Source organism: Microcebus murinus, chromosome 6 (genome assembly GCF_040939455.1).
Source record: "Microcebus murinus isolate Inina chromosome 6, M.murinus_Inina_mat1.0, whole genome shotgun sequence".
Taxonomy (NCBI): domain Eukaryota; kingdom Metazoa; phylum Chordata; class Mammalia; order Primates; family Cheirogaleidae; genus Microcebus; species Microcebus murinus.
Window position 1 is genome coordinate 62,612,827 of NC_134109.1, and position 518,048 is coordinate 63,130,874.

The 518,048-nt window shown below is 37.4% G+C and overlaps 5 protein-coding genes and 1 non-coding gene across 36 annotated transcripts; 4 read left to right on the forward strand and 2 right to left on the reverse strand.

The window, feature by feature from the left end:
- Positions 1 to 13,528: 13,528 nt before the first annotated feature.
- HEATR5A (HEAT repeat containing 5A) lies at positions 13,529 to 131,051 on the forward strand. Of its 10 annotated transcripts, none has more exons than XM_076004128.1 (38): positions 13,666 to 13,990; positions 27,498 to 27,600; positions 30,377 to 30,578; positions 32,637 to 32,848; positions 34,728 to 34,836; positions 38,968 to 39,117; positions 40,067 to 40,241; positions 48,945 to 49,105; positions 50,178 to 50,433; positions 50,945 to 51,100; positions 53,568 to 53,818; positions 57,594 to 57,705; positions 63,321 to 63,473; positions 64,974 to 65,073; positions 67,304 to 67,413; positions 72,509 to 72,672; positions 72,754 to 72,929; positions 78,851 to 78,956; positions 80,290 to 80,480; positions 82,995 to 83,154; positions 87,092 to 87,281; positions 87,908 to 88,077; positions 90,520 to 90,546; positions 92,724 to 92,862; positions 100,022 to 100,201; positions 101,668 to 101,907; positions 104,537 to 104,718; positions 106,028 to 106,096; positions 107,518 to 107,697; positions 109,740 to 109,962; positions 113,286 to 113,534; positions 115,253 to 115,380; positions 118,587 to 118,734; positions 119,585 to 119,857; positions 122,267 to 122,491; positions 127,449 to 127,618; positions 129,058 to 129,271; positions 129,564 to 131,051. In XM_076004128.1, the coding sequence occupies exons 3-38, from the start codon at positions 30,453 to 30,455 to the stop codon at positions 129,869 to 129,871; spliced, it is 6,183 nt and encodes a 2,060-aa protein (XP_075860243.1). In that variant the 5' UTR covers positions 13,666 to 13,990; positions 27,498 to 27,600; positions 30,377 to 30,452; the 3' UTR covers positions 129,872 to 131,051. The 10 variants fall into 10 exon arrangements, with proteins under 10 accessions (XP_012628899.2, XP_075860243.1, XP_012628903.2 ...); XM_012773448.2 differs by lacking the exon at positions 13,666 to 13,990 and adding an exon at positions 27,016 to 27,362; XM_012773445.2 differs by lacking the exons at positions 13,666 to 13,990; positions 27,498 to 27,600 and adding an exon at positions 13,529 to 13,658.
- Positions 131,052 to 171,688: 40,637 nt separating this feature from the next.
- LOC142871624 (U6 spliceosomal RNA) lies at positions 171,689 to 171,795 on the forward strand. Its single transcript, XR_012919858.1, has one exon. It is a non-coding gene; the product is annotated as a U6 spliceosomal RNA (small nuclear RNA).
- Positions 171,796 to 177,820: 6,025 nt separating this feature from the next.
- HECTD1 (HECT domain E3 ubiquitin protein ligase 1) lies at positions 177,821 to 276,327 on the forward strand. 15 transcript variants are annotated; one of them, XM_076004116.1, is made up of 43 exons: positions 177,821 to 178,611; positions 179,645 to 179,805; positions 198,494 to 198,728; positions 202,198 to 202,425; positions 203,823 to 204,104; positions 204,213 to 204,483; positions 205,982 to 206,058; positions 206,143 to 206,241; positions 207,785 to 207,899; positions 208,512 to 208,686; positions 216,750 to 216,888; positions 217,080 to 217,250; positions 219,306 to 219,528; positions 220,016 to 220,279; positions 220,381 to 220,457; positions 231,385 to 231,519; positions 232,056 to 232,202; positions 233,475 to 233,569; positions 236,444 to 236,549; positions 242,309 to 242,443; positions 243,721 to 243,860; positions 244,128 to 244,451; positions 245,464 to 245,630; positions 245,722 to 245,898; positions 250,451 to 251,287; positions 251,964 to 252,185; positions 254,970 to 255,103; positions 256,596 to 256,718; positions 258,198 to 258,354; positions 260,531 to 260,753; positions 262,446 to 262,500; positions 262,748 to 262,930; positions 263,329 to 263,536; positions 263,624 to 263,709; positions 263,946 to 264,073; positions 265,799 to 266,000; positions 267,382 to 267,519; positions 268,311 to 268,918; positions 270,818 to 270,896; positions 271,026 to 271,119; positions 272,376 to 272,526; positions 273,686 to 273,830; positions 273,942 to 276,327. In XM_076004116.1, the coding sequence occupies exons 2-43, from the start codon at positions 179,666 to 179,668 to the stop codon at positions 274,077 to 274,079; spliced, it is 7,833 nt and encodes a 2,610-aa protein (XP_075860231.1). In that variant the 5' UTR covers positions 177,821 to 178,611; positions 179,645 to 179,665; the 3' UTR covers positions 274,080 to 276,327. The 15 variants fall into 15 exon arrangements, with proteins under 15 accessions (XP_075860231.1, XP_075860232.1, XP_075860234.1 ...); XM_076004117.1 differs by having other exon boundaries at positions 254,970 to 255,097; XM_012773439.3 differs by having other exon boundaries at positions 178,073 to 178,212.
- Positions 276,328 to 278,548: 2,221 nt separating this feature from the next.
- AP4S1 (adaptor related protein complex 4 subunit sigma 1) lies at positions 278,549 to 328,057 on the reverse strand. 4 transcript variants are annotated; one of them, XM_076004135.1, is made up of 6 exons: positions 327,748 to 328,057; positions 300,542 to 300,749; positions 298,026 to 298,112; positions 296,729 to 296,797; positions 289,793 to 289,804; positions 278,549 to 279,047 (listed from the first exon to the last, which is right to left on the reverse strand). In XM_076004135.1, the coding sequence occupies exons 2-6, from the start codon at positions 300,677 to 300,679 to the stop codon at positions 278,919 to 278,921; spliced, it is 435 nt and encodes a 144-aa protein (XP_075860250.1). In that variant the 5' UTR covers positions 300,680 to 300,749; positions 327,748 to 328,057; the 3' UTR covers positions 278,549 to 278,918. The 4 variants fall into 4 exon arrangements, with proteins under 4 accessions (XP_075860250.1, XP_075860253.1, XP_075860252.1 ...); XM_076004138.1 differs by lacking the exon at positions 327,748 to 328,057 and adding an exon at positions 327,634 to 327,709; XM_076004137.1 differs by lacking the exon at positions 327,748 to 328,057 and adding an exon at positions 327,544 to 327,638.
- STRN3 (striatin 3) lies at positions 327,111 to 435,872 on the forward strand. Of its 5 annotated transcripts, none has more exons than XM_012773456.2 (18): positions 327,113 to 327,629; positions 376,286 to 376,389; positions 376,816 to 376,889; positions 381,907 to 381,988; positions 385,347 to 385,520; positions 394,477 to 394,606; positions 396,062 to 396,203; positions 401,457 to 401,567; positions 411,665 to 411,805; positions 416,132 to 416,265; positions 417,593 to 417,768; positions 417,946 to 417,993; positions 418,294 to 418,415; positions 421,974 to 422,141; positions 423,479 to 423,619; positions 428,765 to 428,872; positions 434,060 to 434,146; positions 434,228 to 435,872. In XM_012773456.2, the coding sequence occupies exons 1-18, from the start codon at positions 327,348 to 327,350 to the stop codon at positions 434,395 to 434,397; spliced, it is 2,394 nt and encodes a 797-aa protein (XP_012628910.1). In that variant the 5' UTR covers positions 327,113 to 327,347; the 3' UTR covers positions 434,398 to 435,872. The 5 variants fall into 5 exon arrangements, with proteins under 5 accessions (XP_012628912.1, XP_012628910.1, XP_012628911.1 ...); XM_076004134.1 differs by lacking the exon at positions 327,113 to 327,629 and adding an exon at positions 352,226 to 352,347; XM_012773458.2 differs by lacking the exons at positions 434,060 to 434,146; positions 434,228 to 435,872 and adding an exon at positions 429,692 to 434,044 and having other exon boundaries at positions 327,111 to 327,629.
- Positions 434,862 to 451,574, reverse strand: COCH (cochlin). Its single transcript, XM_012773468.3, has 12 exons — positions 451,509 to 451,574; positions 451,087 to 451,143; positions 450,950 to 450,997; positions 448,512 to 448,668; positions 447,587 to 447,720; positions 447,025 to 447,087; positions 446,282 to 446,326; positions 446,047 to 446,194; positions 442,956 to 443,059; positions 442,033 to 442,259; positions 441,345 to 441,861; positions 434,862 to 439,104 (listed from the first exon to the last, which is right to left on the reverse strand). Exons 2-12 carry the CDS (start codon positions 451,118 to 451,120, stop codon positions 438,929 to 438,931), a joined length of 1,653 nt encoding a protein of 550 aa, XP_012628922.1. The 5' UTR covers positions 451,121 to 451,143; positions 451,509 to 451,574; the 3' UTR covers positions 434,862 to 438,928.
- Between the last annotated feature and the right edge of the window lie 66,474 nt (positions 451,575 to 518,048).

Below are 518,048 nucleotides of genomic sequence, written 5' to 3' on the forward strand. Positions count from 1 at the left end.
AGCATCTTCACTAGGAGTAAATTCCATCTCAAGAAACCATTTTCTTTGCTCACTCATAGAAGCAGTTCCTCATCCATTTGTTTTATCATGAGATTGCAGCAATTCAGTCACATCTTTCAGGCTCCACTTCTAATTCTAGTTCTGTTGCTATTACTACCACATGTGCAGTTACTTCCTTCACTGAAGTCTTAAATCCCTGAGGGTGATCTCTAAGGGTTGGGATCAAATTCTTCCAAACTCCTATTAATGTTGATATTTTGACACCCTCCCATGAATCACAACTGTTCTTAATGTCATCTAGAATGTTGAGTCTTTTCCAGATTTTCAATTTACTTTGCCCACATCCATCAGAGGAATCACTATCTATGACAGCTATAGTCTTAGGAAACATATGTCTTAAATAATAAGATTTGAAAGTTGAAATTACTCCTTGACCCATGGGCTGCAGAATGGATACTGTGTTAGCAGGCATGAAAACAACATTAATCTTGTACATCTCCATCAGAGCTCTTGGGTAACCAGGTGCATTGTCATGGATCAGTAATATTTTGAAATGAATCTTTCTTTCTGAGCAGTAGGTCTCAAGAGTGGGCTTAAAATATTCAGTAAGCCATGCTGTATACAGATGTGATGTCACCCAGGCTTTGTTGTTTCATTTATGGAGCACATACAGAATAGAGTTAACACAATGCTTAAGGGCTCTGGGATTATCAAAATGGTACATGAACACTATCTTCGACTTAAAGTCACCAGCTGCATTAGCCACTAACAAAAGAATTGGTTTGTCCTTTGAAGCTTTGAAGCAGAGCATTGACTTTTCCTCTCTAGCTATGAAAGATCTAGACATCATCTTCTTCCAATAGAAGGCTATTTTGTCTACATTGAACATCTGTTGTTTAGTGTAGCCACCTATATCAATGATTTTAGCTAGATCTTCTGGATAATTTGCTGTAGCTTCTACATCAGCACTTGCTGCCTCACCTTGCACTTTATGTTATGGAGGTGGCTTCTTTCCTTAAACCTCATGAATCAACCTCTGTTAGCTTCCAATTTTTCTTCTGCAGCTTCCTCACCTCTCCCAGCCTTCACAGAATGGAAGAGAGTTAGGGCCTTTCTTTGGATTAGGCTTTGGCCTAAGGGGATGTTGTGGCTGGTTTGATCTTCTATCCAGACCACTTAAACTTTCTCCATATGAGTAACATATTGTTTTGCTTTTTTATTAATTGTGTCTTCATCAGAGTAGAACTTTTCTTTGCATTAACAAGTTGGCTGTTTGACCCAAGAGACTTAGCTTTCAGGCTATCTTGGCTTTTTTTTTTTTTTTTTTTTAGTCAGAGTCTCGCTCTGTTGCCCAGGCTAGAGTGACATGGCATCAACCTAGCTCACAGCAACCTCAAACTCCTGGGCTACTCCTGGGCTCAAGCAATCCTACTGCCTCAGCCACCCAAGAAGCTGCGACTACAGGCATGCGCCACCATGCCCGGCTAATTTTTTCTATATATATTAGTTGGCCAATTAATTTCTTTCTATTTTTATAGTAGAGACGGGGTCTCGCTCTTGCTCAGGCTGGTTTTGAACTCCTGACCTCGAGCAATCCGCTCGCCTCAGCCTCCCAGAGTGCTAGGATTACAGGCGTAAGCCACCGCGCCCGGCCCTCATTAAGTTTAATCATTTGTAATTTTTGAATTTAAAATGAGAGATGTGTGACTCTTCCTTTCACTTGAACACTTAGAGGCCATTGTAGGATTATTAATTGGCATAATTTCAATATTGTTGAGTATCAGGGAATAGGGAGGCCTGAGAAGAGGGACAGAGACTGAGGAATGAGCTGTTCAATAGAGCAGTCAGAACACACACAACATTTATCAATTAAGTTTGTTGTCTTATATGGGCACAGTGTGTGGCACTTCAAAACAATTACAATAGTAACATCGAGATCACTGAAAACAGATGACCATAACAGATGAAAAAGTTGCCACAATCCTTCAATTTGTTAAAAAAAATGCAATGTCTGGGAAGGACAATAAAATGAAGTGCCACTTCTAGAAGTGGAATTTTGGGGTCATATGGTAACTCTGTGTTTAACTTTTTTTTATGTGTGTGTGTTTAACTTTTGTTTTTTAATTTTTTAATTTTGCATATTACAGGGGTACAAATGTTTAGGTTACGTATATTGCCTTTGCCCCACCCGAGTCAGAGCTTCTAGCATGTCCATCCCCCAGAATATGTTTAACTTTTTGAGAAACTGCCAAACTGTTTTCCAAAACAGCTGCATCATTTTACATTTTTGCCAGCAGTGCATGAGAGTTCCAATTTCTCTACTTCCTCATCAAAACCTGTTGTTTTCCATTTTTTAAAATTATAGTCATCCTAGTGGGTGTGAAGTGGTATTTTATTGCGGTTTTACTTTACATATCCTTAATGACTAACAATGTTGAATGTATTTTCATGTGCTTATTGCCCATTTGTGTATATTCTTTGGAGAAATGTTCATTCAAATTGTTTGCCTGTTTTTAAAGTGCATTTATCATTGATCGTAAGAGTTCTTTCTTTATTCTAGATACTAAACTCTTATCAGATAAATGATGTGCAAATATTTTCCTCTATTTTATGGGTTATCTACTCATTTTTTTGATAATGTCCTTTGAATCACAAGTTTTTAATTTGGATGAAGTCCAATTTATCTATTTTTTTTCCTTTAGTTGCTTTTGCTTTAGGTGTCATATCTAAGAACTCAACATATTTATTAATAACTTTCCTTTTCACTCTCAAAAGTATCCCAGTAGACAATCAGTTATATCCCTCCTAATAAACCTCTAATTCCAGCTCAAGGAAGCAGGGATAGGCAATTAGAGGCCCCTGGGCAGGTGGATGAGTACATACTGACTTATTTTATCCATATCTCATCCCAGCCAATGCCATCATTTGGCTTCACCCTAAAGGAAATTGCCAGTAATTTTAGTTGCCATTTTGTACACGTACTCAACAAGTTTGTGTCGAGCATATACTATGTGTAAAGTACCTTTCCAAAGGGGAAAAAATTGTACCAGGAAATTACAAAGAGAAAACTTTTAAAAATGCTTCCCCCTTTTCTTTTTGTAAAAGCTGTATAACAATTTTAAGTATTGAAAAGATAAAAAAGCTCATAATCTCATTGTTCAAATACAATGACTTCATTTTTTTTGTTCCTTTATAATCTTTGATCTTTTTTTTTTTTTTTTTGAGACAGAGTCTCACTCTGTTGCCTGGGCTAGAGTGCTGTGGTGTCAGCCTAGCTCACAGCAACCTCAAACTCCTGGGCTCAGGCGATCCTCCTGCCTCAGCCTCCCAAGTAGCTGGGACTACCAGCATGCGCCACTACGCCCAGCTAATTTTTTCTATATATTTTTAGTTGGTCAATTAATTTCTTTCTATTTTAAGTAGAGATGGGGTCTTGCTCTTGCTCAGGCTGGTTTCTAACTCCTGACCTTGAGCGATCCACCTGCCTCGGCCTCCCAGAGTGTTAGGATTACAGGCGTGAGCCATCATGCCCGGCCTATAATCTTTGATTTTAACACACATTTTAACATAGTTCAATTAGCATAAAGAAATTTATATTTTGCTTTTTAAAAATTTAACATTTTATTATATGTATTTAAGAAAATGTCTTTCTTGATTTTGGTTTCATAGAGTATAAAGGAGACGAAGCAGACAAAAGGAGGAAAGTGTAAGTCAATAAAATATTATTAAGATAAGCAAATATGGTCTATAAGTAGATTTGGGCTCTGGTCTGTGAATGCCTGTAGGTTGGCAAATTGAATTCGAGAGTATATAATTCTATTCCATATTATTAACATTTTTCTTTTTCTTCCTGACTCAGGCTTCAATGATTACCTTAACCATATTACAAGGGTAATTTAATTTGTAGCTATTGTTCATACTGGTCAGTTAAATTTATTTGCATCTGGATAAGGTTCTCTCCTTTAAGTTTATAGCTAAACAAGAAGTTTGACATTTGAAGTAATTTTTATTAGGATTTGCTTCAAGAATAATGAGTCCCAAAGCAGTTAATAGTAGATCTATATTTCTAAACACAGTAACTGATAAGAATTCCCACAGGTACTTTTTATAATTGTATAGTTTCCCCTCACACATGATAATTCAGCAAGAATACTCAATTATGTAGAGTTTTTCCCTTTTGCTGGGTAAGTTCAATTTCTTGAGCTAAACAAATAATCTCAAATTATGAATTTTATTACAAATTATGTGGGTCTCCATGTTGTCATGTGATGATCATTCTAAAATATTTGATTTTTAAGTGGATGATCATCCATTGTCAGTTTTCACATTCAAATATATCTCCAATTGGTGAATAAGATTTCTGTGGGATGCCTTGTATGCTACTTTTTTAAAGAATAAAACAGCCCTAAATGAAATCACTAACTTATTTTCTTAAGTTATTTGTCTACATGTAAACAGTTGCCTTGCCTAAAGAGCGTGCTACAGCAGAAGTGAGGGTTTATGTAATATTTAGTTAACATAGCCCTCCTCCCCATTTCTAGCTCTGGCTTGACCTATCCCATTCTTTGGGTCTTGGTTCATGTTTAGAACTAGGCTGGTAATGTCATTAACTTTTGCTCCTTCACCTTGATAGATTAACTTTGTGATTAATTTGGCTTATGATGGTATTTCCTGTGGTTCCCATCAGGGACTTTTTGGCAAGGAAAAATTGACAAGCAGACCAAACACTCTCTTCTAATTCTTTCAGCCCCACTTGTATTGATTCCCCACAGATACCTCCTTCCCACTACTTAGTGTCTGCCCTGGATCCCATTATCCCTGGCTGTCTCTGGCCACCGCAGGTGTGTTGCTGTCTCATCTTTCCCTTCTCCCTGGAACCTTTCTGTCCTGCTGTTCACTCTTTCAGGGTCACATCTTCCCTGCCTTTCAAGGTGAAAACTGTATTCAAGAAACAAGCCAGAGGCAATCTCCAGGGTCTTCTCTCCCACCTCAGGTTATAATATCTTAACATTGACTTCCTGAAATTTCTGTTCCTGTCTTTTTAAATGAAAACCAGAGGAATGATTCTAACCAGGAGATTTTAAAGCCAGATATGGGGGGAAAGGGTAATCATAACAGGCTACAGAATCATTTTAAGTACTTTTCAACCCTTGCCAAGTACACTTACCTACCATAGGAGATAATAGGTTTTTCCCCCAGTGATGATGATCATAGTAACTTTCCCTTCCCCTTAGACCCATATGATTGGGCGCTAGCAACATTATACACAGAAACTGATGTTTATGTGGCCAATGATGATGAAATTACTATGAATACAAATTTGATATGCCACATGCATGTAATGTTGCATAGACAGGTGAATAACAGTTCAAAGAAAACCAAATAAATGAAAATAATTGTCATGTGTAAGTAGTAGGATTATGTTTTAGTTTCCTTGAGTTTAAAAAAAATGTATTTTCAAGTTGATGTTAATATTTTAAAATAACAAGGGTGTTATTAGTTTAACACATTGTAATAGAGTTTTGAATATATATACTATGATCATATGAAAAAAATATCTGACAAGATTTAGAAGGCCTGGTGTTAAAATCTCACTTCTAAAATCTTGTTCCAAACACGAACAAACTAGTTAGTTATTCTGGGCCCTGGTTTATATTTCTTAAAAATAATAGCTGCTCTATTTACTTTGAAGAGAGTTATAAGGGTAACAATAGAATATTGGAATTTTAAAACTGGAGATCTTAGAGAGCCCTAACACAACACATTAATTTTCCATAAGAGGAAAATGCAGTCCAAAGAGGTTGCTTATAAAATGGCTTATTTATAAAATATGACAACTATGGAACAAACGATAAAGTTTAGGCACATGTAAAGCACTGTATTTCTTCATCTGATCAGAGAATGAGGATTTGGAAGGGACCTCAAGTGTCCTAGTCAGGTATGAACATAATTGCAGTCATTTCTTGTGTAAAGCAGTATCAAATACATAGTTACAGATTGATCTACCTTTGCTCAGTATTCCTGCTTAGAAGCCCCAGCCTGAGTTTAACCGCTTCCTTCAGGTTAAATGGCCTGCTGTTATTTACTTGCCATCAGAGGTCAAGATCTTGCTGCTATGTTTTAAGCACTTCTTGACTGAATATTTACAGTGGTAGTTTGTCTACTAAGGGAAATCCTACCCATGGTCAAAAGGTCTCATTAGAAATTTAGTGCTACAAAGTGTCACAGATTACAGCAAGCTCAGCAGTATATTGACAATAATGCTTGACAGACCAAAAAGTGGAAAGCTGTATCACAATGGGCCAGTGGATCTTTTGTTAGAGTGGGGTATCAGTGTCATTTCAGGCTTTCGATCACATGGAAATCAACAGACTGGAAGCTGTGCCCAACCTATGAATTTTGTGACATGAGTGTGCCATATGTACACTCCAGTCTCCTCAATGGTTCTGTTAACATTAAGCAACCTGGCACAACTAGAGTGGGTTACTAGTAACAAACTTCCAGAGGTGCATTTTCTAAAGTCTGCTCCGGGAATATTAGTTCTAAAAGCTGTTAGTTTGCATTCCTTTAAAAAGAAAAAAAGATATATTTCATTGGCAAATAGTTTGGGAAACAGTGCATTAATGCAGCCAACTAATATGCATAACATCTCTAAGAAATGGCTATATTAATCTATAGTGTTTCCCAACTTTGTTTAAGTATAGCTTTTAAAAGAACTTCTATTAACCTCTTGAGGGGTATAATCCAGAAGAAGCCCTAGAGTTCCATGGGTACACTAGAATTGCATTGTTTGAGCAATATTGTTCTACCATCATTGAATTTTGTAATCACAGGGGTAGAAGTAATCTTAAAGGTAATCTATTATTTTCAGTTTCCCAAATGTATGCTGGTTGGAACATAAAATCATTGCATCAGATATGTTTGAACAATAAATTAAAACAAGATATCACATAGTATGTTAAATGGCTGACTTTCTGATTTTTAAATACACCATTAAATACCACCAGTTCTACTTCTGAGAATGTTTCATTTATTGATGGGAAAATTATTCTGTTATAGAAAGCCAAGAAAATGCAGTATAATGCTTTATAGGAATGAGTATAAAATAAAGTATATCAAATTCTTCATTCCTTCAACAAATATCCGGCAGAAAACCTGCCCAATGAGCCTGCAGGACCAGCCGGCCCGCGCCCCGCCCTGTCACATGCCTTGTCACATGCCCCGTCACGTGCCTGGCCGCTGCCAGCCCTGTAAGAGCAGAAGCGCGCCCAGTGGAGCAGTCTGCTCTCAGGGCTCCCGCGCTGGTCGCTCCTTCCTGCCTTCCGGGTTTCCTGTTCCTCCATGTTTCCTTGGGCCTCTCTTCTAGAAGGATCCAGAAGCAACTTCTGTGTTCAGACGCCCAGAGCCAGCTGCAGAGGGCTCCACCGCGGCAGGATCACATTCCTCATGGAGGGACAAAAGCCTTACAAGCTGCTGCTGCAACCCATGGCCTCCAATGAAGACGGGCACCTGGAGGAACCAGGGTGCTCTGCTGCAGACCGTGAAGACCCCGTGGCCACCGCGGATGACCCCACGGAGCCATGCCACCTCTCGAAGCCCATCGCCTACGTGAAGCCATGAGAATGTAGACCCCGTCTTACAGAGAGGCGGCCCGGGCCACCGCAGGGAGAGGCCGCCAGGGGGCTGGGGGAGGCAGGGAGCCCACCGGCAGAGCGAGGCCGCGGCAGTGGGGGAGGGTCAGGCCGCCGCAGGGACCTCGGCTTCCTCCACGAGGGTCCAGCACCCTCGCTGGAACCAAGTCTGCACGCTCAGCGAGACCGCCACGAGGAGCCGGACACGGGGCAGACCCCGTCAGCCTTTTCTCTTGCAGAAGCAGGTACGCTGGCCAGAATGGTGCTGCCGGGCACCCCCAGCGCCCCCCGAACCTGGCCCAAGGTGGCGCAGTTTCAGGAGCCACCCCACGCCCACACCCACGAATACGGAGCAGTCCACCTGCAGCCTGGGTCGGCTGTGTGTCCCTGCATGAATTTCAGACCCGGGGCCGGCTCAGCTTTGCGCTTCATACAAGCCTCCTTTGGCACCTTACGTGTCAGGGTCCCCCGTGTTCTTCACCCACATTGCACACTGACCTCTGTCACCAGCTGCCAGCACTCCCCACCTTTCTTTCTCCGATCTAGGCATTTAATAAATACTGCTTTCCCCAGCCCCAAGCTCTAGCCTCATTTCTTCCCTTGCTCCTCCCATGCACCCCAGCCAGAGCCTCTACCTTGAACTGTCAACACCCCCTCTCGGGATCCTGGTAAGAGTCTCCCATGTCTGCCCCTCTAGTTTTTTTTTTACATGCTTTGTATGTTTTATCAAAGATAACGCGCCTGTTTAGTTGGGTTGGGGCTTTTAAAAATAAGCCAGCAGTTTCTCCTGGGCCTTCCCTGGGCTCATGTGTTTTCACTCCCTAGATGTAACTGGTTCAGGTTGTTGTCACAGACACCAAACATTTTAGAAAAGAGGGAACAATAACTTTCGAAAAAAGAAAAAGTTTGACGCACCCAAGGAGATGAAACTAATAGCACGTTCAGGAAGACTTCAAGAGTAGGTTTAATATCCTCAGAGAGATACGGGATGATGTCATATCCCTGAAATGACAGCATGTGCTGACCTACAATGCCAGTTAGAGGTACTTGATGAGAAACAGAGCTGCTGGAATATGAGATTACGTTGATGGCTTGAATCCCAAAACAGGACTGAGGAACCAATCCGTGAACTAGACGTTTGGGCAGAGTGAGCCCCAGGACACGGCAAGAGAGAGATGGATGGTGACAGTCAGCCACACTGAAGGATCTGGAAGCCGGGCTGTCCAACACAGGGGCTCTCCCCAGAAGAACAGAAGATTCGGACAAGAGCAATATATGCAAAGAAATAATGACTATAATGATTTCCCACGACGGAAGAAAGACACCAATCCTGACCTTAGCCAGAATACAAGAACATAACACACATCTGGAAGTATGAATTACGGCGGCGAACAGAAAGTTCCAGAAGCTGCCCGAGAGGTGAATTAGGTGGACATCAGACTTTGTCTGCCTGGCGGCATCAGTGACCAAGAGACACAATGGTACATGTCTTCAAAGCTTTGAGGGGAATTAATTTGCAATCTATCGAAGCCATGTTCCCCGGGAGAACAAGGCCACGCAAAGGGAGGCGGGGAAGGGCCTGGAGAAGAAGAACCGGATCCCAATCAAACTGGACCTGAAAGTGAGCTTACCCTGAACTTGGAGTACAGGAAGCTACAATGCACAGAGTTGTTAACCCCTTCCTGGCCAAGGCAGCCAGAGTACAGCCTCTGCCTGCAGGGACAGCTCGGATGTTTCCAAGCCAGGAGAAAACAAGCAAAACCTGGGAGGAAAACGTGGAATGTAAGAAGAACCAGTAAGCAAGGAAGTTCAGAAGCTATATTATTAGTTAAGTCTAAATAACGCATTTTCTGGAAGGAAGGTGTGTAACTTGGGGTTGAAAATTCCAGAAGACTGACATAGGCATTTACGGGGTCAGGGGAGTTCAGAAGGAGCTAGACAGGACTAAAGTTCTTGTCTGGTTCCTGGAGATGACACAGATGTTGAATATGGGAGAACAATGAGGCCCTAGAAAAGATTTTTGAAGCTGAAATGTGGGTGCCCATTGGGAACCACGAAATACATTGAAATAGAATATAGAATTTGGAACAGATCTAGGAAAAAGTGGATCAAAGAAAATTGGATGAGTCCAACAAAAGGCATAACGGAGGGTTAATAGAAACAAACAGAAAGCGTGACATTTAAGGTGCTAAATAAGGAATCAGTAATTTGATAGCAGCCTGGACTTCCCTGTGGCTTCAATGGGAAATATTTTAAATGATCTGCCGTTAGGGTGTTTGTGTGCTATCGGTTTCTCAGAGATGTTTGGTCAAGTCAAGGCAGTTCCCAGCTTTTCAGTTTGGTAAAAGGTGTATTATGAATTGCATTTTGTATTTTATTAAATAGGCTTTGGCCCCACTGATTTTTGACTCATTTGTAAGAGAAAATGTCTAAGAAAAATGAAAAGAATGTTTCCCATGTAAGATTTCCTTTTTTTGTTGTGTATTCAACTATCTTCTTAAATAAACCCTTCCCTTTGGCAAAACAAACAAACAAAATATCTAAAGTGCCTTCCTTATGCCAGACAGTGACACCAGCTTAGTTGTCAAGCTGGAGTAAGTTGAGGGTGGGGGTTAAGATGAATGTGTAACAATTCTAGCTATCATTTGGCAATGAGCAATATGCTAGTTATTTATATTGTATCTCAAATCTTCAGAACACCCCAGGGAAAGAGATACTATTCTCATTTTATGAGTGAGGGAACTGAGCTTCAGAGATATGAAGTGGTTTTCCCTAAGTCAAAGCCTACTAACTGGTGTAATTAGAATTTGAACACAAGTCATCTATTCCAAAGCTATGCTCTTTCTACTAATTATAATACAGCTGCCTCTTTACTGTTACTCAAAATTTCAATTTGAGATTAAACAATGTATAATCGAAGTATAATAGTAGTTGAAAAGTAGGATACATTTCCATTTAATTAAGGTAATGAAACTGGTGTTTTTCAGAGTTCTGTCCTTGTTTTCACTCTTTAATCTGCATCTCTAGTTCTGACCCCTCTCCTAAACTGTAGTCCCACATTTCCCCTGAGAAGCCTTAACTGTCACCTCCAATGTGAAATGTTTAAAATTAAACTCATTATTTTCCCCTCCATACTGACTCCATCTTCTAATTTCACTCTTAGTCACTTAGCTCAAAGTTTGGAGGCATCTTTGAATCTTCTGTAAAACTAGTGGTTGGACTCAATGATACATATTATCCCTTCCAGCTCTAAAATTCTAGTGTTGTTATTTTTGTACAACATACTCAATCAAAATGAATTACTTTCTCTGCTTTGGGCCCACTGAAACTAATTTCCAGAGTTTCTCACTATCTAATAGATCATATCCTACTCATCTATTCTTTTTTTTTTTTTTTTTTTCTTTTTTTTTTTTTTTTTTTTTTTTTTTCAGTCTACAACTACAATGCTTATCATCTATTCTTATGTAGCCTTCAAAGCCCATTTTAAATATCATCTCTTTCTTTAAACCCTTCATGAGCTGCTCAACTAAACTTCATAGTAATTGCCCTCTCCTTCAGGATCCTATAATACTTTTGTACATTTTAGGGTACTTTGCAATCCCCTATATACATACATATAATATGTATCCTATATATTATATTCAAATATATCATATATTAGGTATATATATTTCTCTTTACAGTACCCTATACATACATACACTGTATATATACATTATATAGTGCATGTGTATTATTTACAAAACCCCATGCATACTATATATATGTTAGTACTATATATATGTTATATATGACATATATAACATATATAGTATGTATAGGGTTTTGTAAAGAATTATAACTAATATATATGTATTGTATATGTCTACATATATTAAGTGGGGTAAGGAGAATGCCAAGAGGGATGCTTGGCAAGGGATGTTGGGGTCTGAGCACAGTGAGAAGAGCTTATGGGCTGGACATGAACACGGTATGGGACCAGGGGTAAGGAAATGGATGTGGGGGGGTTGAGGTGGCTAATTTGGGGATTTCAGAACCTTAGTGGGGTAAGGGCAACATCTTCCAAAGGAACAGATGGCAGCTAAGGGTGATTGCTTACATAGAGTAGGGTTGTTCAAATAAGCAAATATCTCAAGGATAATGGGAGCCAGGTTTCTCTCAGAAGGAGAAAGTAGTTACAAATGTGGAAGGGCAGAAACTAGAGTGAACTGTGTGATGATGGATTGAAGGTATTACTGTGAACATATGATTTTTCAGTATATATTGTTAAAGAAATATAGCTATAAATGTGTGTAAGTATACATATATAGATAAATATTCCCTAGCTGCATCCACTGAGACAGCCTGGGCTGTGATACCTCAGTAGCAGTGAGCACACTTAGTGCTTCTAAATACCATTCTTACCATTATAAGGAATCAGGTTTGTCGATAAAAGGCTACATCCAAGGCTGGGACAAGATGACCCTGGAACATTGTATTGTTCCAGAAAGTAAGGAAGTGCTCAAAGAATGATGGGGATGTGTCAAAAGGGCACAGAATAATAAGAGGTTAATGTAGAATCTGGATGATGCATATATGGTATATAAAACTCTTTTAATTCTGTACTTTTAAAATATTTAAAGAATTTAAAACGCACACACAAAAACACAGAAGTTAGAATTAATGAGGCTTTTACTGACCAAACTTGGGACAATTTGAGTATCAAAATAAATAATGCTAGAAACAGATTATAACCCAATTACAAAACAGGAAACTCTGGATCAGTACTAATATAAATACAGTAATTGAAAGTTTAATGAGAAATAAGAAATTTACAAATATCTTGAAGCAAGACAGTTTAAAAGACTCTCTACCATAAAATAGTAATATTTTCCCCCCAAGATAAGGGGGAAAAGAAAGTTTACAGTGGAGAGAAGCCTGGCAGACACCACCTTATTAAAGTAAACATCAGTTTGCTGATGTTTACAAAATTAAAATCGTGCCACCTGATAAGATGCAATGAGAAGTAGACAGCATGACATCTGTGAGAGTCCTGTCAAAGGACTCTGTCCTGTCATACCTAGTCTGAATTATGAATAAATATCAGATATAAAGTGAAGGCCATTCTACAAAAATAACTGGCTAGGAATCTCCAAAAGTGTCAAAGATATGAAAGTCAAGGGAAGACTGAGGAAGTGTTCCAGATTAGAGGCAACTAAGATATGTGACAAGTAAATAACAATACTTCATTCTGAACTGAATCTTTTTACCGTAAAGAATATTATTGGGACAATTGGCAAAACGTTTTGATATTTATATTGTGATTATGTAAAAGATACATAGGGACAATATGGCGTGGTGTCAGCAACTTAAAAGTTCGGGGGGAAAAAGTTCTTTGTATTATACTTGCAAATTTTTGTAAGTTTGAGATTGAATTATTACATTCAAAACGCTGATTACAGTGGGAAAACGCACACGACTCAAGCCAAGAAGCTGTTAGTCTCAGTTCTGCCATCGACTCTGTGTGACCTTGAGCAAGTCACTTTACCTCAGGCTCCACAGTCGAGGCTCCTAAGGGTCCCTTCCACGTGTAGCATTCCACCATCTACACCCACAGCACTGGCCCTGTCTGAATCTCTTCAGGCTCCATCTGTGTCTTTGCCTTCAGATGCCCCAATACTGCAGCCCCGGATTCTGGCCTGCAAGAAAAATAAACAAAAATAGTTGTGGCCTCCTCTAGGGCTGTGGTCTCCTCCATCGCTCCTTCGGCGGTGGAGCAGTCATGCCTGCCAGAGTGGGCGCTCGATGGCTCGGCAGCCGACTGGCGGGGCCTCAGAACCGGCGGCGCGGCGCAGGGCGCGCTCCCAATCGCTAGCTCCCGCGGCGCTCGCTGCTGCTAGCTTTCCGGCCCCGCCCCGCGCGCGCCGCTCCCGCCCCACTCCCTCGCAGTCGCAGTCCCCGGCAAATCCAGTCGCTGCCTTGCTTTGCGGAGCAGCCGCTAACGTGGCAGGACTCTGACGAGCGCTGAGCTGAGGGGCACCCCCGGAGGCAAGCAGTCGGGAATCCCGGGAGAGGGGGTGGCTCCAGGCGCAAGGGGGCGTTGTCCAGGCTGCTTGCCGGCTGGCTGGGACAACTCACCCGGGCCAGCACAGCCAGTTGAGCGGCGGGGGGATTCCCCGGGGTGGTCGCGCCAGCGATGTGGTCGCGAAGGAAGCCAGGACCCTGGGAGCGGGAACGGGTCGAGGGCCTAGGTGTGGTGGCGCAAGGGGCCGGAGCCCGCTGAGGAGGGGCTGACTAAGGCGCGGCGTCGGCTGGTGGTTAGTGCTATCGGCCTTTCCTCCGGTGCTCCGGGAAAGTGTGGCTTCCCCCGAGTACAACAGGTAGGCGTGGACTCTGCCCGCCAGCGGGAGCCCCGGACGCCGGGCGCGCGGGGAAGGTCAGGAGGTTGGCGCCCTCCTAGTCCGCCGGCCGCTCCCCGGACCCGCCCTGCGGCTCCTGCGGCGCCGGGAGTGGTCAGCCGGGAGCGGGGCCCCAACCCCGCCGTCGGGCTAGGCTCCTCGGAGCCCCGGGCGTTTTCTGAGCGCAACCCTCGAGACGAGTTTCCAGAAGGGAGCAGTGGAGAGAGAGAGTAGATACTGCCTTCCCTGTGGAGAACTATTGCCGGTCCTTCTCTCAAGGAAAGGCAGACTTTTCTGGGGTAGCCTTTGCTTAATATGAGTAAACATCTCTTCTCACCCTACTCTCAGCCAGCACGACGTCATTTCAAGTGATTATAAAGTCTTTAGAAACTTTGTAAAAGCTTTTTTGTGGTACTTATGTTATCACAATAACGTATACACCTGGTAAGGTAATTTTCTTGACTGTCAAGTTAGATAATGGTAGTCAAATAGCTTGGGCTTCTTCATTAAAGGTCATGTTTAACATACTGTTTTTACGTGCATTCATTTTTTCTACAAATATTCACCTTTTGTGAGCAGGGTAGAGGAGACGTTAAAAGTCTAAGGAGGTTAAAAAGGGTTGCCACAAGTATAGTTAAGAACTTTGAGAAAAATATTCTCAATGGAATTATTTAAGGTGTAGGGAAAGCAGAAGTGTCATTACAGCTGGACATTAGACGGATGATGGGTAGAGAATTGTGTTGTTTCATTTTCTAAACGTTTTATGTGGTATGCCTTTGAGAAAGTGATTTTAGACAAGCATTGAAGCTGAGATTTGTGTAACATTTTAATGCTACTGATGTTTTTCTTTAATAAAATGGGTAAGCTGGTAGAGTTTATAACATAATGACCACAGTTGGAGAATACTGGAGGTTGGATTTGTTGTGCCTTGGAATGCAGTTATTTTACATAGATAGCTATGGAATAAAAAAAGAATCCCGACCTGAAAATTAGGAGACCTGAATTCTAGCTAAGCTCCTCCACTATTTATGGATCTTAGATTAGGCCACTTTTATTTTCCATTTTCTTTATTTATGATTATATTAATATCTGACTTTTTAAGAGATGGAAGTCAGTTTGTTGCCTAGAATGGAGTGTAGTGGTGTGATCATAGCTGACTGCAGCCTCAAATTCCTGGGCTCAAGCAATCCCACCTTAGCCTCCCGAAGGACTGGGTTTAGAGGCAGGAGCCACTGCATAGCCTGTATCTGACTGTAGTGACAAAAATATATAACTCCAAAATACCTTTTTAATTCTTAAATTATTAATTAAAATTAACTGTATTAGTTTAACAAATACATTCTCTACAGAAAAAAGTTACTTTTTTACTTGTCTTTAACCAATGCATGGTATCTTCCTTCTAGCTTTATTTCAAAGAAATTGAGGCAGTTTATAATAATCTTTATGAGCCTTTCTTAATTGTGAATAAAATAAGGGTTAAATTCTGGATTTTTTTTTAATTACAAAATTATTTTATTCTAAATCCTGGTTAACCAGTTTAATGACATTGCCTTTTTAAAAAGTTTTATTGATGGCCGGGCTAGGTGGCTCACGCCTGTAATCCTAGCACTCTGGGAGGCCAAGGTGGGTGGATTGCTCGAGGTCAGGAGTTCGAAACCAGCCTGAGCAAGAGTGAGACCCTGTCTCTACTATAAATAGAAAGAAAGCAATTGGCCAACTAATTTATATAGAAAAAAAAATTAACCGGGCATGGTGGTGCATGCCTGTAGTCCCAGCTACTCAGGAGGCTGAGGCAGCAGGATAGCTTGAGCCCAGGAGTTTGAGGTTGCTGTGAGCTAGGCTGCCGCCATGGCACTCACTCTAGCCTGGGCAACAAAGCGAGACTCTGTCTCAAAAAAATAAAAAAAATTAAAAAAAAAAAGTTTTATTGACTCTTTTGTGGTTCATGAATTATCCCATAGTATAATTGAAGAATTTGAATAATCGTTTAATATGACCATAGTCCTCTTATATAAAAAGCACTTCTGCTTTTTAAGGAGACAGGGAGAAACTGTTATTAAATCTCATTTAAGAAATCAATTAACTGGGGCCCAAGGAATTAGTACAGACTTGCCTATTTCATTTAATTGAATCCCTTGTCTGAATTTTTTGGATTAGAATAGTGGTTGGTAACCTACAGTTTGTGGGTCACATCTCTCCTGCTGGTAATTTTTATAAGGTATTATTGGAACACAACCATGCTTATTTGCTTACGGCTGTTGAGGTGTTGTTTATGAGTAGTTGAGATAGGGACTGTATGGCCCACAAAGCCTGAAGGTATTTACTGACTGTTATTCTAAAGAAAAATTTGTGGGTCCCTATATTAGAACTCTGAATGTTTAATCATTAAATGTTTTGTAGGGAGAAATAGGTTAAGTTCAGTTTTAATTCTTAATCTTGTTTTTTCATTATTATATAAGGTAAATGCTTGGGCTTTTTTTTTTAAAATAATAATAACAACTTAAAAGATACTTATTCTAGGCTGGGCACAGTGGCTCATGCCTAGTAATCCTAGTATTCTGGGAGGCCAAGACAAGAGGATTGCTTGAGGTCAGGAGTTCGAGACCAGCCTGAGCAAGAGCAAGACGTCATCTCTACTATAAATAGAAAGAAATTAGCCAAACAAGTAAAAATAGAAAAAAAAAATTAGCTGAGCACAGTGGCGTGTGCCTATAGTCCCAGCTACCCTGGAGGCTGAGGCAGGAGGATCGCTTGAACCCAGGAGTTTGAGGTTGCTGTGAGCTAGGCTAACGCACTCTAGCCCGGGCAACAGAGTGAGACTCTGTCTCAAAAAAAAAAAAAAAAAAAAAAAGTACTTATTCTAGAAAAGAAGCATGATATAGCCATATTAAAGCATTATGTTAGTTATCTGCCTAAGAAATTGGAGCTAGATCTGTGACACAAAAGAAGGAAAACTTGGAGGTGATAATTCTAAATATTTAAAGCTGTGCATATACTTCTGCTAATCTTAAAACCATAGTATAGTGCTAATTTTATTAAATAAAATGTTTTATGGATGTATTTTTTCGGTAACTTAGTTGTCCTTATTGCCCAAGTAATGTCTATTTATGGGTACATAGACAACAACATTGATATCCTTTTCTGTTGCATTTGTGGGTTTCTATATGTTAATATATACATATTTTTGTGTCTGTACACAAAATAACACCTCACTTAATACAGGTAATACATTTTTATGTAAGTAAAGTTACTCGAAAATAAAAACTAACATATAGGTATAAAATCCCTTAGTCTTTTTTTTTTTTTTTTTTTGAGACAGAGTCTTACTTTGTTGCCCAGGCTAGAGTGAGTGCTGTGGCATCAGCCTAGCTCACAGCAACCTCAAACTCCTGGGCTCAAGCAATCCTCCTGCCTCAGCCTTCCGAGTAGCTGGGACTACAGGTATGCGCCACCATGCCCAGCTACATTTTTTTTCTATATATATTAGTTGGCTAATTAATTTCTTTCTATTTATAGTAGAGACAGGGTCTCGCTTTTGCTCAGGCTGGTTTCGAACTCCTGACCTTGAGCGATCCTCCTACCTTGGCCTCCCAGAGTGCTAGGATTACAGGTGTGAGCCACCACGCCAGGCCTAAAATCTCTTAGTCTTAATTCCAGAGTCCAAAAGCCTCTGAAAAGTTTTTTTCTTGACTCGTTTGGCAGCAAAACAAGGCCTCAACTGATGCAAAAATATTTGTAGTCATTATTTATCCCTTCTTGGGTGACTATGCCTATCTTTAGCTACAGAAATATCAGTTAGTTTAATTTATGGAGTGATGCCCCAGACCAGCTTAGGGGTTTGATGTAACAAATGGTATGTTTACTATATTACGTGGGTAGGCCATGAAAGTGGCAGCCAGAAGGCAGAGTTATATGGAATTATTCCAGGGAGCTCTACTTGGAAAGAGCCTAGCTGGACATCTGGCAGGAAGTGAGAAAGTGTCTGTCAAGGAAAGTCCTCAAGTGGGGCTCTAATAGGTCAGAAATGTAGCTGAATTCTAGGCTAGGTATTCTGTGAGGTATGTTGTGAATTAAAAGTGGGAACCATGAGTGGATTAAGGGTGATTTTGTGAATTCTAACCAGGATGTAAGAGCTATGGGTAGTTAGTGGAGGGGAAAAGGAAGATTCTAAAGCAAGTAGGGTCTAATGGCTAAACTAGGAAGCACTAAGTGGCAGATTGCATGAGCTATTTTGAAAATTGACCAAGAGTTCCTGACCTCTCTTGTAAACCCTGCTGTGCTGGGGGAATATTGGCATCTCATATACTTTGCTGTTACACTAAGTAGCCCCATATTGCTCTGCTTTTTAAAATATCTATATTAAATAGTAGTTCATTGTGTTCTATTACTGTTAACTGCCTGCTCTGAATTCTTCCTGCTCTCAGTGGGTTAGTTCCTTTACTGTGTTTCTCTAGCTGGAACCCAGATAACTGGATTATTGGTCATGTCTAAACTAAGAACGAATAGGCTTTTATATCCATAAAATCCATGAGTTCTGAAACAATTACTATATAGACTTTTGTTTGTTTTTTGCTTCCTGATACTGGATTCTTGGCTAGGTACTGAGTACTTGTTTTCAGATGAGTATGGTGAAAGATGCAAAAAGAGTAAAATTTAATCTTAAAATCTGCTTCTGGCATTCCTAAGTGTCCAGAATGAAATCTCCCTTTCCAGGGGTAGATGGGAGAGGTGGTATGTGGAATGAAGAGTGATAAAAATAGTCAAGAATAGCCAAAGACTAATACTTTTAGTGGCTTACTGATTCACTGTCCAGATGGAAAGTGCTCTCTGGAAGCTGATGTCTCTAGAAGACATAACACTTTAACAAAAAGCCTCAAAGTACTGGAGACATAAGAGAGTAAAGTGATGAAAAAGAACAACAAATTATAAGGATTTGGTGCTTTAGCAGCTATGGCAATAACTGTGTCAGTAATAGCAGCTATTATTGTAGAGACTGTAGAAAGTAGTTAAAGGAACATTGGTGTTGAAATAGACAGACGTGAATGTTACCTACTTTCTTCCACTGAAATAGCAATTTAGCCTTGGGACAGATTTCTTAACTCATTATCTTCATCTGTAAAATGAGAATAATAATACTAAGTTTCAGTGTTATAAGTATTAAATGATAGCGAATGAAAAGGTTTTAGTGAGTATATCTTCAAAAAATATTCCTTTTCCTATCATTGCTTTATTAAAGTTGGTTCCTACTGCCTGGTCTTCCCGCCAGAACACTTCCTTTTATACTTCAGGGGTTTTCTCTTTTGCAATCTGGAAGAACTGCCCAGAAACAGTTATACTCCATCTGGGGCTTCCATTGGCAATCTCCTTCATTGAATCCAGTTTATGCCACTTTTCTCATCCCTCTTAGGGATGCAGTACTTTGGAAAAACAAAAGAGGAAGGCCAAGTAAATTTCATCCCACCTCTGGTCCTTTCTCACCTCAACTTATAAATTCCTTGTCCTGGTAACTCCTTTTTCTTTCCTTTTCCTCCCTAAATTTTATACCCTATATGATGTGTTCCCCGTCAGTTTTTGGAGCTGTATTTGCTGTTCTTATTGCTTTGTATCATGCAGTGGTGGGAAGCAACATTCTTCTCATTCCTACCAAGTTTGCAGGAAATATTCTTGGAATCTTGGTATACTGGATGTATTTTCATTCTATATTAAAATAAGATCTTAGTTAGTGCTGTGCCTGGTACATGTTATAGTTAAGCTTCTGTGGTATGACTTGGGAGACATGATTTATTTGATTTTACAGGAATTTATATTCAGAATTCCAAAAATCAAAATTTAAAATTTAATGGTGCAACAAGCAATTTTTACTTTGGAAAGGGTGTGTATATGAAACATACTTGAAAGTGTGAATAGGCTAAGTGTGGTGACTCATGCCTGTAATCCTAGCACTTTGGGATGCTGAGGTGCGAGGATCACTTGAGGCCACCTTAGGCAATAGCAAAACCTTGTCTCTACAAAAAATAAGTTAGCCAGGCATGGTGGCATGTACCTATAGTTGCAGCTACTTGGGAGGCTGAGGCAGGAAGATCTCTTGAGTCCAGGAGTTTGAGGTTTGCAGTAAGCTATGGTGACATCACTGCACTGCAGTCTGGGCATTAGTGAGAGACCCTATCTCAAAAAAATGGCTCATGCCTGTAATCCTAGCAGTTTGGAAGGTTGAAGTGGGAGGATTGCTTGAGGCCAGGAGTCCAAGACCAGCCTGAGCAACATAGTGAGACCCCATCTCTACAAAAAATAAGAAAAATTAGCTGAGCATGGTGGCAAGCGCCTGTAGTCGCAGCAATAACAGAGGCTGAGGTAAGAGGATGGCCTGAGTGTAAGAGGTGGGGGCTGCAGTGAGCTATGTGAAAGTGTGAATAACACAAATTTTTATGTGAACTGATAAATCTTGAATATGCTAAGTTAATTAAAACTGTCTTTTCTTATTATATTCATATTCCAGGAGTAGCTAAGAGAAGATTCTGTTTGTATTTAGAATTCCGAATGTTAAATGTTTGATCCAAAATATTAATCAAAAATGGCCTCTTGGGCGGATTGCTTGAGGTCAGGAGTTCGAAACCAACCTGAGCGAGACCCCATCTCTACCAAAAATAGAAAGAAATTAATCGACCAACTAAAAATATATATACAAAAAATTAGCCGGGTGTGGTGGCGCATGCCTGTAGTCCCAGCTACTAGGGAGGCTGAGGCAGAAGGATTGCTTGAGCCCAGGAGATTGAGGTTGCTGTGAGCTAGGCTGATGCCACAGCACTCACTCTAGCCTGGGCAACAAAGTGAGACTCTGTCTCAAAAAAAAAAAAAAAGGCCTCTTATAAGTAGAAGGCCATCTATATCCTTGTTACATATCCTAATAAAAAAAATTCTATCATAGTATTAACAAAAGGAATCTTTAAGTTTTTTGACGTATGGTAGTTTTTAATGATTAGTATTTCGAAGATTATCTTCTATAGAACACCAGTTCCATGAGCTTCTTGCCAGGGAGAGGTCTATAGTTAAAATATGTTGAGAAACGTTAAATGCATGTTGAAAACACCCTTTTGTCATACACAGTGTGCACATTACTATATTACATGTATGGAGAAACTCTGGTAAAGAAAACTGTGAGTTTGGCATTTCCCAAAAGTCTTTTGATTTGAATGCTCCCCCTCAACCCCCTCCCAACAGAGCACTTGTTCTGGGGGGGGTTGGCACTATTCTACAGAACACTCTTTGGTAAATACTGCTTTATTTTTAGGTCTCTCTCTTAACATGTAAAACTTTTACTCTGTAGTTTTCATAATTTTTAATGAGAGCCTAATATTTTTTGTGTCAAACTAACCATTTCTCCAGTGTTGGGCTTATAAGTTATTTCCTGTTTTTACTTTTATAGTGCTATAATTAACACTTTATTCTTATATTTTTCTTTTTCTTTCATTATCAATTTTCAGAAACTGGATGTTTTTGTCAAATGATTTTAATGTTTTTGTGACATCTGATATATTTTTGTTTTCCAAAAAGAGTTGGACCATGTACTGTCCTGTCACTATTTATACACAACTACCAGCTTTTCTAAAATCTCAGTATTGGCTATAAAAGTTTTTGCATTTATAATATTAGATTTAACATACATGTAATTTTGAGCCATTTAGCTAAATCAAATTATTTCCTATTGAGTTTAAATCATTGTATAGTAAACATTTTAAAGTATTAGCTAATGATGACCAGTATATATTTAGGGTTGTTATAGAGAATTAGAAAGACTAAGTTCATACGGATTAATGACATAGGTTTGAATTTCATTGCCAGAGATTTTCCTGCTCTTTTCTGAAGCAAGTGATTTTTTTTAGCCAAATTTTAAAATAAAATTTTTTTTAGCCAGATTTCAGATTACTGTGGAAAGAAAGAAGCAGGGTATTTCAGACTCAAAGATGGAATCACAGTACAGACAAGATTTAAAAATCATCAAGCTGTAACTGTGTTAAAGAACTCTAAAATTATAAATGACTTATAAATCACTTGCTTCAGTAACTATTTTACCCTGAATCTGTTGAAGCATAATGGTTAAGTGTGTCAGCAAACCAACTGTAGGATCCTTCGTATATAGCAAAAGGAGATTTAACAAAAGGACCTCATTTTCTTTCTGCCAGGGGCAGCCTTTCTTAGGCAACATCTCAAGCATGACCTAATGCTCTGTGTAACTTGTGAGTTCCTATTTTGTAACATATAATTTTGAAAAGCCGGAATCACAGATCAAAATCTAAGATCAGAGTAGAATGATGATCCAGCTTATTTCTAGATTAAAGCTAATTACTATATTTTTGAGAAAGGTTTGAATTTTAAGACTTACCCTTGTTTCCTGAAGTATGGCAGTCCCTTGAGAGTTGGGTGTTTTTTGTTTACCCTTTGTAAGAGTGGGGGCAGGGGTGTCTTGTTGTATTGTCCAGGCTGTCCTCCAACTCCTCAGACTTACTAGTAGCTGGCACTACGAGCACATGCCACATCACTTGGCTTGCTTTATGCTTTTTTAATAAGACTGAGAAACTAAAGACTGAAGGCTGAGTTGAGGCCATTGTCATGTCTTTTAGAGAAGGGAGAGTCAAAGAAAGTAATTGAAATTTAAGTTTGAGACATATCTCAAAACTTTAGACACTTGATACTTTCTGGAATTAGTTTCATTTACTACTTAATGACCTTTTCATTTTGGAAATTGTTCTTTGTATGCTCTGGAAGGAAAAAAAACTAACCAAACAGTCCAATACACCTATCTTATTTAGTGTGTGATGTCCTCCTTGATTATTTGTGATTTTCCTCTTTTCTCTCTTGAAAATGATATGATCATGTTAAGAAATTAAAATGACCAAAAAGATTAGGAATACATTTTTTCCTCAACGAATTTCAACATAATGTTTCCAACTCTACCAAAATAGATCTATAAACCTTAGAGAAAATTATGTTAGCACTTTGTACAAGGATTGGCATAATCAGCAGCTTGTATGTTTGTTTGAAACCATTGCCTACATAAATTTGAAGTTGATTCATTTTCAGATGAGTTAAAACTATTGTTGGTAATACAGTTGTTAACTGCTCTTGGAGGCGGCTTTGGAGTAACTTTAGAATAGAAAATCTTGGCCTTGGAAAATTGGCCCCCTTGTGGTTCCTTTTTCTATTAGTAGTCAGTAATATTCACATACATGTTACTCTAGGCTAAGAAAGTCACTGGGTGAAAGGAAAGAATTCTATGCAAAGTACAGAAATTAGCCTCTTATATCCTATGTCTGATCTTTGAAGACTGAGCATGGTACTTAATTTGAATCATGAATTGCTAATATTCAGCCATTTTTTAACCTACAAAAATGGTGATTTCATGTAGTTTAACTTCTTAGTAGCTTAGTAGTTCTTAAGCTTTTCTATAAACCAGTATTCTTACCAGCAGAGGGGAGTGATTTTGTTAAAGGAAATCCAGAAAGGCATTGTAATGCTCAGAATTTCTTTGAAGTGTCATGTTTTATTTTGAAATGTTTTATTAATTTTGCCTAATATTGCATATTAAATGTGTATTTTAATATAAAATAATGTTTAAAATTAATATTCAGGAGAAAATCTTTAAGTAAAATTTGATCCTCTAGTATTAATAATATGCTTCATGTTTATTCTATTGGCACACTGCTGGAGTCATCCCAGTTTGAAAAGCATAATTTAGACAGTACGTTAGTACATTAGGTCTGGTTCCCGGTGCCTGCTTTTCTCAACATTGAAGACCTCAGGGATGAACATTGTGATGGAATAACTAGGAGTATCTATCATATACAAAGTACGGCAGTTATTATTAAAAAAGTAAATAAGGCCGGGCGCTGTGGCTCACGCCTGTAATCCTAGCTCTTGGGAGGATTGCTCAAGGTCAGGAGTTCAAAACCAGCCTGAGCAAGAGCGAGACCCCGTCTCTACTATAAATAGAAAGAAATTAATTGGCCAACTGATATATATATAAAAAAATTAGCCGGGCATGGTGGCGCATGCCTGTAGTCCCAGCTACTCGGGAGGCTGAGGCAGAAGGATCACTCAAGCCCAGGAGTTTGAGGTTGCTGTGAGCTAGGCTGACGCCACGGCACTCACTCTAGCCTGGACAATAAAGTGAGACTCTGTCTCAAAAAAAAAAAAAAAAGTAAATAGTGCCCAGAGAAACTGGTAGTGTAAAAAGCATGTAAAGGCCTTTATAACTTAGTTCAGTTATTGGTTCTAGGGTAAGCACATATAATATTTGGCTGTAAAGTAATAGAATTAATATTCTTGTATACCTTTTAAAAATATAGGATAAATGATCATGACAGGTACATGTTAATGTTTCTTCTTGGAGCACCATGCTTAAGTCTAGAAGTTCCTTAGGTGCTAGTAACATTTTGATTAATTATTACTTTCATGGAGAGTCATAATACACATTAATTTTATTAAATACCCCAAGAAATCTTTTAGATAAAAATCCCTAACTTTGTTTTAATGAGAGATTCCCAAACTATTAAAGGAAGAAACCCGATATTCTGTATTTGGAAAACAGCGTAGTAATACATATTAATAGTTTCATACTATCTACAAATTATTTATGAATTCTAAGCTTTTTAAAAATGTCTGGCTTCTGGGATTTTTGAGAGGTTTGATTGGATAAAAAGGTGGCAGCTTAGTATATTGTGGTTAGAGCAAATATATCTAGAGTCAGATTGCCTAATTGTACAACCTAGGTTCAGTGTGACCTTAGCAAAGTTACTTAGCTTCTCTGTGCCTCAATTTCCTTATCTGTAAAATAGTGCTAATAAAAATAAGTGCCTTGGCCAGGTGCGGTGGCTTACACCTGTGATCCTAGCACTCTTGGGAGGCCGAAGCAGGAGGATCACTCAAGGTTAGGAGTTTGAAACCACCTGAGCAAGAGCGAGACCCCGTCTCTACTAAAAAAAATAGAAAGAAATTAATTGGCCAACTAAAAATATATACAAAAAATTAGCCGAGCATGGTGGCACATGCCTGTAGTCCCAGCTACTTGGGAGGCTGAGGTACAAGGATTGCTTGAGCCCAGGAGTTTGAGGTTGCTGTGAGCTAGGCTGACGCCATGGCACTCTAGTCTAGGCAACAGAGTGAGACTCAAAAAAAAAAAAAAAAAAAATTGCCTTATAGACAGTTTTGCACATCAGTCAAGAAAATAAATGTAAAGCACTTAGAGTACTGTCTAGACTATAGTAAATATTGAATAAATATTAGCTATTCTTAAAAATGGCTAGCATTGCATTTGGAGCAACAGTTATTTTATTCTTTTTTTAATTAATATTTTTAGAGATAGTCTTGCTCTGTTGCTCAGGCTGAATTACAGTGGCACAATCATAGCACACTGCAGCCGTGATCTCCTGGATTCAAGTGATCCTTCTGCTTCATCCTCCTGAGTAGCTAGGACTACAGCCATGTGCCACCATGCCTGGCTAAGTTTTCTTTTCTCTTTCCTTTCCTTTCCTTTTCCTTTTCCTTTTCCTTTTCCTTTTCCTATTCCTTTTCCTTTTCCCTTTTCCTTGTTACTGGGTCTCACTGTGTTGCCCAGGCAGGTCTCAAACCTCCTGGCTTCAAGCATTCCTGCCGCAAACCTCTCAAAAGTACAGGGATTACAGGCATAAGCTGCCACACCCAACCTAGCAGTTGTTTCATGAAATCCTTTTTTCAAGTAGCAACTAACCATACTTTGAAAAATATATCTAAATATATATGGATATTAAATCTATGTTCACTTTATAATTACTTTATATTCTCAACAGAAACATAAGAATGGAAAATAAGGGAAAAATAGGAAAATATACTTTCATCAGTTGTAGTTATGATAAAACATACAGCAGGTTACATAAACTAAATTTGTACACATCTTTCTAAAGTGAGACTTCAGATAAGAGCAGCAGGAGCTATTTGCGAAATGTGTTTGCTTATCACATTGACAGGGCATGTGTGGAGCTCTCAGGTGCATTTTAGACTTGGGCGTTTAGATGTGAGATTAACAATATGAATTGTTTACTTCCTTTAGGAGTAATTTTTATGAGGAATGTATTGAGAGTGTTAGAGATAACTTTGTCTTGCTTATGATGTCAAGCTTTTTACTGAATTATTTATTATCACATTGTGTTAGCTTTTTTCCTTTTTGATAGATCGTTTTACACCACAATATTGTTGCTGCCTAAGGAAAAAATGTCTCTTCAGCAGTCCTAATGACTTCTAGAAAGGGTAATTTGACTCTTAAGATAGGAATTTGACTTGCCCTGGTAATTATAAGAAATTTTCTCTTTGATACTGAGGTTATTTTTCCCCCTCAGTCATAGGTATTAAGTACGAACTTGCTTTTCACCTTCTACATATAGTGAGTAGATTTCTTCCAGAAATTATTTTTCTAGCATTTATTAACTTTATCCTTAATTGTGAATATTTTGGCCAATTTACTTTGATCATTTAAAAAAGGAAAAGAGGGTTTTTGTTTTAAGAGACAGGGTCACACTCTGTCACCCAGGCTGGAGTACAGTGGTGCAATCATAGCTCATCACAACCTTGAACTCTCCTACCTCAGCCCCCAGGGTAGGTAGGACTACAGATGTGTACCACTACACCTGGCTAATTTTTTTATTAATATCTTTGTGAGGAGACAGGGTCTCTGCCACCCAGGCTGGTGTGCAGTGGAACAATCATTGCTCACTGCAGCCTTTAACTCCTGGGCTCAAGCCATGCTTCCAACTCAGCCTCCCGAACTGCTGGGACTGTGGGCACGTGCCACTCTGCCCAGCTAATTTTTTTTGTTTTTTAAATTTTAAGTAGAGGTAGGGTCTCACTATGTTGCCCAGGATGGTCTTGAACTCCTGGCCTCAAGCAATCCTCCCACCCCGGCCTCCTAAAGTGCTAGGATTATACGTGCAAACCATTGTACCTCTCAGAAAAGAGGGTTTTTTTCTTTTTCTTTTTTTTTAAAATTTTTTTGAGACAATCTCACTCTGTTGCCTGGGCCTAGAGTGCTGTGGCATTAGCCTAGTTCACAGCAACCTCAAACTCTTGGGCTCAAGCAATCCTTCTGCCTCAGCCTCCCGAGTAGCTGGGACTACAGGCATGTGCCACCATACCTGGCTAATTTTTTGTATATATTTTTAGTTGGCCAATTAATTTCTTTCTATTTTTTTTAGTAGAGACGGGGTCTCTTTCTTGCTCATACCATTTTCAAACTCCTGAGCACAAGCGATCCTCCTGCCTCGGCCTCCCAGAGTGCTAGGATTACAGGCGTGAGCCACCTCGCCCAGCCAAGGAGGATTTTTTTAAAGTAAGCATCCAGAATTCATGTTGTCTCTGTAAAAATGAATTTCTTAGCATTGTTAGCATTTTTATTTGTTCCTTAAAAGTTACATTTCTGAAAATAACCTAAGTTGGTTTTTTTGTTTTTTTTTAACACTGTCAGTGCCCTGTCATGCATGGATGGTAATAGGCAGGTGGTAGTACTGATTGAGAGGGGACAACCCAGATGGCTAAAGCAGCACATGGACTTGAGAAGACAACGTTAGGTGGGTGAAAGCTGTCCTTTGACTTCTGAGATAGTGTCATAGAATCTAGAATATTGGCCCAAGCCAGAGGACACAAGTATGGTAAAAGAGTAGGAGTTGAAAACTTAAATAGAAAATCCAAAGAAGTTTAAAAAAATTTAAATAAAAACCCATAGAGGCTAGGCACAATGGCTCACACCCATAATCTTAGCATTGTGGGAGACTGAGGCAGGAGAATTGCTCGAGCTCAGGAGTTTGAGCCCAGTCTGGCCAAGAGAGACCCCATCTCTACTAAAAATAGAAAAAAATAGCCAGGCATAGTGGTGCATGCCTATAGACCTAGCTATTCAAGAGGCTGAGGCAGGAAGATTGCTTGAGCCCAGGAGTTTCAGGTTGCAGTGAGCTGTGATGATGCCATGGCACTCTAGCTGGGGTGACAGAGTGAGACTCTGTCTTAAAAAAAATAAATAAATAAAAAGTTATAGAAGTTGGCAAATAATGTAAGTGAATAAAGCAGGCTAGGTGACAACTGTGGCCTGCTGGAGACTCCTGCTCATTTTAGATTAAGCCATTTATGGCCGTATGGGAATATACACCCAGATTTTTATGTGTAATCTTCTCATGTTTAAATGTTAGCAACTAATTTTTTTCCCCAGTGCCTCGCATGCCAGATTTGGGCGACAGGGAACCAGTTTGTGACTACTGTTTTTTAAAGAGGATCTTTTCAGTTATGTAATAATTATGATGATCTGATACTTTTTTTTTTTTTTTTTTTTGAGACAGAGTCTCACTTTGTTGCCCAGGCTAGAGTGAGTGCCGTGGCGTCAGCCTGGCTCACAGCAACCTCAATCTCCGGGACTCAGCGATCCTACTGCCTCAGCCTCCCGAGTAGCTGGGACTACAGGCATGCACCACCATGCCTGGCTAATTTTTTTTTTTTTTGTATATATATTTTTAGTTGGTCAATTAATTTATTTCTATTTTTGGTAGAGACGGGGTCTCGCTCAGGCTGGTTTCGAACTCCTGACCTTGAGCAATCCACCCGCCTCGGCCTCCCAAAGTGCTAGGATTACAGCGTGAGCCTCGGCCTCCCAAAGTGCTAGGATTACAGGCGTGAGCCACCACGCCCGGCCGATGATCTGATACTTTAAGTAATTTTGTACTGAAACTCTCTGGGAGGAAAAAAAATGAAAGAAAATAAATGTCTCTCATTCGCTATGTCTCATCTATAATAATTTTCCAATAATTCTATACTTACTGGCTTCTCTGTAAAATATTGAGATTTGTTTAGGGGAACATGAAGCATGCATTTTAAATACTTTAAGTACCCATAGCATTCTATTTATAGTTCTGTGAAATTCCAGTTACTGGTTTCTGTTTAGTTTGGAATTCTACTCAGATTTCTTTTTGATGCATTAGTGAATAGGAATACCCATTTTTTGTGTATGTATGGTGCTTTCTCTGTTGTTTAATGTTCCTGATAATGGCTGCTATTCCTCCTGCAAGTAGTAGTAATTTTTTGTAATATTTTTGTAATACTTACATAATTTTTTCTACTTTTTTTACTGCAATCTTTTAAAAAATATAGAAAATGAAGAAGAGTAAAATGATTACTCACACAGCCACTACTTATATTCAGCTGTTAAAATTTTGCCATATTTTATGGTTGAGTGATTGATTTACTTAAGTGTTTGAAAGTGAGTTCCAGTAAAGCATGTGCTTCCTAAAAATAAAAAATTTTGTTCATCATCACAATGCCATCTTGTAAATTTGTGTGTGAATGTGTGTGTATGTGTATATATATATATGTATATGTATATATATATGTGTGTGTATACATACATACACACACACACACACATATTTAAATGTTGTGTTTGTTCTGTAATGGCATCTGTATGTATCCAGGAGATGCTGTGAATAAAACAAACCAAATAAACCTCCTGTGTCTGATGTTGATTATTTACTACAACAAAATTAAGGTTACATTGGATCTGGGTCAGTGCAGACGTGATCTTTATTGCTGTAATTCCTGGACAACATCCATTCAAATGCCTTCAGGAGAAAAAAAAGTTTGCTTTCACAAGGGTCTCAGAGATAAGGAGACTATCTACTAGTTGGGATGGGACTCCTTCCTAAAGGGGAGCAGATGCTAATGGGCTTAAGTCCCTCTCCTCATGGTTTGGATCTCCAGGTAAATGATAGGGCTTGCACCTAAGGCAAAAGGCTCAGGGAATTTTAGTAAGAGGTCTGGATATTTGGTCATTAGTTAATATGAACCTATGACCCATTTTAATAAAAGGTATTTAGACTACAAGGAAAACTGAAAACCTAACCTAACCTTAGAGTATTCTAAACTTAAAATTTCCGGAATTTTAGTGAAATGTCTCTTTTATTTAGCATGTTTTTGCATATCAGTGCCAGTAATGCTACTCTCTTTTGGCTTCTGCTCCCTTAAAAAGGAGTACAGGCTAGGCACTGAGAGGCCAAGGCAGATGATTGCTTGAGCCCAGGAGTTCAAGGTTGCAGCAAACTGTGATGAGGCCACTGCACTCTAGCCTTGATAACAGAGCAAGATCCTGCCTCAAGAAAAAAAAAAAGGAGTACAGAATACAAAGGTGGATTTTTGTGTCAATATTAACAGAACTTATCAGGATTTTTCTCAGATTCACCCTAGAGCAGTTATAAAAAATGTATACATTTAATTATGTTTTCACTTTTCTGTGAAAGATTTATAGTATTATGGTTGTCTTCCTTTTTACCTTCCTTTAAATTTTGTTATTTTCCTCTATTGCAGATTTCTGTTCTTAGGTATACTGACTTAACGATTAATGAGAAGAATTGTGACCAGCTAGGAGAATTTGCTGCAAGGAATGGAATTAGCTCATAGCTTATTGCTGAATGAAGAAGCATACAGTCAACTAGGTGAAGTTCAGAAGGCAGAGTTTATTTTTGAGTGGTTGAGATATTTGGAAAAGCTCTTGCTAGCAACCAGCAGGGTGGGTAAAAATGTTAAAAGCTGTTCTTTTGTTTTTTAAGTGTTTTTTAATGTTAGTTCCTTTGGTTTGCTTTTCTAGTTTTGTCCAGAATAACCTAAATTACCTTTAAAATGCTAGACATTGTTAAGACTTAATGAAATGATAGTCAAATTTTTGCCCCCCATTGACATTTTTACCATTATAAGAGCTTTGCTTTATTCAAAAAAGCAGAAAGCAATTAGCTAATATTTTTGGTATTATTTTAAAATATATGAAACATTAACTACAACCACATTGTATTATGTACTTCACTTTCATTTTCTTCTGCATCTTGTGTTCTTCCATGGGACACTATAGTGCTAAGTAATGTAATGAGAGTTTCACTTAAAAAAAAAGTGTGAAGACTTTAAGGGGACTGTGAATTGAAGAGCCTTAGGATAAACATATTCTCTCTTAAAAGCTCATGACATGGGTACCAAAAAAGAGAACTGATTACTCATGACCTTCACCTATATTGAGCAGTTATTAACACTTCTCCAGGTTTGCTTCATTGATTTACTAAGTGGTTGAGGTAGGATTTTACTTCTAATTACTCTAGCATACATATCTCCTAAAAATATGGTCATTTCTCTTATAGCACCATGGGTAATACAAAAGTGTTACAAAAACGCTAATCATGGAGACATTTAGAATTTAACAAAAGACAAATTTTGTTAATTGAAAAAAACAACCCAACATTCCAAAACATACCCTTGTCTGAGACAACAAGAAATGATGACTCTGGTTATCATGATATAAAACATTTGATAAGTTTGCCGATCTTCAAGAGAAAGACAAAAGCACCTTCTAGATTGAAAAAAACTTTTTTATTTTTTTTTTTTATTTTTTTTTTTTTTTACTTTCCATTTTGCAGATGAATGAAAAAAACTTTTTTAAAAAGACAAACTGTTATACACTAAATTAACAAATACTTCATTGTAGAATTTTAGGCCTGAGTGAGCACCTGAATACTATTAGCATTGTAATGATATTCTGTACTCTTTTTTTTAGATAGTGGACAGGGAAAAGGGAATAATATTAGCATTTATATGCATAAGCTTGCAAAAAGAAAATTGCACTAAATTTAGAAATAAGTCTGAATAAAATAGGTAACCATTATAAGGTTGGGTTTGGTTATAGGTTAATGCTTTATTTTTATTTATTTATTTTTTTATTGAGACAGAGTCTTGCTTTGTTGCCCGGGATAGAGTGAGTGCTGTGGCGGCAGCCTAGCTCTAGCTCACAGCAACCTCAAACTCCTAGGCTCAAGCTGATCCTCCTGCCTCAGCCTCCCGAGCAGCTGGGACTACAGGCATATGCCACCATGCCCATACATGCCCAGCTAATTTTTTCTATATATTTTTAGTTGGCCAATTAATTTCTTTCTATTTATAGTAGAGACGGAGCCTCGCTCTTGCTCAGCTGGTTTCAAACTCCTGACCTTGAGCGATCCTCCCTCCTTGGCCTCCCAGAATGCTAGGATTACAGGCTTGAGCCACTGTGCCCAGCAGGTTAATGCTTTATTTATGCAGATATATATGGGGGAGATAGGCATAATAACTAAGAATCTTTAAAGGACAAATTTGGTCATGGTGGCATGTGCCTGTAGTTCCAGCTCCTCTGGAGGCTGAGGTAGGAGGTTTGCTTGAGCCCAGGAGTTCAAGGCTGTAGTGCACCATAATCATGCCTGTGAGTAGCTCTGCACCAGCCTGGACAACATGGGAGACTCTGTCTCTGTTAAAAAACAAATTTGTTGTATCTTAAACAAAAGAAGATTTAGAATAAATAGAGCTCTAATCTTTGAACAGATACTAAAGTATAGTCTGGTTCAGAATTGTTTTTTTGTTTTTGAAATATTAGCAGGGCAACAAACTACATGTTAGGGTGGCATGATGACCGTGCCACCAACTTATCTGTAACTTTTAATCAAAATAATTTTGTATTTTTCTAGAGCCTTATTTGTTCTTAAGTGTATGAAATAAAAATTAGGATTGCATATAATTGTGTTGACTTTAAATTGTCTTTTTGTTACCTTTCTAGAGTGATGTAAGGGAGAAACAGAAGACTCTTGTTGAGCAGCTCCTGTCTTTGTTGAACAGCTCCCCAGGGCCTCCTACCCGTAAACTCCTTGCTAAGAATCTTGCTATACTTTATAGTATTGGTGACACATTCTCTGTTTACGAGACAATCGATAAATGTAATGATCTTATTCGTAGCAAAGATGATTCTCCAAGTTATCTTCCCACTAAACTGTAAGTTAAACATTAAAACAGAACAGAAAACAAAATTTTGCTTCTTTGTTGTATCATTTTTATAAAGTACCCAAACTACTTGACTGTTAACTATGAAACTGAATAAAAATTGAGTTTTACTCATTTTTAAATCTAACTTTTTTTTTTTTACTGTGGTAAGCAGATAAGTATTCATTTAAAAATAATGACACAATATTTTCCAAAAATTAAGTTGACATAGATTTTTTAAGTGAAACAACCAATGTTGAAGGTTGGGAAACTGACTGGAAGAATAAACAGATACAGTCTTTCCAGAGAGAAATATAGGTATATTGAATCAGTAACCGTAAAAAGCGTGATACCCTTGAATTCCATGTCTATGGAATTCCAGGTGTATGTTACCCTAAGGCAAACATGATGCTCAGAGGTATTGGCATATGGAAAGATACATAGATTAATGAAACAGAATACAGAATAAATCTAACTTTTTAAAAAATAACTAACTTTTCCATTGATTGAGAAGCAGTTCTTTGAAAAAATTTTTAGACATTATGAAGTCTAGCTTTGAGCTTTAAAACATTTTCATAAAATTTTAGCAGTTCAGTGTTTAAGAAAAAGATATTTTAAATTCTTCATATTTTAGATTTTTTTAGTTTATTAGATCTTAGTAGTAAAAATTGATAATAAATATCATGTAGAAAAGTAGTCTTCTAAGATCCTAAAAAGAATAACTTAGTTTCTCATGGGATTTAGTTCATTTCATCACCTATTACTTTAGAAAAAGCAGTGAGCCATGTATGGTTCCACTAGAGTAATTCTATAGAAATTTTTAGTTTGTAACAGAATGTAATCTCCCATGAAGTGTTCAGATTTCAAATTTGATGAGAACATTATTTCTTATTTTTACTTTTTTTTTTTTTTTTTGAGACAGAGTCTTACTCTGTTGCCCAGGCTAGAGTGCCATGGCATCAGCCTAGCTCACAGCAAACTCAAACTCCTGGGCTATCCAGCCTCAGCCTTCCGAGTAGCTGGGACTACAGGTACATGCCACCATGCCTGGCTAATTTTTTCTCTATATATTTTTAGTTGGCCGCCAATTAATTTCTTTCTATTTATATTAGAGATGGCATCTCGCTCTTGCTCAGGCTGATTTCGAACTCCTGAGCTCAAATGATCCACCTGCCTGGGCTTCCCAGAATACTAGGGTTACAGGCGTGAGCCACTGCATCCGGCCGTTTTTACTTATCTTTTAAGTTGATCTTTGATTATTTAGTATATGAAGCCAGGTTCTATTGAAATATTTTCTAGAATTTTGTTTTGTAACAAATTTGATAGGGCGGAATCCTCGGGCTGAGGTTTAGTTTAATTGAAGATTGATACAGCCTTATGAAAGTCTTGTTATTGAAAATACAATAATTGCGCATTCACCTAAATGTCGTGCCTTAGGATTAAACCGCAGAGTTGATTCTGGGAAATTTTATCCTTTCAAAATGAAATTAAATAGTTAATTTTTTCAACAAATGATGCCAAGACAACTGAATAGCCATATGCAAAAGAATGAAGTTGGACCCTTCTATCACACCATATTAAAAAATTCTACTCAAAATGGATAATAGATCTAAATGTAACAGCCAGAACTATAAAACTCTTAGGAAAAAATGTAGGAGTAAATCTTCATGACCTTGGATTGGGCAGTGGTTTCTTACATGTAACACAAAATAAAATAGAGATAAATTTTTATCACAGTGAAAAACATTTGTGTTTCAAAAAATAATACCACGAAAGTAAAAAGAAAACAGAATGCGGAAAAAATTTTAAATGGTCACCTTTACATATTCTAAGATTTTTTTATTCCCATTTTTTCAGCCATGACTAATTTCTAATTTAAATGTTTTTTCAGTGCTGCTGTGGTATGCTTGGGTTCCTTGTATAAGAAGTTGGGTAGAATACTGGGGAACACCTTTACTGATACAGTGGGGAATATTCTTAAAGCTATGAAGAGTGCAGAGGTAAGTAACTACAAGTTCAGCCAAAGAATAAAAAGATTGCATTTTATAGGTTTATACTTTCTTGGGCCAATAAAGGAACTTTACAAATAATAGGCATAGCTAGATGTGTATATAAATACATCTGTTAATTATTTCTAGATGATGTACAATATGTACTCTAGATACCAAATCCCTGTTGGAAAAGTAATAATCCAAGAGAATTGTGTACTCATATAAATCCAAATGGTCAAAAACTAAGATATTCTACTGGCCGGCCCATCCCTGCTCCCTCCTGTCACTCTACCGTTTCCATTTGATACTATTTACTGGTGCCAGAGCAATTGCTTGTCACTACATAGTTGGTAATAACTGTTATATACCTGATGGATGGATTACTTACTGTACAAGCATCAGAAGGGAGTAAAGAATATAATTGGAGGAAAAGAGTGTGGAGGATAGAAGTGTGATCAGGGTGACCTTTTAATTGCCAGGGGAATATGTTTTCAACCTTATCCTCCTTATTGATATGTTTGCATCATTTACTACTGTGGAATACACTTTGTTTTTGAGACTCTCTTTTTTTTTTTTACTGTCAAGAAATCTGTAGACTTTATTCAAATTTCATCAATTGTCCTACTAACATGCTTTTTTCTTTTTATTTTTTTATTTCGGTATATTATGGGGGTTCAAATTTTAAGGTTTCAAAATAAATGCCCTTTCCCCTCCATCCCCCAACAAGTCTGAGTTTCCAGCATGACCATTCCCCAGATGGTGCACATCTCACTCATTATGTATGTATATACCCGCCCCCCTCCCCCCTGCCCAATACCCTATTACTGTAGTAGAGACTCTCTCTTTTTTTTTTTTGAGACAGAGTCTCACTTTGTTGCCCAGGGTAGAGTGAGTGCCCTGGCGTCAGCCTGGCTCACAGCAACCTCAGTCTCTCCGGGGCTCAAGCAATCCTACTGCCTCAGCCTCCCGAGTAGCTGGGACTACAGGCATGCGTCACCATGCCCGGCTAATTTTTTGTATATATATTTTTAATTGGTCAATTAATTTATTTCTATTTTTGGTAGAGACGGGGTCTCGCTCAGGCTGATTTCGAACTTCTGACCTTGAGCAATCTGCCCGCCTCGGCCTCCCAAAGTGCTAGGATTACAGGCATGAGCCACCATGCCCGGCCTGAGACTCTCTCTTTATTTGACTTCCAAGATATGATAATCTTTTGCCAAAAAGCATTTGTATGTTTGTATATCAAAAGTTTTCAATCTATGGTCCCTAATATGTATGGATAACGTAGCACCTTTAAATATAAAAATAATGCATCAGTTACTCATCTTATCTTAGAAAAATATTCTAGAAGTCATTGTGAAATAATTTAAAGAAATGCTCAATGGTCATACACACATTTTAAAAAATTAACAAGAGAAAACATGGGAAAATTCAAATATGAGGGCCGGGCGTGGTGGCTCACGCCTATAATCCTAGCACTCTGGGAGGCCGAGGTGGGCGGATTGCTCGAGGTCAGGAGTTCGAAACCAGCTTGATCAAGAGCGAGACCCGTCTCTACTATAAATAGAAATAAATTAATTGGCCAACTAATATATATAGATAAAAATGAGCCAGGCAAGGTGGCGCATGCCTGTAGTCCCAGCTACTAGAGAGGCTGAGGCAGAAGGATTGCTTGAGCCCAGGAGTTTGAGGTTGCTGGGAGCTAGGCTGATGCCATGGCACTCACTCTATCCCGTGCAACAAAGTAAGACTGTGTCTCAAAAAAAAAAAAAAGAAAAATCAAATATGAAATATGTTAAATTTCAAGGAGGATATCACTGATTTAAGAACTTTTTAGAAAAAGCAAAGTCTATAACTTAAAACTGGTGAGAGAGTCTGCTCAGCAGATTACTGCTCAGCAGTACTTTCCTAAAAGATTGAAGATCAAGGCCGCCAGGCTCGGTGGCTCACGCCTGTAATCCTAGCACTCTGGGAGGCCGAGGCGGGCGGATTGCTCGAGGTCAGGAGTTGGAAACCAGCCTGAGCAAGAGCGAGACCCCATCTCTACTATAAATAGAAAGAAATTAATTGGCCAACTAATATATATATATATAAAATTAGCCGGGCATGATGGCGCATGCCTGTAGTCCCAGCTACTCGGGAGGCTGAGGCAGAAGGATTGCTTGAGCCCAGGAGTTTGAGGTTGCTGTGAGGTTGCTGTGTCTCAAAAAAAAAAAAAAAAAGATTGAAGATCATTCAGGAGAAGAGATTTTCTAATACCTATAAATCTGGTTTGGTTTGGTTTTGTTTTTGAGGCAGAGTCTCACTTATGTTGCCCAGGCTAGAGTGAGTGCCTTGGCGTCAGCCTAGCTCACAGCAACCTCAAACTCCTGGGCTTAAGCAATCCCTCTGCCTTAGCCTCCCAAGTAGCTGAGACTATAGGCATGTGCCACCATGCCCAGCTAATTTTTTCTATATATATTAGTTGGCCAATTAATTTATTTCTATTTATAGTAGAGACAGGGTCTCGCTCTTGGTCAGGCTGGTTTCGAACTCCTGACCTCAAGCAACCCGCAGGCCTTGGCCTCGGCCTCCCAGAGTGCTAGGATTACAGGTGTGAGCCACTGCGGCCAGCCTATAAATCTGGTTTTATTTAAAAGCAGATGTCTGTAAGAACTTTAATGTACTGAAATATAGTTATTTTTAAACTTTTTTTTCTTAACACCATTAGTTAAGCTATAATACTTTCTAGGCCCATTGGTTAACAGAAGAAATCTCTATAAGTATCAAACATTTTAATGCTATTGGTGAATATTTTATTGCTTCCCTATTTTTTGTCTTTATGATTTAGTTGGTCAGGTACCACATTTCAGAGACATCTAAAGGGATTCCTAGCTTTGATTTGTACCCATCAGTGATAAACATTTGAAACTGGACTAAAAGAAAGTTCAGAAATTTCCCATTAGCACCCATTTTACTATGTATATCTATGACTCTTGTGCTCTTTTAAACAAAGATAAATTAATAATATTATTATGAAAGCGATCCTTGATGCTGTTGTCTTCTTCCAACTTTACCTATCTTCAATGGTCTTAACTTCTTGGGATATAGAGATCATTTGGGGCATTTAGTAAAACAATAATGCTGCCCCCTCCAGGGCAGCAGCTGAAAGTTGTGTTGAAATGTAGTACTGTGTTTCCCTGAAAATAAGACAGGGTCTTATATTTGTTTTTCCTCAAGAAGACACCCTAGGGTTTATTTTCAGGGGATGTATTATTTTTTTAAGTATGGTACAATAATCTGCATTTATTCAAAATAGTTAAGTCATCTTCTTCTGGAACATCATCATAACACTCCAAACCCTGAATTCCATCCTGAATTTCTTGTGACTCTATTTCCTTTAGAACCATTGGCCCCAATCTCTCATGTTGAGCAATAGATAGAGCTCTCATGGCACAGATGAGAAGGGCTGCTCATTTTCTTTACTGCTCTAAGACAAAATGCATAGGTTGTGCAAATACGCTGCGTAGCCATGCCCATCACGGGGGTCTTATTTTCTGGGTAGGGCTTATATTGTGCAAATGCTTAGAAATCCTGCTATGGCTTATTTTCGGGGAAACCCGGTATATACAAGTAATGCTTTTATATAGTAAATACTTTTTCTTTTATTTTTTAATTTTTATTTATTCATTTGAGATAAGAGTCTTGCTCTGCCACCTGGGCTAGATTGCAGTGACATCATCGTAGCTCACTTGCAACATCAAACTCTAGGCTGAAGTGATCCTTCTGCCTCATCCTCCCCAGTAGCTGGGGGTATAAGTGTACACCACCACACCCAGCTAATTTTTTTCTGTTTTTGCTAGAGATGTGGTCTTGCCTTTGCTTAGGCTGGTCTAGAACTCCTGGCCTCAAGCAGTCCTCCTGCCTCAGCCTCCAAGAGTGCTAAGATTAAAGAAGTGAGCCACTGACCCTGGCCTCAAATAATAAATATTTTATGAAATAGTAACTGTTAATGTTTCTCGATGTCAGAATGGGTTTACTATGCACAAAAATCAGGATATTTCTCTAATATGTGAGATAAATATCAATGCTTAATGCTGTTCTTCACTGTGGAATTATTTTTCCCATTTAGTCTTTAAACATTTTTTTTGTTATTGTTAGTCTCAAGGTCGCTATGAGATTATGCTGAGTCTACAAAATATATTGAATGGACTAGGAGCTGCCGCTACACCTTGCCACAGGGATGTTTATAAAGCTGCTAGATCCTGCTTGACAGATAGATCCATGGCTGTTCGTTGTGCTGCTGCAAAGGTAAAATGATCTAATAAGCAGACTTTCTAAAAATTAATATCAGGAAAATTAATCAGATTGTTTCTGTAAAAGTGTTAGGAACAGATACATGATTTCAGAGCTACAATCTTGGTAAAATCAGCTGGAACTAACTGTCTCATTTTAACATGTGAGGAAACTGAGGCCTAGAGTTATATGAATTTCCCAAGGTTCAAATAGTCACATTGTCATAGGGTAGGAAATTCAATTCCAGACTCTTAAGCATTCATTCTGCTCTACCATGCTTCCTTTTCATAATTGTGTAAATTAAAATTTATATGTAAGGTTCATGTTGTTTCAAAGTGATTTTCTTTGCTCTCTTTTTTTTGAGTCAAAATCTTGATCTGTTACCCTGGCTAGAATGCAGTGACATCATCATAGCTAACTGCAACCTCAAACTCCAGGCTCAAGTAATCTTCCTGCCTTAGCTTCCCAAGTAGCTGGGACTACAGGCATGTGCCACCACACCCAGCTAATTTTTTGTATTTTTGGTAGAGACATGATCTTGCTTTTGCTCAGGCTGGTCTTGAACTCCTGAGCTCAAGCAATCTTCTGCCTTGGCCTCCCAGAGTGCTAGGATTACAGGTGTGAGCCACCTTGCCTGGCATTAGTTAGGCAGTACAGTAACACTTTTTAATGTTGGAATTATTCTCCTGGTTGCTTATAGCCAACAGATTGATTCTAAAGGCATTTTTCATAGTCCACTGAGTTAGAAATGGGTCCTCCCACCCTTTCTAGTTACATTGCCTTATATATTGTAGTGTTTATGACTTTTAATGAGTATTTGTTGTTCCTGCAATCATTATATAAAGATTTTGGATTTATGTAGTATTTTATTAGACCCTGATAGTTTCTGCAACTTATTATATATAGATCTGAACCTGGCATTTATATTTTGTTTTTCTTTAATTTCTGTTTGTCCCATGAATAGTGTCTCCTTGAACTTCAGAACGAGGCCATATTTATGTGGAGTACAGACCTGGACAGTGTGGCCACACTATGTTTTAAGTCCTTTGAAGGTTCTAATTATGATGTGCGGATTTCAGTTTCAAAGCTACTGGGCACGATATTGGCTAAGGCTCTAATTTCAAAGCATCCAGGAACAGGTAAATATATGTAATTATTTTTACAATGTCTTTTGTAATTTTTCTCAGTTGATTTAAACAAATATATGTACATTACATCCATTATTACTTTTGAAAAGAAGCAGAATACAAATGAATTTTAGTTCATAAACATTGCTCTAGGCCCTAAGATTTCATTCTCAGAAAATTTTAAGAAAAAAATACAAGAACTCTTCCAGTGTAGTATGCTTTGTTCAGTCATCTGCCTTTACATTATGATTTTTTTTCTAATAAACTGTAAAGTTTTAAGAGATACGATCTAAATCTTGAATTATTTTCATTTTACTAGCATACATCTGAATACATACATTTGGCTTGCCATTTTCTACATTGGTACAAGGGAGCAAATGATATATATTTGAAATTTACTCTGTTTGGGCAGTTTTCCTGACCAAGTGATCCTCCTGCTTCAGCCTCCCAGAGTGCTAAGGATTGCAGGCATGAGCCACCATACCCAGCTCAGCTAATTTTTCTTATTTTTTTCGAGATGGGAATCTCCTGCCTCAACCTTCGAAGTCTCAAGCTGTAATCCTAGGTACTGCACCAGGTACTAGGAGCTTTTAAGAAATGTAGAAACTCAGTCTCCACCCAACTTACTAAATTAAAGTTTCATTTTAACAAGATCCCTAGACAGCCTTGCTCTAGAAATTGTTTATTGTTAATGTAAGGGAGGATTTTAGTTTTTTCTAAAGCAGTGTTTCTTAACCAGAGTTGAGAGAAGATGGACTGCAACATATCAGAATCACCTTGGAAACTCAACAAACTATACAACCTGCTCATTCTCTAGTTAAGACCTATAAGTTTAAGATTTATAAGAAATTTTTATTTTTACTGTGATTATTCTAATCTTATAACTCACTAAGACTTTATTTATCGTGGGGGTGTAGGAGGATGGAGGGAGGAAACCACAAGAAAACTCAAACCAGAAAAAAAGAATTGTTTAAGGCATTTAAGAGGTTAAATTTTAAACCACCTAAAAAATTGAAATGAAGAGACATGTTTAATCAAACTCTCTTGAAAATATGAATCGCTCATTTCTGTAAATGTATCATTAGTACTCGCACACAGTTGCAGTAAAAACAAGCAAAATGTAGACTTATATAATAAATGTGAATAATACTTAAATCTCTACCCTCCCATAATAGCACTAAACTAATTCCTGTATTTTTGTAATCAGACTAAGCTAAGTGAAGAATCAGCTTCACCCATACTAAAAAACTTTGGCCTAATCTTTTGTTATGAATTCTTTCATCTTGCATCTGTAAGTTCTATTATGTGTTATAACTGAGTTATTTTTATACAATTAAAAAATGATCTAGATGTCACAATAGAATTTTTTAAAAAGTAGATGACTGAAAATTAGCAAGATAGTGCTTATCATTTGGAAAGCGAACACAGCGGTTGTTTGAACAACTCAAACACAATATGCAAAAATTATGAGGTAGAACTGGAATAATTTTCCTAATAAAACTAACAGGCTTCAAGTAGATTGCATCTCATACCAAGGCACTTAAAAATTAGGGAATGAGTATGGACATTTTCCTGACATTGGGATAAGTTGCCAGGGAATTTTGTAATCTTTTAAAATTTCTTCCTGACCATGAACATCACGTAGTTCTTTAAGGGTGACTGGTAGTCATGCTATATTTACCCTAGTTCATTTGTTCTCCCATTTTCCTAATAGACTATTTTATACCTTCTTCTAGCTTTAAGACTTCTTCCATCTTAGTTTTATTTGATGGTCTGTCTTCCATATGTTCTCCTACCACCTCTGCCTGCCTGCTGCCATCTGTACCTGTATACTCTGTCTCACTATTACTAAAGATGATTTATCCCATTTCCTATTAGAGCTCATCCTCTTACCTATGTAAAGACACTGCTGTAAGAAGATTCCATTCTCTCTTCTGCATCTATTTTTGGCTCTCTATTGGATTGATTTTTACAAAAACATACTTTTGTTTCTCTCATCAAACGAACAAAAAACCTTCTTGTACCTCTACTTCCCCAATCAGCAAGGGCCCCATTTTTCCTCTTCCCTTTGCAGCAGACTTCCTTGAAAGAGTTCTCAATACTCACTGTCCTTATTTTCTCTACTCTCATATCTTTCAAACTCACTTCAAATAGGATTTTCTCCCAGTCACTCTACCAACACTGTTCTTGTTAAGTTCACCAGTGAACTCTGTATCCATTCATTCATCCAACAACAATTTTTTAATTGTGTTACAAACACTTAACATGATGAGATCTACCCTCTAAACAAATTTTTAATTTTATAATGCAGTATTATTGACTGTAGGTACAATGTGGTACAGAAGATCTCTAGAACGTATTCATCTTGCTTAACTTAAACTTTATGCCTGTTACCTAGTAAGTCCCTATTTCCTCCTCTTCTCAGCCCCTGGCAGCCACCATTCTACTCTTTGATTCTATGAATTTGACTAATTTGGATACTTCATGTAAGTGGAATCATGGAATATTTGCCTTCCTGTGACTTATTTCACTTAGCAAAATGTCCTAAGGTTCATCCATGTTGTCATGTATCGCAAAATTTCCTTCTATTTTTAAGGCTTAATAGTATTACATTGTATGTGTGTATATCACATTTTCTTTATCCATTCATCTGTTGATGGATGTGTAGGTTGTTTCCACATCTGGGCTATTATGAATAGTGCTGCAGTAAATGTGGGAGTGGTAATATCTTTTTGAAATCCTTATTTCAGTTCTTCTGGGTAAATACTGAGAAGTAGGATTGCTAGTCCATATGGTAGTTCTATTTTTAATTATTTGAGGAACTTCCATACTATATTCCATATCAACTGTGCCATTTTGTATTCCTACCAACAGTGTGCAAGGGTTCCAGTTTCTCCACATCCTTGTCAACACTTGTCTTTGTTTTTGGATGATAGCCATCCTGACAGGTGTGGTTTTAATTCGCATTTCCCTGATGATTAGTGGTGGTAAACATTTTTTCATAAACCTGTTGGCCATTTGTATGTCTTCTTTTCATTCAACAAGTATTTATTAGCACTTAAACAGAGCCAGGACCTGTTCTGAGCATGTGGTATATGTTATTGAACAAAGCAAATGAACACCCTTGCCCAGGTGGAGCTCATGTTCTTATATTTAGCCTTGGTAAAGCCAACAGGCAGTTTTCAGCCATTTTATTTGACCTTTCAACAAGAGTTAGCTCAATTGATTCTCCTCTATACCTTTTTTTCTCTTTCCTTTTAGGACCCCATGCTCATCTGGCTTTCCTTGCTCCTATGAGAAATCCCCATTCAGTTCTTTGATGGTTCCTTGTCTTCTCCTAGAGAAGGCTCGTGACCTGTAATTGGTCTTCTACTCTTTTATATGTATTCTCACTCTCTTATGATCTTATCTAATTTCATGGCTGAAATGTTATCTCTAAATCAGTGATTCCTGAATTTATATCTTTAGCCCAGTCTTCTTTCCTTAACACTAGACTCATATGCAGCTGCCTATTTGACATCTCTTCATTTGGATGTCTATTTAATGTTTCAAATTATCTTGTCTTAAAGTGAATGCTTCATCTTCCTTCCCCCACACATATCTGCTCTGCTTTCATATTGGGTCATATAAATTGTTTTGTTTTGTTTTGTTTTTTTTGAGACAGTCTCACTCTGTTGCCCAGGCTAGAGTGAGTGCCGTGGCGTCAGCCTAGCTCACAGCAACCTCAAACTCCTGGGCTCAAGCGATCCTGCTGCCTCAACCTCCCGAGTAGCTGGGACTACAGGCATGCACCACCATGCCCGGCTAATTTTTTCTATATATATTAGTTGGCCAATTAATTTCTTTCTATTTATAGTAGAGACGAGGTCTTGCTCTTGCTCAGGCTGCTTTCGAACTCCTGACCTCGAGCAATCCGCCTGCCTCGGCCTCCCAGAGTGCTAGGATTACAGGCGTGAGCCACCGCGACCAGCCTGGGTCATATAAATTGATGACATGTGTTCAACCCAAAATTCATGAAGTCACTCTTGGTGACTCTTGATCTCACACTGAGCATCTATTCTACTTGACTATCTTAAAACATATCTAGAATCAAGAGTCCATAGAGAAATGGCTAATTCTGGGATTGGGGCAGAGGAAATCTAAGATGATTCTAGAACATCTTAATGCCAAAAAGGAAAGAGCTTCCACTAACTAGCTTTCTGAGGAGACCTCCACTGGTCAAACCCAGAAGAGTATTAGAATCATAATGAATGACAGAAATGGATTATAATCTGTTAAAAAAGGAATTTATGAGTATATACTGAATATAAATAAATAAAGAAGGAGAAGGGAAAGCTCTTTTTTTTTATAGCAGAATGCTAACTAATAACTTAGAAGGGATGGTTGTTAGAAATAACCTTTTTCATAATTATTATAGTAATTTTTGCAGGTACAAATCCTCAGTGGATTCTTGTATGAAAGTTTGATGGGTTATGTAGCAATCCCCAACCTTTTTGGCACCAGGGACCAGTTTCATAGAAGACAATTTTTCTATAGACTGGGGGTTGGGGCTGGGATGTCATGGTGCAGGGGGTGAGGGTGTGGGAGGTGTGGAGCTCAGGCAGTGATGTGTGGCCATTCATAGACCAGTATGGGTCTATAGCCTGGGGATTGGGGACCACAGGGTTATAGGATATTTATGCCATCTTAAAATACTGCCACACAGGTTGCACAGTAATTACAGATGATAATTCTACAGTGGACAGATCTGGCAAGCTCACCTTACTCAAATGTTCAAAGCTAATATCACCAGTGAAGGGACAGACTGACACCATGCCTGACAGTGCTTTTTGATATTATGCATTGAGGAGATTACTGCATTACTTACATAGTTCTCTGCCAAAAACTCAGAGAAAATACCAGACAAATTCAAATTGAGGGCCATTGTGTAAAACAACTGGCCATGAATGTATTTTTCAGAAGTGAAAAAGTGGTGAGGAAAATATAATGAGTCTAGGTAGAAGGTACAGACACATGTCACTAAACAACAGGGATATGTTCTAAGAAATGCTTTCTTTGGTGATTTTGTCATTGTGCGAACATAGAGTGTACTTATACAAACCTAGGTGATAATAGCCTACTACACACCTAGGCTATGTAGTATAGCCTATTGCTTCTAGGCTACAAACCTGTACAGCATGTTACTGTTACTGTATTGACTACTATAGGCAATTATAACACAATAGTAAGTATTTGTATATCTAAACATATCTAAATATAGAAAAGGTACAGTAAACATACAGTATAAAAGATAAAAAATGGTGTAACTGTGTAGGACACTCACTATGAATGGACCTTGCAGGACTGGAAGTTGCTCTGGATGAGTCAGTGAGTGAGTAGTAAGTGGTGAGTGAATATGAAGGTCTAGGTCATTACTGTACACTAGTATAGATTTTTATAAACACTGTACACTGGGCTACCCTACATTTATTTAAAAAATAGTTTTCTTTAGTAATATATTAACCTTAGCTTACTATAACTTTTTTTGACTTTATAAACTTTTAAATTTTTTAACTTGTTGACTCTTGTAATAACATATAGCTTAAAACACAAACATACTGTACAGCTGTACAAAAATATTTTATTTCTTTATTCTACAGGCTTTTTCCTTTTTTTTTTTTTTTTTTTTAAGGTAAAAACTAAGATACAACAAATACATCGGCCTAGGACCACCTGACCTATGTGACCAACACATAGGTCAGGACCATCAATTTCACTGTCTTCCACCTCCCCATCTTGTCCTGCTGGAAGGTCTTCAGGGGTAGTGACACACATGGAGCTGTCACCTCCTGTGATAATAATGCTGCCTTCTGGAATACCTCCTGAAGAACCTTCCTGGGGCTGTTGTACAGTTAACTTTTTATAAGAAGAAGGAGTACACTGTAAAATAACAATAAAAAGTATAGTGTAGTAAATACATAAGCCAGTAACTTAGTCATTTATTATCATTATGAAGTATTATGTACTGTACATAATTGTATGTACCATTCTTTTATATGACTAGCAGCAAAGTAGATTTGTTTACACCAACATAACAAAGAGTAATGATTAAGTTTCAACATCACTGGCTAATAGGAATTTTTTTAGCTCCGTTATATGTATGGGACCACCATTGTATATGTGGTCTGTCTTTGAATGAAAAGTCATTATGCAGCACATGACTGTATATGGGAGTTTATTGAGCTATTCTTACAGCTTTTTGTAATTTTGAGTTTTTTCTAATAAAAAGTTTTTAAATGGCCAGGTGAGGTGGCTCATGTCTGTAATCCTCACTTTGGAAGGCCAAGGTGAAAGGATCTCTTGAGACCAGAAGTTTGAGACGATCTTGGACAACATAACAAGACTCTGTCTCTACACAAAAAGTTTTAAAAATTAGCCGGGTATGGTGTCACATAGCTTTTAGTCCCAGTTACTCGGGAGGCTGAGGTGAGAGGATCACTTAAGCCCAGGAGTTTGAGGTTGCAGTGAGCTATGATTGTGCCACTGCACTCCAACCTGGGTGACAAAGTAGAAACCTGTCTCTAAAAAATAAATACAAATATAAATATATCTCCAAACTCCATGTACCCAACTTCACTGCAGCTACCTTGATCCAAGTCACCATCATATCTTGCTTGAATTAATAAATCACTCCTAATGGGTCTCCATCTACCTTTGTCCCCCTTTATAGTCTACTCTCAACACACCAGCAACATGATGCATCGTATCTCTCTTCTACTCAAGGTCTTCCGCTGGTACCTCATTTCAGTCACATCATTATTATAATGATCTACAGGGTCCTATGTCTTCTACCATCTCCCCATCCTTATGCTCTGACCTGTCTCCTATAGACCCCTCCACTGCTTAACTTGAATTCACCTGAGTATCATATCGAGGCCTTTTTGCCACACCTGTTTCCTCCGCTTAGAACACTTTTTCTCCAGATATCTTCATGCTTTTTTTCTTCACTACGCTCAAACTCTGTTCAAACGTCACCCTTTCAATGAATGCTACCCCTGTAACCCTATTTAAAATCACAGCACTTTCCCCTACCGCTGTATTCCTGACCTTATTTACTCTATTTCTGCATGGTTTTAAATCGATGTTTAAAGTACTGTATCTGTACTTAGTAATTTATTATGTTTATTGTTGTCTGTTCTTCCTAGAATTATCCACAAGGGCATGGATTTTGTACTGTTCAATGATGTTTGTTTTCCAAATGCCACGATAGATTTTTATTTGTTTCAGATGGTTTTCTTTTCTTTAGGCTACGGAGTAGTAATTTTAACAAAAGTTTATTTCTGTACCACTGTATGATTTCAGTCCATAACAAGGGTCAGAGCTTATGACCATTAATTTTCAGAAGAAAAATGAAAGGGAGAAATTAGTCCTTTTTTTCAAAGGAGATATTATTCAGTAGGTAGTCACAGGGAAAAACCCAATCTGTGTCAAATTGAAGGCAACCTTAAACATTCTTGCCCTACCTAATCTCTTAATTATTGTAGCCTAAGGGCCAACTGAGTAGTTTTTTTGTTGTAGTCTCCCTTTGTTGCCCAGGCTACAGTGAGTGCCATGGCATCAGCCTAGCTCACAGCAACCTCAAACTCCTGGGCTTAAGCGATCCTACTGCCTCAGCCTCCCGTGTAGCTGGGACTACAGGCATGCGCCACCATGCCCGGCTACTTTTTTCTATATATATTAGTTGGCCAATTGCTCCAATAGTTGGAGCAATCTGCCTGCCTTGGCCTCCCAGAGTACTAGGATTACAGGCGTGAGCCACCGTGCCCAGTCTGAGTAGTTTTATTGATACAGTATTTAGCTTTAATTTCTTCAGAAACTGAGAGAATAGCAAAAGTTGTATTGCCAGTAGACAATTTTAAAAAGTAGGACATGGTGGTTATTTTATATAAATTTCATTAGGAGTTACAGAGCATTGAATAAAATAAAACTATGATTTTTGACATTTTTAGTATTTCCAAAGAATTTTCAAAGCATTGTGTAGCATTTTCATTTAGGGAGAGCTAGGGTAGTCTTATTTATGTTTTCTCTTATTTCAGAAGACTGCTAGCCTTTTAACTTCTTTGAAGAAAGGGAACAATAGAGCATGATCTTCATACAGTATAGAATTTAAGATGTCCTTGGCCGGGTGCAGTGGCTTACGACTGTAATCCTAGCACTCTGGGAGGCCGAGGCGGGCGGATTGCTTGAGGTCAGGAGTTCAAAACCAGCCTGAGCAAGAGCGAGACCCCGCCTCTACTATAAATAGAAAGAAATTAATTGGCCAACTAATATATATAGAAAAAATTAGCCGGGCATGGTGGCACATGCCTGTAGTCCCAGCTACCTGGGAGGCTGAGGCAGCAGGATCGCTTGAGCCCAGGAGTTTGAGGTTGCTGTGAGCTAGGCTGATGCCACAGCACTCACTCTAACCTGGGCAACAAAGCGAGACTCTTGTCTCAAAAAGAAAAAAAAAAAGATGTCCTTGACATGGTACTTTAGAGTTCATTGTGATTTGAGCTCTGAGTCTTTGTGTGACTTTTTTGTTTGTAAATGTGTAGAATGTCCTGTAAAGTTTGCATTTTGTTTGAATATTTATTTTATTTCTATTAACATACTGGCTTTTTGCAAATCAAAATCATGCATTAAAATTTAGTATACGAAATACAAATCACAGTTTTGTTTTGTTCTTTGTCATAGCAGCCTCACGTCAAAACATTCGCAGAGTATCTCTGGAGGAAGTTCTGGAATTACTAGGAACAGGGTTTCTACGTGGGAGTTCAGGATTTCTTCGGGCCAGTGGAGATATGCTGAAAGGAACCAGTTCAGTCAGTAGGGATGTTCGAGTTGGAGTTACTCAGGTTGGAATCACAAATCAGTATCTAAATGTAATTCACACTGGCCTATAATGAAAGTTTTAGTATCTGACTCCACAGAAGTGACACTATGCAAGGTCATCACTTACACTGTCGTATTTATAAATAGATATAAATGGCCAAAACTTTTTTAAAACTAGGCTAAAAGAAAGGCCAAGACTTTTTTAAAAACTAGGCTAAAAGTAAGAAAACCTTATTACCCATGATATGTTTTAAGTTCCTAATAATGTAAGATTTTTATTTCATTTGAAACAAACATTTTTTGTTTCTAGCCCTTGTGCTTTATGCGTCTTTTGGTTTAATATGTTTTCCACTGTGTTTATGTGTGCTCATACAGTTCAGATTTAAGCTGTTAGTTAGTACAGAGGTCTCTGCATTCTTTCCTTGAATTATCTTTTTTTCTAAATGCTATTATGGTTCAAAGCAAACTTGTATTTTTAAAATTCACATATATCCTCATTGTTTTATACTAGTCTTAATGAAAATATAAGCTTCCCAGTATAATTGTAATTAAACTGTATGTTTCTAAGAAACAGATTACTTAAGAAATCTACTGGTCTTCATACCTCTGGAGTGAGACACACCATTAACATTGATGATAATAAAGATCAGTAATTCATCACTGTAAACTTTCCTGTCAGGTTTCTGAACTAAATTGCCTTATAGTGTATTGAGCATAGTTAATTCTTATAATGTGTTTATTTGTTTGAATCGGGTTTTCTTCAGAATTTTAAAGCTCTAGAAACCTTTGTTCAGAGAAGCTACAGACACATTTTACATATTAGCTGGCTATGCTGACTATTGAAACTTCTGACCAAAATATAACAGGTATCATAAATGAAGTCTCAGTTGAAAGACACTTCAGTTTGGCTTTAAACAAATAAACAAACAAAAAAGTAGTGCTACATTTATATAGTTTCAAGTGGCTGTAAATAAGGAAAGAATATAATTTATAGGAAATAAAAAAGAAATGCGTAATTTCTATGTATTTTGTAGAAAAGAAAATAACAAAATTGAAAACGATTTAATTTTGGAAATAAACTCCTTTCTTTTTTAGGCTTATGTGGTATTTGTCTCAACATTAGGAGGAGCTTGGCTAGAGAAAAATTTTGCTGCCTTTCTTTCTCATATCCTAAGCCTTGTGTCACAGTCACACCCTAAAGCCACCCAAACTCAGATTGATGCTGTCTGCTGTCGACGTTGTGTTTCATTTATTCTTCGAGCTACTATAGGAGGCCTTCTTGGAGAAAAGGCTCAAATTGCTGCTGTAAAGGATATTTGTCAGGCCATCTGGAAGCTAAAGAAAATTGTGGGTATGGATTTACTAAGACAGTTTGTTTTAACAGTGCTAAAGGAATTGTCCCTTTGGAAAAGCTAGGCTAATACATTACTATATTAATACAAAAACCATGAAAGCTGATTATAGTAGTTCCTCAGAATTCATGTGGCACTTCTGTAGAAGCTAGGATAAATTATTTTTGTAACAATTAGTCTTCCTCAGTTCTTCTACTGTCTTAAGTCTACTCGGCTTATCTTAATCAGTAATATTGGAATATTTTTTAGTTTCCCATCAGTTCTCCCTTTCAGTGCCACTTGCTAAAAGAGTAATAAGAGGTCTCTGATTGGGTTGCCTGAACTAAATTTGTTTTATTAGTTCAGTTCTTTCTGTATTGATATAAGTCTCCATTTGAGCCTCAAGTGTTTCATATAAATCAAATGTATGTATTCATTTTTGCCTTTATATCTTTTTGCTCCTAACACCCACCACCTACACTATATTTTAATAAAATAGTGATACGTAATTAATTCTTTTGTTTCCATCAGATGCTGTAATGAGTGATAGTAATTTGGAAACCCGGCTTGGATCCACAGATGTAGCAGCTAGCCAGCATATGCTGGTGTGTGCATTACAAGAACTTGGAAATCTCATATACAATCTTGGCACTACAGCTGCACCCTTGCTACAGGATTCAAGTACAGGTATATCTGTGTTTGTGACTCATCTGGATACTTTATTTTTACTTGTACTGTAGGTAAATTTTTTTTCCAAGGAAGAAAATCTTCATATATAGGACACTTACTATAAATTCCATAGTAGATTTATTAGAGTTGTTTTATGAAAAATCTATAATCAAAATTATTAAAAATATGTATGTGTTTCAGGGTTATTTTGCTTGTGTAATTAAAAATTATTCTCTAAATCTCCACCCCCAGCCCCCTTTCTGGAGATATATAAGATAATGTGGAAAAACTTTACCAAAGAAGTAAACCTGAACTCATCTCTCTCATAGACAACGAAAACATTAGTATCTATATGGTACATATAATTCAGTTCCTCAAAGGTCTTTCCAAAGAGTTTTTATTTTCTTTCTGTCTTTGAAAATTATTTAATCACTTTATAACAGCTTTATTAAGGTATAATTCTTTTTTTTTTTCTAGTTTTTCTCTTGGTTTTACTCTTTGCATTTTTAATCCTTTTTTTTTTTTTTTTTTTTTTGAGACAGAGTCTCGCTTTCTTGCCTAGGCTAGAGTGAGTGCCGTGGCGTCAGCCTAGCTCACAGCAACCTCAAACTCCTGGGCTCAAGCGATCCTGCTGCCTCAGCCTCCTGAGTAGCTGGGACTACAGGCACGAGCCACCATGCCCGGCTGATTTTTATATTATATATATTAGTTGGCCAATTAATTTCTTTCTATTTTTATGGTAGAGACGGGGTCTCGCTCAGGCTGGTTTTGAACTCCTGACCTTGAGCAATCCGCCCGCCTCGGCCTCCCAGAGTGCTAGGATTACAGGCGTGAGCCACCGCGCCCGGCCTTTAATCCTTTTATTTAAACATGATAAACGGCTTCTTTGTGTGATCTTTCTGATGTTTTAAGTTCTTGGTACTTGTTGGCTCCCATGGTGCCTTGTTTTCTTATGTATTTTGTAAATTTGGTTTTTATTTTGTTTTCCTTTTCTTTTTGGAGACAGAGTCTTGCTCTGTCACCTAGGCTGGAGTGCAGTAGCATGATCATAGCTCACTAAATCCTCAATCTCGGGGCTTAAGTGATCCTCCTGCTTCTCAGCCTCCTAAATAGATGGGACTACAGGCACACAGCACCACTCTCAGCTGATTTTTTAAAAATTTTTGTAGAGAGTCTCACTATGTTGCTCAGGCTGATCTCAAATTCCTGGCCTCAAGCAATCCTGTTACCTTGTCCTCCCAAAGTGTTAGGATTACAGGCGTGAGACACTGTGCCTGGCCATATTTTGTAAATTTGACTCTAAGCTCATGTCTCAAGGTCTTGGTAGAATTGGTTTCTAAGATATAATTCACATACCATAAAATTCACCCTTTTAAATTGTACAATTCAGTGGTTTTGGTATGTTCACAGAGCTGTATAACCAATACCACTGTTTGTTTCCAGAGTGTTTTCATCTCCCCAAGAAGCCTGTTAGTTGTCATTCTTATTTCCCTCTCCCTCAGCCCCTGACAACCACTAGTCTACCTTCTCGCTCCATACATTTGCCTGTTACGGATATTTCATATACATTGAATCATACAAAATATAATCTTTAGTAACTAGCTTTTTTTAAATCACTTTTAGAAATCATTTTTATGGCTTTTATCCTTTGTGATACACATTTTCTGCTGACTGAGACACTTTACATTTGTATTTGTTTGTAAGCTACTTAAATCTGGGATATTTAATTAAGTAGCAGTTGACATGAAACTTACATGTTTTGATGAAGGTATGTTGAATCACCAAAGATGTACATCAAAAATAATGACTACAATGGATTGAAACACACTAAATATATAATACTTCATGAGTTCATAATTATGTTAAAAAATGTCCCCCTTGCAAATTGTATTGCTACTGAAAAATGTCATTTTCTGGGTAAATTTGTGCTTTTGGATGTAGCAGTGATAAATGTAGACTTTTTTCTTGTTGGGGGTGGTACTCACTGTCTTCACCATTAGTAGCCCACTGAGGATCCAGCAAAGCCTTGATTTTAACATTTTGTTCTCAGATAATAACAATGTGGTAGATAGGAAGTATACTAATTACGTAAATAAATGTGCTAGAAGGGATTAAAAAATTAAACGGATATGTGGCATTTCTTTTCAAGGTGTTTTTGTTATTGATGATTTTTAGTTTCTAGTACCAAATTAGTAATGATCTCAAGATAAAGTTGGCAGAACACTGGCTTATTTAGGGAAAAAAACATTCTTTTGTATACTGACTTAATTTAAGCTAATTTTCATGATATGTATTAGGTAATTCCTAGGTTTAAAAAGTTTTCTGTAATTATGTATCATTTAATTTTTTCAATTCAGATTTGACTTTTGATAAAATAATGTATTTTATATCGATATGGCTATTTATTCTTTTGACTGTTTTATTGCCAAGTGAGTTTTATTTATTTGTGTGCCTAAGTCATCATTTGTTTATTCTGTCCTTCCAGGCCTCCTTGACAGTGTCATTTCAGTTGTTCTTCATCCTAGCATGTCTGTTCGACTAGCAGCAGCTTGGTGTTTACACTGCATTGCTGTGGCATTACCTTCCCACCTAACACCTCTCTTAGATCGTTGCCTTGAACGTCTTACTGTACTTAAGTCTTCGCCTGAAGCCATAACTGGCTTTAGTTTTGCTGTGGCAGCTTTGTTGGGAGCAGTGAAACATTGTCCTTTAGGAATTCCTCATGGAAAGGGCAAGGTAATTATTTCATTCTCTATATATGATAATAATGTTTCGGGTTTTTCCTAAAAACATAGTCTTTCTGTATATCACCCAAAACTGTGTAGGACAAATTTGTGAGCAACCAGCTATACTACTCTTTAATTATTAGATATTACCAACATAATTGCTATGAAAAATGAAGGGATGGTTTAAAAATATTTTACGCACATTTTAATAAAGGAATGCTTTCTGTGCTTTTTGATAGTGGTATATCCATGTAATAACAGAATTTGTTCCTGAAGGCTTTATTTTGCTATGTAGCTAGCCATGCCATATAAGTACATTTAAAATTCCGTTGTAAAGGATAAATAGAGCTGCAAAAGAAATCTTAAATTTCATTTAATAATTTTAGTGATTTTAATTGTTTGTATTACTTCAAAATTAGTTTACATATAGTAAGGTAAAGTAGATAATTGTGTTATGTTCTTAGGAACCAAGATTTTCCATTTCAGAAAAAAAAGCTACAGCTATAGGACCAAGAAAATTTGGTAAAAGCCCCATATGTTAAACTTGAATTGAAATTATCAGTATTAACTTATAATTTTATTTTTTTAAAACACTTATGTCTTTATTCTGTCCAGTAAAGAGGCCTAAAAGCAGTGATAACCCAGTAGCAGGGAATATTCCTAGTGCCCAGAATGTGGCTCCAAATACCATTTCCAACCAAAAGAGAATCAAGCATCCATGCAGTAGTGGCTGGTTTCAGGTCTGGGGCAGAAAATGTACAATATAAGTTTGGGATATCTTATCATGCCAGAAATTAAGAAAGTCATCAAAAAATATTATGTTCATCTTAAAAGGAAGTAACTTAGGGGGTTCCCACTGACCCAAGATGGGGTCATTCATACATCCAAAATAATGGCTACAATGGATTGAAATGCACTAAATATATAGTATTTCATGAATTCATAATTATGTTAAAAAATATATCCTCTCTGCAAATTGCATTGCTACTGAAAAATGTCATTTTTTGGGTAAATTTAGTGCTTTTATTTGTAGCACTTCCAAACAGGTAAATAATACAAAACCTAGTGAATAAATAACCTAGTTTTAATGTACAAAGAATGTTGAAGAGAGCTAAAGAAAAAAATTTTTTTTTTTTTTTTTTTTTTTTTTTTAAAGACAGAGTCTCACTTTGTTGTCCAGGCTAGAGTGAGTGCCGTGGCGTCAGCCTAGCTCACAGCAACCTCAAACTCCTGGGCTCAAGCGATCCTCCTGCCTCAGCCTCCCGAGTAGCTGGGACTACAGGCATGCGCCACCATGCCCGGCTAATTTTTTATATATATATCAGTTGGCCAATTAATTTCTATTTATAGTAGAGACGGGGTCTCGCTCTTGCTCAGGATGGTTTTGAACTCCTGACCTTGAGCAATCCGCCCGCCTCGGCCTCCCAAGAGCTAGGATTACAGGCGTGAGCCACAGCGCCCGGCCAAGAAAAAAATTTTTAATGAAACACTGAATATACAATATAGACAAAGCTTAGTGTTGGAATTTTGTTTGTTTTTTAATAGCTAGGAATGATAAGTTGTTAGAGAATACTGTTTGACAATGTCCTTGTAATCCATACATCACACGCAATATATTTGAAAAAATAAATCACAATAATTCTTTTCTTTCTCATTGTCACTCCTCTGCCATTATTGAGTTTTATAGTGTATCCTCCACAGTTTAGGCTCTGCAATAGACCATTCCAATAGACATCACCAATTCCAAAAATATTTCAGGTATTGCCACTGCCATTGGAAAAAGGTAGTTGACAACTTTGGGAGGTGTTGTTATTCATTTAAATTCATTATTTTAGTTATATTCTGTACTGAACTAACACATCACATCTTGCTAAGCAAAGAATTGTCATTGCATATATTTAATTAAACTTAATATCCTCAGATATCATTAGTTCAAAGTTCACATCCTCATATTTGAAATTTCTTTCTGAGAAAATATCTACTTGTCATGATTTGACTAGAGTGGTTTGTTTTGTCCTTTTTTTGAGTGCTATCTATTGACTGTATAGGGAGCAGGTAGTCCTAATTTAGTAGTAAGTTGGATTTTTAAAAAATTCGCTAGCCTGGCTGGGCACAGTGGCTCACGCCTGTAATCCTAGCACTTTGGGAGTCCGAGGCGGGAAGATCACTTTAGGTCAGGAGTTTAAGACCAGCCTGAGCAAGAGTGACCCCTGGTCTCTAGAAAAAAAATAATAATTAATTAGTTAAAAAAAAATACACTAGCCTTCTTTAGAAAATTTATATACCAGCTTATAATACTTGCTGCTTTTCAGAGGTGATTGGTAACAGATGTTTTCCCTGACATATTAGATACTTGTTGGCCTATGTGCTATATAAGCATACATTATCCATAAAATTGAAATATCTAGTTTTTCTTCTCTGTTGTTTTATAACCCTGCTCAGTTCATAGACTTTTTTTTTTTTTTTTTTTTTTTTGAGACAGAGTCTCACTTTGTTGCCTGGGCTAGAGTGCTGTGGCATCAGCCTAGCTCATAGCAACCTCAAACTCCTGGGCTCATGTGATCCTCCTGCCTCAACCTCCCGAGTAGCTGAGACTACAGGCATGCACCACCATGCCTGGCTAATTTTTCCTATATATTTTTAGTTGGCCAATTAATTTCTTTCTATTTTTAGTAGAGACGGGGTCTCGCTCTTGCTCAGGCTGGTCTCAAACTCCTGACCTTGAGCAATCCGCCTGCCTCGGCCTCCCAGAGTACTAGGATTACAGGCGTGAGCCACAGCACCCAGCCTAGACTTTCTTAATATAACATTTTAATGATCCTGCTTTTCATGGTGACACAATTTTGACTACTTTTAGCCACTATAGTATACCACCTCTGGGAAGACTGTGATTAGCCACTAAGGTATCAAAGTGGTATGTAGAATTTTAGAAAGAGAGACTGCTATAATGAAACTTTTGGTAATTACTAGTGTAAAGGGATAGTTACTTAAAACTAAAAGTAAATTCAAATTCTATACAGCTATACTTAAACAATCTTACAATGTTTTCACATAAGCTGTACAGAGAACTATAGAGTTGTTGTGTACTACCTAATATACCAGTATTTAATCTTGTAAACCTAATTTTTTATAGTTTCCTATATGACATTGTCCTATTATGTAATCTACATCTACGATCCCCAAACCCTAAGCCCCTGACTGGTACTGGTCCAAGTGGCCTGTTAGGAACAGGGCCACCCAGCAGGAGGTGAGCAGCAGGCAGGCCAGCAAGGGAGGCTTCATCTGTATTTACAGCCACTCCCCATCGCTCACATCACCACCTGAGCTCCACCTCCTTTCAGATCAGTGGGGGCATTAGATTCTCACAGGAGCGCAAACTCTACTGTAAACTGCGCATGCAAGTTATCTAGGTTGCATGCTCCTTATAAGAAATGCCTGATGATCTGAGGTGGAGCCGAGGTGGTGATGCTATTGCTGGGGGTTGGCTGGAAATACAGATTATCATTAGCAGAGAGGTTTGACGGCAAAATAAATGTAATGCGCTTGAATCATCTCGAAACTATATCCCCGACCCCCATCCATGGAAGAATTGTCTTCCATGAAACTGGTCCCTGGTGCCTAAGAGGTTGGGGACCACCAGTCTATATAAATGACAGTTCTTCATCACATTTATTTTACGTAAGAGTTAATTTTTCAAGAGATTATTATTGGTTGCTATCATTTGTTTAGTAACTTATGAACTGATATGCTTTTTTTTTTTACATTGTTCTTTTATACATAAATAGATTATTATGACATTAGCAGAGGATTTACTGTGTTCTGCTGCTCAAAACAGTCGTCTTTCAGCTCAACGCACGCAGGCTGGATGGTTGCTGATTGCTGCTCTGATGACATTAGGTAACAGTCTTGTGGAAGGTTTACATAATTTGAAATACTTTGTTTTCTGAGTGAAAGGATGCTTATATATGATTTGATGAGACTAACTCTTAATATGTGCCAGAATTTAAATAGCCATACAAACGAGTTTCTTCTAGTAGTCAGTCACCTTAAGAAGCCATTTACTTTCTCTATTTCTTAAAACATTTTCATATCTCTCTTTTGAATTTCTCTTCCAGACCAGTTTATAAGCCTCAAGTAGGATAAGGCAATTTAATCATCTTTCAGGCTTAACCCTCAGTGACTCTGGCTTTTCCAAAAATATTCACATCTCTCTTCAGGAAAAAAGTCTTTCCACAATATAAGGATAGGCATGAGAACATACCATAGTTTGTGAATCCAATTCTGTAATTGTTTTCAGGGTTGGTAATAGCCAGTAAGGTTGCTATATTGAAGGGCTTGGGGCTCATTTAAATTGTGTTTATTGAAAATCAGTAATCAGGCTGGGTGGCTCACATCTGTAATCCTAGCACTCTGGGAGTCCGAGGAGGGAAGATTGCTTGAGCTCAGGAGTTCAAGACCAGCCTAAGCAAGAGTGAGACTACGTCTCTACTAAAAATAGAAAAATTAGCCAGGCGTCATGGTGCATGCTTATAATCCCAGCTATTTGGGAAGCTGAGGTAGGAGAATCGCATGAGCCCAGGAGTTTGAGGATGCAGTAAGCTCTTGTGATGCCACTGCACTCTTCCCAGGGCAACAGTGCAAGACTCATCAGTAATTATTTTATGGTTATGACTATTTACATCCTGTAACTTTGAAACTTAATTTTATTACTTTATCATAGCTATATTTTTTTAAGTCTCTATTATCATGTAAGTTATTGCTAGGATATAGAACTGACTGGATTTGACCAAAAAATCATTTTGACTCCTATGAGTGATATAAACTGAAAGGAGCTTAAATTAAAATAAACAATTGTAAATGAAGAACTACTTTAAGTAATGTTCTTAAGATGATTAAAGAGATTTTGGGGACTAGATCAGGTTCAGCCCCGCCGAGGGCCAAATCTGGCTTGTCACCTGTATTGGTATAGCCTGTGAGCTAAGAATGGTTTTTACAGTTTTTAATGGATGAGGGGGGAAAAGGATATTTTCTGCTATGTGATAATTAAATAAAAATCAAATTTCAGTGTCTGTAGTTTTATATGAATACAAGCACACTCATTTGTTCATGTATTGTCTGTGGCCTTTGGTGCTACAGTGGCCGAGTTGAGTAATTGCAACAGAGAATGTATGGTTCTTAAAGCCTGAAATGTTTACTATCTTCCCCTTTACAGAAGATGTTTGTTAGCCCCCTAGTATAGACCATCATTTCACAATGTGCTAGGAATAATGTAGTAAGACTTTTATTTGGTTTTGCTGGGTCCTTCATGTCTGCCATATTGATGTTCTTGGTGAATTAAAGGGGAAATAAACTACCTAATAAATGCAATATTTTGACAGTAGCTTTTAAAACAAGGTAATTCCATTGGGGACAACAAGAGGAAGACAACAAGAGGTCCTTTCACCTTTAAAAAAGAGATTAGTACAACATGTTTTATTGTATATTCATAATCAACATACAAAAAAGATTAAAATTTTAATAATGTTTTTGTTTAATTACTATGTATTTTCTTGGGTTCTTTCCATTTTTCTTCTGTATTCTTTCCCCTTTTTATGAATTTTTAGAATGTGTTAATCTAGCAACTTTCAAAGGGGATCATCAGTGATGTTTTTGTTTTTAGGTGTCATTATGAACTTATAGAATTTTATGTATTTATGTGTTTCAATCCATTGCAGTCATCATTCCTTTCAGTGGTCAAATGGTCTCATCATTAGTCAGTGGGAGCCTTTTCTTTCTTTCTTTCTTTCTTTTTTTTTTTATTAAATTTTATATATTTTTTTTATTCCTTAATTTTTTTCTTTCTTTTTTTTTCATAGACAATCTCAGACACCAGAAAGTAGGAGCCTTTTCTAATTGGCTCGTGTGTCCTTTTAACATGAACCTCGTATTGTTTGATAATGTGTTTGTTTATTCTTTGATAATGTGTCCAGGTTTTATGTTGTGTATTTCCTTCCCTCAGCTTACCATCAGCCATTTCTCCGAGGAGCCTTGATTCTTTTTGTGGGAAATGGTTTTAACCTTTTTTGCTATACTTACCAGTTTATATGATGTCATATAAAACAACTTTAATTCACCTATAGATAACTCTACATCTTGTATATCTGTGGGTGGCTCATAAGGTATATTTGTATGTTGTTTTTTGTTTTGTTTTTTTTTTGAGACAGAGTCTCGCTTTGTTGTCCAGGCTAGAGTGAGTGCCGTGGCGTCAGCCTAGCTCACAACAACCTCAAACTCCTAGGCTCGAGCGATCCTTCTGCCTCAGCCTCCCGAGTAGCTGGGACTACAGGCATGCGCCACTATGCCCGGCTAATTTTTTATATATATATCAGTTGGCCAATTAATTTCTTTCTATTTATAGTAGAGACGGGGTCTCGCTCAGGCTTGTTTCGAACTCCTGACCTTGAGCAATCCTCCCGCCTCGGCCTCCCAGAGAGCTAGGATTACAGGTGTGAGCCACCGCGCTCGGCCTGTATATTGTTTTTGTTACAGTATTATTCATAAGTGTGAAAAACTTTTTTTTTTTTTTTTTGAGACAGAGTCTTACTTTGTTGCCCAGGCTAGAGTGAGTGCTGTGGCATTAGCCTAGCTCACACCAACCTCAATCTCCTGGGCTTGAGCAATCCTACTGCCTCAGCCTCCTGAGTAGCTGGGACTACGGCCATGCACCACCATGCCCAGCTAATATTTTGTATATATGTTTTTAGTTGGTCAGTTAATTTCTTTCTATTTTTAGTAGAGACGGGGTCTCGCTCAGGCTTGTTTCGAACTCCTGACCTCGAGCAATCCTCCCGCCTCGGCCTCCCAGAGTACTAAGATTATAGGCGTGAGCCACCATGCCTGACCAAAAAACTTTTGTTGATGTTTTAACTTTGCAATTACTATAAACTCATTTTTAATAACTTAGTTTGTATATGTTTCTGAAATCTTAATATCTCTCTAGGAAAGAGATGCTATACTGTCCACTATTGAGATAGAGAAGTGTCATAAGGGTACAATAGAATATGTTTGTGAAGTTTTTCTCTATTACATATATTCTCAGTGATTACACACTTCTTTTTTCATATCTGACTAAATTTTGCTGTCAGAATTTTCTGTATTCCCATAACCCATTATGTATGAATGTGAATGTGTGCACTCATGTACTTATACACACATAAACCTCTTACAATCATTTCTAGTTTTAGAAGTTGTACTTCATCAAGAAAAGTAGGGCCGGGCGCGGTGGCTCACGCCTGTAATCCTAGCACTCTGGGAGGCCGAGGTGGGCGGATTGCTCGAGGTCAGGAGTTCAAAACCAGCCTGAGCAAGAGCAAGACCCCGTCTCTACTATAAATAGAAAAAATTAATTGGCCAACTAATATATATATATAGAAAAAATTAGCCGGGCATGGTGGCGCATGCCTGTAGTCCCAGCTACTTGGGAGGCTGAGGCAGGAGGATTGCTTGAACCCAGGAGTTTGAGGTTGCTGTGAGCTAGGCTGATGCCACGGCACTCACTCTAGCCTGGGCAACAAAGTGAGACTCTGTCTCAAAAAAAAAAAAAAAAGAAAAGTAGCGAGCAACAAGTATTGAATTCATTTTGCTGTAGGCATTAGCATAGTATCTCTTCCTAAAAAGTCAAGTCAGAAAAAAATGGAGAAACTAATTATTTTTAATCTACTAACTTGCATGCATTAAAAAGAGATGGGCTTGTAATTGCTCTTTCATTTTGTTATTAGTCTCACCTCTTTCTGTGCAAATAAGGCAAATTTTTGAGTGATAATTACATGTCAAACATTATGTAAATGCTTACCATGAGCCAAGCACAATTCTATATATAAACTCATATATGCCTCAGAAACTGTCCTAGAGATAATTACTATTATCCCCATTTATAGATGAGGAAATCGAGGCACAAAAGCTTAAGTAACTCTTCCAGGCTTACATACTAATAAGTGGGTAGAATAAGGATATTAAACTAGGTGTAGGCAGTCTCCCTCCAAAGCCGATGCAGTTCTAAGCTGTGATGCCATACCACAAAAGAAAGATACAGTCAACAGAATGTGGGAATAAGAAATAGGGAGTGTTTATAAGAGAAGTTTAAGGTAACCCTGTAATTTGAAAGAAATTTACTTGGGGAGAAAAGCTATGAGTTTTGGTTTTTATACTTTTTAATTTTTTCTTTTTTTTTTTTAAATTGGTAATCATCAATTATATTGTCTTTTATTACTGGGTTTGTGTATTCATGACTCCTCAATTTATATATGTTGTTCTGAAATCTATTTTTTTATTTTTTTGAGACAGAGTCTCACTTTGTTGCCCAGGCTAGAGTAAGTGCCGTGATGTCAGCCTAGCTCACAGCAACCTCAAACTCCTGGGCCCAAGCAATCCTCCTGCCTCAGCCTCCTTAGTAGCTGGGACTATAGGCATGCGCCACCATGCCTGGCTAATTTTTTCTACATATATTAGTTGGCCAATTAATTTCTTTCTATTTTTAGTAGAGACGGGTCTCACTCTTGCTCAGGCTGGTTTCGAACTCCCGACCTCGAGCAATCCACCCACCTCGGCCTCCCAGAGTGCTAGGATTACAGGTGTGAGCCACCACGCCTGGCCAGGAATCTTTTTTTTTTTTTAAGTATTCTCTTCAGATATTTCACATCTGATTTTTTATTTGGAATAAGTTGCTATCTGAAATTAGCATTAGCCTGGGCATGGTGGCTCATGCCTGTAATCCTAGCACTCTGGGAGGCCGAGGCGGGCGGATTGCTCGAAGTCGAGAGTTGGAAACCAGCCTGAGCAAGAGTGAGACCCTGTCTCTACTAAAAATAGAAAGAAATTAATTGACCAACTAAAAATATATATATAAAAAAAAAATTAGCCAGGCATGGTGGCGCATGCCTGTAATCCCAGCTACTTGGTAGACTAAGGCAGTAGGATTGCTTGAGCCCAGGAGATTGAGGTTGCCGTGAGCTAGGCTTATGCCACGGCACTCACTGTAGCCTGAGCAACAAAGGTGAGACTCTGTCTCAAAAAAAAAAAAAGAAATTAGCCTTATTCTGAGGATTAGGAATTTAATGTTATTTGTTACTATAATGATTATACCTTACATTTATGTAGTACATTAGGGTTTTTCAAAGTACATTCTATCATTTGGATCTGACAAACTCTTAGAGATAAGCAGCATAGGTGGTACTAGCTTCATTGTATATATAGAAGAAGCTGAGACTCAGAGAAGACAATAGTAGTGGAAGAGCTGACACTAGGGCCTAGGCTTTACAATTAGTTCCTTGATTTTCCTCTCTATACTCCAGCACCTTCAGATAATAATTCATTCAGTAGTAGATTCATTTGGAACCAGAAGGTAAGAAAAGGGACAAAATATTGCAGTAGTGAATTAAAATGTTTATTCTAAGAGAGACATTCCTGCTGAATAATAAGAGTTTTAAAGAGTAACCACTTCGGGTTCTCTTACAAATGACAAGTTGACATTACAGGTCCTGCAGTTGTCAGTCATCATCTTGCTCGAGTTCTGCTATTGTGGAAGTGTGTCTTTCCAGCATCTCCTAAAGATCTAGAAACAGAAAAGAGCCGAGGAGATTCATTCACATGGCAGGTAACCCTGGAAGGACGAGCTGGTGCACTCTGTGGTAGGTTTAGCCTTTTTTTTCCCTTTCTTTTGGCTTTATCCCCATCCTTTGTCTTTACATGTACTGGTATGTTTTATTTAGTGCCATGGGAGAAAAAAATCTGTCTTCAGTGGTTTTTGTAACTTAACTAAAAATATGTAATTGATTAGTTGATGATGATAACTGAAGTATGATCATAATAAACCAAATTTGAAAGTTCTGATCTTTGACATAATGTGTTTTATTAAATGCAGTCCAGCTGCAATTAATGTTAAGATTAAACTTAAAAACTGTTAAGATTGCTTTGTTTTAGGTAGGCATTCATTCCTCTTTTCAGAAATACTAGAGTTTGGTTTAATTAGCATTGCATAAGCATGGTTTCCATTTAGTCTATATAGTTGACCCTTGAACAATGTGGGGATTATGGGTGCCCTCCGCCTGTGAAGTGGAAAATCCACATAAAACTTTGATTCCCCAAAAACTTAACTACGAATAGCCTACTGTTGACCAGAAGCCTTACCAATAAAATGAATAGTTGGTTACCAAAAATTCTATATGTTATATATATTATATGCTGTATTCTGACAATAAAGCTGGAGAAAAGAAAATGTTAAGAAAATCATGCAGGAAAAATATCTTTACTACTCATTAAGTGGAACTGAATCATCATAAAGGTCTTCATCTTCATCATCTTCATGTTGAAAAGGCTGAAGAGGAGGAGAAAGAGAAGGAATTGGTCTTGCTGTCTCAGGGGTGGCAGAGGTGAAAGCAGTGGAGCAAGAGGCAGTGGGGGCAGGCACACTGCGTATGTAACTTTTATTGAAAAGAGTCTGCATATAGATGGACCCACACAGTTCAAACCCATGTTATTCAAGGGTCACTTGTGTATGAAAGGGTCACTTGTACCCTTTTACAAATATAGACTGTTAAAAATATTAACAGTATTTCATCATGAAAATTTGAACTAAGGAAGGGTGGGATCCCTAGAAACACATGGCAGCATTGATTTTGGTTTTGTTTATTTGTTTATGGCAATTTTATACTCTCTTAACCCATTTTAAAATCGATCTTGAAACTCAGTGTAACTTTAAAATACTCATTTTATTCTACATATAAAGTAACTCCTTATAGAAAGTTCTTTGTGTGAGCTAACATTTGTAAAAACCTAATATGCTGACTCAAAAATCAGCATGGTTCCACAGAACTAGTTGTAGAATTGGCAAATTTGAGAATCTAAGCTAATTTTTTTTTTTTTTAACTTCTGTGCTCAAAGGCTGAGTAAAACCCCAGGACAGCAACATTTTATTAATTTGCGTATTGGTCTCTTTTAATAACCCTAGAAAAGTTTTTTTATAATAGTATGATGAAGAGTTGGAAGGCGCTAGCTTCCTTTTTATACTAGAGTTTCAAGAATTTTTTTGTTTTTAGTACATTTCTTTATTCCTCTAATAAAAATGCTGATACTGTACCATAATCAAATGCTTTACACTATGCTGAGTAAAAGTCTCTTCTCTTTTTCAGCTATCAAGACCTTTGTTTCCTACTGTGGTGATCTCCTTACTGAGGAAGTAATTCAGCGTCTTCTTCCACCACTTCCTTGTGCTGTGGATTTGCTAACTCAGTAAGGATCAGCTAATTAGATTTGATCAAATTTTCTAAGAGCAACTAGTTATCCTCTGATTATATAATATTCCTTAAGTACAACAATAAGACAAGCTTCTGTGGTTGGTGAATGATTTTCCTTTTGCAGAGGAAGGCAATCATTTAGTTATGTGATTTTTTTTTTTTTTTTAGGCTAGGATCTTGAAAAAAAAAATACATACTAAAAGGGAAGGAAATTACTGGGTGAATAATGTACCTTCCATACAGGCAGACTTAACAAGAAATTAAATATTAACCCTGTTAACATTTTCAGGTATGCATTTTATTGGTTTATTAGCATATTCTGTGTTCAAAAGAACCAGATGCTTGTTAACAGTTTCAGTTTTTTGAAATTTTTTCTAACTTTGAGTTATACATATATGATTAGAAACAGAAAAACCAATATATATCATGAGCACTTATAATTTGCAAATAATAAAATACATAGAGAAAGTCTTTCCAAAAAGTATTTAATGATTAACAGTATATATATATATATCTACATATATATACACACATTTAAGATATGGCTTGGAAAGTATAATAATAAAATGTTCACTGTGAATCAAATAGAAGTAGAGCAGAGGTTGGCAAACTTTCCTGTAAAGGACCAGATAGTAAATATTTTGGGCTGTGTGGGTCATGAGTTCTATGTTGAAACTACTCAACTCTCATTGTAGCCCAGAAGTAGTCATAGGGAATATGTGAATGAATGAACGAATGTGACTATGTTCCAGTAAAACTTTTTTTTTTTTTTTTTTGAGACACAGTCTTGCTTTGTCACTCTGGGTGGAGTGTAGTGGCATCATAATAGCTCACTGTAACCTCAAACTCCTGGGCTCAAGTGATCCTTAGCCTCTTAAGTAGCTGAGAATACAGGTGCATGCCATGACGCCTGGCTAATTTTTCCATTTTTAATAGAGACGGGTCTCACTCTTTCTCTGGCTGTTCTCAAACTCCTGAGCTCAAGAAATCCTCCTGCCTTGGTCTCCCAGAGTGCTAGGATTATAGGTGTGAGCCAACACACCTGGCCCCAGTAAAACTTTATTTACAGAAACAGGCAATAGGTCTCTTTGGCTACCACTGAATTATTACAGCATTAACAATACTGTTGAAGCTATCTGTGTGCCTGTCTCCAATACCATTCTTTCTGCCTTCCTTTAGAAGTAACCACAAACCTGAATTTTATAGTTGTCATTTCTTTACATTTTAAAAAGTGTATTACCTATTTTTGTTTCAGTAAGTAGTATATTTATGTTTGCTTGGTTTTGATCAGGCAAATGTTATATTATTTCTGGGACTTGTTTTTTTTACTCAGCGTTATGTTTTTAATCTTTGGCTATGTGTCAGTTCATTCATTTTGGTTGCTATATAGTATTTAATTGTGTGAATATACAATAGCATGTTGATTCTTTTGTCAATGGACTTCTGGATTGTTTCCAGTGTTCTGCTTTTAAAACTAATACTAATATGAACATTTTCATTCAGGTCTTTAAGTCGCTAGGATATGTACCTAGCAGTGAAATTGCAGTGCTAAAAGGTGTTTTGTTTTGTTTTGTTTTGTTTTGTTTTGTTTTGTTTTGTTTTTTGAGACAGAGTCTCACTCTATTGCCCGGGCTAGAGAGCACTCTGTTGTACCGTGACATCAGCCTAGCTCATAGCATCCTCAAACTCCTGGGCTGAAGCAATCCTTCTGCCTCAGCCTCCTGAGTAGCTGAGATTATAGGCATGTGCCACCATGCCTGGGTGTTTCTACTTTTTGTAAAACCGTGGTCTTGCTCTTGCTCAGGCTGGTCTTGAACTCTTGGCCTCAAACAATCCTCCTCCCTCAACCTCCTAGAGTCCTAGAATTACATGCATGAGCCACCTTGCCCGGCCTATAATAGACTTTTGTTTTTTTACGAATGCCAAGTTGTAAATTCTGGAATTCAGTAAGGTTTCAGGTTCTAGACATAATACTGTGGCCTTAGAAATCTAAGCTAACTATATTGTTTTTTTATGAAGTGTGATAGAAAAGTCAGCAAAATGATTTCCACATGTGACACTTATAATCCCTCTAATACCTTTTAATCAATGATACCTTATTAAAAATGTGAAGTAGCACTAATGCTCATTAAAATATGTATAGCTAATTTACATGTTAAGCTGTTCGTTGTTTGTACATTGTTATATGACTTACCCACTTAAGATATACTTTTTTTTATTTTAAGGCTTTCTTCAATACTAAAAACCTATGGAAGTCCTTTGAAAACACCATCAGTAGTTTATAGACAAAGACTTTATGAACTATTGATTTTATTACCTCCTGAAACCTATGAAGGTATGTGCCTTAGATCAGAATGTTTTGTGTTTGTTGCCAGTACAGTGCCTGGAAATTGTCACTCATTAAATACTTGAATGAATGGATTACAGTGGCAGTTATTTAGTGCCTTGTTTCTAGAAGATTTAGGGAATTTAATCCTAATCCATGTGTTCACCATTTTATAATAAATAAAATACATTTTTTAAAAAACCTTCTTCATATCTTGCTTTCTTCTGAGAAAATACTCAACTGCTTCCTAGTTCTGCTGTGTGTGGGAGGGAGAATGAGTAACAAAGACTGATACTGATTCTACTCTAGGGTTTTATACAGAATATATAATGTAAATCTATTACAAATATAGCCATTCCTAGTTTCCTTCTAGAATGATTATCTATAGTACACATTCCTTTCTTTCATTCTGTTCTTAACTCTTCTCAGATAAAAATTTAATAGTGAACTACCAAGGTGTAATTGATTTTATAAAGTTTATAGTGTAGTTTTTGCTCTTATTAGGCTCAAAAATGACTTTGGATTACTGGAATGCTGCAGTTGGTAAAATAAACTTGTCCCTACTTTAAAATTAGTCCTAAAATCTTTCTTATAAATCCAAAATATAGTTTTAAGAAAATATTGTATTTGTTATAGCAACAGAAAACAGACTATAAGAAAAAAGAAAAAAAATATATATATATATATTGCTGTTACAACTGAATAATTCAAGATGCTTATTCCAAGAAGTGAAAGTTGAAAATTATCTCTTATGAGATTTCTAATATTGTTTTAGTTTTGACCATTTTCAGTCAACCATATTAAGTAGAATGTTACTTCAAATATATTTCTTGTAAAAGTACTACATTTATTTGCTTATATCCTTGCCAGTAAATGCTCAAAATATTAATTTATAACTTCTATCTTGGCCTTTATTATTATGTGAGTGATACTGTTCCCATTCACTTTCTTTCTGGTTCTCAGATATACCTAGCAAAATGTTTGCTATAAAGTAAACATTTACTATATACTTTTAAAGAACTGAAAAAAATTAATACATTGCCATTTCTCAGAAACTATCAAAAGAACCATTTCTGTATTCTAGGCATTGTGCTAGAAATTGTATATATCCTATCTCATTTATCCTAAGATAATATAATGAGCTAGTTATATTTTCCTTATTTGACATATAAAGTCTTAGGTTACAGAACCAACTCAAGAACACATACCCAGGCCAGGTATGATGGCTCATACCTGTAATCCTAACACTCCGGGAGGCCAAGGTGGGTGGATTGTTTAAGCTCAGAAGTTCCAGACCAGCCTGAGCAAGAGTGAGACCCCATCTCTACTAAAAATAGAAATTAATTGGCCAACTAAAAATATATACAGAAACAATTAGCTGGGCATAGTGGCACATGCCTGTAGTCCCAGCTACTCAGGAGGCTGAGGCAGAAGGATTGCTTGAGCCCAGGAGTTTGAGGTTGCTGTGGGCTAGGCTGACGCCACGCTGCTCTAGCACAGGAACAGAGTGAGACTCTGTCTAAAAAAAAAAAAATTATTTTCTATATAATTTAACAGATTTATATAATGTATCTGGAGCATAACAGTCATACCTTTACCATTAAAATATCAGTTGACACTTTAAATAACATAGCTTATAGTACAATAGTAACCTGCAGTAAGTTCTAAATGTTTAATTTAAAAGGAAATAGTAGTCTTTAAATTTATTCCTCTAATTTGAAAAATGTGACTAAGAAACAAATCAAGTTTAAAATTCTGATCATATCAGATGCTCCAGTGTATTGTCAAAAAATCAGTCTATAAGAGAAAGAAATTACTTTCGTAACACAGAATTGTTTAAGAATTGAAATAACTTTTCTTCATGGCTGTCCGGATGTAGACTTTTGTCTTGAGTGACTTAGTTTTCCAAAGGTTGTGAAATAAAAATTTTCTTAGTTGTTATTTGCTATCTTAGTTTTTGCATGGATTTCTTTTCAAATATTTTGATATTCTTTATACTAAAAATAATTCCTAATTACCATCACAAAGTCAATGATGAATTTCTATAACAAAAACCTATTTTCATTTCAGAATCTAATTATCTTTGAGTACGTTTTCCAGGGACAATTGGACGAGTAGTCACTTTAAATGAGAAACAGAGATTTTCTACTGTTTTCACACTTAGCTATAGGACCAAACATGCCTTGCATATTGCACTACCAACAAAGTTATTTTACTAAGTATCATATGCTGATAAATTTCCTTTGAGCAACTTTCCTTTGCTTCTTTTTCTTTCTTTTTTTTTTTTTTCTTGAGACAGAGTTTTGCCCTGTTGCCCCAGCTAGAGTGCAGTGGCATCATCATAGCTCACTGCAACCTCAAACTCATGGGTTCAAGAGATCCTCCTGCCTCAGCCTCCCATGTAGCTGGGACTATAGGTACGTGCCACCACACCTGGGTAGTTTTTTATGTTTTTAGTAGAGACAGGATCTTGTTTTTGTTCAGGCTGGTCTCCAACTCCTGATCTCAATCTATCCTCCAACCTTGGCCTCCCAGAGTGCTAGGAATATAGGCGTGAGCCACCACACCTGGCCATTTGCTTCATTAAGACTTCACTGATCCCTGTTTACTCTCCCAAGTTCCAGTATGTAATCTCTCCTTTCCCTAAACATAATAGTACTTTTGTTTTTATCTTTTATGAAACATAGTACTTCCTACCTTCATATTATATGTGTATATTTGAAACTCATGTTTTATAGCTTCTGGAAAGATTAAATATAACAAAATTTTTTCTCTGTAGCATCTAAAACACAATTTTGAATAAATGAATAATTAAATATAGTGGTTAAAAGCTCAAATTCTGGAGCCTGATGCCTAGGATTCATTCTGACTCTGCTGTGTAATTGCTGTGTGATCTCTGCCAAATAACAAACTCTCTGTTCCTGTTTCCTCACCTGTAAAATGACAGTACTAAAACCTAACCTCAGAGGTTATTATGAGGGTTATATGTAAAGTTTTTGGACATTTTCTGACACACATTGAATCTTCAATAACTATTTGGTGTTACTACTGTTATTGCTACTAATGATACATTAATAGAAAATGATGGCAGATGACCCTTTCCTAACTCATCTTACTAATGCTAATAGGTAGAAATCACCCTAGTCCTCATTTCATCCTGATACTATTGATCAAAGAAACATTTGCAAAAGTGAACATTTCTTGAAGGTGATTTTTACTCATTCTTGCAATAGTTAAGTTACAAGGTGGCAAAAACCATTTAAGCTCCATATGGATAATTTTTTTTTATAATCCATCAGCAATTAGGCTAACATGTCTGTGATATGATAATTTTGGTCAATGTGATAAATGAACCAATTTTTCCAAATGTATATATTAGAGAGACAGCCATATGTTGTCTTCTGTCTTATGTAAGAACACAATACCACCTATAAACTAGCCTGCCCCCCACCAAAATAAAATACAGACAAAAATGAACCCTCTCTAGATCCAGTTGCCAATTTACAAAAAAAAATACAGATGATAGAGAAAAAAATCAAACTACACCAGCAGGCTATAATCATAAAAATCCAGACTGTAGAAAGTTCAACGAAACAAATAACCTTGTCTCTTCAAATAAATTACCAGAGGATTGTGGGGAAGGTAATGGGAGACTATTAGATTTAAAGAGACTGAAGGCTAGGTGCTGTGGTTCACGCTTGTAATCCTAGCACTCTGGGAGGCCAAGGCTGGCAGATTGTTTGAGCTCAGGAGTTCCAGACCAGCCTCACTGAGAGAATAGAAAAAGATTAGCTGGAGGCCGGGCGCTGTGGCTCACGCCTGTAATCCTAGCTCTTGGGAGGCCGAGGCGGGCGGATTGCTCAAGGTCAGGAGTTCAAAACCAGCCTGAGCAAGAGCGAGACCCCGTCTCTACTATAAATAGAAAGAAATTAATTGGCCAACTGATATATATATAAAAAATTAGCCGGGCATGGTGGCGCATGCCTGTAGTCCCAGCTACCCGGGAGGCTGAGGCAGAAGGATCACTCGAGCCACTCGAGCCCAGGAGTTTGAGGTTGCTGTGAGCTAGGACGCCACGGCACTCACTCTAGCCTGGGCAACAAAGCGAGACTCTGTCTCAAAAAAAAAAAAAAAAAAAAAGAGATTAGCTGGAGAACTAAAAATATATAGAAAAAATTAGCTGGGCATGGTGGCGCATGCCTGTAGTCCCAGCTACATGGGAGGCTGAGGCAGGAGGATTGCCGGAGCCCAGGAATATTAGGTTGCTTTTAGCTAGGCTGACGCCACAAGACTCTAGCCCAGGCAACAAAGTGAGAGTCTGTCTCAAAAATAAATAAATATAGTGAAGATGTAACAACTAGCCGCAATTTGTAGACCTTACTTAAAAAAACAGGCATTTATGAGACAATTGGAAATTTAAATACTGAATGGGTATTTGATGTTTAGTGGTTTTTTAAAACATGAGATTATGATAGTGGTATTATGTATAAAATGTCCTTTGGTGATACACAATGGAATATTTATGGATGAAATGATATGTCATCTGGGATTTGCTTCAAAATAATATGGGAGATGGTAGGATAGTGAATGGGGATATATGGTGAACAAGATTGTTCCACTGGAGATGAACAGTGAGCATATGCTGAGTGGAGGGGGTTTGGGATCATAATACTGTTATGTAATACTTTTGTGTATGTTTGAAAATTTTCATAATAAAATGTCTAATTATAAATTTTTTCAGCCTAGTTCTTATAAATTTTTTAGGTTATGCTTTTTTAAAAACAAATATAATTATCTGTGTATATTTATCTTTTTAAATATCTGTTTTTGTCTATCATGTCATTTTATATCATAAGGTGAGTATATACACATGTGTATTTTGAAAGATGTCCTTTTAGTATTCATTAGTAGTCTTGTGACTAGCAACAGTAGTTGAGACATTTGTTGATAGGGTACTTTTCAAGGATGAGAAATATGGTCTTTGGCTATGATATATTAAAGTTTGCCAGGGTTGTGGATTAAAGCTCAGCCTGAACTTTTTTAACCCAGTACTCTAACCAGTTAACTGCTAGTACTAATTGCAGATTGCTCTTTGACTCACCAGGAAACCTCTGTGCTGTCCTCAGAGAACTGGTTGCTGACTTGACTGCCCCTGATATCCAGGTGGCAGCATCTACATTTTTACTTCCTCCCCTCTGTCATCAGGACGATCTTTTGATATTAAGTCCTTTGCTGCAAGAGACTGACCATAGATTTATTGAAGAACAGGTATGGCCATTTTTAATCATACTTGGGTAGAGTTAGTCTGTGAGTAGTGATTTTAAAACCTTACATTTTTTTTTTCCTTAGCTCCTGCTTGGTAATGGTGTTGCATGTGGAAGTCTCGAATATGATCCTTATTCTATTTATGAGAAAGATATAGAGGGAGATTCAGTACCTAAACCCCTACCTCCAACACTGTCAGTTATTAGCTCTGCAGCCAAGCTCTTCGGGGTTGTATGTGCTCATGTGGAAGAAGCTCAAAGGTAAACATCTTTAGTAGTTCACTTACCCTAAAATATAGTATGTAATTGGTTCAGTAAATGCATAATAGAGAATGGATGGGTAAGAAAATTGTTATCAGAAGATCTTATTAATATAAAAGATTTCTTATAAATGATAGATGAAGATGAGATAAAGGTTCTTGTTTAATTATTCACAAGTAACTATGGGAGGTGATGAGTATGTTAATTAACTTGATTGTGGTAATCATTTCACAAGGTATAAATATAGCAAAACATGTTGTATACCTTAAACATATTCTACTTTTATTTGGCAGTTACACCTCAATAAAACTAGGGGGGAAAGTATGAGTAAGAGCATTAACACATAGTTTGTAGGGATTTCCATTTTATGCTGTTGTGTGAGAAAAAGGTAAATATAAGATGCCTCCACCCAAAAATGAACTTTGTTTTTGAAAAACCACAGTCTGATAATGATTCCTCATTGAGAATGATAGTTTGTCTTAATTAATAACTGAGCATATACCTTTTCCTGAGATCAAAATCTACTATCCTAGAAATTCTCTTATTATCTGAGAAACTAAATGGGAAGGAATTCTCTCCTGTGGGCTAGTCTGGTTAATAGTTTCCAAATTATTCCTATCCATATTTGTTCATTCATTCATGGATTCTTTCTCTCACACTCTCATTCTCATGCTAGACTAACAACAATGCATTTAACTAGATCATAGCTTTTATTATTACATCATTTTATCCAGTTATTTCTTCCAGAGGATACTGATTCGAGAATTTACCTTGATATCTTTGGTGAAGACTTATAAAAATACTTTAGCCTTGTCAGCAATACCTTTCTGAAACCGGTCTTGGGATAGTTTATTTTCAGTGCATAGAAAAGTGAATGAAATGTATGTTGATGTTTATTAGTTTCAATTTCAAAAGATAATGTTTTTCCCAAATTTTTATTTGTAACCTATACCTCCCTGTGTGTAGTATAACTATAGTTATGGTTATAAGATATTTTAGGCAATATATGTCTAAATTATTAATGAATAAAAGAGGCTGGGCGCGGTGGCTCACGCCTATAATCCTAGCTCTCTGGGAGGCCGAGGCCAGTGGATGGGTTTGAGCTCAGGAGTTCGAGACCAGCCTGAGCAAGAGCGAGACCCCCGTCTCTACTAAAAATAGAAAGAAAATTACTTGGACAGCTAAAAATATATAGAAAAAATTAACCGGGCACAGTGGCACATGCCTGTAGTCCCAGCTACTCGGGAGGCTGAGGCAGAAGGATTGCTTGAGCCCAGGAGTTTGAGGTTGCTGTGAGCTAGGCTGACACCATGGCACTCTAGCCAGGGTAACAGAGTGAAACTGTCTCAAAAAAAAAAAAAAAATGTATAAAAGATTAGAGGAAAATCATAGTGGTCTAACATTCAAAGGATTCATGGAGAGGATAAGATTTGAACTAGTCTCTAACTGCTATTTTATAGAGCATATGATTAACTTAAATGAATTTGGGTTGGGCGTGGTGGCTCACATCTGTAATCCTAGCACTCTGGGAGGCCGAGGTGGGTGGATCACTCAAGGTCAGGAGTTGGAAACCAGCCTGAGCAAGAGCAAGACCCCATCTCTACTAAAAATAGAAAGAAATTAATTGGCCAACTAAAAATATATATATATATATATAAAATTAGCCGGGCATGGTGGCGCATGCCTATAGTTCCCAGCTACTTGGGAGGCTGAGACAGAAGGATCGCCTGAGCCCAGGAGTTTGAGGTTGCTGTGAGCTAGGCTGACACCATGGCACTCTAGCCTGGGCAACAGAGTGAACTCTGTCTCAATCAATCAATCAATCAATCAATTTGAATTGATATAGCTATAACTACTATGAATAAAACAGGGATGGCCTTTCGGGTAAAGGATTTAAATTAAGCATGTTCTTAAATGGCTTCACTATTTTTAATAGGTCTAAGGTAAAAAGGCAAAAAAGAAAAGAATCCATTTCTTACAACCTTTCCTTTTAAAAAATAGTGATTTTATTATTATCCTAGAGAAGTTTTTCTTCTCATATTTACTGCCCAATTTTAGTTTCAAGGAGATGCTTTCTTATTTATATTGTTTAAGTCTAATGATTTTTAAAATATACTGATAGTATCCCCCACACACCTGGATTATAATAATATAAGTGAATATTCAAGGAAGGGGAAGTTTTGTTTGTTTTAATAAAAACATAGAGAACAGATAAAAGTAAAACCTATCATTCTGTTCAGATTCTAACTGAATAAAAATAGTAGGAAGTAATTTAGAGAGTTTTTAAAGTGATCTAGCAGGATCCCAGATAAAGAAAGTGGGTCATAGGCAACTATCAGCAGTCTCCAGTGGGTGTCGTTAGAGAACCAGAGGAAAGAAACTTCATGGATAAGAAAGTTAAGTTTCTAATTTCCTGTTGTTCTACATATGATGGTTGTATAAAGTGGCAAGCCATTTTCCTTTTGGCCTTGTATTTGCATTTCCAGAAAAGAAAGGTCTTAAATAATCCGTATTTAATAACTGAATATTTCAAAGCATTTTGTTGTTATTGTGGTTAGCCTCATGTTTAAACAGTTTAAAATTAAATCTTTATAACATGAGATTGCTTTAAGATTGGAAATAGGTTTTTTATGAATTTTATTTATGAGTTTAGAAATTAAATTATCTTTTAAATTAGTTGGTTCTCTATTCTGATTATAGTATTCTAAAAATAAAACTTTGCATTGTTAATATTAAAGCACTAAAATGTTTAAAGGTTAGAATGTCAAAAATATTTTATATAGAAGTATTATTGATCTTGTTCATGTCATTTGTGGTTACTTTTAAATATATTTTGCACCTAATTTTAACAAATGAATTACTTCACCTAAGGATTCTTCTACCCTTGACTTACACATTGGAATCATTCAGACAACTTTTAAAAATACTAAAGATTCTGATTTATTAGTATGATGTGTATACTATGATGGGCACTGGACTTTTTTAAAACCCCTTAAGTGATTCTGATAAATGTACTGCTTCAACAACTGATGTCACTTGTAAGTTGATGGACAGAGAGGAAAAGCTTATACAGTTGTAGCTCTCAGTACTAAAAATTTGTCTCTGTCAGGATTGGGGGCAAAGGATGGAGAAAAAGATTTTGGGCTCTGGCATACCATTTTATAGTTTTTGGCTCTGGCTCATGGGTGTGGACAAGAAAATGATACAGGTCAAATTATAGAATGACATAACAAAGTTCTCAAGCTCTAACCTTATGTATTTTTAGTATTTTCAAGATGATACAATTTCATTATAATACATGTAGGATATGATCTAAAAATGATGTTTAAGGTTTTGAAACTTGTTAGCTAGATTATACAGTTATCCTTAATTCTCCTTTGATGTCACATATAACCTCCACAATCTTATGGGAATAAATATGTTTGTAAAACAAAATGCCTTAAATATGGTCTTGAACAACAGGCAGAGAAAATTTTATATGTAGGATATTTATCATGTTATTTATGATAATAAAAATCAGAAATAGCCTCAGTGTCCCAGACTAGGAAATTGGTTAAATAGATTATTATATCTCCAAACTATATAATACTAATGTCTATTTAAAATTGTTTTACTATAGTAGCTAATAAGATAGGAAAATCCCTGAAAATGTTGTGTAGGGGGGAAAAAACAAGTTATTAACAAAGTATATACAATGTGATCCCAGTTTTCTGAAAATTATGCCATATGCCTAGGAGGAAAAAAACAAAAACAAAGATGTCAGAATGTTAATGGTGACTCTTTCTACGGGGTGGTATTATGGGTGAATTTTATTTTTCTCTAATGTGCTTTTCTGAGTTTTTCAGATTTCTTATGACGAACAGAATTCATTTCAAATAAGGAAGTATTTTTGTAAATATTCTTAGAGTACTGTGGTTTTCACAATTCTTAGTGATCCACTATTTTTATTATATTTTATAAATTTATACAAACTGCTTTTCCCAATGCATATAATACACACATATGATTTACACACCTTTTTTCCTAACTTCTTGTACAGTTGGATTTCTTAAAGGCACAGTCCTCAATAACAAATTACCGTTTGGAGGATAGCTTGCTTTGTAGCCTCCACAGAATGATAGAGATCTAGCTAAAGATATTATTGAAAGTACATTAGGGTCAGGTAAAAGCATATCCATATGCCATGTTCAGCCTAGGTCATGCCCTCTTTTTACCTACTCTATGTAGTTGTCTTTTATGATTGTTCAACAGACATATTTGACTACCCTACTACATGCTAAACACAAGACACTAGAGAAATGAAGATAAATTATAAGCCTCTATTCCTGCCATCAAGATAATTCACAGCTAAACAAATTAACTTCAACGTGGTTTCAGCTTTCTTGATTTAAAGGGAAAAAGATTTGGAGGAAGGAACTGTGGCGCTAAAAAACAATGTTTTAAAAGGAGAAATTGATGGAAAGATTGGTGGCTTATTTCATGGTTACATATTTTTAATCTTGACATAAGGAATTAAAACCTCTGTGTTGTAAGGACATGAAAAACAATTGACAAAAGATACTGAAATAGCTAATATACATATTCAACCCCAGACAAAAAATGTTGTGTATATTCATCATAATTAGAATTGTGAAATCTGGAAAAAGTTTTCTTAAAAGTAGGAGAATCATTGAATAGATGATAATACATGTGTATAATGAAATTTGGGTTCATGAAGGTTATCAAAGAATAAAAATGTTTTGAAAAGTGTCAAAGAGGTAATGTTAAATGAGAAAAGCAAAAGTTATAATTGTTATATATAGTGTGATCCCAAGTATATTTTTAAAGTATTATTGGGGGTTCAAAGGGCTGTGCTGCTTATCCTTAACTATAGAAGACATAAATTGGTGCTAACTTTAAGATGAATTAATGTATTTGAATCCAGGGAGTCCTGAGATTAAGAACAAAAATGTTAAGTTAGTACTGAAACATCTATGGAAATGCTTAGGCAAAAGACTTCCGAGTTCCCCATGTTTCTGATGTTGAATCTGCTGAAACTTGATGAGAATTTGATAATTGTGGGTTAATGCTTTCTTTTTTCCTGGGTGGGCCTTGAGGTTTTTCTTCCTCCTCTCTCTAAGAAGAGGAATCATCAGTCTTAAGTACCTACTAAAAATTTGCATGAAAAGGTCTGTTGGTTCTAATCCTTCATACTGGTTAGGAAAGAAAAGCAAAGAGTAACTTTGTTTATATGTAAGCTGCCTATAAGAAGGCCAAATTCTGTGATATTAAAGGCTATGTGTTACATATAAATTTTTATGTAGTTATATTAGTATTGAATGAATTTATTATTATTCCCTCAAATTTAGTTTTCCCGTTATTGGAATGTGCATTCTCACATTTACAAATACTGCAGTATTTAACGTTTAAAAAATCTGAAGTATGAGATTTTAAAGATATTGAGAACTGCCTTGCTTTTAGGCAACTGCCTTGTTTTCCTAAAACATGTATTCATGTTTTAGGAAAAATAAAGGTACCAGAGTAGGGGGAAGAGACCAAAAAAGCTGATACAAGTAGCTTGTAGATATGTTTTGTTTAGAAATAGTTAACCAAAATGGCACAATTTGCTCAGGTAAAATCTTTATTACTTGCCAGAGATGCAGGTTAAAAAACAATCTTTATTAAGTAATGCGTTTGTAATTTTTTTCACAAAATAATGCTTTTCCCTTACTATCAGAATAACCCATAATTAAGCTACCTTTCTGTTATAATATATTTCTTTTCCTGAAATACATCAAGATATTCAAGGGTAGTTTATCTCCTTTTAACAAAATTATCAACAAAACAAATTAGCAGCGGATACTCAGTACTGCCCTTTGGTTTATTTTGTTCTTTATTAGCAAGTTTTATCTACTTTTAAATCTTATTGCTTCTGATTTTAGGATTCTTATGTTGGACCAGCTTTTGGACAGTATAAAGCACACAAAAGGAATTCGTCAGCAAGTAGTTCAGTTACATGTTGTTTCTTCAGTTTCTAGTTTCCTGAAGGTAATTCTTTTTTAAAAAATTTTGAAATATTTGCTTTTTTTTAAATGACAGAAACAAAAACATCTAAAACCGCAGCTTCTGGAAGAACAACTTGTTCTTGCTGATCTTGTACCTCTCTTCAAACTTAACTTTGGCTTCCTATCAGGCCTTGTGCTTAAGAGCTGGGTCTCTGGCAGGGCATGGTGGCTCATGCTAATCCTAGCACTCTGGGAGGCCAAGGCGGGAAGATCACTTGAGCTCAGGAGTTCAAAACCAGCCTCAGCAAGAGCAAGACCCCCATCTCCACTAAAAATATAATAGGAAAAATTAGCCTGGCGTGATGGTGCATTCCTATAATACCAGCTACTCAGGAGGCTGAGGCAGGAGGGTCACTTGAGCCCTGGACTTTAAGGTTGCAGTGACCCATGGTGATGCCACTATAGTCTAACCTGGGCGACCGAGCAAGACTTTGTCTCCAAAAAAACAGCAGGGTCTCAAAATATACCCTTATTGACAACAGTTTTGTCCAAGGGCATTTCCACATGTACCTGTGGGCATGAGGTGAGATCGTAATTACAAACTTTCACAAAAGACTTGGTCTTCGGCCAGTTGGCGATCTTCTTGCCCGTGGCAGCTGTAAGTTTGTGGGAATAGTGATTAATTCTAGCCACCAGTGCATGGTTGTTGGGGTGGTCTGAGGTGCCATCATCCGTGTTCTTCATGATTATGGCTTTGCATCAGAGTAGGTCTGGTCAGGACTAGCACCACTTTCCCAGCTTTCATGAACTTGCCCATTTTGAAAGCAACCCTCTAGGCCTGCAGCAGAAAGCGAGGATGATGTTCTTAAAGGGGTTTCTCTCTTTCAATTTTATTAATCTCTTGATGAAAATGTTTCAGGATTTTGAATTCTCCTTTTACATTTTCTCCACATAAAACTTACTAGTCAGAAATTAAACATATAGTCTTAGCTGAGAGCCATGCATTGGGGATTGATGGCCTGTGGCCTAAATCCAACTCATTGTTACATTTATGACTTACTGTTTCTAAGTACAGTAAAATATAATAGGCTTCATTGATTGTTCATTTTATGAATAGCTCTATTAATGTTCGGAATACATTTATACCTCAGTGATAATAGATTGCCATATTGTTGCCTACAGGTTTAAAATTCTAGAGTGCTTTGTGGGAAAAAAAATCAAATTGTGTTTGTACCATCAGCGTGGATTTTTGTGTTCTGATTTTTTAAAGTTGTAATTTAAGTATGAACATATTTGGTTAACTAGAATATACATTCCAAACTGGATAAAAGAATTTACTACAATTGTAAGTTTGGGTTGTTCTTTACATATTTCAGTATGTGGCTGGCTCCAAAGGAAGTTTAGGTCCAGAAGAAATGAGAAGACTTGCCCTAACATTAGTTATGGGAGGCCTAGAAAGTCTCAACCCCCTGTTGAGATGTGCAGCTGCAGAAGCGTGGGCCAGATTAGCCCAAGTGGTTGATGATGGAGCTTTTACAGCTGGATTAGCTCAAATAAGCTTTGACAAGTAAGTGATTATTTTATTTAATACTCAAGGGCTATGTGTCAAAACTGAGTATAGCTTGCTGGTTTGTTGGAACTAGTAACAACTTCATTCTGAGCTTTAAGAAAAGAAAAATTGATAAATATGGGTACTTTAAAATAAAAAAGAATCCTTTGGCCTGTTGGTCTTGTAATATAAAACTATTATCATTTTAGCTTTAGTTTTTATATAATAAGAGAAAGATCACTATAATATGAGTGATATAATTGACCATCAATGGAATAGACTGTAGGATAATGAGATACTTATGGACTTTTATCTGTCATATATATATATATGTATATCAGATAAAAGATATAAAAGATATATATATATGAATGAAATAGGTAGTAAGAACAATCTACAGAAAAAGGCTGTAGGCTGCTTATCAGTAAACAAACTACTTTCATTTCTATCAGCTCTGGAACTTTGAGGTTACTGAATCCTCTCAGCCACTTATCCTGTATTCCAAACAAGAGGTTATTTAATACTGCCTTACCTATTTAAGAATGTTAAAGTAAATGAAGTAATAAATATGAAAGTAAATGAAGACACAAAGCAAACTACAAGTAAAAGTTCATGGACCAGGTGTAGTAAATCCCACCTATAATCACAGCTACTCAGGAGGCTAAGATGAAGGCTCAGTTGAGGCCAGAAGTTCAAAACCAACCTAAGCAACATAGCAAGACCTGTCTCTAAAAAAATGGAAACAAAATTAGCATGGTGTGGTGGTGCACACCTGTAGTCCCAGCTACTCCAGAGGCTGAGTTAGGAGGGTGGCTTGAACGCGGGAGTTCGAGGCTATAGTAAGCTATGACTGTGTCACTGTACTCTAGCCTGGGCAACAGGGCATAACCTCATCTCTAAAAAAAATTTTTTTATTAAAGAAAAATTCATGGTTATATTAGTTATAAATATATAATAAATTAGTCATCATGGTAGTAGTACAGACAGCCTTTTGAACTTTTGGTCTACTGGACATTTGTGTTTGGTTTGGTTGAGTTTGAATTCTGGAATCAGATTACTAACTCAACTCAAATCCCAATTCTGTCATTTAATAGTTAGTTATTTTGTGAGAATTGCTTTAGCTATCATTTTGGTTGTCTTGTCTGTAAAAAGGAAGTGGTAAAGGCCAGGCGTGGTGGCTATGCCAATGATCCGAGCACTCTGGAAGGCTGAGGCAGGAGGATCACTTGAGCTCAGGAGTTTTAGACCAGCCTGAACAAGAGCGAGACCCTGTCTCTACGAAAAAATAGAAAGAATTAGCTGGGCATGGCGGCACATGTCTGTGGTCCCACTTGGGAGGCTGAGGGGGGAGTATCACTTGAGCCCAGAGGTTTGAGGTTGGAGATGACACCATTGCACTCCCGCTGGGGTGACAAGAGTGAGACTCTCTCTCGAAAAAAAGGAACTGGTAATATAGTATGAACCACAAAATTGTTGGGAAGATTATAAAGAACAATTGAATGTAAAGCATTTAAGTTAGCAACACAGTACATGAAAAATTCCTAATAAGTATTAACTTGTTATTAATATATTTAATTTTAAAATCAAAGTTCTTGAGTTAAAACTCTTTCTATGAAATTAAAGTATCTCAGCATGAGTTTTTAAAATGTAACTTAATGATAAAGTAACAATACCTATCTTATAAACTTTGTGTGTGTGCACGTGTGTGTGTCTGAAAGACATTAAAACTGTCTATACTAAAATAATCATTAATAGTGTGAAGACATTTTTATTTAAAATGTTTTCCTTTACAACTCTGGTCCCCAGCGCCTGGTACCAGTCAGTGTCCTGTTAGGAACTGGGCCTCACATCACCACCTGAGCTCTGCCTGTCTTCTCCCTTCCCACCCCCGCCGCCATCCATGGAAAAGCCCCCCCCCCCCATCATTCACATCACCCCCTGAGCTCCACCCAACCCCCATCCATGGAAAAATTGTCTTCCATGAAACTGGTCCTCGGTGCCAAAAAGGTTGGGACTGCTGCTTTATAATATACCTTTTGGGCTATTTCAGAATTTTTATCAGTTAACAGTAAATATATTTCTGAATTTTAACTGTTCATATAAAAAGTTTTGCTTAGGCTGGGCCTGGTGGCTCACGCCTGTAATCTTAGCTCTCTGGGAGGCCGAGGCGGGTGGATCGCTCAAGGTCAGGAGTTTGAAACCAGCCTGAGCAAGAGTGAGACCCCATCTCTACTAAAATAGAAATTAATTGGCCAACTAAAAATATATAGAAAAAATTAGCTAGGCATGATGGCGCATGCCTATGATCCCAGCTACTAGGGAGGCTGAGGCAGAAGAATTGCTTAGCCCAGAAGTTTGAGATTACTGTGAGCTAGGCTGATGCCATGGCACTCTAGCCCGGGCAACAAAGTGAGACTCTGTCTAAAAATAAATAAATAAATAAAATTTAAAAGTCTTGCTTAAGTGACAATGTACATGAATTAGTTTTTTTACTCCAGTGATTACCATTTATTTTTATTTTCATAATTACAGATTGAAATCAGCAAGGGATGTGGTTACCAGAACAGGGCACTCATTGGCTTTGGGATCCCTACACAGGTATTTAGGAGGAGTAAGTTCTTCTCAACACTTGAATTCTTGTATTGGAATCCTTTATGCTTTGTCTCAGGATAATACTTCTCCTGATGTGCAGGTGAGTAACTCATGTGTTACTTTCTTTCTTTGAAATTCATGATTTTAGATAATGCAGATTATGTTTTTGTTGACCATTAATAATTTGTGAATATTTCTCCCCATAGTAAATGTCAAAGCCATTGTTAACCTTGATGGATTTTTAGAATTCAAGTCTATCTTCACCTCAAACTTAGAGTGTCTAAAGTCAAGTTCAGTATCTTTTTCTGAAAATGGATTTCCCTTCCATCTTAGTAATAATATATACTACTTTAAAGAGCTTAATAGGTGCCATTTTTTATATTACATTCTTCTAAATTATAGTATCATATTTAATACTCACAGTAATTTAGGGTGTGTATTTCCATTGTGGGGAAATAAAACTAAGGCTTTGGAAGCTAAGTAAAGCTAAGTAATTTGCTCACAGCTGAAAAACTAATGAATCATGGAATCAGTTCAAGAACACAAGTCATGGACTCATGTTCTCAACCACTTTATTGTTGTACATATCTTACCCGTTTCTGCCAATAAACGCATCATTCTCCTGATATCAAATATGGAATGATTTTTATTCCTCCTGTTGTTTTACTCCCTTTATCTCATCTTTTATCTGTCCACCTTGTTAGTATGTGTCTCGTAACTATAGTAGCCTGCTAACTAGTCATGTTATTTTTAGGTTCTTTTCTGTCCAACTCCCTCTAGCTTTAAGGCCAAATTTATTTTCTCAAAAGGTTTGCATCTTGACTGAGCACTGGGGCTCTTGCCTGTAATCCTACCACTTTGGGAGGCCAAGGCAGGAGGATCACTTGAAGCCAGAAGATCCTGTCTCAAAACAAAAAAAGAAGGGCGGGCGCAGTGGCTCACGCCTGTAATCCTAGCTCTCTGGGAGGCCGAGGCGGGCAGATTGCTCGAGGTCAGGAGTGCGAAACCAGCCTGAGCAAGAGCGAGACCCTGTCTCTACTATAAATAGAAAGAAATTAATTGGCCAACTAATATACATAGAAAAATGAGCCGGGCATGGTGGCGCATGCCTGTAGTCCCAGCTACTTGGGAGGCTGAGGCAGAAGGATTGCTTGAGCCCAGGAGTTTGAGGTTGCTGTGAGCTAGGCTAACGCCACGGCACTCACTCTAGCCTAGGCAACAAAGCGAGACTCTGTCTCAAAAAAAACAAACAAACAAACAAACAAAAAAAAAGATTTAGCCTGGAGTGCCATGGCACAATTGTAGCTCAGTATAGCCTCAAACTCCTAGGCTCAAGCAATCTTCCTGCCTCAGCCTCCTGAGTAGCTGGGACTACAGTCGTGCATCACCACCCCCAGCTAATTTTTAAAAATTTTTTTATACAGATGGGATCTCTCTGTGTTGCCTAGGCTGGGCTTGAACTTCTGGGCTCAAACAATCCTCACACCTAGGCTTCCCAAAGTGCTGGGATTCCAGGGGTGATCTATTGTACCCAGCTTCTTATTGTCCCTTTATGTGTGTATGTATGTATGTATGTAGTGACAGGATCTCACTCTGTCTCCAGAGTAGAGTGCAGTAGCATCATCATAGCTCACTACAACCTCAAACTCCTGGGCTCAGGTGATACTCCTGCCTCAGCCGCTTGAGTAGCTGAGACTACAGGTGCATGCCAGGCTAACTTTTCTGTTTTTTGTAGAGACATGGTATCCCTCTTGCTCAGGCTGGTCTCAAACTTCTGGCCTCAAGATATCCTTCCACCTGGGCCTCCCAAAGTGCTAGAATTATAATCGTGATCCACGATTATAACTATGCCCAGACTAGTTACTGCTTCTTTAATCAACTCATTCCATCCCATCAGCCGACCCATGAACCTTCTCAATTATTACCCCAAAGTATTGGTGGCTTCTACCTACAAATGATCTACCTACTTTCCTTCTGCACATGTCATTCTCATATCTGCATTTACATTTTTTCTTTTGCTCTTTTCACCTCACACTCCTATGTGATAATCCAAATTTTTTAATATTTTAAAATCCAGTTTGATTTTTTTTTTATTTATTTACTTTTTTTTCTTTTAAGAGATAGGTGCTCACTGTGTTGCCCAGGCTAGTCTCAAACTCCTGGCCTCTAGTGATCCTCCCGCTACCACGCCTGGCCTAAGATCCAGTTTAACCACCATCTCATCAAACTTCAATAATTCTAATCCACAGTTAGCTTTCCTTCTCTGAATTACCGTATTACTAATCATCTCTTTCACATTATCTAATACTTGATTGAATTGACTTATAAGGTTTTCCATTTTTCACCTGTCTTTAAATACAGTACTTTTTGCTTTCATCTGTTACATTCATCTTCTCTCTCTTCAAGAAGTCGGTTCTGAATGAATGTACTTTTATATTGAATACCTTTCTGTTGATTAATTTAAACCATGGCTTCCCGTGTAATCAGTTACAAGTCTTCTTGATTGCTGTCTCTCACCTAACAAATAGGAGCTCATTTTTATAGCATTTAAAGTACTATAAGCTTTCTTATACATCCATTGATAAAAGGGATAAAACTTTTTCAGTTCATTTCCTAAAGGGAGAACTTTTTATTTACTTCCTGTTATGGAACATTCAAACATATACAAAAGTAGAATGTATACTGTGATGAATGTGGTAAGCCCATCATCTGCCTTCAGTGGTTATCAGTATATGGCCAGTCTTGTTTCATTTAAACCAGAGTATATATTTATATATTAACATATAAATAAAAGGGTACCTGTCATAAGTATACGTATCTACAAACTGAATAAACTATGTAACTGGCACCTGAATTAAGAAATAGTACATTATCTATTTATCTAATGTACAATAGGACATTACCCCAGACACTCTACTCATGCTGTCTTCTAGTTAACTACCTGCCCCACCAAGGATAAACGCTATCATAATTTGTAGCAGGACAAATTAGTTTTGCCTGCTTTTATACTTTTTATAAGTGGAATCATATAGTATGTACTCATTTTCTATTTGGCTTTCTTCACTCAAAATTATGTCAAAGAGATTTGTCCATATTATTGCATGTAGTTGTGGATTTTGTTGAATCTTTTTAAAAATTTGAATTTTCATTCTTTCTGTATATTTTTTTTTTTTTTTTTTTTTTTGAGACAGAGTCTCGCTTTGTTGCCCAGGCTAGAGTGAGTGCCGTGGCGTCAGCCTAGCTCACAGCAACCTCAATCTCCTGGGCTTGAGCGATCCTTCTGCCTCAGCCTCCCGAGTAGCTGGGACTACAGGCATGCGCCACCATGCCCGGCTAATTTTTATATATATATATCAGTTGGCCAATTAATTTCTTTCTATTTATAGTAGAGACGGGGTCTCGCTCTTGCTCAGGCTGGTTTTGAACTCCTGACCTTGAGCAATCCGCCCGCCTCGGCCTCCCAAGAGCTAGGATTACAGGCGTGAGCCACAGCGCCCGGCCATTCTTTCTGTATATTAAACAGTCCACAATTTTCAACAAACTAGATTTGATTCAAGCTGTTAAAGTACCAGGTGTTATGTTGGAATTCTTAGTGCTGAGCTATATCTAAATATACCATTGTAAATTTATTGATTGCCTATGAGTTGGTTTTATGAGTTGAATATTTAAAAAGAAGGGTTTTCTTTTATTTATTTACTTTTGGAGACAGAGTCTCACTCTGTCTCTCCGCTCCAGGTAGAGTGCCATGGCGTCATCGTAGCTCACAGCAACCTCAAACTCCTGGGCTCAAGCAATCCTCCTGCCTTAACCTCCCAGAGTGCTAGGATTTCACATGTGAGCCGCCACACCCAACCAAGAAGAATTTTCTTAAACTATTTAAGTTATCTTTCTCTTTCCAAATTAGTAGTAGTGTACACATACTTTATTTTGCCCTTACTTTATCACTTGCTTCAAAGAAAGAAGAATTTAAGGTATTTTAGGTGTCTTAAGTTTAATGCTACTATAATATTTTTAATTGTTTTTCTCTGTCTTTACAGACCTGGGCATTACATTCTCTATCATTGATAATTGATTCTGCTGGCCCACTCTATTATGTGCATGTGGAACCTACCCTTTCTCTTATTATAATGTTGTTGTTAAATGTGCCTCCTACTCATGCTGAAGTTCACCAAAGTCTTGGTCGCTGCTTGAATGCACTTATTACCACATTAGGTCCAGAGCTACAAGGTATGCACACATTAAAGATATACATATAAAAATGAATTCAGTTCCTAGTTCTTTGCTGGGCATGTGGTAGGTTCTCAGTGTGTTTTGTTAAATGAATGTGTAAATTCCTTTAAGTCTGATTTCTCTTTGCCTTAAAAAGACAAAGAGTACCACATTTAGAAAGATTAGATATGTCCTAAAGACACTTGTCCTTAACAATTAAAATGACAGACATGAAATAGAATAAAGAGCTCACATCTCTATTTAAGAAATAAATGACAAAGTCAGAAATCTCAAATATTCTTATTTGTTCAAATTACTTAGTATACGATTATATTAATAATGCACAAAAGTAACTCTTAACTGATACAAGCAGGGCTAAGTTTATTGACAATTTCTAATTCCACTTTTCATGAAAATGTTATAATCTACAGATAGTCTTAGATTCTTCTTTGTCTAATGATTTGTGTTGTAATAAACCTTTCAGATATCTGTCACCTAGATTATCCCTGCTTTTTTAGCAGAAATCATTCTTTATAGATCTATAAGTTTAAAACTGAAAGTAAATTTAAAAACCCAATAATATATGTTTAAAAAGTAACGATTCTGTAGGCCAATTATTAAAAGCTTTCTGCTTTTTAATTTAGGTAATAGTAGTTCAGTTTCTACCTTAAGAACTTCCTGTCTGTTGGGTTGTGCAGTGATGCAAGATAACCCAAACTGCCTTGTTCAAGCACAGGCCATCTCTTGTCTTCAGCAGCTTCATATGTTTGCTCCACGACATGTCAACTTGTCTAGCCTGGTTAGCTGCCTCTGTGTGAGTATAGCATTATAAATGAGTCTTTAGTTTCTTTTATTTGAAACTTAAATTTATTCTAATACACATTTTAGTTATTCTCTAGACTATACAAAATTATATGTATGTTACATACATTGCTCAGTTCTGATTTTTGGGCCGGGGGCATTAATGTTGAACTTAATATTTGGAATATTGATTCATTAATCAATAAACACATACTGAATGTTTATAATGTCCCAGGTACTATATACATACTATAGGACATGCAGAAATTTATGTGATCATCTGTCTATTTTTTTTTCCTTCTTCCTCCTCTATTTTTTTTTCTTCTTCCTCCTCTATTTTAAATGATTATAAAATTCTTTCCGTCCTATATGGGGAAATAACACCTTTCCTTAATACTCTAGCAACATGTGCATCAACATATGGGTTCTAATAATGCATCTAATGAATTTAGAAGGCTGAAGGCAATCAGCCAGAAGTTCTGATGAAATGGTTTGTAATCGTCATTGATTTTAAGATTTACCTTGAGGGTCAAGGATATCTATCCTAGACTTGCCTCAAAAACTGAATTGCATTTGGAATTATAACTTGAAGCCATTGCTTTTCAACTTTTTCTGCCCCTGCAATGTTCACAGCACACTCCTGTTAGTAACATGGCAATTGAGAATTATTACTTTTGACCTTCCATTTTCAAGCTTGAAGCAAAATATGCAGTATTTCAAAGCTTGAAAGAACCTAAAAATATGTCACATAGATTATCCCTAGTTTTGTAGAATGATGTTTGCATCATTAAAACCAATCTTCTCACTAAAAAGATAAACTGAAGACCAAAAAGTCAAATACTTTGCCCAAGGTAACACATCTAGGTAGTGGTAGCTACCAGATTTCTGGGCTCTTCTTTCAGTCCTCAAGTCATTATTCGATGCTGCCTTTGTAGATTTTATGGATAGATCTTATCTCAGGTCTGCCGAGGACCTAGCTGTGTGTCCTTAAGGAAGTCCCATAACCTCTTCCAGCTTCAGCTACCTGGTCTGTAAAACAGGAGGATTATACAAAGTGCTGCATGTAAAAGCACGTGTCTTAGGCACTAAATTAGCACTTAATAATGGTAGTTGCTTTTATTGTGTTGACATATGCCTTAAACATACATTGTATCAACCATTGTATTATTGATAACTGATAGTCATATAAAACTTTAAAAATAGGATTCTGACTTTTCTGACAAACTTTTATTCCTGTATTTTTTAGATCCTGGCCAGTTATGTATTAGGGAAAATAGCAGTTACGGGAAAAAGCTTTTACCTATACCATTCAAGGAATTTTTCCCAGGAATATTACTCTTTATATTGGAAGAACCCTTGCCACAATCAATTATTGAAACAATTTTCACTCCTTTGCAAGTTGGTCTAACTTTTACTCTCCATTTAAATATAGTGATACTGCCATTTTTTCTACCTGAATTATAGTAGAAAATTTCTGTTAATAGCCTTTTAAAATTTTTCCTTGAACTAATACATGAATTCATTTATTAATCAAAGTTTATTGAGAAATGAAGAACAAAACTAACCAGTAAGTCATAGTGAATAGGATCTGTCAAACTTGTTAATTTTTTTTCTTCCCCAGATCAAAAAAGGTATAAAGAAGAATGTATCAGATTTTTCCTTTAGGTGCAGTCAGAGCAATTGAGAAAATCAGAAATAACAGTTACAAATCTTATTCATGTAATGGATAATATTTAAGCTATAAAATGATTTTTATTATAAAAATACATTCAAAAATTACTGTCGCTATAGTGTGTTAATTATGTGTCTTAATATTTTGGCTAGTAATTTATTCTAAATTTATTAGATTGAATTTATTATATTTTAGAGTATTCCCTGACGCAAGGAAATTGCATTTCATCATTAGGCAAGAATCTTAGTGGAAAGGATTTTTTTCTAACTGCATGCTGTTTAATTTTCATTCTGAACTTGCCCTCAGCTATACTAGCAATTCTGAGTGCTGTTAGCTTTAAAACTTGGCTTCAAAGAGTAAAAAAAAAAAAAAATCTATAATTAACTGCTGATGAGGTAAACTGTTAACTTTGTCTCTTGCCGGGCACCTGTTTATATGAATACAATCCAGATTGCTCCCCTCATATTCATGCATACCTAATCTGGTTTGATACTGAGGCTTAATCATAGATTCCAAAGGAAAACCTAGTTATTTAAATATACATTTTAAAATTATAATATATTTTATATCTTGGAGTTCATGAGTATTTTCAAGATCCTAGCTCAGCTCATATTTTGTTAAGTTGTAAAGTATTTGTGGCATATTTTTTAAGCTGAAGCTAAGCCAATTTGAATGATAGTTATCAACATTTATATTTTAATGCTTAGCTAACTGTTGTCAAAGTCATCCTAGTATTTATCTTTTGGTTTTGTCATGACCGGTCTGTCATTTGTTTTTGTGCAGGAGATCTTGTTGGATAATTCTGTGTTGGTAGGTCCCTGACCCTTGATTCCTAACCCTTTTTTGAGTTTTGCAGTGCTGTTTCTTTGTGCCATTTTTGGTTGTAGATATTTGTTTTCCTCTGCATCTCTTCGTTTAAGCTAACCATTAATGCAAAGTACAGTATGTGTAGCATGTTACATGGTGTTTATTTAATACCAATGTAAACAAATCCTTCCTAACCTTCTCCAGCTGGTGCACTCACTCCTTGCACTGAATTTTGCATCATTTTAATTTAATATATTCATTTTAGAAAGGGATTATAATTACAGTTTAATTTCTATATTTTGCCTGCATCGTTTGCTTTAAACCAGTCTATTCTCTTCCCAACATAAATGCTGGAGAATGACATGGAGATAGTAAGCCTCCCATTTTGCTTTGTGTGATAGCTTTCAGTCTTTTTCTACCAAACTAGTAAAGAGTACTTTTAAGCATGCTTTTTCTGAAAGATTGTTTGACTAGCCTGAATAAATGCTGCACCTGCCTTGTATTATATGCTTGTAAAACTCCACTTAAAATAACTAGTAATTTTATTAACTTTTCTTTAAAATTGTCTTGTAGAGTGTTTTTGTGTTTTTTTATTTGTTTGTTTTTTTGTCATTGTTGTCAAATACAGCAGTAATCTTGGGCATGAGTAAACTTAATCTTTTTATATTTTAACTTCTCTGTTAATGCTATAAACTAGTTTCTAACAGGAACGACAGAGTTCCTAAACATGACAGGAATGGCATTACCTTGAGACTTTTCTATGAATTACATTCCTCTCTGTCCACATTTGTGAGTTCATGATATAGCTTAAGGGTATAATAGAACATACTTATGAAGCCCTTCCCATCCATATGTTTCACTGATGATATGTTCACAAACCTTTTTTTCTTTGGCTTCTGATAAAATATAAAATTTAGTTCCCTTACATGCGTTTCTTCTTATAATTTGAAAACTAGCTCCTACCACCTACTCTTTTTTTCCTGTCCAAATTTAGCCTCTGCTCTTTACAACAAACATATCTACTTTAGTCCTGTTTTTCTCACATATGCCAAATCTCATGCTACTATGTTTCAAATTTTGCTTGGAAAATCACTATTATAACATGCATATTTATTGTTGTAGACCACACCAAATGATCTTTACTTTCATAGTTAGAACAAAATAAATTTAAAATCTCTAGACTTTTATTTGTGAAATCATGGAGTAAGAATTTTTATGCAGAAATCTTTGACTTGTAATTGATTATTTGAATTATGTCACAAATCTTATTTGCCATAAGTAGACAAAACCTATTGAGATTTATATTGTATTTCTCAGATATGTACATATATGTATGTTTATCAGTATATAAATATCTGTGTGTGTGTGTATATAAAATTTGCTGTCCTATGTTTGTCTCTACAGAGCATTCTTGGTGAATGTGTTTTCTGAGTAAAACTCTTTCTGTCCTTATTTGAAAATGAATTTACTTACTCTATATGTCACCTGAATAAAATACTATTGTTAGAGACTACATTAACAATAACTAACATTTATTGAGAATTTACTATTTGCTAGGTACTATGGTAAGCACTCTGCATGTTACTTTGTGTTAACATCATAACAGCCTTGTGGGATAGGTAGTGTTACAAAGAAGGAAACTAAGGCACAGAGAGGTCTAAATAATTTGCCCAAAGTCATATAGATAGTAAGTGGTGGATGTAGGACTCAAACTGAGACAGTTTAATTCTAGAGCCTGCATTTAAACCAATATGGTATATTGCCTTTATGGATTTGTATAAATTTCTACTTAGAGAATTATAAAACATTATAATATAGTTGTATGAGCACAAATTTATAAACTGCAAATACATCCTTTCAATTGCATTTCTTTTGTCTCTTAAAACTACTTTTACTTATATAAATTCTGTCTTCTAACACTCAAAAGGCTTTTGCTTGGATTTGTTTACGAATTGTGTATAATCTAGTACACATATTACTCCCTAAGCTGTTTCTAAGTTATGTAATCACAAATACAAGAATACTAGAATAGTTTCAAGAAGTTTCTATGTATTTAATAAATTGTATCCAGCCCATTCTGAGCTGGACAAAATCAGGAGGGGATCCAGTGAATATCTGTTAGACTTACTGAGTGCCACCAAGAATTTTAGCTCTTTCATTCCTCCAATGGTATTTTTCAGGTGAATCTTTGTAGCCCCTACTTGTTACTGAGAAGGTCAGTACTGGCTTGCTTACGTCAGCTTGTACAAAGAGAAGCAGCTGAAGTTTCAGAACATGCTGTTATGCTTGCTAAGGATAGCAGAGAGGAGTTGACCCCAGGTAATTCTTTTTATCAGGATTATGTCTGAATCAAATTATTGTTTTAATCTTATATTTTCCATATATACGTGAGTTTTTAAAACAAAATTTAAAAGCGAACATATACTATGTCTTAAACTTGCTATGAGAAATAATTGCTAATAGTTGTTTCAACTGCTGATGTTACTGGTTTAGACCAGTGGTTCTTAAACTGAAGTTTCCAAGCCAGCAACATCCACCTTACCTGAGGACTTGTTAGAAATGCAAATTATTGGGCCCCATCCCAGACGTAGTGAACCAGAACTGGGAGTAGAGCCCAGCAATATGTGTTTTAGCAATCTGTGTTTTTGCAATCCGCATGTTAGTGTAGTTATACACCACATAATAGTGTTTTGATGATGTAAATGATGGACAGCATATATGGTGACAGTCACATAAGATTATAATACTATATTTTTATGGTACCTTTTCTATGTTTATTTTTTTTTTATTTTTATTTTATTTTTTTTTTTTTTGAGACAGAGTCTCACTTTGTTGTCCAGGCTAGAGTGAGTGCCGTGGCGTCAGCCTAGCTCACAGCAACCTCAAACTCCTGGGCTCAAGCGATCCTCCTGCCTCAGCCTCCCGAGTAGCTGGGACTACAGGCACAAGCCACCATGCCCGGCTAATTTTATATATATATCAGTTGGCCAATTAATTTCTTTCTATTTATAGTAGAGACGGGGTCTCGCTCTTGCTCAGGCTGGTTTTGAACTCCTGACCTTGAGCAATCCGCCCGCCTCGGCCTCCCAAGAGCTAGGATTACAGGCGTGAGCCACAGCGCCCGGCCCTTTTCTATGTTTAGATACACAACTACTTACCATTGTGTTACAATAGCCTACAGTGTTTGGTATAGTAATGTATTATACAGGTTTGTAGCCTAGGAACAATAGGCTGTAACATCTAGGTTTGTTGAAGTATGCTGTATGATGTTGCACAATGACAAAATCACTTAAGTGTGCATGTCTCAGAACATATCGCAGTCGTTAAGAGATGCGTGACTGCTAAAGTTTGAGAGCCATTGGTTTAGAGCAAGTTTTTTCATAACAGTCAATTGAAATTGGATTTAGCCCTTACGTAATTTATCATACATGCCTCTCTTCCCCAGAAATCTCATTTTAATAAAATTTATTATAAAGGGTTGTTAACGCTCCTTTTATATTTTAGAGCTGAATTAAAGGATTTTGTAGCCAGTAAAATTTGTTTTAAATGTATGTCCCTTCATTTTAAAACTGTGATGTGAATAACCCAAATTTGCATGTAAAATCAAAGAAACTATTAGCCTACAAAGATACTAATAATAATATCTTACACTTGTATGTGTATAAAAGTACTGTCATACTTTTAGAGAGTCACAGACTTTAATATCCAATGTGTTAAAGCTTTCATATCCACAATGTGTTTTACTGTAAATACTCTGTGTTCTTTAAATAACACTTTTATTCTTACATTAAAACTTTTGCTTCAACTGGCTCAATCAGCATGGATGGACTGCTATACAGACATACCTAGGAGATATTGTAGTTTCAGTTCCAAACCACCTTAATAAAGCGAGTCACGAGTTTTTTTTATTTTCTAGTGCATATAAAATTTATGTTTATACTATAATGCTAGCATTATGGCTAAAAAAACAATGCACATACCTTAATTTAAAAATACCATATACAGCCCGGTGCAGTGGCTCACGCCTGTAATCCTAGCACTCTGGGAGGCCGAGGCGGGCAGATTGCTCGAGGTCAGGAGTCCGAAACCAGCCTGAGCAAGAGCAAGACCCCGTCTCTACTATAAATAGAAAGAAATTAATTGGCCAACTAATACATTTAGAAAAAATTAGCCGGGCATGGTGGCGCATGCCTGTAGTCCCAGCTACTCGGGAGCCTGAGGCAGGAGGATTGCTTGAGCTCAGGAGTTTGAGGTTGCTGTGAGCTAGGCTGACGCCACGGCACACACTCTAGCCTGGGCAACAAAGCAAGACTCTGTCTCAAAAAAAAAATAAACAAACATATATGCCAGGTGCAGTGCCTCACGCCTGTATTTCTAACACTTTGGGAGTACGAGGTGGGAGGATTGTTTGAGACCAGCCTGAGCAAGAGGAAGACCCATATCTACAAAAAAAATAGAAAAATTAGCCAGTTGTGGTGGTGCAGGCCTATAGTCCCAGCTGCTTGGGAGACTGAGGCAAGAGGATCGCTTGAGCTCAGGAGCTTGAGGTTGCAGTGAGCTATGATGGCGCCACTGTAGTCTAGCTGGGGCAACAGAGTGAGACCCTGTTTCAAATTTAAAAAACAACAGTCATACTGGAAACTCAGACTTGTGGGGGGAAGGGAGGAAAGGGCATTTATTGAAACCTTAAAATCTGTACCACCGGCCCGGTGCGGTGGCTCACGCCTGTAATCCTAGCTCTCTGGGAGGCCGAGGCGGGCGGATTGCTCAAGGTCAGGAGTTCGAAACCAGTCTGAGCAAGAGTGAGACCCCGTCTCTACTATAAATAGAAAGAAATTAATTGGCCAACTAATATATATAGAAAAAATTAGCCGGGCATGGTGGTGCATGCCTGTAGTCCCAGCTACTCGGGAGGCTGAGGCAGCAGAATCGCTTGAGCCCAGGAGTTTGAGGTTGCTGTAAGCTAGGCTGACGCCACGGCACTCACTCTAGCCTGGGCAACAACAACAAAAAAAAATCTGTACCACCATAATATGCCGAAATAAAAAAAAAGAAGTGCAATAAATAAATAAATGACAACAACAAAAAACCCTTATTGCTAGATAACACTAATAACTCCTTCAGGGAGTCGTAATCTTTTTGCTGGTAGAGAGTCTTTACTCCATGTTGAAGGCTGCTGACTCACTCAGGCTGGTGGTTGGGGTGACTGTGGCAATTTCTTAAAATAAGACAACATTGATGTTTGCCATATTGATTGACTATTCCTTTCATGAAAGATTTCTTTGTAGTATGCAATGCTATTGATAGCATTTTACTTACAGTAGAACTTCTTTCAAAATTGGAGTTAATCCTCTCAAACCCTGCTGCTACTTTATCAACTCAGTTTATATAGTATTCTAAGTCCTTTGTTGTCATTTCAACAATGTTCACATATCTTATTAGGAGTAGATTCCATCTCAAGAAACCACGTTCTTTGCTCATCCACAAGAAGCACTTCCTTATCTATTTGTTTCATCATGAGATTGCAGCAATTCAATAACACCTAAGGCTCCACTTCTAATTTTAGTTCTCTTATTGTTTCCACCACATCAGCAGTTACTTGCTCCACTAAAGTCTTAAACCCCTGAGAGTCATCCATGAGTGTTGGAGTCAACTTCTTATAAATTCCTGTTAGTGTTGATATTTTGACATTCTCCCATGAATCGCAACTGTTCTTTTTTTTTTTTGAGACAGAGTCTCATTCTTTTGCCCTGGCTAGAGTGCCATGGCATTAGCCTAGCTCACAGCAAAACCTCAAACTCCTGGGCTCAAGCGATCCTCCTGCCTCAGCCTCCTGAGTAGCTGGGACTACAGGCATGTGCCACCATGCCCAGCTAAATTTTTCTATATATTTTTAGTTGGCCAATTAATTTCTTTCTATTTTTAGTAGACACGGGGTCTAGATCTTGCTCAGCCTGGTTTCGAACTGCTGACCTTGAGCTATTACAGGCGTGAGCCAATGGGCCCGGCCCCAACTGTTCTTAATGGCATCTAGAATTGTGAATCCTTTCCAGAAAATTTTCCATTGACTTTGCCTGGATCCATCAGAGGACTCACTAACTATGGCAGCTATATAGCCTTTTGAAATTTCTTTCTTTCTTTTTTTTTTTTTAATCACATTTACAGGGGGGAGGAGGGCATGGGCAGTATATGTAACCTTAACACTTGAACCCCCATAGTACGCTAAAATAAGAAAAAAATCACATTTACAATGAATTTATTTCTTAAATAAGACAAGCTTAAAAGTCAAAATTACTTCTTCGAAAGCTACAGAATGGATGTTATTGTTAGCCGGCATGAAAACAACATTCACCTTCTTATACATCTCCATCAGAGCTCTTGGATGACCAGGTGCACTGTCACAGAGCAGTAATGTTTTGAAAGGAATCATTTCTAAGCTGTAGTTCTCAAAAGTGAGCTGAGAATATTCAGTAAACTATGCTATAAACAGATGTGCTGTTATCAGCCTAGCTCACAGCAACCTCAAACTCCTGGGTTCAAGCAATCCTTCTGCCTCAGCCTCCCGAGTAGCTGGGACTACAGGCATATGCCACCATGCCCGGCTAATTTTTTCTATATGTATTAGTTGGCCAATTAATTTCTTTCTATTTATAGTAGAGACGGAGTCTCGCTCTTGGTCAGGCTGGTTTTGAACTCCTGACCTCTAACAATCTGCCCACCTCGGCCTCCCAGAGTTCTAGGATTACAGGCGTGAGCCAACAGGCCTGGCCAATTTTGCTATCTTAGGTAGGCAAGGTTCATGATGCCCCAAAACAATTATAATAGTAACATCAAAGATCACTGATCATAAGTCACTGTAACAGATATAATAATACTGGAAAAATTTGAATAGCAAAATACACAGACATAAATGATACACAGACATAAAATGAGCACCTGCTATTGGGAGAATGGTGCCTGCCAGTAGTCTTGCTCGATCCAGCGTTGCCACAAACCTTCAATTTGTTCAAACAAACAAAAAATCATATTTTTTTTTTTTTTTTTTTTTTTTTTGAGACAGAGTCTCACTTTGCTGTCCAGGCTAGAGTGAGTGCCATGGCGTCAGCCTAGCTCATAGCAACCTCAAACTCCTGGGCTCGAGCGATCCTTCTGCCTCAGCCTCCCGAGTAGCTGGGACTACAGGCATGCACCACCATGCCCGGCTAATTTTTTTTTATATATATATATATATCAGTTGGCCAATTAATTTGTTTCTATTTATAGTAGAGACGGGGTCTCGCTCTTGCTCAGGCTGGTTTTGAACTCCTGACCTTGAGCAATCCGCCCGCCTGGGCCTCCCAGAGAGCTAGGATTACAGGCGTGAGCCACCGAGCCCGGCCAAAAAATCATATTTTTAAAGTCCAGTAAAGCTAAGTGCAATAAAACGAGGTATGCCTGTAATAATCATCAAGCAGGTTGCAGAAATCATTTGAAAACTATTTGGTGATTACCCAGATGTGACCTTTAGTTTATATTCACCATTGAAATTATCTGTATCTGTTGCTTTAGGCTTTGATTGTATAATCATGCTGGTATATTTTCCCTATGTTAGTAAAATTATAATAAAGAACTCAGTATATAATTCCATTTTTTAATTTTCGTCATTTTTTAAACTCATCAAAAAGGTGAAAAAACCATGCTGTGTGAACACACATATTTACCTACTTAATATCTTTTATATGTCTGTCTTTATACACACACACAAACCTTGTGCCAAATCATCTTAAAGCAGACTCCAGACATCATGACAGTTCATCCCTGTATACTTCAGTTTGCATTTCCCAAAAAGGCCATTTTCCTACATGACCATATACCATTTTCACACCCAAGAAAATCAACACTGATTTAATAACATGATAGAATTTATAGTTCTCACACAGATTTCTCTAGTTATGCAAAAAAATGTTCTTTATGACTCCTTCCTAACCCCCTAAATGCCACCTAAATCCAGGATCTGGTCATGACTCACACATTGCATTAGCTGTTGCATCTTTTTAGGCACCTAATCTGAAATATTCTTACAGTCTCTTTCTGATCCTTACAAGATAATTCTTCATTAAATTAGTCTAATAGGCCGGGCGCTGTGGCTCACGCCTGTAATCCTAGCACTCTGGGAGGCCGAGGCGGGCGGATTGCTCAAGGTCAGGAGTTCGAAACCACCCTCAGCAAGAGTGAGACCCCGTCTCTACTATAAATAGAAACAAATTAATTGGCCAACTAATATATATAGAAAAAATTAGCTAGGCATGGTGGCGCATGCCTGTAGTCCCAGCTACTCGGGAGGCTGAGGCAGGAGGATTGCTTGAGCCCAAGAGTTTGAGGTTGCTGTAAGCTAGGCTGACGCCATGGCACTCACTCTAGCCTGGGCAACAAAGCGAAACTCTGTCTCAAAAAAAAAAAAAAAATTTAGTCTAATAGTAGCATAATCTTTTGAATCTATGTGCTTTCATAAATGCTAGATGAGTTAAATCTTTAAGAGAAAAATCATTTGTTCTTTTGGCATTTTCAGAGTAAAGGAAATAGATGATAGATCAAAGCTTCTATTTCTCCTTTGAGATGCTTTTTTACTTTGTAGTGAGGATATTGTGTAGTGATTTATGTTCATTCAGTAGTCTATAATAGCTTAGTTGTAGTAATTAAACACTATAATTATTCCCCATACAATGATTGTTTTCTGTTTGGACTTTACTCTCATGTTATTAAGTTTAAAGACTTTATACCAGAATGAGGAAGTATTTATTTATTTAAAATTTGAAAATAGGCCGGGCGCTGTGGTTCATGCCTGTAATTCTAGCACTCTGGGAGGCCGAGGCAGGAGGATTGCTGGAGGTCAGGAGTTCGAAACCAGCCTGAGCAAGAGCAAGACCCCATCTCTACTATAAATAGAAAGAAATTAATTGGCCAACTAATATATATAGAAAAAATTAGCCAGGCATGGTGGCGCATGCCTGTAGTCCCAGCTACTCAAGAGCCTGAGGCAGGAGGATTGCTTGAGCCCAGGAGTTTGAGGTTGCTGTGAGCTAGGCTGACGCCACGGCACTCACTCTAGCCTGGGCAACAAAGTGAGACTCTGTCTGAAAGGAAAAAAAATTTTTTTGAAAATAAAATGATTATACCAAGAAATATTGGATAAAATTTGTAAGTATCAAACATTAATCAAGTAAAAAAATTTTACCTAATTAAGAAGATATATTAGTAACTCTTTATTAAAGACTTACCTTTTAATGACATTACATAAAACATAGCTATACAGGATCATAAATAAGCCCAAACTTCTATTTTGAACTAAAATGGACCTCAGTAGATGAAGGCACAATATTTGGGCTAGTTCTTTAAAATCTATTTGTATCTACTATTTTCTAACAGCTGAATGTGTGTGCTTCTCATATGGCAGTTTTGTTTTCTGTATTACTTAGATCCTCGATTTTCTTCTTGTCAGATGCTAACATCAGAAAATTCGGACTTGAAGGGGCATTATTGACCTTACTAGACAAGGAGACAGATCAGCGATTATGCCATGATATCAAAGAGACTTTAAATCATATGCTAACATCAATGGCGGTGGAAAAACTCTCCCTTTGGTTAAAGCTTTGTAAAGATGTACTTGCTGCATCAGCTGGTAAGTACTGGTGGTTATCAATTAAAATAATAAAATTAAAAGTAAAAACTATATAAAATTGTGTGCCACTGAGAAGCCATCAGACCTGTCTGAATATTTGGATTGTGATTGGTTGTTGCTTTATTTAAATAAAGATTCTGGTTCTGGCATTTTAGATTTCTCTTTAATTTGACAATATAATTCCAACACTTAAGCCCTCTTTATTTCTTTTGATTGTCTCAGATTACTTTCCTGTATAAAACAAAGAAGTAGAGCTGTTATTTATAAAAGGTATGACCTAATTGGCCCCATCATTTTTTTTCATACACATAATCAAATATATATTTGAGGGATTGCCTCAAATCAATGTAACAAAACTCACCAAAGTTATGACATTTTGAGCAAGCCACTTTCTCCACACTTAATTTCAAATAGTATTAGAAAATAGTGTTATTACCCTGTTTTTGCTAATATAATTGTTATTGAGAAAATGTATTCATATCTTTAAAGTTTGTAACCTTAGAGTAAGAGTGGAAATAAATGATAGAAAGAGAGAAAATAGAAACCAGTTCTGTTTTAAGAACTGTACGTAAATTATCTGATTTAATCCTTTAACCTGTTCTGTGAATTGGCATTATTATTCCATTTTATAGAAGAGAAAACATGCTTAGAGAGGTAAGTAACTTACCCAAAGACATACACAGATAAATTCAATCCTAAGCCTGCATGACTTTAAAATCCACGAGCTTTCCACTATATTTCAGTAGTTCTCAACTCAGTTACCCAAGCCTTACAGTTTAATGTAGCTCTTATCTCTGAATTATGTGAAAGAAAAAAAAGGAACCAGAAAGTTCCTGGAATTTTCTGTATTCTCCTCTGTATACCTTGATTCTTATTGGTCCTCAGATTGGTTTGTTTTATAGTGTTAGTTCCATTTTAAGTAGAGTTAAACAGTTTGTAAGTTTAACAGTAATAAGTGAACGGATAATAAGGGGAAATAATCCATTAACCAGTGACTCCAACAATGAGCACAACTTTGAGGCTATTAAAACAGTGGGTCTATCCTAAGAAAAATATTTTCATACAGTTGCAGCGAGTTCAGGAACCTCCTTAAAAATCCATTCAAGCTCCCAGTGTTCAAAGAGCATCACCATTGCACTCCACCCACATTCCCTACTAGAGAATTTTGAGGTTCCTCTGTGTAGATGGAGGGGATTGATGATTATTCCAGTATCTAGTATTGTGTTTGGTTTTTACTTTGAATATAATTTAACAACTTTGTGATTTTGACCTGGCACAGCTGTTATAGTATTTCCTTTAGACAATACTGTTATCTGTAGTTATTATACCTAATTAATTGATGTTATCAAAAAGATGTATGATTGATCAGTAGTAATTCTAGTCTGAATTTGAAGTCAATTTTGTGTTCTTTTATAAATATATCTTCCAATTGATTATAATTACATATGTTCTTCCTTGATAAAAAGATTTTTCAACTGTAATCTGTGTGGATACAATGCAAGAGGAGGAAGGAGATAAAGGGGATGATGCCTCAGTCCTGACCACCAGAAATGATGAAAAATCCCATCCTTTTACCAATCCCCGATGGGCTACTAGAGTCTTCGCTGCTGAATGTGTCTGTAGGATAATTAACCAGTGTGAGAATGCGAACATTGCACATTTTGACATTGCTTTAGCACAAGAAATGAAAAAAAGGGATTCAAGAAGTAAGTGGCATAGTAATAAAAAGACCAAATGATATATGTAGAAATGCTGTGTGCTTATATTTTTATTATTAATTTTTAAAATGAAGCTAAAAATTGTTTTTATTCTTCTAAATCAGTTATGATTATATTTGTATAAACTATAATGCTAGTACACTTTTAATGTTTAAATACATTTTTAATGGCTAAATTTCTTAAGTTGGCATTCACTTTTTTTTTTTTTTTTTTTTTTTTTTTTGAGACAGAGTCTCACTTTGTTGCCCAGGCTAGAGTGAGTGCCGTGGCGTCAGCCTAGCTCACAGCAACCTCAAACTCCTGGGCTCAAGCAATCCTCCTGCCTCAGCCTCCCAAGTAGCTGGGACTACAGGCATTCGCCACCATGCCCGTCTAATTTTTTGTATATATTAGGTGGCCAATTAATTTCTTTCTATTTACAGTAGAGACGGGGTCTCGCTCTTGCTCAGGCTGGTTTCGAACTCCTGACCTTGAGCAATCCGCCCGCCTCGGCCTCCCAGAGAGCTAGGATTACAGGCGTGAGCCACCACGCCGGGCCTGGCATTCACTTTTGTTTAATGGGTATGTGCAATGAGCTTAAGTTTAAAGAGAACAGCCAGGCCGGGCGCGGTGGCTCACGCCTGTAATCCTAGCTCTCTGGGAGGCCGAGGCGGGCGGATTGCTCAAGGTCAGGAGTTCAAAACCAGCCTGAGCAAGAGCGAGACCCCATCTCTACTATAAATAGAAAGAAATTAATTGGCCAACTAATATATATACAAAAAATTAGCCGGGCATGGTGGCGCATGCCTGTAGTCCCAGCTACTTGGGAGGCTGAGGCAGGAGGATTGCTTGAGCCAGGAGTTTGAGGTTGCTGTGAGCTAGGCTGACGCCATGGCACTCACTCTAGCCTGGGCAACAAAGTGAGACTCTGTCTCAAAAAAAAAAAAAAAAAAAAAAAAAAAAGAAAAAATAAAGAGAACAGCCAGTTGTTGGGAAATAGTATATATATTAGCCAGTTTTCAAAAATTAATTTCTGGGCCGGGCGCGGTGGCTCACGCCTGTAATCCTAGCACTTTGGGAGGCCGAGGCGGGCGGATTGCTCAAGGTCAGGAGTTCGAAACCAGCCTGAGCGAGACCCCGTCTCTACCAAAAATAGAAAGAAATTAATTGACCAACTAAAAATATATATACAAAAAATTAGCCGGGCATGGTGGCGCATGCCTGTAGTCCCAGCTACTCGGGAGGCTGAGGCAGTAGGATCGCTGAGCCCAGGAGATTGAGGTTGCTGTGAGCCAGGCTGACGCCACGGCACTCACTCTAGCCTGGGCAACAAAGTGAGACTCTGTCTCAAAAAAAAAAAAAAAAAAAAAAAAAATTAATTTCTGGCTTATTAACTTATGCCAGTTTTTGCTTATAGATTGTTTTGATGTAATGGTTATTACCTAGATAACATTTGAGCCCATCTAAATATAAAGCAGACCTGATTGTAAGACCATTTTGCCTATTACTTTTCAGTTTTATTATTTTTACTATTTATGTTTGTGTTTATGATCTAATTTCTCATTTTTTAAATTCACTTAAACACATATGTTCAAAGACACAATGGATATTTCTAAATGCCTTAGAAATATTCTTTACAAGGCATTAAAAAAAAAATGCCAATCTTACTAGGCATTAAAAAAAAAAAAAGAAATATTCTTTACCATACAAAAGAAATACAGTAGCAAAATTGCTATTGCCAGTCTGAGTATGAATTAGGTATCTCTGATTTAATTATTTTTATGCAAGCATTTAGGTCTCTTATTTGTGATGAACCCTGTGCTAAATACTTATAGGTATAAAATTAGTTTGCCTTAGATACTTAATGATTTCTGTGCTCCCAATTAAAATTGTAATTGGTACTTACTAAGATATGTTGGTTTTGTTAGTGGGAGCTGTAACTGTTCTTTGATTTATTCTCATACATTCTAGGTAAAAGTTAGTTGTACCCTGTTAAATGATTTTCTTATGTCTCTCCCTAGGAGAATTATTATACCAAAGAATGTGTTGTAGGAATGAAAGGAATTCTCATTTATCATTTCTGTATCTAGAAATGTTATATACCTCCATCATTTCTATGTTTGGCAAGACATACAAAAATAAGATAATCTAGTTCATATAAAGAGCTACATGGAACTTTTTAAAAAAGAATACTAAGTTTCTTGGCTTCAATTTGACATAAAGAGAATAAAGTACTGCCTAATTCATCAAACCCCAAAATCTCCTAAGTACCAACTAATCTATTTTTATCAGAAAGTCTGAACAAAATTTTTATTGAAAATACTATCAGCACTCTTAAATGATGTTAATTCTGCCTTTGGTGTTTGAATACCTGTATATAATTATTTGCTTGGGGTGGTTTTTCATGTGTATTTGCAGTGTGCATTAAATCCAGCTTTAACGTCTCTGTTTAACAAATAGCAAAGGAAAAAAAAAGCAGTTAATGAAATCAGAGACACTTAAAAGAAATTCTGGATGAAGTTAAAGGAGGAGAAATTATCACTTAACATAAATCTTAGTTCCAGCATATTGTCTTTCTTGGCAAGATATTTTTTAATCTTTTTTTCCTCCCCTTCCAATATATTTTTTAATCTTATAGATGACTTTTTGGTGCTACATCTTGCTGACTTAATTCGCATGGCTTTTATGGCTGCCACAGATCACAGTGACCAGCTCCGTCTTTCTGGCCTTGAAACACTATTAGTTGTTATTCGGCGATTTGCAGCTATTCCAGAACCAGAGTTTCCAGGTCATGTGATTCTGGAACAGTATCAAGCCAATGTAAGCACTTTCTGTTAGAGAATTTTATTATTAAACATACGGATAAAAAGTCTGTGAAACTAATTGGCATGTCACCTCTTAATTCATAAACAAGTATATATCTGTGCTAACATATCACAGTATAATCTATATATAGAAAATGTGTGTTTGAAGAATAAATCTGATAGCTAATGTTTTATAAAGCTTCAAGTAAAAGTGGTACATAAAACAGGTCTTTTATAACTTTAAAGGTTAATTTTTTATAATTAAAGCCTTCTTGCTAATTTGAGGGAACAGAGGACTTTAGTAGTGAAATCCTTTACAAAATCTCTAAATAAACAAGGTAACACTAAATCATTACTAAATATTCTATTTAGGCTATATGACTGTTTTATCTTCAAATCATTACTCCTGGAATAGGATAGTATATATAACCACCTTCATTTTTTTTTTTTTGCTAGATTTAGGAAATGATTTAGGTTTCTTTTACTGGTTCTATAATATTTTTAACTGATTATTTGACTGGTGCATTGAGCAAGGAAGACAACAAAATCACCTGTCTTGTAATCCTCTAGTAGCATTCAACCAAGGATATCTCTCATTATGGTTCAGAAGCAACTTCTAGTGGATAGCAGTTAGACCAGAGCAGTTCACCAGTTGGTTAGCAGTTTCAATCACTTATTCCTAGTAGGTAATACCAATGTATGCTTAGGCAGAAGCAAAAGGAAGAAATTGAAGTTACATACAATTATCATATTAGAATAAAATATTAAAATTCAACTTATTTAAAGGGAACTTTGTTATATTTTTAGCCATCTTACAATCTCAAATGCTAGAAATATAATTATAACTCACTTAAGCAGAAAATGAAAATTATTGTTAAGAATCTCTTAGTTGGCTCCGCTTTCTTCTACACTGACTTTTTTCTTGCTCTCTCCAAGTGATATATAGCACCCAGTGCCTTATAAATAGACAGTTCTTTCATATTATTCCCGGTAAAAGTCTTGAGAGCTTTCATTGTCCCAGTGTGGGTCCCTGGAGCATATTGTCCCTCTTGATAAGATATTTTGTAATCTTTTTTTTTTTTTAATCTCTTTCTCTTCCAATGTCTTTGGAAGTGCTGTTAGCTCCAAAGCAACAATGTGGACTAAGAGTTGAAGACAGAGATGGTTCCCCAAAGGAAAAACAAAATTGGGATGCTATTAACTAAAAACAGAAAGGTATTATGGGCAGGCAAAAATAACAGGTGTCCATAACACCTATCATAAACAGATAACTTTAAAATAACCTATCTTATTGATGTTTGATATGTCATACAATTTCTTGCCAGGTAGGAGCAGCACTTAGACCAGCCTTCACTTCAGAAACACCACCTGATGTCACTGCCAAAGCATGTCAGGTAAATGATTTTAAAAAAGAAGCTTAAGAAATAATCTTAGGGAGCAATCCTTCAGTTCGTATTTGTTACTAAAGTTCTTCTTTATTGTTGTTTTACTATCACTCTCAGCACACCATTTTCCTTTTCTTTTTAAATTTAGAGAACTTCCTCTTCCTTTTTTTTACAACTCCATGGTAATCCACTATATGAATATGTTCTAATTTATTTAACCAGTTTTATATTGATGGACATGTGGATTTTTCATCTTTTGCAATTCCAAATAATGCTGCACTGAATGACCTTGTACATAGATCATTTCACTGGTACAAGCATATCTGTGAGCTAAATTCCCCAAAACTGAATTGATGGATTAAAGAGTATATTATAGATATTAACCATTTAAACTCCCATAAGCAATGTATAAAGTACTTATTTTCTCATAGTCTAAGCAATATCATGAGCTGTCAAACTTTTAGATTTTTATCTATGTAATAGAGTAAAAAGGGTATCACAGAATAGTTTAGATTTGTAATTCAAGTGAGGTTGAACATTTTTTCATATACCTAAGAGCCATATAATATACAATTTTAAATAGTTGCTTTTCTTGGAATAGGTTGTCAAACACTCAGTATGTAGCCTTGAATAACCTGAAATAATTAAAAGCTGGACTGGCGTGAATAAACTATAAACATAATGAGGAAAACCAGTTTTAATTCTTTCAACTTTCTTTTATTCAAGTGTATGTAAGAAATATTTGAGTGCCTCCAATGTTCAAAGAACTGTGTTAAATGTTGTACTGCATCTCTAATTTATCATCACTTTATTACATGTGTTCTTGCTGTAAGCCACTTGAAATCTTTTGTGAAATGAGACAAGAACTAAATAAATACACAGAAGAGGAAAAATAAATCTTCTCTAAGAGAAGTATCATGCATCTGGAAGAACTATAGACACCCTCTGATAATTGTGTAAATAATGATGTTTTGTTTTTAAAGTGAAAAATATACTGTCTTCGAAAGACTCAAAATCTTCAGGGTGTTAAATGCTTTATCTTTTAACTAAGTTATATTAGTTAACCACATAATCTCTGATTTTAAAATAATGAGATGAAATAATCAAGATTAGAGATTTAATTGAAATGTTAATCTAAATATTTATGATTATCATTTTATGGCCTCATTTCTCTATATTAATACATCTAAAATCTTCTATTTATATACTTAGTAGCACTGGTTTCCTTGCTTTATCCTTAGACTTCATTCCCTTTTGAAATGCTGGCTTTTGACTATCATTATTAGCCTCATTGCATTGGATTTCTTGATAGCAACATGGTTTCAGTGGCTAGGTTCTTTAGATGTGGGTGAGCTCTGCTGAACTCATAAAGGAGATGTTTATAAATATATATGTTTTTAAATATAACTTTTGATTTTCTTAAAAACTAGGTTTGCAGTGCCTGGATAACAAGTGGAGTTGTAAGTGACCTTAATGATCTCCGAAGAGTTCATCAGTTGCTTGTTTCATCATTAACAAAAATACAAGCTGGAAAAGAAGCTGCAAGTCACTTATATAATGAAAGTGCTTCTACCATGGAGATCTTAGCTGTGCTAAAAGCCTGGGCAGAGGTTGGTACTTCTTAATTTATAACTGGAATTTTGGAAGTTGTTAATAAGTAACCTTAGGTCATAAACTGAAATTAACTATTTAAAATTAACTACAAACAAGCCCGTTTTAAGGTAAACAAGAGACTTCTAACATGAGATTAATTTTTATGTTAACTGACATGTTGGCCAAGTGTTGTAAAGAGCCCTCCGTAGTTTGTTATCTACTGCTTTAAGCAAGACCAGTTATGAGCCAGAGATACTTTATAATAGCCAATGGAGACTGGGCATGGTGGCAGGCGCCTATAGTCCCATTTACTCAGGAGGCTGAGGTAGGAGGATTGATTGAGCCCAGGAGCACTAGCAAGACCTTGTATCTTTAAAAAAAGAAAAAAAACCTAGCCAATGGAAATCAACTTTTATTATGTCAAAATCTGAATTCTTGGAAATGTGGGTCTGCTTGTGTGCTCTTTCAACTCTATAACACCTACTTTACTGTTTTTTACTGCTCTTTCATAAAATGACTTTTGAATATTAAATAGCAGTCATTTTATTTTCTAAGAATAAAGAACTCTTATAATAAAATATTTAACTTTATTTACTTTTCTAATCAGGAGGAAAGCTATATCATTTTTTAATTTACTACAGAAATTTATAAGCATGTACAAAGGGAGATAGAATGGTATATATAATGCATCCACATATACTCATCACTCAACTTCATCATTTAAGCCAATTTTGGTTCATATATTACTTTAATGAAAGGCATATAGTCTCAGATTGCAATTGAGAGAATTAACTAACATGTACAGAAGGCTTTCCTCCAGAGGAGTTATTTTAAACCTGAATATTGTAAAATCTCTATTTTTGTTATTATTTAGAGTTGACAAACCTTTATCAGGAAGTAGTTCTGCCTAGATTTAATAATCTGGATCTAATTATGTTTAATAGTCAAGTCTTTGTGCTTTTTTTTTTTTTTTTTTTTGAGATGGGGTCTTGCTATGTTGCCCAGACTGGTCTCAGAACTCGGGCTCAAATGATCCTCCCATTTTGGCCTCCCAAGTAGCTGGGATTACAGGTGTGCTTTCCTACACCTGGCTCTTTATGCTTTTAAAACATGCTTTTACTAGAGTAAACAGAAAATCTGTAACCTATTTTACAGATAATTCTGCTCATATGATGTTATTTATAATAATTTAAATCTCTGTGCCCTTATTTAAGCCCATTACCTCCTGTTCTTTTTTCAGTAAAGATAAATAATAACTGACCAACATATTCTGTGTAATTGAAGTCCATAATCCCTTTTCTGAAATCCTTGAAGCGGGATATATTTGGAATTTAGAATTTGGGGAATTTTAGAAAAGTAATACAGTACATATTTCATGTATTCATCTAGGAAGTCTGGGGCAATACCATAGAATCTATAATCCAACACATTAATGTGTCTGTAGTAAAATGTTTGAATATTCATACTGTGTTGTGTATGAAGACTATAAATAACTTCACATGAGTTCAGTCATTTTTGCCACCAGATTAGTTTGCCACTATACATTATTTCAGAGCTTTTTGGATTTTAGAGTTGTAGATAAAGGGATAGTACATGTTATGTACTATGTTGAGTACTTTAATATTATTATATAGTTCTTGTTAAATCTATTTGTGTACACTTTTTGTAGTTATTTAGTGGTAAGTTTGAATGAAAATATTTTCAGTATTTTAGTTCACAGGTGGCTTCCATCTGTTGGGATTATGAGGCCCTAACTGGGCTTCATGAGAAAGAGTGCCAGGATCAATTGTTTATAGATGCTGTGGTTGCAGATGTGCAAAGTGGCAGCATATTTACCAGCTGTTTGTTATTAATGCGTCTCATTGAAGATAATATTTTTGGTTCTTTCTACCCCAGTTCTGTGTGTGTGGTTTCATATATGTGCCTTCTTGATATCACTATGCATTTCAAGTCCAGTATACTCAAAGGTAAATCTGCCTCTTCAGGAAGATAAAAAAAATATTACAGCACCTTCTTAGCAGATAAAAGATTTTTCTATTTTTAAATTAACATTTAACAGGTCTACATAATTGCTGTACAAAGATATAAAAACCACAAACAACCTTTGAAGACTGTCACCTATTTGGAAGAAAGTGTCAGAAATGGATCATATTCATCAGATGGACTGCTTGAGTTAGTCTACACAGATCTTGGCACACTAAGCAGACTCTGGCTTGCTGCACTTCAGGATTTTGCTCTCTTAACTTTGCCTTCAGAATTTGCCTCCCAACTTCCTGCTGAGGGTAAGGAGGTAAAATATTTAGATAATTCCTTGAGTGACAGTAACTTACTTTTTCAAAATTTCTTCTTTAGCAGGTAACATTTATCTGAAACATTTTCCCAAGAATAATTTTCACTCACAGAATAAGCATGCAAGAGTTGCTTTAGGGTAGTTGATTCACGAGATCATAAGACATGCAAATCTTACCTCACAGGATACTGCCAAATTGTTCTCTAAAGAGGTTATAACAATTTATACACCCAACTGTAATATGTTTCAGTTTTTGCATACCTTCCCAACATGATATATTATCATACTTAATGATTTTTGATAACCTGATGGGTATAAAATAATATTTTATTGTTTTATTTTGTTATTTCCTTGATTGAAAATCTTTAAGTTGCTTTTTTTTTGAGACAGGGTCTCACTCTGTTGCCGAGGCTAGTGTGCAGTGGCATGATCATAGCTTGTTGTAGCCTCAAACTCCTGGGCTGGGCTTAAGCGATCCTGCTGTCTCAGCCTCATAAGTAGGTGGGACTACAGGTGTGTACTACTACACCCAGCTGATTTTTCTATTTTTTTGTAGAGATAGGGGTCTTACTATGTTGTTCAGGCTGGTCTCTAACTCTTAGCCTCAAGCGATTTTTCCCTCCTTGGCTTCCCAAAGCAATGGGATTATAAGTGTGAGTCACTGCGCCCAGTGGCTACCAAATAACCAACCCATAAAATGCAGTATTAGTAACTATAAAAATTAGATCCTGGCCGGGCATGGTGGCTCACGCCTGTAATCCTAGCACTCTGGGAGGCCAGGAGGATCGTTTGAGCTCTGGAGTTTGAGACCAGCCTGAGCAAGAGGGAGACACCATCTCTACTGAAAAATAGAAAAACAAAAGAGCTAGGCTGATGCCACGGCACTCTAGCACGGGCAACAGAGTGAGACTCTGTCTCAAAAAAAAATTAGATCCCTATCTCTACTCCATAAATACAAAGTAAATTCCAGTTCTACTAAAGGTTAAAATGCCAAAGGCAAAACTGTAAAGCTGATAGACCTGTATGATGTTTTTTTTTTTTTTTTGAGCCAATGCACCCAGCCAATCTTTATGATCTTAAGTAAAAAAATGTATCAGGTAATACACACAAACACAAACCATAAATGATTGATTACATTAGTTTTAAAAAGGTGAAAGGAAGGACAGGCTATAGACTAGGAGAGAATATCTGTAAGGCATGTAACCACAAAGGAATAGTATTAAATTATATATACATAAAGGATTGATGAATCAGTAAGAAAATGAAAAACACCAAATAGCAAATGGGCAAAGATTATGATTAGGTTATTTATGGAAGAAGCAGCTTCTATATTGTACTTTTTTTTTCCCCAGAAGCCATGGCATATATTATACTTTTCAAAAGCATAAAAACTGAAACAAAACGGAAATAAACTGATTTATTTATTTAATTTTATTTATTTATTTATTTTTTGAGACAGAGTCTCCCTTTGTTGCCCAGGCTAGAGTGCCGTGGCATCATCTTAGCTCACAGCAACCTCAGACTCCTTAGCTCAAGCGATCCTGCCTCAGCCTCCCTAGTAGCTAGAACTACAGGCATGCACCACAATGTCCAGCTAATTTTTTCTATATATTTTTAGTTGGCCAATTAATTTCTTTCTGTTTTTAGTAGAGACGGGCGTCTCGCTCTTGCTCAGGTTCTTTTTCGAACACCTGACCTTGAACGATCCGCTTCCCAGAGTGCTAGGATTACAGGCGTGAGCCACCGACACTGCACCCAACCTAAACTGATTTATTGACATCAACAGCAAAAATGAACGACAGACATATATCAATACAAGCAAATCTCAAAGGCATAACGTAAGGTAAAAAAACAAGTTCAAAAAGAATGCATATGATGCCTTTCAATTAAAGTTTTAAACACTAAAATACAGCTTATTAACAATATGGACATTATTGTAAAAGTATTAAAATCATCATTGATGATTCACACTGGCTTAAAGAAAGTGATTATGAAAGGAGGGGCAAGGATTCAGTGTTCTAACAAAGTTTTAGGTTTTCTGAGGAAAAAAGTAAAGGAGATTTAAGAAAATAACGCCAGCGTGGTGGCATGAGTCTGTAGTCCCAGCACTTTGGGAGGCCAAGCCAGGAAGATTGTTTAAGGCCAGGAGTTTGAGACCAGCCTGGGCAACATAGTGAGATCCTGTCTCTACAAAAAGTAAAAAAAAAATTAGCAAGGCATGGTGGTGTGCACCTTAGTCCCAGGTTACTCAGGAGGCTGAGGCAGAAGGATCATGTAAGCCCAAGAGGTCAAGACTGCTGTGAGCTATGATTGAACTGCTGTACTCCAGCCTGGGCAACAAAGCAAGACCCTATCTCTAAAAAAAGAAAGAAAGAAAAAAAAAGGAGGCAGAATGTTAATGTCTGTCCTGGAAGTGGATAAATGGCTATTGGTATTTGTTTTAAACACACGTGTGTGTGTGTGTGTGTGTGTGTGTGTGTGTGTGTGGTTTTAAAATATTTTATTATTAAATTATAAAAGCAGGCCTTTCTCCACACCTGTTCCACTCTCTCTGGAATGTATAATTAATTAATATACTAATATCATATTAATTATACTAATTATATATTGATTATAAAAGCTTAAGAATTAGCCTACAAGGGTTGGGCACGGTGGCTCATGCCTATAATCCTAGCACTATGGAAGGCTGAGGCGGGAGGATTGCTTGAGTTCAGGAGTTCAAAACCATCCTGAGCAAGAGTGAGACCCTGTCACTACTAAAAATAGAAAAAAGATTAGCTGGGCGCAGTGGCAGACGCCTGTAGTTCCAGCTACTTGGGAGGCTGAGGATCACTCAAGCCCAGGAGTTTGAGGTTGCTGTGAGCTAGGATGATGCCATTATACTCTAGGACAACAGAGCGAGATTCTGTCTTCAAAAAAAAAAATTAGCCTGCAAATTTCTTACAAGTTAAAGGTAAATCAGCCTTATGACCCAACACTTGTATTCCTAGGAGAAATAAAAACATTGATAACAAAATATTGGTAACATAGCAGCATGAATGAATGTCTAAAAACATTTTTAGGCCAATAAAAGTCACAAATATATACTGTATATATGATTCCATTTATATGAAATCCAAGAACAGGCAAAACTAACGTATGCTGATAAAAATCAGGAGGTAGTTGCCTTGGGGTATAGAGGACTTACTGAAAAACAATACAAGGAACTTTTGGAGTGATAGAAATGGTCTATAGCTGTGACAGAGAAAATATACTAGAAGCTAATCTCTTCTTTTATTCCTCCTGAAACTGTTTGCTTCCCTTTTTTTTTGGTAGGTGGTGCTTTCTACACAGCAGAGACTAGCGAAAATGCAAAGTGGCATTATTACAACTCCTGGGCACTTATCCTCCATGCTACAGCATTGTGGCTTACAAGCACAGGCTTTGTTGTTGCTGACCCAGATGAAGGAGCATCTGACCTCTCGAGGCCTGTAACACCAACTTCCATGTGTCAGGGTTCATCATCTGGGGCTACAGTAAAGTCTCCTGAGGACGTCTACACCGATCGATTCCATCTTATTTTAGGTCAGTAAAAGAACTTAAAAGCTTACACCTTACAGGGGTTATTCTTAAATTTTGCCTCGTTCCTCTTGGTGGCTGTCATTTTTTCTGTGTTAGGTGTTAGTGATTGCCTTGATAAGTATACTGGGTAAACTTGTATATGTTTTGTAAAATGACAAGTTTTATTATTTTTAAGTCTAGAACCCTATTACAAGTTGACTTTTGTATCAAGTCTAATCAATTATAGAAATTGTAGTAGAAGCCTAGCTCTTTACACGTGATTTTTCTTTTTCTTTTTTGTTTTGAGAAGAGTCTCACTCTGTTGCCCAGGCTAGAGTGCCGTGGCATCAGCCCAGCTCAGAGCAACCTCAAACTCCTGGGCTCAAGCAATCCTTCTGCTTCAGCCATCCGAGTAGCTGGGACTATAGGCATGTGCCACCATGCCCAGCTTATTTTTTTTCTTCTATTTTTTAGCTGGCCAATCAATTGCTTTCTATTTTTAGTAGAGACAGGGTCCTGCTCTTGCTCAGGCTGGTTTTGAACTCCTGACCTTGAGCAATCCGCCTGCCTTGGCCTCCCAGAGTGCTAGGATTACAAGCGTGAGCTACCTCGCCCGCCTCCACATGATTTTTAAAAGATCCATGTGGTATCTCCAAATGTTCTGAATTTCTCAGTATACATATTAAAAAATACCAGTATACTGAAGAGTTTTCCCCCTTGTTCTCAAGGATTGCCAAGGTTCTAGAAAGTAAGTTTAATAAAAGATCAAAGATTACTAAGATTTTTAGATTTATGAAATTAAACCCATTTTTAGCCTTCCTGAAACTTCATTTTTTGAAGTGAAATGTCTTCATAAGATAACACAGTGAGCTTCTACAATAAATGGAATAAATGGTTTTTCATATTTAACCTAGTTTTGAGGAAACAAACTATAAGATCATTACCTATAAAGAAGTTATTGGTTAAATGAAATATGAGTGTTATAAAGGCAAAAGATTAAATTAAGATTTATGATTCATAGAACTTCCATTACTGTTCATTCCTGGGCTAGACATGACCAGATTCCTATATCATTGAGTATATTAAAAATTTTCCAGTTGCCTTAGGATGACAGCTTTTTAAAAATAAATTTATAGAATGAAGGATTGTAGAGTTATTATGAACATAAGGTATGCAGTTCAACTACCTGGCTTCAAATTCTTGATGTGCACCATTGTGACTGACATTGAACAAATAAAATTACTCAAGCTCACTATTATTATTTGTTGATTAAAAATAAATTTTTAAATAAATTACTTGAGCTCTGTGTACTCATTTCTCTATCTGAAATTGAGTAGTAATCATACTGCCTACTTCATCAGTTATTATGAGTATTTAATAGAATGATACATGTAGAGCACAGTGCCTGATACATGATAATCACTTGATAGATTTAGACAATATAAAGTTATGAAACTGTATGTTAAGTTCTCTGGTACAACTTTATTGTAATTTTTGCATCTTTGAACTATTTCACAGCAACTAAGCAACTAGTGTACAAGCCCAGTTGAGATTATTCTTTGTGTATGTGTAAATGAAAACAGTTAAGGAACTTGCCTTATCACTTGTTTAATCTTAAATTCATTGCGATTTATTTTCATTACCTTTTTGCTAAGCTTATTTGTGTGTCTTGTCAAAATAGAAGATTAATTATTTAACTGAGATTCTCAAAGAAGCCTCCTTCTCTTTTTTACTTTCCACAGGAATCAGTGTGGAATTTCTGTGTTCCTTACGCTCAGATGCAACCATGGAAAGCCTTACTGCTTGTTTACATGCATTACAGGCACTTCTAGATGTTCCTTGGCCCAGGTCTAAAATTGGCAGTGATCAGGTGATTTCTTGGGTTTTTTTGTAATGCTTCTGTAGACTTGAAGGAACAGAAACATATTCAGGTTACTAACAAACAGAAGGTGAACATGGAGAAATAAAAAAAAAACTAAACAGCTGTACAGCTAGGCCTTCCAACCAGAATGCCATCAGCATATGTGGTGACCCAGGAGCAAGCATATGTGCCTCTCACTATGCCACAGTCTTTCTCTGCTTCTTTCTGCAATGATGGGAAAGTTCTATACCATATTGTCCAGAACAGTAGCCACTAGTTATATATGGCATTAATCCTTTGTCTCTTCCTGCTTCTGTGCAACCTGCTCTTTGTATATGTCTGTATCTTATATTGCATTTCCCCAAGAGAATCTAATTGGTTCATGTAATTACTGTTCATTGCAAAGTATTCTTGTTGGCTGAGTTCTCCCTCCAGGTCTTGTTAAGAGATGGCTGCCTAGTCTATAGGTAGACTCAGGCACTAAGATCTGACCCAGTTGTGGCCATGGTTAAAAGGATTGCTATACAAAATGTGGCACTTCCTTTGACTGCTTTTCTTAAGGACAAGTATGCATTTGAGCAGATACTTTTAGCATCATGTTTTATCCAGTATATTACTTTTGTTATCATTGACTCTTAGGCATTAAGATAAATAGGTAGTGGAAAACAAGCACCACATATACTCACCAGCAAATTGGTATTAACTGAACAGACCTAAGTGGTCACATAGGTACTACAGTAATAGGGTATTGGGCAGGGAGGAGGGGGGCGGATATATACATATATAATGAGTGAGATGTGTACCATCTGAGGGATGGTCATGCTGGAGACTCAGACTTGTGGGAGGAGGGGGGAAAATGGGCATTTATTGAAACCTTAAAATCTGTACCCCCATAATATGCCGAAATAAAAAAAAAAAGATAGGCTGGGCGCTGTGGCTCACGCCTGTAATCCTAGCTCTTGGGAGGCCGAGGCGGGCGGATTGCTCAAGGTCAGGAGTTCAAAACCAGCCTGAGCAAGAGCGAGACCCCGTCTCTACTATAAATAGAAAGAAATTAATTGGCCAACTGATATATATATATAAAAAAAAAAATTTAGCTGGGCATGGTGGCGCATGCCTGTAGTCCCAGCTACCCGGGAGGCTGAGGCAGAAGGATCACTCGAGCCCAGGAGTTTGAGGTTGCTGTGAGCTAGGCTGACGCCACGGCACTCACTCTAGCCTGGGCAACAAAGCGAGACTCTGTCTCAAAAAAAAAAAAAAAAAAAAAAAAAAGATAAATAGGTAGTATGATTTTCTCTACATAGACTGGCTATTATTTAAGTGTTTAACACTAACATTTATTAGGTTTAAAGCATCAGGTTCCTACCTGACTTGGATTGGACTTGAACAAATCTTAAACTCTTTGTATTTACTTTCTCTGTATGTTTAAAACAAGTATTATAATGACAGTCTTACTCTGTTATTTTCAAAGAAGAAAGCAAGCATCCAGGGCCGGGTGTGGTGGCTCACACCTGTAATCCTAGCACTCTGGGAGGCCGAGGTGGGAGGATAGCTAGCTTGAGGTCAGGAGTTCAAATCCAGCCTGAGCAAGAGCGAGACCCCATCTCTACTAAAAATAGAAAGAAATTATCTGGATAACTAAAAATATATAGAAAAAATTAGCCAGGCATGGTGGCGCATGCCTATAGTCCCAGCTACTCGGGAGGCTAAGGCGGAAGGATTGCTTAAGCCCGGGAGTTTGAGGTTGCTATGAGCTAGGCTGATGCCACGGCACTCTAGCCCGGGCAACAGAGTGAGACTCTGTCTTAAAATAAATAAATAAATAAAATGAATGCTATATAAAAAAAAAAAAGAAAGAAAGAAAGCATCCAATATAATCAATAAAAAAAGAAAAGAGAAAATGGAATGGCATTTCTCCAGTGTATTTTATTCTTTAGAAAGCTACCCATTCCATCTTATTATTTTACAATCCACTTTTAATGCTATAGTTCTCTTTCAGTTTTTATTATTAGTAGAAAACCTTAATATAAATTTAGGAATCACAGCTTTAAGAAACAATGGTGATATAGCACCTCTTGTATTTTCCTGGATAGAGCTGGAACCCATTCTACTAAGTGAAGTATCTCAAGAATGGAAAAACAGGTCCTTGCCTGTGAGAGTGACCACTGCGTTGGTGCTCTGGGGCTTGGACCCTGGCTAGCCAGAAAAAATAAAAAAATAAAATAAAATAAAATAAAAAAAAGAATGGAAAAACAAGCACCACGTGTACTCACCAGCAAATTGGTATTAACGGATCAACACCTCAGTGGACATATAGGAATAACATTTATTGGGTGTCAGGGAGGGGGGAGATGTGCAATATTTGGGGGATGGTCACGCTTGAGGCTCTGACTCAAGGGGGTAAGGGGAGCATGGGCAATATATATAACCTTAACACTTGTACCCCCATAATATGCTAAAATAAAATTTAAAAAATAATAATAAATCTAGGAATTATCTGCAGTTAGTCTGATGGGTAAAAAAAAAAAAAGAAAGAAAAAAAAATAATAAATCAATCCAGCAATCAGCCAGGTGCTATGGCTCACATCTGTATTCCAGCACTTTGGGAGGCCAAGGCAGGAGGATTGCTTGAGCCCAAGAGTTGGAGACCAGCCTAAGCAACATAGCAAGACCCCATCCCTACAAAAAATTTTAAAAATTACCCAAACTTGGTAGTGAATGCCTGTACTCCTAGCTACTTGGGAGGCTGAGGTGGGAACGTTGCTTGAGCTCCAGATTTCAAGGTTGCAGTGAGCAGTTTGAATCACAGCTCATGCCACTACACTCCAGCCTGGTCAACAGAGCAAGACCTTATCTCCTAAAAAAAAAAAAAAAAAAAAATCTGGGAATCTACAAGTCAGCCCTTGTATTATTCTAGCCAAATTTCAGATGCTGTTTTGGAAATTTCCTTTTCTATTTTCCCAGTTTAGTACCTGTGTGAAAATGATCTTTTATCATGGTGCCATCTCCCACAAGATTTGGCAGTAAACAATCTGGAGTTTATAGTGGAGCAAGTGTTACATAACTTCATTGCACTAACATCTTTATTTTTTATTAGTAATTTATTATATTCTATTTTTCTGAATTTAGTCATGGCATTTAACATTGGTATTTTTTACGAAAAAAAAAAAAGCATAATTTTCAAAACAGGGTACCTTACATATTTTCTGTGATAGGACTTGGGTATCGAGTTGCTGAATGTGCTACATAGAGTAATTTTGACCAGAGAATCACCTTCCATTCAATTGGCTTCACTTGAAGTGGTAAGGCAGATTATCTGTGCAGCTCAAGAACATGTGAAGGAGAAAAGAAGAAGTGCAGAAGGTAAATGTTAACCCTTAGTGCCAAATAACATCATTATTTTTCAAAATACTATTTAATATATCTTTGTAGTTTTGATAATCTATTTTGTATAGTAAAAATGAAATGTGTCCAGGAATGCCTTTAAATCCTATCATTTTCATTTACCTCTACATGTTAGCTTGGATATTGTCAGTAGTTAAACTACTATTCTTTAGGAAAATAAGAATTTTAGCAAAACCTGGGAGAAAAAAATTCCTTATTCTACTAGACTAATTGCTTTACCTATGTTTAGCAATGTACTTAGAAAGAACTACTGACAGTTTTCGATGACTTATTTTTGTGAATTGCTCATTTACAAGTCTAATATGGTATTGGTGAGTTTATCATTTCAGATTACATTTGACTACATATAATAGAAAACAGTGGATTTAAACCACAAAGATTTATTTTCTCATCTCAAAGGAAGTCCAGAATGAGGCAATCTGGGGCTGGTCCAGCACCTTCTTAAAGATATTGGGAACCTAGGTTTCTATATTTCTTCCCAGCCACTATGAAAACCTATGGTCACATTGTCACTGCTGGAACTCCAGCTGTCAGGATTACATTCTTAACAGTAAGGAGATAACCAGAGAATATTTTAAGGATTACAAAGATCTCTTTTGATCCATTCCAATATGAAGTCATAATAAACATGACTACTTTTTACCTCCATAACTGCTTCCTCAATCAATCTGTAATACCCACAACTTTAGTCGTTAATGTGTTACCTATACCAGAAATTAAGTTGCCATCTACCAGAAATAAAGCAAGCACGAAGTATTTTTTTTTTTTTTCGAAGTATTTATTAAACACTATTCTTTCTGTCTTTTAGTTGATGATGGAGCTGCTGAAAAGGAAACCCTGCCAGAGTTTGGAGAGGGAAAGGACACTGGAGGACTTGTGCCTGGGAAGTCTTTGGTCTTTGCAACACTGGAATTGTGTGTATGCATTCTAGTTAGACAGCTCCCAGAACTAAATCCTAAATTGACAGGTAGCCCAGGAGTAAAAGCTACAAAGCCACAGAGGCTGTCAGAAGATGGAAGTAGATTGGTTTCAGCTGCATTGGTTATTCTCTCTGAACTTCCTGCAGTATGCTCTCCTGAAGGTATGCTGTGGTATGTGATTGCTTGACTTAACGTGGAAGAAGAGAAATGGTATTAATAGATAATGGAGCCTAGTTGCTAATCTTCGTCTCATTAAATGAATACTACCCAAACATTTGGGTATTGTCTTTTATCCTGTAATATTAGGATTATGTGCTGTATTGTAATTTGTTTTACTAAAAGGGTGAAAATATAGAGACAGCAAATACTATGCTGGATACAGTAAATACAGATGGATATCCTCTTCTATTATTGACAATGTTTTAAACCAGTCAGTGGCAATTATTAGCTCTTGGACATTCTTTGGTATACCATATCTAATGGACTTTTCCTGACTCAGTGATGACACAAGTTTGTCTTCATATCTAGTTCTGTTTGGAATTTAGTCCATACTCTTTAACATAGTATTTATGGTTCTCCATACAGCTCTGCTGAGTCATTGCCTTTTCCTGATTCCTTCTGTATACAAATCCTAAACCCAGGAGGCTTCATGTTCATCCTTGTTCTGGGCTGTTGTCCATATTGTCACTTTGAAATGACCTTTCTCTGCCTCTTAAAATTTTTCTTCCTTCAGAATCTACCTCATCTGTACAGGCTTCCCTAAAAACTCTAACTCATATGAGTTTTGTCTTTCTATGTATATACATAGGTTATTTCTATGTGTAGATCTGTAGCTTTTATCTGGCATATAGCAGCATTATATGTTGTTAGGTTTGTTCCAGGTGGGAACGTGAAAAGTATGTATAGGATGGAATGCGGTTAATGGAAAACTTAGGCTTGTCAAACAATGGCCACAGGAGTCTGGAGAGTCCCCAGACATTGTAAATCTAACAGACAGCTGCAGCCAGCATTCCTGTCCCGCTGGATAAGGATGAAGCTACCCCCCTCCCTTATCTCTACAGGATGAGACTGATGCAGGGGTCTCAGAAATTGGTTGTTTAAAAAAATTTATTGCAGTGTCTATTCTGACCCAGGTACTCATTCCCCCCTGAGAAACCCTCTATAAAACCCAAGGCTTTCCCCTCCCTCAGTGTGGACGTTCTTTGGCCTCCACCCAGATGCTCAAAATAAACAGCATTTTGCTACACATGAGGCTTCATGTGTGTTTCTTTTAGCTCCAGACCTAACATATGTAATTGATTATTATATAGAGAAGATAAAAATACATATAGATGTATGTATCTGTTTCCAACTAAATTTTGTATACTCTGAAATCTAGCACATAATAGGGATTTAGTATTGAATAATACTTCTTATAGGTAAGCATATTTCTCCTTAAATGTGTCCTGACCAATTTATATGTGACTTATTTTCAGCTTCATGACTTTAAGCTTCAATTTGAATTAAAACCTATACTCCTTGTTTTCAAACTGTCTTACAGAGGAAGTGGCAGGAAAAGTGACTACTAGCAGAGAATTAGGGGTAAAAATAAACCATATGAGTTTTACTGAGTAGCCTCTAAGAAAATTAAATTGACCATTTTAGCTATAGTTTCCTTGCTTATATTTTAAACTTATAACTGACTTTTCAACTCCTTAGTGGGCATGAAAACTTAATGTTTTATACTGAGTGGATCTCCCCAAATTTATTGAAAAAAAGTTTAATATAAAATATATTCAAATGGATAGTGGTGATAGTTACACAACAATTGTGAATGTACTTAATGCCATTGTATTGTGCATTTAAAAGTGGTTAAAATAGTAAATTTTATGTTATATATATTTTACCACAGTAAAAAATAAAAAAAATTCATTTGTCAACTGCCAAGTAAAACGGCAACAAAAGCATAATGATACTAAGTGATTCAGTTTACATAACATCTTTAATTATAACCATCAAAATTTAAACTTAAAGGGCTGGTGCAGTGGCTGATCACGCCTGTAATCCTAGGACTCTGGGAGGCTGAGGCAGGTAGATCATTTGATTTCAGGAGTTTGAAACCAGCCTGAGCAAGAGCGAGACCCCGTTGCAACTAAAACTAGAAAGAAATTAATTGGCCAACTAAAAATATATAGAAAAAAAATTAGCCGGGCCTGGTGGCACATGCCTGTAGTCCCAGCTACTCGGGAGGCTGAGGCAGAAGGATTGCTTGAGTATAGGAGTTTGAGGTTGATGTGAGCAAAGCTGATGCCATGGCACTGTAGCCCAGGCAACAAAGTGAGACTCTGTCTCAAAAAAAAAATTTTTTTTTGAACTTAAAATCTTGATAAAATTACTTAAATTATCTTAGCAGTTATACTCCTTTATGAAAAATAATCTTGGAGTGGGGGGAAAAATAATCTTAAAAGCTATAGAAATCTCTGACATTGTCTTACTCATTGATAATTTCTTTTTAGGAACTCTCTCTCTACATATATATATATATATATATATGTTGAAATCCAGAGTTTTTTTTAAAATGTATCTTACAGGAAGCATCTCAATTCTCCCTACTATATTGTACCTCACAATTGGAGTCCTCAGAGAAACTGCTGTGAAGTTACCTGGAGGCCAGTTATCTTCAACAGTTGCAGCTTCCCTGCAGGCTCTAAAAGGAATATTATCTTCTCCTATGGCCCGAGCAGAAAAGAGCCAAACTGCTTGGACTGAGCTTCTCCGAAGTGCTCTAACAACAGTTCTTGACTGTTGGGATCCAGGTAATTAAGGCTGTTTAGAAGCAGTTGTTGAGTTTGTTTTAAAAAGGAGAGGAACAGTTTTATGAGGATAAGCTATTTACTTGATCATGTTTGGCCATCTCACCTAGAGATGGTGAAGACGGTGAATATTGATGACTAACTGAGTGTTTAGAGGCTATATATAAGGCGATACATAGAAAACACCAATGTTCTCATTTTAGTATCTTTAACCTTTAATGCAATTAAATGACAGGCAGCCTATACATTAAGTTGACAGTGGAAGACTTTCAGATGTATGTTTGTTTAAAAATGTAATATGATCCATGTCTAGCTAACAGAACTTTCAACAGTATGTTATAGTGATTGTAAAAAGTCTTTAGATATATTATACATTACCCCTGCTTTCCTTCTTCTGTTTATGTCACAATTCACCGTATTTGATTTCATATGTTAAAAGTTTTCAATTTAATTCAGCATTTATTGACCACCCACTTCACCCAAAGTTGGGAGTCTAATGGAGTCTGGTTCCTGTGATTTGCTGTAGGGTGTGATTAATACCATAGGGAGCTCTTGAAGGCAAGAATAATGTCTTATCACAGTATTTCTAGTACAATAAAAAGGATACTAACTGGCCAAAAAAATGCGAGTAATAAGCACTGTTTGAGTAAATCAGGCAGTGTCACAAGTAGGGTTCTCTGAAAGCACACTCCAATATGGAGTCTGGGGAGCAAGAAGTTTATTAAGGAACAACATCTGTGAAGAAAAGAGAAGGCAATATTGGGCAAAAGAAGTCAAATTGTAATGCACTTCCTCAGCACATCTCAGCAAACCTCTCAAGAGAGCCCTGGAGTGAGATTGCCCATCAGAGTGTCTTACATATGACAGAAATGTCCTGGCCTTCATATTCTACCTCAGATGTGGGCTGCCCCAGGAAGGATTTGATCTCAGATGAGGCAGCTCTCTGTAGCTGACGCTGACCCTGAAGGAGCTGATAGCTGATCACGCTCCCCACAGCTGAGCAGCACATTCTCTCTTAAAGGGATCTCAGTGGTGCATCTCCATATCTACCACAAGAGCCTTCTCAGAAGAGTCAATTTCTTAAAGGATTAAAAAGCTTTCTCCACGTGGACGACATAGAAATGATGATCAAAAACCTGGACACCTAAATATTATGGTACATTTAGGGACAGTGAGTATAGCAGTGAGAAAATGTGGATTTAGGGGGAAGAGTAGGAGGGTGGTGAATTAGAGGGGAAAGAAATGAAGTTGGATGGTTTATAGAGCCAGATTATGGAGGATTAGGCATGATTTGTAATTTGGGTTGCCTTTAATTGGCATGTGGAATCATTAAAGGCTTTTTAAGAAGGAGATTAATGTGATAGGAGTTGCATTTCTAAAGGATTACTCTTGGCAGCAGTATAAAGAAAGCCAAACTCTTGGAGATAAGAGCAGAATGGATAAAGAGTAGTAGAATGATGAAAATAAAATATTAAGAAATTTTCAACAGAATTTATTGATAGTTTGATTTAGAAATTGAAAGGGTAGGGTAACTTGAGCACCCCTGGTGCCATTAACAGAGATAACCAAGTAGGGGTTTTCAGGGGAAGATAGTGAGTTGAGTTTGAAATGCCTATCAGATAAGTGAGTGGGGCAGATGCATATGATCTGGAGTTGAAGAAAGTGATCTGGGCTAGAGATAATTTTGTAGTACATGTATTTGAGAGTTGTCAGCACAAGCTATAGGATAATGAAATCATCTGACTTGAGTTTATGGAGCAAGAAGGGGACTAAAATCAAAGTGAGAGGAGATTCAGAAAATAATGTATTCATAGAAGTTAAAGAAAAGATAGTTTTAATAGAGAAGGAGTGGTCAGGATTATAAAAATATTATAGAGAAGTCAAACAATATGGGGGATAGAGTTCACAGTGTTGAGGTAACAAATGAAAGGTAAGGAAGGAAAAAGATCAAGTATAGGCTCTTCTTGACAAGAAGAAAACTAGCTAAAGGGAAGGTGTGGGGTTAAGGAATACTTTTTTTTTTTAAAGGAGAGACTCTAGCATGATTTCAATAGAGGAAACAAGAGGTAGAGATAGGATTGAAGTAAGAAGTATTAGGAAAGCAGCATCCCTGTCTAGGCAGAAGGAGTAAAATTCATAACACATTCAGGATTAACCTCTGCCAGTATGAGGAAAGAATAGGAGGTGAGAATGGAAAACAATACATATAAGTGTTCATGTTGAGTGTTATGATGAGCTTGTCTCTTTAATCACACACCAAAAATGGGTTTTTTGGTTGTGTATCAGTGAAGGATGCTAGAATAGGATTTAGTCTAGCTACTGAGAGAAGTTAGAGAAGGAGCTGATCATGACAGCTGTGTAACACATTGCCCCAAAACTCAGTAGCTTAAAACAGCAAGCGTTTGTTATCTGATATTTTCTGTGGGTCAGAGTTTCAGAAGCAGTTTAGCTAGCTGGTTCTGGCTCATGGTCTCTCATGAGGTTACTACTGTTAAGATGTTGGCCAGGGGCCAGGCGGGGTGGCTCACACCTGTAATCCTAGCACTCTGGGAGGCTGAGGTGGGTGGATTGCTCGAGGTCAGGAGTTCGAAACCAGCCTGAGCAAGAGCGAGACCCCGTCTCTACTATAAATAGAAAGAAATTAATTGGCCAACTATTATATATAGAAAAAATCAGCTGGGTATGGTGGTACATGCCTGTAGTCCCAGCAACTCGGGAGGCTGAGGCAGGAGGATTGCTTGAGCCCAGGAGTTTGAGGTTGCTGTGAGCTAGGCTGATGCCATGGCACTCACTCTAGCCTGGACAACAAAGCGAGACTCTGTCTCAAAAAAAAAAGATGTTGGCCAGGGTCAGGTCAACATCTTAACCCAGAACCCATCTATCCAGCTTCTTTATCTTGCCAGTTGGTTTCAAATGATCCAATATTGTTGGAATAGTAATGTCACACCTTGCTGCTAATTCACGTGTAGGTTGAGATGGATTCACTTCCTCTACAGCTTTCAGGTTATCATTATCCAGCTTGGTCTCAGGTTGCCCACGTGGCTTATTTTCAAGATGAAAATCACCAGAATGGAACTTTTCAAACCCCATCCATGTACTGTGTGTTCAATTAGCAATATCCTTCCTAAACACATTGTTGATATTTCGAGCTATCTGTGCTACACTGGTTCCACAATGGAACTCATAATCGAAAATAACATGAATTTTTGACTTATCTATGGTTTCACAAGAATTGCTCCAAAAATTTTTTTGAAGGATAATCACAAGCCAAAATATGCATTTGAAATACTGAGGATGTGCCTTTACAATAAAAATAAAACAAGAAGTGTCAAAGTGAAATGTCAGAGATATCAACTGTCAAACTTAGTACCTAAGGAGATCGGACATTTCATACTTAATAACCTAATAGCTCTCTTTTTTTTTTTTTTTGAGACAGAGTCTCACTTTGTTGCCCAGGCTAGAGTGAGTGGCATGGCATCAGCCTAGCTCACAGCAACCTCAAACTCCTGGGCTCAGGCAATCCTCCTGCCTCAGCCTCCTGAGTAGCTGGGACTACAGGCATGTGCCACCATGCCCAGCTAATTTTTCGTATATATTTTTAGTTGTCCAGTTAATTTCTTTCTATTTTTAGTAGAGACAGGGTCTTGCTCAGGCTGGTTTCGAACTCCTGACCTCGAGCAATCTGCCCGCCTCGGCCTCCCAGAGTGCTAGGATTACAGGCGTGAGCCACCGCGCCCAGCCAATAACCTAATATCTCTTATCTGTAAGTTGTATTCTCAGTGCCTGAAAGGGGGTTGGCACATAGTTTTTCTTAAGTATTTATTGAAAGAATGTGACCCAAGCTACTATATACATATATCATTTCTTCATAAGTAACAAGCCATTCTTAAACAATTTAGTAAGTTCAATTTGCCACACCTTTCTTTTTCAAATAACATTGATTTTTTTCACACCAGGTTCATTAAAATTATTTAATAGGAGTATGGCTTTGGAAAATGAAGGTAGATTACTTCTAACAGAAAATTCCTTCAAGGCTGGGCACGGTGGCTCACGCCTGTAATCCTAGCACTCTGGGAGGCCGAGGCGGGTGGATTGCTCAAGGTCAGGAGTTCAAAACCAGCCTGAGTGAGACCCCGTCTCTACTATAAATAGAAATTAATTGGCCAACTAATATATATAGAAAAAATTAGCCGGGCATGGTGGCGCATGCCTGTAGTCCCAGCTACTTGGGAGGCTGAGGCAGCAGGATTGCTTGAGCCCAGGAGTTGGAGGTTGTGTGAGCTAGGCTGATGCCACGGCACTCACTCTAGCTTGGGCAACAAAGCGAGACTCTGTCTCAAAAAAAAAAAAAAAAGAAATTTCCTTCAAATGATTATGGCCTACACAGCTGTTTTCAGGTTTTTTCTCTGCTGTGAAATGGCATGTATAGAAAAAGTGCTAAGGTATTTTCACTTGCTACATGTATTATCAAAATACTTTAAACTTAACAAAGAATAAAATAATTGTCCAAGCATTTCTGCATTGCTGTGTAGTAAAAATAATAACATAATAGCTAATATATGTTGAGCACTGTATATAGTATGCTATTATAAATGCTTTGCATGGATTAAGTCATTTACTTCTCATAACCCTGTCAATATGAGTACTCTTGTTATTTCCATTTTCCAGATGAAAAAACTGAAAATAGTTAGACATCCAAGTTCACACACTAGTAAATATATATTCCTGGTAAATGTGTATATATATTTACTGATGTCTTTACCTTTGAAGATTATATAACTACTTTGGTAATTCTTATCTCTGGAATTGCTTATAATGCATATCTTAATATGTACATTCGCCATTGTTCTTACAGTCAGTGTTTATTGTCTGTCGTATATACAAAAGAAATTGTTACTACCAAACTAAAGACAGCTTCACACAGATATATAAAGTAGTAAATATGATCTGTTTCTAATAGATCATTTCTCTTTAGTCGATGGAACGCACCAAGAACTTGATGAAGTCAGTCTGCTTACTGCTATCACAGTATTTATTTTGTCTACCAGTCCAGAAGTAACTACCATCCCATGCCTTCAGAAGCGTTGTATTGAGAAATTTAAGATTACTCTTGAGATAAAAGATCCTATGGTAAGTGTCTTTTAGCAAGGAGATGTTTGTAATAGGAATATATTTAGGCTTTTGCAAAACTTTTCTTTCTGATTTTATTGGCTCCAACAAGAAGTATCAGACTACAATTTTTTTATTTTTAGATTTTGGATTATTCTATTCCTGGGGTGACAAAGCCAAATAATTATGGTCTTGTTCTTTGGCCCTAAGGGTAGAGATGATAGAGAAAGAGAGGAAATATTAAAAACTAAATTTGAAATGGGAGAATCTTAAAATTGATATAGCTCTAGAACTTTATAAGAGACTTTTATAAGATACTTTGTAGCTTGTTATAGTGGATTTCCTTGGGGGAAAAAAAAAGGAAAGGAAAGGAAGACTCCAACACATGCCTTCAATTGTGAGATAATGGAACTCATTCCAAAAACTATTCAAGGAAATTGATCCCATTCTTTTATGACTCCTTTATTTGCTAGATTAACTTCCTGTTCTTTTACATGCTGCAAAATAAGCTGGTCACAAATATATCTACTCCTAAAGATATAGAAACAAGATTTTCTCTCAGAAACAATTAATTATTAAAATACCATTATATGTGGTGGCTCACGCCTATAACCCTAGCACCGTGGAAGGCTTAGGTGGGAGAATCCCTTGAGGCCAGGAATTCAAGACCAGCCTAGACAACATAGCAAGACCCCATCTCTACAAAAAATAAAATAAATTATCTGGTCATGGTGCCATGTGCCTATAGTCCCAGCTCTTTGGCAGGTTAAGCCAGAAAGATTGTTTAAGCCTAGGAGTTTGAAGTTGCAGTGAGCTGTGATCGTGCCCCTGTACTCTAGCCCCAGTCAACAGAGTAAGACTCTGTCTCAAAAATAAATAAATAAATAAATAACATCACAATTGACTTAAAATAATTTATGTATTTGATGTATAGTCATTTCCTTTTATCTTTCTGTTCCATGGGTTGCCTGCTGCCTACAGGAGTTTTGTGTAGCAGTCTCTAAGTGGTGGCTCTGAGGTGTGATGATACACCATTACTATGGTCCAGACATGGTTCCTTGAAACCTTCAGGCATTTGAACATCAAATATATGTAATTTTTGTCTAAATATATTTGAATATCATCAGAATATTTTTCAAGTTTGTGTGTGTTTTGTTTTTGGTTTTGGCGGTTTTTCACATTATAGAGAAGGACATGAAGGGGGACATGGGAACTAAAAAAAAACAATAAAAATTAATCATTCATAGTTATCCTTCCCTATTTTACCCATATCTTACTCCAAACTGTCACAACCACTGTTAGCATTAAAGTTTCAATACCTGTTGGCACTTGAACTTTCAAAATTAAAGGTAAATTAGAAATAAATTTGAATACCTTTGCTGCTTTAACTGCAAAGAGTCCTTGGGGACTTTGTTTTTTAAATTTACAGTTTATGCTATTCTTGTCTCCTACCTGATTAGGTACAAATCAAGACCTATCAGCTCCTACATTCCATTTTTCAGTATCCGAATCCAGCTGTTTCCTACCCATACATTTACTCTTTAGCATCCTCTATTGTGGAAAAACTGCAGGAAATAGATAAGACAAAACCTGAAAACACTACTGAGCTCCAGATCTTTCAAGAAGGCATAAAGGTTTTGGAAGCACTGGTTACTGTTGCTGAAGAACAACATCGTAAGTCTCAGCACTAAATGCATGCAAACTCAGAATCTCAACAAAATCAAAATTTCAGTGTTTAACTTGTAAAACATTCAGTTAGTCACATTATATGTGTATTTCATATTCATTGAAAGGTGTTATGTTAATCCCAAATATTGATATTATTTAGTATTAATTTAAGAGGAGAAATTGGAAGAATTGTTTTCTTCTTTAGTGAGGGGAAAAATGTGTACAGATCGAGTGCTTTTGCAGCCTTATATAATGAACATTTATGTCCCTGAACTTACATCATTTGTTTATTTTCTAGGCTCTCAGCTGGTGGCCTGTCTTTTACCCATCCTCATTTCCTTCCTTTTGGATGAGAATGCTCTGGGATCTGCAACTTCCATAATGAGAAATTTACATGATTTTGCGTTGCAAAATCTCATGCAGATTGGGCCTCAGTATTCATCAGTTTTTAAACGTTTAATGGCTTCTTCTCCGGCCCTGAAAGCCCGACTTGAGGCTGCTATAAAGGGCAATCAGGAAAGTGTCAAAGTCAAGATACCAACATCAAAACATACTAAGAACCCTGGAAAAAATTCAAGCATCCAATTAAAGACCAATTTCCTCTGATGTTATATTTTTTGGAATAGTAAGCACCTTAATATAATACTTGATCATTTCCTTCTCTTTGGGGACAAAAGTGACATTTTAGACACAAGTGCACTTGGAGGTCTAGTTGATTGTTGTACCTTAAATAGGGGTGACTTTGCAGAATAACGGCATACTTAACATGTTTTGTGGGCTTTTTTTCCATTTAATAAGACAACTGAGACTATAAGAATTCTTGCCAGGAATTTTAAGAAAGTGCTAAAGAACTAAACTTACTAAATCCACAGCTTTAAAGATTAAATGGATTTCTTCTAACAGTCCATACACACATGATATATGTAATACTGTGACAGATATAGATTTGACTATAGCATAAATTGTCTGCACTTATATTGTATCCCAATTGCTAATTTAAACTTCTGCCTTATTCAGTAATTGTATTAAACTTTCTTGGATTTCTCAAACAAGATAAATGATTGGGAAACTATTTAGGAAACTTGGCCTACAATCATCCAATATATAATAGTACAAATTAATTACAGCCTTACAGTGTGACTTAAGATTTGGTGTCTATAAATACCATGACTTTTCACCATCTTTTGGTTAGTTGATGTTGAGTTCAGAAAATGGAAGTTGTACTTGTTTTAAATAGAGCAGCTCCACTTCACTGTATTTCAGATGGATTTTCTGTTACCTGTATTCCTAACAATTTTGTTTGTGACAAACATTTATATCAATAAGTTTAATATAGGTTCATATCAATATTATATTTAAATCAACTGTGGGTTTATATAAATGCCAAATTTAGTACAACAAATTTAGATCATCAGTGAATACAAGTATTTTTTTTAACTAAAACATATTTTAATATCGAAAAAATCTAATGATAAAGTCATAATTGGTTGAAAAATATTTTTAACTCTGTTCATAATCAGTGACTCTCCTTCTACTTCAGAGTTATATTATGTGAATCACTATGTCAAGACAAATCATCTCCCTGTTAAAAATTACAAACCGAAGTGATAGAGGCATGTTCAGAATTGAGAAAACACTTTGACTTAAGCAAGAGCAATGTGATGTACTCTATTTTATTATGTTTGTATATAAATACTCTTGTAAATTGTTCAGAATGAAAACATTTGAGAAGCTCTAACACTACAATCAATTTTTCTAAATTAAATAAAGCTAATTTTCTTTATCATACTTGTATTTTAAATTATTTTACCCACAAAAGACAGCTTGGATGGTTAGTCTCACAGACTCTGGAAAATCAGTTCAATGGAGTAAATAATTAGCTCTCTTTGTAACTTGGCCTTTTTTCTCAGAAGAGCCCTTTCTTCAGAGCATTTTTTGCAATTATTTAGATTCTCTGTCTTCCTAATTGTCTGTAGGAATTGAGTATATATTTCTTATTGTTCCTTTCACCTAAAATGTCCTTTTTTCTCTCTTGTTATGTCTGGCAGACTCCGACATGTTTTAGGCCTAGTTTAAATATCACCTTCCCTGAGTAACTCTCCTTAACACTTCTTACCCTCCTCTTACACCAAACAAATTTAACTGCTTCCTTATCTGTGTTCCCATAGCTAAATACACTCCTTTGTGAATGAACCGTGCCACTGCATTTGAGTATCATCTTACCTCCCTTTTAGACTATGCCTCCTCAAAGGAAGAAATTTTGTCTTCTATAACTTTGCCTCCTGTAGCATCAACAAGTGCTTAATTGCTGTTGAATTGCACCAGTATGGGATGGGTTTGGCCTCAGAAATTTACTCCTTTCCCAAGGCAAACACTGGAATATTCACTTGGGAGTTTTTAAATTGTTTTATCTGTTTCAATTTAGTTTGCTCTTAAACATTAAGATTTCTACTTATCTTCTACACTATGCTGCTAAAAAAGAAAAATGAAAAAAATAAAAAATTTCTATGTATCATTTAGTGGCATAGTGTCCTGAATTGTTTATATCAAGGGTGCTATATGAATAGCAATAGTTAGGGAAAAAATTATGTTCAGTTTCATGGAATTAGGAACTATCATGTAGCCTTTTTAAATGTATTATCTTATTCAATCCAATACTGAATTATTCAATATATCCTTACTGATAAGGAAATTAAAGCTTAACAGCTAGGTTTGGACTCATCTTTCTGATCCCAGCACCCATGCTGGAGACAGAAAAAGTGCTCTGGGAGTCATTCTATCAAGGTATAGCTTTTCTTTCAGCACTGTAGGCTCCCTCAAGAGCCTTCCTCATTCCTTGCTGAAGATGTTTTCAGTGACATTTCTCCAAATTATACTCAAAAGGTTTCTGGCTAATGTAGTAGGAAATAGTAAAAAAAAAAAAAAAAAAAAAAGATTCTCTACAGTTTCTATGGGACTAGATTATATGCTTAGATATGTAAGTTCTGATTTTTTTTTTTATTGCCAAGTAATGCTTTATTTATTGTATGGATAAACCATATTCGATGTAAGTTCTGATTTTTTAAAAAGTGAATAGTTAAGGCCGGGCGCGGTGGCTCACGCCTATAATCCTAGCACTGGGAGCCCAAGGCGGGTGGATTGCTCGAGGTCAGGAGTTCGAAACCAGCCTGAGCAAGAGCGAGACCCCATCTCTACTATAAATAGAAAGAAATTAATTGGCCAACTAATATATATAGAAAAAAAAACTAGCCCGGCATGGTGGCACATGCCTGTAGTCCCAGCTACTTGGGAGGCTGAGGCAGGAGGATTGCTTGAGCCCAGGAGTTGGGGGTTGCTGTGAGTTAGGCTGATGCCACGGCACTCACTCTAGCTTGGGCAACAAAGTGAGACTCTGTCTCAAAAAAAAAAAAAAGTGAATAGTTAAAACTGAAAAATACATCAAAAGTTTTTTATATATTTTCATTTTAATAAGTGTCTAGTTGTGATAAAACGGTTGCACATTAATTAGGTTGGTAACTTTTACAAATTAAATATGTTGATTAGCAAGTTGGATGAAACAATCAAAATGGTATTTGTCTTGAGCTTTATTTTTTTGCTAAGGGAAGAAATAGAGATAGGTCAGTCTCATTCTACTTAACCCATTGCTTCAATGCTTATGGAAAAACTTAACATTGGATAGAACAGATTTCTATTAATAGAATATTAAATCTAAATTTTACTTCTATAAAACAAACTTTACCATCAATTTAAAGGGAACATTAAAGCACCTAAAAAGATACAGATAAGTGGTATAAAAGATGTACAAATACAGTACTATGGGAGAGAAGAAAATGGGCTTCCAAGATCAACTTCATGGAAAGAGTATCATGATACAGGCTTAGAGAATAGCATTGGATGGAATAGTAGATGATAACCCAAGAATCTTTTGTAACATTAATTTTGAAGAGAAGAATTTCTTTTTTGCCATATCCTGAAGAGTTCCCTTTATCCTTTTTTTTTATAATACAAGATTTGTGGCCGGCGGTGGCTCACGCCTGTAATCCTAGCTCTCTGGGAGGCCGAGGTGGGCGGATTGCTCAAGGTCAGGAGTTCAAAACCAGCCTGAGCAAGAGCGAGACCCCGTCTCTACTATAAATAGAAAGAAATTAATTGGCCAACTGATATGTATATAAAAAATTAGCCGGGCATGGTGGCGAATGCCTGTAGTCCCAGCTACTCGGGAGGCTGAGGCAGAAGGATCGCTGGAGCCCAGGAGTGTGAGGTTGCTGTGAGCTAGGCTGACGCCACGGCACTCACTCTAGCCTGGACAACAAAGCGAGACTCTGTCTCAAAAAAAAAAAAAAAAAAAGATTTGTAATACAAGGGAAGAAATTCAACTTTCAAACTACTAAACTATCATAATGTAAATTCAACTTTCAAACTGTGGAACTATGATAATGCTAATTCAAAACTGACAATATATGAAATATCTATATAAAAAAACTATGTAGTTAAAATGTTATGTCTTAATGGTTTCATGATTGTGTTACCTTGCATTAGGCTACAGTCCTAATGCTTCAAGTCTGTCCACATGTATCTCACCATAGCCCATTAACATTCATAACTCTATAGTCAAGGTAATGACATATATTGCATCTTCTCCATCAGTTGAACATACTTTCCTGTTTAGAAATAACTTGTTAACCCTTGCAAGACCTCAATTTATCAGTATAAATTTATCTCCATGTTTGCTAGAAATATAGTTACCCAACTGCTGGCTGGCTGAGAATAATCAATTAATGAATTATGCTCAACTTGACTTCTCTGTTTACCAGCCTGTTTAACTGGTGTCTGTACTTTTTAACTTTGAGGACATGGTAAGTTTCGTGTTGTGATATAGAGCTGGAATATATCCAGTACAGACCATAAATACAATCCCAAATTGTGTAAATTCAAAAATGCTAGCTTCCTTTAATTGCATTTCTCTTTGGTTAGGACTCCTGCACTATTCTGTTTGGGGCATTATAAAATGATGATTCCACAGGCTACTTGAGGAAAATTCTTATGTCCATATAACACTCTTTAATAATAGATGTATTTCAAAGTAATAACTTTTTTTTTTTTTTTTTTAAGACATGGACTTGCTCTTTCAGCTAGGAGTACAAGTGCTATGGTCATACCTCACTGCAGCCTTGAACTCTTGGGCTCAAGTGATCCTCCTGCCTCAGCCTCCCCAGTAGCTGGGACTACAGGCACATGCCACCACACCCAGCTAATTTCTTTCTTTCTTTCTTTTTTTTAAACTTTGAGACAGAGTCTCACTCTGTTGCTGCCCCGGCTAGAGTGCCATGGCATCAGCCTAGCTCACAGCAACCCCAAACTCCTGGGCTCAAGCAATCCTCCTGCCTCAGCCTCCTGAGTAGCTGGTCTATAGGCATGTCCCACCATGCCCAGCTAATTTTTTCTATATACTTTTAGTTGGCCAATTAATTTCTTTCTATTTTTAGTAGAGACGAGGTCTTGCTCTTGTTCAGGTTGGTTTCAAACTTCGGACCTTGAGCGATCCTCCTGCCTCGGCCTCCCAGAGTGCTAGGATTATAGGCGTAAGCCACCGCGCCCTTTATTTTTTATACAGACTGGGTCTTGCCATTTTTCCCAGACTGGCCTTGAACTCCTGGCCTCAAGCAGTCCTCTCATGTTAGCCTCTCAAAATGCTGGGATTACAGGTGTGAGCCACTGTGCCCGGGTAAACTTATTTTTTTAAGGGATTCTAATTATTCCAAGCATTCTATATTTTTTAGGAAAATAAGAGGTCATTTCTGTCAATGAAAAACTGGTGTTGAAAATATTTTGCTTAATTGGACCAAAATTGAATCTTTTTTTCTGGAAAAATATCTATAGGCAAAAAAACTTTATAAGCAGAAATATTTTATATATATATAGACAGACCCATAAATACTCAAACACATATCAGAAATAGCAGATTGCTTTATAAAATATTCCAAGACAGAACAAAACAAGTGAGATATTTTTAAAAGCAATTTAAATATGCCAGTGACACAGCAAGAGCAGTTTTGTTAGTGCTGTTACTGGAGGAAGTACAAGTAGCCTCAGAAAAAAATGCACACATGCAGTCAAAACTGAGGCTCTCTACTGAACAATGAGGCCTATATAAACCCCAATATTTCTCTGTTGATTACTAGTTTCTGATCTAGATTAAGAAGGCTTAGGGCCTTCTTTTTTATAATCAAATGCTGGAGGAATGCCCACTACTCCTTGAACTGCATGAGCAAACTGGGCTTCCCCCTTTTTTCCTCCCTAGTAATGTCAAGTACTAGAAACACATTATCTGGGCCTTTGTTTAAACACAAAAGCTTCTTAAAAATAGATTTGTGTAATTATGGAAATGCTGTTATTTCAGTGGTCAACAGACCAGTTGTGAGTCATCACCACATGAGAAGTGGTTAGACCATCTACCTCCTATTCCCCAGTCAACTGTAGTTACTGTCATTTGCTGCAGTGTTCATTGCAAATGCTTTCTCTTTTCATTGATAATGATGTGGCCATTCTGATTTTTCAGTGTTGTATAAAGACATTTGTAGAATTTCCTACAAGATGAATGTGTTTCTTGTTTGATTTATATTCTTTTTTTTTTTTTTTTTTTTTGAGACAGAGTCTCACTTTGTTGCACAGGCTACAGTGAGTGCCGTGGCGTCAGCCTAGCTCACAGCAACCTCAAACTCCTGGGCTCAAGCAATCCTTCTGCCTCAGCCTCCCGAGTAGCTGGGACTACAGGCATGCGCCACCATGCCCGGCTAATTTTATATATATATATATTAGTTGGCCAATTAATTTCTTTTGTATTTATAGTAGAGACGGGGTCTTGCTCTTGCTCAGGCTGGTTTCGAACTCCTGACCTCGAGCAATCCGCCCGCCTCGGCCTCCCAGAGTGCTAGGATTACAGGCTTGAGCCACCGCGCCCGGCCTGATTTATATTCTTAACATAGTACTGGAACTTCCAGAAATCACTCCAGAACCTGTCTCTAGGCAGACACATTTAGAACAATTCATTCTATTTTAAAAGATTAGGAATTTCCATTGTTTTTCCTTGATAACCTGTCTAGCATATCTCATTATATGAGTGTCATAATCATCTTTCCTCTAATCATTTAAAAGTGCCTATATTTCCTAGGACTACTGTAACAAACTACCACAAATTTGGTGACTTGAAATAATTAAAATTTTATTTTCTCACAGTTCTGGAGGCCACAAGTCTGAAATCAAGAGCTCTACTCCCTCCAAAGGCTCTAGGGAAGAATGCTTCCTTGCTTCTTTTAGCTTCTGATGTTTCCGGCATTCCTTGGCTTGTAGCTGCATAACCCTAATTTCTGCCTTCATCTTCAAGTGGCCTTCTCCATATCTTTTCTGTATGTCTCTTACAAGGACACTTTTCACTGGATTTAGGGCCCACCCAGATAATCCATGATGAGCTAATATTGAGACCCTTAATTATATTTGCAAAGGACTTTTTTCCAAATAAAATCATATTCATAGGTTTTGGAACATGGACATAGCTCTTTGGGGATCATCATTTAACTCACTACAGTGTCCTAATTCCTGAATTCCAAACTCAGTATTGCAGTTAACATTGCAGTCTCTCTTCTTCATCAAATACATGATTTATTGTTATTTGCTCAAGCAGATTTCAACTGAGATATTTATCAAGAAGTCAGTTACATGGTGGGACAACTGGGTAGCAGCACCATGCAAAAAAATGAAGTTGGACCTTACTTCACACCATATACAAAAGTTAACTGAAAATGGATAAAAAACCTAAATGTAAGCTGAAACTATAAAACTCTTAGAAGAAAACATAGATGTAAATCTTTGTGAACTTGGATTTGGCAGTGGTAACTTAGATACGACACATAAAGCACAAGTGATAAAAGAAAAAGTGGATGAACTGGAATTCAAAATTAAAAACTTTCATGCTTCAAAGAACACCATCAAGAAAGTGAAAAGACAACCTACAGAAGTGGAGGGAGAATTGTGCAGATCATTTATCCAATAAGAGTCTAGTATCCAGAATATATCAAGAACTCTTGGCCAGGCACGGTGGCCCTTGCCTGTAATCCTAACACTCTGGGAGGCTGAGGCAGGTGGATCACTCAAGGTCAGGAGTTCAAAACCAGCCTGAGCAAGAGCGATACTCCGTCTCTACTAGAAATAGAAATTAATTGGCTAACTAAAAATATACAGAAAAAATTAGCTGGGCATGGTGGCGCATGCCTGTAGTCCCAGCTACTCAGGAGGCTGAGGCAGGAGGATCGTTTGAGCCCAGAAGTCTGAGGTTCCTGTGAGCTAGGCTGACACCACAGCACTCTAGCCTGGGTGACAGAGTGAGACTGTCTCAAAAAAAAAAGAATGAAGTACTGATACATGCTCCAATATAGATGAACCTTAAGAACAATACACTAAATGAAAGAAGTCAGACATAAAAGGCTTCTTATTCTATGATTACATTTATATGAAATACCTATGAATAAAGAAATTCATGCAGACAGAAATTAGATTAGTAGTTGCCAGGGGTTGGGGAGGGAGGAATGGGAGGTGACTGCTAATGGATAAGGGTTTCTTTTTGGAATGAAGAAAATGTCCAGGATTAGATTGTGGTGATGGTTGCCCAGCCTTGTGAACATAATGAAAACACTGAATAGTACACTTTAAAAGGATGAATTTTATAGCATGTTAATTTGTTATGGGTTGAATTGTCCCCCAATATCTCAGAATGAGATCTTATTTGAAAAAAGGATCATTGCAGATGTAAACACTAATAGTTAAGACGAAGACATACTGGGGTAGAGCAGGCCCTTAATCCAGTCTGACTCAAGTTCTTGTAAAAAGAGGAAAACTCCATGTGAAGACACAAACTCGCAGACACGGAGAGAAAACAGTCATGTGAAGATGAAGCAGAGATTGCAGTTATGTTGCCACAATCCAAGGAATGCCTGGAGCTATCATAAGCCAGAAGAAGTAAGAAAGGATCCTCCCCTAAAGGTTTTGGAAGAAGCATGGCCCTACCAACACCTTGATTTTTGGACTTTGAGCTCTCAGCACTGTGAGAAAATAAGTTTCTGTTGTTAAAGTGAGTTGTCTTGTGGTATTTTGTTATGGTACCTGTAGAAAATGCATACAGATTTAAATCTCAATTTTTTAAAAAGGAGTCTGTTTCCACAAATAATTTAAGAGATCAGGCCATATGTGGCACATAGTAGTTGTTCAAAAAATAAAGTGAGCATGGCTACACTCTGATGGAAGGAAAGGTACTAGGAACAGTGGCTTGCTTGTGGAGATCAGTTTTTAGATTATAAATCTTTATTGCTCAAATGTCAGTCTTATCACCAGACTAATACCCTACCCTTTTAGTTATCTTACTTAATAAGGCTATTTCTTTCTTTCTTTCTTTCTTTCTTTTTTTTTTTTTTTGAGACAGACTCTCACTCTGTCACCCGGGCTAGAGTGCTGTGGCATCAGCCTAGCTCACAGCAACCTCAAACTCTTGGGCTCAAGCGATCCTCCTGCCTCAGCCTCCTGGGTAGCTGGGGCTACAGGCATGCACCACCCATGCCCATCTAATTTATGTGTGTATATATATATATATATATATTTTTTAAGTTGTCCAGCTAATTTCTTTCTATTTTTTTAGTAGAGACAGGGTCTCACTCTTGTCAAGCTGGTCTTGAACTCCTGAGCTCAAACGATCTGTCCACCTCAGCCTCCCAGAATGCTAGGATTACAGGTGTGAGCCACCATGCCCGTCCTAATAAGGCTATTTCAAATCTCCAAACACAAGAGATTGTGTGTTGCTTTTCTTCTCTATTGACCATGGTATAGTGGCTCATCCAACTGTGTGATTTTAGGAAAGCCACTCTACTATCTGGGTTTCCCTCTCCTCATCTACAAAATGTTCTTCCCACTTCATGTTTTAATAATGAGGATTAAATGAGATAGTACATTTGAAAACACTTGGAACCCCACCTATGAAGACTTATTCTTCCAGGCTGGGCGCGGTGGCTCACGCCTGTAATCCTAGCTCTCTGGGAGGCTGAGGTGGGCGGATTGCTCAAGGTCAGGAGTTCAAAACCAGCCTGAGCAAGAGCGAGACCCCATCTCTACTATAAATAGAAAGAAATTTATCGGCCAACTAATATATATAGAAAAAATTAGCCAGGCATGGTGGCACATGCCTGTAGTCCCACCTACTTGGGAGGCTGAGGCAGTAGGATCGCTTGAGCCCAGGAGTTGGAGGTTGCTGTGAGCTAGGCTGTCACCATGGCACTCACTCTAGCCTGAGCAACAAAGCGAAACTCAGTCTCAAAAGAAAAAAAAGACTCATTCTTCCAATATTATGGATTATAGTTATCTATCTAAATTAAGCCTTACTCAGAAGTCATAATTAAGATTACCTTAAGGCTCTGTTTACCAATCTTACCAGATTATAAGAATCATCTGGAGATACTTATTATAAAATCCAGATCTTTGGGGATCACCTCACTCCATAACTACTAAATGAATCTTCAGAGAAGAAGCATGAGATAAGAGCCCCATGTGACTCTTACGATCTCAAAGATAGGAAATTCTTTCCTGTCAATACCTGTTTAAGTGTAGGGTGCCTGGGAAACATCAGAAAAGCTTGTTTTTAAAAAAGAAAGTTCCAGGAAATAAAAAACAAGTGCCTGAAAGAAAAAATTAAATGCCAGAAAGTAAAGAATGTTAAAAACAAACAAACTATGGGGATATATCAACTGAACAGACACCAGGGCCAAGTCAAAGAGCTACCAATTCGCAACTGTATTAATTCCCCTTAGAGGCAAAAAAAAGAAAAAAATTATAAAGGAAAAATTAAAAAAATTTAAAAAAAAGGAGCTACCAATGGCCAAAGCTGCAACAATTTTAGTACTGGATTATAACCCAGAGTATAAAATAAATGTCTATAAGTGTATACTGATATAAATAAATGATTGAATAAATGAAGGAAAATGGATACATCTCCCATGCAGAAGAATTTCAAATAATTTATGTAAATATTCTGTTATCAAGGAGGCAAAACTTAACTCCCCAACCCTTAAGTGTAGGTTGCACATAGTGATTTCCTTCCAAAGAAAACATGGAAAGTGGAGGAAAAAAGAATACAGTGGGGGAAATGACAAACACTACCCTAGCCAGGCAATCGAGACTAACAGCAGTGATAAATCATATTGATAGTGTATACTCTTGTTATGTGACAAGAATGGCACATGACCTTTGTGGTCTTCTTCCCAAAAGCCCATAAGCCCAGTCTAATCATGAGAAAAACATCAGGCAAATACAAGTTGAAGAGCATTCTATAAAATACCTGACCTGGTACTCTTCAAAACTGTCAAGGTCATCAAAAACAAAAAGTCTGAAGAACTGTCACAACCAAGAGAAGGCTACAGAGACATGATGATTGAATGAAACATGGTATCCTGGATGTATTCCTGGAACAGAAAAATAAAATTAGGTAAAAACGAAGAAAATATGAATACAGTATGAATTTTTTTTATTGCTCACTTTTTGTTAACGATAAAGTATCAATACTAGTTTAATAGTTGTGACAAATATACCATACTATTGTAAGATGTTAATAATAGAATAGGGCTGGGCGCTGTGGCTCACGCCTGTAATCCTAGCTCTTGGGAGGCCGAGGCGGGCGGATTGCTCGAGGTCAGGAGTTCAAAACCAGCCTGAGCAAGAGCGAGACCCTGTTTCTACTATAAATAGAAAGAAATTAATTGGCCAACTGATATATATATATAAAATTAGCCGGGCATGGTGGCGCATGCCTGTAGTCCCAGCTACTAGGGAGGCTGAGGCAGAAGGATCACTCAAGCCCAGGAGTTTGAGGTTGCTGTGAGCTAGGCTGACGCCACGGCACTCACTCTAGCCTGGGCAACAAAGTGAGACTCTGTCTCAAAAAAAAAAAAAAAATAAGAAATTGAGGCCAGGCACAGTTGGTCATGCCTGTAATCCTAGCACTCTGGGAGGCCGAGGTGGATGGATCATTTGACCTCAAGAGTTTGAGACCAGCCTGAGCAAGAGGGAGATCCCCATCTCTACTAAAAATATTTTTTAAAAAATTAGCCAGGCATGGTGGCACATGCTTGTAGTCCCTGCTACTCGGGAGACTGAGGTAGAAGGATCGCTTGAGCCCAGGAGTTTGAGGTAGCTATGAACTAGGCTGATGCCACAGCATTCTAGCCCAGCAACAGAGTGAGACTCTGTCTCACAAAAAAAAAAAAAAGAAAAAAAGAAAAAAAGAAATTGAGTGTGTGGTATATGGGAACTATGTACTCTCTTCACAGTTTTTCTGTAAATTTAAAACTATTCTAAATTTTAAAGTTTATTAAAAACAAAAAAAAGAATGTTGACTCATTGGGGTAAGGTCCAATAATTTGCTTTTTTTGTTTTTTTAAGATCAGAGTCCAGCTATGTTGCTCAGGCTAGGGTACAGTGTTTATTCATAGGCACTATCATGGCCCACTACAGCCTTAAACTCCTGGGCTCAAGAAATACCCCTGCCTCAGCCTCCTGGATAGCTGGAACTACAGGTGCACGCCACCACACACCACACCCAGCTAATAATTTACATGTTTCTGATAGGTGGCCACAAGCCCATTTTAAGTACCATCCTAAAATCAGCTTCCAATCTGGCCTTCAGCCTAAAACAGAACAGCTGTGAGGCCACATTACAACTAAGTTTGCTGATTAGCACTGTAACAGGTATTTGCAAAGTAGGTCAACTCAGCTTCTGTTTACTTGTGTTTTTAGGGATTAGTCAGAAGAACAGGCAACCATGTCTCAGGTCACCAGCAGGAAAAGGTGTGGTGGGATAGAAAAGTAGGCACCTACCTTCCATTTTGGTAGTGACACTCATCCTAAGTGTCAAAACACCTTAGTCACCTCCATTTTATTTATGCTGCTCCCTGTCCAGGACTTCCTTGGGCTCCATCCCAGATAAAAGGAATCAAGTGCCAAATGAAGTACCAAATCAAGTATTATTCCACACATGAGTTGCTGAAGATGGCCACAATAAATAAGGTTGTTTCTGGACCTTTGTTTCCAATAGTCTCCAGTCTTTTTTAAATATATATATATATATATATATATATATATATATATATATATATATATATATTTGTTTGTTTGTTTTTGAGACACAGTCTCACTCTGTCACCTGGGTTAGAGTGCCTTGGCATCAGCCTAGCTCACAGCAACCTCAAACTCCTGGACTCAAGCGATCCTCCTGCCTCAGCTTCCTGAGTAGCTGGGACTACAGGCATGTATCACCATGCCCGGCTAATTTTTTTAAAAATGTGTTTAGTAGAGTTGGGGGTCTTACTCTTGTTCAGGCTGGTCTCAAACTTCTGAGCTCAAGGGATCCTCCCATCTCGACCTCCCGGAGTGCTAGGATTACAGGCGTGAGCCACCGCATTCAACCATCTCCTGTCTTTTTTTTTCTTTTCTTTGGCTGGCACCTTCATCTTGGAGAGTCTCCAGTCTTAATCCTCAGCCAGTCACATTCCTAATGTTTTGTCTGTTCCCTCATACATATAGCATCAGTGCCTTTTGTAGGTGAGAAGATTGCAGTATTGAAAAAATACAGCAGTGTTTAGTTAAGTAATCATAAAAATCTATGCATAACAGACTAATGATCCCTAGTAATTTGTACTACTTTATGAAAAACTCAGTATCTATGGGAGAAAACTGGCAAGGAAAACAAGACAGATCTCAGATCTAGGAGGATGAAAAATACTGCTAGGAGTTAGGTTCTTTTGAAGACCCTGAAAAACAACTACACAACCACGAATGTCAGGTGATATCATTTTTCATCACATGGTCATTACCACATGGGAGGGTGTGTCTCCACAGTTACCATTCTTCCCTGTCAGAAGTATAAAGCTTTTCTTTCTACCATGCCCCTTCTCTGAAGACAGGAAAAAAAATACTTCCTTCTCTTTGGTATTTACACCCATATCATATTTCTTTGTGTTCCCTGCTGCTGTGTTGCTCAGTCAAACTGTATACATAAGTCTCTTCATCTTTGCACAATCCTTCTGTTTGCTTAACCACTTCTGTTGTTGCTCATGAAACTTCCCTCCCCTTTGTTCACACTGTTCAGTTCAGAGTCTGGAAGTAACGACCTGATTTCACCATGGATTCATGATGACCTTGAGTGAGATCCCTTGCTAATAAAGAATGATCCTATCTGTGAGAAGCACATCTCTTGAACTCAAAAACGACAACAGAAACGGAAGCACCCATTGTGTGCAAAGCACTGTGGAAATACAAGAAAGTTCAGGCACAGAAAGGGCACTAAAAGCTAGCACCATTAGATTCTAATCCTAAATCTGGCACTGACGAAATTTTGTTAGCTTGGGCAAGTGAGCCTCCTGGGTCTCAGTTTCTTCTATACAGAATAGTTAGGCACCGTGCCACCAACTGCTTCGGTTTGCCTGGGATCCCCAGTTCTAGCACTGAAAGTTCTAAACTTCTCAGTACTAGGTGATCCAGATGGCTAGTTCCTCTACTGGACAGGCTATCTGGGATCCTTTCTGCTTCTGATACTTTTGAGTCTAAGCCTCAGGTGCTTCTCAAGGCATGCTGTATATGCCCTTGGAGAGTGTGGACTGAGTCACAGGGAGGGAATGTGGTGGCTGTATGCGAAGAACTTGGAAGGCATCCTGCCTCCTGACCTCTGACTCATGTGGGATGATGCAGGGCATCATTCCTGACATCTCACAGGAAGAGAGGTCAGCTGAGAATGGTACACTCAGGCAAGAGACATTCTTGGGTTTCCCAGTGCGGAAAAAAAAATGTAAAAACAATTGACTAATGAGAGGAATTCGCAGCAAATGTCGAGGCTGCCAGCATTCTTGCAAGTGAGCCAGTGACCTTTTAAGCTACATCTACAATTGACTAGCTTCTTGGCCGTCATCCCAATGAAGGCTCCTTTCTCCAGTTCAGACTGTATTCAAAACTGGCTTGGCAGTAAGACATTTAGCATCCTCAGATACCGATTTATTCCAGATGAGATCACGTGAACTCAACTTTCTAATAAAGGACTTAACAACCAAAAAAGACAAACAGAGCAAGTGACTGCCACAGCTGGTGTTGACAACTGAATCTGATGTCTTATATTCATGGATTTCAAAAAAAGGATCCTTGGATGACTTGAATCAAGGGTTAAGACTGCTAAACTCAAGGTCTTGAGCAAATCTATCACACTACAAGATACTATAGAGGCTGCCAGCTGGCCCTTAGCTGACTCTGAAAGAGATGCAGCTTGCTGCAGATTTATATTTAATTTAGCAGCAAACTTCATCATCACCTTGTATATTTTCAGTGTGCCTGATTTCATTTTGGCTGTATGCTTAAGTCAACTCTTATTTCAGTCTCACCTCCTAGAATAAATTTGGCCCAATTGGCTTCTTCTCAGTCATTTCTTCATAAGCAGCTGGATCCAAAACACAGCCCCAAATAATTATCAGGTGGTGATAGAATGTTCATGGAGAAAATCAAAAGAGCTAGATTAACAAAAGCTATTTAAGGAACTAAGCAACAAATCAAGGAACTTCTCTAACTCAGCAAATTAAGACAGCAGTAATTTAAAGCCTTTTATCCAGCCCTTGACAAATCAAAACAATAGTAAAAATCAAGTTCAACTGGTTCAAATATATAGTAAAATCAAGTAAGACTGGTTTAAGAAGTATGTGTCAAATAGTAATATTTCCCCTAACCGAATTTAATCGTATTCCCTTTATGTAAGCTCAATTTTAGTACAATCTAAGGCTATTAACAAAGGAACCTTGGCCACAAGTTCATGAGTTAATTATCTGGAGACTAATTATGACTCAAATGAAAATTTCTGTTTACACACAATCAAGATCTAGTCCCATGAATATCTACAGAAGATATTTTTGGTGATGCATGGCAACGTAGGAGAGACGGGCTAAATAAGAAGGCCCTAGGCATGTGACTTTAAATTCTTTCAGTAGAGTGGTATTATATGTTACCTAATGGACTGTGAATAAATTAAAAAATACGTGTTCATTTGCTTTGTACACCTAGGCAGGCGGCCAAGATCCTCATAATTGGCAAGATTGGGCCACCTGCCCTGTCCCCTGGCCTTTGAATTTCTTACCTCCTCATTTGTTGAGCTGGCGGAGGTGTGGGAGAGATTTGTAACTTCTTTAAATTCTACCTGAGCCAGAGTTTCTGACAAAAAGTCAGATGACAACAAAGAGGTCCCACCAAAGCCTGATTCGGCCATGTGTGCATCAGAATCACCAAACCTTTGGCCGGGCTTGTCCTGTGCTAGTCCCGCCCTTCTCAAGAGCCGTCCTCTGGGCACCCACTGTGTGCCAGGGACCTTTAGCTCCGAGGGTGGACAAACCCCTCCCCACCTCTTTTTCCTATAAGATAAAGAGTTTGTAGATGCGGTGAGTTCATGAAAAAGGCTTGTTGGCCGGGCGTGGTGGCTCGCACCTGTAATCCTAGCACTCCGGGAGGCCGGGGCGGGCGGATTGCTTTAGGTCGGGAGGTCGAAACTAGCCTGAGTGAGACCCCATTTCTACTAAAAATAGAAAGAAATTAATTGGCCAACTAAAAATATATATACAAAAAATTAGCCGGGCATAGTGGCACATGCCTGTAGTCCCAGCCACTTGGGAGGCTGAGGCAGGAGGATCGCTTGAGCCCAGGAGTTTGAGGTTACTGTGAGCTAGGCTGATGCCACGGCACTCACTCTAGCCTGGGCAGCAAAGTGAGACTCTGTCTCAAAAAAAAAAAAAAAGGCTTGTTTTTGTTGGGGGATAGTCCTGTGTTTTTAACAGTAAAATTACGTATTCATATATTAAACTGATCTTTGAAACTTGGTCCTCAGGGGTTCTGTTTGCCACTTCATCCTGATCCTTTGAAAGCAAGAGTTTTTGGGGGTTTTTGTTTATTATTATTATTTTTTTTAATTTAGCGTATTATGGGGGTACAAGTGTTAAGTTATCACAAGAGTTATTGTTTCCTTGTCATTCATCTTGATATTAATTTGCACTGCCAGTTCCCTTCCAAATCTAATGCAAACCTAAGGACCCATTTTGTAGAGAGCAAAAATAGCTAGAATCAAGGCCACACTGATAGCAGACAAGGAGGTAGGGGTCTATCCAGATTAGGAAAATGGCATTTGCATTGAGTGTTCTGGGCCCAAATGCTCTAGGACATGACATATGGTATTCCAGCCGCAACCAAAATCCTCAAAGCTCCAGGTTCTAGTACCAAAGAAAATGCAAGGGATTGGATCTATCAGTGGCTTCACAAGTGGAAACACATTCTTCAGCATGTTTCCAAATTTTCCAGGGAAAAATAGACATTTTCATATGCTAGAAAAAATAGCATAGACATTTTGTGCCCTTTTTGTAGGTCAGCAATTTAGCCTATTTGTTCTGAAAGTCCTGTTGTAAAGTCCTACTTCCTCTGGCTGACTAAAATATCTCCAACTGCCTCTGGACATGACAGCAATTGATTGATACAAAGGTGATGCTTAGCAACTAAGTAGAAATTATTTATTAGAGAATTGATCATTCATACACATTGATCATTATGCCCTTCCCATTTTGAGGGATAAATAAATTAAGAGCATAAATAAGACTTTAAAAATATTATTATTCATTAATATCATGAATAAGACAGGATTTCTCCTTCCCAAATACCTCATCCTTACCAAGAACTTGAGGTTTTTTAAGTGGAGGCTCCCTGGGAATAGCCTTGTATGGAGAACGAGCAAAGAACTGGATCCTCTGTCAGCCGTTCCTTCTGGCCCTAAGATTCAAACTATCTGAATATTTATTATAAAGGAGTTGATTCAATAATTCCCTTGGCTTAAAGTGCTTATTTTCATTTATCTATTTTTCAAACCCTTATAATTATAAGCCTACAAATTTTATGAATTCTGTTGCATTATTTTCATTTATTTATACCATAAAGATACTGTAGTCCCTTCTAGAACTAACATTTTTCAATCACAGCATATCCCAATGACGTGTCCTATTTACACACTATTTGTCCTATTTACACGTGTCCTATTTGCACTCTGTTTTTGTAGATTATATGTTGGTAGATCTTGTTTCCAAGTTAGATGATGAGGAAATTTTTCACTCAATGGTAAGGGAATGGGTCATGTCTCAATGACCACTGTGGCCATATATTTACTTGGTGCTCAATGAATTATTTTGATGATTATAATGACCAGTGCCTTTCCTCTCTTCTCTGTACCTACACATTTCTGCATTTATTGACCACAAATTTAAAATTAGGACTCTTACCTTTGGGTATAATAATTCTATTCTTGAGAATTTATCCTAAGAAAATATTAAAAGTAACTAAGAAAAGGATACAAAATGATTTTTTTTTTTAGACAGAGTCTCACTCTGTTGCCTAGGCTAGAGTGCCATGGCATCAACCTAGCTCACAGCAACCTCAAACTCCTGGGCTCAAATGATCCTACTGCCTCAGCCTCCAGAGTAGCTGGGACTACAGGCATGCGCCACCATGCCCGGCTAATTTTTTCTAAATATTTTTAGTTGGCCAATTAATTTCTTTCTATTTATAGTAGAGACGGGGTCTCACTCTTGCTCAGGCTGGTTTCGAACTCCTGACCTTGAGCAATCCTCCTGCCTAGGCCTCCCAGAGAGCTAGGATTACAGGCGTGAGCCACCACGCCTGGCCCACAATGATTTATTTGAAGGATTATTTATAATAATCTAAATATTTTGTAACAAATTTAAACATCCAATATAGTCATGGGTAAGGAAATTATGGTACATAATACTGTGCAATAATTATGTAGACTTAAATTTTTATTTGCATACGTTTAAATAATGTAGTTATGCATGTCAAGTGAGATAAACAAGTATAAGAATGCATAGAGCTTGATCTTGATTATATGAAATAATGCAAAGCAAAAATATGGAAACAAGTAGAATAAAATATTAATGAGATTGCTTCAAGGTGGTAGAAACAAGCATTTATAAGTCAAGGTTCTTGTTGTATACAACGCAAAACTATCTTAAGTTTTTTTAAAATGAAAAGAAGAATGGAAATTTACTGAAGGCATTCATGGGTTCAGTGAGTCAATGGGAAAGGAAGACCACACTCAGAAGACATGCAGGAGCCAGGCAGCTCAGGAAGACCAAGAAGTAGGAAGCTGCAGGACACTGCCACATCGAATACTGCCACAGCTAGTGAAATGGAATCATCACGTCCCATCTGACTGGAGTAGAGGCCTCGGCAGATCATCCCATTGGTGAGGCCAAGATCATATTCTCTCCCTCTGGATGCAGAAGGGCTACAGTTCAAGAAGAGGAAAGATGTCCCCACCTAAGCTTCCATCATGGCAAGCAGAGCATTGCATCTCCCCTATGTGGTAAACAACGACGAATTTCTCCCATATAGGGAGAGAAGTTGGAAATTAGACAACCAATAAAATGACAAGAGCCCATAATAATTTTTTCCCTTTTAATGTCTTTTAACTTTACAAATCATCTTCAAAGAATGTATATGTCTTAGTCCATTTGTGTTTCTATAAAGGAATACCTGAGGCTGGGAAATTTATAGAGAAACAAAGTTTATTAGGCTCACTGTTATGCAGGCTGTACAAGAAGCATGGTGCCAGCATCCGCTTCTGGTGAGGGGCTACTTCCACTCACAGTGGAAGAGAAGGGGAGCTGGCATGTAAAGAGATTATGTGGCCAGAGAGGAAGTAAGAGAGAAGGTGGGGAAGAGAGGTTCCAGGCTCTTTTTGATAACCAGCTCTCACAAAACTAACAGAATGAAAACTCACTTACCACTGGGAGGTTCACACCAAGCCTCCATGACCCAAACATTTTTCACTAAGCCCCAACTCCAACACTAGGGATCAAATTTCAACATGAGTTTTGGAGGGTCAAATATCCAAACTATAGCATTATATTTCATATGGATCTGATAACTGTACCTATTTCCTTCATTATAACACTGTTAAATTACAGTGATATGCTTCCAAACAATTACCAAGAAAAAAAAAGAACTTTATGTATTTAAGAGGCTATATTATCTATCATTCCAGTTGGGAAACATAATTAGTCTTCCAATGTCAAAAACCAAGAATCCCAGAGTTGGATCTATGTTTAATGAAACTTTGCCTTATGATGGCAGCTTTTGATTAAGCTACTGGACCACCAACAAGAAGCATTAGTGCAGTAAGCCCTTTTGCTAGCTTCTGTATTTAAGTAAATCAGTGTAATTTTCTTGTCTGAAAGTTAGAATGTGTCCACGGTGTTGTTATAAACCACTATATAGACCAGGCGAGGTGGCTCACCCCTGTAATCCTAGCACTCTGGGAGGCCAAGGCAGGCAGATCTTTTGAACTCAGGAGTTTAAGACCAGCCTGAGCAAGAGCAAGATGCCATCTTAATAAAAAAATAAAATAAAATAAACCACATATACATACCTTAGTACCACACTCTTTAGATGTATTCAAGGTACTTCCCTTGGGGTAATCAAGTGAGAAGATCCTTCTGGATTTCTGTTTCTTAGAGGAAGGCAGGCAGTTCAGTCCCAAGGTGACTCGAGCATTTTCTAATTACCCCAGCTGCCTTTCCAGCTGGCCACTGAGAGACAGAATCAGAAGGGGACTGGGAGCTACGGGGGAACTTTTTCCATTTTCTTGAGTCCTTTTAAATATATCTTCTCATTTCTAAGGCATCATTGTCTTCTGTCCCAGAATGATGTTTCTATCATTGCTTATTTATATAGTAACAATTATTTACATTATGTAAGTGTGCTCCCTGGTCTCTGGGAACCCTGTGGATTTAAGTGTTAACATCAGGGGATGAGGCTCACACTGTGTCCCCCAGCTGCCAATGAAGACAAGCTCAGAGCCAGGCTCATGTGTGAGAGGAGTAGGGACTGGCACCCAGAGAGCCAGGGAACACGACTCACAGCTCATGGCAGGGCAGTTTGTGTGAGGGAACAAAACTCAGTGGAAGCAGCGGTCTCTGCCCCCACCTCAGATCCCGGAGGCTGTTGGGCAAAGCCACATAATAGGGTGTGACAAACTCACCCACTTGTCCATGCAGTCACTGAGCCAACGTGCTGAGCCAGGCCCGTGCTCCAGGCTCAAAGCTGGTACTGGGCCACTGTCCACCCATTCGACTGGCTTTTTTGGATCTATCTTTTGAAGATACCAGAGAATCTCAGCTTTTTTTTTTTTTTTTATGAGACAAGATCTCCCTGTGTTGCCCAGGCTAGAGTGAAGGTACGTCATCATAGCTCACTACAGGCTCAAACTCCTGGGCTCAAGAGATCCACCAACTTCAGCCTCCTGAGCAGTTGGGGCTATAGGCATGACAAGCACATCTGGCCTGGATCTTGTTTTTGAACAGAGTTGTTAATTTCAGTAACAGGAAAAGTAATTGGGACCCTCATCTGGAGGTCTCACATTGCTGCCCAAAGCATTTCAGGAAAATTCATGTGTTGAGGAGAGGTGCCAGCTTTAGAATTAGAATTAGAATTAGAATTAGAATTAGAATTAGAATTAGAATTAGAATTAGAATTAGGGAGATCTTTGACGAAATTTAGGGCTTTGTGTATCCCAAGACCTCTGCCATTCTCCGTGATTCAAATGTTATCTGGCTTTGACCACTGTTTTTCAAAAGGGTCTAAGCATAGGAGTGTGTGTGTGTGTGTGTGTGTGTGTGTGTGTGTTATGTGGAGTCTGACATGGAATAAAATTTCTGTCAGATGAAAAAGCCATGTATTGCATTATCTTTTGCTTCCTCTCTCTAGAAACCCTTAATCTACTAAAACAGCCTCTAATTTTAATATAGATCAGGATCTGCTTAGAAGGCAGATTTCCTTGTGAGCCAGAGCAAAAGATTAGGAAATAATTTGAATGTTGCCCTCTTCATAAAGAAGGTTAACTCACTGTTCTTAAATTTACATTTTTTTGCTTAAGATTTTTAAAGTTGGCTAGGCGCTGTGGCTCACGCCTGTAATCCTAGCTCTCTGGGAGGCCGAGGTGGGCGGATTGCTCAAGGTCAGGAGTTCGAAACCAGCCTGAGCAAGAGCGAAACCTCGTCTCTACTATAAATAGAAAGAAATTAATTGGCTGACTAACATATACATAGAAAAAATTAGCCGGGCATGGTGGTGCATGCCTGTAGTCCCAGCTACTCGGGAGGCTGAGGCAGCAGGATTGCTTGAGCCCAAGAGTTTGAGGTTGCTGTGAGCTAGGCTGATGCCACGGCACTCACTCTAGCCTGGGCAACAAAGTGAGACTCTGTCTCAAAAAAAAAAATTTAAAAAAAAAGATTTTTAAAGTTATATGTGTTTATTGTAGGAAATTTAGGAAAGCATAAAATAAAATAAAAATAACCCATAATTTCACCACTTGGAGAAAACAACCATTAACATTTTAGTGTATATTCTTCCCTTTTGTTTCCTACAAATATATATATATACTTTTCAAAATTGGAATTTATCTACTATTTTTTTTTGAGACAGAGTCTTTTTCTGTTGCCTGGGATAGAGTGCCATGGCATTGAGCTGGGACTACAGGTGTGAGCCACTATGCCCAGCTAATTTTTTTTTTCTATTGTTAGTTGCTTGAATAGTTTCTGTTTATATTTTTAGCAGGGTGGGGTGTGTCTCACTCTTGCTCAGGCTAGTCTCAAACTCCCGACCTCAAGCTATCTTCCCACCTCAGCCTCACAACGTGTTAGGATTACAGGTGGGAGCCACTGCTCCTGGCCAAGAAGTGTTACATTTTTAAGTAAAACTCTGAGTTGTTTTTTTTAACTTTATGAAGTTGGAGTCTATTAAAAAAAATAAATACAATAAATTTTATGAAGTCAAAGCTATTATTTTCATTTTTCATTCATTTGCTTTTATTTATATATTGACTAGGAAAATTCCACCTGTTATCAGAATCATATTCATCTATAATTTCTTCTAAATATACATATGATTTCTGTTTCTGAACAGTGTCTATAATTTCTGTTTCAAGATTAATAAAGTGGGAAACCTTACTTTATTGCAATCTTAATTGTTATTTCATAAACTAGCATGGTGTTGGTTATTGGTCTGAAATTTCTTAACTCCTAAATTATTATTTACCTTATCATATCTTTATAGTTTCTCTCCTTAAATATTACTAACATCAATCTAATATTTTTCTGTATTCTAGAGACAGAACTTAACCCAAAGCACGGATCACTGACAACTCAAACATAAATTTAAAGAGATAATCTGGGGCCTGACATGGTGGCTGACACCTATAATCCCAGCACTTTGGGAGGCTCAGTTGGGAGAATTGCTTGAGGCTGGGAGTTCAATGTTGAGTGAGCTGTGGTCATGCCACTGCACTCCAGCCTGGGCTACAGAGAGAGACTTTATCTTTAAAAAACAAAAACAAAAGGTACCTTGAATATGCAATTTGATTTTTTGTTTGTTTGTTTTGCTTTGTTTTTTGAGACAAAGTCTCACTCTGTCACCCAGGCTGGAGTACAGTGGCCTCATCATAGCTCACTACAACAACCTCAAACTCCTGGGCTCAAGTGATACTCCTGTCTCAGCCTCCCCAGTAGCTGGGACTACAGGCATACACCACAGCACCCGGCTAATTTTTTTCTACATTGTATAGAGACTGGGTCTCACTATTGCACAGGCTGTTCTTGAACTCCTGGCCTCAAGCAATCCTCCTGTCTTGGCCTCCCAAAGTGCTAGGATTATGGGCGTGAGCAGCTTTGAAATGTTATTTTCATAGCCTCCATAAAATGCAAGGTATACACATAGTTTGTTATTTGGTTCTTTCCTCTTTTTTTTTTGAGACAGAGTCTTACTCTGTTGCCCAGGGTAGAGTGAGTGCCGTGGCATCAGCCTAGCTCACAGCAAACTCAAACTCCTGGGCTCAAGCAATCCGCCTGCCCCAGCCTCCCGGGTAGCTGGGACTACAGGCATGCACCACCATGCCTGGCTATGGTTCTTTCCCTTTACTCACATTGTTACTATTAATTTTATTACTATGATTGAACATTCTTAGTATATTTGCAACATGTTTGACATTTCGCCAATCAACTCGTCTCCACTTCATTTTCTCTGGATTAAATATTATGTTCAAATTTTAAGAGAGTGTAAATACATTAATTATTGAAATGTGTGATATTCCTAATTATCATGGCTGGATTCTTAAACATGGCAAATTTCTGACAGCCTGGGTAGAAAAATGAGATGAAAGAAGCCAGAGAAACTCTATCAAACACCATGTAGTTTCAGCAATATTATTTAGTAATGCTCATTTTCACAGAGCAGTTGATTTTCAGGTACAGGGAATTCCTTCACTGGTCCAGGTAGCAGGAGAGCATTAACTAGCATTAACTAGGATGTCAGGTTCATTTTCAGAAGGGTTCCTTTGCTTATCAATCTCTGAAGCTACATTAATTAAGGGTGAATTTGAATAAGGGCAGTGTCTCCCAGACTACCTGTGATATTTCTTTTCTGACTCCACTTGGCTTTCTATTTCCACCTTTGTATATTTTTTCCAATCTTTGTCTTTTAGCTTTTCTTTTCAAGTAATCATTTCCCTCCACTTCTTTCTCTGTAAGTGCCTCTAGACTTGGTGAGATTCCTGCTCCAAAGATAATTATTGTAGAGCCAGTGAGCCAGTGCTATGCAGGCCAATGGTTGCATGCAAAACAATCTCAACTATCAAGGTCATAGACAAGGGCACTACTCAAAACTGAGAAGAAAAAGACTGGGCTTGGCACAAACTGAACCCAGTCTTTGCATCAGGCAAAAGGCCTTCACTGCCATCCATCCTGTAGCTAATGTTTGCTCTTAGCCAATAGTCAATGAAAATCTACTCTACTAATTTAATATAGATAATTAAAGTAGTTCCTAGACCCCAGTTGAAGTATGACTTCTTCCTTAGGTATTTAACATTTAAGAGCAGTCGTGGGGTAAAGAACTGATTCTTTCCATTGTCATCCAGCAAAACACATCACAATAAGTTCCACACAGAGGATTCCTAAGTGGGTGCCCACATCAGGCCTCAAAGCTAAACAAATACAAACACACTAGAGAATAGGAATATTTGTTCTATCACTTCTCTTGGGTCGCTGTCCCTGGTTTAGGGTAGTGCTTCTTAAGTTTAGGATACTGAAGAGTTATCTGGGGTGCTTATTAAACTGTAGATTCCTAGGCCCCACACCAAGAGAACTTAATTCAGTAGGTCTCAAGTGGGGTCCAGAAATCTCCGAGTCTCTGAGTTTACTACATATCTCAGGTGATTCTGATGCAGGTGGTCAGAACAGTAGTTTGGGGGTTTTACTAGTGACCTGAAGACCAACCACCCTATGGGTTCAGTTATTGGCCAATTATTTTTATTTTATTTATTTAATTTTTCAGTCCCATCTCTACTTGTGCATGGCCAATTATTTTTAAATTGTTCCAGTTTCTATATTTTCAAACCAAGAAGATAAATCTGACCAATCCGATTCCTTGGAGTTAGTTAGGTAAAGATGAAAACAGTTATGTTGGCATTTATCCCAGAAGGTAGACACCCATTTGCTCATCAAAGAGGACTGCACATTTTTAAATGAATGAGTGATTAAAACAACAACATACAAACAACAAACCAAAACCCAAATAACTGGGGAGTGGAGGGAGAACTGGGAGGAAGAAGGGTAATCCTCGCATAGGTAAACCAGAATCAACCCTGTCTACAGTAGAGTCTCAGGTCTGACCAGAAAGCTGTCACAGAATCACTCCTCACTAAGCAAAGGTTTCTCTGTTCTGAGGGCCTGCCCTGCCTGTTTGGGTGTGTCAAGCCTGATCATTTCTGGAGTAGAAATATAAGCCAATGCTTTCCACCAACATCAGACATTAGCTTTGATAAATATACAACCGACTTTCGTTAATTATTAAATTCTCCTAGAAAGAAACTATTCTAAGGGGAAAAAAATCTAAAACATGGAAAAACTATATAATAAACAAAACATTTAGGTTAGTGGTTATTCCTGTGGGGGAAGAAGGAAGCAGGCTGGAACCAGAGAGAAGCACACAGGGGGCTCCTAAGTTCTAGTTAATATTTTATTTCTTAAGTCAGCTCAGCTGTTCATTTTATTTTTATTCTTTAAGCTGTTCACATATGCTTTATGCAAGTTTTATGCTTGATATAAACCATCTTAAATTTTAAAATATTTTATTTTTTAAAAAGCTGTATTTCAAGTTATGTTCATTTCAGTGTTATCTATAATAACAACATAAAATGGGAATAGCCTATGTGTTGGAATGGTTAAAGTGAACATTAATTGAACCATACACTGAATGAAATATTTATTCATTTATTTAAAATATGGTTAGGTAGCACTTTGAGGGAAAAAACCTACAATAAGTTATCAAAAAATCATGTGACACAAAATCATACAACCGTGTAAAACAGTTCAAAGAATAAGAATGTATCTACTATGATATAGTTAGTTTTTAGCAAAATGGATTATCAGTGTTTTTCTCTTGCTTTGTTTTTCTAATTTTCTATACTATGGATTTATTAGTATTATTATTATTGAAACAGAGTCTGGCTCTGTTGCTGGGGCTAGAGTGCTGTGGTGTCAGCCTGGCTCACAGCAGCCTCCAACTCCTGGGCTCAAGTGATCCTTCTGCCTCAGCCTCCCGAGTAGCTGAGACTACAGGCATGCGCCACCACGCCTGGCTAATGTTTTCTATAAATATATTTTTAGTTGTCTAGATTATTTCTTTCTATTTTTAGTAGAGATGGGGTCTTGTTCTTGCTCAGGCTGGTCTCAAACTCCTGACCTTGAGCAATCCACCCGCCTCAGCCTCCCAGAGTGCTAGGATTACAGGCCAGACACCTTGCCCGGCCTATTATTTTTGTTTGTTTGTTTGTTTGTTTTTGGTTTTTTGAGACAGAGTCTCACTTTGTTGCCCAGGCTAGAGTGCCGTGGCGTCAGCCTAGCTCACAGCAACCTCAAACTCCTGGGCTCAGGCGATCCTCCTGCCTCAGCCTCCGGAGTAGCTGGGACTACAAGCATGTGCCACCATGCCCGGCTAATTTTTTGTATATATATTTTTAGTTGTCCAATTAATTTCTTTCTATTTTTAGTAAAGACGGGGTCTTGCTCAGGCTGGTTTTGAACGCCTGACCTCAAGAAATCCACCCACCTCGGCCTCCCAGAGTGCTAGGATTACAGGCGTGAGCCACCGCACCCGGCCGATTATTTTTAATAATTAAAATTTTTACTACAAAAAGAAAAAGAGATCTCCCCAGAAACATTTTGGTTTCACTATCAATTGTCATGGCCAGAAACTACACTGGCTTTTAAGGTTTTATACAAGCGAAAGTTCTCAAGAAAAACAACAAAAAGTCAGAAAAAGACTTTCCTTCAGATATATATAGCCTCTCTGCCTCTGCATCTCAGAGAACAAATACCTTGTGCTAAGTTTCATGTGTTGCCAATAATTCAGTTTCCCCTCCTTTTGGTTCTTGTCATTGGCCAGCCTGCCTTTCCATCACCAGCAACCTCCAGTATCTTGATCACACACATCTCACAACAAGGAGATGACTAATCTCAATGCTGGGGCAGCTTGTTGGGCAACCTTTCACACGGTGCCCATTGCACAATATATTTGACTAGGAATGATAAACGCCATGGTTTACATTTGACTCCAGTCACTTTGTCAGTGCCAGCAGCTTAAGCGTGTAAATATCACCCACTGCCTTTTTAGAAAGACTTGACATTATGTTCCAGGCTCCCTGATGTTGTGTAACATGAGAAGGGCAGAGGGGAGAGGAGAACCTACCAGGAAGAATCAGAAGCAGATGAGAATATAAACTCGTAATCACTTTCTGCTTTATTTATGCAAGAAATAAAAAGCTGGACACTTACGGGTTGTAACTTCAAATAAACCTATTCTTAAGACTTAGAATTTTACTAGAATGAACAAATTAATCAATATTCTCAATATGTTCTCATCAATAACAAATGAGTAGATCTCTGAGGCAGGCAGATTTTTTCAGTGACTAAACTAGGTCACATGGAGAAAAGTGATTGTCCTACTATTAATTCTGTTGTAATTTCATCAATGTTACAATATAGAATGTATGATATAAGAAACCACTATGGGCCGGGCGCTGTGGCTCACGCCTGTAATCCTAGCTCTTGGGAGGCCGAGGCGGGCGGATTGCTCAAGGTCAGGAGTTCAAAACCAGCCTGAGCAAGAGCGAGACCCCGTCTCTACTATAAATAGAAAGAAATTAATTGGCCAACTGATATATATATAAAAAATTAGCCGGGCATGGTGGCGCATGCCTGTAGTCCCAGCTACTCGGGAGGCTGAGGCAGGAGGATCGCTTGAGCCCAGGAGTTTGAGGTTGCTGTGAGCTAGGCTGACGCCACGGCACTCACTCTAGCCTGGACAACAAAGTGAGACTCTGTCTCAAAAAAAAAAAAAAAAAAAAAAGAAACCACTATGAAAAGCTTCAATGCTTTGTTTCTTGAGACTGCAAGCTGCCTCTTTAAAACAAACAAACAAAAAAACCCTGCTGCTATGTCCAGGTTAGAGGGAAAGAGAGGGCAAAAAACCTAAATGGGAGGAGAATAAGGATTTCAATTATCATTTGTTCCAGGAATAAGTGTTATCTTACTCAGAGCTTTAAGTCTGTGAAAATATTCAGCACATATAGTTCAGTTCCTTTACTGAGGCTACACTAGTTATTTTTAGAGTCTTCCAACTCACCTATGGTACACAGTGTGGTAGTAATAATAATATAAAAGCTACCTGCAAATTTTGTTGGCTAAAAAGATTCCAGACCACTAATGAAAGGATATACATTGCCTTAGCTAAAAGAAAAAAACAAGTAAGAATATCCATCTAAAGCTTCTTTTGAATGTGAAAAAAGAACAAAATAGCGTTCATTTTTATTTGGTTAAAATACTGTGTTTTTAAATAGCTGGAATAAAGTGAGGCAAAAGCTGGCTACTCATTGATAAAGTAGGATCATATGGAAAACTAGGCAATGCTTAGAGAGATTACAGTGCACTCAATCTAGTTAACTTCCTCAAGCCTGAGAATGATAAAGTAAGTTCTTAAGAATGAATATCTTTGTATAGCAAGGTTGAATCATACCAGTACAATTAACCAGGTCATCTACTATTTGACTTGCTTATTAATATTCAGAAATTACCATGGTCAGAACCTCATCAACCAACAAAACCTGAGTGTGTAGGGTGTTTCCAACTTGGACAGGAGCAAAAGGCCAAAACTCACCTTCTGTATTATGAATCACCAACCACTAGCTTATTGTTCTGGATATAATCAGTGTCACTGCTAAAATTCAATCCTTAAATTAAATGTCTATGATGGGGAATTTCACCATTGGTCCCTAGGTATATAGGAATTATTTTCAACCTCGTTTTACCAGGTGTTTTGGGTTGTTTTTTTTTTTTTTTTTAAATGGGACCAGGGACAATAGCTAAAATATATTTTATGGGTCATTGGGTTACACACTCTAAATCATGGTGGTCTTGTATCAAGTATCTGACTCGTTCCAAGATGAAAGTGATTATTTTCTTTCTTAAGAAAAAAACTTTTCTTCCACTGGTCATTGACAAAGAAAAAAAAAAAAGAAAGAAAGAAAAAAAACTGATGGGAAGAGTAGTCCTCAGACTTGGAGAACAGGAGACTAAGCATACTAAATATACTCTGGAGCAGGGGACCTCAAACTTTTTAAACAGGGGGCCAGATCACTGTCCCTCAGACTGTTGAAGGGCTAGACTATAGTTTTAAAAAAACTATGACCAAATTCCTATGTACACTGCACATATTTTGTTTTGGAGTAAAAAAACAAACGGGCAAAAACACCTAAATGTGGCCCGTGGGCCGTAGTTTGAGGATGCCTGCTCTGGGGACTTAGGTATTTCTGATGCCTATGCTGATGAGCTATGGCTAGATTTTTTACATGGATGTGGCCTGAAGAATGGGTATTGGTATTTATGATGTTGTTGAAAGCAAATATGAGAGGATTCTTTTAGTTATATTTTCTTCATAGAAATGTACCTAGAAAGCAATTTACACGATGTATTTTTTATTATAACATATTAAGAGATCATCTAGAGTAGTTTTCATAATTTCTTATTTATTCTCTTTGTTGTTGGAGTACTAGTCTATAATATTATAAAGCTTTTTGATCTTCTTTCTGCATATCAGCTAGTAGATTAGAATTGCAAAAGAACTTCTCTAATCTGTGGTAGGACCTATACTTAGGGAAGTGGCATATTTGAAATCAGTAGTCATACACTGCCAGATACTATTCCCTCAACTTTTGAGTTAAGGAAATTGAAGCCCGGATAGTACATGGCTTAATCCAGATTACAAAATCAGTCAATGGACTGAAAGCCATTAGTATAGATGGTAGGACTTTTGGCTCAAAACCCATTAGTCTTTCCACTAAGCTACATTGCTTTAGATAATTACAATATAAAAAAAACAATTGAAAGAGAAAAATATCTGAAGAAAATAGCAGACATAAGCTAGATATTTTAAAAATGTTAACAGTAGCTTAAAATAAACAATATATGACATACAGAGCACTAGTAAAGGTAAATACAGAGGTAAATATAAAAGATAGTATAAACGCATTTTTATTTGTGACTCTTTTATTCTCCTATCTAATTTAAGTAACAACTACATAAAGCAATAATTATTATATAAAACTGAGTTGATGGATATATAACATATAAAGATGTAATCTTTATGTCAGTAATAGGATAAAGGAATGGGGAAAAAGCAACCATATTAAGAAAAAATGTTTTTATATTACTGAAATTAAGTTGGTATTCATCTGAACCATATTTTTTTAAAATTAAGATGTTAATTGTAATTCCTAGGACAATCACAAGAAAATAATTCGATACACATAAACAACAAAGTAAGCAAGTATACAAGAAAATAACTATTTAACACAAAAGAAAGCAGTAATGGAGAAACAGAGGAATGAAATAGACATAAGACACACAGAAATCAAACAGCAAAATGGCAGATATAAATCCCATGTTATCAGTAATTACATTCAATGTAAATAGACTAAGTACTCCAATCAAAAGGCAGAAAGTGGCAGAATGGATTTTAAAGTGATTCAACTGTATGATGTCTATAAGAGACATACTTTAGACTCAAAAAGACAAATAGGTTGAAAAGAATTTAAAAAGCTATATCATATTAATACAAAGAGTACCCAAAATAGAGCTGAAGTAGCTATACTAATACACACAAAATAGACTTTAAGATAAAAATCATTACTAGAGCCACCGGGTGCGGTGGCTCGCGCCTGTAATCCTAGCACTCTGGGAGGCCGAGGCTGGCAGATTGCTCGAGCTCAGGAGTTCAAAACCAGCCTGAGAGAGACCCCGTCTCTACCATAAAAAAAAAAAATAGAAAGAAATTAATTGGCCAACTAATATATATATATATATATATATATATATATATATATATATATATATATACATACATCAGCCAAGCATGGTGGCTCGTGCCTGTAGTCCCAGCTACTTGGGAGGCTGAGGCAGGAGGATCACTTGAGCCCAGGAGTTTGAGGTTGCTGTGAGCTAGGCTGACGCCACAGCACTCACTCTAGCCTAGGCAAGAAAGCGAGACTCTGTCTCAAAAAAAAAAAAAAAAATCATTACTAGAGCCAAAAAAGGACACATTATAAAGATAAAAGGATCATTATGTAAGGATGATATAACAACTATAAATATATATACACTTAGTAACAAAGCCCCAAAACACATGAAGTAAAAACTAACAGAACTGAAGGAAGAAATAGAGAATTTAACAATAACGCTTAAAGACTTGAATACTCCACTTTCAATAATGCCTAGAACAACTAGGCAAATAATCAACAAGGAAACAGAAGACTTGAACAATACTATTAACCAACTCGACCTAACAAACACCCCCTCAACAAGAGCAGAATGCATATTCTTCTCAAATACAATTGGAAGAGTCTCCAGGACTTAACAAAAAAAGCACAAGATTTGTACACTGAAAATTACAAAATATAATTGAGAGATTAAAGAAGAATCAAGTAAATGGAAATATATTCCATGTTCATGAATTAAAAGACTTAATATTATTAAAATGCTAACACTTTCTAAATTGATCTACAGATTCAATACAATCCCTATTTAAATCACAACTGTCTTTTTTTTTTATAATTGACATGTGATCTTAAAATTCACATAGAAATGCAAGGAACCCAGAAGAGCCAAAATAATCTTAAAAAGGAAGAACAAAGTTGGAGGATTCATACTCCTTGATTTCAAAACACACTACAAAGCTACAGTAATCAAACCAGTGTGGTATTAGCACAAGGATGGAAATACAGGTTAATGAAACAGAAATGACGGTCCAGATACACCTGTATATTTATAAATGACTTATTTTCAGCAAGGGTGCTAAGGCAATTCATGGAGAAAGAACAGTCTTTTCAACAAATGGTGCTGAGATGACTGGATATCCATTTATTCTTTTTTTAAGTAAAAAAGAATAAAACTGCAGTCCTACCTCACAACATATGCAAAAATTAACTCAAAATGAATCCTAAACCCAAATGTATAATCTAAAGCTATAAAATTCTTAGAAGAAGGCCGGGCGTGGTGGCTCACGCCTGTAATCCTAGCATTTTGGGAGGCCGAGGCGGGCGGATTGCTCAAGGTCAGGAGTTCGAAACCAGCCTGAGCAAGACCCCGTCTCTACCAAAAATAGAAAGAAATTAATTGACCAACTAAAAATATATATAGAAAAAATTAGCCGGGCATGGTGGCGCATGCCTGTAGTCCCAGCTACTCGGGAGGCTGAGGCCGTAGGATCGCTGAGCCCCGGAGTTTGAGGTTGCTGTGAGCCAGGCTGACGCCAGGACACTGACTCTAGCCTGGGCAACAAAGTGAGACTCTGTCTCAAAAAAAAAAAAAAAAATTCTTAGAAGAAAACATAAATGTAAATATCCATGATCTTGGATGAGTCAGTGGTTTCTTAGATACCAAAAGCATATGTGACAAAATAAAAAATAGACAAATTGGACTTTATAAAAATCAAAAACATTTGTGCTGGCCGGGTGCAGTGGCTCACACCTGTAATACTAGCCCTCTGGGAGGCCAAGGCGGTTGGATCACTCAAGGTCAGGAGTTGGAAACCAGCCTGAGCAAGAATGAGACCCCATCTCTACTAAAAATAGAAAGAAATTAATTGGCCAACTAAAAATATACAGAAAAAATTAGCTGGGCATAGTGGTGCATGCCTGTAGTCCCAGCTACTTGGGAGGCTGAGGCAGGATGATCGCTTGAGCCCAGGAGTTTGAGGTTGCTGTGAGCTAGGCTGACGCCACAGCACTCACTGGAGCCTGGGCAACAAAGTGAGACTCTGGCTCAAAAAAGAAAAAAAAAAAAAGATAAACACATAGTTACTATATGTTTCAGTAATTCCACTCCTAGGCATATGCCAGAAAGGATTGAAAACATAAATATCTACCCAAAAACTTGTATATAAATGTATATAGCAGCTTTATTCATAATATCAAATAAATAGAAACAACCCAAATTCTATTTATAAATAAATAAAATGTAATATATCCATGCAATGGAATATTATTCAGCTGTAAGAAGGAATGAAGCTATGATACAAGCTACAATATGGATGAACCTTGAACATATATGCTAAATAAAAGAAGCCAGATATAAAAGGCCACAGATTGTATGATCCCATTTATATTAAGTATCCTGACTTGGCAAATCCATAGAGACAGAAAATAAATTAGTGGTTTCCAGGGAGTAGGGTTTGGAGAATGTGGTATAACTGCTAATGGGTATGGATTTGGTTCTTTTTTTTTTAGGGTGATGAAAATGTTGTGGAATTAGTAGTGACTGATGCACAACTTTGTTGATAAACTAAAAACTACTGAACTGTACACTTCAAAAGGATAAACTTCATAGTATGTGAATTATATTTCAATAAAGCTAATATTAAAAGTATACACATCTATATATATTATGTACATATCAGAAAATTGAATATAAGCCTAAAGAAATTGAATAACAACTTCTGGAAATTCATATAGTGATGATGATTTTCAAAGAAAAACTAGTGTAGATAACAGTTCCTTGAAAGTTTGGTGGTTAATGTCCTTGGCCAAGTAGCACCCTGATTTAACCTCTAGAATACCTCAGGATATCCACATTCCCACATTAATAATACACACATATTGTCTTCAGGTGTTATCAAGCCATTTAAATCATTGGGCTCCAAGTTTATATTGAATTCTGATTTACCTACCTAGGTCTTATAGACAAGTATTCAGATAATTTATGGCAAATGACCTCCAGGTAAGTAAAAGATAATTTGGGTTTTGAATGACCTAGATGGATTTTTCTCCTAAGCAGCTTTGCTGCTCACCACTTTAACTAACTCTCCTATGGCAGGCACACTGATCTCTGAGTAGATGTGTAATCCTCATGGCAGAAGTAAAAAGCAGCTATTTTTCCTGGCTCAGCTAAAAAAGCCTGGCCCTTAGGCTTCTTTAGTTAGCTGATAAAAGGGATAAAAGCCACTCCTTGAATAGCAGATAACTCTGGATGGTATGGGTAGATGAATTTTGGACTTTGGTGATAAAAAAAGTCCAAGAATGGGGAGGAAAAAGGTGGGGAGGGCAGATTAAAAAAAAAGAAAGGTAAAAAAAAGTAAGAAAGTCCAAGAAAAAGATTTAACATTTGTTTAACTTCATATTAACTTCATATTGTTTAACAATATGATCACTGTTATATATTCCGATATAGATATGATTTTATATATGTTTATATTTATGGCTAAAAAAAGGCCATAGAAATGTTATCAAATGTTAATAAATAATAATCTCAAGATGGAAGGTGATTATTTATTTTTTTTTTTGAGACAGAGTCTCGCTTTGTTGCCTGGGCTAGAGTGAGAGTGCCATGGCGTCAGTCTAGCTCACAGCAACCTCAAACTCCTGGGCTCAAGCAATCCTCCTGCCTCAGCCTCCCGAGTAGCTGGGACTACAGGCATGCGCCACCATGCCCGGCTAAGTTTTTCTATATATATTAGTTGGCCAATTAATTTCTTTCTATTTATAGTAGAGACGGGGTCTCGCTCTTGCTCAGGGTGGTTTCGAACTCCTGACCTTGAGCAATCCGCCCGCCTCGGCCTCCCAGAGTGCTAGGATTACAGGCGTGAGCCACCGCGCCCGGCCGGAAGGTGATTATTGATTTTTAAAATATTTATTCTATCTGAATTTTCCTGTTTTTCCACTGTCTGTATGCATTACAGTAAATTAAAAATTTTTCCCCCTAAATTTTTTTTTAAACAAGGTCTTGCTATGTTTCCCAGGCTGGTCTCAAACTCCTGGGCTCAAATGACCCTCCCACTTCAGCCTCCTGAGTAGCTGGGACTACAGGCACCTGCTACTGTGCCTGGTTCCATTCAATTTTTTTCAATTGCAAAAATGACTGAAATAAATTCAAACACTAATGAGCTTATAAAATAAAAAATCGAGGTCTTCTCCATTGTTAACTTTGTTCCAACATTCCTTTCAGAGAAAATCACTTAACAGTTTTGATGTAAGTTTTTTTAAAACTGCTCCCTTTATGTTTATTTTTATTTAAACTACACATAGAGTTTTAAAATGGGATCTTAATGTGTTTATGATTCTGCAACTTTCTATTCTAATTTAAAATATTTTTTGTGGCCGGGCGCGGTGGCTCACGCCTGTAATCCTAGCACTCTGGGAGGCCGAGGCGGGCAGATTGCTCGAGGTCAGGAGTTCGAAACCAGCCTGAGCAAGAGCGAGACCCTGTCTCTACTATAAATAGAAAGAAGTTAATTGGCCAACTAATATATATAGAAAAAATTAGCCGGGCATGGTGGCACATGCCTGTAGTCCCAGTTACTCGGGAGGCTGAGGCAGAAGGATTGCTTGAGCCCAGGAGTTTGAGGTTGCTGTGAGCTAGGCTGACGCCACGGCACTCACTCTAGCCTAGGCAACAAAATGAGACTCTGTCTCAAAAAAAAAAAAAAAGAAAAGAAAAGGTCCCTGACACATAGTAAGCTCTGTATAAGTGTTTTAAGTTAATTTTAAAATAGTCATTTATTTTGTTTTTCCCTACAATAATGTTACCTCTTTGTTATATAACAAAGTAAATATAGGAACACTCTTACTTAAACTATTTTCAAGAAAGCTTAAGTACATAACTATAGCTCTCTCTCTTTCCACAGATACTATGTTAGGTTAAATAAAGTATTATTAAATTAAGAAATATCTCTATCAAATTATCTCAAAATACTGTATGTCAGTATTGTACCCTTTATCTCCTAGTCTGCCCATATGTAAAAAATTATTACAAAATTTTCAATTACACAGACAAAAATATAGACACTAGCATAATACACTATAAGGTACCCATTTCCTTGATTCAATAGATATACTCAGGCCAGTCACAGTGGCTCACGCCTGTAATCCTAGCACTTTAGGAGGCTGAGGTGGGAGGATAACTTGAGGCCAGGAGTTTGCAACCAGCCTTGGCAACACAGTGAGATCCCATCTCTACAAAAAATAATAATAAAAAAATTAGCCGGGCATGGTGGTGTGTGCCTGTAGTCCCAGCTACTCAGGAAGCTGAAGCAGGAGGATCACTTGAGTCCAGGAGTTCAAAGCAGCAGTGAGCTATGATCATGCACTGTACTCCACCCTGGGCCCTGGTCAACAGAGTGAGACCCTGTCTCTTAAAAAAAAAAAAAGATATACTCAATATAGGGCCAATTGTGTTCATCCCTACTCTATCCACTATCCTCTTAAATGATCATGAAACAAATCCTATCATACCATTTACCTGTAAATATTATATTTATTTTTTTAGAGACATGGTCTCACTGTCAGACAAGCTGGAGTGCAGTGGTGTCATCATAGCTCACTGCAGCCTCAAACTCTTGGGCTCAAGAGATCCTCCTATCTGGACCTCCCAAAGTGCTGGAACTACAGGTGAGCACCAGCACAACCAGGCAATCAGCCAATCTGTAAAATTTTAGTATGCACTTCTAATGAATTAGGATTTTTTTCCCCCAAGACTGAGTCTGGCTCTGTTGCCCAAGCCAGAGTGCAGTGGTGTCATCATAGTTCACTGCAACCTCAAACCTCTGGGCTCCAGTGATCCTCCTGCCTCAGCTTCCCCAGTAGCTGGGACCACAGGCACATGCCACCAAGTCTGGCTAATTTTTTTTTTTTTTTTTGAGACAGAGTCTCACTCTGTTGCCCAGGCTAGAGTAAGTGCCCTGTCATCAACCTAGCTCACAGCAACCTCAAACTCCTGGGCTCAAGCGATCCTGCTGCCTCAGCTTCCTCAGTGGCTGGGACTACAGGCATGCGCCACCACGTCCAGCTAATTTTTTGTATATATATATTTAAGTTGGTCAATTAACTTCTTTCTATTTTTAGTAGAGACGGGGTCTCGCTCAGGCTGGTTTCGAACTCCTGACCTTGAGCAATCCGCCCGCCTCGGCCTCCCAGAGTGCTAGGATTACAGGTGTGAGCCAGCGCGCCCGGCCAAGTCTGGCTAATTTTTAAAAATTTCTTTGGAGAGATGGGGTCTCACTATGTTGCCCAGGCTGCTCTCGAACTCCTGGCCTCAAGATATGTTCCCACCTCAGCCTCCCAAAGTGCTGAGATTACAGGCGTGAACCACTGTACCTGGCCTAGAATTTATTTTTAAATACATCATTTTTTTTTTTTTTTTTTTTTTTTTGAGACAGAGTCTCACTTTGTTGCCCAGGCTAGAGTGAGTGCCGTGGCGTCAGCCTAGCTCACAGCAACCTCAAACTCCTGGGCTCGAGTGATCCTTCTGCCTCAGCCTCCCGGGTAGCTGGGACTACAGGCATGCGCCACCATGCCCAGCTAATTTTTTATATATATATCAGTTGGCCAATTAATTTCTTTCTATTTATAGTAGAGACGGGGTCTCGCTCTTGCTCAGGCTGGTTTTGAACTCCTGACCTTGAGCAATCCGCCCGCCTCGGCCTCCCAAGAGCTAGGATTACAGGCGTGAGCCACAGCGCCCGGCCTATCATTTTTTTTAAATCTTTAGGAAAGAAGCAGTTATTCCTAGAAGACAGCATTACTAAGAATTAGTCATCTCAAGTTAAACTTACTGTTCTGTTCACTTTTTATTCTGAAATAAGTGCAGGCTTATTAAAGTTACAAAAATAATAAAAAATTTTCCTACATACCCTCTACCCAACTTTCCCAAATGTTATTAGGATGATACAGTTGATGTAAGTGGATTTCAAGATGGCATTTGGCATGATTTCCTTTAGAATCTTAAAAATGAATATGTACATTTTGTATAAATTGGATACTAGCTTCATTTTGTTAATGTTGTCACCTTTTATTTTATTTTTTTTTTTCTTTCTTTTTTTTTTTTTTTTTATTTTTTTTTGGTGCTAGGTCTTCAGCAACATGTCACCTTTTAAATTAAAGTATATTAAAATTCTCATTGCCAAGAAGAGGAGAAGTGGATCAGATGATAATTCTGTTAGGTAAAATCATAGCTACCTGAATAAATATACCCAAAGAATGTTACTTAAGGATGGGTAACCACCTGATGTAAGGTTTGTGATGTGCCAGAGCTTTTGTTTTGGCCATGCTCTGCCCAACACCTTTACCTAACTGACTACTAATAAAGCATTTGGAGAGATGGCTGATATATTGTACTACCCAATCAGGATTAGAAATCCCACAGGATGAAGCACTCAGATAGAATTTATAAGATGAAATTTAATAGGTTTAAATACTAAGGACAAAAGTATCAACTGCTAAATTAAAGGACTGAAGGAAGCCGGGCGCGGTGGCTCACGCTTGTAATCCTAGCACTCTGGGAGGCCGAGGCGGGCGGATTGCTCAAGGTCAGGAGTTCAAAACCAGCCTGAGCGAGACACCGTCTCTACTATAAAAATAGGAAGAAATTAATTGGCCAACTAATATATATATATATATATAAATTAGCCGGGCATGGAGGCACGTGCCTGTAGTCCCAGCTACTCGGGAGGCTGAGGCAGGAGGATCGCTTGAGCCCAGGAGTTTGAGGTTGCTGTGAGCTAGGCTGATACCACGGCACTCACTCTAGTCTAGGCAAGAAAGCGAGACTCTGTCTCAAATTAAAAAATAAATAAATAAATAAAAATAAAAAAAATAAAGGACTGAAGGAATCCTGGTTTGGCAGTTCAGGGAACAAGAAGTGAAGGCTTTCATTTGCTGCAAACTCTGTGTGAGCCAAAGAGTGATATGACCACCACCCTCCTATCCCAGTGCAACAGAAGACTGCACCCCTCTGTCCTGGTCCTGGTCTGGCCATATTTTAAACACTGTTTTAGGCTCAGGAATCAGTTAATGAACATGCCTAGGGAGGATAAAGCAATTTAACAGACTGGATTTGTTTCACGAGGATAAAAAAGGGATATGGGACTATGATCGCTATCTTCAATTGTTTTGTGACCTGTCCCATCGATGAGAGAGTGGACCTAGTATGTCACAGTAGAAGGCAGACCTAATAATGAAATATTAATAGCAAGCACTTTGGAGTGTTTGGTATATGGTAGGCATTCTATATGCGTTTGACCTTATTTAATGTAATTATCCTATGAAGGCTTAGTTATAATACTATTATCATGCCTATCTTACATATGAGGAAAGCAAAGCTCAGAGAGGCCAAGGTCACACAGTAGGGTGAAGCAGCTAATATCCATAACTAATGCATACTTATAAAATACTTAGAAGAGTGTTAGGACATAATGCATACTCAATAAAATTTACCTGTAGTAGCACTCTGGGAGGCTGAGGCGGGCGGATTGCTCGAGGTCAGGAGTTCGAAACCAGCCTGAGCAAGAGTGAGACCCCGTCTCTACTATAAATAGAAAGAAATTAATTGGCCAACTAACATATATAGAAAAAATTAGCCAGGCATGGTGGCGCATGCCTGTAGTCCCAGCTACTCGGGAGGCTGAGGTAGCAGGATTGCTTGAGCCCAGCAGTTTGAGGTTGCTGTGAGCTAGCCTGACGCTATGGCACTCTCACTCTAGCCTGGGCAACAAAGTGAGACTCTGTCTCAAAAAAAAAAAAAAAATTTACCTGTAGTAATAATAAGCATTATTATTATTATTGTTGTTGTTGTTGTTATTATATTGACCTAGGCAAGTGGTTCTCAGCTTTGGCTACATATTAGTCACCTAGAGCTCTTTAAAAAATACTGATGCCTTGTGTTTACAGACTAGCTATGGCCAATAAGTCCAAGACAGTGGGCACGATGTCAAGAGATGAGCTTAGAAGAGTGGAAAGACAGCAGCAGATTGTAAAGTGCATTGAGTGTAATGTTGAGGTATTTAGACTTCATTCTTGAAGTGGAATAGCCATCATAGGTATGGGAAGAGATGCTCAAGCACAGAAATAACATTATTCAATTATTAGAAGTTTTATAAATATAATTAAAATTATATGGAAGATATATCAAATGTAGAAAGTCTAATATTTTCAATGCCAAAACTCATTAAAAGATTACTTAAAGAAAATAACATAATGATGCCTTATCTTCAGAGATTCTGACTGAAGTGGTCTGAGGTATGGCCTGGACATTTGGAGTTTTAAGAGTAACCAAGGTAGAGAAAATATTTGCAAAAGACAAGTCTGATAAAGAACTATTATCAAAATATACAAAAAACTCCTATAAACTTACAATAAGAAAATAAATCCAATCACAATGAGAGATAGAAAAAAAAAAAAAGAAAATAAAAATGACACAATTAAAAAATTGGTAAACAACCTGAACAGACACTTCATCAAAGACAGACAGATGGCATATAAGCATATGAAAAGATGCTTAACATCATATGTCATTAAATTATAAATTAGGCTGGGCGCGGTGGCTCACGCCTGTAATCCTAGCACTCTGGGAGGCCGAGGTGGGCGGATTGCTCAAGGTCAGGAGTTCAAAACCAGCCTGAGCAAGAGTGAGACCCCATCTCTACTAAAAAAAAAAAAAAAAAATTATAAATTAAAGCGAGATATCACTAAATAGCCATTAGAATGGCAAAAATCCCAAACTCTGACACCACCCAATACTGGTAAGGGTATAGGGAAACAGTAACTCGTTTTGTGCTGGTGAGAATGTAAAATGAGAGCACCAGTTTGGAAGATAGTTGGTGGTTTCTTTTTTTTTTTGTTTTTTTTTTTTTTTTACTTTTTTAGGCCCATTCATGTACTTGTAAGTTGGTGGTTTCTTATAAAACTTAACATACTCTTTCCATATGATCCAACAATCATGCTTCTTGTTGAAAACTTTTGTGTACACAAAAACCTGCACACGGATGTTTATAGCTGCTTTATTTATTTATTTATGAATGACAGAGTCTCACTCTGTTGCCCAGACTAGAGTGCTGTGGCATCAACCTAGCTCACAGCAACCTCCAACTCCCCGGCTCAAGCAATCCTCCTGCCTCAGCCTCCCAAGTAGCTGGGACTTACAGGCATGAACCACCATGCCCCGCTAATTTTTTCTATTTTTGGTAGAGACAGGGTCTCACTCTTGTTCAGGTTGGTCTCGAACTCCTGAGCTCAAATCATCCTCCTGCCTTGGCCTCCTAGAGTGCTAGGATTACAGGCGTGAGCCACCACGCCCAGCCACGCTGCTTTATTTATAATTGCCAAAACTTGGAAGCAACCAAGATGTCCTTCAGTAGGTGAATAGATAAACTGTGGTACATCGAGATGACAGAATATTATTCAGCACTAAAAAGAGATAAATTTATCAAGCCATAAAAAGACATGGAGGAAAATTAAATGTATCTTACTAAGTGAAAGAAGCCAGTCTGAAACGGTTACACACCATATGACATTCTGGAAACGGTAAAACTATAGAGACAGAAAAAAGATGAGTGGTTGATATGGGTTGGGGGATGAATAGGTGGAACACAGAGGATTTCAGCAGTGAAACTATTCTGTATGATACTATAAAGGTGGATACATACAATTATACATTTATCCCAATCCATAGAATGTACAACACCAACAGTGAATGTAAACTGTTTACTAAACATTCACTAATGTAAACTATGGACTTTGGATGATAATGAGATGTCAATGTAGGTTCATCAGTTGTGACAAATGTACAGTGGGATAGACTGTGCATGTGTTGGGGAGGGAGGCATATGGGAACTCTTTGTACTTTCTGCTCAATTTGCCATGAATGCTAAAAAGTTAAGTCTGTGCTCACTTCGGCAGCACACATACTAAAATTGGAATGATACAGAGAAGATTAGCATGGCCCCTGCACAAGGATGACACGCAAATTCATGAAGCATTCCATGTTAAAAAAAAAATGTCTATTTAAGCCAGGTGCAATGGTGTTTGCCTGTGGTCTCAGGTACTCAGGAGGCTGAGATAGGATGATCACTTGAGTCCAGCAGCCTGGGCAAATTAGGGAGACCTTGTTTCTAAAAATAAATATATAAATAAAGTCAATTAAAAAAAATTCCCAAAGTGAATGTGATGCGCAGCTAAGGTTGAGAACTACTGGCCTGGGTTCTTTGTACACATAATCTCCTTCAATTCTTATAATACCCATCATATTAGGTGGCTATTGTTATCTCATTTGATATATGAGGAAACAAACTTGAAGGGGTTAATAACTTTCCCAAGTTCACCCAGCTAGTAAAATGGGCAACTGGGTTTCAAACACTGGTCTGATGACTCCTATGTGTATAGTCTTTCTATCATACCGCCTTGTAATGATTGTAGTTAGTAGATCAAAGTAAAATGCACTGCCTCACTTTATGCTTTATAGAAAGAAAGAAAGAAAGAGGGGGGGAGAGGGAAAGAGAGAGAAAGAAAGAAAGAATTGCTTCATGAAGTAGTAATTTCTTAACACTGGAAATACTATAGAAGAGGCTGGATAATAAGTCAGGGAGGGCACAGGGTATTACCTTGGATTTTTCAGCACGACAGACGGTAGGCTATCTTTAATGTTTCTTCATATATAAAAACATAATGCTGGCCGGGCATGGTGTCTCATGCCTGTAATCCTAGCTCTCTGGGAGGCTGAGGCGGGAGGATCACTCAAGGTCAGGAGTTCCAGACCAGCCTGAGCAAGAGCGAGACCCCATCTCTACTAAAAATAGAAAGAAATTGGCCAACTAAAAATATATAGAAAACATTAGCTGGGCATGGTGGCACATGCCTGTAGTTCCAGCTACTCAGGAGGCTGAGGCAGAAGGATTGCTTGAGCCCAGGAGTTTGAGGTTGCTGTGAGCTAGGCTGACGCCACGGCACTCACTTTAGCCCGGGCAACAGAGTGAGACTATGTCTCAAAAACAAACAAAAAAACATAATGCTATGTAATTGTGCTATTTATAAGATAACTGTAGGAGTTTACCCTTTTTTTTTCTTTTCAGACAGGGTCTTGCTTTGTCTCTCAACCTAAAGTGTAGTGGCATCATCATAGCTCGCTGCTACATCAAACCTCAGGGCTCAAGTGATCCTCCCATTCAGCCTCCTGAGTAGCTAGGAATATACATGTGCACACCACCATGCCCAGCTAATTTTGAAAAGTTTTTTGTAGAGACAGGGTCTTGCTGTATTGCCCAGGCTGGTCTCAAACTCCTGGCCTCAAGTGATCCTTGCACCTTGGCCTCCCACAGCACTGGGATTACAGGCATAAGCCACTGTACCCAGCCAAGATTTACTTTAAAAAATTAATTTATAGTACCTGCCATTTAATAAAATAAAAGGTTAGATTTTTATGAGAGTATCTTCTGTTTGGGTCCTGTGAACTGATTCCAGTGACTGTGTACATATTAGAAATCTTTCATCAAAGTGGAGCCTAAGCCTAAAGGTGGCCTGGTCCTTTTCTTCCCCTAAGACGGGACCTCTTCACACCTCTATTCCTGTCCATATTATCTTCCTAATATCTGGCTAACTCTGACTCAACATCTAAGACCCAATTTACACATCATTTTGGAAGCCTTCCAAGATGCCGTCACCTCCTTGATGTTTCCACAGTGTGCCTGACAATATTATGTAATAAGCACTACGATAAAGGAGAAGGGGAGTGTTTACATCTCTCTTCCCCTATCCTTTTTTTTTTTTTTTTTTTGAGATAGAGTCTCACTTTGTTGCCTGGGTTAGAGTACCATGGTGTCAGTCTAGCTCACAGCAACCTCAAATTCCTGGGCTCAAGCAATCCTCCTGCCTCAGCCTCCTGAATAGCTGGAACTACAGGCATGTGCCACCATGCCCGGCGAATTTTTTCTATATATTTTAGCTGTCCAATTAACTTCTTTCTATTTTTTGGTAGAGACGGGGTCTCCCTCTTGCTCAGGGTGGTCTCGAATTCCTGAGCTCAAAGGATCCACCCACCTCGGCCTCCCAGAGTGCTAGGATTACAGGCATGAGCCACTGCGCCCGGCCTTCCCCTAGACTTTTACAGTGTATTGAGGATCAGGTCTGTACTTACTCACTGGGGCTTATACTGTGCCTGGCATAGAGCAATGCTTAATGGTCCATGACACATAGATTTTGGCATCAAGGTGAAATATCATGTAAACACTCCCTGGTTTCTTGGGATGTGTACTTGAGTATGGCCAGTTGCCTTTATCTAGATTTTTTGTTTTCCTCAGGACTTTACTCTTTACCTTTAATGCTCTTGTTCTGGGATCTCGTTTGTTTGTTTGTTTGTTTTTTGAGACACAGTCTTACTCTGTTGCCTGGACTAGAGTGCCATGGCATCAACCTAGCTCACAGCAACCTCAAACTCCTGGGCTCAAGCAATCCTTCTGCCTTAGCCTACTGAGTAGCTGGGACTACATGCATGCGCCACCATGCCCAGCTATTTTTTTCTATGTAATTTTAGTTGGCCAATTAATTTGTTTCTATTTTTTTTTCTTTTTTATATATAAAACTGAACTGTAATGTTTGTATTTTTAGTAGAAACAGAATCTCGCTTTTGCTCAGGCTGGTTTCTTTTTTTTTTTTTTTTTTTTCGAGACAGACCCTCACTTTGTTGCCCAGGCTAGAGTTCTGTGGCATTAGCCTAGTTCATAGCAAAGTCAAACTCCTGGGCTCAAGCGATCCTCCTGCCTCAGCCTCCCGAGTAGCTGGGACTACAGGCATGCGCCACCATGCCCGGCTAATTTTTTCTATATATTTTTAGTTGGCCAATTATTTTATTTCTACTTTTAGTAGAGAAGGGGTCTCGCTCTTGCTCAGGCTGGTTTCAAACTCCTGACCTTGAGCAATCCGCCTGCCTTGGCCTCCCAGAGAGCTAGGATTACAGGCGTGAGCCACCGCGCCCTGCCTTGGGATCTCATGTTTGAATTTTTTTTTTATGTTTGAGTTTAAAATAATAACATGATAACAATAATCGTTAAAAACACGAAAGTGTCACAGCATTCTCTTTTTTTTTTTTTTTTTAGACAGAGTTTCACTCTGTTGCCCAGGCTAGAGTGCCATGGTGTCGGCCTACCTCACAGTAACCTCAAACTCCTGGACTCAAGTGATCCTCTTGCCTCAGCCTCCCGAGTAGCTGGGACTACAGGCATGCCCCAGCATGCCCGGCTAATTTTACATATATATATATATTTTAGTTGTTCAGCTAATTACTTTCTATTTTTCTTTTTTTAGTAGAGACGGGGTTCTCACTCTTGCTCAGGCTGGTCTGGAACTCCTGAGCTCAAAGGATCCTCCCACCTTGGCCTGCTAGAGTGCTAGGATTACTGGTGTGAGCCACGACAACCAGCCCACAGTATTCTTTTGATAGGGTTTCTTTAAAGTGTACTATAGTCATTAATCTTGGAGGAAGCAAGTGGGTGGCAAAGGTAAGAATGGTGCTGGAATAAAGGAAAATACACCTTAAAATCTTGGTAAAGGTCCCTATTTCTAATTTTTCTATTTTCTGTTAATAGCATAATCATTTTCCTAGCCTCCAAGTTCTCTCCGTGGGTAAGGATTTAAAAAAATTGAAGTTAATCATTTAAATTCTGATATATCTTCCCTCAAAATAGTTTTTAGATTTCTTTCTTTTCCATTCTTTTTTTTTTTTTTTTTTTTTTTTGAGACAGAGTCTCGCTTTGTTGCCCAGGCTAGAGTGAGTGCCATGGCGTCAGCCTAGATCACAGCAACCTCAAACTCCTGGCTCAAGCAGTCCTCCTGCCTCAGCCTCCCAAGTAGCTGGGACTACAGGCATGCACCACCATGCCCAGCTAATTTTTTGTATATATTAGTTGGCCAATTAATTTCTTTCTATTTATAGTGGAGACAGGGTCTTGCTCTTGCTCAGGCTGGTTTCGAACTCCTGACCTCGAGCAATCCGCCCGCCTCGGCCTCCCAGAGAGCTAGGATTACAGGCATGAGCCACCGCGCCTGGCCTTCTTTTCCATTCTTATTGCCAGTAACTAGGCCTTTCTTTCCTTCACTGTTAAAGCATTTCAGCAACCTCCAACTAATCTCTTTGTCTAGAGAGGTCCTTTTAGCTATTCTGGACACTCTTTCCATATTAATCTTCCTGGAAATCTAATTTTTCCAGATAGTCCAGACCTTGTTACTTAGCTCAGCCTAATTTCTTCACCTGCCATTCAAGGCCCTCCATACCTTAGCCACAACTTTATCTCTCCCTCCTGTTGCTTAATGCTGGTTCTTTGCTGGAGGCTCACCAATCACATGTCCTCTGTGAACATACCAGGCTTTGCTTGTATTTTTCTTGCTCCTTTTCAGTGTCAACATTGTTCCCATTTTTCAAGGTCCAGAGGAAAGACACTTCCTCCTTGAAGACTTTCCTGGCAGCTGTAACTCACACTCATAGATTCTAAATAATTATTCTCATGTGTTGTAATTGTGACAAGATAGTTGAATCCTCTATCATTTTCTCTTGATTCAATTTGTTAATAGGGGGTCAGGGGCGGTGGCTCACACCTGTAATCCTAGCACTCTGGGAGCCGAGACAGGAGGATTGCTCGAGGTCAGGAGTTTGAAACCAGCCTGAGCAAGAGCGAGACTCCGTCTCTACTATAAATAGAAAAAAATTAATTGGCCGACTAATATATATGGAAAAAATTAGCCGGGCATGGTGGCACATGCCTGTAGTCCCAGCTACTCGGGAGGCTGAGGCAGCAGGATTGCTTGAACCCGGCAGTTTGAGGTTGGTGTGAGCTAGGCTGACGCCACGGCACTCACTCTAGCCTGGGCAACAAAGTGAGACTCTATCTCAAAAAAAAAAAAAAATTGTTAATAGGGGGCCTAGAAGACCATTACCTGTGACAGTGGGGTATGTGCTGATAGTTATATGAAGTGCAAATTTGTAATTTCCAAAATCCTGGTTCTTTAAGCATACCATAGCTTCTCTGATTGCTTAAGAGAACATGACTTATACTATGTCATATTCATTTTTTGCTTAAAAGATGAAAAAATGAGAGTACAGTAGGAGTCTCTGGGGCATGGGTTTAACTTATTTTATAAACAAAGGGAATTAATGTTTTTTAGAGATGGAACTTAGCTCTGTTGCCCAGGCTGGAGTGCAGTGGCATGGTCATAGCTCACTGTAACCTCCTGGGCTCAAGCAGGGAACTAATTTCTTAACTGAAAAAAAAAAAGGCTGTATTCACATTTCCAGTTAACCACATCCTAAATATTTTCAAGTATGTCCTATATAAGCAGGCATATTTTATTTTCAATGCATGTGAAATAAAATGTTTGAAGGAAATAACTATGGACATACTTGCGACCACAAGCCACAGGAAAAGTAGTCGAAAGTCCAGTCTCAGTGCTGCTGCTTACTGGGGACGCCATTAGGCCCGAATTTACGCTTTCCCGGAGCCTCAGTTCTCACATGTGTACAACGGAGATAATACTCGTAATACTACTTCTTCAGCGTCGCTGTGAAAGGTTTCTTTCTGGTGGACTGCGGGGCGGTTTGCCTCTCAGGACCGAAGGGGGCGCTTTTCCTCTCGCGACGCACTTCCGCGCCGCGGGGAAGGAAGCTCGCAGCGGAGAGGGGGGCGGCCTGGGCGCGAGGCCCGGCCGGGGCAGGTTGGGCCGCCGCTGTGCTGCGTAGCGCGGGGGCCTTCCGCAGGATCACGCGAAGTGTTAGACACGGTGCCAACCAGGCTGAGCGTGCGGGCGCTGGGAGCGCGCTCGGATTGACAGCAAAGCTGGAAGAGCGCCAGGGCGTGCGCTAGAAAGGCCACAGCTGAAAGGCCCGAGGGAGTCCGAGGCGGCGGGGCTAGAGCGCCTGGGCAGGGGCGGCGACGCGGCGCCCCCGGTTGGCGCCCATGCGCCGCGGGTCGGCAGTCTCCGCAGCGCCCCAGGTGGCCGCCGGCGGGGTCGCGGCACGGGGAGCATATTCGCTCCGCCTCCGCCGGGCTCGGCTGCCCTCGGCAGCTTCCCCGCCCGGCTCTCGCTCGATCGTCCTCCCCTCCCCCTCCAGGATCGCGATGGACGCGGCCTCCCCCCGTCGCCGCCCGCAGCACCGCGCGGGCCTCTGAGCTGCAGGGCTAGAGGAGCCTCGTGCTGGGGACTGGACCTGCGCTGGCTGCCGTCGCTCGGGGGAACCTCTCGCTTCCCTGTCACCAGGTCCCCGCGGAGGAAGGGGAGGGACGAGGCGCGGCTTTTCCTGTGCCGCCTGCCCGGTTCGACCTGCGCGGCCTGCGGCTTCTTGGGAACTCGAGGGCCGCGGCCGGGCCTGGCTCTGCCCGCGGCCTGCTTGGAGCTGGACCGGAGTGGTTTGGGACTACAAGGCGGAGTAAGAGCCCGCGGGAAGGGGAGGCGGGGGCGCCTCAGGCCGTCGGTAGGGCCAAACGTGAGGGCCGGGATCCCGGACGCCCGGCAGCGGGCAGGGAGCGAGACCCCGGCACCGGGTGAGGTCGGCCTGGCTGCTGCCGGCTTCCCCGATAGCCCCTTTGTTTCCCTCCTCCGGCCCTGCCGGCGGCGGGACCCGGCTTGCCGGCGCCGGAACCCCAGGCGGGCCGCCCTTGCCCTTGAGAAGGATTCGCCGCCTGGCCGGGTCCAGGGACGTCCCGCCGGGCCTTTGAGTTCCGGGCGCCGCTCTCGGGAGACCCGCCGCCCGGCCCGGCCCGACCCGGCCGCCTCCTCTTGGAAGGCTTGCTGCTTCCCCAGAACTTCCCCCTTCTCCTAGACACAGGTAGCTAACTTATGCCGGTTCGGTGCCGGGAAACCATGGCACCGGGGCCAGCGCCTCTCAGCTCTGGACTCGGCCAGGCCCTGGTGTTGTTGGGTCAGCCCGCTGGTCACCGCCGTTGGATGCCCACAGCGACCCGCCGCTTGATTCCCACACATGCAGCTGGGTTGCGTGGGATCCAAAGCTGTCCTCCCGTCAGGGCGCATACGGGAGCTTTTGTAATGACTTGCCTATCGGGGCTGCTTCTCGGTTTTGTTTTTTGGTGTTTTTTTTTTTTTGAACTAACTGCCCCATCCCTACAGGGCCATAGATTGGCCTATATTCTAATCACTAACTTGTTAGTTCATTGCATTTACTTTTAGCATTTCTTTTTAAAAGTTTTTAGAACAGTTGCCAAGACTGCAAAAATTTCTAACCAGTTTTTTATTCATAGATAGATCTTGTATGTAACTATACTTTGTATCTGGTCATCTTTAAAATAGAAGTAAATTGAGAAGTCAGCAGAATTTGTGAAATTGGAGGTGATTTTAAAGGAGAAATTCAGTTTGGAGGGGTATTGGATCACAGTGCTAAGAGCCTCCTCAAAATACTGACTCTACTCCTTATCTGAAGATCAGTTTGGAGTGGAGAAGAGGGGAAGTTTGCTAGAAAAAAAAAAAAAAAGAACCTTTAATAGGTGTTCTTTGCTTTTTGGCACAGACCGAAGTGATAGCAGTAGTGGATCTTAAGCTTGTTTGACTGTCTTTGACAAAGACAGCTCTGGTTTCTAGTTAAGCAGCAACCTAATCAGCTTATGCTCTTGTGCAAAACTGGTTTTATTTAGTGTGATATCTGAATGTTAAACCTGAGGAATAAGGAAAGTTGAAAAACTGCATTAAGCACTCTATCCAAACAAACGTACTTATGAGTCCTTTTTAATTCCTAGGAGGACACCACAAAAATTTGGTTCTAGCAAATGTAAAAGAAAAATTTTAAACCCAAGTGATCAGTCCTGGACATTTAAAGGACTTATCCCCCTTTACTTTTTTAATTTAAGCAAAGAGGCTTTTGAAAAACCATGGCAGATGTGGATCCGGATACATTGCTGGAATGGCTACAGATGGGCCAGGGAGATGAAAGGGACATGCAACTAATAGCCCTTGAACAGCTATGCATGCTGCTTTTGATGTCTGACAACGTGGATCGCTGTTTTGAAACGTAAGTAGACTCTGTCGTCATCTTTTGGGGTTACTGTAGTGACACATCTGTTTTCAACCATTTGTTGACTTTAGTTTGTGTAAAAATTTCTCTAGGAAATTTTAAATTAAAAATTTTTTATCTTTTAAAAAATTTCTGCAGAGATTTGAATTTACACATTTCTGAGAAAAATTGGTGGGTGAAGTTACTTTAGTAATGATAATTGATGACACAAATACATATTTGTTGAAAGAATAGGTATTAGTAGGAATACTAATTTTAACCCGTAGGTTGGTTGATTCATTTTTAAAATATGTCATAAATTGGGGAAAATACATATATTTATCTTCTTTAAAGGTAGCTAATTTTGTATCATGAAGTTGACTTATAGAATAAGAGAGATAATAATGAGCATATGTTTTGAACTGCCCATTAATCTTCATTGCTGTTGTCATGCACTTTTGTTAAAGCAAACCATTGGTTTGTAAAGTTCAGTTTGGGAAAATATAAATTGGATGTTAACCATATAGCATGCTTTTTTGAATAGTAGAAACATTTTGAAGTGTGGAAAGTTTGAACAATTTTATTCAGAGGTTATAATATAGAATTTGGGCAAAAATGTAAAAGGAAAATTCATTAAAGCCATATTTTCCTCTTATGCAAGTGATAACTTGACCAGATTACTCATTCTTCTGAGTGCTGAACATGTGTTTGGTTTTTTATTGTTTATTTACATTTACAGTTTTGAATTCCAATAATAAGTAATTGAAAATTCCAATGTTTCTGTATTGGTTTTGATGCCATGTTAAGGTAATTAGTAGAAAATGTTTGAGATGCTGACCTGAAATTTGGTGTAATCATCTTAATGTCTTTTAGGTGGGAATAAATGTTGTTACTCACTAATTTGACCAAATATTTTAAATTGACTTCAGTTTTGGTTGTTTAATAATTCTTAGTTGTAAATTCTATTAAAAGTTGTTAAAACAGTATTATGATAAAAATCCTTGTTAACAAAGTTTCCGAATCACAATCAGTTAGTGATGCATATATTTCAACTAGTTTTTGTTATTGGTACACTTGAATACAAAAGAATAATTTAGCCCCTCTGTTATACTTTTAGCAGGATTTTTAGAAAAGTGAGGTAGATTTTTAAGTATTCATAGTTTCATTAGAGGGCCTTCATTAGCCTGAAAGTTATGTTTGGTATTTTAGAAGCTCATACTTGCCAGTCAAATCAATTATCATTTTGTATCTTCTAGTATATTTTATTTAGTACTAATATATAGTAGAGGTATTTGTAATGGCATTACAAAAAGGTGTTACCATATTAAAACAAATTAAAGGAAATTTTAAAAATGTAAGATTCATGTCTATGTAAAATCCTACTATCCTAATATAACACATGAGTTAGTTTTTTAAATTTTTCCTTCCAGGCTTTATTTATATTTAATATAATTGTAATTTTTTTTTAAAGAGATAGGAATCTTGCTATTTTGCTCAGGGTGGCTTCAAACTCCTGAGCTGAAGCAATCCTCCTGCCTTAGACTCCAGAGTAGGGGGAACTATAGGCCATATCACTGTGCTAAGCTTTATACATGTAATTTTAAGTAAGATGAAGTTACTGTTGAGTCAGATGTGATTTTTATGTGAAGGTATAAGGGTATCTCAAATTGAAATAGTTAGCCATGCTTCATTCATATAGCATATCAGTAATGCCCCCCAAAATAGACATTCGATTAAACTTTGTGACAATTTTGTTATTAAACCTTAACTTAGTTTGCTTTCTTCATTCTACAGTCAGATTTTCTTGTCACAGGGGAAAATTGTCTTGGTTCCTTCTTGAAACCAGTGAGATGGAAAGAGTAGGCTGTGGCGTCAGAGCAGAGACCTGGATTCAGATTCTTGGTCTCCTGTGTTATTTAGCCTCTGAGAGCCTTACTTTCTTCCTCTGTAAAGTGGCAGTAATCTTGTTTCAGTGCACTGCTTGTGAGGATTAAAGGAGACAATGTATGTGAAGTGTTTTGTTGAGTAAAGGGGATTACCTGTTCATATCATTATTATTAATAAATATCTAAATTTGAATTTCATTTTGGCACTTTATTCCATGAAACAGTGGTTGATTTGAGAGGGTCTTTTAAAATTCTTTTAAACAGTAACATGTAATAAGGTGAAAAAAGCAAGATGATGTGCATATTTTGGATATTGGTGAAAATCTTTCCAACTTGATTTTATAAAATAGTAGCGAATAGGTCTTATGTGTGATAAAACAAAAGTTGCTCATACATTCTGATATAATTTTGCCTAGTTAGCTTGTATTAATAATAGTTACATGTCTGTTTAGTTGGGAAAGGCACAGGTGGTGTGGTAGAAACAATGGCCTTTGCAATGGGATAGGCGTGGGCTCAGATAGACCTACCTTTTCTGCTCAAAAGTTGTATGATAGGCCGGGCGTGGTGGCTCACGCCTGTAATCCTAGTACTCTGGGAGGCGGGTGGATTGCTCGAGGTTAGGAGTTCGAAACCAGCCTGAGCGAGACTCCGCCTCTAGTAAAAATAGAAAGAAATTAATTGGCAAACTAAAAATATATATACAAAAAATCAGCGGGGCATGGTGGCTCATGCCTGTAGTGCCAGCTACTCGGGAGGCTGAGGCAGGAGGATCACTTGAGCCCAGGAGTTTGAGGTTGCTGTGAGCTAGGCTGACACCACAGGCACTCACTCTAGCCTGGGCAACAAAGTGAGACTCTGTCTCAAAAAAAAAAAAAGTTGTATGATAGCCTTTGAAGTCTATTTCCTCATCCTTGCAGGATTTTTGTGAAAATTAAATGGGATAATATGTGTGAGAGATGCCTAGCACAGTGTTTTTCACATAAGTATTTAAGTGTTTCTTTTACTTTAGTGTTGTACCTGTCAGTCATGTATAACATGAGAGTACTTTTGCGTTCATATCAAAATAGGTGGCCATGATAGGTATTAATGTTCTAAATAGGTACATCCTAGGCATTTGTAGATCTTGCTACTAAATTTTACTATAATTTAAAAGTCACGTCTTCTGGGAATTGAAGATAACCTCAGAAGATCTAGGAAATGGAATATTAGGGATAGTGCTTTAGGCTTAGAAGGTTCTATATAAAAAATAATTTTACTTAATTAAAAATATACAGTAAAAAGTCAATCTTTTTCCTTAATGTCTCCTGGTTACTCTAGTCTCCTCACCAGAGGAAATCACCATTAATCATTCCCTAGTATATTCTTTGAGAGATACTTCAAGGAAGACTGTCTCGAGTCTGGATTCCAAAGCTTTTTAACACAGTGGTAAAAATCTCCTGTTGTATGTTTATGCCAAACTATAAAAATAGCCATAATAGAGACAAGTTTTTTTACCTTTTAAATTGTCTTCCTAGTTTATGTCACATGTTAGAGAGAACAGTGATAACCAAAGTAAATACAGGCTATGCCCTTGTGGTGCCTAATAGTCAAATAGGAAGGACAGATATTAAATAATTGTAGAAATAAAATTGTGGTTACTAACTGTAGTAAGTGCCATCAATGAAAAGTTCAGGGTACTGTGCAGCAGGGATAAGACCTGGAGGGGTGGGGATCTTTGAGGAAGTAGTTTTTCCCTAGAGATAGGAAGAATGGTTGAAGGACTTGGAGAAAGCCACTGTGACTGGGACAAGGAAAGGTTGCTGGAGAGCTGCTCTAAAAGAGTAGGGGTAAGATGAAGTGAGTCTTTTGTATATTCTAAGAAAAGCTTTTGGTTTTATCTTAAGAGCAGTGGGAAAGCATTCAAATGCTGTAAATTAGTGAATGATGTGATTAAACTTGTCTTTTAAAAACATTATTTTACCTGCTCTATGGAGAATGGAGTGAGGGCACTGGAGGTGGGGACAAAAAGAACAAATCCTTGTAGACTTGTTAGGAGGCTGGGATCTAGAGAGGGTTCTGATAAAAGCAGAAAGAAATAGATTTAAGAAAGATTTGTAAAGCAAAATAGGACTTGTTGAATGATTGGATATAAGAATAAGAAAGAATGTATAGTAGATGACTCAGGTTACAGTGTATGATGAGAGAGAACAGAAGGACCCCCATGTTTTGAGGGGCTGAGAATCATGAGTTTGGATTTGGACGTGTTGAGTATTTGGTGCCTTTGAGGCATCTCAGTGGAGATATTGAGTAAGCAGTTGTATAAATGAGTCTGGAAATTGGGTAAGTCCTGGGTTAGAGAAAAATTTTAGTGTCAAAGACTACAGAGGTTAATTGTGGTCATGAGATGTGATTGAGGTCTAGGGCAGCGATTCTTTTTTTTTGCTGTTGTTTTTTGAGACAGAGTCTCACTTTGTTGCCCAGGCTAGAGTGAGTGCCATGGCGTCAGCCCAGCTCACAGCAACCTCAATCTCCAGGGCTCAAGCGATCCTCCTGCCCCAGCCTCCCGAGTAGCTGGGACTATAGGCATGCGCCACCATGCCCGGCCAAGTTTTTCTATATATATTAGTTGGCCAATTAATTTCTTTCTATTTATAGTAGAGACAGAGTCTCGCTCTTGCTCAGGCTGGTTTTGAACTCCTGACCTCGAGCAATCCGCCCGCCTCGGCCTCCCAGAGTGCTAGGATTACAGGCGTGAGCCACCGCCCCCAGCCCAGCCTAGGGCAGCGATTCTTAAACATTTTGCTCTCAGGACTTCTTTATGCTCCTAAAAATTATTGTGGAACCTGAAGAACTTTTTGTTTATGTTGATAATGCCTGCTGGTATTTACCATATGCAAATTGAAACTGGGAAATTTAAAAAATATATTCATTGATTTATTAAATAATAACCCCCTTAAACATGTTAACATAAACATAATTTGTGAAAAAATTGCTTTTTCCAAATAAAATATTTGGAAGAAAATTGGCATTGATTTACATCTTTGCAAATCTCTTTAAAAATCTGCCTTAAGGAAGGATAGCTGGATTATCATATCTGCTTCTGCATTCTAGTCTGTTGCATTATGTTTGTTTTGTTGAAATATATGAAAAAAAAATTATGCACAGATGTAGGTGGAAAAGAAAGGAATATTATATTTTTTATATAATAACAGGTATACTTTGATACCGTACCAAAATTCAACAAGTGTTAATGTCTTAAGGTTTAGTTATGTGCATTCTGATATATCAGTGAACTTTTCATAGTCTATTTCATTAAAGTCTGTTGGTTTGACTTGTACTTTGCGTAAATATTTTACCCATATTTAATTTTGTGAAATCATGCATTGATCATGTGGAAAATGAGTATATAGAGATTCCGAATGTTGATACATGTGATTGTACAGTATGGAAAACTAACATTTGTTAATATGACTATTGATCTCATCAGAAAAGTATTGGGAAGCTGTCAAGCTCATGGTGGCAAATACAAGTTTTCCAAAATCCTAATTTTTGCTTGGAAAATTGAATATTATCATTGGCATCAAATACGATTCGTTGTTTTCCTTGAAGTAAAAAGCAAACTTCATTACTTTTTGAGAAAATATTTGCCAGGTATCAAGTCTGAATAATCACTGTTTGTATGATGTTCTTTCAAGTAAAAATTGTGTTGCAAGAAAAAAGCAGCCAGTTCAGCTTTTATTTATACAAGTACTTTTCCTTGACATTGCTATTCATTCTTTGGTATGCAGAAGTGTTTTATGCTTACTTCTCATTTCCTTAAAGTAGAATATTCTCCTATATTAAAGGGTTAAGATTTATGTGCTTGCTTTGGCAGCACATATACTAAAATTGGAATGATACAGAGAATTTAAAAAATTAAAGATAGAAGAATAAAAAAGATTCAGTAAAATTAATAATTTTGTGCTTCATCAGGTTATTCTGTGGTGAAACTGGCTTTTCCCACCCCCATACCAGTGCCTGGCAGTGAATACAATAAACTAGTAGTACCACTTAGTGCTGCTGCTTGATTCATGCTAAAGCACCAGCAGTTTTATCTGCAATTGCTTTTGTATCATTAGTGCACATGTCAACACAGGAAAGAAAGTGATTCAAGAAGAGAAAGGGCAATTATGTTGAGTACTAGTGAGAGGTCAAGTAGGGTGAAGACTAAAAGGTGTCTTTTGGAATTAACAACATTCTCAAGGTCATTGATCTTAATGAGAGCTTAATGGCAGTGGGGGGAGATTAGAATGGCTTGAGAAGTAAGAGGAAGGTGAAGAAATGGAGGACTTGTGGAAACTTTTTTGAGAAGTTGGATTGGAAAAGAATGTGGGGCTTTTTCTTTCAAAGGTCAAAGAGGAGAGAGTGAATAACCGGTAGCATAAAGATTCTGAAAAACTGGGAGAGAATTGGCTTTTGTATAGAGCTGTGCTGATTAAACTTTAATGTGCATAATAAGAATCACCTGGGGGATTCTATTAAGATGCATATTCTGATTCAAGTGGTCTGGTATGGAGCCTGATATTCTGCATTCCTAATGTGCTTCCAGATAATGTGGAAGCTGTTGATCAGAAAATCCTACTTTGGGTAGCAAAACTCTGATTCACTGGTAGAGAGATTGGTTTTTGGTAGAAAGAGGTATACTATGTTTGTTGTAACAAATGGAATGTGGAGAGGTTAGATGCAGTTGTTTTAGGTTTGATGATAAAAAGTTGAAGGGATTTCAGTCTTATAAATTCCATTTTCTCCCTGAAGTAGGAGATTAAAAAGAATGGTAATATCTAGGATTGGTATGTGGAAATAAATGTTTGTATAGTTCTAGTAGCTTCATAACAGATATCTCTTTCTCTAAGTTAACTATAACCAGGGTTATATTATTAAAATATTGATTTGACCGTACTACTCCATTTTACAGAATCTTTTGGGTCCTTTACTTAGTGGGTCAAATTTAAATGCCTTCAAAGACCCATCCTACATTCTCACATGTACCCACTACTACACAGACTTTGCCATATTTTGAGTCCTCCACTGGTCTGTGAACTCATCTTTTGTTTCCCCATTGCTAAGCATAGTACCACCTTGCACACAAATAGCTAATATCCAGATACTGAGTGAATTGAAGAAATTCTTTTTCTCTTTCTTTTCTTTTCTTTTTTTTTTTTTGAGACAGAATCTGGCTCTGTTGCCCAGGCTGGAGTGCCATGGCATCAGCTTAGCTCACAGCAACCTCAGACTCCTGGGCTCAAGCCATCCTTCTGCCTCAGCCTCCCAAGTAGCTGGGACTACAGGCATGCACCACCATGCCTGGCTAATTTTTTTCTATATATTTTTAATTGACCAGTTAATTTTTTTCTATTTTTAGTAGAGACAGAGTCTTGATCTTGCTCAGGCTGGTTTTGAACTCCTGACCTTGAGCTATCTGCCCTCCTCAGCCTCCCAGAATGCTAGTATTACAGTGTATATTGATTTTCATTCAGTGCATAGTATTTAAAACTTTTCCTTGAAACTTTCATTTTTACCCTTCGATTTTTTAAAGTATATGGCTTAATTTCCAAGTATTTGGAAAATTTCCCAATATTGTTCTATTACTGATTGCTAGTGTAGTTCTGTTATGGTCAGAAAGCATATATTACATTATTTTAGTTATTCAGAATTTGTTAAGGTTTGTTTTATGGCCCAGGATATGGTCTGTTTTTGGTGAATGGTCCAAAGAATGTATATTCTGCTATTGTTAGGTGTAATTTTCTACAAGTTTTAAATTAGGTTGGATTGATAATGCTGTTCAAGTCTATATCCTTGTTGATTTTTTATCTATTTTTCTGTGGGTTACTGAGAGAGGAGTTGTTGATATCTCTAAGTATAACTGGATGTCTGTTTCTCCTTTATGTTCTCTCAATTTTTGCTTCATGTATTTTGAAACCCTGCTAGGTGCATTTAGGAATAAGTCTTCTTGATGAAGTGACCCTTTTATGATTATGTACTGTCCCTTTTTTTTTTCCTTTTTGAGACCGAGTCTCACTTTGTTGCTCAGGCTAGAGTGAGTGCCGTGGAGTCAGCCTAGCTTACAGCAACCTCAGTCTCCTGGGCTCAAGCGATCCTACTGCCTCAGCCTCCCAAGTAGCTGGGACTACAGGCATGAGCCACCATGCCCGGCTAATTTTTTGTATATATATTTTTAGTTGGCCAATTAATTTCTTTCTATTTGATAGAGACAGGGTCTCGCTCAGGCTAGTTTTGAACTCCTGACTTTGAGCAATCCGCCTGCCTTGGCCTCCCAGAGTGCTAGGATTTACTGTTTCTTTTTATTCCTGGTAAATTTTTTCCCCTAAAGTCTACTTTGTCTAATATAAATATAGCCACTCCAGCTTTTTTTTGATAGTGTTTGCATGGTATATCTTTTTCCATCCTTTTAGTTGTAACCAATCTGTATGTATCATTATATCTAAAATGTATGTTCCTTTTAGACAGCATATTGTTGGGTTGTAGGTTTTGTTTGTATGTTTTAAAAATACAGGGTCTTTGTTGCCCAGGCTGGAGTTTAGTGGCTATTTATTTGTAGGTGTGATCGTAGCACCCTATAGCTTGGAACTTCTGAGGTCAAGCCATTTTCCCGCCTCATCCTCCTGAGTAGCTGGGACCTCAGGTGCATGCCACTGCTCTCAGTGGGTTGTATTTTTTTAAACCCACCTGACAATCTCTGTTTTTTATTTGTTTAGACCATTTATATGTAATGTAATTTTCGGTATGTGCCAATATATGTCTAGTATTGTATGTATTTTTTGTTCCTTCTCCCAAATTTTATGATTAAAAGTTACCAAGTATTTCTCAATTTTACAAAAGTTTATAGATAGTAGCATTCTATGTGGCCTAGGAGTGGGAAAATATTCTAATATGGTTCTAGTGGGATTATACGTTCTTTAGAAGTCAGTTTATTACCAAACAAAAAATGTGTTAAACAGAAACACTTCTGAGAATCCTTCCTTCATAAATACTGATAAAGATGAGCAAAGATGGGCTGGGCGTGGTGGCTCACACCTATAATCCTAGCACTCTGGGAGGCCAAGGCGGGCAGATCGTTCTAGGTCAGGAGTTCAAAACCAGCCTGAGCAAGAGCGAGACTCTGTCTCTACTAAAAATAGAAAGAAATTAATTGGCCAACTAAAAATATCTAGAAAAAATTAGCCAACCATGGTGGCACATGCCTGTAGCCCCAGCTACTCAGGAGGCTGAGTCAGAAGGATTGCTTGAGTCCAGGAGTTTGAGGCTGCTGTGAGCTAGGCTGATGCCATGGCACTCTAGTCTGGGCAACAGAGTGAGACTCTGTCTCAAAGAAAAAAAAAAAGATTAGCAAAACTGTACTTATAAGAGTTGTTCTTTGTAGCCCTGTTTCAAATGGTAAAAAACAGGCCAGGCGCGGTGGCTCACACCTGTAATCCTAGCTCTCTGGGAGGCCGAGGCGGGCGGATTGCTCGAGGTCAGGAGTTCGAAACCAGTCTGAGCAAGAGGGAGACCCCATCTCTACTATAAATAGAAAGAAATTAATTGGCCAACTAATACATATAGAAAAAATTAGCCGGGCATGGTGGCGCATGCTTGTAGTCCCAGCTACTTGGGAGGCTGAGGCAGCAGGATTGCTTGAGCCCAGGAGATTGAGGTTGCTGTGAGCTAGACAGACGCCATGGCACTCACTCTAGCCTGGGCGACAAAGTGAGACTCTGTCTCAAAAAAAAAAAAAAAACAAATGGTAAAAAACTGAAAATCATCTACATGGTTAATAATGTATGGGGCCAGGTGTGGAAGCTCATGCTTATAATCCCAGCTACTTGAGAGGCCAAGGTAGGAAGATCACTTGAGACCAGGAGTTATGATTGTACCACTGCAACTTTGATGGCAAAGCCAAAAAAAAAAAAAAAGTATGGGTATTCAATATATTGGATATTATGTAGACATTAGAAAAATTGAGCTTCATCTATATATATTAATGTGGAAAGATGGTCACAATATGTCAATTAAGGAAATAAGCTATGGGACAGTATTTATGATTAGGATTTGTGAGTAACAAAAACATGAAATGTTTATATTAATAGAAAAATGGGAATAATATTCATCAGTCTTTAGATACATTTTCTCTGGTTAGAATTGGGGGGATTTTTCACTTCGTACATCTGATATTTCTATAATGTTTTCGTTTTATTGTTTTGTACTCAGAAGAATGCTAAGACAGAGTCCACACTCATTAGTGGATTCGTTCTGTTTGGAAGACTGATCTTTTGCACCGTGGCTCTGATTTCCAGCTACACCATGATACTTGCAGATTATTTATATAAGTTACTTTTTGCTGTGTGACCACCCCGAAGTTAGTAGTGTACAACAACAGTGATTATGATAACAGGGATTTTCTGGATTTTGAAAATGGAAAAAGTGGAGATGGCTTATTTCTGTTCCATAATTTCTGTGGCCTCAGCTAGGAAGTCTCAAAGACTGGAAGTGATTTGACACTTAGGTACTAGAATCACCAGATGACTTGTTCTGTTACGTGTTATTTAGACGGCTTCTAGTTGAGACCATGCCTGGATTTGTTAGTGAACACTCATATGTGACCTTCTGACAGGATGATAACTGGGTTCTAAGAGCCAGAATCCCAAAAGAATTCAGCAGAAGCTTTATCATTATTTATTAACTTTTTTTTTTTTTTTTTTTGAGACAGAGTCTCACTTTGTTGCCCAGGCTAGAGTGAGTGCCGTGGCGTCAGCCTGGCTCACAGCAACCTCAATCTCCAGGGCTCAGCGATCCTACTGCCTCAGCCTCCCGAGTAGCTGGGACTACAGGCATGCGCCACCATGCCCGGCTAATTTTTTGTATTTATATTTTTAGTTGGTCAATTAATTTATTTCTATTTTTGGTAGAGACGGGGTCTCTCAGGCTGGTTTTGAACTCCTGACCTTGAGCAATCCGCCTGCCTCGGCCTCCCAAAGTGCTAGGATTACAGGCGTGAGCCACCATGCCCGGCCTATTTATTAACTTTTGAAGTCACATAGTGGTCACTTTTCACTGTAATTGTAAACCTGCCCAGATTCAAGGGGAAGGAATAAAGGCCCTCTCAGTGGGAAGAATATCAAAGTCACATTGTAAAGAAAGAATATGTTGAATGGGAGATAATGTTGGGGACATGATTGGGAAATAATAGCTCTCTCATCATCGTAATTCCTCAGGCCTCTATCCTTTGCACATGCTAGTCACCTTACCTAGAATACTTTGTTCTTGCTTTTATGCTTGGCCAACATCAGTCATATGGTTGGTTGAGCATTTTTTATGGGCTGAGCATTGTATCATATATTTTATGTACATTATCTCAAATCCTTACAATAACTGTTCAAGGTAGAGAATACCTTGATTTAACTCAAACTTCAGCCTTTTTTTTTTTTTTTTTTTTTTTTGTGAGGTCTTCTTTTTCCCAAATCCCCTGAGTTGAGCTTTTCCTCTTAGAACTTTTCATGAACCTACCTATTTTAGGTTTTATTATAGCACTCATTATATTTACTTTTACTTAATTGCATTATCTTTCTCCCCATTAAACTGAATTTCGTGAGGCAGGTGTTATTTTCCTATATCCATTTGTCAAATATTTGAATAGATGACAAGTACTTGGCTTGGTAGTAAGAAAATAGAGATAAAGTACAGACTGTGCCCTCAAGTACCTTATGTTTTTATGGATGAGACAGATAAGTAAATGGGCAGATATATAGTTTGACAGATGCTTTTGATAAATAGGAATTACAGAACACTCTGAAGCAACCCCGGAGAGACATAAGTTAGAATTGATACTGAAGTTGGTGTTAGGAAGGCTTCCTGGAGGAAGTGCTTTCTGGCCTGAGACTTACTAAAATTTTTTAAACTTAATTTAAAAAATTACCTTGAAAAAGGCATAGGAATGACAAAGAGAAGAAGGGGATAAAACAGCATATGCAAGGGCATGAGGATCTGAAAATTTAGAGGGGGGTGAGAATTATAAGTAGTAGTTATATTTGGTAAAACAGGAATGGATTGTTTGTGGTCAATTGGTGAATAGGGACAGTGGATGAGACTGGTCTCGGGCCAGATCATGGAGGGCCTTGTAAGTAATCGTACCAAACTTGGATTTTATCCTTGGAATAGTGTGGAGCTAATGAAGGATTAAGCCAGGATGTGATGGTACCACATTTATGTTTTAGAAAAATAACATTGGTTATTATAGAGTGGTGAATGGACTGGAGAGTCTAGTGAGAGAGTCTAGTTAGAAAACTGTTAATGGTAATACAGAAAGGAAATGATAAGGGACAGATACTAAATGATACGGGACAGATACTAAACGGGACAGATACTAAATGGATTTAGGAGGTAGAACCAACAAGAGTAAGTATTTGGTTTTGTATTTTGGAAACATGAGTTCCAGAAGAGTTTATGATTTTTATTTGAATGACTGACTCGGTGGATGGTAGGTTAGAGAATATGAGTAATATGGCTTTTTTTTTTTTTTTTTTGAGACAGAGTCTCGCTTTGTTGTCCAGGCTAGAGTGAGTGCCGTGGCGTCAGCCTAGCTCACAGCAACCTCAAACTCCTGGGCTCGAGCTATCCTTCTGCCTCAGCCTCCCGAGTAGCTGGGACTACAGGCATGCGCCACCATGCCCGGCTAATTTTTTTTTTTATATATATATATATATCAGTTGGCCAATTAATTTCTATTTATAGTAGAGATGGGGTCTCACTCTTGCTCAGGCTGGTTTCGAACACCTGACCTTGAGCAATCTGCCCACCTCAGCCTCCCAGAATGCTAGGATTACAGGCGTGAGCCACCATGCCCGGCCCTAATTTTTTTCTTGATATCATTCATTCAACATGTAAAACTCTCAACACGTGTATGTTTCCTCTGTGTACGGAACCCTGCTAGGTACTGTATGAAATAAATCCTCACCACTGAGGAGTTTGTATGTTTTTAGGAGAGAGTTACAATGGATAACAAGAAGAATTAATAAAATATAAATATAAATTATAAAGTAAGTTAAAACAAAAAAAAATCCTATTTTGGGTAGGGAAGGTAAGTCTAAAAGTCTGAGGTGTATACTATGGTTTTTCTTCAGATCGTATAAATCTTTTGCCTTTTAAAAGTCTGAGGTGACACTTAGGCTGAGACAAGAGAAGGATGACAAAGAGCCAGCTGTGGGAAGAGTTGAGGGAAAAGAATTTTAGGCAGAGGGAACAACACACACATTAGCATCTATATTTATTTTTCTACCTATCTCTATATTTTGAAAACCATGAGTTCATACCAATACCTCTAGTTATAATCTAACACCACAGGTTGCATGGTAGTTTTCTCTCTTTCTATATATAACTCCGTTTTCCTACATTGAGAAACCTGGCTCTCATTATCCTTAATTAATTAATTAATTAATTTGATCCATTCTCCTGTATGTATCAATTGCCCATCACTGGGACATTCCCCTGCATAGATGCCCTCTTTACCTTGCTCATGCTCTCACATCCTATTCCAGAATAACCCCCTTTCTTCCCTCTAGATACCTTGCTAGCCATATCTCCTCTGTAAATGGTGAAGGGGTTATTTCAGTAGTCTAAACAAGACTTTGATGTTGGTTTTAGGTCAGGGTTATAGAAGAGGATGTGGAGAGAAGTAGATAGATTTAGGATCTATTTTGGAGAGCTTAATTGGTAGGATTTGTGGTTTTTGTTTTTTGTTTTTTTTTTAGCGTATTATGGGGGTACAAGTGTTAAGGTTACTTATATTGCCCATGCTGCCCCCCTCCTCCCTAATTGGTAGGATTTAAGTGGTGGCTTGGATGTGTAATGTGGGGAAAAGGGGGACAAATCAAGGGTGATTACCAGGTTTCTGGCTTTCTGGATGGCTGACATTTACTATGATGGAGATTTGAGAGTGGAAATACAGATTAGGAATTTTGTTTTGAATATACTCATTTTAAGATGCCAGTGATAGTTGTTTTGGAATGGAGAAAATACTTTGAGTGTTTTCATGGTATGTGTATGAGATTTATATCCATGTTTTATGAACTAAGGGAATGGGTGAGAAAGAAAGTAATGCTAAGAAACTCCCTAACCAGCAGCAGAGTCATTTATAAAGTCTCATGTGTGTATTACAATGGCTATATTAAAGCAGGACATCTAGCAAAGTATCTACTAGTAAATAACACTTGTAATTTGTTTTAGTTGCAATATGAACATTTAAGTAATATAATTATAGTTCTCTCAACTATTCTGTATTTTTTAGAATTTGTTAATTAGCATTTTCTTTACTACCTCTTTGCTCAATTTATGGTTAGTGTGTATTGTTGAGATTTTATAATTGGCTTTTTTTTTTTTTTTTGAGACAGAGTCTCACTATGTTGCCCAGGCTAGAATGAGTGCCATGGCGTCAGCCTAGCTCACAGCAACCTCAATTTCCTGGGCTCAAACAATCCTTCTGCCTCAGCCTCCCAAGTAGCTGGGACTACAGGCATGCGCCACCATGCCCGGCTAATTTTTTTTTTATATATATATGTTAGTTGGCCAATTAATTTCTTTCTATTTATAGTAGAGACGGGTCTCACTCAGGCTGGTTTCAAACTCATGACCTTGAGCAATCTGCCCGCCTTGGCCTCCCAGAGTGCTAGGATTACAGACGTGAGCCACCGTGCCTGGCCTATAATTGGCTTTTTAGTTCTGAACAAATACAGTTAACCTATATTTTAATTGAGGACTATGGGTAATCCTAAATAGTGTGTTTTAAAGTTTTTTTTTTTTTTTTTTTTTTAAGAAAAAGTTTCTTAGAATTGTGTATAAAGATGATTACATCTATTTTCACTAGAATAGTGTGTCTTTATAACCACTTAAAGTTTTATCATTTCTACCAGACTTTACCACTATATGACATATGTAACACAATTTAACTTGTACTCCCTAGATCTATTAAAACAAACAAAAAAAGTTTTATCGTTTCAAGAATTCTAATGAGTTCCCCCCATGAATTTCAAGTTGACTAGTGATGATATAAAATTATTGGAGTATTTCTTGAATTATATGGCACTCCTATGACTTAATGAGATTTTCTCTTTTCTGAAGACTGAATTACCTGTATTTGAGTTACATTGTTCACCTCAGATAATTTTGACCTATCTTGAGTTCCATATACCGTAATTTCGTGTATTAGAAATTTATTTGCTATGCTAGTTCATCATAATAAAAATTAATAAAGAGGAAATAATATATACTTGAATCCATTAATAAAAAATTGTTTTTTATTTAAAAACTTGATTTATAAACAACTGAATTTATAGAAGAATAAATGGAGCAGATTAACTCCATTATGTAAGTATTGTTAAAGTAAGACATATCTAAGTACATTGTGAGTTACCTTTTAAAGATTTATAATTTATGTAAACCTTCCTTTTTGCTAATATATGTCACAAAATATGGTAAAATTATGTTCATGTTATATTACATTTAAACAAAATATAATAAATTATATATGTAAAATTTATTTTTTTAACATGTTTTTAAACTTATCCTGGTTGCTAGAAGGTTGATGAGCTTTATATAGAATTTCTTGCTTTATTTTTAGAGATCTGATTTGGTTTTTTACCTTTATGTATGTAAAATAAATTTTAGCTATATTTCTATATTAAAGAGAAATAATTTTCAAGAATTCAGCTATAAAGTATTTGCCTTAAATCAGTGGCTCTATTATAGTGACAAGTCATAAATGAAAAGGGGTCTGTCTAAATTATCTCCCCACTCCTGATTGCCTCTTGGATTGGCAGTTAATGTATTCATAATAGGAGCTTATAGTAATGTAAGTTTTTATTAGCAAAACTAACAGAAAGAGAACATCATCCATTACTAGTTTAATAGGAATATAAGAAGACATTTCTTTATTCTCTTTGAAACCTTAACACAAAAATTAGTGATTTTACATATATATGAATATGCCTTAAATATCTTCTCAGAGTCGAAAATAACTCCAGAGCTAGAAAAACAATTTTTTGTCCCGTAGCCAAAAGTACAGCAGATGCTTCTTAGGGATAAAATTGATCACAGTTAAACTCTGAGACCTTATGAGGTTAGAACTTTCTGGATTTTGTTTGTTTTAAACTGGCTCTTTAACTATACTTGTTGAGGAAATTCTTCACATTTTGGAGAACACAGCAGGTCATTATTATTATTTTGTTCATTATTCCTCAGATTAACAAATGTTGTATTCCCCCATGAAGTGTAGAAAGCTTATACTAAACATTTCTCTTTAATTTATTTTTTATGTACATTTTTTACACTGGATAGATGAATTTTATTTTTAATGTAAAGCATGTGGCAAATATATTCTTGTCATTTGATATGAGGACTATTAGCTTCACCATTTTATTTTTTATTTACAAGCTACTGTTTTTTGTTTTTGTTGTGCAGGCTAAAGTGAGTGCCATGGCGTCAGCCTAGCTCACAGCAACCTCAAACTCGTGGGCTCAAGCAATTCTACTGCCTCAGCCTCCTGAGTAGCTGGGACTACAGACATGCGCCACTATGCCCGGCTAATTTTTTCTCTATATATTTTTAGTTGGTCAATTAATTTCTTTCTGTTTTTAGTAGGGGGGGAGGGTCTCGCTCAGGGTGGTTTCAAACTCTTGACCTTGAGTGATCCTCCTGCCTCAGCCTCCCAGAGTGCTAGGATTATAGGCATGAGCCACCAGGCCCTGGCCAAGCTACTGCTTTCTAAAGAAAAAAAACCCCACTACTTTTTTAGACTGTATTGTTTCCCTATAGTATAAACACTTTCACAATCTCTTCCATTTACTGCATATGCATATGTAGAGAGCAACAGTACTTAAGATTATGATGTGTTAGGCAGTCTTCTTTTTTGAGACAAGAGTCTCTGTTGCCGGGGCTAGAGTGCTGTGGCGTCAGCCTACCTCACAGCAACCTCAAACTCTTGGGCTCAAGCACTCCTTCTGCCTCAGCCTCCCAAGTAGCTGGAACTACAGGCATGTAGACATTAGCCATGTCCTGCTAATTTTTTCTATATTTTTAGTTGGCCAATTAATTTCTTTTCTATTTATAGTAGAGACGGGGTCTCACTCTTGCTCAGGCTGGTTTCAACTCCTGACCTTGAGTGATCCTCCCACCTCAGCCTCCCAGAGTGCTAGGATTATAGGCATGAGTCACCCGCGCTTGGCCAATATAAGTATCTTTTTAAACCTACTGAAGGTATGGGAGGTACTCACTTGCACACATTAAAAATTGTAAGATAAATAATTCCACTAAAATGTCGATAGTATTGCTTTTTTTTTTTTTTTGAGACAGAATCTCACTTTGTTGCTCAGGCTAGATTGAGTGCCATGGAGTCAGCTTAGCTCACAGCAACCTCAAACTCCTGGGCTCAAGCGATCCTACTGCCTCAGCCTCCTGAGTAGCTGGGACTACAAGCATGCACCACCATGCCCGGCTAATTTTTTCTATATATATTAGTTGGCCAATTAATTTCTTTCTATTTATAGTAGAGACGGGTCTCCCTCTTTCTTGCTCAGGCTGGTTTCGAACTCCTGACCTTGAGCTATCCTCCCGCCTCGGCCTCCCAGAGTGCTAGGATTACAGGCATGAGCCACTGCACCGGCTGATAGTATTGGTTTTTATGTCATCTGAGGCTATAGTGTAGTGTTCTGTGAAGAGAAGTTAGAAAATTTACTTAATGTCACATGGCTGAGATTCTTACTAAATGTAAATTATGGTCTTTCATATTTTAAGTGTTGATAAAACTTAGGGAATATAAAAACAGTATCACAAATTCTGTTTTTGATGACATTGTCTTTTGTAAGTTTATGTAATAGGCATTAAACTATTTAGGGTAGAGAATGGGAACTAAAGTTAGTTTATTATAGTACCAGGTCTCTCAGGCTGGAGTGCAATGGCTCTATCACAGCCTACTGAAATCTCAAACTCCTGGACTCAAGTGATTCTCCTGCCTCAGCTTTCTAGGTAGTTGGGACTACAGGCATGTGCCACCACACTCAGCTAATTTCTAAATTTTTTTTTTTTTAGTGACAGCATCTCACTATGTTGCCCAGGCTGGTCTTGAACTCCTGGTCTCAAGCAGTTCTCCCACTTCGGCCTCCCAAAGTGTTGGCATTACAGGCATGAGCCACTGTGGCCGGCCTGAGCTAAGTTTTTAATGTATATTACTTCATTTAATCTTCATAACTATAAAGTAGATATTGTTTAGATATTGTGTTTGCTTCACAAATTAGGAAGTAGACTTTTAAAAAGGTCACACAGCTGCTGTTCTGTTTTACCCTGGTCTTTTAAACTCCAAATTAGCGCTTTTCCCTGTAAAACATGAATTGAACAATGTTCCTGACCTTTAGGGACTCTTCTGTAAATAAGGAAATAATGTGATGTATTAAACAGTGTATATACTGCTTTTATGAGGTTTTAGGAATATGAAAGTACCACTTAACTGGGGGGTTAGGAAGGGTTTTACACCGTAGTTGGTGTTTGGGTAAGTATTGGATAAGAATTTTTTTTAACATGTTTTCATGCTGCTACTTTAAATGGTTTCCAACTTGGTATTTTCAGCAGTGAAGAAATCAGCATGTGAGTATTTTTATGGAAACAAAAATAATGTGAGAAATATAACCTAATAAACATTTAGACACACTATATTGAGCATAATGGGTTATGTTATAGCTTTTTAGTACCTATTATTTTATTAATATTTTGATGTTAAGAATTTAACAATCCTAAGTGTAATATGATTTCTTTCACTGCAGATGTCCTCCTCGCACTTTCTTACCAGCCCTCTGCAAAATTTTTCTTGATGAAAGTGCTCCAGACAATGTGTTAGAAGTGACAGCCCGTGCTATAACATACTACCTGGATGTATCTGCAGAGTGTACCCGAAGGATTGTTGGGGTAGATGGAGCTATAAAAGCACTTTGTAATCGTTTGGTTGTAGTTGAACTTAACAACAGAACTAGCAGAGACTTAGCTGAACAATGTGTAAAGGTAAGTATTATTTATTGGCCCATTTACATATCACTTAGAGAATAAAAAATTTATTTTACTAAAAAAATAAAATTCTTTCTTATTATCAGTCTTACTTTATTGAGAGTGGTTGAGAACAGTGGAAATCAGAGCCCTTGCGGCATCAGTGGAGATCCTGTGGGGTTTGGGAAAAGAAATTTTGTCTCTGAAGGAAAAGTGTAGGTCATTGATACACTCTTCTGTGCTGCCTCAGTGTGCTTCACTTTCTGGTAGCCACTAACATTTTGAGATAGGTTATCCCTATTCTTACCCAAAATGGTTGTGTGTGAAAATAGTAATAACTACCACCATCACCACAACTAACACTAACCACCATGCCAGGCATTATTCTAAGCACTTTAAGTGTATTGACTCAATTAATCTTCATGACAACTCCATATGAGTTAGGTGCCATTAATATCATGATGTCATTAATATCATGATTTCTGTTTTATGATGAACAAAATTCAGGTATACTGAGGTTAAGTAACATGCTTGGGAGTAGTGAGTGGCAGAGCCAAGATTTGAAGTTTAGGAATTTGAAGGTTTAGGAAGTCTGATCCTATGGCTTATGGATTTAACTATTTTGCTATACACCCTTTAGAGTAAACTATTGTCTTTTATTCTTTCTGGGCCTAGTTATAAATTTTATGCAACTCTAAAGGCATTACTTCTATGACAGTAATTTATTGGAACTATCGGTGAACACATTTAGAATTTTACATGATTCTCTTTTTTATAATTCCTGCCTTATTCTTTATATAATTCTTGCTGCTCTAGGTTAACAGTTTTCAAAATTTTTTGTCTCAGGATCCTTTTGCAAGTTTAAAATGATTGAGGATCCTCAAAGATCCTGTGTTTATGTAGGCTATATGTATTTATATTTATCATGTTAAATATTAGAACTGAGAAATTTAAAATATTTATTTATCTTAAAATAATAAACTCAGGCTGAGTGCGATGGCTTACACCTGTAATCCTAGCACGCTAAGCACTTTAAGTGCATCAACTCAATCTTCAGGACAATTCTATATGAGGTAGGTGCCGTTAATATCATCATTTCTAGCCAGGGTGGGAAGGAAGATTGCTTGAACTTAGTTTGACACCAGCCTGAGCAAGAGCGAGACCCTGTGTCTACTAAAACCAGAAAAATTAGCTGGGCATGGTGGTATGTGCCTGTAGTCCCAGCTATTTGGGAGGCTGAGGCAGGAGGATTACTTGAGCCCAGGAGTTTGAGGTTGAAGTGAGCTGTGACAATGCTGCTGTACCTCAGCCAGGGTGACAGATCAGACTCTGTCTCACAAACAGACAAACAAAAAAATCTTGGTTTAATAGCAGACTTCTGGATCCTCCCATCTGCTTCTGCATTTAGTCTAGTGCAATATCACACTTCATGTAGTTCCTGGAAAACACTACCCTATATTCATGAGAGAATGAGACTGAAGAAGACAAATAGTATTATACTATTATTGTGAAACAAACTTAAATTCAGAGCTTCTTGAAAATGTCTTAGGAACTTGGGGTGCCTAGACCACACTTTGAGAACTTTGTACCTCTGTGTCTATAGATTTATTTCTGTTATGTCTGTAGCCTCAGAGGGAAGCGGTATCCATTTTCATGTTCAAGGCTTTCCCCCTCCACCCCTTACTTTTTTGATCACATCACTTCCATGTTTCTTCCAGGTATGGGATTTACTCTATTGCTTATTCACTGACTATATTTTTAAATTCTTTCTTATCTGGCTCCTTATTCTCAGCCTATAAACATGCTGAAGTCTTGCTCTTTTTTTGTGGTGTTTTTTTTTTTTTTTTTTGAGACAGAATCTCACTCTGCTGCCCAGGCTAGAGTGCCATGGTGTCAGCCTAGCTCATAGCAACCTGTAACTCCTGGGCTTAAGCAATCCTCCTGCCTCAGCCTCCTGAGTAGCTGGGACAATAGGCATGCACCACCATGCCCGGCTAATTTATTTTATATATATACTTTTTAGTTGTCTAGCTAATTTCTATTTTTGTAGTAGAGAAGGGGTCTTGCTCTTATTCAGGATGGTCTCAAACTCCTGAGCTCAAACGATCCTCCCGCCTCTGCCTCCCAGAGTGCTAAGATTATAGGCGTGAGCTACCATGCTCGGCCTATCCAGCTTTTTATAATTTTCAAACCTGTGATTGAAAGAATGGTACATTTAACGCCTTATATCCACCTAGATTTGCCACTTGTTAACATTTTGCCACTTTGTTTTATTTTCTCTTTCTCTCTCCACCCCCTTCAATTCTTTTCACGCTCCTTTCTTTCTTCCATCCCTCTTTTTTTTTTGGCACTGAACCTTTGAAAATAAGTTCCAGTCATCAGGACACTTTATCCCTAAATATTTTAGAAGGTTATCTCCTAAAAACAAGGACATTCTGCCAAAGCATAATACCATTATTTCACTTATGAAAATTAGCATTGATTTAGTAAGAGGACAATACATAGTTTACAGGTCCAGTGGTCCCCCACATGTCTTTTATGGCTTAAAAAAAAATCAGGATCCAAAATTTGTACATTGTATTTGGTTTTTATTCTTCTTTAATGTCTCTTTTTTTTCCATGACACCTTTTTTGTAGAGTCCAGGGCAGTTACCTTATAAAATGTCCCACATTCTAGATTTGTTTGATTGATTGCGATTAATTTTAGTTTGAAAACTTTATTTGTAAGGTGCTACATAAGAGATGTTGCATAGTTCTTACTGCATCACATCAGAAGGGATATTATGTCCAATTGTTTTACCTGAATATCTTAAACATCAACATAATTTAGAAAATAAAAGTTAATTTTTAATGTTTTGATATTCATAGATTGAATATGAGGGTAGTGATTTATCCACCTTTTTTTTAAGGTCTAGGAGCTTATAAGCGTTTGCTAAATTTCTTATAGTTCCTTAGCTTGCCGTGATCTAAACCTACACTGTCTTTAGTCAGGCATGGTGGCATGCTCCTGTGGTCTCAGTTACTTAGGAGGCTTGAGGTGGGAAGATCACTTGAGCCCAGGAGTTGGAGACTGTAGAGAGCTATATTACTAAGCCACTGCCCTCCAGCCTGGGTGACAGAGCAAGACCCTGTCTCTTAAAATTAAGTAAATAAATAAATGCACTGTCTAATATGGTAGCCATATCTGCTGAGCACTTCAAATGTGGCTACTCCAAATTGAGATGTCTTTTAAGTATACAATATACTTATGATTTTTAGGATAATACATGAAAGAATGTAAAATATATCAGCAATTTTTTATATTGATTACATGTTGAAATGATATCTTGGACATATTGGGTTAAATAAAATATATTATTAAAACTAATTTTATTTGTTTTAGTTTACTGTTTTTAATGTGTCTACTAATAAATTTGGAAAGTGCCATTATGTTTTCGATGAGTCTAGAAAACTAACATTCTTTTGTTAATTTTGTTTTACTATTGTAGGTATTGGAACTGATATGTACTCGTGAGTCAGGAGCAGTCTTTGAGGCTGGTGGTTTGAATTGTGTGCTTACCTTCATTCGTGACAGTGGACACCTGGTTCATAAAGATACTTTGCACTCTGCCATGGCTGTGGTATCAAGACTTTGTGGCAAAATGGAACCTCAAGATTCTTCTTTAGAAATTTGTGTAGAATCTCTGTCTAGTTTATTAAAACATGAAGATCATCAGGTAAATAAATTGCTATTTTATACTTTCAGTTTCTAAAATGTAATTTTTTAAAATAGTAATCCCCTATTTATAATTATGATATACTGTAATTTGAACTTTCCATTTGATGAAGTAGAGGTAATCCCATTTTCTTTTTCTCTTATTTTATCCTTCTAAATTATAATCATTTATAACAAAACTTTTTAAATTATAAAAGTGATATGTATGGCTGGGCCCACTGGCTCACGCCTGTAATCCTAGCACTCTGGGAGGCCGAGGCGGGAGGATTGCTCGAGGTCAGGAGTTCGAAACCAGCCTGGGCAAGAGCGAGACCCCGTCTCTACTAAAAAATTGAAAGAATTTAATTGACCAACTAAAAATATATAGAAAAAATTAGACAGGCATGGTGGCACATGCCTGTAGTCCCAGCTACTTGGGAGGCTGAGACAGAAGGATCACTTGAGCCCAGGAATTTGAGGTTGCTGTGAGCTAGGCTGATGCCAGGGCACTCTAGTTCAGGCAACAGAGTGAGACTCTGTCTAAAAAAAAAAAAGTGATATGTATTCTTTTTTTTTTTTGAGACAGAGTCTCCCTTTGTTGCCCAGGCTAGAGTGAGTGCCATGGCTTCAGCCTAGCTCACAGCAACCTCAAACTCCTGGGCTCAAGCAATCCTGCTACCTCAGCCTCCTAAGTAGCTGGGACTACAGGCATGTGCCACCATGCCCAGCTAATTTTTTCTATATATATTAGTTGGACAATTAATTTGTTTCTATTTATAGTAGAGATGGGGGTCTCGCTCTTGCCCAGGCTGGTTTCGAACTCCTGACCTCTAACAATCCACCCTCCTCGGCCGACTGCGCCCGGCCAATATGTATTCTTAATTTAAAATGTTATAGAAATATGTAGTCATTTTTACAGCTACACTTGTACTTGGTGTAATTTTGCTGACTTAAGCTAGATCTCATTAAAATAAAATAACACAGTTTTTATACTCTTATGTGTAACCTTTTGTTGAGTTAGCATACTTTGGAAAATAAAACTTGACTTTTAATGCCTTTCTACTATTCAGATATTTTCAGTTGATATTCACAAAGTATCTTGGCAAAATTATATATAATAATAGTTTTTTTTTGAGCTTTTACGATTCTTTATATGTATTGTCTGATTTAAGCTTACATAATGAGATATAGGTACCATTATTCTCCTTTTATAAAGGAGAAAACTTAGGCTGTAAGCCATTAGATAACTTCCTTTTGTTATATAGTTAGCAGAATATGGAGCTATGAGTTAGATCTCAGCAGATGATATGCTTCATCTCTTTGCTACAGCTGCCTTTCTTATAGTGCCAGTATTGAAGTGATCAGTACTAGCCCTTTTTAGGTGAATCTTATTTATGTGTATATTCTTTATATCATTAGGTTTCAGATGGAGCTCTGCGATGCTTTGCGTCTCTAGCTGACCGATTTACCCGTCGTGGTGTTGACCCAGCTCCGTTAGCCAAGCATGGATTAACTGAGGAGCTGTTATCTCGAATGGCTGCTGCTGGTGGTACTGTATCAGGACCATCATCAGCATGTAAACCAGGTCGCAGCACCACAGGAGCTCCTTCTACAACTGCAGATTCCAAATTGAGTAATCAGGTGTCGACAATTGTAAGTCTGCTGTCAACACTTTGCAGAGGTTCTCCAGTAGTGACACACGTAAGAATGTTTTTGAATTTTTGCTTTTTAATCTTTCAGAAAAAGTGTTGTTGTTTTTTTTTAAATGATGCCAATATATTAACTTTTTTCTTCCCATTCTCTTTCTAGGATCTCCTGAGGTCAGAGCTTCCAGACTCAATTGAAAGTGCATTGCAGGGTGATGAAAGATGTGTACTTGATACCATGCGTTTGGTTGACCTTCTCTTGGTGCTATTATTTGAAGGACGAAAAGCTTTGCCAAAGTCTAGTGCTGGATCTACAGGCAGAATCCCAGGACTCCGGAGATTGGATAGTTCTGGGGAGCGCTCACATCGGCAGCTTATAGACTGTATTCGAAGTAAAGATACTGATGCACTTATAGATGCAATTGACACAGGAGGTCAGAAAATATTTTTAAAGTATAAAAAGAAAATGGAGATAAAGAATTATATAGGCAATTTTTGGTTTCTAGATTTTGGATAATTTTCTTAGCAATTAATTGTGTCAGATAACAGAATGTCCACCCCCATCAATATTCTCCCCTTTTCGTATGTATAATTGCATAATTATCAGTCTGGTGCATGGTAAGATCTGAATAAATACTTGTTGAATGAGTAAAACTTCTATAAAGTTTAAAATTTTCCTGTTTTGTCATTGAAGGAGATCCTTTCGATCCTAAAGTGAATTGCAGATTGAATTTAGGGCTTTTATTTTCTTAAGATTGGTGGAAACTGCCATGAGTGAATTATAATAATAGTTGATTATCTTAGACTGCCACATGAGGTGATGAGCAAGTACAAATTCCTGAAAGATGGTTGTGGGTCATCAAATTTTTTCTTTTGTGTTCTTCGAGTTATACATGTGGATTAACTTGTTTTCCACAATTATGTTATGATGCAACTAGTACCTTGTTGTATTATGTACTATGTTTTGTTTTTGTTGTTTCTTATTTCATGTTTATTTTTAAAACTTTAATACTAATGAATCCTCAGTGATTTAAAATGTTAGTATTTTCCTTAGCTGACCTTAGGTTTGCTGATTATTTACTATTTTATAGTTGACCTGAATACTTAAGACAATCTCTTGGCTCTGTATTTAGTTGATTATTAATAACAATATTTTTATTTTATTTTATTTTTTTTTTGAGACAGAGTCTCACTTTGTTGCCCAGGCTAGAGTGAGTGCCGTGGCGTCAGCCTAGCTCACAGCAACCTCAAACTCCTGGGGTTGAGTGATCCTTCTGCCTCAGCCTCCCGAGTAGCTGGGACTACAGGCATGCGCCACCATGCCTGGCTAATTTTTTATGTATATATCAGTTGGCCAATTAATTTCTTTCTATTTATAGTAGAGACGGGGTCTCGCTCTTGCTCAGGCTGGTTTTGAACTCCTGACCTTGAGCAATCCGCCCGCCTCGGCCTCCCAAGAGCTAGGATTACAGGCGTGAGCCACAGCGCCCGGCCAACAATATTTTTAAATTGTCCAGTTCAGTATAGGCCAGGTGCGGTGGCTCACGCCTGTAATCCTAACACTCTGGGGGGAGGCCGAGTCGGGCGGATTGCTCCAGGTCAGGAGTTCGAAACCAGCCTGAGCAAGAGCGAGACCTCGTCTCTACTATAAATAGAAACAAATTAATTGGCCAACTAACATATATATAGAAAAAATTAGCCGGGCTTGGTGGCACATGCCTGTAGTCCCAGCTACTTGGGAGGCTGTGGCAGCAGGATTGCTTGAGCCCAGGAGTTTGAGGTTGCTATGAGCTAGGCTGACGCCATGGCACTCACTCTAGCCTGGACAACAAAGTGAGACTCTGTCTCAAAAAAAAAAAGAAAAGTTCAGTATTATTTTATTGACTGTAAGTAAAAAAAAGTAAGTTTTTTTTTTTTCCTTCAAACTTTCAGCCTTTGAAGTAAATTTTATGGATGATGTAGGCCAGACTCTGTTAAACTGGGCCTCTGCTTTTGGAACTCAGGAAATGGTAAGCTAACATATAAAAATTCATATTTAAAGCAAAAATAGAAATATTATTAAAGCAACTTTATGATTTTTTATCATTTTATAGGTAGAATTTCTTTGTGAGAGAGGTGCTGATGTTAATAGAGGTCAAAGGTCATCATCATTACATTATGCTGCATGTTTTGGAAGACCTCAAGTAGCAAAGGTAAAATCCAGGTTTTTAAATTATTAACATTTAACTTTTACACAATTCAAAAATTAAAATGATGTAAAAACTTTTATTTTGATAAGTCATGCTTCCATGCCATGTCCATCCACATCATTCTGCTGTGCCCACCATAAGTGTTCTTAAATAGTTTTTTTATCTTTTCAGTGTTTCTTAATACAGATTCATGTAAAAACAAATATGTATATGTATTCTATTCTTTTCTTATGCAAAATATAACATATATATTGACCTCAGTACTTTGATGTTTTTCACTTAATAATATGTATTAAGGGAAATCTCCCCCTATTGAGTATATAGAGAACTTTTTAGGTATGCATATTTACCCTGTGTGGACGTACTATAAGTTTATTCAGCCAGTCACCTATCGTTGAACACATGATTGTTTGCAATTTCTTACTCTTGGTGACGAATACATTTGCATATATTTATGTTTGTTTCTGTTAATCAGTAAAGAAGATACTCTGTTTGTAGAAGAGTCAGTAAGTAGAGTCTTAGAGTAGGAAAGGACTTTGGAGAGTTCTTTTTACAATTAGAGAAACTGATGTCCAAAGAGGTCAAATGAAAAGGGTCACATCAAATCTTTGATGAAGGTTTCTAGAATATGCCTATGGTACAGTAGGTTGGCATAGTGCAAGGTTAGTTCACTCTGAAGTCAGGCATACCTGGATTCAAGTCTTAGATCATGCACAAAAGGCTATGTTACCTTGGGCTAGTGTCTTAAGTTTGACTTGCAGTTTATCTGTAAAATTGGCATTCCTAGCAAGACCATTGTGAGAATTAGAAAAAATACATGTAAAACACTGTAGTAGTCACCTCATAGGTGCTCAAATGATAGCTGCTGTTGTCACTTTTATACTACAATAAAATTTTCAGTAACAACTTAGTAGCTTTCTAACCTGAGAAAGGTGATCTTTTTTTATCTGTTCGAATTGGTTAGATTTTAAAGAGAATGATGCTTCTAGGGGTTATTAAGTAATACCAAGGAAGTAAAACAGGTTTTAGAGTTTTTATTTCAGGTATTTTTAAAGTCAGCCAGTTAATAATAAAAAAGTTCTTATTGCACCATCGTGATTAAAGTAAGTAGTCTGAGCATGAGATTATAAAAAGTTTAGGGTAATATCAGTGGGTATAGACATAAAAGACACAGATACTGATGACTTTGGTCAAAGAATTTACTTAACTTGATAATTGGCAATATATAGGAAATGATGAAAGTTGATAGCCAAGTCACAAACTGAGTAGTACCTATGTTAAAAGTCAAAGAATTGGAAGGAGGAGTTTGATGGAGAAGTTGACAGGTTCATATGGAACATAATTTGAGGTGATAATAAATAGCCAAGTGAAATTAATCTATAATTTTTTCAAGATATTAATAGGCTGCTTTTAAGGTGATGAGTGCTATGACAGAGATTTGCATTGGTACTTGCTTTAGTAATTCTGGGAAGTCTTTAGATTATAGAGTTGAATGTTGAAGAAATAATGGATTGTCATATTCAAATTAAATGCTTTTCTTCTCTAGACTCTGTTACGCCATGGTGCAAATCCAGATCTGAGAGATGAAGATGGGAAAACTCCGTTAGATAAAGCTCGAGAAAGGGGTCATAGTGAAGTAGTAGCTATTCTTCAGTCTCCAGGTAAGTGGTAAATTCTTTCCTTTTAAGCCATGTACTATTATTCTTCAGCTTTACTTCTATAGAAGTAGCTTTTTGTGTACACATTAACATTATATAAATGAACTATTCTTAGGAGATCAAATAATTATATATGTATAGCCTTATATTTGATAAGCCTTTAACAGCCTGCTCTTATGTGTTCTTTGAGACTGCCTGATTCCAGAATGAGCAAAACATAAAGTTAAAGGGATGTGGAAATGTCAGATAAAGAATAACTGGGGGGTGGGGGGCGGGAAAAAAAAAAAAAAAAGAATAACTGGGTATTGTGTAGATAAAGTAGTTTGACCAGATTTTTAAGTTTTCACAGAGTTAATGAATGCAGAACCTCTGTGAGATAATTTTTGGAATCAAGTAGAGTATCCGAAATTATCCCTTAATTTGTTATTGAGCTCATTAAAGGTATAATGTTCTTTAGTATTCTTACAGACACCATTGCTACAGTGTCCTAATTTCAATTTATTTATTGTTAATTAGAGATAATTATAGTTTGAAGTTGGATATATCTTAAAGGTTTTTTTTCTTGAAAGAAAAAGTTTCCAAAAAAGTATTTCTTTGAATAATACTTTTCTGCAGGTGATTGGATGTGTCCTGTTAATAAAGGAGATGATAAGAAAAAGAAAGATACAAATAAAGATGAAGAAGAATGTAATGAGCCCAAAGGAGATCCAGAAATGGCACCTATATACTTGAAAAGGTTATTGCCAGTGTTTGCACAAACATTTCAGCAAACTATGTTGCCTTCAATAAGGTAGTTGTTCATACTATTTGTGTGTGTTAGTTTAAATTATAACAATTATATGGTTTTATTTATATCCCTTTCCAGAAAGAGTAAAGGTTTATTTTAACACTAAAAAGATATGGCAAGGGCTGGGCATGGTGACTCATGCCTGTAATCCTAGCACTCTGGGAGGCCGAAGCTGAGGCTGGAGGATCGTTTGAGCTCAGGAGTTCGAGACCAGCAAGAGCGAGACCCTGTCTCTACCAAAAATAGAAAAAATTTGCTGAGCATGGTGGCACATGCCTGTAGTCCCAGCTACTCAGGAGGCTGAGGCAGAAGGATTGCTTGAGCTCAGGAGTCTGAGGTTGCTGTGAGTAGGCTGACGCCATGGCACTCTAGCTGGGGTAACAGAGTGAGACTCTGTCTAAAAAAAAAAAGATACGGTAAGAATAAAAATTAGATTGGAAGTGGAAAAGTCATATTTTTTCTTCTGATGGAAGAGAAGGGGTTTAGAAAATTAAGAGAACTAGATTTTTAACACATTTTTGTAGTTCTCTGAATACTAACTCTCTAGAGAAATTTTGATAAGAATTGCAAATATTTATTGGGCTTTATGGAGGCTTGTTTGTAGGATAAGTGTGAGATGGCCACTGGAGGAATGAAATAGACAAATGATTTGATTATATGTGATCATTTATATTTATGTGTATATAAATAATATATATGCATACATATTTTAGAGATGGAGGCTTGCTGGGTTGCCCAGGCTGGTCTTGAACTCCTGGGCTCAAGTGGTCCTCCCACCTCAACTTCCCAGTGCCCAAGAATTATATTTTTAAATCATATCACCATCCAGTTTGAACCCTCCATAGCTTCTAACTGGCCTTAATGCAAACTCAGTAACCCTCAGGCTTGCAAGGTCTTACATAATTCTCACCCAGCTCTTTGACCTCACTGAGTACTATTTAACACCTGGCCCATTACACTTACATTATGCTAGCCTTTTTTGTATTTTTTGAACACTCCAACTATATCCCTACCTTAGAGGTTTTCTATCTGCTTGAAACTTTCTGTCTCCAGATCTTGTGAATGGGTGGTTGCTTTACATCATTCTACTGAAATTTGTCCACCTAGTTTAAATTTACCCCTAATATACCTTTTACATCAATAATGTTTTACTGCCTTCAAAGAATTTATACTATCTGAAAAATTGTGGGGTTTTCTGTTTATTTTCTGTCTCTGTAAAGTGTGTGCCATGAGAGCTGGCCTTGTAAACTGCTATATTTCTACAAAGACAAGGAAGTATAGAATATGGCCTGATACTTAGGTTCTCAGTAGATATTTACTGAATGAATGAGTCTTTTGTTAGCAATTGCAAGTATTTTCATATTAATGGAGCACAGAATGTATTTGGAAAATTCATTGAATAATGTTCAAAAGGTAGACAGGAGGTTTTTATGACCTATAAGGTCTTTGTGGGCTGAGTGTGGACTTTACCCCACAGTTAAAAAAGGATTATTAAAGACCCATGAGGAAATTTGACACAGATTTCTGATATATAAAGATCACTTTATACAACAGACGTTTCTGGTATAAAAAAAAAATATATATATAAAAAAAAAAAAAGATCACTTTGGCAGCCTGGTGAAGGAGGACTGGAGACAGGGAAGAATGGAACCAGATTACTTAAGGGTTCATTGCAGTGGGAACTTCACACAATAGCAGAGAGATTGGATTGGTGGGAACAAATTCAAGAGGTTGGGAGATGGGTCGTGTAGGGATTGGTGGCCAATTACATACGAGGGTTGAGGAAGGATGGGATGAAGGATGACTACCAGATTTTTGGCTGAGTGACTGGGAATTTGGTCATTTTAAGTTTAGGAGGTCTGTAGAACATGTAATTTTGAAGATTCAAGTGTCTCAAATACCAGTATTATGAGCTAATATTAAAATACAAGCAGTTTGCTTTAAATAGGAGAGACAGCAAAATAATTCACTGTGAGCATTTAATAGCTTGGTTTTTAATTCCTGCCCAAATAGCTACAGAAGTATAGGTGTTAGTGGGGCCACTTTTTTTCTGTTTTGACAAAAGACTTGAATTGTCTTAAGAAATGAACCATTTTGAACGAGATAATTTGGTTTGAAAATTTTAGAGGACTAGCTGTCTTGCTGATAAAAGAATCTTAAGAAGCATTTGGAGTAGAACTGCTTTGTGATAGGCCATCAGAAAATTATAAAGTATGCCTTATTGGGTGGTTATTTTCTATCATACTTTTAAATGTTTGGAGATTTCAGCTTTAGGGCTTTTGATGCTAAATTATCCCAGGTAATAATTAGCAGACGCATTTAATTGTGGCTAGGAAGACAATATATATCTTAGTTAAGAACTCAGGCTCTAGAATCAGTTCAAAGTGAGTCCAAGCCAGACGCAGTGGCTCACACCTGTAATCATAGCACTCTGGGGTGCCGAGGTGGGAGGATCCCTTGAACTCAGGAGTTTGAGACCACCCTGAGCAAGAGTGAGTCTCTACTAAAAATAGAAAAATTAGTGGGCGTGGTGGCATGTGTCTGTAGTCCCAGCTGCTCCAGAATCTGAGGCAAGAGGATTGCTTGAGAGCCTAGGAGTTTGAGGTTGCAGTGAGCTATGATGATGCCACTACACTCCACCTAGGGCAACAATGAGAGAGACTGTCTCAAAACAAAAAACCAAAGTGAGTCCAAAAGCTATCGTTGCCACTTCCTAGAAGAGTGGGCCATGGGCAAGGTACATACTTCTTGATCTCAATTGTTTCATCTCAAAGATGAGGATAATTATACTTTAAGTGTGAGAATAAAAGTTAAATATGGCTTGAGTGCGGTGGCTCATGCCTGTTATCTCAGCACTTTGGGAGGCCAAGGCAGGAGGATTGTTTGAGTGACCAGCCTGGGCAACATAGCAAGATCCCATCTCTACAAAAAATTAAGAAATTAACTGTGTGTGGTGGCATGCACCTGTAGTTCTCAGGAGGCTGAGGCGAGAGGTTCACTTGAGCCAGGAGTTTGAGTCTGCAGTGAGCCTTGATCATGCCAGCACACTTCAGCATGAGTGACAGAGTGAGATCCTGTCTCTAAAGTTTTTTAGGCTGGGTGCAGTGGCTTATGCCTGTAATTCTGGCACTCTAGGAGGCCTAGGCAGGAGGATTGCCTGAGCTCAGGAGTTTGAGACCAGCTCGGAGGAAGAGCGAGACCCTGTCTCTGCTAAAAAGATAGAAAAAATTAGCCTAGTTTTGTGGCACATGCCTGTAATCCCAGCTACTTGGGAGGCTGAGGCAGGAGGATCGCTTGAGCCCAGGACTTTGAGGTTGCACTGTCTTAAAAATAAATAAATAAGTATAAAGTATTTAGCATAGTGTCTAATATATTAGGGGAATTTGAAAAATGATAGTTCATTTTTTTGAATTATTTACCTATATTAAAAACAGAGGAATAGGTTGCAACCTAATTTTTTTCATATTTCAGTTTAAAATTTTGTCAGAAGAGTAAACATAACTCTGATTCAAACAGTTAAAAGAGTATCTATACATATTGACATTAGATATTATTATCTACAGAGTGTCCCAACAGTCTCTATACAAAGAAAAATTTTGTAATGAATATGTTGTAAATAAAGGTTCCTGTAGCTACAGTTTCCCATTTTCCCTGTGTATGCCGACTTTTGAGACACCCCATATATTGGCCTATGTACTGTCTGTTTAGAAAATAAAGGCAGACAATAGAATAATTCAAGGCTTCAAAATAGGATAGCAGTATCAATGGTGAAGTAGTTTGTAAAAACCTGATTATTCTCTCTGTAAGATATTAGACTGAGGACTTTTCCACTTGGTTTTAGAAGAAAGCTACATAGAATTTTGAAAAAGTGTGGTAAGTAAACATCTTAGGAGTTCGTGTAAATAACTGGGCAAAGATTGACTCTACTTTTTAGTAAACCAGAGATCCTAGAGAATCCTTATTCTTTTTATTTATTTTTTTTATTTTTATTTTATTCATTTATTTATTTTTTTGATCATTGACATGTAATGTGATATTCTTTCTTTTTAAAAAAAAAAACAATTTGGCTGGGCACAGTGGCCCACACCTGTAATCCTAGCACTCTGGGAGGCCGAGGCAGGAGGATTGCTCAAGGTGTTAGGAGTTTGAAACCAGCCTGAGGAAGAAAGAGGGAGACCCTGCCTCTACTAAAAATAGAAAGAAATTAATTGGCTAACTAAAAATATATAGCAAAAATTAGCAGGGTACAGTGGTGCATGCCTGTAGTCCCAGCTACTCTGGAGCCTAAGGCAGGAGGATTGCTTGAGCCCAGGAGCTTGAGATTGCTGTGAGCTAGGCTGATGCCACAGCACTCTAGCCTGGGCAACAGAGTGAGACTCTGTCTCAAAACAAACAAACAAACAAACAAACAAACAAAAAAACAATTTGAGGGAGAAAAGTAGACTTGGTTGGATAAAGGGGGAAATTATTCTTTGATAAGAATGAAAATAGTCTAAAGATATAAATTCTTCCACAGTTAATTTATAGGTTATACAGTTGTAAAGAAAATAACTACAGAATTTGTTTTAGAACTTGTCAGATCCCAAAGTCCATCTGGAAGAATAAATAGGTGAGATTATTAAAAAAAATATGAAAAACTAGTGTCAACCTTTAGTAATGAAACCTTTATGAGCACTAGCAGAATAGTGTGTAAATTGATGGAATAGAATAGTTCCTCGTATGGAGCCAATTATATATAGGAATTGAATGTGTTATAATGGAGGTTTCTAAGATCAGAGGAGAGTTATTTATTAAATGGTACTAGAATATGTGCTTTATAGTTGGATTTAAAAAATCCTCTTAGTCCTTTATATTCTAAATCTAAACAAATTCTAGAGGATTTAACATAACTTTTTTTGAAAAGCTTAAGAAAACAAAACATATATACTTGAATGTTAATCAGGCCTTAATAGGAAGAATGGCTTTCAAAACTTCTGTTAGTCAAATCTGTCAAATTTTAAATTTATATTATTTAAAAAACATAAAACTACTACATATCAATAACAGTATTACCTACAGCCACAAAAGCCCCAGAATACAAACTCTTAATCTAAATAAATATTCCATGAGATTGATATTTGTTAGCAAATACGACCAAGAATACTATCTTTGTTATACAAAGAACATGTATAAATTGATGGTCAGAATTTCAGAGCGCATTTAAATAAGTTAGCCAGTGACATTAAGGTGTAGTGTTCAAGATGAAAAACACCAAAAAACTAGCATGGAAAATGTATTTCCTTACTAGTAAAAAACAAAACATTTTTAAAATAAATAAAATTTGATATCATTTTCACCCATTAGACATTTAAGAAGCTTAGGCCGGGCGTGGTGGCTCACACCTGTAATCCTAGCTCTCTGGGAGGCCGAGGCGGGCGGATTGCTCAAGGTCAGGAGTTCAAAACCAGCCTGATCAAGAGCGAGACCCCGTCTCTACTATAAATAGAAAGAAATTAATTGGCCAACTGATATGTATATAAAAAATTAGCCAGGCATGGTGGCGCATGCCTGTAGTCCCAGCTACTCGGGAGGCTGAGGCAGAAGGATAGCTCGAGCCCAGGAGTTTGAAGTTGCTGTGAGCTAGCCTGACGCCACGGCACTCACTCTAGCCTGGACAACAAAGTGAGACTCTGTCTCAAAAAAAAAAAAAAAAGAAGCTTAAAAAAGAGAATCATAAAATGTAAAAAATAAAAAAGGGGAATGTATTGTAGATATCCATATCTAGTGATTATTTAAGCTGCCAATATCCTTGTTTGATGAATCAGTTTGCTGGCATGGATATCGATACATCTGAAAGTGTTTAGACTCTTAGATGCAAGCACCTTTCTGTACTGAAGATAGATGAAAAAAGTTTCCACAAAGATAGTGCTATTTTAATAGAACAGACTGTAAGCTAAATGTTCACAATTTATATAATAGTGTTAGGAAAATTTTATGTATTCACTACATATCAGGTACTGATTAAGAGATGAGTTTGAGTTCAGGCTCTGTAAGTTACTAGCTCTGTGACCTTAGTAGATCAATTTAACTTTTTTTTGTCTCAGTATGTTCAGCTGTAAATCTGAGATAATAAAACCCACCTCATAGGATTTGTTGTGTGGATTAAATGAGTTGTAATATTTTTAAAGTACATAAAAGGGATCTTGGCTCATAATGGCTCAGTATGTGATAGTGATAGATAACATGTAAACATTCTTATATAGTTGTTAATTGAAATAAATCATGATATAAAATTATACATAAATACTGATTTTTATAATTGAATATAAATTCTCATTAACAAAAACTGGAAGGAACCAATCCTGTTAGGGCAGTTTGCCCTTTGTCCTCTACTATTTTCTATCATGTACTTGAATTTGTAATAAAATATAATACTTTCCTGGGTGCTGTGGCTCACGCCTGAGTTCCAGTACTCTGTCTGGGAGGCCAAGGCGGGAGGATTACTTGAACTCTGGAGTTGGAGACCAGCCTCAGCAAGAGCAAGACCCTATCTTTGGCCTGGCGTGGTGGCTCACGCCTGTAATCCTAGCACTCTGGGAGGCCGGAGGATCGCTCAAGGTCAGGAGTTCGAAACCGGCCTGAGCAAGAGTGAGACGCCATCTCTACTAAAAACTAGAAAGAAATTAATTGGCCAACTAAAAATATATAGAAAAAAATTAGCCAGGCATGGTGGCACATGCCTGTAGTCCCAGCTACTCGAGAGGCTAAGGTTGTAGGATTGCTTGAGCCTGGGAATTTGAGGTTGGAATGAACTTTGATCACGCCACTTCACTCTAGCTGAGCAACAAAGTGAGGCTCTGTCTCACAAAAAAACCCTCACAAATTTAATTAAAGAAAATAAAATATAAATAAACTTTATTTTTTTCATTGCATTTAGCTAGAGAGAGTTAGGAAATACCTAGAAACCCTATGCTGTAAAAATACAGCTGTGTCAGGTGCCTCTCTAGGACACCAATTGCAATTTTTTTTTTCCGGCATATTATGGGGGTATAGATTTTAAGGTTTCAATAAATGCCCTTTCCCCCTTCCCCCCACAAGTCTGAGTTTCCAGCATGACCATCTGCCAGATGGTACACATCTCACTCATTATGTATGTATATACCTGCCCCCCTCCCCCCTGTCCAATACCCTATTACTATAGTACCTATGTGTCCACTTAGCAATTGCAATTTTTGTCTCTTCATTCTTCTGTCCAGTCACCTCAAGGGTAATATCTACAGCTACAGCTTGATGCCTAGAATATTGTTAGATGCTTAGAAAATATTTGTTAAATTAATTGCTTATTGGTTCTTATATATTAATAGTAGATCAGTCTGGTCTTATTCGGTTATAATTTAAATGTCTGTGCATATGTTTTTTATTTTAAAAGATTGGGTTACTTGTTATAAAATTGAGGTTAGTTTGTGTGACTTTATCAAGTGTGTTCTTTGTTCTAAGCAAAGCAATGGATAAACAGAAGGGAAAGGAGGCATGCTAGCTTAACACTGGGAATACTTTGGGTCATGGATTATTAGGATCTCTTATTTTCATTTATATGAGAATATAAATTATAGTGAACATAATTTTAAATTTTATAAAGGACTAAAATACTTTAATTAAATTTATTTTTCATGTAAACTAGGTACTTTAAGTTCTTTGTATTTTGGGTTATAGGAAATTTTAATTTATTTACAATTTATTCAATTTTCCTTAGTAATTACATTATTTTTTACTTGATTTTCTAAAATTATCATGGTATATTAACATTCATATTGGTTAATGTAAATGAAAATTACACACATTTAAGGAAATTATAAGAAGTCAGTTTTGATGAGCTCAATAAATTAAAAATAAATGAAATTATCACAAAAATGAACATAAACTATAGTGTTAGTATTGAGTATTGATTTTTTATATTCTTTGAGTGTATTTTTTAGCAGAATGTGTAAAACTTAGTGTTGGATACTTTAGTTTTTAGTAATTCATACATTTTGGTTTATTGTAACTTCTTAATTTGGTCTTATAAAATTCTTTTTTGACTTTTCAAGGAAAGCAAGTCTTGCTCTAATTCGAAAAATGATTCATTTTTGCTCTGAAGCACTGTTAAAAGAAGTTTGTGATTCTGATGTTGGTCACAATTTGCCTACAGTACTAGTGGAGATCACTGCAACTGTCCTTGATCAAGAGGTCAGTTTCTTTTCTTTTTGAAACTCTTATAGCATTAATTCCTTTTAGATAGTAAATAAAAATTTTTGTTCTAGTTTCAGTAGATTATTTTGTCTGTGTAAATTACTGCATTTGTCTGCTCCAGGCAACTAAACTTTATTTTTTTCATTTTTCCTTTCCTGCAATTATGTACTTCCTTTTTTTTTTTCCAGGATGATGATGATGGCCACTTGCTGGCTTTGCAGATCATAAGGGATTTAGTAGATAAAGGTGGTGATATTTTTTTGGATCAGCTAGCCAGACTTGGTGTAATTAGCAAAGTGTCAACTTTGGCAGGTCCTTCCTCTGATGATGAGAATGAAGAGGAATCAAAACCAGAAAAGGTGAGTGGTCTTAATTGTAGTGGTATTAAGAATAGGGTTTCTTTTAAGGACATCTAGTTTCAGTTTATGATAGTTTTTGTCAAAATAATAGCAATAGGAAATAGTGCTATATATATATATATTTCTTTTTTTTTTTTTTTTTTTTTTTTGAGCCAGAGTCTCACTCTGTTGCCTGGGCTAGAGTGCTGTGGTGTCAACCCAGCTCACAGCAGTCTCAAACTCCTGGGCTCAAAGGACCCTCCTGCCTCAGCCTCCCTAGTAGCTGGGACTGCAGGCATGTGCCACCATGCCTGGCTAATCTTTTTTATTTTTAGTTGTTTGGTTAACTGTCTTGCTTTTGCTCAGGCTGGTCTCGAACTCCTGACCTCGAGCAATCCGCCTGCCTTGGCCTCCCAGAGTGCTAGGATTATAGGCGTTAGCCACTGCGCCTGGCCTGAAACTGTTTTTTTTTTTTTACACTCTTTTCTGTTTTGCTTCATGCCAGATTGATTCTGCTGCTGTTTTCAAGTGTACTGATTTTTTTCTTCTCTGATCTGATCCAGTGAAATTTTCATTTTATATATTGTATTTCATATACAATATATGAGATCTGAGATCTCATTGAATTTCTCTGAGATCTTCATTGAATACCCTGGGTTATCCATGCTGATTTTCTACTCTGGCTCTTTCTAACATGAATCTCTGACTGCCTTGTGTGATCTCTGGGAATTAATTAGTTTCCAAATTTCCAATTGTTTTTTGCCCAGACTTAAGGAATAATAGCACCCTATAGATGAGTGGTCTAGTACTCAGTAGAAACCATTGTGCAGATTTCTGGAGGTCTTTTTCTGCTTAGTTCCCTAATACTGAACTCAGAGTTCACATATTCCAGTTGCTTTAGCTTCCTCACACTCTGATCTCCATTTTCTCAGCTCATACTGCTGTGTTCCCTCCCTGCATTGACCTCTGCATTGCCAGACAATTGTCTCTGGTTCTAAGAGAGTTGTTTGCTTTCATTTTCTTGGAGATCACAGTCCTGAGTTGACTGAGTTTAGTATTTGAATAAACTTTTTTCATATATCTCATCTATATTTTAGTTGTTTACAATGGATATATTTAAAGAAATTCATAATTCTCATTTTTATATGCATAGTCTCAATCTTTATCAAAAAAAGTTTTAGAATCCTAGGCTAAGCTACAAAATGTTTATAGGTTTTTTTTTTTTTTAACATTCTCTAAAATATCTGTATGATCATAGCAATTATCTAGTATATTTGATTCACTTGGTTAAGGTTTGGGCCTTGGAATTTATTTTAAAAAATGTTTTCTGGTGAATTTGCTGCACCACTAGGTTTAGATACCATTGATCCCATGTAAATCTACAAATAAATAATCAATTAGGCCTAGAGATGTAGTGCTTTTACCAAAGTCTTAGATTATTAGCTAGTTGCGTATAGTGCTCTAATCCATTGGTCTTTACTATTACTCCTGGACATGATATTACTTAGGTCATTATTTATATGAATTAATTTCCTTCCTTCCTTCCCTTCCTTTCCTTCCTTTCTTTCCTTCTTTCCTTTCTTTCCTTTCCTTTCTTGTCTCACTTTATCAACCTGGCTGGAGTGCAGTGATATCATCATGGCTTACTGTAACCTCAAAGTCCTGGGCTCAAGCTTAAAGTCCTCCTGTCTCAGCCTCCCAAATAGCTGGGACTACAGGCATGTGCTTCCATGTCTGACTAATTTTTCTATTAGTAGAAACAGGGTCTTGCTCTTGCTCAGGCTGGTCTCAAACTCCTACCCTCAAGCAATCCTCTTGCCTTGGCCTCCTAGAGTGCTAGAATTATAGGCATGAGTCACTGTGCCCAGCCTATATGAATTTCTTAACATTTTTAGGACATATTTGTAAGATTTAGTTATAAGTATTTTATCTGAATACATATTAAACCACAGGCAACTGAATAATATGTTCAGAATGTTTAAATTCTAAATTTGATTCATGATCATGTTTTTGAAGAATGAATATGTAAAATAGAAATTATTTTCACTCTTTTGTTAAATAATTCTACACATTTAGGAAGATGAACCACAGGAAGATGCTAAAGAATTGCAGCAAGGTAAACCATATCATTGGAGAGACTGGTCAATCATTAGGGGAAGGGACTGCTTATATATTTGGAGTGATGCTGCAGCCTTGGAGTTATCTAATGGCAGTAATGGATGGTTCAGATTTATCTTGGATGGAAAACTTGCCACCATGTATTCAAGTGGTAGTCCTGAAGGTGGATCGGATAGTTCAGGTAATATTTTGTTTCAATTAAAATATTTTCCTAGTTTCTATAATTTGTTTTCCTGTTCGTATTTTTGCTACCATTGTCATGGAAATAGCACATCCTTAATGATCATGTGGCCAAATTTTTTAATAGCAGTAGAGAAAAATTATACCATGAAAACATTTCATAGATGCCTGTTTTATGAGATAAGGAACAGCACTAAAGGTACTTTTAATCCGTCCAGTCTTTTGTTATGAAATGATAAATTACATGGGTATATTGCTGTCTCAGGTTATATCTTCTCCCAGAAGCCTCATGTTTTAAAAAGCCTATAGGATTGCTTTTATGCCTGAACCTAAGTAGATCAAACCAGTAGGAGGATACCAAAGAACAAAACTTTATAATTTAGTTTTATTTTATAAAATTAATATTTTATTAATTACTTAAGTAGTTTTTTTTAAATGGAATATTTGAAAGGAGTAAGACTTTTAAAACAAGCATTCTGTCTTTGTAGAAAGCAGAAGTGAATTCTTAGAGAAGTTACAAAGAGCCCGAGGCCAGGTAAAGCCATCTACTTCAAGTCAACCTATACTCTCTGCACCAGGACCTACTAAACTTACTGTAGGGAATTGGTCACTAACATGTTTGAAAGAAGGAGAAATTGCTATTCATAACTCAGATGGTCAGCAAGCTACAATATTGAAAGAAGATTTACCTGGTTTTGTATTTGAATCTAATAGAGGAACCAAACATTCGTTTACTGCAGAGACTTCTCTGGGTAAGTATGTAGATATATAAGTTTAGTAGGTAAGAATAAATGAATATGTTAAATTGCAATAAAGTATGTTATGTGAAATGTTCTTTTTTTTCTCCCCCAAGGTTCAGAATTTGTGACTGGTTGGACTGGCAAAAGAGGCAGAAAACTGAAATCAAAGTTAGAAAAAACAAAGCAAAAGGTATTTGTGGGATGTGCTTTTTCACTGTCTTTTGTATCGACTTGCTAAAGTTTCAGTGATAGATTGATTATAAGCATTGAAAAAATTGAGCCATATAACTTAAACTACCCTAATATAACATTTTTAATTTTTCTTTTTTCTGTATTCATTATTTTTCACAGTGTTTCTGTATTATTTTTATACATACACTAAATAACAATATTAAAGCAGAAGCAAAATGGAAGTTAATATGAGATAAAGAATACACTGAAATTATTTTGCTTATTAATGTCACAAAAACTTTAAACTCATATTGAAATTATTAGTAATATTTTTAGTGATATAGTGAGATTAAAAATGATCATTATATTTTACAATCCAGATTTCATATGTTATGAGATAGCAACTTAACTGCCTAATTCTGAATTCAGATTATTTTGATGCTTAGTTTAATTACTATCTTAGATAAAATCACTACTTCAAAAAGATACAGGAGCAAATGCATTATTGGCTCCACCTTCAAAATCGTAATACTAATTTTCCAATTCTATTCCATCAGATATGCTTTGCTCTTTTAAAATATAGCCAGTATATTCTGGGAGGCCTACGTGGGCGGATCGCTCAAGGTCAGGATTTCAAAACCAGCCTGAGCAAGAGCGAGACCCTGTCTCTACTAAAAATAGAAAGAAATTAATTGGCCAACTAAAAATATATAGAAAAAATTAGCTGGGCACAGTGGTGCATGCCTGTAGTCCCAGCTACTCAGGAGGCTGAGGCAGAAGGATTGTTTGAGGTTGCTGTGAGCTAGGCTGACGCCACAGCACTCTACCCTGAGCAATACAGTGAGATTCTTTCTCAAAAAAAAAAATGTGTATATATAGTCAGTATATTTCCATCTTTATCAATTGTTTTTGCATTTTTTATTTTTAGAAAAGAATTATTTATTATTTTTTCTTTTTAATTTTTTTTTTTTTCAGAGACAGGATCTCTGTGTTTTGCCCAGCCTGAAGTGCAGTGGTATGATCATAGCTCACTGCAACTTGGAACTCCTGGGCTCAAGTGATCCTTCCTTCTGAGCCTCCTGAGGATCTAGGAATTCAGGCGTGTGCCACCACACTCAAAAAATTTTTTAATTTTTTTGTAGAGATGAGAGTCTTACTATGTTGTCCACGATGGTCTTGAACTTCTGGCCTCAAGCAATTATCCTACCTGCCTTGGCCTCTAAAGTGCTGGGATTATAAGCATGAGCTGTTATTGGTCTTAAAAAAGAATTTAAAGAATTAAATTAAAATCTCAGTTAGATTCAACATTTTCTGGTGACTAATATATTTATTTTTCCTCTAGTGGTAATATAAAATTATTTTTAAATACAGTATGCAAAGAATGCTTATAGATGGCTGGCATTAGGGGAGAGTACTTGTGTTTTTATGACTTTGATCATAGGAATTTTAATAATGGTTTTTGTATGGAACAGTTTTTTTTATATAAAGATGTTCATGTTTTCATTTCCATTTGTGAATGTTCTGAGTTATGTCCAAGGTATTTCCAGATGCCAGACTTTAGAAAGAACATAACTTTGATTTTTTTTTAATAGATACATATTAATCTATATAACCATATAATATTTTGATTGCTTCTGTGTTTTTCAAAAAAGAATGTGGAGCTGTAGATTTCTTTTTTTTTTTTTTTTAATTAATTTATTTTTTTATTTCGGCATATTATGGGGATACAGATTTTAAGGTTTCAATAAATGCCCATCCCCCCCCCCAAAAGTCTGAGTCTCCATCATGACCATCCCCCATATGGTGCACATCTCACTCATTATGTATGTATATACCCGCCCCCCCTCCCCCCTGCCCAATCAATACCCTATTACTGTAGTACCTATGTGTCCACTTAGGTGCTACTCAGTTAATACCAGTTTGCTGGAGAATATATCTGGTGCTTGTTTTTCCATTCTTGGGATACTTCACTTAGTAGTATGGGTTCCAGCTCTAACCAGGAAAATATAAGATGTGCTATATCACCGTTGTTTCTTAGAGCTGAATAGTACTCCATGGTATACATATACCACATTTTATTAATCCATTCTTGGATTGATGGGCACTTGGGCTGTTTCCACAGCCTTGCAATTATGAATTGTGCTGCTATAAACATTCGAGTGCAGGTGTCTTTTTTGTAGAGTGTCATTGGATCATTTGGGTAGATGCCCAGCAATGGGATTGCTGGATCAAATGGTAGATTCACTTGTATCGCTTTAAGGTATCTCCATATTGCTTTCCACAGAGGTTGAACTAGTTTGCGGTCCCACCAGCAGTGTAGGAGTGTTCCCCTCTCTCCGCATCCACGCCAGCATTTATTGTTTGGAGATTTTTTGATAAAGGCCATTCTCACTGGAGTTAAGTGATACTTCATGGTGGATTTGATTTGCATTTCCCTGATGATTAGACATGTTGAGCATTTTTTCATATGTTTGTTGGCCATTCTTCTGTCTTCTTTAGAAAAGTTTCTGTTCAAGTCCTTTGCCCACTTTTTAATGGTGTTATTTGATTTTTTCTTCCTGATTTTCGTGAGTTCTAAGTATATTCTAGTTATCAGTCCCTTATCGGATGCATAGGATGCAAAAATTTTCTCCCATTCTGTAGGTTGTCTGTTAACTTTCATGACTATTTCTTTGGCTGTGCAGAAGCTTTGTAGTTTGATCATGTCCCATTTATTTATTTTTGTTGCTGCTGTGATTGCCTTTCGGGACTTCTTCATAAACTATTTGCCCAGGCCGATGTCTAGGAGAATGTTTCCAACTTTTTCCTCTAGAGTTCTAATAGTTTCATACCTTAGGTTTAAGTCTGTTATCCAGCGTGAGTTGGTTTTTGTGAGAGGTGAAAGGTGTGGGTCCTGTTTTAGCCTTCTACAGGTGGCTATCCAGTTTTCCCAGCACCATTTATTGAAAAGGGATTCTTTTCCCCAGCGTATGTTTTTGTCTGCTTTGTCAAAGATGAGATGGCTATATGAGGATGGTTTTATATCAGGATTCTCACATCTGTTCCACTGGTCAATATTCCTATTTTTGTGCCAGTGCCATATTGATTTAATTACTACAGCTTTGTAGTATAGTTTGATATCTGGCCTATTAATGCCTCGCATTTTGTTTTTGTTGCCTAGAATTGCTCTTGATATTCGGGGTCTTCTTTGGTTCCATACGAAGCATAAAATTATTTTTTCTATATCTGTGAAGAATGCTGATGGGATTTTAATAGGTATTGCATTGAATCTGTAGATCAGTTTGGGTAGTATAGACATTTTGATGATATTGAGTCTGCCGATCCACGAGCATGGTATGGATTTCCATCTGTTTACATCCTCTGCTATTTCCTTCCTCAGTGTTTCATAGTTCTCCCTGTAGAGGTCTTTTACGTCCTTGGTTAAGTATATTCCTAGGTACTTTAATTTCTTTGTTGCTGTTGTGAAGGGAATTGAGTCTTTGATTTGGTTCTCAATTAGATTGTTGTTGGCGTATATGAATGCCTCTGATTTCTGTGTATTGATTTTGTATCCTGAGACTTTACTAAATTCATTGATCAGTTTCAGGAGTTTCTTGGTTGAATCTTTGGGGTTTTCTAGATACAATATCATATCATCAGCAAACAGTGAAAGTTTGATCTCTTCTGCCCCTATTTGGATACCTTTGATTCCATTTTCCTGTCTGATTGCTGTAGCCAAGACTTCCAGCACTATGTTGAACAGAAGTGGAGATAGTGGGCAGCCTTGTCTGGTTCCAGTTCTAAGTGGGAATGATTTCAATCTTTCCCCATTCAGTATGATGTTGGCTATGGGTCTGTCATATATGGCTTGTATCATTTTTAGGTATGTCCCTTCTATGCCTATTTTCTTAAGTGTTCGTATCATGAAAGGGTGTTGAATTTTGTCAAAAGCCTTTTCTGCATCTATTGAAAGAATCATGTGGTCTTTGTTTTTGCTTCTGTTTATGTGGTGAATTGCATTGATAGATTTACATATGTTGAACCATCCCTGCATCCCTGGGATGAAGCCCACTTGGTCGTGGTGGATTATTTTTTTTTTTTTTGAGACAGAGTCTCACTTTGTTGTCCAGGCTAGAGTGAGTGCCGTGGCGTCAGCCTAGCTCACAGCAACCTCAAACTCCTGGGCTTGAGTGATCCTTCTGCCTCAGCCTCCCGAGTAGCTGGGACTACAGGCATGCGCCACCATGCCCGGCTAATTTTCTATATATATATCAGTTGGCCAATTAATTTCTTTCTATTTATAGTAGAGACGGGGTCTCGCTCTTGCTCAGGCTGGTTTTGAACTCCTGACCTTGAGCAATCCGCCCGCCTCGGCCTCCCAAGAGCTAGGATTACAGGCGTGAGCCACAGCGCCCGGCCTGGATTATTTTTTTGATAAGCGTCTGGATTCGGTCAGCTAAGATTTTGTTGAAAATTTTTGCATGTATATTCATTAGGGATATTGGTCTGTAGTTTTCTTTTTTTGTTGCATCCTTTCCTGGTTTTGGTATCAGAGTAATATTCGCTTCATAAAAGGTGTCGGGGAAGTTTCTGTTCTTCTCGATGTTGTGGAATAGTTTCTGCAAGATAGGTACTAGTTCTTCTTTGTAAGTGTGGTAAAATTCAGGTTTGAAGCCATCTGGACCGGGACTTTTCTTTTTAGGGAGATTTTTAATTGCTGTTTCTATTTCAGCTGTTGAGATTGGTCTGTTCAGGGAATCTATTTCTTCCTGGTTGAGCCTAGGGAGGCTGTGTGTTTCTAGAAATTTGTCCATTTCCTCCACATTTTCCAATTTGTGTGCATAAAGATTTTTGTAGTATTCATAAATTGTATCTTGTATCTCTTTGGGATCAGTTGTGATATCTCCTTTTTTGTTTCTGATGGAGCTTATTAGAGATTTCTCTTTTCTGCTTTTCGTTAGCTTAGCCAATGGTGTGTCAATTTTGTTTATTTTTTCAAAGAACCAACTTTTTGTTTTATTAATCTCCTGAATAGCTTCCCTGTTTTCAATTTCGTTTAGTTCTGATTTTATCTTCTTGATTTCACTTCTTCTGCTGGGTTTGGGGTTGGTCTGCTCTTCTTTTTCCAGCTCTTTGAGTCATTTCATTAGATTGTCTATTTGAGATCTTCTTGTCTTTTGGTTATAGGCATTTATGGAGATAAACTTTCCTCTCAGAACTGCTTTAGCTGTGTCCCAGAGGAGTTGATAACTTGTCTCTCCATTGTCATTTTCTTCATAGAATTTTTTTATTTCCGTCTTGATTTCTTCATTTATGAAGTAATCATTTAGTAGGAGGTTGTTTAATTTCCACGTTTTTGTGTAGAAATGTGAGTTTCTGTTAGGGTTGATTTCTAGTTTTATTCCACTGTGATATGAGAAGGTACATGGTATGATTTCTATTTCTTTAAATTTCTTGAGATTTTCTTTGTGTCCTAGGATATGGTCAATCTTAGAGAATGTCCCATGAGCTGATGAGAAGAACGTATATTCAGTGGATTTTGGGTAGAATGTTCTGTAAATGTCAGTCAGACCCAATTGTTCTAGAGTTTTGTTTAAGTCTATTATTTCTTCATTAATTTTCTGTTTGGAGGATCTGTCTCGTGCCGTCAGTGGGGTGTTGAAATCTCCGGCGATTATGGAGTTGCTATTAATCCATTTGCTTAGCTCCAGTAAGGTTTGCTTTATGAATCTGGGTGCACCTAAGTTGGGTGCATATATATTTAAAATTGTTATCTCTTCTTGTTGAACTGTGCCCTTCACCATTATATAATGACCCTCTTTGTCTTTCACTACTTTTGTTGGTTTAAAAACTAAATCGTCTGAAATTAGAACTGCCACACCAGCCTTCTTTTGGCTTCTATTTGCTTGGAATATTGATCTCCACCCTTTTATTTTTAGTCTATATGCATCCTTGCAGGTTAGATGTGTTTCCTGAAGACAGCATATACTTGGCCTGTATTTTCTTATCCATTCAGCCAGCCTATGTCTCTTGAGTGGAGAGTTTAAGCCATTCACATTTATTGAGAGAACTGATAGGTAAGGTAGATTACTGATCATTCTGTTGGGGTGGATGTTGTTGCTATGATTTCTGTCTTGAGCCATTGTAATATCTGGCCTTTAATATCTTTGGGTTTTGGTTGTTTTTATATTCGTGGGTTATTATTATGATGTTCCGTGCATAACGCTGTTTTAAGTACTTCTTGTAGGGCTGGTCTTGTCTTGGTGAATTCTCTGAGCCTTTGCTTGTCTGAGAATGTTTTTATTTCTCCTTCATATCCTAAGCTTAGTTTTGCAGGGAATAATATTCTAGGCTGGGCATTGTTTTGTTTCAAAAGAGTGAGAATGGGGCCCCAGTCTCTCCTTGCTTGTAAAGTCTCATTAGAGAAGTCTGATGTTATTCGAATTGGCTTTCCCTTGTATGTTACTTGCTTCTTTTGTCTTACAGCTCTTAGAAGGGCCTCTTTAGTTGATACTTTGGTCAGTCTGATGACTGCATGTCGTGACGTCTTCCTGTTTGCATTGAGTCTCCCAGGGGTCCTCTGAGCTTCTTGAACTTGTATATCGAGATTTTGAGCAAGGCCTGCGAAATTTTCCTCTATTATATCTTCAAATAGCTTGTCCAACCCTTGGGTTGTCCTCTTCCCTTTCTGGTAACCCTATGACCCTCACATTAGGTATCTTCACATAATCCCACATCTCTTGTAGGCTTTGCTCTTTTCTCTTGTTTCTCTGCTCTATCTCTGTGATGGTTTTATTTCGTTGGAGGGTGTTATCTTCAATCTCTGAGATTCTTTCTTCTGTTTAATCTACCCTGTTCTTGAGACTTTCCACTGTATTTTGTAGTTCCTTGAATTGATTCTTCATTTCCAGGAGTTCGGTTACACTTTTCTTCATTGTGTCTATTTCTTTTCCCATATCCTGGAGGCTTTTTGTGATTTCTTCATGTTGGTTATTGAGTTGTTGTTGCAGCTGGGTGAGTGTTCTTTTTTTTTTTTTTTTTTTTTTTGAGACAGAGTCTCGCTTTGTTGCCCAGGCTAGAGTGAGTGCTGTGGCGTCAGCCTAGCTCACAGCAACCTCAAACTCCTGGGCTCCAGTGATCCTTCTGCCTCAGCCTCCCGGGTAGCTGGGACTACAGGCATGCACCACCATGCCCGGCTAATTTTTTTATATATATATCAGTTGGCCAATTAATTTCTTTCTATTTATAGTAGAGACGGGGTCTCGCTCTTGCTCAGGCTGGTTTTGAACTCCTGACCTTGAGCAATCCGCCCGCCTCGGCCTCCCAAGAGCTAGGATTACAGGCGTGAGCCACAGCGCCCGGCCATGGGTGAGTGTTCTTATGATCCACATACGAAATTCTTCTTCTGTCATATTGGTTGCCTGATTTTGGTTGGTGTCCGTTTCTAGGGGGCTGGTGTTCCTCTTTGGGGGTGTGTTTTCCGTTTGGTTCTTCATATTTCCTGAGTTCTTTTGCTGATTTCTTCCCATGTCGATCAGTTGTTGTTTCTTTCCTTAAGTTATTGTTTAGGTATTCAGACACCTTGTTTAGTTTCTGAGGCGTTAGGTGGTGTCTGTGGGTGAAATTGGACCACTCCCTGTATATTGAGTCAGTGGGTGCCGTGGAAAGGCTGTGCAAGAAGCCGTCCCTGTCAGTAGGTTGCGTTTGCTTGGAGGAACAGGCTATGCTGTTGATTTTGTGTCCTGTTATCAGCTGTTGTTCTGGGCGGAACTGGGTTGGGTAAGCCTGCCCTCAGGCCGTTAGCAGGGGTCAAAGTTCTGTTCTCTGCTTCCAGGGAAAGCTGTCAGGGCGGGGCTGGAATGGTCCCGCTCAGCCAGAAAGTCTGGGTGTGGGGGTGGGGCTGTCTGAGACCCGCAGTCTGGAGCGGGCCTCGCTTCTTTCCACCCTCCCCAAGTCTGCAGCTACTCCTGGGCCTCTGCCAGCAGGCCAGACCACAAGCCACCAGGCCTCCCCGGACTGTGATGCCGGCGGGGAGGTTCCCTGCACAGGAAGGCCACCTGGGTTGGGCGCACGGCCTCCTCCTGGGAGGAGGGTTGCCCTCTAGGACGCCGATCCGCCCCTGGAGGCACACACACCTCAGTAGGCTGTTCACGTATAACCCTTTTGTGCCCCGGGCAATGCTAGCCCTCGGTGCAGGGGATCTGGTCTGCAGGTCCGACCTCTGGGTCCCAGAGTTCAAACTGTATCCCCCCCAGGGAGAAGATTTCCGGTCCCAATTCACCCACAGGGAGCCCAAGCTGGGTCTATGTCTCTCAGCCTCTGAGTCGGCACCGTTCTCCTGGGAACACGGTGCCAGCAGCACCTGGGAGGGCGGGCGTGTAGGGAGCTCACAGTCTGAGTTCCCCTGAGTCAGGTGTAGGGTCCCAAACGGGAAGGTCCCTATCCCTGTAGGTGCCTCCTGCTGGTGGCTGTATTGTCTCTCTGGGCAGCCGCGGATAGGGTCGGTGGAGGGGAGGAGGAGGCAATATGGCGCCTGCTGCGCGGCTCGGGTCTGTGCACACGGAGGTGCCCGGAGGAAGTTGGGAACCTGGTGCCATGTCTGCTACAGGCTCACCGCTGGCTGGCGGTGGCGGTCTCTGGGCTGGAGTCCGCAGGTCTCTCCACCCGCTGGGGAGCTTACCAGCAGTCCCAAATGCAGGGGAGGGGAAACAGCAAATCCACCTACCCTTGCCGCTGGTCTCCGGGCTGCTCCGGTGGTCTCAGCCTCCAGTTCTCCTCCGCAGCCTCCTCCCGTGGAGTCTCCCGGGGTCTCAGGTACCCCTCCTTCCTGCCCTTGTCCGCAGTATGCTCGTCTTCTTGCTTCTTTCCTCTAATTTCTGCTAGAATCTGTCTTTTCTGCCGAGACACTCTGTATGGCGGTGTTATTCGTCCGCCATCTTGCTCCACCCTCCCTCCGTATATTTTTAAGGCTAATGCTCTTTACTCCTTCAAATTATGCTCAAATTTCACTTTCTCATTGAGGCTTGGTTTAATTGGTTAGTCAAATAGAACTGCCTGCCTTGCCCAGGTGTTCTTCATCTTATCCACATATAGCCATCATCCTGTAGATTTCTTATTTAGGATATATTGAAGGCATTAAGAAAAATACAGCTCACTCAATTGAAGGTAGCCATTAGATGCTAAAGGAAATTTGAGCTCAATACAGTCAATTTTTATTATTCATAGTAGTTACATTTCATAAAGTTGCTGTGAATACTGAACCATTACTTATACGGGAAATACTGGGTTAGATTTCTTTGGGCCTGTGGTGACAATATTTTTGTTACCTTGTTTTGTATGTGTTTCTGTTCAAAATATCTTATTTAATGATGTATTGTTGATTTGTTAACATTGGTCAGCAGCACTGTTATACCTGAGTGAAGCTTATTTATCGCACATATTTTTCCTTTAAGATACATAACAGTCTTCTTGCACTTAAAAGCACTAGGTAGCACTTCAATACTGTATTTCAGGGCCATTTTAAACAGTGAAATCAATAAAAAAAAAAGCACAGAAATTGGAAAAATGTGACACTAATAGATTGTGAGTAAGACACTAGTTCATAGTATGAAACTTGAAAGAAGTGTGTCACCTTGTTTTAACTCAGCTAGGAACATGCAAATTAGACAAGATTTGTTGCTACAGTGATTACATGTCCATGAATGACTGTGAAGGCACTGTATTATTTTTGAGGTTACAAATACATTCAGTGAATAGTTGAATTTGTAAATGTGGAATCCTTGAATAAGGCTGAGTACCACTCACCTATCTCAGGAACTTTTTTAAATACCTAATACATTCTTTTAACTAACCAAATCAAGACTAACTCATGAGGAACTGAAATTTCATGATACGGAAAATAAATCAATGAGAACATTGTCTCAATCTTACATTCCAGTTTTCTTTAAAAAATATTATTGATTCACTATATTGATTTAAAATTAGTAGCAACTCAGTGACTAGGTGGCTCTTTTTTGTGTATATAAATGGTACATATCGGAATATAGTAATTTTGGGTAAAAATAATTTTGACTGTTAGCTTTAACCTCAGTTTTTATTTATTAATATTGTTTTATAAAGGGATAGTTTCTTCAGAGTTGTCTAATATCTAGAACTTGCTATCTTTTCATTATGAAGGGCATATCAAAATAGAATGGAAAGGTATGATTATTAATAAGTAGTTTAGGGAGAGATTTTTTTCTGTTAGAGTTATATTGGGTTAGTTTGTGATTATAATATGGTAGAATCAAATAAATCCTAAATTTACCTTATTTAAGCATATATTTTTAAGTATATATTTCATAGTATCATGTACTAACTATCATCAGATGCAAGCCTACAACATGTATGGATTGTTCTCTCAAAGAACTAACTTGAATGAGAGATAGTGCCCAAATTTGATTATAGGGTCACTCCTTCTTCTTGCAAAATATGTAGTAAATATATGAATGTCATGTATACTATGTATGAATAATATAAATAGAAAAAAGACATAAAACCTAAAGCATACCCCAGAATGTTAAAATGGTCAACTTTTGTTGATGGGATTATACATGGTTTGGTTTTCTTTTTCTTTTTTGCGTATTTGTGTTTTCTAATTGGTTCACCATAAACAGGTTACTTTTATAAGAAAAAGCAGAGTTAATTTTTTGCAGATTATATAAATTCGTTTTCAGCAAAATAAGCACTTTGCATATACATTTCACTAAAAATTAAAAATTATAAGATCTATTTTAGTTAACACTGCTAAAATCTATAGTACTTTTTTAACCGTTATAACCTTTGACATATATGAATAATAATATTTTTTGGAGGTTGAGATGGCATGAACTTTTACTACTTAAAGTTGCATACATGAATGTAAACGGGAAGATTTGGTAAAATTATTAACTGCGAAATTTCACATTTTGTTATGCTTACTTTGGTAGGTACGAACTATGGCTCGAGATTTATATGATGACCACTTTAAAGCTGTTGAAAGCATGCCCCGTGGAGTAGTGGTAACACTCAGAAACATAGCAACTCAGTTAGAGTCATCTTGGGAACTTCATACAAATAGACAAGTATGTCAACTTCTAGATTTTATGACTCAGTACATTTTAGTTTCTTTTTTCTCCTGTCCTTTCTTTATTTCCGGGTTATTAAGTAGGGTTCAGCAAATTACGGCCCATCGGTCAAATCTGGCTTGCTACCTGTTTTTGTATAACTTTGTGAGGTGAGAATGGGTTTTATATTTTTAAATAATTGAAAACAAAAGAAGGATAATATTTCATGATACATGAAAACTATATAAAAATGAAATTTTAGTGTCCAGAAATATAATTTAATTGCACATAGCCACACTTACTCATTTACATTTTGTCTGTGACTGCTCTGGTGCTGCAACAGCAGGGTTGAATAGATGTGGCAGAGACTATGTGAACTGGCCTAAAGTCTTTATGCAGGGCCCTTTATAAAAAAAAGTTTGTAACCTCTGGATAGAGATAATTTGCTTTAATAATTTGAACTTTTAATGCTTACTGTCTAATTTATTTCATGATAATGTCACTTTAAGAGCTATGTTTTTTGATTGTCTTCATTAAAATTTTTTTTCTTTTAGTGTATCGAGAGTGAGAACACTTGGAGAGATTTAATGAAGACAGCTTTAGAAAACCTAATTGTGCTTTTGAAGGATGAAAACACAATTTCACCATATGAAATGTGCAGTAGTGGCTTGGTGCAAGCACTTCTTACTGTTTTAAACAATGTAAGTTTATCAAGTAGTAGAAAACAAAAATATATAGTTTTAAAAAATATTTATAGTTATTCTTTTGGTACAGTGATTTTTAGTTTGTTTTATTAAAAAATACTTGAAAACTGAGGAAAGTTTATATTTCTTAATTTCTCCAGCCTTTTAAGTTGTATTATTACTTTGAGCCAGTCAAATCAAATCATTGAGTTTATTTTGAGTAAGTACCTAAATTATGTGTATAAAATACATTTATGAACAAAGAAAGCTTGGGAAATTTATTTGGCAAGTATTTGCTAATAACTATCTATTTTTCTTTGATTTAGTCTACTTTGACTATGTCTTCATTGTGATAACATTTTTTTTCTTTATTTTAATGGAGGAAAGGATTCTTCCCATTTCAGTTTTACTTGGTGCTTGAGTGCTCCGTGATGCACTCTTAAGATTCACTTCAGTGAATTTCATATTCCCTTTGTAGATTTTACCATTTGCATTTATTCCTATTTATTAAATTATAGTGATACATCACATTATATCACTTAGTAAATAAATGTGAAATCATTGTTTTGATGTACCAATTTTTTTTTTTTTTTGAGACAGAGTCTCACTTTGTTGCCCAGGCTAGAGTGAGTGCCGTGGCGTCAGCCTAGCTCACAGCAACCTCAAACTCCTGGGCTCAAGCAATCCTTCTGCCTCAGCCTTCCAAGTAGCTGGGACTACAGGCATGTGCCACTATGCCTGGCTAATTTTTTCTGTATATTTTTAGCTGTCCAATTAACTTCTTTCTATTTTTGGTAGAGATGGGGTCTCAATCTTACTCAGACTGGTCTCAAAAAACTCCTGAGCTCAAACAGTTCGCCTGCCTCGGCGCCCAGAGTGCTAGGATTACAGGCGTGAGCCACCATGCCCGGCCCCAATTTTTTTTTAATACTCATTAAATAATGCTGTTAAAATGGAAAATGTTCATTCATGTATAATCTAAAATCATCTTGTATACTTGGAGAAACACTGATTTTTGCAGTGTAATTGCTGACTACATTATAACATAAAAGAAGGAGAAAATTCTATGTTAGCCATGGTCATATAGTAAAAAGAATTTGAATTGAAAGATTAAACGACTAATGATTCAACTCAAATTGTATTGATAATTTTTCCCCATAGCCCCTTGTGAAAGCAATGTATTTGATAATTTTATAATATATTAACATTCATATCTACATGAATTTTTGATAAGTTTCAGTAAGATCCTTCAAAATGTTTTTGTGCTTTCTACTTTTTTATTTTCTTTAGAGTGTGGATTTGGATATGAAACAAGATTGTAGTCAATTGGTTGAAAGAATAAATGTTTTCAAAACAGCCTTTAGTGAAAATGAAGATGATGAAAGGTAAACCCCAAATTTATTTTAATTATGTTTGTAATGTTTGCACAATTGGTATACTTTATTTAAATTAAGTCTTATATGGCATTTATACATACAAAAGGAACTCTTATTTAAAAAAAATAGCTTATAATGTATAAGAGGAAATATTTTTTGAGTCAGAGTCTCACCCTGTTGCCTGGGCTAGAGTGCCAAGGCATTAGCCTAGCTCATAGCAACCTCAAACTCCTGGGCTCAAGTGATCCTACTGCCTTAGCCTCCCGAGTAGCTGGAACTACAGGAACGTGCCACCATGCCCAGCTAACTTTTTCTATATATTTTTAATTGGCCAATTAATTTCTTTTCTATTTATAGTAGAGACGGGGTCTCACTCTTGCTCAGGCTGGTTTCGAACTCCTGACCTTGAGTGATCCTCCCACCTCGGCCTCCCAGAGTGCTGGGATTATAGGCGTGAGCTACCGCGCCTGGCCAATATAGGTATCTTTTTAAACCTACTGAAGGTATGGGAGGTGCTCACTTGCACACATTAAAAATTGTAAGAGAAATAATTCCACTAAAATGTCAATAGTATTGTGGTTTTTTTTTTTGGAGACAGAATTCGCCTGGTCGAATTATTTTGTTAATCTGATAGAATGAAAGAAAACATTTAAATTTTCTGAAATGAGTGCAGGGGATCACTTAGCTTAAATTACATGCTTGTTTAATTTGAATTCTGATTAATACTTAAAGATACTAAATAGTAATTGTTAATTCTTTATTGTGTGTGTGATAATGTTTTTTTTATTTATTTTTTATTTATTTTTTTTTTTTTGAGACAGAGTCTCGCTTTGTTACCCAGGCTAGAGTGAGTGCCGTGGCGTCAGCCTAGCTCACAGCAACCTCAAACTCCTGGGCTCGAGCGATCCTTCTGTCTCAGCCTCCCGAGTAGCTGGGACTACAGGCATGCGCCACCATGCCCGGCTAATTTTTTATATATATATCAGTTGGCCAATTAGTTTCTTTCTATTTATAGTAGAGACGGGGTCTCGCTCTTGCTCAGGCTGGTTTTGAACTCCTGACCTTGAGCAATCCACCCGCCTCGGCCTCCCAGAGAGCTAGGATTACAGGCGTGAGCCACCGCGCCCGGCCAATGTTTTTTTTAAAAGAATTATCTTTTGTGGCTGGGCGTGGTGACTCACGCCTGTAATCCTAGCACTCTGCGAGGCCGAGATGGGAGGATCGCTTGAGGTCAGGAGTTCAAAACCAGTCTGAGCAAGAGGGAGACCCTGTCTCTACTATAGATAGAAAGAAATTGATTGGCCAACTAATATATACAGAAAAAAATTAGCCGGGCATGGTGGTGCATGCCTGTAGTCCCAGCTACTTGGGAGGCTGAGGCAGCAGGATTGCTTGAGCCCAGGAATTTGAGGTTGCTATGAGCTAGGCAGACGCCAGGGCACTCACTCTAGCCTGGGCATCAAAGCGAGACTCTGTCTCATAAAAAAAAAAAAAAAAAAAAAAAATTATCTTTTGTAGGAATACATACTCAATTTTTTCTTGATGAAATGATAAGCTCTCTGGCATTTTTTGAAAATAAATAGGAAGGCAAGAACTGGGTAGGGATACAGATGGAAATGGGTTAGCTATTAGTAGCTAATGCTGGGCATGACTTGATAAGGGTTCATTTTACTATTTTATCTACTTTTGAATGTGATTGAATTTTTTTATAATAAATTATAAAATTCAATGAAAAAAAAGTTTTTGAGACTGTGTCCCAGTCTGTCACCTGGGCATGGAGTGCAGTTATGCCCTGAAAGCTCACTCTAACCCTGAATTTCTCGGCTCGAGATCCCTTGGCTCAGCCTCCTGAATAGCTAGTACTACAGGCTTGCCCCACCACACCTTGCTAATTTCTTTCTTTTTTTTTTTTAAGATGAGATCTTGCTATGTTGCCCAGTCTAGTCTTGAACTTCTGGCCTTAAGCAATCCTCCTGCCACGGGCTCCCAAAGTTCTGGGATTACAGGTGTGAGCTACCACATCTGGCATAATTTTATTAATTTCAAATATCATTTTTCATGAGTGTATATCTTCATAGATGTTTAATTTATTGAAATATTACTGTATTAAACATTTTAGCTCTTTGCAAATTATTACTAAATACTTAAATGTACTAGTCTCAGCAGAAACATCTTTTTATGTAAATTCCTTAGGTGGTAATACTATGTTAAAGGTTATAGTATTTTTTTTTTAAGAGACAGGATATCATTATGTTGCCCAAGCTGGAGTGCAGTGGCACAGTACAGTGGAGTACTGGTTCACTATATCCTTGAACTCCTGGCCTCAAGCTATCCTCCCATCTTAGCCTCCTTAGTAGCTGGAACTACAGGTACATGCTGTCGTGCCCAGCTCTTAAAGATAATTTTTAAAGGTTATTTTTTTTTTCTCCAGCCCCTGCCCCGATTTTTAAATGTTCTTGATTCACATTTTCAAATTACTCTCCAGAAATGCTATGCCAGTTTACACTTCAGTAGTGTGCAAGAAAGCATCTCTTATGATACCCTCGCCATCAAATACTATCATTTTCAAAACTTTGTTGCTTCATATCCTTTTTTATGTATCAAATATCACATAATAAAATTATTTAAACTCTATAAAAATAAATTACATATCTGGAATGCAATTCATAACATTGTTTTTAGAAAAATGGAATATTCTTAAGTGAAGGAAATTGAGGTGTGAGTATTTCTGCTTACTCGGAAGTAATCTAACGCAAAATTAAACTTTGCACTCATGAAAAAGTAGAAGTCTGTATCTGTATGAGGTTAGTTACTGCAGTTTCTGCATGAACATTTGCATGCAATTATACAAAAGCTCTTAACAATAACTTTTTTTCCCCACAGTCGACCAGCAGTTGCATTAATTCGAAAGTTAATAGCTGTATTAGAATCTATTGAACGTCTACCTCTCCATTTGTATGATACACCAGGATCCACATATAACCTCCAGGTGACCATGAAAAATGCAGTAGCTAGTATTGCTGAATGCATCTAGAAACAGTGCTATTTTTAAAAAATTTTTCCTTTCCTTTTGGATTCAAATAAAAATGATTGTGCTTATTCTTTAAAGTTTTTAGCTTAAATGTCTTTGATCTTTTTAATGATTCTTGAATGTATTGGTACTTCAGGTCTACTATGTTTGATCATATCACTGTGGAAATGGTAAATTTATTCATTTAATAGTTATTGTAAGTATCAAATCATATTTGGTAGATCATATGTAGAAAAAGATATTAGTGGAAAAAGCACAGAAGAGTGTTCCTCTTAGTCTACAGTTATTTGGGCTGCTATAACAAAATAGACCAGGCAAGTTGTAAACACCAGAAATGTATTGCTCATAGTTCTGGATGCTGGGAAGTTCAAGATCAAGGTGCCAGGAAATCTGTTCCTCGTACAAGCATCTTCACATGGTGGAAGGGGCGTACAAACTCCCTCAGGCCTTTTACAAGGGTACTAATCTTATTCATGAGGGCTCTGTTCTTATGCCTTAGTCATTCCCAAAGGCCCCACCTCCCAACACTGGGAGTCCTACCTCACTGGGAATTAAGTTTCAACATAGGAATTTGAGGGGGATCAGGTGACACATACATTCAGACCATAGTAAGTCCCTTCCTTATCTCCATGTTGTCAGCATAAAAAAAAATCTGAAAATATTTTAAGCACCATTTCTTTCATTATGTTATTGATTAGAGCCAGATCATGTAAGTCTTTGCGATTCCTATTGATCACATGGTTTTATAGCCTGTTTTCTCCTCTTCTCCCTCAGTCTCTCCCTCAGTCTCTCCCTCACCCTCCCTCGCTCGCTCGCTCTTGCTCGCGCTCTCTCTCTCTGCCTCTGTCTCTCTGTCTTTCTCTCTTGACAGATTGATCTTTGTGTATACATCCTCATTCATTCAATTATTTTTTTGTTAGCTGGGATCTAGATGTGAACAAACAAAACAGACTTTTTATTGCTAATATAGCAATCTAGATCTTTTTCACACTTTTGTGGGTTTCTTTAGTATGTCTTAGCAGATCCTTCTGCTTTGAATGTTACTTTTATCCAACCTATCCTGTATTCTGCATGCAACAGTTTCTTTTAAATATATCCTTTAATAAGTGACTAAGGATTGTATTTGCCAAATTAATGCCTACTTAAAGCAAACAATAATTTCCATATCCTTGGTAACCCAGTAGTGTTACTGAAGCCACTAGACTCCTGTGCTAGAGTGCTTATCTAAGGAGTTATATAGTGCAGTTAGTGCACCTGACAGTCTCTGTATGTTAATTAAAAAGATATAGAGGGCTAATTTGTGTTTTGTTTTAGACAGAATAATAGAAGCAAAGGGGATTGTTTGGTTCATCATTTTTAGGCTTTATTCTTGTTGAGTGAATTGATTGGAGATAAGTCTGCAAGACTGGAAAATTCACCTGCTTATACAGTCCTAGGAGCACAAATATCTTTTATTATGTACTTTTCATGTTAGGAGGTTGTGCAAGGTCCAAAGATAGGAATGCTGGGAATGTGTTCTCTGCTAATTTTATGGTCTAAAATGCTACCAAAGGCTGGACGTGGTGGCTCATGCCTGTAATCCTAGCACTCTCGGAGGAGGCCGAGGTGGGCGGATCATTTGAGCTCAAGAGTTCAAGACCAGTCTGAGCAAGAGCGAGACCCCATGTCTACTAAAAATAGAAATAAATTAATTGGCCAACTAATATATATAGAAAAAATTAGCTGGGTGTGGTGGTGTGTGCCTGTAGTCCCAGCTACTCGGAAGGCTGAGGCAGAAGGATTGCTTGAGCCCAGGAGTTTGAGGTTGCTGTGAGCTAAGCTAACGCCTTGACACTCTAGCTGGGGCAACAGGGTGAGACTCTGTCTCAAAAATAAATAAATAAAATAAAATAAAATACTACCAAAATGCACATATAAATCTTCGTTGTGTTTTTATAGGAATTAGTTAACATTTATGCCAGAATAAAACTACCTAAAGTTGCTAGTGCTACCATACCTTTTGCTTACTGAAATGTATTGAATTAAAAGCTCTCTTTTGGCCGGGCACGGTGGCTCACACCTGTAATCCTAGCACTCTGGGAGGCCAAAGTGGGAGGATTGCTCCAGGTTAGGAGTTTGAAACCAGCCTGAGCAAGAGCGAGACCCTGTCTCTACTATAAATAGAAAGAAATTAATTGGCCAGCTAAAAATATATAGAGACAAAATTAGCCGGCCATCGTGGCACATGCCTGTAGTCCCAGCTACTTGGGAGGCTGAGGCAGAAGGATTGCTTGAGCCCAGGTGTTTGAGGTTGCTGTGAGCTAGGCCGAAGCCACGGCACTGTAGCCCAGGCAAGAGAGTGAGATTCTGTCTCCAATAAAATAAAAAAGAAAGCTCTCTTTTATTTTTAAAAGTTTAATTGCTTTAGATTATAGAGGTTGAATATCCCTTGTGAAATACTTGGGACCAGAAGTGTTTCAGATTTCAGATTTGTTCAGATTTTGGAATATTTGTATTATACTTACCAGTTCAGCATGACTAATCTAAAAATCTGATTAGGCATCATGTTAGAAAGTTTAATGTTTTGGAGCATTTCAGATTTTCAGATTAGTTTTACTCATATCCTGTATAATATATTCTAGATTTAAAGGAATAAGCTGATTAGCTACTTTTCAAAAATTTACCTGGAAAATTGTAAGGATAAGTTAGAGAATACTTCTTTTAAAGTGTTTTATAATAAATTTATTTAAACTATGTATATTTTGATTTATTTAGAAATTCTAGCAAGTTAGCTTTTTAAAAAAATGAATACCTGATAAAGATTTTATTCAAGTACAGTCATGGGTTGCTTAATGACAGGGATGCATTCTGCAAAATGTGTCATTAGACGATTGTGAAGTACATCATAGACTATACTTACTTTATGATGTACTCACAAAAACCTAGATGGTGTCTCCTACTACACACTTAAAGTCTTATAGGATCACCATTGTATATGTGGTCTGTCCCATGCTGCACTTGACCATAAATAAAGGATCCAGTTAAGTGTTAAAAACCAGTTTAAGGGCCGGGCGCGGTGGCTCACGCCTGTAATCCTAGCACTCTGGGAGGCCGAGGCGGGCGGATTGCTCGAGGTCAGAAGTTCAAAACCAGCCTGAGCAAGACCCCGTCTCTACCAAAATATAAAAAGAAATTAATTGACCAACTAAAAATATATATACAAAAAAAATTAGCCGGGCATGGTGGCGCATGCCTGTAGTCCCAGCTACTAAGGAGGCTGGGGCAGTAGGATCGCTGAGCCCAGGAGATTGAAGTTGCTGTGAGCCAGGCTGACGCCACGGCACTCACTCTAGCCTGGGCAACAAAGTGAGACTCTGTCTCAAAAAAAAACAAAACAAAAAAAAAACCAGTTTAAGATTTTGTCTTGTGGCTTTGTTAAGTGAAGACATCAGAACCTTTATTGCTTTGTTCACAACTTGAAATACATCTAGGATATACAGATCTTAGACAAATTTGTGTTGTGTTTTACCACAGGGGTTTTGGGGGTCCATCTACAAAGCAGCACGTTGTTAACACATAGCCTTTGGTTGCATTAGACTCATTATTGTGGGGACCATCAAGGGAAAAAATACCTGAGGTCAGGCTCTTCCCTGCCCCTCTGTGCTGGGCCTGACAGAGGACCTTCTGTCCCTTTTCAAACTGTCTTCTGGTTGCAGTGTGTCAGTAACTATTCTGTCCTGTGACCAATTTCACATTTTTAAGAAAAAGAATTAATTTACTGATTCAAGTAGCAGCTACTGGCATGCCTACCAGGTGTTAAGCTCTCTTCTGGGTGGTGGGAATATAGGGAAAGCAAACTATAAACACACTGATGAGATAATAGTGAGCTTGAACTTGATTTGGAGGTGAAACAATTTGTCCTTGAAGTCCTTTTTTTTCTGTTTGGGGAGACAGGGTCTCCCTGTGTGTTGCCCAGGCTGGAGTGCAGTAAGTAGCTTCATCATAGCTCACTGTAGCCTTGAACTCCTGGGCTCAAGTGATCCTCCTGCCTCAGCCTCCTGTGTGGCAGGGACTTCAGTTGTGGTGCAACCACACACAGCTAGTCTGGGGATCTCACTCTTCCTCAGGTTGGTCTTCAACTCCTGGCTTGAAGCAGTCGTCCTGACTTGACTACCCAGAGTGCTAGGATTATAGGCATGAGCCACCGCGCCTGCAAAAGTCCTCTTTTAAAAGGAAAACATGCTTCAGACCCCTACCTCTTTCTTCAGGAAAATCAGTATTAAGTAGTCACCACTGTGGGAGGAATTGTGAAGGAAATGTAAGGGGAAGTTTGGAAGGGAAAGAAGATAACTGGAATTTACATTCTGAGGGGGATGGAAGTGGGAGTAAGAAAATAAACAACAGTCAAAGGTATAAAACAAACAAAAACGGTTCAAAGGATAATTAAAAAAGCAGACATACATATAGGCAATCAGGAATGTTGCTAATACATATTGGTCAGGGTAATAGTTAATTGCATCTCCACTGGACAAGCTTAATTTCCATTTTTATCATTTTCTATTACAAGTTACAAAGTTGTGAAATAGCTCCATGACCATGCAAGACATATAGATAGCCCAGAAGAGTGAGTGAGACAAAACACCAAGTAATTTTTATTTTTTGCCATTTCATAGTCTCACAATTTTCTCGATTTTATGCAAACTATTTTGATAGATACATGCACATTTTCCTGGGAAGCTCATCCATAACTTTTACCATGTGTTCAAAAGAGTTGGTGTGCCAAAAAAGGGCTAAAAACCATTGTTCTAGTCACAACCGACTATTCAGTGGTCCCCAAACACTTAATGGCCTGTGTCTTTGCCTTGATTGAGCCTTCTCATCTAAATTGTCTTATAAAGGCCTACTCACTTTTCAAGGCCCAACTGAAATGGATCTCAGTCTTTCAAAGCCTTCCACCACCTTGTCTTCTCTAATTGCCTCTTCATCTGCTTTCCCTAAGTACCTTTATTAATGCACTCACTATCCCATGTTTACCACTTATTGTTTGCTGGCTCTGTTCTACATTTAGATTTTCAACTTTCTGAGGACAAGAACTAGAGCCCTGCAAAAGAAAATGACTTATTTTAGAATGTAAGCCCTCACATTACCTTTTCTTTGGCAACCAAAACTCAACTTTACCCATGGCCTACTGCTTTTCTGCTTACTGCTTTTCTTTGCACCTGTACTTGGGCAAGGTCACCTACAAAAGTGGAGCGTGCCCTAAACCTTCCAGCACCTGGCACTCTACGCCCCCACTCTCTCGAAACTGCCAGTAGACTTATCATGTGCGCTTAGAGAACCAGGCCAAGCCAACTGATGGGTTCCTGGGAAGAGGGGGATGGTGAGAGAGGGACTGCAGGTAAAAGGACTGAGAGGACTTTAGACTTCACCCAGCCTGAGCAACCCTGTAGGCCACTGGTAACTTACTCTGTTTGATTTCCATAGTACAGGGTCAGAGACTGCTACCCAGTTTTTGTTGTTGTTGTTTTTTTTTTTTTCATAGCCACTGTTACTTATTCGGTGGACCTTTTAAGGAAAAAACATTTAGTGGAAAAAAGACATTTGTTCATTGGTAATTCCATTATGATTATGCTTTATAAATCTCAGTTATTATGATTATGTAGTGTTTGTCATTTTTGCAGTTCTGAGAAAAAGGCAAGGCGTTTATTTTCTAAAGCATTTTGATAAATTTTACATAGATACTTACAAGAAGATTACGATTTCGGCTGGAACGTGCACCCGGTGAAACTGCACTGATAGACCGTACTGGCAGAATGTTGAAGATGGAACCTTTAGCTACAGTTGAATCTTTGGAACAGTATCTCTTGAAAATGGTGAGCTTCTGGCAGTGGCATGGTGAAATAAGCATTCTTAGCTGTGGTTTAACCCTTTAAAACAATAGTTTGGGAAATGTGTACCTAGAGTTATGGTAATACAGTTTGACCCACTAATTGTATTTTTAGGAATGTAATTTTAAGAAAATAATCTTATGTATACCATAAATACTTTCTACATAAAGATGTTTATTATAGTTCTTTTTAATACTGAAATAGTGAACATAACCTTAATTCCAGTCAATAAGGGAATGCCAAGTAATTATTCATATTTAAAATTTTTTAAAATTTATTTTTAGTTCACAAGTTATGTTTATATATGATAATTATTTCTGTTAACTTGAATCTTATATAGCTATTAAAATGTATAAATGATAATAGGAAAATGTTCTTACTGTGATTAAGACTTTGTTCTATTCTATCCATTGAAATAATAGACTGGCCGGGCGCTGTGGCTCACGCCTGTAATCCTAGCTCTTGGGAGGCCGAGGCGGGCGGATTGCTCAAGGTCAGGAGTTCAAAACCAGCCTGAGCAAGAGCGAGACCCCGTCTCTACTATAAAATAGAAATAAATTAATTGGCCAACTGATATATATATAAAAAAAAAAAATTAGCCGGGCATGGTGGCGCATGCCTGTAGTCCCAGCTACTCGGGAGGCTGAGGCAGAAGGATCACTCGAGCCCAGGAGTTTGAGGTTGCTGTGAGCGAGGCTGACGCCACGGCACTCACTCTAGCCTGGGCAACAAAGCGAGACTCTGTCTCAAAAAAAAAAAAGAAATAATAGACTGAAGGAATACTCTCATTTTTTTTTTTTTTTCTTTTGAGACAGAGTCTCATTCTGTCACCCTGGGTAGAGTGCTGTGGTGTCATCCTAGCTCACAGCAACCTCAAACTCCTGGGCTCAAGTGATCCTCCTGCCTCAGCCTTCCAAGTAGCTGGAACTACAGGGGCATGCCACCATGCCTGGCTTTTTTTGTTCTGTTTTTAGTAGAGACGGGGTCTGACTGTTAGGCTGGTCTAGAACTCCTGACCTCAAGCCTTCTGCCTTAGCCTCCCAGAGTGCTAGGATTACAGGTGTGAGCCACCATGCCCAGCCAGAAATACTCTGATATTAATAGTGAGGTGCTTTAGTTGTAGGACTTTTTTCAAATATTTTTAAATGAGCATTTGTTATAATAAAACAATTCACATTAAGGTATAGGAAAAAAGTGGGTAATGTGTTTGAAAATAACATTATTAAGGTGATTGAATGTCTCCCATGTTTTCTTTGATTTAGGTAGCAAAGCAGTGGTATGATTTTGACCGATCTTCATTTGTTTTTGTTCGAAAATTAAGAGAAGGCCAAAATTTTATATTTCGGCACCAGCATGATTTTGATGAAAATGGAATCATTTACTGGATTGGGACAAATGCAAAGTAAGTCATTCTATTTAAGCTAGAGTGACAGTATTCATCTGGAAAAAGAATTCTGTAAAGCAGAATGAAATTATTAACCATTCTTTAGGTATCCTATTGTTTAAGGAATTTTATTTTACAGGTTAAATTTAAGATTATCCAAATTACTTTTTATGAGGAAAATATAAATTGCTAATTCTAGAATTTTATTGAAATATAATTTTATATTTAAAAGTTAATACAGATAAATACAATTAACATTGTTAATTTTTCTTTATTTTTGTATAGAACTGCATATGAATGGGTAAATCCAGCTGCTTATGGACTTGTAGTAGTAACGTCCTCAGAAGGAAGAAATCTACCTTATGGCCGCTTAGAAGACATACTAAGTCGTGATAATTCAGCTCTAAATTGTCATAGCAATGATGATAAGAACGCTTGGTTTGCCATAGATCTCGGTCTCTGGGTGATACCATCAGCATATACACTTCGACATGCTCGAGGTTATGGAAGGTCTGCACTGAGAAATTGGGTTTTCCAGGTATCCAAAGATGGACAGAACTGGACTTCTTTGTATACCCATGTTGATGACTGCAGTCTCAATGAACCAGGGTTAGTTGAGGAGTCTTTGCAAATTGGAAAACTCAGTAAAGAGCTTTCTTTATTTTTATAATTGTATACTTTAGAGCTCTCTTCTTTGTGAAATAGTGAAGCAAGGTTTTCATTATAAAAACAAATCACTTGATATTCTGGGCATTAAAACTTGTAAATACTGACTTCACCAAAACTTTGTCAAAAACTTTAGAGTACATATTAGTAGAAGCTGACCTGAATATTTATTTTGCATTTGATCTTAGTCAAAAGGCCAAGAAGTGATTAGTATTAATACTTATGTTAAAAATTAATATATAGCTATATATATGTGTATAATACACTAGGGGAAACAAAAAATGGAATTAGTTTTTTATAAACTCTCTATATAGTTACATAATATATGTGAATGTTCAACAAATGAACTGGCTATTGCTATTTATAGAATTATTGCTGACTTAAAATTTTCTTATTTTTATGTATCTCCTTAAATTTTATGTATTTATCATGTATTATTTTTTTAAAAATAGGTCAGTAATTATATTTCTTAAAAAATTAGCTGTTTTCATTGTATGTTGTGGCACATTTCAAGGGGTAGTATATACTGAAACTGTTTTCTGCATTTGATATATTATGAAAAGAACATTAGGATTAATAGGTAATCAACCTTTTCAAACTTTAAAGTTGACATTTTAATCTTATTTAAAACTTTGCAAGAATTATAACAAATTGACTTTTTTTTACTATAAAAGCATATCTTTTACTCTTTGTAAACTTTGTCTTTATATTAATCATAAATTATTTAATGTTATGAGTCAATTTAATAGCATACATGTAAACATTTTATTTTTACCTTGTTTTCTTAAGTACTTTTTTCCTTCATTGATTTCTTGATTCTTAAAATGAACTGTTGAGCGAATATGAAAGTTTATTTTTTTCTACAGTTCTGTATTATGTAAAAGATCTTTCCTATCTTGAATATTTTTTTCATTTATTTTAAACATTACTCATTTTTTCTCTAACACATTTACAGGTCAACTGCCACCTGGCCTCTTGATCCACCAAAGGATGAGAAACAAGGATGGCGACATGTGAGAATTAAACAGATGGGGAAGAATGCTAGTGGACAGACACACTACCTCTCACTATCTGGATTTGAACTTTATGGCACTGTAAATGGAGTATGTGAAGATCAGCTAGGTAAAGAGATGAGACATTTTTCTAACTAACTAAAATAATTATATTTATAAAAAATGATTTGGTTTATATTTCTCTAATTTCCACCTGACAGGGAAGGCAGCTAAGGAAGCAGAAGCGAATCTTAGACGACAGAGACGTCTAGTACGCTCCCAGGTTCTGAAATACATGGTTCCAGGAGCTCGTGTTATCAGAGGCCTTGACTGGAAATGGCGAGATCAGGATGGCAGCCCACAGGGAGAAGGCACTGTCACAGGAGAACTGCATAATGGTGAGTAGGTGCTTAGCACTTGTAATGTAGAAATAAGGTACTTAGGAGTTTTTTCTTTTATCTTGGGATAATTTATAAATTGTATAAATGTACCAACACTATTTAGAAGAACTGATAGTGATTTCACATGAAAAATGGGAAAAACATTAAGAAATTAGGGAAAATTTTAGGTTATTAGGTTCTGACTAGAAACTTACTGATAATATTTTGAAGTGATTATCAAGCTTAATGTAAGTTGAGTATCCTCAAGACATGTTTTCTTTTTCCCTAGTTTATTGTCAAGTTTACTTTGGGTTTTAATTTCTTATGCTTTTCTTGTTAGTCTTACAGGAACCAGGCAATAATTTTTTACTGTATTATAAGTCATGCAGAAGAAAAAGGATTAACCTTTTTATTTCTTATTTTTCAGTAAAGCTTGAAACAGATACAGCCCCTTTATTTGTTAGTATATTATCATTATCTCACAATACTTTTTTGGAGAGTTTAAACTTTTATGTTTTGTAAGGGTTATTGTCTAAATCAGCTTCCTTTGATGCTATAGATTTTAGAAAAATCCTTACCCACTTAATAAATTGCTGTTAACTCCAAAGCAACTATAGTGACTGATTTTTTCATTACAACTATAAGGCTGACTTATTAGCAGATAATTTACATATATGGTAGTGGGTCTGTTTGTATCAGTTTTGACTAGCATTAAAAAAAAGATTGTTCATATGCTCAACTTAATACCAAATATCTAAAGAGCTATAGTAAAAGTGAGAATGCTTAGGAGAATGACTAGCATTTAATCTCTTAATATATTCATGCTTTATGTGCTAAAGCCTTTATTTATTTAAATAAACCATTTGATTTTATTGCTTTTAAGATTCTGTTCCTGGAATTACCACAGTACAAAATGCATTTCTTTTTTAAAAAATATTTACTTTTGTTGTTGTTGTTCTGAGGCAGAGTTTTGCTCTATTTCCCAGTCCAGAGTGCAGGAGTGTCATCATAGCTCACTACAACCTCAAACTCTTGGGCTCAAGTGATCCTCTTGACTCAGCCTCCTGAGTAGCTGGGAATACCTGTGCCACCACACCTGGCTAGTTTTTCTATTTTTTGTAGAGATGGAATCTCGCTCTTGCTCAGGCTCATCTCCAACTCCTGGCCTCAAGCAATCATCCCATTTCAGCCTCTCAAAGTGCTAGGATTATAGGCATGAGCCACCATGCCTGGCCCCCAAATGCATTTCTATAGCATCATATCCTAATTGTAAATCATTGTAATCAAAGCAGCTTTACAATGACCCAAAATTCATAAATGCCAATAATAGTTTAGATGACAGTAGTACCATTCAGCTCAGGGGTTTCAAATTTTCTTGTATTTAGGCATCTTGATGATACTTACTAATAAGCTAATATGCTATCTTTTGTAATCGTTTTGGCCTTCAAGTATATGACTTGATAGGAGGCTAGTTAGGAACATGTGAATATAGTTCATTTTTCTCTGGATGGAGTCAACTGAAGTAACTGTATAGGAAAATTAATATCTTATTTTCAGAATTCAGCATTCTTCAAGAAGGGCCTATTTTTGCTGATCTGACAAATGTAGAGATTGAGTTTTGGCTGACCAACATGGCTATTCCTGTTGACAAGCCTTTATGTCAGGTAGGGTCCTTAGCTTTCAAATACCTAACCCAACTATTTTTTTTTTTTTTTAAAGTTTTAATTATTTTTTTTATTTTGGCATATTATGGGGGTACAGATTTTAAGATTTCAATAAATGCCCATTTCCCCCCCTCCCCCCAAAAGTCTGAGTCTCCATCATGACCATCCCCCAGATGGTGCACATCTCACTCACTATGTATGTATATACCTGCCCCCCTCCCCCCTCCCACCTGCCCAACACCCTATTACTGTAGCACCTATGTGTCCACTTAGGTGCTACTCAGTTAATACCAGTTTGCTGGAGAATATATCTGGTGCTTGTTTTTCCATTCTTGGGACACCTCACCCAGCAGTATGGGCTCCAGCTCTAACCAGGAAAATATAAGATGTGCTATATCACCATTGTTTCTTAGAGCTGAATAGTACTCCATGGTGTACATATACCACATTTTATTAATCCACTCTTGGATCGATGGGCACTTGGGCTGGCTCCACAGCCTTGCAATTATGAATTGTGCTGCTATAAACATTCGAGTGCAGGTGTCCTTTTTGTAGAGTGTCACTGGATCATTTAGGTAGATGCCCAGCAATGGGATTGCTGGATCAAATGGTAGATTAACTTGTATCGCTTTAAGGTATCTCCATATTGCTTTCCACAGAGGTTGAACTAGTTTGCAGCCAACTATTTTTAATAATGCCTCATCTTAACAAACTCTGTATCTTTTAGGCATATAAGTTGGGAGTTTTGTACCTATACACTTATGTGTACTATGTGTGTACCCTTTCTTAGTTCCACCAGAAGCATTTAGATAATAGTTTAAAAGACATTTTGAAGCCTAATATAAATGATTTACATTTTTTAGTATTTTTCCACATTTTATCAATTACATTTGTTTCCCTTCCAAAAAGTCTGTGTATTGATAGGAATATCCATTTATTCTCCAAATATTGAGTGCCTGCTATGTAAAGCTACTTCATTAGAATTCACATGTTCAGTATGATCCCCTGCCTTCTGGGTGAAACAAATAAATATACAATTGCAAATCTTGGTAAGTGCTGTGAAATAAATTATCAGTATGTTTTTGGGACCATTAAGACAACACAGAAGTCATTTTTATTTGGGTTTGGAATCTGTTTTTATTTATTTATTTATTTATTTATTTATTTATTTATTTATTTACTTACTTACTTACTTACTTACTTACTTACTTACTTACTTAGAGACAGAGTCTCACTTTGTTGCCCAGGCTAGAGTGAGTGCCGTGGCATCAGCCTAGCTCACAGCAACCTCAAACTCCTGGGCTCAAGCGATTCACCTGCCTCAGCCTCCTGAGTAGCTGGGACTACAGGCATGCACCACCATGCCCGGCTAATTTTTTTTGTATATATATTTTTAGTTGGCCAATTGATTTGTTTCTATTTATAGTAGAGACGGGGTGTCGCTCTTGATCAGGCTGGTTTCAGACTCCTGACTTCGAGCAATCCTCCCACCTCGGCTTCCCAGAGTGCTAGGATTACAGGTGTGAGCCACTATGCCCGGCCTGGAATCTGTTTTTAAACATTTCCTTTTCTCACACAATTCTGTGTGGCAGGAGAGAGAGTTAAATGTTGGTTTTTCAGAGGTTATTTCAGCATACAGAAAAAATTAAGGCAATTGAAAGCTCATATAAGCTACTTACGTAGATTTGGGGCAGTCACTTTTCCTTTCAAAGAACTCATGCAGATAACCCCCACAGGTAATTCAGTATTATTTATATGCCTTTGAGTTTCATCATAAACATATATGAACTTGGTATGTGTGTGGGTTGGGTGACTGACTGGGTGTGTGGGTAGATGGGTGGCTGCCAGCCCTTGTGCCCTGTGCATGTGTGGGTTAAGAACTTTTAAATTCTATAAAGGCTTCTTGTACTTAAAAAATAATAAATGTTTTTCATGTGTTATGTTTTTCCCTGAAATAGTTAGCTTATAGCACTAAAATAAGATTGTAAATTTTTTATTAATTTCCTTTCTTATAGGCAGTTAATTTTCTGCTTTGGAAGTTAATTACCTCTTTTCAAAAAGAATGACTATCATTTTCTGAGTATAAGTAAATATATAGATTGAATATCATTATGCTGATTAGTTCTTTATATGTTATTAGCTTTAGCAAATAGGTTCTAACAAAAGAGCTCAGCATGCTCTTTAAATTTTATTAGAATTTTCTGTGCTTGTTTAAATTTATTAAATGTAATCATAAGAGAATCAAAGAACCACTGAACTTTGAGAACACAACCGAAATGCTAACTTAGTGCTTTATTTGAGCTAGTGACCTAAAATTTATATAGTAATATATGAATATTTTGTTTGTCATTTAGTGGGTTTAGCCCAAACTTGGAAATTAATGGTAAGCTGGCACTTTTTTGACTACATAATTATATTTAGCAATTTAAAAACTTTTACTTAGATTTCAGATACTTGCTGAAGTGGCAGTATTTTGCCATTTGTATCAGTCTTTTTCATTTTTTTAAACAATTCTTCCATTTAAAAAATAACCCAATAGATTAAACATGACCCTTACGTTGATTTTATACATCACTAGATAGAACAGTTCAGAAATAAGGGAAATAAAAGGAATTTTAAATATTTCCCATAAACCTTGTATACAGTACATATTCCTTTTCCTTGACATAATTTTATCATGAGAGTTAAATACTACAGGCTTTCAGATAGCTAGTCTAATAAAGTCAAATAATGTTTCAGTTGATTAGAGTCCAACAATTTACATTTTAATTGGCAGACCTTAAATGACTGTAGCAATTCAGAGAAGTGCAGCACTGATGAAAAGCTGATCCCATATTGTGGAGCTACTGTCTGACACGCTCCTATCTGCTTTCTGCTGGGTCTCACAAACTCCTGTCCCTTTCCAGGCTGGATTGATGTCACCTGGGATGCTGGTGGCTCAAACTCTTACCGTATGGGCGCAGAAGGAAAATTTGACCTCAAGCTTGCACCAGGGTACGACCCTGATACAGTGGCATCACCCAAACCTGTTTCATCCACTGTTTCAGGCACAACGCAATCATGGAGCAGCTTGGTGAAAAACAACTGTCCAGACAAGACATCTGCTGCTGCAGGCTCCTCAAGTAGAAAAGGAAGCAGCAGTTCTGTGTGTAGCGTGGCCAGTAGCAGCGACATCAGCTTGGGTTCGACCAAAACGGAACGGAGATCAGAAATTGTAATGGAACACAGTATAGTTTCAGGAGCTGATGTCCATGAACCAGTTGTTGTTCTTTCATCTGCTGAAAACGTCCCTCAAACAGAAGTAGGGTCATCTTCCAGTGCAAGCACCAGCACCTTAACAGCGGAAACGGGAAGTGAAAATGCTGAAAGGAAGTTAGGCCCTGATAGTTCTGTTCGTACTCCTGGGGAGTCTAGTGCAATATCCATGGGAATTGTTAGTGTAAGCTCTCCTGATGTTAGTTCAGTATCTGAATTAACTAATAAAGAAGCAGCTTCACAACGACCCCTTAGCTCTTCAGCAAGTAACAGACTGTCAGTGAGTTCTTTGTTGGCTGCTGGGGCCCCTATGAGCTCTAGTGCAAGTGTGCCTAACCTGTCCTCAAGAGAAACTTCTAGCTTGGAGAGTTTTGTAAGGAGAGTGGCAAACATAGCACGGACTAATGCCACGAACAACATGAATCTAAGCCGAAGCAGCAGTGATAACAACACTAATACTTTGGGGAGGAATGTGATGAGCACAGCAAGTAAGTGAGCTTTTCCTTATGGAACCCAATGCTTTTTCCACTCTGAGGGATGCAAAGTAGGGTCTCTTGTTCAGTGTGTTCTGGCGGCAGTCTTTAACTAGATCATTAAACAAATATAGATAACAGCTACATCAAATTTAGCACGTCAGGAATATGAACTTCTATGGAATCATAATATTTTAAGAATTCAGATCAGGTATGATAACCTCATTTTAAAAGGATAAAATAATAATACTTCTATTTTCTACTCCTTTATGATAAATCGTTAAGCAAAGTTGTGTGAGGAAATAGATAACTATTAAATATTATTGATAGTCCATTCAATCCAAAACTGGTATATTTTTTACTTAGGCTCTACGTTGATTTTAGCTTCAGAAAATTCTAATTTAAGCTACTAACAGGTTGAAGTAATTCCTTTGGAAAGTATGTTGAGAATTATTTCATTGCTTGTTTGACTTTTTTAAAAAGCTAGGCTTAATATTTTGAAAAATAATAGTGCTATAAAAATAAGAAATTTTAGTTGGATTTCAGTTGGGTTCCCAAAGTTGTTGCTTTTCAGCCTTTCTATTTTTAATGTGTTTCATGACCTCACTCTTTAAAAAATATAAAACTTGTTTTTGCTAAGGTTCCTACAATGGCACCCATTTGTACTGATTTGCTTCATTTTTATCTTTAGCTTCTCCTCTTATGGGTGCTCAGAGTTTCCCTAATTTGACCACACCTGGTACAACATCAACAGTGACTATGTCAACATCCAGTGTTACTAGCAGCAGCAATGTAGCTACAGCAACAACAGTTTTATCAGTTGGTCAGTCATTAAGTAATACTTTAACCACCAGCCTCACATCAACCTCCAGTGAGAGTGACACAGGTCAGGAAGCAGAATATTCTTTATATGGTAAGTTACGACTTAAATTAAAATGTATATTTATTTATTTAATTTGAGACAGAGTCTCCCTCTGTCACCTGGGCTAGAATGCTGTGGTGTCATCCTAGCTCACAACAACCGCAAACTCCTTGGCTCAAGTGATTCTCCTGCCTCACCCTCCTGAGTAGCTGGGACTACAGCTGAGTAGCTGGGACTACAGCCGCATGCCACCATGCCCTGCTAACTTTTCTATTTTCAGTAGAGACAGGGTTTTTTTTTTTTTTTTTTAAGGCAGAGTCTCACTTTGTTACCCAGGCTAGAGTGAGTGCCATGGCGTCAGCCTAGCTCACAGCAACCTCAAACTCCAGGGCTCGAGCAATCCTGCTGCCTCAGCCTCCCGAGTAGCTCCTGGGACTACAGGCATGTGCCACCATGCCCGGCTAATTTTTTCTATATATATTAGTTGGCCAATTAATTTCTTTCTGTTTATAGTAGAGACGAGGTCTCACTCTTGCTCAGGCTGGTTTCGAACTCCTGACCTTGAGCAATCCACCTGCCTCAGCCTCCCAGAGTGCTAGGATTACAGGCATGAGCCACCGTGCCCGGCCTAGAGACAGGGTTTTGCTTTTACTCAGGCTGGTCTCAAACTCCTGAGCTCAAGCTGTCCTCCGCCTTGTCCTCCCAGAGTGTTAGGATTACAGGCATGAGCCACTGAACCAGGCCTAAAACATTTAGATAATTATATAATGATGCTTTTATTATATATTCTCCTGGGATATTTCTAACTTTTGTTTATAAAGAATTATTCTCTCTAACAAATGTAGAATCTTCATATAATATGAAAAATGTTAGTGATATGAGAGACTATTAAAAATGATCTGATTATAAACAAAGCAGACATTTAGCTGTATGTCATCTTTTTTTGCCTTTTGTGACTAATGAAGTTGTGGTTTTTTTTTTTTTTGTGAGACAAAGTCTTACTCTGTTGCCCCTGCTAGGATGCTGTAACGTTAGCCTAGCTCACAGCAACCTCAAACTCCTGGGCTCAAGCAATCCTCCTGCCTCAGCCTCCTGAGTAGCTGGGACTACAGGCGTGTGCTGCCATGCCTGGCTAATTTTATATATATATTTTTTTAGATGTCCAGCCAATTTCTTTCTATTTTTTATTAGAGATGGGGTCTTGCTGTTGCTCAGGCTGGTCTTGAACTCCTGAGCTCAAACTATCCACCCTCCTCGGCCTCCCAGAGTGCTAGGATTACAGGCGTGAGCCACCACGCGCAGCCGACTAATGAAGTTTTAATGGAAGAACCACAGGAACAAAGATTTTTGATACTTTTATCAATAATAGAAGAAATATAGTAGATTAATAAACTTTATAATGTGACATTCCTTGAACACTATTAATTAAGGTCTTTTGGAAGTAATTTCTTGATTAGGTAAACATTTGAATTTTGCAGATTAAATTTTGCTTAGAAAGTTCAGTAGTTACATCGTCATGGCTTTCATACTGTTGTCAGGGGAAAAAACCATTTGATTCAATTGAAATACGGTATGTTTATAGTCCTCTTATTTTATCCTATTAGAAAAGTAATATTCTTTATATAAACTATAAGAAAATTAAAATCTTCTAATCTCTACCTACCAGATCATTTGATGTATGTTTTTTATTTTTTTTATTTTTATATATCTTTTTATTTATTTTTATTTTTTTAGACAGGGTCTCACTCTGTCACCCAGGCTAGAGTGCAGTGGCATCATCAAAGCTCACTGCTACCTCAAACTCCTGGCTGTGCTGGAGCAATCTTACTGCCTCAGCCTCCCGAGTAGCTGGGACTATAGGCATGCACCCCCATGCCTAGTTAATTTTTCTATTTTTTTGTAGAGATGGGGTCTTGTTCTTGCTCAGGCTGGTCTCAAACTCCTGACCTCAAGTGATCTTTCTGCCTTGGCCTCCAGAAGTGCTAGGATTATAGACATGAGCCACAATGCCTGGCCTGTTTTTGTTCTTTACAAAAAGGAGATTATATCCTTTTCAGCCAGCTCTTTTTAGTCAGTACATTGTGAAAATATTTTCACATTATTGGATGGGTTTCTAGGACATTTTAAATGGCTGCTAAATATTTCACTCACTGTGTTGCTGAGGCTGGTCTCAAACTCCTGGCTTCAAGTGATCCTCCTGTCTCAACCTCCCAAAGTGCTGGGACTGTATCTAGCCTGTTTATTCATTAACTGCCTATCTCCCTGTAGGCTCCATGGGGACTCAGTCCATGGCTTTTTTGTTTATAGCTATATGTACCTAGTGCCTAACACAGTTCTTGGCACAAAGTGTATGCTTAATAGATATTTGTTGGCAGAATGAATGACACCATAGTGTTCTCTTTCCAGCATTTTGTGCTTCATGTAACTTGTTCAGATAAGGATGATAGGGTTGTTGTTTTTGTTGTTTTTAGCATAGCTCACATAGTTTATCTTTTTTATTATGATTTTATAGATTCAAATTTAGTTTATGGTAATCCATTATCCCTTGTTTTCTGCCATGCTTATGACTGTTTTGCATTTTTACTCATCTTATGTGGTGGTGGAAGAAGTGTTGCATCAGTAAGTGTGGTCTTTTTACTTGTCCCCTTTTTTTTGTTTGGAGAAGAGGCACAGAAATTTAATTCGTTCTTGTGGGAGAATCACAGAGTGATTGCCTCTATACTTGTCTGTTTTGAATTTTACCTTTGTTTTATAAAGCCCATAATGCAAAGTTACTTTGCTGTGTTTTTTTTTTTTAGTAATGTTGACAATAAGGTTGTTGGTTTTATTTTATAGATTTCCTTGATAGCTGCCGTGCCAGTACTCTCTTGGCTGAGCTAGATGATGATGAGGACTTGCCTGAGCCAGATGAGGAAGACGATGAAAATGAAGATGACAATCAGGAGGACCAAGAATACGAGGAGGTTATGGTAGAGAGAGTGCCCCATTCTCTTCACTAAGATAGGATGTTAATAATTGAATTGAAGAGAGGAAAAGCTAAGTCATAATTAAACTTCAAAGGAAGGAAAATAGCACCAGTATGAAAAATGTGGTTAATTAAGAAAATCACTTTTAATCTGGTCATTTATGATTGTCTATTAAAAGAAAATGTTTATATTTGAAAATATAAATGTCACATGCTGATGTTTCAACAGGTTTTAAAGTATGTGAAATTAGAGACAGCTACACTATCTTAAAGAATATAATTTTCAGTGGCTGGGCACAGTGGCTCATGCCTATAATCCTAGCACTCTGTGAGGCCAAGGCAGGAAGATTGCTTGAAGTCAGGAGTTTGAGACCAGCCTGAGCAAGAGCGAGACCCTGCCTCTACAAAAAATAGAAAAATAAGCCAAGCATGGTGGTGTGTGCCTGTAGTCCCAGCTATCTGGGAGGCTGAGGCAGAAGGATCGATCACTTGAGCCTGACCAGGAGTTTGAGGTTGCAGTGAGCTATGGTGATGCCACTTCACAATAGTTGGGGTGACAGAATAATACCCTGTCTCAAAAAAAAAGAATATAATTTTTATGATTCTTGTGAGGACATACAGTTTTACAAGCAATGTCCATCTATTATTTTCTCAGTAGTGTCACATGAAGGAATGAGGTAGAGGCATAAGGTAATAATTTGCCCTTTCCTCAGAGTTAAAAAAAAAAAAAAGAGTACCCAGGCCTGGGCACTGTGATCTCAAGCCCTCAATATTTAACCACTAGGATTTCTAATTGAAAGATGTGCTTCGAAATATCCTTTACTGTAACTTTCTGTATATTTTAAATTTCTTCTTATAAAAATGTTACTCAATTTCAAAAAATTGGGGAAAAAACAAAGGTTGAGTTTTGTTTTTTTTTTGGAGACAGAGTCTCACTCTGTTGCCTGGGCTAGAATGCCGTGGTGTCAGCCTAGCTCACAGCAACCTCAAATTCCTCGGTTCAAGCCATCCTCCTGCCTCAACCTCCCGAGTAGCTGGGACTACTGGCATGCGCCACCATGCCCGGCTAATTTTTTCTATATATTTTAGTTGACCAGTTAATTTTCTTTCTATTTTTAGTAGAGACGGGGGTCTTGCTCTTGCTCAGGCTGGTTTTGAACTCCTGACCTTGAGCGATCTGCGCACTTTGGCCTCCCAGAATGCTAGGATTATAGGCGTGAGCCACCGTGCCTGGCTAAAAGTTGAGTTTTAATGGGGTGAAAAAATCTAAAAAATGCTTTTAATATATGTTGCTAAGGAGACAAATACTACATTAACATTTTTTATGAAAGACAGTAATATAAAATACACGATGAATTTATAATTTTAGGTGGCTAATGAATATAAAGTTTTTTAGTGACACTTGTTAATATGGGCTAATTTCAGGGCAAGGCTGAATGGAAATACATGTGGGTCAAATAATTAGATATGTGTCTCTTGGCATTTTTAAATTTTAGATTCTGAGACGTCCGTCTTTGCAACGTCGAGCTGGGTCCCGCTCTGATGTAACACACCATGCCGTCACCTCGCAGCTACCACAGGTCCCTGCTGGAGCGGGGAGCCGACCTATTGGGGAGCAGGTAATATCTTCATGTTTATCTTCCATACAGAGAAGTATATGTATTCTTCTCTTTCATGATAAAGCATCAACCAAAATGCCTAAATGCCTATAAAATGTGTGGAGGGCATGGAAGGGAGGGAGCTTCCAAACAGAAAAAGAAAACTTCCCCTTCTGTGTGGGTTCCATATTCCAGATAGAATCCATGATTGCTCTGGTATAATGCATGCAGGAGTTTTATACTTTATTTTATTTATCTATTTATTTATTTTTTGAGACAGAGTCTCACTTTGTCGCCCAGGCTAGAGTGAGTGCCGTGGCGTCAGCCTAGCTCACAGCAACCTCAAACTCTTGGGCTCAAGCAATCCTACTGCCTCAGCCTCTCGAGTAGCTGGGACTACAGGCATGCGCCACCATGCCCAGCTAATTTTTTCTATATATATTAGTTGGCAAATTAATTTCTTTCTATTTATAATAGAGACGGGGTCTTGCTCTTGCTCAGGCTGGTTTCAAACTCCTGACCTTGAGCAATCTGCCCACCTCGGCTTCCCAGAGTGCTAGGATTATAGGTACGAGCCACCACGCTGGCCTGGAGTTTCATACTTTAAACACCTTTATCTTGGACTTTGGGTAACAGTAAGCATATATTGAAATGGTTAATAGGTATTATCTAAGATTTATAGTTTTAGTAGTAGAAGTGGTAGTAGTGGTAATAGTAGTCTGTCAGCTAACACTTAATGATCACTAGTGCTAGGCACAGTTCTTAATGCTTTACATGTATTAACTTAATTTTTCAACAACATTTTGAGCATATAGCCCAAATTTTTAGATGAAATGATTGCTAAAAGTAACATGTAGTTAGTATTTTTGGTTACAGGATGCAAATCCAGACATTTTTGCTCCAAATCTGTCAAATGTCAATTTGATCTATTATAAAAATTAATTTTAGTTAAGTGTTCAAACTATGAGGAGTATGTGTGTGTGCTATTTGTCCCCTAGTAATGTAAAGTAACTCCTAATCATTTTATTTTGTAAGTAATTCAGTGTGAAATGCAATTTACATTTTTAAAAACCTTATTTTGCAATAATTAGAGGTTCATAGGAAGTTGCAAAAATACTACAAGAGAGGTCTTAATGTGCCTGTTGCCTAATTTCTCCCAATGGTTAGTTTCATATCACCTAATTATAATACAGTAACATCAAAGCTAGGAAATTGACATTGGTACAATGTGTGTGAATGGTTCTTTGTCATTTTACCACGTGTAGATTTGTAGAACCACCACTGATGTAACTTACTCTTGATGAAGTGTAATCACTAAGAAATATATAGATAGATGTGTACGTGTTTATGTTAGCTCTGTGCTTAAGAAATATGGCTAAAGAAGTACATCAGCTATAAACAGCTACTTAACATGCACCTTATTTTGTAGATAGCACATCACTTTTGCAATAATGAAAATTTTCTTCTGGTAACATTTGACTGTATGTGGAATTTTAATAGGAAGAAGAAGAGTATGAAACTAAAGGAGGACGCCGGAGAACATGGGATGATGATTATGTGCTAAAGCGACAGTTTTCTGCTTTGGTTCCTGCTTTTGATCCCAGACCTGGTCGTACTAATGTCCAACAGACAACTGATCTAGAAATTCCACCCCCAGGTACAGTATGTTTTAGTTTTTTGTTTTAATTGTAATGGATACCACATAGAATAGTTATATACAGCTTATAAAGTAAGGTGCTGCTTGTGTGTACAGGTTAGAAATAAAAATATTTAGGAAAAGCAACCTATCAACCACAAGTCTTTAAAATATTACAGATTTTTTTTTTTTAATAGAAGGCATACAACTTGGGAAAAAATTACAGATTTTGAGGCCCACAGTGGCTCTTGCCTGTAATCCTAACACTTCAAGAGGCCAGAGTGGGAGGATCACTTTAGGTCAGGAGTTTGAGATCAGCCTGAGCATGAGCAAGATACTGTTTTTATAAAAAAATAGAAACATTAGCCTGCTTTGGTGGTGAGCACCTGTAGTCCCAGCTGCTCTGGTGGCTGAGGCAGGAGGATCACTGGAACCCAGGTGTTTGAAGTTGCAGTGTGCTATGATGATGCCACTGCACTCTAGCTCTGGCAACAGAGCAAGACCCTGTCTGCCTGCCCCCAAAAAGATTTTTTTCTGTAAATAAGTAAATTACCAATTTTAAAAGTTTTAATAAACACTGTGGATTTTTTGTATTTGTGCAACTTTTAAAGCAAAGCCCCATTAAAAGGTGGGAAATTTTTTACTTCTGTTTTCTTCTGTATCAAAATTGCTAAAGATTTATTACTATAGCAAAGCTGACTAGTGGTTTCAGTTATGGTCTCTGGAGTCAGTTAGTCTCAGTGACAACTTTATCCTTTATAACTCCTTTCATGGTGTGTAATAGACATCCCCCAAATATGTTCAAATCCTGACCTCTAGAACCTGTGGCTGTTCCTCATCATGACAAAAGAGACTTTGTAGATGTAATTCAGGATCTTGAGATGGAAAGATTATCCCGGATCATCAAGACTGGCCAAGTGTAATCACAGGAGTCCTTATAAGAGGGAGGTAGGGGGTGGTCAGAGAAGCAGATGTGACCAAGGGAGCCGGGTGAAGTGATGAAGGGCTGTGAACCAACGAATGTTGGCAGCCTCTAGGAGCTGGAAAAGGCAAGGAAGCAGACTCGTGGAGCCTCCTGAAGGAATGAAGCTCTGCTAATCTATTTTACACTTTTGACCTTTACGATAGTAAATTTGTGTCATTTTTAAAACACCTAGTTTGTGACAATAATTTATAGCAGCAATAGGAAAATGATACATTGGGCAAATCACCTAAACTGTGTAGGCCTGAATATGTGCCTCAGTAAATGTCAACTATTGAATCAGTATATTATTCTTAAAGAACACTTAAAGTGTTGAGTAAGTGTGGAATATACTTTTTAATTAGTAAAATGATAACCTGTGTTAAATAGGAAAGTAGGTATACTTTTATTATCGTCTTCTATGGCAAGGATGGATGTAGGCTGAATCAAGAAGTTCAAAGGTCCTTGAAAAAGGAAAACCTATTCTATAGAGTATATAATTAGGTACAAACTTTCTGTGGAGTTCTTTGGCAATATATTTCATGCTTTGTGATTAAGTATGTTTGTCATTAGTACTTTATATCAAAGAAATATTAGCTCTGTACCATTTTGTATACATAGATGGCTGCAAAATATTATTTATATTGTCAAAAAATTAGAAATGACCTCAGTTATGTCCAATAACAGGTATATGGCTCTATTAAGGTATATGGAATGTCATTCAGTAAATAAAATAATATTTTAGATAACTATCATGATATGAAGAAAAGATTCATGAGCTAATTAAAAAAAGAGTTCACCACTAAATACATTGTAAACTTAATTATATTTGTGTGTATTTGTGTTTACCTCATAATTCACTCATTCAGTGTTAGTAAAAGGTTGGCCCAGAGTGTGTGGTTTTCTCTGGATATAGAATTATTGATAATTTGTTTTCTCATTTACAAAAGCAAAATGTTTCATCAATATTCATACAGTTAGTATGTACTTTTAAACAAAAATGAGAAATCCTTATGCACATATATTCTATTCTAGTACTCTTTTAGTAACCTAGGTATAATTAACTCCCATTAAAAAAAAATGTTGAGGCCACAAGAGTTTTAAGTAGCTGACATCCTTTAGCTAATGTATGACAGAAAGGTTTAGATTTCATGTGGCCTTGTCATTTGATGCAGTGTTTTTCCTGGATTGCTTGATTTAGTATAATTGTTTTTCACATGTGTTCAAAATTTTTAGGGACACCTCATTCAGAGCTCTTGGAGGAAGTCGAATGTACTCCGTCACCTCGATTAGCCCTCACTTTGAAAGTAACAGGTCTTGGAACAACTCGTGAAGTTGAATTACCACTCACCAATTTCAGATCAACCATCTTTTATTACGTACAAAAATTGCTTCAATTGTCTTGTAATGGCAACGTGAAATCAGATAAACTTAGGCGTATTTGGGAGCCCACATATACGTAAGAGATTTTAACTTAATGTTTTAGTAGATGTTGTCATGGTATATGAATCAAGAAGCATTGTTTCCATATTTTGGATTATAGGAACAGAAAAGATTTGGTTTTTCTATTGTTTTACTCCTGTAAATAGGAGTAAACTCTTTACTCCTGAACAGGTAAGAGTTTCTGATTCCTGATGTAGCATGGTTAAATTTTAGGACTGGAATGACCTTTGGAAACAGTGTAGACTAGCTTTTTACATAATTGTTGAAAAGAATGTCATTTGAACTCTTTGGGATCATGTATGAAGTAATAAATATTTTCTTTTTGGGCTGGGCACAGTGGTTCACACCTATAACCCCAGCACTTTGAGAGGCCAAGGCAGGGGAGGATTGCTTGAGCCCAGGACTTTGAGGCTGCAGTAAGATATGATTGTGCCACTGCACTCCAGCCCAGGTGACAGAGTGAGACCTTGTCTCTAAATAAACGAACACATAATAATAATATTTTTTCTTTTTGTTCTTTATTTTGGGAGGTGTGGGTTAAACCTGCCGCTCTTTGTTCATTCAACAAATAATTAACAGTGACCATGGGGAGATTTATTTAACATTTTTATGCATCCTTCCTTATCTGTAAAATGAGAGTGGTTGTGAGGAATCAATAAATTATTATATGTAAAGTGTTTTTATTACTCTTTAGGGTATAGTAAGTGATCATTAAGTCTTACCTATAAAATAAATTATTTAATATAAATAATAAATTGTCATAATTCTAATTGTAACTTCATTTTCATTAGTACGTTTTCTGATGTTCTCAATATTATTATTATTATTATTCTTATTATTTTTGAGACAGAGTCTCGCTTTGTGTCCCAGGCTAGAGTGAGTGCCGTGGCGTCAGTCTAGCTCACAGCAACCTCAAACTCAACAGTGGCCTGCATAAATGACAGTGGTTCCATAACATTATAATACCATATTTTTACAGTACCTTTTCTATATTTATAAATGTTTTGATATACAAATACTTACTATTGTGTTACATTCATGTGATGAAATCACCCAACTGCATCTCTCAAATCTATCCCTATGATTAGGCAATGCATGACTATATATAAATAATCATAATACTTGGTATATTTCATTACATGATATCTTTAAGTGCTCTATTTAATGTATGCTTTCTTTGTAATAATGCTAAATTTATAAATCATAACTCTCATGAATATGATTTCTACTTTAGTTATGTTTAACATATTAATATTTTTCTTAAAAATTCTCCTTGAGTTCAGTGTTTAATGCAAGCATATGTCAAGTGAATGATATCATTCTTATATTTTTTAAGAATTAGGCTGGGCCTGGTGGCTCATGCCTGTAATCCTAGCACTCTGGGAGGCCAAGGTGGAAGGATTGCTCAAGGTCAGGAGTTTAAGACCAGCTTGAGCAAGAGCAAGACCCAGAAAGAAATTAGCTGGACAACTAAAAATATATAGAAAAAATTAGTTGGGCAGGGTGGTGCATGCCTCGGATGGCTGAGGCAGAAGGATTGCTTGAGCCCAGGAGTTTGAGGTTGCTGTGAGCTAGGCTGACGCCACATCACTCTAGCCTAGGCACCAGAGCAAGACTCAAAAAAATAAAAAAAAGAATTAAAGCCTCATAGGAAATAATCACGAATAATTTGATTTATGAATTAACTTGAATAATATTTCATGTTTAGAATCATGTACCGAGAAATGAAGGATTCTGACAAAGAAAAGGAAAATGGAAAAGTGGTAAGTTATTTTCAGAAAATCTGTCTTATTCTTGGCTATTTAGTAAAACAATAAAAACCCAAAAGAAGAAAAATAAAGTAAAACTAATGTTATGTTGCAGTTTGAACATTTGAGGGCAAAATGACTAACATAAATTTCTTTAGAATGGATTAAGTGCATGATCCTAAAGCTGCCTCATGTAAATGCATGTGAAATATCAGAGACTTTATATTTGGGAAAGGCCAATATTTGGTTTTTCCTATTGTAGGGTTGCTGGTCTATAGAGCATGTGGAACAGTACCTTGGCACTGATGAATTACCAAAGAATGACTTGATAACCTACCTGCAGAAGAATGCAGATGCTGCTTTCCTGCGCCACTGGAAATTAACTGGCACTAATAAAAGTATTAGGAAAAACAGAAATTGTTCTCAGCTCATTGCTGCATATAAGGTATATGTTGGCATCAGAATATTTTGATTGGGAATGGCTTTTGTGCTTTGTTTTGCAGCTGTAAAAGCTTTTTAAGGAAGAGAGGTTCATTGGGACATAATTTAAAAATGAGGTTGAATTAACATTGTAAATGTGCCAATGCTAAAATTTCAAATATGACTTGTGGCATTGTATCTGAAGTATAGATTTTGAACTTTGGATTATTGTGGTTATATTTTATGTGAGAATTTTAATGGTTTAGAATGTATTTGTTTTCATCTTATGTAATACTTTTTTTTATGTCAAAAGAAGGTAATTCTTTGAAAAAGTCCCACTTTTTCAAAGTAATACTAATATAGTGGTGCATTACTTTTCTTGAACATGTGATTAACAGCCTGTTTTGCTAATTGTTTCTACAGGACTTTTGTGAGCATGGAACAAAGTCTGGGTTAAACCAGGGGGCTATTTCTACTCTTCAAAGTAGTGATATTCTTAATTTAACAAAAGAACAGCCCCAGGCCAAAGCGGGCAACGGACAGAACTCTTGTGGAGTAGAAGATGTCCTTCAGCTTCTCCGTATTCTGTATATAGTTGCAAGTGACCCTTATTCAAGAATATCCCAAGAAGGTCTGTAAGAAGTCTTGTTTCATTTCTATAGCATTCTTAAAGCAAGTCAGTTTAAATTTTTATTAATGTTATTAATTACTTTTACAGACAGTGATGAGCAGCCTCAGTTTACTTTTCCACCAGATGAATTCACTAGCAAAAAAATCACAACAAAAATTTTACAGCAGATTGAGGTAATAATATCATATAGTTGAAACTCTTCACTCTGTAACTGTTGGAAATTTTCATAGTATTCCCTTTCTTTCCTTTTGCCTCTCACCATCCCTCTCTACCCTCTGATTCAGTAATTTGGGCTATATGGTCCTATGCATTCATTTCTTAATTATAGTGTGAAGAATGTAGCTCTTTTTTTGTCATTTTTATTAATTGCCTTAATAACATTAAGACATTGTTATTTGTTAATTTGCAGGAACCATTGGCATTGGCAAGTGGAGCTCTGCCAGACTGGTGTGAACAATTAACCAGCAAGTGTCCTTTTCTAATACCATTTGAAACTAGACAACTTTATTTCACATGTACAGCATTTGGTGCATCAAGGTGGGAAGTATACCTTTTTCTTTATTTACTTTGAAATAGTCTCACCTATATCACTTAGGCTGATCGTGAATTCCTGGTCTCAAGGGATCCTCCTATCTCATCCTCCCAAGTAGTTGTGATTACAGGCGTGCACCACCATGCTGGTGCTAAGGAAGTGTATCTTTTTATGTTTTTAGAATGTTAAATAAGTTCAAAATGTACAATATACTGTCAAGACTAATGGAGATAATATATTATCCTGTGTTCTTATGAAAAGTAGTAGATATTTTAAAATTTTCCATTTTCAGCCAGATATATGCTTTGTTGGAGTAGTATGGATTGATTCAAATGTTTCTATCAGCTAACATTAACTGTGTGTAGTATTTTAGTAGTTGCATTTACTGTACATAGTAGTTTAGTAGTTGTAAATTATTAGTTACTGAAATTCCCTGCAATACCAAACTGAATGCTTGCAAATAGCCTTGATGATATTTAAGTATATCTTCCTTTTGACCATTTTTCTCTTACCATCATCTAACATACTACATATTTTACTTACTATCATTTTGTTTTTCTGTCTCCTTCCACTAGGTCATAGTTTCATGAGGGCAGGAATTTCTGGCTGTTTTGTTTTCTACTCTAGCTAAAGTTCCTAAAACAGTATATAGCATATTTTAGGTGGTCAATAAATATTTTGTTGAATGATTATATACTTAAAGTGTTCTTTCAAAATAGGTTTTACGGCCGGGCGCGGTGGCTCACGCCTGTAATCCTAGCTCTCTGGGAGGCCGAGGCGGGCGGATTGCTCGAGGTCAGGAGTTCGAAACCAGCCTGAGCAAGAGCGAGACCCCGTCTCTACTATAAATAGAAAGAAACTAATTGGCCAACTAATATATATAGAAAAAATTAGCCGGGCATGGTGGCTCATGCCTGTAGTCCCAGCTACTTGGGAGGCTGAGACAGAAGGATCACTTGAGCCCTGGAGTTTGAGGTTGCTGTGAGCTAGGCTGACGCCACGGCACTCACTCTAGCCTAGGCAACAAAGTGAGACTCTGTCTCAAAAAAAAAAAAAAAAAAAAAAATAGGTTTTACTATTTCTACCCTGATAAATTACATTTTTGTACCATTTATACTATTTACAAAGGATTTGTATACATGGGACTATAATCTGTTGTGATAAATGACATTGATTGTGACTTCTATTTTATAGGTTAGGAAATTGATTCTCATAGTACTTAACTGATTTGCCTGAAATTACCAAACTATAGTAGCACACTTGAGAATAGAACCTTCGTCTTCTTGTTCCTAGTTACAGGTTCTTTCCCCTATCCTAGGTGGATTAGCTGCGTTGTTATAAAGAAAATGTTTTAAAATTATAACAACCATTTTGATGGTGGCTTTCAGTTTTAATTTCTCTGATAGTTAGGAAATGTTTGTATTTTTTGTATGATATAGGGCTTGTACTATAGACCTTCATTTTTATGTAATTGCTAAAATAAAGAGGGGAAATACGGACCCAGTACTTCCTCAATTTGTTTTAAGGCAGATTATAATAAATGGAGTTTTATATATTTTTACTTATGAAAGGAAATTATGCAATAAAAAAAGATTACTGTGTCTCAAAAATCACCTTATAAAATACTTTTTAAAAAATTTCTTAAATCTTTGAATTCTGTTGCTGGTTCAGTAGTAATATAGTCAATTCTTAAAATATGCTACAGTTACATAGATATTTTTCCATTTCAGAGCAATAGTATGGTTACAAAACCGACGTGAAGCCACGGTGGAACGAACAAGGACCACAAGCAGTGTAAGGCGAGATGATCCTGGAGAGTTTCGAGTTGGTCGCCTCAAGCATGAAAGGGTAAAAGTTCCACGTGGTGAATCACTGATGGAATGGGCTGAGAATGTCATGCAAATACATGCAGATCGGAAATCAGTTCTTGAGGTAACTTCGTATAAAATAAGATTTCTTTTAGGGAGTAGGAATGACACATGGGGAACCAGCCAATCTCTCTGTCTTCCACTGCACAAAAACTTAGATGAATATGAAGGAGGATTTCTCTCTCAGAGCATCTTTCATAAGAGGATGTCATCCCATGTCCTCATGCTTTAGGATCTTGGGCAATTAATGAGGAAAAAAGAACATCTTCACTCTTGAGGTGGAAGTGTTTGAAGGAGCAAAAGTGTTTGAAGGCCACTATCCATTACTTAAAGTTGGATTGAATTAGTACTTTCAAGGGATCCTTTCTGTTACTCTAAATTTTACCTTTCTGGTTAAACTTTGCTATTAGATAGATATCTGCATTTTTGGAGCACACTGTTTTATAATATTGTTTCACTTAAATTGTGCTTGGTATTATATCATTGATCTGTATTGAGAGATATTTATAGCAAATGGCAGTATGAAATTCGGTATATTTACTGTAGAGGTGTTACTGTGAACATAGTTGATTATATTCCCGCTAAATAGTATTCCTTAGATGAGGAACAATGGAAATACCTCTCCCACCACAGATGTGAACCAGCTGGTTTCTCTTTTTTTGAGACAGGATCTTGTTGTCGTCTAGGCTGGGGTACAGTGGCATCAGACTTCTGGGATCAGGTGATCCTCCTGGCTCAGCCTCCCAGCTGGGACTATAGGTGTGAGCCACTGTGCCTAGCCTGTTTTTACGTTTTGAATCACAAACTGATCATGACAAATTTGATACATCTCTAGAAGACGTACAAGGCCTTATGGCTTTCACTTTATATATAAACTTTCTTTGCCTTCATCTTGTTTCTCCTGTCCTTATATTCTTCTAACCAGATAATCCCTTAAAACAAAACAAAACAAAACTGTGTTCTATATGCTATTGTAATAATACCTCAAATCATTTTTGGAACAGGTAGAGTATGGACAAAAACGTTTAAAGTTATTGCTTAAAGTCACAAGGTTTTAGGCTTTGGTGTCACATAGACACACATAAAAATCTGTATAACATCATTTCCTCAAGCAAATCGTTTAACCTCTTTATCTGAGATTTGGTTTCTTGGGTTGTAAAAAGGAGATAAATATTTTGCAGGGTTGTTGTGTTAAGTAAGTTGGTGTATGAACAGTGCTCAGCACAGTGCTTAAGAATGTAGTAGTGTACAACAAATGTGCTCTTCTCTTTGGAAAAATTAAAATAAAACTTCTGTGTTGCCTGTAGTAGTATACTACATGCTGTTATGAAGAAAGGCTTATTACTGGATCAGATGTCACAAATTTTTATAAGAATTGGATCTTTTTTTTAAAAACTCAAAACTTTAAGTTCACTTTCCCTGTAATTTATTTGTTCATATTTTAGGTTGAATTTTTAGGAGAAGAAGGGACTGGTTTGGGTCCCACATTAGAATTTTATGCTCTGGTGGCAGCAGAATTCCAGAGAACTGACTTGGGAGCTTGGCTTTGTGATGATAACTTTCCAGATGATGAATCTCGTCAGGTAAGATTTATTTCTTGTTTTGTGATTTGAGTTGTGATTTTGCTTTTGGAAAGTGTTAAAATAGGTTGTGCTGGGTACAATATACACTATTCAGGTGATGGGTACACTAAAAACCCAGGCTCCCTGCTGTACAAAATATCCACATAGGCCGGGCGCTGTGGCTCACGCCTGTAATCCTAGCTCTTGGGAGGCCGAGGCGGGCGGATTGCTCAAGGTCAGGAGTTCAAAACCAGCCTGAGCAAGAGCGAGACCCCGTCTCTACTATAAATAGAAAGAATTTAATTGGCCAACTGATATATATATAAAAAATTAGCCGGGCATGGTGGCGCATGCCTGTAGTCCCAGCTACTCGGGAGGCTGAGGCAGAAGGATCACTCAAGCCCAGGAGTTTGAGGTTGCTGTGAGCTAGGCTGACGCCACGGCACTCACTCTAGCCTGGACAACAAAGTGAGACTCTGTCTAAAAAAAAAAAAAAAATATCCACATAACAAAATTGCACTTTTACCACCTAAATATGTTGAAATTTAAAAAAATAGGTTATATTTTCAGAACACGGGCCAGTTTTTCTGAATCTACTTTTATTATCAAATAATTTTGATGATGTTAAAATATTTCTAAAGGATAAATTTAGTCACCGAAAGTTATTTATAAAACGTGTATATACTTTTAGATAGCTAAGATGAAGATGTGTAATGTTTGTGGATTGTTTCTTAGGTAACATGATATTGGTAGGCTTAGTCACTATTACCTTTTGTTAAATTTTATTTGCATTTTCCCTTTTAAAAAACTAGGTCGATCTTGGAGGTGGATTGAAACCTCCTGGATACTATGTGCAGAGATCATGCGGACTGTTCACAGCACCATTTCCACAAGATAGTGATGAGCTTGAAAGGATCACGAAACTCTTTCATTTCCTTGGGATTTTCTTGGCCAAATGCATTCAAGACAATAGACTTGTGGACTTACCTATTTCTAAGCCTTTTTTTAAACTTATGTGTATGGGTGACATTAAAAGCAATATGAGTAAATTGATTTACGAGTCACGAGGTGATAGAGACTTACACTGTACTGAAAGTCAATCTGAAGCTTCTACAGAGGAAGGTCATGATTCACTCTCAGTAGGAAGCTTTGAAGAGGATTCAAAATCAGAATTTATTCTTGATCCCCCTAAACCAAAACCACCAGCTTGGTTTAATGGAATTTTAACTTGGGAAGACTTTGAACTAGTAAACCCACACAGAGCCAGATTTTTAAAAGAAATTAAAGACCTTGCTATCAAGAGGCGCCAGATTTTAAGCAATAAAGGTCTTTCTGAAGATGAAAAGAACACAAAACTACAGGAACTAGTGCTGAAGAATCCATCAGGTTCTGGACCTCCACTTAGCATAGAGGATTTAGGGTAAGCTTTATATATACATTCTATACATTCAACCTAATGGATGCATAAGTTCTAAAGCTTTTTTTTGTCTCTAATGATTTGTAATATATGAGTAAACAGTATATCAAATACAGTAGTATGCTATAGGACATATTGATTATTAATTTGAATTTTTCATTTGTTAATATTATAAAGGCAATACTCAGGGCCAGGCACAGTGGCACATGCCTGTAATCCTATCACTTTGGGAGTCTGAGGCAGGAGGATCACTCAAAGCCAGGAGTTCAAGATAAGCCTGGGCAATAGCAAGACCCCATCTCTACAAAAAATTAAAAAATTAGCTAGGCATGCCGGCACATTCCTGTAGTTGTAGCTACTTGGGAGGCTGAGGCAGGAGGATGACTTGAACCCAGGATTTGGAGGAGGCTATGGTGAGCTATGATTATGCCACTGCAGTCTAGCTTGGACAACAAAGTGAGACCCTGTCTTTAGAGAGAAAAAAAATACTCTGGGAGGCTGAGGCTGCTGGATCGTTTGAGCTCAGGAGTTCGAGACCAGCCTGAGCAAGAGTGAGACCCCTACTCTACTACGAATAGAAAGAAATTAATTGGACAACTAAAAAAAATCTATCTATCTTAATTAATTAATTAGCAGGGCATGGTGACGCATGCTTGTAGTCCCAACTAGTCGGGAGGCTGAGGTAGAAGGATCGCTTGAGCCCAGGAGTTTGAGGTTGCTGTGAGCTAGGCTGACGCCACAGCACTCTAGCCCAGGTAACAGAGTGAGACTCTGTTTCAAAAAAAAAAGAAAGAAAAATGTGGTAAATTTATGTCTAGTATAAAAAATCCGAAGCTTATTTTTGACAAATTCATTAGCTAATATATATGGCCTGCTTGGCAAAGCTCACATATAGTTTTGTTGGCAGATAAGCCTTATCCCCAATGGCTGCATCAACTAAGATGCTGCAGATCTTCTGATAAAATTCTGTTAATTTATATACATGTAATATCTTACCTTTAGTACATTATCCTTTTTTTTTTTTTTTTTTTTTTTTTTCATTTGTGCCTTTAGAGAATGTTATCCTATGATTTTAGGTTTAAATGCAAGGCTTTCTTTTTTTCTGTTTTAATATTTGTTGATAATATTGGGAAGTTGTGTTTGACAAATGATTACATATTCAAGGACTGATACTATATATATATATATTTATTTATTTGTACACAGCATGAATAACTTCACTGAAGTAATGGCTTCTTCCTAAAAAAAAGTCTTACAAACATGTTGCTGTCGTAATTCATTGCTAAAATCTTTAGTTCATTAATTTTGTGCCATGAGGGGGAAGTAAAACATGGAAAGGTGGTGGTTTCATGTAGTCTTTGCAAAGCAAAGATGGATTTGTTAACAGTTGGCCTAGGCCGGTCGGGTTGCGGTGGCTCACGCCTGTAATCCTAGCTCTCTAGAAGGCTGAGGCGGGTGGATTGCTCAAGGTCAGGAGTTCGAAATGAGCCTGAGCAAGAAGAGTGAGACCCTGTCTCTACTAAAAATAGAAAGAAAGTAATTGGCCAACTAAAAATATATAGAAAAAATTAGCCAGTCATGGTGGCACATGCCTGTAGTCCCGATACTCTGGAGGCTGAGGCAGGAAGATCGCTTGAGCCCAGGAGTTTGAGGTTGCTATGAGCTAGGCTGATGCCACAGCACTTTGGCCCAGGCAACAGAGTGAGACTCTGTCTCAAAAAAAAAAAATTTTGGCCTAATATTTGCGCACGGTTTTCATTTAAAAAGGCCTCATACTCAAAGCTGGTGTGCTACTTTTGTTGTTTGAGGAGGGTGTGACTCATGGTTTTGACAGCAATGTTACAAAATTAAATACCAATGATAGCTGAATCTGAGTTAATCTAATCTTTGTTGTCCTCTCAGTTTAAATTTCCAGTTTTGCCCTTCCTCAAGAATATATGGTTTCACAGCTGTGGATCTCAAACCAAGTGGTGAAGATGAGGTAAAAATTTTGCTTTTAATGTAGTTGTAAGTTCTGGTACATTCTCTTAACAAGGCCTGTTGTATTGGGTCCTACTGAAGGACTCCTAGATGTTAATAGTTATTTATACTGACACATTTTCCTTTGCAGATGATAACAATGGATAATGCAGAAGAATATGTGGATTTGATGTTTGACTTTTGTATGCATACGGGTATTCAGAAACAAATGGAAGCCTTTAGAGGTAATTTTAAAGGATCTTTAGCATAATCCCCCTCCTTTTACTTTGAGATGCGTGAAATTAAGTCAAAAATTGCTGGTAAAGTTGCCTTCTAGTTTTTTTGTCCTCTGGATAATTAGGGTCTTGCACAGCACCCTGAACAATTTGGAATATTCTCAAGCTGTAGTATACCCTCATCTTGCTCTTCTGGGGTAATGGGACCCACTTTTGGTTCTCATTTCTTTATTTGTAAGTGGGCATAAGGTTGTATATATTGTAATTTACATAATCAGGATGAATTAAACCATGAAAACATCTAGGTTCTTTAGGAGAAGATGAGAACAAAGTATATAACACTATAAAACACTTTTGAAAATGAGAACACAACTTTGGCTGGCTTGTATGACACAAAGAGCTAGTGAGCTCCAGATTGAATAGTTATAAGAATTTTGGCTACTGACCATAGTGACTGAATGTTCTCTTTGTTCACATTTGTGATATAAAGGGAAGATTTTTTTTTTACTTAAAACCCTAGCAGTTTTTATTTCAAGCAATTTTAATTTATATTTGTTTATTCAAACATTTAGGAGTATTTTATTGATTTTCTGTCCATTTAATTGATAATGGATATTTTTTACCAATGCATAATATTTGTATGTATTTATGGGGGTATGTGTGATATTGATACATGCATAGAATACGAAATGATTAAATCAGGGTGTTTAGAATATCTATCATCTTGAACATTTATCATTTCTTTATGTTGGGAGCATTTCAAATCTTCTATCTACTTTGAAATTTATTGTATATTCTTGTTGAATATTACAGTCACCCTACTGTGCTATTAAACACTAGAACTTATTCCTTCTAACTGTATATTTGTACTCATTAACCAACCTCTCCATTCTCTCCCACCTAACACATACACACCCTTCCCAGCCTCTGGTAACTATCATTCTACTCTTTACCTCCATGAGATCAACTTTATTAGCTCCTACATATGAGTGAGAACATGCAATATTTGTCTTTCTGTGTCTGGCTTATTTCATTTAACATAATGACCTCCAGTTCCATCATGTTCCTGCGAATGACAGGATTTCATTCTTTTTTTATAATCAAGTAGTAGTCCATTGTGGATATAAATCACATTTTCTTTGTCCATTCATTAGTTGATGGACACTTGGATTGATTCCAGTAATGGGTATTTTGATTTAAAATTTGGTATTGGAAACTGAGTTGTGTGTTTTTGTTTTTGTGTTTTTGATATATGTACAATGTAGATGGATTTAATAAAGTTTTTCCAATGGAGAAATTAAGTTCCTTCAGCCATGAAGAAGTCCAGATGATTCTCTGTGGAAACCAGTCGCCATCCTGGGCAGCAGAGGATATTATCAATTACACTGAACCGAAGTTGGGCTATACACGTGACAGGTATGTGTTACTATTTTCTGAGATCAACAAAATTGTTTATATTCCCAAAATCTAATGACAGATTCTCTAAAGAACTATTAATGTATTGAGTTATATTGGTAATTGAGAAAGCAGTGAAGTCTCATGATTACAGAGATACATATCTATTGATAAGGCTGAGAGTACACAAAAAGACAATTAAATCATAGCTGATATTAAGATTCCTTTTCTTGTTTTCATTATTTTAAAAATTTGGTAAGTTGTAAATCCTTAGGCTATATTGCATTTGTATTAAACTTCTTATTGAACTGTAATAGAGAAGTACAAAAATTGTATATATAGCTTAGAGAATTTTTATAAAATGAACACACATTTATAATTGGTACCCAGAATAAGAAGCAACTTCAAAACCCTCTTTCCCACCATATCATTTTCTAATAATTAAATCACTGTCAATTAATTTTACTTGCTTTTGAACTTTAACATATGAAATCATATAGTCTGTATTCTTTATGATCTGGTTTCTTTTATTTAACATTATGATTTTATCTAATTTTTTTTCTTGTTTGGCCCTACTGTGATTTGGAATATTTAACATTATGATTATGAAATTAATCCATGTTGTGGCATTATAGTTCATTTTATTGACATGTAATATTTATTTATTTTGAGACAGAGTCTCACTTTGTTGCCCAGGCTGGAGTGAGTGCCGTGGCTTTAGCCTAGCTTACAGCAACCTCAAACTCCTGGGCTCAAGCAATCCTCCTGCCTCAGCCTCCCAAGTAGCTGGGACTACAGGCATGCGCCACCATGCCCGGCTCATTTTTTCTATATATTTATTACTTGGCCAATTAATTTCTTTCTATTTATAGTAGAGACGGGGTGTCGCTCTTGATCAGGCTGGTTTCGAACTCCTAACCTTGAGCAATCCGCCCGCCTCGGCCTCCCAGAGTGCTAGGATTACAGGCGTGAGCCACCTCGCCCGGCCAGGAATATTTTTAAAGTAGCTTTTATCAGCCCTTTTCATACTTACTCAAGACTTTTTAGACAGGCTGTTCTTCTGACATAAGGATAATTTTTTTTTTTTTTTTAACAGGGGTTATTGTTGATTACAAAGTACTGGTAGTGATTTTTCTGTTAAATTTATCAACTCAGTATAACTATATTTTTGTTTTCTTAGCCCTGGTTTCCTGAGGTTTGTGAGGGTTTTGTGTGGCATGTCTTCAGATGAAAGGAAGGCCTTCTTGCAGTTTACCACTGGGTGTTCAACTCTACCCCCAGGTGGACTGGCTAACCTGCATCCCAGGCTCACAGTTGTCCGCAAGGTACAAGCTCCCTAGCTAACGGGGAATCAAAATGGGATTTATTAATAGTTACTTTAGGACTGAAAGAAATATTTAATCTCAGTGGTTGTTATATTTGTTTTGTTTCTGTAGGTTGACGCAACCGATGCAAGCTATCCATCAGTCAATACATGTGTGCATTATCTTAAGTTGCCTGAATATTCTTCTGAAGAGATCATGAGAGAGCGCTTGCTAGCTGCTACAATGGAGAAAGGCTTTCATCTCAATTGAGCTTTGACATGGAATGGGAGACATCAGAGACTTTTGAAATACTAGTGAAGCCTCTTGTGTTTGTGTGCAGAGAAGTATATGATCCTCCACGCTAATGACACTTGCCTTTTTTTCAATCATTAAGGCTTTAAGAACAGGTGGAATAAGTTTGTTAGCTGCTAATGACAAAACAAATTCTTTACCCAGCCAGCAAGTATATAGCACAGAACACTGTGTTGCTTTACAAGGGCTTACGTGACTGGAATAAGGTGGTCCTACTTTGACTGTTCCAAAGAGCAGCTTCTCAGATCTTCAGTGTTCACTGGTAAATTTCTAACAGTGTGTTTGTGTAAAGTTTGTCATTTCATACTCCATACACTACAGTTGCCATCACTGATCCCTGTTTTGCTGGCTTTTAAGCTACTTGGTCAAAAATCCTGCTTCCTTAAAACAGAGAGAGTTAATGAGCATCTCAAGCTTTTTCTTTTTCTTTTCCTTTTCCTTTGTAATGATGCCTGCACTATCAGAGTATTCTAGTGTTCTCTCTTTTGTTTAGCGTATAATCATGCACAACCTTTTTATTTCTTTGAGGTGGGAGTATATTTTTATTTCCTAAATGCCATACTATAAAGATCAAATACTTAAGTGTGTTTAGCTCAAAAATAAAGATATATTAAGGGGGGAAAAACACTGGTCTAGGTGCAAGGCACACTTAAGGCAAGTTTTACTTTTGGTTGTATTTTCTTTGTATATTATAAACATTTATTTAACTTGTTGCAGTTTGAAGTAAAAAATTTCCAAAATGTATGCTCAACAATAATCATTAAAATGTTTGCAGCGTACAAACGTGTGTCATGTGACTATTTCACTACAGTCATCAGACCTAGGAACTAACCAGATACTTTTCATTTTGAATCATTCAGATTCAGTTTTCTGAAATTATTACATAAAGAAATGTGATTTTTCTGGCCAGGTGCAGTGGCTCACGCCTGTAATCCTAGCATTCTGGGAGGCTGAGGCAGGTGGATCACTCAAGGTTAGGAGTTCTAGACCAGCCTGAGCAAGAGCGAGACCCCATTTCTACTAAAAATAGAAATTAATTGGCCAACTAAAAATATATAGAAAAAAAACTAGCCAGGCATGGTGGTGCATGCCTGTAGTCCTAGCTACTCAGGAGGCTGAGGCAGGAGGATCGCCCAGGAGTTTGAGGTTGCTGTGAGCTAGGCTGTCACCACAGCACTCTAGCCCCAGCAACAGAGCAAGACTCTGTCACAAAAAAATAAAAAAGAAAAATGAAGAAATGTCATTTTGTATAGTAAATACACTTGCTAAAATTGGAAGGCTAGAAAAAATACATATTCACACACTTACTTGTGATCCAACTGTTGTGTTCAGTTCTAAAGTATTCTTCAGCTAGAAAAATGTCTAGTTATTTGTGTTAAGTTTTTCAAAACCAGATCTGCTATTTACCATTATATTTGGATGGATGTGTAAGTAAGGATGTAACTATGATCCAAGAAGGATTTTTAAATGTTGTATTAGTGTGAAAAGAAACCTCCAGGATACAGCTGCTTCCCGGTTGTGAAGAAGGGCCTGTATTTCCATTTTGCAAATTCCTATTATTATCATGTCTGTGCATATAGGTGAAAGAAATATCACTAGGTCAAATTTAGCCAAATGGCTTTTTTAAGGAACTAAAAGCATGTTTGAAATTTCCCAGTATTTACCTGTTTAAAAGGTATATTCCCTTTCTACATTAGAAGAGACATCTCCCACTACAGTTAATGATTTGAGTACTGTTTTTATGTGCTGCATGAGAATGTTGTGATTGTGTAATTAGAAGCAACACTTTTTTTCACCTTATTGTCAGCTTCACAGTTCTCTATGAGAATAAAAGTTAAAGCATTCTTCACTCTATGGCCTATGTTGCGATCCAAAAAATAGTGGTGGTGGTGATTTCAATAAAGTCTTGAATGAATGACTAAAACTGTATACTAGTGTTAGAATTAAAATCCAGTTTATGTGTATAGTGTTGCCATTGTCTAAGTCTCTAAAATGTCTATGGATAGTTAGCTTTTACCAAAACTAGCCTGGCACCAGGGTCAGCAAACTATGGCCTACTGCCTGTTTTTGTATGGCCCATGAGCTTAGTATGGTTTTAAATTTTTTTAGATGGTTGGAAAAAAATCAAAAGAATAATATTTTATAATGTGAAAATTATATGAAATTTAAATTTTAGTGTCCATAAATAAAGTTTTATTAGAACACAGCCATGTTCATTCATTTACATACTACTATTGATGGTTGCGTTTGAGCTACAATGGCAGAATGGATTAGTTAGCAGAGAGCATATGGCCTGCAAAGCCAAAAATATTTACTATCTGGCGCTTTATAGAAAAAGCCTACCGAGCCCTGGTCTAGCAAGTTGCTATAGCAGGTATTGAGTTTTATAAAATCAGTAACTTTTTGAAATGTTAGGAGTTTTCAGAAAAAGTCCAAGAACAAAGTATGGCTGGCCAGTCTGAGACATAAATGTTACAAATATGAAAGCACTTAAAGACACAGCCTGTGAGTACAGACAGTGAACATTACAGTTCACTTTGTATGAGTCCAGTGTTAGGAGACATCTACTGGGGTCTCCACATATACTGTTAAGTTCTTAAGTATTTTTTCCCATGATACCTACCTACTATTTTTTTTTAACTGTTACTATTCTCTCAAGATACTAAAATCTGTGCCAAGATGTAATCCAACTACTATTTTGGTGTGACCCAAAAATTAATTTTGTTCACTCCCTTGCTACTTCTGGTGTACCAGTTTCTGCAGTTACCTGAATGTGCTACTGATTAAGTGCCTATCAATTAGGACAATGTTTCCCAACTAATGTGTCTCAGAAAGACCTCCAGAGCACTTTGGTCTGGACTGGGCTTTCCCCAGACCTTGGCTACTTGATTCAAAGGTGGATCTGTACACACATACCACTCATTGTTCCCACAGGTCCGAAGACTTCCCTCTGCCTTGCCAAATGAGTCCAAAACAACTCAGGTTTGCTTTTGGTGTCCACTATTTTCTGGTTGTCTGAGTCTTTATAGATACAAACTTTGAGATATGCAAGTAGATTTTTAGAAAAGGATAAAGAACTTTAAAAAAGCATTCCACTCATTCCGACGTATGAGAGAGAAAAAACAGCACAGTTCTGAATGGTCAGTCTCCCGAATGTCTCTTTATGTCCTCTTAGAGAATAGTGTTGTAGATGAAAGAACTCTTGAGACATTCTATAGAATGGGACAATATCTTAATGTACCAAAAATATATTTCTACTTCCTCCATTGCACCTGACCTCCCACCAGTACATGCACATATACAGTAGACCCCCTTGTCCTCGGGGGATACGATCAAAGACCGACAGTGGATATCTGAAACTAAACCCTATATATACACCATATTTTTTCTATACATAAATATCTATGGTAATTTTTAACTTAATTAGGCACAGTAAGATTAACAATAGCTAACAGAACAATTATAACAATATACTGTAATAAAGGTTATGTGAAAGCTGGGCATGGTGGTGCATGCCTGTAGTCCCAGCTACTGGGGGGAGAGGCTGAGGTGGGAGGATTGTTTGAGCCCAGGAGTTTGAGCGAGCCTGGACAACAGAACAAGATCTTTTCTCTAAAAAAATGTTTCTTATTAAAAAAAAAGTTACATTAATGTGGTATCTCTCTCTCAAAATATATCACCCTTCTTGTGGTCTGTCAATCAAGGTAGTTACTAAGTGATTAATAGGGTAGCATATGCCCTGTATGCATATGCTGGGCAAAGGGATGATTCACCTCCCAGACAGGACAGAGTGAAACAGAGCAGGACAGAACAGGATGGAACGAGATTTTGTCACACTACTCAAGAATGGTGTGCAATTTTAAACTTATGAGTTGCTTATTTCTGGAATTTTTCGTTTAATATTTTCAGACCATGGTTGACTGTAGGTAACTGAAACCATGGAAAGTGAAACCAAAGATAAGGGGAGACTACTGTACATACCTTTACCCAAGACAGTTCTGTATATTCTGTTGACTGGTATCAAAAGCACATAGGTTTTGAGGGGATGCAGGCATTTTGATTCTGTGGTGACCTAGTAGCTTGCTTCAAAACATTCCAGGAGAGGATTCATTTTCTACCAACCTATACAGATATTCTTTTGCATTCTAATTTTAAACTTTGAATTAAAGCAAATTTCATTAATCAGTATGATTTATGATTTCAGTATGATTATTAGACAAACCCTGTAGAATGTGGCATAAAGGATAGTTGTTAGGGTTCTCTTAATGTCTAACCATCTATTATTTGACAGTAATGTTCTCTACAGAGTTAATTACATTATGGCATTGTAAATGCTAAGTGCAACTCTAAAAAGAAAGGCAAATTTTACTAAGACTTTATAAGGAAAAATATACCATTCAGAAAACAATGCTATTCAAAATGCCATGTGTGTTTAAGTCAATTTTGAAATTTTATTGGCTGACAGAAAACTTGCTTCCTACCACCATCCTGCTATTCTTGGATTTAATTTGGAAGCAGAGACCAAAAAGAGTTCCTTAGGTATTCAAAATTTAAAATGGGAAAAATATACTTACAGTTGGAAAATACAACTTGTTTCTCAGTTTAGAGAAAAATTTTCTTTGTACATATTTTTAAATACAGTTTTGTTTTCCATTTAGGAACATGGAAAACACATATTTATAATGTCTTTGGAAGGATACCCCATTCTGCAATTGTGGTCTTCCAGATTCTTCTGGGCTACAGATGTTGAGATGTATTCCATGGTGTTTGAAATCGATGTCTGGTAGAGCCTTCTTTTCAGCTTTCTGACATCTTATCAAGAATTAGTAGAGGGGCAAGAATTCTTGCCCGGTTAGTTTCCACAATGCAGCCATTTAACACCATCTCATCCAAAATGATGTGTACTTTATCTAAGTTAAACATTATCTAGGGTCATATTAAGGAAATTAGTTTTAAAGGTATAAAAAAATGTTAATATTCAGTGAAAAATAACTTGACAGCTTAGCCTGGAATTTTCCCATTGTAAATTAGCCTAAACATGAGGTTTTCTGTACAGAATTCCTGAAATTAAATTTAAAATTGGTGTCCACATTAGAAATTAGAACCTTTATGTACATATATACCCCTAGTTTCACCTTGGTGAAGCTAACAGGATAAGTAGGCATAGAAATGGAACAGCTCCCTTTTTTAGCCAATGACAGGAGTCTATTAAGCGCTAAAGAACAAAGCAATAGCAAATGACATTTGGCAAGAAAATGAACTGAACTCAAGAACAATGTTGTCTTCCCAGGAATAATAATAACAATTTGTTCAATACTCATTTACTAGGCATCATGTTGAATGCTTTACATGTATTTTCAGTCTCTACAACTCTCTGATGTACATGTTACACGTCATCATTTTACCCAGGATCAAACAGACTCAAAGCCATTGTCCACGGTCACATGGCTAGTAAATGCCAGAGCTAGATTTTAAACTTAAAGCTTGAGTTTGATTGCTCTGCTTCTGGGCTTCTCTGCCCCAAAGCAAATGCTTTCACAGCCTTGCACCTTCAGTCATCTCTTCTGTGCCAAACAGACTCAAGTAAAAGTAACTATGAGGAGAAATGAATGAAGAAAGCAAGGTATGACAAAAGTTTTGAATTTTATTTTTTTTTCAGCAGTCTCGCTTTGTTGCCCAGGCTAGAGTGCCGTGGTGTCAGCCTAGCTCACAGCAACCTCGAACTCCTGGGCTCAAGTGATCCTCCTACCTCAGCCTCCTGAGTAGCTGGGACTACAGGCATGTGCCACTATGCCCAGCTAATTTTTTCTATATATTTTTATTTGGCTAATTTCTTTCTATTTTTGGGTAGAGACAGGGTCTCTCTCACTCTTCCTCAGGCTGGTCTCGAACCCCTGACCTTGAGTGATCCTCCCACCTCAGCCTCCCAGAGTGTTAGGATTATAGGTGTGAGCCACTGCACCCGGCCTAAAATTCTGGAATTTTTTTTTGAGACAGAGTCTCACTTTGTTGCCCAGGCTAGAGTGAGTGCCATGGCGTTAGCCTAGTTCATAGCAACCTCAAACTCCTGGGTTCAAGCAATCCTGCTGCCTCAGCCTCCTGAGTAGCTGGGACTATAGGCATGCACCACCATGCCCGGCTAATTTTTTCTCTATATATTAGTTGGCCAATTAATTTTTTTCTATTTATAGTAGAGATGGGGTCTTGCTCTTGCTCAGGCTGGTTTTGAACTCCTGACCTCAAGCAATCTGCCCGCCTCGGCCTCCCAGGGTGCTAGGAAAATTTCTGGATTTTAAGAGAGTACTTCTTACAAATGGGAAGTCATTTGAGAATTATGGGGCCACTTCAGCTTACTGGTGTTCTTATTGGAAAGTAAGTATAGAGCATGGGGAAAGAGGAAAATATTGTCAGCCTGTGATGTTTAGCAAACTAGAAAGAACTAAATACTTCCCTCAAGAACACCTTTAGCTGAATACCTAACTTTTGTGAAAGGAGGAGAACTGGAATGGGATGATGACAATGGTTGAATGTGTCTCAATTCTATATCTGAAGTTTCCATTTCTATTTCAAGAGTATGATCCTAGTCTGCTTAAAAAACAAAAATAGTTGACATTGTTTCAGACATAAAAACTTCATTCAACAAATAGGTGATTAAGTGCACTAGGGGAGTTCATAATTAAGTCTTTGTAAAATGTAAAAACCTGATTGTTTTCAACAATTCCAGATATTCAAAGTCTATATTGTTTTTGCTTGGTGAAATACATCTACAGAGAATGGGACAATGTGTGAATGACTTTTAAGTTTTTATTAGGCTCTTCTGTTAATATCTCATTAAGCTCTGTGCAAATAGTCCTCTAGCAGAATAAACTGTTTTCTAGGGGCCCATGGGAACTGTCCTTAAGCGGCCCAGAAAAAAAAAAAAAGCTTTACTCTAATATACCTATTTATAATGTCTTCCAATTATATAGATGATTGCTTTGTCCTATGGCCAAACTGGGACTAGAATGTTAGGCCCTTGACTCAAACCTGTTTACCAGACCCAGAAGCCAGAACTTAGAAGCTGAGACAAAGTGGGGATGACAGCCATGTACATGGAAAAGCAGAACTGAGCAGCACAGGTGGCTGCATGAAGAATGGCCTGCAGAACCCCACTGCTGTATTCACTAACACAGTGAAAGCCTAGTGCCTTTGACAATGTCAGCTTCTCCAAGATGATTTTCTTTTAGACAGAAGGAAATCTAATTTTAACCTGTCTGAATTGGTTCAGGGATGAAGCTGCTCTGAGGACTGCTTTGTCTTTGGCAAGTAGATGATCTGCAATTCAGATGTCCCCTTGAGCAACTGCCCAATTGTTTTGAAATTCAGATCAGAATTCACTGCTGAATCATATCAACCACTGACATCCCCACATTGCAAGGACAAGGTGCTCTGGCAAGCCTGAATTTCCCAACATTCTGGAAACATGAGTTGCTCAGTGAGGTCATTCTGTACTGTGAGCATGTGACTGCCTGTCTGTATCTGGCTCAGACCCTAATAATCATGCAGCTTTCTGGCACTATATGGGGAAACCACAGACCAAATCCATTATGAGGCAAAGGCCCGAAAACAGATTTCTCCCCAGAATCACGTGACTCCTTTAAAATAGGAATCCAGTTGTTGTTCACATCTTGATTTGGTTTATAAGCAATGTGTGTGCATACTGATAAAGCCAAGAGTAATGGCATTTGGGCCATATGCCAGGTGAGCAGGGACCAAAATGACCCTATAAGCTAAGCCTCATGGCAATAAACAGACAAACACATTTCAACCCTGACATTTAGAATACAAGGAAGCAAGAAAAGCCCAGCAAGAAAGGTATATTCATGTAGTGAGCTGGGAATGACTACTGAAAGGGTCTTCCCTTTAGGTTACACTGAACTGACTGGCTCTAAAGATCCTTAAGGCAACTTGTTTCTCCTCATAGGCCCCCTAAGGTTGGAGCTGACCTGAACTAAAAACAACCTCCCAAAGAGCTGAGTCACTAAAGTCCCACTTTCTCCTAACCTTGAAACCTAAGAGCTTTTCTGAATTTCTGTGCTACGTGAATTGGAGTTGAACTTCATAGGGCCCTATAATATTAGTGCCACTGGAAATCAAGTTTTTAATTAAAGTGATTAACATGTATGGACTAACACTAGAATTTTGATTTTGAATCATAAAATACTTGTCCAATATGGTATTTTAACACCACTGTGGTGGTCTAGCTATCCTTTTATTTATTTATTTTTATTTTAGCGTGTTATGGGGTACAAGTGTTAAGGTTACATACATTGCCCATGTCCCCCTCCCCCCTAGTTATCCTTTAATAAGTAAGAAAACTGAGCAGCACAGACTCAAATGGAAGCTCAAAAGGAATTACAGGGCAGATTCCAGACTAGAAACTAAAATTTCTAACTCCAGACTTTGGTCTCAGATCCCTTGGGCTTCTCACTTGATTTGTTTTTTTTTTTAAATTCTAGCTAAGCAAAATTCTTTAATAAAATAAGTAGGATGGGAAAACTTACTCTCTTATTATTTATATTTTAATTCAATATCCCATGAAATCAGATAAGCTGCCAAGGGCCACTGTGTTCACATTCCCTACAGCAAATCGCCTACTACTGTACAGAAGATTATCATCATGAAGATTCTCTACAGTTCTGGGGGCATTCTCCTTGTAGGGTAGTCTTCTGTTCACGTTCTGTCTCTTGCTTAATTAGGCCACTGAAAAGGAGGGTAGGCCCATTCAAATTCCAAGAACAGGAAACCCAAGTGTGATTCTACTTAAAGTTTATATAAAATTAAATTTTATATAATTTTGTAAAATTATATAAAATAATTATATTTAAATATTTAAATATATTTAAAAATTATATAAAATTAAATATGAAAGTCCACACTGGGTCAAATGAGCCTGTCATTTCTCTCAGTTTTTTCCTCTCTGTTGCTTCTCATAACTTGCTGTCACTATCCCTGACTAAAACGGGACCCAGAAACATGGAACAAAAGGAGTGGGTCAAGGCAGAGGGCCCTGGTGGTGAGGAATGGTGGCAGATCAATAGGGCACCTAGGACTCAGAGCACACATTTCAGGGAAAAGGGGAGGTAACTACGGCTAGTGGGAGCACAGAAGCCTGAAAGGCAGAACTGTCTGATCTGTAACATTCACCTCCCCTTCCTGGCGTAATGGCTGACTCCCTGGGGACTGTTCATGTCTGAGACTCTCATCACCCACCCCAGCCCTGCTGGAGCTCTCATGACGGACAAGGCCCTGGTCCCCTTATCCCTCCGTGCCCACCCTTCCCAAAGATGGCTGGCTGCACACACTCCCTCAGGCCTACAAGCCAGTTCTCACCCCTTTGTAACTAGGCTTTCAATTTACATATTTTCAAAAGGAAAAAAAGATGTTCAGAAATTTCCGAATGTGAACTCCACTTCCAGAGAGCATGTTCTTATCGGAACATTCACAGATACTCTCTTCAAGACTTTCCATCCTTTCTGACTCCTCCAACCAAAGATAGGTTTCTCTAAAACTTGTCCCCTCATTCACAAAAAGCTTACAACACCAAAACACCATGGGGACAGACACTTTATAAAATATTTTATTAGAGACTAAATTGCCACAATCTACTCCAGATGATTAATAATTTTTTGAACATGTGAAATTTAATCCACCTAATTTATAACCCTAGAGCCAAGGGCCCTGGAAACCTAGAGACTAGTACAAGCTCTGCCCCGAAATAACTCTATAGACTGGGACGTGTCAGAGAGCCTCTCTAGTCCTCAGCTTCTTTATTTACAAAGTGAGGTTTTAACCTGATGATTGCGTAAATGTTTCTTCCAACTCCAAAGTACTTGACTCCTATGACTGTAAATGTAACCTGATGAAGCAGACAAAAACATGCACCGGTGAAAGGACACCCTCTTCAATAAATGCTGCTGGGAAAGCTGGACAGCCACATGCAGAAGAATGAAACTGGACCCCTACCTCTCCCCATATACAAAAATCAACCCAAGATGGATTAAAAACTTATAAGACCTGCAACTATAAAAATTCTAGAAGAAAACCTAGGAAGAACTCTTCTGGACATTGGCTAGGCAAAAGCAAATGCGATACATACACACACACAAAAAGATAAATGTGGCTGGATGCAGTGGCTCATGCCTAAAATCCTAGCACTTGGGGAGGCTGAGGTGGGAGGATCACTTGAGGCCAGGAGTTCAAGACCAGCCCAAGCAACACAGTGAGACCCCCATCTCTACAAAAAATTAAAACATGAGCTACACGTGGTGGCGCATGCCTGTGTCCCAGTTACTTGGAAGGCTGAGGCAGGAGGATTGGTTGAGCCCAGGAGTTCGAGGTTGCTGTGAGCTATGATTGTGCCACACTGTGCTCTAGCCTGGGTGACAGAGTAAGATGCTGTCTCAAAAAAAAAAAAAAAAAGATAAATGTAACCTTCAAGGAGAGGGGAGCTCCTTTCTGATCATATTAAGCCATTCCTGAAGTGTTGTCATATGCTCTATCATAACTCAAAAGAAATTGTTTTGTAATGATTTTATTAATTATCATTAACACTCTGAGAGAACACGAAGAAAATTTCAGTTCATTCAGAAGCTGACACTTCCGTGTTGCATGGCTTCCCTGGAGAATTTCTTTGTTCTTTTGGCCAGTATTTCTAAGATCCCTAGTTTGAATGAGTACTTTTGCAATTTCTCATTAAATCACACTGAAATTATTTCCCACTTAGAGAATCCCTACTCTGGTTTCTGGACCGCTGAGGGTACTTGGGATTTGGGGAAGTTAATGAAGGAACTAGAAGCAGATAAGGCGTGGGGCCAGCACTCTCCCAGGGAGCAGCATGCTGGATGCTGGCTGAGCCAGACAGGGCACGCGGCACTGAGGCCCTTCCTGTTCTCCCACCCTCAACTACAGTACAGAGGCCACGAATCAGGGCATTTTCACATCACCCACATGAGCTTTCAGGTTCTAGAATCAATTGTTCAGGCTTTTGGACTTTAAGGGTTTATAAAATAAAAATAGGAATGTTCTAAAGATGTTTTTAAATCACGAAAACATTGTAGCTGGGCGCGGTGGCTCACGCCTGTAATCCTAGCACTCTGGGAGGCCGAGGCGGGCGGATTGCTCAAGGTCAAGTGTTTGAAACCAGCCTGAGCAAGAGTGAGACCCCATCTCTACCAAAAATAGAAAGAAATTAATTGACCAACTAAAAATATATATACAAAAAATTAGCCGGGCATGGTGGTGCATGCCTGTAGTCCCAGCTACTCGGGAGGCTGAGGCAGGAGGATCACTTGAGCCCAGGAGTTTGAGGTTGCTGTGAGCTAGGCTGATACCATGGCTGATACCACTCTAGCCTGGGCAACAAAGTGAGACTGTCTCAAAAAAAAAAACAAAACAAAAAAACATTGTAGATTCTAGGCCTACCCTGTATTTGTGGAGGAAGTGGGCATAAGAGTATAAATAGGGACTCCGGCCTCTCTCTGCTTCTCTCCTCACGCATGTATGTGGGACACCCCAGCTACCAGGATCCCAGCCTACCTATCATTCCTGTACTCCATCCTGGGGTGAAGGTAAAGGAGAGGACTGCACAGGCCCTGGTATCAGGCTCTGGGATGTCGGGGTACCCTGTAAATTCTGAGGGCCCAAGAAGCCAGCAGTGGTCAAGAAGCAGGTGGGAAGTGCCCGGGGGCATCCTCGCCCCCTGGAGAGGGGTGCTGCTGGAGCAGGGCCAGAGTGGGGCCCCCTAAAGCACAGGGCCCAAGAAAGAGACCCTGGTAATCCAGGTCTAAAAGCAGTATTGCTGCCTTCCATTCCAGCCAAAAGAAACCGAGCCTTTAAGACACCAAGTACCAAAAAGGCTGTTGAGGTTTTCTGCACTTCATGCATACAGCACGTGGACAATGAATTGGAGTGGGGACATCTCCCACGCAGAGCTGTTCATTGGTGCCATCATCTAACTATTTAGCAGACGGGGGTGGACACAGCTCCTCTGAATTATGAATCATCTGGAAAACAGCAAGCCTCCTGGGGCTGCCGAGCTGAGCACATTTTGGGAAGCTCATCAATTGGTTCCTAAAAAATCATCTTAATTCATAGAATTTGAAGTCTTTAAGAAGTCTACCAAGGTACATGATGGGGCAAACTTTCTCCATAGGGACAGGCCTCATGTGTCCTCTGGCCACATTTTAGCCCAGTGAGTGGAGTGGAACGTGAAGGGTGTGTCTAGGAGCTTATTCACAGGACATGAGTATCTGTGTCACCGAATGTGGTCACCGATGTGGTACCAAGGAGGCAGCCTGCCCCACCTGACACCACCGTACCAGAGGGTTTCTACTTACTGGAAGGGTTTTCAACACGCCAGAATTTCTGTCCTGATTTCTTGTGCTTAGGTCATTTCTTTTTTAAATCCCATCTGTCTTGCTCTGTGATGTCAGTCTTACTAGAAGTAGAACAAGCCCATACTAGGGAGAAAGGTATTATAAATGGTGTGCTTTATTTCTCAGAGTCTCACTGTGCAGCCTCTGGGAAACTTCCCAATCCTTAAAAGGAATCAGGGTAGAAAAGCTCCTGGAGAAAAAGACTACAAGTAAAAAGCTTCTTGGGAATTTCATGAGGTTTCGACTTCCTTCTCCTGCTGCTGTACCAAACCAAGCCTTAAATCATGTCTGTCCCATGTGGGCTGACAAGAAAGGCTTTCTTAAGCTTGAGAAAACATAAAGATTATGTGCTGTGAGTGTGGGGAGAATCAAGTTCAAGTTGCAATTACAGCAGTTGCTTGTATTCATCTTTTCAAGACCTAGGGAAGCTTCCCTGGCAAAGCAGACCTGAATGATGCTAGCTACTCCAGCAGGTTCCTGGCTACGTGCTACCAGAATGGCGATGCAGAACATCATCACATCACATAGAACATCACGTTCTACACACATGATGTACGTCATCACGCACACAGGGTCTAGGGAGGGAGCAGGAAACCGCAGCTATGCCTCTGCAAGGCTCCCTTGTCTCTCTGCTCTGTAACTGGTCTGCAGAGATCCTCCCTGGACATGTCACAGGTAAAAGAACTATGTATGAAGCAGAGGAGAGTCATGGGTTTTTAACTTGATTTTTTTCAAATGGCCAAGGGTGGTAACCTTTTAAGAATGTCAACAGAAGACAGGTGCCCCACGTCCTGCCCTGCTGCCTGCTCTACTTTTAGACCACTGGAAACGCAAGTGAAATTATGCCTAGAGCAAAGACAAACTTCCAGGTCTGGAGAGATTTAGTTCCCTTCTCTAAACGATATAAAATTCCTAATCTACCAGTTGAATATGCCTAAGTAATTTTTAAGGACAGTAAATATATAACATGGTCAGAGGGGGAGGGAGGGCAAAAATGAAAGTATGTAAAATTAGGGGGAAATTGTGTGTCTTGGTGTGAAAATTAATTCCAGACAAGAAAGCTGCAGCTGACCACACAGACCTATGCTATGCACCAGAGGGATACAAAGACAGGTATGCCCATATGTGCCTCTGATAAACTTCTGACCAATATATGACACATCAACACAACTAGTCCAACTATAATACATACTCTGTTACATCTGATTCATTTTAGTTATCTGGATATCTAGATTTGTAAGACTCTCCTTCTGTTTTAGGTATAAGATAACTCAGTTACCTAGAGTCATGGCAACATCAAATATTAAGACTGAGAGGGTATTAAAGCTCTTCTATTCGAATTCTCTTTTTTTGAGATGAGGGGATTGTGTGCCTTGTCTAATACACACAGCTAGTTAGTGGCAAGACCAAAAGTGGAACTTGAATTTCTGTACTCCTAATGAAGGGTCTTAATTTAGCCCTTGCTATCTTCCTGATGTCTTTTGAAATAATTTTTTTTTTCATTCCCCTTCACAAGCAAGAAGAGATTTATTTTGAATTGTTTTAAAGTGCTTAGTTAGAATAGAATGTTACATGCTGGCCAGGCAATGGCAGCTCATGCCTGTATCCCAGCACTTTGGGAGGCTGAAGCAGGAGGACCACTTGAGCCAAAGAGTTCAAGACCAGCCTGGGAAACATAGGATACCTATCTCTTCTAAAAAAATTTAGAAAATGAGCCACAGGTGTAGTGATGCACACCTGTAGTCCCAGCTACTCAGGGGGCTGAGTTGGGAGGACTACTTGAGCCCAGGTGTTGGAGGTTACAGTGAGCTATTATCACACCACTGTACTCCAGCCCAGGTGACAGAGGGAGATTTCATCTCTAAAACATAAAAATAAAAAATAAAATTTAAAAAATAGAATGTTATATACCAAATAAAAACATACCTAATATACAGCCTGGTCTGGGGTCTCCTTCGTCAAAGGGAATAACAGATTTAGGTCATCACCACTAGAGGGCACTCAGATTTTCCCAGTTAATTTAAGGAAGCGTCTAAATACTGCCTGCAAATGAATTCTACCAACATGATTTAACAAGTAAATGATCATTTCCCCAGAATATTAAGTTGATGCAAACATACTGGTTCTGGGCACAGGTGTTCAATTATATATAAATATATATGATGTGTATACATATATATTCATACACACACACAAAAATATATGCAGATGTAGGTATACACATAAACGTTATAATTTGTATATATTTGTTATATTCTAAGCATATTTTATGTATTAATGTTAATAAATTTTTCTTATAATTAATGTCACTATTTCAGACTCAAGCCTGATGTGTTCTCAAAGGACTCCTTTATTGCTTTCAAGCAGTAGGCAGATTTTTGAAGTAAAAAATTAACTTGAAAGTCAACTTGCCTCCAGAGCACTCACACAAAGCCTACAGGGCTCCTGACCAAAACCTCCAGACCTGCAGTATTCTGAGCAAATCATGCTTGTTTGTCTTTGCATACAGCGTTTTAAAAGAGAGAAAGAGAAGAAAAGGAGAGCTTTCTCTGCTATAAAAGGAAGTGAATGCAAGCCAGTCCATTCATTTCTTTAGCCCTGTAGCTTAACAACCCTGAAGGCCTCACTCTGATGTACCAGGGAGTCCTAGAGATTTCTACTGGAGCCCGGCAAATTCTGTCTCTCCAGGGGAACTAAGCACTTTCTGGCTGTGTTATTTAAATTTGAGAAAAAGCCTATTCCATATGCTTAAAAGAAGTTAAATTAATATATAATAGTTATTATTAACTACTACCATAGCACTGTCCTGTCTGGGGAAAAAAAGACTTTTAAGAATTGTCTTTTTCAACACCTAAGTGGACATATAGGAATAGCATTTACCGGGTGTCGGGCAGGGGGGAGGGGGCAGGAGGGGATGGGTATATACAAACCCAACAAGCAAGATGTGCAACGTTTGGGGGATGGACACGCTTGAAGCTCTAAGTCGAGGGGGGAGGGGGGCATGGGCAATATACGTAACCTTAATACTCATACCCCCATAATTTGATAAAATAATAAAATAAAAAAGAATTGTCTTTTTTTAAAGCGTGGCAGGGAGGAGGAGTCGTACAACACCTGCGCCTCTGGCTGTCTTGGTGCAGCTGGCGATTAACACTCGCTTCTGCTGGGCAGAGTTCCTGCCTGAGGGCACTTACCTGACTAGGGCTGGACTGTGCTTTGCCACGTACTGTGGAAAACAGTATTGAAAAAGGATACATCCAATTCACTCTGGAAAAGAGAAGAGTACCAGGGTGAGAACAAGACACTGGGACGTGACGCTCAGCAGAGGTAGTGACTGCTCTGACCTCCAAGCCCAGAAGCAGGTAGGAGGTTTGATGCCTGAGAGTCAGAAGGCCTGCAGTTTGGGATTGCGATTTTTAAAAAAAATAGGCTGCAGTTCAGAGGGATTTTACAGGTCAGAACAATTCATCTTTAGAAAGTAGAGGGAAAAATAAACTAACTTAACCTTTACAGATGGTAGGTAATTTGACATGCGTATCAGAAACTTTAACCATGTGCCATACCCTTGAATCTGTCGATTCTAGGTCTAGAAGTTTATCCTAAGGAAATAATTGGACAATGCCACAATGACATGGGATGGGTTGTTCAGGGTGATGTTTATGATAGCAAATTACTGATAATAACTTAAGCAACTGTCAACAGGGGGGACTAGATAAGTAAATTGTAGCATATCCACAAATAATGATGTAGACATACTGTTAAATAAAAAAGGTTATAAAATGTTGTGCACATATTATCCAGGGTACATATATAGAAGATAGAGATACATATAGTTATATAGATAGAGACAGATAGAGTCTAAAAGGAAATGTACCGAACAGCTGTTATCAATAAGTGATGGGCTTACCAATGATCTTCTTCCCCCCACTTAAAAAAAAAAAAACTTTATTTTTTTTAGAGCAGTCACAGGTTTACAGCAAAATTGAGCGGAAGGTACGCAGATACCCCATATACACTCTGCCCCTCCACATGCATCTCCCGCTCCCATTACCGACATCCCCACCACAGTGGTACGTTCGTTACAGATGATGAAGCTACACTGACACATCAGTATCACCCAAAGTCCATATTAGGGTTCGCTCTGGTGTTGTACGTTCTATGAGTTTGGACAAATGTATAATGGCATGTATCCATCCTCCCCTTTCGTTTTGCTTATATGTTTTAAAAATTCTTTTCAATGAAAATAGTTATGTAATGAAAAAGTCATGGAGGGAGAAAAAAGTAAACAGAATCAAGTTCAAATATGAAAGGGCTTAAGGCAGGGGTCCCCAACCTATGGTGAGTTGTATCATTATTTCATTATGTTTGTTTGTTTGTTTTTTTTTTTTTTTTTTGAGACAGAGTCTCACTTTGTTGTCCAGGCTAGAGTGAGTGCCGTGGCGTCAGCCTTGCTCACAGCAACCTCAAACTCCTGGGCTCAAGAGATCCTCCTGCCTCAGCCTCCCGAGTAGCTGGGACTACAGGCATGCGCCACCATGCCCGGCTAATTTTTTATATATATATCAGTTGGCCAATTAATTTCTTTCTATTTATAGTAGAGACGGGGTCTCGCTCTTGCTCAGGCTGGTATTGAACTCCTGACCTTGAGCAATCCGCCCGCCTCGGCCTCCCAAGAGCTAGGATTACAGGCGTGAGCCACAGCGCCCGGCCATTATTTCATTATGTATTACAATGTAATAATAATAGAAATAAAGTGCACAAAAATGTAATGCGCTTGAATTATCCCAAAACCATGCCCCCTCCCTCCGGTCTGTGGAAAAATTGTCTTCCATGAAAATGGTCCCTGGTGCCAAAAAGGTTGGGGACTGCTGGCTTAAGGTTTGTCAAATGCAGCACGACAAAAACCCGGATATACTTGCTCAACAGCAACAGCCCTCACCTGCTGCAAACTGCCTCCTTTGAAGCTAGCTGGGTTTGCTTTTTGTTTTAAAAATATGATGCTGAGATGCTTCTCCCAGCCCAGACAGCATGAAACTGATTTCCAAATGTAAGATTTGGAAACCTCTAAGATTAAAAATAGTCACTGAAAAAAATGTTTAAAACTCACAAGCCTAAAAATAAAACTTAGATGACAAGGCATTCTCCATGAGTGGGACAGATCCTATTTTCTTTCCCATAGTACTCTTTCTCTTCGTCTTCTTTTTCTCTTTGCTATGGTTTGAACCTAAACTGAGTCATCCCTTAGTACTGTCCAAGTCCTACATAATCACCTGGCTTAAATTAAATTCTAATCTTTACTCCTGTGGTTTATGTGGTCTCTGACTCTCTCTCTAAAATTACAGCTATAATTCAGCAATGTGCTATTTATTGTTGGTTACCAAATGTAATAATAATAATTAAAAAAATCTTAGCAATGATAGTCTTGTACCCACTTTTCATTCTCCCAGGTTTAAAACATTGTTATTTTGGGAAATTACATTCTTCTTGGTGGGTGTCACCTTAAAGTGGCTAATCATGGCTAGCTCTGAATCACAGGCCTTGACTTGCAATCAGTCTGTCTTAACAAGACAGTGGTCACCATGAGAAAAGCAGGAACCAGAGCTGTCCAGTATGGTAACCACCAGCCTCATGTGGCAATTGAAATTGAAATTAATTAAAATTAAAATTTCATCTCTTCAGTTACACTAGCCACATTTCAAGTGCTCCAGAGCCACATGTGGCCAGTGCCTACTGTATTGGGCATCACAGGTACAGAACATTTCTATCAATGCAGAAAGTTTTATTGGACAGTGCTGGTCTATGGGGATTTCTCCAAGCAATCAACACAGAGACATATTTTTTTTTTTTTTTTTTTTTTTTTTTGAGACAGAGTCTCACTTTGTTGCCCAGGCTAGAGTGAGTGCCGTGGCGTCAGCCTAGCCCACAGCAACCTCAAACTCCTGGGCTCCAGTGATCCTTCTGCCTCAGCCTCCCGGGTAGCTGGGACTACAGGAATGCGCCACCATGCCCGGCTAATTTTTTATATATATATCAGTTGGCCAATTAATTTCTTTCTATTTATAGTAGAGACGGGGTCTGGCTCTTGCTCAGGCTGGTTTTGAACTCCTGACCTTGAGCAATCCGCCCGCCTCGGCCTCCCAAGAGCTAGGATTACAGGCGTGAGCCACAGCGCCCGGCCTCAGAGACATATTTTAAAGCCAGTTTCAATGCCCTCTGCCCCGTCAAGGCCAGTCTCTGGAATGACCTGACCTCTTGGACCTCTTGACCTCTTCTAGCTCCGGAAAGCACCAACCCCTTCCTGGCTAGATGCATTACCACGTCACAGGCCACTAGGCACCTTCCCAGCATCAATCCTTGAATTAGGAAAAGGCTGACAGCAAGTTGCATGCTCTAAGGCAGTGGTTCCCAAACTTAAGCATGCATCAGAATCACCTGGAAGGCTTGTTTAGACATAAGATTGCTGGGCCTCAATCCAGAGTTTCTGATTCAATGATTTGGAGTTGAGCCCAATACTTGTATTTTTAACAAGTTCCCAGCTTATGCTGCTGGTCCAGGACGAGACTTTGAGAACCACTGCACTAGCACAATGAAGACAATGATGGTCCCACAAAGGAGTATGTCAAACCTCACTTCTGGCATTAGGAGTTGGGCTGAAAATATAACTTCTTAACATGAGTTTTGCTCTTAGCAGGTTTCAGTGCACTCAGTATTACTAATTATGGAGCAGATTCCACTCACTGCCTTAGGAAGAAGCTTGGAAACACTTTCTTTCTAAACCTTTTATTTAAAATCAAAATGAAATAAACAAAACAACTTTGAAAAATAATACGCTTGTGCCACTGCTACTTCCCAAGAATGTCTAACCAAGGCTCAGGAAGGCCTATGATAGCAAAGTAAAACATCGTCACTGATTTTTAAAAGAATGTTGCATTTCAAACTTACTATAAAGCTACAGTAATAAAGATGATGTGGTATTGGTGTAAGTCTATATATATCCATATATATATATTCCATATAGATCAATGGAATAGAACTGAGAGTCCAGAAATAAACCCTTAGGTTTATGGTCAATTGATTTATGGTAGGGTGCCAAGACAATTTATGGGGAAGAAAGAACAGTTTTTCAATAAATGATGTTGGGACAACTGGATATCTACATGCCAAAAGAAGGAAGTTAGACCCATACCTCACAACACATACAAATATTACTTAAAATGGATAAAAGACCTAAATGTGGGGGCTAAAATTCTAAGAGGAAAACATAAGAATAAATCTTCATGACCTTAGGTTAGGCAAAGCTTCTTTAGACATGACACCAAAAACAAACAAGAAAAGAAAAAATAGATTAACTGGGCTTTGTCAAGATTAAAAACTACTGTGTTTCAAAGGACATCAATGAGAAAGTGAAAAGAAAACAACTGAAGTAGAGAAAATATTTTCAAATCGTATATCTGATAAGGGACTTGTATTCAGAATATATAAAGAACTCTTGGGCCAGGCATGGTGGCTCACACCTGTAATCCTAACACTTTGGGAGGCCCAGGAGGGAGGATTGCTTGAGGCCAAGAGTTCAAGACCAGCCTGAGCAAGAGTGAGACCCCATTGCTACAAAAATTAGCTGGGCAGGTGGTGTGCACCAGTAGTCCCAGCTACTCGGGAGGCTGAGGCAGGAGGATCACGTAAGGCCAGGAGTTTGAGGTTGCAGTGAGCTAGGATGAAGCCACTGCCGTCCAGCTTGGGTCAAAGAGCAAGACCTTGTATCAAAAAAAACCCCCAAACCAAAAAAAGAACTCTTGTAACTCAACAACAAAGACAAATGACACAATTAAAAAATGGGTAAAGGATTTGAGCAGGTATTTCTCCCAAGAAGATACATGAATTTGACTAACAAACATATGAAAAGATGCTCAACATCCTTATCTATCACTGAAACACAAATGAAAACCAAAATTGATTGGTGTCTATAGCACTTTACACTTACTAGAATGGCTATGATAAAAAAGAAAGATATTTACAAGTTTTGGTGAGGATGTAGAGAAACTGGAACCCTCATGTACTGCTGCTGGGAATTTAAATCATGCAGACACCTTGGAAAACAGTTTGGCAGTTTATTAAAATGTTAAACATGGAGTTACCATATCACCCAGCAATTCTACTCCTAGGTATATGACCAAGAGAACTGAAAACATGGTTGTACAAAAAAACATGTACATGAATGTTCATAGCAGAATTATTTATAATAGCCCCAAACTGGAGATAACCCAAATGTCCATCAACTGATGAATGGATGAATACAATTTGGTATGTCCATACAATGGAATATTGTTTGGCAATAAAAAGGAAAGTACTGATATATGCTACAACATGGATGAATCTTGAAAATGTTATGCTAAATGAAAGAAGTCAGCCACAAAAACAAATCGCATGTACAATTCTATTTATATGAAATATCTAGAATAGACACATCTATAGAGACAGAAAGTAGATTAGGTATATATCCAAAAGAAATGAAATCAATATAAGGAAGAGATATCTGCACTCCCATGTTTATTGTCACATTATTCATAATACCTAAAATATGGGATCAGAATCAGTGCCTGTCAACGGATGAATGGATAAAGAAAATGTGGTTTATATATACAATGGAATAGTATTCAGCTATAAAAAAGAATGCAATCTTGTCATTTGCAGCAACATGGGTGGAACTGGAGGTCATTATGTTAAGTGAAATAAGCTAAGCACAGAAAAACAAATCTTGCATGTTCTTACTCATATGTGGGAGCTAAAAAGTGAATCTTATGCAGATAGAGAGTGGATAAGTGGTTATCAGAGGCCAGGAAGTGGCGAAGGAGGGATGAAAAGAGGTTGATTAAGGGGTACAAATATATAGTTAGATACAAGAAATAAGATCTAGTGTTCAACAGATCAGCAGGGTGACTATAGTTATTAATAATTATCTTTGCTCTTTTCAAAATAGCTAGAAGGGAATAATTCAAATGGTTTTAGCATTTAAAAAAGATAAATATTCAAGACGGTAGATATCCTAACTATCCATCACATGTATCCTGAAAATGTGTATATTATGTAACAATTAAAAAAAAATTTTTTTAACTTACCAAGAAAAAAAAAAGATTACCTACAGCCTGGAGTGGGGGAAGGGGTATTACAGAGGGAAATGCTGTTGGGTATGATGTTTCTTTGTCAGGTGATGAAATGTCCTAAAATTGATTGTGATGATGGTGGTACAACTCTGTATAAATACTAAAAACTAAAATTATACACTTTAAATACATAAATTATATGATATATAAATTACATTTCAATACAGCTGTAAAATTGTTTAAAAAGGACTGTTGGAAAGGAACTCACATATTCCTTATGGGGAGCCTTAAGGGGAGTTGATTTTTGACCCTTAAAGCAAAAGTTTGGATGGAAAGGGTTTTTTTCTTTTTAATTTTGTATTTTTAATTATTACAGGTATATATAGTTGTATATATTTGTAGGGTACATGTAATGTTTTGATGTAGGCATACAATGTGTAACAATCAAATCAGGGTAGTTGGGGTATCCATCACCCAAAGCATTTATCATTTTTTTGTGTGAAGAACATTTCAATTCCATTCTTTTAGTTATTTTAAAATATGCCCTAACTTATTTTTGACTCTAGTCACTTTGTTGTGCTATCAAATATTGTTCATTCTACATTCTATCTATCTAATTATATTTTACACCCATTCACCTGGATGGAAATGATTCTTAAGGTAAAAAGAGTGAGACGATACTTTCGGGGATCATTTCTACATTTCTGTAGTTCGTTACTAGAGAATTTTCTCTGAACATGTAGAGCAAAAAAAAAAGGGGGTGGGGTGGGGTCCTGATGTCTTGGAAGGAAAGAAGAGGGAAGAATGAAAGAGCAGGCAAGTTAGATAGCAAAATCTCGTAATTGAGAAAAGAAATAAGAGGTTCTTAGCCTGTTAAAGCTGGTTCTTTATAAAGATCTAGGAATACATAGGTTTGTAACACTTTGGATGAGTCAGAAGGAAAGGCAAAGAAAATTCGGCATCATTTAAATTTTAACTTTTACTTGTTATAGCTCTATATTAACACATGTTCTTGATATAGATCCAGAGAGTCCCAATTTCTGGGAAACTGGGTTAAGGAAGAAAACCATTTTTTAGCCATTAGACTTACCACTCGGCTGAAGTACTCATCTAAAACTTCCACAAAGTTATGGATGAATTCATAAATAGCCATCTCATTCTGAAATAAAAGAGGAATATGCAATTAATTTACTGTGGCCCTCATGTAAATCAAAATATAACTGCCCAAGTCAGCTTCTAGGTTTTAGAGAATGTGGTTTAGTGAACAGATGTGAGCAGAGTAGCTTCCCATTGACAAACATTCAGAACAGTTCTATGATTCATTTGTTTAAGAGATACTTATTAATAAGGAAAATGTATGAAACTTTAATCTCTTAAAGATTTTTTTTTTTTAAGTCTATGATGAGGCCAGGCACCATGGCTCATGCCTGTAATCCTAGCACTCTGGGATGCCAAGGCGGGAGGACTGCTTGAGCTTAGGAGTTTGAGACCAGCCTCAGCAAGAGTGAGACCCTGTTTCTACCAAAAAACAGAAAAATTAGCATCGTAGCGTGCACTAGTAGTCCTAGATACTTGAGAGGTTGAGGCAGGAGGATTGCTTGAGCCCAGGAGTTTGAGGTTGCTGTGAGCTAGGCTGAAGCTACGGCACTCACTCTAGCCTGTGCAAAAAATTAATTAATTAATTAAAAAAAATTCTATGATGAATCTAACCAGATTGAAACCTTAGAGTCTAGTGTTTTGAATTCTGAGCTCTACTCCCTGATGTCATCACCAACTTGCTTATGCAAGTTTACAGGTTCTTCATGCCATCATTTTTTCATCTGTGAAGATGAAGAAACCACTTCAAAGTCTGGTTCATGGATTAAAAAAATCAATCAACTGAGATTTCAAAGTATTTTAGATCTGAAACACCATTTTGGGAATTCCATAGCCTTATGTGCTATTGATCTGGGACTGACATTTCTGAAGAGGTGAACTAAATCTGAGGAGATATAATCCCAAAACAATCATATTTTGAGTTTTCTCTGGTTTTTGATATGTTAACACTGTTCAATGCCAAAATCAATTGGCCTCTATAGTTGTCTGAGCTGTTCCACTGTGTCACAGAACAAGGGCAGGGCACTGGTATTGCTTAGGACGGAGGAACGCATTGTGTGGTTTGGGGCTTCTCCCCTTTGTAAGCTGTTCATCTAATCCAAGAAACATCCTAGGTATTTCTCTTCCATACAGCTGTCCGCAGCCTTGACAGAAACCAAGATCCTTCAAAACAGTCAATAGTTAATTCTTAGAAGGTAAGTAGAAAGAAAATGTCAATTTAAGGGGGAATAAAAACCAGACAGTTATCCCCAATTTTGTTATATTTTGCGTAGTCTCCTCTATTATCTTACCTCAGTGTCGTTCACTCCAACCACAATGAAGAGAGCTGCATACTGCCGATATATCAGCTTAAAATCCTTATACTCAATGAAAGAGCACTAGATAAAACACAGTACGATATTAATTCCTATGGGTGACAGATTTCTTTAAAATGGCATGTATAATTTCTAGGTTCTGATTTGAGTATCTGCCAACATACTCCTAGAAATATAGAACACTAAAATGTTACACAATCATTATTGGCCTTCTCACAACATTCAGGGGACTACTTGGAAGCATCTCTAGTGGGAATTGGAGAAGAAGTATCGGGAAAAAGTCTGAGTGTTCACATGGGTTCCCACTGTACTCCTCCCATTCCTTTGCTTGGCTCATGTGGAATTCAGCAGGCAAAACTAATCAGCATTTTAAACTGCCTCCAGTGTGAAAATAAGCAAACATGATAAAAAAGATTATCTTCTTTCTACCTCCCCACGAGTTTTTGTGAAGCAGTTAGATATTCTCAGTTTTGTATTATTTAGTAGTCATTGAGGAGCCAAATACGCAGAGCATACAAAAAATATATATATTGGTTGCTTTTTCCTAGAGTCGCATGAAGAGCATCAATGCAGATTCTTTTATAAATTATTTAAAGGTGGCCTTTGTGTGGCAGATGCTAGACAAAATCTCACATTGTAAACATTGCTTCATAAGAATTAATAACTAGTAAAGCACCACTGACATTTGGATAAAACAACTCCCTTGTCATTCCTCTCTCTCCTAAAGCGACTTCCCACTTGCGGGAAGGCACTGGGCGGACAGGAACTGCAGAGCAGGCTGAAGGCACGGTGTTGGTCTTCCTTTGGACTTTAGGGTGTGTTTGCCCAGATGCAATTGAGCATGCCTTTATGGCTTTTTGTACCATGCTGCGTTGCTCTTGGGTGTCTAGATGTACCTGGGAATGAAGCTGCAAGTTTTGATCATGGAAATTCCTCCATGGGAAAGCCATTTGACAGTCTACAAGATGGAGAGATTTGAGGCTTTTATTTAAAATTCAGATAAAGGTAATGAGTACAGAACCATACTGAAAGCTTTGGCTCACTGGAGAGCCAGTGTGATTTCTGCTCAGTTGGATCTTTCAAGGAAACACAACCTGTTTGAAAGAACTGAGGAACATTTTTCAAAGCCTCTCAGGAGTTTCTGACATTAAAAAAAATACATCACAGCACCTTTGTGGATAAAATAAAAACTAAGCTGATATTATGCTACTTTGGTACCTGATTATGCCAAAAGACCAGTGGGTTCCTTTTAAAATCTAAAATAATTTAGAATGTATCAAAAATATCTAACAGTATATTCATTCCAGAGCTTATATTTCAAAGCATGACCTATCAGTGAAAATGATGTTTAAAATTGTGGAGAGCCTACATTCTGTAGAAAGATTCAAACAGGAATGCTTCTAAGAGTCTGTTTACTTTTACTTAGAGTATGTGGCCATGAACACAGCCCTTTAACAGTTTCTGTTTCCGTCTGACAACAACATAAAGCAATGTGTGCCATGGCAAATCAAAGTAGTAATTCAAAGAGGAACTCTGAGATGTTCCAACTGGAAAATCAATTTAGAAGCCAAGGGAAACACATTTCCAGCACGTAACTTCTCAGCACTGGCGTAGCTCAATAGTTTATGGCTTAGCAGTGGTTCCCACAGACACCCTTTCTACATATGCAAGGAAATGGAGAAGTGACAAAATTCATGGACAAAAACAAGCTTTCTGACTTTGCCTCAGCTGGTGAGTGATTTCCAATGGATTTAAAGTTTAGGACTTGGATTAAGTAAATGTCAATAAAAATTCTTTGTAAAAGTAGACAGGTTTTTTAAATCCCTATTTATCATTATTTTAATGATTTTATTTAACCTTCAATTTGGCAGGATAGATTTGTTTCATGTGAATTTTTAACTTCCATTTCCCCCATCTACATAATAAAATAAGACAAGTTCAAATCAAGTTGGTTTTGTTTTTATAATAAATCACTAGTTCTATATTATGTTAATGGTATATTTATAAAAATAATAAGCAGAAAAAAACTTCACTCCATATGAGAACCATATTATTATTCTCTGGCACAAAATGGGTCTTGAGTATTCACCTCCATAGCAATCATGTGACCTTCATTTTTTTGGCTTACAGAAAGCTACCTGCTACAAGCACTCGTAAGAGTAACAAGGGGTAAATTCATATGAAGGAAAAAAAGATATGCCTATTAGGAGGAGTAAATTTAGCTGCCACTTCTGTGGCACATTGAGACAAATGTGCTGACCTAAATAAGAACCCGAGCCTTTTCTTGGTTTTCCTTTTTATAATTTTCTTAAGGGGATGTAAAGAGAGCTATGCTTCCTTCTGTCTTCACTTACATTATTCCTTATTTTCCCTAATAGCTGTTGAAGGAGTACAGTTCAAAGAAAATGATAGTCCTTGAGGCTCAGTCAGTAATAAAAGATCTGCCAAGACAGAGCTGAATGCAGAGATAAAAGGGAGTATCAGAAACTTACTTGCTCATTGGATCGAGAGAGACAGCTCTTTATGACTTCTGTTTCCAGAAGTGTACGCTTATTAATATCCACATGTTCATAGTACTTAGAGAGTCGGGTCTGCCCTTGTTTATTCACCATGAGGAAAAATTTTATCATTTTTTCTCTTGGCCAGTATTTTTCCAAATATTGTTCAAAAGTTATGGCAAGGGACAGCTGTAACCGGAAACTGGAAGATAAAAGAACAACAGAAAGGCAAGATCAAATTTCTCAAAGAATCGTATTACATATGTGTTAAAGATTAACAGTAAACAAAGTGGTAGTAAATAAGTAACACTGGTTTTCACTTTTACGAACTAAATGAGGTTTTAATAAGTAAAAATCAAACAAATTTTCATTAGTCATCCTCCAAAACAATCTTGAGCAACCACAGTTGTTCCACTTAAATTCATTCAATTTATTCATCAGTTTTGCTGAGCACCAAGTATGTGCCAAGCACCAGAAGAACATGGAGATGAAGAAGGATTTCTGATCTTCTGATTTTTACCTATCTTTTTTTTTTTTTTTTTGAGACAGAGTCTCACTTTGTTGTCCAGGCTAGAGTGAGTGCCGTGGTATCAGCCTAGCTCACAGCAACCTCAAACTCCTGGGCTCAAGCAATCCTACTGCCTCAGCCTCCCGAGTAGCTGGGACTACAGGCATGCGACACCATGACCGGCTAATTTTTTATATATATATCAGTTGGCCAATGAATTTCTTTCTATTTATAGTAGAGACGGGGTCTCACTCTTGCTCAGGCTGGTTTTGAACTCCTGACCTTGAGCAATCCGCCCGCCTCGGCCTCCCAAAGAGCTAGGATTACAGGCGTGAGCCACCACTCCTGGCCTACCTATCTATTTTTATACTACACAGGTAAACAAAGACAGCGGTACAAGGTGATGAGTTACAACTGGGACAGGTATAATTCTATGGGTGACAGAAGGAAGGGACAAAGAACATCCCAGGAGAGTGAGGAATGGCTTCTCAGAGAAGGGACACTGACACAGGTCTTGAAGGATGATCCCAGAAGGGAAGAATCTGAGGCAGAGACAATAGGGGTGTGAAAGCTCTGGAAAATTCACTGTGGTGGCAGTTCAGAGGGTAGGAAGAATAGTCACAAGAAATTAAGCTGCTTATATACAATAAAATTGGCTTTAAAAACCATGCTAAGGAGTTTGAGATTTATTTTATGGGCAATGGAGACAACATCTATGGAAAAGCTTTTCTTTCCTTAGTGGTGCAAACAATAATAGTGATATCAACCATTTGTCAGATTCCTCTAACAAGACCCTATAACAGGCCAGGCACGGTGGCTCACGCCTGTAATCCTAGCACTTTGGGAGGCCGAGGCCAGCGGATTGCTCGAGGTCAGGAGTTCAAAATCAGCCTGAGCAAGAGCGAGACCCCATCTCTACTATAAATACAAAGAAATTAATTGGCCAACTAATATATATATAAAAAAAATTAGCCGGGCATGGTGGTGCATGCCTGTAGTCCCAGCTACGTGTGAGGCTGAGGCAGTAGGATTGCTTGAGCCCAGGAGTTTGAGGTTGCTGTGAGCTAGGCTGACGCCACGGCACTCACTCTAGCCTGGGGAAAAAAAAAAAAAGACCCTATAACGAGTCCTACAAGGTTCTGTGCTAAGCAATTTGCATATATTATCTAATTCTCACAATTCTTTGAGGCAGGCACTTCTGCTATCCTTATTTTAAGGTTAAGCAAGTTGAGGGTTAAGGACATTAAGACCCTCAAGGTCACTGCATTAGTGTCAGAGGTGGGCTGCTGCTCAGAGGCCAAGCACACGCATGGGTCCTTGACACCTTCCAACTCAATCTCACCATTCAAGGCTTCACACTTGTAGTTTTATGTCTAACTCAGTTGTACTGAGTCTCGTGTTTGTTCCTCTTACACTCATTATAGATTCTGGAATAATCAATGCAAATGAGCACAATATGGACCTATGCCTATACTTCTTTCATCACGAGTACCAGAGCTGGCTTGTTGGTTCATGAGACAATATCATATTCACATTTGGTAACATCTATGAGAATCAGTACAAAAAACTAAGGTAGTAGTCCCAGCTACTTGGGAGACTGAGGCAGGAGTATCGCCTGAGCCCAGGAGTTTGAGGTTGCTGTGAGCTAGGCTGATGCCACGGCACTCTAGCCTGGGAAACAGAGTGAGACTCTGTCTCCAGAACAAAAAAAATCAAAAACTAAGAAACTAATACCAGTACATTATTATTAACTCATCTCCAGATTTCATCTGAAATTCACCATTTTTTCCATTAATGTCCTCTTTTTGTTATGGCATCCCAACTATGATACTACACTGTATTTAATTGTCATGTCTCTTTAGACTCTTCCGGTCTATGACAGTTTCTCCCTCAGTTGTTCTTTTTTTTTTTTTTTTTTTTGAGACAGAGTCTCGCTTTGTTGCCCAGGCTAGAGTGAGTGCCGTGGCGTCAGCCTCGCTCAGTGCCGTGGCGTCAGCCTCGCTCACAGCAACCTCAAACTCCTGGGCTCGAGTGATCCTTCTGCCTCAGCCTCCCGAGTAGCTGGGACTACAGGCATGCGCCACCATGCCCGGCTAATTTTTTTTATATATATATCAGTTGGCCAATTAATTTCTTTTTATTTTATAGTAGAGACGGGGTCTCGCTCTTGCTCAGGCTGGTTTCGAACTCCTGACCTTGAGCAATCCGCCCGCCTCGGCCTCCCAAGAGCTAGGATTACAGGCGTGAGCCACAGTGCCCGGCCTCAGTTGTTCTTTATTTTTCATGACCTTAACAGTCTTGAGGATACTGGCCAGCTATCCTGTAGAATTTCCCCCAATCTTGGTTTATCTGATGTTTTTTTATGATTAGACTTTGAAAAGAAGACAACAGAAGTGAAGTGCCCTTCTCATCACGTCATACCAGAGGGTACACATGATGTACCCTACATGATATCACTGAGAATATTAAAGGGTAATGATATATATATATTTTTATCAGGTAACACCTCATTCAATAAAGTAGAATGGGTACAATATTTTAGTTCTATCCCTTAAGTATACTGAAGACCCTTAATTACTTATGTCTGTCTTGCTTTCCATAAAATAGGTTTAGCTTTATTTTTTTCTTATGTCAAGATGTTTTGAGCATTAATATTTATTTATTATATAAATTCCTAGTGAATTCTTACTGTGTGCTGTTAGGCAGTCCATTTCATTTCATGAACTTTAGTATCCTCATCTGTAATACAAGTGCATTAAACTAGAATATAGAACCCTCTGAGGATACTAATGAACTTCCTCTAGAAATATACACAAAGTGGTATGTACTTAAATGTTATAAAATAACCTCAGGGCATCCATGGACTTCCCTGACACCTATTCTGGGGCCTAGGCTGAGAGTCCTGAGCAGGATGATTCTTTTTTTAAATCTATTTACATTTCTTTTCTTTTCTTTTTTTACCCCTTATATAAGTTTTATTGAAAAAGATGATTTTGATTTTTAAGATCCTTTAAAAATTGAGCCAGGTGCAGCGGCATGCACCTGTAATTCCAGCTATTTGAGAGGCTGAGGCTGAGTTGGGAGGATCACTTAAGCCCAGGAGTTCAAGACCAGCCTGGGTAACATAGTAAGACCCACGTCCCTCTAAAAAAGTAAAAAATAGGCCGGGTGCGGTGGCTCACACCTGTAATCCTAGCACTCTGGGAGGCCCAGGTGGGCGGATTGCTCGAGGTCAGGAGTTCAAAACCAGCCTGAGCAAGAGCGAGACCCCGTCTCTACTATAAATAGAAAGAAATTAATTGGCCAACTGATATATATATATAAAAAATTAGTCAGGTGTGGTGGCACATGCCTGTAGTCCCAGCTACTTGGGAGGCTGAGGCAGCAGGATTACTTGAGCCCAGGAGTTTGAGGTTGCTGTGAGCTAGGATGACACCATGGCACTCACTCTAGCCTGGGCAACAAAGCAAGACTCTGTCTCAAAAAAAAAAACAAAAAAAAACAGACCTCCAGGATTTTTTTTTAATCTTTTAATTTTTTTTAATCTGGTCACTTTATCACTACCTGGTATGTAAAAGGCACACTATATTTGTATCTAGTTTAAATAATGAAATGGTATAAAATGAACATGGCATACAGATCAGTCTGAATTCTTTGTTAAAAATCTGATTTGAATGTACACTTACTAGTTATTCACAAATATTATCTGTTACTTTTAGCAGCTGCAATTATAGGGATCAGTTTCCCAATCTGCTACCTAGGAGACTGAAACAGGGGGAGTTCATTACAGGGCTAGGTCTTCCCAGGTGAGCATTTGCAGCTATCTTAGCAACAGTCGGTGGGAAGGTAGGTGTCTGTTAAGAGTCAGTTTGCAAAAGACTCAGCTGTCAGAACATCAGGCAGAGGCTGACTTACACGGTTTGATCTACTTCACAGCCTCTTTGAGCGCAAAACATTAATTATCTGTTTGATGAGGCACCCACGTCAAGAGTGGAGTTAAGGGCCGGGCGCTGTGGCTCACGCCTGTAATCCTAGCTCTTGGGAGGCCGAGGCGGGCGGATTGCTCAAGGTCAGGAGTTCAAAACCAGCCTGAGCAAGAGCGAGACCCCGTCTCTACTATAAACAGAAAGAAATTAATTGGCCAACTGATATATATATATAAAAAAAAAAAATTAGCCGGGCATAGTGGCGCATGCCTGTAGTCCCAGCTACTCAGGAGGCTGAGGCAGAAGGATCACTCGAGCCCAGGAGTTTAAGGTTGCTGTGAGCTAGGCTGACGCCACGGCACTCACTCTAGCCTGGACAACAAAGTGAGACTCTGTCTCAAAAAAAAAAAAAAAAAAAAGAGTGGAGTTAAGACTCTCCTTTATGCATGTGCTGTAGATTGATAAAGGAGAGTCACGTGTCTAGTGAAATAGGAAGACTGCATGGAAGGATTGGACTTTTGATGAACGAGTGGTTCTGGGACTAATCAGAATCCCAGCAAAGTACAGAGTGGGCACACCATGATAGATAGAGGGTCTTGTTGTGCGCGGGGATAAGCAGCTAAGTCGAACTGGAAACCAACGGGTATTGTTTTGGGGCACTTTGTCTGCTTGAGGAGACAGAAGAGGGTGTTGCTTAAAAGCTCAGACTTGATTGGGACAGGTCTGGCTCACGTCTTGCCAAGTACCTACGATGTGATTCTAAGCTGCTTGGGCTTTCTGAACCCCAGTAAGGTGGCTACCTCTGAGGTGTGAGAGTGAGATAAGAAACATACAAACAGCACTTTGCAAAGGGTCTGGTGAAGTGGCCACATTACAGCTTAGCTCTTATCATTACAGTAGTCGGTTGGCATGTGGGGCAATAGTTCCAGGACCACCCTTTGTATAAACAAATCTGCACATACTCAAGTGCTACAGTGCCCCCTGTGGAACATGCATATGCTCGGGTTTCCCATCTCATGAATACTCTATTTTCTATTCACATTTCCTCAAAAAAAAAAAAAAAAAAAAGGCTACATAAAAGTGAATCATGCAGTTCAAACCTGTGTTCTTCAAGGGTCAACTGTATTATAATATTTCCTGCTGCAACTTGAAATAACATTATGGGATAATTCTTGGACTAAGTTTTATATTATTTTTTTGTCCTCCCAGCTCATCTGTTATTTCCTAAGCCCTATCAGACAGGTGGTTATCTCACAACAATTCCAAACACTGAGCTTTCAAGAGCCAGGCCCAGTGTGGCCACGCCTGGGTTGCTGCCTTCATTCACTGTGCAGAACAGGATGTGACTGAGACCAGCTCAGCCAGGGACATGACAGCTGTGCCATGGGGGAGGCCTGTGGCCATTCACTCCCATCTCCAGGAAGATAAACTCACTGTTGTGGGTGGGATTGCAACATACTCTGTGGTATTTAATCATTTGGTATTATGTGTTGCTTTTATTCTCCTTATAACTTGTTGCCAACAAATCATGGCAGGTGACTAGGAAGTTAAGATTACCATCCTTTCTTTCACTCCCTTTCAGCAAAGTTATTTTAAAGCCATCTTTATGATAGTTAGAAATTAGGATCTTATGCCTTGGATTTCAACTGACAGGTAAAAGGAAAAAAAAAATATTGTCTCAAAAGTACCCATGGCCAAATGTTTGTCTTTAAGTGTCCTGGTTGCATGAAGTGGTAAAATGAGATGTAAAAAGATCCCATTGAGATGTTACATCAAGGCATCACACTGGTTTCCACCTTACACAAGCACAGCATTCCTTCCCACTGACTTCAAAGCAAGGATGACAAATAAGGACATGCAGAATTGATACTCATTAGGATACAAGCTTTGGAAAGAGTAGCTTAAGGCATCTAAAGACTTGATCTTTTTTTTTTTGCATGCTGATAAACAATTACACAATCGATGACTGCAGGATTACACACTGATAATAAAGTAGAGAAGCATACTTTAAACTATTTCTACTATAAAACATGCAATGCCAAAATAAACCATGTGGAGATTCAAAAGACAAGAACATGTGTGAGAACTGAAGATGAATGCTGTAAGCACTTACTCTTGTTATTAATCATTGGGGAGGAGGGTGATCAAATAACTATGAAACTGAGGTAGGACAATGAGAAGGAATATGCTTAGACAAGTGCTGGGAGTGGTCAGGGAGCAGGTATGAACTTCCTGCGTCATAAATTCTTTGCATTTGACAACACACAAGGCTAGGGAAGATGTTTCTACGGCCAGGAAGTTAGGAGATTGCACACCCAAGAGCTTGTGTGAATGTGTATAGAAAAAACAAGGAAGAAAAAAGAAAGAAATGTCAATGGGAAAAGCATTACAAAAAGGGTGCTAAGATGCTCTAGCAGGGAATCTAGAAAGCCCCAAGAGGAAAAGAAGGTAAAGGTTGCTTAAGAGCAGAAATTGAACAAAAATTGTCCTTGGATTAGATGGACATGTTTTCAAGGCCAAGACTAGTGAGGTTGGCAGATTCACAGTAGAATATGAATGGATTCATGTCTCAGAACCCTACATAACATAAACTTAATGCCCAGAGAGAAGAGAGACTGAAAAGACTGGGTACATACTGAATTGAGCACTTCCTATATTTCTGATGGTGTATTTCTGGGAGTTAGAACTGGAAGAGTCTTTACAGATTGTCAAACCCATCAAATAGGTTTCAACTTGGGTCCCAACCATGACTAACTGTAATAGCTGTTTTGGGAAGGACTCTGGTGCTGCTTCCAGTTTCAAAACAAGAAGATGTCATGATTACTAATGTCAGTCGTGGGTTAGGAAACAGAGAGTGGCAACATATGCACCTTATGTTTGTCATCCCTGATGTGTACTCCCTTCACTTTGCAGATAGGATGACTGATAATCAGAGATACAGAGTGAATTCCTGAATTCTGGTCTCCTGACTCTTTAATTTACCACATTGCCTCACTAAGCATATTAGCATCATTAAATGTTCATTTAAGCTTAAGAAGCATCAACTTCAGGTAGCTTTGGCAGTGATAAAGTCAATATTCTCTTTTCTAATGCTGCTGCACAATTAATCTGGAAAATACCAAACAAATCAATGCATGAAAAAGTAGAGTATGTGGCTGGGCGCAGGTGGCACCTGCCTATAGTTCCAGCTATTTGGGAGACTGAGGCGGGAGGATCAACTTGAGCCCAGAGTTTGAGGCTGCAGTGAGCTATGATCATGCTTCAGTACTCCAGCCTGGGTGAAAGAGGGAGACCTCATCTTAAAAAAAAAAAAAGAAAAAAAGTAGAATATGTAGCTTCCAGAAATGAAAGTGATATTTGATGATGGTTAACATCTTTTAGTAGCTCTAAATGCTTTTTGTGTACCCCAGAATTGTAATACTATAACATATACACAAACATTAAGGTAATATTAGATAAGAAAAATTTTTTGCTTCCTAAAAAGTGATTTAAATAAAATTCCCCAAGTTAAAAAGCAAATTTCTACCCATAAAATATATAGTACTAGCATAGTATTGTGTAATAGTCAAGAGCATGAATTGGGAGCTTGACAGTTTGGCTCTACTATTTAATAGCTTTGTGACCCTGGACAAGATACTTAATTGTTTTGAACTCAGCCTTCTGTACCATGGCATAATAACAGTACTTACCTCCTAGGTTGCTGTGAGGATGAAAGGAGTTAGTATATGTAACCTTCTCAGAATAGTTGCTTGGCAGTTAGCACACAGTGAGTGCTATATAAGTGTTAGCCAATGTGATATCGTGATGTCATCATGATAACGTGTCACCTTTTCCTTGGCCTTTCCTGCCAATCTCAATCCCCTCTTTCCAACTACAATAGAGCTGAATATCCTATCTGTGGCCAATATAAGCATTATTTGATTACATGTTGAGGTCTCCTACCAGAATAGTGATTTAGATTTTTATTATAACTGTAAGAGAAAGATTTTACATTGTGACTCAGATATACATATATATCTGAAACAGAAGTTCACAAAACAATGCCTTGCCATACTATGTGTATTACACTCTGACTTTTGTATTTTTATTTATTTATTTTTTTTTAAAGCCAGTTTTTAAATGACATTTCATTTTATAAAAAATGCAGTTGTGAGGGGTTTGTGTTATACAGATGTATATATTTGTTAAAGACTCATGCATTTTATTATATGAAAATTTTACATCACAAGAAAATAAACTATAACAAATATTCTAGTTAATGACACTGAATATCAAATACTGAATACCAAATACTGAAGTATTTGGGGGAAGGTTACTGCTATCTATAATTTACTTTGAAATACACTAAAAAAATTAAGATAAATAGATGACTACATGAGTAGACAAATGATAAAATATAGTAAAATGTTAATGGTAGAATCTAGGTGGTGAGTATATGTAAATTCAGTGTGAAATTCTTCCAAAATTTATATTTGAAAATCATCACAACAAAATGTCAGGAAAATGTTCGTTGTGGCCCACTGTTTTTTGGGTTTTTTTTTAATTTAATAGACTTTATTTTTTAGAAGAGTTTTAGAGTTACAAAAGAATTACAAAGACAGTTCAGAGAGAGTTCCCATATCCCCCACACACAATTTCCCCTGTTACTATTATTTCTACTGTCATTTCCCTATTATTACCATATTATATTAGTATAATACATTTGTTATAACTTTTTTGTTTTTGTTTTTGTTTCTGTTTTGAGACAAGGTCTCCCTCTTTGCTCAGGTGGGAATATAGAGGCATCACATAGCTCACTGCAGTTTCAAACTCCTGGCCTCAAGTGATGCTCCTGCCTCAGCTTTCCATAGTGCTAGGATTACAGAGCCACCACGCCCAGCCCTGATTTTTAATTTCAAAACCCACTGAAGGACTATGATCCAAAGTTTGAAAAACACTATACTAGCACATGAACTTTTGGGGTAGAATCCATACCTTGCTTCAGATCTTTGCACAGTGCTTAGTATAGTAAGCATCCAATAAATGTTCATTCAAGAAATGAAGGAATAGATGAAAGCTTTTTCTGGCAATAATTTTTCATTAAAAAAAATCACGTAACTATTCAAACAAAACAGCCATATAAAGTACTCTGGTATCCTAACTACTGCCCTAATCCCATTCATCTTCCCAAGATATAACCAATGTTTTTAAGTCTAGTGCATATCCTTCTAGGCCTTCTCTATATATTTATATGTAAATATGTATGCATGTGTAGCAATTTTATTATTTTTTTTAAATATATGTGATTGATGAACTCTAAAATGTCAAGCAGCTAGCCTAGTGTCCATTCTCTTCTGGCATCTTTAAATGCATCTGTTCCACTCACAAAGTTGTGTCTGGATCCTATAAAGGACACTAAAAAGATGTGTTTTGGAATTCATGAAAAAGGACCTCTCATTTAACCAATCTAGCTCAGGTTTTTCTGGGTTTTTGTCCCCTTCATTTGATCCAGTGGGTTGGCTCCCATTCCTTTTCTGGTTTCTGTTCTTAATAACCTGGTTTGGATTTCTTCTTCCAGCTCTGGCTTGGGCAATATTCCAGGACTTGACCTTTGGTATCTGCCCTCTGGCTATAACCCCTGGGGCCTCTGGCACCCAGCCCTCACACTGTCAACTGAGAGTAATGCCTAGCTTACTCAGTGGTGGCAAAAATTAAATGAGGAAAATGATATAATTCTTGTAAAACATGTAATATACTGACCTCTTTCATTTCCTCTCTTCACACATTAAATTAGGAAAAAAGTACTGATAAGACTATAGGGAAACATATGCATATTTATACATTTTTAGTGGTCTTTTAAATTGTTACATATTTTCTGCATTGTGACCTGGTAAAATGAAAAAAATCATGGAAATGATTCTACCTTTTAGCTCAAGCATTCTGGTCTTGGGAATTTATCCTAAGGTATAATTAAAATATATATGCATAAAAATGTTTATAGTAACATTGTAATAGTGAAACATGGAACCCAGATACTACAAACTAAGAATTGTCAAGTTTTAAGTGGACAACAACTTGATGTCTTTTAACCATTAAGATGAATATGTAGACTATGAAGAATGAAAAATGTATATAACATAATGATAAGTCATGAAATCAGAACACCAAATTCTACATTCATATGGATTACAACTATGTAAAATGAATACCTAAATAAGATAAAGGGGCCAAGCACAGTAGCTCACACCTGTAATACTGGATCCCCTTGTTGATCCAAAAATTTGGCCAGATTCAGTGGTTCATGCCTATAATTCCAGTACTTTGGGAAGCCAAGGTAGGAGAATCAGTTGAGGCAAGGAGTTCAAAAGCATTCTGGTCAACATATCAAGACCCCCATCTCTATAAAAAAGTTAAAAAAAAAATAGCTGGGTGTGGTAGTACACACCTGTAGTCCTACCTACTTAGAAAGCTTGTCAACTCAAGTGACGCCTGTTGAGAATCCCTTTAGCCCAGGGGTTTGAGGCTGCAGTGAGCTATGACTATGCTACTGTACTCCAGCCTGGGCAACAGAACAAGACCCTGTCTTTATTAAAATAAATTTAAAAAATAAGGATTAAAAATAGACCAGACAGAGGAATCTTGAAAATATTTTGCTAAATGAAAGAAGCCAGTCACAAAGGATGACATACTGCATAATTCCATTTATATGAAAGTAGATTCAGCGTTGCCAGGGATGGGGGTTTGGGGATGATGTCTAATAGGTATGGAGTTGTGGTGATAGTTGTGCAAATATGTGGATATACTAAAAGTTATTGAATTGTACACTTTAAGTGGGTGAATTGTACAGTATATGAATTATATCTCAATAAAACCATTAAAAAGAGATACAGATAGGCAGATCAATCTGGAAGAGTTCTCAATGGCCAAAGCTGGAACAATCTGAACAACATAATATAGGATATAACCCAAGGTATAAAATAAATATATATGAACATATATACTGTAGTCCCTCCTTATCCACAGTTTCACTTTCCATGATTTTAGTTACCCATGGTCACCTATGGTCCAAAAATATTAAATGGAAAATTCCAGAAATAAACAATTCATAAGTTTTAAACTGCACGCTATTCTGAGTGGTGTGATGGAATCTCATGCTGTTCTGCTTTGTCATGCCTGGGATGTGAATCCTCCCTTTGTCCGCATATCCACATGCTGGACATGCTACCTGCCCTTAGTTACTAAGTAGCCATCTCAGTTAACAGATCAGAAAAACATGGTACAGTATATATAGAGTTTGGTACTATCTTTGGTTTCAAGCATCCACTGGGGTCTTGAAATGTATCCCCTGCAGGTAAGAGGTCCCTACTGTACTGATATAAATATATGATTGAATAAATAAATAGGATAGAAGAATCCCAAATAACATACATAGATAGTCTTCCCTCTAGGAGGTGAAGCTTTATTTGAGAGTGAGCTACACTGAGTGATTCCCTTCCAAAGAACAGAGTGTGGCAACAGAAAAAATAATTATACAGCAGATAAATCCGCTAAACATGATCTTAACCAAATGATAATGTCACCAGTGATGTCATGTGAATATTGTGTATCCCTGATGTGATGTGATGTGATGAAAAGGGTACTTCATCTCTGTGTTACTCTTCCCCCCAAACCCATAACATCCTTCTAATCACGAGAACATACATTAGACAACTGAGGGACATTCTATCTGACTAGTATTCCCAAATGTGTCACTGTCATGACAAACAAGGAAAAGACTGATAAACTGTCACAGATAGAGAGGATCAAGGCAATATGATGACTAAATGCAAAATCATAATATCTAGCTGTATAATAAATGTTTATTCTGGAGGAGATGCTGGAACAGAAAAAGGACTTTACTGGAAAAATTTGTGAAATATGAACAAAGTCTGAGTTTAGTTATAATAATGCTACCTATGTTAGTTTCTTAGATTTGAGAAATGTTCCACAGTAATGAGACATGGTAACATTAGGGGAGATGGGTGAGAGTATACAAAAATTCTCTGTACTATCTTTGCAACTTTTGTTAATCAAAAATTATTCTAAATTTAAAAAAAATCATGTTTTTTTTTTTAAAAAGTCAGAGAAATTGTATTAAGGTGAAAAGGGTTTGTTTGTATGTCTGAGTATCTAAGTCTATGTATCCTTTTTTGGTTATATTGTTTAAATATTTAACTTTCTATCAGTATAATGCAGATGTTTAGGTATGAGGTTCATTTTTATTACTATTCTCACTGTTTATACTTTATTCTTTCTTATTTTCTTTTAGCTAATAGACATGGTAATTTTAGATGTTTAAAAAATAAAATCACAGAAGACACTTCTTGCAAAATAAAGAATTACTTCCAGGTCTGCTCCAAAAGTGACACTCTTCACAAGGTCTATCTTAGAGGATGTGAGGAGGTACCGTTGGAATGCATTAGGTTGACAGGACCGTTGAACAAATGCATAGTACCTGGTTCATTAAAAATTGACATACAATGTGTTCATCCTACTCCTCGGAGCACTTGTGAGCGTCTATCAAGAAACCCTATCTCTAGAAACTCCAGAGCTACCATGCAATAATAAGCAGAAAAGGAAGGATTATAGCAAAATGCATTTTAGGATTGGGGCAATTTTTTATTCTCTATTATTACTTTGCTTTACATTTCCCAAATTTTAAGAGATGTGTTACTTTTTGTGTCACATACACACAGTTTTAAAAATGTTGAGTTGAATTATATAATTTTACAAAGTTATCCAGCTGTATAATAAATGTTTACTTTGAATAATGAAGCTATTATTTCATTTATTGTGAGATTTCTAAATGTCATATTTCTTTTAAATATGTGCCGCTTTTCAAAATGGATGTGCTGAGATCATCTACTCAGCATGGCCCAGACACAGGAAACATGGAAACAGCAACTGCTAGACTGTATTTGCCACACCATATTGATTCACCCCATCAGCTTCCAAGTAAGCTGTTTCTGAATTTCTCATCCTTAAATGGGAGGAAATAATAACGGTCAGTAGCAGATTTTCATCTCATTTGGAGCACCTCCCTCAGAGTTTGTAATACATATATTTTTTACACTAAAATAGTTGTTTTTTGCCTCAGAATTTACTTGAATTCTATGATTCAGTTTTTTCATCTGTCAGCTGGGAATAATGCTAACTTCCTCAGAGAGTTATTGTGAGGACTAAATGAGATAAGGAAAATGTGAAGCACTCAAGAGAGCCCCTCCCCTTCTCATCCTCCTATCCAGTGGAGGTCAGATTCTCTTCCCAACAGATTCTTTTATGACAATCCTAAGATTACTGAAATTTGACTTGGCACCCATTCTGCCCTTTTTCCCCATCCATGACACCCTTCTCAATCTCTGTCTCAAAATCTCTCATTTATTATTCAGAGTACATTTTTTTTTAACCCAGATGTTACCACTATAGAGACTACATTTTAAGTAGCTTCTGCTGGGACTTTTACTCTCTGTTAAATCCCTGGGTCAACAAATATTTCAGCCATATTTTATTAACTTGGCATAAACATATTCGTATGTGTGCTACTTTTTTTACTTCAATAGTTTTAAAATAGTTTTAAAAACACTTTAAAATGTTAAATTCCAATGAAATTCAGAGTTTGCAGAAATCTGAAGCTACCAGTTCTGTAGAAAAAGTAATACATTGAGAATAAACTTTAATAGTCTGGTCTACTATTTTTCTAGCAGTATATCTGACAAATTCCTAAAGCTTTGTGTGACTCTCAGATCCCGATACAAAGCTATTTTGGTAAATTGACCAAAAAGTCTGATCAAATTTTGGTCCAAGATACAGTATAACTCCAAATAAGTATAGTTATTTGTAACTTTAAAATACACATTAATAAACCAGAGACAAGCCAGTTTTATTGAAAAGAGTAGATACTGTGTATTTGGAGAAGTTCAAGGATCAGACTTTCTATTATAAATTAGGGGAGCAAATTGAAAAATGTTAAAGATGTTTACAGCAATATGATTCAGGCTGGGTATTAAACAGAAAAACTGAGGATGAGGAATTTATACACTATAAATAGACCATTACATTGTCTGATTGAAGGCACTTATTTTATTTTTATTTCTTAGTCATCTCTGTGTATGTGGAGTGGGGGATAGAGAGACTAAAGAGTAGACAGTCCTTAGCCAGAGAGGAACTATCAGGATTTGGTGATGGTCAGAGGTACGAACAGTTTGAAGATACAAACTAGTAACAGCTGGAGCGTGTGACTGCCTGTGCGTATGCACGTTTGTGTGTGTTGCTAGTATCTGTTTCCCACACTTAAAGTTAAAAGTAACTCACACCATTGTATTCCTTTTTTTTTTTTTTTGAGACAGAGTCTCACTCTGTTGCCCGGGCTAGAGTGCTGTGGTGATAATCTAGCTCACAGCAACCTCAAACTGCTGGGCTCAAGCAATCCTCCTGCCTCAGCCTCCCAAGTAGCTGGGACTACAGGCATGCACCACCATGCTTGTCTAATTTTTTGTCTATGTATTTTTAGTTGGCCCATTAATTCCTTTCTATTTTTAGTAGAGATGGGGGGGAGTCTCGCTCTTGCTCAGGCTGGTTTCGAACTCCTGACCTTGAGCGATCTACCTGCCTTGGCCTCCCAGAGTGCTAGGATTACAGGCATGAGCCACCGCACTCGGCCACGCCACTGTATTCTGTCTTGCACTTAGGATAGAAAAGCTGTTTTCAAGTAGACCTGGGCTTCCCCCACTACACCTAATAAAAATAGTAATGTCTATCTTTCAAAATCAAAATGAAATTTCTTCTTCTAAAATTACTTTTCTTCTATTTAATTTTAGTACCAAGGCTAATTTATTTTGAAATTTAAAATAATGTTGAAATAGGTTTAAATTAAATTCCCACTTTGACAAAATGTGGGCAGGTTAGAAATACAGAAGAAAAACCTTTGTGTGGAGAATCTTATTCTAAATTAGTCATACAAATGAAATATTTGTGCTTAGTGATAAAAACTCTCCTTCAAATTTTTTTTTTTAAGAGATGGGGTCTCATTCTGTCACCCAGGCTGGAGTGCAGTGTCATGATCACAGCTCACTGTAGCCTCCAATTCCTGGTCTCAAGCAATCCTCCCACCTCAGCCTCCTTAGGCATTGGGATTACAGGCATGAGCCACCGTGCCCAGCTAATTTTTTTGTTTTTAGTGTACACAAGGTTTCTCTGTATTACCCAGGCTGGTCTTGAACTCCTGGCCTCAAGTGATCCTCCTGCCTCAGTCTCCCAAAGTGCTGAGATTATAGGCATGAGTCACTTAGTCTGACCAAATTTTTGGATCAACTAGGCAATCCAATAGCTTAATTTTATTTACTTATCTGTTTTTAAGGTCAAGTGCAGTAGTAAAAAGAGGGAAGAGTAGATCTGTAACTGACTGAACAACTAATTGAGATAACTCACTACCTTCAGACCAGCCCTAATAGCTTAATTTTAGAGAAAAGGGAACAGGGACCAGAGATTGTAGAAGTGTTATGCCAGGCATTGCTATTGTCATGTTACAATGGTTCTCTGTGATATATGTGAGGTTACAAAGGAAGAACTCCAGAAGAGAACTAGAATTGCTGTGGATTACTTCTCATTGCTGTTAAATGGTGACTCAATTCCCCCTTCTCAATTCAGAAATATTTCAAACTAGATGTTCTAGATTTTTTTTTTTTTTTTTTTAGAGACAAGTTCTCATTCTGTTGTCCAGGCTGGAGTGCAGTGGCTCGATCATAGCTCACTCCAGCCTCAAACTCATGGGCTCAAGTGATCCTCCTGGCTTGACTTCCCAAAGTCCTGGGATTACAGGCATGAGCCACTGCACCTGGCCCAGATGTTCTGGATTCTTATATATTTACCTTCTGTATTTCTTTCTTTTTTTTTGAGACAGAGTCTCACTTTGTTGCCCAGGCTAGAGTGAGTGCAGTGGCGTCAGCCTAGCTCATAGCAACCTCAAACTCCTGGGCTCAAGCGATCCTGCTGCCTCAGCCTCCCAAGTAGCTGGGACTACAGGCATGCGCCACCATGCCCAGCTCATTTTTTCTATATATATAGAAAAAATGTTGGTATAGTTGGCCAATTAATTTCTTTCTATTTATAGTAGAGACAGGGTCTCGCTCTTGCTCAGGCTGGTTTCGAACTCCTGACCTCGAGCAATCCGCTTGCCTCAGCCTCCCAGAGTGCTAGGATTACAGGCGTGAGCCACCACGCCCGGCCCTGTATTTCTTAAGTTATCTAATTTTGTTAATTTTTTTGAGTTGGAGTCATGCTATGTTGCCCAGGCTGGTCTGGAACTCCTGGGCCTAAACTATCCTCTAGCCTCAGCTTTCTGAGTAGCTGAAGTTACAGGTGTGCACTACCACTCCTGCTTAATTTTGTTTAATTATAATTGGATATCTGATTCTCAATGAAAACTGTGAATACAAACAAAGATATATTTCTTCTACAGTGTAGTTTTTCTTCTGAAGGATAGTGATTGTCTAATTGCATTGCATTAGGATTCAAATAACAGGTCTATGAATATTCTTACAGGGTCAAGTGCAATGCTACAGATTTAAGATTTTTTTTTTTTTTTTTTTTTTTTTTTGAGACAGAGTCTCGCTTTGTTGCCCAGGCTAGAGTGAGTGCCATGGCATCAGCCTAGCTCACAGCAACCTCAAACTCCTGGGCTCCAGTGATCCTTCTGCCTCAGCCTCCCTGGTAGCTGGGACTACAGGCATGCGCCACCATGCCCGGCTAATTTTTTATATATATCAGTTGGCCAATTAATTTCTTTCTATTTATAGTAGAGACGGGGTCTCGCTCTTGCTCAGGCTGGTTTTGAACTCCTGATCTTGAGCAATCCGCCCGCCTCGGCCTCCCAAGAGCTAGGATTACAGGCGTGAGCCACAGCGCCCGGCCTCAGATTTAAGATTTTAAGTTTAAATCAAACTAAAGGAATTTAGAATAAAAATTTGATTTGCTTATGGCTCCTATACTTTTATATTAAAGAAAGAAGAAATAAACTTCACTGAGATGCAGAGGAATCTCACTTTACAGAAAATATATCTCTGACAAGTTAACTATAAATGAAATAAATGAATTTAAGTATAGTCCTGGAATTATGGAGACTTTCTGTAAAATAATCATTCCATAATTTATATGCAATTAACTTGTTTCACCATTACAAAGTTTTTTACTCTCATGTTCACATTACCTGGGGAAAAATTAATTACCATGTGAATTTTTTCCTAAAAGTATACAAGAAAATAATACTATGAAACTAGTTATGTATTTAAGATCTTCCTAATCAAATAAAGTGTTTCCTGAGTTAAAATCAAGCTCTATCAAAAAGCTACATTAGGCTGGGAGATGTGGCTCACGCCTGTAATCCTAGCACTCTGGGAGGCCCAGGAGGGAGGATCACTCAAGGTCAGGAGTTCAAAACCAGTCTGAGCAAGAGCGAGACCCCATCTCTACCAAAAATAGAAAGAAATTAATTGACCAACCAAAAATATATAGAAAAATTTAGCCGGGCATGGTGGCGCATGCCTGTAGTCCCAGCTACTTAGGAAGCTGAGGCAGGAGGATCGCTTGAGCCCAGGAGTTTGAGGTTGCTGTGAGCTAGGCTGACGCCATGGCACTCTAGCCTGGGCAACAGAGTGAGACTCTGACTCAAAAAAAAAAAAAAAAAGCTACATTAATATTTTGGGGCTGAGGATATCACTTAGAAAATTAGGGCTCCAATAACAAATTATTTTTGCAGCTCATAGCTCTACAAGAAGAAATGAAACACAAAAATGACTGTTTTAAACTTCAGTTTGGAGATCAGTTTACTTACCCAACAGGATTTTCTTTGTGAGTGACATGGCAACAACTAACTTAAATAAGTAATTAATGCTCCCAATGTTTGATAGTAGTTGTGAAAGTCCTCCATTGCTATAACTTGAAAGGTATTATTCACTCTTTGTAATATAATGTGTAGTAAGACCTAATTTACCAACTCAGGAAAAGAGGATAATAACAAGAGAAAATGCTTACACAGTGCTTATTAGGTTCCAGGCCATTGTTTTAAACACTTTACCTACATTCATTTAATCCTCCTAATAGCCCTGTAAGTTAGACACTGTTTTTATCTGCACTTTTCAGATGTGAAAACTTAGTTACTTGCCAAAGGCCACTCAGTAAAATGCTGGAGGAAGGACCCAAGATCAGTAGGTATGGCTTCAAAGTCTGTGCTCTCCCCCAGTGCTCTGGGTTTAACCCCATTACTTTTGGGTTTAACCCAAGACTAGTGATTCAGGGATGGTTATAATAAGACCATAGATGCATACGGTCACTCCCCATTCACTAGTGTGAATTTAGCTCTGGCCAGTTGTACCCTCTACACAAAAGCTTTTACTGGCTACTATGCATGTTTTGGCAGTTTTGATTTTGACCCTAGAGCATATCACAAAAGGTACAATTCTAATGGACTATTTGCTTTTAGTTGATCTCAACAGGAGCCTAAAATGCCTAAGAAGTGGATCAATCAGATAATGCGAAAGTTTAGGACAGTAAATTTCAAACTACTACTTTCACTATGGTGTGTTTACCATTTGTGATTGGATCTAATACTTCCAAAATTCTTAAGTCTGATTTGCTCTTTTAGAGAATTGAGCTAATCTTCCTTTCTACTTCTAATAAAACATGCCAGGCAAATGTCCATGGCAAGTTACAGATGTAAACTTGGTACCATTCTCATTCAGATCAGATGTCAGGGTAGACAACAGAGATTTTCCATGGCCTGGTTGGCTGCCCTTAGCCCAGAAGCACTTTTTTTCTACTCTGAATTTCACAATAAAGTATAGCAACATGTTACAGCTCCTGCTAAAAATGTAAACAGGAGATTAAAGTTGTCAGACACAAGAGCGTGTCCAACTGTTGCCCAGAGGATATTCACACTTAAATTTGTACTCATTTATATTTTACAATTTTTGAAATAGTATAAAAATCACAATTACTTCAGATAAAAATATTTCGATAGCAGGGCTATAATATACACCTTTAGGTTAAAAAGCAGGCAATTTAAAATATAAAAATGCAAGAGTGAGGAGAGGCAAAGAAAGCAGGGGCGATAGCAACAGAGTAGTTTTGGGATCCCATCACAAAAACAGTCAGAGCAACCAGGATAGCAAAAGAACACATTCATAGGCAATCTTTACCAAAAACCAGGTGGAGAAAACCGTCCCCTGTAACTCTAGAACACTAATGGGCAGGGCCAAACTACGGTTGCAGCTAGAAAAGGCAGAGGGTAGAGAGTAGAGGTTGTGTGTGTGTGTGTGTGTGTGTGTGTGTGTGAGAGAGAGAGAGAGAGAGAGAGAGAGAGAGAGAGAGAGAGAGAGCGCGAGCGAGAGAGAGAGCGAGAGCGAGCACGCAACTGCGCACACGTCCGGGCAGAAGTAGAGATTAGAAAATGAGGACTTGTGAGGGTCACAAGCTCCAAAGAACCCAGAAATCACCACCAAGTCATCACCCAAAGAAAGGAGTCCCACTAGAGTAACTGTGAACCTAAGAACCACAGTGGGAACTTGGAGGAGGCCTGGTAAGGGTCCCTATTGCCAAGGAATGCAAGGGAAGCTCTCATCCAGGACCTTAAAGCTCCCAGAAACATCCAATGGAAGCTCCTTTGCAAAAGGACAGACCCTGCACTGAGAGGTAGAGCACAATATGTATGTTGATAGCCAGCTAGCAAGGTAAGGCTGACAACAGCTAGGCCAGGCTGACCAAGTTTAGTAACATTGCTGAGATAACTAGATATCACGTGCCACCTGGTCTGCTGCAACAGGAAGTACATTGTATGTCTAATGGAGAAGTCTTTTTGCCAAAATTATTTTGCCAAATTGCAATTAGCCAAATGTGGGAAATCCTACAGGATAAATAAACTGGTCTCTTCAACAAATAAATGGCATGATGATGGAAGACGATGGGAAAGCAAATAATAAAAAGATCTAAAGACACAGCAACCATGGCCGGTCGTGGTGGCTCACTCCTGTAATCCTAGCACTCTGGGAGGCCCAGGCCGGTGGATTGCTCAAGGTCAGGAGTTCGAAACCAGCCTGAGCAAGAGCGACCCCGTCTCTACTATAAAGAAATTAATTGGCCAACTAATATATATAGAAAAAACTAGCCGGGCACAGTGGTGCATGCCTGTAGTCCCAGCTACTCGGGAGGCTGAGGCAGAAGGACTGCTTGAGCCCAGGAGATTGAGGTTGCTGTGAGCTAGGTTGATGCCACGGCACTCACTCTAGCCTGGGCAACAAAGCGAGACTCTGTCTCAAAAATAAATAAATAAATAAAGACATAACAACCAAATGAAACGTGGATTTTGTTTGGATCCTGATTTGAAATCACCAACTCTTTAAAAAATTTTTTTTGAAATAATCAGGGGCAATAGAATATGGACTGGGGATTACGATATATAAAGAAATCACCATTAATTTCGTCACTGTGATAATGGTATTGTGGCATGTTAAAAAAAAGTTTCTAATCTGTTAAAGATACTTGAAGTATGTACCAGTGAAATAATATGTCTAGGATTTATTTTAAAATTTTCCTCACATAGAAAAAAAGTAGCATAGATGAAATAAGCATGGCAAAATCTTATAATTATTAACAATGGGAGTTCATTAGAGTCTTTTTTTTTCTGTTTTTGCATGATTCAAATTTTTCAAAATAAAAAGTAAAAAAAGTCTATTACACAATTAAAAAATATCCAATTGTTATAAGAAAACCTTATAAAACAAAAGAAACAAAGAGCAGTAGGAGTTATTTTAAATGCCTCTAAAGAATTCTTCGATCTTTTTTTCTGGGGTAACTGTCATGTACTTTATGTTAGCCTATTAATAGAAAGACAAAACTAAAGTTTGCCATCGTTTAAAAATGTCTTTGTAAAAAATAAGTTTTTGTGAATTTATGCCAATTTAAAACATTCTCGAAGGGAGCACTGTCTCTAGCATAGATTTCTATGGCCAGGTGTCCATGTCTGGTATCATTCTTTTGAACATTCTCCCCTGCTGCTCCAATGGGAGACAAACCAAGCCTGTTAAATTATTACCTAGGAAAGTTTTGGCAATTTCCCATTCAGTCACATTTTCCAGTCATTTTGCTCTCGTGTTTACAGACCTGGTTGTTCACTCTTAGCCAATGTCCAGGAGGGACTTGGCTTCAGGCAATCTTTTTTTTTTTTTGTTCAATTTTGACATCTCTATGTGTTAGCTATTATACGTTATCATCACAGCCTATTTTTTTCTGACTCCTATTACCCAGGAGACAATTCCAGAATGAACTTGGACTAGAATTTTATATAGCATGCTGAGTGTCCTAAAGGTTTGGGTGTTTGTTTTTATAATTTGTAAAGGTCCCTTTCCTTTTCCACACAATGTATTATCCGAGTGGTTCAAGTGCCCTGCATGTATTTCTACAATTTTCTTAGCCACGGGCAATTACTGTAATGAGAAGTAAATACCTCATCTTAGTTGGTAGGTTAAAACGTGGTGCAGGTCAAAGATGCCTCCTCCTTTGGTTTTTGAACACATGTCAGCTCTTTCTCTGGGTTCTAATATTTCTCTGCTGTCTCTGTTTACAAATGTAAACACTATGTCATTTCCCTAAGTGACTGAATTACCCTGAAACTATCTAAAAATAATTTCAAACATGTAAATGATTTGGAAACCAGAGGCAGTAATATTGAACCCATTCATCATAGGACAGTAGGAGGCAGAATAGTGAAGGAAGACTTTATTTCCAAATACATATATACTGGTACATTCACTGATGTAAGAGTGAGAACTACTTCCTATTCTATTAAGGACTTGCTAAAGTGACCAAGAACTCTATCAGTTTTCTCTCTTCACTATGGAGGTAAAAATACTTGTCACAGCTTTTGCAAATGATATAAAAGGTGATTAGATTAGCATTTGTGAACCGGTTTGAGCTCTTTGGTAGAAGGATACCAGGTACATAGTCAGCAAGATAGAAAATTGTATGTTCGGGTGAGTAATTATGGAGAGCTATATATTTCTCAAATGCAGGGTTAAACCTCTTTGAACATCAGGTATTAGAATAAGTGGTAAGAAGGCATCTGAGTTTTATCTACTCCTGACTTAAAAGCCTGGAGTTCCTTAAGGTACTTTTGCTGACATTAACACATGCATATGAAATATGATAAGTCCTTCTTTGGTCAAAAATAGAATAAGCACATAGTTTCTAAGATTAGCTAATAGGAAAGCAAAACCACCTAAAATTCTAAATTGATGGCATTTACAGACATTCTTGAAGATAATCAGCAGTAGATAGAAACTGGGAGAATCTATGGGCACAGAGGAGAGATGAACAGGAATGATGAAAGGACAGCACAAATAGGAAGTTTCAAAGGTGAGACTGAAAGAGGAAATGACTCAGCCATAGTTTACAGACACGAGTTCCAATCAGGTGAGTTGTAGGTGATAATGTGATTTGGGAAAGCTCAATACCTACAGAGTACAAGATTCTAGAAGCTCACTGCAATGTTCTCAGGAGTCATGGATACAAAGCACAACATAATTTATGAAACATTCTCCCAACAAAGAAGAAAAATCTTGGTGTCTTTTACTTTAAAACTCAGCAGTTTCATTCATTGAACCTTAAGAGACAGCTGGTATAATGACAACAAAAACCAACAAAAACAACTGAATTGAAAGGACAATATTCATATTAGTCTAGTCTAAATTTAAGTTATTAATCAAATATTTATTGGGGGTCCACCCTTTCCTTGAAATTGGGGGTACAGTTTCAAACAACAGAGTCATGGGCTCTGCCCCTCTGTGAAGCTGCAATCCTGCATATAAATGACTCTATGGTCTAGAAAAAACATAGCCAAGGATAAAACCATAGTTAAAGTGAATGTAAACATGTTTAACTGCAATTCTTGAAATAAGGAGCATACTTGAAATTTAATTTTTTTTTTCTTTTTTGAGACAGAGTCTCACTCTGTTGCCTGGGCTAGAGTGCCATGGCGTCAGCCTAGCTCACAGCAACCTCAAACTCCTGGGCTCAAGTGATCCTTCTGTCTCAGCCTCCCTAGTAGCTGGGATACAGGCATGCGCCACCATGCCCAGCTAATTTTTTCTATATATATTTTTAGTTGGCCAATTAATTTCTTTCTATTTTTGGTAGAGACGGGGTCTCACTCTTACTCAGGCTGGTTTCCAAATCCTGACCTTGAGTGATCCTCTCGACTCGGCCTCCCAGAGTGCTAGGATTACAGGCGTGAGCCACCACGCCGCCGGCCCTACTTGAAATTTAAAAAGGTAGTTTTAAGACAGATCTGGACAAGACACTGAGGAAGCCAGAGTGGTTGGTGCTAATTTGCTTAACCTAGACTAGAAACTCAGTGAGGGCAGAGATTATGTCCGTTTGGTTCACAGTAGATCACCAGGGACTAGCAGAGTATCTGAAAAATAGTAGCCAATCAAGAAATTTTTAAAAAATACGTGAGCAAAGCAAAAACTTATGCGCAAATCTTGCTTTCATAGTGTTCAGTATGAGTGTTATTAACCAAACCAATATAAAGATGATTTAAATATAGTGTAATAAGTATTAAAAAGATAAATATGGGATGCTACTAGACTAGAACAGGATGTCTAATTCAGGGATCTAGAAGGCTTCCTGGACAAGCTAATGCTTGAGCTGAGTTTTGAAGGAAGAAGGGAAGGACGGACAATGGAGCATAACATGTGTTAAATCATTATAGTATCAAACAGCACACATTTGAGGGACCAAAAACAGGATAGTTTGACTGGAGAGAAGAATGGGGTGGCATGATGGTGTGATAGGATGCATGTAGAATTTGAAGCATCTTTACAAGCTAAAATTTTGGCTTTATTCTAAATTTAGAGATTGCTAAAATATTTTAAGAAGAGGAAGAACATGCGATAGGATGTTACTGAGAAAGGAACTGGATATGGAGGGTGAGTCAAAGGTACCAGAATGACTGCTAGGCTTCAGGTTTGTAGAACCACTTAATGAGGTAGTAACGGTATTAAAAAGAGAAGCAGAGGTTTTGTTTCTGTTTTGAGGATAGGTGGGGAAGAAAAAAGGTTTATAAATCAAGTCTTTCCTTGAGCTTGAGGTACCAGTGGCAAATGTAAGTGTGCATGTTTCTTTTTTCCTTTTTTTTTTTTAAGAGACAGGGTTCTCATTCTGCCACTCAGCCTAGAGTGTAGTAGCTGTCATGACTCTCACTGCAGCTTCAAACTCTTGTCCTCAAGCAATCCTCCTGCCCCAGCCTCCTGAGTAGCTAGGACTACGGCATGCACTTCTCTGCCTGGCTAACTTGTAATTTTTTTGTAGAGATGGGGGTCTTGCTATGTTGCCCAGGCTAATCTCAAACTCCTGGCCTCAAGCCATCCTCCTGCCTCAGCCTCCCAAAGTGCTGAGATTACAGGTGTGAGCCACCACATCAGGCTGTTCTTCTCATTTTGATGCTATCATCATGCAGGCCAACCACAACTTCTCACAAATGTTTCTTAGTGGATATGTAACGGGTCTTGAGCAAGTCCCCCCGAAAGGAATAAGATGAATAAACAGGTTATATGTTGATCAACACATCTTTAAAATGGAGAAATAGTACTTTAATAATATGGAGAAATAGTTCTTAGTAGTAGTACTGTGACTAAGACCTCATTTCATATAGAAATAAAACATGGCAGCATGGGTAACAAGACCAATTGGCTTTCCATTAAAGTATAATAACAGTAGAGCAGACATGATAAAGTAACATGTACTACTTTATCTCTTTGCAATTATATCCGGAGTGATCGGTAGCTATTACTCTATAGTGAAAATTTTATTAGCTTTTGCAGTGGAGAAGAAAAAAAAAGTAATGCAACCAATTTTATATGCAATGTTCCTGTATAACTGTAATTACTGAACCTCTTTTCCTTATGTTGTTAAATATTATTTTTGTCCTATTTTTCAACCGAATGCTTATTACCGATAGTTATATTAACTTTTAGAAATTTACTAGTGTATTAGGATATTTCCTGGGAAACTAAGCACATAAAAATACTCACTTAAAAGTGTACTTGAAAGATTAACCTTGTCTTCTAATATGTATGTTATATTCACTTAAACAACATTTAAAGACCCAGGAAAACATCTTTAGCCGTTCATTTAGGTTTTTAAATTGTATTCGCAATGCTTTTATTTTCTATTTCGATCAAAATATACTGTCATTAATGACAGTATCTGTGAGCTCATTCACATTTCAAATGTCAAGCTGTTAGTCTAGTCAGTCTCCTTCAAAATTACCTTTTTCCTTTTGCCCACCATCGTCAAGACCTAAAGGATTTCACTACCTTCTCTTCTCCCGCCCCCCCAAGAATGAAAACCATCGCGTCTGCTCCTCTCCAACCCTCCAAAACACTACCCATCCCAGAATAGGAAAGAAGAGGGGACACAAATTGGAACAAGTTACGACGGGCGACCGGGCGCACAGAAATGGGACCAAAGTCTGGTCTCGACACGGAGACGAGGAAGGACCTGGGCTATCTGCCAACAGGGAACGTCTCTCAAATCCCAGAAACTGGTGCTAAGAAGCCACAGATAGAGCGAGGGACGGACAGAGGAAGAGGGCCGACCCTTTGGGACTGCCTGAAACACGCAAAGAATGCGAAAAAAACGTCAGGAATTCGGGACGGGCTGCGGCCAGCCAGGGCGACAGCCCAGCTCGGAAAGCAGGCACACCGATGAGACCCTCTGGTGGGAAACAGCGCCAGGGCTCTGCCTGTGCGAAGGAAACTGATGACCAAGAAGCCCAGGGCCGACTCACTCCCAAAAGCAGGAGTCCGAGCCCCAACGTCCAGTAACCGCCGCCAGACTCCCGGACCCGGTCTGAGGGCGGGCCTAGGGGCGGAGCCTGAGTTCCTCCCCGCCCTCTAACGGCGACCCGGAGTGTGTTCTCAGTACGCTTGCGTAGGGTGAGGCCGGACTCTATTTGGCTATTAGGCATGCGGCGGCAGCGGCGTTCTCTACCCGGCATGCTGTGCGGCGGCGGCGGCCCTACGTCTATCCCCTTCCCAACCCTGCCCCCTCTTCCCCTCCCGCTGCGGCCCCCCCCTCCCCTAAAGTGAGTGAGTGAGACGGGCAGATGGAGGAGGGATTGTAATGGCGGCGACCGGCAGCTCCCTGCTCTGACCCACGGCAGGCACACAGCAGCGACCCCCTCCCCGCCCCTCTCTCGGCCGGCCTCCACCCCGCCGCCAGCGCGGGGCCACCCTCTCCAGCCCTTCCCCCGGCTGTCGGCGTCTCGCCCTGCGCCCCGGCCGGGGCCCCACACACAATGGACGAGCTTGCCGGAGGCGGTGGTGGCGGCCCCGGGATGGCGGCCCCTCCCCGGCAGCCGCAGGGACCGGCGGGGAACCTGAGCCTTTCGCCAGGGGGGAATGGAGCGGCGGGCGGCGGGGGTCCCCCGGCCTCCGAGGGAGCGGGTCCCGCGGCAGGCCCCGAGCTGTCCCGGCCGCAGCAGTACACTATACCAGGGATACTGCACTACATCCAGCACGAGTGGGCTCGGTTCGAGATGGAGCGGGCGCACTGGGAGGTGGAGCGGGCCGAACTGCAGGTACCTCGCTGGGGTCGGTGTGCGGGACGGCTGCGGCGGCTGGGTTCCCGGCCGGGGGGGTGGGGCCGGGACTCCCGTGAGCTGGAGCCTGCGCCTTGGGTGGCCGAGAGGAACCTACCTGTGCTGCTCCGGGCTGATGGTCCTGGCAGCGGCTTTTTCTGGAGCCCCCCTCCCCCTTTCCCGCTGAATCTTGCTCCCCTACCCTCTCCTAGCTACGCGGTGCGGGCTTCCTCGGGGCAGCCATTTTGGCTTTTAGCATGGCGTCTGCGGGGGCTCCTCCGGAGGCGGCCTTCCCGGGCCTCCGGGACTTAGGGCCGAGCACCTCTCTGTGGGAGAGTCCGGTTTGGGGCTGTTGGGCACAGAGTTTGCTTTTGTTTGCTCCTCTTTAGATGAAGAACCTGAGGAGAGGAACTGGGATGGGCATCTCACCACCTTTCCCGGACCACCCCCCCTTTCCTATTTGGCATGTCTGCCCCCCTCCCTCCGATTTGGTACGCACTTGCCCCTTGACAGCCACGCTGCTTTCCAGGGCTGCTACCAAGCACAATGGCTTGCCGCTGACCGGTGAAGTTTTCGTTTCCCACCATCAACTTTAAGTACCTTCTTACCTGAGATGCTGCCTTACTCGGATTCTCTAGTTATTCCCTAGTTAGTGACTCATCAACGCTTTCAACACTGAATTTTTCTTTTAGAGTACCCGTCAGTAGACCTCTCCCTAGCTCTACAAATCCCCTTCTTTACTCGTAAAACGCCAGACCACACTGTCTCTGAGAAAAGATTTAATGTTAGGTTGAAGTAAAACGTACTTGGCTCACGTTACTAACTCATGCAGAAGCAAAGTTAAATGTCCTGGGGACCCTTCATAGTTGAGCCTGACTTCGTTTCTCATAATGTGAGCCCTTGCTAAGGCTACCTCACTTAACTTTCGAAAGACTTTGTTAGTTTATGGCTCTTATCTTGGACTTCAAGCTTTCTCCATTTTTTTTGGGAAAAGAGTATTATGATTAACTTTTGGGGTATTTGTGTTTATTTTTAAATTCCTTTCCAGGGCCAGTTTAGGCTTAGTAGAAGAAAGCGTGCATCTAAATAGTTTTGCACCTGTTCTTCAAACTGTTGTTACTATTTGGGATGTAAGCAGTATTCGCCGTCATAGATGTCGGATGCCTGTGGTGAATAGTTTGGAAAAATAGTGTGTTGAAAGAAAGAAGATTGGATTATCGTAGAGAGGGTGTCCTCAAACAAATTGAGTCTCTCTTTTTGGGGGGTGGGGACAGAGTCTCACTCTGTTGCCCCGGCTAGAGTGCCTTGACGTCAGCCTAGCTCACAGCACCCTCAAAATCCCGGGCTCAGGCGATCCTCCTGCCTCAGCCTCTCAAGTAGCTGGGACTACAGGCATGCGTCACCATGCCCGGCTAATTTTTTCTATATATTTTAAGTTGTCCAGTTAATTTCTTTCGATTTTTTTTTTTTTTTTAAGTAGAGACGGGGTCTCGCTCTTGCTCAGGCTGGTCTCCAATTCCTGAGCTCAAAGGATCAGCCCGCCTCGGCCTCCCCGAGTGCTAGGATTACAAACGTGAGCCACCGGGCCCGCCCCAAATTGAGTCTCTTTAGTTTGTTTTTTTTTTTTTTTTTTTTTTTTGAGACAGAGTCTCGCTTTGTTGCCCAGGCTAGAGTGAGTGCCATGGCGTCAGCCTAGCTCACAGCAACCTCAAACTCCTGGGCCCAAGTGATCCTCCTGCCTCAGCCTCCCGGGTAGCTGGGACTACAGGCATGCACCACCATGCCCGGCTAATTTTTTTATATATGTATCAGTTGGCCAATTAATTTCTTTCTATTTATAGTAGAGACGGGGTCTCGCTCTTGCTCAGGCTGGTTTTGAACTCCTGACCTTGAGCAATCCGCCCGCCTCGGCCTCCCAAGAGCTAGGATTACAGATTTAGTTTGGTTTTGAACTAGTAAAACTTTTATTTGACTCGATGAAGTGGGCGAAGTTCAACTTTAAAAAGTAAAACTACTTATATATTTTGACACTTTATGAAGTCAAAAGATTATAACACCTGTTAGTTAATTCAGCGTTTTAGAATTGTCCTTTGATATACTATTGGGCTTTTAAAAAACTTTAAAATTTAAAAAAATAACTTTTGAAAAGCTTAAGTCAGAATTGTCTGTTTCTTTTAACTTGTGTACAGTCTGCTTTAAAATACTTGGGACTTACAGAGTTCTGTTGGTATACAACTTATCTGCTACAACATGCTGCAAATTTAATTATCTGTGTGAGCCAAGTTAGTAAAGCATTTATTTTTTAAAAATTGCATTGACAAATGCATTAAGGTTTGAGCCCACTAAATAATACTTCACCATTCCCTGTTAAAGTTTTTTGACCTTTGTACCGTGGTGTGCAAGTTTGGGATTTAACACTTTTCAATAAGCTTTAACAATGTAGCTGAGAAAATGTGTTACTGTGTCTGAATTAATAAAACCTATTTGTTAATGAAGCCCATATTGCCTGCGCTAGCCCTTGCTTTCACTTCCAATTCTCTCCTTAACAGGAACAGAAAAGTCCTTTAAGGAAGATTCCTTTTGCTTGCTTGTTTTCAGTTGATAAATTGGCAGAGTAGTTCAATTAATAATATAGCCATTCTATGTTTGTTTGGGTGTTTTGGAGAAATTCTACAGTGTTTTTGGACTCTTAATTTTTTATAGGGATTTTCATTATTTCATACTGATTCTTTTGGAATAAAACATTCATGTTTGTGTTTGGGTTTTTTTGTGCTATACATCTCTTTAAAATATTTTATTGAGTTAATAGGGTTTCATGTTTGCTTCTGGAATATTGAGTTTGCTTTAAGTACCTTCAGTCTTTAGTAAGACTGCTTGTGAGATACATATTTTAAAATGTATGTGTTGAATAAAAATTTTATGGAAGAGTTTCAGTGAATTATCCATGGATTTTACATGTAAACTTATTCCTAAGAAAGATAACATAGAAATAGGACAAGTTACTTATTCTTATATATAGCACTGGATACACTGTTCATCTACACATATTTTTGAAGTGTTCATTATTGAAATTATTCAAAAATTGAAATTTTTGAATAATTTCAATAATGAACATGAAGAGATTACAATATACCTGATTTTGTTGTAAAATGTTAATATGGAATCATTTTCTCTGGCTCTGGAAAAGATACTAATATGGAACTTTGCTGGGTGATTCTATTCTATGAAAAAGAATAGAAGACTTTTAAAGTAGGGGTCTGTCTTAGAAACTCCCAGCTAAAGTAAAAGATCTTGTTTTAAAGCTCTTTTATGTCTGTGACGACTCCTTTCCCTTGGACTCAGGTAAAGCATTGTTATTAAGGTTCTAGGACAAGGGTTTCTAAATAGGAGTGCCTGTCAGAATCACTTGTGAAACTTTAAAAAATGTACAGGCCTGTTATCCTCTAGAGATTCTGGATTGATTTGTTCTAGGGCTTGAAAAAAAATGGACTATCTGTGGGATTCTGGTAATTCATGTTATATAAAAATTATAACTGCCATTTAATCAGTACTATAAACTTATGAAGTAGGTATTCCTATTTTAACAGTTGAGACTAGATAGGTTAAATAACTTTGCCAAGGTTACCCAGCTGTAAAGTATTGCAGCTGAGATTTGAACCCAGATCTGTCTGATTCCAAAGCCAGTGTATGGTCTTATCACCACTCTTATAGGCACCAGGTAAACTGTTGTCTTATCATTTTTTTTTTTTATAGATATGGAATCTGACATAGTTTGTCTAGCATTGTGTGGCACATACCACTTGAATGCATTTCAGTAAAGCTTTATTGAGTTTTCATGATGTGGCAGGCCTACTTTACATGTTAATATATTGCAAATATATCATGATATTTTTTTCTGTAGTTCTTGGTATTTAATAAATATACTTTATTTATATATGATGGTAAACTTTATCATATAAATATACTTTATATGGTATAAATGGTATATCGTACACCATTAAATGGTATAAATATACTTTATATATTATAGTATATCCAAAATGCTTGTCTGCCAACTCTAAGAATATGACACAGTTAATACATAGAAAATGTAGTCCTGGAGCTTACATTCTAAAACTACTGATTCTCCAGCAAAAGTAAAAAATTTGTTAGCACACTCTGGCATACAGATTGGTCATAACATGACAGATGTTGCTGCCTAAATGTCCTTAAGTTAATAGTAGATATTTTGCTTAGACATAAATTGAGTTTTTCATTTTTAAGGGGAGAAAACTTGAACTGTTTCCCTTGCACTTTATATCATCAAGGTTTTCAAAGGCTGATCTAGAATAGTGATTTTCGAATCCTGGTGCATTTCCCATGACAAGATTTTTATGAATTTGCTATGAAATTACAAAACAAGTCAGAACAATGTACTGTTTTTCATAAAGGTGCTGTCTTTATTCTGGGATTTTTAGTCTTCATACATTTTTGGTGTTATGCAGTTTCCTATTTCAAATGATAATACAGTTAAAATTTTTTGATAGAATTAAGAGTTCACAACCTTATGTCACTTTCCATCTTGCTGTTTGAATCCCTTAAAAACAAAAGTTTGGGGACCACTGATCTCTAAAACATTCTCTTTATTCTCCTCTATTTACTCATTAACTCCAGTCTATAGTCTGCCTTTTTGCTCTATTCTCTCTTTACTCTCTTCTGAACTTTGTAAAACCCTATTTTTTCTGTTAATAGTGACTTTCAAATTGCCAAATACTGTGGTCTTACAGACCGTATATATGTACTGAACCAACACTTTGTGCTGTTGACTAATTCTTCCTCAAAATTCTTTCCTTTTGCTTTCACTCTCTTTTCCCTTATCACTTTTATGTTTCTTTTCCTTTGTTCCCAGTTGTTGTTACTTGGAGTTCTTGTTCTCTTTTATGTTTTCATATGGTATATTTAATTTGAAAGCAGATTTTAGCTACCATTTACCATCTTAATAATGTCTAACATTTATCGTTTACTGTTTGCTAAGTGTTATTCCAGTGCTTCAGCATGTACTTGTTTAATTCTCAAAACAACTTAGTGAAGTTGGTAAAATTGTTTTTTCTTTTTTCTAACGCTAAAATATTGAGGCATAAAGGTTAAATAATCTGCCCAAGATTATGCAACTAGGAGGCAGCAGAGCTGGGATTTAAATTTAGGCTGCCTTTAGAGTAGTGGTCCCCAACCTTTTTGATACCAGGGACCTGTTTTGTGGAAGACAGTTTTTTTGGGGGGGAGGGGCGTTGCTGTCTCAGCTCCACCTCAGATCATCAGGCATTGGATTCTCTTGGGGAGTGCGGCAACCTGGATCCCTCTCAGTTTGCAGTGAGGTTCCTACTCTTATGAGGGTATGATGCCCCCACTGATCTGACAGGGTGGGGGTGGGACAGGGCTGTGAGCGATGGGGAGTGGCTGCGATGGGGAGTGGCTGCGGGTGCAGGTGATGCTTTGCTGGCTCACCTGTGGTTCTGTTCCTGCTGTGCAGCCCATTTCCTGGGATCTGTGGCCAAGGGGTTGGAGACCGCAGCCCTAGAGGCCATGTTCTTAACTAGTCTACATTTTTGGCTTCCTGATGTCCCATATGCATTTCTAATTTCATGTTTAACTTTTCTACCTCAAATACATTCATTTAATTCATCTCAAGTTTTTGCCTCTTCCCTTTGACGACGTATATACTTATTCATTCATTCATTATTTCTTTCTTTTTTTTTTTTTTTTTTTGAGACAGAGTCTCACTTTGTTGCCCAGGCTAGAGTGAGTGCCATGGCGTCAGCCTAGCTCACAGCAACCTCAAACTCCTGGGCTCGAGCAATCCTTCTGCCTCAGCCTCCCAAGTAGCTGGGACTACAGGCATGTGCCACCATGCCCGGCTAATTTTTTTTTTCTATATATATTAGTTGGCCAATTAATTTCTTTCTACTTATAGTAGAGACGGGGTCTCGCTCAGGCTGGTTTCGAACTCCTGACCTTGAGCAATCCGCCCGCCTCAGCCTCCCAGAGTGCTAGGATTACAGGCGTGAGCCACCGCGCCCGGCTCATTATTTATTTCGTGTCATCATTAATGTTACAACTGTCCTTTCCATCACTAGATACTAGAGAGGCCGGTGGATCCTCCCCCATGTAGATGTTCAATCTCTTGAGTCTTATTCTATTGTAATTATTCAATGACTATATTTGCAGGCAACCTTGTGCTATGTGCTGGGTGTATAAGGATGTATTATGAAACAGAGACCTTGCCTTCATGGAGCTTATACTCTAGAAATAATAAAATGTTATAAATGTCGAAAATAAATGCTGAGAGAATAAATGGTGATGGGAAACCTATAATATAATGGGCTTTCAGATAATAGCTAATATTTATTGAGCACTTTCAGTTTATACCAAACATTTTAAGTTCTTCAATATATATCTTAGCTCATTTAATTCTCAAGCGCTTAAAAGTACACTTTTAGATTTGAAGTATGGGGATTACCCAACCACACAAAAAGCATTCCAGTTGGAAACAATGCCATTAGCAGAAGGTCTAAGCAGGAAAGAAAGAGTTTTGTTGAAAGTGTATGAAATGGACTATAATCATTCAAGGGGCTATGTAGTATAGATAGGCACTATCATAAAATACATTCTAATTCAGTAATTTTTAATTTGGGGGAATTGTAGTTTTCTTTGTTTTTTTGTTTTGTTTTGTTTTTTGAAACAGAGTCTCGCTTTGTTGTCCAGGCTAGAGTGAGTGCTGTGGCATCAGCCTAGCTCACAGCAACCTCAAACTCCTGGGCTCAAGCAATCCTACTCCTCAGCCTCCCAAGTGACTGGGAAGGAATATATTTTTGTTAATTTTTTTTTGCAAAATGCCTTTCCTGTATATTTAAATTAATTTTCTTTCGACTCCAAATTGTGTATGGTTGCTCTTGTGTGCAGGCATATACTAACCACCCCCCCCACAATATTTTTTAGAGCAGCTTTAGGTTCACAACAAAATTGAGCAGAGGCCGGGCGCGGTGGCTCACGCCTGTAATCCTAGCACTCTGGGAGGCCGAGGCGGGCGGATTGCTCGAGGTCAGGAGTTCGAAACCAGCCTGAGCAAGAGCAAGACCCCGTCTCTACTATAAACAGAAAGAAATTAATTGGCCAACTAATATATATATATATATATATAAAATTAGCCGGGCATGGTGGCGCATGCCTGTAGTCCCAGCTACTCGGGAGGCTGAGGCAGAAGGATTGCTTGAGCCCAGGAGTTTGAGGTTGCTGTGAGCTAGGCTGACGCCATGGCACTCACTCTAGCCTGTGCAACAAAGTGAGACTCTGTCTCAAAAAAAAAAAAAAAAATTGAGCAGAAAGTATAGACAGTTCCTACACAGCCCCCCTTCCATAGTTTTTCATTTTCCAGAATGTCATGTATGGTCTGTTGTTATCCTTGGGGGATTGGTTCCAGGACATTCCCATACCAAAATCCCAAGGTGCTCAGGTCCCTTATATAAGATGATGTGGTATTTATGTATAACCTACACATGTCCTCCAGTATACTTCAAATCATCTCTAGATACTTAAAATGTCTAACATCATGTAAATACTTTGTAAATAGTTACTACACTTTGTTTTCTAAATTTGTGTTATTTTTTATTGTCTTATTTATTTATTTTGAGACATGATCTTGCTCTGTCACCCTGACTAGAGTGCAGTGGTGTCATCATAGTTCACTGCAACCTCAAACTCCTGGGTTCAAGCGATCTTCCCACCTCCCAAGTAGCTGGGACTACAGGCACAGTGCCACCACACCCAGCTGATTTTTCTGTTTTGTAGAGCCAGGGTCTCCCTTTTGCTCAGGCTGGTATTGTGTTATTTTTTTATTTTTTCCCAAATACTTTCGGTCCACTGTTGATTGAGTCTGTGGATGGGGAACCCAGAGATACAGAAGGCTGACTGTGTAGCCACATATTAATAGTATGTAGCATTTTCACTTAATAGCAGTGCATTTAAAGTTCCTCCATGTCTTTTTGTTGCTTGGCAGTTCTTTTTAGGGCAGAATAATTTTCCATTGTATGGATGGATGTGCCACAATTTATTTGTCCCTTCACCCTTTGAAAGGCATCTTGTTTGCTTCCAAGTTTTGGCAACTATAAATGCTACCATGTTCAGACACTCATGTTCAGGTTTTGGTGTGGACATAAGTTTTCAAGTCTTTGGGTAAATACCAAGGATTGTGATTGCTAATCATATATAAGAGTATGTTTAGTTTTGTGAGAAATTGCCAAACGGTTTTCTGAAGTGGCTGTACCATTTTATATTCCTACAAGCAATGAATGAGAGAGTTCCTGTTGCTCTACTTTTAGCATTTGGAGTTGTTAGTGTTTTGGATTATAACTGTCCTGATAGGTGTGTAGTAGTATCTCCTTGTTTTACTTTACATTTCCCTAATAAAATACAATGTTGAGCATCTTTTCATATGCTTGCTTTGCTTGTTTGCTTTGGTGTGGGGTCTGTTCAGATCTTTTGCACATTTTGAAATTATATTCTATTTCCTTCCTCCTGACCTTTACTTTGTTTTTAGGTGGAATGATGTTGGGCATTGTTTGAAGTCATTTATGAGTAAGTGTTAAGTGGCAGCCACCATTTACTTGATTATATTTAGCACTTATATGTATACCTTTAAAAGGTTTTTAAACTCTTTTTACGGGTTAGGAGCCTGTGGAGGCCTGCAGGGAATAGGACTTCTAAAAGGCAAACATATCTGGAAGGCTATGTTCCAAGGTTGCTGACTGAGGTCTCTGGAACCAAAAGGAGCACACAGCTCTTCTTATAATTGATTTGTTTTTTATTTTTATTTATTCCTGAGATGACATTTAATTCTATTTGGGCAAGAGATGTGCTTAAGTGTAGAAAGCAAAGAACAACACAGTGACTCTTGGTGGCAAACCTAAGAGAACCAGAGTAGAGCAATCTGGGAAAACTTGTGCCCCTGGATATACAGTGGCATGGTTTGTGCTAAATTCTGAAGCAACCTTCCTGCTCAGGCTGTTGGACACAGAATACCCTTCAAGGGTATTGTAGGAAAACTCTAATGAAAAGTTAATAAATAAAAGTGGATTTGTGCTCTTGTTAAATAAAAAAAGAAAAAAGGTTCTTCAGTGGCTTAATCTAAAGGAAAAACTAATATTTTGAGACAGAGTCTTGCTCTATCACTTTGGTGGAGTGCAGTGGCATCATGTTAGCTCATGGAAACCTCAAACTCCTGGGCTTAAGCGATCCTCTTGCTTCAGCCTCCTGAGTAGGTGGGACTACAGGCGCGCACACCATGACCCCTGCTAATTTTTCTATTTTCAGTGTATACAGAGTCTTGCTCTTGCTCAGAGCTGGTGTCTAACTCCTGAGCTCAAGTGATCCTTCCACCTCGGCCTCCCAGAATGCTAGAATTAATGGCATGAGCCACCAAACCAGGCCTGTAAGAAAGACTAATTTTAAGATCACCTTGCCTTGGGCTCTCCTTCCAGTGGTGCTACCAAAGGCAGTGATTACATTTATTTGAGAGTACTTATAAAGTCTCTAATTGTAAAGGAATGAGACCTGTAGTGGCTCCCAAACCTAGCCAATCATAATCACCTGTGAGGCTTTAAAAATGCAAATTCCATCTCTGATCATTGTGATTCAGTAGTCTGAGTGAAATCTGTTTCTAAAATGCTTATCTGGTGATTGTGATTATTAATCAGGTTTGAAATTAGTAAGCTACAAGACCAAATGCTTTTAATGATTTGGTATAATCCATGGCTCCCAACCTCTATCCCTTCAACCTTCTCACTCTTATTTGCATTTTAAGCTTTAGTAATACATCACTCCCTTTTCTGTAATTGCATTGATTTGCACTGCACATGCTTAAGTCTTTGCACTTTTATTTTTTATAGTTGTTACTTTCACTTTTCTGTTTCTAGTACATTGAAGCCACTGTTAACAGGAACTGACTGGTTTTGAATATGCTAGGACTTTTTGTTGGATTTAATTGAAATACATTGTGGTGTTTGATTACTTAGGTGAAAGCATTACATGCCCATAAAAAGAACAATAACACTTGTTAACATTTAATGAATACTTTTCTGTGTGTTTTTAAATCAACTCTTTGTCATAGATAACTATTACTTCCATTTTACAGAGAAGGAAACATGAACGAGAGCTTAAATAGCTTGATCAACATTAAACAGTTAATAAAATAGGTAATAAAGCCAGGAACTGCTGAGTTGCTTTTGACCAATATGTAATGCTATCTCAAGTCAATACCAGTACCTTAAACTTTGGAAAAAGATTTTTAAAATTCTGATTAAAAATTTTAAACTCCTAATTTTATTTTTTGAATAAATAATAATACATGGCTCAAAATTAAGTCTTGTACTCACTGTGATCCTGTCTACCTACCTTCACCTCTGAATTGGTAACAAACCACTTTTTTTGGTACTGTGTCTCCATCCCTCTAATGTTTCTTTATGCCAGTGGATATAAGCAAATATTTATTTTCCTCCCTTTTTGATGCAACATGTGGTAAACTATATACCCTATTTTTCACTTTGCATTTTCATTTAACATACCTTGCTAATCATTCAAACCCTGCTAATAGAGAGCATTCTCACTTTTTTCTGGCAGCTATGTTCTGTGTGTATGGGCCATAGTTGATTTAACTAGTCCACTATTGCTGGACAATTATGTTAATAGCTGTGTTCTTTCTTAAATGTGTGAGCAACCAGCCTTGCTGCCTCAAAATAAACTCAGTGTTATTGCCTTTTTTGTTGTTACAGAGTTATTAGCAGTTGTAAAAAATTTAAAATTTTGTGTATTGCTTTATTGCATGGCTTGCATTTATATTTGAACTTAAATTAGGGGTCTCAGATGTTTTAGCTTTGAAACCTGTTAACCAGGGCTTGGGTTCCATTTAAGCTGTCTTTCACTGAAATGCTGTGAAAGAATGAGAAAGATGAAACAAAGATTTTAAAAAGGGGGTGAAGTGAATGGGAAGAGAAAAAAGTGAGGGAGAAACAATGGATGATGAGTGTAATATGCCACTTACAGTTGTCTCAGTCAGATAGTAAAACTATCATAGTGGCCTAGACTAACATTTGTTATGTTGCTTTTTCCTAAAACTTTTGAAAGTGTACCAGACTTACATAAACTTATATTTAAAAAGGAAATGTGGGAATGGGGATTGAGATTCTAGGAAATCTCTGTATCTGTGAATCTTTGTACTTTGCACATGTCACTGCATCCTGGTCATTTCCTTCTTAGCACTTAATGTAATTCACAATTTAAAATGTTATTGTTTATTGTCTGTTTCTAGATTGATTGTAAGTTCTTTGAGAGAAGAGGCCTGGTTTTTTTTCACTCATGTATACCTAGTGTGAGAGTAAAGGGCCTGGCACATAATAGGTGTTTGCTAAATATTTGTTAAATGAGTGAAGTTGCTGAGGACATTTCATTAAACTATTAAGAGATGGAAAGCTGACATAATTTTTGTGGTACAATTTATAATTTTTATGGTGGGTGGGTATATACACACACACACACACTAAGGGAAAGAGCTCACAGGATGGAGATAATGTATTGGTAGTAAATTAATACTCTTTCTCACCCGCTTATTTGATGTTGAAATAGAACTAGACTTACTGTTTTTTATTATAAGATATCAAAAATAATTTATTCTCTCCTCCCCCCCTTGAGAAAAGGAGTATCAGAGAAATCATGACTTTAATTAAAATGAATTGATTCTTGGGATTAATGCACTGTTGGGGTTACTTTTTTCCATCCAGAATGAATAATTTTTATGAGGAATGTTTAAAGACTTGGCAATGCTAAGGGAAAACAAAAAATAAAGACAAAGCTTCATATTCTGTACCATAAGTCAGCTGTATTAAAAAATACTTTGAAAAGGAGTACAGATATTTTTAAATACTTTGTGATTTTTGGTGATGGAGTTATTGGCAGCTTTTGTTTTCCTTATTTTTTTAAATGACTCAGCAAACATTATAAAGTAGGTGTTTTGTTTTATTAAAATTGGTAAGGTTCAGGAATAAATTGTTTATGCCAATATATAGTCATTGTTGCAAAAATAGTTTGTTATGAAACAGCAAAATGAACTTCGTATTTTTACTGAATTTGTAGACTAGTTTATCTTTCTCCCATTTTGTTTTTTTACTGATTTCTTTAAAAACTGGCAAATACACTCTAAAATTTTATTATATTATTTGTAATTGTATTCAGTCACTTCTATTTATTTTGAGAGTTTCTATATTTTTAATATTTCATTATTGTTAAAGTAATACATTTATACAAAAATTTAGCTATAGAAATGTAAAAAAAAAGTAGCAATAGTTTTTTATAATTGTAACCTTCCAGGAACAACCACTGCCATTTTTGGGGGTGCATATCTTTTCAGAGTTTTTTCTGTACATATACCAAAGTGATTTTCAACTGGAAGCAGTTTTGCTCCCATGAGACATTTATTTGGCAATGTCTGCAGGCATTTTTGTAACCAAAACTGGAGGCAGGTGTTACTGGCATTTAGTGGGTAGTCAGTGATGCTGCTAAACATGCCTGGGGTAGCTTCCCACCCCCCAGTTAAAGAAAATTAACTCAAAGTGTTATAATGCTGAGGTTGAGAAACCCTGATACACAACTATATATATGTGTGTGTGTGTGTGTGTGTGTGTGTAGATATATCCTTTCATGTCCAATACCTACAAAAATGCCTGGCAGTAATATAATTGTTGTGCACTAATTAATTGTTGGGTGAATATGTTGATGCAAAATAAGCTCTTACTATAGTTATTTTAAATATTGTTTCATTTCAGTGTATATACAGCTACCTCTTTTTTTTTTTTTTTTGAGACAGGGTATCTCTCTGTTGCCTTGGCTACAGTGAGTGCTGTGGTGTCAGCCTAGCTCACAGCAACCTCAATCTCCTGGGCTCAAGTGATCCTCTTGCCTCAGCCTCCTGAGTAGCTGGGACTACAGGCATGCGCCACCATGTCCAGCTAATTTTTTGTATATATATTTTTAGTTGGTCAATTAATTTCTTCCTATTTTTAGTAGAGACAGGGTCTCACTCTTGCTCAGGCTAGTTTGGAACTCCTGACCTCAAGCAATCCTCCTGCCTCGGCTTCCCAGAGTGCTAGGATTACAGGTGTGAGCCACCGTGCCCGGCACAGCTACCTCACTTTTTAACAGCTACAGTGTTACACTTATGAAATACTGTTATTTCTTAAATTTTACTCAACTCATACCCAAATACTAGAAGACTGTGGCCAAAATACATAGGGAAAATGGGAAATTGTAGTTAAATGTACCTTTATTTACAAAATATTCATTATGAAATTTTTCCTTTGTATGAAGACTTTTGGGACACCCTGTAGTTGTCCCTTACCCAGTCTAGCTTTTCAGAAGCAGCCACTTCCAACTCTTCTGATATTTACTTTCTTAGTTTTAGATAATAGACCTACACCATTATTTCTTGTCTCTGGCAGTATTAAACATAACCTTTTGACTTCACATTATGGTATAGAGGACTTACCACACCGTTTATATCTCCTTTCATCATATTCAAATATAAGTAATTAAGTCAGTTAAATTGTTTTTACATTATGACCATGTAATAAATACAGTAATTCTTAAGTATACTGTGATTACTTTTCATTTTCTGTACATTTTTTTTGTTGCTTTTCTTGTAGTTATTTGCCTCCTTTTTTTATTTGCTTAGTTTTTAAAGTATATATTGCTATATTTCCAAAAACTCTTGGCAACTATCAGGGTTTTCAGACTCTCAAGCACATCACATTATCTACCAATTCTGCCTCTTCTGTCCATGTGTGGAGGCGGAAGGAGAGGACTTGCCTTCCAGAGCTGTCCATCCCCTTGATGTGATGTAGACTTGTTCTTGAGATTTGTTATAGTGTTGTTATTCTGAAAGTAATGTCTTCTGCTTTCTTGCTGGGAATCCCTTTTTTACTGGCTCCTTTCTTGGCTTACCCCTTCATTTTGCTGAAATATGTTATCTGATCATATTTCTTTTCCTTTCCCTTCCCCTTCCCCTTTCCCTTTTCTTCTTTCCCCTTTCCCCTTTCTTCTTTCCCCTTTCCCCCAGACTCTTGCTCTGTTGCCTGGGCTAGAGTGTTGTGGTGTCAGCCTAGCTCACAGAAACCTCTAACTCCTGGGCTTAAGCTATCCTCCTGCCTCAGTCTCCCAAGTAGCTGGGACTACAAGTGTGTGCCACCACACCTGGCTAATTTTTTCTATTTTTAGTAGAGAACGGGGTCTTACTGTTACTCAGGCTGGTTTCGAACTCCTGAGCTCAAGCAATCCTCCCATCTCGGCCTCCCAGAGTGCTAGGATTGCAGGTATGAGCTACTGCGCCTGGCCAATTTCTTGAGAAAAGTTGCATAGCAGGTAAATTTTAGGAACTTGCCTCTTTTAAAAATTGCTGTATTTTATTCTTACACTTTATTGATTTTGGAAATAAATTTCCATTGATAAATTTTCTCACCAAAGTTTTGTTCTAGAAACATTATGTTCTGAGTTTTTCATTAAGATCTGTCCTAGTCTGTTTTGTGTTGCTGTACAGGAATACCTGAGGCTGGATAATTATAAAGAAAAAAAGGTTTACTTGGCTTATAATTCTGTTAGCTAGAAAGTTCAAGATAGGGCATCTGCATTTGGTTAGGGCCTTGGGCTGCTTCCACTAATGGTTGAAACCTGTGTGTGCAGACATCACATGGAGAGAGAGGAGGCAAAGGGGTTAGGAGGTGCCAGGATCTTTTTAACAACCAGCTCTTGAACTAAGAGAGTGAGTAATTAATTCTTGAGGGATCCACCCCCATGACCCAGACAACTCCTGTTAGATACCACCTCCAAGACTGGGGATCAAGTTTCTCAACACGAGGTTTGGAGGGAACAAACATGCAATCCTTAGCAAGGTCTGTGATCCAGTGTGAATTAATTTTTTTCCTTTTTTTTTTTTTTAAATTGTGGCACAATAAAATTCGGAGAGTTCTTTATATTCTTGTTACCACATCTGCAAGTTGTACATGTGCACAGTTGTACATGTGCACACATATTCCTTTCTCTTAGGTTGCTCTTAATATGGGAAAGGCATTTCTATTTTTGTTATAAGGCATAACTCTACCCATTATTTGCTTATTCATTCATTGGCTGTTTAGCACCTACTGTGTGCTAGGGACTGTAAACAAAATAAAGCTCTTGCCCTCTTGGAGGTTAAATTTTAGTGGTTAGAGAAAGGAAAAAAGTTTGTTGGGTGGTGATAAGTGCTATAGAGGAAAGTAAAGCAGAGAAGGTTGGTAAAGAATGGATGATGCAGCTATCCCCAACCTTCTTGGCACCAGGGACCAGTTTCATGGAAGATGGTTTTTCCATGGACCAGGAGAGAGGAGATGGTTTGGGGATGATTCAAGTGCATTACATTTATTGTGCACGCAAACCTCTGTGCTAATGATACTCTGTATTTGCAGCTGCTCCCCAGGGCTAGCATCACCATCTCAGTTTCACCTTAGATTATCAGGTATTAGATTCTTATAAGGAGTGTGCAACCTAGATCCCTCACATGCACAGTTTATATAGGGTTGGGGCTCCTATGAGAATCTAATGCCACTGCTAATCTGATAGTAGGAGAGCTTATGTGGTGATGCTGGTAATGGGGAGCAGCTGAAAATACAGATGAAACTTTGCTTGTCTATGTTTACCTCTTGCTGTGTGGCCTGGTTCCTGACAGTCCGAGGCCAGGAGTTGGGGACTGTAGGGGCTAATATTAGTAAGAGATTTTTATTTAAACTGAGCCTTGGAGAAGCCCTCACTGCTGGAGATCAGATACCTTTGTTTCTCTCATCTGCCATTACTGCCTTCTTTTATGGTTAAGATACTTTCTTGTGTACCATTTAACCTTTTTTTTTGAGACAGTGTCTTGCTCTGTTGCCAAGGCTGAAGTGCAGTGTCATGATCAGAGCTCACTGCAGCCTCCCACCTCAGCCTTCTGAGTAGTTAGGACAATAGGTGTGCACCACCATGCCCAGCTAATTTTTAAAGTTTTTGTTCGCTGTGTTGCCCACACTGGTCTTGAATTCCTGGCCTCAAGTGATCCTCCCACCTTGGCCTCCCAAAGTGCTAGGATTATATGTATGAGCCACCATGCCCTGGCTAAGCTCTTATTTTTATATATGTATATTTTTTCTTTTTTTTTTTTTTTAGTTTTCTTGGTGGTCACCCTGGAGATTACAGTTAACACCTTAGTTTATAACAATTTGGATTAATCCCAATTTAATTACAATAGCATACAAAAACTTTGCTCCTATAAAGGCCCATTCCCTTCCCTCTTTTTGTGTTATTATCCTACAGATTAAGTCTCTCTAGTGTATACCCATCAACCCAGATTTTTAATTATTGCTTAATGCAGTTGCCTTTTAAATCAGGAGGAAAAAAGAATTATACCTCCCCATACATCTATACTATCTATTTTTAAATTAAATTTTATTTTTTTATTTTTTTTAGAGATGGGGTCTATGTTGCCCAGGCCAAACTTGAATTTCTGGGCCTAAGCAATCCTCCCACTTCAGCCTCTTGGGTAGTTGGGACTACAGGATCATGTCACAATGCCCAGTTAAGTTAATTAAAGAAAAAAAATTTTTTTTGAGATGAGATCTGTGTTGTCAAGGCTGGTCTCAAACACTTGGTCTCGAATGATACTCCTGCGTCAGCCTCCAGAATTGCTGGGTTACAGGCATGAGCCACTGTGCTTGGCCAATTATGGGTTTTTTAATTCTTTGATGTTATGGTCAGGCAGATGAGGCCACACAGAAGGAGACACAGGAGAGCCTCAGGAACACAAGGTTTATTTTACTCACAGGTCTTACAGACGGCCACAGCATGCCATTCAGGGCCCTCCAGAGTAGTCAGGAGGCAGAAGACAGCAGGCAGGAAGGGGAAGGTTTAGGCCAGAGCCTTTATTAGGGTTTCCCTGGGAAACGTAAGACAGGTGTAGAGTTAACAGTCTAGGATTGGCTAGTTTGAATAATTTTGTCAGGGTCTAAGATATAAGAATGGTCCAAAGTTGTTTGGTACCTGGCAGTAGGATGATTAGAGCAGAAGAATATTGCTTTCTGGTGTGTAGGGGCCAGATAGAGGAGGTGTGGCTCTGGAATGACTAGTTTGAATATCAAAGGCAGGCTCCCTGCTGAGCTCTTGCTATCTGTAAAAAATGGCTAGCCTTGGGAGGGAAGTCTCTCCTTGCCAGAAAGGTTGAGATGTCAAAATATCATAATATGTGTGTACATATGTATTTATACACAATATGCTGGATATTGAAGATTTTTCAGGTTAATCAACTCATGTCACCATCTCATTTTTCAGGGTCCCAATTCTTTCCTTTTCCCATGTGGAAAAAGACATAGCAGAGCTGTTCAGATTGATAGTTTAACTTTCCTTGGTGCTCTGCTACTCTTATGATTAGGTCCTGGTCCTTAGCCTTTTGTGGCATCCTGCTGCTAGAAATGGAGTCATTTTTTTTTTTTTATGCTACTAAAGAACCTTCTGGCTTTCATGCTTAGTTTTTCATTGCCCATTGCTTACTTTTACCTCTTGTTATATTTTTCTGAAGGGTAAATTGCCTTTAGCTACAAGAAGCCAACTCCATCATCCTTATAATTGCTCCTTTCCTCATATTTCTCAAATACTTGATACATTGCACCTTCTCATGCAGAAGTTGGCAAACTGGCTTGCTGGCCAAATCTAGTCCTGTGGGCTTGCCTATTTTTGTGCTGGCTCATTATTAAAGAGTTATAAAACAAACAAAAACAACAAAGAAGACTATAAATGCTGCATAGCCCAAGGAAGGCATTTAGTTTGTGGCATACAGGTTTGCAACTTATGTATTTAATTCCACTAGAAGACTACCTGGTTTATCACCAAGTTTTAACAATTGCACTCCCACTTTGTGCTAGGAGCTCTCTGTTCTCCTCACCACCAGTGATGGGGTTTCTCTTTGTCAGCTGGGTGGCTAGGTGCAGGGTGACCCAACTCTAGTACTTAATTTTGGAGCCAACTTCATTTTCTTGTACCATTCTTGTCATCAGTGGTTGCAGGTTGGGTTCCCTGGGGTAGCTAACGAAGGCAGCAATTAGCATGCAGAAAGTTTATTAGGGAATATTCTCAGAATCAACATCTGTGAAAGGAAGCAGAGGGATAAATTAGGCTATAATGCAGTATCAACGAAAAAGCTCAGTTGACCCATTGGGGAACTCTGCAGCTGGGACAGCCCTCAGAATTTTCTTAGGTTGGTGCAAGGAGCTAAGCCCTTATACCATGTTTTGGTCAGTCATTGGATGAGGGCCACTTAGGAAGTTAACTGAATTTAGCTGAGGCAATTCCTGAAGAGGACTAACAGCTGAAGGCTATTTTCTAGCAGCATTCCCAGCAGCTGGTTGATAAATCCTTCATTGAGCCAGCACATCCCAGTGTCTGCTACATGTAGCCTCATGTAAGTTTTTCTAATTATAATTTACTTATCTATTTATTTAGAGACAAAGTCTAGTGTTGTCACTCAGGCTGGAGTACAGTGATCATGATCACTGCAGCCTTGAACTGGGCTCAAGCAATACTCCCACCTCAGCCTCCTGAGTAGCTGGGGTTAGAGGTGTGTGCTACCATTTTCTGCTCTTTTTATTTTTAAAAACTGTAGTAATTTTTGTATTTAATGAATTAGTTTTTCTTGTGAGCAAACTGTAAAAGACAATTCTCAGGTTCTGTACATTTTTACTAATAATGTGGACAGTTATTCCTAAGGCATTTTAAAACACTGAGCTGTTTGGGTGTTTTAATGTATGTAAATAACGAGTTAACCATATTAGTACTGGAAATATCATCATAGAGTCCTGAAATCCTAATCCTAGAGATTGAAATTTCTAGCTAGGAAATCTTAAAAAGATAGCTGATTCAGCCCTCATTTGGCAAATGAGGAAATTGAGAACAAGAGACAGAAAGTTATAAAGCTGGTTAGTAACAAGTAAGGATTACAGTATATAGGTCTCCAAACTCCCAGACTAGTCCCTTATCAATACCTTCACTTAATTTCTTATAATAATTTCTAAAGAGAGAGTATTAGAGTTCTGAAACTGAGCAAGAGTTTTTTTTTGGTATGGCCTGTAGAGTCATCGCTACGGACTCCTGGGAACAATGGTAAACAATATGCAGGTGTTTCAGTAAAAACAAAAAAATTATAAAGTCAACTTCTGGCGTTATATCATTTTGGACAGATGAATATGGTTTATTTTTAAACTTCCTGGAAGATGATTCTACTGTTATTATCAGGTAATGGAAACTTCACTATTTATTTGCTGGCAGAATCATAAAATGAACATACGGTTTTCAAATGAGGTCTGAAAGTGCTCTAGGATTAAAAAATTTAGTATTTTAGTTTCAGTGGCAGATTATCTTAAATGTAGATCATCTGACTCATAACTGTCACTTGACCCTGGGGTCAGAATTTGCATTTGTGTATGTTTATGGTGGTGCCAAGCAATAATTGTTGAGGGCTAATATTAAGGAAAATAATAAAGATAATCTTAATGAATAAGATGCTTTTGAAATAAATGAAGACTAAATTGCTTTCTAGTATATGGAATTAATGTTTCAGAATAATGTGAAACTGAGAAAAATTACATGACTTACCATGAGGTGTTCAGGAGTCAGGCATTCCAAACTTAAAGGAATCTTATGGTGGTGTAGTTGATAGCATTTACATGTTGTGAGCAGAGATTTAAGTTTGGCAAAACCACATCATTTCATTTTTTTTTTAAGTGTAACTTGTTAAATGGAATTTTGTTGGGAACTTTTGTAGTTTTTAGCTTATTTTAAGGTTTTGTGTTTGTGTAAGAACTATATGTATGCAGAGTATTTAAATAACCTTAGAATGAAAATAACTTATGTAAATATTAGAAACTGTCATAATCTACCTGGTAAGATCTGCTTGATAAATCCAGTAGTTATTAAATGCTTATTTGGGGTCAGGCACTACCTGTAGTTTCCTCTTTAATGGGGGAATATACATGTGTGAAAAAATAATGAATTGGCCGGGCGCGGTGGCTCACGCCTATAATCCTAGCTCTCTGGGAGGCCGAGGCGGGCGGATTGCTCAAGGTCAGGAGTTCAAAACCAGCCTGAGTGAGACCCCGTCTCTACTATAAAATAGAAAGAAATTAATTGGCCAACTGATATGTATATAAAAAATTAGCCGGGCATGGTGGCGCATGCCTGTAGTCCCAGCTACTCGGGAGGCTGAGGCAGTAGGATTGCTCGAGCCCAGGAGTTTGAGGTTGCTGTGAGCTAGGCTGACGCCACGGCACTCACTCTAGCCTGGACAACAAAGCGAGACTCTGTCTCAAAAAAAAAAAAAAAAAAAATAATGAATTGAACTGAGTACCAGTAGCAGTTTTGTTAGTCTATACTCTTGAAAAGATGTTTTACTAAGCTTAATTTATAATCTTAATAAGACATTTGTCTACATAATGTAACTTTTACTTTAGATTGCTCATATTAGTAAAATCACATAGTATATGTCTTTTTGTGACTAGCTAATTTCATTTAGCCTATTGTCAAGGAGGTTCATCCATGTTGTATCATGTGTCAGAATTCCCTTCCTTTTTTTTTTTTGAAACAGAGTCTTGCTTTGTTGCCCAGGCTAGAGTGAGTGCCGTGGCTTCAGCCTAGCTCACAGCAACCTCAGACTCCTGGGCTGAAGCAATCCTACTGCCTCAGCCTCCCAAGTAGCTAGGACTACAGGCATGCGCCACCGTGCCCGGCTAGTTTTTTCTATATATATTAGTTGGCCAATTAATTTCTATTTTTAGTAGAGACAGAGTCTCGCTCTTGCTCAGGCTGGTTTTGAACTCCTGACCTTGAGCAATCTACCCGCCTCAACCTCCCAGAGTGCTAGGATTACAGACGTGAGCCACCTCGCCCAGCTGAATTCCCTTCCTTTTTAAGGCTGAATAATCTGTTGTATGTGTATACCACATTTTGTTTGTCCATTCATGTGTTGATAGACACTTGGGTTGCTTCTACCTCTTGGCTGTGTGAATAGTGCTGCTATAAACATGAGTGTGCAAATATCTTTTGAGATTCTGTTTTCAATTCTTTGGAATATGTACTCAGAAATGGCATAGCTTCATCATATGATAGTTCTATTTTTAATTTTTTGAGGAACCTTCATACTGTTTTTTACAGTGGTTGCACAATCCCACCAGTAGTGCACAAGGGTTCCAATTTCTCCATATCCTTGACCAACACTTGTTTTCTGTTTTTGTGTGGGGGGGGGAGGAGTATATATAAGAGTCCTCTTTCCTGAATTTATACCCTTTTGTCCTGTTCCATTCCACATTTCTTAAATTAGAATGACACAGATGCTATTATATTCTCTGAGCTTTATTTCTTTTTTTTTTTTTTTTTTTTTTTGACACGGAGGCCCACTCTGTTGCCCAGGCTGAAATGTAGTGGCACCATCTGCAGCCTCAAACACCTGGGCTCAAGTGATCCTCCCACCTCAGCCTCCTGAGTAACTAGGATGACAGGCTCATGCCGCCACACCAGGCTATTTCCATTTCTTAGTGTAAGCTTATCATCATTATTGTCACCATTAAGTCTTTCAGTAACTCATAAGAATTGGTATTGTTAATATCATCCCCATGTTATAGATATAGAAACTGAGATAATTAATTTGCCCAGGGTCACATGGTTAGTGTTAGGATTGGAATTATGAATTGGAATCTATTACTGTCTGACTGTAAATCCTGTGTTTTTGTTCAAATGGCTGTTCTGTTGCACCTACTCCCCTAATTACTACCTTTGGAGAAACAGTCACTGTATCATTGGACTGCCACAAAGAGGAAGGCCTTTGAAGCCTTCTCTTAAGACTTAGATGGTATAGCTGTGAAGATAGAGGGAATTCAAATTGAAGAAGGTAATCAGAATTTTTGGGTAGTGTTTATAGCAGAGTACCAGGCTAGACAGGTGCCTGGAGCAAGAGGCTTTAAGTGTTTTCTTAGGGTAGGGGTGAGGAACCTGCAGCCTTAAGGCCACATGTGGCTTTCCTTCTAGGTCCTTAAAATGAGGCCTTTTGAACAAATCATTTTATTTTTATTAATACATTTTTGTTCACCTTTCATATTTTTATTTTATTTTTCAAATGAACTTATTTAAATACCAAAAAATAAAATAAATTTCAACGAAGTAGTCCTCCCAGATTGGTACAATTAGAAAATTAGTGAGCCATAAGGGCTAAATTGACAGCTGCTATATGCTTATTTAGTTCTAACTTCCTCCACCTGACTGGCGCCACTGCTGCAGGAGGCTGGTTTGCAAGAGTTTATGGGGGTTGAGTACCGAAGTAGTTACCACCTTTTGACAACGGTGCACTGTTTCTGTTTGAATTGGAATTTGTGAATAGTTGCATAGCTCAGTGGTATTTTTTAGTTCTGTCTGCTTAATAGCCCATCATGTCAGAGAAGACCAAGAGAAAGCTGAAGGAAGAAAACATTTTTTTAATGAGGATTGGGAATTGCAATATTATCTTGTTTCTGCTAAAGATAAGATGATTTGCTTGCTTTGTGATACTGCAATATCAACACTAAAGAAATTCAGTGCTCATCAGCATTATAACACTCATAAAGATCACAAATATTTTACATTAGAGGGAGAGGCATGAAGGGTTGTACTGCAGAAATTAAAAGATGAAAAGCAAAAGCAAAGACAGTTCTTTCAAGCAGCCACTGAAGCAACTTACAAAGTAGCTTAGATACTTGAGGGGGGGCATTCAGTGATGTAGAAATTTTGAAAGAAGGCATTGTTGAAGTTGTAGGATGCTTAGACCCTAGTAATGTTTCAAAGTACAAACAAGTGGGTCTTTCAAGGAAAACCGTAACTGATCAGTAGCATGAATTAGCCTTCAACTTAACAATTTCATGCAATACTTCAAAAGGAAAATACTTATTATTCAGTCACTTTGGATGAATCAACTGATACTGACTCAGTGCAGGTTTTATACTTCATTTGGGTCATAACGGAAGATTTTCTTTGCTGCAAAAAGTTACTTTGGGCAGTCTTGTGAACAGAACATGGAGAATAGTTATCTTCAACAACTTTCAAGATAAATGTGAAGTTGGACTGAATTTGGAAAATTTAGTGTGTGTACAGAAGGTGCACATGACAGGAAAACATGAAGGGTTTATTGCACAGGTACAAAAAGTATTAACAGATCCAGATGCTCTCATTTCTTGTCATTGTATCTTGCATCAGCAAATCTGTGCTAAAGCTGCTATTTTAAGTGACACTTCGCAACAAGTTATAAGTATTGTTACCTGTATTCATGCAGGTGCAACATGGCATCTCCAGTTTCCTAACATGCTGAAGTCCAGTGATGAGGTATATTCAATGTGCATTTGCCCTATCATTCTAAAGTATGTTGGCTACCGCAGGGACAGGTGTTAGCCAAAATTTTTATCTCTGTGAGAACAGATAGTTAAATTTTATGAAGAACAGAATCAGCAATGTGTATTATTGAGAGAAGATTTCAGCTGGGCGTGGTGGCTCATGCCTGTAATCCTAGCACTCTGGGAGGCTGAGGCAGGAGAATTGCTCAAGGTCAGGAGTTCTGAAACCAGCCTGAGCAAGAGTGAGACCCCGTCTCTACTAAAAAAAAAGAAAGAAAGAAAGAAATTAATTGGCCAACTAAAAATATATATAGAAAAAATTAGTCGGGCATGGTGGTGCGTTCTGTAGTCCCAGCTACTTGGGAGGCTGAGGCAGGAGGATCGCCTGAGCCCAAGGGTTTGAGGTTGCTATGAGCTAGGCTGGCCTGGGCAAGAGTGAGACTCTGTCTCAAAAAAAAAAAAAAAAAAAATATATATATATATATATATGTAATTGTTGCTTTTGAGGGGGGAAAAAGAAAAATATTAATAAGTAAATTAAGTAAATGAAATAATTTAATTAAATAAAATTTCTATAGGAATGTAGCATTTTTGTGTGATATCATGTCAAATCCAAACAACTTGAATATTTCTTTGCAAGGTAAACCTAAATCTATATGTGATATGTGGCAAAAAATCCAAGCATTTCAAAAACACCTTCTTTCAAAACACTTCTTCAAAAGGAAATTTTGGATGAACATTTTCCCCAGTTAGCAAGTCATTGATGAGTGGATGATATATGCAAATTATTTGAAGAATTATGTGGCTGTTATTAGTTGGAGAATACAATGAAAAGTGCACTGACTTTGAAAATCATGACATCACACTCAAATTAGCAGTTTAGCCTCACTTGTTGACATCACCAAGGCACCTAAAGAACATCAGGTGGAATTGATTGAGCTCTCAGTAGATGACATTTTAAAGTCATTGTTCAATGGTAAGAAAGATACAATTGAAATATGAAAAAATGCAGAATACCCACGCTTTCAGACAACATGCCCAAAAAATGCTTTCTTGCTTTTCAGCCACTTATTGCTGCGAATCTACATTTTCCTACCTAACCCAAATCAGGACCCCCATAAGGTCACAAATGACTGGTAACCATCTTAGAGGATCAGTTGAAACTGTGGACCTCCATGCTGCAGCCAAATATTCAAATTCTTTCCAACAAAAACCAGACACAACAAAATCATTAAAAGGTTAGTTAACTTTAAAATTAACAATTAGTTTCATTTTTTGAAATTATTAAATACGTAATAGATTTTTACAAAATAATGTATATTTTAAAGTATATCTGATTGAAGTTTCTTGAATACAGCCTTATTTTATTACAACTAAATTAATGTGGTCTTCTGACACAGAAAGGTTCCTCACCCCTGGGACCCTAGGAATAAGGTAACTGTTTCTATAACTTAATCAGATTACTTTGGATGATTCAAACTCCTTTCATTATGCGTCTTTGAGAGTTGAGAGTCCACCTGGTATAGCGAAGGCATTGGACTCCGGGAGGCCGGTAGACTTGAGATCTGCTATCCTGATTCTTCTATCTTTCTAGTAAGACAGTGTCCATGGGCAAATAACTTTACCTCCAGGGGAGGAGGTTTAGTCTAATTTGTAAAATAGTTGTAATGCATTATTGGTGGTGGAGAATGCAGGGCTTGAGTAGTCACTTTATACAGTGCAAATAGTGTGAAAAAGATTTAGGTGGCCATGAAATACAAGTTCTTCGTGGGGGATAATGCATGGGTTCACTTGGGATAATAGAGTACAGGGTAATGATGAAGGATAAGCTTAAAAATATAGGTTAATGGTAGATTGAGGAGAGCTTTGAAAATAGCCTATTGGGACAGTAGACAAGCCATTTAAGAGTTAGTAGGAGAAAAGTGACAAGACTGCTCTGTATTACACTGTGACCACATTTTCATTATTAACTATTCTTTCTCTTTTTAAATGTCCACATTCTTTTTTTCTTAATTTCAAAATATTAAGGGGGTACACATATTTTTGTTACATGGCTTGAGTCAGGGCTATAAATGTGCCCATCACCCAAATAGTGAATAGTGTTCATTGTACCTGTTAGGTGGGTTTTTGCCTCTTCCTTCCTCCCCCACCCCTTGCTTGATTTCCAATATAAATGTCCACAATGTGTGGACAGAGGAAAAAAAGTCAACATTCTAAAGACTAAATTTGCATTCTAGTCAAATTTTACTGTTTCATCTCCATTCATTGATATGCTTTAATCTTGTAGTTTGGCTCAGCAAATTTTTATTAATACTGTGTATTGTATGTGTTTGTTGATAAAATTAATGGTAAATAACAAGTAAAAATGTTGTAGTGTGTCCTAGTAATATAAAGAAAATGGATTTATTTGGCTCATGATTCTGCCAGCTGTACAAGAAGCATGGTGCTGGCATCTGCATCTAGGGAGGGCCTCAGACTGCTTCCACTCATGGCAGAAAGGGGATGTGCAGAGATCATACTGCAAGAGAAGAAGCGAGAGGGAGGGATGTGCCAGGCTCTTTTTAACAACCAGCTTTCACAGGACTAATAAAACAAGAACTCACTTATTACTGGGAGGGTGGCACCAAGCCTTTCATGAAGGATCTGTCCTTATGACCCAAACACCTCCTTATTAGGCTGCACCCACAACATTAGAGATCAAATTTCAACATGAGGTTTGGAGGGGTCAAATTTCCAAACTATAGCATAGTGCTAGCAGAAATAAGCATAACTCATTAAATTTGGAAGTTGGCATAAAGAGATAGGCATAGAAAAGTTAATGCCTAGAGCAGCTTATCGCTTATTAGCATTTAGTTTGAATATAAGGATCAGAGTTAGATTTTATCTCTTAGGATTCACTCACCAGGCCAAAGTGCTGCTCTTTTCACAAGACCTAGCACAGCATCTTAGATTTACAGATTTTAAAAATATCAGATCTGTTTCAGTCTTGTTCATTATAATAATAAACATTTATTAAATGTCTGGGATACTGAAAAATGTGGCTTTCTGTTCAGTGCTCACAGGTGAGTGAAAGAGTATAAAACTTTAATATACAAGGCATTTCTGAAGAGAACACTGCAAGAAGGGAGAAAATAATTATTCAGTTGAGTAGATATTAGAAACTACTATGAGGGGATCACAATGAGTAGCTAGAAGAATCTTTTTGGAATGCAAATCTAGATTATTTCACTGTTTTACTTTTTTAAACTTCCATGGCTCCCCCAAATTCTTACTACAACCTTTCAGGTCCTGATTGGCTTGGTTCTGACCTGTTTCTCTAGCCGCATGTTGCATCATTTTTATATTTTCTCTTTCCTACTGCCATCCCTCTGCATTATTCTTCATCTTCCTTTGGAGTTTCACTGGGCTTTATATCCTCAGAGTCTACCGCAGTTTATAGCCTGTACTAATAAATGTGTTTAAAGGATTGTATATCCTGTTGTCCATAAAAGAGGATAAGTAATGCAGACACTGAAATGGAGGAAAGAAATTTTGTTGGTAATTGGAGCTTGAGTATTCTTTTGACTCTTCTTCGGTAGAATGAAAGAAGTAGAGATACTAAAATACAAAAAATGAACTTTTTGCTTTGTGGATTTGAGAAAGACTATAAAGAATAAATTAAATATGTAGTGAGAGAGACAGGGTTGAAATTCAGCATTGTTTTTTCACCCCCTTTGATTTGGGAATTTCAGTTTGTATTAAAAAATTCAAATTAATTAGCACAGTTCACTAAAAAAAAAATGATACCTTCTATTAATATTTAGGAGTGAACCTCTATTTCTTTAAAGTAGGTTTGTGAGCCAGAATGACTTGCTCTTTTTTCTGTTTATTTCCTAGACTTGGGGAAACAATTTATTCAGTAAATATTTAGTTGGCACCTGCATTATGCAGAATGGAAAATGTAATTTGTGAGATGCTGGGGTAGCACTGTAATAGGATACAATGATGTGGCCTGTGTTTTTAGGGAACTTACTTTCTGCATAGTATGGAAAGTAAAAGAAATACAGGAATAGTGATATCAGGTAGAAGGTTTATTACCTTTTAGGTTAGGTACTTATTTGTAAATATATCCTGTCTATCTTCTGTCTAGCTACTACTATCATCAGATTTCCTAAGTAATGGTTGGGTTCTTGAAGGTGTTTCAGCTAAATATATACCATTTCTAAGCAAAACTCGGACTCTCCATTTCAATATGTTCTCACCATGTGAGTGGGCTAGATAAATGTAAATAAAAATATATGTCTCTCTCAATTTTCTTTTGAACCAAAAGTGGCCATTTAGTCCAGAAGTGGCCATTGTTTATTTTCCCCTCCCTTTGGACCTGCCCTGGTTACTCTTAGCATTTTAGAAGCATACCTATCCCTCAAATGGATCTATCCAATGAAGCCTTATGCATAGTTTTTAAAAGGAAAGGAAAGAAGAGGGACTTTGTACCTTCATTCTTCTCATGGAAAAATCATTCTCTCCCTAGGTTTCCCATGTCATGGTTCAGGCTGAAAATTCCTAAGAGAATGCTTATGATTGAGAATTAAAAGAGAGCTCGGGCTGGGGGTGGGAGATACTCAGGGACACTTAATGGAATTCTGCAGTCCCCAACTTTTTTGGCACCAGAGAAGACAATTTTTCCACAGACAATTTTTTCCTCTGTGCCCCCAGGGTTGGGGGCACAGAGCTCAGGTGGTGATGTAAGTGATGGGGAGCAGTTATAAATACAAATGAAGCTTGCCTTGGTTGCACGTAGCTCACCTCCTGTTGTGTGGCCCCCCTCTTCCCTGCCCATTCATAAGTTTCATGGAAGACAATTTTTCCACGGATAGGGTGGGGGCTAGGGTGGCAGCAGAGCTCTGCTGCCTGGTCCCTAATGGGCCATGGACCTTTACAGGAGTTGGGGACCACAGAAATAGATGATTTTGAGTAAGGTCCTAAAGAATAGGTAGGATTTGGACAGGAAAAAATAGAGAAGGATATTATTGTGAACAAACAACATTAGCAAAAGATAGTGTGAAAGGAAAACTTAGTTTTTCTCTAGGAGACATTTAAGCTGACAATTTAGGGGGCAATGGGTTATTAAGCTTTCATATTGTGGTGAGGATTGTCTTATGGTGAAACTAAAAAACATGGAACATTATATGTGTTTATGTGAGGATCTGAAAGAAAAGTTCTCCTAAATGGTATATTTTCCCATACAAGTGTATGTGTGTGAAGCTATTCAGATCAAATATTTTTATTTTTAAAGATCAAATATTTTTATTATAAAAAGGAACAAAACAATAGTATTCCTTAATTACATCCAGTGTTTTTAGGAGTTCAAAATACTTTAATAAAAAGTAACATATCCTGGAATTTCTGTATGCCTCACTTTCATCTATTCACATCATTAAATATCCATTACTCCTAAATGGGTACAACAGATTAAGCTATTAGAATTTCTAATGTCAAATTGTAGAAGCAGTGTACTCTATAACTGCTGTACTTCTTAGTAGTTCGAATGAAATATATAGTAATAAGTAATGTGAATAACTTTTTTTGAGATATTTAAAAGCATTTCTTAAAAAGAATTAAATGACTTATTAACAGCTAAGTTTTAATTTTATATCAAGAATTTTTCATAGGCCTTGTGGGAGGAAGTCATGGAATTCCAGAGAGCTAAAAGTTCAGGGTATCTTGCAAAAACCAGTGGCTGTGGGCCAAATCAAAGACATCCTCTTTTGCAGAATATTTTTTTTTTTGAGACAGAGTCTTGCTTTGTTGTCCAGGCTAGGGTGAGTGCCATGGTATCAGCCTAGCTTATAGCAACCTCAAACTCATGGGCTCAAGCAATCCTACTGCCTCAGCCTCCCAAGTAGCTGGGACTATAGGCATGCGCCACCATGCCCGGCTAATTTTTTCTATATATATCAGTTGGCCAATTAATTTCTTTCTATTTATAGTAGAGACGGAGTCTCGCTCTTGCTCAGGCTGGTTTTGAACTCCTGACCTCGAGCTATCCGCCTGCCTTGGCCTTCCAGAGTGCTAGGATTACAGGCGTGAGCCACTGCGCCCGGCCAGCAGAATCTTTTAATTGAAGAATAACAGTGTCACCATGAGTTGTTAAAGGGGTATTTCCAAAGAACATTATTGTTTTCTTTATTGACTTGCTTAAGGTTAGTTAAATATGTAATATAGAGATTATATTCAGATTTTTTCTTTGGAAATTTTAAAATTTAGGTTACATAACTATATATTGATTGGATTTAGTGCTGTAGTAAGGTGAGTATAAATACTTCACTCCTAAATTTAGGGTTCTTTCAGGCTGTTCATGTATAGTTTCTTAACTGTTTTAAATATTTAAAAAATTTTGGTCATTAATATACTGAATTAGAGTAGATTAATAGAATTTCTGCAATTATGAACACTTATTTGATCACTGTGAATTCTCCCTTTATGCATGTAAAAAACATCTGCCATATTTTAAAGTAATCTCATTTGTCATAGATGAAATAAGTACTTTTAGGTTTGAGATTCTGTAAAAGATTGTACATGTATGGTCATTACCATATTTTACAGTTGAGAAAACTAGAACTTTATGATTTGATTCATTTATTTATCGACAAAAAATTATTAAGTATTTACATATGCCAGGCACTGTATTAGGACTATATCAGTGATCAAAAGACAACAAAATTTATACTTTCATGGAGCTTATATTCTGGTGGCATTTGTTGAATTTAACTAATGGCTAAACAAGGACAATTGATTTGGTGTAATATTCCAGTGTTCGTAGTATGAAATTGGGCTTGCAGATATTTCTTATCCCACTTGCCAATTCAGATGGTTTTGTCATAGCTGCCTGGAGCCTCAGTTATATCTGCTTTAGGTGCAGAAGGGGCACTGGTAGTGTGATTAGATTGTAGCCCTAGTGTGTCTGCCTTTATCTCACTATCTGATTGTCTCTTCCCATTCTGTTGGGCAGCTTTATGGTTTGGTAAGCAGGAGAATATACTTTGGAGTGAGACTGCATAAATTCACATCTTAGCACCTCCACCGCTTTTTTTGGGATGTTGGGCAAGTTACTTAACTTGTTTGTACTTCATTTTGTGAAGTGGGGAAAGTAATATCAACTCAGAATCATTATGAGGAGTAGATGAGTTAATACACTTAAATACAGAAAACTGTGTTTGGCACATAACATCCTTGATGAATATTTGTGATGGTTATTACTCTTCTTCCTCTTTATTTATAATTCTGAAATCTAAAAAGTTCTGAAATTAAAGGATTTTTGTTAACTATTTGATGGCAGAAACCTTCCCTGAAGTGATGTGAGGCTATTTATATTCTTTGTTTCTCATACTTCATGAAAACTCATATACTTCTTTAAAAATTTTCTTTGTCTCAACTATTGAAAAGAGCACAATAATCATAGCAAACAATGTCTAGATTCTTTTTTTCCTCTAAAGAGATGGGATCTTGCTCTGTTGTCCATGCTGGTCCCAAACTCCTGGCCTTAGTCGATGTTCCTGCCTCCGCTTGAGTTGCTAGGATAACTTATAATTTATAACTTACCATGCCGTGCTAGAAAACTTACATACTTTTTAAAAGAGATATGAATCTGTTTGATTGTGTTACTGCCCCAATTTGTGTTAGATCAGATGTTAATGCAATATGTGGTATATACTCTCTAGTAATAAATTCTAGAACGTATGTGGTTTCACAGGCATTGGTGAAGGAATGTGAACCTCTACTAGTGAAAATTATACTACATAGCTAAGTCTTTTTCTCACATTAATAACAAAATTTGTAATGATTTAAAATAGCTTACCTAACCAGTAACTATCTTATTAATTATTAAAAGTACTTTGAGTTTTAAGAACAATACATGAATCTAAGTTATTCCTCTTGAAAACTTGCTTGTAAAATTATTTGTAATTTTATTTTCATTGTAAAATCTGAAATCTTTATCTCTTGAGGTTAATAAAAAGATTTCAAGAAACATACTACAGCTTAAGAATGTTAAATCTGCCCTACAACCAGTGTGTTTTCCCCCCCACTCATTGTGAAGTACTGTGTTATTTAATGTGTGGAAACCATTATTATTTGTTGTTTTATGATAGTTCAATCTTTCGTTTACTCGAGATTCTCTTGTCAGTGACTTCAACCCAAAGAATCAATCTTGTGAGCAGTAAAAATGAAATAAAAATATGAAAGTCATGTAATAGAACTCTTTAGTCTATTTTAAAAAAATGGATAGCCCACCATATTATATAAAGAATTTCATTTTCTTTTCAAAAATACAGAAATAACATAAGTTATAAGTAATAGAGTCCATTTGTTTTTAACTTAGTCATAATTTGGATTCCCAGCTTGCTGCAAAATAGAATGGTTGGGAAAAGAGGGAAGCATGTTGCCAGTACCGCAGTAGTATAGATAACAAGCCTCAGCAAGAGAGTGAGAAAACTCTTGAAGTCAACAGAATGTTGTTTTTTTTTTTTTAGACAGAGTCTCACTTTGTTGCCCAGGCTAGAGTAAGTGCTGTGGCATCAGCCTAGCTCACAGCAACCTCAATCTCATGTGCTTAAGTGATCCTATGCCTCAGCCTCCCAAGTAGCTGGGACTACAAGCATGCGCCACCATGCCCGGCTAATTTTTTCTCTATATATTTTTAGTTGGTCAATTAATTTCTTTCTATTTTTAGTAGAGACGAGGTCTCAGCGTGGTTTGAACTCCTGATCTCAAGCAATCCGCCCGCCTTGGCCTCCCAGAATGCAAGGATTACCGGCGTGAGCCACCACGCCCAGCCAAGTCAACAGAATATTTTAAGTATATAGTCTGATAGGGGAAATGCCTCTGTGCAGCTCAGGATGTGTTTAATTCTATTCTGCAGTGTTTAATTCTCTTCTGCAGATTCTGAGTCAGTGCCCTGTTATTGGCTTTTGCAGTATTTCAGAATTTTTATGAACTTTTATATTGTTTATAACAGATTTTAAAAAATGGTCAATATATCAGGAAACATCTTTTTTTTTTTTTGATAAGAGCCCCAGTGTTAAAGGAAACATCTTTTTATTTTTTTTATTTTTTTATTTCAGGGCACTTTTTTCCTGATAAAAGGAAACATCTTTTAAAGGAAGTACCATTAATGGCCACTTGAGGTGGCTCATACCTATAATCCCAGCACTTTGGGAGGAGAGCAAGGTGTGGGAGTTTGAGACCTGCTTGAGCAACATAGTGAGACCCCATCTCTACATAAAATAATTTTTAAAAAAGAAATGAAAATGCCATCAAAATGGCTTAAAGTTTCATACCTCCAAGGGGTAAACTTCCTGTTTATGGAAAAGGAGCTTATGTGTGGCTATGGTTTAAAATGCCAGATGAATATGAAGTTACTGGAATACAGGCTTGCCCTTTAAAAATTGAGTATCTTAGGTTCAGGAAAAAAAAAATTGAGTATTATGCTTTAAACCAAATTATTGCCATGTAAAATGACATTGGGATTTTAAAGGATGGTGGTGGTATTTGATATTTTATTAAACTTTATTTTAGGCTCTGTCATAAATAGAAGAGAGAAAAAATAAAGTATAAGTTTTCTTTGCTTTGGAACATTTTAGTATTTTATTAGTGTTTTTCTTTTCCCTGGAATTCTTTGCCATCAATAAAACTGGAAAATGTTATTTTTATGAACTCTTGTGTGCACTTTTTTGTTTATCCATTCTTGAAAAGATATTGAGTATGCACCCTGTTAGTGAGGGCCTTGACTACTTAAATACTTGAAGTATTTAAGTGATGATTATACAAAAGTTTCTGTGCCTGCCTTGACACACTGAATTATTAGATAAATCTGTGTGTGTGTGTGTGTGTGTGTGTGTGTGTGTGTGTGTGTGTGTGAATTCTAAGCTCCCTGGTGATTCTGATACAATGAGCTAGGTTTTGAAATCTTTGTATGATAACCTTTTTGGTATTCTTTGCTTTGTGTAAAATGTTAGTGGGTCACCTGGCTCTTTATCTTATAATTATTTACATCTGAACCCCATCTGGCCCCAAATATTTAAGTGCTTTGAATTCACATGTATAGTTTTAGTTGACTGTTAAAAGGGGCTTAAGGAGCCAGGGTACTGAAGTTTCTTGAGAACCTACTATTTTAAATAGTGGTATGGTTTTATTACTAATTGCTGTAATCTGAATTTGCCATTAATTTGCTTCCAGACCTAAAGTACTTACAAGTTTCTTTTTTAATTCCTTGGATGTTAAAGTTTGCTCCTGAATGATGTTGCAGTTTCTAAATATTTTTTTTAGTACTTCAGTAAGTGCTAAAAAGAATGTTTAAAATCATTAAATGAAACTCACCTAAATCTAATGTCTGCCTTTACTTACAAAATTTGTTTAAATAAAGAAAACTGTTGCAATAGAACAAATTTGATGAAATTTATTTCTTTGTTTTAAGCAAGATACTTTTTTTTTTTTTGGAAACTATAGTTGAGAATCAACCTTTAGGCTGATCCTTTAGCTCAATCAATGTTGAAAGTGTTGCACTGGTGACCTCTAGTGGTCTTGTGGCTAAAAAAGATTACCTGCTAGCAAATATCAACAAATAGGAAGTACTTCTCATGTGATAGTCACATACTGATTGTGGAATGAAATCAGATGATGTATAAATGTGGTCCCAAATGATCACCTTTATTTGTATTCAAAGGAAGAAAAGTTATCTTCAAAATCAACAGTAAGATTTGTTACCCTGAATTTTCAACTGAAATTGAATATGGAAATTAGTTTATAAAAGTTAGTTTTTGCCTTTGCAGTATGTTTGTGGTAATGAATCAGAAGCTAGTCACCTACTCAACCATTATATTCTTCAGATCAAAATAATTAAAAATAAATTTTGTCCACTTAGGTAGATAAAAAATGAAATATTTAGTATTTTTAAAAGTCCTTTTATTGAAGCAACCACACATTCCATTGTAGAGCCTTTTCTTCTCATATCTGAAGGACCTAGGTCTGTGACCTTATTTTCACAATAAAAACATACTTTTTCCTCCCTGAGACAGAGTCTTGCTGTTGCCCAGGCTAGAATACAGTAGCGTGATCATAGCTCACTGCAACCTCAGACTCCTGGGCTCAAGCAATCCTTCCATCTCAGCCTCCCTAGTAACTGGGACTACATGCCTGCACCACTATGCCTGGCTGATTTTTCTATTTTTTTGTAGAGACGAGGTTCTCATTCTTGCTCAGGCTAGTCTCAAACTACTGGCCTCAAGCAGTCCTCCTGTCGTGGCCTCCGGAAGTGCTAGGATTACAGGGATAAGCCACCACACCATGCCAAAACATACTTCTTAAATCTAATCCTTAGGAGTGAGATTTTTTTTAAAAAACTTTCAAAATCGTGAACTATAATTTATATATACAAAAAAAGCACATAAAACATAATTGTACAGTTTAACGAGTCACAGTGCATGACTTATGATGGGGTTACATCCTGATAAACCTGTTGAAGTAAGTTGAAAATATTGTGAATCAAAAACACATCGCATTTAATATACTTAACCCAAGGAACGTCATAGCTTAGCCAAGCCTACCTTAAATATGCTCAGAACACTTACCTTAACCTACAGTTGGGGAAATCATTTAACACAAAGCCCATTTTATACTAAAGTGTTGACCTTAGCAAATCACTAACATGGGAAAAGATAAAAAGTTAGAAGTACAATTTCTGTTGTATTGTTGTATTGCTATTAAAAAATTTAAAGTCAAACCATCATAAGTCAGAGACCTTCTGCATTATAAAGAGAACAACCATAATACTATCTCTAGAGAGATCAAGAGATAGCACATTGCCAGCACCCTAGAAACCTACCCTTCCAAATTACTGTTGCTGCTTTCCCCCATAAAGTTAGCCACTAGCCTTTTTAGCAATCCTTGTTTTTCTTAATGTTACCAGTTTAGTTTTGCCTGATAGTGAACTTTATATAAATGAAATTATATAGAATGTTCTTTAGTGTCTTGATTCTTTTTCCCTCAACATGCTGGTTCTTCTGTGTTATACATAGTTTGTTCATTTCTTTGGCTGCATAGTATTTCGTAATGTATGGTATTCATATGAGTCTACAGAGTTATCTGTTTTCTAGTTGATGGATGTTTAAGTTGTTTGCAGTCTTTGACTATTATGCATAATGGTCCTGGGTGTATGATTTTACCATATCTCCTAATACATACATACATTTATTAATTATTATTATTATTTTTGGGAGAGACAAGGTCTCACTGTGCCCAGGCTGGAGTGCAGTGGTGTGGCCATAGCTCCCTGGAGCTTCAAACTCTTGGGCTCAGGTTATCCTCCTGCCTCAGCCTCCTGAGTAGCTAAGACTATAGACATATGCCACCATACCTGGCTAATTTTTTAAAAAAATTTTTGTAGAGACAGTCTTGTGTCTTGCTATAGTGTCTTGCTATGTTGCTCATGCTGGTCTCGAACTCCCGGCCTCAAGCAACACTCTGGCCTTGGCCTCCCAAAGTGCTAGAATTATAGGCATGACCCACCATGCCTGGGCTGATACATGCATTTATACATGCCTTTCTGTTGGGTATTTTCCTAGGGAGTTTTGGTTTTAGAGTGTTTATATCTTCAACTTTAATTGGTAATGCAAAACTTTTCAAAAGAGGCTATACCAGTTTATAGTTCCATAAATAGTTTATAAGAGTTTGTTTTGATTCACATCTTCCTCCACAAATAGTATTGTTGTATTTTTTAAAATTTAGCCAATCTGGTATTGTGTTACTTTCTTGTAATTTTAATTCATTCTAAAGTTCTAAGCGACTCTCCTTTTCTCCCTTCCCCCAATCCCTGATAACCACCATTCTACTTTTCTGTTTTCTGTGAATTTGACTGCTTTGGATACTTCATAAGTGGAATCATACAGTATTTATCTTTTTGTGACTGGCTTATTTCATTTAACATAATGTCCTTAAGGTTCCCCCATGCCGTATCAAGTGACAGGATTTTCTGGCTATTTAAGGCTGAAATAATAGTCCATTGTATGTATATACTACATTTTGTTTGTTCATTCATCAGTTGATAGGTGGTTGGGTTGCTTTCATCTCTTGGCTATTGTGAATAATGCTGCTATGAACATGAGTGTGCAAATATCTATTCAAGACCCTGCTTTCAATCCTTTGGGATATACTAATAAGCCTAGAAGCAGAATTGCTGAGTTAAGTGGTATTGCTGTTTTTAGTTTTTTTGAGGAACCTCTATACTGTTCCTTTAATGGTCGGAACATTTTATAGTTCTAACAATGCACAAAGTTCCAATTTTGTCACATCCTCACTAACACTTGTTAATTAAGATTTTATTTTGAACAATTTTAATTTTACAGAACAGTTGATCAGATAGAGCTCCCGTAGGCTCCCTCCCCCTAATTTTTCTTTATTATTACATCTTGTATTAGAGTGGTACATTGGCTATAGTTAATGAACCAGTATTGATACATCATTACTAACTGAAGTTCATTTACTTCAGATCTATGGCTTTTGACAAATGCATAATGTTATGTATCTACCATTACAATATCAGACAGAGTAGTTTCGTTGCTCCTAAAAAATCCCTTGTGCTTCACCTATTCATCTTCCTCCCACCCTTGAACCTCTGGCACAACCACTGATCTTTTTGCTGTCTCTATGGTTTTGCCTTTTTCAGAAAGTCATATAGTTGGAATCATGCAGTATTTAGCCTTTTCAGACTGGCTTCTTTCACTTAAATATGCACTTAAACTTCCTTTATGTCTTTTTATGGCTTGCTAGCTCATTCTTTTTTTAAAAATAGACTTAAGAAGCAGTTTTAGGTTCATAGCAAAATTGAGAGGAAGGTATAGTTATTTCCTATGTAGTCCCTGCCCCAACACATGCATAGCCTCCCCCATTGTCAACATCCTACACCATAGTGGAAAATTTGTTACACTTGATAAAGCCACTTTGACTCATTTTTATTACCAAAAGTCCATAGTTTAGGGTTAAGGACCTCTCTTGGTATTGTACATTCTATGGATATAGACAAATGACATGTGTCCATCATTATAGTATTAAAAAGTATTACTGCTCTAAAAATCTCTGTTCTGCGTGTTTATCCCCTTTTCTCACCCCCTGATCGTTTTAGTGTTTCCATAGTTTAGCCTTTTCCAGAATGCATATAGTTGGAGTCATACAGTATGTAGCCTTTTCAAATTAGCTTCTTTCACTTAATAATGCATTTAGGGTTGGGTGCTGAGGCGCAAGCCTGTAATCCTAGCACTCTGGGAGGCTGAGGCGGGAAGATCACTTGAGCTCAGAAGTTTGAGACCAGCCTGAGCAAGAGCGAGGCCCCGTCTCTACTAACAATAGAAAGAAATTAGCTGGACAACTAAAAATATATAGAAAAAATTTGCTGGGCATGGTAGCGCATGCTTGTAGTTCCAAATACTCAGGAGGCTGAGGCAGAAGGATTGCTTGAGCCCAGGAATTTGAGGTTCCTGTGAGCTAGACTGACACCCTGGCACTCTAGCCCAGGCAACAGAGTGAGATTCTGTCTCACAAAAAAAAAAAAAAAAAGTAATAATGCATTTAAGTTTCCTCCATGTCTTTTCATGGCTTGATAGCTCATTTATTTTTAGCACTGAATAATATTACCTTGTATAGATGTACCACAGTTTCTTTATCCATTCACCTGTAGAAGGACACCTCGATTGCTTCCAAGTTTTGGCAATTATGAATAAAACAGCTTTAAACATTGGTGTGCAGGTTTTTGTGTGGATGTAGTGTTTCAGCTCATTTGAGTAGATACCAAGAAGTGTGATTGCTGAATCACATGGTAAAAGTATGTTTAGTTTTGTAAGAAATTGCCAAATAGTCTTCCTAAGTGTCTGTACCATTTTGCACAATGCCAAGACCCTAGTATTGAATGAGAATTCCTCTTCCTCCACATCCTTACCAGCATTTGGTTTTGTCAGTGGTTTGGATTTCATCCATTTTAGTAGATGTGGATCTCATTGTTTAAATTTGCTAATTTATATTTCCCTGATGACAAACAATGTTGAGTATGTTTTCATATGCTTATTATTATTATTATTTTTTTATTTTTTATTTTTTTTTGAGACAGAGTCTCGCTTTGTTGCCCAGGCTAGAGTGAGTGCCGTGGCGTCAGCCTAGCTCACAGCAACCTCAAACTCCTGGGCTCGAGTGATCCTTCTGCCTCAGCCTCCCGGGTAGCTGGGACTACAGGCATGTGCCACCATGCCCGGCTAATTTTTTTATATATATATCAGTTGGCCAATTAATTTCTTTCTATTTATAGTAGAGACGGGGTCTCGCTCTTGCTCAGGCTGGTTTCGAACTCCTGACCTTGAGCAATCCGCCCGCCTCGGCCTCCCAAGAGCTAGGATTACAGGCGTGAGCCACAGCGCCCGGCCTGCTTATTATTATTTTTAAGAGACAGGGTCTTGCTTTGTCACCCAGGCTAGAGGGCAGTGGCTTGATCAGGCTCAAGGAGTCCTCCTGGGTAGCTAGGACTACAGGCATGTGCTAACCATGCACAGCTGATTATTTTATTTTATTTTTTTTTTTTAGGGACAGGGTCTTGCATGTTGCCCATGCTAGTTTTCATATGCTTATTTGCCATCTGTATATCTTCTTAGGTGAGTTGTCTGTTCAGATCTTTTGTCTTTTTTAAAATTGGATTGTTAATAAGAGCTAGTTAAAATATAAGAGTTATTTTAGTAGTTCTTTGTATGTTTTGAATGTAAGTCCTTTATCAGATACGTGTTTTATAAATATTTTCTCTCAGTCTGTGGCTTGTCTTTTCATTCTCTTAAGAATGCCTTTTGCAGGGCAGAAGTTTGTTAATTTTAATAAAATCCAACTTACCCATTTTTTTATGGATTGTGCTTTTCATATTGTATTTGAAAACTCATCACCAAACCCAAGGTCACCTAGATTTTCTCATGAGTTACCTTCTAGCAGTTTTATAGTTTTGGCTTATGATCCATTTTGAGTTAATTCTTTGAAAAATACAAAATCTTTGTCTAGATAAATGTTTTTCATATGAATATCCAGTTGTTCTAGCACCATGTGTTGAAAAGACTATTCTTTGCTCCTTTGTCAAAGATCAGCTGATTATATTTTGGGGGGGTTTATTTGTGGACTATCTGTTCTGTTCTGTTAACCTATTTGTTTATTCTTTGACTTGTACTATGCCGTCTTGATCACTGTAGCTTTTATATTCAGTTTTGATATTGGGTAGTTAGTATCAGTACTCCAACTTTGTTGTTTTTCCATGTTGTGTTTGTTATTCTGGATTTTTTGCCTTTCCCTATAAACTTTAGTTAGAATCAGTTTTTCAGTATCCACAAAATAGCTTGTTGGGATATTTGTTGGGATTGCATTCAATTTATAGATAAAATAAGGAAAAATTAACATCTCAAAATAATGAGTCTTCCTATCTATGTACATGGACTACCTCTCCATTTATTTAGATCTTTTTTGATTTCTCTTAGCAGTGTTTCATAATTTTCCTCTTGTGCATGTTTTGTTAGATTTATGCTTAAGAATTTCAGTTTTTGGTGCTAAGATAAATGTTATGTTTTAAATTTCAAATTCCAATTGTTCATTGGTAAGCAATGGACTTTTGTATATTTCCTGCAACCTTGCTATAATTGATTATTTGATCCAGGATTCTTTTTGTTGGCATTTTAGGATTTTCAGTGTAGGCAGTCATGTCATCTGCAAACAAAGAATTTTATTTCTACCTTCTCATTCTTTGTCTCTCTTTTTTTTTCTCTCTCTCATCTATTGCATTAGCCTAGACTTTGATTATGATGTTGAATAGGAGTGATAAAAGAGGACATTTCTTCCTTTGTTCCTGATCTTAGGGGGGAAAGCTTCTAGTTTCACATCATTAATTATGATATTTAAACTATTGGTTTTTGGTATATATTCTTTATCGAGTTGAAGAAGTTCTCTTTATTCCTAGTTTGCTGAGAGTTTTTGTCATGAATGGGGATAAGATTTTGGGAAATGCTTTTCTATATGATCTTAGAGGTTTTCTTCTTTAGCTTGTTTTGCCAATTAATGATGGATTACATTAATATATTTCTGAATGTTGATCAGCCTTGCAAAGCTGAAATAAATCCTACTTTGTCTTGATGTGTAATTCTTTGTATACATTGTTGTATTTGCTAATATTTTGTTGAATTTTGCATTTATGTTCATGAGGAATATCAGTCTGTATTTTTCCTTTCTTGTAATGTACTTTACCTAGTTCTAATATTAGAGTAATGCTGGCTTCATCAAATGAGTTAGCATGTGTTCCCTTTGTTTCTGTTTTCTGGAAGAGACTGTAGAGAATTGATATAATTTCATCCTTAAATGTTTGATAGAATTCTCCAGTGAACCCATCTGGGCTTGATGCTTTCTATTTTGGAAGGTTATTAATTGTTGATTCATTTTCTTTAATAGATAGAAGCCTATTCAGAGTACTTCTCCTTGTGTGAATTTTTTTCTTGAAGAACTGCGTATTTTCCTTAGTGTCTATACCATTTTATATTGCCACCAGTAGTGAACAAAGGTTCCGATTCCTTTTTTTGTTTGTTTTGTTGTCGAGACAGTCTCACTCTTTTGCCCCAGGCTAGAGTGCTGTGGCATCAGTCTAGCTCACAGCAACCTCAAACCCCAGGGCTCAGGCGATCCTTCTGCCTCAGCCTCCCGAGTAGCTGGGATTACAGGCATGCGCCACCATGCCTGGCTAATTTTTTCTATATATTTTTAGTTGGCCAATTAATTTCTTTGTATTTATAGTAGAGACGGGGTCTTGCTCTTGTTCAGGCTGGTTTCGAACTCCTGACCTCGAGCAATCCGCCTGCCTTGGCCTTCCAGAGTGCTAGGATTACAGGCATGAGCCACCACACCTGGCCTCCAATTTCTTTATATTCCATACCAGCACATGTTATTTTCTGGTTTTTTGATTATTCCCATCGTAATGGATATGAGGTGATATCTTGCTGCAGTCTTCATTTGTATTTCTCTGATTAGTGATATGAGCATCTTTTCGTGTGCTGCTTTGTCCATTTGTATCTCTTCTTTGGAGCAATATCTGTTCAAACCTTTTGCCCATTTTTTATTTGGGTGGTTTGGTTTTTTTGTTGTTGAGTTTTAGGACTTAGCTATATATTTATTTTCATTTCTTTTTTGTTTTGTTTTTGTTTTTGTTTTTTTTGAGACAGAGTCTCGCTTTGTTGCACAGGCTAGAGTGAGTGCCGTGGCGTCAGCCTAGCTCACTGCAACCTCAATTTCCTGGACTCAAGCAATCTTCCTGCCTCAGCCTCCCGAGTAGCTGGGACTACAGGCATGCGCCACCATGCCCGGCTAAGTTTTTCTATATATATTAGTTGGCCAATTAATTTCTTTCTATTTATAGTAGAGACGGGGTCTCACTTTTGCTCAGGCTGGTTTTGAACTCCTGACCTCGAGCAATCCACCCACCTCGGCCTCCCAGAGTGCTAGGATTACAGGTGTGAGCCACCATGCCCGGCCATATTTTCATTTCTTGATTTTCATTTTTTTGGTGAAATGTTGTCTACACTGGCCTTGAACTCCTGGCCTCAAGTGATTTTTCCCACCTCAGCCTCCCAAAGTGCTGGGATTACACGCATGAGCCACCATACCTGGCCAGAATTTGTTGTGTATTCATTCTGGACAGAAATCCCTTACCAGATACATAATTTGTAAATATCTTCTCCCATTCCTTAGGTTGCCTTTTCATTCTGTTTGATGGTGTCCATCAATACAAAATTTTTAATTTTAATGAAATCCAATTTGGTTTTTCTTTTGTCTGTCCTTTTGGCATCATATCTAAAAAATAATTGCCATATTCACTGTCATGAAGATTTTTCCCTATGTTTTCTTGGAAGAGTTCTATAGTTTTTAGCTCTTATGTTCAGGTCTTTGATACATTTTTAGTTAATTTCTGTATATGATGTTAGGAAGGGTCCAAGTTCATTCTTTTAAATGTGGGTATCCAGTTTTCATAGTACCATTTGATGAAGAGACTGTCCTTTTCCCCATTGTGTAGTCTTGGCACCTTGTTGAAGATCATTTGACCATATACACAAAGGTTTATTTCTGAGCTCTACACTCTATTCCTTCTGTCTATATGTCCATATGTATGCCAGGCATACCATCTTGATTACTGTTGCTTTGTGTAGTATGTTTTGGAATCAGAAAGTTTGGGGACTTGAATTTACTCATCTTTTTCAAAGTTGTTTTTCTATTTTTTGTTTCTGTGCTGTGTTTTTGTTTGTTTTGTTTTTTATTTTCCATATTTAGTGGTCCTTGAGATTCCATTTGGATTTTATGATGGATTTTTCTATTTGTGCCCCAAAATATTGGGATTTTGATAGGGATTGCATTGAACTTGTAGATTGCTTTGGGTAGTATTGACATTTTAATAATAGTAAGTCTTATAATCCACAGTCATAGGATATGTTCCCATTTATTTGTTTTCTTTAAGTTCTTTCAGCAGTGTTTTTGTAGTTTTCATTATATAAGTCTTTCACATCCTTGGTTAATTTCTAGATATATGTATTTTTTTATGTTATCGTGCATGGAATGAATTTCTTAATTTCCTTTTCTGGTTGTTCATTGTTGGTATATAGAAATGCAACTGATTTTATGTGTTGGCTTTATATCCTATTACTTTGCTGAGTTCATTTATTAGTACTAACGTTATTGTGTAATCTTTGGGATTTCTACATCATGTAATCTGTGAATGGATAATTTTACCCTTTTGAATTTGGTTGCCTTTTATTTCTTTCCTAATATCTAGGACTTTTAGTACCATATTGAATGGAAGTGATGAAAGTGGGCATCCTTGCCTTGTTCCTGATCTTAGAGGAAAAGCTTTCATTCAGTCTTTCATCATAGAGTATAATGTTTGCTGTGGGTTTTTCACATATGGCTGTTATTATGTTGAGGTAGTTTCTTCTGTGTTTAGTATTTTTATCATGAAAAGGTGTTGAATTGTGTCCAATGACTTTTTTGTATTGAGATAATCAAGGCTTTTTTCTTCATTCTGTTAATGTGGTTTATTACATTTATCAATTTTCTTATATTGAGCAGTGCTTTTGCATTATAGACATAAAGCCCACTTGGTCATGAATATAATCCTCCTAAAATGCTGCTGAATTCAGTTTGTTAGTATTTTTTTGAGAATTTTTGTGTCAGTGTTCATAAGGATATATTTATTGTTCTATAGTTTCTTACTGTCTTTGACTGGCTTTGGTTATCAGGGCAATGCTGGTCTCATAGAATGAGTAAGGAAGTATTCCTTTCTCTTAAAATTTTTTTTTTTTTTTTTTTTTGAGACAGAGTCTCGCTTTGTTGTCCAGGCTAGAGTGAGTGCCGTGGCATCAGCCTAGCTCACAGCAACCTCAAACTCCTGGGCTCGAGCGATCCTTCTGCCTCAGCCTCCCGAGTAGCTGGGACTACAGGCATGAGCCACCATGCCCGGCTAATTTTTTATATATATATATCAGTTGGCCAATTAATTTCTTTCTATTTATAGTAGAGACGGGGTCTCGCTCTTGCTCAGGCTGGTTTTGAACTCCTGACCTTGAGCAATCCGCCCGCCTCAGCCTCCCAAGAGCTAGGATTACAGGCGTGAGCCACCGCGCCCGGCCTCTCTTAAAATTTTTGGAAAAGTTTGAGAAAGATTGGAGTTTGTTCTTGAAATGTTTGTTAGAATTCACCAGTAAAGCCTTCAGATCCAGAGCTTTTCCTTGTTGAGAGATTTCTGTTTCTTGGTGATTCAGTCTTGGTAGATTTTGTTTCTAGTAATTTGTCCATTTCATCTAGGTTGTCCGATTGTTGGTGTACATAGTACTGTTTTTATTTGTGTGGAATCGACAATAATGTCTTTTCATTTCTGGTTGTAGTAATTTTTTTTTTTTTTTTTTTTTTTGAGACAGAGTCTCGCTTTGTTGCCCAGGCTAGAGTGAGTGCCATGGCGTCAGCCTAGCTCACAGCAACCTCAAACTCCTGGGCTCCAGCGATCCTTCTGCCTCAGCCTCCCGAGTAGCTGGGACTACAGGCATGCGCCACCATGCCCAGCTAATTTTTTACATATATATATCAGTTGGCCAATTAATTTCTTTCTATTTATAGTAGAGACGGGGTCTCGCTCTTGCTCAGGCTGGTTTTGAACTCCTGACCTTGAGCAATCCGCCCGCCTCGGCCTCCCAAGAGCTAGGATTACAGGCGTGAGCCACTGCGCCTGGCCATGGTTGTAGTAATTTGAGTCTTCCCTTTTTTTTGGTCAATCTAGGTAAAGGTTTGTCAATTTATTTGATCTTTCCAAAGAAATGACTTTTGGTTTCATTGATTTTTCTCTTTCTTTTATCTTTGCTCTAATCTTTATTTCCTTCTTACTGCTAACTTTCAGTTTAGTTTATTCTTTTTCAAGTTTCTTAAGTTGTATGGTTTGAGATCTTTCTTGTTTTTTAATATAGCATTTAGCTATAAATTTACCTCTTAGTGCTTTCGTTGTGTCCCATAAGTTTTGGTATGTTGTGCCTTTGTTGTCATTTGTCTCTGTTTCCTGACGTCCCTGTGATTTTTCTGTTTGATCTATTTGTTAAGAGTATGTTGTTTAATTCTCACAAATTTGTGAATTTCCAGTTTTCTTTCTGTTATTGATTTCTAACTTCATCTGGTTACAATCAGAGAAGAAACTTTGTCTTTTTAAAGCTATTGAGACTTAATTTGTGACTTAACATATGTGATCTATCCTGGAAAATGTCCCATGTGCTCTTGAGAAGAATGTACATTCTATCACTGGGTAAAATTTTCCATATATGTCTGTTAGAGTTAGTTGATTTACTGAATTGTTCAGATCTTCTATTTTATTACTTATCATTTGTCTCGTTCTTTCCATTATTTACAGTGGGGTATTGCAGTCTCCAACTAGTATCGTCCATTTTTCCCTCAATTCTGTCAATTTTTGCTTAATGTATTATGGGGCAATAACAGACATGGAACCATCAGCGTCTGTGATAACAATGCCTTTTCTGGACTACCTCCTGGAGGACTTGCCTGAGGCAGTTTCACAAGTAACTTTTTTTTTAATAAGGAGGAGAAATACACTAAAAATGATAAGAAGTATAGGGTAGTTAATACATAAATCAGTAACATTGTCATCTATTAAATATTATGTACTATATGTAATTGTATGTACTATACTTTTATACAACTGGCAGCACAGTAGGTTTGTTTACACCAGCATTTTCACAAACACATGAGTAATGGATTATGCTGTGTCACTATGTGATAGGAATTTTTAAGTGCCATTATAATCTTTTGGGACCACTGTCATATATGGGTAGTCTATAATTTACCAAAGCATAGTTAGGTGGCATGTGAGTATTATATATTATAATCTTCCTTGTCTCTTGTAACCTTTACAAATTTTAAGCCTATTTTGTCTGATATTAGGTTTGCAAATTTTTTTTTTCTTTTCTAGAGACCTGTCACCCAAGCTGGAGTGCAGTGGCACAATCATAGCTCACTGTAACTGAATTCCTGGGCTCGGGCATTCCTCTGGCCACAGCCTCCCAAATAGCTGGGACCACAGCCCTGTGTCGTCATGCCCAGCTAAAATAAAAGTTTTTCTTTTGTGGAGATGGTATCCTTTTATGTTGCCCAGGCTGGTCTCAAACTTCTGGCCTCAAGTGATCCTCCCACCTCAGCCTCCAGAAGTGCTGGGATTATAGGTGTGAGCTACTGGGCCAGGCCTGAGTAGTATTTTTGAAGTGATCATCATTTTCTCGATGTTCTGCCCTGCTACCTTTCATAAATCATGTGACCTTATATGCTTTAGTTTGTTTCTGGGCTTTCTGTTTCTTTGACCATTTTTTTATCTCTATACCAATCATTGTCTTAATTTCTGTAACTTTATAATGCATCTTAATGTTTGGTAAAGCAATTTCTGCCACCTCATTGTTTATAAATTATTTTGATTCTTGGCAATTTGAATTTTGTGTAAATTTGAGTCAGCTTGTTCAGTTTTACACACAGACACAAATTCAGAGTTTGATTAGAATTAAGTCTGTTGATCAATTTGGGTGAAAACTGATATTTTTATAGTAATGACTCTTCTAGTCTGTTTTGGTTGTCTTTTATGCTTCTGTTAAATTTTTAAATTTTCTCTATGGATATCTTGCACATCATTGTTGGTTTATTTCTAGGTACTTTTATTTTTTGATACCACTGTAAATATATTTCTTGAGGCTACTTTTTAAAGTATATTTGCAGAGATGATGTTGTAAAATATAGCTGAAAAGTCCATTATCAGTGATCTTGTACCAAGTGCTAAATCTGTTATTTAATTGATCATTATTATGACTATCAGATATAACCTTTACCTTTTCAGTCAAGTACGCTCTAGATACTTGGCGATACTAGGTCACAAGGTCTGTTCCAGTCTTCATGGCTTCTTTGTCACCCCCTTTTTTTCTCCCCCACATGTTTTTGATTAATCCATGATTCTTTTTTCAAGTTTTCTTTTGCAAATTCTTGAACCTTTTCCTTGTCCTAAATCCTTGTGAATTATCTTCCTTCAGCTCCCTGTTCAGTAACTGCTTTGAGATTCTTGCTTTTTATGTGTGGTTTGTGCTTGTTTGTCTGATTTACTAGATTCTCTAAGTATGGATGGGTTGGTAACAAAAACGGAAGAGAAAGAAGTGAAAATCAATTCTCACAACAGTGTAAGATTCTAATAGGAACTATTACATGTGTAGTCTTTATTTTAATTTCTTAGAGGGCATTATGACTTTCACTTAATCTCAACGCCTTTCTCAATCAGAAACCACTTATTACTACTTCTTAAAAAGCAGAAAGTTTGTTTCAGCTTTTCACTGGTAATAGTAGAATGCTTATTATTTTAAAATTGAAATCACATAATGGTTTTATTGTATATGATTCATGTTTGTTTTTTTTAAATAGTTTGGCTACATAGGAGAAAAATCCAATCAGAATCTTCCTTGAAAATGTATGATGAAATTGACATGTTTTACCTTTGCTCCAAAGCTCAAGAGAGTCATTGATAAGTGATGCCATTTTTTTCAGGATCTTAGACTGTTAGATTCTGAATCTTTACCATTCTCCCAGACCTTTATTTTTATTTGGAAAGTTGTGTTTATAAGTGTTATGTTTATAAGTGTTATGTATCGGTTTATAATTTCTCAAGTGTTGAAGAGTTAAGGATGATTTAATATGAGTTTTTTAAAAAGATAATAGAGAAGAGTTTTGGATGACAGCAGTTATTTTAATGACAATTTAGCTTACTAAGTAGCTTTCTGTCTCCTACTGAACAAATATACCTATGTGTCATCTCAGTAAGAGCATTCTACCCTATGTGAAAGTTTTGTTGTGAATGTGTGCATAATGGTAAATGTCTACATACAGATGCCAGTGTCTTTCAATATTATCCTTTAGTGTGGGGTGGGTAAAGGAGGCTGACATTCTGGGAAGGGCCAGAAAAAGGCAAAGAATTGCCTTTCTTGGCAAATACCACAATTAGGAAGAAAAAATCCTTTCACAGTAGAAAAATGACAACAGAAAGTAATGAGGTCATAGATTGTATGGTGGCCCAACAAACTATTTGCCTATCTGGTATCGCAAGAATTGAAACACAATTTGGAGTGGCATGGTAAAATGGAAAGATTATAAATTTTCCAGTGTTTCAGGAAAGAAAAGCTTCCAAAATACTCTTCAGTTATTTTTTTGAAATAAGCAATGTCTCATTTTCTGAAATATATAAATCTACTTGTGGCTATAATACTGCCTTTCAGTTCTTTGTGATTTGTATGTTAGGAATTAGGTGTAATTTTTATGTATAAAAATTTCCTTTCAAGGTTGTATAAAGCTTAAATATTAATCTTAGGGATTCTAAGGATTGATTACAAGCAAATAGCTAATTTGTAGTTTTATTTTTAAAGTAATCATGTTATCTAACAGAAAGTTTGGTCAACCATTTTTATGAATTAAATCTTGCTGTCATGAGTAAAAGTGCAAAGGTTTGCATTATTATTTTCTTTTCAGTTCCCTATATGTGTTTAAGGAAAAATGAAAGTAATGTATCTTTTATATTTTTAGGCCCGGATAGCATTTCTACAAGGGGAAAGAAAAGGTCAGGAGAACTTAAAGAAGGATTTAGTAAGAAGAATAAAGATGTTAGAGTATGCATTAAAACAAGAAAGGTATGTGTGCTTCATTTTCTTATAAATCAAGTAGAACAATAGTATTCTCATTTATACCATTGTACAGTGTATTTAACAGCTTTCTAAAATCCTTGTCCACATAGAAGATGATATTTTGATTAGATTCGTATATGGGAAAAGAAAAGCAAAAGAGATTTAAAAAGTTAAGTTGAAATAATGTGTTTTATTAAAGAATTTAAATTTTGGAATTAAAAAGATCAGGGAAAATTTTTCTTCACTTGGATATGTGTGTTACTTGGGAAATTTGCTTTTTTTTTCTTTTACAGTGGTACATTCTTCGGTATTCTTTGCAAATAAAGTTTAAAGAAACACATTCATCTTAATGTTTTGTTATTGGAGTAATGAATAGTAATAGTCACAAAAGGAAAAAATTATTTTTTTAACAATGTATTATTTAATTTTCAGGGCAAAATATCACAAATTAAAATACGGCACAGAACTGAACCAAGGTGATTTGAAAATGCCAACCTTTGAATCAGGTAAACTGGATGCTTTTGTTACTTTTTTTTTAAAGGTCTCTTTTATGTAGCAGACATGTTGTCTTTACCCCTGTTTTGCTTTGGTAGCATTAGTTAGACAGATGATTGACTATTGTAAAGACTACTTAGAATTTGGGAAAAATATTAAATAAATAAAGGTAAGTAGTTTCTTCTACTTCTCAATCCTGAGCTTACTTGTCCTATTTTCCTTGCGTTGAAACCTGTGTAGAACTGCAGATGTATTTTTAGTAGTAATTAGAGCTAGAACCTAATGGAATAGCTGGTTTTCTACCTGGACAATTCTTTTCCCAGTCTGTATAAGCTTTATTATTATTTAAAAGTCCCTTTACCTGCTGACTTTCTTCAGGAAAATAAAAAAAAGAATTAAAAAAAGTCCCTTTAATCTGAAGAAGTTCTAATTAACTCATTTTAGTCCTAAACATAATTGGAAATTTGACTGGGTTTGGCATCTACAGAGTCAGCCAAATAGGAGAGAAGGAAAAAATTTTCTTCAGTTGGCTTTGTTCTTTACAAAGCAGATAGTGAGTGTGAGAGTAGTATCTGAGGAACAATTATGCAGTGAAGGAAGAGACTGGATATAGGAGAGGGCTAACTGTTTAATGCTAATTTTAGGGCTATGTGTGATTATAATTTGAATAGAAAGAGTGGACAATATTTTGATTAGGATTTGGGAAAATTACTAGCAATTTCTTATTTCTCAGGTATGTCTAGAACTTCAGTTATATACACATTTTTGATAGTGCAAATTAAAAGCTATACTGTTCTTGGTTGCTAGTTACTAAGACAAAAAAAACCAAAACCTTCTTTATTTGGATATACGATTTTTCATCTCCTTCTATAGTTGTCTCATACCTAATAAAGCATATATGGTAGGAAAAACAAAACTTATATGTGAATTTTTAAAGTTAGGTGTTATAGTAAAAATTTAGTTAATTGGTTTTTAGTCCAATATTAAATACTTAGAACTTGGCAGAAACATATACCATATGTACAGCCTACAGTGGATTTATTTTTTTGACTGCTTTCTTCTTGCAGCAAAACTATTTATTATTTGTTCCAGTTGTTATATATATAAAATTAAGAGACCAAGATGGGAGTGGCATAGGTTTTCTTTAATGTGGCTTTTTAGTGGTTATGAAGGCTCATTTGAATGTGAGGAAACTATATTATGATCTCCATGGGAAAAGCAAGCATAAATAATAGAAAGAAGGTCTATATATTTTGAACTTTGTTTACTACAGTAGTCCTATTACAGTTAGAGGGAGTACAGTGGCTTCACCAGAAGAAACCTGATGGATTCAGAGCTTTTTTTTGACTCATTTTCTTTCCAGTATTGCCACAATAATCAGAAAATAAGTAAACACTTTCTAGAACTAGAGGGCTTGGTCTTTGTAATATGAGGAAGGAGGCTAGTTACATACACATCGTACCTGGAATTCCTCAAGTTGAGGAATAAAATAATATCAAAGTAACTTATTTACATGAGACACAATATAACCGCAAAGTAAAATGTTTTTTACTTGTATAGAAAAACTATTCAGGATGTTTACTGGAAAACAGCTGGGTGCAGTAGCGCAGGGCTATAAATCCCAGCACTGAGGTGGGAGGATCATTTGAGGCCATGAGTTTGAGACCAACCTGGGCAATGTAGCAAGACTTGTCTCTTTAAAAAAAAATTACCTGAGTATGGTGGCGCACACTTGCATTCCCAGGTACTCTGGAGGCTGAGGCAGGGAGGATTGTTTGAGCTCAAGAGTTGGAGGCTGTAGTAAGCTATGATGATGCTACTATACTCCATCCTGGGCAACAGAATGAGACCCTGTCTCTTCACAAACAAAAAACAGCTATGCAACATGTCTAGTGGAAAACAAAAGAAAGACTGACAAAAATACGTTAAGCAAATAAAATGGTATAAAATTATTTATGTCAAATTATATATGGATGTAATATTAAGTGAAACAATGTTGCCTTTTGTATTCCCACAGATAGATCAATGTAAAAAAGAAAATGTGCAAAATATTGATTTGATAGAAGTATAAGACATGCAAGTGTTTATATCCCTCCCTCAATGCAAATATATATAGCCTAACTTAACCTTATAAAAGAGAGTATATCCAAATATGTCAAAATGCTCCCTTTGTTGTACATTTAGAAAATAGACAATATGATAGAAAAATGGGCAAAAAGCTTGAAAAGGCATCCTATGAAAGAGGATATCTAAATGGCCAGTAAACATATGAGATGATGTTTGGTGTTTATTGGTATTGGAAAAATACAACTTAAAACCACAATGGAATACAATTAGACACTGACCAGAATGGCTACAACTCAAAAGAGGCAATATCAAGTGTTGATGAGGATGTGGAATGATAGTGATCATAACTTGTAGAAATTATTGCTAGGATTGTAAATTGATAATGCTGCTCTGAAAGTGAGTTGACGATATTACTAAAGTGAATATAGCATACATACCCTATGACCCAATAATTCTCATTGAAATACATAACGTGTTAACCACAAGGCTTGTATAAGAATGTTCATAGTATCATTATTTATAGCAAAAATCTGAAAACAATGAGATTGCCCTTCACTATTAGAATAAATATATTGTGATATGTTAGTATAGCAATGCTGTTTAGAACAGAAGTGAGCAAACTACAGCCAAATGTGACAAAATGGATAGATCACATAAAATTGAAAATTGATAGAAATAATTGATATCAAATTCCGATATCTAGTTGTTAAAAATCAGGGTAGTATTGGCCAGGTGCAGTGGCTTACGCCTGTAATCCTAGCACTCTGGGAGGCTGAGGCAGGTGGATCATTTGAGCTCAGGAGTTCGAGACCTGCCTGAGCAAGAGCAAGACCCTGTCTCTACTAAAAATAGAAAGAAATTAGCTGAACAACTAAAAATATATAGAAAAAAATTGCCAGGCATGGTAGTGCATGTCTGTAGTCCCAGCTACTCGGGAGGCTGGGGCAGGAGGATCACTTGAGCCCAGGAGTTTGAGGTTGCTGTGAGCTAGGCTGATGCCAGGGCACTCTAGCCTAGGCAACAGAGTGAGACTCTGTCTCAAAAAAAAAAAAAAAATCAGGGTAGTAGTGATACTCATTTTAGAGTGGCTAGTGACTGGAGGGCACAAGAAAGCTTTTAGTGATGATGATAATGTTTTGTTTCATTTAGGTATTGATTACATGGGCGTGTTCAAAGATTTCTTGAGCTATATATTTGATGTACTTCAAGAATATCCTTAGCAACATTTACAATAGTGAGAAAATGGAAACTAATTTCAACATTAGGGGATTAATTAAATAGGTATATACTTTCTATAGAATATTATTTAATCCTTTTTTATGTTAATCTATACTGCCATATAGAGAATATTCAAGATACCTTAAGTATTAAAAGCAGATTATAGTGCGGGACACACATTGGCTCATTTTTTTAAAAGGGAGTGTTATATTAGTCATGTATATATTTTCATATAGAAAATATGGAATAATAAACTCTCAAGTACTAACAGTTGTTAACTCTTGGTGATAGGATTTTGGGCAATTGTATTTCTTCTTCTTTTTTTTTTTTTTTTTTGAATGTCTTTTTTCCTTCAGTGGTTACGTGGTATATGTGATTAAAAAGTAAAGTGTTAGCCGGGCGCGGTGGCTCACGTCTGTAATCCTAGCACTCTGGGAGGCTGAGGCGGGCGGATTGCTCGAGGTCAGGAGTTTGAAACCAGCCTGAGCAAGAGCAAGACCCCGTCTCTACTATAAAATAGAAAGAAATTAATTGGCCAACTAATGTATATATATATAAAATTAGCCGGGCATGGTGGCGCATGCCTGTAGTCCCAGCTACTCGGGAGGCTGAGGCAGGAGGATCACTTGAGCCCAGGAGTTTGAGGTTGCTGTGAGCTAGGCTGACGCCACGGCACTCACTCTAGCCTGGGCAACAAGCGAGACTCTGTCTCAAAAAAAAAAAAAAAAAAGTAAAGTGTTATAAATAGAACTAATTGTAAATAGAAAAATAAGCAGTGGGACTATTCGAAATAGAATTATTTCTAGAAATCAAAGGTGTGCTTTTGTTGAGAGAAGAATAAAAAGTTATTAATAATGTGATTGTTAGGGTTAGAGGAGTAATGCCTACAGAGGATACTTTAATTATTACCAGTAAGTATTAAGTGAATTTGAGGAGCCTAGGAGCCTAACAATGACTGTGAGCCATTCTAAGAGTTCTCAATATTTAGTGTGGGGGTTGACTTTCCAAGCCCCTCTCTTCTTCACTGTCATTATCGTAATAATGAGAATTTATGAGAAAATATTTCTGTAACATAAGTGCCCATAAGTAGTTTTAAATTTCACTTGAGATACTATTTGAGAGCTTAATTCACCTGCAATTACACTGTTTATTAAACTTTTTTTTTTTGGCGTACACTTCATTATTTGCAAATAAAACATGACTCTTTACCTGTAGTAAAAACTATTTTCTGGTTTAACTCTTAGTTACAAAAGTAAAATTGGCTAAAGTCTTGTATAGACTTAAGATCTACTGGTGCAGATTCAAATAAGTTATTCAGTATTTTTATATATACCTAATATCTTAGTCTTGATTTTTGAATAGCTTATGTAATACAGCTTTTTAATTTCAAAAGCAATCAATTCAGCAGCATTCTAGTAGTTAAAAAATCTAATTATCTTCATAATTTCATCTCAAAGCCTGGGGCTTTGATTTTTGAATCCCTAGTACACTGGGTTTTTCTAATTTTAAGATGGAAGAGGGTAGTATCTAAGTGATTGGGTTATTGGAACAAACACACTTCAATTGAGTGACCCACAGTAACTAAAGTTAATTTTTTCCTGTCTTTAGGAAATATTTAGGAATATTTAGGTTTTTGTTTTGTTTTGTTTTGTTTTTTAGGAATTAATCCCTAAGAAAACTTTAGCAGTATTTATAAGAGTTGAAATAAGCATGTAAAACTTCTTTTTTTTTTTAAATTTTTAGAAGAAACCAAAGACACAGAGGCTCCCACAGCACCCCAGAATAGCCAGTTAACGTGGAAGCAAGGCAGACAGCTGTTAAGACAGTGAGTAATGATTTATTTTCAGCTTTCTTTAAGGATCTAGGTATGAAAGTACTTACAATAAGTTAATTTGCAAGTAAAAATCATTTAGTTGTAGTGGGACAATGTGTATGTTTTTTGTGTTGCTGCTTTTTTGCTTTGTAGATAACTTGGATCTTTTTAAAAGTTTGTTTCCTCTGAGTTTCAGGATGATGATGTTTTCTTATTTACAGGGTAGAATGTCTCCAAGAGTGGATGATTCGAAGGCCAGAACAAAAACAATATAGAGTTCATGCTTCTAGACCTCTCCATCCCTGTCAGTGCAAAATTTACACATTTAGTTTCTCTTTTAAGTGGGAGTGTGACTGGTTTAGTATAGGAATGCAGCTGAAATTCCTTCTGGACTAGGTCATCTGAAACTTTTCAGAAGTAGATTGTTAAATCCTCCTTTAATTTTTAAGGAACCCTTTTGATGTTTGATTTCTTTGCTATATTGTCAGTATTGATACTTCTGGGGCAAATCTTATTTATTACCTTTTTACGTATTTTTTCTTTTCTTGGTATTTTGAAAACTTTGGAATTTGCACCCTATTGTTAACCTGGGTAATTTACAATTACTTAACCTTCTCAACTCTGAACATTTTTACCTTTTTAGTTGAGTAACTCTGTGAAATGTTTGGTCAGGCTTTTGATCTTACTACCTAAAACTGTACTACCTCTGTAATATTCATAATTTGGATAGTCATCATGTGTTCTTTTTACCTCTGTCACTCCAATTCTCATGTTATTTACTCTCTGACCTTACTTTGATCTTTAGATTCTTGACTACTTCATTTTCTTTACCATCTATCTGTGGTTGCTTTAATTTTATTTCTGTTTTCTTAGCTCCAGCATGAAGCCCATAATCCATTGTACTTTTCTAATACTCTTAGCTTTCTTGCTGCCCGCTGCTCACTCCTTTGCACTAATCATTTTACTACACTTGGCATAAAACCCCAGCCCTAATTCAGTTTTACTCTGCTTCCTTTACTAGTTAACTCTTGGACTAAAATTACAGAATCATGTGAATGCCATTATATATTTATTGTTTCCTATCCAAACTTTGCAGAGAGCTTTTCTCTGTAACTCTGATCATCCCCTGCTCCCATTGTCCTCAGTGGTTATTCTAAACTTTAACCACATCTCAGCCTACTCCTTACTCTTACTAGAGCATCTCAGGCTCTACTTTACTGAAAATATAAAGGCCATCAGGTGAGAACTCCCTTAACTTTTTGCTTTCTTTTTGTAAATATATTTAAACCTCATATCTATTACCTCAATTTCTTATGTTCCATTCAAGAAGATATTTATCAAATCTGGATTACTATAAGTGGCTAAAGCTTAAACAAAAGGAAGATTGATTGGAAAAATGCTGGGATAACTAACAGCATTGAAGGAAATGCTGACCAGTCAAGTATCAGAAAGTCAAGAGCTGAGGTAGCTTGGAGGACTGCTCAAGAGACTGGAAACAGCAAGGATACATTCATATTCTCTGGTTTTCTACTTTACTCTGTACCAGCCTTATTCTTTTCTACTGAAAATCACTTTTTTCCATATGACAGAGTACCCCGTTTTAAGAGAGAACAATTTCTAAGAAGGAATAGAGTTTTTTTGACTTGATCAAATAACTGCCTATGAGTCAGTCATTTTTACCTGGGTTGTATGAGATCTTGGCAGTTCATTCACACCAGATGGTTAGTGTATTGTGGGAGCTGTTCCCCAAAAAGAGGATTGCATATTTTAGAGGAAGAGTGAGGACAGCTGTAGAGAAATAGTTGTACAGTATTTCTCTCATAAATGTCTAATCTGTTGCCTGGATTTATAGTCTGTCTCTTCTCACCTTTCTCTTTCCCTTTGATTTTATAGCCAAACTCGTTAAGGATAGTTTATCTCTGTAGTCTTCATTCTTGTTCATATCTCAGCTGTCTAGTCTGTTTTCCATTTTGGTGTTCCTCTGAAGGTGCTATCATAAACATGTTCAAGAGACCTTTTTTGTTCATATTTAATATCTTGGAAAAATTTGACATTACCTACTCCTTTTTGAAACTTTTATTTTTGCTCCCATGACACCACTCTCTGCTGTAATTTTCCCCCTTAATTTTCAAAGTATTTTCTTTTCATTTTCCTTTGAGTTTCTTTTATTCTTCTAGCCCTTTAGATGTTTGTGTCACCAGGTTTTCTCTTCTTATTATGCTTATTCTCTGAATGATTTCATTTAAATTCATGGCTTCAAACACTACCAAAGATTAATGGCCCAAATCTGTATACCCAGCCCATTCTCTTCTGAACTTTTGATGTGTCTCATCCATCTGCCTAGTAAACACTGTCACTTGATTTTTTTTCCAGACACCACATGGTTGTCTTCTAGGTACTCTATAAACTTGATTCTGACTTTGTTACCTGTTTCATTGAGTGGAACCATCATCTAGCCACCCAAACTAGAAACTTGAAAATTGCCCAAAATTCTCACATCTTTCAATCTACTGCCACATTTATTTGGACATCAAATCAGAAATATTATATGTTATTTTCTTAAATTTATTCTTCTCTGCTTTTACTTCTTGCTGTGTTAGTGTGTTAACCAATCTCCCTGCTTTTAGCTTTAACCTAAAAGTCTTGTATTCTTCTGCTAGCAGTATTTAAGACTGCTTTTTAGCATCCTTCCTTTGGCCTCCTAAATACTTTAATTTGTCACACAAAGCCTTTCACAACTCATGTGTATATTGTGATCTGGTCCCTTCTTTCCAGTCTCACTTTGGATCCTAGGACACAGAGAAAGCTTGAAAACCTCAGGACTATAGAAGTGCTATAGGATCTTAGATTCTAGAAGGAGAACTAGCTGGTCCATGAATCTCTGATTAAGAACTTGGTCTAAACTTAGCATATTGCTGCTCTAATGTTCAGTTCTGCTTCTTCTCTACCACTCCTTAGACATTAAAAAATACACAAACACACAAATCAACTCCTAAAAGCTTTTTAAGACACCAGGGCTTTTTAGGTTTCAAGATAATTAACTCTTAATCAATGTTAGCCATACTTTATGCTTTTTAATTTAAATTTTGATTTGTGATGGACATTGTTCTCTTAGAACTGGAACTAGTCTGGGCTCGTCACAGTGGCTCACTACTGTAATCCCAGCACTTTGGGAGGCCAAGGTTGGGAGGATTGCTTAAGACCAGGAGTTTGAGAACTGGAACTAGTCTATAGAGAAGGAAGATACTGAGACAAAGAAGGAGTATATTTTATAGGACTATAGGTTTTTTAAAAAAACCTTGATGTGATTTTGAGTCTGGCAGGTGTTTAACAGGATGTGAAATTTAATAATTTTAATTTTCTCTTATAGGTATCTTCAGGAAGTAGGTTACACAGATACGATATTAGATGTACGGTCTCAGCGGGTAAGATCATTACTTGGACTATCTAATTCAGAACCAAATGGATCCGTAGAAACAAAGAATTTAGAACAGATCCTGAATGGAGGTGAATCTCCCAAGCAAAAAGGACAAGAAATCAAAAGGTATACTTTATACTTATAGGTTAACATTGTTTATGTAATGTATATTATGAATCTCTTTATGTTACTGTTGTTGTTGTTTTTGAGAGCAGGGTCTTGCCCTGTTGACCAGGCTGGGATGCAGTGGCATCATCACAGCTTACAGTAACCTCAATCTGGTAGGCTCAAGCAATTCTCCCACCTTAGCCTCTCAGGTAGCTAGAACTATAGGTCTGAGCCACCATGCCTGGCAAACTTTAAAACACTTTTTTGTAGAGATGAGTTCTTGCTTTGTTGCCCAAGCTAGGCTTGAACTCCTGGCCTCAAGGGGTCTTCCAGCCTCAGCCTCCCAGAGTGGTAGGATTACAGGTGTGAGTCACCATGTCCAGCCTTGTTGCTGCTATTAACAATTTTTAAAGCAAGTAGAGTTCAGATTTAAATCACCCACCCCCCAAATGGCAGCATGGGCAAATAAATTTCCTGTTTAGGTGCATTTAAAATGTATCTATGTTAAAGTTTTGATTCCAAGAGAATGGCTGTAATTCTGAAAGAGGTGCTGAATTAAAATTTAGATTTTAGGCTGATTTCATATCAGCTATTTTAACATGCTGATTTTAAAATTTTTACTAGTGTATTTTCCACAAATTATATTGCTACTCTGTCACTAGAATGAGCAATGATTATTTAGACACTGTTGTGAAAGAAACAAGGCTTTGCATTGTGTTTGTACTCAGAAAGCTACCAGATACATTTTTTAAAAAAATCATTATTGAGATATAATTCACATACCATAATTTACCCATTCAAGAATACAATTTAATGGTTTTTAGAATATTCACAGTTGCTCAGCCATCACCATAATCTGTGTTTAGAATATTTTCATCAGCCTGAAAAGAAACTCCGTACCCCTTATCTGCTACTCTTCATTCTCCCCTACCTCCCAACCTTGGACAACTACTACTCTACTTTATCTCTGTAGATATGTATATTCTGGATATTTCATATAAGTGGTCTTTGTGAGTCGTTTCTTTCACTTAGTATGATATTTTCAAGGTTCATCCATAGTGTAGCATGTATCAATACTTCATTCCTTTTTATTGCCAATTTATTTTTTTGAGACAGAGTCTCACTTTGTTGCCCAGGCTAGAGTGAGTGCCATGGCGTCAGCCTACCTCACAGCAACCTCAATCTCCTGGGCTCAAGTGATCCTCCTGCCTCAGCCTCCCGAGTAGCTGGGACTACAGGCATGCGCCACCATGCCCAACTAATTTTTTGTATATATATTTTTAGTTGGTCAGTTAATTTCTTTCTGTTTTTAGTAGAGACAGAGTCTCGCTCTTGCTCAGGCTGGTTTCGAACTCCTGACCTCGAGCGATCTGCCCGCCTCAGCCTCCCTAAGTGCTAGGATTACAGGTGTGTGCCACCACGCCCGACCATATTGCCAAATATTATATACTATGGATATATACTACCTTTTGTATTTCTTGTCTAGTCAGTGGGTTTATGTGGGTTGGTTCCATGTTTTGGGGTAATGAACAAGTTTGAGGAGCTGTCAAACTCTTTTCCAAAGTGGCTGCACTATTTTACCTTCCCACAAGTAATGCTATAAGGATTTCAGTTTCTTCATGTCCTCATCAACACTTTTTATTGTCTATCTACCAGATAAACTTTTGACTCATACAAACTTAACACATGCAAAGAGTTAAGCAGGTGGAACTTTTTTCATTTTTACCACGAGTTGTTAACCTCAAATAACAAGGACAGAGAAGAACAAAGAAAACAAAAAGAGAAAGGAAAGAAACCAGATGAGTTCATTTAGAGATTTGGAGCTTACGAAATTAATAACATGTACTGTTGTTTCTAACGTTTCATAACCTAGGTGTATTTTATGACATTATGCAGTTACCTAAAACATGTTCTATAAACTTCGAACTTAACATAAGCCTTTGATTTAGGGTTTTTATTTCTGAGAAATAAGCTCTTGGTTATTCTGTTTTATTTATTTATTTATTTTTGAGACAGAGTCTTCCTCACTTTTGCCTTGGCTAGAGTGCAGTGGTGGGATCATAGCTCATTGCAAGCTCAACTGATTGACCACCTCAGCCTCCCAGAGTGCTAGGATTACAGGCATGAGCCACTGCACCTGGCCAGAAATAAGCTCTTTAATAAAACTGATATGACATCAGATAGAGCCCTTATTTTCTTTACTCACATTTTAGGAAGCATAGAATGTTTTGTAGCATAATGAAAAAGCAAAAGTATTATTAAGCAATTTCAGACAAATTGGTCAGGTAACCAAACCTAGTAGTTCATAGGATTTATAAATATTTTAGACTAATGCAGTTTGCTGTACTGCACCTGAATCTGAATTAAAAGATCTGTGACAGATTGTATCTTCTTATAAAGCTTCTTCTCTTTGTAAGATTAAGACTTTAATGGTTTTTTTGGAGGTTTTTTGTGTGGGGGTAGGATGGGTAAAAAAACACATAACATGAGATCTGTCCTCTTAAGAAATTTTTAAGTGTACAGAACAGTAATAACATAAGCACAATGTTGTGCAGCACCTCTCTGGAACTTTCTTATCTTGTATGCCTGAAACTCTATACCCATTGAACAGCACCTCCCCATTTCTTCTTCTCTTCAGCCCCTGGCAACCACCATTCTACTTTCTGTTTCTGAGTTTGACTACTTTAGATACCTCATAATTAACACTCAAGCAGTTATTTGTCCTTCTGTGACCAGCTTATATCCCTTAGCATAATGTCATCAATGTCCATACATGTTGTCACATATGACAGGGTTTTCTTTTTCATAGCTAAATAATATTCCATTGTATTGTGTATGCCACATTTTCTTTATTCATCTGTCAGTGGACATTTAGGTGATAGTTGTTTTAATCGAGACCAATTTCCTTCTTAATGAGTAAATTTACATTTTCTGATTCTACACTAATGTAGGTGTGTTACATTATTAGGGCCATTTAAAAACCCATAGGAATAAGAAAATGATATAATATATTGATACAGATTGCAGCAAAATGGTGTTTATCACATTCTTTTTTATGATACGAAGAAATTAGAAGAGTCTCAGTGTCTAACACCAGAGGAATGGTAAATTTTAGACTTGTATTATTACAGGTCTGTATGCCTAATGGTTAAGAATGTGGATTCTGAAAACAGACTCAAATTTGAATCCTGACTTCACCACTTATTAGCTGTGACTTTGAGAAAAGAACCTTACTTTTTTGTGCCTCAGTTTCCTAATTTATAAAATGAGGATCACAGTATTGATATGATGAAGAAAGGAATTAGAATAGTGCCTGGCATATAATAAGTGCTACGTGTTCACTCTTATGAAATATTGTGTATCCAGTTGAAATGTGACCTCACTGAGACAAGTGTTCATTAGATTCTGCTGTTTTTTTTCTTGATTAGGTAGGGGCATGTGAGTATACAGTATATCATATCACAAATCATCTACTCTAAGAGGATTCATTGGGGGAGAGAGTTGTGTTAGACTTTATAAATGAGAAAAGCTGTACGGCTTCTAAATAATTAGTCTGATTTACCCCCCCCCTTTTTTTTTTTTTTTTTTTTTTTTTGAGACAGAGTCTTACTCTGTTGCCCGGGCGAGAGTGCCGTGGCGTCAGCCTAGCTCACAGCAACCTCAAACTCATGGGCTCAAGCAATCCTTCTGCCTCAGCCTCCTGAGTAGCTGGGACTACAGGCATGTGCCACCATGCCTGGCTAATTTTTTCTGTATATATTTTTAGTTGTCTGGCTAATTTCTTTCTATTTTTAGCAGAGACGAGGTCTTGCTCTTGCTCAGGCTGGTTTCAAACTCCTGACCTTGAGCGATCCGCCTGCCTTGGTCTCCCAGAGTGCTAGGATTACAGGTGAGAGCCACCGTACCTGGCCTGATTTCTGATTTTTTAAGAAATAAAATAACCAGGCCAGGGTGCAATGGCTCATGCCTATAATCCTAGCACTCTGGGAGGCCGAGGCGGGAGGATTGCTTGAGCCCAAGAGTTTGAAACCATCCTAACTAAGCAAGAGCAAGACTCTGTCTCTACCAGAAAAGACACTATCTGGGCGTGGTAGTGCACACCGATAGTCTCAGCTACTAAGGAGGCTGAGGCAGGAGGCTTGCTTGAGCCCAGGAGTTTGAGATTGCAGTGAGCTATGTTGATGCCACTGTATTCTACCCAGAATGGCAGAGCAAAAACCTCTTGTCTCAAAAAAGAAAAGAAAGAAAACAACTGAAAGATAGGTGATTTTACTGAAAACAGGAAGGTTATATGAAAATTTCCAGCTGAGCAGTAAGAGCCCCTATTTTCTTTTGCTATTTGGCTTTTGGTATTTTGGCGGCTACTCTTAAATCCCTTTCAGGCAGAATATTGAAATTGATCACATTAATAGAAAAGATCTAATGATACTGACAATTGGGATATGCTAGCGAAATTCGGCTAGGCCTCTGTCCTGTCATGCAAAAGTAAAGTTAGCTGTTTGACAAGACTCACCCATTTTCTTAGTCTTTTGGGGCTGCTATAACAAAATAACATAGACTAGCTATGTAAAAATAACAGAAATTTATTTCTCTCTTAGGTTGGGTCTAAGATCGGGGTGTCAGCATGGTTGGGTTCTGGTGAGGACTCTTTTCCAGGTTGCAGACTATCAACTTTCTGCCAGGTCTTACATGGTGGAAAGGGCAAACAGACTCCCTCTCTTTTAAGGGCACTAATCATATGCCTGTGGGTTCCACCCTCATGACCTAGTCACCTCCCAAAGGCCTTATCTCTTAATACCATCATATTGAGGATTAGGTTTCAACATATGAATTTAAGTTAAGGAAAGACTTTAGCGTCAAAATTGGAGACCAAAAGAACCAAACAACAAAAAAGAAGTCACAGAAAATGGGAAGCAGAAGACTTTCAAAATTATAATCACTCTCCTGAGAAGCTAATACATCTCCAAAACAAATTGGATGCTATTTTAAAAGGCTCAATCCAATATCAGAAAAGCTCATAGAAATAATTTCTATGAAAAACTTGGAAGATAAGGTTAAAGGATTATCCCAAAAATTAGAAAATAGGACTGAAAGATAGGAAAATTCAAAAATCAGTCCACGGGGGGCAGTTTCTGACTAGGAATTTCAGAAAGAGAGCAGATTAACTGGTCTTGAAAAGATTATTAAAACAATAATAATAAAAAATTCTGGAATGTATTTCTAAGGATGTTGTTTCTAGATTAAAAGGATTCTCCTCAAAGTACTCTATGAAATGAATGAAAAAAAGATCCATACAGAGGCCACTATCATGAATACTAAAAATTAAGAGGAAATTCTAAAATCTTCCATATAGAAAAATCGGACTACACTGAAAAGATTGGGAATCAGATAGGCATCAAATTAACATTCAAAGCTGGACTATAGTAGAGCAGTACCTCCAAGATTCTGATGGAAAGTGATTTTCATTGGTATACTGAACCAAGTTACTCTATTAATGCTTGTGAAAGTAGGCTATGGACACATTCAGACAGAAAAGTCTCAGAATTTGCCCTTCATTCATTTTTTTCTTCAGGAAGCTGTTAGAGGATGTGTCTTAGCAATCTGAGAGAGTAAATGAAGAATGAGGAAAATGTAGGATTCAGGAAAAAGGAAAGAAGAGAGGCAGATGAAGTTTCAGGAAACAGTTGTGCAGTGGGCCTGGAGAGTAATCAGAATAGAATGGAAGGACAGAACACTGGAAGGAAAATCTCTTAGAAAATATGAAATTAATATATTACCTTATGTGTTTGAGGATTTCGAAAAGAAATATATACAGTTCTGGAAAGTTTCAGGGAAAGAATAAGTCATGACTTTCTCGGAAAATGAAGCAGTTAAAAAAACCCATCAGGTAGTTATTTCAGGAAAGCCATATGTAAAAGAAAAGAGGTAGAATCATTGTTTGTGATGTGACTTAAATGGGATTAATATTTACATAGTTACAGTATAACCATGGAATATTATTATAACCAAAAATAAATTGGTATAACTATATTATTTTTGAAGGAGAAAGTGTGGAATATGGGACAGAAACTATAAGGGAACTACATCTTCATCAAGAAATAGTAGTCTAAGCCGGTTATTTAGAAATATTAGGCTAAATAGTAAAGGAAACTTCTAAAAGAAAAATTAAAAATGGTTGTTCCTAGTGTATAGAAATGAAAGATAGGAAGGGTAGGGCAGGGGATTCTGTTACTTATCACATGCCTTATAAAATTGTTTAACTTTAGAAATATTTGTGTTTTTCACCAAAGTGTTTCATAGCAGTACTTTATTATAACAAAAAATATATTGACTTGCTGATGGACCCCAAAATATTCCTAGCTAAACTCTGTTAGAGCCCTGAAAGTTGCCTGATCATCCTTTTCTTCTTTCATCATCTTTCTGGCTATGTCATTCTTAATTCCAACAGCTCTTCTAATTTCTTCCTACTCTTCATAACCAGTTAATTCCACTCCAGACCATGTTCCTTGATTTTAGTCATTCTCATAGGTTTGTGACAGTACTTCATTTTTGTTCTGTTTTGTTTTTTAGAGGCAATTCTCTATGGATCGGTCATATTTCTGAACATCTTGTGAGCAGAGATACTGATAGCTCTTTTATTCTGGACTATCTGTTTAAGCATATATGTATAACAAAAAGCCTTGGAAGATAGAGACAGTCTTTTGGGTTGTCATCCTTACTGTCCAGGGGAAAAGCTGCAAGTTCTGTAAGCTCAGAGTTCTTCAGCTGTGATTCAAATAAACTGCAGATGCAGCATGTACCTGATCCCTCTCTTTGCCAACATTGTGCGACTTGAAAAGTGAAGGGAACTTAGTGACTTATGCTTTTGCTACTTCCTGTGCCCTTGAGGAATAGAATTCTTTTCTGTGATTCAATCTTATGACTTCTTTCTGGATCAATGAAACAGTAACAGGCTAGGTTGTTAGCATGCAGGTAGGGTAAAATCTCAGACCTTTCATAGTCCATGATCCTTTAATTTTCATTTCCCTAAAGACTAATTTCCCTAAAGACTGTTGCATATAAGATCATGTCCTTTATTTGCCATCCACATATCATTTTAATGCAATGTCTATTTGAAAAATTTCTCCATTTTTTTAAATCGTTTTATTTGTTACCATTGAGATTTAAGTGGCTTTATATATTCTGTTCATCAAATAAGACTTGCAGATGTTTTCTCAGAATCTGTAGTCTTGTTTTTACATTCTGTTAGTGTCTTTCAAAAAGCAAAAGTTTATAATTTTGGTGAAGTCTGATTCATCAGTTCTTTCTTACGTGTTGCTTTTTTTTTTTTTTTTTTTTTTTTTACTTTTAAAGCCATGCACATTTTTTAAAACGTAGAAATAGGAGCTCTCACTTTAGAGCCAAACATTTCTATCCAAGGGACAGCAGTACTTAATTTTTCAAAGTTCAAAACAAAAATCTCATACTTCAAAAAAAATACCTTTTAAAGTTATTCCATCATTGATATGCCACTTTTGTCAAATATGTTCTTTGCCTTTCATTTAATCCTCAAATATTAAGATAAATTATAAATATTGAGCTGAAAAGTACCTTTTGTTATTGTGGTAAGCTTGTGTTTGTTTTTTGCTAATTTGCATTTGGAAAAACCATCTCTTTCTGTATTTAGTTTTTATACAGTTCCTTTAAACAGTGTGCTGGATTGGTGGGGTATAGGTAGACCTATTAAAACAAAGCTGTTTAATTCTGTCAAAAAATGCAATTGGCCCTCCATATCCATGGGTTCCACATTCTTGGATTCAACCAGCCATGGATCAAAAATACTGTATTGAAACAAAAACAATGACAATAAAAAATTGCAATACAGTATAACACCTATTTACATTGCATTTGCATTGTATTAAATACTAGATATTATAAATAATCTAGAGATGATTTAAAGTATATGTGTATATGGGAGGATGTGTGTAGGGACTTGAGAATGGGGGGAGGGTGTTGGTGTCCTGGAACCAATCCCTTGTGGAAACCAAGGGATAACTGTAGTCTGAATTGTTTTCTGTCCTTAATTTGGACTAACAGGGATAATTCAGTGAGGAGGGAAGAAAAAGCCTAAATTTTGGATTATTTTTTTTTCATTACCATGTACTCTTAGGGTTAGGAAGGACATTTGAGATCATCTATTTCAATCCTCACAGTTTTCAGGTAAAGAAGTTGAGGCCAAAAGATTTAAGTGTCTTGGCCAGATTCCAACAGCTAGTTGGTGGCAGAGCAGAGACTTTCATGGTGAAAGTCTTTGTTCAGCTGAATTTTCTACTGTTTCTGCCTTTATTGTTAGATATTTAAACAACTGTCTGAAAACCTTTTTTTTGTACATAGAGGACCTCAGTTTAAAAAAAGATTTAGTAAGTGAATAAAATAGATTGTCATTATTACCTATTAAATGAGTGGTCTGAAAGACTTGAAAGTATTTAATAGATTATGGGTTTTTTTGTTTTTGTTGTTTTTTAAGATAAGAAAATCTGTGAAATGGATTGGGATGTTTTATATCTGATTTACTATAACTTTAAGTCTGGACAGCCTGATAAACTTTGATATTGACTGTTTTAGTCTTCAAACATTTGAGCCAAGCTCTAAGAGATTATAGTTATAAGAAGTGCTGAGTTTCCTGTTCATGGCTTTATTTTGAAAATTAATGGTGTGTTTGAGTATCTAATACTTATAGGCTTTTATTTTGTTATAGTAATTGCCTAAAATAATTTGGATAATGAACTTTGGAGAAAGGCAACAGAGAACAATCAATTTTATTTTAATCAGAGAACATAAATAATCTTTCACATATTCTTGAGTAAAGTTTTTAGGCAATACATAATATGTAGATTATCATTTGAATCTCTATAGCTACCTTCAGGTACTGTTTTAAAATAAGAACCAGGAAGAAATATTAGAATCGTTGGATTCATGTTTTCCCTTCCTACAGGCCCCCTGGTGATGTTCTTGAGACATTCAATTTCTTAGAAAATGCTGATGACAGTGATGAAGAAGAGGAAAATGACATGATTGAAGGCATCCCAGAAGGAAAAGACAAACATCGCATGAATAAACACAAAGTAGGAACTAGATTTTATGTTCTTATTAGCTACATACTCATATATTTGGAATAGGAATTTTTTATATGTCTTAAATCACCCTGGGAGTGATCATTTTGTAAGTTTTATATGGTCTACTCTTTTTCAGTTATACACATATTGTAGGAATCATTTACTGTACTAGTCACTAAATGGGCAAGAAAAAGTCTGTTTTTATAGGACTAGACCATTGGTTTTGAAATTTTTAAAAAGTGACACCCTATGCTGGATATGATAGCTCATACCTCTAATCCCAGCACTTTGGGAGGCTGATGCAGGAGGATCACTTGAGGCCAGGATTTCAAGAGCAGCCTGGGCAACATAGCAAGACCATCATCTATACAAAAGCATTGTTTAAAAAATTAGCCAGGTGTGGTGGTGCATGCCTGAGCCCAGGCATTCTGTGTTGCATTGAGCTATGATCATGCCACTGTACCCCAGCCTGGGTGACAGAACAAGACCCTATCTTTAAAAAAAAAAAAGAAAGAAAGAAAGAAAAAATAAAACGACACCCTTTGCACTCCTGCCACAATTTGAGAATCTCCCGAAGTCTCTCTCTCCATGTACAGTACACGAGTAATAAATTAACCGAAGCAGCAATGAGGATACTTTTACCCTGGGTGAGGAAGTAATCTGTGGATAGTAAATATTTGTCAATATTCTTGTTCTTTAGCAAGGATTAATAAAAATAATAACCTAAGAAACATTTATCTGTTTTAGTGGTGATGGAGATTGGGGGTTAGCTATAGAAGCAAAAGTAGAGTTGATCGTCCATTTTTGAATTATCAGAGTGATGTTCTTTATTCCAAATATGAAAAAGGATAGGTTCATTTGTGGTACTTTGAGATTTTACAGTCTACAAAAGCAGCTTTCAGTCTTTCTGCCACATTTGTGTAACATAGTCTATTTAGTGAATAGAGATTTTGATCCTTTCAGTTATTTTGTTCTGGGAGTTAAAACACTGTCATAATTACCACAGCTATGGACTTATATTAGTTACTATGCCTTATTACTATAAGTGGTGGACTAAATATGCAGTTCTTGGTTTGTGAAGTCAGTTCAATATATGCAGGCAAGTGAATGGTTCTTTAATGGAGGGTAACTGTGAAAGTACTATAATTTAAGAAGTTAACTATTCTTGATGATTAGCACTTTATTCTTGATGATTCTATTCTTGATGATTAGCTATTCTTGATGATTAGCACTTTAACCATTTTTAGTACCACATTACTTGAATTGCATCATACAAATGATCTTGACAGCACTGTTGAACCATTTATTTGGCGATTTATGAATTACATAGGAAATCCAAAATTTTGGATCCAAGTAATTTAAAAATTAAAAAATAATTGTAAATATAGTTGTGTGAAACTATAAGTGAAGGATCCCTTTTCAGTTTAGAATAAAAGTAATTCTTGGTTTATATTCTATTTACAGATAGGTAATGAAGGTTTAGCTGCTGACCTAACTGATGATCCTGATACTGAGGAAGCACTGAAAGAGTTTGATTTTTTAGTGACTGCTGAAGATGGTGAAGGAGCTGGAGAAGCACGGAGTTCAGGCGATGGCACAGAATGGGGTAAGGAGATAAAGAAATAGAGGGTGGGAGGAATCTAGCCATGAAAGGTGGATTATTACTAAATATTATATGTGGAGTGTATGCATCTGAATGTATGGTGGCAGTTAAACAGAGAGCAAGGGGAAGTGGTATTGAATAATTTCAGGGTATTTTGTACTAATTTATTTAGATTTGGTGATTAAACTCTAATGTATGGCTTTTGGTGGATTTTGATTTTTGAAATCTGTCTGGATTTTAATTTGAAACATTTAATTGATTTGGAAATCCAGTTCTTTTCACCTTAGCTGATTTTTTAAAAATAATCATGTATTCTATTTTAAATAGTCCCTTTATTTAATTTGTTAATGTAAGTTTCAACTCTCAGTATGCCCATGTGATGCTGTCTACCTAATTGTAAAGGAATAAAGCTACTAATTTTGAATTATAGATCTATATTGAGCAAGATTTAATGAAGATATAAACTTCATTACATATAATATTCAGTGTGCAAATGTTAGGGCCTAAAATTTGCAAGTGGTAAATAATAACCCAACCATAATTAAAAGGGAGAAAACAGTTCCGTATGTACAGGATTAAAAACCTCTTTAAGAAGTAAATTAAAAACGTAAAAAATATTTTAAGGTGAAAGCTGACATTTATTATGTTTTTCCTATTAAATATGTTTATTTAATCCTCATTTAATATTAGTTACTTATATTAGTTACCTTATATTAGTTACTATGCCTTATTACTATAAGTGGTGGACTAAATATGCAGTTCTTGGTTTGTGAAGTCAGTTCAATATATGCAGGCAAGTGAATGGTTCTTTAATGGAGGGTAACTGTGAAAGTACTATAATTTAAGAAGTTAACTATTCTTGATGACTAGCACTTTAACCATTTTTAGTACCACATTACTTGAATTGCATCATACAAATGATCTTGACAGCACTGTTGAACCATTTATTTGAACCATTTAATATTAGCATGTTATCTGGTAGGTAGAAAAAAGTGTGTTTACTGAGCTTTATTGGAGGAGATTATTTTAATACATCAAAGTTTTCCTTAATTACTAGCTAGAGAAATTATCACTGGATTTTTAAAAAACAACTTTGGTGATAGGAAACACAGTTGGGTTAGAAATTGCCTCATTTATATATTAAAATGGAATATTACTAATAGTAGGAGATAGATAATAAATATTTATTGGCTATTTTGATATAAAAATGAATCAAGTACTTAAAATATTTGAATTTTGCCACCAATTGTCTCCTCCTTTATAATTTTCAAGTGTTGTTTTCAAACCTTCAGTTCCCTATTTTCCTAAATGGAAATAGAAGAAGCACACCACATTAATTCATAACATGGGAAAACTTCACAATTAGTTGCCAGACTTTACATTTTTGAACATATTATTTGAAAATGGCTATATTCTAGAATGTACTGTTTAGAATTAGCATTGCTCAGGAGAAGCAGTAACTAAGTTTTCTTTTAGCTTCTTAGTGCAGCCCAGCAGTGCTGGAAATAACTTATCTTTTTCCAGTAATTTTAGAAGTACTATTTATTTTTTCCTGATTCTTTTATAATTACATAAATATATAAAATTACATAAATATATAAATTATAATACAAGTCTGTTTTAGAAGACTTAGAACCTACAAATACATGTGAAGATAAACATTACTTATAATGCTACATATAGAACCATGCTTAATATTTATATAAATATATGTATATAATTATTAACAAAGGATTTTGCTATGTGCTGATTTGTAATGCATACTTTTCACTTAATAGTAGTTCTTCAGCAGCATCATTTTTAATAGCTGCGTAACATTATGTCAATATGTGCCATTATTTTATTTAACCAGGGCGCTACTGATGCACCTTTAGATTATTTTTATTTTAAAAAATCAAAGTAATTTATAAAACATCTGTTATTCATTCCTATTCCCTTAGCATTAAGTTGCTACAAGTTTAACTCTTAGTCTAAAGGATAAACATATATTTTAGGAATTTAATTTGTTGGAAATGACATTGTTTCTTTAATAAAAGTACCATAGTATGTAGAACTGATTGGTCCTTCTCTCCAAAGACTTTTGACTATAAAACAGCATTTCAAGAGATCAATTAGTGAGTGACAACTGTCAATATTTATCATCAATATTTGACAGTGACCTGGATCCCCTGTGTAAGTAGAAGTAACCGACAAAGTCTCTTCCAGACAAGTCTGAAACATCATCTTTAAAGCATTTTAAGTTCTTGATGAAGGAAAAGAACTCTTTTAAGTGCAAAATGATTCGTGTAGTTTTTTCTGTAAGAAACGACAACTGTAAAAGGGTTTATATAGTGTTTCTGAAGTTCATTGTTTCTACTTGGTGGGTGTCATAGTCATTTTTTCTGAAACGAAGGTAGATATACACCACCACTTTTATGTTTATTTAATTCATTTACTAAAATTTTGAATATATTTATAAATGGGAAAGTGGTGGTTTTCAGATTTAAATTATTGGGTAAATTAAAGGACAAAAACTTTTTAATAAAAAGAAAATCTTAAACATACCTTAGAATTATTTATGTACATTAGATTATCAATGTTTTTTATTTTATATACTAGCAGTCTCCTCAGTTGTCTCTGATTTTGAATCTTTTTATGTTATGAACCACTGCTTTTTAGAAAGTTTTTTGATCTTTTTCCTCTCATCTGTATTAGGTAATCTGATTTAATATTAGTAATTTTTAGTTATCATGATCAAAAATATTAGTTGGCATTTCTAATTTTGCTTTTTCTCTCATGGAGACTAGGCATTTTACACTTATTTTTTTCCCACTCTTTGAAACTGATCTGTATAAAGTTATAGGATTGCAAAATACAGTTAGCAGCAGCTGAGTGGATTTAAATGCAAAGGTTAATGTTTTGAACATGAATAATGTGAATAAAGTAAAGTTAGTTACAAATTTATGCTACAGTTAGTAGATTTGTGTAATTCCTCTGCTTTGGTAATTAGAATTACCATAATAGAATTTCATGTTTTTGTGGTTTTGAGTTGTTAAGAATCAACTTTTTTGTGCGTATTTGTGTTTTCTTTTAGACAAAGTTCCTATAATTGATTCAACCTCATTTCTTGGTATTTTTTCCCCCTAGATTTTTTAAAAACAGGATTAATATGTAGAAGATTATGCTGCCTCTTCCCTTTTGCTCTTAATCTATTTCTTATAAGCAATATCAAATCAGCCGTTACTTACCAGGCAAGTTTCAGGATGTTGTTCGTGCACATATGCATTCACCAACCTGTTCCTTGCACTTCCTAAGTTTACCTTTGTTTTCTAGATTTGAGGTTATCTTGCAAGTAGTATTTGGTTTTTTTTTCCCTTAAGCTCATCCTTTTTTTATTCCCTTTGCTATTTCACTGCACTCTCTTTGGCTACTTTAGTTAGAGCTATTCTCAGCTTCATTCTCTTTAGAAAGGTCTTTTAAAAAAGTTTGGCTGTCTTATTAAATTTTTCTGTTCTAATTTCCTGTATAAAATATATACAACTTAAGGGTTTTTTTTGGTTTCTGTGGTTTAAAAAGTATTTCCTCAAAATGTGTCAATTTGTCTTGCTTTAAATAGTTGAAAATAAGAATTGTTAGCTTCATTAAGATGAGCACAGATGATTAATTCCTTAGATCACATCATCCTTGGTGTATTTAGTAAGTTGACAGATTCCTGATATAGCATAGTTTTCAGGAAACTTCATGATTTGAATACATGAAAAGTGAATTTTCACTTTAAATCAGAATTATAACTCTTGCAAACAGTATCACAGTTTGCAGGTTTGGCAAATAATCTTACATGTAAATTTAAATCTTGACTAACCTAGTTTCAAGTAATTCAAGTTAGCAAATTAATTTAAAGCTTTGGATTTAACTTTTCACATACCACCTATGATCATAGGTAGTGTAACCATTGGAGGAAAAGTGATGATAATTGTAGTAGGAAAGACTCACAGTACAGTAAATATTTGAATTTCTGTGTGCCATTCAAATATACAAAATTTCTTACATTTACTACATACAGCAATCTATAAAGGAATAAAGGCTTTTTATGTCCACTTTATACCTTAAGCCAGGCCTAGAGAACTTAGAAGACTTGTGAGCCAAAATATACTGAATTATCAAAAATTTGACAACTATGTTTTCCCTAAAATCTCATTTCAGTCTCATTGATTGACTTAGCATATGTGTTTCGGTATAATTTTTGTTTAACAACAGGACTGTATAAACTCCTACTTGTTCTGTAACAGAGTATTAAACTTCCTGATAACATGGCTATTTTAAAACTAAACAAAGAAAGGAAAAACACTCAATATTTAAAATAATTGTCAAAGACCTTATTTTTATACTGCCTCTTTTTAATGCTGTTTTTTCCTCTAGTTTACTATGAGTAAATGTTTTTCTAGGCACATATATTTACTTAAATATGGATTTATTATTCAGCTAAAGTAGCTCAAGTGTCATCTTTAGCAGATGTACAGATGTATGTTTTCACTTTCCATGTTTGTCACTACTTTTACCCTAAAAAAATCAATTCTAAAAAAATTCTTCAGTGGAATTTGAGTGTTTTTTGTTTTGTTTTGGTTTTGGTTTTTTTTTTTTTTTGCTAATCTTAGTTGTAGACCAATGGGAAAAGGTAATGAGATGTTGAACTATTTGGGTGGGCTGGGGCAGAGGTGGTATTCTCTGAATGCCTTGTATGATTATTTGAGACTTTGTATTTTGGAACTATATATATGTATTATATTGGACTAGAATGCCTCTTCATTAGTACAGTTATCCTGTGCATGCAGAATCAGTGTCACAGAGGTGCATGGATATTGTCATCAATGAAGCAGCACTGACCTTTCCAGCTTGCACTTTTATGAGTAGTTTGCATGTAATGCATTCATTTGCTTTTATAATGCTGGCTGAATACTTTCTTATTAACATTTTTATAAAGATGCAGTGATCTATTTTTTATAATAAATTTCTAATGTCAGTCAACTGAATGATAACCTTCAAATTTGTCATTCATTAAAGGGAAGCACCATTTATCTGTCATTGGTATTATGTTTAGAAACTTAAGGGCACTTAGTTTGAGTTGTGAATACGAAAACTGAGACTGCACCTTTAAAGTATTTTGAGATGCTATTAGTACATTTTTATCATGATTATATAAAGTTATAACAGTTTACTGCCAACAGCTTGCATTGCCAACTGCTGATTTTTTTTCTTTTGATAATATGCTGCATGTAGATAAAGATGACCTCTCCCCAACTGCTGAGGTTTGGGATGTAGACCAGGGACTAATAAGTAAACTGAAGGAACAGTACAAGAAGGAACGAAAGGGGAAGAAAGGGGTGAAGAGTAAGTGCAGATTCTGACTATTAAATTTTTGTATACCAATATTGAGAAAAAAATTATTCAATTATGTTTTTTATGTAATTTTATTTTTTGTTTCATAAAGGGGGCAACTAACTTTAAACTTTGTCTGTTGTATATTTGAAATTTTTTGAATATAATTTAGGGAATATTATTGATCAAGCATGAAATCATTTAAAATGTGTTGGGTAAGGGTGAAAAGGAAGGATTTTGAGGGTTTGTTTTTTTTTGTCTTTTAAACCAAATTGTAAAGAATATTGGCCTTGAAGTTAAAAATAATAAAAATTTATTCAAAAGGGATAAAACTATAAATTTCTCTATTTTTGATACATTGGGTATTATAGCTACAACTAACTCATGACCAGGTTATATTTCTTAGTTTGGGACTCCTTAAATACAGTAAGTAGGAAATTTTCTGCTTTCTGGTCTTAATCCAACCACAAATAGCAACAGCAAAAAAAAAACAACAAAAAACTTCGTAGTTTTTTCTTGGATACCGTGGTGAGTGAAGGCCAAGGGGGAGGGTAGTGGTGGCAGTAGAGTTTGTTTGGTCAATAGCCAGATGTCTTACGGTGCCTGGATGTATTTTTCACTATTGTATCTTGACCAGTATAGTTATTAAAAGTGTAAATGCATTTATAACCCCTCTCTCAAAGAAGTAATTCATTTCCATTTTGTGTATCAACCTTATAGGCCATATGAAAACATTTTCACACCTATGAGTATTTAATGGAGAAACTTGAAACTTATTTTTGTGAAACTTTATTTTGAACTGGCCATTGAATCCTGCTAGTCTAACTTTTTAAATTATATCAAGGAGAAACTAGTGTATGACAAAGGCAGAAACCATATAGGCATTCTTTCATAATTTCTTTGGTAACAAATACATGCATTTATAAAATGGCAGGTATAATGGAAAAGGGTATGCGTTTCCTTCAGTAAAGCATTTTTTGAGTTGTTTAATTTGTTGTGGAGGCTAGTAAGTAAGGTTTTGGGGATTGTACCTATTACATAATTTTCTTTTATAACTTTATGCTAGTTTATGTTATTGCATGTGAGTAAAAAGACAAACTATTCTTTAAGTGTACAGTGAACTGCTTATTGTATTTAAAAACATTTGGTACTGGGCTGGGACTGTGTTCAGTTCTAACATCATTTACCTATAATGTATGCATGTTGAATATAAAAGTACTTTTGTGTGATGACTTTTAATATAGACAAAATGACTTTAGAATTTTAGGGTTTAGTTTTTTTTAATATTTAGATTACTTATTTTGGATATGTTATCATACTGACTTAATCTGCTGAAGGTTTCTTTGGAAATGTTACTTGATGTTGCTTCTTATTTAAAACAGAAGTATCCAATTTTTTCCCCTGATAGACTATGTTTAGACCTATATCTTTTTGAGATTTAGAAATAAATACAAGTCAACTCAAGGTCTTTTCTGTAGGCTTTTAATTTTTCTAAAAAGTTTTTTTTTAATTAAAGGGAAAATACCTGTTCAAGAAATATTAGAAACAGATAAACTTAAGTTTTAAATCCTCATATAGAATTTAAATTTATTTTTTAAATTGGGCTATAATATACACAATTTTATAATTGAGCTAACAGTTCATAGAAAACATTTTATGTCAACAAATAACTTTTTGGATATGTTTTTGATTTTTTTTTTTTCAAGCAGTATTGGAGAACCTAATATGTGAATTGGGTAAAAGGGCTGCTGTGATTGAATCAGTCTAGGGACCCTGGTTCCATAATTTAAGGATCTCATGGCTCAATAATATCTTATCTAGATATGTATGACATTATTCAGTCCATTCCCCTTTAATTTTGACTTTTTTTTCAAAAATTTTTTTATGTAATCACAAAAATAGCACATGCTTGTTATTTAAACAATATAAGAACTATGTAGGCATACAAAGAAAAAATAAAAAGTAAAAATCCCTGTAATCCTACCACTCAGATTAACTATGTTTGACATATATTCATCCAGCTTTTCCTAAAAGTCTTTATACATAAACCTCCGTTTTTTATATTTCAACTAGAATATTATTATATTGGTTTTTTTTTTAGTTTTTAGTTTTTTAGAGACAGAGTCTCACTTTGTTGCCCAGGCTAGAGTGAGTGTCATGGTGTCAGCCTAGCTCACAGCAACCTCAATCTCCTGGGCTCAAGCGATCCTCCCGCCTCAGCCTCCCGAGTAACTGGGACTATAGGCATGTGCTTGGCTAATATGCCTGGCTAATTTTTTGTATGTATATTTTTAGTTGGTCAGTTAATTTCTTTCTATTTTTAGTAGAGACAGGGTCTTGCTCTTGCTCAGTCTGGTTTCGAACTGCTGACCTGGAGCAATCCGCCCACCTCGGCCTCCCAGAGTGCTAGGATTACAGCCCTCACAGCAACCTCAAACTCCTGGTCTCAGGCGATCCTCCTGCTTCAGCCTCCTGAGTAGCTGGGACTACAGGCATGTGCCACCATGCCTGGCTAATTTTATTTATATATATATGTGTATATATATACATATATATAAATATATATACATATGTATTCATATTTATATATATGTATATATATACATATATAAAAATATATAAAATATATAAAAATATATATTAAAAAATATATATATTTTTTTAGTTGTCCAGCCTTTCTTTCTATTTTTTTTTAGTAGAGACGGGGTCTTGCTTTTGCTCAGGCTGGTCTCAAACTCCTTAGTTCAAACTATCCTCCTGCCTTGGCCTCCCAGAGTGTGTTTCTTTCCTAATGTTCATAGTCATCTATTACTTTGTTGCCCAGGCCGGAATGCAGTGGTGTTGTCATAGCTCATTGCAACCTCAAACTCCTGAGCTCAAGCAATCCTCTTTTGTCTTAGCCTACTGAGTAGCAGGGACTATAGGCATGTGCCACCATACCCAGCCAATGTTTTATTTTTTTATTTTTTGTATAGAGAGGGTCTCACTGTGTTGCCCCAGCTGGTCTTGAACTCTGAGCCTCAAGTTATCCTCCTCCCTTGGCCTGCCAAAGTGCTAGGATTATAGGCATGAGCCATTGCACCCAGCATATGTTTTGTATCTGAAACATAATTTTGGTGGTATTTCATTTTTTGAATTTAACCTAACCTTCATTAGTTAAACCTTTAGATTGTTTTAATTTTGAAACACTTTTGTAAACATCACCATCTTTAATGTTACTTAAATAAGTAGATACTGGGGTAAGCGTTCTAGCAAAGTGTCTCAGGAAAGAATAATTAAGAAATAATAAATTATGCTTGTTTATACTTTATGAAATTCTGTAAATTAAAAACTTTTTGCTCTTGAATACAGAGTTCACTGTTGGCTCTGAATCCCTGGCATGCAGGTGGAATTTAAGAAATTTTGTGCTTTATGGATCACAAACTTCTCATGGTCTTAATTCAAGTAGATCATATTAATACTAAAATATTATTTTAAGATGATGATTCAAGAATTTTCTTAGGATTTTTATTGTCTAATCTTTGTTGGTTTTTATTCTGGTTTCTTCTACATGTAGCTTTGAACAAGTCAGAATAACTCATGAGCTCTGTAGCCTTTTGATTCTTTCTTTAAAAAATGTTTATAATTGACACATAATAGTTGTACATGTTTATTGGGTACAGTGTAATGTTTGAATACATTGTATAATGATCAAATCAGAGTAGTTAGCATATCCATAATTTCTTTGTGGTGATAGTATTCAGCATCCTCTTTTCTAGCTGTATTAAAGTACATATTATTTATTGTTACTAGCTATAGTCACCCTACTGTATAACAGAATACAACACTAGAACTCATTCTTCCTATCTAACTGTAAATCTGTACCCATTGACCAGCCTTGTTTTGTTTTTTTTTTCTTTGTTCCAGAATGTGAACAAATCACACCTACAGTATCATAGCACTAAGTTTCTACAGATTTTTTCCCTCCGGTTTCTTAGAGGGAAGAAAACTGTTTGCCAACTTATCATATATGGAATCAACAGATGTCATCTAATCTAAATGTCTTTTTTATTCCTTTTTGAAGGGAAAGAGAAAAATGGCAAGACTGTTGTCTTTTTTTTTTTTTTTTTTTTTTTTTTAAGACTGTTGTCTTTTTAACTTTGTGAAGACTCATTCAAGATTTGATTCTTGGTGGAAAGGCTTCTAAAATCAAGTGCTAAGCTAACGTTTCTGTGTCTTCTAGTTTGTTCACTCCGCTCTTTTTTCCCCCACCTGAGGCAAGAGGAGATGGGTTAAAAGTGACACCTTTGCTTTTGAAGTGTAGACCCCCTTCAGTGTTTGTTTCTTACTAAGCAAAATATACTTAAAAGATGTATCAATATTTTATTTGTTGATACTTGTAAAATTCAAGACTACCAAACTAAAGAGGCTTGATGCAGTTACTTTGGTTTCAGACATCAAAGGGTTAAGCTTCCTTTTCTTTTTAACATTTTATTTTAACATAATTTCTTTTTTTTCTTTTTGGCCTTTTTTTTTGAGGTGGGATCTCACTGTGTTGCCCAGCCTCAAATTCCTCATCTCAAGTGATCCTCCCTCCTCAGGCTCCCAAGTAGCAGGGACTACAGGCATATCACATACCCGGCTTGACATAATTTCTGATTTAAGAAAAGTTTGCAAAAATAGCACAGAGAATTTCATATACTTTTTATCCAGGTTCCCCAAATGTTAACACACTACCACATTTACTTTATCCTTTTCTTTCTGTAAATATATACATTTTTTTTGAACAGTTCAGAAAACTGAATAAGTTATAGACTTGTTGCCTCTTAAATACAATAATGTATATGACCTAGCCACGAAGATACTCTGATCATGATACAATGATGAAAATTAGGAAATTGACATTAATTAAACAGTAATATCTAACCTAAAACCTAGTTTTCTTTACTTTTTAATTAAATTTGTAAGTTTTCTATAATTTGGGGAGAGAATGGGGGAAAGTTCTAAATTAATCTTTTGTAAAATTCTTGAGCTGATTACATTTTCTAGCTTTTTATGGTCTCCATTTTTGCTATATTTTATGTTTCACTGAAAACATGTAAATCTATCTGGACGTGGTGGTACGTGTCTGTAGTCCCACCTACTCAGGTGGCTGAGGCAGGAAGCTGATTTAAGCCCAAGAGTTTGAGATGCCGTGAGCTACGATGTTGCCACTGCACTCTGGCCGGGGCAACAGAGCAAGACTCTGTCTCAAAAAAAAAAAAAAAAAAAAAGGGTAAATAAATAATGATTAAAAATTGCACAGCGTATAGCATGAGAAGTAAGTATGAGGCACCTAAAATACAGAGCCTTTATTTAGAATATGAGAGAGGAACTAAAAATCTTTTAAGACTTTATTTTTTGACGCTGGTTACTGTTTATATTAAATAACATGAAAAATTTAAACTGTGTTTCTTATTAGGTGACATTATCTTAGAGCCCATTGTTACTCTTATGCCATATTATACCTATAAAATTTAGGATTATCAAGAAGATAAGATTATTTCATTTTCTTCAAAAGATTTATAGGCTTTTCCCATTTTAAAAATTCATGTATTGAGAATATGTGTTCGCAGTCCTGATATTTTACTGTGTGGACTTGTCTTAGTTTTCCCAATTATTCTCATTTATCTTAACTTTCTTGTCTTTTCTGTCTACAATATGATTTTTTGCCATCGTCTTTCTTTCCTGCTGTTACAGAATTGCTGTACATCTTCAAGCTTGAGTATCAGCACATTGGAAAAGGAACATCTTTTAACTTTTTTAACGTTTCTTTTAATAGAAATTGTAAGTGAGCTTCAATGTGTTTAATTTTCATATTAGTATTTGTTTGTTGTTCCAGATCCAGTATAACACATTGTCATCACAAATATAATATTTTTTGAAGTGTGGCTTCAAGCCAAATATTAGGCATTTTTAATACATTTAAGGGAAATTATTATAGCATTAATCTTCAGTAGGCTTTTAAAAACACCTTTGCACATACTATAAATTATCTGTGGTGATTAAGTTACTTCTGTGGAGCAGAGAGTATAATTTGAAGAGCCCATAAAATGTTGCTGTATTCTATCTCCTACATCAAGTAAAAGACAAAAATAGCACTGTTTCTCATTAAAGAGAGAGTTTAAACTAAGAAATGCAGTAGTTTTATATTATTAGCTATAATTTTACATTTTTAATACAAACCATTCAGGTCTTCAACTCTTTTTAAAACCATACGGTCACTTTGCAGCTAAAGTTATTTTTCTTTAACATTGTGATGTCATGTTTATTTAAGACAACAGTTGTCATGTGAAAGTTTCAATTTTAATGATATTCAGAAAATAGCAAACATGACTTAACTAAATTCTTATCCTAAAGTAAGCTTATCTTTTCCAGATTATTGCCTGCAAACAATTGGTTTCCCTTCAGAATATAATGTTGATCAGCAAAGGGAGGGCATATTCAAGAGAGGGAAAATGTTATATTTGTAAAAAATGTACTACTTTACTTACAATAATAGAGTATATGGGAAGATAAATTTCATGTCACAAGTGTGTGTGTGTAAGTGTAAATTTTAAAAAGCAGGAGTTAGTCCATAGCTTGGCTTACATGTGGCATATTTAGTGTGTTTTTCATTGTGCTACAGTCTATTTAGAGGATTGTACATGTATGTAGGACTTGGTAGTCATGATTAAGAGGTAGGTAGGTTGTGTTTTACAATTCACAGTAGTAAAAAGAAAGTTTTTGAAAAAGTAGGCCAGACACAGTGACTCAAGCCTGTAATCCTAGCACTTTGAGAGCTAAGGTGGTAGAATCACTTTGAGACCACGAGTTTGAGGCCAGCCTGGGCAACATAGTGAGACCCTGTCTCACAGAATTATTTTAAAAAAATTAATGGGTGTGATGGTACATACCTATAGTCCCAGCTACTTGGGAGGCTATGGTGGGAGGATGACTTAAGCTCAGGAGGTTACAGTGATCTGTGATTACACCACTGCACTACTGAGCAGCAGAACAACAACTTGTCTCTTATAAAACACTTAGGAAAAGTATTTCTACTTCTATAGATTCCAGCGATAATTGAGAATCAGTTTTTATTTTAATGCTTAATGATTCTTCAAATATGCCTTCAAATATTGGTTTTAGTATGATGTCTAATATTCCATTACACTTAATACCATAATAATTTTTCATTACTGCTAATAAGATTTCAAATTTTTTATTTGAAATTGTTCTGTTGCATTTGTTAGATTATTGAATAGACTTAGAAAGAAAATGAAGAATTAAATTTGCTGTTAAAAGATGCTTAACAAAGTAGAACAAAGACTGATTTCTGGTTATGAAATCTACTTTCTTCTTTTGGCATCTCTTACAAAACTAGGATTAGAGCAGGGAAGTTCCATCTTTTCCTAAACTGGGCATTGGGCCACATAGAGACTAAAGTTTAGCTGTAGTATGCAAATGATAATAATTATTATATAATCTAGGATTCTCCATTTGAACAATAACTTTCATATTGTCTCCTGCCTTACTTCCTATCTATGTCTCCCAGTTCATGTGTACAGGAAGATTATGACTTCACGTTATCTATAACAACAAAACTTTCTGTTAAGCCTTTATTATGTTTCACATTAGCTGTCATATAATGAAATTATTTACAAGATAATATTTAATAAAGTCAAATTTTATGGTATACACTACTATAATAAGGGTGCAGGGAAAGACCAACAAAAGCTGTGATGGTACATACCTATAGTCCCAGCTACTTGGGAGGCTATGGTGGGAGGATGACTTAAGCTCAGGAGGTTACAGTGATCTGTGATTACACCACTGCACTACTGAGCAGCAGAACAACAACTTGTCTCTTATAAAACACTTAGGAAAAGTGGAGAGGAGATGTAACTGGTTTGAAGGAAAATGTAGAATTAAGATAGGCTAAGGTGATGTTAGAAGACAAGAACTTGGGGGTGGGGGCAGTATTTTCAACTTTCTGAAGAATAATAGTAGGACAGATTTGACAAAATATGGCAGAAATAACCTCGGTGAACATTGGTACTGTACGGAAACTATTGGTACTATATGTTTTGACTGGAAAATTAAGGAGATTTATATTGTGGATAAGATTGGATAGAAAAAATAGGATCAGATCATGAGGCACATGCAAAGTTAAGTGCAAAATTTTAGTTAACCTTGATCAAAAGAGTGTTGAAGTACCACTTGTGGTTTTTGAGCAAAGGGCGATATAATAAATGTGATAATTTTGGAAAATTAATTTAGTTGTAATATTCAAATGTGATCAAAGGCAAATGGAGCTTGGAGATAGAAAAAACAAGTAGAAATCTATTACAGTAATTCTTGAGAATGAAAGCTGTAATTAGAACAAAGTCAATAGAGAGAAAGAGATTAACCTGAGGAATACTTTAAAGGAGGATTTTTTGGGAAGAAAAACAGACTTTTTGCCGCCTTATTTTTCAAATTGAAGAGAAATTGTTAAGATCTGGTTGGAGCATTTTAAAAACAAACTAAATCGGTGATGTCATACAATTGGGAAAGTTATAAAAGGAAGCTTTTTTGTAAGAAAGAATAATATTTATTTTCTTTCACGTTGAATTTAACTGGTGGTTGAACATCCAATTGGCAGTTTTTCATTTATTAGGGAGTTTGTTTGTAGTTACTTCACTGTTGGGGGAAAATCCTTAGGTAATGCTGAGCTTTTCCATTATAATCATTTTAGAAAATTTAGACTACCTGGCATATTGCATAATCCAGAAGTGGAGTTATTTAAGCATTACTAAGAAGTTAGGGATTACTATAAATTAGAACTAATAACTAAGATTCTACCTATTTCCATTAAGTTTTACCATTTCATTGCCTAGCATTCTATTAAGGATAACATAGCATAGGTAAGTGATAGTTCCCGGAGTTACTAACACTCAAATAACCACAGTAAACTTAATATTTAATAATTATATACCAGTCTAGGCCGGGCGCTGTGGCTCACGCCTGTAATCCTAGCTCTCTGGGAGGCCGAGGCAGGTGGATTGTTTGAGCTCAGAAGTTCAAGACCAGCCTGAGCAAGAGTGAGACCCCGTCTCTACTAAAAAAAAAAAAAAAAAAAAAAAAGTTAATTGGCCAACTGAAAAATGGAAAAAAAAAAATAAAGGAATAATTATATACCAGTCTAGTCCATTAATATTGACATTAGTGAATATAAGATCATAATGTTTGACCTTGGATATGCCTATTTTGTTTTACTTTATATTGATTATAAAACATTTTCTTTGTCTTTTCAAATTTTTTTTACATTCTTAAAACTACATTTTCTTTCAAAATACATGGTTGGAAATGATTCTGCTATTTCTGAAGTTCAAAGGTAAAGAATATTCCACAATACTGCAGAAGCTTTTGTGTTTTGTATATTTTGAATTATCCAGGCAGCAGCTGAAATTCTCCCCTTGAATTTGTGGCCTGTGACTGTTGACTTTTCATATCATTATGAGAAATTCAGAGAGCTTATGGGTAAATTAAAGATTTCAAATTTGGGAAAAGTAAAAAAAAAAAACATTTTGAGAGAAATTATGGTTGATTTACTATTGATGACAAATTTGTGCTAATGTGGCAGGAAAATATCCATGGAAACACCAGGTAAAGTTAATTGTTTGTTGCACCCTCATAAAAATCATTTGTACTTATTCCTTTGTTAACTTTTTTAAAACAGTGAATTAAATTGAAAAGCACCTGTTTTATTCTTTACACTGATAAACATTAACCTTAAACACCAGCATTTTTCTGTTTCAATGGTACCTTCTGTGTCTATGAGCTTATGGAACTTTGGTTGAGTAACAGAAGCCTGCCTCCCCACCTCCCTCACCATCCCCCTTTCTGTTTAAAATATACAGCAGAGATACATATATCTCTCTACAGAAATTGTGAATGTTTTAAATATTTAAACTCTTACTTTGTTTTGGGGGGTGGTGTGGAAAATTGAAGACATCTTTAATTATCTGATATTTTAATAGCCTGTTTTGTTAATAAATTGGTTTTAAAGGGTGCTGGCAAGTCAGGCGGTAGCCATTAAATGAACCTCTACTGCTGACGTTAATTTACAGGGGTCAACAGGACAAAACTCTACGACATGATAGCTGATCTGGGAGATGATGAGCTGCCCCACATCTCTTCAGGAATCATTAATCAGTCTAGGTCAGCCTCTACTAGAATGACTGATCATGAAGGTGCAAGAGCAGAGGAAGGTACAAAAATTTAGCTACCGTGTTTATTTACATTGCAGAAGGCCTTAACTCCAAATCACATTTTAATATTGCAAATTTGATGCTGTTTAAAATGTTGAGGATCATTTTATATGATCTTCAGAGAAGGTGTTGGGCAAGCTCTTATTGTCTTAGGGATTTTGAAATTTGGGGCTTCTATTTCTTTATATTTTGTTTTTGTTTTTAATGTTAGGTGGAGTTGTTTCTATCATAGGTCAATTCAGAATACCTTTCCTAAATCTACCTTTAACTTACAGATGTAGTAACAGGAAAATAGTAATTTATAAAAATAAACTCTAAATACATATAGAAAAAACTATTTACTCACTTTTGTCATATTGTCTAAATTTAGCCACTAGTAATAACTAGCACTTACTAGGAGACAACACGTCAGTCACTGTGCTTAGAACATTACATATATTCTAAAAATATGTGACTGTTGCCTAATTTAATCATTTTAGAGTAAGGCAACATCATTCTTTTTTAACTTGGTAGCAAGTACCTCCTAATGAATTTTCTAAAATTTGCCCAAATCACAAATGTGTAGGAAATGAATGTACTACTTAAGCATTTTTTCCAAAGTTGTTTTTAGCTGAAGATACACTTGAATAGTTTATTCTAGTTCTAGTTTGTTATAATTCCAAGTAGTGAATCTCATTTTTAACCAAATATTATTGTAATGTATACCATATAAGAAGAGTTTATTATCTAATAATTTGGCATAAAGATTCAATTTCATTGATGTTTCTGCCTTTGCTGTGTAAGGGGATTAATGTCCTAGTCAAAAAATTTTAAATACCCTTTAAGATTTCTCTAGTAGCACATTCTCCTTACAGTTAAAGTTAAATAATTTTATATTCCCTCACCTTAATTTACCTTACCTTTACTGCTCACCTTAATCTGTAAGAAAATTTGAGAAAAGATTTTAAAAATTACTAAAATAATAAAACGAAAGTAAAATGAATGAAAAGTAAAACAGTGTCTATTAATTTTTGTGCATCTCATGTCTCCTATTGAGCTTTTTTCAAGTTTAACTTGAAAAGTATTTTCTAAAATATACATACCAGCTTCATTATTTTTCATTTTATGCATTTAGTAGCAATTTAGTTTCTTTAGCTTTTGGTCCGTTTTATCAAATAATGCATGGTACAACTTGGTAAAATTTTTATAATTAATGTACATTTAAACTGTACATTTTACAGTTTAAGGCAAAGCCATCCAGTATGGACTCTTTTAAATGTTTCAAACCAAGGATTTATGGAAAAGGCCAGTCAAGGCCCAGTCTTAAACAAAAACCAATTTAGAGCTCTGTGTGTGTATTTATGTGTATGTGTGTGGTTTAAAGAAAAAATGTGAAGAAAATGTAATAATCTCTTTCTTAATGGTAGGAGGAGAATGGGCCAGAGGGGTATGGGGAGATTTGATAAGTGTGAACTTCATTTTACTTTTTCAAAGGGTAAATCTTACTAGAATTTGTTATTTGAAGAGATTTGAATTCGGCTTCAAGCTAAGAAGAAAAAACATTGGAGTTCATAATCTCCTATTTTCAGTGGCAACCCCCAACATCATACTTTCCTTTTGAAGTCCATGTTATACCTCATTTTATAAATAATAAATGTCTGTTTTCTAGGAGAGTTACTTCTACATTACAGACTTCTAGACTATTGTTAATAAAGACTTAAGATACAGCATGTTGCCTCTGGCATAAATAGAATGAGTTACTGGACTCTATACCCTTTAGGTTTGATAAAATTGGAGGAGAAAGGAGAAGTTTGATATGTGAGCTTACAGTTCCTTAGTCATAGTGCCCATAAAAAGGAAGGTTAGTTATAGAAGTATGAAATGAACCTTGTTATAAGATCCCATTTCATAGACCCATGATACTAGTATTCTTAGATTGCTTGATGAAATCTCTTTGGCTATATGATAAAAAGTATTATAATTTTCATCATTAAATTAAAAACTTCTTTTAATAATTATATTTTTCTTTGAATTGCTAATGACATTTTTATGTTTATGTAACTATGTGCTATAGAGAATTACATAAATGTTAATAAAATGAACTTATAGAAGTTAATTCCCTTTGCAGAGAACCAAGGGTATATTGAGTACCTACTGTGATTAACATAAGCCACAGTGATCAGTGATAGGAAAAGCAGAACTAATAGCTTAAAAGCTTTTTTACACATATGTATGTAAATAAGTTTTGAGTAAACACGATAGCTTGCTATATGTAGATGTTTGTGTATAGATAAAGGATAGAAATGTAGTCATATGATTAATTAGAAATGAGTATACCAATTTTTTGTTAAATACAGTCAATCTAAAACTGCAGGAAAATTAGCTAATATTGTCCAGATACTTCCCTTCACATGCCCCTAAATTGGTCGGTGGCTGATCAGAAGTATTCCTGCAAAAAGATGATGTAAAAATACAAAACAATTTGTTATGTTAAAGTTACTTTATTGGACTTTTATTAAAATTTGTGTTAGTGAACCTTTGTATCATTGCAAGTGGGAAGAATTAGTGGCATTTTGTTCTAAGTTAGAAACAAATTATGAGCTTAAAGAAAAAATATTTCTTTGTCCTGATGAAAAATGCTTTGATTAATTATCATCTAATGACTTTAAATAATTGTTCTTAAACATAATTGTAAAATATTGATTTTATTGTTCTTAGTTGCTTCTGATGTTACCAAAAACTGCACACTAGATATTGGGAGGAAAGATCAGTGCTATAGATTGTTCAGATTCTATGAGTATAATCATTTAGAGATTAATTAAATACTGCTATTCAGTATCCCTATGTACATATTTTCTTTCATATGCTTTCAGATTTACTCTAGATCAGTTGTTGAATTACAACTTCACTTTAGGATCCTAAGTCAAAAGTTATATAGTTTACTTGATGTAGGATAAAATAATAAAAATGAGATACTTGAAATAAAGATGAGTTTTACTTTTGTCATAGTATATATAAATTATACTCAATTATTTTCAATAGTTTTAGTGATGACTGTCAAGTTTTATTATACTTGTTGTGTTTGCTGTAGCATATTAAATTTATATCATTTTTTCATAGGAACTTTTCAAAATTGCTAATTAGGTTGAGGTTTTGGTATGTTTCTTTTTAAAATTTGTTCATGAATTTTAAGTATGTTTTGTTATGTTGAGTTGTTTTGCATTATAATGACTTGAGTATGTCTCTCTTGCATCTTAATGTTAAAATTTTGCTTTCAAAGCATGCTTCTGAAATGTATTAAGGATTATTGCTTATGCTATGGCTGTTACAGCAAAATCTTTAGAGTGTAGTCAGTCATTCAATTATGGCAGAGTTTAATTGGGGAATAGTATGTGTAGAGAAAAAATATTTTAAGTAATTTAATTGGAACTGCTGATATTAACCTGGAAAACTATAATAACACACATAATATAGATGAGAAAAGTAAAAAAACTTTACCTGAGTGTAGTTTTAAATTGAAAGTAATTCTGGTCAGAAACTTAAAGTTCTGTAGGTAGTTGCTCCATTAGTTGCTCTAATATAGATTAGTTGCTCCATTTTAGAAGTGTCAAAGTAAATAAATGGGGACATTAAAATACAAATTACAGTCAGAGCTTTAAACCTAGAAGGCATTCTGAAGATTGCATGGATTAACCTTTTACATAAAGGAAACTGATATTGGTGGTAAAACTGCTTTTTTTTCCTAAACCATTGCTGTTACTGAAGGCGTCTAAAAATTAAGGCTTCTTTTCAGTGAACTCATACAATATAGCAGACTATTTGAAAACCATTTATATTTGAATATTTATATTATTTTTTACCAGACACTAGAATGCCTAACACTTCTTTAGAAAACAAAAAGACTTAGCAACAACCTATTATATTTTTAAAATGCTGTGTGAGCTACTCTGAGGTCAGCAGTTAGAGGTTTTCCCCCAGGAATAGCTGAAATCTTTATACATAAGTCCATTATTTAATCAGAATTTGTCCTGTTTCTTAACATGTAAACTATAGTTATAATTGCACTGAAATGATAAAAGATTTAAATACACAAAGCTTTTGTGCCCCACCACCTACCCCAGAATAATATATGTAGTACACATTTGATTTATGGAAGATTACTACATTGTAGTTATAACACATTTGTTTAGTACTGTTCAGTAGTAGGATTTTTTGAGTAGAAGTGGGAAAATAAAAATTAATTATATTACTGAATATTATAACTGTTAAGTGCTTAAATTTCCCCCACAATATTGTCTTGTACTGTATGATTTTTCAGCATTTAAGAAGCGGTTTTGTTCTTTATAGCTGAACCAATAACGTTTCCATCTGGAGGAGGCAAGTCATTTATTATGGGTTCTGATGATGTTTTGTTAAGTGTACTGGGCCTTGGAGACCTTGCAGACTTGACGGTAACAAATGATGCAGACTATAGTTATGATGTAAGTGCAGTTTTATTTTTAATTTTTTAATGATTTAATAGAAGGCTCCTTATTTTTTGGAATCACTTATAAAACAGAATTAATGTCAAGGTGCATGGAAAAGATAAGTTTAAGTGTGCCATTGTGTTGATTTGAAGTGACATGTAGTTTTTCTTTTATAACTACTTTCTTTGTGGTGTTTAAATTTTTCTTAGGTATTTTGGTGGAGTAGCTAGACGTTTGGGATGATTACCTTAACATATGGGTCAATAAATATGTCTCGAGTAGTCAACTCTCAATTATCTCAAATGAAGTCATATTTTGGTGTTAATAAGAAAAAAAAAATAGATAACCTGAATCATTTACTTGTCTTTAGAATACTTCTTAAAAAGCATGTTTTATTTTTGAACTTTTATTTTCTTAATGGTATTGTTAAAGTTAGCTTGCATCATTTCCTGAATACTTAACACCTTCATTTGAGGAATGGGGAAAGGATGGAAGGGATGGGAGGGCCAATGTTGGAGGTGAAACGTGTCTTGGATTTAATTTTTTCTAGACATTTAACACTCAATTGAGAGTTAACTATATTTGTTTATATTTTTATAATAATTGCAGTTTTGCAGCAAGTTAAAATTTTTTTTATAATGAATTTCTTTTTCTACATTTTTTACTTATGTTGCATGCTTTTTAGAGACAGCCGTTGGTGGGCTGGATTATTCTCATTAATATTTTTTAAAGTATTTAAGCAACTAAATTCTAGTAAACTTTTGACTGCTTTAAAGTGGTTTTACAGCGTATCTTTACAGATGGAGAAATGAAGGTAAAAATATTAACTTTAATCAGTATCAAGAATTACGAACATGGGATGAAAACAATCTTAAAGGATCTTTAGTTCAGACTTTAAGAAAGCACCTTAACTTGCTGCCTTTAAAATTTCACATGATAAATTTTCTTGGATGACAACTGTACTGTTAATACCCTTTGGTATTTGCTAATAATTTTATTTAAGTTCTTTTTGTTTTCATGTAGAGTATTGCAGCAGTGGTAGTTATTTTGTTCTCATTTGACATTTAATAGGAGCTTTAGGTTTAGCTTGATAATTAGGTAAAATCAGATTAAGGAACTCTATGATCTAGGTATTTGTAAGGTTAATGAAGTTATTTTTCTGAGTTATTAAATAATAAAGATTCGTTATAAAGTTTTTAAGGTACATTAAATTTCCACTGGACATTTTAGCAAAATAGTTTTAAATATATGTGTTAAACGCACCAAAAAGAAGCAAACTAAAACTCCACATACCTACCACTTTATTATTTTTACCACTAAATATTGCATTCTTTCTTTTTAGTTGCCTGCCAATAAAGATGCCTTTCGAAAGACATGGAACCCCAAGTATACGCTACGTAGCCATTTTGATGGAGTACGGGCATTAGCTTTTCATCCTGTAGAACCTGTGCTGGTTACTGCCTCTGAGGACCATACCCTGAAACTTTGGAATTTACAAAAAACAGTTCCTGCCAAAAAGCAAGTATATTAATGTTAACCTAGTTTTTTTGTTCCAATTTTGCTAATATAAGTTATTATTCCTCTTTATTGTCACATATCTTTTATGTACACAATTGATGTAGCTACTCTTTAATATCAACCGGTGATTTATGATTATTTTCTTCTCTTTCCCCACCCTTTCACCCCCTCTTTTAGGAGTGCCTCTTTAGATGTAGAGCCCATCTACACATTTAGGGCCCACATGTAAGTTTTATTGAATTGGTATTTAATTTTATTGAATTGGTACTTAACAACCATAATTATTAACTGTTATTAATCCTCAAACCTTATAATTTTCTCAGTGATTATTTTATATTAGAAAAGACATATTAGTTAATATGTTTAATAATTAGTAATAATATGAATATAATAGATTTTTCAAATGTATACACATGTTCTCCTAGAACAGATTTTAGATGTCACATAAATTCGGCCACAGAAGAATGGGGATTTGAGTTTCTTAAGATTTGTAAGTAATTTTTTTTTCTTCTCTTCCTATAATAGTGGTCCTGTTCTGTCGTTAGCTATTAGTTCTAATGGAGAACAGTGTTTTAGTGGTGGTATTGATGCAACCATCCAGTGGTGGAATATGCCTAGTCCTAATGTGGATCCATATGATACATATGGTAAGTGAAAGGATCAAAGGATGTATTTTGGGGGTTAATGGAGCTGACAAAATTAAATACCTCAAATATTATTATAAGATTGTTTAAACATATACTAGTTTTCTCATTTAGTTCTTCCATTTGCTAGTAATGTGTTTTGTTAAAGAGAAAAATTAGGAAATGTACATACTATGAGTCTTAAACTTGTTCTCTGCTGGGCGCGGTGGCTCACGCCTGTAATCCTAGCACTCTGGGAGGCTGAGGCGGGTGGATTGCGCGAGGTCAGGAGTTCGAAACCAACCTGAGCAAGAGCGAGACCCCGTCTCTACTATAAATAGAAAGAAATTAATTGGCTAACTAATATATATAGAAAAAATGAGCCGGGCATGGTGGCGCATGCCTGTAGTCCCAGCTACTTGGGAGGCTGAGGCAGGAGGATTGCTTGAGCCCAGGAGTTTTGAGGTTGCTGCGAGCTAGGCTGACGCCATGGCACTCACTCTAGCCTGGGCAACAAAGCGAGACTCTGTCTCAAAAAAAAAAAAACTTGTTCTCTGTTGTCCAAAAAAGTATATTAGTCTATATTAATTGAATTGTTAATTAATTTCAGTACTAAAAGGAGAAGAAAACAAAATATTATCTAATAACAAATTTTTAAACTTAAACAGCTTATTATATAGTTTAAAAATATTACGCAGAAAACAGTGGAAACAAAGAGGGACAGTAAGGGTGTAAATCATCTTTTGGAGACCAAAAAATTCTTTAATTTCAAAACAGGAAAAAAAAACCCTTTGACTTACAAATAAAGTTTTTAGAAATCTGTCCTATAGAATTACCTACCTGTGTGTGTTCAGATAAATTTATGAGGGCATTGTCCCTGATTTTTAAAAAAGTATGTTTATGAGCTCTGAGTTTTTTTTATTTAACACATACTTGGTGCCTGTGTTTGTCACTCATAGTGTTTACTACTATGTCAAAAAACAAAGTTTAGTTTGATGGAAAAAATAGACCTTAAATAAGGAGATGGGGATCGATGGTTACAACTTGTGATAAATGGTAAGATCAGATTCTTTGAAAGAGAGTGATAGGCAGAACCCTTTGGATAAGTAGTCAGGAAAAGTCTATCTAAAATAGTGACATCTAAGCCAAAATCTGAAGAATAAAAAGGAGCTATCAGAAACGAGTTTTAAGCCAATAAGTGACCTAATGAATGCAAGGTTTAGAAAGATGACTGTGACTGTTGTGAGGATACATTGGGTTGGGAAGAGTGGAAACAGAAATGCCAATTGGGAGGCTGCTGTAATGTAGTAATCCAGTAGACTAGGTGATAGATGATGTTGCCAAGGTAAGAGTGGTGGTACCAGAGCAGTTAGAGAGAAGTGGTTTTAAGATAGATTAGGGAAGTATGGTAGAATAGACAGGATTTATTGATAAATTATATTGAGTAGATAAAAGTGATAGGTGAGTAATGCTTGATTTGGTTATGTATTTTTAATAGCTTTATCGAGATATAACTTACCATAAAATTCACCCTTCTAAAGTATATGGTTCAATAGGTTTTACTATGTTCATAAGGTTGTGCAACCAACCATCACCACTATCTAATTTCAGAACATTTTCATCACGAATCCTGGGTTTTTGACATGACAGCTGAGTATGTGATGGTAGCATTTATTGAAATGAGGGCAGAACGGGTGTGAGGAGATTTAAGATGGTGAGTTGAATTTTAGGCATGTTCAGAGATGGCAGTATCAGGTAGGTAATATACAAATATGGAGCTCAAAGAGATCTGGGTTGGAGATAAAAGTATGAAGACTCTTCTCTATACCAATGATACTTTAAGCTGTGATAATGGATGTTAAAACATAGGGAGAGTATGTTGTGTAGGGTAAGAAGAGAAGACAATCTGGGACAAAAGTCCTCAGTAACTCTGACATTAGAAGGGTGGCTACAGCAAGAGAGCCAACAAAGGGACACTGAGAAGTTGTGCCCCCCCAAGAGATAGGGAAAAGTGTAGACGAGTATGGAATCATAGAAGCATACCAAAGAAGAAACCATTTTGAGAAGGAAGCAGTCTATATTTTCACATGTTGCCGAGAGGTCTAATAATAGGATAGAAAGGTTCCTTTTGGTAAGATGGATGGCAAATACCTGGGTCTTGGCCAGATAGAGATTAGACACTGGGGCTAAGACAAGAGGACGAAGGGACCTCTGGATAACCTTATAACAGATAAGTCAGACTGTATGGATCAAAAGCAATATGATTTGAACAACCATCAAAAAAAAAAGTTTGTATCATTAAAATATTGCATTTGATGTAATAGAAGTCATTATTGGTGATCTTAGCAAGGGTTGTTTTGGTGTGGTAATGAAAACCATATTGGATTGATTTGAAGAGGAAACAAGGTAAAAAGCGTGTTTACTCAATATGCTTTTCTACTGCTTGGCAGAAGGGCGGTGGGGTAGGTTTAATGAAGATTTTTTTTTTGTTGTTGTTCATGTTCAAGATTCTGGGACATATATATATGAAAACAATAAACATGAAAGCAAGTTAGTGAGTTGAATGGAATTCACAATACATCTCATGGAATTAGCCTTTGATTTCTATAGAAGGACAAATTCCTTACTTGTATCTGGAAGCTAGGAGAAGATGGCTTTAATGATTTATAAATTGAATGGCAAGAAGATGGGGGAGGGGTTCCTATTTGAATGCTGTATTTTCTCACTGAAGTATAAGGCGTAATCATTCGTAAGGAAGGGAAGTTGGAAACAGAATAGTGGAGAGGCTAAGAAATATTCAAGGGAAGTGAGAGGTGTTTACTAGAAAAGCAAGATTGTCAGACAAATGGTGCTCAATGTTGTTAGCTATCACATGTTCATCAGTTGATAAATGGACAAATAAAATGTGGTATATCAATATAATGGAATATTATTTGGCACTAAAAAGAAATGGAGTGCTGATGAATGCTACAACATGGATAAACGTTGAAAATGTCATGCTAAGTGAAGGAAGCCAGTCACAAAAGGCCACTTACTGTATGATTTCATTTATATAAAAATTTCAGAATATCCTGAATCAAGGATCAGAGACAAAAATAAAAAATGTTCAGAATAAGCCTATCTATAGAGACAGAATAGATTAGTGAGTGTTTGCCTGGAGCTGTGGAAAGGTGGGGAGGAAGAATTGGGGGGAAAGTGGCTAATGAGTGATGAAAGTATCCTGAAATTGATTGTGGTAATGGTTGCACAACTCTGCAAACATACTAAAAACCATTGAGTTGTACACTTTAAATGAGTGAATTGTATAGTGTGTAAATTATATTAATATCTATATCTCAATAAAGTTTTTTTAAAAAGTATCTGTTCCTTATAGAAAACTATATGAAAATACAGAAAAGTATTAGATGAAAGGGAAGGATAAAAATAGGTCCAGCAATTAGTAGTAGCCACTGTGTCCATTTTGGTTTATCTTCTTGTGGCCTTTATGTGCATTTTTTATACTTAATATATGGTAATTTATCTTTATGTACTAAAGCATTTCATTTCCTTTAGCTAATTTTTTGTTTGTTTGTTTCTTCCCAGAGCCAAATGTTCTAGCTGGCACTTTAGTTGCTCATACAGATGCAGTCTGGGGTCTTGCTTATAGTGGCATAAAAAATCAATTACTGTCTTGTTCAGCAGATGGCACTGTTAGGTTGTGGAATCCACAAGAAAAGTTGCCCTGTATTTGCACTTATAATGGAGACAAAAGTAAGTAAATTTTGCTTCTATAAGAAACACTAATTTTTTTTTAATTTGGAAGATAAAAAGGACAAAGTAATTGATTTCTTTAGTGCTCCAAAGAGATATATTGAAAGAATTTTACTAAACTTGTGATACTCTTTATTCCTAGAAATTTTTTATTTGTAGTGCTTTGCAGCTATATTCTGTAGCTTGGCACTTTTTGACCTTTTCATGTTCCATTTTAAAAATACAACAATTTGTATATAACAGTGGGGGGAGACAAATAAGGGAACTCGGGGACAACAGAAGGCACTCTACCTGCTCCAGGTGGCTACTCACAAAGACTGAAAGGATTACAGTCTCAAGCATACTTGCAAACCAGGTATGGTTTTTCTGAGCAGACTGGTTGGGTAATCCAGCCATAATCACCCTTATCTGGGAAGTATGGATTCGGTTACTTTCATTATTTCAGATATTTTCCTATCAAAGAAGGCTTTAACCAGTTTACCTTTTTAAGATAATATGTGTGTGTCTTTGTGTGTAGCTGTATATAATCTTATTATTCTTATTTTCCAAGTCATTTATTTTTAATCAGACCTTTTATTAGTATTAAAAATATATATTGTTTTCATATATTTTAGTTGAGTAGTAAATGCTTAATTTTGTGTCTTTTTTGGACACCTTAGTCATTCTGCTAATTTTTCAATTACCCAAATTTTAGATGTAAAAATTAATTTAGATACTTGTTTCTTGCTTCATCCAGATAATTAATTGCTTGGCTCTAGGCTTCATCTAATTGTGCATTTATCTGGCTGTTTGAATTTAATCTAATACATTAAAGAGGAGAAATTTCTGCTCAGGCCACTTTACCATAGGTAGTACTACATCAGGGGATTCTAGAGTCCAAGCTTCATTTTCATAGATCTAAAAATTTGATTTACATTAGCTACTTGATAAAACTTGCAGGTCTCTGATAGGTTAACAGTTTCCTAAGATAATGATGTGAGAATCCTAATTTATCACCTTATAGTAAGAAGTATAATTGGCAAGTAGGCTAAAAGACTGACCTAGGATTTTTTTCTCTCTTAGAAAATACAGAGAACAAACAACTTTTGCATGTATCTACTCTTACTTTAAGACTTCTCTAGTTATATTTTTCTTATAACATTAAGTAAAATGTTACAAATAAAACCTTTTTAAATAATTAAAGAGAATTTGTTTCTTATCTCACCGTCCTGACACAATTGTGTCCTTTTTCATTGTTAACATTATTTTAAGAACATTTGCATTTCTTTTTCTTATTAGAAAAGGGAAGATTTCAGAATTACTGTGTTTACACTGTTATCTCTTTGGACTCCTTACAGAGCATGGAATACCTACATCGGTTGACTTTATAGGCTGTGATCCAGCTCATATGGTGACCTCTTTCAACACTGGGAGTGCAGTAATTTATGATTTAGAAACATCACAGTCATTGGTGATGCTTTCATCACAGATAGATTCTGGTAAGTTTTCATGAATTCCTTTGAAATCTTAAAAAGGATTATTATATAACACAAGTTGATCTTTTAGCTAATTTTGTATTTTGACTGTTTATATTTAGGATGGCAAAATAATTAGTTTCATTATGTTACAGTTGTACTTGTTTACATTATTTCTGTTATTTCCTTAAATTATGTGTAAAAGCTTGTTGGTAGGCGTATGGGGAAAGAAGAGTGAGTAGAACAGTGTGAAGGTGAAAGCAAAGGAAATAATTTAAAACTTTTTATGGGAATTCTTGTGAAAGTAGAGAAAATAATATAATGAACCTGATGTACTCTTCATTCAGCTTCAGTAATTATCTGTAAATGCCCAGGACTATAAATGTTGATATGTGGTATATGTTTTATAGTTTACTTAAATTGGGATCCAAATAAGATCCGTGACTTATGATTGATTAATAGGTCTCTTAGATCTCTTTTCATCCATAGATTCTCCCTCCATCTCTTTTATTTTCCTTGCTTTTTATTTTGATGGAAGAAATTGGCTAGTTTGTCTTAAGTTTCCCATAGTCTGGATTTTGCTGCTTGCATCCTTGTGGTGTCATTTAATGTGCTCCTCTATTTCCTGTGAATTGATTATAGATCTAGAGGCCTATTCAAATTCAGGTGCAACATTTTTCTTCTTTTTTAAATGTCTAAATGTTTTTGGCAAGACTATTTCATAGGTAATTTGTGAATTTTTAACAGAAGTAAATATTGTCTGGTTGCTTATCTTTTTGTGATTTTTTTTTTTTTTTTCCTTTTTGAGACAGAGTCTTTTCTCTGTTACCTCAGGTAGAGTGTAGTGGCCTCATCTTAGCTCACTGCAACCCCTGACTCCTGGGCTCAGGTGATCCTCCTGCCTCAACCTCCTTACTAGCTGGTACTATAGGTGTGCGCCACTGTGCTTAGCCATAATGTTTTCAGTCTTGATCAATGTCTGGTTCTATTAATTCATTTACTGTTGAATAATGATTTTCTAATTCTATTGGTCCTCCTCCATTTATGAGCTAGAATATTTCTGTAAAAAGGACCATCCTCATCAACAATTTGATTACCTTGGAGTTAGTGTTTGTTAAGGAACGGCAAGGTAAATGACTGATTTTCCCCCCTTTATTTACCAGTTTTCAAAATAATGAAGTGGTTCACTAGTATATCCTCCAAAGATAACTAGCGAGTCTTTTGAGTGTTTTTGGTATCATCATAATCTCTCGTGGAAATAAATGTATTTCAGTTTATTATAGGTATTATCTTTATTTCTGCTCACATTATCTCATTTTGGTCAGTGGGGCTTATTCAGGTTGGCTCCTGAGTCCTTTTGATATGACCATGGTACTTGTTGATAGTTTTCATGCTTTATGATATAACGAGATGCTCTGGGTTCATCTTGTTTATTTTGTGCCCCAGATCTGAAATCAGCTGTTTCTCTAAGGAATTGCGGTTTCTTTTAGTGTGGAATGGCATTTAGATACTACAATCTGGAAGCTAGGGTATTGGGTTGCTCCTCATGGTCTTCATGGCTCCTGGGTCATTGATTATTTTTCAGTGGACAGAGCTAGGAAATAATGCATTTTTTAAAGTAAAATATTTCAAATTCAGATTTATCCTGGTTCTCAAAAAAAATCATCATTGTTTCTTATTTGATTTATCCTACAGTATACACACAGTCATTTCAGTAATAAAATCACCAGCAAAAGTTGAATTATTGATAATTGTTTATACTAAGGGTATATTCTACTAGGGATATATAATCCTAATGACTATGCTTTAAAGTCCCTCAGAGTAGTTCGTTTCTTTGTGTTTATGCCACCAATTGGATATATAGTTAAGTTCATTTGTTTAATTTTACTTTTCATTTTTTTAGTGATTTCTTTTTAAAAAACAATTGTTTTGTAATTATATAAAATATTTTCACAGTACCATGGTCAAATCTCAAACCAAAATTATCTTCAAAGTACCTTTCTTAGTGTTTCCTCAACCCTATTCTTTCTTCCCCCATAGGTTATAAATAAATATCCTTTTTATGTGTTTAAGCTTAGTATATGAGAGTTTTTGTAACATAAAGGATGATTAGGCTACAGCAGCCAGAAGGAGGGCTTGAGGACTGGGACTCAGAGCAGGTGTGGCCGAAGCAGGCTGGGCTTGGGAATGAGGGCCAACACCCTGGGGCATGGGGCCCAGAAGGAAACCTGCAGAGGAGCTAGATCCTGACTGCAGGGCTCTCTGACTACAGAGGCCTGGAGGGGACATATTATAAAGGGTAGCTGAACCAGGCTCCTCCCCCTGTTAAAGCCCCAGGTTGCTATAGGTCCCTGAGACAGCTGCCTGTGCGGCTTGCTCCCACCCTTTCCACTTCCTCCTACTTTCAAACCTTTACATTTTCAAAGATCCTCAGCCTGGGTCCCTGGAAAATACTCCTTTCCCAGCTTCCTGTGTCTTCTGTGTGCTTGTATTAGTATTAGCTGACTATGTGAATCCATCGTATGGGTGGATAAACTGAGGCTCTGAGTTAACTCTGTCCCGAGAAGAGTCAAGAATTTGTCTATCCTCTCAGACCCTGAGATTGGAGAAGGAAGGTCTCTGCTAGTCTAGGGTCAGAGAAGAAATTTGAGTTGGCTAGTGAAAGATTTAAGTGGGGTGAGGGGCATGGGAATGTGTGGGAATTTTGGAGGCAACAAATTGGGTTTAGTTTTAGCTGGATTAGGGGAGAAGACAGACAGGATGGGGAGTTCATTTAGTTTTGAGTTTGCCTGTCTCAGAGTAGTCCCTGCTTGGGACCTAAGGGTTTCTCTAGCTAGAAGGGTACCTGTCCTAAGAATTTGGCTGCTTTTGATATAGTGCTTTTGGACTAGGTTAGGGAGTACAGCACAGTTTTAAATTCTCCCTCTTCTCCTTGGTGCATACTCAACTTCACTCCACACTAATCCCTGCCCTGCCTAGCCTGACTACCTTTGAAGAAGGGGATACCTTTCCAAAGATGAAGTCTCAAGCTGCTGGCCAGCTATTTTTTTTTTGAGCCACTCACTTTTTTATTGCCTCTAAGCCTGGGTTCTACATTTCACCATGTAGTAGACACAAAGACAGTTCGAAAGGTTTCAAGTAGCGCACAGTCTTGTGTGGGAGATGGTCACAGAAATAGATTATATCACTCATACTTGGGAAGTAGTTCCTTTGCAAGTGAAGGTATTTTGGATTGAGGCCTTAAGATTAGGAAAATGTCATTTGTATGGGAGGCATGGTGATTTCTGGTCTTAAATTCTCCAAACATCCAATGAACATATACATTTCCTATGTCCTTGCTTCATGCCCAGTACCTCACTTTACCTACCTGTTAAAGAGGAGACAACAATAACCCTGCCTACTGGGAGAGCTGTGGCCTAGTGGGAAATTGTCCCTTAAAGCATACTATGGGCTGGGCGAGGTGGCTCATGCCTATAATCCTAGCAACCTGGGAGGCTGAGGTGGGAGGATCATTTGAGGTCAGGAGTTCGAGACCAGCCTGAGCCAGAGTGAGACCCCGTCTTTACTAAAAAAATAGAAAGAAATTAGCTGGACAACGAAAAATATATAGAGAAAAAATTAGCCAGGCATGGTGGCGCATGCCTATAGTCCCAGCTAATTGGGAGGCTGAGACAGAAGGATTGCTTGAGCCCAGGAGTTTGAGGTTGCTGTGAGGTAGGCTGACGCCACGGCACTCTAGCCCGGGCAACAGAGTGAGACTCTGTCTCACACACACACAAAGTATAATGTGGATTTCTGCAGGCAATGAGTCAAGAAGCCTTATGAGAAAGCCTTATAAGCTTTTAGCAGGAAGGGAGAGCTGGGCTTTGCTTCTCTCCTGAATCTCCACTTTTCGCTTGATGGGCTCTCCCTTCTGTTCCTAACCCCCAGAGAAAGTGCTTAGTCAGTGCTGGGTGATTTGAGGCCCCATGTAGCAAAGGCCCATTCACCATCCAAAAGTCCCTCTTTTAGCTCTTGGAAAGGCCCATTTCCCACTCTCATCTTTACCCATTTATTATAATAAAAATAGATGGGTCACACATGACAGATTTCCAAGGGTTTTTACAGTTATCTCATTTGCCTCTTGCCAGACATCTGTCATAAGCTATGGGTTATGTCTATTCAAAGATAAGGGAAAAGTTCAGAGAGGCTCCGTGATTTAGCCAAGCTGAGAAGTGCCATAGCTGACGTGTTTAAGAAAAAATTTTAAAAAATGGAAAAAAAAAGAATGATTGATCTAAACAAAGTCTGTTAATGCCGATGATCTTTTTCCCCTTTGTTTTGATCTTTCCCTGTTTGCCCTCATCTCTGATTTAATCAAAAATTAAGGACTTGCTAGTAAAGAAAAAATCTCATCTTTAAAGAGTATTAATTATAGTTCTTTGCTGTTTTGTTTTTGTCAGTGTGGGTAGGATGGGGGGTTGTTCCTTGCAAACATCTAATTAGCACTTATGAATTTTTTCTTCTTTAAATGCTTATAGTTTTTATGAGCTGTTAGAAATAATTATTGTGAGTCTTAAAATTCTAAACTACGTATATTAAGTATCTGCATTAAAACACTTCTAATTTTTTCTAAATTTGAGCCTACTACCATACATATTATGGGCCATGATAAATTGTGTATTTTTATAAAAAATATATCTCCCAAGAACCTTTGGTTCTGAAACATTTTGTTTTATGCAAAAGCTTATAGTTGTTTTGTTTGAGACAGAGTCTCGATTTGTTGCCCAGGCTAGAGTGAGTGCCATGGCGTCAGCCTGGCTCACAGCAATCTCAAACTCCTGGGCTCAAGCAATCCTGCCTCACCCTCCCGAGTAGCTGGGACTACAGGCATGTGCCACCATGCCTGGCTAATTTTTTCTATATATATATTAGTTGGCCAATTAATTTCTTTCTATTTATAGTAGAGACGGGGTCTCACTCTTGCTCAGGTTGGTTTCGAACTCCTGACCTCTAGCAATCCTCCCACCTCGGTCTCCCAGAGTGCTAGGATTACAGGCGTAAGCCACCGCACCTGGCCAAGCTTATAGTTTTTAATCATTCTTATATTTTAGCCAGACTAAAAAGGCCATCATCCAATTTCTAATTGAAGGTTTGAATTTTAATGTATTGTTTGTCTTTATTTTTCAGGTTTACAATCCAATACTCACATTAACAGAGTAGTAAGTCACCCCACGCTTCCTGTTACAGTAACTGCTCATGAAGATAGACACATCAAATTTTTTGATAATAAAACGGGTAAGCAAATTGTTTTCTTTTCATATTAACAATACTGTAAATTTGATATGATCAAAATGCTATTTTATATAGGTATGTTGAGTTTTTGGCTATGATATTGCCAAGTTAAACCATTTTAACTCAGATTTTTGCTTTTCTTAATGTAGCACACTTAATGTACATTAAGTTTTATCCTTAACTATACATAATCCCTTGCTTACCTATTATAATTTCTTCATGTCATGTTAAATATAAAGCCTCCCTTTTGTAATTTTTTCCTTCATATTCTGTTATGAATAAATAAAGCAGAAGAGGTCTCTCTGGTGTTTAGCATTTCAAATATTTTCTTAAAACTATTTTTCAGTGGATCAAATGATAGTATAGTTTATATATGATGACATTGTTTATTGTTATCATCCCGGTATTTCTTGTTGTAAGGAAATGTATCTGTTTTGTTGAAGTCAAATCAAATTTTAATTTAGCCATAGGTTGTGCTATTTTGTTTTTGGAAGTCCTTCTCTTTATCTGTCATTATGTAGACTACTATATAAAATAATTGCTTGCTCTCTTTCAGGAAAGGTCTGACCCCTAGAAAGGTTACTTTGAGAAGAAGCTAAGAGAGTCAGGGTTTTGAAGTATTAAAGGGTTTCCAAATAAGAAACTTAAATGTTAATCACTTACATGGCAACAAATTGTCAAGTAAGACAGCAAACTAGAATTATAGGTTTCTCTTTGAAGGTTATCTAGGACATGGCAATGAGTTTTAGTTTTTAGAGTCTTACATTAAGATACTTTTGTTCAAATAACACTTTCATAGACAGATTCCTTTTAACTCAATAGAACAAATTGGGAACAGAATGAATATTCACAGGTCTACCTATTGCACAAGAAATAAGATTCACATTCATGTGGATGTTCTCAACACCTTATCAAATCAATCCTTTGAACCATTTTTATGAAGCCTAAATGTCTTCCTCTGCTTCAAGAACAGAGAGGTAATTTCCTTTGTGTTTCTAAAAAGATTCTTTTTATTAATTATTGAAGATTTACATTTGTAGGGAGAGGTTCATAAATTTTAGTAGTTGTAAATTACAGTAGCTCACACCTGTAATCCTAGTACTCTGGGGCCAAGGTGGGAGGATTGCTTGAACTCAGGAGTTCAAGACTGGCCTGAGGAAGAACAAGACCCCGTCTCTTCAAAAAATAGAAAACTTAGTTAGGCATGGTGGTGTACGCCTATAATCCCAGCTGCTAAGGTGGTTGAGGCAGGAGGATGGCTTGAGTCCAGGAGTTGGAGGTTGCGGTAAGCCACAATGACAGCACTGTACTCTATCCTGGGCAGCAGAGAGAGACTCTGTCTCCAAAAAAAAAAAATGCAGAGTCTTCAGAGCTATTTTACTAGCAGAAATCAAGAAAGTGGTCAGTAAAATTTTACCCAATAACAGAAATAAGGAGCATATAGTCCTTCAGATTGTTTCTAAATTCTACCAATTCTTTCTGTTAACTAGTCTAATACCATTAATGTGAAGATCATTGAAGCAATAGGCTCCAAACAATGGAAAGATTCTTTCTAAATTGATATCTTGGTCTCTGCTCTCTCTGACTCATACATACACCTTACTGAGTTACATTAAACTATGAATCGTCTTCAGATAAGGCATTTTCAAAGAAATCCTTCTTTGAAAATTGGTAATTCACTTAAATGCAGTAAATTTAGACTACCTCCATAACTGTTATTGCTGGTTATCAGAGTTATTAATAGAGTATTGTTTTATAAAAGGAATAGTAGCTTTATTGGATTTGTTGAATCTGAAACATGGAAATCGATACTGTGAACCGGTTCAGTAAATATTTAAATGAGTAAATCATTTTGATAACAAAAACATTTAGCATTTTGTGTTCTGTGCTGGATACTATCATGTGTAAGATGTGGTTCTTGCTACAGTATCTGGAGCTAACAGATGCATATGTGCATGTGTGTATGTATATGTAAGTATGTATATACACACAAAAGATGAGCCCTACTAGATAGAACAGTTGTGTTATCTGTAGCGTGGGTGGTTGAGCTTTGTTTAAGGAATGGTAAGTTTTTTTGTTTTTAAGTGAAGAAGAAGGTAGTAGGAAATTCCAGATTAGAGGATATTTTGAGCAGAGACATAGTGATAGGAATAGAAGTTTCTTACAGGGAAAGCCAAAGATAAGTTTGGAGAAAGAAACTAGAATCTACTGAGGAAGACTTTTTAGAGCCAGGTTAAGAATATTGGGTTTTTGTTTATGATATATTCTCTGGGAACCACTAAAAATAGTTGAACAGAGGTTTGCAAATTGGTTTAGAAAGACTAATCAAGTCACGCTTCTCACTATATGGTATATCTTTGACTTTAAGGGCTTTATAATTTTCAATTTCTACTCTTTATTCCAGAGAGATCTTCAGGGCCCATTGTTTTTAAAATTTTTGGTAGAAGAACAAATTTGAGCTGCCTGTACTATTCCGGAAAGACTTAGGTAGTGAGTGACTATAGGAGAAGGTGTGGTGCAAGTGAGGGATGTGCAGGAGTGAGAGAAGTTCTTGAATCAGTTGTGGACAGATTCATCCAGCAAAATTTATTACGTGTCTACCATATACTTGGCACAGTTCTTGATACTTGGTGAACAAAAACAAAATGTCCTGTCTTCTTGGAGCTTACAGACCAGCGATATATTGCTTACTCTTTGTGAGACATTGTTTTATTTGATTCATATGTTAACTCATTTGGTCCTTAACTCTATAAGGTAGATACAGTGCTGTATTATCCCCATTTTACACATGAAGTTAAAAGGCTTAAAGAATTTAAGTGAATTGTACAGCGTTATACAACAGATAAAAGTTGCTGGGTTGGGATTCAGACTCACACAGTTTACTTCCATAGTTCACCTTTTTTTTTTAAACATCAGTCTTTATTTCCTTTCCATTTCATAGAAGCCTACAATATCAATTGGCCAGTAAAAGGACTTAAGGTACCGGGGAGAGGAAATTGAGTGACTGTGTGTTTCTACTCTTTATTCCCTTAGTTATAGGAGGAAAAAATTAGTCTTGCTGGGGAAGATGTTAGTAGAGCCGTGGGGCCAAAATGAAATTGGTTAAATGGGAGAAGCTGCAGGTATCTATTGGTGAAGGAGGGGTACTAGTTATTGGGAGGGATCAGCAGCTGTGTGATTTATGTGATCACCAGTGGAAGGCCCAACATCCAACTTAGTCCAGCATTGTACATCTTTATTCCTGGTCCATCTGAAGGGATTACTCACGTTTTTGAAGTGATTTTGTAATTATGTGGAGAAAAAGGGTTGACTCTGAATTGACTTAAGATATCAGGCTGAAGATTAGTACACAGGCAAAGGGGCTGGAGTTAAACTTAGAAAATTATATCACCCTTAAAGAAATGTATAGATCTGGTGTTGGATAAAAGAAGTCTTTTGGTTTAAGACTTGTTGATTTTAGGAGATAATACAGTTATTCTTGGGAGAGAAGTCAGAACCAGATCTGTGAATCTGGTTAATTAAGTAATTAAGACAGTAATTAAGACTTACTGTCATAAATTTGACATTTTCAGGGTAAAAAGTGAATGATGCTTGGTACTTAACTCCTCGTATTTTGAAATTATTGTCTTAGAGGGCAACCATTTTATACACTGGGTTCGTTTATATGAATGTTGAGAGGAGTGGGTTCTAGAATTGATAAATGAATTGTGTTGTACTAAGCAATTATAAAGATTGTATGTGGAATGATTTTTTTCTGTTCCTCAAGCTAGCAGAGAAGAGTTTTCTAAAATTATTCTGTTAATTAATCTTAGTATTAATGAGAAACAGACAACTGTGGTGTGAAATAAGAGACTTTTTAAATTTTGTCCTCAAGTGATTAGTGTTGCCAGAAAGTGATAAGACTCTGTATGGTTTTTTTGGAGTATGTTTTGCACATTTGATTATGCTGTAGTTTTGCATTCAGGTCAACAGCTATAGCTGCATCACAAGTAATAAAAGTAGACCTCTTTCATATCCACAGTGTAGAATGTCCTCAGGGGACCCAAAGCATGACAAATGATTATAGCTAGAATTTTTGTTGAAAGCCCCCATCTCTTATTAGAGGCATCCCAGGCATTTGAGTAATAAAGTGAAAAGGGAGTAAATTTTAAGTGTCAGTATTTGCTATTTTATTCCTTTCTTAGATGAGGTAATTTATGATACTGCTTTCCATCCATCAAAAGCTTATATTGCAGGATGCCCTTGCCCCAAAGTATTTGCACCATACAACTTTTATTCACAATTTGTTTTTTAAATTTCAATTTGCTGTTGAATTCCACTTGCTTGCCAAGTCTTTAGTGAAGATACTCATTAAATTACATTTTCCAAGAGCGGTGTTTTTGTTTATATCTGAGGAAAACCAGAGTAACTTGATATATTAATAGTTCTGCCCCCTCGCCCTTTCTTTCTTTCAAATATATAAAGTGATTGACGTTTTAAAGGATAAATGAACTTGATACTAGAATTTTTAGGTAGGAATATATTTTCTGTGGATTTATTTATCGTTCATTAACCCATGTATGTAAAATAATCTTAAGGTCTCTTAATGAGAGAGATTCTATTTTCATGTTAATTCCAGTTTACATGATCTTAAGCCTTTGATGAAACCATATTGTCACTGTGTTTTACAGTATCTATCAGATACTCTCAAATTCACATAGATGTCTTTTTTAGGAGTAATTATCTGGAAAGTTCTGCATTCAAATTAAAATTCGTTTGAAAATATTACTATAATGGGTGCATCTTGCAAACATTATATTAAGTGAAAGAAGCCAGACACAAAAATCACATATTGTATAAGTCCATTTATATGAAACATTCAGACTAGGCCAGTCTATAGACAGAACAGATTAGTGGTTGCCAGAACAGATGAGGAGTGACTGTAGAACGGTACAAGTTTTCCTTTTGCAGTGATGAAAATGTTATGAACTAGGTAGTGGGGATGGTTACACAACATTTTGAATGTTCTAAAAGCCTGGATTGTGCACTCTCGAAATGGTTAAAATGGTAAATTTTATGTCATGTCTTTTTACCACAATTAAAAAATATGTTATAGTGATTGTCTATTTTATGTTGATATATTGTGTTATAGTTTCTGATCTCTCAAGTTAGTATTTGTGAAAACTTAATCTTCTGTTGTGTTTTATTTAGGTAAAATGATCCATTCTATGGTAGCTCATTTGGATGCTGTTACAAGTCTAGCAGTAGATCCTAATGGAATTTATTTGATGTCTGGAAGTAAGTCTGAACTTCTGTACTTCCCACAAGCTTTATAAAAGAATTGTTAACTCAGTAACAAGCTTTGTTCTTGTATTACAGGCCATGATTGTTCCATCAGATTGTGGAATTTAGACAGCAAGACATGTGTGCAAGAAATAACAGCTCATAGGAAGAAATTGGATGAATCAATTTATGATGTTGCTTTCCATCCATCAAAAGCCTATATAGCCAGTGCAGGAGCTGATGCCCTTGCCAAAGTATTTGTGTGAATCAACAAAAACTTGCATCATAACAAAAGGTTTTCTTGGACAGAAAGAGGGTCTGCATCACTGCCATCAAAAAGGTTACTGATATGACACTACATGTGATCTGCCTGGTGAAGGCTATTTGGGGCAGGCATAAATTGGTGGAAATCACATCTTAATGTCAGGCTCATTAATTTAACTGTAATTACTGTATTTTGTGGGACAAAAAAAAAAGGACTCCAGTATTTGTGGCCTGTACTGGATATGAACTGAGCGTATGTCTGTTTTTTAGGTGTCTTTAAGCCAATGTGGAGTCTGATCTTACAAGAAGACTTTTTTTTTGGACTCTGTGTGCTGCCTTAGGGTTAGGAATGTGGTGCTCTTGTTGGGGGAAGTGAGCTCCAAGAGTAGCTTTTTTTCATCTCTTAGTGATCTTGTGTTTATCAGTTGAATGACACAGATTCCCTTTTAAACTTATTTTGCTTTAAAAAAAAAAAAAGAAAATTTAACTTAAAATATTTTAGCATTAGTTGCACAAAATGTTTGGATAAAATTCTAGTTTTTATAAGTCTTTTTATATATTTAGCCTGTCACAACAGTGCTCAAGATTGTATTGAAGTTTTTCTGCATTATACAACCCTAAAACACAGAGATCTCACTGACCCACTGCCCTGTAACCTCTTTCTTTCCTCCTTTTGCCTAATACAGCTCAGCTAAGTCCTTTCATAAAGATGCTAAATAACCTTCATCATCACATAAATGTCTTCATAAACCAAGGACTATTAAGTGTATTAAAATGAAACAGTGGGGTTTAGTACTCCAAATGAACTCTTAAAAAAAACTAATCTTGACATCCTATCACTATGTGATATTTTGTACATCTTACTGTATTTACAAGTTTATTTATCAAGGATTATCCATCTTGCTAATGGCCTATTATTTATTTCACTTTTTGTTGGTCTTTATATCCTTTTATTAATGTGCTAAAGGAACCTGTATATCTATTTTGGAACTCTTTGAATAGTCTAAAATAGACTAAAAATGGAATATTTTATAGTTTAAGTTACAAACCAAGGTGGTTCCCCCCAAGATACATATCTTGGTTTACCATGATTCCAAACAAAACTAACTTGTTTAAAATATTTGGAGTAAAATTTTATTTGCATTACAAATAGGATACAAAAATAGTTGAATCAGGATACAGAAATCTGCTGTGTTGGACTAGTTATCCCTGTTTTATTTTTTTAGATGTGCTTAATTTTATGGTGTAACTGAAGATTTTGTTTGTGTAATGCATGATTAAGACAATAAAGTATTTTTTCTAGTCTTCCAAAAAATTTTTCTGATCAGTTTGCGAGTTTTGATGAGTTTTGTAAGGTTTTTGTTTTACAAACTATGAATCAGCAAATTTTTAAGATTGTACCACATAGCAAACGTACAGCTGTTGAAAAATAATGTATATAAAATGCATATAATAAATATTAAATTGTGTACCTGTATGCTACTGTTGGCTACATCATTTTGTGTTGAATAATAAAGTGCAATACTTTATTCTCCACAATTAAACTAGGAAATGGAGATGATTTCTCAGTGAGTCCTTCATTTCTATGCTGTTTAAACTTTGTACTGCTTATTGGTATTCTAGTAAGATTGGAACAGTAACACTATTAAGAATGCCTTTCTAAGTATTCACCCCATTTGGGGATTTTTTTTTTTAATCTATTAAGTTAGGCAATTCAAAATAGCCAAAAAAAAAAAAAAAGAGATGCTGTTTTAAAATAATTTTCTTAGATATCCTTTTACTTACTAAATCCAAATTCCACTTAATGACAGTGTTTTTCTTATCTAGCCATACCTGTTTCCACAAAAAAACCCAAGAAATAAACTGCATTGAATAATAATTAAAAGTTTTCCTCATAAATAATAAGTATAAATATCTTAAAACTTTTCTTCAAAAAGGTTATTCTTTTGCTTTACAGAGAACTGCAAATGAAATGAGAAGGAAACACTACAAAACTTTTGTGAAAAATTCTATTTGAATGCCTGCCAAAAATTTGAAAAATTTTGTTATCGACCATAAAAATCCAGGTGGCAATTTTAATCATTGTTGATGAAATACAAACTTTTCAGAACTTAAAAAAAAAACTTCTTGTTTTTCTGAACTGAACATTTAGTATGAACAAATTCAAACTAACGAATAAATTTAAAAGGAGTACTTTTCTCCTTTTCCGTTTTGAAATAATTTAAGAATAAGCTTTTCCAAAGTTAGTAGTGTTTTGACAGTTATTCTAACCCAATACATTACTGTTTAACTGAAATATGGTTATTATTGCAATGCATAAACATTCACCTCTTTTGGAATGTATTAAAACTGACTTGAATCAGAATTAGTATATATGTTTATTTTTCTCTTGTCTCCTTTGGTTGTATTTTCTCCATAATCATCTGGAAAGAGACCAAAGGGATGCAAAAAGAATGTCATTTTATTTGTGTGTTTCCATTTGTGACTTATGGGAAATTAGGTAGATTAATTTGACAAATAGTACTTTATACATAAGCTTTAAGCATATTTTTATATACAGACCGTAATATGTTGACTTCTTTCCTCAATATTGAATCATACTCTGCCTTTTATTCATATTTTCTCATTATTTCAAACTAGGTAACTTAAGTTATCCACTGAAGAATAAAATCACATTTGTTGCACTAAAGAGTTATATACGGGCTAGCATTTTTTAAATCTTGACATGCCTGCTGACACTGGATGGTAATATATCTTTTTTAAAATACTTTTTACTCTATCTCACTTAACTCCTTATCCTGATTGTTTACTTATAAAAATTATCGATAGTAACTTAAAGGTTTGATTTCTGCTCTCTCGCTGTTCTTCCCTGCTTACCTCAGATGCCTCAAAAACTTTGTCCTGTATAAAGAAAAAACTTAATAGCCCTAGTGACTAGAAGCTTACTTTTCCAAGGGGTGGTACTCCTGAGAATTTGTACTCTTTACTGGGGAAAGATCATGTTAAACCCATTTTTGGTGTTTAATTAAAATTCTTGTTATGTGGCTGAATCATATTTGTAGCTTTTCATGAAGGAGGGGGGGAGAAGGGAGTTCTCTTAAACTCCATCTTAACAAATTTTTATGTAGTAGCAAAGGCATTTCCAGTCTTGCCTCTCCTACACATAGTCCTTTTATTCCTTTTACACAGGCTATAAAATTGTTAGACTGAAAAGATTTAGTGGAGAGTATTTTTCCAACTAATTAATACCTTTTTCAGGTCAACTGGTTGTAAACAGTTTCAAACAGGATCAGTGTAAGTTTGAAGGGAGGTGGGACGCAGAGGTGGATGAGGGGAGGGATGGGACCTGTCTTTAGAGAAGACAGGCAAGATGGGATGATAGAGCACCTCTGTGGGGAGGGGCTTTGGTGAATCATGTAAGTCATATTAAGTTCTGATGTTACCCTTTCTTAGAAACCAACTTCACAGCATGTTTAAGTAAAAATATTAATTGTAAAACATTTCTGTTGCAGCAGGTACTCAAAAGTACACTCATACTGTGTAACCTTGTAGTAGCTTTGTATAATACCCAGAACAGTAGGCATTTAATACATAATTTAAGAAAAATACATATATACTTGGTATTACTGTATGATTTAAAAAATTGAGATTGGTCTTTCCACATGAATTAGTGAATATAAAATTTTTACCATATCCTTGGGAGAGACACTTGTAATAATAAAAGGCAGTTTACAGTAAGTCACTAGCCATTTTATTGTTTAAATATTCAAACTACAATATTTTTTCCTGCAGTTATTTGAAATGCCTTTTTCTTTAAAACTAAATGTTTATAGTATAAGAAGTAAAAACTTTGCCAGCTTAACATTTTTTCAGTACTTGACTGATTTTAGAGTATAAGCCAGATATATCTATACACATATAAAATTAAGGATATAAATAGAAAAATACCAGGCAATCCTGTTATCTTGTTCAGTGTCATACTTTTAGTCATAAGTTATGAAAATACACTACAAAATAAGCTTGATACATGATCCAATATCACCTATACTTTTTAGTATGTGAAGTAATAGCTATTGTTGATGGGGTTTTAAAAAAACATCCACTTCAGCCAAAATATATTGAACTATGTTAATAGAGCTGTTTTCCATTTAGCTTCTCTTTTTATTGTATAGTCAGTACAGAATGATTAGAGATGTTGCTTTTGATCTAAGTATCAGATTATTTTATTGAGCTGTGGAATTTGCATATCTATACATTTAATAGGCATGTTAGAACTCATTTTAATCCAAGGTATCTCCTCTTTCCTGAGTTTCTAAGGGCCATGATTATGAAGCCTCAGCTGAGTGTTTTGAACAATTAAAGTATACTGTAACCAGAATGTAGTAGCTTTAAAGAAAGGCTTATTTGCTTAAAACAGCTGTTGATATATTTAATAGTTTTGTATCTGATCCTAGTATGCTATTTCAGTATTATGAGAATACAGTTTACACATTAGATCTCCTTATACTTCATTCAGTTGTCAAAATGTCACCATTATTGCTGGGATTCTAAGAAATCTCTACAGATGCCTCTAATGACATCGGAAACAATTGGTTCTAATCCTGTGAATTCTCTTGTGAAGAAAGCATGTGACTCCTTCGGTTTGGAAGCCATATCTTTTAGGTCATCCAGAGGTGCCCACGCCACACCAACAGAGAAGATGGTGATACCTACAATGGAAATATTTTAAAGTAAATTAAAACCAAGTCCAGCGTATATATGCAATTGTGTCTAACATAGCTGCAGAGAAAACTGCCCAGTAATTTCTAAAAATTTAAATCGCCTATACTGAAATGTTAAGTTTTTACAGTCATTGTGATGAGAGTGGCAAAAAAGTTTGCTAGCAAAACTTTTGGTTTTTGACCAATGTTACCACATAAAACAGATAAGTCATGATTAATGATAAAAAATATTTAAATAAAGGTAATATGCCAGAACATAATAAGCTAGGAATAGAAGGCAACTTTCTTAACCTAATAGAGTATCTTAAAAAAAAAAAAAAAAAAATCCTACAGCAAACATACATGGTGAAAATTTCTCCTCTGAGACTGACATAAGGAAGGACTGCCTGCTGTCATCACTTCAGTAAACACTAGAGTCATAGCCAGTACACTAAAACAAACAAGAATGGCACAAGAGGTAAGTAAAAGGTTAAAGTTTGTAAGGTTGCATTGTCTGGAAAATGGTGACTAGTCCTATGTGAATGATAACTTGTTTCTTCCATTTTGATTTTTGTGGTTATATTGGCTAACTGTTTAATAATCAGAAATTGTTAGTTTATAATTCCCCAAAAAATCTGGTGACAAAACTGCCAGCAAGAGATTTCTATGAAGATGGAATAATTTCTTCGAGTTTCATTGAGGCATTCCATCTGCATTCACTTGAGTTACTAGAGGGCTTTAAGTGTACATTTTAGTTAAGGTGATAGCACATTAGTGGAATTCACCTCAATCCCAATTATAGAAGTATTTGTTTAGAAGATTCTTAGTATAGAATACCAACTATCTTCTGCTGGGTGAAATTTCCCATAACATTTTTGGCATTCATATATAGCTGCTCCCCTGTGTATCTAAGGCTTCATCTCCCTTCTAGTGGTATACAGTGCTAAGAGTTGTCAAGCTTAAGATACAAAGCAGGTTTAGGTGATGCAAAAGCCACTTGAAAGAATTTATAATTTATCACCACCAGCCAATCTCTCCAGTTTTGGCAAAAAAAAGTCAAAATATTTTTTCCTTTTCTCAGTTTCCTCACTACTTTTAAGTTCTCCATTCCAGTTCAGATTATTTAGCTCAGGCCCAGTATATAATTACAATATAAAAACAAAACAATTATGATCAAAAGTCTACTCTGCTTTCTTTTGCAACTTTCCCTATCACCTAGGAATCATTTTCATGAGACTTTAAGTGTGGCATAACCTCCTAAAGTTTAATTTACTGTAGCCTGAATACACTCCTGTTAACCATAAATTAGTTCAGTAAGCTAAGTATTAAGAAGCATGACAGCAAACGGGTCTTAACCACAGGTTAGTTACTGATATATAAAGAATACTTTTTATAAGATACTAAATTGGAGCTTAAATTGCATTTATCAGTTCTGTCCTATTTAATAAAAACAGTATTTCATCAATATCTATAAAAGTACATTAGCAGAAGTGATGTATAGGAAGGAAAAAGGTTAAGTCATTAGGAATTGAGTAGGGAAAAGGAGGTGAAGAGTATACAAAAAAGCAAGATTGTTGATTCCCCTACTAAGTCATTCAGTTATGTCCTGAAAAAGTGGAACCTCAGCTTTTTGCTGGCCTATTTGATCTTAGTAACACATTATGCTAATGTCTTCAGAGGGTAGGCCTTTGCCAAAAGTAATATTAAGGTTGGGGTGAAGAAGAAAGGAACCCTTCTTATACCCTTTTATAACACTAGAGTGTTTTCTTTATCTCAAGAATACTTAAGAAGTTTAGATGGGATTAAAGTCTTACTGAAGACCTTAGGAAACTCATGCCAGGCTAAAACTTCACTAAAAAGTTAGGATAAATTATTGAGTGGTAGATTCATGGTAGGTTACGATAAACTTATTATTTCAGAATATATTCTGAGTTTAAGCCAAATGTGAGCACCTGTGACATTTCCTTGCCACGTGATGTTCTCGTGGCAGTTTGTGACTCTGGCGCTAGAGGGCCTGGGTTTGGATCCTGGCCTTACCACTTACTGGCTGTGTCATTTTGGGGAAGTTTGTTTTCTTACCTGTAGAATGAGATTAGTAGGGCTGCTTTGCCAATTAAGTCAGTTAATAGTGAATAAAGCTTTCAGAACGACTGCCACACTGCAGATGTTTGTTCAACAAATGCTTAAGTTTTTATTCCTAAAATTCACTGAATCCCTCCTCAGTTCCCTCCCTATACAAAGGACCTTACCTGCATCATGTGCAGCAGCAGCAGGGCCTCGGACGTCATCATAGGACTGCCCATCTGTGACAATGACTAGGAAGTTCTTGTTGGGGCTCTCCCTCACGGGGCCAAACACATTTCTAACAGTAAAGGAAATGGCATCACCAGTAGCTGTTCCACCACTCATATAGCGGATGTTTCTGATAACAGCTAGGACGTTCTCTTTGGTGTTGTAGTCGGTGAAACTGAATTCTGTGCGCTGATCGTAAGTAAACTGAACAGCAGCTATCTTGGCACCAATGTCTGAGATTTCAAAAGTCTTGGCTATGTTGGAAACAAATTCAAGCATGAGGCGGAAATTACTATCACCAACACTGCTGGAGCCATCAATCAGAAAGGCAATGTTCACTGAGTTATAACAGGTCTTGCTGCACATCATTTGCTCATGAGAGCAGAGCTTCTGTACCAGAGGCTTTACATATTTTGTGGTGCCAAACCAGTTGGGCATGTGGTAAGAGAAGAAGCCATTACTCCGACAGACAGCCTAATGGGGGAGATATAAATGACATCCAAATGGATCAAAAGCTGTTTCTTAAAAATTAACAAATCTCGAACATTCAAAAGTCAATCCAGACACGGGCTATTCAGCACAATGCTTATAGGTCCAAAATCGAATCACTATCACTGTAACAGAAAATATCCCTCACTACCTTACCTTATCAACAAATGCAACATCCTGAACCATTCCCAGTTCTTCAGGGATAGGTTTGGCCACAGAAACTATAAATACATTGACACCAAACTCTCTGGCCACAATGCCTGCTTCCTCGATGTCATCAGAAGGCCAGCCATCAATGAATACCACCACCACCTTGGGGATCCCCTTTCTCACTCCAGCATCTGATGTGAAGAATTTCTGAGCAGTATGCTTCAAAGCTTTTCCTAGAAGCAAATGAGCAACATTTACCACTGTTCAAATGACATTTCTATTTCCCTGTAGCAACTTGATGCCACTAAATTTAAGAATTACATAGAACTCAGTTCTATAATAGATGCATCAGATGGGAAAGTTTAATTACCTATCAAGCCGAGTTTTTGTCTTCACAACCCACTTTTCTTCCCCCTTCACCTCCCAGAAGCCTCACATTTCCTTACTGCACATCACCAGTCAGAAGCACAAAACTGACTCCTACTCCTGTGAATGCTCTCTCTATCTGGCCCCTTGGTGATTGATTAGTACCCTAAAGACTCAGAATAAGAAATTTCTCAGGGTTAACAATAGTGCTACTCTTAATTCTTTCTGCCACATCTGCATTCATTAGGTAAGTCTGTTGATCTGCCCTTTTTAGTATTTATAAACAGGTACTTTTCTAAAGTGATATCTGGCCAATACAATGCATAAAGATTATAAATCCACATTGCTTTAAGTTTTTAAAAAAAAGAAATACCAACTCTTTGATACATTGTCCGTTATAAACTGAATATTTCTGAGATGCTCAAATGCAGACCTAGCCAAGACTTTAGTGCCAGGAGGAGGAATTTCATATCTGCTTATATAAAATAGCATAATACTGTTTTACATATCTGATCACTGACACCCTCTCATACATTACATCCCAGATGTCAAAGTCTACTTACCTGTATTGGAATTACCCCCTCTGAAACCTACTTCCTTTATGGCAAACAAGACATCTTTGGCTGATGTAAAGTTTTTCAAATAAAATTCTATTTTGGGATGTTCGCTAAGTGGAAAAACAAACAAAAAATGTTATCCAAGGAGAAATGAAAAGACAAACAAGCAATGTTACATGTCTTAAAAATACAGTTTTAAGGTGTGGTGGCTCACACCTCTAATCCCAGTGCTTTAGGAAGCCAAGGCCAGGAGTTCAAGATCAGCTTGGGCAACAAAGCAAGACTCCATCTCTACAAAAAAAATTAAAAACCTAGCCAGGCGTGGTACATACACCTGTAGCTCTAGCTACTTAGGAAGCTGAGGTGAGAGGATCGCTTGAGTCCAGGAGTTCAAAGTTACAGTGAGCTATGATTATGCCACTGCACTCCAATCTGAGCAACAGAGCGAGATCCTACCTCTATAAAAAAAAAGTTTTGAAATCAGACAACACCCAAGTTTCTTTATTAATCCCACAGTATGTATTCAGCTAAGGCATTGTATCCTTACTTGAATTATTTGGGATATTTCAGAAATTTAACAATTTATTACATTCTGGGTAATACACCCAAAATATATCATATGTATAATCTTATTTCATCATTGCTCTTTGAGGTAGAAATTATCCCAATTATGTAAATGAAGAAACAGGCTCAGAGCATTTAGGTAATTTGCCCAACAAAACATATCTGCATTTTGAATTCATCTTGTGTGACTGCTTGGCTCAGGCCCCTGAGTCTAATGGAAATCTGCAGAGTTGGGCACAGGTAGCTAAACTAAAGTATTAATAGAAGGCAGCTGTGGGTAAGACTAGGTCTGCTTTAATGGGGAACCCCTGAAGCTCTAAACAGTGGGAGTCTATCTACCGAGGTTTCTCTAGTTGGAGGAGAGAATTTCAATGACACTAAGGCTAACATTTTAAAAATAGAAAAAGTTATAAGAAAGTGAATATTACAATATTCAATTTTTCTTATAAATGATAATTACATTTGCTAATCTTAAAATTATGTATAACACTCTTGAGATTTTATGTTCCATATTTACTATTAAAAGAATTTCAGCTCCCTTTTATAACCGCTCAGTGTTATTAGAGACCATGTTGAGGATAAACAAGGCACAATTTGTTGTGTTTAGTCTTTAGATAAGTCAGTATTTCATAAGTGTAAAAATTTAAAATCTTGGCATTTATCAGTAGCCATTTTATAAATCAAGATTTTTTGAGGGACAAGTATAACACTGATTTTATTTCTACATACCTGATAGAATGAATGTTGGGTCACAAAAATCAGATTTTATGGGTTGTTAACCTTTTCACTGTTATGGTCATTTTTCAACTATCCGAATTATGACTTATGAAATAAGTCTTATTTTTGCATTCTTAATAATACAGTCTATTCTTCTACTTAAATATGAACCCTTGACATAGTTGATTCCAGTGTTCTTTCCAAAACCGAAAAACTATGAACCAGTTTTTATCTTGAAAAAGAATTGAGTCAAATTAGCCAAAAAAAAGTAGCGTTGGCGGTATAGTGGTGAGCATAGCTGCCTTCCAAAAAAAAGCATGTGATGAAAAGTACTGTAGGGGAATTTGCCTCATGAGATGTTAAAATGTAAGATAAAGCTATAATAATCAAAGCAGTGTAGAAAAGATACAAGAATTAGCATATGGATCAAAGAAACAGACTTGCCCAAACTTGTTTATAAAAGCAATACTGCAAATCAGTGGAATAAGTAATCCATTTTTTAAATGAGGGACAAATGGTTAAGTTGTGGAAAAATCAAAGTTAAATTTTCATCCCATGCCAAAAAATTCTACCTAAGAGCAGAGCCAATTCTGAAAAAATAACTTAAGAAGAAATGAAATATAAACAAATCTTTGTAATAGTATTGGTGACACCCTCATATACTGCTGATAGTATTATAGTTTAAACTGCTTCAACTTTCTAGAAAACAATTTCACTATTTATATCAGAAGCCTTAACAATGTCAGAACTTCACTTCTAGGAATCTAGCCTAATCAAATAATCAGAGATGGGCACAAAGATGATATAGGATGTTTATCACAGTATAATGTGAAATGGTGAAAAAATAATAGAATAATGGTTAAACATGCAAAAGAATATTATGAAACATTTTTGGTGAATATTTCTGATATGAGAAAATACTCAAAATACTAAATGATGAAAAAACAGGATGTAAGACATTTTTATAGTCTGAGCTTTTAAAAAAAATACATAGTCAAATATTTTCTTAAAATACTGAAAGGAAATAAAACAGTGATTAACTCTAGGGCACACAATTTGGGAAATTTGCTTTTTTGTGCTTTATATATTTTCAAACTTTCTATAATGAGCATATTATAATTCTAAAAGCCATTAATAAATATTATTTTTAAATGAATAAAATAAAAAGGTCAAGCTTCAGTTCTCCAACCAAGTGAATACAGAAAGAGCTAAAGAGAATGACACAATAGGGAGGGAGAATAGAAAGAGAAGAGAAATTGGGAATTGAGCAGAATAGATATGCAGGGGTGATTTGTGTGAGCAACAGGACTCTTCAGCCTATCTTCTGGTCCTCATATAGATAGCACACAATTCTCTACATCCCTTTATTCCAAAAAGGCAGCACTCAGACCAACTCAATCTGCCAAGGCAGTCTTAAATCCTGAACTTACAGTTTGGCAATCCAGTTTGTCCACAATTCAACATGCTTAAATTGAACTGAAACTAATGTACCTACTACAAGGATTAATAATTTGTTAAAATTCAAGATATCATTCAAATCTCCCATTTGATTCTGAATGTTTCCAACACGAAAAATGATAAATGTTTGAGGTGATGGATATGCTAATTACCCTGGTTGGACCACTGGACATTCTGTGTATCAAAGCATCACTATATACCCCATTACACGTACAACTGTAATGTGTACACATGCAGTTATCACATCAGTTAAAAAATAAACAATTGTAATGTGTACATATAATGTATAATTATAATGTGTCAATTTAAAAAATAAATACATAAAAAAAATCTCCTCCCATTTTAACAAGGTTGGTACCTGGCTTGAACAAGGCCCACGTGTGGTCCTTCTGTTCCAATTCCCAACATTAGAGCCACTTTTCCAACAAAATTCTTCTGTAAATTAAATCGGCGCTGCCCAATATTAAAACTTCCATCAATCAGAAATGCGATGTCTGCTTTACAGTCTGTGAATAGCCAAACAAGTCCTTCTGTTAATCTCATGAGGAGGGAGGGAAAATGCAATTTTCCCAAACAGATATCTTGATTCTTACCTTTATTGCCAGTTTTCTTCTCAGGTGTCTTCTTTAGTCGTTTACCTAAAATAAAGCAAGCAATTGCCATTAGCAAAAGGTAGACAGTTTCATAGCAAGAAGCCCACATGGGGAAAAGCTTATGATAAGGAGTGTCATTCTTAAAAAGATCTTTTTTAAAAAATTAATTTCTCATGATTTTATGGACTGGGGAAGCAATGACCCAACAAATAAATCAGGACTATAGTAGGTCTACATATTTGATATGCCTCAAATCCAGGACTTTGATATCTCAAACCCACAGCTGGTGCAGGAACTCAGAGTTAAATCTTAACAGTCTTAATTTCTTTGACTTTAAAACTGCCCCAGTCCTAGCAAAGGGGATCCCTGGCTATTTCTTGCATACGCTAATTCCTTTTATTCATATGACAGGGCAGTGATTAAGGGAATTTAATGAAGCAAATAAAAGAGGGAGAAATTCCTGATACTTTTACTTTGCTCAGTTCCTAGGCACTGCCTATCAAATCAGGGAGAAATGGTAGGACTTCAAGAGAACAATTGGTGGCGGAGTTCATAACTGAAAATATTAGGATAAGGTGAAGTATAAAATTAAATGTTTCCATATGTAATATAGCAGTAAACTTAAAACATATGCTTTGTCTCTCTTTACTATAAATTTTTAAAGGAAAGCTTCTACTAACAACACATTTATAACTTCCAAATACTGTGCCAGGCAACTAGGAGGTAGGTTCCGTATTTCATACCTGTTGGTGGACGTGCTGTGGACACCGCTAGTCCTGTGGCTTCCTGGGTACCACTTTTGCCTTCTGTTAAGATAAAGGGATATTTATCTTTTTCTTCTTCCTCCTTCACTATCAAAGCACTATGAATCAAATGTAGGGCTCTATAGGATGGTATATATAATAGGGCAATGGTGATTACAAGTAAAAACATCATGCTGCACGCTAGTTTCAGAGAACCAAAATGCTTACCTATTCTATTTTAAAAGGATCACCAAAAGTGAATTCATTAGTTTTTCAGTTTAGTGTTACTAAGGGATAAGTGTCTGAGCATTCTGACTACAGACACTTCCAAGTTTCTATTGTCATCATCTATTGCCATCATCTAACAGTAAGATTGTCTTTCTCTCATTCACCCAAATTTCGCTTGAGTGGGTAACTCAGTCTACCCCATAGTTGACCTCCTCAGTCTTGATCACAGGTTTTTCCATCAGAGTTAAAGAGAGTGGACTAAAAAAGGAAAATACGTTTTTAATAAGGAGAGGCAATATTTACACAAAAGTGAGAACAATGTAATTGTACCTACTAGTCACTGTGAAAGAAGCAGACCATCTAGAAAGCGTTTGAGACTGGATGCCATTGGCATCTACTGAGGAATAGTTTTCTCGACCTGGTAGGCTATAGACTCGCACAGGTCCCCCCGAGTTGCTGATTACGCCCCTGCAACACAAGAATAACAGCTGAGATACCATCCACATTTTTTTCAGGGCCCCCAACTGACTTACAGTGCCATGTTGCATCCATTGCTTTGATTAATCAAGAACATAGTTCAGCAGGGGAGTCATCTAAGGATGCTACTAGCCTTTTAAAAACTTACTTACACAGGAACAAAATCTGCCTGGGGAAATGGTTTTGTGCTGTCAAACTTCTTAAGTGTTAATAAGAACACACTTGTAGTATCCTGTCCCCTACAGCCCAGAGATTCAGAATAAAAGAGCACGAAACAATTTTCCTAAGATACTCACTTTAAATGCCTTTGGACTACATTTTTTAAAAAAGTATAATAGTGGCCATTTTACTGCAGAATAGCATGGCATTTGCCAACAATAGTGACCTAGGACCTAAGACACCTGACAACTCTCTAAATTCAGTTTCTTCATCTGTAAAGTGGACTAAGATTGTACCTACCTTGTACAGTTGTGGTGGAAGTTAAAACAATGGCTGACACCTAGTAAAAACTCACTAATATCTGACATGATTGGGAATATTTTAGAACCATAAGAATCTAGTCATCGAGAAGTAATGCAGTGTGTCTTCTGTCAGAAAGTTTCCCTCATGTACTTGGTGTTTCATGGATATCCAGGAAAACCTTTAAAATGTATCCATCTTCTATGGTCAAAATTAGCACCAGAAGAAAAAAATGTGAAGAGGAAGAGGGTCTAAATGGCAAAAGCAGGAAAAGAAACAATCATGCCTGCATTTCTGTCCCCCCCTGGCATGTTCAGGCTTACCTGTGCACAGCAGCCCCACAGATACTTGACACAGAAGCATACACTATGTTCCCAAACACGGAGAATTCCTCAAGAGGGCAGCCCCCTGGGCAGAGGACATCTACTTTCTCTTTCCTGATGTCCAAGCCTCTGGTAGAGCACGTGATAGCAATAGGAACTGAAGAGAAAGGATGGAATGTAATAAGCATTCTCAGGATTTCCTGGGGTGTAGTGGCAGGGAAACCAGAGTATGAGATTTAAGTTTTACTTTCCTAATTTATACACTTCTAGTTAAGAATACTGACTTATCCATTCCATGCCATTCCAGATGTTGGCAAGCCACAAATTGTTTTTCCAATTTAATCTAGTCCCCAACCACTATAAGAGTCTCATATGAGAATTTTCTCAGTTCTTAATCAGTTTGGAAATAAATAATTTAAAATATATCAGAACTAGAAAATAACATTAGTCACTGAATGTTTATTCTTTCTAATAAAAATTGCAACTCTAATGGCAGTGCACTGATAGTTGCTTGAAGTGAAGACAGTAAATCTGGATTGAGTCTTTGTGGAACATTTTCATAGACACATGAACAAATCTAAGCCATCCTGTCTTCATAAGACCGTTTATCCTAGTTATCCTACAAACACAGAGCTGTATGTAAAATCACATGTTAAGCTAACCAGTAAAAAAATGCTTAGATTCACAGAATGTGATTTAGCTCAATCATTCATTTTATAGATGAGGAAATTAAAGCCATGGGTTTAATTTGCCCCAGGAACATTCTACAACTCCCGAATGACAGGAAAAAGGGAAGTTAGTCCCTTCAGAATAGAGCATTTTTATCATAATTGAACCTGATTATTTCTGCTCCAGATCTGTCCAAAGAGATATATCAGGCAGTGAATGCATTTTTAGAAAGCACTGTTAACATTCAAGTTTTACACTGTCACACTAACTAATAAAGTTCCTACTACAAAAGATGCTAGGAAGAGACAAACCTTTGGCAACATAACAAGATAACATAATACAACATGTTAATTTGTCAATTTACCGTGGATATGAAATTGGGATTAACATTACCAAATACTATTTTCCAAACATGGGAAATTGTGGTTATCCAAACCTTTCTGAAACATACGTCAATGAAAAAATCTTTTATCCAAGGCAGAAGAATACCATTTGGTCATACTGCCTGCCTCCAACAGGATCCTCTTATGTGCCCTCTGTGTTGAGCTGTACCTGGGACTGAATATTCCATGGAAGGGAAGGAAGGATGCCAGGCACAATGCCCATTTCTTAGCTTTGAAACACTCCAGAGAGCTGAAGAAGTTAAAAATCCCTATCAAAAACAGTTGCCTCAGCCGGGCGCAGTGGCTCACGCCTGTAATCCTAGCTCTCTGGGAGGCTGAGGCGGGTGGATTGCTCGAGGTCGGGAGTTCGAAACCAGCCTGAGCAAGAGCGAGACCCCGTCTCTACTATAAATAGAAAGAAACTAATTGGCCAACTAATATATATAAAAAAAAAAAATTAGCCGGGCATGGTGGCGAATGCCTGTAGTCCCAGCTACTTGGGAGGCTGAGGCAGTAGGATCGCTTGAGCCCAGGAGTTTGAGGTTGCTGTGAGCTAGGCTGACGCCATGGCACTCACTCTAGCCTGTGCAACAAAGTGAGACTCTTGTCTCAAAAAAAAAAAAAAAAAAAAAAAACAGTTGCCTCACACCTATTATCAAACAGCCTTAATCCTTCCCATTTTGGGCTCAGGTAGGGGGTGGCACTGGTATTCGGTGCAGTGACCACCTTTTTAGTTGCTAACATTGATGTTATTGGGAGTGAGGGTGAGAAATACAGCCGGGTGCAATACTTACCCTCATGTCTACTTTCAAGGAAAACAAAAGTCGATTTTAGAAAAGAGCTTGTCTTTTACATTGTAGAAAATACACCTATACCCGGACCTTTACTTGTGGAACAAACTTTGTAGACTTTCTCGCATACAAATTTGGACCTTAAACACTGCATTTTATAGGGGTTACACCTGGAAACACAGCTAGCGGGTCAAAGTTGGACAACGACATCAGCCTCCTTCACTCTTCGCTAACAGTGTGAAGTCGGACCACCCGGGAACTTGCGTGCTCATCGGTGGGGCTCAAGAAATATTCCTGCCTCGACCTCCCGCTGCGGCGCTTGGCTTGCTTAGGAGCTCCGCGGGGGGTGTGGGTGGGCATGGGAGGAGGCTTTCTTCTCCAGCCCTTGAGAAGAACGCCCCCGTCGGACCCCAGAGACCCCTCCCGTAGGAGAAACAGGTAAACCCGAGCAGACCGCTAGGCAGCGGCTGTAGCTTCAGCGCCCTGTGTCTCTGGCCCTCGGGCCAAGAGCCAGGGGCCGATCTGAATCTCACTGCTACCTGCTGGTCCTCAGCCCCTACTGTCACCTGGACCGACGCTGAAGCCCTCAACTCACCGGCTCCCTCGCTGCCCGCGGGCTCCAGCAGCAGCAGCAGACAGACACCTGCGGAGAGAGGAAAGCGCGAAGGCTGGCTGCAGCCTCCGCCCGACTGGGCGCGAGGGGCCGGGGCGCAGCGGGGGGCGCGTACCCACCGAGGCAGAGAACCGGGATCCAGGCTGCAGACATGGTGGCCGAGGGGCTGCTCAGACCTGGGAGGGAGGGAGAACGCGAGAGAGGCTTGCGGGGAGGGAGAGGCCCCCACGTCCTCACCACACAGAGACCCCCCACCTCTTCCTCCTCCTCAGAGCTCCCGCACCCCTGGGAAAGCCAGGGGCGACCGAGGGGCGGAGGACACCGAGGAGCTGCGGCTCCGGGGCCAGCACCCCGCTAGATCTGGAGGCGGCGCTTCGGCTGCGAAGCGAGTCAAACCCAGAATCGAGTGCAAGCCCGGACGGGGGAGAGGGAGGTCGCCAACATGAAGACGGACGGATAGGCTGGGAGCGACAAAGGAGAGCCCGGCCCGACAGGCGCCAGGGCGCCCGCGAGCCCGCGCCCGCCGCGCGAGGTCCCGCACCTGCGTGGGATCCGCCCGGCTGCGCCGAGTGCGGCAAGCGCGGCGCCCGCGGCCGCTATAAAGGCCGGGCGCGCGCATGAGCACTGCGCGGGGGGCACGCGGGAGGGGGCTGGGGCCGGTCCCCCGGGGCCGGGCGGCGGCCGCGCAGCTCCGCCCTCACCCCGTCCCCGCCTGGGGGTGAGGCCGGCGCGGGGCTGGGTCACCTGGACGCTGCGTCGGTCCCCAGGGGTGGAGCGAAGGTCCCAGACGGAGCCCGGGGACCCCGCGGGGTGCGGCGTCTGAACCAGCGCGGGAGGGCGGCGGGGGGCGCGCCCCTGAGACCCGAGCCCACGGGCGGGCCGCACCGCGCTCCGGGAGGGCACGCTGCCCGACGTGTGGCGCGCCGGCCCGGCCGGGGGTGACGGTCCCCACGCGCGGTTCCCGACGGCGGCCCGGTTCGCCTGGACCGGAGCGGCAGAGGGAGCGCGGCCACCCCGCGCCTAGAGGCCTCGCCGGGTAGGGCTCCCGGTGCGCGCGGCCAAGAACAGAACTTCCCGCCTCTGCGCTGTGCCCTCGCTGATACAGAGTTCCTGCTTCTAAAGTCACACCAACCCGGTGTGGCGAATGCATGCCCTCCCTGCATTAGTTAGAAGCCCTGTCGGTGACGGGTTCCTCGGACCTTCAGGATTCGGTCGTCCCACTTCGAACCGGCCCCGTTTACGGTAGTGCGTGGCGTCCCGCGCGTGAGGTGGCCCGGACCCCCGGACAGCGGTTACATTAGCCTTTGCTTCTGTTTTAGATCAGGAAGAATCTATGCCTGATTTGCCTTTCCAAGTTCCCAGACCCGGTGTCTGTGGTGACTGCACAGAATCTCAGATTTGGTAACGAGTTCTCCCCGGTCCCTGACCCTGATAACTTTTTGTAGGTGGCCGTGGAGAAAGAGGAATTCACGGGGAGTTAGTGACAGACAAACGGCCTGCGTGGTGGCTGAGGAACCACTCCCAGACCTAGACACTGATCTACTTTCTGGTACAATATTCTTTTTCCTCAAATAGGTTCATTTAGTTACAATGTATATGACGTAAAATCCATTTTAAGTGTACAGTCAATGAGTTTTAGTAAATTTATGGAGTTGAACAACCATCACCACAATCCAATTTTAGAACATTTCCATCACCGCCAAAATGATCCCTCCTGGCTGTTGTCAGTTGATTCCTTTCCTCATCTCTAGTCCTAGGCATCTAATCTATTTATTGTCTCTATAGAGTTGCCTTTATAGACATTTCATATAAATGGAATCATACATTATAGGACTTCTTTCACTGAGCGTAACGTTTTTGAGGTTTATCCATGTTGTATCATATATGAGTACTTCCTTTTTATTGTTGAATAGCGTCCCCATATTATTTTGTAGTGAGACACAAACAGACTACCACCTCCTGGAAGCCAGACAACTATCTTCCTGATTTGAATGAGTATTTCCACTAGGCAACTGGGGAGTGTTGATTTCATTCCCTTCATTACCTGAATGTCTTCTGGAAGGAGAGAGACCAAATAGCACTTGTGGGCTGAGAGGTTTTGGCTGCTTATTTTCATGGTTGCTTTAAAGATTTTATCCCTTCCATGGTAGAGAGAATTACCCTTTTCTTAGAAATCCAGTCATCTAGCCACAGCCCCTGGTATCTTCCTTGGGGGAAGTTTCAAGCCGCAGGACAATTAAAGCTGTCTTTTTCATGATTGTTTATTGAATGTCCTTAATCAGGGTTGGATAACCTCCTCCAATTCGGCTGGGCAAATTGTCATGATGCTATATAATTAGGAAGAGTTCGTGTACTGGAAAAAGGCTGCCACTCTACAGCTCAGCAGGCAGGTGCCCAAATGGCCAAAAGAGAGCAAGCTTTTCAGAACTCCCGCAGGGCCAGGCAGCCCTCCTGTGATGTAACTTCGCTGAGTGATTTGGCAGAGTCAAAACTATGCAGCTATTTCCATGATAGACCCTGAGTCTGTGACTATTAAAAAAATAAAGGAAATACCTCATTGGGTTTCATGGTTGTTTAGCCGAAGATTCATTTTAATTATTTTGTTTTGAAACATTTAAGAGGTTAGTCTTTATTTTATTTTTTCTTTTTGGAAAGGCCAACCAGGGAGGGTGGAGGAGTGGGGAGGAGCGTTCCCATTCTCCGTTAGTTTGTACCTCATGCTCACCCATAAGTATATGGAGGAAAAGTATCTGAATTTAAGAGGCAACTGCTTCTGCTTTGGAAATATCTGAAAAAGAGGGAAAAGTCAAGTATAGGTTCATTCGATTTAAAAAGACAAATTGTTAAAATAACAGAGTTCTGTCTAATGTTCAATGGAGTTACATTTCAGAGTATTGTACTCCTAAGATGCCTAGTTAGTTTATCCTGCTTTAATTAAGAGCATTTGATATTCAAAATTTAGACTAACTCCTGTAGAGCAGTGGGTTTCTAACTGGGGTGTGCATTGGAATCACCTGGGGAGCTTTCAAAAGTACTAATGCACTAATGTCCCACCCTAGAGATTCTAATGTAATTGGTGTGGAATGGGGCCAGGGCATTAGAATCTTTTACAGCTCTCCAGGTGATTCTAATGTGTAGCCCAGGGTGCACAATATTTAGCTCAATGTTAGAGGTTAAGCTAATAATCCTAATTTTTCATTCTACTTTCATTATCTTTTCATCAAAACACCACCTTTAATGTGCCTATTTTATTCCCCTGATAAAACATGGAAGCATCTTCTGGCCTGATGGTTGTTTAAAAATAATTCCTAACAGAAAGGTTGAAAACTTAATTTCAAAAGTAATTTTCCCTGAGTGTGTTGTGTGGTCACATTTCTAACTTTATGCAGAATGAGCAGGCTGCCTCTAAAACAGATACCCTGGGTGGCATTTTCAGGCTTCCGGTTGCTGCTGATAGCCCTAAAGAGTTTCTCTAGAATGGCATGGTTATCCCATCAGATTTGGCTCATTATCTATATAGATAAGCTCTTAGTTTCTAAGTTCCCTCTCTGTTCTGTTGTTACCTAGGTAGCAATCTGGTTACCCTGAAGTTTTTATATTTTTGTTTTTGGTCTTTTATTTTTAAAAAGAGTATCAGTCCTGTCCTGTCGCTTATACCATTTAAGCACCTATGTAAACTGTTACTTAGCTAATGCAATACGTAGTAACTTGGTTTTATTTAAGGTATGGTGACTTTGCGTTTGTTCTCTTTTAGGAAGTGTACACTTATCTTGCAGTATCCTGTAAGTTTCTATAATTGATTACAGGGCTAACGCAACTTGGGGGTCTCATCACTTATGTTATTGAACCCCCATTGAGGTTTATTCTATACCTAGTTTTCCTGATTCTTTTCCATTGTTCATGTCTTACACTAAGCAAGCATGTACATCTAGCCTTTCTGTGTTTGATGATGTCTAGCAGCAAAATAAATGTCCACGGCTCTAAGGAGTGAATATTAAAAAGTTGATTCAGAGATAGCCCTGTGACCATTGGACCTCACTTTTTTCCTCCTGTAAAGTGAAAAGGATTAGACCAAGCAACTGGAAGAAACTTTCCTCTGATCACATTTTGTGACTGGCAGATGTTCCCAGGACATATATATAGGTTCCAGGGGCTGTGTGTCTTCCAGGGTTTGAGAGATGTTAGGAAACACTGGCTGTGCCAGCTGGCTCCCAGCTGTCCCAGGACCCATTCTTTCTTATTCAAAGTCTCTTGTTATTCACCTCTTACTTCTAAACTATGGCCTAGATCATATTTGCCTCTTATTTAAGAAGTAGTAATGAAGTCACATTGTCACTGGGACTTCCCTCCTATGGTAGGAAGCTGTGAGAGGGAACATAAATTAGTTCTGCAAGGCTCAACACACATCCTATATAAACTCCTCGAGGGTCAGGACCTTTCTCCATTTTGTTCATTGCTGTTCCTCAAGTCCCTGGAAAAGTGTCTAGCACACTCAAGAAATATCTGTTGAATGAATGAATCAATCCCATCTGTCTTGGCATTTGTTACCGTGTGAGTTTTTTAAAAGAACATTTTTATTTTAGAACAGTTTTAGGTTTTACTGAAAAATTAATAAGATAGTACAGAGAGTTCCTATATACCCCACTCTCAGTTTCTCCTATTAGTAGAAACATCTTACACTAGTATGGTACAGTTATCACAATTAAAAAATCAATAGCGATACATTATATTACATTAATCATACATTTAATTAATATTATATATTATTAATTAAAGTCCATATTTTATTTAGATTTTCTTAGTTTTTTTTTTCCTTAGTCTTTACTTAATGTCCTTGTTATGTTCTGGGATCCCACCCAGGATACTATAATGTATTTAGTCATCTTGTCTCCTTAGGCTCCTTTTGGACTTTTTCTCAAATTTTCCTTGTTTTTGATGAACTTGACAGTTTTAAAGAGTATTGATCTGGTATTTTGTAGAATGTCCCTCAATTGGGATTTGTCTGATGTTTTTCTCCAGTACTAGACTGTGATTATTGTGTTTTTGGGAAAGGATCACAGATGAAGTGACATTCTCATCACATCATATGAAGTGTGCATAATAGTGATATGACTTATCTCTGTTGATATTGACCTTGGTCACTTGGCTGAGGGAGTGTTTGTCAGGTTTCTCCACTGTACAGTTTCTCTTCTGTTCTGCCTTTCCATGCTGTCCCCTTTGGAAGGAAGTCATTATGTGCAGCCTACCCTTAAGGAGTGGGGAATTAAGTTCAACCTCTTTTAGGGCAGAGTTTCTACATAAATTATTGAGAATTCTTCTGCATGGGAGATTTGTCTCTTCTCCTCTATTTATTTAGCTACTGTTTGTTTCTTATTTATGGCAATTCCCCAAAAGGCCGTACATTCCTGAAAACAGAAACTACTCCATATATTCTTCTCTATTCCCAATAACTGACACAACGCTTTGGGGTACAGAGTAGATGTTCAGTCGCCAATGTAGAGGATGGTCTACTAGCTTCCAGGCCTGGGGGTTTTCTGTTGATGGCTTATTCTTTTTTCTCACAGCAAGATTTGGGCCACAAAGTTGCCCATTTGGCTTTGGCACAGGTGTACCCAAAATGCTAATAATAGAAGTGATCCTGACACTGTGCCAAGCTCTTTATACACGGTGAATTTTTGTAGCATACCTGCAAGATGGATATTGTCTTGATTTTACAAACGGAAGATACTGATGCCCAGATTGATTAAGGTCAAATCACACAACTAGAAAGTGGAACCAAGATTCAAATCTAGGTCTCTAACGCCCATGCCCTTAACTACCAGATTATGCTGTGCTTTCCCTCATAATAGCCAAAAAGCCACAAGGAAAAGTTTGGATAAATGCCAGAAGGTGATAGAAATGACAAGTGCTGTAAAACTGTGGAAAAATTAAAAAGAAATAACTCCCCGAGTGGAGAGTGACTGGTGAGATCTTCCAGGCTGTGTTGTCCTTGAATTATTCTATGAAACTGGTACATCCTTAAGAGAAACACACAATGTGTATGTTAGCATAACAAGACAATTAGAAATATTATATATTCTAAACACAAATGCAGCAGGTTCCGCTCATAAGATTCTTAACATTCAGGTTGAACAATAATTTCCAAAATATATCTATATGGAGCAAAAGCTTAAGGTGATTCAGTTAGTTTGTAAGATAGGTAGAAATTAATGCTGATCCCGAACTCTTTATTCCAAGGATTCACTCTAGAAATATTTTTTAAAAATATTCATATCATGGGGCTATTCATTCTTGTCTTCCCTGGGAGCTGTGTTTAGTTTGTGGTGTGGTGGTCAACTGGTCGTGACAGTACTGATTATTTGAAGTCAATGATGCAATAAACTTTCTCACGTTGACTGTTAGGATCTGAACTAAAATATCTTGTACATGTTCTGAGGAATTATATATTGATGATGGTGCTAAAATGGGAAGCTCACATAACATTTTCAATTGAAACATAATATAAGTTGAATACAAAATATTTTCAAATATTTATGTATGGCAAAGGCCAATTCCTTCATTCCACATTAATTTTCAAAAGTGGGGTAATGGAAAACAGAAATATGGTATTTATATAATTTGAAATGTTTAATATGGATCAATCACTAGTTTTGTAGTTTCACAGTTCTGCTATGATACTATAGTATCTGCTATGATACTATTTTCCTATTATAAAATAATTATTGAAGACATTTTAATGTGTTGTTAAATATAGGCTATAATAAAATATAAGACACATAATATAATTTTAAATAAGAAAAAATGCTTTGGGAAAACTATGCTGATTGAAAGATGCATCTCAATTTTAGATGTGTTAAAATGTGGATAAAATGTGCATTGTAGAAATAATGCAGAAGAAGAAAAAAAGGAGGAAAATTAAAAAAAATAGAAAAATAAAGTACTCACCAGCAAATTGGTATTAACAGATCAACACCTAAGTGGACATATAGGAATATTTGGATATATAGGAACATTTATCAGGTGTCAGGCAGGTGGGAGGGGGGAGGAGGGGATGGGTATATACAAATGCAATGAGTAAGAGGTGCAGTGTTTGGGGGATGGACATGCTTGAAGCTCTGACTCGAGGGGGGAGGGGGAGCATGGGCAATATACATAACCTTGACACTTGTACCCCCATAATACGCTAAAATAAAAAAATACAATAAAGTAAATGATATTTTAAAAAAACTGAAAAAAAAGAAACAATGATATACATTATTCCTAGTTCTAAATGGTAATTTTTACAATAAATGACTTGTATAAAAAATTTTAGGGCCGGGCGCTGTGGCTCACGCCTGTAATCCTAGCTCTTGGGAGGCCGAGGCGGGCGGATTGCTCAAGGTCAGGAGTTCAAAACCAGCCTGAGCAAGAGCGAGACCCCGTCTCTACTATAAATAGAAAGAAATTAATTGGCCAACTGATATATATATAAAAAATTAGCCGGGCATGGTGGCACATGCCTGTAGTCCCAGCTACTCGGGAGGCTGAGGCAGAAGGATCACTCAAGCCCAGGAGTTTGAGGTTGCTGTGAGCTAGGCTGACACCACGGCACTCACTCTAGCCTGGACAACAAAGTGAGACTCTGTCTCAAAAAAAAAAAAAAAAAATTTTAGGCCTGGCGTGGTGGCTCACGCCTGTAATCCTAGCACTTTGGGAGGCCAAGGCGGGTGGATTGCTCAAGGTCAGGAGTTCGAAACCAGCCTGAACGAGACACCGTCTCTACCAAAAATAGAAATAAATTAATTGACCAACTAAAAATATATATACAAAAAATTAGCCGGGCATGGTGGCACATGCCTAGAGTCCCAGCTACTCGGGAGGCTGAGGCAGTAGGATCGCTGAGCCCCGGAGATTGAGGTTGCTGTGAGCCAGGCTGACGCCACAGCACTCACTCTAGCCTGGGCAACAAAGTGAGACTCTATCTCAAAAAAAAAAAAAATTTTAAAGTATTTAAACCATATTGAAGGGAAGGGGAAACAAACAAAAAGAATAGTAATTAAATTTAACTTTGAGTTTCCTGGAAGGCTAGGTATGAAAAGAAAATTTATTGTACTATTTATTGCATGATTAAAAGGATTTATCCCCTTTGGGATGGAAAACTTTTTTTAATGAAATGGTGTTATAAAAAGAACTGCTTATTTGAGATATACATGAGCTCAAGGCAATGTAAAGGACATTGTCTTCAACAACTGTTTTAAAGAAGATATAGAAACAGTTTTATCTGGCTGTTTTTTCAACCCTTGAAAGCAGAGTGAAAATTTGAACAATAGCTTTAGAAATTTTAAAATGAACCTAAATTTTTATTTAAATTTCTTAGCCAATATTTTACACTAAAGAACATCTTTAGTAGTAATACTCTGCCCAGTGTGATATATATAGCAATGAGATTTGCTGAGCTTTATATTACCCTGAAAAGCCACAATTGTTTGAAATTTAATTGGTACTAAAAATCATTTTCATGGATGGGCGAAGAAAAGCTCAAGTTTCAGCTGTTTTTATTTTATTTTTAATTTTTATTTTATTTTATTTTATTTTATTTTTGAGTCAGGGTTTCACTTTCACCCAGAATATAATGCAGTAGTTCATACCTTACTTAGGTATGTATAGCTTACTTCAGCCTCCAACTCCTAGGCTCAAGTGATCCTCCAGGGTAGCTGAGACTACTGGTGCATACCACTATGCCTGCCTAATTTTTAATATTTATTTTTGGTAGAGACAGGGTCTTGCTGTGTTGCCCAGGCTGATCTCAAACTCCTGGCCTCAAGCAATCATCCTACCTTGGGCTTCCAAAGTCCTGGGATTATAGGAGTGAGCTACCACACCTGACTTCAGCTCTTTTTATTAATAGCTTGAGCTATTTCAGATCGATAGTTTTTAAATTGTAATAAAGCTGTTAGGACCAAAGCTAACTCAAATTATGTATTATGCCCAAGAGTTGAATTTTGAGTTTTAGATTTCTTCTTCTGCTGCTTTTTTTAAACAAAACAAAAATTTTGTTGTGGAAATTTTCAAAGATATGCAAAAAATGGACAAAATAGTATAGTGAACTGCTGTTTATCACTCAGCTTGAAATAATGATCATTTATGGCCATTTTTATTTCTTCTGTGCCCTTACCCCTGATCATTTTCAAAGAATTCCAGACATTATTATCATTAATCTCTACAGATCTTTGTCTAAGGCAAGGACTTTCTTTTTAAATATAACCATATAACTATTGTCATATCTTAAAAACTTAATTCCTTAATATCATAGCTATTCAGGGTTTACATTGCTTCAGTTGTCTTATAAATTTTGTTTCTAAATGGGTCATTTGCTGAATCAAGAGCAAAATAAGGTCTACATTATAATTGTTTGATGTGTCTCTATAGTCTCTTGACATATTATGGGGGTTTTCTTCATCTCTTTTTAAACATTTTCATTTTTTGTTTTTTGTTAGAAAATCTAAGTTATTTTCTGTAGCTTTTCTTGTGGTCTGTATTTTGCTGATTATATCTCCATGGTATCATTTAACATGTTCCTCTGTCCCCTATATTTCTTATAAATGTAGGAGTTAGATACAGAGGCTTGATTAGATTCATGTCATTTTTAAAAATATGGTAAAAAATATTAAATTTACTGTCTTACTCATTTTTAAGTCTTCAGTAGTATTAAGTATATTCAAGATTCAGGTAATTGTTTTTTGTGTGTGTGCAGGCAACTTTATAAGTGGCCGTTTATACTTTCAAAGCATTGGGGGTATAAAATGCTTCCTTTTGTGATGATATCATCCATTACTAATCATTGCCTTGATCTATTATTTTACTGGGGTTGAAAAAAGGTAATATTGTTAATTTAGCATTCCTTCATCATTTATTAGCTGGGATACTAATAAATAAAGAATCCTCTCATTTGGTTACTCTGAGGTATAGATCATATAAGAAAGACAGGATACATGCTTCTTTTTTTACTTTTATTTACCACTTGAAAATAATAGAATGACAGGATCTGAGGGGAGGGAGGAATGGGGAATTATTGTTTAATGGGTATGGAGTTTCAGTCTGGGAAGATAAAAAAAGTTCTAGAGATGGATGGTGGTGATGGTTGCACAACATTGTGAAAATGCTTGATGCCAATGAACTACCATGTTTCCCCGAAAATAAGACAGGGTCTTATATTTATTTTTCCTCAAGAAGACACCCTAGGGCTTATTTTCAGGGGATGTGCTATTTTCCCCTCAAAGCCTCAGCTTGCAGCACGCACAGGATGGCCGGGACTTGACAGGGTGAGCCGACCTTGTTGGTGGGGCTGCCCGCACCTTTCCAGTCACCTCTGGGATAGTAGCTGTCAATAGGGGCAGATGAGAAGGGCTGCTGTTGTCTTTACCGCTCTGCGACGAAATTCATGGGTTGTGCAGACATGCTGTGTAGCCACGCCCATCACTAGGTCTTATTTTTGGGGTAGGGCTTATATTGCACAAATGCTTAGAAATCCTGCTAGGGCTTATTTTATGGGTAGGTCTTATTTTCAGGGAAACACAATATAAACTTAAAAATGGTTGAAATGGCGAATTTTATGTATGTATATTTGGCCACATTTTTTTTAAAATGTTGTTTTTTTTGCATCCTCCAAAAGTGACTGAGTTTGTTTTGTTCTGAGTATTATTATGAACTCATGGATTTTGATGCATTTGATGTGTTTCAGTTAGTTCTAGTTACCGGTCCTCATTCATGCTAAAATGTCCCAACTTCAGGCAGACTACAGTAAACTGTTGTTATAAGCTTTCATGCTGAAACTGGCCCACTTTTAGTCTCTGAGGTTTTCTGGTTTGCTCCTGAGTCCTTTTGATATTGACTCTAGTAGTCTTTGATAGCTTCCTTGCTTGCTCTTTGGTAAAAACAAGATGTTCCAGGCTCATCTTGGAAATTTCCTGTTCCAGACATGGAATTAGCTAGTTCTCCAAGGAACTCTGGTTCCTTTTGGTGGGAAATGGTATTTAGAGATCGTAATCTAGGTACTAGGGGTGCTCATTGATACTAGTTTGGTCATTATTCCTGGGCTTTTTAGTGGACAGAGCTAGGGATAATTTTTTTCCCCATAAAATATATTATATTTCTATATGGGTACTTCTAATTCCAACTCAGGACTACAGAACATTTACTTAAACTAATTGCTTTTTATATATTTATTGTTTTTAAAACATACCTAAAATCTCAATTCTCAGTGATAATACTTGAATTAATCATTTAATGTATTATGTAACACATGAAAACAGTTTCAGAATAACAATACTTAAAATACAACAATACTTAAAATATGACAATATTTAAAATACAAAATGATTATGATTATGATTTTTTTGGTTGGTCACAATCATTATTTTGCTTCTCTCTCTCTTTTTTTTTTTCTTTTGTTACGTTATCCCAGAGTCCAAACAGTATTTCAGATATGATGGAAATCAAACAGTTTTGGACAAGTTGAGAACAGACAAACAAAAACCCAACAAAACTAAATGACAAATAAAATAAAGATATTGGCTGGGCATGGTGGCTCATGCCTGTAATCCTAGCACTCTGGGAGGTCGAGGCAGGAGGATCGTTTGAGCTCAGGAGTTTGAGACCAGCCTGAGCAAGAGCGAGACCCCGTCTCTACTAAAAATAGAAAGAAATTAATTGGCCAACTAGAAATTTATAGAAAAAATTAACCGGGCATGGTGACACATGCCTGTAGTCCCAGCTACTCAGGAGGCTGAGGCAGAAGGATTGCTTAAGCCCAGGAGTTTGAGGTTGCTGTGAGCTAGGCTGATGCCACGGCACTCTAGCCCGGGCAACAGAGCCAGACTCTGTCTCAAAAAATATAAAAAAATAAAAAAAATAAAGATATCTATCTGGATTAAGTTTTAAGAATCTCAATAAGATTATTTGATAAATCTATAGAAGCAGATACGGTCTCCATTTATGTCAGCACAGCATATTTCTGTAGTTTATGAGAACCACAGACTACTGGGAAGAGGTGAAGTATAAGGAATGCTGAGTATTTAGTCTGTTAAGTCAGCCTTGCTAAACTGGGGTTCCAGAAAATTATTTAAGTGACGATTTTCTCATTTCTCTCAAAGATGGCCCATGGCAAGTACTGTTGCAGCAGTGTGTACAGCTAGCATTACAGCTCTTGTTACAGCTCTTATTCATTTGACCGGGGAAAGAATCGAGCGGCACATGAAGAGTCAGAGAACAGCCTTTATTCTTCTACAACAGACTCAGCACACCTACTGTTACAGCTCTCTTCATGTCTTCTGATATTCTCCCCTTCCTGCCCTTCTGCCCCTGCTTTTATACCCTTGGCAGGGCTCAAGAAGCGTCCAATCAACTACAAGCTTTAACATCCAATCAGCAGCAGGCTTTAACATCCAATCAACAACAAGCTTTAACATCCAATCAAAAACAGTGGGATTCAAAAATTACCCAATCAGGATCACACAAACAGTGTGGCTGGAAACTGGCAGCGGCAGCATGCGGGTGCCCGCGGGGTCCAGGGCAGCTGTGTTTCCTCCAACTGGCCACGTGCAGCACTGGCCCCTGGAGATGCAGAACTAGGGGGAGGCAGCAAGCAGCTGCGTCCCAGCGCCCGACATTTTCTGCATCAGTACCACTCTAGATGTAAAGGAGGGAAATTATTTCGTTACATACAATGGATGCGTTAAGGCATTAGAGCTTAGGGAATGGGTTAAGAAGGGCTGCTTTCAATTTTTCTAGTAAATTCAGATTCCTTAGGCAGAAGTTGTTTAAGATTAAAAGGGCATTTGCATTGGCTTCCTCCTAGGAGGGCATTTGCTAGCCTAACTTGTTCCTACAAAGGCTAAAGAAAGTCTTGATCTGTTCCTGTTTGTTCTTTGGAGCAACATGATTTCCTTACTTCTAAAAATTTGTTTTGGATTGTGGCATAATTGAGACGATCATTTCTATACTCAATGACATCTGTTTGCCTGGACCTGCTAGAAATTGTTTAATTTAACCATGGTGTGTTCTTCACACATTACTGTATTTGACAGACTGGAATTTTGCTGTTTGATATTTGTTTTTTTCATTGACTCTTTTTTTTACTTCTTTCAGTCATTAGGGTAGTGAAGTTACCAAGATAAAAGCATATTGCCTTAGGCATTGAATAAAACTTAGACTTTAAATGTACTTAGAAGTTGCTGAAAATATGGAAGTAACAAATATAAGAAATATTACTCTTGTTTTCATCTTCCCTTTGAGCCATAACTAGTTTTCTAATTACAGTAACTCTTAAAAGCCTCTAGTGCCCCATTTGAATCCAAGGGAGTGATGGAATTGAGAGAGCACGCAGTTTAACTCCCTCATTTTGCAATGAGGAAACAGATCAGGAGAAGCTGAGTGTGGTACTTAAAACCAGATAACCAGTTTACTGGCAAGATCAGAATTAGCGAAGTTCCCTGGGCACTTTCTAGTATAATGACACTGCCTTTCACCAGATGGAAAGCTCAATCACTTTCTTAAATACAGCACTAGGACTGCTGTTTATGGACCAATTTAGATGCAAGTCTTGTGAACAGATAAAGAGATGTGAAAGAAGTGCAGGAGGCTTTTGTGATGGACTTTTTGCATTAGGCTACTCTAAAAAGATAACGGTACAGAGAGACATTTGCTATTTGGGGACCACTTCTAGATCCAGAAAGACAAGAACTTTCTCATGATTGATACATTTTGTATTGAAAGTGAAAAGGGTAAATGAAAAGTCCCCGATTTCCTGCATGGTACCAAGGCACTGGTTTCTTGCTCAGAGAAGGGACAAGGATGGCAGCTGTGTATAGCTGCCTTCTCAGACTCTGAACATTCACGTCCTCACCAGTATTGACTGAATGTCTACAGGAGCAGGTGTCAGGCCGCATGCTAGGGAAACAAAGATGAATACAACAAAATCCTGCTGTCAAAGAACGCATCCTCTGCTGCAGGGGAAGAGGTAGGGAATGCTTAGCATCTCTCATTCCTGGAAATTTTTCTCTTACATCAATGCTGAATTCCTCATTGTAGCCTATTTTCATTCTTTTTGTCCTTAGTGAACACGAGTACATATAATTGCAGACTGTTACTAACTTACATATTTTTATTTTCTTGGAGGTAAAGTTCCCTTCCTGTTTTTACTTTGTCATCATTGTTGTTATTTTCTGTTTTGTTTTTACTGTTTTGTCTTTCTTTAATCTTTAAAGCTCTCCTCTTTGGTGTCTGCCTTGTGTATGCAGTATAACCATGTAATTTGTAAAACATTCTGCTGCGGAGTTACCTGGCAAACTTAAGATCTGTATCTAGCTAGGAGAATTAACCTAAAATGACTGTTTTGACAGATGATTCTTGAACTTGCAAGTATTTCCATAGTAACATTAGGGTTTGACTTAGAATTCAAAAGAGGTGCTTTATAGGGTGCAGGGTATAAATAACATCATTTTAATGTCTTAAAGTACTTTTACATCTATTATCTCTTTATTCTTTCTATAATCCTGGAACAAGGACAAGTATGATTATCTTTTTGACAGATAAAAAATGCAACACTAAAAAATTATGTTGCATAACAGATACATCAGTTAGAATGGGGCCAAGCTGACAGATTAGTTGTCCAGACCCCTGGGCTCAAGCGAGCCTCCAGGCTTAGACTCCCAGAGTGCTGGGATTACAAGCATGAGGTTTCCATGTGATGTTTTTATGAAATCATCTAATACTGACTGTACTTTGGCAGGAGAGGGAAAAACTGACATATCTACCATAGGCTCACTAGTCACTTTGACCTTCCTGCTCACTCCCCTTCTCAGAGAGTCTGATACAACCCTCCCGAGTGTGCAGCAGACCAACCTCATGACTGTGCCCTCCCCAGCCATAGCTGATTGGCCAAGGGATGGACATCTGACCCTAGATGTAATAAGCTCTTCCAGAAACTTGAAATTGACTTATAGGAAGTACTCAGCATTTGTTTGGCTCTTGAACAAGGAATCTGTAATGCCAGGGCTAACCATGTACAGATTAAACCAGGAAAGCTCGTTGTGACAGAGAGAAGACTAAAGCAGTTGGGCATTCACCTCCTGGTCAAATGAATGCAGTCCCTCTTGAGGCCAGCCATACTGCCTGGCTGTGAGATACTTGGTATCCATCCAATAAATTCCCTTCTTGCTGAATTGAAACCTTGCATGGATTTCACTTCTTTACAATCAAATGAGCCCCAAACCCAATCAAATGCTCTATTAAGGAAATCATCTTAAGATGATTTGTCCTGGGGCTTTTACTTTCTAAGTAGAGACCCCATTTGTGTCAGTGTTTCTTCAGGTTTTCCAGTAGTACTGATGGAGTGTTTGTGGATTTCCTTGGGAGAGTAGGGAGAGGAACTTTCACCATCTAAAACTTCCCCAGCATTGGGAGGTTTTTTTTTGTTTTTTTTTTCCCCTGCTTCTCCATTTGATTCCAGATCCACAGGAACTGGAGGAAAGACTATGTCATGATTCTCACATCTGGGGTTTGCAGGTGGTGGTGCACAAACTCCAGCGTGCCCCTAGGGGGCAGTGGGAATTCCTCCTCGGCAGAGTTACACTGTGGGATTGCTGTTGAGTAGCTCAGAGAGTCCTTGCCGGTGGGTCCCTTCTCCACTCCTATCCCCTCTCACCTGGGCTTGTTAGGATCCTAGAAACCTCAGAATTTGACATTTCTTAGTAGATATTTTATTTTCTTAAAACAACAATAAACATCAGAATGCACTGTCACCCACCAAGCATGTATTGTGCCACCGTGGTGGACATTGTTGTGATTGTCTTTGCAGCATTCATTTTACCTTTCTTTCCCTGTGGTGTGATACCTCCGCATTCATTCTCCCCAGCTCTACACATTCCAGTGCATGGCATTTGTTCACCTGGCCACAGTGGCTAGTTAAAGGGCCTCCAAAGCGGAGGATTCTAGTCCAATGTGAGACGTCATATTCTCACTTCCCTGGATGTGAAGGAAAAAGCCTGGCAGCTGCTGGCAGCAATGAGAAAGCTGGCGTGAGAGTGAGGCAACATACAGAGTAGGGCAGAGTGGAGAGAACTGCAGAGAAGTGGAGCCGGAGACTTCAGTGAATAGTACCACCAATGGACTTTTCAGTTACAAGAACTAATGAATTCCCACTATTATTTAAGCCACTTAGAGTTCGATTTTCTGTTATTTTCATTATAAAATAATTCTGATAGGTACATAGCTTTTAGATTCATTTACTTCTTTAAAATTTTGGGTCTCCAATTTTAAATTCAAATATTACTATTTAGTTAGCACCTTCAGAGTACTAGCACAGAGCTAGGTACTTCCCATACCCTCTCTTATCCTCATGACAACCTTATGAGACAGACACTATCCAATACTGTTATTGAATTTCCATTTTTCAGAGGAAGAAACCCAGGTTCTGAGAGTTTGTGACTTCTCTAAAGACACAAGGCCTATAAGCAGCAGTAAAGTCTGAATTTGAGCCCATTCCAAATACCATATTGCATCTATTTCTTACAGAAAAAAAAAATATTAAAACTCAAAATTCAGCTTTGTAGGCTGATAATCCATATTTGTAGAATCCTTTTTATTTCTTTAAAGCACTTTTAAACTATGCTACACCATATTGATAAGCATCAACAGTCGATTCTAGCTGAGGCCAGTTGCAGAGGCCAGACACAGATACTACATGGGAAATGAGTCAAGATGTACTTATCTAAAGCATGCAGATGGAAGAAAGTGCTATCAGGGTACTCAGTAGAAAGATCAGCAATATTCTTCAATGACAGACAGAGTGTGTAAGCCTCTGTGTCCCACAGAAGGATTTCAACATTTGTATTATACATGATTAAGTCTGAGTGAGCATCACATTGGAACTTGGAAGAGGTCCACTATCAATGGGCAGAATCTCCTCCCCTGCCTCCAAAGCCCAGCTGGGTCCTCATGATCAGATCTATGCCAGGGAGCACTTCATCAATCTTGGTGTTATACACTATAACCACAGAGGTTGCTATAATACGCTGCACACTGGCATCGACGTTACCCTTTTTTAACATCTTCATTCTCCGCAGCCTAGCACAGTCTGGTCTAGGTCCTTTTCTGATCACAGAGCTGCAGAATTAGAGCAAAGTGTTACCTGGATGTCTCTGAGAATCTTACAGGCCCTCCGACCAGCTATAGGTCTGTCAGCATGATTATCACAATTTTACATATGGGAAAGCTAAGACGGTTAAGTTAGAGGGGTTAAAATTTTGACTCGTAGTGTTCAATCTTTGCTTAACTAGAATGCCTTAGTTACCACAGGAAGTTACCTAAGCAAATTTTGTTCTAAATGAAGCCCATAATTAAAGTCAAGAACACCATTGGAAGTCTGGGCCTGTGCCTTTAAATATTCAACCTGAAAGGACTAAGTCTGGATTTGTTTGTAGTCATTAATGTTGAAGAGTTGACAATGATTCTAAGTACGTGGTTTAACCAGACTGCCTTTTGGTGACCCAGAACAGACACTATGATGAGTATGACACTAATGATCACCAAGACAATGCTGGTTTCCCACCAGGGTGAAGACTTCAGGACCATAATGTTTTCCATGACCTTCTCACATATATCTTGATTAGTGATTTTTTGAAAAAATGAGTAATAGTCTTTCTTCTCATTGCTAATATCTCATTTTGCCATACTAATAAGGCCTGAAGAAGCTTTTTGCCACCATAAATTCTAAATGCTCTTGGCTAACTTAACCTTATTAGATAAACTATCATAGAATTGGGAGCATCTAAAATGAATATATTGTCTAAAATGAATATTTTTGGACAGTTCCCATATCTCACATTCTCATTCATTAAAATATTTATTGAATACATTCTGTGTGTTGGACACTGTGCTAGGTCTTGGATATGGAATAAAATAAAAAACAGATGTGAACTTTACACTATGGAAGCTTTCAGCTGAGTGGGGAAGTTGGAGGAGAAAACACAATTAAATGTGTAATTGCAAAACATGATGGAATGAAATGGAAAAGAACTCAGTGCTGTGAAGACATATACCAAGGGGGGCACCACTTTCTGAAGGAGTCACATTTATGCTGAGATCTGAAAGATGAGAAAGAGCCAGCTAGGTAAAGTGAGAATAAGAGTTTTCTAAGCAAAAGAAAAAGACATTACTATCCTGATGAAGGAAAAAATCGTGTCCGGTTGGAATAACTGAAGCTAGAGTATGTAACTGAAACTGGAGGGAGGAAGGTGAACCATGAAAGATAGGTAGGTGCAAACTCATGCACTCCGGTCATTTGAACTTCAGAATTTTGAGATATCTGGATTGAAATCTTGGCTTCTACTCTTATTTAGGATCTTGGACATATCACTTAATTTTTCAGTTAATCAGTTTCCATTTCACTAAGGGTAAAATCATCTACCATGCAAACTAATGCAGATTAAGTAGCTCTAAACATCTGATCCACAGCAGTGTCAGTTCCCTTCCCTCCACCATCTGCTTCCTTTTCTCTTCCTGCATTTTTATTTTATTTTTATTATTTTAATTTTTTCATAGAGATGGGGTCTTGCTATGTTGCCCAGGCTGGTCTCTAACTCCTGGCCTCCAGCATTCCTCCTTCCGAATTAACTTCCCACAGCTCTGGGATTTCCTGCGTTTTTATCCAGAGCCATTGATGTGGTCTGCTTGGATGGCAACTTTGTTTTTTTTTTTTTTTTGCCCTCTCCCATTATCTTGGGTGGAAGTTGATAACAACCCAAATAATCAAAAGCTGAATAATCTAGAGTTAACTATTATTTAAGAAATTCTAGTGTCTTCATTGACATTACTTTTATTGATCGTAACAGATGGATTTAGAATCAATTGTCAAAGCTTGATGTCAGTTCTGACCTTCAGAGATACTCAACTTCATGTCTGTTTAATTTTTTGTTTACAAAATAGCTATGGTTTTTTTTTACACTTGGAAAAGACTTTCTGTTTTGATGCATAATATAAAAGCTGATTGTGTGACCAAACCAAAAATATTTATTCAGAAAATATTTTATTTCAATTATCTGTCATGGTGAAAAGGCAGTTTTTGTTTCAGTGTAATCAATGCAACACAATATGTTTTAGTTTATCAGCTCTGTTGGTTGAGAGTGGTTCTAAGAAAACACTTGGACGTCTATTCCCAAATCTAACAAGCGACCCAGATCCTCAGAAGTTGAGAAGATGTCACAGGATATACCTATTATTCCAAGTAAATGAACTAGATCAAAGAGTTCTGTTTCTTTCCTTCCCTAGCCTTATTATAATGAAGCATATTGGGAATGAATTTTCTGAAGTGGGAACCAGCACTAATACCTTTCAAAAATGCTTTTTTTTTTTTTTTTTTTTTTTTTTTGAGACAGAGTCTCGCTTTGTTGCCCAGGCTAGAGTGAGTGCCGTGGCATCAGCCTAGCTCACAGCAACCTCAAACTCCTGGGCTCGAGTGATCCTTCTGCCTCAGCCTCCCAAGTAGCTGGGACTACAGGCATGTGCCACCATGCCCGGCTAATTTTTTATATATATATCAGTTGGCCAATTAATTTCTTTCTATTTATAGTAGAGACGGGGTCTCGCTCTTGCTCAGGCTGGTTTTGAACTCCTGACCTTGAGCAATCCGCCCGCCTCGGCCTCCCAAGAGCTAGGATTACAGGCGTGAGCCACAGCGCCCGGCCTTCAAAAATGCTTTTATAGGGAGTTTATGCTTCACACCATCTTAGTGGCTAACCCTGTCCCTGGGACTACCCGCTTGGCTTCTGTGGGCCTCAATGTGAAACCGAACACTATTATGTTTCCTGCCGCTCTCACAGGGCTGTTGTGGGGGTTACACTAAATGCCATTTATGACATAGTTGAGAGTGGGGAGTCTTCTTTCAGTAAATCCAGCTGAATGTAAGGAACTAGAGGAGCTCTTTCCCAGCCTGGCCTAAGTATGATATCTTATGTGATGCCTGTATAATAACAACCCTACAAAGCAGTCAGGACTATAAAGTTCTGTAGAGTGCTAGATAAACAGTAGGTGCTCTACAATAATGATTTCTAAAATTCACTTTTTATACGTCTCCAAATCCACAACTACTCTATAGCTCATTTTGATACTTACCACCCTTTACTGTCAGTAAGTTCTTTTCCCTATATAACCTCCGAAACCTTTCATGCTTTACCCTGTACCTTCTTACTTTTATCAGTGAATTGCAAAATAGCTGTCAATGACTTAATCATTCGTTTCTTAGCCTTCTCTTTTAAAAAAGTCACAATTACACCATATCTTGTGGTTCTCTTTCTTTCCTCTTCTTCCATAGTTCTGAGTTTTATAGTTCTCCTTCCAAACTTCCTGAGTGTTCCCTCCTAGATTTCTTTTTCTTTATTTATTTTTAGTTATTGTCTTTGTAGCTCCCTCTCTTTTCCCCACAAAAGAGTCTTTCCTTCCCCAAAAGAGCTGTTTTCCTTTTTTAACCGCTGAATTGTAAAACTGTTAACTTTTCTGGCACACGGGCCCAAGACCGCTGGGCAGCTTTGGGGAGGGCCTCGCGTGGAAAACTACCGGTTACTTACAAGGCGGACACGGGCTGTCCCCCACCCCGGCCACCCCACTGCAGGTCGGGAGGCCCCATTGCTGGGGACGTTTCTCCTGTCATGTCCCGGTGGAAATGTTTCCCCTTCCAGGACAGGGGAACTGACAGATCAACTGGCTGTTGCTGCAGGTGAGTTCTGTCCGGGGGGCTTACTCCTTGCCTATAAACATTCATCCGAGGGTGTCATTCTGAGGGGAAGGAGAGAGCCAAGGCGGGTTGTGTTGCTGCTGTTGACTCCGCGGTGTCTGCTTTTCCTGGCAGGGCTGCTGGGGGCATGCTGTTCCCGCCAGTGTCCTCATGTGCTGATCTGTCTCCCTGTCCAGGGCAGCACAGAGGTTACCACGGAGTGGCTTGCTCGGCCACCACCAGCATGGTAAAGCAGAGAAAACCAAGGGCACCTTCCTCACCTGGCAAGGCAGGAAACAAAACCAGGAATGAAAGTCCTGAATCTCACGCTTTCCTTCAAGAAGGAGTGTAAGATGGAAATTCTTGGAAGCACACCCTGTAAATATTTTCACCCTTAGTTTATTTTCCTTAGACCTTTTGTTGTCAGGGAGAAACAGAAAGAGAAAAAAGAAGAGAGAAGAGCAAAGTTCAAAGAAAGCTTGGGAACTTGACTCCTGGAACTAGACTATTTAAGGATGCACATTGACACACTGTTGAGAGCCACTCTGACTTTACCGAGGGCAGGATGAAGAGGGTGCACTAAACTTATCAACTCCTAGGTGTCTCATATTGGAATGTAAAAGGCATATGAATTGGTTTATTTTGGACATGTCAAAAGAAAGAGGTGTTTCACAGGGCAAAAAAAAAATGCTATTCAGTTTCAAGAATAAGTAGAACAGAGTCCAAAAAATTAAAATTCTTTAAAAATGGAAATCATCTTAATTATTGGCAAATATCAATTTTATTGGATTCATAATAGTAAAATACTAGTCCTGTTCTTAAAACCAATGCATTTATTAACATTTAGTTTTTGAGATAAAATACTAAATGCAAAATATATCTCTAAAAATAAAGCTCTCCAACCTGTAATTTGAGAGCTACCCAATTTTAATATGAATTTCTTTGACAAGCTCTGTTTTCCTCGTGACACAATGTCTCTTTTCAGTTTGAGTCGTCATCGCACATTTATGAAATCTGACAATGCTGTTTTTGTACAGCCAGCCTTAGACATTTGGGTCAAAGTGATGAGTGAGACATGGCAAAGGTGGAGTAATTTGACAGCTTGAATGTGGGTGGTGAGGAAAGGTTGGGAGAAGGGTGGGAGACGATTACAGAAAGAAGTAGGGGAGAACACAGGACATCAGAGATTAATTTTACTGCCTTTACCATTTTGCCTGCCATTTGAGTTCACACATGCCCGAGGCTGTTGAATCCAATCCTACATTCATCTTTGCTCTTATCCTGGAAAGGGACTTTTCTTGTAGTTAAGTCCAGGGTTCTGAAATTGGGGCCACACGTGTCTTTGATTGTAAATTCTGTACTTCTCTGCTGAGTACATCATCTATTCTCGTTTAGTTGGTAATGATTGTTATTTTGGAGAGTGTAATTTCTTACTTTTTTGTTTGTTAGTGTTTGTTTCCTATTTTTATTGACAGAATATCAAGGGACCAGATTTCCTGTGCCACAGGGGTCTGAGAGCTTATGGAAACCACTCCATAAAGAGGGACAAAAGGAGGCTTTTCTCCTTGGCTCTCGCAGAGAATGCATTACTGGCAACCTAACGTGTGTAGCATGGGGAAGGCCACAGCTGTGAATGCAATTAATGGCCCTTGCATTTGCAAAAAACACAGATCCATAAACTTCAATGACGTCTTTTTAAATGTGTGCCATATTTTGGGGGGGAGCAAAAACATTATTTACAAGCAGGGTGGGATTGTGCTTAAAGCAGACAGGCATGTTTTTAATGTGCCATGGTATGGGGTGGAGCATGAGAATGCCCAGTTCTACCATAAAATATTAAGATCTGGTGTTCTGGAACTTTTGTAGTTGCTTGTCTGGCCTTTGCAATGCCTCTGCTTTCTGTCCAGATCTGGACCCAGATTCTGACCGGCTACTTAGGCCAGAGAACTAAATGGTTTCATATGTTACCAGCACCCAATTCTTCGAAAAGAAAATAACAGACAAACAAGAGTCTAATGATTTACTTTTTCTATAAGTTTGCCATGTTCTTGGAATTTTTAGGTGTATTGTCTACCAGATTGTTTACTACTGTAGTGCTTCTTTGTAATACTGACAATGTCTTTTTAGGATGCCTTTGATCAGTGGTTTTTAAACTTTAGAGTGCATCAGAATTATCTGGAAGTCTTGTTAAATACAGATTGCTAGGCCTCCCTCCCATAACTTCTGATTCAGTGTGTGTGGGGTGGGGCCCTACAACTTGCGTTTCTGACAAGTTCTCAGGCGAGGCTATGCTGCTGGGCTGGGAACTATGCTCTGAGAAGCACTACTTTAGATGTAAGTTTCTTCGAGATTAGTTCAAATATTCCAGCTGGATTTCTTTATTAGCCCCTTGAGTAGTCCTTAAAATACCTACTCTTAATAAGGATTTCCAAGAAGTACAATACTACAAATTAGAGGAACTCTTATCAGTTCATAAGCTGCCAGAACCTAGCAACATTCCACTGGAAGACTTTTAGGACACCGTGTTGACCACTTGGCATCTACTGCACCTGTAGAGTTTGTCAGTGTCCTCAAAAGGATGGAGTTGCCAGGGGCCGTGATGTTAGACCTGAACGTCTCATCACTCCCAGACGACTTTCGATTGCATCTCACAGGCTGGATCACAAAATCTCAACCACTGTTGAACTTGGTGAGATGAAACCTCATAGGCCCATATTTTGTTTGGTTGGCATAGTAGACCTTTTGTAATGGCAAGTTTTCTAGTGCTTAATAAGCAGAAGAGTCTTTGAGTTTCTTTTTGTTTAAATAACAGGTGGTTGGAATTGTTACTTCTGTTTTCAGTAACTCTGTGCAAAAGAAATATTTGTCAACCATTCTCATGTGGTCTGAGGGGGAGCAATTAGGTCAGATACTAAGCTTGCTCCTCAATCTCTTAACATCTGGATGGAAGTTAGGAGAGGAAGCTTGAAATTTTTACTACAGACACCTGCATGAAAAGAGGAAGTTTCACATTTATTTGAAAATCCCTAGAAATAACTAGCAAAAATAGCCATCTTCAGTGGCTCTCTTACTTTACCCTGGTTTATGTTTTCTCTAGTACTTTTTACATTGGACCTCATATTATTTGCTTACTTATTAAGCCATCTGTCACCATCGAATGTGCAGGCTGTGAAGGCAGGGATTTTTCTCTTGTTTATTCCTGCATTTCCAGTGCCAAATGGTTTCTGGCATGTAATTGTTGCTTGATGAATATTTGATGAATGAATGAATGAATGAATCTACCTTTTCCAGCAACTTATCTCATTTCAAAATTATCAACCCACTAATAGATTTGGCACTTTCTTTTAAAAAGCTGGTTGCATATATGTTATAGGTCTACAGGACTAGTTTCTGTAGAAACTAGTTTCAGCACATGGGAATAACAGTGGTATTCTCAAGTAATTATTTAGGCTAACAGGTTGAGCTCTGGCAGAGAATGGGAAAGACAGCACACTGAGTGATTTGAGTAATTGAATTTCTTATAATTATTGTCAAGACTATAAAATTAATAGTACCTCTTACCCTGTTTTAATAATAACTTTCCTTTACCCTATACAGTTTCTTGAATTGCTGCTCTTATTTTTGAGTTAAATCTTTTCTTTTTTTTTTTTTTTTGATACAGAGTCTGGCTCTGTTGCCCTGGCTAGAGTGCTGTGGTCTCAGCCTAGCTCACAGCAACCTCAGACTCCTGGGCTCAAGCGACCCTCCTTCCTCAGCCTCCTGAGTAGCTGGGACTACAAGCCTGTGCCACCATGTCTGGCTAATTTATATGTGTGTGTATATATGTATATATACACATATACATATATATGTGTGTATATATATATATATATACATATATATGTATTTTTTTTTTTAGTTGTCCAGCTAATTTCTTTCTATTTTTTTTAGTAGAGAAGGGGGTCTTGCTCTTGCTCAGGCTGGTCTCAAACTCCTGAGCTCAAACAATCCTCCCACCTCGGCTTCCCAAAGTGTTAGGATTACAGGTGTGAGCCACCACACCCGGCCATGTTAAATCATTTCTAATAGTTGCCTTAGTAAGTATAACTGGCTATAAAAACTTTTGTCCGAGGATCTCTTATTGATGGATGCAGCCTGGGTGGAGAGCTCCTGTGCCATGCATTCGCTTGGGCTTTACTTGATAGGAGAGAGAGGATAGTTTATGAGTTATCTGTGAGAGTTTAAAAATTTTGTGTTTCCTATTTTTCTGATAATTTTTAAAATACGATGTAAACATATTCTAGGTTATCAGGTTGATCACATCATAACTAAATTCTGCTATCATGTTTCAGTGCCCACATGTGCATCTTGTTTATGATGGTTGTGTTGGGGCCATGCATTTGTGAGAAACTGTCATGCATTTATGAGGAAAAATACTAGGCAGCTCGATATGTAATGACACCCTTGTGGTGAGTGAAGATCAGAGCACAGAGAGCAGAGACCCCCTGTGGAGGAGCTCGGATTTGATCTCATAGATCCTCTGATGACAAACCACTGAAGGGACTGAGCTCATTAGAGCTAGTGAAGATGGAGAGAAGAAGGGGTGTTTATGATGTTAAATCCACATGGCTTGGTGACTGTCTGTCTCGAGGATGGCAAGTTAGGATGGAGAGGGTTAGAGGAACTAGTCAAGGATGACTCCCCATGTTTCTCAAGCTGAGCAATGAAGAGATTTCCCCTAAAGAAAAAAGAAAGTTCTGGTGTTAACTTGAATTAATTATATAATAATGTTACTTAAATATGCATATACACAAAATTAGGGATAAATTTCTTAGTCTTATAAAACCAAAACTTATTTACAAATGAAATATAAAGACCTATGAAACCAGTTATTCTAAATTAACAACTTTAATTTAATATGACAAATGGTGCTGTTTGGGTAAAACTAAATCACTACTTGGCAAACTAAATATAGCACAGACTGCTATAGTACAGGATATTTTGAGTTAGGATGGAGAAAAGTGGTGAAAGAATTATCAACACACAACTCCTGAACAGACTGAACCCTTTTAAAGAAGAGGCCCTACATTTCTTTTTTTTTTCTCTCTCTCTCTCTTTTAGTTATTTTATTTATTTCGGCATATTATGGGGGTACAGATTTTAAGGTTTCAATAAATGCCCATTTCCCCCCCTCCCCCCACAAGTCTGAGTCTCCAGCATGACCATCCCCCAGATGGTGCACATCTCACTCATTATATATGCCCTACATTTCTTAAGTTCGAGTGACTTGTATTGAGACTCAGTTCAAGGCTCACTTCGTTTGCAAGTCTTCTATGACAAACCCAGCTTGAGAACTGCCCTTGTGGATCTGTGCATGGTCCTGTCATTTAATTTATCTCACGATATTATGATTTATATGTATTTGTCTATCCTCAAAAGCAATTTTTTTATGTCTTCAGAGACTGGAACAGTGCCTAGTATGTAGCAGGGGCACAATAAAGTTTTGTTGGTTGAAGGAAAGCTTGATATAGACATTTTGGACTTAAAAAAAATGATTGATTAAGTTAAAAAGCCCTGGAAGTATATTAGTCAGAGTTCAGTCTGAAGAGAAGAGAGACATTGTGAGTGTTATGGGGTAAGGGATTTTTATAGGAATTAGATCTTACACAATTGAGAAGGAGCTGGGAAGTGAAGGTCTAGGAGGGGAGCCAGATGGCCGGAGACGGGGTCAGCATCTGAGAAGCCGCAGTTAATGACTGGGAACCTCATGGGAAGGCCCACGGGAGGCCGTTTGGCTACCACCTGTGTGTCTGGTCATAGGTGTGTGGCTGCTGTTGGTCAGCAAGGTCCACGGTTGGAAAGAAAGAAGAGCTGGACAGAGGAACCCATCTGGGACACAGGGGAGCAAGGGCAAGCTGCGCCTGCTGGGTACCTCTCCGTATTTCTATGACTGCGTCTCATGACAGGTTTTCAGAGAGTAATGTTCATTGATTCAATTCTGCCTTCTAAATCTCACACAAGTTCCTCTTGGCCAATCAAACCCACAGACCACAGAAGGGAGAAGATTTGGGGAAATGCAGATTCAGCTCAACCAAGTTTACCCAGAACGACCCATCCCAGGTTTCTGCTTCTGGCAGTGTGGCTCTCTAGGACGCACTCTCTGAGGCATGTCTGGTCTCATAAGAGGCAGTAGAGGGCTCCTAGGACCCTCTCCCAACAAATGCAACAACCAGGCAGAGCAGTGGACAATGAAAGCATGAGGCGGGCTTTCCCTTAGGGTAGATGCCAGTAGTCATGCTGCTACCGAGATACTGAGCATCGGTCTGGTGGCCAGGTAAGGAAATTGACCCCGAAATATCCAACGTGAGCGTAGACTGTGGAGAGGGGCTGGTGTCCTTCCAGGGTAGTGCTGCCCCTTGCTGCTGGCACAAGCAGAAGGAAAAAACAAGTTGCCTCTGGAGGAAATCTTCAACAATTTGGTTTTCAGATTAAGCAATCATTTCACAATAAAAGGTCACTATCCACATTGGAAAGCAAGCCATTGTGAGTGAGATCAGCAGAAAAAATAAACAACAGATTTAGACCCCCGAATACTGCAGTGTTTAGAATTGTCAAATACAGAGTATAGGGAAGGTATGTTAAAAGTATTTAAAGAAATAATGGAAAAATTATAAAGATGAATAAATAACAAAAGACCATCAGGAATATATAGGTAGACCTGAAAACAAAAGGGAATTTTTGTTAAAATTTCAAAAACGCAATGATTCAGGTTAACAACAGATTTAATAATCACCACAGGAAAGGGAAAAAAAATGAATTGGAAAATCTGAGAAAGGAGATATATGAGGCAATCTAATATATATTTATTTGGAGTCCCAGAAAGTAAGAATAGAGAGAAGGTCTTAGGCAATATTTAAAGAGATATGGGCTTTAAGTTTTCCAGAACTAACCTACTCCATAGATCCTAGAAACAACCTGTTTCAAAAAGAAATGACATCTGTTGTACAACATGGTAACTATAATTAATAACAATGTATTCTTGAAAATTGTTGAGAGTAGATTTTAAGTGTTCTTATCACAAAAGAATGATAGGTATATGAGGTAATGTATAATATTAATTAGCTTGATTTAGCTATTCTACAATGTATACATATTTCAAAACATGTTGTATACAATATATATAATTTTTATTGCTTGATTAAAGTAAATAAATAATTTATCTATCTCTTATAGAATGAGGAAACTCATTCTATATGAGGCCACTGCTACCTAATATCAAATCCAGGCAAGGTCAGTTAGAAAAAGGGATGTTACAGGTCAATCTTACTCATTAACAACATATACAGACTGAATCCATCAGCTGATAATGAACATCCAAAGGATTTTTAGTTCAAAATTCAATGAAATGGCTAAAGACAAGTAAAAACAAGGAACAGAATTCACCAGCATTAAAATCAGGAAACACTAGACTGGGCACAGTGACTCAAGCCTGTAATCTCAGCACTGTGGGAGGCCGAGGTGGGAGGATTGCTTGAGCTCGAGGATTGCTGGTTCGAGACCAGCCTGAGCAAGAGTGAGACCCCATCTCTAAAATAAATAAATAAAATCAGGAAACACTGCCAAGTATATTCTATGCACTTCTGTTTATAAGAAGAGGGCACACTCTACCATAAGTGGTGGGCACATGAGTAGTTACAAGGTTTTGCAGTGTTTCCTTTCTTAGATTGCCAAGAATATAGGGTGTTCTTTGTCTTATTTTGCTTAAAACTTACATATCATTACATGTATTCTTTTGAATACATCAGAATGATATATAGATGTTTGTGTATGTGTATATATATGTGTGTGTGCACATATCTGTGCATATGTATATATATTTTTCTTCAATGGAAAGGTGATGGTATCAAAATTAGCTTGTAATGGAACAAAATGGCCAAAGAGATGTAAGTAGGACAAACTGCATTGGCACCGAAACTAGGAAATAATGCTACTTTCGGGAATTCCAACCTGATAAAATATAATTTGGACTCAAGTGATGGAAGTTGCAGCAAACGAGCCAGTATTCAACTGCCTGTTTATAAGATAAATTCAGTATTACAGAAAGTAGGTGGAAGAAATCCTCTAAGATCTTCTAATATTCCTTTGTCAGTGATTCTTAATTTTGGGTCAGGGCCCTAGGGTTTCAGAATCTTGTGAAGACTTTTCCAAATGATACACGTTTCTTCACAGGTTTTTGGTATATACTCTTTTCTATGAGACTCACAGCCATATTTCAAACTGATCAAGGCTGGAGCCAGGAGTAGTTTATGGGAAAAAGTCTCACAGTGGAAGTACCCCTCCCCACTGCAAATCTGAACGCTGCCTTTGTAGGCCAGGTATGCCTGGAAGGGGGAGCGTGCAGTACTTACTGCCATTTTCTACTGACCTGACAGCGTCTTTATGTTTGTTCAGATTTGCTTCAGCGGGGGAACAGCAAACTTGGACTGGCAGGTGAGGGGTTTAGATCCACTGCTTATTATCTGTGTGACCTTGAGCAAGTCATATTTTCTGTCAGAACTGGTTTCTCGACTGTCAAATGGGGAAAATAATTCTTACTTAGCAGAGTTTTTGTGGATTAAACAGGAAGTATGTAGAGCTCTTAATATAGAACATGGTACATAGTAAACCCTCTGTAAATAAAATTACAGTTTATAACAACAAAGGTATAACTGTCATAAGCCTTTATTTACAACATGCTTGTGCATATGTGTATATGTATAAATATTTGAAAGAAAACATTTGTTTAATGGACTTGGGTTGTTTTGCATGTTTAGCAATTTTTAGCATCTGTGGTAGCGGCCCATTCAGATGTATTTACTAAAGAGCTTGTTTGAAGAACTTCATCTAATTTATTAGAATCCTGGTACTGCCAGCAAACTGAAAAATGGCATTGATAAATGATCTTTGAATTCCTGCTCTGTGATTCCACAGTGCACTCTGGAGGTTCCGTGGCTCAGACCTTGACTGAGTTTTAGGACTGAGACCTGTGGCCTGTCTTGGTACCAGACGGTTGAAATTGCTTCTCTCGTAGACCTCCTCCTAGCAAGCTTCTATTTTTTATTTCACTAGGCATTCACAGGGGTGCTAGTGTAACTATTGCTTTCTTTTTCGAGATTTTATAAGAACTGCAAAAAAATTAAAGAGAGCTTATTGAGTTCAAATGTCCACTGTAATTTTTTGCAAATAGATTAGTTGTGGCCATGAAATTAATCAAATACAGAGCCTGAAACAAACAAAACAAAAGGAAGGGCAAATGTAGCTAAGCTGTAGAAGAAGACAGTTGTTCTACCTCTAGTTGAAGAGTAATTAGACCCCAAAGTATTGAGATTCTCATTTTGTCCTTCACTTGAAGTCAGTATATCTTCCTTTTCTGAGTTCTAGCCTCTCTGATATTTGGGGTTCTTAAAATTATATTGTAATATTGTTGAATTGTTAACATTATTAAAGTCATTGTAACAAAGTTATAGCACTTTAGTCCCTAGAAATTAAACATTTTTAATTTGCCTACTAATGTGCTCTTATATTCTTTTATTTCAGCAGAAGTTATTACAAAGTCATAAGACCCATAAAAAGATACATTAAAACAATCAATTTTTTTTATGGAGTTCCCTTTAAAGCTTTTGTTAGAAAGTATACATTAGGGCTCCACTAGTGCAATTGGTTAATGTGTGGTACTTATATAGAAAGTGTACATTAAGATCTTGCCAGTTTTAAATTAAATGTAAGCAAGGCTAAGACACTACACATATTTTTTATTTCTCTACCACGCAATCCTCAGCATAGTCAAGAAAATTGCAGGAATATATTTGCATGTATAAGAAAATATTATATATTTATTATATCCAGTAATCACTCTGGCTTTTACTTTAGTTGCTGAATTTCTCCAAATGTGTTCTCTGTTGCTATCGTATTGACATACTGTAGCTTAAACTGTTTTTGTTGTCATATATAACACAGGTACAGGAAACTGCATGAAACAAATATATAACATAATGAATTATTATTAGTTGAATACCCTTGTAACCATATTGAAATTCTAAAAAAGTGAATTATATAGACATTTTTATACATTGTGCAGGGGAGGTAAATTGGTGCAGTGTTTTTGGAGGGATATTTGACAACTTAAAGTACTCATGCGTGCTTTGGTCTAGGAATTTCACTTCTAGGAATTTACACTAAAACATTCACAAATGCACAAAGATATGTATATATAAGGATATTTATTGCAACGTCCATTCATTCCACAAACATTTTATAGGGTGCCCGTTATGTTTCAATATCCCTGCCTTTGGAAGTACAATGAAGAATAGGATAAATAAGATTGTGTGGAGCTTACATTTTAGCAGAACAGACAATAAACAAATGAACATAAAGCATCCGGTAGTGATAAATATAATAAATATAAAATAGGGGTAGAGATAGAAAGAGAGCATGTTGGGGGGTCAGGTATTTTATGTTTGCTCAGAAAAGGATACTCTGAGAAAGTACATATGAGTTGATGCTTGGATAAGACAAAGGCTGTGTGTCAGTATATATTTCCTAAGAATAAGGATATTTTCTTATACAGCCACATTAGAGTTATCAAGTTCAGGAAATTTAGCATTGAAGCATTGATACAGTACTTCTTATCAGTCCATATTTCAGTTTTGTCAATTGTTCCATAATGTCCTTTATATAGTATATTTCCACTCCTCCCCCTTGGTACAGGATTACATAATGGATTTAGTTGCCAAATCATTTTAGTCTCCTTTATAGGAACTTTATAGAAAGTTCCTCAGCTTTTGTGTTTCACAATGTTGACAATTTTGGAGAAAACGGGTCAGTTATTTTACAAACTATTCTTCAGTTAGGTTTGTCTGTTGTTTCCTTATTAGATTCAGGTTGTTCTTTTCCAGCTGGAAGGTTACATAAATGATGTGCGTCTCACAGTGCAAGATGTGACAGGGATGTGCCCTATCACGTCTTCCAGCTTCTAATTGGTGATGTTAATTTTGATCACCTGGTCAGGACTTTCTGTCTTTTCTCCACTATATATAGTTATTTTTTCCTTCTTCCTCTCCTTTCCCTTAGCTTGGTATTTTTTTAGTTTGTTATTTAATGTCATTCTAAAGAAAAATTTAAAAATTAAGCTATTGGCATAAATTTTACTGTTCATCACAGTAATTTAATATGCCACTCTTATTGAATACTAGATTTCTCTATTGTAATTGAGTCTGTTTCTAGATTTTCTATCCTACTTAATCCGTTTATTCTCATTACAGAGGTTAGTCCTCCCTCATAACCTTTTCTTTTTCAGTGTTTTCTTGCATCTTCTTGCATGTTTTATTTTCCACGTGAATTTTATTATCAACTTGTCTAGTTCTAAAAAAAGAAACAGCTCATTGGTATTTTAGGTATTTTTAATAAAGATCCTGTTAAATTTACAAATTTTTTAAGGAGAACTGACATCTTAATGATGTAGAGACATTCTAATCAAGAACAAGGATGTCTTTAGATTGTATAATTCTACTTTTGTGTTTTTCAGAAGTATTTTTAGTTTTCTTCATTTAAGTTTCAAATACTTCATGTGCATGTGGGTATGTTCTTAATTAGGCTTTTTTTTTTTTTTTTTTTTTTTTAAGATGGGAGTCTCACTATATCGCTCAGGCTGGCCTCAAACTCCTGGGGTCAAATGATCCTCCTGCTTCAGCCTCCAGAGTACCTGGGACTACAGGTGTGTGCCATTGTGCCCAGCTTAGTTATTTTTGATTGCTATTCTAAATGAGATTTTCTTTGCCATTATATTGGGAATTCATATATATGAAAGCCATTGATTTTTGCATGCTAATTTTATATCCTGCTGTCTTATTGAATTTTTATTGTTTGAATTTATTAGTGATTCTATAAGGCATGTCATCTGCAATAAAAGTAGTTTTACTTCCTTTTTTCCTATTCTTATGCCTTTTCTTTTTTTTTTTTGGTCCAATTGCTGACTAGTGTCTCCTGTACAATGTGAAATAGTAGTAGAGAAAGTGTGCATCTTTCTCTTGTTCCTGGCCTCAGTGGAACACCTTCTAGTGTTTCTCCATTAAGTAAGCTGCTGCTGGCTTTAGGAATAAGGTATATAACATATTAAGGGAGTATCCATCCAATCCTATTCTTACAAGTTTTGATTTGAAATGGGTGTTAATTTTTTTGAAAGACCTCGTCAGCATATGTAAAGATAATCATATGATTTTTTTCTCTCTAGGCCTAGAATAATGGTGGACAATATTAATATTAATAGAGTTCCTAAAATTGAAGTATCCTTGCAATTCTGGTGTAAATCCCCTTGGTCATGGTGTGTTACTGTCCTCATGTGGTGTGAGGGTCTGCACAAAAATATTTTATTTGGGATTTTTACATCTGCATTTATAAGTGATATTAGATATTAATGTTAAACTTGCTTCATGAAAAGAATTAGAAAGTTTTCCTTTAGTTTTTATTCTCTAAAACAATTTATCTAGCACTGGTACTATATGGTCTTTAAAGCTTTGGAAACATACTTCTCTGAAACCATCTGAGCCTGGTTCTTTTTGGTAGGGATAGTTTTCCCATAACTTAAAAAAAAATGTTTTTTCTGTGGAAATTAGTCTACTTAAGCGTCCTATCTTTATGGGATAAATTTTGGTAAATTATATTTTCTAAGAAATTTTCTATGTCTTCTAGGTTTTTAAATTTATTTGCTTAAAGGTGTATAAAATAGTCTTTGGTGATTTTTAATTTCTTCTTTATCAAGTTATTACTTATATATTATTTTATATAATTTTTTGTCTTCCTTTTTGTCTTGATTGAACTCTCTAAGGTTTTGTCTATTTTGTTGACTTCTTAAAAAGAATCAGGATGTTGATTTATTAATACTTTGATCTGCTTTTCTGTTCATCTCCCTGACTTCTGTTTTTATTTCTATTATTTCCTTCATCGTGCTTTATTCTGGATGTACTTTATTAGTCTCTTTCCAGCTTTTTGAGTTGGAAACTTAATTATTTTTAGTCTGTCATTTTTACTGATATGAGTGTGTAGGGCTATATTTCTTTCCCAGGGCTGTGGGGTAATAAACTACCACAACCGTCATGGCTTAAAACCACAGAAATTAATTTCCTCACAGTTCTGAAGGCCAGAAGTCTACCATCAAGGCATCCACAGGGCTGTACTTCCTGCAGAGGCTCTAGGGGAGAGTCCATTTCTTGCTTCCTCTGATGGCTGTTGGCATTCCTTGGCCTGTGCTCATATCACTCCAGCCTCGGCTTCCATCTTTACATTGCTTTCTCCTCTCTGCACCTGTCTGTCTCCCTCTGCCTTGCTGTCAGAAGGCTACAGGTGATGTTATTTAGGGCTTATCTGAATAATTCAGCATAAGCCCTTCCTCTCAAGATCTTTAATGTAATCACATCTTTTGCCAAAGGCATTATTCACAGGTTCCAGAGATTAGGAAGTCAGTGTATCTTTGGGAGGCCCTTCTTTCAGCCTACCGCAAAGGCTACAAACCTTTGTACCAAATCATACGGTAATCCTTGATTACTGCTTTAAACGTAACCATAGATTTTCATAAGCAATGTTTTTATCATCATTTTTCAGATATTCCATAATTTTTGAATTTGTGATTTGGCCCAAGACTTGTATGATAGAAAACTTTCTAATTTTCAGCAGAAGTGGCTTTTTATTTTATAGTTTCGTTTTAAAATTTCTGGTTTTATTGCATGGTCATGAGGTAGTGTCTGTGGTATTTCTGATCTATGGAACTTAGTGATGTTTTTCTTGTGATCTAAAATATGATGAATTTTGTGAATGTCCCATATGTACTAAAGAAGAAAGTATATTCTTTATTATCAGGCCATAGTCTGGGAGAATTATCCCTATGATCGACCTGGATTATGTTGTTGAGATGTTCCATATCCTTACTTATTCTTCATTCACTTGACCTGTCTGTACTGAGAATGGGGCTTTGAAGTATCCTATGTACTGTCTACTTCTCCTTCTAGCTCATGTAGTTTCTATTATATATAGGTAGTTACTGGATTATTTGGTACATGTATGTTTATAACTATTATTTCTTTTTTGTGAGTTGTGGCTTCTAGCATCATTAAGTGTCATCATTTGTTTTTTTAGTGCTTTTGGCCTGAATCCCACTTTGGCTGATACCAACATAACAACTTCTGTATTCTTACGGTTTTCATTTGCTTAGTATATTTTTTGCCTATGCCTTCATTTGTAGCCTTTTTGAATGACCATGTCTTAAAAATGTCTGTTGTATAAGGTACAGAATTGAATTTTGATTTATGAGTCAATTTGAAATTCCTTTTCTTTTAATGGGTAAGTTAAGCCCATTAACATTTATGATGTGACTGATATGTTTTATTTCAACTTTGTTATATTATTTTGTGTTATAATTACTGAATGCAGTTATATTTACTGTTTTCCTCTCTATAAAGTGAGAAGTATTTAGGAAGATTTGTATTGTTATTCTTGTAGTTTTCTTTGTATTTATCCTTTTAATAGTGCCCTTAATCCCCTTTTTTCTTACTTAATTTTTTCTAGCTGGTCTATAAATTTTAAATGATATCCATTGACTCCCAACTATTACCTTTATAACATTCAATGATCTTATTCTACTACACCCATTTCTCTTCTTTCTACTTCATTTTTTTTCCTGGTTGCATTCTTTCTATTTTGTCCGAACATGTAATGTCCATAGACTATTCTTCCAACCCTGTCCCTGCCTTTGTTTTATTCCTGGTTCTAAAATTAGATGTATTAAATGCTTACTATGTCAGTTTACTGATGTTTCTCCAGTCATCGCTTACTTGGGTAACACTTATTCTCTAGGCCAAGGGTTAGCTTATTTTTTCTTAAAAGGGCCAGAGAGTAAATGTTTTAGGCTTTATTGACCCTATACACTCTTTGCTGCAACAGCTGCTGTTTCTTCTCCTCCTCCTCCTCCTCCTGCTGCTCTTCTTCCTTCTTTTACAATCCTTTAAAAATGCAAAACATTCTTAGTTTGTGGGCCATACAGAAATCCATCACAGACCACATTTGGACTGTGGGGTATAGTGTACTAACTCCTGTCTTAGTAAACACTTCAAAAGGGCTTTGGAGCACTATATTCTCTGAGCTCTTAAATGTTTTTATATAGACTTGATGCTTGAAGGACATCATCCTGTAAAATTCTTGGCTTATACTTTCTTTCCTTGAGTTTGGTGAAAATACTGCCCTCTTGCTTTATGTGTTACTCTTGTGAAACCTGAGGCCAGTTTAATTTTCTTATGCCTATTGGTAATTTCATCTCTTTTTTTGCCTGAAAGCTCTGAGGACTTTTCTTAGCCTTTAAATTCTAATAGTTTTATTAGCATATATCTTAGAGTTGATCATTTAGGTCAATATTTTCAGGTAAATGATGGGCCCTTTAAATATATGATTTAAGTTTTCTTTTTTTTTCCCCCATAAAGCTTTCTTGGATTGTATTATTAAATATTAGTTGTGTTCCACTGTTTTGCTTTTCTTTGTCAGGAATTCCATTTAACCACGTGTTGGACCTTCTTTGAATGTCTTCCATTTCAGCCATTTTTCACTCCCTGATGATTTTTGCTTTTTACTTTTATTTCCTTTGGATACCTTGTAATGTATTATTTATTTCTGAAATAGTTTTGTCTTTCTCTTTGATTTGTTTTAGCTCAGTCTATACTCATTACATTTTTTCCTTTGTATATAGATCTTCCTGAGTCTATTTCTGTTATTTGTTTTTAAATTTCTGATTCTAGACTTTTCAATATCTCCAAATGTTAGTTTGATATCATTTAAATCAGCTCCAGTGTGTGGTCTTGTTTTTTCTTGGAGACGGGGGTTGGAGGGGGTCTTACTATGTTGCCCAGATTAGAGGCAAACTCTTGGGCTCAAGTGATCCTCCCACCTCAGCCTCCTGAGTAGCTGGGACTACAGGCCTGGCTTGAGTGCATTGCATTTGTGGTTGGTATTTTAAGGAAAATTTTCACCAGTTGAAACGTTTTGATTTCATATGTTCTATTTTTTTTTTCTTACAATAGCTTTGTATTGAATTTGTTCCTTTTTTTTTTTCCTGTTCCAAGGCATTTCCTAGGCAGAATTTCTGGTTCATGGCACCCTCTTCTCTCATGTAGTGGATGGAACATGTTCTTTTTCTCCCTAGTGGATGGTGATGCTGGTGGTGGTAGTACGTGGGTGAAGGGTTGGCAAGTCTTATTTCTCTCCTTTTTCTGCAGGATCCTTAATTTTTGCCATTGGCTTCCTTACTTCCCTTCATTGCCACCTCCAAGGGGCTGCACCTCTTCTTTATTTATCTTTTTCGCTCACAGAAGTAATATGTTCTCTTCTGCCTCTTCTGATCCTGTTCACTTTTAAGTCCTTTCCCTCTATCAGGTGCCATGCATTACTCGTGTTTGGTATTTTATCACTTATGTTGGGCTTCCTCTATCTGCAGGTAATTTTATTTATGTTTTAAGCCCTCACTTGTCTTCTCCTCTTTCTACAGAGCGTTTTAGGCCTCCTATGTCAATGTTCTCTACATCCACAGGTTTGCATTGGTGGTGGGAGCTATGTTGGAATTTAAGTTTTATTTATTTTCTTTCAGGTAATTTGAAATGTGTGGTATTATTTGGTTCATAGTGATGTTGAAGGCATGTATTTCTGGGAGTTGGCCACCCTCCCAGCACAAACAGGTCCCAAACAGGCAGGATCGTCTCAAGAAATGTGGAGATAAGAAAGAGATGATATATTATAGATGGAGAAATAATTGAGACAGAGACAAAGAGCAGTTTAAAAGATGGGGGAGTCAGGAGTTCTCAGCTTCCCGTAGGCTGAGACCCTGAGTGAAGTCCCACATCAGTATTTATTGGTAGAGCAAATAGTTGTCTTTTGTTAGAGAATTATGTTTACAGTTCATTTTTTGAGGTTTCCAGGGGAACCTTACCTAATTCTGCCTACAAGAATAGACAGTTACATAATTTTTCGAAGATAAGCATGTTAAGCTCTAAGTTAGAAACAGACCTAGCTGAGCATACAAATTAAAGATAAAATGAGAACACTGAGTCTGTGTACTACTCTAATCTACTTCTTCTAAACACAGAGACATGTAGTCAGGAGTGAAGCAGGAAAAGCCTTGAAGTCTAGGATAGCTCCAGCTGCACGTTATCTGCTGGGCAGGCATTTTAATCAGCTTCTTCGCCAAGGGCCCAAACTGAGCTTCTGCTTTGCAAAAAAACTCAAGGCGATGGCCAGCAGCAAGAGAAGAAACATTGCTTTGCAAAAGTTCTCTGACAATGTCCCCCCTTGTTGGAAGCAGCTTCGGTTTTGTGAACTAACATGTCCACAGATTCCTTCAAGACAAAGACATGCAAAACCCTTGAAACTTCTCAGGTCTCTTAGTCTATTTCCCAACAATGTATCACATTTTGTTTTATTTGCACTCCTTGTTGGTTTTATGGGTTTTTTGTTTGTTTGTTTCTTTGAGGGTGGGTGGAGAGATTTGAATTCAGGTTGTCACCATTTATCCTTCATTGAATTCCTCTGATGACTCTTGTTGCTGAGTGGTAAATGAATTTTAGGAGTCAAGAGTGAAGGCTGTTGTGGTAGACCAGGTAAGAGATGATGTTGGCATGAAGTCATAAATTATAGATTATATAGTTATAGATTAAATTGAAATCAGATTAAATTGAAATCAAGATTAAATTGAAATCAAGAGATATATCAACCAAATGTAATATGTGAACTTTGAATTGAATTTTACTCTCAAAAACATCCTACTTTGGATAATAAATTATATGATCATTCTATTTATCAATTTTCAGAGTAAGGAGTTGGTATATTAGCAATCTTCATAGGTGGCTAGTGAGTTGTTTATTTTTTTTGTTTTGTTTCATTATGAACTAAAGCTTTTTTTTTTTTTTTTTTTTTGAGACAGACTATGTTGCCTAGGCTAGAGTGTAGTGGCATCAGCATAGCTCATTGTAGCCTCCAACTCTTGAGCTCAAGCAATTCTCCTGCCTCAGCCTTCCAAGTAGGTGGAAGTACAGTGCATGCTACCATGCTTGGCTAATTTTTCTATAATATTTTTTGTAGAGATGGGGTCTTACTCTCGCTCAGGCTGGTCTCAAACTCCTGGCCTCAGACAATCTTTCCACCTTGGCGTCCCAAAGTGCTAGGATTACAGACATGAGCCACTGTGCCTTGCCACAAACTAATGCATTTTATATTGAATACAGAAAGAAATAATCTATAGCCTCCTTAATATATCCCGTTATTATTTTAATTTTTACATGCTGTCTTCTGATTTTGTCCATTGGCTTACATAATTTTGCCTAGCTGTCATTAACAGGTATAGTTGATTTTATATTCTGCCTACTGTAATGGAATGCAAATGTAATGGGAGTAAGAATTTTATTCTATTTTGAATATATTTCCAGCATCTTGAATAGTGACTGGCACAGAGAAGGTGCTCAATAAAGGTTTGCCAAATAAATAAATGAATAAATTTGCTTCAGAAGTATTTCTTTTAAATATGCTTTTAGGCTAGGTATGGTGGCTAATTCCTGTAAGTCCAGCACTTTTGGAGACTGAGGTGGGAGGATCTCTTGAGGCCAGCAGTTTGAAACCAGCCTGGGTAGCAGAGCAAGACCTTGTCTCTACAAAAAAAAAAAAAAAAAATTAGCTGGACACAGTGGCACATGCCTGTAGTCCTAACTACATGAGAGGCCGAGGTGGGAGGATTGCTTCAGCCCCGGAGTTGAAGGCTGCAGTGAGCTATGATCATGCCACTGCACTCCAGCATCTGCGACAGAGTAAGAACCTGTCTCTGAAAAAACCGAAAAGGAAATAAATATGCTTTTAAATTCATCAAACATATTAAAATGTTTTGGCATAGTTAAAGAGTACTGTTGTTTTCCCCATAGCAATTCTATTAATTCTTTTGAAACTAATATTTACCAGTCTTTAAAAAGTGACAGCTTGGAAGAAAATGCACCATTACATTTCCTGGAAATAATTAAGAAAGTTGTTATTTGTGTCATGTCAATTTGGGAGGAACACAACAACGGGTGTTTTAGAGGTATTATTTTTAGGCTATGTTCCTTGATTTGTTTTTTACATTTGGAAAGATATAATGAAAGGAACAGTACAAGCTGAGTGTGGTTGGGAAGTACCTGGAAAGATATTATTAGAATTCAAAATGGTCTTAGTAATTGAAGGAGTGTGAAATGTGGTCAGAATAAAATGCAGTGTAGTTACTTGTTTTGAGGAGGGGAAAACAGATTACCCTGATATACAATGGAGACTTGTAGACAAATATGCCTTCCTGTGCCTTAAGCAATCAGAGTGAATAAGGCGATGAAAAATCTAGAGATCCATTTTTATTGTTATTAACTATCATTATAGTCTAGAGATACTAAAAACAAATCAGATCCACATGGTCAAGCTGATCCATCATTAAATGCGTGAACTAATGATTCTGTGTAATCAGGGCCACCCTTTTAAATCGCCAGGTCTTCCAGTTGTTCACTGTTGTCCATCAGAAACCGACAGTTAATTCTTAGAGAATGTTGGTGAAAAAGGTACTGATGGAACCGGACTTTCTCTAAAGACTTGTTTAAAAGCAGTGCAGGGAACAATTTTTGACTGACATCTCAGAATGTTAAGACATGACATAAAAGAATTGATGCAGGCCAGGCGCGGTGGCTCACGCCTGCAATCCTAGCACTCTGGGAGGCTGAGGCGGGCGGATTGCTTGAGGTCAGGAGCTCGAAACCAGCCTAAGCAAGAGCAAGACCCCGTCTCTACTATAAATAGAAAGAAACTAATTGGCCAACTAATATATATAGAAAAAATTAGCTGGGCATGGTGGCGCATGCCTGTAGTCCCAGCTACTTGGGAGGCTGAGGCAGAAGGATCGCTTGAGCCCAGGAGTTCAAGGTTGCTGTGAGCTAGGCAGACACCATGACACTTACTCTAGCCTGAGCAACAAAGTGAGACTCTGTCTCAAAAAAAAAAAAAAAGAATTGATGCTCTAGATCAAATGTTGATGCTATGATAAAATTTGTTGGTAATGGACAAATAATGAGAAACTTGAGGAAGACAGGTATTATGTACAATCTTTTTGGAGGATAGTATGACTTTATGTTTCACTTGATGCATGTATTCTTTTTTGTTTGTTTATTTTAGAGACAGGGTCTTGTTCTGTCACCCAGGCTAGAGTGCAGTGACATGGTCATAGATCACTGTAATCTCAAAGTCCTGGGCTCAAGTGATTCTCCTTCTTTAGCCTCCCAAATAGCTAGGACTACAGGTGTGCATGACTATGCTCAGCTAATTTTTTTCTTTCTTATTTATTTATGTTTTTGAGACAGAGTCTCACTTTGTTGCCCAGGCTAGAGTGAGTGCCATGGCATCAGCCTAGCTCACAGCAACCTCAAACTCCTGGGCTCAAGCAATCCTGCTGCCTCAGCCTCCCGAGTAGCTGGGACTACAGGCATGCGCCACCATGCCCGGCTAATTTTTTCTATATATATTAGTTGGCCAATTAATTTCTTTCTATTTATAGTAGAGACGGGGTCTCGCTCTTTGAATCATTAAGCTTACTGTTGTCTAGCCTATTTCTCTCCAAATTATTTCAAAGGATATCCCAGGAAACAGTTAAAAACCTTGAAAATATCCATATATATAAATATATATATTGTGTATATGGCACTCCTCTTAACCACAGTTCAGCAACTCTGTCAAAAAAAAAAATTAGATTGATCTGACATATGTTCCTACAATCATGCAGCTTCCCTGTGTGCTCAAAAAAACCCACTATCCTTTTATCTAATCATACAACTTTGACAGGAATTGTGATTAATCTCCCCTGTAGTTGCCTTTTAGAATGTATTCATTATTGACTGAAAGCCAGAGTCCTTATTAAAATCCAGTCATATTTAGAAGAGAATTTCACAGATACAGATACTACTGGACTTTCTCTGATGCCTCTGGTATGTCCCTACATATTGTACCATTGGTAACTCGTATAGACATGTGGCATGAGTATGCACCTTAGAGATACTGCCACCCTCAAATTATTGGCTACCTCTAAGGATGTTAAATCTTAGTTCTATGTCAATAAAGTATTATCCTAAGAATAGATTCCTGCAAAACCTCTAACTCTGAGGTCTCTAATTAGAGGTTTTATAGTAGAGACGGGGTCTCGCTCTTGCTCAGGCTGGTTTCAAACTCCTGACCTCGAGCAATCTGCCCACCTCAGCCTCCCAGAGTGCTAGGATTACAGGTGTGAACCACCACGCCCAGCCTTTTCTTTCTTATTTTTTGTAGAGATGTGGATTTCGCTATGTTGCCTAAGAAATCCTCCCACTTTGGCCTCCCAAAGTGCTGGGATTACACACATGAGCCACTGTGTCCAGCCTTAATGCATGTATTATTTAAACAAGCAATTACATTCCTAGGAATTTAATAGATATTCTTGCACATTTCCTATAATGGAGATATTGACCTTAGGTTTTTTCTTGACAACTCTAAATATGGGACTGGTTTGTCAGTGATGAAAATAGTTTGCTAAGGATAAGAAATATTTATATTGATTTTGTCCTTATTTCATTGGCTCTGCAGAATTCTATAACCTGCCAGAAGCTATGTCTAGACAGCTATAATATACCCACAAAGGTTAGAATCACAATAAATCAAAATGACACTGCTTTATGACATCTAAGTTATTAAGGATAATATGCATTTGCTTTATAATGGCAAAACTAAAAATGAGTTTCTAAAACTTCCAAAATGTATTAATATAATATGTGGAAAAGAGAGAATACAAAATTATTTATGTACTATGGTTATTTATATACTATATAAAATACGTACATATGGGGCTATGAATATTTATTGGAGCATGCTCATAATAACATAAGAATGGAAATATATGTATGTCGATATGAGACTGGTGAAAAAATTAGGATTTATTCATATAATGGAAAACTTTATAGCTGTGAACAAAAAATGAGGTGTTATTTGTGCTGATATGAAACAATCTCCAAGGTATATACTAAGTAAAAGAACAACTTGTAAGACCGTGTGTATGATATGATCAATTTGGATTAAAAATGTGATATATATACATGTATATGTATGAAAACATAAATGTGCTTGAAAATGCACAGAGTACTTCCAAAGGACACACAAAACACAAGTAATGTTTGCCTCTGGGAGAGAAGGAAGATAAACTTTTAATTTTTGTACTCTTTTTTGAGACAAGAGTCTCGCTTTGTTGTCCAGGCTAGAGTGAGTGCCATGGCGTCAGCCTAGCTCACAGCAACCTCAAACTCCTGGCTCAAGCAATCCTCCTGCCTCAGCCTCCCAAGTAGCTGGGACTACAGGCATGCACCACCATGCCCGGCTAATTTTTTCTTCCATTCCATTATGCTTGCATGCTGATTAATTACCCTTCGAGATTTTACTAAGAATCTACTCATACAAATGGGACAACATCAAATTAAAAGCTTCTGCACTGCAAAGAAACAATAAACAGAGTGAGAAACAACCTGCGGAATGGGAGGATATATTAATATTTGCAAACCATACATCTCATGAGTTAATATCCAAAATATATGAGGAATTCAAACAACTCCATAGTAAGAAAAAAAATAACCTAATTGAAAATGAGCAAAGGACCTGAATAACATTTCTCAAACCATAGAAATGCCTAACAAGTATATGGAAAAATGCTCAACATCACTAATCATCAGGGAAATGCAAATTAAAACCACAATGATATATCATCTCACACCTGTTAGAATAGCTATTATCAAAAAGACAAACCCTGTCTCTACTAAAAATAGAAAAATTAGCTGGGTGTCATGGTGTGTGCCTGTAGTCCCAGCTACTCGGGGAGGCTGAGGCAGGAGGGTCACTTGAGCCCAGGAGTTTGAGCCACAGTCCATTGGGGTTGGGACTGTGTCTTGCTCATCATTCTAGCTCTACCTAGTGCCACAGTATCTGGCATCTAGCAATGTTTTGTTTGTTTGTTTGTTTTTATTTCTTAAGATAGGATTTTTCTCTGTGTCCTGGTTTAGAGTGCAGTGGCGTCATCATAGCTCACAGAAACCTCAAACTCCTGGGCTCAAGCAATCCTCCTGCCTCAGCCCCCCAACTAGGTAGGATTATAGGCATTCGCCACCATGCCTGGCTAATTATTTATATATATATATATATATATATATATATATATATATATATATTTCAGTTGTCCAACTAATTTATTTCTATTTTTTTAGTAGAGACAGGGTCTTGCTCTTGCTCAGGCAGGTCTCGAACTCCTGGCCTCAAGAGATCCTCCCATCTTGGCCTCCCAGAGTGCTAGGATTACCTGGCCGGCAATGTAGAATTTTACTGAAGTTAGGAGAGAGATTTTACATAAGACACTCCCAAGTTAAGTCAGGGGAGAGATTTATTATACACATTATGCACTCCCAAGTTAACAAGTCACCCCTCCCATCAGACGTCTGTGTAGTACTGTCTCTTGGCTGCTCTGCTACCCATCGGGGTTCTTTTCAATTTTTCTTACATGTTTCCTAGCATTCTTGGCTCTTCTTTCTCTCTCTTTCCCCCAGGCATTTCCAATTCCTTTTCGCTGTATAAAGCAGAGCAATCTGAGTTGAGCCTACTTCCTCCTTCCAGTTCCTATGTCCAAGCTATATACCCAACTCCATCAGGGCACTAGTCGAAACAAGAAACTGGCCAGCATAACAGGGTAAATAAACCTTCTTTGAAAATCAGGCAGGAGTATAAATAAAAAAGAAAATGATTTTTATACCATATGTGACTTAGATAAACATTTTAGAACATGTGTAGAACAGACTGATTAGGATGGTGAGGGGCTCAAAACCATGTTGTTCTTGTTGTCTATTCCTGTGTAACAAACCTCCTAAAATGTGGTGGCTTAAAATAATTTATTATTTTCTCTGCAGTTGTGACAGTTGACTGCTCACCTGAGCAGTTCTCTCTTGGGGCTGTCTCGTGCAGTTGCATTCAAACAGTGGCTGGTGTTGGAGTCACTTGAAGGCTTAACTGGCTGGATATTCACTCATATGTCTGGTACCTCAGTCCTCCTCCATACATTTATTTTTTAGAAGAGTGGCCTGGACTTTTCTCATGAGGCTCAGAGCTCTAAGAAGAACACGTTGAGAGCACATGTTCTACGGCAGGAGATGCAAGGCCTTTGGTAACCTGTTCTTGGATGTCCCAGAACTTCATTGTCGCTGCATTCTATTGATCAAGGCAAGTCACTAAAGCCAGCCCAGATCTCAAGGAAAGGGAAATGAGACCCCAGCTTTGGATGGGAGGAACAGCATGCATTTTCAAGCAGGGAAGGAACTGATGGTGTTGTTTCTGACTTTCATCCACTGTCTGCCTTCTTGCCACCACAATTCACCTCCCTCCCACATGCAAAGTTATATCATTCCCTCCTAATGTCCCCAAAGTGTCCTTTCATTTCAGCATTAAGTCAAAGTTCAGGAATTTGTCATCTAATCAGGGACAGTTTTAGCTCTTTGGGTACCACGCCTTGAGTTTGCTTTCTCTTAATTAGAAGACCTTGAGCTAAAGAGACAAGTTGATTGCCCTCTGCATGCCTCAGAGCAGAGGTGATACAGAGGTACCATTACTGCAAGGAACATTCCTAAAGGGAGGAGACTGGCGCAGTAGTCACTTGTCTAAGACAGGAAACACTTGTCAACTGTTCTTTCAAGTGGGCCCAATCTTGCTCCCTGGGAGTGATTCACTTGAGAATGATTCTTGGCTTTGACCTCCGAGTCATCCTTTCTTTTCCGTAAGAAACAGCTCCTGTTTGCAACTGAGTAGTTTTCTCAGCCTGTACTTCCTCATAGAAGGGGTTTGGGGGTCCAAAGACTTGTTTGTTCGTTTGTATATAGCATAAATGGAATTAGAAAGCATACAGTCTTCTGTGACTTGTTTTTTGCCATTCTACCAGTGTGCGAGAGTTCTCAATGTTCCATGTCCTCATCAATTGTTTATATGGTCAAACTTTTCTTTTTTTATTTTATTGTTTTTATTTTATTGTTTTATTTATTTTTTAATTTTTGATTTCATCATGACAGCCTATGGTCAAACTTGTAAAATGTTGCCATTGTAAGGGTACAAAATGATGTTTCATTGTGGGTTTAATTTGTATTTCCCTGATTACCAAAAATAATAGTGAATTTGAACATTTTTTTAATGCTTTCAGATCATTTATATTTTTTGTTCTGTGAAATGCCTACATATGCCTTTTGCTCATTTTCCTTTATTGACATTTTCTAATAGATGTAGAAGTCTTTCTGTATTCTGAAATATAATGATTTTTAGGTTCTTTGTGTTAAAAATACCTTTTCTAGCTTGTGCTTATCTTTTTGCTTTCTTTATCATGTTATTTGAACAGAAATTCTTCATTTTAATGTATTTGAATTTATCAGTTCCTTCCTTTATGGTTGTACTTTTTGTTTCTTAGGACATTTTTTTATCCTGAGTCATAAAGATATTATTTTTTTAGTTTGAAAAGTTTTATAGTTTTGATTTTTATATTGAAGTCATTAATCCATATGTAGGGTGTGAGTTAAAGGTCAATTTAAATTTATTTATTAATGATATCGATAACCTATTTTATCAGCCTCATCTGTTATATGTCCTTTTAACGTTATCTGCAGTTCAGCTTTGCCTTAAATCAAGTTTCTGTATAGTCACAAGTCTTTTCTATTAATAAGATCTCTATTCTACTAGATACCTGTGACCAGAGCTACACTGGTCTCTAGATCATGCCATATTGTTGAATTACTATAGCTTTATAATAAGTCTTGATATGTGGCAGGTCAGGTCCCCCAGCTTGGCTCTTCAGGACCTGGACCTTCTTGCCTCTGTGCTTTCCCACAAATTTAAGAATCAGCTTGTCAAGTTCCATAAAGACAACACAAAACAAACAGGCCCCTATTCGCAGTGTGATTGGAATTGCAGGCTTCACTACAGTGTCACTGTCGCTCCCCCTCATGCCCTCAGTTTCTTCCTAAACCAGTTTTGATTCCAGTGATCATAATCATAAGATCAAATTAAAAGTGATCATAATCACTTCCTTGCAAATACCCTGAACTCCCTTGCCCCTCTCTCCCTTCTTTATACTTCTACCATGTAATTGCTTGCTTACACTGTGTCTGTACTGAACTCAGCTAAAATTGCTGGAGAAAAACAAATAACTATACTGAGTGGTTTCATTTAAAATTCATGACTACAGATCTCAAACAGGCGCCCAAACTGTCTAAATGTTCCATGACACTTACCATGCTCCAAAATTAGCTCTATAATACCTTTCCCTCTTCTCAAACCTCCAACTCCTGTCCCTCCTTTCCTGACTCTCAGCTGATGATCTTGCTTCACACTTCACTGAGGAAGTCAGAGCGAAGATCAGAAACTCCCTCATTGTCCAGTCTCCAAATCTGTCCACCACACCAGTACCCACAGTTTCCGCCCTCCCTGCTGGTCTAAGAGCGGACTAAGTGTTCCTATCGATGGCCAACTCTTTCCCTTGTGTTCTGGATCTCATCCCCTCTCATTTTTTCAAGATGTCTCCTTTTGCATTCTATATCTTCTGCATCATCAGTTTTTCACTTTCCACTGACTAATTTCCATCAGCATAAAAAGAGACTCTATTATCAAACTAACAAATAAGCAAAACCTCTTAGGATCCCTTCTTTCAGCTAATATGCCAGCAGAGCCAGGCAGTATGAGGTAGTGGTTATGAGCATGAACTCTGATGCCAGATTCTTTGGGTTCCAGTTTCTCTGTCACTGTCATTGTGATCTTGGGCAAGCTCCCCTGTTCAGTACAGTAGCCACTAGCCACATCTGGTCATTTACCTTTAAGTTTATATTAAATTAAATTAAATATTTAGCTCGAGAGCCAAGATGGTAGACTAGAAGCAGCCTTCACAAGCCGCTGTCATGAAGAGGACTGAAAGTGGCGAGTGGAATATTCACCTTTGGATGGACCGTATAGGGAAGAGCATTGGGAACCAACAGAGAGGCAATAGGAGGCTCCCAAAGTGAAGGAGAGGGAAGTGTGGTGACGTACTCGGCAGGATTGGAGGTACATGAGGAAGGTACCCACGCTTAGGGAAGGGACAGAGGAGAGGCTCTTGGGTCTCTACACTTCCCCCCCAGACATTGCAGTTCAAGGCGTGGGAAGGACCCTCCACGGCAGCAGGCTACCAGACAGACACAGGGAGCTGAGTGGAGGTGGCAGCGGCATAGCTTCAGAGAGAAGGCACAGCAGGGTCCTGCTGGCTTTCAAACTCTGGGTGCTGCAGCTGGTGCCATTTTGAGATTCCCATCCCCAGAGTGCTGGGTCTACCTGAGAGTCAGATCCATTGCTGCTGCCTCCCTATCGCCCCTGCTGGGCCAGGGAGGGAACATGGAGCTGGGAGTTCTCGTGTATTCTTTGGGCAGATGCCGCATGCTCCACTGCTGGGGGCCTGGGCTGGGCAAATGCTTGGGCCGCTGTGCACCCTTCCCCCCCCCCACTGGCAGACTCGGGTGGGGCAGTGCTCAAGCCGCCATGGGCCAACAAATACCACCATTGGACCTGGTCACTGGCCATACGTTATTAATATGATGCGGTCATACAGTGGAGCACTGGGGAACAGTAAAATGACTAAATTCATCTCCATTTTATCAGTGTGGATAGATCTCAAAAATCTAACAATGAACTGTTTATTGCAGCAAATTCACAATAGCAAAGATGTGGAATCAACCTAAGTGCCCGTCAATTCAGGAGTGGATTAACAAAATGTGGTATATATATATATACCATGGAGTACTGTTCAGCCATAAAAAGAAATGAATTAATGTCCTTTGCAGGAATTTGGATGGACTGGAGACCATTATCCTAAGTGAAATATCCAAAGAATGGAAAAACAAACACTATATGTACTCTCTAATAAGTTGGAACTATTTGGTGGGCACAGAGGGAAGTAAAAGTCATTGGAAATCAAGAAAAGGGAAGGGAGGAGAAGGGGAAGAGTAAAAACCTACCTGTCAGGTACAATGAACACTATTTAGATGATGGGCACACGAATAGCCCTCACTCAAGAATTATAAAAGGTATCCATGTAACAAAAACATTTGTACTCCCTTAATATTTTCAAATTCTAAACAATCTAATAATGAGTTGAAAAGAGCAACTAGTAGATGAATAAACATGCTATAAACATTTATATAAAATTTAAAAACACAAAATGTAGCATCTGTTGTCACATATATGAGTAATTAAAGTTTTAAAAACATTGATGGTAAGGACATATCTAGATTGACACCTCTAGGGCCAGAGGATATGGAATGAGATCAGGGACAGGTACAATAGAATTCAACAGTGTTTGCAAAGTTTTAGTTCCTTTAAAAAATTGGAATCTAACACAAGAATATATGTTAACATTTAAACAATCAGGATGATTGTTATATTTTTGAAACATTTTATAATTTTTTTAAAAAAAGTAAGCTGTATCTGTATGAAATGATGACACGTCACATTCATTCAACAGTATTTCTTGAGAATCAATTGTGTGTGTTGCGCTGGTTGCTGAGGGTTCTAGAGGAGTCATGTAGGTTGTGGGTTTTGCTCCCCAGAATCCTGCTGTCTTAGTTGAAACAATAATACATCCTTTCATTGAGCAGTTAAGCCATGGAAGGGTGCATATAATTATATATCAAAACGAGCAGTTGAATTAAGTTCTATAGAAGCTCGGAAATCAGAGTCCCTGACGTAAGTGGCGAAGACCTACTGGGGGAGGGGTAACTCGAAGGGTGAATTTGGATAGACAGAAGGGAAGTTAAGTACATTCCAGGCTGGGGAAGTGTCATACAGGAGGTTTGAAAGAAGTTAGTGAAAATAATCCTGTAGAAGTTGAGTTTTTTTTGGAGAGAAAATTGAATAGATAGTGTGTGACCCTGAGATACTTTATGCCGTATCTATGAATATAAAGTTTCTCCAACAGATAATGGGGAAACATTGACAGCTGTGAGGAATTGGAGTGCATGGTTGATTTGATTTCTTTGAATGTTAATCTGATTGTGAAGTGCAGGGTAGACTGGAATACAGGAAGACTAGAAGTAGGGATCTCAGCTAAGTGGTTGTTTCAGTTAGAAAATGAGGGACTCAAGTGAGGTGGTAGTAATGACAATGGAGAAAAAAATAACTAATGTTTCCCAGGAGGACAGGTGTTATTTGCCACATTTTATTAATAAAAAGGCACAGAGAGAGTAATTTTTCCAAAAGTCTCATAGCTATTAAGTGCCAGAATCTAGCATCAAATACAGGTCTTCTTTTTCTCCAGAGTTTGTGTTGAGATTTTGAAAAGTAGATCAAAAGAACTTGAGGGGCAATTGGATTTAGAAGATGAAAGAGAAAGAAGGATTAAAAAAAGCAAAGAGGTTCTGATTGCCAGTAAAGCACTTGATGAAAACTGGAAGTTTGCAAGGGTAAGCTGGTTTGGTGGAAAACAAAATGAGTCAGTGAGAAGATGGAAAGTCTGAGTTGATGCTGGGCCATCCCAGTGCAGATGGTTCGTAGGCTGTAGGAGCTCTGGTGGTGTAAGCTCTCAGATCTAAAGTGTTGAAAGTGATCACCCTAGAGTCGTAATTAAATTCTGAAGACAGCAGTTCACAGAGGAATGAATGGAAATATAGAAAAGAGCAGAGCAATGCCCAAACCTATGACTTTCACTTGGTGAACTGGAAGTGCCAAGAAGGAAAGCAAGAGAGGAGCAATTGAACGAATACAGGAGAGGAACAAAGCTCACTTGCTTGTCTGTTTTATTCTGTGCCACCGAAGCCTGTTCATTGAAGAAAGTTTCAGGAAGAAGCGGGTGGCTGACTGCATCAAATGCAGGCATACGTCATTTTATTGTGCTTCACTGTACTGTGTGTAATAGATACTGCGTTGTTTACAAATTGAAAGTTTGTACCAACCCTGCATGGAGCAAGTCTATCAACAACGTTTTCCCAAGAGCATGTGCTCACTTCATGTCTATGTGTCACATTTTGGTATTTCGTGGAATATTTCAAAATTTCTGATTATTATTATATCATTTATGATGATCTGTGATTAGTGATTTTTGGTGTTACTATTGTAATTGTTTTGGGATTCTGTGAACCACACCCATAGAAGATGGCAAACTTGATCCATAAATGTTATACGTGTTCTAACTGCTCCACTGACCCACAATTCCCCCCTACGTCTCCCCCTTCTCAGGCCTCCCTATTACCCTTGACACGGAGATATTGAAATTAGGCCAATTAATGGTCCTACCATGTCATCTAAGTGTTCAAGTGAAAGGAATAGTCACATGTCTCTCACTTTAAATCAAAAGTTAGAAATTATTAAGCTGAGTGAGGAAGGCATGTTAAAATCCAAGGTAGGTCCAAAGGTAGGCCTCTTGCACCGAATAGTTAGCCAAGTTGTGAATGCAAAGGCAAATTTCTTCAAGGAAATTAAAAGTGTGACTCCCATGAATACAGAAATGGTAAGAAAGAGAAACAGCCCTATTGCTGATACGGAGAAAGTTTTAGTGGTCTGGATAGAAAATCAAACCAGCCACACTATTCCCTTAAGCCAGAGCCTAATCTAGAGCAAGGGCCCTTCCTCTCTTTAATTCTGTAAAAGCTGAGAGAAGTGAGGAACCTGCAGAAGAGAAGTTGGAAGCTCGCAGAGGTTAGTACCCATGACATTTAAGAAGCTGTCTCCATACGATAAAAATACAGGTGCTGATGTAGAAGCTGCAGAAAATTATCCAGAAGATCTAGCTAAGATTATTGATGAAGGTGGTTATACTAAACAACAGATTTTCAATGTAGGTTAAACAGCCTTATATTGGAAGAAGATGTCATCTAAGACTTTCACAGCTAAAGAGAAGTCAATGACTGGCTTCAAAGCTTCAAAGGACAGGCTGTTTTGTTAGCAGCTAATATTAATACAACAGGTGACTTTAAGTTGAAGCCATGGTCACTTACCATTCTGAAAATCCTAGGACCTTTAAGAATTATACTAAATCTACTCTACCTGTGCTCTATAAAGGGAACAACAAAATGTTGATGATAGTACATCTTTTTATAGCATGTTTTACTGAATATTTTAAGCCCACTGTTGAGACCTACTGCTAAGAAAAAAGATTCTTTTCAAAATATTACTGCTCACTGACAATGCATCTGGTCACCCAAGAGGTCTGATGGACATGTAAAAGGAGATTAACCTTCTTTTCATACCTGCTAACACAGCATCCATTCTGCAGCCCATGGATCAGAGTAATTTTGAGTTTCAAGTCTTATTATTTAAGAAATACATTTTGTAAGAAAATAGCTGCCACATATAGTGATTGTTCTGATGGATCATGGCAAAGTAAATTGAAAAACTTGTGGAAAAGATGCACCATTTTAGATTCATTAAATTTGTGATTCATGGGACAAGGACAAAATATCAGTATTACCAGGAGTTAGAAAGAAATTGATTCCAATCCTTATGGATGACTTTGAGGGGTTCAAGACTTCAGTGGAGGAAGTAACTGCAGATGTGGTGGAAATAACAAGAGAACTAAAATTAGAAGTGGAGCCTGAGATGGGACTGAATTGCTGCAATCTCAAGATCAAACTTGAATGGTTGAAGAGTTGCTTCTTATAGAAGAGTAAAGACAGTGGTTTCTTGAGATAGAATCTACTCCTGATGAAGATGCCATGAACATTGTTGAAATGACAACAAAAGATTTAGAATATTATATATACTTAGATGATAAAGCAGCAGTAGGGTTGCAGAGGGTTGACTCTAGTCTTGAAAGAAGTTCTCCTGTGGGTAAAAGGCTATCAGAGAGCATTGCAATGTTGCAGAGAAATCTTTCATGAAAGGAACAGTCCATTGTTATCTGTTTTGGATTTCTTCCTAGTCCAATCTTGGTAGGTGGTGTGTGTCAGGAATTTATCCATTTCTTCTAGGTTTTCCAATTTATTAGGCCAATAACTCTTAGATTTGTCCTTTTGACGCTGTTTTCTAGATCTTGTAGGTGTGCTTAATTCTTTTTCCCCTTTGACTATGTATTTTCAAGTAGCCTGTCTTCAAGCTCATTAAATATTACTTCTGCTTGGTCAATTCTGCTGTTGAGAGACTCCGATGCATTTCTTAGTTTGTCAGTCAAATTGTTAAACTACAGAATCTTTCCTTTTTTAAAAACATTTTGATCTCTGTTAAATTTCTCTGATAGACTTCTGAATTCCTTCTCTGTGTTGTCTTGAAGTTCATTGAGCTTCTTCAGGACAGCTATTTTGAATTCATTGTCTGAAAGGTCACTATCTCGATCACTCTAGGATTGGTCACTGAAACCTTATTTAGTTCGTTTGGTGAGATCATGTTTTCCTGGAAGTTCTTGATGCTTGTGGATGTTCGTCAATGTCTGGGCATGGAAGAGTTAGGTATTTATTTTAATTTTCACAATCTGGGCTTGTTTGAACCTGTCTTTCTTGGGAAGACTTTTCTGATATTCCAAGGGGAATTAAGTGTTTTAATTCTTTAGTCACTGCAGCCACATCAGCCCTGGGGGTGCCCCAAGTTCAGTTACTGCTGTGTCTCTTGCAGACTCCTGGTGGTACCACCTTGGTGAACTTGGGTAAGATACAGGAGAATCCTTGGGTAGCCAGGCAAAGTCTCTCACTCTCTTCCCTCACTCTCTGTGCTGGGCTGCTGAAGTTGGGGGAGGAGTGATGTGGGCACTCCTTCATGGCCACTAGCACCGGGTCACACCTAAAGCCAGTGCAATCTCACCCAAAACCCCTGGTGACTGTTACCTGGCTACCTTTGATGTTTATTCAAAGCCCAATGGCTCTTTAGTCAGAAGGTGGTGAATCCTGCCAGGACTAGGCCCTTCTTTCAGGGTAGCATGTTCCCTTCTGGCCCAGGCTGGGTCCAGAAATGCCATCCAGGATCTAAGGCCTGGACTCAGGGGTTTCAGGAGTCTGCTTGGTACTTTTATTTTAGTGTGGCTGAGCTGGTACCCAGGTTGCAAAACAAAGTCTTCTGAACTCCTCCCTTTGCTTTCCTCAAGTGGAAGAAGCCACATTGCCTATAGTTGGGGGATGGGGGTGACACAGGCACTGTCTTGGCCACAGGTGCTGGTGTCTTGCTGGATCACATGCACCCCAAGTCCATTGGCTCCAAACCAGCACAGCTGCAGGAATTGCCCAGGGACTGCAGCCTTTTTGGCCTGACTGCCTTATGAATGTAGTCCAGGGCCCAGGCTGCTTTTTGTCAGCTGGTGGTGGAACTAGCCAGAATTTGGGTTTCAGGACAGAGGATTTCCCTCTGGTTGGACCAGTCTAAATGCTCCCTTTCTGGGAACCTGCGGAATTCTGCCCTGTGATGTGCTCCCCTGTGCCAGGGTGGCCCTGAGGTTTAATGCAAATTTCCACAATCATTTCACTCCTCCAGACACGCAGATCCTCTCTCTACTTGGTGCGCTGGTGTGCCACTGCCGGGGGCTGGGAGAGGGGTGGTGTAGGCAACGCGAGACTGTCTTTCCTGCCCTCCTCAGTGCCTCTTTCCTCGATACAGTGTCAACACCAGGTAGTATTGTCGCTCACCCGATTTTGGGTTCTTCTGAAGTGCTTGTTTGTGTGGACAGTTGTTGAATTTGGTGTTCATGCAGAGGAACAATGGCTGGAGATTTCTATTTGACCATCTTGCTTCGCCCCCTAAACATAACTTTTATATACACTGGGAAACCAAAATAATTCATGTGACTCGTTTTATTCAGATATTCACTCTATGGTGGTTGTCTGGAACTGAACCCCCAATATCTCTGAGGTGTTCTTGTATAATAGTGTTGGTTAAAGAGGTTGACAACTGCCAATGGATGGTTCTAATGTCCTGTGATTGTATAAAAAGCCATGGGATGAAGAAGAGGCCTAGAAAGTGTGGTTCCTAAACTTTTATATTTCACAGAGCAGTAATAGTTCAATAAATATTTGGAGGAACTAAATAAGATTATCAAAAATGTAATGATCTTTCTTCAATCTCATTTTCATGAAAGAAAGGAAACCCCTCATCACACGAATTTAGAAGGCCTTAAGCATAGGGTAAAGGATGGTTCATCCTAAGGGAACCATTTTTTATGTGACTCTATCCCTGAGTGGAGCAGATCTGAGAACTTGCATTTCAGAACAATTGCACCAATATATATGTGGGACCCCCCTCTGACTTACACACCCAGTAAATCTGGTGTGTTATTGTTTTTAAAACTAACTTTTTTTTATAAAACATCTTTATTCAGAGCACCGAAGGTGAAGTTTCAGGAAGTTTAGTAGATCCTTCTACATTTAATGGAGGCAGATTAAAATTAACCAGGTGGTGGCAAATGTTTGGGGAATATTTCTCAGGTGAGAACAGCACTCGAGGAGAGAGGGAGATTGTAGAAGTAGCAATAGTTTGCTCCATGAAATTATAGTGGGGTTGTTCTGTGTGGCCAGGTGAAAACCCAGGAACTGTTTATTCCCTGACATTTCAAAGTATTTTCAGTGCCCAGGAGGAATCCAGGAGTCTAATAATTCTCCAGGTCCAATTATCCTTGTTGTGATGTGAAGACAACCCTAACTCTGTGACATAGCTCCTGAAATACTATAATCTTTGTCCTCCTTTTATGTCTGCCCGCCCCAACCAAAATGGAGATTGGAGGAAGAGCTTGACTTTTTCATGAAAGCCACATGAACTGGGCAAACTCAGAACCAGGCTGGACTCAAGGAATAAGGCTGGCCTGCAGCCATATCAGATTCAGAAATAAGGTCCGAGGCCGGGCACAGTGGCTCACGCTTGTAATCCCAGCACTCTGGGAGGCCAAGGCAGGAGGATTGCTTGAGCTCAGGAGTTTGAGACCAGCCTGAGCAAGAGCGAGACCCCGTGTCTACTAAAAATAGAAAGAAATTAACCAAACAACTAAAAAGAGAAAACATTTAGCTGGGCATGGTGGCATGTGCCTGTAGTCCCAGCTACCCAGGAGGCTGAGGCAGGAGGATCGCTTAAGCCCAGGAGTTTAAGGTTGGTGTGAGCTAGGCTACACCATGGCACTCTAGCCCAGGCAAGAGAGTGAGACTCTGTCTCAAAAATAAATAAATAAATAAATAAACAAATACATAAATAAATAAAGCATAATCTTACAGTGTGGTCCATTGCAGCACAAGCTCAGATGGGATGTTTATGTATGGAACCTGAAGGTTTATTGCACAAAAACAGTTTTCTGCTGATTTAAGAAAGAATAAGAGACTAATTATGCAGGCTCAACTAACAACAACAAAAATGTATTATGCATTAAAATCTGTTTTGATTTTTTAAAATAAGTAGCTCTCAGGCAGACACTGAAATTAACAGATTTCAGTGCCAAAAAAGATCAAAATTTCCCACCCACTCACCACAAAATATTATCCTTTATCTATAGCATGTGTTTCTATTGGTTCCCCAATTATATTTGGTAGTCTTTTTTTTCCCACCAACTGTTCTCATAATTTTGAAAATACTGTCTTTGGTTGAATTTCTTCATTTGTGTGATTTGCAAGAAGTGGGTATTTCTAAATTGTGGGGAAAAGCTTTTACAGATCAAAATAACACTATGATAATAATGAAACCACTGAGATGAAACACATTTCCACAGAGACTGTCATCAAATAGTCTCTGAGGAAAAAAACAACAATACCACTTATAAAACATATTTTAAAAGGCACTACTTCATTATTTTTCCTTTTATTGTGCAATATAAGTATACACAGAAGAGTATACACAACACATGCATGTACAGTTTAACGGCTAGTTATATGGCAAGCACCCAGGTAGCCACCATTCAGAGTAAGAAATTGAACCTTGCCAGCACCAAATAAAGTCCCATGTCTCCCTTCCTGATCACGTCCCCATTATCCTCTCTGGAGACAACAGATGTCTTACATTTTAACATAGTAATTCTTTGCTTTTTAAAAAGTTCTACTACCTATATATGCAATATAGTTCAGTTTTATCTGTTTTTGAATTTACATCTCTAGCCGCTTTTGAGGTTTTCCTTTTGTCTTTGGTTTTCAGCAGTTTTGTTAAGATATGCTTTGGGCTTCTTTGACTTTCTGAGTCTTCTGTTGGTTTTGGAAAATTCTAAGCTATCATCTCTTCAAATATTGCTTCTACATTCTCTTTTTCCATTTTTCTGAACTATAATTATATTTACATTAGACCTTTGTGTTTCCTGCATTTCTCATGCTATTTTCTGTATTTTCTACTCTTTTATTTCTCTATTTGTCATTCAGTATTTTTTTCCTGGCTTCTCTTCCAGTTTACCATTTTTCTCTTCAGCTTTATCTAATTTGCTGTTAAACTCACCTATTGAATTCATAATTTCAGACATTGTAGTTTTTAGCTTTAGAATTTTCATTGATTCTTTTAAAATCAGATTCCTACTCTTCAACTGAAATCTTCCATCTTGTCGTATGATTTCATAAACATTAATTATAGTTATTTTAAAATCTATATTTGATAACTTTAATATCTGGATTGCTTGTGGGTCTGTTTCTCTTTGCTACTTTTTTTTACCAGTAGGTTTTTGGTCAAAAGAATTTTCTTCTTTTCAAATTGCTGGCTAGTTTTGATCGGGTTCTGGAAATTATATGTAGAAAATTGTAGGGGTTATTTCAGGCTTTGATTGATTTTTATCTTCTAGAAAGAATTTACTGTTCCTTCTGTCAGTCACTTAGGCTAGGGACCGATCAACTTAATTTGATTAAATACTGAGCTGATTGACAACTGGGCTCCAGTCCTTGTTAAGTGTCTATTTCTAGTTTATCCTTATTCCTGAGGTGAAACTGGAGCTCCCACCAAAATCCTGGGGTATTTGCCAGAGTCTCTTTCCTCTGCAGGCTCTGAACTCCAGTCCCCAGCCCTGTGAATATAGCCGGCTTCTCAGTCTCTCAGCCACTACTTTTTGTTTAGCTTCTCAGCTTCTTGGCCGTCATTTTCAATTTGGCACGTGCCTTGAGGGCAAAAACAGTTTCAAACTGTGGGCTTCCTTCTCTGGGTGCTCTTCCTCTTCTGAATCTTGGCCAAGTTCTTGCTGCTTTTGTAGTGTTCCAAAACCTTTTAAAAAATATTTATTTTCTGGTTTTTCTAATTGTTCTCAGAGGGAGGTAACTACCTCGCCTGTAGCAGAAGTGTAACTCTGAGTGATTATTTATAATAATTCAAATTATATAATAATTTTCAAATCATACATCATTTATTTACTTGTATCTCTTGATTTATTCATGTTTTGCCTATAGCTATAGTCCCTTCATTTTCATTTCAATATAATGTTGCATTCAATTACCATATCATACCAATTTATTCTACTGCTGATTCATTCTTACACATGTATTAATATGTAGATGCACATCTTCAGGTAAATACTCAGGAGTAGAATTTTTTTTTTTTTTTTTTTGAGACACAGTCTCACCCTGCTGCCCTGAGTAGAGTGCAGTGGCATCAGCCTAGCTCACAGCAACCTCAAATTCCTGGGTTCAAGCAATCCTCCTGCCTCAGCCTCCTGAGCAGCTGGGACTACAGGCATGCGCCACCATGCCCGGCTAATTTTTTTCTATTTTTAGTAGAGACGGAATCTCACTCTTGCTCAGGCTGGTCTCACACTCCTGAGCTCAAGCGATCCTCCTGCCTCAGCATCCCAGAGTGCTAGGATTATAGGAGTGAGCCACCGCGCCTGGCCAGGAGTAGAATTCTTGAGTCCACCCCATGAGGAGCTGCAGAACTTTATCTGACTCAGCCTTAATGGGGTCTCGTCCCATGCAGAAGGGGCATACATCCTTATGGATCATGCTTTTGGTGTCAATCTAAGAAATTGAGGAACTCTTAGAGGGGCAAGAAGAAAACCAGGAAACAGTGTCATGGAACTCCAGGGAAGATAAAGTATTGACAAAAAGGGGAATAAACACTAATGTCAAAACTTACAAAATGTTCAAAAAAGATGAATGAGGCAAAAAGGTCACTAAATTTGGGGAATACTACTACTAATAATAGTGACTAATTATTTATATTAATATTTATTGAATGCTTATTTTATGCCAGGCCCTATACTAATGATCTCATTTCTAGTTTCAGTAAATAATTGGAGGTTAGATACTCTTTCTGAATTTCTGAATTATTAATATTATCAACATATTTTCCCCTATGCCTCTAAAAAGATCCAGTGGTTGTAGCATGGGACTTGGAGATGGTAAATTCTTTTCAGGCTTGACTTCTACAACTTTTTAATTATGGGCAAGCCACTTACCCTCTTTTGAAACTGTTACTTCATTTGTAAGGTAGGAATAATCGTTACCAATTTCCAGTTGAGGCTGTTATAAGAGATAGTGTATGCGAAGCACCCAGCATATTGCCTGGTCTAAAGTGTATACTCAAAAATGGAAGTTATAATTACTAATTGCTATAGCAGATGAAGATCTGAAAATGTTTTATAAACTGTTGCACTCTATAGAATATATTATTAGAACTATTATTAATACATAGTACTTTTTAGAACCATAGTATGCACTGTAATACTGTGTTTCCCTGAAAATAAGACCTACCCATAAAATAAGCCCTAGCAGGATTTCTAAGCATTCATGCAATATAAGCCCTACCCCGAAAATAAGACCTAGTGATGGGCGTGGCTACGCAGCGTATCTGCACAACCCATGCATTCCGTGGTGGAGCGGTAAAGAAGACGAGCAGCCCTTCTCATCTGCCCCATGAGAGCTCTATTGCTTGACATGAGAGATTGGGGCCAATGGTTCTAAAGGAAATAGAGTCATAAGAAATTCAGGATGGAATTCAGGGTTTGGAGAGTTATGATGATGTTCCAGAAGAAGACAACTTAACTATATTTGAATAAATGTAGATTGTTGTACCATACTTAAAAAAAAAACACATTCCCTGAAAATAAGCCCTAGGGTGTCTTCTTGAGGAAAAATAAATATAAGACCTTGTCTTATTTCCGGGGAAACATGGTATATTGTCCTGTTTTAATTTTTAAAAATACTAAAAATTTTGCTTATAAAAGTATTTTAATTTTCCTCCTTTCTCATCATCCAAAGATAACCAATCCTCCTTTATAAGCAGATTTATTAAGACATGATTCACTTCCTTACAATTCACCAATTTAAAATGTATAATTCAATGATTTTTAATATATTCACAGTTATGCAACCATTACCACAATCAATTTTAGATGATTTTCATCACCCCTAAAAGAGACTTTGTACCCGTTAACAGACTCTCCATTACCCACCAAACCCCCTATCCCTAGGTAATAACTAATGTAACTTTCTGTCTCTGTAGATTTTCCTATTTTGGATATTTCATATAAATGAAATCATACAATATGTGATCTTTTTGGCTGGCTTCTGTTAAAGAAAACCAGAGCCAGACAATAATTAAAGCTGTAAAAAAGATATTTTATTCAGGAACCATTGCAATTGGGGAAAAGAGACCCCAGTATAGAACTGTGCTTAGTTCAAATACAATATACAATACAATAGGGTACAATACAATACAATAAGGACAATTGGGATTTATAACAAAGAAATAGGTTGAGTGGGAGACTGGAGGTGGGGGTAGAAAATTACTAATAAGAGACATCAAGGGGAGGGGGAATTCTTGCTAATCCTCCCTAACAGGATTTCTGCTGAAGGCTCAGACACCTGAAGGATGATGGGGGAGGAGGAATTTGATCATATATTGAGGGTGATCAAACTTTGAGGGTGGGAGATTCTGCTAAACTGATTTAGGATTCTTGCTAAATCTGAGCTGTGCAGGCCTGAGCACAAGGCCCAAGGATGAAGTCTAGTTGAGAAAAGGGCTTAGAGGAGGCTGACTAAAGTTTGGTCAAGGAGGAAGTCTTTATTATTTCTTTCACTTGGCATGTCTCATGTTTCATCCGTGGTATAGCACGCGTCACTACTTCATTCCTTTTTATTGCTGACTAATATTCCATTGTATAAATAGAACAGATTTTGTTTATCCATTATTTGTCCAGTGAATGGGGATTTGGGCTTTTTCCATTTTCAGCTATTGTGAATTATGCTGCTATTAACATTCATGTACAAGTTTTTGTGTGGACGTATGTCTTAATTTCTCTTGTGTATACATCTAAGAGTGGAATTGCTGGGCTATCTGGTAACTCTATGTTTAACCTTTTTTTTTTTTTTTTGAGACAGAGTCTCACTTTGTTGCACAGGCTAGAGTGAGTGCCGTAGCATCAGCCTAGCTCACAGCAACCTCAAACTCCTGGGCTCAAGCAATCCTCCTGCCTCAGCCTCCCGAGTAGCTGGGACTACAGGCATGCGCCGCCATGCCCGGCTAATTTTTTTCTATATATATTAGTTGGCCAATTAATTTCTTTCTATTTATAGTAGAGACGAGGTCTCACTCTTGCTCAGGCTGGTTTCGAACTCCTGACCTCGAGCAATCCGCCCGCCTCGGCCTCCCAGAGTGCTAGGATTACAGGCGTGAGCCACCGCTCCCGGCCTGTTTAACCTTTTGAGGAACTGCCAGGCTTCTTTCCAAAGAGGCTACACCATTTTACAGTTCCATCAGCAGCATATGAGAATTCCAATTTTTCCACATTCTCCCCTACACTTATTATTATTTGTGTTTTTGATTATAGCTATCCTAGTGAGTGTGAAGTGCTATCTCATTGTGGTTCTGATTTGCCTTTTCTGATGGCTAATGATGTTGAGCATTAACAAATACTCCTTTAATCCCAATGAATTATAGATAGGAGCTGGGAGATTTAAAGGATAGGAAACAATCTGCGAATGGCCCATTAGCATGTTGCTGTTGGAATCTATTACCCGTGTCTTCAGAGTCTTTCTGGGATGGAAACGAACTGGGAAGGCCAGTGGATTTACTCATTTCCTTCAGCCCCTGTAATCTTTTCAATACAGGTTCTAGGCCCTTTAGGATCTAATATAAATATTGGTCACATGCCATTACATCCCTCAAACCTTGCCCAAAGTCATGAAAAGGAAAAGGAGAAGAAAAGAGTTTGGTATGTTAGTAAGAGACTCCATAGGAATCCATGATTTGATTTGAAAAAATAAGTGCAATCCTGTATTATTGTAGAAATCTTGAATCATAGATCAAAAGCCCCTCTTCATGGTCACTGGGAAGTAAAGAAAATTCTAAAATTCTTCTATTTGCATAGATAGGGATCAGCAAGCTTTTTTGTAAAAAGCTGGTTCGTATATATTTTTATTTTTGTGAAAAGCTGGTGAGTCAGAGTTTCTGTTTCAGCTACTCAATTCTGCAGTTGTAATGCAAAAACAGCCAGAGACAATACAGAAACAAATGGGTGTGGTTACATTCCAATAAAACTTTATTTACAAAAAACAGGTGTTGGGCTGGATTTGGCCCACAGGCTCTATTTGCTGATGTAGAAGAAAGAGGAGATTCTTGGGAAAATTCATTTCCATAGTAACTTGAAAATGGATGAGAGCGGATGCTTTTTATTTTTCCTACACAGATGTTTTACAACTGGACTTGGCTTCTCACTACCCTGGGTGGGTCAACTGATTGATTTTGCAGAGGTTATTTAAATGTCTCTCTCCTTTTTTTTTCTATGTTTTTTTTTTTTTTTTATTCCTAGGACAGTATCTTTGAGGCATTTAAAACTAGACCACAGAGAATTTCAGAGCTATCTTTTGGAACAACTTTTTCTCATTTAAAAAAAATCTGAGATCTCAGATTTAATTAATTATTCCATTAATTGCTTCAGTTATTTTCAATCAGTTTAAACTTTTTCATGTGCTTCTTTTATTTCTATTACAATAAAAGTGCCCATAAAATGATACTAGTTATGCAGACAACTAGAGAAAAACTTGTTTTATCTCATTTCTAAGTCTAAATTACTATAGCTGTTGTCTTTAAAAACACTCTTTAAGCTGCTTAACTGAATCAAGATTTAGATTACAGGAGAAGCATCAAGGAACAACAACCCTTTGGTTTAAGAGGTTAGGCTGGAGCATGGTCTGAGGAAATGCTGAACCACATCTGTGATCTACTCTAGGATCCTTCCTAGCTATGCAACCTAATAAACTCCCCTTAGGCTTAAGCTAGTCAAGGTGTATTTCTGTGACTTGCAGCTTAAGGAGTCCTAGCTAATAAAGAGAACTTCATATTGGAGTTGAGATTTGAAGGATGATGGCTGGGTACCAGGTGGACAGCGAGGGACCGGGATCCAGGCAGAAGGAAGGGCAATGCAAGGTTTAGAATATGGACCTGTATGAGAAAATTGTGTTCTGGGAATGGCAAGACCTTTTTTTGTTGCTGGAGACTAAATTAGAAAACGATAGAGGTAGAAGAGGCTCTACACATGGACCAAATCACAAAGGGCCTTACATGCCCTTTCAGGTGTTTAGATTTTATCCTATGGGGAGCCATTAAAGAATTTTGAGCAAAGGAGCAACATGGGCAGGTTTGTGGGCTTGAAAGATGGTTCCAATGGTGGCACAAAGGACCCAGAATGGAGGTGAGGACACCCGTTAAGGGTTGGTTGCAGTCGTCTAGGTGAGAGATGATGGAAGCCTGAGCTAGGACGCTGACAGCAGGAAGGTGCAGCATATGAACGCTATTAAGGAAGGGGAGTGAATGGTGATAAGGAGTGACTGGGTGTGGAGAACAGAGAACAGGGAGGAGTCTGGGATGACTCTCAGGTTCCTGATTTGGATAACTGTATTGATAAAGGTATTATTTCTCAAAATAGGAAATAAGGTATGTGTGTGTGGAGGGGCTGATATGAGAGGAAGGACATGGGCAGAAAGATGATGAGTTTAATTTTGGACTTGTTGAGAGAGAGATGCATGGGGGCTATCCAGCTGGATTCTGCACGAGGCAGTTGCATTATCAGATATAAGTGACGGTTGTTGAAGAGAACGCTCAGAGTTTGCACGGTGAGAAACGAAGAGGTACAGACCCTTGAGGATATGGCCATTTAAATTGTGGTCAGAGCAGAGAAATAACCAGGAGGAATGTAAGTAACCAAAGTAAAGGATGAGATAAATCTAAGGAGGATTATTTGATTTTTTTATTGCTGATTTGCTTGAGTTCTTTGTAGATTCTGGTTATTAGTCATTTATCAGACGCATAGCTTGCAAATATTTTCTCCCATTCTGTAGGTTGTTTGCTCTGTTAATTATTTCCTTAGCTGTGCATAAGCTTTTTAATTTAATCAAGTTCCATTTATTTATTTTTGTTGTTGCTGTAATTACCTTTGGGGTCTTCTTCATAAATTCTTTGCCTAGGGTGATATCTAGAAGAATTTGGATGGAACTGGAGATCATTATACTAAGTGAAGTATCTAAAGAATGGAAAAACAAACACAAGTACTCACTATTAAATTGGAACTAACCGATGGGCACACGTGTGCATAGAGGGAAGTAAAACTCAATGGAAATTAATCAGGGAGGAGGGGAGAAGAGGGAAGAGAGGATGGGTGAAAACTTACCGAAGGGGTATAATCAAAAAGTATGTGGGTGACAGGCACTCTTATAACTCAAGCATTATAAAAGCGATTCATGTAACCAAAATTATTTATACCCTGTAATACTTCGAAAAAAATTTCTAAGGAGGATGAAGAGGTTAAGGGCATCCAATATGCCAGGGATAGCAAACTCTATAATGGCTGAAAGGGTGTGCTGAATTTGGCTACTAATGGTTAACTGGTAGTTAAAATGGTTTCAGGTGGCTGAAGGAAAGCCCTGACTGCAGAGCTTGGAAGAGGAGGTGGGAGATAAAGACTCTAGGCAGCCAGTGTACAACGCTCTTTTTACGTTTCACTTTAAAGGACAAGAGAAAAGGTAGCCTAGAAGTTGGGAACATACAAGCCTAGGAATGGTGGTAGTTTTTCAGTTATGGAAGAGATGAAGCATGTTCATGGGCTATGGGGGACAGTCACTGACTCCAGGTAACGACGTGATAAAGAAAACAATGAGGCCGGGCGCGGTGGCTCACGCCTGTAATCCTAGCACTTTGGGAGGCTGAGGCGGGCGGATTGCTCAAGGTCAGGAGTTCGAAACCAGCCTGAGCGAGACCCCATCTCTACCAAAAATAGAAAGAAATTAATTGACCAACTAAAAATATATATACAAAAAATTAGCTGGGCATGGTGGCGCGTGCCTGTAGTCCCAGCTACTCAGGAGGCTGAGGCAGTAGGATCGCTGAGCCCAGGAGATTGAGGTTGCTGTGAGCTAGGCTGATGCTACGGCACTCACTCTAGCCTGGGCAACAAAGTGAGACTCTGTCTCAAAAAAAAAAAAAAAAAAAGAAAGAAAGAAAACAATGAAGAAAGGATGAAGGAAGGAGAAAGAATATTGATGGAACAAGGACCAAAAGGATGGGACCCAGAGAACAGGTAAATGGATGAGTGATGGATGCGGTCATTGCTGTCGTACCCGTTTCTTGTGGTTGTGTATTCACATGGTGTGTATTGCGGGCATACTAAATAAGTAGAAAATGCAGTACTGACGACCATGGAGATGCTCGCTTCAGCTGGAGAGACAAACATGAAACAACATTGATCAGTGCTAAGCAATTATTGATGTGTATAACAGAGTCTAAGAATTTTGACAGGAATGGCAAGAATATGGCACTCGAACCCTAGTTTGTCTCTTCTTGACCTCTGGCAAACAACAGTAACTGATCACAGTGTCTCTTCTCTGCTCACTTGTGGACTGGGAGTTCATCACAGGGCTTTAGGCAGCCTCTAACAGTTTGTGAGAGTTGAAGCTCGAGTTGAAAGCTATGTGCCATCTTTGGTTTATGGTAAAAATGGTAAATACCATAAGAATTTGAAGAAAGTTGTATTGTTTCCCAGAGTAAATTGTATGCTTTTCAAGGAAAAGGACCATATGTTCTATTTCTTCAGTAGTGCTCACACCATTACAGCGAGAGGCTCAGTTAGGGCTTGATGAATTATTTTCATAATTTTTAGGAGATCTTATAAGGACTTAAGTCAACTCAATATATGTTGTTATTTTATTGCTTATTGCACTTCTGTAAGTCCTAAAGAAGTTTTTTCTTTAAAACAGTTTATATGCTGGCATCTGACAACTTTTTCTACCCTTACACTCATTGAAGCTCGTTTTCTCTTGTTTTCTTTGTTCTTATGGAAGATGGAAAACAGCTGGTCAGCATTGTCAGCTACTACTTGTTAAATGCCTTTAGCTTGAGGACCTCATGCTAAGAGAAATAAGCTAGTGGCAAAGAGATAAATATCGTACAATTCCACTTATGCGACGTACCTAGAGGAGTCAAATTCATAGAGACAGAAAGGAGAATGGTGGTTACCCGGGGCTGGGGAAAGAAGGGGATAAGGAATTATTTTTTAATGGATGCAGAGTTTTAATTTTTCAAGATGAAGAGAGTTCTGTGGATGGATGGTAATGATGGTGACACGACAATGTGAATGTTCTTAATGCTGCTGAACTGTACATGCAAAAGTGGTTAAGATGATTTAAAAAATCCTTTAGGTACATACAAAGGCATATCTTTATCCAGTGGGGGTATCAGAGAAACTATTGCCTGGCAACCCCATCTTCTCTAGAGGATTGTTTGCGCTATTCCATTTGTTTTTCATCTTCGTGGCCTCTCTTCCCATTCTTCCAAAAACTTTTGTTGCTCTTCTCTGGACCATCTTCAAGCCTTCCACAAACCAGATGTAGTTTTGGAAAGATGGCAAAGCCAGTGCAGTGGGGGTGCTCAGGGGTGTTAGGGTTTTGTGCGGCAGTAGAGTTGCTCATGACAACAGCGCTGCATTGCCTGTGGTTTGTCCTAGTCCGTAAGATATGACTTCTGTCCTTTCCTTCTATAAACTTGGGGTGGGTAGATCAGATGAACTCTAACAACATTTCCAGCTCACCATTATCTTTGGCCTTTTTCATTGTGAACTTGTGTTAACATTCTGCCATTTTTAGGTTTATGTAATGAAATATACATTGGTCTTTCAAAATTCTGGATGTAATACATATATATTTTGTGAACTTGTTTTTCCATTTTTTTTTTTCTGCACTGAACTTTGGCACAATTTTAAAAAATAAAAAGCCTTGCTTTTTGGTTAAGTACCATGATTCCTGAATAGAGCACCAGAATATAACCAGTACTATGTCTTAATTAGCGTGTTTTCTCCCCGACCCTCTAAAACACTAAGCTGAAAGTCTCTGATTT

Bases quoted from the DNA above. Each gene is read 5' to 3' on its own strand.
- STRN3 (XM_012773456.2), top strand. From the start codon at position 327,348: ATGGACGAGCTTGCCGGAGGCGGTGGTGGCGGCCCCGGGATGGCGGCC. The intron at 417,994-418,293 runs GTAAGTTTTATT...TTCCTATAATAG, and splicing joins TACACATTTAGGGCCCACAT to TGGTCCTGTTCTGTCGTTAG. The intron at 428,873-434,059 runs GTAAGCAAATTG...TGTTTTATTTAG, and splicing joins ATTTTTTGATAATAAAACGG to GTAAAATGATCCATTCTATG.
- HEATR5A (XM_012773445.2), top strand. From the start codon at position 30,453: ATGGAATTAGCTCATAGCTTATTGCTGAATGAAGAAGCATACAGTCAA. The intron at 107,698-109,739 runs GTTGGTACTTCT...AACATTTAACAG, and splicing joins TGCTAAAAGCCTGGGCAGAG to GTCTACATAATTGCTGTACA. The intron at 129,272-129,563 runs GTAAGTCTCAGC...TTTATTTTCTAG, and splicing joins TGTTGCTGAAGAACAACATC to GCTCTCAGCTGGTGGCCTGT.
- COCH (XM_012773468.3), bottom strand. From the start codon at position 451,120: ATGTCTGCAGCCTGGATCCCGGTTCTCTGCCTCG. The intron at 446,195-446,281 runs GTAAGAATCAAG...GGCTATTCACAG, and splicing joins GAAGAAAACTGGCAATAAAG to ACTGTAAAGCAGACATCGCA. The intron at 441,862-442,032 runs GTAAGGTAGTGA...CTCCCCCATTAG, and splicing joins ATGTTGCATTTGTTGATAAG to GCTGTCTGTCGGAGTAATGG.
- HECTD1 (XM_076004116.1), top strand. From the start codon at position 179,666: ATGGCAGATGTGGATCCGGATACATTGCTGGAATGGCTACAGATGGGC. The intron at 198,729-202,197 runs GTAAGTATTATT...TTACTATTGTAG, and splicing joins TAGCTGAACAATGTGTAAAG to GTATTGGAACTGATATGTAC. The intron at 273,831-273,941 runs GTACAAGCTCCC...TTGTTTCTGTAG, and splicing joins GGCTCACAGTTGTCCGCAAG to GTTGACGCAACCGATGCAAG.
- AP4S1 (XM_076004135.1), bottom strand. From the start codon at position 300,679: ATGATAAAATTTTTCCTCATGGTGAATAAACAAGGGCAGACCCGACTC. The intron at 298,113-300,541 runs GTAAGTTTCTGA...TGTTTTATCTAG, and splicing joins TCTCTCGATCCAATGAGCAA to TGCTCTTTCATTGAGTATAA. The intron at 296,798-298,025 runs GTAAGATAATAG...CTTTTATTTCAG, and splicing joins TTGGAGTGAACGACACTGAG to AATGAGATGGCTATTTATGA.